Source organism: Dipodomys merriami, unplaced genomic scaffold (genome assembly GCF_024711535.1).
Source record: "Dipodomys merriami isolate MVZ:Mamm:240054 unplaced genomic scaffold, mDipMer1.0.p SCAF_1, whole genome shotgun sequence".
NCBI classification, from domain to species: Eukaryota; Metazoa; Chordata; class Mammalia; order Rodentia; family Heteromyidae; genus Dipodomys; species Dipodomys merriami.
In genome coordinates this window covers 130,270,504-130,790,359 of record NW_027202270.1, presented here as the reverse complement: position 1 = coordinate 130,790,359, position 519,856 = coordinate 130,270,504, and the positions used below count along the sequence as shown (strand labels likewise).

The 519,856-nt window shown below is 40.7% G+C and overlaps 3 protein-coding genes, 2 long non-coding RNA genes and 1 pseudogene across 22 annotated transcripts in view; 4 read left to right on the top strand and 2 right to left on the bottom strand.

The window, feature by feature from the left end:
- Positions 1-36,807: 36,807 nt before the first annotated feature.
- On the bottom strand, positions 36,808-105,836 carry Map3k9 (mitogen-activated protein kinase kinase kinase 9). Of its 4 annotated transcripts, none has more exons than XM_070031011.1 (12): positions 105,170-105,836; positions 96,009-96,422; positions 66,256-66,436; positions 60,558-60,706; positions 58,582-58,757; positions 56,879-57,119; positions 54,698-54,823; positions 53,000-53,153; positions 50,081-50,149; positions 48,296-48,408; positions 46,322-47,125; positions 36,808-45,244 (listed from the first exon to the last, which is right to left on the bottom strand). In XM_070031011.1, exons 1-12 carry the CDS (start codon positions 105,567-105,569, stop codon positions 44,760-44,762), a joined length of 3,312 nt encoding a protein of 1,103 aa, XP_069887112.1. In that variant the 5' UTR covers positions 105,570-105,836; the 3' UTR covers positions 36,808-44,759. The 4 variants fall into 4 exon arrangements, with proteins under 4 accessions (XP_069887112.1, XP_069887121.1, XP_069887128.1 ...); XM_070031020.1 differs by having other exon boundaries at positions 54,698-54,820; positions 105,170-105,835; XM_070031027.1 differs by lacking the exon at positions 50,081-50,149 and having other exon boundaries at positions 105,170-105,835.
- Positions 105,837-106,317: 481 nt separating this feature from the next.
- On the top strand, positions 106,318-166,340 carry LOC138832859 (uncharacterized). Of its 5 annotated transcripts, XR_011373714.1 has the most exons (9): positions 106,418-106,466; positions 111,111-111,169; positions 129,203-129,285; positions 137,482-137,532; positions 141,090-141,226; positions 146,348-146,474; positions 153,956-154,102; positions 164,402-164,462; positions 166,143-166,340. It is a non-coding gene; the product is annotated as an uncharacterized lncRNA (long non-coding RNA). The 5 variants fall into 5 exon arrangements; XR_011373715.1 differs by lacking the exons at positions 106,418-106,466; positions 146,348-146,474 and adding an exon at positions 106,318-106,391; XR_011373713.1 differs by lacking the exon at positions 146,348-146,474.
- Positions 112,857-113,560, bottom strand: LOC138806248 (phosphoglycerate mutase 1-like; annotated as a pseudogene).
- A 5,088-nt stretch (positions 166,341-171,428) lies between the features above and the next one.
- Pcnx1 (pecanex 1) lies at positions 171,429-331,071 on the top strand. Of its 5 annotated transcripts, none has more exons than XM_070030959.1 (36): positions 171,429-171,581; positions 210,383-210,591; positions 221,271-221,376; positions 227,151-227,196; positions 228,532-228,621; positions 235,284-236,987; positions 246,209-246,338; positions 252,362-252,546; positions 264,949-265,039; positions 267,182-267,239; positions 268,840-269,042; positions 270,795-270,948; positions 273,983-274,015; positions 278,282-278,453; positions 279,901-280,011; positions 282,303-282,394; positions 286,781-286,890; positions 287,520-287,625; positions 289,975-290,067; positions 294,709-294,859; positions 296,261-296,402; positions 298,057-298,234; positions 300,224-300,332; positions 301,391-301,520; positions 304,598-304,656; positions 307,852-308,067; positions 309,674-309,927; positions 312,643-312,873; positions 313,020-313,120; positions 314,395-314,545; positions 316,475-316,705; positions 317,237-317,511; positions 320,975-321,180; positions 324,221-324,663; positions 325,360-325,500; positions 325,679-331,071. In XM_070030959.1, the coding sequence occupies exons 1-36, from the start codon at positions 171,429-171,431 to the stop codon at positions 325,817-325,819; spliced, it is 7,005 nt and encodes a 2,334-aa protein (XP_069887060.1). In that variant the 3' UTR covers positions 325,820-331,071. The 5 variants fall into 5 exon arrangements, with proteins under 5 accessions (XP_069887060.1, XP_069887054.1, XP_069887067.1 ...); XM_070030953.1 differs by having other exon boundaries at positions 268,825-269,042; XM_070030970.1 differs by lacking the exons at positions 171,429-171,581; positions 210,383-210,591 and adding an exon at positions 216,513-216,605 and having other exon boundaries at positions 268,825-269,042.
- Positions 331,072-345,662: 14,591 nt separating this feature from the next.
- Positions 345,663-445,010, top strand: LOC138832820 (uncharacterized). The gene is made up of 4 exons (XR_011373698.1): positions 345,663-345,979; positions 399,660-399,832; positions 401,233-401,365; positions 444,977-445,010. It is a non-coding gene; the product is annotated as an uncharacterized lncRNA (long non-coding RNA).
- Positions 445,011-459,290: 14,280 nt separating this feature from the next.
- The window catches only part of Sipa1l1 (signal induced proliferation associated 1 like 1), a 332,505-nt gene continuing 271,939 nt past the window's right edge, over positions 459,291-519,856 (top strand). For 5 of the 7 annotated variants that reach the window (XM_070030941.1, XM_070030933.1, XM_070030924.1 and 2 more), the window contains exons 1-2: positions 459,291-459,723; positions 485,308-485,401. The gene's annotated coding sequence lies outside the window, so the exon portion shown is untranslated. Of the gene's footprint in view, positions 459,724-460,117; positions 460,137-485,307; positions 485,402-519,856 lie in introns of those variants that run through there. The other 2 variants (XM_070030936.1, XM_070030930.1) reach the window with 2 other exon arrangements.

The following is a 519,856-nucleotide window of genomic DNA, read 5'->3' as shown; positions in this document are numbered from 1 at the left end:
ACACGCATAAATTCTGAATACCACAATTCATTTGTTCCTCTATTGCCAGCTTTTCCTGCCTACAGTTTATTATCTTGTTTCTGTCAGAGCGGCTCTTCTAAAATGTAATTTTATCATGGGTTTCACAGCTTTAAAAGTTTTGTAGCTAAATATCACATTTAGGATAAAGGCCAAAATGCGTATATAACACAGTACACCACGTCTTTCGTGCATTTTCTCCCTCTGACTTTTCTTACCCCCTTTCCCAAGGCATTCTACTGTGGCACAGACTGGACCCGTTGTGCTGGGGCTGTGGAACTTTGCATGCTGCTCCTTCTGCCTAAATGTCTATTCCACATCCTGCCACCTTCTCTTTGCCTTAATTAAGTCTTGGCCTAGGATCACGGCTTCAAAGTCATGGCCTATTCTCCCAAAGCAACCCAATCCTACCTCTATCCAGTGTCTGCTACAACTAATTATAATTTTCTACTTACATTCATCCCTCCCGCTGCCTGGGTATTCCTCAAGAGATTGCAGCCCAATGGTCTAGCACAATGCCTGTGCATTATGGGTGCTCAAAAGCTGTTGAGTGTTGAGCCTAAACTGGATGAATAATGGATTCAGTGGCAAATGCACGGCTGGACTAGATCTGTGCTTCTGAGAAATGAAGATGTCCTGGGAGACTTAGGTCAGGAGAGGAGGCATGTGCTCTAGCCCTGTGCCTTCTAAAACATGACCACTGGATGAGCTTTTTAAAAACTGACGATCCAAGGCACTACCTCAGACGTGGTGAATCAACTCACAGCATGCTAGAGGCACTACCATGTTTAGAACATTAGAAAGAGTTTTTGACATCCAGGCATGCTCCGGGGCACCACCTCAGAGACTAGCAGACTCACTTCCAAGTGCTTTGCTCCACCATTTCAAATCATGTTACCTTTTGGGGTAGCTAGATGAATACCAGCTTAGATACCAGCTTAAACACAGCGAGAAGACTAGCTGTTCCTAGCTGTGTGCCTCTGGGAAGCTGCTTAATTTTTTTTTTTGGTCAGTTCTGGGACTTGATCTCTGGAGCTAGAAACTACCCCCGAGCTTTTGTGCTCGAGACTAGGCCTCTACTACTTTAGCTACAGCTCTACTTTTGGATTTTTTGGTAGTTTTAGTAGAAATAAGAGTTTTATGGACTTTCCTGCTTGGGCTGGCTTCAAACCACAACTCTTAAATCTCAGCCTCCTGCATAGCTTGGATTATAGGCATGAGCCACCAATGCCCAGTCTGTTTAACCTTTTTGACCTAGTTTTCCTAAACTACACATGGAGATGTGATAGTCCTTAAAAGAGAGTTGAGAGGGGGAAGAAATAATCCTCTCCTAGCTTAGTTCCCACTACAGAGTAGCCATAAGATATTCACCTCCTTCCCCCTCCCTCCTCAGCCTCAGTTTCCTCATTTATGATATGCTTGCTACCTGTTTACCTCCCTCTTTCTACACTCCGTACTCCAGAAGAAAGAGGCCTTCCCACAAGCCCTTAGATATCTCTCTGGTCCTCAAGCATAGCAAAGGCTCTACAGTAGTCTGTGGGAATAATTCTGATGGATTCCAGAATCAGTTGTTTTCTAGTCATATCAAAAGAACAAAAAGCAACATGCTTTGCTTCCTAACAGTCCACCCTAGCAGGCAGCCGCCTCTGAGCTGTAAGGAGAAGGCATTGTCAGGAACTAAAGTGGTCAATGCCACTCTCCTTCCATTGCTCTTGATGACCTCATCGGGAAAACCAAGAATGGTGGGAATGAGGGTGAGGTCGAATAGCTGATGGACAGCTGCTTGGATTAAGATGTCCCACTTCCCATTTCCAGTGCCCGCACCAGCCCAGGGTGAGCAGCAGAGATGGGGAAAATGCACACAGCCCATCAGGCATGGCAGAGTTCAAATTACCAAGTCAGCATGAAAAGTCTCACTCTAAATGGACTGAAATTAGATTCTATTAAAAACCACACTCAGCGAGGCCTTGGGCTATTAATATTTGCTAAGACATGGAGGAGGGAGAGAAGGTGGAGGCCCTTGAAAAAGCTGCTGGTGAATTGCTTGACTGGAAGGAAGCCCACATTTGAAACCTAGCCTTGCCCTGTTTTTAAAGTCTCACAGACTACTATGCCTGAAAGTGAGTTTAAAGTTCAATAGTTCTCCTCTTGTCTTACAAATGCAGGATCAAATCCAGCAGTTAATGACTTGCTCAAAGTTGTGTAGCTTATTCGTAAGTAGCAAAGGCTGAACCTGAACTCGGGCCAGTTTCCTACCAGCGCTTAGTATTTCTTTCCACTGAATTGAAACACATAGGCACCCAGGAGAAATTGTGTTCTAAAGAAAGAATATTGTCCTGGCTTATTTACTCCCTCTGCAGTGACTTTGGTGGTTAATCAGATATCCTCTGTCCGAGAGGCTTACAGTCTAACTAGGCAGAAAACTAAATAGGCAGTGTCAATTCTAGGTAGGAAATGTAACAAAAACCCCATGGCCACACAGAAGGGAGCTACAATCATGGAGATGGTATACCAGCATAAAGATAAGCCATAGGTCAGCAGAATAGACACTTGAGTCCAAAAATAAGTCCTTGCATTTACAGTAAATTGATTTCCTACAAAAGAATCAAAACAATTCAATGAAGGAGAAAAGAGTCTTTTCCATAAAGAGTACTGTGTGAGCTGGGTAGCAAGCCACCAAACAAGAAGTTTGAACCTCTGCTTCATCCTCCGTATAAAACACACTCAAATACATTAAAGGCATAAAATGCAAGAACTAAAATTGTAAAATTCTTCATGGTTAGAATGCGGTTATGGTTCATAGATATGATACCAAAGCCTAAACAAAGGAAAAACTAATGGCAAACCACTTTGTATCTATTATATTGAAATTGAGCTTCTGTGGATACTTTCAAGAAAGAACAACCCACAGAATGGGGGAAAGTCCCAGTTGTGTTCCTGACAAGGAACTTGTAACTAGCACTAAAATATCTATTAAAATTGAGTAATAAGCCAGGCATGGGTGGCTTATACCTGTAATCCTAGCTACTCAGGAGACTGAGATCTGAGGATCAAAGCTAGCCTGGGCAGCAAAGTCTGTGAAACTTATCTCCATTAAACAACCAAAAAGCCAGAAGTGGAGATGTAACTCAACTGGTAAAGCCTTGAGCAAAAAAGCTCAAGGACAGTACGTAGTCCCTAGTCCAAGCCCCAAGAATGACAAAACAAAAAACAAAAAATCATGGCTAAGAAGGTAACTTAGTGGTAGAGTGCTTGCCTAGCATGCATGAGGCCCTGGGTTTGATTCCTCAGTCCACATAAACAGAAAAGGTTGGAAGTGGTGCTGTGGTTCAAGTGGTAGAGTGCTAGCCTTGAGCAAAAGAAGCTCAGGGACAGTACCCAGGCCCTGAGTTCAAGCCCCAAGACTGGCAAAAAAAAAAATCAGTAATATAAAAAGACAAACCAATTTGAAAAGGAGCAAGAAAATCTGAATAGAGGGCTGGGAACATGGCTCAGTGATAGAGCGCTTACCTTGCATGCCTGAGGCCCTGGGTTCGATTCCTCAGCACCACATAAGCAAAAAGAAAAAAGCCGGAAGTGGCGCTGTGGCTCAAGTGGTAGCGTACTAGCCTTGAGCTGAAAAGCTGAGGGACAGTGCCCAGGCCCAGAGTTCAGGTCCCACAACCAGACCCCCCCCCAAAAAAAACCAGAAAATCTGAATAGACATACTCCAAGGAAGATAGACAAATACTAATAAGCGCATTAACCTGACCAATATCATTAGCTATTAGAAGAAATGCAAAGCAAAAACCACAATGAGCGACCACTTCATACCCATTAGAATGACTATGATCAAATAATAACAAGGGTTGTTGATGATATAGAGAAACTGAAACCCTCCTACACAGGGCTGGTGGTAACACAATATGTCACACTGAGAGGGAAAACACTTCCTCAAATAGTTAATTAGTCACCCTATGATCAAACAATTCCACTCCCAAGTATTTTACCCAGAAGACCTGAATAGCTATGTCCATACAAACTCCTACACACTAATGTTCATAGGAACATTATTCATAACGGTCAAAAAGTGGAAGCAATCCAAATGCCCAACAACTGACAAATGGGTAAATCAATTATGGTAAAATTCACACAACACATTACATACAACAAAAAGAAATGAAGGGCTGATCATGCTATAAACCTTGAAAATATGGTGAAAAAAGCCAGTCATGAAGTATGAGTCTATGTATGTGAAATTTCAAGAGTGTGAAAATTCTGGAGACAGGAAGTGTATCAGTGGTTGCCTAGAGGAAGGGTTTTCAAGGAGCTGGAAGGAATGGGAAGTGGTGGCTAAAAGGGGCCAGGTTTCCTGTTGATGAAACACCCTAAAATTAATTGTGATGGTGGATAAACAATTCTCTGAATACATTAAAAGTGATATACAGTACATAGTTTAAATGGGTATATCATATGATGATAAAACTATCAAATATCTTATTTGGTCCTACTTCATCATATAATCAATATAACAACTATATAGCATGCATCCTTTGTTTCATGACATTGTATAATTTATACTTTCAGCACATCTTTTGAACTAGCCCATTGCAATTGCTCACGAGTCACATGTGACTAGTGGCTACTCATTGGACAGCAAAGTGATAGAGCTTCAAAGAAGATCCTATGAAGACTGAGCAGTCTCCGGATTGGTAGAACTTTAATCATGCTCCTTTATGGAGTTTCCAAAGCCCTTAGAGTAGACCCTTCTGCAGAGCTGCAAGGCAGAATCAAGGAAGAAGAGGGCTCTGCTCTGTTGGCTTCTGCTTAAGACCCCATGCTGGCCACATATCCTTTATCAAGGTACAACTTCAAGCTCCAATACTGCTGACTAGTGTGCCTCATTTATGAAAATAAGGATTACAATAGTACCATTGTCACAGTTACAGTGAGGGTTAATCATGAAAACTGCTTTGAATGGTTTCTAGTACAAAGTAAGTCTTTTTTTTTTACTGTTAACTATTAGACAATATTAAAAAATAATTATTTGGTCTCCCACTCTTGGCAAAGTGCCTGGAGCATAGTAAATTCTCAGGGAGCCATCAATGTCCACACTGGAAACATTACAAAACTCCTAACACTTTGTTCTCTAACTGCCACTTGACTACTTCTATGAATCCTGTCTTGAAAGCAGATCCTTCTGTTTTTAGGTAGTTCTTATTGGAACTGCACTGTTACACAGGGCTGGAATCTGTCACTTGCTTCCATTTACAACCTGCCTTTGGCCATATTCAAAGCAAGATAATTCTTCACAACAAGATGTTATTCCAACATCTGTTGTTGCAACTGCCATCCAAGCACCCTATTTTCTAAACCTATATCTCCATCCACTTTTCTAGGGTTGTTCAGCCCTTAACCTTTTTCAGTCTATTATTGTGGTACTAGGATGCTAGGCATGGTTGGTTTGTTGTTGTTGTTGTTGTTGTTGTTTCTGTCAGTCATAGGGCTTGAACTCAGGGCCTAGTAATTATTCCTGAGCTTTTTCACTCAAGGCTAGTGCTCTATCACTTTGAGCTACAGCATCACTTATGTTTTTTTAATGGTTAATTGGAGATAAGAGTCTCACAGATTTTCCTTGCCCAGGCTGGCTCTGAACTATGATCCTCAGATCTCAGCCTCCTGAGTAGCTAGGATTACAGTGTGAGCCACTGGTGCCCAGCAGTATGGCTGTTTTAAGTCTGTAACACTAGCTACTCGGTAGACAGAGATGAAGGATTGAAGTTTAAGATCAGCCCAGGTAAAAAGAAATTGACAAGACTACATTTCAACTAATGGATGAGCCTAGTGGTACCAACCTGTAGCACTGGGGAAGGATGGCTGCCAGACTATCCATGGCATAAAGTTAAGACTTTACCTTGAAAATAAGTCAGAAAGGGGCTGGGAAGGTGGCTCAGTGGTAGAGTGCTTGCCTTGCATGCTTGAGGCCCTGGGTTCGATTCCTCAGCACCACATAAGCAAAAAGAAAAAAGCCAGAAGTGGCGCTATGGTTCAAGTGGTAGAGCACTAGCCTTGAGCTGAGGAGCTGAGGGACAGTGCCCAGGCCCAGAGTTCAGGCCCCACAACCAGACCCCAGAAAAAAAGAAAATAAGTCAGAAAGGGCCTACAGGCATGGTTCAGTGATAGAGTGTCAATGTAGCAAGTGTAAAGCCTTTGTTTCAATCCCCAGTACCATTAAAAAATGTGGCATACTGAATCATAAAGGGAGCCTCATCATTTTCTGACATTTGGACTACATGAGCGCCTAGCTAAGTTTTTCATCAGACCGTTCCAATTAGCTTGTATTATGTTTATGGCCCTATCTGCTACTTATACCATTGACCTTTCACAATTTCATGTAATGAGATATAATTATGTGTATCAGGTTCCTCTCTCCTTACCCCTGGTTTTATTTTCTGTTCTTCCAGTTACCTATGGTCAACTGTGGTCTGAAAATATTTATTGGAAAATTCCAGAAAAAAAAAGCAGTTCATGAGTTTTAGATTGTGCACTGTTCTAAGCAACATGATGAAATCTCACACAGTCCTAGGGTGTGAGTCACCTCTTTGTCTAATGTGTCCATACTGTCTACCCTTCCCACTCTTTAGTCATTAGTAGCTAAGGCCACATCGAAGTGCTTGTGTTCAAGTAGCTCTTATTGTACTTAATAATGGCTCCACCCCAAAGAGCAGAAGTATTTCTATAGAAATGCTTCTGAAAATTTGTATTTGCCAAAGAGAAGTTGTAATGCACTTTTCTTCTAAGTGAAAAGTTCAAAGTACAGAAAGACACTTTGAGAGCGAGCACCCACATACACATAATTTCATTACAATGCAGTGCAGTAATAGTTCTATTTTATTGTCCATTATTGTTCTTAGTCTCTCACTGTGCCAATTTATAAAGTTTATCATAAGTGTGTATGCATAGGAAAAAACATCATACACAGAATTTGTCACTATCTGAAGTTTCAGGCATCCCCTGTGGGGTGTTGGAACATAGCCACAATAAATAGGTGGGAGGGGAACTATTATACTGTAACATGCACAGATCTCAGGAATTAAATGAATGCAATCCTACACCAACACACTAATCATGACATAGGACACCATGATCATCCTACAAAGTTCTCTGACATCCAATGATCCCAAACTCCTAAAAGCAATCACCATTCTGATTCCTAGCCCCATAAACTGGTTTTGCAAAAACAAAAAAGGGTTTTGAAATTCATGTAAGTGGGACAGTATAGTATTATAACATTTTATCTTAACCCATAATTTTATTACTATTAAATTGGTATTAAATCATATCAACTTTAGCTTTTCTTCATAGTGGTTGTAGGCATTTTGGTAGTGATTCTCTAATACATACCTACAATAAAGTCCTCAACTGGTCAACAGACTGGTCATGATTCTTTCTGTTCTTAATCCAACATGAGAGAAGAACAAAGATGGCACCTAGGTATTTAAACCATAAACCTCCTTTCAGTATTCAGCTTAGGAGATGAGAACCGCTGTGGAAGTGATGTCCAGAGAAGGCACAGGAGTACCAGCCTTCTTGATGAACAGGACTGAGTTCTGTGCGGGATGAATATATAGGGGAAGAGAAACAGCTTCCCTCCACCCTTCCAGAGTCTTTTGCTGGCTATGTGTTAAATTGCATAAAGCATTTTATAGGAGAAAGATCATTCTTAATTATCCACAAAAGTCCCCCCAATATATGATACTCAAAGGAGAGACAAATGATTGGCACTTCCATGAAATTCTGAGCTAAAGAAAGGAGCTGAGACTTGAGATTTCTGGAGAGGGGCTGCAGGCAAGTGGTGAGAAATTATGGGAAGGGGAGGGGAGGAGAATTGATGAGTAGTTTGCCTCATGATGCAAATACGATTCTCTCAAGTGAAAAAGGCTGTCCAGGATCTACCCCTCCCAGAGAAAGACAGTTCTTTGTTTGTTTTTGTATCAATACTAGAACTTGAACTCCAGGCCTCATGCTTCCACTTGGCTTTTTCATTCATAGTTGGAGTTCTACCACTTGAACTGCACTTCCAGTTTTGGCTTTTTGCTAGGTAGTTGGGGATAAAAGTCTTAAGGATTTGCCTGCACTAGCTGGCTCTTTGAACCTCATTCTTCGAATATCTAGAACTAGATATGAGTCACTGGCACCCAGCCAGATAGTTTTAATTCATGAAAATATCCTGTACACATGAAGATGTCCTTCGCAAAGGGGCAGTTTGACCAATGCATGAGGTAGCTTTTCCAGTGCTACCTTATGTCTGCAGATTCTCAAAATAACCAGTTAATTAATAATCAATATAGCAAAGCAGCATGCTGTGGCTTAGTCTGGTTTCCTATAGTTATATTTTGGGATGGAAGGGGGTGGGAGACAGGACATTCCTGAGTCACGTGGGCTGAGAGAGGGCTGGGGGGGCGGGGAAGGGATCTGACAATCACAGGCATTCCCATGAGCACTGAAGTGGAAAAAGGAAGTAGTTCCATCTCTAGGGCACAACCAAGGCTCCCAGTGCCCATACAAGAGGGTCCTGAGCTTTTCCAAAGTCCTCTAAGGAAGCTTAAGCTAAAACTTTTTGGTGTGGATTTCTTTTTCTGGTCCTGGGACTTGAACTCATAGCCAGGGCACTCACTGTCCCTCAGCCTCTTTGTACTCAAGGCTAGCACTGTGCCAGTTGAGCCATAGTGCCAGTTCCAGCTTTTTCCTGAGTAGTTTATTGGAGATAAGGGTCTCAAGGACTCTTCTACCCATGCTGGCTTCGAACCACAATCCTCAGATCTCAGTTTCCTGAGTAGCTGGGAATACAAGCAGTTTGGTCTGGTTATATGCTTTGTTTTGTTTGTTTTAATAAGTCCTAAATGGAATCTGGCAGCTTATAAGGAAAACCATTTTTTTTTCTAGATTTAGAAGCTACTGAAATGGTGACAGTTGAAGAGCACTTAGTCCCTTTCGTCACCCCCTCCTCAAAGCAATGAGGCTTGGGGTGTAGCTGAGCACAGGCAGGCAAGGAAGAAAAGGATGTCTAGAACATGTCACTTCTGTTAGTCTTCACGGAACCTGAAAAAGCCACCTGGTCAGAATGTTCCTTCCATTTTGATTGCTTTTGATGCAGTGTTACAGGGCTTGTGTTTCTTAGAAGCATATGTGAGCTTACAAGTACAGCTTTCCTATGGCGGGAAACCTGAACTGCCACCTTTCACTGTGGGACCTTGAACTTGTGGCAGGTTTGTTTAACTCCATCTATTTCATCTAGAAATAGGTGAGAATCAGAAATCTGTGAGGGAATCAGAATCTCCCATCAAGCATTTTTTAAGATACAGATCCAGGGCGCGCGCGTGTATGTGTGTGTGTGTGTGTGTGTGTGCGCGCGTGCGTGTGTGCGTGCGTGTGTGTGTGTGGTGCTGGGGATCAAACTCAAGGCCACACACATCTGATACAAAAGCAGTGGAACAACTGTACTACTCTGTTACACTGTACCCCAGCTCTGTTTTTTGTTTATTTGTTTGTTTGGTGGGTTTGGTTTGGTTCTGAGGATTAAAACCAAGGCCTAGGCAAATGCTCTTCCATTTGAGCTATTTTCTCCAGCCCTTTTTCATTTTGTTTTGTGCCTGAGATAGGGTCTTGCTATCTTTGCTTGGGCAAGCCTCAAAGTCTATTGAGATCTTCCTGTCTCTGGCCCCTGTATAGCTAGGATTACAGTTATGTGCCTCTGTGTCTTGGGTTCATGACCAGTCTCTGTGTTTTCTTTAAAAGTCAAAAGTCAGCCATTTGCAATAGCATGTGCCTATAGTCCCAGCTTCTTAAGAGGAAAAGTCAAGAAGATCATTTGAGATCAAAGTTTAAGACCAGGCTAGGATACTTAGTAAAATTCTGTCTATTCGACCCCCTCCCACCAAAGAGAGAGAAAGAGGGGGGGGGAGGGAGGAAGGAAATTGTATAGAACCTAAATGCCTGATACTTGCTCATAGTCTGATATTTGGTGATCACTGAATGATTATATGATTTTTCATAGTTTCAATATTCTATAAATGTATGGTAAGGTATACAACTAGGTAGAACTGGTTCTTCTTGGGCCTTGCACATATTTGCATAAAAAAATACTTGTGGGGACATTTATCTTGGTTAAAGGGAAGAAAAGATTTTAGGTTAATTTAGTTTGAAAAGGTGTTTAAGAGAAGATGAAGGTGCCTGGGCACAAGGTTCAAGTGCTAGGGTGCTTATCTAACAAGTATAAAGCCCCGAGCTGAACCCTAGAAGGAGGGGAGGAGAGATACAAAGAGATAGAGATAAAAACCAGGCAGATCCATGGAGAATCTCACCATCAGACATGCATATAAATTTCTAGAAGACATGTAAGTGCTTGATGGAAACGTTGATGATAGGAAGAGGCTTTAGAAGGTACAAGTGTCACATTTGGCCATCATTTGGTGTCAGCAAGGTACTGACACCAGATCTTCGGTGGAGCATAGGGTGACCTAGGATGCTAAGATATCTTCATAGGTGGCAGTGTGTTAAATTTTTAATGGAAGCTTAGCCCTCACTCACTGCAAACACAACTACTATTTGAGCCACTAAGTTGTACTGTCTCAGCCTGGGCCTAACCCTGCACTTGTCCACACTTACATAGCTCTCAATTTAAGGAACACAGGTTTCTAGAGAAAAGAAGAATAGGGCTGGAAGTGCAGCTCAATGGTAGCATGCTTGAAACTCTTGGTTTTCAAGCAACACAAAAGAGAAAAAGGAAGGAAGGAAAGAGGGAAGGAAGAAGAAAGAAAGAGAAAGAAAGAAAGAAAGAAAGAAAGAAAGAAAGAAAGAAAGAAAGAAAGAAAGAAAGAAAGAAAGAAAGAAGGAAGGAAGGAAGGAAGGAAGGAAGGAAGGAAGGAGGAGGGAAGGAAGGGGAGGGAGGGAGGGGGAGGGAGGGAGGGAGGGTAAAACAAAAGAGGAAAGGGAACTGACAGTGTGTTCAATAAGCTCAAACCCTCTATGGGTCATATTGCCTCTTTTGCAGACCAGACACTGAGGAAAAGAGCAGTTGCGGGTCCACCAATGATGATGGTCACCACAAAAGCGTTCTTAACCTGGCTCTCAGGTCTTTGATGCTCACTGCATGGAGAGCTGAATTATCTATTCAGGACTTTGCGTATTTGCTTCAATGGATTTTCTACATCCCCTGTCAAGTGACAACTGGGGGATTATTATTCAGACTATTAATAGAAGTTATGCATTAGGGAATGTCTAGCAAATCCACTAATACAGAAATTATGTGTGCTTATTTTCAAACTTACACTGAATATTGCTGATGTTACAGTATGTATATGTGTGTACACATATATGCCAAATGCGAAGAATGTTTTATATATTGGTGATGTGGGTTTTTTTTCTCTCTTGCTGTTACTCTCTACACAAAGCTTTTATTTTAAGATAAACCACTGATGTATAAAGTTCATTTAAAATTACAATGTAATCAGATTCTTAACAACACTTGATGACATTCTGTCCTGGTGTAGACTAAAAATCCCAGCAGCAGCCATTTCTCTCTCCTCCCTCTCCCTCTCCCTCTCCCTCTCCCTCTCCCTCTCCCTCTCCCTCTCCCTCTCCCACTCCCTCTCCCTCTTCCTCTCCCTCTCCCTCTCCCTCTCCCTCCCCTCCCTTCCTCTCTCTCCCTCTTCCCCTCTCTCCCTTTCTCCTTCCTTTTCCTTCTTTCTCCCTTTCTCCTCCTCTCACCCCCTCCCCCCTTTCACTCCTCTCTTACTCCCCCCCTCCCAGCTTTCATATCCCTATAAATCACCTTGGGATCTTGTTAAAATGCAGATTGTGATTCAGTAGGTCTGGAGCAAGGCCCAAGATTCTGCCTAACAAGATCCCAGGTGAGGCTGTGCAACTGGCCTGTGGACCACAGTCTCAGTAGGAGGGGAAAAACTGCCTGACTCCCAGACAGAAGCAGACAGCCTGCAGAGTCATCTGATTTCCAGCCCTGTGTCCAGATACTGCCTCTGACATGTCTTCATCTAGCCACATGTTGTTTATAAATACACTGCAGCATTCTAAGTGTCCCTGAGGTTTGGGTGCTTGACCATCTCTAAACAGCATGGAAACTAGAACAAGAACTTCCACATACCAGCTCCCCTCCAAGCTCCCTTCTAACCTCTAGACCTTTTTTGTTTGTTTGTTTTTGCCCAACCCTAAACCATCCTTTATAATCCACACTCCAACCCTACCATTTAGTTCCTCCTTTTCCTCCTTCCAGAAAAGTTCAGACCTATATTAGGAAAGATGGGAGTCCTCTGTACTAGGGCTGTGTTGTGCTATCCTTATTAAGTTTTTAAGTGTCATCTTATGAGGCAGCTCTTATTTTAACCTGCATGTTACCAATGAGGAATAGAAGACCTTCTAGGGCTAAATAAATTACCCAAGGTCATGTGACTAATTAAGTGGTAATACCAAGATGGGAAGCCAAGGCTGCCCTACTGCAAAGCCCGAGTTCCTGGCCCACTGCGAGGTGGGAAGTTGGGTTCTGGAATGATGAACAGTCCATTCTCCCTGGGCTGTTCAAAGCCCTTACACCCTCTCCTCACGCCAGGTTATTTATATCTGGTCCTGACTCACTCTGACTACTTTTATTACTCCTTAACCTGGAATAAAAATAGTTGTGTTTGGTCTGAGATGTCTAGGATCATAGTCTGACTGTCTCTGAGCAACGTGGGCACTTGAGAAGTTGGCCAGATTCATCTCTGAGCTCCCCTTCCTGAACTTCCCAGCCAGCCTCCATGGGACACCTCCCAGTTCCTTCTCCAGCCACAGAGGCTGATTTTACCTTTAACTAGATAGTCTATAGTTGCCATTTAAAGAAGAGGGGATGTATGGTTTCTAATCCAAAGGCACTTGTTTTGAGGGAACATAGGTCCCATCTCTTTCTTCCTGCTTGCTCACTTGCCTCTTCAGCCCTATACTGAAGCTTTTGCTGCCACGAGAGAAATAAATCCTTCCTACCTTAAGTGGTTTCTGTCAAAGACTTTGTCACAGCCACAAAAAGACTGAGTAACAGAGTCACCTTCCCTTTTGCCACACATATTACTTTGGAGCTGACAGAGAGGTTTCATTGGCTTTGGGAAAAGGCAACTCACAAGAAACATGAGACTAGAGATAACTTGGGTACAAGGAAACAAAACTCTGCAGGTGTCACTTTCCCTGACTGGCTCATTTCTGCAGAGTCATTTCATCTTCTGTAAGAAATGAGCATCTTGGGCTGGGAAGGTGGCTCAGTGGTAGAGCACTTGCCTTGCATGCCTGAGGCCTGGGTTCGATTCCTCAGCACCACATAAACAAAAAGAAAAAAGCCAGAGGTGGCACAGTGGCTCAAGTGGTAGAGCGCTAGCCTTGAGCTGAAGAGCTAAGGGACAGTGCCCAGGCCCAGAGTTCAGGCCCCAAGACCGGACCAAAAAAAAAAAAAAGAAATGAGCATCTTAGGTTAGCACTGGTGGCTCACACCTGTAATCCCAGCTACTCAGAAGGCTGAGATCTGAGAATCACAATTCAACACCAGCCCTGTCAGGAAAGTCTGTAAGACCCTTACTTCCTACTAACCAACAGAAAACCAGAAGTGGAACTGTGGCTCAAAGTGGTAGAGCAGCCAGGCACTGGTGGCTCACGCTGAGGCTGAGATCTGAGGATCATGTTTCAAAGCCAGCCCGGGCAGAAAAGTCCATGAGACTCTCTTTTCTTTTTTTTTTTTTTTTTGCCTTCAAGAAAGACTACATAGTAGCCAGGCACTGATGGCTCACGCCAAGAAGCTGAGATCTGAGGATCATGGTTCAAAGCTAGCCCAGGCAGGAAAGCCCATGAGACTCTTATCACCAATAAACTACTCAGAAAAGACCAGAAGTAGTGTTGTGGCTCAAGTGGTAGAGCACTGGCCTTGAGCCAAAGAAGCACAGGGACAGTACCCAGGCTCCGATTGAAGCCTCCCTGCCTCCCCCCCCCAACCCCCCAAAAAAGGACTATGTAATAAGATGTGTTTGAGGAACCAACTCAATGAATCTTATTCATCTATTAATTTTGTCAGTTGTGAGGCTTGAACTCAGCACCTGGGCCCTGTCCCTGAGCTTTTGCACTCGAGGCTAGTGCTCTATCACTTTGAGCCACAGCACCACTTCCTTTTCTGGTTGTTAATTGGAGATAAGAGTCTCGTGGACTTTGCCACCAGAGCTAGCTTTGAACTGCAATCCTCAGATCTCAGCCTCCTGAGTAGCTGGGATTACAGGCATGAGCCACCGGCACCAGATGATGAATCTTATTTTAAATAAAGGTAATAAATTATTCAACAAATGGAAGCATTTTTTAACGTACAGACACTATGCTAACCACTTTACATAGAGATTTCCATTATTATGAGGTAGGTAATATCCTATTTTCACATGATAACTTGAACCTAGAGGCCACATTAACACCTAATTGGGTAATTTTTCTCTTCCAACCATGCACAAAGATGGGCTTTGACTGGCATGTTAGCATCAACAAATTCTATCCTCCACTCCACAGGCCAAGCCTGGCTGATTGAACCGTAATAGAGAAACCGGGCTCATCTTTTTCTTTTTCATAGAAGTATAAATTTGGATAGACATGTGTCCTTACTGTGAAGTTCTTCATAAGACAGGATTTGAGCATCAGTATCAAGTTACATGCACCTGAGGTCAATAGAGAAAGAAGAAAGACTCAAATTGCTGAGCAAATCAGTCACAGAGAACTTTGCGACTCCAAAGGAGAATGATGCCTTGGTCCACAGTAGCTTGTCCATTCCATATCTCATTCTTTTAAGCTCTTTTGATTATCCACCTCCCAGGTTCTCTGAGACTCTTCTTTTCTAATTAAATACTCCATTCAAAAATAAATCAGGGCTGGGAAGGTAGCTCAGCGGTAGAGTGCACGCCTTGCAAGCATGAGGCCCTGGGTTCGATTCCTCAGCACCACATAAACAGAAAAAGCCGGAAGTAGCGCTGTGGCTCCAGTGGTAGAGCGCTAGCCTTGAGCTGAAGAGCTGAGGGACAGCGCCCAGGCCCAGAGTTCAGGCCCCATGACTGGCAAAAAAAAAAAAAAAAATCAAATGGCTTTCAAATATTCATAATCAAAGAAGCCTATCTTTGAGAATTCAAGGATTTACCTAACACAACATAGGTTGAGAAGGATAAAGCTGGGACTCCACAGCCCATTCATTTCTGCAACCACTAGCTTATTCAGACCAAGACTAGCAAGGGCTACGTATAGCTTCCCCATCAGATCCTAGTACCTCAGTGTCCTAAGCAAACTGAGGTCAGAGAACTTGCATGACATCCTCAAACAGGACAAGAAACCCACATTTCCAATGAGGAGGAAGCAGAGAGGGGCTGTGCCATTTGGTGAACAGGAGTGGGGCATCATGGAGTGAGGATGAACTCTTTGGAAGAGCAGTGGAATCATCTCCTGCCCTCTCTTGAGACACAGCCAGACAGAAGATGGGCAGAATGAAGAAAGAAGAGGCCGAAAAGGAGTGTGGTGACAATTTAGCCTTGGGATTAAGGACTTCATCCACATGGCTTCCAGGCCCAAATCAGTGGCCATCAAGGATACTACGAGCCTCACATTCTGCCTGCAATGGAGTCGGGTGAAGCCTATAGAAAAATGGGTCACGGGCTTCTCTGAGCAGATCCATTAGCTGCTCCCTTGGAGCCACTTGAAGCCTGCAGCTCCTGAAGCTGTGCTTATTGACTGTTTATTTCTCTAATTTGTCAAGGACTGTCTGCACACTCCAGCTTGCCTCCCAAGCATTCAGCTTCTGTTTCATCTTACAAGCTTCACCAATTTGATTACCATGTTCTGCACTCTTTCAAGTCATTAATGAAAATACTGATGAACACTGTGTGTAGTAAGCCAGATCCCTCAGGCCTCTTCTTCCCCGCCCCCCTCTCCCCCACTTCTTGCCTAGCTAACAATCCTCTTTTGAGATAACCTTCACTCTTTGTTCAAGAAGTCTTGTCCCCTCTTTGTTCATTCACTTATTCAATTACTCATTGATTCATCTGCTAGAGCTAGAGACTAAGCACAATTCATAGCACATGGAAAAATGTTAACTATAAGCTATTATTATTATTATTATATGAAGAAGAAGAAGAAGAAGAAGAAGAAGAAGAAGAAGAAGAAGAAGAAGAAGAAGAAGAAGAAGAAGAAGAAGAAGAAGAAGAAGAAGAAGAAGAAGAAAAAGAGGAGGAGGAGGAGGAAGAACAAGAAGAACAAGAAGAACAAGCAACAGCAGCAGCAGCAGCGGTGGTGCTGTGGGAGACCACAATCACAGGATGGACCCAGCATTCAACAGTAAGACTGGAAATAACAACTGGAGTTGGAACCATTGTTCACATCTATTATCCTAGCTCCTCAGGAGGTGAGATCTGAAAACTGCAGTTCAAAGCCAGCTAGGGCAGGAAAGTTTGTGAGACTTTTATCTCCAATTTGTCACCAAAAAGCTGGAAATGGTGCTGTTATTCAAGTGGTAGAGCACTCGAGTGAAAAAGGTAAGGGACAGCACCAGCCCTTGAGTTCAAGCCTGAAAACTGGTAGGAAGAAAGAAAAAAGGAAAAGTTGCCACAGATACTGGGCTAAATGTTGTGCGAACATTTTCCAGTTCAAGACAGACATTATCCACCACTGGTAGTGATTACAAGTAAGGATTCTAAGCTGGGCACTGGTAGCTCACCCCTATAATCCCATCTATTCATAGAAGGCTGAGATCTGAGGATCGTGGTTTGAAGCCAGCCCAGGCAAGGAAAGTCCACGAGACTCTTATCTCAAATTAACCACCAGAAAACCAGAAGTGGAGCTGTGGTTCTAAGTAGTAGAGCACTAGCCTTGTGCTCAGGGACAGTGCCAAGGCCCCACAACTGACAAAAAAAAAAAATGTAAAAATTCTAAAGTCAGTTTTTATTCTGGGGTTCCCACTTCCTAGTTTCTTTACCTTAGATGGCCCTCTGTAAAGTAATGGTACTATTCCTTACCTCATAGAGTTGTTGTGAGAATTTACATTATTCAATAAGATGGTACAGAGAAGATGCTTGGAGCGCTGCCCAGCACATAATATGCATTCAACAAATGACGGCAATTATTATTTCATATAATACAATTATCCCATATGGGGTATTATTATCTGTTTTACCAACAAGAAAGCTGAGGCTGATAAGGGCAAATTTGTCCCAAGTCTTCTGGCCAGTAATGAAACTAATGTACATATCCAATTTGCTTTTTTAGGATAAACTAGAAAGAAAGAAAACATGCATAAATATTTCAGGAGATAGAAAAGCAAAAGAGAATGTTTTGACACCCAGGAGATTCTTTAGTAAATACTACCAGTGATGATAATCAATGATAATAGACTGCCTTTGAAACCTCTCTCCTTGGATCTCAGCCTCTTTATTGGCTAGCATTACAGGTGTGAGCCACCACGGCCTAGCTTCAGGCTAGCTTTGAATTTGCAGCCCAACTCTGAGAGCTGGAATTACAGGAATGTGCCATCATGCGTGGCTAGAGGGATCATTTTAGATTCCAGACTTTTGTTTTGTTTTAAAAGATGGCACTTGATTAGGCCTTGTGGGTTGGATACGATTTTTTTTTTTAAGGTGAATAAGATACCCTATGTAGAGCAAAAGTATGCAGGTGCTAGGTTTTTTTTTTTTTTACAGAAGTAGCCGAGTAAGAACAGCACCACACACGAGGTATTCAGGTAAGGGTAGGTTTATTCATCATTCAGGCTGGCACCAGACCATGTTGGCAGCTGGGAGAAACCTGGGAAAGACCTGGGAAAGAGAGTGTCTGGCCCTGGGCTAGGCCTTATCTAGGGTATGGGTGGAGAAAGGTGTGGCCACAAGGAATTCAGATGTGACCTCAGCAGATGCAGATGTGACCTCTTCCAGGTGTGCTGGTTGCCTAGGTAATGCAGGGACTGGGTGGAGACTTTGCTGCGAGGAGGGTGGAGTCTGCTCAACATCCCCGAGCAGACCTTACAATAAGGTCTCTCTAGTGGTTTGGAAAGAAATAGCTAGAAGATGCATGGTATAAAAGGAAATAGTCCGGACCAAGTTAGGAAGGAGCTCCCCTGGTATTATAGTGAGTGAGGTCTTGGTCAAAACAAGCAGAGACTTCTCCAATTACAATAGTCTATGACTCATACTGAGCAAAGAATCCCATTAAGAATCGGGAGGTGAGGAACAAAGCTTTTGGGTTTTTGTTGTTATTGTTGTTGTTATTTTTGTGGATTTGTGGGGGGGAAGTGGGAGGGGGAGCAGTACTAGGATTTTAAGAAAGGGCCTTACACTTGCTCAACAGGCATGCTATCATTTTTACCATAACTTTAGAGCTTTTTGCTTGTTTGCTTTTTCTTTCTTTCTTCCTTCCTTCCTTTCTATTTTGTCGGTTGTGGGACTTGAACTCTGGGCCTGAGCACTTTTCCTGTGCTCTTCAGCTCAAGGCAAGCGCTCTATCACTTGAGCCACAGTACCACTTCCTGTTTTTTAGTGGTTTATAGGAGATAAGAGTCTCACGGAGTTTCCTGCCTGGGCTGGCTTTGAACCATGATCTTCAGATCTCAGCCTCCTGAGTAGCTAAGATTACAGGCGTGAGCTACCCGCGCCCGGCGCTTTAGTTATTTTCTGAATAAAGTCTTGTGATTTTCCTGGAGCTTATGCTTTCCCCAAAGCTGTGATAGCTGGCCCATGTCACCACACAACTTTATTTGCTGAGACAGAGGTCTTGCTACCATTTTTCCTGACTGGCTTGGAAATCATAACCCACCTAATCACTACCTCCTGAAAAAACTGGGATTACAGGCATGAGCCACCATGCCTAATTAGGAATACAATTTCTTTAAAACTAAATCAAGGGTAAATACCAGAATTCTTGTGCAGTAGTAACTGACTTGAGGTAAGGGCTAAGCAGGGCTAGCATTCAGCCAAGACCTGTATAAATTCAGACTGGTACAAATAAAGAAGCGGGTTCATTTTTCTAGATGGTTAAATGGCACTACCCTGAGCCACATATATTCCCTCAGCCTGTCAAGGACCTCCCGACAATCTGCCATAAAATGATTAATGTCTGGCATTACTATGGAAATGGCAATTATTAAGGCTAGGGGATTTGGTTTAAGTATACTTTTGCTAGAGTTTAAGATTGATTAGGACACATAGTATGTATGTGCAGAAATGTCACAATGAGCCCACTCCTTGTATACTTTATGCTAATTAAAATTAAAAGAAAACCTTATGCTAGGGGCCACTGGTGCACACCTGTAATCCTAGCTACTCAGGAGGCTGAGATCTGAGAATCACAGTTTGAAGCCAGCCTAGATATCGAAGTCTATGAGACTCTTATCTCCAATTAACCACCAAAAATCCAGAAGTGGAGCTGTGGCTCAAGTGGTAGAGCACTACTAGCCTTGAGTGAAAAAGCTCAGGAACAGCACCCAGACCATAAATTCAAGCCCCAAGGCAGGCACACACACACACACAAAATACAAAACAAAATCTCCTTTTAGAAAAGGATTGAAAAGCATAGCTATCATATCAATAAACAGGAAGAGAGATGAATCTTTCCTGAAAAAGCAAACAGACCCAACCACTATATAAGGCTAGATTGGTGCTAGGAATTCTTTTCCTGCTGAATTACTGGAGCTGCAGCCCTGCCCAGCCACATGGCCACCTGTGTTCTACAAAAGTCTGGTTTGTTCCTGAGCCCAAGGAGACATGAATGCTGCCACTATGGTAGCCTGTCTCACTGTTCTGTGCCTGTTTTACTGATTTTCCTGTAATTCCTAGTGTCAGATAGATATCTGAGAGCCCCCCACACACACACGTGTACACACACACACACACACGTACACACACACATATACACACACACACACAGAGCATTCTATCCCTTTATCCCTTTCTTAAGGTGAAAGCAGAGATGATACATTATAACTGTTAACTGGTACAAGCCTCCATGTGGGTGTAGTTGCTGTCAGAGGCTTTTCCTAGCGACTTCTCATGGAAGGCAGGGGAGGGGCGGGAGGGAAGAGCCCATGAGTTGCATTGAGGACCTGAACTACACACAAGAAATGGAAGAGGAGAGCGACAGGCAAATGGTTTTGATTGACCATCAGCCCTCCACATGCAGGTTCTAAAAAGTACACATCTTCTACATTGGCCATTCAGATCCGCTGGCAGCCACGGAGTTCTCTTTGTTCTCCTGGCTTGCTAGCCTGATGCTTCCCCTGCGGTCCTGGGGTTGCTGGAACAGCATCTGATCTGCCTGAGCACAACCCACTTCCCATCCCTACCTCAACTGTGCTCCTTTTTTTCTACAGTAGTTCCCATGTCCCAAACTGCTGTGCTGACCTGGTCATTTACTTCAGTTTTTCCTGGTCATCATCCTTGCTAGCCTGGCCACTCTGGTGGAAACAGATATTGATCTGTCATGCTGTGGAAAGGGGCCTCTTCTACCAGCAAAACATCTCCCTAAAGAAAGACAGTACAGAGCCAGGCACTGGTGGCTCACGCCTGTAATCCTAGCTACTCAGGAGGCTGAGATCTGAGGATCACGGTTCAAAGCCAACCCGGGCAGGAAAGTCCGTGACACTCTTATCTCCAATAAATCACAAGAAAAACTGGAAGTGGTGCTGTAGCTCAAATGGTAGAGCGCTAGCCTTAAGCTGAAGAGCTGAGGGACAGCACTCAGACCCAGAGTTCAAGCCCCATGACCGACAAAAAAAAAAAAAAAAATGACAGTACAGCAATTCCTTTCCATAGACAATAATGCCTCATTTTTTTTCTTTTGTAAATGTATCTACTTATTTTTGTTAGCACACATAAGTGTATAAAGGGGTTTCATTGTGCTGTATTCCATTCATACATGCATTGATCAAATTCACCCCTCATATTGCTTTCGTATCCTCCATCTTCCCTTGTTAAAAAAATTTTTTAATGGGTTTCATTTAGTCTGTTTTGACACATGAATGTAAAGTACTTTGATCATACTCAAACTGTCCAAATTAAAACTGCCCAAAGTTACTCATCTGATCCCCTTGGTTCCAATAAGGATATATGATTGTTAGTTAGCCTCAATGTACAGGCTCAAGAAACTTGAGCAGGGAGAAGTTTGTTAACATATCCACAGTGGCATAGAAAGGGAACCAGGCCTGGATGAAGCCGCTGAAATCCAGAGTGCTTATGTCCCCAGACACTACACAATGAAGCCACTGAAGGTACATTTGACTAATGCTCAATCATTGCCCAAGAACAAGTGGTGTGACAGGTGACAAAGGACATGAAGAGGCAGACACCTGAAGGGGAGGGCAGTGAACACTGAAAAAAGACAGAGTCCCTAAACCAAAGAGGAGGCTGGATATCCCTCCATTCTCTAGCATCTGCTGTGGCTGGGAGTAGGAACAGAGCACCGAAGGGTGGAGGTACGGCGCAATGGGATGTAGAGAGAGGGAATGCAGAAGTCTGACTGCAGAGAAGAGGCGAAGCAGCTTGCCCTTCCATCAGGGGCTGGGGAGCCAGCTCTAGCTCAAGCAGCTCAGCCTTCCTCCGGATCATCGATGCAGAGGGTTGCAGGGTGGCTTCATCATTGTAGTCTTCATAGTCACCAAATTTTTCCCAATGCATGACCTGCTAGTGGCTTCCCGACACAGGTAGCCAGGGCCTGGGGAAGAAAGGGGTAGGAAGCAGGGCTGGAACCCAGACATGGAAGCTCCAGCCAGCATGGCTCAGGGTGTGTGTGCAGCAGACCAAGCAGGCCGTAGGCTGCGGGGACAGGCACAGACCAGGGGCAAGGATAGAAAGCCCACCCCGCAGGCCCCAGGGCTGCATTGGCAACGGGCCAGTGCCCTTTAGGAACCACTCCAGAGAAAACAGCAAGAGTGAGACAAAGGGTTTCCTTCCTCCTCCCTCATGTCAGAAATTCCCTCGAGGTTCTCTTTGGAGCCATGTGTCTGTCTTTAGAACAATCCTAGACACTGGTCAACGTTTTTTAAACCACTCTATAAACAGGAAATGGAAAGAGAAGCAAGGTTAAAAAGATGTGTCAGCGTCTGTCGCCGTCGCCATGGAGCTTGCTGGTTCTTGTCACAGAGAACAAAGCGGCGCGGAGGAAACAGATTTTTCCTTGCTGCATTGGATTGGCATGGGAGCATGGATACACAGAGCCTATAACCGGGAGCCAGGGGGAAACAGGGTACGCCTGTCAGAGAGAAGCCTAGGGGTCAGATGTGTGGAAAAAAAGATGGGGGGGGGAGGGACTGGGAATGTGGCTTAGTGGTAGAGTGCTTGCCTAGCATGCATGAAGCTCTGGGTTCCATTCCTCAGTACCACATAAATAGAAAAAGCTAGAAGTGGTGCTGTTAGCCTTGAGCAAAAGAAGTTCAGGGACAGTGCGCAGGCCATAAGTTCAAGCCCCATGGACTGGCAGAGAGAGGTATGTGTGTGTGGGGGGGGAGAGAGAGAGAAACAGAGACAGAGAGAGGGGGGCAGTGAGGGGGAGAGAAGGGGAGAGAGAGAAGGGAAGGGAGAGAGAGATGGAATGGAAGGATGGTAAAGAAAAGGAGGAGGAGGGAGCAGAGGGGAGGGAAAGGGGGAGGGGAAGCATGCAGGAAGTGGGGTCATCCTACCATGGTCTTGTCTGTCTTCACATACCTCTCCCAACCTCCAGATGCTCTCAGTCAGCAAGTTCTTGCCATTGATGCTTCAAATTCTTTCCACTTCATGGACCCCACTACCCATCTTTTCAAATCCTTCCTGTCTGTCCTATGGACACAGCAGCTTCTGATAATTACCTTAATTTCAGTTGCTCACCTCACAGCCAGCACTCTACCACTTAAGCCACAGCTCTACCTCTGGCTTTTTGGTGGTTCACTGGAGATAAGAGTCTCACAGACTTTCCTGCCTGAGTTGGCTTTGAACCATGATCCTCTGATCTCAGCCTCCTGAGTAGCTAGGATTACAAATGTAAGCCACCAGAGCCTGGCAGATTTATCTTTTTCATACTTCTTCCTACACCTTATTCTACCAGCTTACTTTGGGTCATGTAGATTACCAAACTTCTTTCTAATTTACCTGTCTTAAATTGACTCTCACTTCCTCCATCAAAGTGATATTCTAAAACATAAATGTAATTACATTCATCCCTTCATGGAAACCTTTTAAAGACCTTAGACAAAAGGCCTTAGATAAAATTTGAAATTCCTTAGTCTGGCCCAAGGAATTTTCAAGCCCTCCTTCCGTTCCCTCGACACTGGGCACTATTATACATGACATCAGAGTTTTCCACACACTATTCCCGCCTCTAGCCTTTCTATATCTTTCACTCTGCCTGAATTCCTCCTTTCCTTTCTTCTCTGATCCTAGGTAGTTCCTACTCACCTAAGATGTCCGTTCAGACCCTCCGTATGTACTCTGAAGCCTGATCATCATTTGAAAACCAGCCTCTTTACATGTCCCTCCCTAAAGCCAACTCCCTCCCCCACCTGCATGTCATTAACCGGCTTCCTGACAGAGCTTATTTCCTCACAGGAGGATTCCCCTTGGTCCTTGTCTTTATGAAAGCGTTCATCACACTGACATTTACCCTCACACTGCTCTCTCCTGATAGGACACACACTCCTTGAGGACAGAGGCCAGGTCTGGTTTCTGCGATGGAAATCTATCCTGAGGCAACTGTTCTCTGGCCCCTACCCAAGAGCCCCACAAAACTGGCCCAGGCTAATGACCCCTCCCCGCCAGGAGAGATCAAGCACTGGAGAGGAGAGTTTTCATGGCCTGGTTTTCATAGCACCAGTTAGATTAGACCCCCAACCAGATGTTACAGCTCCTCTCTAACAGCCCTTCTCACTTGACTCTCTGCTTCCTGATTCTGGGACTTTTCTTCCCCTGATGAGGTTGATGGTATCAACTCTGTGTCATTGGCTTTAAGACTCTCCACTCATGTATTTTCCTATACTCTGCCCTCATGTCTGAAAACTTCATTAAACTCTCCTCACATGACCTACTACCCAATTCAAATTTGCCAGGCCCTGACTAATTGCCCAAGCAGTCTGGAACATAAATGTCAACAGAGTGGATGAATAAATAAATGAATCAAGAAGAGCAACCCAAGCCACTGGCTAGCTCGACTTAGTCAGCCACCATTTCAGAAGGATGATAAAGACTTCCCAATGTAGAACTTGGAACTGAAGGGAGATGGTTTTCAGGTTGGTAAGGAAGGGGATCTTCAGGGACTCTTTTGGCAGGAGGCATGCCATGAGAACTGGAAAAGAGGTGTTGGGCAGATGTCTTCTTTCATGTTTCTAGAGGTTTCTGAGGTTTCTAGAGGGTTGGGCTGATTACACCAGGAGGCTGGAAAAGAAGGGGCCCCCTACCTTCCCTTCTTTCTCATGGTCTTGCCTTTAGAGAAAGGGATCCTTGCCCTCTTTATCTTCCCACTCAAATCCAGCAGCTTGAGATGTACGCTTAGGAGGTGTGGGAGGGAAAAGCCCAGTAGTAGTAAAGCAGGGTAGACTGCTTGATGGAATTCCGAGGCTGAGGCCACAGCCTGGGGGCAAGATTCTCTATCCTAGGGGGACTGGTTTCAGGGGCCTTGCCAGAAGAGACCTTAGCTAAAGCAATCAAACTGGGGAAAAGAAAGCCAAGGCCCGAGATCACTCAGTAAGATAGAGAGACAAGCCGTGCCAGAGCCCAGGTCTCCCAACTAACAAGCTCACAATCTTGTTGCCACACCACACTGTCTCCTGAAGACAGGAGGAAGGCAGGCTTACAAAAGAAGAGGGGTAGCTGGGCACCAGTGGTGCACATCTGTAATCCTAGCTACTCAGGAGGCTGAGATCTGAGGATCATGGTTCAAAGCCAGCTTGGGCAGGAAAGTCTGTGAGACTTGTTTTTGTTTGTTTGTTTGTTTGTTTCTTGGTTATGGGGCTTGAACTCTGGGCCTGGGCGCTGTCCCTCAGCTCTTCAGCTCAAGGCAAGTGCTCTACCACTTGAGCCACAGCACCACTTCCAGTTTTCTGGTGGTTACTTGGAGAGAAGAGTCTCACAGACTTTCCTCCCTGGGCTAGCTTTGAACCGGAATCCTCAGATCTCATCCTCCTGAGTAGTTAGGATTATAGGCGTGAGCTATGGGTGCTTGGCCTTGTGAGACTTTTATCTCCATTTATCAGAAAAAAGCCAGAAATAGCACCAGCCTTGAGCAAAAAAGCTAAGCCCCAGTTCAAATCCCAGGTCTAGCCACAAAGAGAGAGAGGAGAGAGGAGAAAGCAGAGGGGAGGGGGGAGAAAGAGAGAGAGAGAGAGAGAGAGAGAGAGAGAAACAGATTAAGGGTTAAGAGTGTTGGCTATAAGCAGGTTGCTGATGGCTCATGCCTGTAATCCTAGCTACTCACGAGGCTGAGATTGAGGATTGCAGTTCACAGACAGCCCAGACAGGAGAGTCCATGAGACTCTTTTTTCCAGTTACCCACCAAAAAAACTAGAAGTGGTGCTGTGGCTCAAAATGGTAGAGCACTATCCTTGAGCAAAAGCGCTCAGAGACAGTGCCATGGTCCAGAGTTCAAGCCCCAGGACTGAGAGAAAGAAAAAAAAAAAAGAGTGCTGGCTCTGATTTCTAAGAAATAATAATCTGAATTTAAGCCTCAATTTCCTCATCTGTATAGTGAAGATAAAAGGAATACTCTCCTATAGGATTTTATTAAATAAGGTGGTCCGTGTTTATCATATGGAGAAGCAGATCAAAGGAGAAGAGAGTTTGATAGAGGGGAGGTTTGCAATTCTTAAGAAAACAGTCATGGAAAGCTTCCACATGATAACATTGAGCCAGGCTTGAAAAAAGGCAAAGGTGCATATCAGTATCTGAAGGAAGAGCATTGCAGAGAAAGGGAAGCATACATGCAAAGGCCCTGAGGCATGAACCAAGTGTAGTGGGTGCATGTTCCCATGTCCACAGGCTCTGCACCCTCAACCACGGAGTCAGACAACACACAGTCCAATGTGCTTGGAGGAAAATAAAAACATCAGTGCCTGTTTTGAACTTGTATAGACTCTTTTTCCTCATCATTATTCCTAAATAACACATCTATAGTATTTATATTTTTTAGGTACTGTACCTACTCTAGTGATGATTTAAGATATAAAGGAGGATATGTATGGCTATGTGAAAATGCTTTGGCATTTTATAGCAGAGACTTGAGTATCTGCAGATTTTGGTATCCATGGTGAGGGGAGGAGCCTGGGGAATATCATTTGCTGGATAGACTTGGAGCTTGGAGCTCTAGTATAGACTACAGGAAAGGGCCATGGGAGATAAAGTCAGCACTCAGTAGATTTCTCAGATGGATTCCCACACTCTCCCTTGTTCTCATCATAGGCATTCACTCAGGTGATGGGCTGACGTGACTGGGTGGATTGATGCTGGCCTCTTCAGAGAGGGCTTCATAGGACTCCAAGTCAAATACCAAGAAGGAGGCAAAGAATCCCATTTGTTAACAAGTGTAATATGTCTATCTTCAGTGCTCAGAATCAGAAAAAAATATATATATGCACATGACCATATAAAAGAGGCTGAGAATTAGGCATGGTGGTACATGCCCATAATCCCAGCCAATCAGAAGTGGAAACAGGAATATTGTGAGTTTAAGGCCAGCTGCTGGTAAATATAGCAAGTTTTGAGCCAACCTAAGCAGGGCCAACCTATGCTACATAGTAAGATTCTATCTCAGAGGCCATTCCCCAAAGAAAGAGAGAACAGAATAACTGAAATAAAGGCATTGAAGAGATGCAGAACTTAACGAGGTATAGATGCTACTTGTTCTCAAAGATCCTTGGATTTTGTATCAATAGTGACCTCTAATAAGCACCTTCTTCACTGGTGTCTAAGATTCCCCTTTACTGGGAAAGGGGACACTGAGATTCTTGAAATCATCTATTTGCCAGAGCAGCAGCAAATTTGTAGAACGCTTGGGTGGGAGATGGCCATCTGGAAGCTGTCATAATGCCTGACCAACTTGGGACCAACTATGTGCCTTTGATCTCTCTCCGCTAGAGGATCCTCATGTGCTCACCCACCCCTACCAATATTACTTTAGAGATCAAAGAACCTCTTGAAAGGGTTGGCTCCTCCTGGAGATAATTGCTTGATAAATGCACAGGCGTCATGCTGTAATGGGCCTGTGCAGGCAGAGCTGAAGTAGGTAATTGCTCACTTTGGGGAGGGGCAGGAACTCTTCCAGGCCATTGCAGTCCACTAACTGCGTGCCTTTGCTAAGGTGAAATGCTTCTCTCTCGTGACTTGAAAGTGAACCATCACCTGCTGTTCTAGGAGGCATCTGACATTCCTGGGTGATGACACTCCTCTTCTCTGTTCATGAGACCCCCCACCACCATGGGGTCACCACACTCCTGGAAACAAGCACAGATTTCAAAGAGTTTGCAAATCACATGGAAGAAGGCAGGGTGAGAAGGTAGAGAACAGACTGTTCTAGAGCCAAGCAAGGGGCCTCAGAGACACCCCAGAAAGGGCTCTGGGCCTGGCTTCTGGTTCCAGTTGTTTCCTAACACCTCCCAGCCCTTAAATGATCAGGATCAGTTCAAGATGCCTGCCTCAGATTTCTCATAGTGAAAATGAGAAGCTAGCTACTAGGTTCATATCCACCTCTAAAATTCTATGCTTTCTTTGTTTAAGCCCAAGAAGAAATTACATGGAGCACTAGTAATGACAAGGATGACTCATGATTGGGTTAAGTTGAAGGATTCATGTTTGGGGTCCAGAAACCCTTTCTACCAAACATCTCTGCCACAGGCCATATTGAGACTCATGTAGAGATCTTCACACAGCAGAAAAACAGACTTAAGGAGGCTGGTTATTCTTACCTGGAATTTGGCAGTGGCCCAGAGGTAAAAATTACGAACAGGGCTGAGGACCCAAACACACACAGTCCGTGAATTTTAATATCAGAAGATCATTATCCTAAGCTACATGAACAATTTGGTATCCCAGTTGGTGCCAATGGAGCCCTCTCACTTAATTATATGCTTACAGCATTACAATTTAAAATCCTGGCAACCATGTTCTGTGCAATTAAAGAATAAACTAACAAACAAGATTTACTGGGGCCCCCTAATACTTTGTTAAGAGTTTTTCTGGGCTGTTCACATACTTAATGCTTTCACTATACAGCCCCCAGCCATTCCCAAAAGCCTGTCAATCACTCTCCAAATTCAATCACACTTGGAGTGCCATTAGTCACCCACAGTGAAGAACTATCTGAACTATCCGTTGAATCCCTCCTGAACTTCCAGGTAACTGCCTTTCAAAAAAAATTGAGGAACACAAGATTCTGGCTGGGAATGAGTTGGGGATGTTCATTGGGTCTTTCATCACAGGTGGTTTTGAAAATTGAAAGTGAGGTGTCAGTATCAGACTGACAGATTAGCCTTCATTCGTCAATGTGTGTTTTTCCATCTTTAAAGTGTGTGTGGTGGGGGAGGGGGAAGAAGTGCAGAATCTGAGCTTAAGAGACATTCTCTACCAGCTTGAATCTTGGAGAGACAGAAAAATTATTTTCACACATCTTCTCAAACTCTGCATTCATTTCATCTATACATTCTTATGAGAACTCTTAGAAGGCTTGAGGTTTAACTGGTGAGAAAATTGCTACCCCTTTGCTAGGGAGCAAATGAGGAGCCATGGGGTGAGGGACTCTACATCAAATCCTGCAGAATGATCTGGATGGTCTACTACAGAAATTATGAATATCTCTGGCTTCACTATTCCTATCCAGGCCACCAACTCTTTTGGGTTTGGGGTGGGTAACTGGAATAGTCTCCAGTGGCTGCGGTGACCATCCCTATGACTCTAGACAATTCATCCTCCACTTTATAGCCAGAATTCAGTGGATCTAGTGGCACCCCTGGCACAATGTTGATTGCCTTCTATTTAGGATAAAACCTAAACCCCTTGTCACCAACTACACGACCCTCACTGTTCCCTTACTTAAAATTACTTAGGAATAATTTTTCTCCCAAAAGGAAGCTTTGGCAATGTTTGGAGTCATTTGTGATTGTTCCAAAATGGGAGAAAGGGGTACCACTGAAGTCTGATGGGCAGAGGCCAGGTGTGCTGTTATATATTCTACAGTGCACAGGACTGTTCCCAACAGCAGAGACTTATCTGTCCCCAACTGCTTATAGTACCTAGATTGAATATCCCTGGCTTCAATTCATATATTCAGAGTGAGTTTACGTGACCACCTCTAGAGTTGCTTCCTATCCCCATGTCCTTCATATCGCCAACCGTGTACTGCAGCCATTTTTGCTGATCTTCACATCCCTTCTGTGAACTCCATGTGTGGGCCGCAGATGATGCCTTGCTTGTCCTTGCTACCTCAGCACTTCCTACTTAGTGGAGGCTCAAGAAATACTCAAGCAAAGAGGAAGGAATAGGAAGGAAGGACAGAGGGGAACGAAAAGGGCATTCCCCCAGTTTGGGCTCTTGCTCCTTTTATTGATAACCCCTCCAAGAACATTACCAGTAAAAACATCACCTCTGGTTAAAAATTTTATCCTGGCCAGTTACTGTAGGCAACCTGAGAAAGGAAGTCAAGTTTGGCTCTCTGTTTTCCCAAAGCCCCTAATTTCCGGTTCCTCACACAGAGCCATAGGCATTTATATTATTTTGTCGCTCCAAGGCCTTAGCTAACACTCAAAAGTAGCTTCTCCAAGTATCCCCCAACTGCTTCCTCCCCACTCAGAACTTCCAGGGAGCTGTGGGAATCTGCTGGAGGTTTCTGTGATACCCTTCTTCCTGGGAAGACTGCCTAGATTTTACTTTAAGCCCCAGAGATTAATGTTATCTTATTAGCAACACAAAATGGGAAAGACTGAGCTCTTTCAGTTTAATCTGCTTAGTTTCTGAGGCTGTACAAAGCTTCTCCAAAGAATGTGCAAGCTTTTGTTAGAACAACAAAAAAAAAATCCTAAGGCTCAACATATTATTTGGCACAAACTGGTCTATCTAATTTAGATTGTGGAAACCTACTGATTAAGTCCCAGGTCTGTCAATGTTTTTTCCCATTCAGTCTACAAATATCACTGTAAGTTAGAACTCTCAATGCTATAAAACTTACTATTAACAAACCCCACATTTCTCTTTCTCTCAGACACACACACACACATACAGACGCACACAAAATCTTGGTTATTTTTTAAAATTCTCACCAGCACCATCTAGTGGTATTTCAAATGTTCTAGCACTTAAAAATTACTGAAGACGGGGCTGAGAAGGTGGCTCAGTAGTAGAGCACTTGCCTTGTATGCATGAGGCCCTGGGTTCGATTCCTTAGCACCACATAAGCAAAAATGAAAAAAGCCAGAAGTGGTGCTGTGGCTCAAGTGGTAGAGCCTTGAGCTAAAGAGCTGAGGGACAGCACCCAGGCCCAGAGATCAGGCCCCATGACCGGACCCCCTCCCCCCCAAAATTACTGAAGACTCTCAGTAATTAATATGTATATTCCATGTATCTCCCATGCTTACTGTACTGAAAATTAACACTGAAAATATTTTAAATATTTATGGATTCACTTTTAAAAGGCAACAGATTTATACTACCTAACCGCAGAAACTAGGGTATACTGACTCATTTAAAAATAATAATAGTCCTATTAAATATTTAATATATTTCCATGAAAAGTAGCAATATTTTCCAAATAAAAAGTGTGTGTGTGTGTGTGTGTGTGTGTGTGTGTGTGTATGCATGTGCCAGTACCAAGGCTTGTACTCAAGGCCTCATACTCTTGCTCAGTTTTTTGCTCAAGGTTGGAGCTCTACTCCACTTCTGGCTTTTTGCTGGTTAATTGAAGATAAGAGTCTTTTAGATTTGTCTGCCTGGGCTGGCTTCAGGTGCCTGACTGAGTGAATGGATTTTTTTTTGCCAGTCCTGGGGCTTGAACTCAGGGCCTAGGCACTATCCTTGAGCTTCTTTTGCTCAAGGCCAGCACTCTACCACTTGAGCCACAGAGCCACTTCCAGTTTTTTCTGTTTATGTGGTACTGAGAAATCAAGCCCAGGGCTTCATGCATGCTAGGCAAGCATTCTACCACTAAGCCATATTCCCATCCCTGTAAGTGGATTTTTTTAAATGCCTGATTTTGTAAGTTCATTCATTAATATTGGGAAAATATTGGTTCATTGATTAACAGAAATCTCCCAAATATTATTATATGACATCAGAAAAATCACATTCATTAATATGGCTAACAATCTCATCAAAACATTCTTCAAATGCCCAGAAACTGTCAAATTAATGACACATAAGTTTTCCAAAATTCCAGTTTTTACACGAAAGCTTGAATCTGATCATTGGCAGCAAATATAATGGTTTTCCTTGAAGTGGCAGACTTACTTCATTCATTTTCAAGCAAAGACTTGCCAAATTCTCAAGCCTGAATAACTATAGTCTGCTTGGTCATCATTCTCTCAAGTAAAAATAGTATTCTATGAAAAACAAATAGCTAATTCAGAAGTCCATCAGCCTATGTGCTTTCCCTCCAGATAAAATGCTACACAGCCCAAGTACTTGATGTGATCTCCACATTTCATCACATAGAATCGTAAAAATACTATCCTCATGGGTCAAGACGTAATTACTTAATAATTTTACTATATAATTCTTGCTATATCAAGAACATTCTTCAGTTGAGTTGGCATCCCCACTACCTGGAGGTGAAGAACACAGGAAGAGCTGTCTGACCAGGTGACATGCCAAGGTGCCAGAGTTTTACTTACAGGAAAAAAGCAAATGACTGTTGAGTGTCCTGGGGAAAATTGTTGGGGCTCCAAAAATGAGTAGGCCAAACTTTGCAAACTGTTGCTCTCCTGAGACAAATCTCCCAAGATGAATTGAATGTATGAGTAAGGAGGGAGGGCCAGTGACATAGTGATTTTAGTATCTTTGGTTCAGAGATGGAACCAAGGAAAAGCTTTCTCATGCCTGAAACCAATCTCCTAAAGCCCTCATGTTGTTTGACTGCCAGTTCCTGTTTCTGATTCCTCATAAACGCTTCTCAAAGGTACATTATTTCCTTAACCCAGAGAAGATAACATGGCCCAAATCTAGCTAGAAGTACCTGCTCTGTCTTTTTTGAAAATTGTTTTTCTCTCTCAGTTATTGCCTGACCCTAATGCTCATGATAAAGAAAAAGCTTTCAGAACAAAGTACCCAAGAAATAAAAGAAAGACAAGCTGGCAGAGGATTTTAAAAATCCCTTTTGTATGGGTCTCAATCGATACTTGAGACACTCAGCAAGCACCATTGGCACCCAGGGACCACTTTGTGCTTAGTCATCTTTCAAGTCTTTCAGGTCTCAACTTAGACATTACCACTCCACCTGTTTGCCATGTTTTTCTCCCTCCCTCCCTTTCCTTCTCTGTATAATGATATAGAAATAGATATAAAGATGTGAAGATACAGCTATATTTAGAGCCTCTCATAGAATCTTGCCTTACTTGATTTTCCCCCACTTGATGGGAAACTCCAAAAAAGGCAGGACTCAATTTCTATCTACTTCACTCACTGGGGTTTTAGATAAAAAAAGATGCCTTGTTTATAAGCTTTAGTTCCTAGTAAATAGTTTTGGGTGGGGCATTGCCCTTCCATTCCCCACAGTTCTCTTTGCATCTTCCTGTCCTAAGACTGCTTCACCCATTCACCTGTCTGGCCCCAAAGAGAATCGGAATTACCAGGCACATTTCATCCCAAACCAAAGTAAATATTTATCAGAGGATTAGAAGACTAGGTCTTTTCAGGTTGGATAAAGCAAAAACAAAACAAAGCAAAACACAAAAACCAACATGAGAAGTCTGTTTAACTGGCTATCTCTAACTATGACCCTCAGAACTTCATTTATCTGCAGGTGTCCTGTGATGCCTGGTAAATGTCATTGCATCCCACGGAAATCATCATCTTCTAAAGGGCAGATGCTGGTCTCCTTCCTTCCTTCCTTCCTTCCTTCCTTCCTTCCTTCCTTCCTTCCTTCCTTCCTTCCTTCCTTCCTTCCTCCTCTCCTCTCTCCTCTCTTCTCTTCGTTTTTCTTCTCTTTTGTTTGAGACAGGGTCTCACTATATCGCCAAGGCTGGCTTCTAACCCAAGACCCTTCTGCCTCATCCTCCCAAGGGCTGTGATTACAGACATGTACCAACATACCTGCCTCAGAATCTGGCTTCTATTCTTCACTTCTTTCCTTCTTCCTCATGCCCAGCTCTCCTTCACCTCTTCCCCACTACAAATTCTACCACATAATTTGGTGACTATCTAATGGGGCAATAGTCTACTCAGCTACTGAGTAGGTAGCAGGACATCATGATGATGATGATGATGATGATGACGATGATGATGATGATGATGATGACGATGATGATGATGATGATGATGATGATAAAATAATAAAAAATAATAATGTCTCAGACAGAGGATTGCCATTCTGGGAAAACCAAACATAGGAAGCAGAGGCATGTACTGTTTGGGGCTGGGGAAGGACTAGAGCAGGGTAATTGTGATAGCCATTGGGAAGACAGGCTGGGACCAGACAATGTAGGACTCTCCGGGCATGTTCCTAGGGCTGATCTTCAGCTCTCTCTTCCCTTTTCCCCATCATGAAGTGCCCAGTGCCTACTACTGGGCACAACAGTGCCTCCTGATGGCTGGTAGTCTGTCACTTGTGTCGAGAGGAAGAGCCAGGCCAAGCAGCAGTTACCCACCTTCCATGCCACCCCACCTCTGGGCCAAAACACGTTTTCCAACTTGAGCTGGTTGGACTAGATGGGGTGGGGACTGGAGGGCTCAGAGGATTAGGACACCAGCCTGGGCCTTGAATGAAACACATTCCACAGCCAGGTAAACAGGGTGTGGTAAAGGTAGGCCAGCCCAGGTCCTTTCATAAAGGGGTGTGTGCTTAGTCTGTCTCAAGAGCAGTCTGTCTGCCCGTGCAGGATCTGATATTCATAACCAACTCTGCCCTCTAGGAGACCCACACAGCCCCTCCTCTCCCAGAGCTTTCTCTGCTCACACTATACTTGTTGGTAGGTGACTCATCTTTCCAGCACCATCTCTCCACTGGTGAGTAACGGGGTACAGGGAATTTCCTTTAGGATAAGGAAGATGGCCCTCACCTTGGGCCCAATTCTACTTTCTAAGAGTTCCACAGATAGTTGCTTTAGAGGACAGAGGTTGGCTTTGAGTAAGTGGCCTGGGAAACATCCCCAACCACTTTCTGCCATTCTTTTGGTGACTATAAAAGCTTTCCTATATTCTTATATAATCTTATATTCCTATAATATTATATTCATTGTTTAAAATTAAAAGTTGTAGTAATTCCAAGAGTGTTTTAAAAATCGTAACCCAGCAGGGCGCTGGTGGCTCACGCCTGTAATCCTAGCTACTCAGGAGGCTGAGATCTGAGGATCGTGGTTCAAAGCCAGCTCGGGCAGGAAAGACCCCGAGACTCCCATCTCCAATAAACCACCAGAAAACCGGAAGTGGTGCAGTAGCTCAAGTGGTAGAGCGCTCGCCTTGAGCTGAAAGAGCTGAGGGACAGCGCCCAGGCCCAGACTTCAAGCCCCACGACCGACAAAAAAAAAATAAAAAAATAAAAAAAAATAAAAATCGTAACCCTCCACCAAAATACCCGACTTGACTTTCCCCTAGTTTTTGTCTTATGTCTAGCAAGTGTGTATTTTTTTTTTTTTTTGTCAGTCGTGGGGCTTGAACTCTGGGCCTGAGCGTTGTCCCTCAGCTCTTCAGCTCAAGGCGAGCGCTCTACCACTTGAGCTACAGCGCCACTTCCGGTTTCCTGGTGGTTTTATTGGAGATAGGAGTCTCACGGTCTCTCCTGCCCGGGCTGGCTTTGAACCTCGATCCTCAGATCTCAGCCTCCTGAGTAGCTAGGATTACAGGCATGAGCCACCAGCGCCCGGCAGTGTGTATTTTTTTTAAAAGACATTTTAAAAAAATTTGCTTAGGTTTGTTTTAGGGACAGCATCTCCCTGTATGTTCTAAGATGGCCTCAATCTGTAGTCTTTTTATCTTAGCCTCCTGAGTGCTGTGATTATGTGCATGTCCCACCGCACTTGGCTTTTGTCTTTGAAGATTTTTGTCTCCATTTCCTTATTCCCTAACAACCCAGCTTTCGGGTTAACGCATCTCATATGATCAATAAAACAAAAGAACCTAAGGTGAGTTATCACAGAATTCACTTTTTTTCCGGTAAGGCAAAATTTACTTCTACAGAAGGGCGCACCATCAGCCAAAAAATCTGGCAAGCAAGCACACAGAGCAGGCAGCCTGCCCTGCTATTTATCCCTAACATAGCAGGCCTCACCCATTTGAAGAGTTCACTTTAAAAAAAGAAGTGTGGGGCTGGGAAGGTGGCTCAGTGGTAGAGTGCTTGCCTTGCATGCCTGAGGCCCTGGGTTCAATTCCTCAGCACCACATAAGAAAAAAGCCAGAAGTGGCTCTGTGGCTCAAGTGGTAGAGCGCTAGCCTTGAGCTGAAGAGCTGAGGGACAGCACCCAGGCCCAGAGTTCAGGCCCCACGACCGGACCCCCCCCCCCAAAAAAAAAAAAAAAAAGAAGTGTGTTACTTGATGTGTCAGAGAACCATTCCATCATTTGTGCCCCTTCCAACTTTTAGGGCTCCCCCAGGGGCCCCTGCACTGAAGTCCTCCAGGAAGCCTCTGCTGAGACTAACACTGTCCACAGTGCTCCCACAGGACCCTCTATGGCATTGACAGTAATAATTTTTTAAACGTATTTCTCATGCTCTTGTCTCCTCAGATCAGAGTCTTGAGAGGCAGGGCTCTGTCTGATGAACTGTGAATCTCCAATGTGCAGCTGGCACTGGCAACAGAAGGTCCTCAAGCAAGTAGCCAGCACAAAACCCCTCCTTGCAATCACCCTTTCCCAGGTGTCAGAAGAAGACCCAAAGAGGCCAGGAGTGAAATGAAGGTCACAGTGTTACAGCACAAAGGTATCTTAACATATGGGCTCAGAAGCCATTTTTTCCACACGTAATTGAATCATGAACTTAGTGGTGAAGAATGACCCCAAACAAGACTCCTCCTTGTCTGCTCCTATCCTTGTCTCTCTCCAACACAAAATCATGGGAAGAGGGAGCACAAAGGCTGCTTTGTGACGGGCTTGTTCCATCCAGAAGCAGCTGCGGAATTTAACTGGCTTACCCAAAGTCACATAATTGACAAGTGTCATTGAGCAAATCAGAGCCAGAGCTGGAGACATGGCTCAGTGGTTAAGTGCCCCTGAGTTCATATCCTAGAATAGCAAAACAAACAAACAAAAGCAGAGGGTATCAGAGTCACAAGGAACACTTGATGTTGGGCTCATAAATCTCAACTCTGTCTACAACTCCATTTATGCTTGTCCTCCTTGCCCCATCTGCAGCTTTCACTGGAGTGCTACCATGGATAATGGTAGGGATCAGAGACAACACACACTCATGAGACTCAAAAGTTGAATGCCTTGGTCTCTGCTATGACCTTGCCTGTGGGAAGGTCTGCTAGTGGGGTCATCTGTAGAAAATGGCCATCTGTACAGGCTGCTCAGCCCATCTTCCCCAAATCCCTCAGAGGCTTCTCACCCACTGCCTAATTCCTGTGGTATCTCTCTCTCTATGTATTGTTTTCTTCCCTAGAAAAATCCTCCAGGAACATCTCAGGCACAGGGATATTTAGTTTAATAAAAAGAAAAGGGAGGAAAAACGAATTTACAAAGGACTATGGCAAGCAGGAGTAATCATTGCAAGTTTTATTCAAGTCTCTGTGTATTCTGGTGTTGAGACCAGGCTGAGATCAGCATTACACTGTAATACAGTAAGAGGTTTAGCCATTTAACCAAGCCTGCTTGGCATCCCTAGTTAATGATTTACAGTACCTCAAAAGGAAAGGGGGAAAAAGGCAAAGAAAAAGTCACAGGAAAGAACCTGATAAATTTCTTTCAGAACCTTTCCATCTTTAAATATTAACAACATACAATAACTTAAGTCCCAAAGCAAATGGGAGTCTAAGAACACAGGGTCAAGACACCAGAGAAGACATTGGCACAGACTAGAAGCTAACAGAGGAACAAAACAAACACAAAAGTGAACTTTCGCTTTATCTAGATTCAAAAGCCCTAAGGTAGAGGAAAATCCCAAAGAAAGCATTTCTGTGAACTAAAACCCATCTCCAGTTCCTTTCCTTAATGTCCTCTGAAAGACCAGCCTTAGACTGCTGTATGTGTGTGAGTGTGAGTGTGTGTGTGTATGGTTGTGGGGGTTCATGCAGTATGAGGAATGAAGGGGTACCAAGGTGGTTAGAAGTTTATCACCTCCCTCGTTTGCTACAGCTGAATACCAAGGGTATATGACGATGTGTCAGAGGCAAAGCATGACTTCCCAGGGAGACAGGAGCCACGGAGACTTACAAAGTTAAGAGACTGTGAGAAAAGTGGGGCGAGGCTGTATAAGGAGAGGTAATGGGATGACTGTGGACTGAAAACTGGCAGGCCTAGAGCCTGCTGGGGCTGGAAGTAGAGCTACAGAATTAATGTGATCACCCCTGTGAGGCACAAATCCCTCAAGAACAAAGTCGAGGGAATGGTGGAGAAAGCAGACAGCAGCAGAGAGGTTGTCAGCTTTGGAGAGGTTGGAAGTCCAGTCACATAGGCAGATGACAGGAGAGGCAAGGGAAACAACTCCTGGATAAAGAGTGATCTCAAAGCCACGGGGGGCCTAAGCTGGGCCAATTAATCTAGAAATGTGCTCAGGAAAGTCAACTTCAGAACCAGGCAAATCACTACTCACTTCCTAGCTGTGTGATCCCAATCAAAGTATATAACTCCCTGAGCCTGTTTACAGGAAGAGCAACCCCCCCCCCACACACACACACAAAAGAAAAACCAAAACAAAACATATAAATCCCAGGAAAGCACCTCTGACATGAAAGAGACTTAACAATCATTTCTTATAACTTGTGAATCCTTACATCTAGGCCAGAGCTTCGCCACACTTCACCAACAGCAGTAAAGCAGAGAGCGGTAGGGGGTGTGGCTTGTGGATCTAGAGGTAGAATAAACAAGACAAGGAAAGCAAAGATGACTATGGGTAGTAACAGTAGTGAAAATGATATTCGTGGAGGTGTTTAAAGGGCTCACTATGCAGGGCCCTGGGCTAGAGAGTACTGTGCTCAATACTGGACAGAATGGAGAATCCTCCCTTCTCTTTGTCCCTTCTGAGATCTGGGTGAGAGAATGACTGAGGTCTATTCAGAGATGTGTCAGAGTACTTTTGTTATTATTTTGAGACAATTTCACTATGGTCTGATTAAGTTTCATTAACTTGTGATCCTCCTGCCTCAGTTTCCCAAGTGCTAGGATTATAGCTATGTGCCACCAAGTCCAAGGTTAAAGTTGTGACTCTTTAACCTTGTCATTGTTCCCCTTCTCTCCTGAACATATTATGTACCCAGAAAATGGCTTTACAGGGCTTGAAGGCAGCCAGAAAACACCCAAGAAAAAAATTCCATGTCCAAAGTTAGAAACACTCTTATGTAAATGTCTCCCAGAGACAGCTTCCTCACTGAGGAATAGCGGGAAGGCAATAACAACAAAACATAAAAATATAAAACCTCTCCACAACAATGCCTGAGCCTGTTTGTGGACTGAGGCGCAAGTAGGGCCTGGGCTAGGGGCAGGTGGGTAAAGCCCATACCTTGGATATAAAATTGAAAGAGGCATCAGAAACATAGATAGTCAAGGACAAATCTTATTTCAATACTGTATTCGTTTTAAAAAAAATCCAAATTAATGAAAAATTAATGACAGAGTATCAAAACTAAATCAACTCAGGATCTGGATTTTAGGAATATGGGCAACATGTGACTTTTTTTTTTTTTTGGTCAGTCATGGGGCTTGAACTCTGGGTCTGAATGCTGTCCCTCAGCTCTTCAGCTCAAGGTGAGCTCTCTACCACTTGAGCTACAGAGCCACTTCCGGTTTTCTGGTGGTTTATTGGAGATAGGAGTCTCATAGTCTTTCCTGCCCGGGATGGCTTTGAACAGTGATGCTCAGATCTCAGCCTCCTGAGTAGCTAGGATTACAGGCGTGAGCCACCAGCGCTCAGCTCAACATGTGACTTTTGAAACCTGATCTTGGACTTCAGTGAGGGCAAAGCAAGTAGCACCAAATCTACGAGGCCTTCACTTGTCAGAACATCTCATTCTGAGATACCTATCTCTTGTGTCCCAGGAGAAAAGTTCTGTCATTAAACTGATGATGTTTTACTCCAATCACCTATCCTGATGTCAGGTTGCTATGTCCAGGCCTGCCAATCAGTCCACGGGAGAGCAGGTCAGACCAGTCAGTAGGGAAGACAGTCAGGGAAACAAAGATGAGGGAAATCTCCCAGCTCTGGTAACCAGCTGGGCCTCGGGCCTCTTCTCTTTCCAGCTCAATGTCCAAAACAGGTTCTGTACAGGGATTGGGGGTTGGGGGTGAGGCACAGGCAGGAAGAATCAAGAAGAACCTGTTATACAAGCTGGAGCTCAGGAAGAAATGCGGAAGAGCCAACAACAGGGCCTAAGTAGCCTACAGGAATGTGTGGCTCTCAAAACATGGAAATGGACCATGGAGGGGGAGGGGGCCTATCAAGATGGACAGGAAACACTTAGGAGTCTGAAAAAGCCAATGAGACTCACTTGACCTGCAGGACCAACCAAAAGCCAGGGCTGGACAGGCTTGTTAGGCACCTGTTAGTCTTACTGACCAGTTCAGTGCACAGCCTCTATCTTCCAACACCAGCAGCTGAAGTGGTGAGGACCCAGGCAGTGATATCTCCTCAGTTTTCCTTTGACGTGCAAAATTACACTGATTTGTATGAAAGAAGAAAGGCATTTGGGAATGTGTTCCCAACCATAACCCTATCTTTCTGAGAAGTCATTCTCGGGTCAAGCCTATGAGAAGGACAAGTGGTAATTAAGTTCAGCCGTGTGAATTGGCATAAATTTGACTGTTTCTGACCTACAACACATACATTTACACACTTTTTCGGTGGGAAACAACTTAGCAAGGTGAGGCTTATCAGCGCTGGACTAGAAGCTTCAAGAGCAGATATCTGAGATGGAGGAGTCTTGCTCTGTTGACCAGGCTGTGCCCAAACTCCTGGGCTCCAGGGGCCGTCCTGCCTCAGCCTGTTGATATAGCTGGGTTTCTAGGTGCATGCCATCACACCTGGCTAGGATCAGGTATTTTATAGTTTACATTTTAATGTTAGAAGGGGCTTCAGATGGGCATGCTAGCATGGCTTCTCAGGTCAGGGGTGGGAATTTTTCCCCAAGATTACTAGTAGTAAGTGGGCAGCTCGATCGCCAGGTCCTTGTGTCTCATTCACTAGGACCACAATGCTGCTCTCATTTCTACCCTAGGCCCACAATCTGGCTGAGCCCTCTGGGTAAGACTGGTGTTATACAAACAATAATTTGTTTTTCCTTCCTCGAGGTACTTTCAGTGGCAGGGAGTGTTTCTGTCCTACCTGCCAGGCCCTTTCCTCACACACCTGACTCAAAAGGCACAGGCTCCAGTAAACACAAGGGGACAAAGGGTTCCTGAATGGATGGACATTTCAACCCTGAGGTATTCCTGTCAAAGCCATCCAACTTTCAATACTTGCTGATCTCTGCTGCAAAAAAAAAAAAAGAGCTTGACAGTGGTAGAGTTGCTGCCTGGCATTCACACAGCTCCAACACGACGCGAAAAGGTGGGCTTAATGAGTTAATTCTCAGGAGGTGTCTCCTCTACATGGGGATGGGAGGAAGCTTCCATATGGGGACTGTAAAGACAAAAGCACTGAAGGTAAGTCAGATCTAGATTCCGAGGGTTGTTCTAGGGTTGTCCTGTCTCTGTGCAACAAAGGCCTGAAGAAAAAGGGCCCCAGGATCAACAGGGCCCCTTTCCAGAGATTCTTCTACAAATTGGCCTGATTCCAGGTGCTTATCAAATCTGATCATGGTGATGACCTTAAGAGAGACAGCAAACTGTCACTCTGATGCTCCACCAAGCCATCTCCCATTTCCTCCTGAGTTATAAGACACAAACGGTGAGGATGGCTGGCCTGCCAGGTTAAGAGGAGGAATCAGGAAACCATGTTTGTCATGAGAGGTGCTATGTAACATGGTCAGAGGGCATGTGCCTCACCACGTTGCCTGGTGCTATTAGTCATAGCTTCAAATCACTCCTCTTCTAGAGGCTAAAGGATGAAACAAGGCAAGATTGCCTGAGGCAAAAACAGGAAGAATCACAGTGTCAGCTTCAACACATTCAAATTGCAGAGAAGGAGGAAACTTCCTCTTGGGGCTGGCGGGGAGCCACAGGGCCTCACTGACCTTCTCTGATACATACTCCTATTGCTCAAGTGAGGGGAAACATGAGGATGGCTTTTAAAGGAAGGAAATCTGAGAGGGGCTAAGAGACAAGCCAAAGGTCACACAATAAAGCCAAATGGGGAAACAGCCAAGTTGTTTGGTTTCAGAGCCAAGTGGCCCAACTAGAGGATCATCAGTCCAAACAGCCCTTGGACTTCTCTTCATTGGCATCTTCATCTGTAAGCACTTCCCCACCTGTACCAGCTAGGGTATCAAATGCAGGACAATGATGTCATTCTATACAGGTCAGGAGGAAAAGTTAGCCCTTATTCTAAATAGTCCACATGTGAGTTATTGTTCTTATCATTATGACTAATAGATTCTAGCAATGCCAAAGGATGCTAAGAGCATCCGCTGAAGCCTCTTAGAAATAGAGTAAGAAAAGTGAGACATCTACTCGGCTACCACCAGCAGCCTGGATCTCCAAGGATCCAGGAAATAAACTAGTTTAGACACATTGGTAAGGAGCTGAAGGATCCGGAGATGGGGTGGAGAGCTATACCTGTTCCTATCACCACCGTCCATGCAGTAACCACTGCTAAAAGCAGGACCTTCTCTGAGGAAAGGGAAGTAAAGAGAGAAGGGATGATGGTGACTGCTGCTCAAGTGGCTTTGTGCACAGCTCAGGGCCTGCTCTTGACCATGAACTCGAAGCAAGGGAACCTGAGTGGACAGAAAACCACTCAAACTGCTTCCATCTTCGGCACTAGAGTGTGGTTGATAAAGGCCTATCAGGCTGGGAGGAACTGAGACAGCAACCACATCATTATGCATGCTGACAGCTGCATCTTTAGAACAATCCTGCTTTTGCATCTTTGGTACAATGATTTCCTTAGCAAAGACTCGGCCTTCTCTGTCTTTCCCCTGGGTAGATGAGGGAGAGATGGGCTTAACCTCTCACCTAGTGGCAGGCAGCTGTCATGCAGTTTCTACCATAGCCATTATACTATCTCTTACCAAGAAAGATGGCTGCAACCTAACAAAATGGCAAACAGTAAAAACTGAGCAAAGGAAAAAAAAAACAAACCCTGCCTTGTGCCAGAGAAGTCCAAAGCCAGCATAGGTCTCTAGTGTAGATAGATTATGTTGTAGGCTGAAGTCTACTTGAGACCCACTGAAGGGTCCACGGGCACATGGGTGTGTTCCTGCATAGGGACAGGGGTTCTGAAGGGCCCAAATGTAGTCCCTTCTCCCCTTCAAGTAAGAGTGCATACTGAGTTGGCTGGAACTGCTGACTGGAGTCAGATTTTTCCCTCCTAGAGAAGAGTAGAAACAAGGGGGCAAAAGTAATCTCTTATTCTCTGATTTCAATGAACCAAGAAGAGAGAAAAGATAGAATAACAAAACCTCAGACAACCCTACCAATAGCCCCTCCCCATCTGAGACCTGGTAAGGCCCTTGAGCCACAGTCATAAAATTGGCTCATAAAGCAAAGAATAATATGCAGACCAAGGTCTTTAGTGCTCCCTAGGACCAGACTTCTATACAGTTATAGAGAGTAGTGACCAATTCATCACTTATGTCTGCTCCACTTCTATCTCTATCAGGCATCCAGGCAGTAAGTGCAAGAAACTTATAATAGACTGATTTGCGACAGAATATTCTATGATCAAAGGCAATGGAACAACACTGAGAGTCTTGCAAGGGAGGGAGAAGGAAAGGAGCATGACTGGAGGACTACATTCCCAAACAAGGTACAACAGACCACGGTTCACACGTAACACCGACGCCTCAGAAAAGGTGAACAGTGTAGAAAATATGAGAGAAAATATTAGATGAAGTTCAACATTCAAGTATGAGAAGCAAATGCCAGACAAATCAGCATCAGCCTCTGTTGTCCTTTTCACCAGCTCAAGGTGTGTAGCCTAACACGAAGGCTACCTGTGCACAGAGACAAAGGCAGCCTTGGTCAGTGACCAGTGCTTTTGACTTCACAGCTATTGTAGACAAGTTGCTGAGTACTAACAGCATCTTGTTATCACATCTATTTCCAGAAGGTACTACTAATGGCTCTATTTTACTTCAAGGGCATTACAAAATAGATGGTCCAACAGAGAAGGAATCCTCACAGTTCCAACTCTCAGTGTCCAGTACCTACTTCCATTGTGCTATTCTGGTGTGCTGTGGAGATGACTCCTACCCAAAAACACGACCTGAAGCCCACTGATTCCAGATATTAGTGGGAAGACCAAGGCGAGGGAATTACACATAAAGATATAACAAGAAGAGACAAATATGGGAACTATATCTGACTTTAGAACTGATAGCAGTGATTGAATTTCTCAAGAAGCTAGTCCTGGGGTGAGCATGTTTGGATCAGTACCTTGTGTAACCATGTCCTGACCCCAAGAGGGTAAACAGGGGTCTTTAACAAGTGCCCCTCATTGAGTAGTTTCACACAAAGAAATTAAGACAGAGAGAAAGGAAGGAAGGAAGGAAGGATGGAAGGAAGGAAGGAAGGAAGGAAGGAAGGAAAAAAGGAAGGCAAGAAGAAAGGAAGGAGGACGGACAGGACAGGACAGGAAACTCATTTACTCTCTTCATGGAAACTTGACTGCATTTTTCCCTTCCATTCTCTCAGAGCCAGCTTCCTACACCACATGTGGGCTCAAATAAACAGGCAGGGCACCTGCAAATGCAGATAGGTAGTGCCAAGTCTGTCAACATCGATGCACCACACTACACACTGCCTGCAGTCTTCCAGCTGGCATGAAAAGGCTTAGGACACAGGACAGATCATATCTTACACTAAACAAGACTCCAATTCATACGTGTTGGGGAGAGTGGAAAAGGAGTAAAATCAATCACAGAACATCCAATACTGGTGTGTGAGAAGGTGGAATTCAGGGCTAACAAAGGGACCCAAGGATAGCTCTGGCTGAGGAGGAGCAGCAGACATATTTGGCTGAGTGACTCTGCAAGTCACTCTAAAGGCAAGGAAGACTGGAGGGTGGAGGACATGCATGCACCCCTCCCTCCCTCACACAGCCAGAGCTGACGGCCACAGCCCCTCCACCAGACATAGGTAGGAAGGCCCTGCAGGACAGGAGACCTTGTGACGTGGCCCCGTTTCCATCCCTTCTGTCTTCAAAGTGCATTATCAGTGCAAGAAGTAGGGCTGGATGCCAGGGGGCCCAACTCTGAGAAAGGGCTGTGCCAGCCAGCTCCCTCTATCTCCTCTGGCCTCCCTTTGCCCACCCGTGACCCTTTTCACACTAAGACCAGAACTCCTGCTGGATCTCATAAGGGTTAAGCTTGTGTGTGTTCAGTTCAGCTCTGCACAGGGGCACAGTGCTGTCCTGACTCTGCCCCTCTGCATCCAGGTCCAGAAGCGTCCGTTCAGTGGAGGGCAGAGCCCCTGCCTGGAATGGGAGCAGGGCTGGAAGTCCAGGCCGTTCCTCCACAGTGCTGCTGCTGCTAGCAAAGCAGGAGTCCAGGTTGCTAGGTGTCTCCGTGCTAGAGCTGTTGGCTGGGGAGGCGCTGCGGGCATGGCTGGGGGACACAAACCACCAAGGGTCCAGCCGTTGCCGGTTGGCAGAAGGACGTGGCCGAGGCAGAAACTCCAGAGTCTTAGGCCTCTCCAGTGCAGAGTCTTGCTGTGTGTTCCAACGCCGTGGAGTTGGTGGAAAGACCACATTGGGGTCAGGGAGACGGGGAAATTCACCTGGGTCTCGGCTGGGACTAGGGGTTTTCAACATTCCTGGTCAAGGAGACAAAAGGAGAAGCATTCCATGATGGCACCATAGTTCCAGGTCTGATATTGATACCTGACAAGTAAGACGGATACTGACCCACAGAAGCTGGACACTGAGTTTGTAAATAAACTTTTGGGAATATACTATGGATGCACAGAACAGCTGCTTTCTAACGAAAGCAGTATAGTTCAATATTTACAAGAGAAACTGACCCACAAAACCTAATTATTCATCTTCTTGTCCTTTCCCAAATAGTTTGCTGACCTATGACAAGGAATGCCAGTCATTCAGTGTTCATCCATTATCACCAAGTGACAGAAACAGAGCCAAGTAGCGTAAGTTTAAAAGTGAGGAATACAGAGTCTGTTCCCAGAGAGGTTATATACCAGAGTATAATAAACAAATATATAGGGGGAGAGGTCAAGTGAATGACAGAAGACAATTGCCACTGGCACTTAAATCCCTTCTCCCACTGGACTAGGGACTGCTTCCGACTCAGACTCAGGTTTGTAGAGCTAGGAATGGTGGCAGTCGTAGGATCAGATGATGTACTCCCCAGAGTCTCTGGTGTCAGATGCATAAGGCAAAAGTGTACGCATGGATATAATGTGCCTGGTCACCTCACCAGGTCTGAAGAGGTGGTGTGAGTCAGAGCAAGAAGAATGAACAGAAGGTTACTTTCTGAGTATGTCTGAACCAATATAATAATGGAAAGCAAGGGTCCTGCTCTGTGGGAAAGCACCTCTTCTAGGTGCAGGGCAGATTACTTACTTCCTAGGAGCTGCCAACATCTCAGGAAATAACCAGAAGCCTGATTCATGAAAGCAATGTCTTATCCTGGATACCACTAGACACAGGTCTTGTGCTTCCTAGAACTTGCCTGTCTCCTTTTAATCTCAGGGAAGACCCCCGCTGGGGTCCAGAACAGGGAGACGTCTGCCAGCCTGGGCTATGTCCCTGAGACAAGATCAGTTTGTCATGCTCGGCTGAGCAAGATGAGGAACAGGACTTACATACAGAAGTAGGAAGTGTTTAACACATTCTGGCTCCCTGGGAGCCACAAAGAGAGAAGAGGAACTCACCTGCTCCAGGGCTGGGGGCCAACCCATTGCTGGAGGGACTCCTGCTGGCTTGGAGAGCTGATGGCTTAAGGGCGCCATCAGAAGGAGTCCGTCGGTGACCACTTGGCTGTGCGGGGGCAGTGAGGGTGACGTGGGTGGGGGTCAGGGATTGGTTGGGGTCTCGCTTGAAGCGCTCCACACGAACATTGACAAGGGGGTTGCGGGTGCATGGGGCCAGGGGTGGGGCCTCGACAGGGCTGACTGGCATCTCATATACCACAATCTCATCACTGTCAGAGCGCAATAGGGAGCGTGTGGAATTGCACTCGGAGATAGAGGACAGGGAGAGCAATGTCAGGGAGGCGGAGGGGTCACCTAGCAACAGCATGGGTTCTTCTTTCTTGAAGAGCTTTCGAGAAGGGGGGCTGGTGCTCCGACGAGGTCGGCTGGCCCTCTGGAAAAGACCCTCACGCCTCTTCTTCTCTTCCCGAGCTGGTGGCTCAGGCTCCTCTGGGGGAAGCAGCTGGCACTTCCCCGCTTCTAGCAAGTCAAAGCCTAGGCCTGTGGCTGCCAGAACAGCCCCGCAGCCGAGCAGAGCCACCTCACAGCGGCGGTGGTGGGTACCACTACGCTTGAGGCTGTTGGTTGGCGTCAGTTGAGGGGTACTGGTGGCCGAGTTGACTGGGGTGGGCTCTTCATGGACTCCATCACTGGAGGGGCCATCCCCATCCTCTCCACGAGGAAATGGGATACAGAGGTAGGACTGGTTGGGTGAATGCTGTAGATGACTCTCTCCACTCTTTGGAGCTTCACTATCCTCATCCTCTGTGAAGTAAAGAATGGATGGAAAATAGAACAAAAAAGCAAGAGTAAGAATCTGGTCCTTTTTCCTCAGACCCAGGTGACCTGACTCAATGTCGGGGATGCAAAGTTCCAATAGCCTAACAGGAAGGACATGTAATTGGACACTGAACCAATAGGGCTGCATCTCTCCCTCCTCTCAACTCAGATGTGACCAACACAGGGAAATCAATCTTCATTCTGGAGCCCATTTTCCTATTTACAGAAAAGAGAATACGCTAATTTGCTACTTCTTCCTTTTTTGTATAATATTGGGGACTGAACCCAGGATCTCATGTTTACTAGGCAAGAACTCTAACACTGAGCTATACTCTTTGTACCACAGGAACCCTTAATATTAGTTTCTAGAAATTGACTAGAAAACAGTCCTATATTTTGTACCTTAAAATTAGAAGGGCGTTTGGATCTCTAGAATGATAGCCTAGTAACTTAAGGCTGGTCTTTATCAAGGATTAATATCCTCTACATGGGTGAAGGCCAATCTACTCTATGGACTAACCTATTGTAATGGAAATGTAGAGATAACAATATTATCTGACAGAGAGGAAGAGAAAAAAGTGAGTATGAGAGAGAGATGGAGGAAGAGAAAGAGGGAACGAGGAAAAGAAAGGAGGGAGGGATAGAGGGAGAAAGGGGAGGGAGGGATAAAAGGAAGTAGAAAAAGGAGAGAGAGAGAGAGAGAGAGAGAGAGAGAGAGAGAGAGAGAGAGAGAGATCGATTTTGAAATAATTTCCCATCATTCAGTAATTGGAGGGCAACACTGGAAAGCTTCCTGGAAGGATGCATTATTTTCTCTAACCATCCTCCACTTTGTAACTCCCCAAATTAATATATGAAGACAGACTCAGGAAAAAAAATGTCTGATTCAAGGTCTAATCCTTTTATATAGCCCTAAGAAGATTACTACTGGCCCCTGGGGTAAACTCCAGGTAGAAAGCAACTGTGATTTAAAAAGATTCAATGAAATGAGAAAACAGACTAAGGAGAGAGACAGAATTGTAGGCTGGGAATCAGGTAAAAGATCAAACAAACTGCATGACCCCAGGGGTCCTTAAACAGTTCTGGAAGACTGACCAGAAAGCCTTGAGAGAACAGGGAGACAATCAAGACAATCAAGGTAAGAGCAATGCTTACCCATCTCCATAAGGCTGGTAAATGCTGGCAGGGCCGGGCTGCTCCGTGGGCCCTTCCCCAAGTTTGGGGCACTGGATGACCACTGTTTGTATCCATCTACCAGGGACTTGAGGCTGAAAAGAGGAAATGAGGAGACTGTCACAACAAACTACTTTTCTTATTCTAGCTATCCCAACAATCCTATAGGCAACAACGCTTACTGAGCTTGCTTGTTTCACAAACAGAAATGCACATGCTCTACGGGAAGCAAAACAGCTGTACAACCCAGCCCTCACATGCTCCCTGCGCAAAATGTGGTGGACAGGTAAGAAAGCAGACAGAAACAATATGCACTGCCCAGCTGGTAGGGATCTTGCATGAGCCATTCTTAAGGGAGAGGCAAGCAAATCACAGACACTGAATAAAACAATATTCATGACATCAGAAGTACTGCAATGCAAACTAAGCATGGAGCAGATGAATCAATAGACATGGGCTGGGCCACTCCATTCATACAATGTCTCAAATTCTCCTTCCATGCTTCTGTTTGGCCTGCTGAGGTAATTTTCAAAGTCATCCACTTAAAAAAAAATCCAAACAACAATCAATCAACAAAGTTGCACCAACCAAGTGCTCTTTGGGACAGACCTATGTGAATAGGACATTACATTGTACATGGTCCTTGTTTATCTACGCATGGTAAAAAAAAAAAGGACAGCAGCTCACTTTCAAATCCCTGCAATCAACTCATTTGGCAAGCCGGTAACTCCCCAAGGATAGAGACTGGGTCCTGCACCACCCTCTGATACAAAGGGGTATCAAGAGGTCAGAGAGTCCTAGCCTCTTTCCTAAAGGGCAGTAAAAAGGAGCATTGAGACATCTGTGTGTTACAGAGATTCAGGATTATAATAAGAGATGGCTCTATTTTCAGTGTTAAATACATGCTCAATGAAAGCCCTCTCTAGTGATCCAGGCTACCTAAGGGATTCAGAAAGACTAGCTTTCTCCTTGACCTCAAAACTCTGCTTCATATTCCAACCTCTGCTAGTTTCAACAAAAATATAGAGCTAAGCGGGGCAAAGGTGGCTCACATCTGTAATCCTAGCTACTCAGGAGACATAGATCTGAGGATTGCAGTTCAAGGCCAGCCCAGGCAGTAAAGTCCATGAGACTCCGACCTCTAATTAACCACTAGAAAACTGGAAGTGGTGCTAAGGCTCAAAGTGGTAGAGCACCAGCCTTGAGCGAAGCTCAGGGACAGTGTCCAGGCCAAGTTCAAGCCCCACAACTGACAAATTAAAAAAATAAATAAATAAAAGAAGCTCAGGGACAGTGTCCAAGCCAAGTTTAAGCCCCACAACTAACAAATAAAATAAATAAATAAATAAAATTACAGAGCCAGAGAGAGGCATGCTGCTAAACCTACACTTGGAGATCCCTAACTGAAAGCTTTATAATGTCACTTCCAGCTCTTATCTCAGTTCCTCTAGATCTAAGCATATGAAAGATTAGCAAAATCAAAAATAGTGCTTAAGACTAAAGGACAAATGACCAGTTCTTTTCCCCTAAAACTAAGGGTGCCAGAAGTATCTCAACAATTGAAGTGGCTAGGGAAGTGATAGATCAACACAGGAATTTTCCCAATGTGCATGGTGGTTGGTATTGACCTCAAAAAAGAAAAGAAAAGAAAAGAAAAAGCTTAGCCCCTATAGTGATGAGGCTTAATTCTATGGGAATATGAGAGGAATGAAATGAAAAGGTGATTATTACCAACCACAATAGCTGGTGAGTAGAAGCTGGACTCACCCCAAGTGGAAATGTGGAGATTCTGATGGAGTACTTAAGCCATTAGCTTTTTCCCGTTTCTGAGGGGATCTTCAATGAATAAAGAAAATCAGAAGCTGGCAAGGCAGACTTAGCCTTTCCCACATCGAACACGTAAGACTAGGCTTGAAATACGTGGCCAAATACCCTCCCCTTGTCCAGTCAGCAAGCCCACACCAGGAAAGAACTCAACAAGATGGCTCTGCTTGAGCTGCCTTGGGTCCAGACTCTCTCCATCAAGACAAATGTTCCTGGACAGTAATGAAGTTAACTGCAGATACCCACAGATACCTAAGCCATATGTCTATAGACAAATGTGTGTATTTCTTATGGATATCTACTGCTGGTTAAAAGGAGAAAGATGAGAATTCACATACTATTACAAAATTCAAGATAGCTTTATGCTACTTACATATATTTTTTCAAGTCAACAGACACTAAAATTAGAAACATTATCATGTAGAGGCACTTAAAAAGTTTTGATAGTTGGGCGAAGCTGGCTTATTCCTATAATCCTAGCTACTCAGGAAGCTGGAATCTAAGGATCATGATTCAAAGCCAGCGTGGGCAGGAAAGTCCATGACATTCTCATCTCCAATTAACTACTAAAAGAGCTGGAAGTGGAACTGTGGCTCAAGTGGTAGAGCATAAGCCTTTATCAGAAAAGCTCAGGGCCAGTTCCAAGGACCTGAGTTCAAGCCCTAGGACCTGTACCAAACAAAGGAAAAAAAAAATCGACACCAGTAAGATATTTACTCAAGACTGTATTGTACTGTATAGAAAGTACTTTCAGCTCTTTAATAGGAACCAAGAAGTATAATTTAAGGCAGTATTTTTTAATTGCTTCAGAAATTTACAACAAAGGAAGTTTATGTGGGAAAGAAGAAATGTTCAAAGTTAATATTTACCAGTGTGAAAAAAAGTTAATTTTCTACCAAGACAAAAACTATGTTTAAATGAATCAGAGCCAAAGAAACTACTTGATCTTCAGCATGGTTAACACTCTCTGCCATTACAATAATCTTGGAAATAGCTGGGTGCCGGTGGCTACACCTGTAATACTAGCTACTCAGGAGGCTGAGATCTGAAGATCGCGGTTCAAAGCCAGTCGGGGCAGGAAAGTCCATGAGACTCTCATCTCCAATAAACCACTAGAAAACCGGAAGTGGCTCTGTGGCTCAAGCAGTAGAGCGCTCACCTTGAGCTGAAGAGCGCAGGGGTAGCGCCCAAGCCCAGAGTTCAAGCCCCACGACCGACCCAAAAAAAAAAAATAAATCTTGGAAATAGCAAGGATTCAGGGTGACTAAGTTTTTCATACTCTACTCTAGCCCAGTGTGACAGACTGGAAAGTTCTTTCTTGGTAGAGGAGAACAATTTGCTTTTCCCAAAGGAGTCAATTGCTGAATTCATACATTGCATAGTTTGTTCTACATGCCTAAATTTAAAATTTCTCTCTTCAAAGGTATCTAGTTATTTTTGAAGATTGGCTTTACAGTCAGTCCTTTTGAACCAAACTATTATTTTTACATCTGACATAGGCCAGTTACAGGTTCAGGGCACCCATAAGCCTAATGGTCAACCTTAGAAAGTCTTTGGAAAGTCACTAAAAAAGGTGAAAAGGTGCCAGTGGTTCATGCTTGTAATAGTAGCTACTCAGGAGGCTGAGACCTGAGGATTGTGGTTTGAAGCCAGCCTGGATAGGAAAGTCTTTAAGATTCTTATCTCAATCAGCAAAAAGCTGGAAGTGGAACTGTGGCTCAAGTGGTAGAGCACTAGCCTTGAACACATTGAGGACAATGCCCATGTTCAAGCCCCACAACCAGCAAAAAGAAAAAGAAAAAACAAGGATGAAGAGTTGTCCTCACACTTAGAAAAGTCAGGAAATTAGAGTTTAACACCAAGAATAAAATCATATATAAGCCATAATTTCTATGCTTTGGGTATGAAAGAGAGGGAGGGAAAATCATCACAACTAATAATTATACATAGTTGGCACAAGCCCACTAATCTATGCACTTCACAAAGATGGACTTAGCTAATGCTCATGTTGTCCATATGAGCTGGGTACTAGTATTATCCATATTCTTGGGATGAGAAAACACATGCTCACACAAGTAGGTGCAGTGGAGCTGGGACTCATGTCCAATCAGTCTCAGGTAAGCATCTAAGCTCTTCACTACTAGGCCACAAATTCCTCGCCTGTGAAAAACACAGATACAGAGGGAAAACTGCCTCCGTAGGCTTTATGCCCACAGTGAGTATCCCTGAGCTCTTCCCAGAGGAGCTCTCACACGTGTCCATGGGTGATAAGGTGAGGCCTGAAAGATCTTCAAGTAGCCCTACACGTATACTCCACGACACTGTGGACATTCAGTTCTCTGCCTGTCCCTGTTTCAGGATAAGCTTCTTATTAACCCCTGCTTGCTCTTGTCTTTTCTCTGAATGGGTGTTTTAAGGGGAAGAGTAAGCATGATGTAAGTGAAACACTAAGGCAGAATTTCCTGCATTTCTTTAATGATTAGGCTACCTGCTACTCTGGGAAGAGCACACTGCTGGTGGACTAAACTACTGGTGGACTAAACTCTACTTACCACTTCTTTTCATGAGATCTAACTGGAATACAGACATGCTCTTTCATTGCATATTACCCAAAGCCTACCACTGTTTTTGTACCTCTTTATTACTGTATGGATCAGAAAGACTAAAATACTGATTTTCTAGCTCTGTGGATGACACAATTCTTGTCCTAGAAAGTCTGGGGAAACTGAGTTTAGGAAGCTGTTGTGAAGACGAGGAAGGCCGTAATTTCTCAGAAAGCAATGAAACAAGATAGTTCCTGTCATATTTTAAAACTATTTGCCCACCTCTAAGTGAGAGAATTTCACATCACTTGGCTCTCACCCTTCATCTCCTGAGGTAAGCTCCTTCTGCCCGAGGGTCCCTGGCCCCCATGTCCGTCCCTTCTTCTTTGGGGCCCTCTTTTCCTCCTCTTCCCCTTCTTCTTTTGGAATGACAGAGCTCCGGCCCCAGGTTTTGCTGCTTTCGCCTGGTGTTACTACAAACAACAAAGATTGGATAAGATACAGAAGATGGACAAGAGGATCCTCTAAAACTAGCATCTATCACAGCAGGCAGACATATGCAGGCACATGCAGATGGCTGCTTGCATGCACACACAGGCTTGCATACACACACACAGAAATTAGACCTCATCAAAAACTCTGTGCCCAAGTGTACCCTTCCAGAAGAATAATGGAGTCCTCAGCACCAAATATTTAGCTCTCTTATAGCATGAAAAAAAAAAGTCAGAAATTTTCACAAGTCTAATGTAAAGCTGGAATTTAGGCTAGCTAGACCCTAAAGTTCTAAACAGATCTGACTAATGAACATGTTCTAATGGGTGGAACTGGATGGTGGGAAAATGAAGAAGTTGTTAGGGGAGAAAATTTAAAAAAAGACAAGGGATAAGAAAACATGGAAAAAAATGAACTTTGGGATAGAAAGGAAAACAATGAGTTCAGGAATATAGAGAAGTCAGGAAGAGGAGAAAGAGAAATAAGCCTAGGGAACTAGCAGCTAAGAGAGAAGGAACAGCCTTATGACATTGATACCTTAGAGCAAGAGTTAAAGCCCAAAATCTTCAGGGACCAGGTTCATACCACAAATAAGGGAAGTGAGCTAGTCACCAAAGACAGAGCTGAGAGGACAGAGGTAAATTATGGAGTATACAAAGACATGGCTGTCAGCTCCAGCCAACTGTAGACACAGGAAAAGGGAACTCATTGACCTAATTTTTCAAGGAGGTTCAGAAATACAGGATTTTAAAATGAATTCTACCTTCTAACTGTATAAAGGTATACATACACATACATATATACATATACCTTTATAGTTATATATAAATACGTTTTTAAAGGACAATAGTATAGTAAAAATAAAACTGACCTATTATAGAAATTATCTGGCATTTTTTAAAGATTTTCTTTAGAGAAGTTCCTACTTGGGAAGCATGGGCAAAAAGACAAACAGGGCAGACACTGAGTGAATCCCCAGGCCAGGGTACCAACCTGTAGTTGCATTATATAAAAGTTTCCAAATTAACTCTGTAATTCACTAGAGACCTTTCAGTACCAACAAACAGCTGCACTAATATCTGATCAAGAGTGAAAGGTAAGCCAAAAAGTCCTAGCTACTTAGGAGGCTGAGATCTGTAGGATCATGATTCAAAGCACACTAGGGCAGAAAAGTCAATTAATCAGCAAAAAGCCAAGCTGGAAACATGGTAGAGTGCCAGCTATGAGCAGGAAAACAAAGCAAGCACAAAGTGCTGAGTTCAAACCTTTGTACTAGCATAAACACACACACACACACACACACACCACATAAAAAGAAAAAAAAGAGTAAAGTATGGAGGAGATAGCAATGAAAATACAAAGAGACAGGAGGGAAGGCTAAGAGTTTGTATACATGTGTGTATATATATAGACTGCTGAGGAGAGCAGGCAGAAGTTATGGACGGAGCAAGTCAATGACTGGGTAGAGCAGGGGACAGAGTCTCCTGGTTGTTCTGGCCCCAAATAATTTGGGAAACTGTCTCACACTGGATGGCTCGAAGGCGAGGAATGATGGTGGGGCTTGCAGGAGGGCTGGAGCGGCTGCTGATAAGACTCTTCCTTTTATCCATGGTGGGGGAGGCCTGCACCGTGAACTTGTGCTGAAAATCTGCTAGGGGAAAAGAAATGTAATTGTATGTATTAGAACCATCCCATTATTGAATTCATTTACTAAATCTGAGGTCTCCTGGCAGGCCTGAAGGATAGGCCACCATTTTCTGAAAGCTGTATAGCTGGTAATGTCTTTGAGACTTATCTCTTTCTCCCAAAGGGACATGGCAAGATAATCATATGAAATGACGCAAAATTCATTGGCTGAGTGAATGTCATTAGATAGTCTTCAAAAAGCTCCCTGTTTAATGTATACAAGGTGGAAGGATTATATATATATGGAGAACATCTTTTAGCTCATGAGATCTTGTTCATTATTTTAAGATGTGTAATTTAAAGTTTTTGGCATATAATCCCAGAACATGCCTTCTTTGCAGGGCGCCTGATGCTTCTCACTAATTGTAAGAGGGTCGAATATTGAGAAGTGGCCCACAGTGGGATCCCAGAGAGATGGGGCAAGTGGCCCCCGTTTTAACATATTCAAAAGGCAGTTATGGTACAGCTTAAAGAATGTGACAGAAGTGGCACTGTGGCTCAAGCAGTAGAGTGCTCGCCTTGAGCTGAAGAGCGCAAGGACAGCGCCTGGGCCCAGAGTTCAAGCCCCAAGACCAGAAAAAAAAAGAAAAAGAAAAAAACAAGAATGTGACACTTTCAGCTCTGAATTTCTGAGTCCAATCTGCTCATATATCAAAGAGGTATAATAAACATCTGTTTGTTTGTATTTAGATCTCCCTACAACTGGAGACTATAGCTTTTACGCCTGCATCCCCAGCTAGTGATATCCTGGCCTAGGCTAGATAATAAGAGGTACTTAAAGACACCATGCATCTGAAAAGAAAAAGAAAAAAAAGCAGTAAAACCAGTAAGTCAGTCTCAAGAGCACATTTTCTCAATTGCACTGAATGAATTCCTTTGTCTGTGCCCAAGCCGCCATTGTTAAGGCTTAAAATCATCCACAACTGCCCTGTTCCTCACACTTCTAATAAGCTTGCTTCCTGGAGCCTTAAGGAATCAGAACACAAAGAACATTTTTATCTATATAAAGAAACTTGAGCACCTAACTCCCTCTATAGGTACATTATATACCAAAAATATTATAATTTACAGCTTCATATTTCTTTTCATTTTCCCCAAGACTGAACCAGATCACTTCTGAAAGGCTATTTATAAGCCTTACAATGTAAATTTATTTTGGCTTTTTTTCTTTTGGGGAGGAGGAGTGGTATTACTATGTTCTCCAAGGCTGGCCTTGAAATCAATCTTCCTGCCAGTCTCCTCAGTGCTAGAATTAAAGTGGGTTTTTTTGTTTGTTTTTGTTGTTGTTTTTTGTTGGTTGTGGGGCTTGAACTCTGGGCCTGGGCGCTGTCCTTGAGCTCTTCAACTTAAGGCGAGCACTATACCATTTGAACCACAGCACCACTTCCAGTTTTCTGGTGGTTAATTGGAGAGAAGAGTCTTACAGACTTTCCTACCCAAGCTGGCTTTGAACCGTGATCCTCAGATCTAGTTTTCTGAGTATCTAGGATTACAGGTGTGAGACACTGGCTCACACTGACTTAAATTCTCATAATGAAGTCTAATCTCAACTGCATTTACAAAATTATTTAAATAAGCCTCAAGATGACTTGTTTTGCAGAGCCAAATCCTTGTGTATCATGTATATATATATATATATATATATGTTATATATATGTGTATATATATATATATATATATATACACATATACATATATATATATATGAATTCCTGCCACCCACCCTTTCCCATCTTGCCTATAGTGAGATGTTGTGGGTGAGCTGCCACATTTCAAAGTGCCTGGGCCTTGCAAGTCTGTCTTCACTTTAATTTCTGCCTTCACTCTCATCCAATGGTTCCCCCCTTCAAGTAAGGCCATATTTTAGCAAGCCAGTTCTTTATTGAAAAGAATGGCCCGTTTCAACAGGCATTATTTTGACTCAGGAACTTGAGTTTCTAAGCTGAGCCATGACTCCCACAAACCCTCCTGCCACACTGGGTCTTGATCCTGCTTCTAATGCCCGTTGCTGGCCACTGACCAGAAGGAAGGCTGATTCGGTTGCCATCCTTGAGCTTCAGCCGGCTCTTCCTGAACTTGCCCTTGCGTTTCTTCACCCGGGGCTTCTCCTGGCACAGCTGGTGGATGATGATGTTGAGTTCCCGTTCCAGAATATCAATCTCCCGCTCAGCCAGCTCCTGTTCTCGACGCCGCAGCAACTCTTCTTGGTTCTTTTGCTGGAGCGCAGCCCGTGTCAACTCCTCTTCCCAAGTGCGGAGCTCCTGTAAGTGGGTAGAACCAGCAGAGGAAAGACTGAAATGCTCTGTGTAGAGGTAATCTGGGATAGAGCCTGAGCTGTCCAGTGGAGAGAAGGGGCTCAACAGTTAAGTGGGCAAGTGAACATCTGACCATCCTGAGTATGGGGAGAGGAAGCTTCAGGACAACCATACAAAGGACTCAGCAAGAGAAGTTAATGGGTTGGGAATGTGGCTTAGTAGTAGAGTGCTTGCCTAGCATGCATGAAGCCCTGGGTTCGATTCCTCAGTACCACATAAACAGAAAAATCCAGAAGTGGTGCTGTGGTTCAAGTGGCAGAGTGCTATGCTTGAGCAAAAGCAGCTCAGGTACAATGCCTAGGCCCTGAGTTCAAGCTCCAGGACTGGCAAAAAAAAAAAAAAAAAAAAGGAGAAGTAAATGTCACAGGCCAGAGGCTGGGGGAGTCAAGTAGACACACAAGTAACGAAGGGTTAATAGAATAATAAACAAGAAGTATCTTATTAACACAATTCACACCAATTATTACAGAGTACAGCACATGCTCTACAAACATCAGATGTTTTCAGAATGAGTTTCACTTCCTGGAATAGTAGTGCCCCCTCATCTTTGGGTTTCTTCTTTTCCAAGACTCTCAAAGGGTGCTTTAAACCACACATAGGAGCGTTTCTTCCTAGAACACACCATCAGAGGTGGTGTGATTGATTTGCAGGTGAGATAGAAAAAGATCTTATCATACTTCTCAAAATGCAATGCAATTTGACTTACTACTTTTGAAATTTTCCATATAATGTTTGTGAAGGGTGATTAAAACCACAGGAAGTGAACCATGGACAAGGGAACAGGGTAATTATTAACTACTTACTGATTAAATCTAATTATAATTTTTTTCACTAGCTTATATAATTTATTATTATATTATAATTTTATCAATCAGAAAAAGAGCCAAGAGTCAATAATTTAGCAAGCCTATAAAAAGCCAGCCACTCTGGGAGTTCTTTTATCTGGAACAGTAGTAGTTTTCTTATGATCATTCCATCAATAGTCTCAATTCATAACCCTTTCCATAAAGACATGAAAAATGCCACACAATTTCAGATCCATGATACTTCTGGTTCTTATCCTATTTCTGACTCTGATATCAAAAGATAATGGCAGGATTTTCTGACAGCTATTGTCAACATTTAAGTATCTCTATATGAAGTCAACTTCCCTCTAGAAATCCACTGTAGAACCAAGAAACTTTCCAGAATCCTCTCATTTTCCAAATGAAAGGATGAGATACCCCAGTGGTAGCTTTCCAACAGTACTCTTTCTTTGGCTTACACAAATAAGTAGATACCAAACAGGAAAATGATTGCACCAGGATTCAAGATCACATCAGGATCAAGGTGGCTGTGCAGACTTAAAACTAGAGATCCCCAGTTGAAAAGGTCCACTAACTCGATATATCTTTTTTCTCTTTTTTACCTTTTCTTTGGCTCTGAGTTGGTCAAACATCTCCTGAATCTCATGTTTCCAGTCATCCTGCAGGCAGTGGAAGGAGTCCTTGGGCATTTCAAAGAAACCAGACTCCTCTATGGTAGTTAGCTGGTCCAGGATACTTGTGAAAGATGGTCGTGAATGGGGATCAGGATTCCAGCAGTCTGAATGGCCCACAAGAGGAACAGAAGGCACAAATGGACAAGAGGCAAACATAGATTTACTTAACTTACAAACATAGATTGCTTAACTTACCAGGAAACTATCATTCAATTTCTTCTTCTAGAAACAGAGAGGAGAATCTAAATAATCACAAGCAGGACTCGGGAAGTAGACTTTTACCTAACATCACAACCATATTATAGTGAAAATCAGCAGTTCCCCATCCAAACAGTTTTTTTATTTTATCAAGTACTACTATCACAATTTGCCATGTTTCTACACAATACAAGGCTCAAAAATAGCTAACTGCAGGCTGGGCCTTAATTTCCCATAAATTCATTCACTGCATTTCTCCCACCTGGTGGAAGGAAGAAAAGACAAAGATAAAGGCAAGCAAGTTGGAGTCAGGAAAAGCGAATTTTGTTTAATCTCTGCCCAGTCACTAACTAATGGGAAGGCAACTTCCTCTCACCTCCCAGACAGGGTCTTGCTATATAAGCCTTGCCTGGCCTTGAACTTGGATCCTGCTGTCTCTGTCTTCTGAGTGCCTTACTACTTATCCTCTTAAACTTGCTCAGATTTGTATTTCTCTCTTATAAAAGACTAGATGACTTCAGATATTCTTTCTTCTTAAATGTTCTTCATTTTTACATGTAAAACACTCAGAGGTCTTGAAATAAACCTACTATACTTCCTTAGGTTGTAAGTCAGTGAAGTAGCTGGTTCCAGTTACTAAATTTTCTATTGCTGTGGGAGATAGCAAAGGGGACCTGTCTTAGCAAGGTGTTGCCACCTTTTTTTTTTTTTTTCAGTCATGGGGCTTGAACTCTGGGCCTGGGCACTGTCCCTGCTCTTCTTTTGCTCAAGGCTAGCGCTCTACCACTTGAGCCATAGCACCACTTTTTGCCTTTTCTGTTTATGTGGTACTGAAGTATCAAACCCAGGGCTTTATGCATGCTAGACAAGTACTCTACCACTAAGCCACGTTCCCAGCCCACTTTGCCACTGTTTTTAATAAGTCTTCCAACTGATGCAGGGCTCTTTCCTGGGTAACTAAAACTTCTATCTCAGCCAGGTGCCAGTGGCTCACCTGTAATCCTAGCTACTCAGGAGGCTGAGATCTCAGGATCATGTTTCGAAGCCAGCCCAGGCAGGAAAGTCCATGCGACTCATATCTCCCATTAACCACCAGAAAACCAGAAGTAGCGCTGTGGCTCAAACTGGTAGAGTGCTAGCCTTGAGCTGAAGAGCTCAGGGACAGCGCCCAGGCCCAAAGTTCAAGCTCCATGACTGACCAAAAAAAAAAAAAAATTCTCCCCTTCCTTTGACTGATCTCATGAAATGGATCAACATTTGCCAAGTACTATAAAAAGATAAATCTTACTGGGGTACCAGTGGCTCATGCCTATAAACTTAGCTTCTTAGGAGGCCAAGATCTAAGGATCACAGTTCATAGTTTAAAGCTAGCCCAGGCAGGAAAGTCCATGAAATTCCTATCTCTTATTACACACACACACACACACACACACACACACACACACACACACACACACACACACACACACACACACACACACACACACACACACACACACACACACACACACACACACACACACACACACACACACACACACACACGCACGCACGCGTGCGTACGTGCGCACGCTGGAAGCAGAGCTGTGGCTCAAGTGGTAGAGCTTTGAAAAAGCACAAGGACACATACAGGCCAGAGTTCAAGCCTTAGAACTGGCAAAAAAAATTTTTTTTTCTCCAGTTATTTCAAGCTAAGGGTGACTTACCTTCCATGAGTTTGGCAAAAGGTTCTGGGCATGTAGAAGGAATAGGAAGGGCAAGTTTATTCATTGCCACTCCATATGCCACAGCTAAGCCATCAATGCCTCGGAACGGTACCTCACCAGTCAACAGCTCCCAAAGCAATACACCGTAACTAGGGAGAGGAAGAGGAAAAAGGTCAGGTAACAAACTAGTTTCAACCTCACTGAAACAGCTCATGAGGCTTTACCAAGCATCCCACCTTGGTATGAGAGTAATGAAATAGACATGCTTATGCAACAGAAAGAGTAGCTACAGCCTTTTAGCTAAAGCAAAGACTCTGAAGTAGAGTACAGGTAGTTTCAAAGTCTTGTTCTGTCATTCTTAGGAACTTGCTTGGGTGAACTACTGTTTCTCACTATACTGCTAATTGCTCCTTTGTAGAGAACAAATACCACTACGACTTCACAAAGCTGTCTTAAAATTAAATGAACAATTAAGGGCTTAAATAAGTGCTCAAAGGCTACAATTATTTATTAACATTACTGAAGCAAAAACAGAAGAGGCAGCCTTTCAAACATAATCTTTTAGTGTTTTTAGAAAACCAGCTTTTCTGAGACACACTTTTTTAGCTTTAGAAAGGCAAAGGGTTGTACTTAATATGTACTAGTGAGTTCAATGTCATGTAGCAACTCTCCCCACATACAAAAAATTTTTAAAAATACAGAAAACAGAAAATAAAAAATAGCTGACCGCTCAACACAAATTTTGTTCCTATAAAATTTTTCTCTAGCCAGGCACTGGTGGCTCACACCTGTAATTCTAGCTACTCAGGAGGCTGAAATCTGAGGATGGTGGGTTCAAAATCAGCCCGGAAAAGTCTTCATGAGACTCTTATCTCCAATTAACTACTCAAAAACCAGAAATGGTACTGTGGCTCAAGTGGTAGAGCGATAGCCTTGAGTACGAAGAGGCTCAGGGACAGAACCCAGGCCCTGAGTTCAAGCCCCACAACTGATCTATCTATCTATCTATCTATCTATCTATCTATCTATCTATCTATCTATCTATCTATCTATCTATCGATCTATCTATCGATCTATATGTTAAATATATATATAATAAATATATTAAATATATTTTTTCTCCTCTAAATGTCCTCTAGACCAAAGATTCCTGGACCCCAATGAGCCCTTCACAGAGACTTCTGTCTAATTGAAAGGATGAAATTTCATAAGGAGGACAGAGCATGCTGTCAATTGTGTGTCCTCCCTGCCTTTTAAGTCCAGATAAAAATTTCATATGCCCTTTGAGTCAGAGAATGTAAAGAACAAAATTCAGTGGAAGAATCATTCTACAATTCACAACCAAATCAAGCAAAATAACATAGCATTTAATTCTCCAATGAATCAGTTATGACAAGAAACCTTAAGACTATGACCAGAAGACTTGATTTCATTATATTTTTAACAGTAACTGCAAATTTCTGTAGTATTTATCAGCTGTATGCAACAGCCAACTAAGGCCAAGTAAAATATCCAGTATTTATCATGATACCTAATTTGTTCATTGGAGAAAGGGTCTTGTCTTGCTATAGAGCCCAGGCTGGCCTAGAATTCATTATCCTTCTGTCTTAGCTTCCCAAGTATAGAAATGCAGGTGTGCACCACTACGCCCTGTTGTTATTTCTGTTTTTTCATTGTTATGATTGGACAGGGTTTTGAGCAGCTTGATAGTACTCAACTACAGCCATACCATTAACCTATCATGATACAGTTTTGTATGTGCAGACTGCTAAGAAACTTTATTAAGATCATCTTAAATCCCTACAAGAAGGATGCAAGATATTGTAATTATTTGGCAGATGAGGGAATAGATTCATTCATTAGTGGTATGTACGTACATGATAATGCCCTTCTACCATTTCTCTGCATCCTAAAAATTAATCATGTCTCAAAACCCAACACAGTTGTAAAGTTCGTTTTTCGATATAACAACTTGCACATCTCATTATTTCAATGGCTCCACCTGTATCCCTATTTAAATGATTTATTTTTACAACTTTAGCCGGGGGAGGGGGGTTGGGTGGTGAGGAGGTGGGAGATGGGAAGGGATGGGAAGGGGAAACAAAGGAGGAGGCAACAATGCCTGATAAGAAATGTACTCATTACCTTGCCCATGTAATTATAACCCCTCTGTACGGTATTTTCACAATAAAAGAAAAAAAGAAAAAAAAAAACAACACAAATTCCCCTTCATTTCTCAATCATTCATATTAAACATCTACTAAATACTTTTCATAAAGCTAAATGTTAGTGTGATGAAGGATAAAAGACAGATCTTACTCATAAAGCTATTGGTACTCTTCTACTTGAGCCACACCTCCAGTCCAACCACCCCCATTTAAAAAAAGAATAAGGTCTCACTTTTTGCCTAGCCTTTCTGGATCTGATTAAACAGCCAGTTTTCCTGTCCTCTTTACTTTTACAACAAAAAGTGATTGACATAAATGAAGACTCGGCATTTCTCTGGCAAGGAAAGTCCAAGAATGAAACTAGGGAAGTACAACTTAGGTGTCTCTGAGCACGAGGGCAGGTGGGCAGCAGAAGTCAGTGCAATTTCCTCAGATTTAGATTACTGTATTGCCCTCTAAAGGTTGGAAGACAAAGTCCCATCAAGACCATTTATAAGCAGTTTGGAAAGACAAGCAGAGCTGAATTTGAATCTCTCCTTGCAACATAGAACCATTAGTTCCTACACAGCCTAATCCTGATTACTAATTACCCAGATCAAGAGGTTCAAAGTGTCAGATTTGGGGAAAGGGGTTTAATTTTTTGAAAATAAGGTCAGATCAGATTGAGACTCTTCCCAACCAAAGGCACAGCAAACTCTATACCTGAGCTTTTTTTCTTAGTAGACTGTTATTCTTTAAGACTGTGCCAGCTTGGGCCCTGAGGAATTCCTGATCTGTGACTCCACAATCCAGGAACCTCACTATCTAATAATCTTTGGCAAGATAAATGAAAAGCCACTCTAGAAATTGTAAAGCATCATACAATTGTTGTTGTTAACTCATTCAAACTGATATATTTATCAACATGTACATGCAAAGCATACATTACAAAGGCGATAGGGAGAAATGAGTCTAACCAAGGGTCTACTTAAAAGGAAAAGTGAGAGGGGAGAAAATACATTGCAACTATATATAAAAACAATAAAGAACCTCAAAAAAAGCTGTTAATCAATAGGAGTCTGGAGGTAGGGAAAGAAAAACAAGCTCTGTTAGGGGAGGTGAGTACTCTATTAGCTGGATGGAATTAAGCTAACAAGGAGGGTGAGTGAGAATGAATATGGGAAAATAGAAGGCTTGCATGTATGGAAACAGAACAATGGAACTTGTTGACATTTTTTAGAAAAGGGGCAAGGGAGAGTAATACAGGTGATAAGACAGATAATTCATTGAATACAAGAATAGAAGTGCCTTAATGAACCTCCTAACTTGTGTATGCTAATAAATAATCTTTTCAACAAATAGTGCTAGGACAACTTAATAGCCACATTGGAAAAAAAAAAGTTGATCTGGATGCATGGCTCAAGTGGTGAGTACTCAAATTCAAACTCCAGTAACATCAAATAAAACAAAAAGATCAACACCTACCTCATACCACATTAAGAAAAACAAAAATAAAAAATGGATCAGAAACCTAAATGCAAAAGGTAAGATTATAACATTTTTAGAAGAAAACACAGGTGAAAATCTTCATTACTTTGGATTAGATAATGATTTCTTAGACATAATTCTAAAAATAACAAAAGTAAAATGGACTCCCATCAAACTAAAGTATTTATACTTCAAAGGTCATCAAAGTAAAAAATATATATATACACAGAATGGGAAAAAAATTTACAGATCATATATCTGGGAGAGGACTTGTATGCAGAATATATAAAGAACTCTTGCCAGGTACTGGTAGCTCATGCCTGCAATTCTAGCTACTCAGGAGACTGAGGTCTGAGTACTGTAAATCAAAGCCAGCCTGGTCAAGAAAGTCTATGAGACTCTCTCCATTAACCACCAAAGGGTCAGATGTGGAGCTGTGGCTCAAGTAGTAGAGTGCTAACTTGGAGCACAAAAACTCAGGGATAGCACCCAGGACTTGAGTTTAAGCCCCAGGACTGGCACCACAAACAAACAACCCCCCTTCCAGCTTGCTCATAATGTCCATAGTAGTATATTAGTCATAAAGCTCCAAAGAAAAAACAACCCAATTGCCTATACCTGATGAATAAAGAAATATGGCCTAGTTATATAATGGAATACTATAAACCAATAAAAGAATAAATTTCTGATGTAAGTTACCACACAGAGGACTTTTGAAAACATTATGCTAAACAAAAGTACATGGTCTCTATGATTCCATTTATGTGAAATGCCAAGAGCAGGCAACAGTGACAGAAAATAAGATAGTGGTTGCTAGGGAACGGGGGGAGGACAAATTGGGGAATGATTCATTATAGTTATGGGGTTTCTTTTTGGGTGATAAAAATGTTCTAGCAATACACAGTGGATAGTAAGTAGGGTTAATGATGGCCCTAAAAAGATTTGTCAATATCCTATTATCTGGAAGTTCTCTTGATTTGGGTCTCTGGAGGATGTAAGCCATGCTAACACTCATTTCAGACTTCAGGCTCCCAAAATTATGAAAGAATAGATTTCTGTTGCTTTAAGCTAACTGATCTATGGTATTTACTATAGCAGCCTAGGGAAGCTATTAACAGCTTTGTGTGTCAGGAAGCACTGACTGAATATACCAAAACACATCGTCTTTTTTGTGTGTGTGTTTTTTTTTGTAAATCAAGGTGAAGCACCTGTCCCATAGCCATGAGGAATTATATACTTGGTAGCTGCTCATTCTCCTCCACTAAGGAGAAGGAAAAAAAAAGCCTGTGCCAGTATTGAAGCTTGAACTGAGGTCCTTGCTTTTTCACTTGGCTTTTTCACTCAAGGCTGGAGCTCTACCACTTGAGCCATTGAGCCATACCTCCATTTCCACAATAGTTTTTTGTTTGTTTGTTTTTTTAAAATCTCTTGTCTTTGTGACCTCTCATCCTGACATTTAATAGGGGGAAAAGTTGTAACTTGTAGTTCTTGGGGCACACTTAGGATGCAACTTTTTCCATTTCTAGACCAACATCCAATTACCAGAGCCTTGATTAAAAAAAAACAAAACAAAAACTGGATAATTACAGAGGCTAATTTCAAAAGCCACCAAAAAGAAAAAAGGAAAAAAGAAGAAAACCAATAATACAAAGAATATTCATTGTATATCCCTGGGTACAGCAATAATAAGCCCTGAAGCTCAGCACCATTACTGAGAGAGCCAAGTCAACTACCAGGAAAGAACTCCAGGAGTGATAGAGTGCTCTTGCCATCCTACAGGGAGATGGGCAGAGTAGCCTTTTCTCAGGAGCAATCTCCACCACAAAGGGGTCTGCACAGGGTGGTGCTTGCCACAGCAATATAAGGATTTTCTTTGGTAGAGGAAAGCATAGGCCTGTCCCTTAGCACTATGATGGGAATTAGTATAGATAGCTTGAAAGGGGTCACTTAGACCTACTTGGGTTGGATTCTCTGTGACCTCCATTCTTCAAGTCCTGAGAAGTGTGTGCAGGCAGGCAGGCAAAATAGATCTGGAGCAGTGCCCTCACACCTCTAGTCCTTACCTCCACACATCACTGCCTTTGGAAAACATGGAGGCACGAATGACTTCCGGTGCCATCCAAGCATATGTTCCTGCTGCACTCATCTTGGTGGTCCGGTGCCATTCCCGAGCCAGGCCAAAATCAGTGATTTTCAGAATCTTGTTGCTCAGGTCTCCATTTTCCACCTTCTGCAGGATCAGTACTGGGCAAGAACAGAAAAGAGATAAGAAACCAGATCTGCATTCATCAGAGGGAAAGCACTGAACTCAGCTATCCTCCTGGACTCTCCTTCAGGCTCCATCATTCTGCTATGATGGACTGATGGTAGGATCCATCACATCTTAAACACTGACAATGCACTCATTTTTGTGTCACATATTTTCTAGGCACTACCTTTAATTCTCACTAGAACCTTAGACTGTAGGTACTACTAATCCAAAAATGACATAGGGGTACTCAACCATTAGTCAACACAGATATTGCCAAATCTTGAAAAAATATTCAGAATCTACCATTCTTCTAGTATTTAGGATAGGAAGCAATCGACCTATATTGTCATCTTTATTTAATGAAGAAACTCTTACGTAAAACTGCTAAAATTCCAGAGGCCACTCAATGCAGCTAAGGTTGGATCTTAGGCTATACGATACCAGAGCCTGCTTTCTTAACCCACAGGCCTTTCACATCTCCTGGGAGAAGAGCTAGCTGTGTGTTACAGGGATCTTTCTGAGCAGCAGCTGCTTTAGTATTCAATCTGCCAGGATAACCCTAGTTAAAACCATTTGCAGGTCGCAGGGGAGGGAGGTGCATGTTCTATTTTCAAGGTTTCATCCAGTACCTGGACACTATCCATGAATCTCTCCACACTTTCCTTATGCTCTTTAGAGAAAACATATCATTCAGGCTCCAAAGATTTCTGCATAAGCCAGAAATGCTCCATCCCACTAAGAAATGGCTGAAAAATTAGGGAAGTCAGAGGCACATCCATGTTTACAGTCATGATGGAGATATGTGCCAGAAAGAAGCTGGTGCACTGGCACAGTTTTTCTCTGAATTCTAAATTACACCAAGCTCTAACTTCAAAGCACTATTGTGGGAGGCATCATGGCTGTCCTAGGACAGCAGCCTAGGCAGCACCTCACCACTGTGACAGTCCCATTCATAAATGTATCCTGATAGGAGCCAATCTCACAAAAACACCAAAGCTATTAATTTATTGTAACAAACTGCCTAAGTGGGCACCTGGGGACTCTCTGGATATGTGGAAAGTAAGACTCCCTTTTCCTAAGTGGGATGTTTCCAAAGGCTCTACAGGAGGACAGCCTCTCATAAGCCAGACACTGGGCTGCTTAAGACTTCCGGGTTCTGAATGCAGGATTTCACAGCAGGAGCCAAACTCCCTCCTCCTCATCGCTGCTACTCAAATCTAAACGGTGAGTGTGACAAGGGAAACTGCAGAAGACAGACTAGAAACTAGGAACTGCTTTGTCTAGCCAGCTCTGTCTGAAGACTGAAAGTAGTTCTAAGCCCTAAGTGTCAGGTTATCACAGAGGATGCCCCACAAGTTGGTCCTTCCTGGTTTGCTTTCCATTTTGCTTCTGATGAAAGCTATCACCTCTAAAGATGTATTTCATCCCAACACTCTGAAAGCGCAAACTCTTCCAGAAAAGAATCTAGGACAGTGGCACTTTGGATGGATATTTCAGGGCAGGGGTGGAGTCTCACAGCCACAAGGTTCTTTGGCTATTCACTGAATTATCAGAGATTGAAAGGATATAAAGCAAATTGCTTTATGTTCATATGTGCTTCCCAGAAAAGCAGCAGCATGCATGATTACGAGCAGCTACAGAGTTCATGACACAAAACAATCCTCACCCTCAATCCCTGTCACATGCATCCCCACTCTAGGCTTCCTACATACTGAGAAAGTACAGGCCTCAGATGCTTAGGCAAATCTAAAAAGAGAGGAGGGGGAGGGGAAAGGAAGGAAAGAAAGAACAAACAGCAGCAACAACAAATCCTTTCTCCTACTTAGCTATTAACAACAACAACAAAAAAATCCAATCTTCTGTGTGGCAGACAGCTAGCAAGCAGACATTCAAATAGCCAGGCAGGTATCACTAAAGAAACCCACCATTTTCCTGCAGAAGCAGCCACCAGGTACTGTTTGCCTCTGAGAAGACTACACCAGGAGGCATAGGGAGTCTTTCCCAGGCATACTCAGTGAGGCTCAGCCTTGTCACTTCAAAGCCCCAGGTAGCTGGAGCAGGGTCAAGTGGGGGAGGAAGGAAAGTCTGTCAGATGGATTACAAAGGATGGTAGGTAGATGGGAAAGGACCAGCCAGAGGGTCTCTGTGAATGGGAATGCCTGAGACCGTTTAGCTACAGGCCAGCTCCACCTAATCCCCATTGTCCCTGCTGCCTGGCACCTAGATGGTGCTCCAACACTTGCCCTGACTGCTCAGGTCTCTGAAGGCATCTGACAAGAATGCCTAGCCCTAAGCCGGGCACTGGTGGCTAACGCCTGTAACCCTAGCTACTCAGGAGGCTGAGATCTGAGGATCATGGTTCAAAGCCAGCAAGCCAGCCTGGACAGGAAAATCCATGAGTTTCTTATCTCCAATAAACCACTCAAAAACCAGAAGTGATGTTATGGCTCAAGTGGTAGAGCGCTAGCCTTGAGCTGAAGAGCTCAGGGACAGTACCCAGGCCTAGAGTAGAAGCCCCATGACCAAAAAAAAAAAAAAAGAATACCTGGCCCAGAGGTGATACTCTCATCCAAGAAGAGGGGCTATAATCAGAAAGTACCTAGAAATCTTAGCAATAGTTATCTACCAAACACTAAAATTGTGATAGTTTTATTCTTTATTTCCTGAGATTAAATCTACATAATATAAAATCAACCATTTATTTATTTAATTATTTATTGGTGATCGTGGGGCTTGAATCCCCCTAATCACTCATTTCAACTTCTCTTGGGAGACAATGCAATTAATTTTATTTTATTTTTTGGTTGGTCATGGAGTTTGAACTCTGGGCCTGGGTGCTGTCCCTGAGCAAATCTTTTGCTCAAGGCGAGCAGCACTCTACCATTTGAGCCACAGTACCACTCCCAGCTTTTCTGAGTAATTTATTGGAGATTAAGAGTCTCATGGAGTTTCCTGCCTGGACTTGCTTCAAACTACATTCCTTAGATCTTAGCCTCCTGAGTAGCTAGGATTCCAGGTGTAAGCCACCAGCGCCTGGCTAAGCATTAATTTTTTAAAGAATAGTAAACTTTTCCATAGCAGTTGAACGCTTTTTAAAATTCCGCCACAGAATGAGGATTCTCAACATCTTTTCTAACATTTATATTCATCATGATAACTTATTTACTATTATTATTATTAAATTGCCATCTTAATGCATGTGAAGTAATATCTTACTGAGATTTGGAGTTGTATTTCTCTAATGGACTAATGATGCTACCAAGCATCTTTTCACATGCATATTAGATATTTGTTTATCTTCTTTGGAGAAGTATCTACTCAATCCTCAACTCATCTTTTCAGTGGTTGGTTTAGCTTGTTATTGTTGCACTATAAGAATTCTTTGTATGTTTTCAAATTAGACTCTTATTAGACAGGATTTTCAAATATTTTTTCCATTCTGTAGGTTGTCTTTTCACTTACTAAATTCCTTTGGAACAAATGTTTTTAATTTAAATGAATTCCACTTTATTTTTCTCTTTGTTGCTCATACTTTTGGAATAATAACTATAAATACATTACTACTTCCAACATCATAAAGATTTATCTCCAAGTTTTCTTCTTTTAGTTTTAGTTCTTTTGGGTGAGGGGAAGAACTGGGGGTTAAATTCAAGGACTTGTACTTGGTAGGCAGGTACACTCCTGTTAGAACCAAGTTCCCAGTCATTTTTGCCTGATTTTAAACAGACCCTTACATTTATGGCTAGGCTTTGATCCTCCTATTGACATTTCCCATACTACTTGGATAATGGTTCACACACTACACTTAGCATTTACTTAAATGAGAGGGGGTTTTGTGAACTTTTGTGCCTAGACTGGCCTCAAACCATTTCACCAGATCTCTGCTTCCTGGCTTTGATGTTAGTTCTGTTCTGTTCTTTTATTTCTTTCTTGTGCCAGTGAACTCAGGGCTTTGTGTTCTTGCTTGGTTTTTTACTCAAGGCTGGTGCACTATCACCTGAGCCCACACCTCCACTTCTGGCTTCTTGCTGGTTAGCTGGAATTAAGAATCTCTTGCATTTGTCTCCCAGGCTGGCTTCAAACCTCAATCCTCAGATTTCAGCCTGGTGAAAAGCTAGATTACAGGTATGAGCTACTAGTGTCGACTCTATATTGTCTTTAAAAAAAAAAACTTTATGAATTTTAGATCACTATAGTAAATGAAAGAGCTAAATATTCTAACATTGTGTAAATTAGATGAAAACAAAAATAAGTACTAGCCGGGTGCTGTTGGCTTATATCTGTATTCCTAGCTACTCAGGAAGCTGAAATCTAACAACCATAATTCAAAGCCAGCCTGCATAGACAAATCTACCGACTCTAATCTTCAATTAACTAGCAAAAAGCCTGAAGCTGCAGTATGGCTCAAGTGGTGGAGTGCCAGTTGTGAAAGAAAAAGCCCAGTGAGACATCAAGGCCCAGAGACTGTACCAAAAAAGACAGAAAAAAAAAAAAAGGTATGTTTTAGTAGCTCTTACTCATGAGCAAAGTTCTGAGCCTAAGGCCTGTGTTCTGTTAGAAAGTAAAGATTGAAAATATCAGAGAGAGCATACGCCAGTGGCTCATGCTTGTAATTCTAGCTACTCAGGAGGCTGAGATCTGAGAATCGTGGTTCAAAGCCAGCCGTGGCAGAAAAGTCCATGAGACTTTTATTTCCAAATAACCACCAGAAAAACAGACGTGGTGCTGAGGCTAAAAGTGGTAGAGTATTAACCTTCAGCAAAAAAGCTAGGGGTAGCACCCAGGCTCTGAGTTCAAACCCCATGACTGACCAAAAAAAAAAAAAAAAAAAGGAAAAAGAAAAGAGAAAAAAAAATCAGAGAGGAATGAAAGGCAAATTAGCAACCAAATGAATACTGACCCTCCACATACAGAGATGCTGAATGGGATTAAGGATATTTAATGAGGTTGGAGGCGTGACTCAAGTGATATGTCTGGACAAAAAAAGAGGGAAGGGCAGGTATTTAATGTGGACTACCTTTGGTCTCAAGGACATCCCCAGCTAGGAAATCAGATGGAGAAATGGGGAAAGGGACAGAGGCTGGGCTCTCAAAACTTGGCATTAATCAAGGATACTCCCCTCACTAGGTCCTAAAGGCAAACTTGGCTTTGGTTTAGGTTTTATCATTTTCAGATTTCACTATTAATGCAAGGGTCTCTGACTTGCTAAATTCTTACCTTGGCACTAAGGCCAGTGTCCAGACTTCCATTTGGCTTCAACGAGTCAGTCCCATCTATTTCTCTCAGATGATATAACTAACTTGTTTTGAGATTCTGTGTCTGTGTGTGTTTAAAGAATTGTAAAAGGATGCATTAAAACTTATTTTAAAGATGAAGACCTTATCTCCAGTCCCTTTAGAAGCTCCATGTGTCCTTCACCATCCACATCCCTTCTCTCTCCTCAGATGTCTCTCCCCAGAAGTCTCAATGTTAACTTGGAGGAGTGAGACTGGGTACTGAACCCAGTCTTGCACATGCTAAATACTCACCACTGATCAACAACCCTAGCTCCACAATACTGACTTCTCTTTAGGATTGTGATACCTATGTCTACATATCCTTAAAAAAGATGTTGTGTTTTAACAAGAGAATGGCAAGCAAAAAAGAAACTATGTCAGCCAGGTGCCAGTGGCTTGCGCCTGTAATTCTAGCTACTAAGGAGGCTGAGATCTGAGGATCATGGTTCAAAGCCAGCCTGGGCAGGAAAGTCCACAAAACTCTTATCGCCAATAAACTACCAAAAAACTGGAAGTGGTGCTGTGGCTCAAGTGGTAGAGCACTAGCCTTGAGCTGAAGAGCTGAGGGACAACGCCAACCCCACAACCCACCAAAAAAAAAAAAAAGAGAGAGAGAGAGAGAAAGTATGTGCACTGCTTTCCTAGATCCATCAGTGAACACAAACTGTAAGGGCTTTAAAACAATAGAAGTTTAATCTTCTCACAGCTCTAGAAGCCTTGGTGGGGCAGGCTCCCATGAGTCCTACCTTGCCTCTTCTAGCTTCTAGTAGCTGCCAGCATTTCCTAGTGCTCCTTAACTTATGGCAGCACAACTAACCTCTGCCTCCATCTTCACTTGGCCTTCTTCCCTCTGCGCCTATCTCTGTGCCTTCAGTGTTCTCTTAGTTGTCTATGTTTATAAGGACACTAGTCATGAGGTTAGACCTCACTCTAACCTAGTATAACTTCACTTTGGCTTCATCTGCGAGATTTTATTGCCAACATTTACCAGTTAAGATTTCAACATATTTTTTTTTTTTTTGCAGGAATAGGAGTCAAAAATGCTATCAATACTGTGTAAGAGCTAAGATATTGCCCTTGCTAGATAAAACTGAGAAAAGAATAAATGGAGTCTTGTCATACTTCTAGAGAATTTACGAGAGCTCTTTCTGGCTGGGTGCTGGTGGCTCACACCTATAACTCTAGTTACCTGGGAAGTGAGACTGGGAGGACTGCAGATGGAAGTCAGCTCACAAGATTCCTTCTCAATGAGAGCCGCTTGTGGTGATGCACACCTATTATCCTAGCTACTATAGAAAGTGTAACACAGGCGGATACTGCCCAGGAGCATGCCCAGGCAGAAAGCAAAACCCTATCTCAAAAATAACCAGCAGAAAACACAATTTGGAGGTGTGGCTCAGCAGTGAGTGACTGCCTAGCAAGTTCAAGGCCCAGAGTTCAAACCCTAGTACTGCCAAAGCAAAGAAAGCCTTTTCTGGTATGGTCAGTAGGCAAAGTCATGAAAGAAGCCTAGGAAAATAAGGTAGGAACCATAGTAGGGCAGATACTGGACATCCATCAGGTATATGGTTAGGACAATTGGGCTTCTTTGTATTTTCTGTTTCTAAATTCATCTGGCCTACCTCATGTTCTCGGGGTTGGGCAAAGAAAACACTTCCAATGAGAGTTAAATGAGTTTCTATTTGATCTGTAGGACAAGAAAGGAGCTTCATCAGCACCCTAGCCAGCCAGCCAAGTACAGATAGTAATCTAGACCAGGTTTCCCCAAGCAGTTTAGTACTCAGGTTCAGTGGATGGCACACTGACAGCAGGTTAAGTTGGTGATGACAGCCTGAGTCATGCAACCGGGCTCTAAGCTGCCATCCTCCAGGCACAGTGCAGAGGAGTTCCCTGGTCTCTCCCTTCACAGTCCTTGGGATCATTTCCCTTCTCTTCTGCATTCATTTCTGTCTCTGGATGGTACGTTTGTCAGAAAGTGAAAATACTCTATCTCATTACTTGATATAAAGAGGATGTGGGAGCTTCCCTTTCCGACCAAATGATCAAGGGTGGGAAATGAGAGGGTGACGAAAGGAGGAAGAGTATCCACAAGTTGATCACTGTTAGAACAGGAAGATGAGTAAAAAGGAGTTCATTGGGCCCTTCTCCTTACATGCACACAGGTTTTCCACACTAATAGTGGGAAGGGAGGGAGAAGGAAAGAAGGGAGAGAGAAAGGGAACCAAAAACTAACTAGGACCTCTGGGTACATAAGATGAATTGATCTACTTTGACCATGGAGAAGAGGCAGATGGAAGGTCTGAGGTCACTGAGCTGTCAGGTTCCTCCCCAGTACTCTCCTAAACTCCTGCTAGGAAAATAAAGGGCAGCTGCCAATGCACTCGGCATGAAGTTGTGGGGCGCCACGCAGTCTCATCATGCAGGCCTCAGTACATAAGGTTACTTCACCTCATGAGGCTTGAACACAAGGCCTGCGTGCTATCCCTGAGCAATTTCTGTGTAAGGCCTGAGCGCTACCATTTTGAGCCAAAGCTCCACTTCCAGGTTTCTGGTGGTTAACTGGAGATAGGAGTCTCTCTTTCCTACCTGGGCTGGCTTGGAACCAAAATTCTCAGATCTCACCCTCCTGAGTAGCTAAGATTACAGGTATGAACCACCAATACCCAGACATCTCTGCTTTTTAAAATGAAGTATTCCCATGCTCTGCTGAGTCTGGTGTTTCAACATAGAAATTTGGTTCTACAAGTTAGGAAACAGCATAGACTAGAGAAGAAAGAGATTTGTGGGCCTACGTTTGCATTTCATATAACACTATTCAACCTTTTTCATTTTAGGACACCCTTCACACCGGTGCCAACTAGTGCCCTGAGCTACCGGTTTCCACACTTCTTAAGTTTCTGTGATTAACACAAAACCAAATCAAACCAAACTAACTTTTGCTGCTTTCCTGCTGCCAGGTCATTAGTTATCATTCCACCTGCTTTCCAGCTTCTAAAAATTAGCAACGGCTGTCCCTTCTCTGGTGCACGTGTGGGGTTCAGCTGTCATTTTAGCTGTTCCAGGAGGAGCAGAAGCAGATATATCATTTTGTGTGTCATCTATTTCCTTAGTGTGGCACCCTGCTTTGTTTTTGTTTGTTTTCTTGGGACAGCAAGAAGGAAACTAGTATACATAGTCTGTTTCCAAAGGTAGCTGTGAACGTTTCCAGCCCTCAGTGCTTTTTCACCTCTTTCAATATGCCAAATCCATCCTACTGCTGGCTCCTGCTAAGGCCCATAGCTCAAACAGCTCTAAGACTAGTACTGTGGCTTGGTGGTAGAGTACCTGCCTAGCAAGTGTGAAGCCCCAACTTCAAAGCCTAGTACTGCTAACAAAACAAAACCCCGCCAGGTCTGTATCACAGCATCCTCTCTAAGGACCTCTGAGCTGCAGCAAGGCAGGAAGAATCAAGACATGGGCCCAGGATATCTGGGTTCTGGGTTCATTTTTGTGTGCACGCTTCAGTGGGACCCCATTTCCTTATCTCTGTCATTCTCAAAATCTAGATTTCCGGGCTGGGAAGGCGGCTCAGTGGTAGAGCGCTTGCCCTGCATGCCTGAGGCCCTGGGTTCGATTCCTCAGCACACATAAGAAAAAAGAAAAAAGCCAGAAGTGGCTCTGTGGCTCAAGTGGTAGAGCGCTAGCCTTGGGCTGAAGAGCTGAGAGACAGCGCCCAGGCCCAGAGTTCAGGCCCCACAACCGGACCCCACCCCCCCCCCCAAAAAAAAATCTAGATTTCCTGAAAACAATGCCAATCCTCTCTGGGGGCCAGCCAAGTTCCACCATCTGTCTGAAGTGAAGAACTAAATCCAAGGGCAAAGAGGAGTTAGGCAAGGTGACTCCACTGTAGGGCAAAGCCACATTCCTGCAACACTGCAGGCCTTAGGGCGCCTGTCTTAGCACTTGAGACATTTACTGCCGGCAGCACCATGTCTCCAGAGGAAGGAAGGAAGATGATCTTGGAAATGCATCCCCAGCCGGCAGCCTGGAATGCCAACAAAGCAACTATTGACACAGAATGGCCTCCACTGGCTGACTCAGCAAGAGCTACATGAGAAAGCCTGACTAGGAACCACTACCAGGTATGATGAAAGTACAGCCAGTATGCCTCCCCCTACCTCTCCTGGCCCTGTGCCCACTCTGTACTTCCAAGACAAGGTCTTGCATACTGAGAGGACTTGCTTACTGAGGAAAATGAGTCATAGCCTAGACTCCTCAACTCTGGGCCTCAGCAGAGGTGTGGTGCTGCTTGGAGACAGCGGCGAGATGCCAGTCCGGACTGTGACCCAGTCAGGCTCTGTGTTGTCAGCAGAGCTGTGTCAAGTTCTGTTGGTACAACCAAAACTTCCCACAAGCACACAGGTAAAGACAACTACAAGTCCTGTCAAAGAATTATGGCAAGGTGGAGGAAACCAGGTTCTTTGGGATTTATAATCTATTTCTCTTGGTACAGAAGAACCAAAGTGAATGGATACAGGCAAAATCAGGAGCACTCAATACAATGACCTTTCTGTTAAGTCCCAGAGACAAAGGTAAACCATAATGGCCTTTCCTTTTCCTATAATCAGAAAATGAAATAAAAGGTGCGCAAGGTCTTGCATGCTAAAGGCAAATGATCACAAAATGCTTCTAAACAATCAGTTCAGGTGTGGGTTTGAACACCTGTGAAGGTTCTGCATCACAGTCACCTATGAAGCCAGAACAATGATTTCCAACCTTTAAAAATAATGTCCTTTCAGCTAAAAAAAAAAAAAAAGGCATTATGATGCTAGTTCTAATTTTAATATGTGTTGACCTAAAAGAATAAAAAAGTGCCAGCGCCAGGGGCTCACGCCTGTAATCCTAACTACTCAGGAGGCTGAGATCTGAGGATCACGGTTCAAAGCCAGCCCAGGCAGGAAAGGCTGTGAGACTCTCCAATAAACCACTAGAAAACTGGAAGTGGTGCTGTGGCTCAAGTGGTAGAGTGCTTGCCTTGAGCTGAAGAGCGCAGGGACAGCGCCCAAGCCCAGAGTTCAAGCCCCACGACTGACCAAAAAAAAACAAAAAACAAAAAACAAACAAAAAAGAATAAAAAGTAACCACATCTAATGTTTGTGAGAACTTTCCTGTCAGGTCCCATCAACAATTCCTGAAGGTAGACTATTATTATTATTATTATTATTATTATTATTATTATTATTTAAGATGTGGAGACTAAAATTCAGACAGGCTGGTCCCACACAGGCCAGACTTAACCAAGGTCTAGAAAAATCATCCAGGGGCTCAGACCACATATACACCCTAAAGAGAACAACTGTAAATAAATTTGCATTTTAACAACATAACACTATCTAAACTTATAAACATTTGGAAAACAGAAAGATAATTAATATTCATACTTTACTGATCTCATACCACTGATCTCAATGTTTAACATTTTTTGTTTTTTTTTTTTTTAATCCCGAAGGTATATAAAAATGTTTTCAGATTTTTCATCTGATTTGTTCATGTAAATGTAGTTCTATCAAATACTTTATTTTGTCTTACAGGTACTTGTTGCACAGACAGATATTGCTGTATTTAGAAATTTCTATTTTGGTTCATTAAAAGCTGAAAACCAATCTGTATCATGTACCAAACTGACTTAAAATAAATCTACCTGTTTATTGAAAAAATACCAAAAGCATGTTTGATTGCTCCTGAGGATCTACCTGCCTGCTGCCTTCTTACATCCACATAGGTAACTCAAGTCCTCCAACTCTAGAAGCACAAATGGGAGAGAAACCTACAAATATGGGTGAAATCAAAAGGTCTGAATCAACAGCATGTGAGAGAAATAGAAAACAAATTGAAAAGGCACAGGAATGGACTGCTGCTATGTTAGCAACCTGGCAACACTTCATGGAAAGCTAACAAGGGATTAATGACAGAAAAAGAGCCTGAAATCTGTGAGTCAGACTGCTAATCACAATGGTCATTGTCCCCTCCTCCCACAGTAATAACATCCACTTATAACAGGAATGGCATTTCCTAGTCTCCTCCACCAAGGTGTAACTAGGTAACTAAGGAGTGGCATGTGGCTACTTTTCATAACCTGTCTTAAAAATAAACCAGCTTGGGTCATCTGGCCCTTGATCTTCATCCCCTTCTATATGTGCTCTGGAAAATGAATATGACAGCTGAACTAGCTACCATCTTGACCCATGAGAACAGGACTATGCCCAACTGGCAGAACTGTGAGCAGGAGTGAGGTCACACCAACCGTAGGCTGTCTCCACAAGATGGTCACATACAAGAGGAATAGACTTCTTACTTCTTTTAGTCACTGGTACTTGGTGTCTGTTTCTCACAGCTAACCTAATCTAATTAATACAAAATACAATTACAAAAATCTCTTTAAGGCAGAACAGAAATATAACTGGTGATGGTACATGCCTATAATCTCAGCAGCCATCAGAAGGCTGAGACAGGAGAGCTGAGAGTTTGAGGCCAACTTGAGTTACTTTGTCTAAAAACAAATAAACAAACAAAAACCCGTAACAGAAATACATTTTTTAAAAAATCCACCAGAAAGGCATATACAATTTGGACAGCCTCTGCACTGCTATAAAATGAACTAACCTGAAGCACCCTCCTCCCCCTTGAACTGCACATTTTTAAAGCATTATGTCACATTTTATAACAAGTTTTAGCTTAAATCTGTTTAAAAAAAGTTCATGTGTTGGGTGCTAGTGGCTCATGCCTGTAATTCTACCTACTCAGTAGGCTAAGATCTGAGGATCAAAGTTCATGGTTCAAATCCAGCCTGGACAGGGAAGTCTGTGAAACTCTTATCTCCAATTAACCACCCCAAATCCAAAAGTAATCTGTGGGTCAAGTGGTAGAATACCAGCCATGAGCTAAAAATCTCAGGGACAGTGCCCAGGCCTTGGGTTTAAGCCCCAGGACTGACAAACAGACACAAGGTCACAGACTCACAGACACACACACACACAAAAGTTCATGTATAGGGAAGGCCCATATGTACACGGCACTGTGCAGTAGGTATTCAAATAGCTATCCAACCAGTACTTCCTCAGAATATAACTAACTAGCCAGAATGTAAGAGAATGAGAAAGGGTAGAGCAGGGGAATCTTTGCTATTTATTATAAAACTTGTAATATACTTTAGCTTTTTCTTCCTTTCATTATTTCCTTGTGATGAGAAAGTCTCATTATGCTGCTCAGACTGGCCTTGAACTGCTAGACTCATGTGATCTTCCTGCCTCAGCTGGGACTGCAGGTGCATACCACAATACCCAGCTGTATTTTTGTTTTGCATTAAAGAGGTTTTGTCATGTTGAAATTTAAGTTGGCATTAATTAGATAGGATAGCAAATCTAATTGACAAAGTAATAACAGCTTGCTCTGTTTCTTTAAATTAAATCATGTATATATTACTTTAAAAAAAATCAGGAAGTGGTACTGTGGCTCAAGTGGTAGAACACTAGCCTTGAGTACAAAGAGGCTCAGGAACAGGGACAGGGACAGGACAACACTTTTTTCTCTCTCTCTCTCTCCCTCCCCTTCCCCCCATATATATCTCTATCCAGGTGCCAGTGGCTCACACCTGTAATCGTAGCTACTTGGGAGGCTGAGTATTGTGGTTCAAAGCTAGCTAGGACAGACAAGCCTGTGTCACTCTTATCTCCAATTAGCCACCAGAGAGCCAGAAGTAGAGCTGTAGCTCAAGTGGCAGAGCCCTATCCATAAGTAAAAAAATTAAGGGACAAAGCCAGGCACTGGTAGCTTACACCCATAATCCTAGCTACTCAGGAGGCTGAGATCTGAGGATCATAGTTCAAAGCCAGCCCAGGCAGGAAAGTCTGTGAGACTCTTATCTCTAATTAACCACCAGAAAACCAGAAGCAGAGCTGTGGCTCAAGGTGGTAGAGCACTAGCCTGGAACTGAAGAGCTCAGGAACAGTGCCCAGGCTCAGCGTTCAAGCCCGATGGCCAACCAAAAAAAAAAAAAAAGCTAAGGGACAGTCCTCAGGCCCTGAGTATAAGTCCCAGTAACATCATGAAAAAAAAAAAAAAAAACAACAATAGGCAGCTTGATAAATGTGACTACATCATATGAAAACAATAATACATAAAATACACAATTGAATCACATTTTTAAAGGATTTTATTACTAGCTCTATCTATAAGATGGAAAAATGCCCTGAAGGATCTAACAAAAATGCTAACACTGGTGATAGATGGGTCATGGGATATAGGTAACAAGTCTTTCTTTATATTCATCCATATTGTCATATCTATCTATCTATACATATGTGTGTGTGTGTGTGTGTATTGTGTGTATTGTGTGCTAGAGCTACTAGGGCTTGAACTCAGGGGCTTGGGCACGGTCCCTGAACTTCTTTTCTCAAGTCCAGCATTCTATTACTTGAGCCACAACTCCACTTCGAGCTTTTTTGGTAGTTAATTGGAGATGAGTCTCAGGAACTTTCAAGCCTGGTATGGTTTTAAACCTTGATCCTCAGATTTCAACCTCCTGAGTAGTCAGGATTACAGGCATGAGCCCCTGGCACCTATCAAATATCTATTTTGTTATAAAAAAAAATGAAGTCACTTAACACCAGCAGCTGCTGCTATTTTGTGCATCAAAGGTGCTTCACATATGCTACCTCATTCACTCCTCATGCAGGCCAACAAGCTGGGAAGCAGCCCCACTGTACAGATGAAAAAGCTGGCATCCTGCTCTGGCTTATAAGCCCATGCTCCTTCACTATCCCATATTGTACCAGGGAGACCAGATCTACTGCACTCTCTGCTCCCCAATTCTGGTCTCTCACATGCCACTATTTAGGAACTATATCTTCCTTTTATTTGTCTTTGGATAGCCTCAGATTTTAAACTGACTGGACAGAAACATCCCCTAGTCCTGACTGAACTCAAAGCAAGCACTGAGTCATTTTCCACAAAGCTATTCTGTAGATGGGATACTTCTCACTGCCAGGGCCAAGGAAGGAAAGCTGTTCTAAACAAAGAACTGAAGGAGAGGCCACCAAAACTGGTTGTCAAACCTAATTCTACCTCTAAGTGCACAACCCGTCCACCAGAACCCAGCAAGGCTTAGGCTAAAGCCCAGCTATAAAGTGTAGTCTATGTCCTAAGGAAGAGAACCAGTCCTTTATATATATAAATAAGTGCCTAAGACTAAACAAACATTTGGGAAGCTCACACACACTTAAGATCGAACAAGGACAGCTCTGGTGAGGCTGGTAGAAGAGAAGGTTTCCACAGGCATACTTTAGGACAAATGTGTACTCAAAGCACTATAGTTGGGACATTATATTAGCTTGAGAGATGTAGTGCTGATGCTGATGGGCAAGACAAATAGCCCCCCCACTCTAGATCTGAAACCATTGTAGAAGTTTCCAGTCTTGCTTTAGGTTATATATGCTAGGCCCTACAAATTTGCCTACTACATCCAGGCAAACTCTCAGGAAGGCTGGGGGAGGCCTAGATACCCAAAATGTCAATGTTCTCAAGTATGTCAACAAAAATACGTTACAGGAATTCCCTGGGATCCTGAGGCTCTGCTCTCTCCATTACAGCCTTATCCTCAAAACAAGGAGGTGCAATATTTGGTGCTAGTGAAAGCAGGTAGGACAAAACAGCTGATTAGGAAAAGGGCAAATATAGAATGTTCTTAATCCCGGACTACCACTTTCAGTTTCAGAATCTTCTCCATTAGCCCTTCAGACATCACATGATAAGAACTGTTCTGTATCGGAGTTGACTTGATATATTGAAAAGCTGGGAGTCATGCAACAAAAAAAAGTCTAAGTATCAACTTCCAAACTTCTAGACCTCAACTTTGCTGTGTAACAGTCACCCCTGGGAAAACCATTTCTCACTTCTTATTTATCCTGGAATGATTCTTCTTTTTACCCTCAAAGGAGGAAAGGTTCTTTTACTAAAGCAGATTCTATCTTGCTCCTTCATAGCCCAGGGTACCCCTATTTATCCAGAGAGATGCTGACAGGTGCTAATGGTCAAAGGTATACTGGATGGAGGCCTGAGCACAAGGCCCAGGACTCTGACCAGAGAGTCACATGCCCCGCAAGCCAATCTTGACACACTGCTCTTTTCCTCGGAGAGATCTGATGAGGACACAGAGGCCCCACCTTGACTAAGTATAGTGCCCACCCAATTCTCTGGGAAAGAGATGCCACCACCATGGGTACAAAGGGACCTGGGGTTAGCTAAAGCCTTTAAAATGCCATCTATATCTGAGAGCAGAACTATAACCAAGAGAAAATCCAAGTTGTTACCCCAATAAATCAAAACCCCCAAATTCATGACTAACAATTTACTGATTTCAGCAAGTGAGAGATATCAACTGCTTTGAAATAGACCAGCAGTCACCTATATAGGTAAAAGAGAGAGGGACTTACAGATGATCCCATAAAGGAAAACAGGATGGATCTCCCCTCTCACTCTGGCATCTCTATCCCCATTCATACTGGCCATAGGTCAACATCTACAACCATCATCACAATGTTTGCTAGTTCTGACTGAGCACTTCACTATCTGCCAAGTATTGTGTAGCATTTTTACATACATTACCTCATTTGAGAACATTATGAGATACATGGTATTTTAACCTCTATGTATAGATAAAGAAGCTGTAGCTGATCTATTCCCCTAACTTCAGATCTAGAAGTGTAAAGCAGGGACCACTGTCTTCAATTCCCACGTTCCCCCACAATGACCTTGTTCTACCCCATTTGTCCAGCTTATTTGAGCACCTACTGTGGAAGATGCTGGAAACAACTGCTATGCAGAGAAAGGAGCTATGAGGAAAGACCAGGGTTTGGTCCAGGGAAGAGAACCAGCAGGCCACTCTCAACATTCAGAGGAATAATGGAATTCTAGGCCAATGGGTATGTGTGGCTGACACATCTATTAAATAAAACCTTGTCGCTAAAGTAGGACCTTCATGAAGAAGAAGACAAATAAAGGGACAGAACTAGACTACAGATCATGCAAAAAAAAGAAAGTTTGGAATCTACATTTGAGTCACCAGTAGTTTTTAAGCAATGAAGTGGTGTGATGAGGTGTATGTTTCAGCAAAACCATACTGTAATGAGATGGTAAAAGACAGTTACAAGTCAGAAAATACCACACTACACTGCCACTACCATCCCATCTGCTATTTGCTCTGGCTAGGTGTCTGTATATAATCAATCTTATGAAAAGGTACTAGCATCAAACAGCAGAGGGACTTTTTTGTGGCTACATTTCCTTATCTCTAGAAGGTGGCTTCTTCATTTTCAATTGCAGTACTGTACCTCACAATGTCAGAAAAGGGCATTCAGCAAGGAGTCAACGAATGACATGAGAGAGGACAAACTGCAAAAGAGCTTCCAGGTCTGGCTCATGTTCTCCCCAGACAGGTGCCATATGGGCCTGAAGCACAGAGTTTAGATAGTCAGATACAGGACTGAAATCCTGGGGTTTCAGCTTGAATTAAAGGATTCTAGGCTTCCAGGTCACTCCCAATTCTGCCCTGGCTATGAATTTGTACCTCAGAGAACAAGGGAGAAAACCAGATGTAGATATATAGACTTGATTATGAGAAACAAATCAAAGCAACAGCCTTCATAATGTGCTCATACCTGTGCGTGCCACATGATGCTATAGTACATGTGGATTTCTGATCCTTTACTGGGCTGAAGGACATGATGGAAATCAATATATTTATAGGCCTTAGTTCATCATCCTAGAAAAATGAGTCCTTTAGCCAGCTGCTGCTTCCCATGGAAATTGCATTTTCATCTCTCCTTGGAGGCTGTTCCCCTTCCCATATCTCCCATACTGCTGGGTAAAGCTTTCTGTGATTAAAACAGAAAAGTGGGTACCATTTCCCTGACCAATCTCCTAGCATGTGTTTGAAAGACACTAGTTCTAACATCCTAAAATACAACTGCTTCAAAAGACAACTAGATGGGCGCCCATGGCTCATGCCTGTAATCCTAGCTAGTCAGGAGGCTGAGATCTGAGGATCACAGTTCAAAGCCAGCCTGGACAGGAAAGTTTGTGAGACTCTTATCTTCAATAAACCACCAGAAAACCGGAAGTGGCACTGTTCCTCAAGTGGTAGAGCACTATCCTTGAGCTGAAGAGCTGAGGAACAGCGCCCAGGCCCAGAGTTCAAGCCCCACAACTGACCAAAAAAAAAAAAAAAAAAAGACATCAACTCAGAAAAACAGAAGTTATGTCAAAAAGTATGATGCAGCATCTACCTTCTGCAAATTGAGCCCAAATAGCACAGCTAGAAGTCAAGCCTTGAGGCCAGCTAGAGACAGACATCACAGAAAGCAAGCAAATAGAAAGCCAGAGTGAGGCTTTGGTGTAATTATCTCCTCAAATAACTGTCTGTCCTGTGTTCTCCTACCTTACCAACTCAAATCAACTGAGAAGTGCTACCAGATCTCTGTCAGCTACATGGCAGTTAAAAATAATCAAGAAAGAGGAAGTACAAAGTATAACAGACCCTGGATGATTTTGCCAAAAGGAAGTCGCTCTTTCTCCACAAGTAAACATGGAGTCCAGCTGCTGCACAGACTCCCAGGATCTAGCATACCCCTAATCTCTGCCCTACAGTTCCCCTGGCAGGTTGTATAGAAGAATGTATTTTCAAATTCACATGCAATATCATTCATATGCCTGGTCTTATCCTGAGAGGTATATCTCTGTCCCCTCCACTTGGAATCTGGTTGGGTTTGAGACTCCCTATAACTAACAAAAAGCAGTGGAAGTGCCACTTCACGACTTCTAAGCTACATCAGAAAAGATACAGCAGCTTCTAACTTTACTCGTTGGAAAACTTGTGCCTGAAGCATTAAGCTACTACATTAGGCCAAGAGTCCTGACAGCCATACCCCTGGAAGAATCACAGGTGGGCACAACCACTGTCCTAGCCTTCAAAGCTTTTCAGCCTAGGTATGAGATATGTAGACAATCTTAAGATGATTCTCATTTCCATCTGTGGCCTCACCCTGAGCCTATACATTTTCCCAGCTGAGGTCCCTAATTTTGAGAACTACCCCTACCGGCCCTTCTCAAAGCCTGACCTACTGTCTCTATGAAATAGTAAAAAGGTTCTTGTTTGTGGTAGCTTATTCCAAAGAAGCAGATACTCTTGGAAGTAAATGTTACTCTGTGTGTGTGTGTGTGTGCGTGCGCGCGCGCGCGTGCGCACGTAAGTCCTGGGGTTTGAATTCAGGGCCTGGGGTCTTTTCCCTCAGCCAGAGGAGCCACAGCTCTACTTCTGCTTTTTTTGGTACTTAATTGGAATAAGAGTCTCACAGATGTTCTTGCTTGTGCTGGCTTCGAATGTATAACCTCACTTAAAAGGATTGCCCTCACTCAACAAAAGAAGAAAGGAGCTCAGAGATTGAGAACTTTGCCCAAAGCCAGATTTACCTGATTCAAAGCTCACAGCACCACACCATGCTATACTCTGGCCACAGGAAGAGAAAAACTTCTTCTACATGGATTTATCTGTGTGGAAGCATGATGTCTGTGCTCAATGTCTGGGAATGTCCTAAAGAAATCAGGTGATAGGGCATAACGTCAACAAACACTTGGCTCTGTCTGATCTAGGCCAGGATCCTTCTCTGGAAGATCATAGCTATGACCAACTCACCCTATTACTGACTCTTCCTGAATCCCACCCTTCTCTTTTTAAGTCCTAACTCATCCATCAAGGCTTTTCAGGGAATTCTGCTTTCTCTAGACTTCTAACTTGCATATCCATGGCATGCTGTTCTCTATAGTGCCACCCTTTTCTGGTATGTTTCACAGCATGTTTAGCTCCTAAAGACAGAAAGAATGTAATGAGAGTGATATCTATGTTTCATATATATCTCCTACAGCATCTATACAACAGTAGGCCCTCTATTCTCATAGGGATTTATTGGTAAATAAATCGGTTGAAATTCATAATCCACATAGAATGTCAACACTCCAGGCTGTAGTTCCTTCAGGGATCACAGAAAAGAAAGCACCTGAGGGCTAAGGAGGAAGCAGCATAACCCACCACAGTCACTACCTTCCCATCATCACTTCACAGGCAAACAAATCCATGTCCACAAAGGCTCAAAACATTGGGCTGTTATTTATTTATTTATTTGTCAGTTATGGAGCCTGAACTCTGGGCCTGGGCACTGTCCCTCAGCTCTTCAGCTCAAGGCTAGCGCTCTACCACTTGAGCCACAGCTCCACTTCCGGCTTTTTCTGCTTATGTGGTGCTGAGGAATTGAACCCAGGGCCTCATGCATGCAAGGCAAGCACTCTACCACTAAGCCACCTTCCCAGCCCGGGGCTGTTATTTTAAATAACGAATCTTTAATGGTCCTGGAAAGCTATGAAAAATAGATTGAAGTTATGATTCACTCTATCCAAGTGCAGGTGACAACCTCAAGTACGTCCTCAGGCTAAGACTAGATGTGTCCTGACTCACTGTCTTTCAGACTACTTTATGGCCAACTTCCCTGGTTTCTTCCTCTTCTCTCCAAGTCCAATGGGGAGGAAGACAGAGCTTTTGCCTACAATTTCTCAATCTACTTCCAAAAACTTTTCTACAGCCCTTTTTTCCTTGAAGCAGAGCTGGAGATTTCGTCAGGATTAAGCTAATTCAAAAACACACATCCCCAAAGGTGGTATACCTGTTTCGAGTGAGGAAGCCAGGCTGCTCCTTCCCTACTACTTAGGAAGGAGGTCCTAATAGGCATACTCAGAAACTGCTAGGAAAATATTCAGGTATCTTATTCCCTAATCTTGGTGAACCCTTAAGTGAAGAAAGGTCTTAGAATACCTCCTTTTTCTTTTTCTTTTTTTTTTAAATTTTATTTTATTTTATTTGAGAACATACTGTACAGAGGGGCTACAATTACATGGGCAACCTCCTTTTTCTTGAAACACTTTTTATTTTATTTTTTTTGCCACTCCTGGGGGGCTTAGACTCAGGCCTAGGTGCTGTCCCTGAGCTTCTGCTCAAGGCTAGCATTTACCATTTGAGCCACAGCTCCACTTTTGGCTTTTTTTGGTAATTTATTGGAGATAAGTCTTATAGATTTTTCTGCCCCAGGCTGGCTTTGAACTATAATCCTCAGAACTCAGCCTCCTGAGTAGCTAGGATTATAAGAGTGAGCCACTGATACCCAGCTTGACCAGGAACATTTTTACTCTTAGTGATCATTCCAACACCAGTCTCTCCTCTACTATGCAATATATCAAACAAAACACCAAAAAAATCTGATTTAAAAAGAGAGAAAAAAAAATACCTAAAACTGGCCAGATTTGTGGCCCTTGAAACCTAGTCATGCATATAAAACTCATATGCTGTAAGTCCAGGGCTGAGATATGTCCAACCAGGGGAAAGGGAGAAGACAACATCATAAACTCAATGAAAATTACTCACTCTTCATTTTTATTCTGCCTCCAAAGAGTTCACAGCAACCCTATTTGAAACCCTGCCTTTTAATGCCTACCACTGCTCTTAAACAAAGACTCTCTTAAATTCATGCTCAATTCCTTTTTAAAATAGTGTATTTGATACTGAGGATGTAGCTCAATGGTAGAGCACTTGCAATCCTTGGCACCGTTTTAAAAATAAAAGTTACCAGACTAAGTTTACAAGGTTCTAAGTCATTGTTTCCTTCCCTTTCCTTCTACCACAAAAGTTCAAAAGTTCTAATAACAGCATGGTTAAGATTCTCACGAGACAGGAGGAAATAGCCAGGAGGCTTCTCTTGTCAAGAATTGTGGAGCTTCTACGTGGGTTTGATTACAGAAACGAATAAAGTATTCTCTAAATAAAAAAATAAAAAAAAAAAGAATTGTGGAGCTAGCCCATTAGCAACTGAAGCTTTAAGGAATGAATGGCAAAGCCAAACTTGTCTTTCATCTTTCCTTCGTGGTAATAGTCCAGACTGTAAGTGGGCAGTACAGAGCATGCCTAGCTCTCCTCCATTAGAATGGAACTGTCATGCTGGTCTCATATGGTCCATCTGGCAATACAGCCAGCTCCAGAGTCACTGTCCCAGGAGGTTGAGATAGAAAGCTGACAGTTGTGGCATCTGAATAATCACACAGGGCTCTGCTATTAGCAAAACCAAACCACAGATTCTCGCGAGGACCTATTGGGTCTCTTTTTCAATGTTTATATTATTTTTCTGGTTAAATTTGGTTTTATTTTGAAAAACATTATTTGTGAATTTATCTGAAATGAATCTATACTTCCTTTGTTTAAACAAAAACAAAACCATAATATAAAACAAGAGCTCACTTCAGTAGAAACTTCTATCACAGCTTCTAGTACAACTTTTGGACAGTTGTATGTAAACAGAATTTTGGTTTAGGACAAACATTAACAAGAAATAAAGTTCAAACTGTGTGACTGTGGGCAAGTCCTCCTCAACTCTTCCTGGCCACAACTACACGGTTCTGTAAGCCCTCATTGTATCAACAGGCACAAAAGAAAGGTTAAAACTACTATTTTCCCTAACCCTTGTCCTTTTCTCCTTCCTCTTAAGACTTATGAAGATTAACAGGATGCACTCCTCCCTCTCAAAAAAACTGTAATTGTCCAGACAACCCATCTACCAAGACTCAAATAATTGGAAGAGCTGAGATCTATAGAGATAAAGGAGTCAGGAGAACTAAATGTAAAAGATGGGAAACGGTTGTGTTTGCACCCTAGAAGCTGGGATAACTCATTTCTCTTTTCTGTGGCCTTGCTTTACCAGCACCACCATTTGTAGTCACAAGGGACTGCAGAGATAGGTCTTAGTCATAAGACTAGTTGCTGCCAAGGACCTGCCGCCCCTATAGCTCTTAGGAATGATTCAAAAGTTAGGGTGGAACAGTTCTAGGCAAACATGAGGCTTCCAACTTTCTTCTAAGGTCCCAGGATTCTGAAAAGCTTAGGAAATGAAATACAAAAACAAAGGCTTAAAGAAAACAACTTTCTAATTTTTTGATGGTACTAGAGGTTTGTACAGGGCCTGTGCTCCCTTGCCTAGTGCTCTACCACTTGAGCCCTGCTACCAGCCAGGTATTTGCATTATTTTGGAAGATGGAGACTAATGGACTTTTCTGACCAGTTTGGCTTGAAACCTTGATTCTCTGATTCTCAGTCCCCTGAGTAGTTAAAAAACAAAACCACAACACTTTTGCTACCAAGAATTCTATAGACTAAAACATTTTTAAAGGAAAAAAGAAAATAGTAAGAAAAGAGAATCCTACCAAAACTCTTACATTATCAAAAGATTTTTTTTTAACGTAATTGCATTTTCTTCTAAGAAGTAAGCTTGGGTGATGGGTGACAATGTTGTCAGACACCTTGTATTCATATACTGTTTTATAGAATGGGAACTTCTTTGTACAACTACTTAAATAAAAAGTAAATAAAATTTTTAAAAAGTAAGCTTGGGGTGTTTCACTTTTTGTGCTATTTATACCCATGTGCACACACTGCTTTTAAAAAGCTTTAAGTCTATAGTGCAACTGAGGAGAATGTGAAAACACAAAATGGGCACATACACAATAAAGTATACTAAAAGTACAGGACAAACTGTGATTTAAATACTGAGGGTATAAGTGTGGCAGCCAGAATTACAATCCATTGAACATCACCACTTACTAAGTGTCAGGCATGACTAAGAGTTTTGTTTACATTATTTCATTTAATCCTTGAGTCTATCCTGTAGGATGACACAAATACTGTCATAATTATTCCTGTTTCACATCTATGCAGTGAGTCATTTGCTGAAGATACTCACTAGTAAGTATACTAGGCAGGACACAAACTCAGAGCTCATGGGTTGATCTCCAATAGAAAAAGGGATTCACATGTTACATGTAGGATCTGAGAAGAGGGTTGGCAATGTCTAGGAAATATCTATCAGGGAGAGGGTAGGCATGGGAAAAGATGCAGTGCTGGAATTTACAGTGACCAAAATCACTCCTGGAGGACCTAGTTAAAGCTGGCATAAGTCTGGGGAAGTAGCTGTATGAAATACAGTTCTCCCATAAAGTTGGAAACAGGGCAAACACTTTACTGCTTTTCCACATGAGAGTGCTACAGCACATTTTCAATACAATATTCAGTCTTTAAAGAGATTGTGCCACAAGAATGCTAAATAGGAAGCTAGGAGGAGATGTGAAAACAGATACTCCCATTGACCTCAACAGCAGAGAAGGGAGGGAAGGAAATATCCTGCCTTCCTCCTGGGGCAAAAGTATTTTTAATTATCAACTGAGAATCCAGCAGAGCCATAAAATGGCCAGATGTCCCATCTATTCATGCCAAAGGCCTTGACAGGACAAGGAAGCATTTTCCAGGGAACCTAGCAGTTCAAGTTAAATTTGGATCCACAAGAGGCTTTCTACCACTAGAAGAGTTGGTTGGGCCAGGCATGGTGGCTCACACCTATAATCTCAGTTACCTGAGAAGCAGACACAAGAGGACCACAGTTCAAGGCCAGCCCAAGCAAAAAGTTATGGAGAGTATCTAAACAAGCAAGTCAGGCTGTTGATACATACTTATAATCTCAACTACCTGAGGATTGTGAGGGTGACACCAGGTAAAAGGCCCTAAGGGGGCCTTTCAAGAGGCACTGAACTCATAAACTGAAATACTGAATTGAAACCACTTTGTACACTATTTAAAGATAAAGAAAAATTTATTAAAAAAAAAATAGGGCTGGGAAGTTGGCTCAGTGTTAGAGTGCTTGCCTTGTATTCATGAGGTCCTGGGCTTAATTCCTCAGTACCACATAAGCAGAAAAAAGCTGAAAGTAGCACTGTGGCCCAAGTGGTAAGGTGCTAACCTTGAGCTGAAGAGCTGAGGGACAGCGCCCAGACCCAGAATTCAGGCCCCAGGACAAGGAAGGAAGGAAGGAAGGGAGGAAGAGAGGGAGGGAGGGAGGGAGGGAAGGAGGGAGGGAGGAGAGGGAAGAATAACTACAGCAAAAAGAGACTGGAGGCATGGCTCAAGTGGTAGAGCACTTGCCTAGCAAGCACAAGGCCCTGAGTTCAAATCTCAACAAGCCAAAAAATACAAAGAATGATTTAAAAAAAAAAGAGAAGTTGGTGAGGATCAACTTTTCAGAGGCTTTAGCTTAAACAAATCTGCTCATTCGCTAGGAGAGGTAAGCCTGGGTAGCTTAAGAGGGAGAAGGCTCCCTAAGTAAAATCCAACTCTATCTTGTTTCGGAATAGAAAGAGGTTTCCCCTATTCTTGAGAGAGCAAAAAAGCAGAGTACCATTTACTGGGTGTGGTGTCTGAGCAATGCTTAGCCCATTTTATCTCATACCATCCTAATGCAGTACAGCTGTTTTCTGTATTGTCCACGTTCTACCAATATGATTCTTGGAGCTCCATAAGGATAACCCCACATGTCCAGCAACGGGTGCTCAAGAAGCAAGTAGCTTCAGTCCAAATCTCTGACTCCACATCAGTGTTCCTGCCGTTATATCACAGTGGTTCCCAAAACCAAGCCTTAGAGGTAAATGGTTCCTTCTCAGAACAAAACATCAAGTTTTCTACAAAAAAGCACATGCCCCAAGAAGTTAGGAGGGAAAGAAACATGCAGTATGAAACTCTTTTTTTTTTTTGGGGGGGGGTCCAGTTGTGGGGCCTGAACTCTGGGCCTGGGCACTGTCCTCTCAGCTCTTCAGCTCAAGGCTAGCGCCCTACCACTTGAGCCATAGCACCACTTCCAGTTTTCTATGTGGTTTATTGGAGATAAGAATCTCATGGCCTTTCCTACCTGGGCTGGCTTTGAATGTGGATCCTCAGATCTCAGCCTCCTGAGTAGCTAGGATTACCGGCGTGAGCCACCAGCACCAGGCTTCACTTGGCTTTTTTGATCAGCCGCATCTCCACTTCCCCAGCACCACTCTGAAAATGCCCCAGGTTGACTCACAAAAGTGTACAAGAAAAAAGTACAAGTCAGCACCTTCTTTGCTATACTCAGCAGCAAATGACCGAGACACCCATACGCCCAGCTCCAAGGGCAAACCTGGGGTTTTACTGTATGTATCCTGCTTCCAGGATGAAGGCTATTGTCCTTGTTTTGTTGTAAATCCCTTTCATGATTCATGTGACCAGAGCATCTTCTCTCAGCAAGGCCATCTGTCACAGCCTGGGCAGCAGTGGGGGAAGGGAAGGACTTGTAGGCTCCTGTCCACAGTTTTCCAACTAAACTTAGCAAAGAGTCTCTCTCAGGAAATCGAGTCCCTGTAAAAATCCCAGAAGTGTGGAACCTGGACACACTGCAGCCTTCCATGCAAATGCAGATATAAACTATATTGTCATTACCTGTTCCCAAATATACACACTGTCTGAGGAGGGATCTCAGACAACATTTCATCCAAATTTCTGAAGAGAGGATTTTTTTTTTCTTTTTGGTCTGAGACCGGGATTCAAACTTGGTACCTGATGTTTGTGCTGAGCCACACCTCTAAACCAAACATCACAACAGAAGAATTCCTTACAGATAAGGAATTTGAGGTCTAGGACCTCACAAGATGGGCTCCAGGCCATCTAACCAGTCAGTGTCAAGAATGGCAATGGAGCCCATATTCCTTCTACCTCCTACATGTGCCAATTTAAGCTCTTTTTTTTTGGGGGGGGGTCTGGTCGTGGGGCCTAAACTCTGGGCCTGGGCACTGTCCCTCAGCTCTTCAGCTCAAGGCTAGCGCTCTACCACTTGAGCCACAGTGCCACTTCCGGCTTTTTTCTTTTTTCTTATGTGGTGCTGAGGAATCGAACCCAGGGCCTCCACAGGTGCAATTGCAGAAGAATTTCCTGAGAAAGAATGTCACATGTGACCTGAGATTTGTGTTTCAAAATGTATAGGAAGACAAGAATCTGCTTACTTTCTTTTCTGGAGACTTATTCCTTAACCTAGTGCTGTTCACCTCATTCCTGAGAGTTAACTCAGGGCTTCTTACAGTGCAGACACAAAGCCATGTTTTCAGTGTCTGCTGGAGTCAAAAGGAGAATGTAACTTCTTCCACGGGCCCAGGAACATAGCCTTTTACATGGAGTCTTCAGTATCCCAGCCTCTTGGAGACCTACACTTTGTTCCTCTTATAAAGCAAGGATTGTGAACACAGGGCCTGTGTACCTCCCTGGAATTGATGCAAAGTATGTATTGGTGCATTTTAAGGAAGAGGGTTACAACTTTTATTAATTCAAGTCTCAGAGAAGGTTATGATTCCACACTCTCATCAAGAGCTTAAATTGGGGGCTGGGAAGGTGGCTCAGTGGTAGAGCGCTTGCCTTGCATGCCTGAGGCCCTAGGTTCGATTCCTCAGCACCACATAAGCAAAAAGAAAAAAGCCGGAAGTGGCGCTGTGGCTCAAGTCGTAGAGTGTTAGCCTTGAGCTGAAGAGCTGAGGGACAGCGCCCAGGCCCAGAGTTCAGGCCCCACCACTGGACCCAAAATAAATAAATAAAATAAAATCTTCTGGACTTCTTTTCAAAGAAAAATAAATCTAGACCTTATTTTAGTGTCATTTTGATTTGAATCTAAACTTAATGCCAAATATACACCAGCACAGGGTACTCTAATGTCCATGCCATAAATCTTTTATTATCAGTAAACATCAAAAAACTGTTTTAAATAGGTGATCATAAAACAATTTAATAAATCACCATGACTTTATGACAAATCAATGTTTATCATCAACTACTTTACCACAGAAAGGCTACTAGGCTACTCCTCTCACTCTATCTATCACTCTGTTGGCTCAAAACTAACTCACATGATTTCCAGTATTCTGCCCTTACATGATAGTGGTCAGAATCCAGCTCTCTGGAACTTCTAATAAAAACAGAGCCGGGTGCTGGTGGCTCACACCTGTAATCCTAGCTACTCAGGAGGCTGAGATCTGAGGACCGCGGTTCAAAGCCAGCCCGGGAAGGAGAGACCATGAGACTCCTATCTCCAATAAACCACCAGAAAACCGGAAGTGGCGCTGTAGCTCAAGTGGTAGAGCGCTCCCCTTGAGCTGAAGAGCTGAGGGACAGCGCCCAGGCCCAGAGTTCAAGCCCCACGGCCGACCAAAAAAAAAAAAAAATAGAGAGAAGACAAAGTCCTCAAGGCTACAAAACATAAAGAAGTTATAACTCAGCTGGGTACCAGTGATTCACCCTTGTAATCTTAGCTACTCAGGAGGCTGCGATCTGAGGATCATAGTTCAAAGCCAGCATGGGGAGGAAAGTCTGTGAGACTCTTAGCTCCAGTTAACGACCAGAAAAATGGAAGTGGCACTATGGCTCAGAGGCAGAGCACTAGCCTAGGGTGAAAAAGTTCAGGGACAAGTCCCAAGCCCTGAGCTCAAGCCCCACAACAGACAAAACAAAACAAAACAAAACAAAAAATAATGAAGTTACAACTCCCAAACTAAAAACAATAAGCAAAGAAGTGACATCACATTTCCAAAAAGATTTCCAAATACGCTTACCACACACTGCAATGGATTAGGAACGGTAGTGTTAGTAAGGTTCATATTGGTATGTATAATTGTCACCCACCCATAGACTATTACCCAGGAGTTACCCAACTCACATGTGAGATTTACAGCTAACATCAGTATCAGTACCAACCATGCCATTCCATGCATCATGAACATTTCTGGCCACGTTTTGCCTGACTCCTTTAAAACGCTGTCTATGTAGAAGTCAATTTTTGCAACAACACACTTCCCTGAGAGATTCCCTGCTAGCACTCTAAGATCCAGAAAGAAAAAAAAGAAGACCCAGAAAGGACAAGAGCATTGTTGCCTGGATGACAGAGTGATATTCAGTTCCCCTGCTCTCTCCTACAAATACCCTAACTTTGGCAGTGCTTTTTAAGTCATGAGAACCTAGATCTGAAAGAGATATCTTATGAAAGAAAACTTTGCATGTCTAGCTTGAAAACTTCACTGAGGAAATTACAAACTTTTACAATTTTATTATCCTAACCTAGCTTTCTAAATGGGCTTGGTTATATAACATAGCTTTGCCCAGTTCCTTCAGCATGGTAAGGACATAAGAAAAAAATAAGGAAAATCCATCTTCAAAGTCACATTTCTAAACAACACACCTGCTGCTTCTTATCCCATCATCCAGAGTGATCTCTAGGTAGAAAGTATTCTGAAAAGAAGCCACTGAAAGCCTAATTGTTTAATACCTTAAAGAACAGAGCTTTAGAGGAGGGAAGAATTACTACAAAGTAAGGAGATAAAATAATAGTAAGGGAGAAAAAACAGATTTTACCTAAAATACGGATCTAATATTTCTTCTTCAGAAACAAAGTTTTCTTTTATTAAGCACGCAGAGCGTACTTGTAGAAAAAAAAAAGTAATAATGACTATTCTAAAGTAAATTGGGATTATTTATTTATATATACATATATTCATGCCCTCCTCTCTGGGGCGTGATGCTCCAAGTGATCTTAAAACACATCAAGAAATTCTATCATCTCTACAGTCAGTTTAGGCAAGAGAGAATGCAAATTACCCCCAAATGAAGCATATTCCTAGCATACTTATACAGGTGAAAGACTGAAGTCTCTAGCAACTTACTGCTTAATTATACCTCACACCTACTTTACAATCTAGTTTGTGGATTATGAGTCTTTAATAAACAGTTACTTCTCTGTTCCCTGCTATTAAATTCTAAGAGTTATGAAATTAATTAATACTAGCCTTGGGCTACAAAGAGGTCTGTAACATAATAGCATCAACAACATCATGCTCTCCAGACTGACACCAGCGCCTGAACTGGCTCAGTTTAAGCTGAATATGCCTCAGTGTTTGATGGTATCTGCTCCAGCGGGCACCTCGAGTTGAGATGTTGAGGCAGCACTTCAAATAGCTGTTAAAGGTTTGCTTTACCTGCTGTTCCACAAAAGGCAAACCTCCCTGTGTGATTACATACACATTTCCCTTAAGTGAGAAAATAAACCTGCCTTTTTTTTTTTCACAGTATATCAGAATCACACACTGTCAACTTTGTCTGATGAGTTCAAAATTACCCCCATATGCCTCAGGTACCTCCATCCATCTTTTGCTAAACCTCTTTTTCCTAGCATTCATTCCAGCCCTACATCTCCACTCCAAGATGGAACATTTTAAAACAAGTTTCCATTGGGAACCCACGCTTGCTAAAGCTAGGGACTAAGTGGGCAGCCCAGCTCTTTATACTCACTGTTGCTGGACTTAAGGTCTCGGTGGATGATGGGGACAATTGCTTCATCATGAAGGTAGTTCATCCCTCGGGCGATCTGCACAGCCCAGTTCACCAGGATGTCTGGGGGAATCCTTTTCCCAGATAACACTCTATTCAAAGGCCCTCCGCGAGCAAACTCCATGACCAAACAGAAGTTGGGTTCTTTCAGGCACACCCCTCTCAGGGCAATGATGTTGGGATGCTTTAGCATGGCAAAAAGCTTGGCCTCTTGGCGAACATTCTCTATGGTCTGGCTGATGTCCTCATCCGGGTCGTGGCGAGCTGCTTTCACAGCAACCTCGTCACCTATCCAGAAGGCACGATAGACCTTCCCAAAGCCGCCAATGCCGATGATCTCCTCCAGCGTTAGCTCCGCAAAATCAATCTCTAACACTGAAAAAGAACATAAAAAGAAGCAAATAAAAAATATACTAAAGTCGGAAGCCAGTGGCTCACTCCTGTAATCCTAACTACTAAGGAGGCCAAGATTTGAGGATCATGGTTCAAAGCCAGCCCAGGCAGGAAAGTCCGTGAGACTCTTATCTCCAATAAACCACCAGAAAACCAGAAGTGGTGCTGTGGCTCAAGTGGTAGAGCGCTCACCTTGAGCTAAAGAGCTCACGGACAGCACCCAGGCCCAGAGTTCAAGCCCCATGACCAACCCCCCCCCCCTAAAAAAATACCCTGAGCCAGAAGACAGTGTTAAGTCTGTATTTTTAGCTACTCCAGAGGCTGAGATCTGAGGATTGCGGTTTGAAGCCAGCCCAGGCAGGAAAGTCTGTAAGACTCTCATCTCCAATGAAGTACTCAGAAAAAGCCAGAAGTGGCACTGTGGCCCACATGGTAGAATGCTAGCCTTGAGCACAAAGAGGCTCAGGGACAGTGCCCAAGCCCTGACTTCAAACCCCCAGAATGACCCCTCTTCCCCCCAAAAAAGGGCTGGGAAGGTGGATCAGTGGTAGAGCACTTGCCTTGCATGCATGAGGCCCTGGGTTCGATTCCTCAGCACCACATAAGCAGAAAAAAAAGCCAGAAGTGGCACTGTGGCTCAAGTGGTAGAGCACTAGCCTTGAGCTGAAGAGCTGAGGGACAGCGCCCAGGCCCAGAGTTCAGGCCCCACAACCAGACCCGAAAAAAAAACAAAAACAAAAAAAAAAACAAATCCTAAGAACATCATTTAACTATCCATTTTACCTAATGGGTAAACCACTCATTCTCCTACCCAAATCCAGTCTGACCCTAAGATACTTGATTATACCTTCAGCTCTGTTCAAAAAGGCTTTCAAGGATAGATAATAACAGCTACCAGTGATTATAAATCTTGAGCTAGAAGATATGGTGTTAAGAGCTATATGAACACAGTGCTAGTTTATGTTTCTCATTATGAAACTGTTCTCTGTCCTTTAAACTCATTATATCACTCTTTATACTCTTTTAGATGATTGTAAATCAGACTCATTTACACTCAGCTAAAAGATCTCACAGAGGAACTTCTAATCCTGAGACCAATGAAGTCAAGCCCCTATCAAATACTTCAGTGGCATTTCTATTCTGCAAGACTTGTCAAGATTATAATGACCTAGTCAAGATTACAATGACCTAATGATCTGTTCAACACCTGCTACCCTGCTGGACAGTAAGATCCACAGGATAGCCGGGCACCGGTGGCTCATGCCTGAAATCCTAGCTACTCAGGAAGCTCAGATCTGAAGATCGCAGTTCAAAGCCAGCTTGGGCAGGAAAAGTCCCATGAGACTCTTATCTCCAATTAACCACCAGAAACCAGAAGTGGTGCTGTAGATCAAGTGGAAGAGTGCTTGCCTTGAGCTGAAGAGCGCATGGACAGTGCCCAAATCCAGAGTTCAAGCCCCACAACTGACTCCCCCCCTAAAAAAAAAAAAGGTCCATATGATATTCTGTTTGCCTTCTCACCACTGTACTTACCATGCTAAAAAGTTAGTAGATGACCAGTAGTTTGCTGAAATAAAATGAAAACAAACAAATCTACCTCAGCAGAATGTAAACCAAATTCAGGTCTACAAAATAAATCCACTTGGGCTTTCTAAAACAAAGATAACAATCACACTCTACTAAATACTAAGAAAACAAAGATATTTCTGAACTTTTGGCAAGATCGAAAGAGGAACTGCCCACTGCTAGCTGTTCTGTTCCTTACTTGGCTAGTTCTGCCACACCCCTGCTCTCTACTCAGATGATGGTGATGCCCCAAAATAAAAATCTGTCTTTGCTTAATTATAGTACTTCCATTTTATCTGGGGCTGATAGCCACTTGAATTTTGCAGTGCAACTGTCAGGCTGCTAAAAGGAAACTCTTAAGAGAAAGTTGGATAGATTGGCATTTGATTCTAAAAGTTCCAGGCACCAGTGGCTCATACCTATAATTCTAGCTACTGAGGAGGCTGAGAGATGAGGATCAAGGCTCCAAAGTGAGGTAGCTAGGAAAATCTATAAGATACTTATATCCAATTAAACACCAAAAATGCACAAGTGCAGCTGTGGCTCAAGTGGCAGAGTACTAGCCTTGAGTAAAAAAGCTCAGGGACAGCACTAGGCCCTTATTTCAAAGACCAGAAGAGCCACAAAGGAAAAAAAAAAAAAAAAAGAAGTTATAAAAATGCTGAAATAAGGATACAGGATGACCCACTGTAACAATGAGATGTACAAGACACTATGTTGAAAAGGAACTTTACAATTTTGCAGGGGGGAGGGGAGGGATGGTAGGGGAAAAACAAAGGAGGGGGTAATAATGCTCAATAGGAAATGGACTCATTACCTTGCTCATATAACTGTAAATCCTCTGTACAGTATCTTTACAATAAAAAACACATATTTTTAAAAGTTATAGCCTTGGGGATGAAGTTATAGCATGCTGACGGTAGAGCATGTGCTTAGCATTTGCAAGGACCTGGTTTGATTGCCAACATCACCTAGTTATTGCTTCATCTAGCAATCTTCTTGAAAAACAAGTGATGTGGATGATACCGCAGACTAGCAGTCAGCATCCATTTTACGCTAGTACCACCTTTCATTACTAAAGTCAAGAAACCTGTATTTCCCAGGTTTGTTTACAGAAAAAGTTCTGCCAACCAGATGCAGAAGCAACAAAGAGACCATCTTGATGCTTCTCCTCACAAGCATGTCTATCTGCAACAACAGATAGTTGTCCAATTACTAGCTCTGTAGATGTAGGAAGGATTGCTTCATCACCAAGTGGTAGCCTCATCTCAGGGCTCCAGACACAAAGGGTGTTCCTGAAGCCAACATCTTCAATGGCCTCTCCAGAATCTTTACCTGCCCAAACAGAGAAGTGGCAGCTCGCCTGGTAGGCCATATCCCAAGAGTTCTTCCTATAGGTTCAGCTGAGTCTCCTCTCTCAGTCCTTCCAACAATTCCGTGAACACCTAATTTCCTGTGCTAGATCCCTTTCCTGCTTAAAATAGCTTCAGTGTTTCTGAGTCCTAAAACTGAACCCTAACTGATTACTAATTTTTGCCTGATGCAGTCTCTATGTATGAGAAAAACATCTGTCTTAAAGAAAGGTAGAAAACCTCTTAGAGAACTATGATCAGAGTCTCCCACCCCCTACCATTTATATGAAGAAAAGTTACCTGCCTCTCAACAAATTTGTATTCATTATCCTAGTTCCTCAACAGTGTCTTGAGTTCTTCACTAGGGAATTACTATTGTACTTTCTTAACACACAGTAGGTGTTGAATGTTTATTTAAATGCCAGGATGGGGGTGGGGAAACACATCTAACTTGGGACTAGGGTGCTGAAAGGACAGCTCCTCTAGGGCAGGTCACCAAAGACAGAAATCCTTTGTGGACAAAGGAAAACAATCACCTCTCTTTGGTAAGAACATAAAAGCTCAGGTTCCTCCTATGTAGTTAAGGAACTTTTGGGACCAGCCTTCAAGAAAAGTATAGAGCACAGACTTCTACCATACACAAAGACTGGAAGCAAGATGGAGGACTTTCTTTTTCTTCCCTGCTAAGAAGTCCCTTTGGATAAGAGCTAAGGAACTAGAATTTCAGTTTCAGCACAGAATATATGGAGCTCTCCATATATATTCTCCATATATATTTCTATATACATGTATATCTATTTATCACTCCAGTCAAGACCTGGTTTTTAGAAAGGAAAAAAGCTGAGTACCAGTGGTTCACGCCTGTAATCCTAGCTACTCAGGTGGCTGAGATTTGAGGACTGAGGTTCAAAGCCAGCCTGGGCAGGAAGTCCATGAGACTCTTTTTTTGGGGTCCGGACGTGGGGCCTGAACTCTGGCCCTGGGCACTGCTCCTCAGCTGTTCAGCTCAAGGCTAGCGCTCTACCACTTGAGCCACAGCACCACTTCCAGCTTTTTTCTTTTTGCTTATGTGGTACTGAGGAATCGAACCCACGGCCTCAGGCATGCAAGGCAAGAGCTCTACCACTGAGCCACCTTCCCAGCCCCCATGAGATTCTTATTTACGATTAACCACCAGAAAATGGGAAATGGTGCTGTGGCTCAAGTGTTAGAGCACTAGCCTTGAGCTGACAAGCTCAGGGATAGTGTCCAGACCAAGTTCATGCCCCACGACTCGAAAGAAAGAAGAACGAAAGAAAGAAGGAATGAAGGAAGGAAGGAAAGGAAGGAAGGAAGGAAGGAAGGAAAACTTTTTTTTTAAGAGTGAAGATGGTATTCCTTTTCAGTTGTATGGTTGGAAACTGAATATAGAGGAAGATTCTTGGGAAGTTTGTACAAACAAATGGTATATACTCCATCATAAAGTATATGAATGGTATATATTCTACTCATTAAAAAAATCTTTCCTAAAGAGCTGGGTCTGCGGAAATATTGCTGCATGCCAATATTCCTAGCACTTGGGAAGCAGAGACAGAAAATCATGAAATTAAGACCAGCTTAGGGTACACATGAGATCTTGTCTTAAAAAAAATAATAAACCTCAAATCTTAAGTACAGAAATATGGTAGATCCAAGGGAGAACTCAAATAGTGTAATTCCTTAGAAATGTAAAGTCAAAATTAAGCAAAACAAAACACCAAGAAGCAAGAACTAGATAGGGTGGTATGGGTCAAGGGGAAAGCAGTGGACAAATGAAGAGAAGTAAAGGAAAATGCAGTCAAGAATCCAATGTAGGGGAAAAAGGAACCCAATTGCACTGTTGGTGGAAATGTAAACTAATACAACCACTCAGATCATCAGTCTGTAAGTTCCTCAAAAAACTAAACATAGATCTTTTGTACAACCCAGGCATACCACTTACGGAAATCTACCTAGAACATTACAAGCCAGGATACCATAGAAATACTTGTACATCCATGTTCACTGCTGCACTATTCATAATACCCAAGCTATGAAAAGAGCGCTACCATAGATGAGTGGATTCAAAATATGTGGTACCCTATACATAATAGAATTTTACACAGCCATTAGAAAGAATAGTATGTCATTTGCAGGGAACTGAATGACCTTGAACAAATCAAGTTAAGTGAGGTAAGATAAGCTCAGAGAGACAAAATGGGGGACGTTTTCTCTCACATGCAGAAACTAGCTCTAAAATACACTGGAACATGATAAATTATACAGGTCTCTAAGCATTCACACACAGTGAGACCAAAGGTGGAGTCTCTTATGGAAGGAACACAGAAGCGCAATGCCTATGTGCATCTGAACATATACAATGTATTTACTGAAATGAACTCCAGGAAATGGAAACGAAGGGCTTTTTTTTTTGCAGTTGTTGCTTTCTTTTTTGTTTTTGTTTGTTCATTTATCTGTCTTTGGGAGGGTAAGATGGGTCCCAGAAATGGAGGGACAAAAGGTGAACAAATGCAGCAGTGGTACTCACTAGACACTATGTTGACAATGAACTATACAACTTGTGGGTGGGGACAGGAGGGAAACACTGGGAGAGAACAAGGGAAGAGATGACACTGTCCAAAACTAAATGTGCTCTTTACCTGATTTATTAACTGTAACCCCTCTGTATGTACATCACCTTTATAATAACTATTTAAAAAAGAATCTAATGTATAACCTACAAAATTAAGAAGAGTGAAGGGGGTGGGTAGAGAAAGGATGGGTAAGAATGTTGAAAGGCATAACACTGATCAAGGTATATTGTATTTATAAACTGCTTTGCTAAATAGCAACTCCTTTGTACTATTTCAAAATAATTTTAAAACAATCTTAAATACACCTGAAAACACATTCTTACATTTTTAGTGGATGTAAGAAAAAGTGTGAATTAATAATGAATTTAATGCCCTGTTTTCAAACAGACACAACTGTCATGGAAGAGAAATGTTTTAAAGACCTAGGACTATATCACTCAAAATCATAAATTTGGAACTTTACATTTACATATTTTTCTAAAATAAATAAAATTAATGTGCTCCTGATTCATTTATATTTATCATCAAAGGAAAGCTCAACCCTAACACCTACATAGGACAAGAAAAAAAGCATTATATAAATATAAATGGTTTATAGCATCACTGCTTTTTTTAAACAAAAAGTTTAGTAATTTTCGCTTTGTTTGGAATAAAGTTGGAACAAAAATTTCACTTTGGAAAAGTAAAAAAACTTAACATTAACTGAGCATTATTGCTTGACTTAATGTCATCTATTCACACAATCTAGAATATAACCTGGACGCCATGATGGAAGTTCCGGAGAGGAAGTTCAAGAGTTGTTGGTATCTCCTTTATATTTCCAAATCTTTAAAGAAAAATTTGTCGCTTTTTTTTTTCTGACACTTCCTGAACTTGTGGATAGATCCATACAGATCAGAGAACCACCTGTCTTTACAAAGCACTAAAATGAAATTTTGTATTTACATGACCTCATTTAACTTTCAAGCACCTTTTTGTTATATATCTCCTGGTACCTAACACTGTACCTGTCAGTAAGTACTCAACTTCTGACTGGAAATAAAATTTCTGAATTATCAAGAATTGATGGTAATCAAATTTAGCAAAGCCAAATGAGAGCACTTAACAACCAGGACTTTCAAATGCTATGTTATTCAAGCAGAAGATACTTTTTCCTTCCTCATCATCTGGGTTCTAGATTTCAGAATCAACTCTATCCAAGGAAGCTTTGATTATAATATAAGTAAGTCTTGGCCATCTTACAGAGAAGGAACTCCCAAAGTAGCACACTCCTGACATGTCTGGCTCCCTCTACAAAATTTCTTTGGTCTAAGTCATAGTCACTTATATTCACTCTTGACTGCTATGACAGGGATCAAGACTCTGAAGAAACAGTTTCTGCTCACAAACTGCACATGAACTCTGACACTAGTTGTTGCTAAAAAACAAAACAGAACTTCACCCACAAAGAACTTCTTACATTTAAAACTACAGTGTTTTCTAACATGCCACTATTTTTATGTCTTCCAACATATGGCTAAGTTTAACTTTAACACTATTTCAAAACATTATGCCAGGACCTTTGAGTAGTCTTCATCTTACCAATACCTGTGCCAAAAAGATGTAGCACTGGAAACAATTTAATTTGTCATTCAGGCATTCTAGAGATCAAAAGGTAGAAATATAAAGCTTTAAACTGAATGAAAGAAATATGAAGAAAATCAAAGATCTGAGTACCAATTTGGCATTCAAAACACCAAAAAAAAATAGGTAGAAAAACAAAAAAACTAATGATTCTGATGTTAATTACTACATATCTTAAGACAAAGTGGCACCATTTCAAGTGGAGATAAGTTAGAGATTCACAAAAAATAACTGTTAAAATTGAAATAAATGTTCAATAATAAATACATGCTTGCAATGTATCTTAACAGAGCAGAAACAGTGGAATTCTTAAATACAAAAACAGTATGGCTGGGCTCCAGTGGTTCAAGCCTGTAATCCTAGATACTCAGAGGTCTGTGATTTGAGCATAAGGCTAAGCAGGAAAGCTCGAGGGATCCTCATCTCCCATTAAACACCAAAACAGCTGGAAGTGGAGCTGTGGCTCAAGTGATAGAGCTTTACCTTTGAGCAAAAAAGTTCAAGTTCTAGAACTGTTGTGTGCACACATGCACACACAGTAAACTGCATTTTAAGACATTTGCATCCTTCTAAAACAATCAAGTATGTATGATTGTTTAGGGAATTCTAAAGAAAAAAAAAAAAACAAAGGGAATTTCATTACAGGTGTGGACCAGAGTGCTCTTGGGAAACTGATGAAAACCAGGACACTGGGATAAAGGCCCTGGGAGGGAACCTTGGACATACTCTCCCCCCCCCCAACCCCCGAGACTTGGGCAATTCCAAATATAGGCAAAGATCTAGGGTGAGAGGAGAGGAGAAAAATCTTTATCGTGTGAACTGTAAGACTGTTGAAGGACCCTATGCTCCAACATCCTTGTCCCTTTCTAATAATTTCTCCACCCAACACTTCCCCAGCCCAACCCCAACCACCACCTCACACACACCTTTCTTAACACATCATCCAGCGAGACTCCTAAAGGTGCGATTCTGAAACACAGCACTAGGATCCAGGAAATCAACACATTTCAAAGACACTTCAGCCCTGAGTTCACACATACTTCCGGAACTTGTAAGTCAGCCAGCCCAACCCTCCACCTCTCCCTCTCTCTCTCTCTCTCTCTCTCAACAAATACCTTTAAGAGGCGGGGATAGGCGACACCAGAGGTCGGCAAAGTCCCTGATGTGGGGACTTCGGTGGTTTCGGTAATAACCAATCCCCCGCTTGCCTGAAAATCTTTCCCGATTTGAAGGGGAGACGAGGAAGGGTAAAGAGGAGGAAGGACGCGGGGAGACTCTCAGGTTCCGGATCGTGGAGCCCAGGGGTTCTTGCTGAGTGGGGAGAGGAAGGTTAAGAAGCCCAGGAGTCTGAATTCCAGGTCCGGCCTGCGGGGTCTCTGGGAAATCCACCTCACCAAACTAAAGCCCGGGCCGCCCGGAGATGGCGCACACCCCCTCCACCCCGATCGTCCATCACGCCCCACCCTGGCTTCCCACTTCTAACCCACCACCCTCGGCCGGGCCTTCCCTCCCTCCACGACCACCCCAGGCCTCCACCCCGTCCCCCCTCCCCCCTCCCCGCCCCGCGCCCCGATCCCGCGCCCCGCCTTCGCCTTACACTGAATGGGCGGGTAGCAACTGGGGTCCTCGCCGCCGGGCGGGCAGCGGCTGGAGAAGGCGCTGCGCGGGGTCACGTAGTTGCTGGGGAAGATGCCCACCCGCTGGTTCAGCTGCCCGGTCCACCAGCCCTCGTCGCCGGACACCTGCGAGTCCTTGGACAGCACCTCCACCACGTCGCCCAGCCGCAGGGTCAGCTCGTCCTCGCCCGCCGCCTCGTACTCGAACACGGCCGTCCAGTAGGGTAGCGGGGCGTCCGAACCCAGCCCCCCGGGGGCCGCCGCCGCCTCCTCCTCCTCTTCCTCCTCCTCCTCGGCCCCGGTCCCCGTTCCATCCTCCCCCGGCGGGGCGGCAGCGGCGGCGCTCGCCAGGCAGCCGAGAAGCGCGCTCGGGGGCTCCATGAAGCGGCCGATCCATAGGGTGCGGGGCCGCCGCCGCCCGCAGGAGCCGCCGCCGCCTATTGTTCATGCGGCTCCGCAGAGCTGGGGGGGACCCCCTCCCCCCCCCAACGGCGGCCGCAGGTAGGGCCCGGGCTGCCGGGGCGGGGAGAGCCAACTGGCCCGGGGCTGGAGGCGCGGCGCGGTGCGGCGCGGCTGGACTGGGGCGCCGACAGCCAGGTGTTCACCGCAGCGGAGGGGCGCGGCGAGCCGGAGTCCCCGCCTGCGCGTCGCCCCCCGCCCCCCCGCCCCCGGGGGCGGCCTCACCTTCTCAGCCGTGCGCGTACCTGCCCGCGCAGCCGGTGCCCGCCGCCGCCCGCTGGCTGCCGCTCCCCAATCCGCCCCGCGCCGCGCGGGCCCCGCCCCCTGCGCCGCCCGCACGCCCGGGACCACCTGACGCAGGCCTGGCTCCGCCCCAGCCCTGCAGACCTGAGGGGCGGGGCTAGAGGCCTGGGCCCCGTCCCCGGCACCAGGCCGTCCTCCCATTGGCTGCGGTGACCCGACCCCGGGTTTCTCCTCCTCCCCTCCCACCCCCCCCCACCACCGCGGTTGGGAGGGCCTCGCAGGTTCCCTCACCCCTCTGCGTTACAGTCGCACCGCCCCTTGTCCCACCCTCTTGGAGGGTTCTCCTCCTATTCTCGAACCCCAGGTCGACCCAGCGCTCTCGCTCATTGGCCCGCCGTGACTCCAACCATTGGTCCGCCGCACCTGTCCGTTTCCGGGGAGAGTTAGACACCTCCCGCCGTGAGGAAGGCCGGGCCTCATTGGGCACGTCCGCAGCGAAGGGTGGGTCCTGAAGGGTGACGGCGGGCGTTCATTCAGAGGAAAAGGCTGGTGGGGAGGTCGCTCCTTTTGTTTGCGGTAGGTGGGTTGGAGCTCTTCTGGGGTGCACGGTGTTTTCACCCCGAGGGGCCTGCAGAAGGGGACACAGGAATGAGCAGGGGTGCACCCCCCCAAAAGTCTCTTTTCAGTTGACTCTGCACCTTTCGCATCTGCCTCTTAGTCCAACCCGCGGACCAGTTTGGATGCCCCCTCTCGCCCTCAGTGAAGCACTTCTGTCCCGTTGGGAAGTGCCTGAGGAGAGCTTTGCGCTTCTGGCCTTCATAAAGACTTGCCTTTCCGAGTCAAGATTTCAACACCACTGTGGCCTTAGAAGGCCAGAAAAGAAAGGTCACAGACCATCTGTGTGGGCTTCAAGCTGTTAAGAAAGCTGTGGACTCTTGATGAGAATCTTCTTTTTGACTCCACTTGGAGTCCTCCACTGGTGGTGACGCCTATAGAGATCAGATCAAGAAAAACGTGTGTGTGTGTGTCTGTGTGTGGCTGTGTAGATATATAGGTATGCAAGCTGGAGCCTTGCCCTCCAGCAAGGCCTGGCCTTCTACAACTCTTTATATACAGACGGTTTTTGTTTTTTTTCAGTGGTGGGGCTTGAACTCAGGGTCTGGGCACTGACCCTGGGCTCTTTGTGCTCAAGGCTAGCGCACTACCACTTTGAGGCACAGTTCCACTTCCGGTTTTTTGACTAGTTAATTGGAGGTAAGAGTCTCATCGGGACTTTTCTGCCCAGACTGGCTTCAAACCACGATCCTCAAATCTCAGCCTCATGAGTAGCTAGGATTACAGGCATGAGCCACCGGTGCCTAGCTCAGACTTCTTTTTGTTTTTTTCTTCAAACCTTAAGACTAGACCGGTGGCCCCTGTTTCTACTGTGCTTTCAAGCTACCGGAGCGATGTGTGCTTCCTATATATACATATATATATATATTCTGATATTAAAAATGAACCGATACTTAAGGATCTAGCCTAATGTCTTCCAAATTTTTTCCCCTTCCGAAGCTCGAACAGACACAAATAACTTAAGCAAGAGTTACTATTTCACTGAGGTAGATAGGTTGGTTTGTTTTTATTTGAGACAGGGTCTTACTATGTAGTCCAGAGTAGCTTTGAACTTGAAATCGTCCTGCCTCTGGCTCCTGAGTGCTGTGATTATAGGCATGTACCATCATGCCACTTCTGACTATTGTTTAATTTTAGTTTGGGGCTTATTATTAGAAAATATTTTGAAAAAAAAATCAGCAATCAATTGCATGACCCTGGGAAAGTGCTTAAGGAAAAAGTGAAGGGCATGACTGGACATCCCGACATTCTGTGCTTTGCTGGTGAATATGGCTGTATTATAAATCCAGCACACTACACATTGAAGGTCTTAAAAATGAGAGGTAAGTAGTATTCTTGAAACGAGTATCCAGAGTAGTTCTTGAGAAAATCCCTGAAGTAAATGCCCTCAACTAATATTCAGTTCTTACTGTAGATAGGATTGATGAACTGGAGAAGATACAGATGAGTCTAAGTTCTCTGATTTTTTATTTATTTATTTATTTTTGGGGTCTGAACTCTGGGCCTTGGCGCTGTCCCTCAGCAATTCAGCTCAAGGCTAGCGCTTTACCACTTGAGCCACAGCACCACTCTCAGGTTTTCTGCTTATGTGGTGCTGAGGAATCAAACCCATGGCCTCATGCATGTAAGGCAAGCATTCTACCACTCAGCCACCTTCCCAGCCCTCTGATTTTTTTTTTTTTTTAGGACCGATCATGGGGCCTGAACTCTGGACCTGGGCACTGTCCCTCAGCTCTTCAGCCCAAGGCTAGCACTCTACCACTTGAGCCACAGCGCCACTTCCGGCTTTTTTCTTTTTGCTTATGTGGTGCTGAGGAATCGAACCCAGGGCCTCAGGCATGCAAGGCAAGCGCTCTACCACTGAGTCACCTTCCCAGCCCCTGATTTTTTTTTTTAAGACAAAAGTATTAGAAACACAGAAGAGAATTTATGCTCTTAAAGATTTTCTTTTTTTCTGTGCCAGTACTGAGGCTTAAACTCAGGACCTGGATGCTGTTTCTTAATTTTTCCCCCTCAAGACTGGCATTTGAACAACAGCTACCACTTGAACAACAGCTCCATTTCTGACTGTTTCACAGACTTGGCTATGACTTTGAACTGTGAGCCTCAAATCTTAGCCCTCCAAATAGCTAGGATTACAGGCATGAGCTACCGGTATTCAGATGATAATTGATTTTCTTCATAAAATTTACCTTTAGGAGAGAAAGGAGTTTTACAAGTTAGGTATAGACACAGAGAAATAAAATATCAGAAGAAATGTCTGGTGGGTCTGTTCAACTAGTAGGATTATGAGCAGTTGGATTATCTTTATTGTCATTTTGCTTGTCTATAATTTTTTATGGTTTATGTAGTTTTGAGAGAAGAGATGAGGAAAATAATCCTTGATCCCTTAGAAATAGGCAACTAACTCCCTGTGTTATTTAAGTCTTTAGTACCACAACAGGAATTTAAGATCTCATGAAGATTCATTCATTAAACATTTCAGCAAGTCATTCAGTAAATATTTGTTGAATGGATAAGTGCTAGGAATTCACATGAGGAAAGAGCCTTTAGAACACAGTTGCCCGACAAGGCTTCAGGAAAGAAATTCCTAGAGGGGTGTGGGGAAGAGCAGGAAAGAGCTAGAGTTCAGGAAAGGAAGGAGGGAATAGGTACAACCATAGATATGGGAAATGGTAGGAAAGTGAGTCCATGTGGATGGAATCAAAGGATGAGAAAGAGCTCAGAAAAGTTGGATTGCAAACAAGTTGTAGAGGAGCTTGTAATTATTTGACTCATCATTGTAATTATTTAATTGATTATTTGTAATTATTTAATGCCAAGTGTGTTTGCCATAAAGGCAGGAACTGGTTTATCTGGTTCTCAGCAGTTTTCCCAGCACCTAGAGAATTCCTGTCACCTAATTGACTCTCAGGAAGTAGTCACACTTGAATGGCTGACTTGGATACCAGCCTAGAAAGTCTGGGTTTTATGCAGCAGATAGAAGGAAGGTTTTGAGCAGGGCTGCACAGTGACTAAGTAATACCTCTAGAATAGATTTGGAGAGGTCAAAGTTGGGCATTGAAGGATATTAATTGATTTAATATATGGACAGTAGAAGTCATAGGTTTTGAAACTAATATAATAGGTAATGGTAGAAATTCTAGCTAGAGGGAGTCTGAGGCAAGAGAATCACCAGTTTGAGGCCAGCCTGAGCTACAATAGCAAGACCCTGTTTCAAAAAACAGCAACAACAAAAAAATCTAACCAGGGAAGACAACAGAGCAAAAAAGGGACTAAACAAGATTTTGAGACTTTGAAATCCAGGTGGAATTACCAAATTTTACTACTGTTAGGTTCCTGAGTGAGAAGCTGAAAAACGTCACCCCAAAAGGAACATTTTTCCCCGTACCACACTGGAAAGATTAGCACAAAGCAAGAGAAAATTATGACAATCAGAGATTCAGGTTGACACTAGACTTGGGTTAAAAATCATGATATATCTTCACTCTATCCTTTAAAAAGAGAGAGAGAGAGGTAGCCTTATCCTTTTTTGAACCCCAGTTTCCTTATCTTGGCATAGGTATAATAATAGAATCTTCTTTTTCATGGATGTTTACAGGATTAAATAAGACATCCAAAAGCATGCTTCTTATCACCCAGCAAACATTCAACATGTCTATCTCTTTCTTTTCTCTATGCATTTTCCTCAGAAACATGTACCTTAGAAAAGTGCAAAGATCTCTTGGCAAGAAGCTAAGCCTAAGGTTTTTCTAAAAAAATAAAAAAATAGAAGAAGCTGGGTACCGGTGGCTCACATCTGTAATCCTGGCTATTCAGGAGGCTGAGATCCGAGGATCGTGGTTTGAAGCCAGCCCAGGCAGGAAACTCCATGAGACTCTTATTTCTAAAAAACTACTCAAAAAAGCTGTAAGTGGTGCTTGGCTTAAGCACGAAGCCCAGGGACAGCGCTCAGGCTCAGAGTTCAAACCCCAGGACTGGCAAAATAGATAACTAATTACAGAAATGACCCATTTTTTGCTTTGGATTCTGAATTTAAATTCTTGGATTCAATTTTAAATTTGGATACTGAATGATACTTCTCTCCTCCAGTGCCTTCAATCCTTCATCTGGAAATTAGAATAATAATACTTATTTCTAGCCACCCATGATGTATGTGTATTTTGTGCCTAATATAGACTCTAGCACCTAGTTATCATTTGATATGAATGAGTGATGAGTGTCATTCTTCCATTGGTCCTTTTGGGAATCATGTTAAATCAGTACTTTGGTACAAACATCAACCTTTCTTTAAGGAAAAGAAGAAGAAGGAGGAGGAAGAGGAGGAGGAGGAGGAGGAGGAGGTGGTCAGCATGCTCCTTTTGTTTCTTATGCTCTAATTCTCAAGTAAATGACTCTTAGACACTAATTCATATGCTCCATTTTGTATCAAGTGTGATTTTAAGCAAATGGTTTAGAAGAATATGCAATGGATGAGGCACTTCACCTCTCTGAGCTTTTACTGAGGATGTATAAAATAGGGTTGTAAGGTTAGATGAAGTAAGAGGTCCCCTGGCAGTAACTAACATATAAGTGCTCAGTTATTTATACATGTTCTTCTTACAGTTGACAGTATTTTTATTCCTGCCTTCTGAGAATGGTTGCTGCTTTAGAACACCGGAATGGTAAGGAATCTCTCCTATTTTCCCTCTCCCTCCTATCTCCTAGGAAAACCTTAGTTTAGAAGGAAAACAGACCAAGGAAGAGGGTTGTTTTGAATGAACTCTCTGGAGAGCTGCATTTGAACAAGGATCAGAGCCTTAAATCAAGGAGTGAATGTCTGCTTCATGCAGGCTGGTGGCATATTGAGCCTCTGGGACAGCTCTCTGTGAAATTACGCCACTGTGACTGTGCTAGCTCTTCAGGCCTTCATGTAAGCCTTACTGTCAAGGGGTGCCAAATAGATAGAATCAAAAGAAGAGATAAAGAACATGTAATGACCAGAAAAATAACCACACAAGTAAGAAACAAAAGTAGAAACCAATCTTCTGTTATTTTAAAATAATTGATATAGCAAGAGAAAAAATGCATAAATGTTATTGAAAGAAAGATATTAAAATGTGAACAACAAATATTTCAATCTCGATGATGGGATTAGAGTTGATTATTTTCTTTGTCCTGGCCTATTTAGTGTTTCCTACCATTACAGGTACTGATTTTCACATTAGAAAAGTATGTTGGATGCAGAAAGAAAAATTCTATAAAATCCCACTTTCATGGGGCAATCTAAGAAAGCCCATGCCGGAAAACAGTAAAATGGAAGGAGTCTGGGGGATGGAGAAATTAGGGAGATGTTGGCCAAAGCACACAACATTTCAATTACAAAAGAGGAATATTGACAAGAGAGCTACTGTGTAACATAGTGAACGTAAAAATGATGTCTTTTATGCTTTCATTTCTTTTCACATCACTCCTTTAATCACACTGACCTGGAAGAAAGATTTAGTAGTTATGCTAAAAATGAGCATAGGGTCCATGTGGCAGAGCTAAGCAACTGGAAAACCAGATACACTGCCACAGAACAAGGTAGGAGGATTTTAAGTCAAAACAGGAATCACTCCTGTTCCCAGAGGCCAAGGAGCTTTTCCCCATTGGTGTGAGGAATGGCTCATCTTGGGATGACCACATGTGGCACTATTTCAACTGCCACTGTAAACTCTAGAAGGGTTTTTGTTCAGTAATACATATATACATGTGTATATATCAGTATATATATATATGTATATCAATAATGTGTATATATATATATATAATTTCCTTTTTTTTTTGTAAATGTGAATGTAACACAAAAATGTAGTTCAGGATTGATAGCAACCATCTGGAGCCAGCACCTCTGGAGCCAGAGGAAATAGCTCTTTTGAAATCACCATGGAGGGCACTTTCACCTTCCACTGGAATGACTCCAGCCTCCTCAACCAGAACCTGAGGATCAGAGCTTAGGACTGGGTGCTGGCTCACAGTGAATTCTGGCTTCTCATTGGTCATGCCATGGCTTGGTTTCTCCCTAACCCCTATTCAAGCAGGTCCTTAGTAAACAAAGCACTAGGAAAAACTGGAACTCCTGTCTCTCAACCCTCCTGAGTTTAAGAGGAGCCTTCCCTGGGCTCAGGCTGAAAACCTGCACCCCAAAGGTGCCATTCTGACTAGATTCTATGAAGGTAGTAGGTGCAAGAGACAATGTTAAGAATGCAAATGGGAGCCGCTGGTCCCCATCTGCAGCTACCTACCGCTTAAGATGTACAGATGTGGTCAGTGTGAGGTGCAGAGCAATGAGCAAGGTGTTCCATGGGGTAGCAGTCGGCCTGCTTGCCTTCACTTCTTGGCCTTGCCCTGGGCAGCCACAGCCTCCGTGGCTTTATGCACGGTCTCTTCATCCCCCAGGAACTGCATGGGCTTTATGGGCTTTAGGTTCTTGTTCAGTTCACCGATGATGGGAATACAGGTTGGCAGGTTCAATTCCATGATGCCCAGGAGGCTGCCACCGTGGACTACAATCAGAACCTTTTTCTCCTCTTTGATCTGGGGGATAATTTCTTCATTCCAGAAGGGCAGTGCTCTGGCAATAGTTATCTTTCAGGCTCTCACAGGAGGGTAGCTGGTCCTCAGTGAGATCTTACCTGCGATCTTTACTGATGTTGCTACAGAAGGGATGGTCAGGCTCCATTGGAGGTGGTGGGACATTCTAGGAGCATCTCCAGATCTTCACCTGACCTCACCATGCTTAGCAGCAGTTTCTGTTTTGTTGAGGCCAGTCAGGTCCGCAGTGCCGCTCATGGAGGCGCCAAGTCCTCATGACTGACAAGTGCATCTGCTCAGTGGTGTCCAATACTGTCCAGTGGGTCCTAATTCTTTATTTCTACACTGAGGTGAAGCAGATGTCAAAATCATAGCTAGAACATAGAGCCGGCCTACCACGCTTTGCCTCCGCTTGGCCCACAGGGTTCAACATGTGCTAAAGCCATTCTCTAGGTTCCAGGGGCTCTCGCCTAGATCAACACCAGCTTGTAGGCAGCCATAGTGGTGGGTTTGGGATGCAGCACCAAATTATGCTTTATTTTTTGCTTTTTATTTTTTGCTGGCCCTTGAGCTTGAACTCTGGGCCTTGGTGCTGTTCTTGGGCTTCTTTTGCTCAAGGCTGCTCCCTACTGCTTGAGCCACAGCACCACTTCTGGCTTTTTATGAGTAGTTTATTAGAGATATGAGTCTCACAGTGTTTCCTGCTGGGGCTGGCTTCAAACCACTATCCTCAGATCTCAGCCTCCTGAGTAGCTAGGAATACAAATATGATCCACCGGTACCTGGCTTATGCTTTAATTTTTAACTGAATAAATTTTAGGTGTTCAGCATGCAGAAAAGTACGTGATACAAAAAAATATATCAATTGTTGTATATAGGCATATAAAAACATTTTGTACACCATAAATATGTAGTTTTGATTTGCAGTGTAACAAAAGTAAAAGAGTGGCTACCACAAACAAACAGCATGCAATTAATGATGATTAGGAAATACTTCAATGACATAGAATTATGTTTATGGTATAATGAATGAAAAAGTAGTAGAAAGAACTTGTATATAGAATGCATCACAATTGTGTCTGAGTGTGTGATGTCCAAATCTCAAATTTCTGAGCTCTACAGCTGATTTTTCTTGCTGTCCTTTTCTTTATTTTCCAGGGAGTATTCCTGTAAATGAAATAAGAATACAAAATCTTCGGTTTTTTATTAATTAATAATCATTGTTAGCTAAAGAGATGCTAGAGGAAAGAAAAACAAAACCTGAATCAAAGATGACACCCAATAATAGACATAAGGATAAAATCCACTATAAATTGCAGACTTACTGGGTCTTACTTGCTATCCACAATCATTTTTTTTTATTTATCAGAGGGCTGGGAATGTGGCTCAGTGGCAGAGTGCTTGCCTAGCATGCATGAAGCCCTGGGTTTGATTCCTCAGTACCACATAAACAGAAAAAGCTAGTAGTGGCACTGTGGCTCAAGTGGTAGAGTGCTAGCATTGAGCAAAAGCAGCTCAGGGACAGTGCCTAAGCCCCAAGTTCAAGTCCCAGGACTGGCAAAAAAAAAAAAAAATACCAGAGACTCAAGCAGTCTTCTAAGAAAAAAAAAAAATCATCCTGGAACCCAAACACTTCATCCATTTCCTCTCCCAGTACCTCATGTTTTTTGTTGCCTGTAGACAGATGCATGATCTGATTTAACCAAGCATCATTCATCTAATACTGGCATAGGCTTCTTTAGATTCCTCAGCTTTTCCAAATCTGGTCTTTAAATCATGTTGGTCAGAAAGCCTTAGCTCAAAGTTCAACTCCTTGTTCTGGTTCTGAGATTTATGCCTTGTTATCTTTAGTAATATCAATTTAAGGATTTTGTTCTCATCATTTTCTATTTAATGAACTAATAAAAATCTAAACAAGCATCTCACAGTGGCAGGCCAACCTATTTTACAGTAGCTGCTACAGTTTCATAATGGACTTGGCACAACCTAATCTTCGAGACAGTGGGGGGTGATTGCGCCACCGTGTGGTCATGAAGAATATATCGCCTCTCAGGGGTTTTTTGTTTATGTATAGGTATATATTCTATCTATCTATATCTATCTATCTATATAATATTTTATTTATTGTAAAGATGCTGTACAGAGATGTTACAGTTACATGAGTAAGGTAATGAGTCCATTTCTAGTCAAGCATCGTTATCCCCTCCTTTGTTTTTCTACTACCTTCCCTTTCCTCCCCACCTCTTCCCCTCCTTCCCCCCAAAGTTGTAAAGTTAATTTCCAACATAGTGTCTTGTGAGTATCATTGTTGCAATGGGTCTTCCTCTGTCCTTGTTTCAGTATTTTATTATTCCCCTTAGCCTTCAGTGAGTGAAGCCCTATCAATTTGTTAGCGTGGAAACAAAGGCTTAAACAAATGAGACTGTCAGAGCTTGAACCAAAAGGTCAAAATCTGTTGTACCATACATACAATTTGTATTTGTTATCTAAAATAAATAAACAAAAGGGAGGCTACGAAAAAAGAACACCAGAACTTTTCTTACCACAACTGTACCCAGCTTTTCGCGTCCCCAGCCTTTCAGATAAGGCAAAGGTATGGGTTGGGGGAGTACTTAGAGTTAGACATATAATTTCACATGCAGACCCCTCCCCTCCAAAAAAAAAAGACCAAGACTGGGGTCAATTACTTGCTAATGTTTCCATAGCAAATTTTGAGGCCCATCATATTTTACTCGTCCATTTAGTCACCGAATATTTACATATATGGTTAGCATGGGTGTAAAAGCACTGAGAATTACAGTAGTGAACAAACAAGGCAGTACAGTCCACAAAAAGCTCATGTTTCGTGAGTGGAGACAGAACGACAGGATATGCGATAATACATGATATAATTTTAGAGATAGGTAAATGCAAAGAAGGAAAAGAGTCAGGGGTGGGGGGTGGGATCCTCAGAGGGTATACATTTCATACTGGCCAGGGAAGGCCTCCTTGACAAGGTGACCTTTGAATCAAGAAAGGAAAAACTGAGTAAACAAGCCCTACAGATACATGGGGAGAACATTCAGCCAAGTTTTGCACAATAGTACAAAGGCCCTGGAGTAGGGAAATGTTCCTGGAAAGAGAGCCAGAATAAGGACTCAAAGGGAGTAGGATCTCTGAGAGGTAATGGGAGAGTCCAGTCCAGGCGTGGCCGTTTCACGTCCCAGGAGGCCTTTGACTTTGCTACTTTTAGGGAGCTAGGCCATTGGAGAACTTTAGACGAGGGAGTGGTGTGGTCAGACAGACTAACAAGCTCCTGGGGCTCCTGGGTTCACAGTGGACTGAGAAAGGAGGGCTGGAGATGGGCTCTTTATAATGCTGTTGGGAAATGAGAACAGACCTAACAAAGAAAGAGACAGTGGGGTAGGATGAAAGGTGCTTAGATTGTAAAATACACTTTGAAGGCAGACCACAGCTTTGCTGATGGATTAGAAAGGAGTCAGGGATAGCATGAAAGTTTGGCCTGAGCAACTGAAAAGCGAGGATTTCCATTTGTGGAGAAGTGAGGAGAATCTCAAGTTTGATGTTACTGTGCTAGGTTGGAGATCACCCCCTCGATGCAAATGTCAGGTAGGCAGTCGATGATATATGGCTTGAGTTCAGACAAGAACAGTTGTTCATAACTGGAAAGACATGGGACAGTAATAACCCCACAGACATGGAAGACATTGACTCCAGCGCCTCAGATGACAAAATGCTTTCCATTTTAGTATCTGGTTTTTCACCAGATTTCTGCAGAGTGCAATGCTTTTATAGCTCTACCTCTTTGGTTGAAAGCTGTTCTCTCTTGTCATAGACATAAAACATGAGTCTCCAAACACTTGGTTAAACCTTAGGATATCTGCCTCCTGTCCTCTGCTGGATGGAACCCTGTGTCCTACACTCTGTGGTCTACTGAAGATCAGGAGAGCTAGCTGCAGACGTACCTCCCTTCTTTGCTTCTTTTGGTTTTGTCAGTGTTCACTTGCATCAGGTGTGGTTGCTTACCACTGTGGGCTCTGCCACTCTCCTATTTTATTACAGAGGTGGCAGAGCACCACAGTGGGTTAGGCACTCACACACATTTCCTTAGTACATAAATATGATGCCTCCTCCTAACCAGCTATATCATGGGTCTAACAACAATTAGCGTCCATGTAGCATTTTACAGTGCAGAAAACAGCTGTGCAGAGAGGTGCTCCTGTTCTGATGAGAAGCACAGACTCTGAAAACAGATTGCCTGGGTTTATCCCAGTTCTGCTGTGATTTGCTCTGTGTCCTAAACTACTTGACCTAAACTACTTGACCTCTCTGTGTGAAACTTGTTTCTTCAAGTACAATAAAAAACAATTCCTGGGCTGGGAAGGTATCTCAGTGGTAGAGCGCTTGTCTTGCATGCATGAGGCCCTGAGTTCGATTCCTCAGCACCACAGAAGCAGAAAAAGCCGGAAGTGGTGCTCTGGCTTAAGTGGTAGAACACTAGACTTGAACTGAAGTGCTGAGGGAGAGTGCCCAGGCCCAGAGTTCAGGCCCCACAACTGACAAAAATAAAATCCTAATGTTGTTTGCAAGATGAAATTAGGTGATCTGCACAGTAAGAACAATGCCTGGGACAGAGGGAGCCCTCGATGAACGTGGAAGGGTTTGTGTTACCTCTGCACTTGCGGCGCCTTTTGTGTGGTGCTTAGACATGTCTCTGTGGGACTCCTCTGCCCTTATTTCACACCACTGGCTGTAAATGTATGTTCTGGTGCCTATTAATATCCCACAGTCAGCACACTTGTCTCCTGTCACTCCGTCTACTCCTGTCGTGGGCCCCCTCCTCCCGCAGCTGTTCAGGCACAGGCTGAGCATGATGGCACAGTTGGGGAGCTTCTGCTGGGTCCCCGCTGCTGCCCTGTTCCTCCCCCTTCCTCACTGCCCTACAGTCTTTTTTTTTTTTCAATTTTTTTTTTTTTTTTGTCGGTCCTGGGGCTTGAACTCTGGGCCTGGGCACTGTCCCTCAGCTCTTCAGCTCAAGGCTAGCGCTCTACCACTTGAGCCACAGCACCACTTCCAGCTTTTTTTTTTCTTTTTGTTTATGTGGTGCTGAGGAATCGAACCCAGGGCCTCATGCATGCAAGGCAAGCACTCTACCACTGAGCCACCTTCCCAGCCCCTTTTTTTTCAAATTTTTTATTGTGGGGCTGGGAAGGTGGCTCAGTGGTAGAGAGCTTGTCTTGCATGCATGAGGCCCTGGGTTCGATTCCTCAGCACCACATAAGCAAAAAGAAAAAAATCCGGAAGTGGCACTGTGGCTCTAGTGGTAGAGTGCTAGCCTTGAGCTGAAGAGCTGAGGGACAGCGCCCAGGCCCAGAGTTCAGGCCCCACGACCGGACCCAAAAAAAAACAAAATTTATTGTGATTAAGTGGTTACATAATTCCCCAAATTTCACAGTATTGTGGGATAGGGAAGCTTAGTAAAGTCACAAACACATTCTGACTTTCATAGGACAAATTGTCTATCGTGGTCTATAACATTTATGAGTTCTATGAGCTTTGTGATACAGTTATTTCTTCCACATTGGGTGATATGTACATTTCTTTTGTTTTGCATACCATAAACTGTTCCCTTTTTCCTACTTGTTCCCTCCCTCCCATCACTGCCGTTAAGTTGCTTAGTTCATTTTGGTCAATGTCCAGCACAGCTGATGGGTCCCTCTGTTGAGTGTTTTTCCCTGATTCCCTCTAGTTCTGTGTCATCCTCCTGGTTTCCCTCCGGTATACACATATACACCATACATGTGACCAGCAGCATGGGGGTTATTTAGTAGTGATTCAACCAGATGAGTGGAAGTCCTTTGTTTCTTAAGTCCTGTTAATTTTGTTGTATCACCTAACATTTTGGATTTAACACCCACTTATCAGGGAGACCATGTGCCATTTGTCTCTTTGTACTTGGCTTACCTCGCTCAACATGATTTCTTCTAGCTCCATCCATTTCCCTGCAAATGTCATTATTTTGTCATTTCTAATGGCTGCATAATATTCCATTGTGTATAGATACCACAATTTTTGGATCCATTCATCTGTGGTGGGACATCTGGGTTGTTTCCATATCCTGGCTATTGTGAACAGTGCTGCAATAAGCATGGAGGTGCATGTGTCCTTGTATACTGTACTGGTTCCTGTTGTTCAGGATAGATGCCTAGAAGTGGTATGACTGGGTCATAAGGGAGGTCAATATTTAGCTTTCTGAGGACCCTCCAGACTGCTTTCCAAAGTGGTTGTATAAGTGTACATTCCCACCAGCAGTGTAATAGGGTTCCTCTTTCTCTGCATCCCCTCCAGCATTTGTTGTTGGCTGACTTTAGGATGTTGGCCATTCTGACTGGGGTAAAGTGGTATCTCAGGGTTGTCTTTATTTGCATTTCCTTCACCACCAGGGATGGTGAACATTTCCTCATGTGTTTCTTTGCCATTTTTATCTCTTCTTCTGAGAAGTCTCTCTTTAGTTCCCTTACCCATTTAGTAATTGGTTTGTTAGGTTTGGGAAGGATTAGTTTCTTGAGTTCCCTGTATATACTGAATATTAACCCATTGTCTGATATACTGCTGGTAAATATTTTTTCCCAATTAGTTGTTTGTCTTTCTAGCTTGGTTGCTATAGCTTTAGCTGTGCAGAAACTTTTTATTTTAAGGTAGTCCCATTTGTCGAGTCTCTTTCCAATTTGTTGTGACCCTGAGACTCTGTTCAGGAAGTTCCTGCCTGTACCTATAAGTTCAAGTGTCTCTCCTACTCTGTCCTGCAGTAGTTTCAGAGATTCAGGTTTGATGTTAAGGTCTTTAATCCATTTTGGGTTTTTGTTGGTGCATGGTGATAGGCTGGGGTCCACTTTTAGTTTTCTGCCTGTGGCCGCCCAGTTTTCCCAGCACCAGTGGTTGAAGAGGCTGTGTTTCTTCCACTGTATGTCTTTGGCTCCTTTGTCAAACATCAGCTGACTGTAGGTATGTGGTTTTATTTCTGGATCTTCTGTTCTATTCCATTGCTCTTCAGGTCTGTTTCTGTGCCAGTACCATGCTGTCTTTGTTATTATGGCTCTATAGTAGAGTTTGAAGTTCCTGCCCTACATCCTTGATCACTCACCTGCTTCTCTCCATGCCGTCTTTTGGGGCTGTGATACCAGATCACTTATAGGTGGGGGTGGGTGTGAAGGAAAGAACGAAATTAGATAATAGCAGTTATTCTGACATGCCCTTAACATTAGCCACCAGAGTTCCATCCAGTTGTTGGTGCTGAAAATAAAAGTCCTGCCTCTCAGATCTCCCAAAGACTAGTTTGGCGAAGAGTAGAATGCTGTGGATTCTGGGTCTCTGCCAGTCAAAACAGTTGATTTTTCTGACTAGGAAGGCTTCAGCCCCTAACCTCTTCCCTGTTCTAATAGTAACAATAATAATAATGATTAATACTTAGTTTGATCAGGAGTAAGGACAGATATAGTATTCTTTTTTTAATTTTTATTTATTTATTTTTGTTTATGTGGTACCAAGGAATCAAACCGCAACACACACCACTGATGGTCAACTATTCATAAAGGTTATATGGAAAGGAGAAGTGTAGACTCCGCCTTCTGTGATACAAGTCAGCCACTGTTTGTCAGTCTTCTGGCCAACTGTTTCTCAAGCTGCTGAAATTATCCAGTTATGTCCTGGGAGCACTTGGGTGGCCTCTGATGGAGCTGTCACTTGTGGTTGTCCCTAAGAAGTTCTCAAGTCTTGGGCATTATGGCATTTCTCTGACCTCTCACTTAGGGTAACAGCTACTAAACCCATTCCCAGCACATACACAGCTTGGATGAGCTGTGTCACCCTATCATCCTCTGTTCTTTTAGCAAGGCCATAAACCACAGGACCCCCCCTTAGTCTGACCGCAGAGTAGATTTAAGACCCAAAATATTCACTTGGAATGTCTTTCTGGGGAATCTGTATTTTGAACAGAGATGTAAATACAGGAGGCATTTGGAGCCAGATCAATCAGGAGCTCAGATTGGGGCTGCCATCCCAGGACTTAGTTGTTTTGACTTTTTTTAAAAAAATCTCAAAACAAAAATAGCCTTTGAGCTACAGTGGCCACTGAGTTACTTTTTTTTTTTTTTTTTTTGGTCGTGGGGCCTGAACTTTGGGCCAGCTCTTCAGCTCAAGGCCAGTGCTCTACCACTTGAGCCACAGCGCCATTTCTGGCTTTTTCTGCTTATGTGGTGCTGAGGAATCGAACCCAGGGCCTCCTGCATGCAAGGCAAGCACTCTGCCACTGAGCCACCTTCCCAGCCCCCACTGAGTTACTTTTAACCTGAGTCTTGACACCTCTTTGCTATCCATTTTGGGTAAAAGCTCATGAATGAGTGCAGCAAAAAACTAGGAGAGGAAAGTTGCAATGCAAAGTGGCTCCTATTTTAAGACCCTGCAGTGGATCTATATTTACCATGAGGTCTTTTATTTATAGAAATCTACACAAGTCCTTTGGCTGAAGGCTGGAGCTTGTTTCAGGACAGCATGTGTGCTATTTCTACAAAGCCCCTGTTAGCTCCTACCGTACCCATTCTCCCTTCTACTAAGTCAGCTATGCTTATTTCCAAAGGAAAAAATCATCAGGACAGATTCCAAAGCAAGATGCAAATGGTAGTTAAGGAGACAGGCAGGAGGATCTTTGAGCCTAAGAATTAAAGGACAGTCTGGTTCACTTAACAAGATGCTATCTCAAGAAGAGTCAGTGTGGGGGCAGGTGGGGGGGACTAAGGGGGATTAGAAGGGATGGGAAGGGGAAACAAAGGAGGAGGCAACAATGCTTGGTAAGAAATGTACTCATTACCTTGCTCATGTAATTGTAACCCCTCTGTATGGTATTTTCACAATAAAAATATTAAAAAATGAGACAGTGTATGTAGGGGCAGAGACAGATTTTTTTTTGTTATAAATGTTCTTAATGGACACTATACACTTTTGAGCCAACTCAGATCCTTGGAAATATTTCCTAATATCATACAAGTTGCCTCTCATAGTAAGACTTATTAGAAACCCAAATAATAGAATATTAAAGAATATTTCCAATAATAGATCCACAACCAGAATACTTACCACTATTCCACATCTTCTTCCACGTATGACAATCTGTTTTCTTTAAAGATAAAAATTTTCTTAATCTTCTATATAAATGTTATTTGGGCAGAAAACACTTGACAAAGAATCTGGATAAAGAAACTAAAGTATTTGCTTCCACTAATAAGATGTAAAAGTCGTGAATATTTCATTTTATGTGAGTAGGGGTTTCAAATCTAAATAACTGAACTTAAGTGCATCCAAACCTTAACTAACTATAATGTAAACAAGGTAAGCTACCTGGTACTAGGTTGCTGTTTTGTCTAACTATGTAGCCCAGGCTGGCCTTGAACTTCAAGATCCTGTTGCCTCAGCCTCCTGAATTCTGGGATTACATGAGTGCACTACCACAACTTGCTTTATTGTTGTTCTTAACTCCCACTGTGACTCAGTTATATAGTAGCATCAGAACCAGTGAGAAAAACTGAACAAGGATTCATGGGTAAGGTAGATGAGAAGCTCATCCAGTTATCCCTGGCCAGCTTTTGTTATTCTCAGAGTGGTGTCAGCAGAAAGCAGTGGACAACAGGAGGTATGACCAGGTTTGCAGCTCTTGGACCTTAGAGGTCATGCTGTTCAGCACTGGACAGTGGTAATGGGTATTATATCTCTCCCCCACCAATTGGGGCTCAGTTTCTCATCTTCATGGCTCTATATAATCTTCTGACTTTGCTCAGCTCGGCTCTCCAACATCTGTCTTCCTCTTTACTTCTGCCATCCCTCGTTGTTCTGTTCCTGTCATTTTATCCTGGCCACTGCCACTGGGCAGTGCTCTGCCACTGCTGTAAGCAGTGCTGTCACTAGCTCCTCTGCTGCTCTGAGGCTACCATCGCTGGTCACCGCTGTCACCACTGGGCCACTGGTGCACCTCCTCTGTCATAGCAGCCAGTGCTAGCTCCGAGACTGCTCCTGCCACTGCCACTTCTTTTTGTGTATGTGCGGGCCTTCCCAGCTCAGCTGATGATGAAAATCAAAACCAGGCAATAGAAGACCATTTGAGAGAAGCCTAATGTTGCAGTACCAATGGGCAGCACCAGGGAGTGTATTTTAGCTGACTTGAAGTGAACCAAACAACGAATTTACATAAAAGGGGGTGCAACCGGGTCTCTGCACCAATCAGGGAAGCTCTTTCATACAAATAAACGAGTGTTTTTATTGTACCACTCATGAGCCTTCTGGTGGAAATATCTGCTGGGTCTTCAAGAGTTCACCAAGGTTCCTGGTAGCAAAAAGGTTGGTGTTTGCTGGGACAGTGCCTCCAGGAGCCAGGCTTGTGCTTCAGCAGCAATGTGTGGTTGTCTAGCTTCCTCTAGGTATCTGAGAGATGTTCAAAGCAGCAGGTTCTGGTATGAGGGCACCAGAGAAATGTCTAACAGGAAGTCAAATCATTCCAGTCCCCCAATAAATTAGATAACGTAAAGGGGGAAAAAAGACATTAGAAGTGCTTACATTAAAGGCTTATCATTAACAGTAACGGTGCTTTAACAGTTATTTAACAAGTGCTCTGACCATGCATACCTCCTCCCTCCTGTCTGAAAGCAGACAGAACTCAGAGCAGAAATCCTGCCAGACCCTTGATCTTGGTCTTTCTGGCTTCTAGAACTGTAAGAAAATAAAATTTTTGCCCTTTAACCCATAGAGACTGTGGAATTTTGTGATGGCAGCTTGAGTAAACCCACCAAGGTGGTTTTCAGTGTGAAGCTTTGAAGCTGTAGTGAGCATTTGTGTGCAAGTGTTTGTGGGAAACTACACTTTCATTTCTCCTGGGTACATACCTAGAAAGCCAAATACCTAGGTTAAGTGGGAAATGTATGTTTTACTTTTAAATCAGTGGTTCAAATTACTCACCAAACAAGCTGTACATTCCCACCAACAGTGAATGAGGCTTCTAGTTGCTTTATGTTATTATCAATACCTTTGCATTTTAACTACCCTGAGGTTAACACACCCTGTGAGTAGTGGCACCTCATTGTGGGTTTAGTTTGCATTTTCCTAATGACTAGTGATGTTGGTCATTCTTTCATATACTTAATTGTTCACTCTGTATCTCCTTCCGTTTTTTTCTTTTTCTTTTTGAACTCAAGGCCTGGGTACTGTCCTGAACTCTTTTTTGCTCAAGGCTAGCACTGTACCACTTTGAGCCACAGCTCCACTTCTGTTTTTTTTTTTGTTGTTGTTGTTGTCTTTTTAGTGGTTAATTGGACATAAGAGTCTCAGGAGGACTTTTCTGTCCCTGGCTGGCTTTGAACCACAGTCTTCAGATCTCAACCTCCTGAGTAGCTAGGATTTACAGGAGTAAGCCGCTGGCACCCAGTGGGTCTTTATCTTCTTTAATGACCTCTTCGTCTTTTGCCCTTTCATTATTGGTTGAGAGTTAATGAAATATACATTTGGATGGATCTTACTGACAGGCCTGTGAACTTGGAAGGAAAGATCATGATGGGCCTGAAGGTAAGTTCTGCCAGCTTCATAGTTACATCCAAGTTTAGCCTTGAGGCCTTCCTAAAATAAAAGTTCTATTAGCACCACATCCCAGCCTTCAGATCCTCCAGAGCTGCACTTTCATGCCACTTTCTGTGAGAATTTCCTGGGTCAAGAGTACACCATCATAGGTCCCTCTTGCTGGAAGAAGTTGCTAAATTTGTAGACAAATACTGAGGCGCCAAAGCCAAGTGCCTAGATAAGATTTGGCCCAGAGTCTTGTCTGGGGGGCACAACAGAGCACTAAGTGCTGTGTAAAACATGTTCCAGTCAAGTGAGGACCTTGGAAGGGAGGAATGGAGAGGAAGGGCTAGGAGAGATTAGGAAAGATAGGAGGGAGGATGTGCGATAACAGGCTTGCTACAATCAAGGACACTCTGTTCAGCCATGGATAATTCCTTGCCAGACGGAGATAAGTGGGAGAGAGTCCAGGTCTGAGCAGAATCAATAGTTAAGGAATAGGGAAGCTGATTTATGAGGCTGATTTAATAGAGTTCACAAAAGCTCTCTCATTTAACAAAATGGATCTAATTTTCCATCGGAGCCTGAAAGGCAATGGAAATGTATACGTGAAAGATTAGGAAAAGAGGAAATAGAAAAGTCAGTGTATCTAGCAAACCCAGTAAGTAAAATGAGAATAATTTCTTCAGTTAAGTAGACCAGTTTCTAATCGAAACTTTTCTATTGTAACAGGCCATTTGTTGACAGTTTCTCAATTCCTCAATGTTTCTCCTTATTCCCTTTGTTTTCCTTCTTGAGGCTGATGAATATTATAATCCCAGGTGGGACCCTAGCTTTCAGATTTCTAATTTCTTTACCTGTTAGAGGAATCTCTCTGGCTGGGACCTATGGGTCTACCTATCTAAGGAATATCTGAGTTCCTTAGTCTGTACCCAGTTGTTTTAGACTGAGGTTTACTAGTATCCCCAACTCTTCTGAATTAGGCCTTTCCTCAAGCCAGAAGTTCAGGAAAGATAATAAATGATCCTGATTCCACCATCTTAATACAATCACCCATAGTTGGTCCCTCCCCTGCCTTCCTCTCTCTATCTCTATCTCTCTACTCAGTGCTGGGAATTAAACTCAGGATCTCATTTATTAGGCAAGTGCTTTACCACTTGAGCAATACCCCAAGTCCTTTTGCTCTTAATTTATTTTCCAGATACGGTCTTATGCTTTACCCAGTCTGACTTTGGACCATGAATTTCCTACCCTTTGCCTTCTGGGAAATTAGAACTATAGGTATGGTTTTTCACTCCCAGCTTTTCAAGAAGACTTTCTTCTAATCATTTTTTTTTTTTATGTAGTAGAACTATTTATGTCAGACCACATCATTGTAGTGCATTATAGATAACAATTTTATGATAGCTAATTTTGTTTCAGCTGGGCTGGGCCATGATACTCAGATTATTTGGTCATTATTCTGGGTGTTTCCATTTTTAAATTATTTGACTTTGAGAAGAGCACGTTGCTATCTACAATATGGTGGGCTTTACCTAAATCCAGTGATTGACACCCTGAATAGAACCAAAGACTGACCTCCTTGCCCCCTCTCCCCAGGCAAGAAGGAATTCTCTAGCATATTGAACTGAACAGCATATTTGAACATCCTCTGCAATATTAGCTCTTACTGAGTCTATAGCAGACTGCCTTTGGACTCAAACTGCAACTCTTTTATCTTCAACTTGCTTTGGATTAAACTTTCATCAAGCCTCCTTAAGGAATAGGAAGGAAATTCCTTATAACAAAAGTTCTACACACACACACACACACACACACATACACACACACACACACACACACACACACACTTCCTGTTGGCTCTATTTCTCTTAATACAGATTTACAGGCTATTTAATATCACTAGTGATGTAGGTCAGCATTCAAAATACTAAAAACATGATCATGAGCTTTCTCAAGAGGATTATGATACACTCAGGTAGTAGCTTTAGCAAGCAAATGAAGCAGTAATATTGGGACATGTTTTTAATCATACAAAGAACATATGTATTTCAACTCTCTTTGAATTCTGAATTTACAATTAAAAATAAAATGTATCTTCAGTTCAGTATAATCATTAATAAAGTTGTCTTCTTTCCATCTGGTCCTCTCACAACTTCCTTATTTTGAAAAGAGAGGGCTAGGAATGTGGCTCAATGGTAGAATGTTTGCCTTGTATGCATGAGGCCCTGGGTTCAATTCATCAGGACCACATAAGCAGAAAAAGTTGGAAGTGGTGCTGTGGCTCAAATGGTAGAGCGCCAGCCTTGAGCTGAAGAACTGAGGGACAGCACCCAGCCCCAGAGTTCAGGCCCATAACCAACAAAGAAAAGAAAAAGAAAGAAAGAAAGAAAGAAAGAAAGAAAGAAAGAAAGAAAGAAAGAAAGAAAGAAAGAAAGAAAGAAAGAAAGAAAGAAAGAAAGGAAGGAAGGAAGGAAGGAAGGAAGGAAGGAAGGAAGAAAAGGAAGGAAGGAAGGAAGGAAGGAAGGAAAGAAGGAAGAAAGGAAGGAAGGAAGGAAGGAAGGAAGGAAGGAAGGAAGGAAGGAAGGAAGGGAGAAAAAGAGAAAGAGAGAGAAAGAGAGAGAAAGAGAAAAGGAAGGAAGGAAAGAAGGAAGGAAGGAAGAAAAGAGAGCCTGATGCCAACTTTATATGGAAATAAAACTAAAGATAGTTAAAAGAGATTTTCTAAGACAACCTCATTATCAAAATTCTGTACTAAATGTTTTCATAGGTATTATAAAAATGTTTTTATTGGATTGCACAGGTGTTCTACAAGGACCTTTCCTTCATAGTTTATAGTATAAGCTAATTGTACCATTTACCGAATGCCTACTATGTATATACTCCTTTAAGTGCACTAGATGCATGTATCTCTTATTCACACACTATTGTACAATAAATAGTTTTTTTCTAGTCTTCTCCCTGTTTCCTGGGAGAAAACTAAGCCCTTAGAATTTCCTAAGTGACAGGAGTGTTTTGTTTTCATGGTGAGCACCCCTGGGACCATACTTGAGTTTATAGTAGGAAGGTGACACAGGCTGGAGTTCGTTCATACTAGGGAAACTAATTGCATGATTAAGGGCTTGGGGCTTTGAGCTTTGTAATATCACTTAAGCTGGGAGTGATGAGTGGTGAGCAGGGCTAGAAACATTTTAATCATATGATTAGTGATTTGATCAATCATGACTATACTATAAAACATCAATAAAGAGGGAGGGAACAGTGATAAAGAGGGAACAGCTGATGCTATGCAAAATGAAAGAAATGTACATATCACTCGATGTGGAAGAAATAACTGCATTGTCAAAGCTCATAGAACTCATAAATGTTATAGACCATGATAGACAATTTGCCCCATGAAAGTTAGAATGTGTTTGTGACTTTAACTAACACAATACTGTGAAATTTGGGAAATTTATGTAATCACTTAATCAAATAAAGAATTTGAGAAAAACAATAAAAACTGGAATATAAGTTCATTTGAATGCTGAATTGAAAGTAAAATGAAATAATGAGGAGTAAGAAATAGAATGGTGGTATACATCTGTAATCCAGGATACTTGGATGGTAGAGTTAAAAGTATAACAATGATTCAAGGCCACCCTGGAAAAGTTAGCTGAGACTGTTTGTGAAAATAAACTAGAAATGGAAGGACTAAGGGTGTGTCTCAGTACTTAGGAAGCATAAGGCCCTCAGTTCCATTTCCAGAACCACATAAAACGATGAAGGTGGAGTACTGGTTTTTGGAAATTGATACTTGTCCTCTACAGTAATGAATGTTAGTTAACATAGACCATGATAATGACAATTCCCCTTGTGAAGGTTAAAATGTGTTTGTAACTTTAGCTAAGTATCACTATCCCACAATACTGTGAAATTTATGTAATCACTTAATCTCAATAAAGAAAAATTTTTAAAAAAGGAAAATGTCTTGATTATCTCAAAATTTAAAAAACCCTCATTGTCACTACATTCATCATGAAATTGTCCCTCCTGAATGTCTTCTACTACTTTATCTCTCCCTTGTTTATATATGTTGATCTCAGAACCACTTTAAGTAGTTTTATCTGTGCTAGTGCCCATTATAATGATGGTATCTTTGGATCTTCCAGAAGCTTCTAATTATGATGCTATCAAGTAGGCCTGAATATCATCTAGAAGAAAGGTTTCCTTCCTGATTAACTGTATGCCACACAAGGCTTGGGCTGACTTATCCACTAGTCATGGGGGCCTATAAAAAAATTAGAGATCCATGAAATTGTGTTATTTCTTTTAGAATCAAAAGAAAGTAAACTTTAGGATCAATGAGAATGTTGTGATATATACTATTGGTTGGATATTGAATGTCTTGCAAAGGCCCATGTGCTTGTTTAAAGTCTTGGTGATGCTGTTGGGTGGTGGTGGAACCTTTTATGGGTGGGGCCAAGAAGGAAGTCTTTGAAACACCAGGGTAAAGCCTTGAAGAGGAAACTGAGACCCCAGTCCTTCTTCTTCTTCTCTTTTCCCAGGCTATGGTAGGAGTGATTTTGTTTCCATGCCAATGTGGTGCAGCCTACAGATTATAGACTGGAACCTTCAAAACTAAGTTAAGGTAAGCCTTTTCTCCTTATAAGTTGTTTATCTAAAATGTTTTGTTATAGTACCAGAAAGCAGACTAAGCCAATATGTGCTATTTGTATATTCACCTTTATACCAATATTATCATCCAATGTAATTTTTTACTTTTTTTTTATTTTATGGAGAAAGAAGTTCAAGCAGGCAAAAGTACTGAGGATCTTTTAAAATCATGAAGCAATTCTTCCTAAAGCAGGTCTCTAAGCCGGGCGCAGGTGGCTCACGCCTGTAATCCTAGCTACTCAGGGGGCTGAGATCTGAGGATCACAGTTCAAAGCCAGCCCAGGCAGAAAAGTCCGTGAGACTCTTTTTTTTTTTTTTTTTTTTTTTTGTCGGTCGTGGGGCTTGAACTCTGGGCCTGGGCGTTGTCCCTCAGCTCTTCAGCTCAAGGCGAGCGCTCTACCACTTGAGCTACAGCGCCACTTCCGGTTTTCTGGTGGTTTATTGGAGATAGGAGTCTCACGGTCTCTCCTGCCCGGGCTGGCTTTGAACTGAGATCCTCAGATCTCAGCCTCCTGAGTAGCTAGGATTACAGGCGTGAGCCACCAGCGCCCGGCTTCCGTGAGACTCTTATCTCCAATAAACCACTCGAAAACCGGCAGTGGTGCTGTGGCTCAAGCTGTAGAGCACTCACCTTGAGCTGAAGAGTGCAGGGATAGCACCCAAGCCCAGAGTTCAATCCCCACGACCAACAACAACAACAACAAAAAGCAGTTCTCTAGGTGTCAGAATCTCACAAAATCTGTCTTTAAACAATGGTGTCAAAGTTTTGCTGTTGAGCACTTAGCCATAAGGATTCAAACCAGATCAGAGAGTGATCATGTGGCACTTTGCTCATCTTCCCTTCTTTGCTGACTTCCTTCTTTACCCTAATTCCTTTTCACTTCTCAAGTTACAAAACCCAAACCAGGCAGGCAAACAAATTCCAGTCCTCTTTAGGAAGTTGTTTGTTTTTGCTATAATGTTGGTAATCTGTGACGTTTGGTTCAAAAAAATCACAAATTTAAATTGAATATTTGACTGTGTAGTGATTCTCAAGACCCATATGTAGATAGACCCATATGCAGATGTGAGGCTTGGGCTCTTCAGGTATCCAGAATAATGAGAGAGAGAAAGAGCGGGCGGGGAGAGAGACTGAGGATGGTGATTAGATGTCAGCTCAGGCAGGAATGTCTATGAGACTCTTATCTCCAATTAACCTCCAGAAAACCAGAAGTGGTACTGTGGCTCAAAGTGGTAGAGTGCTAGTCTTGAGTGAAAGCTCAGGGACAGGGTCCCTGAATTCAAGCCCCATGACCAAAGAAAAAGAAAAGAAAAAGTTAATTGTAATGTCTCCCAAGAGAAGTTGGAATGAGTGAGTAGGTAAGACGGTAACCAGAGCTGCCTGCTAGCTGGAACTCTGTCTCACTGTGGAGTGTTCTACTGACTCCTTCCATAGCGATGACAGACCCAGAACAACATGGAGAGGCCCTGGAAGGAAAACCCACAGCTCTAGGTGCTCTGCAAACACAGCCAGGAACACACACTTAGGAATGCAAAAGGTGTGTAGAGTTCTGAGTATATAGACACAGAGCCACCCATGTTCAAGCCCTTAAACTCAGACTTCACACTGAATGAGAGGCCTTTGTCTCTTGTTCATTCATTAGCTAGGTCCACCCCATCTTTATTTTGCCTGCCAGGGCAAATAGAAATCTCATTGGTTCACTCTAGTCCTCAGACTCTTAGCAATAAAGGGTGAACCTTCCATGGGTTGTACTGCCTTGGCCAGAATCCAGAGGACTGCTCTGGGTTCTGACCAAAGGTCAGTTCCCTTTCAGCCTTTGCCTTTCACCAGCATTTTACCTTTGCCTTCTTTTGAGCCCATCCTGTGTGAATTTTCTGTGCCTCTCCCTCTAAACATACACTTTGTATAGAGAGATGGAAAACACATCCCTGGTGAGCATCAAACTTTCTAACAATGAAAAAAAAAAAACATTCCTCTTCAGATGACTTGGGACACATTGGAGCCAAAGAGTTTCCTTCAGTCCCTAAGCACATTGTTTCCTTCCAGCGAATGCTACAATCCAGAAACAGCTGCAAATTCCAGCAAAACAATGTACCAATCCAGTCCCTCCAGCCATCTTTACCCTTTTGTTGTTTTCTCTGGAGGGAGGAAAGAGAAAAAAAAAATCCTTGAAAGGCTGCCACAATGCATTATTTCCAAGCGTCTGTTGGTAGAGGCGTGAGCCAAGTGGCCCTTTTTATTGGAAGAAAGGAGAGAGTAAAAATGGAGAAAGGAAGACATTAAAAATGATGGAAAAGGGCATGGAGAAAAATGTGAGTGAGTGGAATAAACTTACATAACTGAGAAAGAATTGAGCAAAACATTGCTTATGCAATTGAAATGTGCAATTGAATTTAGTCTGCTTAACTCACCTGCCTTTCACTTTGGGTGAGTCAGAAAGCCAGTCTATTGCAATATCTAATTCGGGCCACTCTTATTTGAATCTAAACTAGTAGGAAAAAAAGATGATACCAAAAAGTGATACTACAGAGCAGAGCTATCTATACAATGATTTTCAGGAATACTCTTGTGATTTGCAACCTCTGCAATACTCTTTAATAGTGTGCCAAAACTACCATTCACCCTTGCAGGTTCAGTCTTTGCCTTTGTTTATTCTTCACTGTGCCAAGGAGGCTGGTCTTTGAAAACCCATGCTTGCCCTCCAGTTTCTGTTTAGTTAATGGGAAGCAGAGTGGAAAGACTGACACTAAAGTATTTATAAATCTGGGCCCCTCCCTGATAGGTTAGCATGAGTAGGACACTTTTCTCTATTGAAGGTCACATCACCTGGGAAAGGAATAGATCCCTTCTTCATGAAGCTACATTCTGCCCCCTTCTCCTTGTCCCGCATTGGGGTTATGCTGCTGTTGCTAGCCCAGGACACTGAAGTATTCTTTTCCAATTCCCTAAAACTCACCAACATCTTTATAGGTAGACTAGCCCTTTAAACGTTCCTTGGTTGTCCAGTGTGAGTGTATGCCTTCAGTTTCTAGGTTCCTTGCCTACAATGAATAAAGTTTACCTTCTGTGAGACTATAGTTCATTTGAAGGCCATCTTTTCAGATGCTCTATCTCCTTCAAATCATCGTACAGTGGTCTCACATATGAGTAAACATTTGCCATTCATATGGCCTTCCCTTGGTCTGCCCCTTTTTCTAAGGTCATACTTGTAAATATATTTATCCACACAGAGTCTGCTCAGATTGTTGCCCAATACTTTCATTGCATGAGAGTTTTCTGCTTTTGTGGTGAGTAGTGTGATGTAATGGAAACACAGTGTCTTGGAGCCTTACTGATTCAGGTTCAACTCCCAGTTCTGCTAATTACTAGATGGGTCCCGTGGGTAAAGCTACTTAAACTCCCCTGCCTGCTTCTCTCTCTGCTCCATTCTTCCCTGCTCCTTCTCCATTTTTAACATGTCTAGAGTCCTTCATTTCCGGTTTGATTATAATGGCCAATGATAGAGAAAGCCAGGTTCCTGAGGATGAAGAGATGGAAAACAAAGAAGGGAATGTGGCAAAGGTATACATATTGGCAACTTGGCTTTTGACCAATATTTAAATATTATTGTGGAAAATGTGGGAAAATGTGATCCCAAAAGATAACATGAGGCAATATAAAAGTGATGAAGATATAGTCTAGTGAATAGACAGCAAGCTAATCTATTTAAACATTCAGCTGAGGCCTGTCTGAACCAATGGTGCTGTGTTAGAAGTCCTCTTATAGAGAACTGGTTGGAGCAAAGAACTTATTCAACTTAGAAACTAAGGTGCTAAGTAGAAAACATGTTCAAAAGAGCAACATATGAAGTGGCCGTGATTCCTTCTGCCTTTTACCTGAGAGGGTTTGTAAGTAATTCATAAAGTACTTCAAACTAAGATGGAATTTAAACTTTTCCAAATCTAGCAATAAAGTGAAATCACCATACAGAACTCTTGGAATAGGTTGACTTGCTCTTATTTTTTTTTTAGAGATAAATAAGCTACTTCTTTGTGGGGTGAGGGAATAGGTTTTCAGATACCTCTAAAATTCAGATTTCGTGTGAACTGAAAGAAAACCCAAGGGAAGAGGACAGGAATGCATGCACCACACCCCAGGCTCAAAGACTCCATCACTGACTCTGGCTAAGTGTGTTTCTTTCAGGCAATGGGCCAAGCCTGTGTGCCTGCGTTGGCACACAGGGGACCTGGGGTTTATAACACCCCCTTCAAAGGGTTGCTATGAGACAGCTCAAGAAGACAAAGCAGACAAAGCTCTCAGTACTTAACACTGAGCTGATCCTCCCTACAGGTTTTTATTTTTTGTAGGGATTTAGAGCCTGTATGCAATTGAAGCCAAAGCCTTTAAAAATGTTTTTTGGAAAATTATTATTCTCTTTCTTGGTCCTGCCAAGGATTTCCATGGCCCCACGGGGTATTTTCCACCTTCTTCACTTTGGAGGCCTTGCATCTAGCATGAACATGTAGAGGGATCTAGCAACATTTATTGTACCAAATGTTACAATGGAGTTACAGTACACAAATATTAAGTTGCTTGAATTCAACTATATATTCATCCAAAGAAAATAATACAGATGAATATATACATCTTTATCATTCCATCCCCCTACACACAATATGGCCCTTCAATTGAAGCCAACCACTCTCATCTGGTACTCAACCAAAGAAACAGCCATGGCCATCTGTTCTAACTCTGGAGGGAGAGCTGGCTGTGTGGGATTCACTGAGATGACACAGAATACACAAAACCATGTAATCTGTACTATATGGGTGATCTGAGAAATTTTAGTGGGATTTTTTTCTATACTTAAGTTTTGCCATATGTGTTGGCTTTAGAACCTAAACTCCAAGCATGGTTCAACACTGCTCTATACATGGTTGTATGTCACTTCAAATTACCAGACTCTACGACTGTATCAAAGATAACCACTAGCAAACCCAGTATTCTCTAAGACTAATCTTAGAATTGTTTGAGGAGCCTCATAGCTGCAAAGCTGTCTGTGACCTTCCTCCCTCCAGTTAGTTCCTTCTGCCAGTATTGATCTTAGTGACAATTGCAGGTATTTTTTAAGACACTAAACCAGGAGCTGGTGGCTCGTGCCTTTAATCCTAATGACTTGGGAGGCTGAGATCTGAGGATTATGGTCCAAAGCCAGCCAGGCAGTAAAGTTCATGAGACTCTTATCTCCAATTAACTACCAAAAAGCTAGAAGTCAGACTGAGGCTCAAGTGACCACAGCACTGGCCTTGAACAAAGAATTTCAAGGACAGCATTCCAAGCCTTGAGTCCAAGCCCCAGAACTGGCACACAAATGCAAAAAGACACTGTGTATCTATGGCCCACTAGGGTCTGTGCTCTGCTCTAAAGATGCCAGGGTTAAAAAAACAAACAAACAGGGTTTTGAATATCAGGTCTCATGGAGCTTATTTTCTAGGAGAGTAGTAAGAAACATTGATCAATTAGTCACATTAATTTACCCAGTTATTCATTCAATGTATATTTATTAAGAGCCAAGCATGTTCCAGAGCATTGTGCTAGGCATTTGTATAATATTATCAACAAAACAGAAAATGCTCATGTGGGGAGTTTCTATTCTAGTGTGAAAGACAGAAAATAAGCCAAATGAATATGTAAACTATAGGGTGGACACATAAAGCCAGAGGTAAGAAAAGCAAAGCAAGAAAGCAGATTTTATATGATAGAGGAGTACTTGATTTCAAGCAGGCTCCCACAGAGTGATAGGAGGGGAGGTGGGGGGTGCTGGTACTAGGGCTTGAACTCAGGGCCAAGGCTCTCTCCCTTAGCTTTTTTGACTCAAGGCTGGTATTCTACCACTTGAGCCGTACCTCTTCTTCCAGCTTTGTGTGCATGTATGTGTGCACATGTGTGTCAGTTCTGGGCCTTGAACTTAGGGCTTGGGAGCTGTCTCTGAGATTATGTTCTCAAGGCTAGAACTCTTCCACTTGAACCACAGCTTCACTTCTAGCTTTTTGAGTGTTTACTTGGAGATAAGGGTCTCATGGACTTTTCTACCTGGGCTGGTCTTGAACCATGATCCTCAGCTCTCAACCTCCTGAGAAACTAGGATTCCAGTTGTGAACTAGTAATAAGAAGGTAATTTTTTTTCTTTTTGTTTTCCTTTTCTTTTTTCAGTCATGGGGCTTGAACTCAGGGCCTGGGCACTGTCCCTGAGCTTTTCACTCAAGGCTAATGCTCTACCACTTTGAGTGCCACTTCCGGTTTTCTGGGGGCTAATTGGAGGTTACTGTCATGGACTTTCTTGCCCATGCTGGCTTTGAACCATGGTCCACAGATCTCAGCCTCCTGAGTAGCTAGGATTACTACTGAGCCACCAGCACTCAGCAAGAAGGTGTTTTTTGAATAAAGACCTGAAAGAAGTGATGGTTCTAGTCCTACAAGTTTAGAGGAGGAATGTTCCCAGTAAAGGGAATAGAACCACACGTGGTTATGCACTGGTGGCCAGGTGGTTCATGTGTAGCAAGAAATACTGAAGACTAACTCTTTCTAAGTGAATAAAAGAAAGACAACTGACATTTGAGCAAGGAGCAACAGTAATTTGCCTTCTACTTTTAATGTGGCCTATCTGACTTGAGATGTAAATAGATTGACAGGAGTCAAGGGATAGAAATCAACAGTCTGATGAGGAGACATGGTGATAATTATGGCAGAGGTGGTTGATGGTGACTTAGACAAATGGGAGTAGTAAGAAGTAGCTATTGAATTTTAGATATGTTTTTAAGGGCAGAGTATATAGGACTTGCTGATACATTAAAGGTTGAGTAGGGAAAGAGAAAGAGAAGCAGCAAGGATATCACCAAGGTTTTTTACCTGAGCAATGGAGAGAATGACATCTTTCTCATTTCAAAGGCTACTGTGGGCCTTTATGGAGTCTATACTATTATGTAGCTGGATCCATTAGAACATCCTAAGAATAAATACTTTTTTTTTTTTTTTTTTGGTCGGTCATGGGGCTTGAACTCTGGGCCTGGGCACAGTCCCTCAGCTCTTCAGCTCAAGGCGAGCGCTCTACCACTTGAGCTACAGCGCCACTTCCGGTTTTCTGGTGGTTTATTGGAGATAGGAGTCTCACGGTCTCTCCTGCCCGGGCTGGCTTTGAACTGCGATCCTCAGATCTCAGCCTCCTGAGTAGCTAGGATTACAGGCATGAGCCACCAGCGCCCGGCTAGAATAAATACTTTTTAAAATCACAAACCAGTTGGTAGTGACTGATGGCTCAAACATGTAATCCTAGCTACTCAGAAGGCTGAGATCTGAGGATGATGGTTAGAAGCCAGCTTTGGCAGGAAAGTCTGTGAGACTCATCTCCAGTTAGTTAACAACCAAAAAACCAAAAGTGGAGCTGTGGCTCAAGGGGCAGAACACTAGCCTTAAGCACAAAACCTCAGGGAGAATGCCCAGGCCCTACGTTCAATTACCAGGACCAGCACAATAAAAATAAAACTACAACCCTAGATGAGATCACCTAGGGGTTGAATGAAAAGAAAAAAGAAAAGCCCAAAGACAGAATTCTGAGGAATCCAACATCTAGAAGTCAAGGATAAGAGGAAAAACCAGGGGGAAAAATGCTGAATAGGATTAGCTAGGAATGTAGAAGAAAAAACATAATACACACACATGATTTTTTTGGAAGTCAAAATAAGAAAGTATATCAAAAGGGGAAGATTGATTAAATGTCAAGTTTTCATTAGTATTACTTAGGAAAGGCATAAAGTTTCATGAATGTGTATAATGAAAGGCATGTTAGGCTGAAACTGGAAAGTGACATTTATGCTTAAGGCTGAAGAATATAATCTAGCCGGGCACCGGTGGCTCATGCCTGTAATCCTAGCTACTCAGGAGGCTGAGATCTGAGGATCATGGTTCAAAGCCAGCCTGGGCAGCAAAGCCTATGAGACTCTTATCTCCAATAAACCAGTAGAAAACCGGAAGTGGTGCTGTGGCTCAAGCAGTAGAGCACCCACCTTGAGCTGAAGAGCGCAGGGACAGAGCCCAAGCCCAGAGTTCAAGCCCCATGACTGACAAAAAAAAAAAAAAAAAAAGAATATAATCTAGAAACTTTGACCTACATTGTTTTCTTCCTTCCTGTAGTAATCCAAGGATGTTTCTGCTCAGCTATACATGCAGTCTACCTATGGACCTGTAAGTAACACTTGCCATTATACCCACCATTCAGATAGCTGAACCAGGAAGAGGCACAGAGGATGGGAGTAAGATGGAGGAAGAGAGAAACTCAAGTGAGACAAAGGAAACAGCCATTCTACAGCCAGCCAAGGTGGCACCTTGGCTCAGCACTTGGGAAGCTAAGGCAGGATGATTGGGAGTTTCAGGCTAGCCTGCACTAGGTACATAGCAAAAGCCAGTTTCTAAGAAGAAAGGGAGGAACAAAAGGAGGGAATGAGGGAGAAAAGGTATGTTGAAGGGAAGGACACAGGGAGGAGGGGAGGAAAGTAGGCAAAAGATATCTCCTCCTCAACATGGCTATCACTTAGATATGATTTCTGGCAGTATGATTTCTGGTTCCACAACATAAGACTTCATCACTGTCATCCATGCCCACCCAGAGGTCCTGAGCAGTGTTGGCTGTTTGCCCTTGAAGATGTGCTGCTCACTCAGTGAGCATAGCTAGACTCACAAGGTGGGTCCTGTTTCCTCTCGGCAAGAGACAAAGGATCGAAGAAAGGATAAAAAGAAAATCTGAATGTACTCCTGAGGCATAGCTACCATTTTCAGGAAAGCAGGCCCAGGTGTTCTTGCAGTTTAGACAGCCAGGGGAAATCAAACCCAGCTGCTCTGGCACAGATGATTGGATTAAGGGCTCTTGTGACCAGGACAACTCCCTTAGAGGAACCCAAACACAAATTGTAAAAAGAAGCATTCCAGATTTACCAGTGGTATTGTGACTCATCAACTCCCTTTGGGAAATTTTAAATTCTACACATGAAGAAAGAGAAGCAAGAGACTACACCCACGTTTATAGCGGCATTGTACTCAAGAGCCAAGATGTGGGAGCAATCCAACTGTCCATCAATGGACAAGAACTATTCCACGAGATTCTCCGAGGATTAGTAAAGCATACTTCCGGGTATGTCTGTGAGGTTGTTTCCAGAGAATATTGACCTGTGATAGCATAAAGGGAGAAGACCTTCCCTGAATGTAAGCAGCACCATCCAGTAATAGGCTGGGGTACTGGAGGAAACGAAAAGTAGGAGGGAGCTAGCCAGTGGGTGTAAGCACTATTCTTCCTGAGTAAAAATGTTTACTGTTGCCATTACTCGTGGATATCAGTCTCCAGATTCTTTAGCCTTCAATTTGAATTCACACCAGTGACTCGCCAGGAAGTTTCCAGACCTTCAGTGTTAAGACTGGGGCTGCATCATTGGTCCCTTTGCTCTGAGGTTCCCAGCTTCTTGGACTGCTCTGCTACTGGGTTGTCTGCTCTGCTACTGGCTCTGCAGTGTGCAGATGGCTATTGGATTATCCAGCCTCCAATAGTGGAAGTCAATGGAATAATCCAGTAAATCTTTTCTAATAGCTATATATTTCTAGAATTATATATTTAAATCTACATACAGTCATGTATGTGTTCTAAGTACAAAACTACATATACATATTATTGGTTCTGTTCTTCGAGAGAACTGATACATGGGTAAAAGCTACAATTCTATTACTCAAGGCATATTTTCATGACATCAGTTTAGGTGGAATTGTAATAAACAGTTACAATTCTTTTTGCTATGATGCACATTTCTTTGCTATGAATGATACTGATGTAAAATGAAAGTCATACTGACTTATATGTGATTTTCTCAGCAAGTTAATGGTTTCAAATGATCAGGCTGAGCTTTTCAATATTTACACAAACTTTCAGCTTTTGAATCTGAAAGAAAACCTTAAGAACAAGCAAAAATTGCCAGAGCAAGTTCTGCATGGCTTAATTGACTTTAAGGAGTTATTTCCTGCCTTTCTACCAGTTAAGATGTCTGGGGAAGCTGAGTCCATCAGTTGAAGCTGTGCAGTCATATCCTCTTGTAGTAATCAACAAATGGAAAAAAGGTTTTCCATGGACCATATTTTAAATTTTTATAAAATGCCTATGGCTAGATCCTATTTTTCAAATGAGGAAAGACACCTCCTGGACACCTCCTACCTCCCCCAAGGTAGAAGAATTGATTGCTACTGAGTATAAACCCAGCATCAGTGATCATTGGAATGTAGGTTTTAATTTATGATATTTAAAATTATGTAACAAGTAATATTAACAAGTGTGAAAATAAATTAAGAGAAATTATACTACTATGGAAAATCAGTCAATCAGTAAATCTACGGGGCTGGGAATGTGGCTTAGTGGTAGAGTGCTTGCCTAGCATGCAGGAAGCCCTGGGTTCAATTCCTCAGTACCACATAAACAGAAAAAGTCAGAATTTGTGCTGTGGCTCAAGTGATAGAGTGCTAGCCTTGAGCAAAAGCAGCTCAGAGCCGGGCGCTGGTGGCTCACGCCTGTAATCCTAGCTACTCAGGAGGCTGAGATCTGAGGATCGCAGTTCAAAGCCAGCCCGGGCAGTAGAGACCGTGAGACTCCTATCTCCAATAAACCACCAGAAAACCGGAAGTGGCGCTGTAGCTCAAATGGTAGAGCGCTCACCTTGAGCTAAAGAGCTGAGGGACAGCGCCCAGGCCCAGAGTTCAAGCCCCACGACCGACAAAAAAAAAAAAAAAAAAAAAAAAAAAAGCAGCTCAGAGACAATGCCCAAGCCCTGAGTGCAAGCCCCAGGACTGGCCAAGAAAAAAAAGGAGAGTAAATCTCCTTTGAGACATGGTGGCAAAGCCTTCTTGAATCTTCAATCTGAATTGGCACCAGTGACTCAAACACTCAAGAGACTGAGATAGGAAGTTCATGAATTTAAGGTCAATCTGGGCTACAGTGAGACTTTCTCATAATATTTTTTTTAGTTCCTGAATGTTGCTAGATGCTAGTAGCTCACACCTGTAATCCTAGTCGTTCAGGAGACTGAGTTAAGGACTATGGGTCAAAGCCACCTGGGAGAAGGATGTCTAAAAGACCCTTATTTACAATTAATAACCAAAAAGCCAGAAGTGGACTTGTGGCTCCAGTGGTAGGGTACCAACCTTGAGAGAAAAAGCTAAGGGACAGTGCATAGGCCCTGAGTTCAAGCCCCAAGACTGGTACACACACACACACACACACACACACACACACAAGCCCCAAGACTGGTATACACACACACACACACACACACACACACACACACACACACACACACACACACACACACACACACTAAAGTGATAGATCTTGTTTCCATATATGGAGAGTTCAACAATTTCTTTACTACCTACCATAGTTGAAGCACTGCACAAGCCCTAACTCATCAGTGTGGAAGGGAATGTAGTAAAAGAATGAATTTAGAGGGGTGCAGGTACATAATTGACTTTGTCTATGGTGCCTATAGGTATAAAGTATAGCCCTGAACCAGTGACAACTCACTCAACAAACATTGATCATGATGAGTAAGGCATGACATTAATGCCCAATGTGATGGTATCTGGTGACTGGGACTTTGGGAGGTAAGTAGGTTTAGATGAAGTTATGAAACTGGGGTCTTCATAATGTGAGTGATTAGTTTCTTTATAAGAAGAAGTACATGGTGTGAATGTTTGTAATTCCTGCATTCCAGAATCTAAGGCAGGAAAGTTTCAAGCTTAAGGCCCACTTGCAATACATAGACCAAAACAAGAAGGAGGAGGAAGGGAAGGAAGAGGAAGAGGGGGAGAAGACATCAGACTTTGTTTCAACTTCCAGAAACATAAGAAGGTAAGAATAAGCTGAGCGCTGGTGGCTGGTAATCCTTGCTACTCAGGAGGCTGAAATCTGGGTATGATGGTTCAAAGCCAGTCTGGGCAGAAAAGTCCTTAAGACTCTTATCTCCAGTTACACCAGAAAACTGGAAATGGAGCTGTGTCTTGAAGTGTAGAGCACTAGCCTTGAGTGAAAAAGCTCAGAGACAGTGCTAGGGCCCTGAGTTCAAGCCCCATAACTGACCAAAAAAAAAAAGTAAGAACATGTTGGAGAAAAGGTAAGTTGGGAAAAGGAGGAACAAGTCTTCCTGCACAAAATATTTCTGGCTATTGAGCCTAATTTGAATATATATATATATATTAGAGAGAGAGCGAGAGAGAGAGAGAGAGAGAGAGAGACAGAGACAGAGACAGAGACAGAGACAGAGAGAGACAGAGAGAGACAGAGAGCGACAGAGGGGGGAGAGAGAGATATTCTCCAAATGGTTAGCTTTAAAGACAGGGACAGTGCAGTTCCTTTGTCACGGACTATCTACTTCTGTGTGGCTTTACACTGGTTTTACACTTGGGCTATGTCTTCTTCATGTATAAACACAATATGGCTGACCCACACCCTTGACAGCTGTGATTGCTGTTGTGATGTAGATCTGCACTGCTTTCAACAGTGGTCACCTTCTGAACAATGGAGACACAAATGTCTGCCCAGGTTCAGGAGGGCAATCTGTAGGTATATAACAGATGGAGGAGGCTTCCCACTTTCTGGAATTGAATTGATGACCTGAATCATTAGAAAGTACATTAAACAATTGAATACATAGGCCTGCGTGAAGATGGAATTAGCTGAGACAGTCTTACATGGAATAGAATGTTCACTCTCCTACTTATATATGTACCCCATATGTGTTCTTTTCAACTAGTTTTGTACATTTCCATCTATGCCTTTTACATTCACATAGCAAACTTTAAATACTCACTTTATAAAAAAGAAAAGAACTAAAATGGTTCTACTCCATTCCTCACAAGAAAGTTAATTCTGTGTACTTGAATCTGCCTGTTTCTTATCAGTATTACTCCAGGATTTAGCAAGGAAGCTTAGGGAACAAAATGTGGCAAAATTAAAAGAGAGTGAAGAAAAAGACCAAAACCACCATTATTGGCATTGATCTATATCATTTTTTAAAATTCTGGAATAACCCAAGAAGGCATAATCATTAGTTATGATTTACCAGTAAGAAATGGAAGTTTAGAGAAATGAAGTGAAAGCTAAAAAAATCTGTGTGTGTGTGTGTGTGTGTGTGTGTGTGTGTGTGTGTGTGTGTGTGTGTGTGTGTGTGTGTGTGTGTGTGTGTGTGTGTGTGTGTGTGTGTGTGTGTTTTAGGGATTGATCCCAGGACTTTGGATATGCTAAGTACATTCTCTACTATTGAGCAACATCATATAAATATATAATATCTCATATATTAGACCCTTAACATCTGTAATATTGCTTTTTGAAATTAGGAAAGGTTAAGAAAGGAAAAAATAGTGAGGAGAAAATTGAGACTTGAGTATTAAGAGAGACTAAACAAAGGAAAGAGTTCAAGTAGTTTTCATATTCTAGAGAGAAATTAAGCATAATTAATTCTACTCTTAAAAGAGTACTACTTCCTTCAATATTCATTCCATTGTTTTAAAAAATCATCACATTGTTCCTTTTTGTTTTTCAACTTGTTATGGTACTTAGAACACTATCTAAAAACTTAGTGTTCACTAAAGACTAAGACTAATAGGTGAATTTATGCAAGAAGTCCTGAAGGACTCAGGCCAGCATCTGACTCAGGCCAAATCTGTGGCAATGAGACCTTCTGGATGGCATTTTTCCATTGTTTATTGCTTGTCTCAAATGGTAAGGCCATAAGACCCTTGGACAGGAGAGGCCTCCACACCCCATCTGGTGTGTTACACTGGGTGCTGAAATGACCATTCATCATGATTTCTATTGTGGCTTCAGATGGTCTGAACCTCATTCCCCTCCCCCTGTACCCCCTACCAGTGAATGGGTCTGGGGATAGGCAGCAGCTAGTTTGTCACAAGGAAGTAGTTTCTAGGAACTTCTGGAAAATATACTTCCTTACCCTTAAGAAAGAGCCATGGGCTGGCATCGGTGGCCCACACCTGTAATTTTAGCTTCTCAGGAAGCTGAGATCTGAGGATCTCGGTTCAAAGCCAATCTGGGCAGGAAACTCCCCAAGACTCTTACCTCCAATAAACCACCAGAAAACTGGAAGTGGCACTGTGGCTCTAGTGGTAGAGCAGTTGCTTTGAGCTGAAGAGCTGAGGGACAGCAGCCAGGCCCAGAGTTCAAGCCCCGCAACTGACCAAAAAAAAAAGCCATGAGAGGCCAGTAAGTGGTGAAAAGGGAGCAAATTAGCTCAATGATTACTAGAACTCTTTGAAAACCCAGAGAGGTTCTTTAAGACAAAGTCAGCCATAGGGATAGCACAGGAGAGTTAGGAAAATGCTACTGGATCCAGGCCAACCTTTCATTTCCTATCTTCAAGGATGGAAGCTAATGTGATGGTTTGAAAGTATTCTTCTGGTACTGGTACAGCCTGTTAAACAGAGAGAGAGGCAAACATGTATGGCCTGATTTTACCCTCGGTGAGATTCACTTATTCTAGTTTTTCTTATCCTTCTGTTGTTAGGGCAGCCACTCAGTTCAGTCTTTCTCCCACCCTGGCTGTTTGGCTGTCAAGTGTCAAGGCCCAGCCTGGTTCTCAGTGCCTATGAACTCCTATCCATCCTCCAGCCAGCCAGCTGATAGATCAATGTTTATACCAAGTATTTACCATGAACAAGGCATTTTTTTAGGCATTGCAAGGTTTTCAAAAAGGGGGAAAATCAGAAAGTCTCTACTCTTGGAGACCTTATAATCTGAAAGGGGAGGAAAAAAGTTGTAATTGATTATGGTGAAATGTATGAAAGGAAGAGAAGTTGGGCACTGGTGGCTCACATCTATAATCCTAGCTATTTCTCACTACTCTCAGGAGGCTGAGAACTAAGGATCACGGTCAGAAACCACCTTGAGGAAGTCTGGGAGACTTTTATCTCCAGTTAAGTACCAAAAAGTCCAGAAGTGGAGCTATAGTTAGAGTGGTAGAGCACTAGCCTTGAACACAAAAGTTGAGGGACAGTACTCAGGCCCTAAGTTCAAGCCCCAAGACTAGCACAAAAGAAGAAAGGAAGAGTGTTCAAGAAGAAGCAACAACATAAGTAGAGAGAGGAATCTGATTGGACAGGTTTCTCTTCAATCATGAGCAGACTAGAAGACACAGGTGATGTGAGGCAGGTTGGTCGAGGGGCAGAGTGATGGGTAATTTTGTGTTGATTGGATTAAGAAATATCTAAGAGACTTAGAAAAGCATTATTTTGGGTGTATCTGTGGGAGTATTTCCACAGGCGGTTAGCATATGAATCTAAGTGGACTGGGAGAGTGGATTCACTTTCTATGTGAGGGGCTCCTTCCATTCGGTTAGATACTTGGGGGAACAAATGAAGAAGGTGCTTGACTTGGAGAGCTCATCTTCTGCCTTAGCCATTGGATCTACTTGCTTGCTGACATTTGAACTCTTAAGTCTTCACTTGAGGCTTCTTCTTCAGGTCCTCAGATTGTCTGCCTCAAACTGAGAGTTGTTGGGACATCGGCTTCCCTCATTTTGAAGCTCTGGATTTGGCCTGAACTATGTTACCAGTGTCCCAGATGACTAGCAGATGACCTGTCATAGGACTTCTCAATCTGCATAACTACATGAGCCAATTCTCTAATAAATCTCCTCTCAGATGTCTGCCTCTGGAGAATCTTGGCTAGTACAGGCAGTTGTTGCTCAGGCTCAGTCAGCATGCTTGTGAAACCTTCAAGTCAAAGCTAAGTGGACCCAACATGCAACTGGCCTTACGTATCCAGGGGCCAGATAGGTGAGCGTCTGACTAAAGAAGATGGGAGTTGGAAGTGGTGCCCACCTGGGAAAGGCAGGAAAAAGGCCTCTCAGGAGCTGACTTGGCAGTGGCAGCTTAGGTCTAAGGAAAGCATCCAGGCAAAGAGTCGAAATCGTTTGCAAAAAGGATTTCTGTGGTACAGAGACAAAGTGAAGGGATCATAGGCTTCAGAGTAGAAGAGACTCAGGTCTAAATCCAAGACTATTATACCTACTGTGTAAACTTGGCCAAGTCATTTAACCTCTTTGGAGCCTCTGTTTCCATGGCTAAAAAGGAATCTCATAATGTCTCTCTCACAGAGTTGTTATAAAGAGTATAAACAATGTATGAACAGTGCCTGATACTTGGAACACAACAAATGAGAGCTATTGTCATTATTAACATCAATCTCATTATTTATCTTGAACCATAAAGATTACTTCAGCTCAGGCCTAGAAGTTAATAAAGCAAGTGAGAGAGACATTTGCCAAGAACAGAGAAGCAGGATGGGGGAGGCTGGCTTCTCTGGAACAGATCACAAATGACTACTGTGGTTTCCTATGTGTCATTGGAAATGACCAGTTTCTGTATCTGTTCTTATACATCATCATAGGAACACCATTCTTCTTTCTAGCAAAAACAAAAAGAATGCCACAGGGCCTGTGTTTGCCAGTAGGACATCCAATTCATCTTTTCTGTGGAATGAGCTGTCCACTCAGTCTTCTGGGATCTGTACTACCTGTTTCAGCTCTGACAACCATCTCTGATTTCTAGCCAGATCGCATTAGCTAAGTGAGGCCCTACGAGATTAATGCTAACTGGGGAGATGGGGGCGTGGTCAGGGGGACACAGGTGGCTAGGGGAGATGCTGCCTGTGATGCAGCCTGTGATCCAGACTGTGCGGGGGTAGAAACCAAGTTCACAACCATCTGCAGTCTCTAAGGAATCCCATACTTCATCAGATGAAAATACTGCTTACAAAGATTGTTCACGTTTCCAGCTGAGGTGATTTTCTCCCTTTTATATGCAATGTACCCAACTATCAGCACCTGATCCAAATGCCTAACATTTATTAAACACTTACTGCAAGGCTAATGCTAGGCTAGAACAATTTTTACATACTGTCCTACTAAATTCTCATTTCAACCCTTTAAAACTAGTCTGATCTTTGTTCCATTTTCAGATTCACAGAAGCTCGAGGAGGTTAAACTACCTACCTAAAGCTACACAGCTAATAAAACTGTGTGACCAGGCTGGACACCCAGATTGTGCTGACTCCAATCCCCAGTTCTGAATTAAAATGCTAACAGGTGCTTCTCACACTTTAATGTGCATCTAGGTCACCAGGAGATTTGTCAAAACAAAGGTTTTGATTCAGTACATCAAATGGGGCCTGAGATTTGCATTTCTAACAAGCTCCTAGACTATGTGGATGCTGTTGATCTACTGCCTACACTGTAGATTGCCTATACTATAGATTTGGTTCACAGTGGTTATCAGGCTTCTCTCTCTCTCTTTTTTATTCTTTTGTTTTGTTTTGTTTTTATCAGTTGTGGGGCTTGAACTCTGGGCCTGGGTGCTGTCCTTGAGCTCTTCAGCTCAAGGCGAGTGCTCTACCACTTAAGCACAGTGCCATTTCTTTCTTTCTTTTTTTTTTTTTGGTCGGTCGTGGGGCTTGAACTCTGGGCTTGGGCGCTGTCCCTCAGCTCTTCAGCTCAAGGCAAGCGCTCTACTACTTGAGCTACAGCGCCACTTCCGGTTTTCTGGTGGTTTATTGGAGATGGGAGTCTCACGGTCTCTCCTGCCTGGGCTGGCTTTGAACCGTGATCCTCAGATCTCAGCCTCCTGAGTAGCTAGGATTACAGGCGTGAGCCACCAGCGCCCGGCTACACAGTGCCATTTCTGGTTTTCTGGTGGTTCATTGGAGAGAAAAGCTTCAGGGAGTTTCCTGCCCGGGTTGGCTTTGAACTGTGATCCTCAGATCTCAGCCTCCTGAGTAGCTTGGATTACAGGAGTGAGCCACTGGCTTCTCTTTGAAGGATGTTAACATTTAGTCAGGCAAAAGGGGCTGGGACTATAGCTAAGTGGTAGAGTGCTTATGTCGAATGTGTTGTAAGGCCTGAGTTCAAGCCTCAGCACTACAAAAGAGAAACAGAACAAATTTTATGAGGTATGTATTCTAGTTCCATACTAAATAACAAATTACCACAAATTTGGCACACTCATATGCTTTCTCACAATTTTGCCACAAAAACAAAAGGCAAAACAAAAAGAAAATGTGCAGCCTGGGAAGTGCAGAATCCCGTTTAGTTTTTCAAAGGCTAAATCACAGTGTCAGTTGGGCTATTTTCCTCATACACACGCTCTTCCTTCCTCCCTCCACTCCCTCTTTCTCTTCCCCTTCTTCTTTCTTGTTTTTTGTTTGTTTGTGGAGATAAGTTCTTACTATGTAGTCCAGCTTGGCCTTCAACTCATTCTGTAACCTATGCTGGATTCAAACAATCCTCCAGACTCAGAAAATTAAGCGCTGGTATTACAAGTGTGTGCCACTAGGCTTACCGGTGTTCTTGCCTGGAACTCAAAGCCCTTTCTCAAGCTTCCAGTTGTCTTGGGATTCAATTTCTTGTGGCATTTACTGACCTTTTGTTTTCTGTTGGCTGAGCCATATTTTTAGGGTTATAGAAAGTGAGACTATATAAGCTGACTCATTTCTGCTTTCATTTCTTCTTGTACATGGTAAACTTAACCATATACTATACAATTTGCCAACATTATTTCAAAGAAAAGTGCACTGTTGATTTTTGGGAAATCCAAATGTTGTGCTTGTTGCATAAATTTGAAGTGTAAAATAGCAAAGATCCATAGATCATTTAGGGGTTTTCACTGACTCATTAGCAGTGTCCAAGAATAAGTCCCCAGATAAGGTGATGTTACTATAAAGACAGCTTTTGTTATACCCTGGGTAGTCATAGATGATGTGAGCCAGTCCACTTGAGAGCCTGCATTTTATTTTATTTTATTTTATTTTTATTTTTTTGTTAGTTGTGGGGCTTGAACTCTGGGCCTGGACACTGTCCTTCAGCTCTTCAGTTCAAGGTGAGCACGCTACCACTTGAACCATAGCACCACTTCCAGTTTTCTCGTGACTAATTGGAGATAAGAGTCTCACAGACTTTCCTGCCTGGGCTGGCATTGAACCATGGTCCTCAGATCTCAGCCTCCTGAGTTGCTAAGATTACAGGCATGAGCCACCGGCGCCTGGTTAGAAAGCCTGCATTTTGATGATGGAGGGTCTGTATATCCTGATATCAAAGATCCCACTGAGCTTACAGGAATCCAGCCCATATTTACTGATCTTTATTGCAATCCTATGGGGACTTAGAACATGTTAGCCCAGCATTGCTTTCCCCACTTGATTGTAAAAGAAGTCAAAGAAGCGGGAAGGGAGCTTCTGGAAACCTCTAGGAAAGGAAATTTTTCAAGGGTTTTCTACCTGAGAGCAAATCAGAGAGACAAGCCAAGGCTGCCTTAGTACACTGGGTCTGCTATAACAAAAAATGCTATAAGCTAGATGCTTAAAAGCAACAGAAATTTATTTCTTACTGCTCTGGTAGCCAAGACATCTCAGATGAGGTGCCCACAGATCTTATGTCTGGTAAAGGCCTGCTCCCTGGTTCATAGACAATCATATAATCATCTTCACATGGCAGAAGGGGCGGGGAACTTTCTGAAATCACTTTCGTAAAGACACTAATTACATGCGTGAGGGTTCCATGATCTAATCCCTCCAAAATTCCCAACTCACAAATGCCATCTAATTTAGGATTAGGCTTCAACGTATGAATGTGGGGGAACAGACATTCTGTCTATTGTGACCAAATATAGTACCCACAGAGAGGTAGCGCTAAATGAAATATAGTGCCAGCTATTTTGTTGTAATTCTCTTTAATAACTCCAAAGCTGTACAGCAAGATCACAACACAGGAAATAATTACAGTTTTCTGAGACCACTCAAAGCATAAAGCATATTGAAGTGACGGCTATAGGAAAAGCCAAGTGTCTAGTACAACCTCAGGATGAGTGAGGTAACTGGTTGTGATGTTGCTTTTTGTTCCCCCAAAGTTTCACAGGGAAGGCTGAGGCCACTGCCCTTAATGACATTTTCACCAATGCTTAACAAACTTTGCATTTGGGGTCCCATGGCATCATTTTTGAAATATGAATCATAAAAACTGCACATTTCTGCTGTGCCTGCTGAGACTTGCTTTATCACTCTCCCATTTCAGCATCAATAAAATGATGCTGTCATTCCAGCTGGGAGGTATTTTGATTGTTCCAGACAGAGAACTGGCTGATCACATTGTGAAAGAAGGGAGGGGGAGGAAAAGGGAGAGGGAGAGAGAGAGAAACTTGTACGCATGTGCTTCCTTTCTGGGGCACAGAAGGAAACTGTCTCATTTTAGCAATGGATAAATGCATTTTGATGGTAACTGATTACTAAGCTGAGACTTTCTATAGAACCTTCTAGCATCATAGCAATTTACCAACAGACAAAGAGAATTCCTTGCTAAAGCCATCATTAGCAAAAATCTTATGCCACTAGCTTCTAAATAGAAGCATAAATGTAGGGTAGTAGAGACTAGGAATAAAATAAGAGGGTTGGAGTGAACGATTTCTAAGAGCCCCTTAGATTTAAAGAAAATTCCAAGCTTAGCTTTGGGAGACTTAGAAGTAATGCTAAATGGCTGAAAAGGGAGAATATAAAATTAAGAATACTGTCATAATGCTCAATGTACATATGTGAAAACGGAACCAGGAACTTTGAGAGGCCGGGTAAGGTTGGGATAGATGGAGTAGAGGAGAATGATGGTAGGGATGAAACTCATCAAGATGTATTGCACTCCTAAGTTGGCACAATGAATTGAAATCCCATTGTACAACTCCTTAAAGATAATTTTTTAAAAAGGAGCTGAAATCTTCTTAACTGATGAATGCTTTGTGAGGGTTTGCTATATCTCTTACATTGAGAGGAAAATATATCTCAGAATGATAGCTCAGGTGGATGGCAGAATAGAAATGACTTAGAAGCCAGGCAGAATCCCAGGAGCAGGGCAGGCTTTCTCAGAAGGTCTTGGCAGCAAGAATCAGACTGAGAAGCAGGCTGGCTAATCAGTGCCAGGAAGGGTGAGGGATGAGCTAAGGCAACTGAGCACAACAGTACAGAGGCCTCTATAAGAATTGGAAGCTCTGGGAAGTGGGCAGTGATTGCACTGTAAAGGGTGAAGTTAGGGGTGTGATTTGGGTTCTTAAGAGGATTAACAATAGCAAGAATACAATATCTAACCCACAAAGTACAAACAAGATATCAGCAAGGTTCACAAAAAAAGAAAAAGAAAAAGAAAGAAAGAAAGAGAAAGGAAAAAGATCTAATTCTAGGGCTGAGCTGTAGGGACTTCATCTACAAGTACAAGATTGGCACTAGAGCCAGAGCAGAGGTTTACATAAGTCCAACAGCAAAGCTGATTTGATGTTATGCTCTTGAGAAACTGGCCTAAGTCTTCTTGAATTTTCTCAGATTATAGAGATATTCTAAAGGCTAAGTGGCTTTTGAATGTGCTCATTGCGAAATCATAGAATTAGGCAGATGATTCCAAGAAATTTAAGATGTGGCTTCTATCCTCAAGGAGTTTATAATCTGTTTGAGAAAGAAGGATTGGCTCACAGGAAACAGAAAAACAGATCACTATGTCCATTGTTGGTGTTAGGCATAAGTTTCAGGTGTTGAAAAAAAAAAAGAAACAAAAAGTCTTAGGAGCTGGGTATGTGGTTCAGTGTAAAAAGATCCTGGATTCTATCTCCAGCACTGCAAGAAAGAAAAAAAGAAAAAACAAACAAAAACACCACTGGTATGTGCTGGAGAGGACAAAGAAGGCATCATGGAAGAGGTGAGGTAGGGGGGTAGGGGTGTGCAGCCTGGATTTGTTTTAAGCAAAGATAAGCAGCTTTTCAGTCTTGCGTAGGAGATATTCATGGAGAGAGAGAGAGAGAGAGAGAGAGAGAGAGAGAGAGAGAGAGAGAGAGAGAGAGAGAGAGAGAGAGAGAGAGAGAGAGAGAGAGAGAGAGAGAGAGAGAAGAGAGAGAGAGAGAGAGAGAGAGGGAGAGGGAGCGCAAGAGAGAGAGAAGAGTTACAAACATTCTGAGGTATCTTTGTCATCCAGTTCCTATTCAAGCAGGAAAAGTTAAGCCTCTCATTTCTGCAAGGAAAGTTGCTGGTGGAGCACTAGTGAGCATGTAGAAAGTGGAACACAAAGACAGGAAGTGGAGTTTGCTTGATAAGAGGAGAACATGGCTGGGATGCCTGTGGAAGTACCTCCAGCCTCTTTCCCTATGGCTCCCCCAGTTTCAGTCCTAGGTAATCAGATTTACAAGAGTGCCAATTTCCAGTCTCTCAGGGCATTTCTCTATATGCTTCCTGCCTGGGCTCTCCACCCTTATATACCACTCCTAGTTTTCCTTCTACTTGACTAATGAATTCTATTGAATCAAATTTTCCTATTAGTTAAAATCATTAGGCTCTTGCAACTAGGCTTTCGGTCAACTTTCCCCTCCATATAGGACGTAATGATCCACATTGTGTTAGCACTTCCAAATCCCACTGCTGACAGCACAGGTCACCTGCTTTAGCACAGTCATGGTGAATGCCATCATCAAGATGATTAACTCTATATTAAGGAGTATGAGTCAACTCGGCATATTTGTCTATCTTCGTGACTTTCATTGTTAAAAAAATAATCAAAAAGAGTTTAGCATACTCCTCTAGCCCTAACAGTTGCCTTTGCCAGTGTGCTGCTACTTAAGAAATGCTTAATGGTTAGATACCTGGATACTGGTCTATAATGCTGAGAAAGGAACTGGTGTTGGAGAATCTTGGCTCTCAGCTGCCGTTTTACTCTGTGGGAGCAGTGAGAAATCTGAGCAGGGATAATCCCTTTCTTTTTGCAACAGCTTTAAGTAGACCTGACATTTGAATTGGAAAAATATATCAGCTCACCTCAGTTTAGAGAAATTGGGTATAACCTTAAGAAAATAATTTGTGTACTGCATCACAGTGAAATCTCTTTCATTGGGCTATATTATAGCAGTCACTCTAGAGCACTATCCTATAAATTTGGGGAGTTATGCAAGGTGCTCTTGGAAATAGGAGGTGGCAACAATGATTGACATTTGTCCGGCAGTTTACAGCACATTGCTTTCAATTACTCTTAATCCTTTCAATGAGCCTGAAAGGAGTTCTTTTTATTATGAATCTCTAAGACTTGATTTTCAAAGCAATAGTTAGTGAACTGTAATTCAGAAATGAGCTCAGGCTATCTGTATCCCAATCCTACTGCTTTCCCAAAAAAACAGAGACTGCATTTCACTATTGTAGAAATAATTTGTAAGCTATGTCACATAATAGTTTATCATTAACAAAAAATTAGATTTAAAATTAGATTTAGAATTCTTTACAGAGTAAACAATGTCCCTCATTTATTCATATGTAGGTATACTTGTGGAACATGGAGGATGGGTCAAATTGTCATATGCTACCAGTGGAATCATACACATATATCAGTTTCATCTGTGCTAAAATAAAAGATTATGAGAGTGAACAGGAACCATAATAGTTGACATGCTTACAAGTTATTGTCCTTCCTTAATTTCCTGCAAAATATTGGATTTCACCAGTTTGAATGTGAGTTCTTCCAGGACAGTGTTGCTTGTGTGACTGTTATCCATTTTGATTATCATCAAAAGACAACAGTGGAGAATGTGGGTCATTATGTAATCTTCTGGATGGATGTAAGTTTGGTAGTTTACAGCTCAGATCCTTTGAGCTCCTGCCATGTATCAAAGCTAGGTTACTCATCTTTAATACATACTAATGTAATGGACCTTTGTTTAGAAGGAAAAGTTGTATAACAAACTTGTTATTTTTTTTATTATTATTATTTTTTTTTGTCGGTCGTGGGGCTTGAACTCTGGGCCTGGGCGCTGTCCCTCAGCTCTTCAGCTCAAGGCGAGCGCTCTACCACTTGAGCTACAGTGCCACTTCCGGTTTTCTGGTGGTTATTGGAGATAGGAGTCTCACAGTCTTTCCTGCCCGGGCTGGCTTTGAACTGTGATCCTCAGATCTCAGCCTCCTGAGTAGCTAGGATTACAGGCGTGAGCCACCAGCACCCGGCTACTTGTTATTTTTTTTAAGACCAGGGTCTAAGCTGGTCTTAACCTCCTACACTCCTCCTATCCCAGTTTCCTAAATAGCTGGGACATAAGTGTGTGTCACCACACTCAGCTATACAGCCAACACTTAATTCTTATTTGTATATATTGTTAAAACTAGGTTTTTTTGGTGGTGTGTGCCAGTCCTGAGGCTTGAATTCAGGGCCTGTCTCTGGGCACTGTCTCTGAGTTTTTGCGCTCAAGGCTAGCACTCTACCACTTGAGCAACAGCTCCACTTCTGGCCTTTTACTGGAGAGTCTCACAGACTTACCTGCCCAAGCTGGATTTAAATAGCAATCCTTAGATCTTAGTCTCCTGAGTCGCTATGGTTAGCTACTGTTCCTGTGTCTGTAGATATAGACTACAGGAACTGTATGTACAGTAATGTAAATATGGCCTTGTAACATCACTCCTTGTCACTTCCCAGAAATTAGAGGTTGTATGACATAATGTGATATTAGAAACCCAGGAAATAGTTTGAGGAGACATATTTACAAAATAATGTATTGGGTTTTTTTTCCCTTACAGGAAAAAAGGCATATGTTGAGCTGCCTAAAGGATGGTGTATTCAGAGGAGCATTCCAATGGAGTAACTTCTCTGAACAACTAATAAACAACTTAATGAAATGAATACCAGGAAAATGAAACATATTTTTGTTTTTGGCAAAGGGAGGGGTAAGTAGAAGGGGTACATGACTAGATATAGGAAGGGTAGGCAAATACATCTTTATGTTCAATTTATATTATATAATCATTGAGCTATATAATTGAGCATATGGATAGGATTGGGAAAGAGAGGGGAAACTGATGGAAGAGGTGACAATGATCAAGATGCATTGTACTCATAATCTGACTTTTTGAATTGAACCCCTTTGTATGACTACTTTAAACCAAATATAACACAATTATGCAAAAAGGGCACATACTGAAGCAAGAACACAGGTGTGTATGTATACTAGATGAAGAGCCACACCAAGGATTCTCCATGGGGGGGGGAGGAGATGCATTTTTGCCCCTCAGGGACATGTGATAATGTCTAAAGACATTTTTTATTTTCACAAGTTAGCACTATTGGCATTTAGTGGATAGAGGACTGAGATGTTACTAAACATCCTACAATGCCCCAACAGTCCCTCTACCCTATAATTATTTGTTTGACAACAGAGCTGAGGTTATGGAATATGATATAGATATTAATATCTCATTGAGCTGAGCAAATTGTAACTGGGTTCAATCAAAGAAAGAAAAGGAGGGGAAAAGGAAAAGAAGAAAAAGAAGGAGAAGGAGCAAAGAGGAGGAAAAGGAGGAGAAGGAGGTAGAGGAAGAAGAGGAGGAAGAGAAGGAGAAGGAAGCAGTATTGGCAGCAAAAATCCAATTTATATCATACAAAATTAAGAACAGTGAGAGAAGTTGTGGTAGCGAGTGATGGGTGAAAATGTTGAAGGCAGTGACATTGCTCAAATATATTGTATTCTTAAGAAATAGTAATCCCTCTGTAATCACCTTTATCATAACAAAGTATTTAATTAAAAATCAGACTGAAGAAAATGATAGTATATTCATAAACTTCTTTGTTAAATGGAACTCCTTTGTGCAACTAAAGATAATAATAATAAAAATAAACCTATGATACCATAACCCAGACATCCCTATATCCATGAACTTTTAGAAGCCAGTTCTGCTTGCATCTACAGCCTATGGTAAAAAGTCACTCCTCACAGTGACTTTTGTTTGTTAGCTGTGGGTTGGGGTGCTATTTGCCTTACTGCTCCAAACCATTGCTTTTGGATGCTGTATTTTCTACCTCCTCCACTCCAGGACAACTCTGTGTCAGGTCAGATATCATTCCTCTTTCTTCCTCCCTTACAAACATCTCTTACATGTGTTTATTGTGGTTTACAAACTATTGCTGACAGTTCAGGGTTATTTTTCAGTTTCTCAATTCTTCTTCACCACAGGAAATGCTCCACTACCCATAAACTTGCATAGGATTTAGCTGTCTACCAAGTTGCCAGAATCCCTAGCCCTCTCACATTTCTCTCCCTTCTTTCAGATCCTTAATGTGGTCTCTTGAACAGAAATTTTTCAAATTCCTATTTCTTTTCTCTCTTTCTTTCCTCCTCCTCCTCCTCCTCCTCCTCCTCCTCCTCCTCCTCCTCCTCCTCCTCCTCCTCCTCCTCCTCCTCCTCCTCCACCTCCTCCTCCTTCTTTTTTTGGTTAGTCATGGGGCTTGAACTCCAAGCCTGGGAGATGTCCCTGAGCTTTTTATTTATTTTTATTGTTATTGCAAAGGTGATGTACAGAGGTATTACAGTTATATAAGGTAATGAATACATTTCTTTTTGAACAGTGTCACCTCTTCCCTTGGTGTATGGTTCATTTCCAACATAATGTCTAGTATCACAGCTGAATTTGTTTACCCTTTGTCCCTCTATTTCTGTGCTCCCCCTTACCTCTCCCAAACAGATAAATTTACATACAAGACAAATGGTACAAAAATAAAAAAGAGACAAAGGAGAAAACAACAAAAAACAAACTAACAAAAAAAACCCTCTTGTTTCCATTTCTTGGAGTTCATTTTGCTAAATATCATTTTATATGATCGTATGCGCATAGCTATTAAGCTTTTGTTATCCTCTCCTAAGAATATCCTCCTTTGGTCTTACTGTGTGAATGTCTAAAGTCCTATATAATTTGTTATGTCCAAGTGTATTTTTTTGTCTTTTACCATCCGGTGTGTTTACTTGTAGATTTATAGGCATATTCTAGTTACAATAAATCAGGAAAACTATGCAATCTATGTTTCTTTGTGTTTGGCTTACTTCATTTAATATAATTTTTTTCAAGTCTTTTCTAATTCCCTATGAATGGGTACAAAATCATTCTTTCTGATGGAAGTATAGAATTCCATTGTGTATATATACCACATTTTCTTGATCCATTCATCTGCAGAAGGGCATCTGGGTTGATTCTATATATTGGCTATGGTAAACAATGCTATAATAAACATGGTTGTGCTGGTACTGAGCTTTTTGCTCAAGGCTATTGCTCTACCACTTTGAGCCACAGCTCTACTTGCAGTTTTCTGGTGGTTAATTGGAGATGAGAGTCTCAGGAAATGAGTCTCCTGTCTGGGCTGGCTTCAAACTGGGATCCTCAGACAGATCTCAGCCTCCTGAGCAGCTAAGTTAATAGGCATGAGCCACCAGTGCCTGGCCTATATCTTTCTTATACAAACCAGTGTATCCTTTTGTTTGTTTTTCTTGGATTGCTCTGGATGAGTGGGAGTTGGATTACTCAAATAAGAACATTAAAGTATTTTCTTAGATAAATAACTGCAATCACAAAACAAAACCTATATCCCATGGGGTAAATTATGCTATTTTCTGAAGACAATGTGTAAATACTATAGTTGTTTTAAGCAGAATGAATTTCCTTCTCAACACGCTGGAGAGAAATAATTTCATGTAACTGTTAGGAACTGTGGGCCAACTAGCATTCCAGTTTTGCTCCTGTCTCTTAGTATCTACATGCTATAGTTTGGATCTTGAATGTTCCCCAAAGGCCACATGTTAAAGACTCAGTCATCAAGTGGTTCTATGTGGAGGTGGTGGAACCTTTAAAAGGTGAGGCCAGTGGATAGTCTTTAGGTCCTGCAGTTTTGCTCATGGCAGGGTCAGTAGAGTGCCAACCCTACCCTCATTGTGTTTTGCTTCATGGACATGAGGTGAGCAGCTTTGCTCTGGCATACAATCTTACATGCCCAAAGCAACTGGACCAACCAATCATCAATGGGAATATCTACAAATATGGCCAAAATAAACCTTATTTTCTTTCTATGTTAATTATGATATGCATTTGCTACAGCAACAGAAGACTTGGCCAGTTACTGAGCTTCTGTCCTCTATCTTTTTCATTTTGACATTGGGGAAAATATTTGCAAAAGGCAACATATGTAAAGGGCTTTAGTTCAGTGATTGCCATTTGGTAGAGGCTAAACACACAGTGGGCATTAAAGAAAGGAGGTATAGCCAAGCACTGATGTCTCATGCCTGTAATTCTAGCTACTCATGGGGCTAAGATCTAAGGACCCAGGTTGGAAGCCAGCTCAGACAGGAAAGTCTGTGAGACTCTTATCTCCAATTAAACACACACACACACACACACACACACACACACACACACACACACACACACACACACAGTGAGACTCTTATCTCCAATTAAACACACACACACACACAAACACACACACACACACATCCAAAAAGGAGGCTGTGGGTCAAATGATAGAGCACCAGCTTTGAGCAAAAAAACTCAAGGACAGCACTTAGGCCCTGAGTTCAAGCCCCAGGACCAACACAGGAAAAAAAGAAAAAGAAAGAAAGAAAGAAAGAGAAGGAAGGAAGGAAGGAAGGAAGGAAAGAGATAATAGACAAAGAAAAAGGGGAATATATAAGTTGGCTACATACGTAAGAGAAAGAGAGCAAGCAATCAATAAACACATTCCAAGAGAGAGGGATGATGTGTATTAAGCAATAAGGATTCAAAGAGAACAAAGAGCTTCTAAAGAACTGCCTGTCTCCTGGGAAAGACAGAAAAGTAAACAAACAGTGATAATGTGATGTGGCAGCACCACAGAAGTCTGTTTGTACTTGTCAAAAGATTTTTGCTCAGCAGTGACCATGACATCCTGTTGTAATGGACAAATTCAGCTCTTATCCCACTAGAAAATGACAATGTCTATTACATTTTCCTTACAGCAAAAGGGAACCACACAGAGTATCCTTGGGTATCTGGATTTGGTCAGTTCCACTGCTGAAATCCACAGTTTAAGAGAACTAAAATATTCTGTCTTTGCTGCTGGGCTCCTTTTCTGGGTAGCTTTGAAGAGGGTTTCATCCCTTGTCTTAGTGGGTGCCTCTTGATAGAGACCAAGGACTCAGCAGTAACCAGAGCAAGCTACCTCCCCAGGCCTATACGAGCGTGAAAGAGATCCAGCATTCCATATTGCAAAATAGTTGATGCGGATGTGCTGGTGTAGCTCAAGTAATAGAGCAGCAGCAATGATTAAAAAACAACAACAAAAAAGAACTGAAGCTAGTAAGTAAAACTTTAAATAGGCCTGCTTGTTTTGTTTCTGTTGGTCCTAGGGCTTGAATTCAGGACCCCTGAGCATTTTTGCACTCTACTACTTGCATTTTAGCACTCTACTACTTAAACCACAGTTCCACTTTTGACTTTTCGGTGGTTAATTGGAGATGGTGGTTAATTGCATGGGCTAGTTTCAAACTGTGATCATCAGATCTCAGCCTTTTGAATAGCTATATTACAGGAGTGACAGCTTAAACATGCCTCTTTTAAATGACTTACGTCACTAAAACAAACATCATTAAACTTATCATTTTGGTAATTTGTATGTTATATAAATGTTTTTATAGTTATGAAAATGAAATAAACACTATTCTTTGTAAAAATTTCAAGGCCATTTGCCCTATCCTCTTTCCCAATTCCAAAATATAACAAGAGACTCTTAGGGCAGAGTAGTGCATGCTTGTAATCCCAGTATGCAGGAAGCTGAGGCTCAAGAAGTGATTTCTAGATAGCCTGAGCTACAAAGTGAGACTCTGTCTCAGAAACCAAAAATCAAAATGGTGGCTCACGCCTGTAATCCTAGCTGTTCAGGAAGCTGAGATCTGAGGATCGCAGTTCAAAGCCAGCCCAGGCAGTAAAGGCCGTGAGACTCATCTCCAATGCACTCAGAAAACTGGAAGTGGTACTGTGGGTCAAGTAGTAGAGCGCTCACCTTGAGCTGAAGAGCTGAGGGACAGTGCCCAGGCCCAGAGTTCAAGCACCATGACAGACAAAAAAAAAAAAAAAGGCAACAAAAATAAAATAAAAAGTTCTGCAGGCACCAGTGGCTCACACCTGTAATATTAGCTATTCAGGAGGTTGAGATCTGAGGATCATGGTTTCAAGCCAGCCCAGACAGGAAAGTCCGTGAGACTTTACCTCCAAGTAAGCACTTAAAAAGCCAGAAATGGAACTGTGGCTCAAGGGGTAGAGTGCTAGTCTTGAGCACAAAAGCTCATGGACAGTACCTAGGCCCTGAGTTCTGGCCCCAGGAATAGCACACACACACATACACAAAAAAAGTTCTAAAGTGTTGTGTGTGAATTGTGGTACTGGAGCTTGAATCCAGTGCCCTGTGTGTGCTAACCAAGTACCCTCCAGCCAACCTCCATCCTCATTTTGTAATTAAAGTCAAAGCTAACTTGGACTTTAAAAAGAAAATCTGCAAGCCGGGCGCTGGTGGCTCACGCCTGTAATCCTAGCTACTCAGGAGGCTGAGATCTGAGGATCGCAGTTCAAAGCCAGCCCGGGCAGGAGAGAGCGTGAGACTCCTATCTCCAATAAACCACCAGAAAACCGGAAGTGGCGCTGTAGCTCAAGTGGTAGAGTGCTCGCCTTGAGCTGAAGAGCTGAAGGACAGCGCCCAGGCCCAGAGTTCAAGCCCCACGACCGACAAAAAAAAAAAAAAGAAAATCTGCAGCAAACACTTGCAAAATCTCGAGTGTCACAAAAATAAGGGGGCTACCCATGTAATAGTATAAGATAAAAGTCAATCTTCTAGGGGAAAGTTAAGTTGAACTTAGTCCTTATAGCTACACAGGATAAATTCTAAGGCGATATAATATGCACATATATATAATGAACAGCACGGTAGTTTTAGAAGAAACTAAAATAACTACTCACCCTAAGTGGGAAAGGCGCCGGCAATGATCACATTGAACATGGAAACATGTTTTAGGACTGGAATGGGCAATGGGTTTTTTGGATAGGACCTCAAAAGCACAAGAAACAAAAGCAAATTTGGGCAAATAGGATTATAGCAAACTGAAAAGAATGTGTACAACAAAGGAAGCAACCCACAGAAAAAGAGAAAATATTTTCTGTCAATACATGTGATAGAGGTTATTATCTAGGACATATAAAAATGAAAAACAAAACAAAACCCTAGTGATTAAACTATTTAAATAGAGTTAAACATATTTCTCAAAAGAAAATATACAAATCACCAGTAGGTATATGAAAATGGTAATGTCATTTGCTATCACAGGAATGTACATCAAAACCATCATGAGATGTCATCTTATCCAACAAGAATGGCTATTATTAACAAGTACCTGTAAGGATGAGAAGAAAGAAGAATCCTTACCCACTGTTGTGGGAATGTAAATTAGTATTGCCAATATAGAAAACAGTATGAAGGTTTCTCAAAAAAAAAATTAAAAACAGAATTACCAAATGATCCAGGCCTGGGCATAGATTCAGAGATAATGAAATCAATATATCCAAGGGTTATCAGAACTCCTATGTATACTGCAGCACTCTTCCTAATGGCCATGCAGTGGAATCAACCTAAGTGTCCATCAGCTGATGAATACATAAAGAAAATGTACATGAAAGCTGGGCGCTGGTGGCTCATGCCTGTAATCCTAGTTATTCAGGAGACTGAGATCTGAGGATCATGGTTCAAAGTGAGCCCAGGCAGGAAAGTCTGTGAGACTCTTATCTCCAATAAACCACTAGAAAACTGGAAGTGGCGCTGTGGTTCAAGTGGTAGAGCGCTCGCCTTGAGCTGAAGAGCACAGGAACAGTACCAAGCCCACAGTTCAAGTCCCATGACCAACAACAGTAACAACTACAACAACAACAAATATATATATATATATATATGTATATATATATATATATATATATATACACACACACACACACACACACATACATGAAATAAGAGAATGGAATTCTATCATTTGTAACAACTTGGATGGAACTGGGTATGATTATGTTAAAGGAACCAAACCAGGCACAAGAAGAAAAGTACCATACATTCTCATTCAAAGTGAGGGAGAGATGGGGCAAGTTTGATCAATGGTATCAAAAAAACTAGAAAAGGCAGTTTGGAATAACAAGTTTTGGTGTGCCAATGCACAGGATGGTGAATATAGGTAAAAATAATGTACTATATATTTTTAAAAGACAAATTTTGAATTGTTTTCACCTTAAGTAAATGATGTATATTTTAGGAGATAGATATGCTTAGCCTGATGTAAACATTACAAAATGCATACGTATATCAAGACATCACACAGTACCCCATTAATATGTACAATTTTTATGTTTTAACATATCAGTTAAGGGCTGCAGGCATTTCTCAGCAGTAGATCCCCTGCCTATAATAAGTACTATGGAGGGGGAAAAAAGAGCAACTGAACAAATTTCTGTTATCTGGGTGTTGGTGGATCACATCTGTAATCCTAGTTATTCAAGAATCTGAGTTCCAGAGGATCAAAATTTGAAACTAGTCAGAACAGAAAAAAAAAAATCTGTGAGATTCTCTCTCCAAAATAATTAGCAAAAAAAGTCAAGCTGGAGGCATGATGCTAGCTGAGCAAGCAAACTGAGCAAGGATGAAGCCTTGAGTTCAAAGCCTAGTTGTATCCAAAAACAAAAGCATTTGAACTTAAGCAGTAATACAAAGTTGACATATTCAATCTCTTAAAATTCTGCAAGGAAAAAAAAACACTGTAAGCAGGTTTAAAAGATGGAAATATTTGCAGCTCAGTTACAGACCAAAGACTAATTTCCCTAAAACCCTGTCTGAGTGCTTGTCTAACATGCATGAAGTCCTGGGTTTGATTCCTCAGTACTGCATAAACAGAAAAACTCAGAAGTGGTACTGTGGCTCAAGTGGTAGAGTGCTAGCCTTGAGCAAAAGATGCTCAGGAATGGTGCCCAGGTCCTAAGTTCAAGCCCCAGGACTGCCCCCCCCCCAAAAAAAAGATAACAGTACAATAGAAAAAGAGACAATGAATATGAACAGGCATAGCCTGAGGGTGGATGGACAAATGGTATCTCAGCATGTGAAAATGGCTCAGTCTCATTCACAAAAGAAGGAATTATAATTAAAGCTACTCTGAGGTATCAGTTTTTGATGATCAAAGACCCAAAAATCTGACAAGTTCAGCTGGTGAGGTTTTTCTGAAACCAGTGTTTTCAGACCTTGCTAGCAGAAGGATAAGATGCTGCAGCAGTGGTGTAGCACTAACTGAACTTGAAGGAATTTGTATGTCAGAGGGATAGTTTCCAAATTACAAAAAAAAGGGCTGGGATAGCTCAGTGACAAAGCACTTGTCTAGCAAGTCCAATGTCCTGGGTTTGATGCCCAGTACCAAAAATGAAAAGACAAAAATATAATACAGTTTTAAAAAAACCAAACAGGGCTGGGAAGGTGGCCCAGTGGTAGAGTGCTTACCCTGCATGCATGAGGCCCTGGGTTCAATTCCTCAGCACCACATAAACAGAAAAAGCTGGAAGTGATGCTGTGGCTCAAGTGGTTGAGTACATGCCTTGAGCTGAAGAGCTGAGGTACAGTGCCCAGCCCAGAGTTCAGGCCCCACAACCAAAAACAAACAAACAAACAAAAATCTCAAATTACAAAGTTAAATAGATCTGATATTATCCATTATACCAATGTTTTGGTTTTTCTTCAGGCTAGAGACATAACACCATCTAGGCAATCACTCTATCACTGAGATATACTCCCTGTCCCTGAATCAGGGACTTTAAGAGTTGTATCAAGAGGTTTCAATTCAACATGTCCATGCTTGAGTACAGTGCATCTTGATCAGTGTGTCACCTCTTCCATCTTCTCTCCCTGCAGCTATTCTAACCACACCCATCCCTTAGGTTACATGGTTCTATTTTAACATAGTACATTGAATATTTGACTGTCTTCTTAATTTTATATGCTCTCCTTTTCAGACATTTAGCATCATTTTCAAGTCTCCACATCACCGTCTATCCCAACTCCCCTTGTTATCTAGTTCCATTTCCACACATCTTGTACCAGTTTTTCATGTATTATCAGCTAATTAAGTGCTCATCATCCATGGGCATTACATAATTGTGGCACTTATCTACAGTATAATACAGCACAATAAATATATGAAGCTTTTCATATATGTATGTTTAATTGTATGTTTTTCCTTACATATGTTTATATTAAATATCTGTATGGTTGGAGTCTGTAGTGGAGAGATATCATATTAGGTACCATTTCTTTTTTTTTTTTTTGGATCCGGTCATGGGGCCTGAACTCTGGACCTGGGCACTGTCCCTCAGCTCTTCAGCTCAAGGCTAGTGCTCTACCACTTGAGCCACAGTGCCACTTCCAGCTTTTTTCTTTTTGCTTATGTGGTGCTGAGGAATTGAACCCAGGGCCTCATGCATGCAAGGCAAGCACTCTACCACTGAGCCAATTAGGTACCATTTCTATAGTGTTTATTGAATGCTGAATTATGTGGAGCTATTGCTTATTAAAACTTAAAAAATTGAAGTTAAAAATAAGAAAAAATAATAGTTCAAAATTGTTTCAAGTATATGTGTATATGCAATTATATATGTATATGTGAAAACCATGTTTATGAATCTATATGTGTGGTTGGTTGTCTGTCTGAGATCTATTCTTCTCAGATTCTAACATAGTCCAGTTTAAATCAGGCATTTGCCTCTCCTACCACATTCACTGTACCTCTGTCCACATCTGGAACTGAGTGGCCTAAAGGTGATTCCAGTAATTGGTTTGGGAACCCAGGCCAGAATCAATTAATGATTCAGAGGACACCTGGGCAAAATTAGACAGGGACCACAAGTTTGTTGGAGGTTCTTAAGAAAAACATTTCGGGTGAATTTCCAGTCAGTGGCATCTCTCGGTGAAAACAGGGAGAGCAATAGTCATTTTGTCTCCATGAAGAAAGCATTCCAAGGTCAAAACTAACACAGATCCAGAGCTACTCAATTAAACTGTCCCGAAAGACAGCTTGCCTTCTAGATTTCCAGTTATATGAAGTGCTACTTTTCCTTATTGTTTATGTGAGTTGTAATCAAATTTTCTGTTTCTTGCAGCTGCAGGCTAATACCCATGTAGCACTAAGAATGTTTCCAAGAATCTAAGTAAAACACATGGGTAAGTCAGAAGGAAAAAATGTCTCCTGAAATTTCTCAGACTTAGCAAACTGCCAAAGCACATGGCATGTGTTGACATAAAACTTTTCCAAATCAGACCCTGGATTCCAATGAGAGTACAGTACAAAGCTGAAGGGGAGAGGTGGTATAGAAGCTGAGAACAAAGATATCACATGTCCACTGTTGTTGTTATTGGATAATAGGCCTGTTAGCTAATTGTTGGCTTTATTTTCTGTTTTTCTCAGATAAAAATATGAATATATTTTTAAGTGCTGGCTTAAAAGACTAGTTAGGTGCAAAATGGTAAAGAGACTGGCCCAAGTAAATGCCCAAAAAGTTAATGTCAGGCTTCAAAATGTAAGCATGATTCTGGAGGCTATATAGCTCAGTGGTAGAGAGTTTGCTTAGCATGTACAAGGCTCTTAAGTTTAACCCCAGTACCACAAAAACAAAACAAATGGACAAAAGCAAAACACACTAATGGCCATTGAACCCAGTGACAAATAGGGAAATCAAAACAAAAACCCAAACCCCAAACCAAATGAATAAGCAAAACTAAGACACGCATTCTCACGTATGGTCAAAGTTTCCATAAAGCTGTGAAAAAATTTCCAAGGGAATAATGTTTTTTTTTTTCATTACATCATTTGGAAATTTTCATTTTTGCTTATAGAAAAAAAGCTACAGCCATCAAAATGAAATGCAATGAGTCTTTAACATTGAGTCCCTGGGATTTTTCAGTCCTGCTTACATCTCCTCACTTGTGGCTAGGAATAGTTTAGAATGTAGCCGAAGGTGGGTTGATCACAGGGGTCATCTGACTCTCTACCCTATGGTCTTTTCACGAACACTGCTGTCACCAAGGAACATTCCTGGCTTTCCTTGTCAGATATCTAGCCTCTAAAGGTGACAGCTCTTTCATTTCTGCATGACTATTGACTAAGCACTGGTAGTTATTAAGAGACAATCACCTTCTCACATCAGGCCAAGTAAGTCTTGCTGGAATTGCACTATCCTGGCTGAAATAGAAAGGTAAATAAAATCTCATGTAGCCTTACAGATGTGATTTCCATACATTATACACCAAACTAACATAGAAGAGTCTCCCAGGGCCAAAAGATAGAAAACAATGTGTATGCATATTACTTCTCAGTTGGGAATTTCCAATATTTGGGGAATTTTGCAATATTTTACATACTTCTCCTTTTGTTTTATTGCTCTGCCCTGAAAGTGTGTGTAATTTTAAGAAAAGTCAATTTGCTTTTTGAGATAGAACAAAAGATACTGTTAGGATGACATCAAACCATAACAAGAATTATTGAACTACTCACATTCAATAAAAACATGTTTCAAAATATTTATCATATGGAATTAGTATTTAAAAAATATTGAACTGTTTCCAAGGAGGGTTGGACCTTCTCCTAGGTAATAATAAACTTTTTATTTTTGCTCCATGTCCAGATACTGGTATTTTATAGTTAAGATTATATATAAGATTTTATAGTTAGATTATATGATTATATGTTTCCTCCCCACTCCTCTTTTGATATTTATTTTCATAATGCGATATAAAGTAGCACATAGCAAGTGGTTCAAAAGAGAGTCAGGGAGTACTATTCTAGGTACTTCCATTCTCTTTCAAATTCTGATCATTTTTAATTCGTCTTTCCCTCTCTTCCAGACTGGCAGAATGCTTTTAAATGGTGAAGAACTGGCTGGACGTGGTAGCTCACATCTGTAATCCTATTTATTTGGGAAGGTGAGATTGGCAGGATCCAGGTTCAATGGGGCAAACACTTTTGTGACACCTTCATCTCAACCCAGGAAAACTGTGCATGATAGCATACATTTGTCATCCCAGCTACAGGGAAAGCACAAATACAATTGTGGTCCACACTGATGTGGGGGGAGGAGGAGAATTTGAAACTATCCTAAAAGAGAGCAATAAAGGAGTTTGGCTCAAATGGTAGAACGCTTGCCTAATAAGCCCAAGGCCTTGAGTTCAAACACCGATACCACATTCATGTTATAGAGCTACCAAACAAATGCTGAAATAGATTTAAATGTCTAATAGGAAAGTCATTGGTACCTATGCTTCCTTCAATTTCTCTGAACTGTGTCAAGTGATCTTAATGGCTTGCTGCTAGGAACCCAGAGTATGTGGAGAAATGCCTTATTCTTAAGGAATGCACAGTTCAGTCGGATGGATATTAAGCAGCTCACAGTTAAGTGCTAAATGAGTGGGACACGTGAGGGTGCTGGGCTATTAGAAAAAAAATTGATGAATGAGTTTGGACCAGTCATCCTGTATTTTAGCAGGCAGATGGAAGGGTAAGATTTTCTAGGGAAGGCATTTGGTGGCTATAAGAGCACAGAAGCAGAATTAATGAGCAGGTGGGCTGATAAAAATAGTAACTAGGTGTGCTGATACTAATAAAAGGGTTTTGTGTTGGGAGTAGAGATAGCAAAGTTCAAGAAAATGAAAAACTCAAGTTTGGGGAGAGTTTGAATGCTTGGCTAAGGAGTAAATCTTTACTCTTCTCAGCAACTGAAGGGAATTAAAGGCTTTTAGGAAAAGTGGATTGGGGGGATTAATTTGCCAGTGGAAGGTGGTTTTGCAGAGGGGAGATTGGAAGCAATGGGGGGGGGTGGGTATTGTATTGTGTTAATAAGGGCATCCACCTTGAATTGCTGATTTGACAACATAGAGGAGGACTATGGGGGTGTAGATCATGAGAGGTGGGAAGATGAGGGCCCAGAACACTTGTGGCATTCAGATCACTGGCAATCCATGTGGGCCCTAATGTCTAAAGTAGATGACTATCACACACATCACTGATGATGCTGTGCTGTATAAGCAGGTGCTCCCAGTGGACTTGGATGGGTCATTAGAAGGCTGGGTGCACTCTGCTTTGTCCCTTTCAAGCAGGACAGAACATCTGCTGCCAAGTATTCCCAGTTCTCAAGGGGCTCATGAGCCAGTCAAGAAATGTAATTTAAATAGGATTAGCTGAAAGATGAGCAAATGTCAGGTAGTGGTTTGATAGTATGTCACGGCTGCTAACTCTGACATGCTAAGTGTAACATTATTAATGGCTTTTATGCCTGGCTAAGAGAGTTAACACTTAGCAAATTGGATCTTCTAGTGTTTGTCCTGCTCTTAGACTATGAGTATGGCAGGGTATGTGACTGGGGGCAAACCACTCAACCCCTCTGGGTCTTGGCACCCTGTTTATAAAATGAGAAGCTTGTGACAGAACTCACAGGCATTTTGAAAGCTGTAGATGTAATAAAGCATGTAGGCTTCTCTCTGACCTCCAATGACTGAGTGGAAAGGTCAGCCTTTACTCTGAGGTCTTTCAATGGCTAAATTCATAAATTAGCATTTTTCTAAAATGCTCCTGGCAGTCCAGAGTGAAAGATGTCGTTGGCAACTCCCTTTTTAACCTTCACACCCTACACATTTTGCTGGCTTTTTCACTGACGGGCTGTTCCACGGACTCCCATGTCTAAACTCTGGGCTCCAGCCCAGCCACACTGAGGAATTCAATTCTATCTATACTAACTCTCAGGAACCATAACATAAGGCGACTATGCTCAGTGTGAAATGTTGCTACAGTTCTAAGTATCAAGCTCTTGTTTTCTTTGTCTAGCTCTGTTCCTCCAGCTCCCAGATCTGGACTTTAGCTACTTGTTTTGTTCTCTCCAGTCCCCAAAGCTTGTCCCGTACAACAGCTGAATTTGGGCCTGGAAAACTCAGCACTGAGGCTAATGCCTCACTCTAAGCAACACATTTTCTCAAAGCTTGCCACGAGCTCCCCATTTGTGCTTGCTCCTGGAGTTCCCAAGGCTGTGTTCCAGCTGTCCTTGGCTTACAACACCCACATTCTATGTCAAACCAGCTTGATGCAGGCTGCCTTCCTGGCCTGCGGCTGATTCTATATTCTCCAGATACTGTCTTCTGATTGAATGTTCATCACACCAGCTGCATCTAGTTCTAGTCTCCATTTTTCCCAGTCTACTGCACTCTTTCTACAGTTCATCTTTTCATAGGAAACCACAGTAGATGTTTGCTGGTATGGAAACTGATGTGGTCTTGGAATTTTATCCTTGTTTACATCTTCCTTTGTGTTGGAAAGCTTGGGATCACTTCCAAAATCTCCACAGAGAGCTTTCCTGTCTCCTTTGGGAGAAACAAACAAAAAGTTGACAATACTTTGCCTGTGATCAAGCTGCAAGTTACTATTTTAACTGCAACACTGCACTATTTGATCTTAACTTTGCCCCTAGACATATATTGAAAAATATGTTTTGACCAATATTCATTCACACATTTCCATTTCTCGGTATTTTACTGAAAGGAGATGGTTTTGTGCTTGTGACAGAATAAGGTCGAGGGTGGTGTTCTAAAGTGGTAGTTACTACCTTGAAGGTGCTTTAGCATTCTTGGGTCCCCCCTTTGCATCAGTTCCTCTGGAGTAGTGTCTGAGAATTTGCATTTCTAGCAAGCACTCTGGTGTTGACCACCCCAACTTCACTTTGAGAATTGTTCATACATTTCAACTCAACACAGGTAACCAGAAGCTGCTGATTAGCTCAAATGCTTGCCTGAATGGCTAGTGGAGACTGTTAAAAATACACTTTGAGAAAGCTCATTTCTGCTGGGTGCTGGTGGCTCATTCCAGTAATCCTAACTACTCAGGTGATTGAGTTCTAAGGAACCTGGTTCCAAGCCAGCTGGGGCAGACAAACCCATGAAACTCCAATTAACCAGCAAAAAGCTGAAAGTTGAGGAGGCCTAAGTGGTAGAGTACCAGCCTTGAGCAAAAAACAAAACAACCAAGCAAAATCACAAAGTCCTGGGTCCAACCTCCAGTACTGGCAGAAACACATATGCTCACAGAGTGAGTGAGTGAGGAGGACCACAGGTTTTGGGGTGTCAGGGGCTTATTACTTAAGGGATCCTGGATGTCATCAGTTCTAGTGTGGGTTCTGTGTCACTCATAAAAGGAGGGCTGCTTCTCTGCTGCCTCACATGTGTTACTGAGGTCAAATGAAATGGATGTGGAAAGAAACAAGGCAGCATGCATCTGGAAATAAGGCAAGGGTTTCTCACTACTTTCTTAACATGCCACCAGCTTTATTGGGGCACTGGCTTCCCTCATTGATTATACCAATGTTAATTTGAGAATAGAGAGAACTTTTACTTCTGTAATAAACTCAAACTAAAATTTTAAAAAATCACTCAGTGAGCCTGGAATATCTACAAATGTGGCCAAAATAAACCTTATTTTCTTTATATGGTAATTATGGCACGTATTTGTAACAGGAGACTAGGCCGGTTACTGAGCTGCTTCTGTCCTCTGTCTTCTTCATTATGACATTGGGGAAAATATTTGCAAAAGGCAACTAAAGGACTTTAGTTCACTGGTTGATATTTGGTAGCTGCTAAACAGTGGGTATTAAAGAGAGGGGGTATAGCCAGATGCGGATGGCTCACGCCTGTAATCCTAGTTAGTCATCAGGAGGCTGAGATCTGAGAATCACAGTTTGAAACCAGCTGGGGGAAGTTAAGTCCATGAGACTCATCTCCAATTCCAGAAAACTGGAAGTGGTACTGTGGCTCAAGATGGTAGAGTGCTAGCCTTGAGTGAAAAGGCTCAGGGAGCGCCCAGGCCCTGAGTTCAAGCCCTACAACCGCTCCCCGCCCCCCCCGCCAAAAAATAAATGAAATCAGCTATGTCTGGCGAACATTACGCGGAGCCAAGACTTATTCCCAGTTTTTACAGCTATAAAAAGCGATGTAGAAGTCCCTATTGTAAATTGGGGTGGAGCCATAACTAATCTTTCACTCCTGTTTATATTGGCCCACGGATAAAAATGGCTACAAGTTACAGCACATTAAAAACTAAAGTCACTGTGCACAAAGAACAAGACCGCTGTACCCTGTCATATCCCTGAAATGACTATTAATTGATGTCTCCCCATCTTGGGTGGGGCCCTTTTTCACACCCGAGTTGCTTCTGGCCCCATTCCCAGGGCTGACCTGGTTCCTGCTCAAATGGGACGCACTAGTGACTCTTCGAGGATGTCATCCGCCCCAGCTCATCCTTCTAGGCACTCAGAGACTATCTCAGATCTCATCTTTGATTGTTAATAGGCCTTTAACAAATATCCTAAAGGTCGGTCAGGATGCGCTTTCTGCAGGTTTGCTGGTTTCTTCTGGTGAAGAGCTGGAAGGTGCACTGGCCAGATGCGTCTGCCACCAAAGGAATGGGCTTCCTTAACGGGACCACACCGGCCCTCCGCCGCCGCCGCCGCCGCCGCCGCCCCCGCGGGGTCGCGCCATCCGCGGTGCGCTTCTGCCAGGCCGCCGGCAGGAGGCGCCCGCGTGCCCGGAGCAAAGCGCGCACCCGCGGCCCCAAAAGCGCGGTCCCGCGGAGACCCGCTGAGGGGGGCGGAGGGAGAGGGCCGGAGAGGAGGAGCCGGAGGGGGCGCGGCTTCCTCCGCGTCCCTCCCGGGCGCCGGGTCGCCCGCAACGCCCAGCTCAGGCGAGCGGCCGACGGGGGTCGCGGCCAGAAGCGGCGGCGGCGGCGGCGGCGGCGCTGGTGGGCGCGGGACGCGCTCCGACTCCGGGTGTTAGGACACAAGATGGCGGCGGCGTCCCGGAGGCCGGTCTCCTCCTCCTCCTCCTCCTCGCGCTCCTCCGCCCCGCCGCTCACCGCCGCCGCCTCCTCCTCCTCCTCGGTCTCCTCCTCCTCTTCCTCCTCCTCCGGCTGCTGCTGCTGCAGCTCTAGCGACCGCCGCGGCGCCAGCCCGCTGTCCCGGCGCTCGGGCGGGGGCTAGGCGAGGGGCGGCGGCGGCGGCGGCGGCTCCGGGCGACGAGGCCGCGCTGGGGCCGGGGCGGGGGCGGCGGCGGGGCCGGCGGCGGCGGCGGCGGCGGCGGCGGCGGCGGCGCCGGGCGGGGATGGGGTCGCAGACGCTGCAGATCCTCCGGCAGGGGGTGTGGGCCGCGCTCAGCGGCGGCTGGTACTACGACCCGCACCAGGCCACCTTCGTGAACGCGCTGCACCTCTACCTGTGGCTCTTCCTGCTCGGCCTGCCCTTCACCCTCTACATGGTGAGTGTGAGTGAGTGTGTGAGGCGCCCGCCCTGGCCCCCCGCCCCCGGCGCGCACCCTGGGCCCCCCTTCGCTCCGGCGACCGCTTCCCCTCCTTCTGCGGCCGCGGCCCGCGCCTCCCCGGGCGCTCCCTCCGCTTCCCCGGGGTAACTGCTTTTCCCCAGGCCCCTGCGGCTCGGGGCAGCCTCTCTGTGCTCGTGGGATTTGCTCTGTGTGTGTGTGTGTGTGTGTGTGTGCGCGCGCGGGGGGGGGGTGGAGCGGGCGGATAGGGGGTTCAGCCCGGGCCCGGGGAGGAGCGGAGCCGGTCCGGTCGTCCCGGGCTCGCTGGCAGGCAGCGTCGGCGCTCCGCTCTCCGGGCGCCCTCGGGCACTGCCTTCCCCGGGGCGCGCCTCGCCTCGTCCCCGGGCGCGCGGAGCCCGGAGTTGGAGAGGTGGGGTGCGCTCCCGCGCCCTGCCCTGCCCTCCCCGGGACACCGTGGGTCGTCCTGGCTCGTAGCTGGGGACTGGGAACGCGGCTCGTCACCGTCACGCTTTGGGGGGTGGGGATCATTGTTTTGCTCTCCAGCGGTTCTTTGCTGGCTGCCGAGCTCCGTGGGCAGCGGCTTCGGGGTTTCCACGCCTGACCCGGGGGGGGGGAGGGGGGTGGGGAAGGGAGCGAGAGCGATACGGAGAAATCTGGCTGGCATTTCACGGATTTGTTTGGGTTGGTTCAAGGCCTTAGACTGATAGGCTAAAAGGAAAAGTCCTGCCTGTTGCTGGCAGCCTCTCGGAATGATCTGTGTGTATAAGGGCTGTTTTCATGAAAAGTGGAAACGCATTTAAATAATAATAATAAAAAAGACCTGGAGTTACGCAGTGCTGCCTTTGGGAAAACCAGGGTGGAGAGAAATGATACAGCTTTATGTACAGATTTTAAACTAGCCAGAAGGGAAGACAGAATAGTGACCTTTTATATTCAGAAACGTCTTTTGACTCTATCTTTGGAGCTAGAGCTTTGTGGGTTAGAAAAATCCCAGAATGTTAGAATCAGACATGGCAAAGATGAGGACACCCAGTTCTTCCCTCAGTGATACTCACTTGCGCTGACTGGCAGGGAGTATACCTGCTTGGGGGAAAAATGTGCTCAATTTCATATTCTTCAGTAGGTTCTAATTTTTCTTTGAAATTGCTTTGAAGGGACTTAAAGCTTGATCTTAAAAAAAGCTATTTGAAAATTGCTGATGTTTATTTTATTAGAGGACTTGTTCAGTCTTTTATAATTTCAATTAATTCTGGCATAGTAAGTTCTATTCGTACCACTCTGCCTTCCAGGAAAATGACATCACTAATGAACAGGTTAATTACTTTGGTTGTAAGAATCCTCAGGCTGTCACAGAACTTTCAGAGCAGATTTCTCTTCTACAGAAGTTATAGATTGAAAACTGAAAATGGTCTTGAGATGTTAGGATTAGTTGCTGTGACCCAGTGCAAAGGTTTTGTGTTAGCACCTGTAACTAACTGTGATCATGCTGTAAGCTTCTTTCTGTAATGAATATTACTAATGGAAAATAAGAGAAAAGGGAAACAAGTATGTTTTATTTAGCTGTTCCACTTTGGGAATTTGTTCAGTTAAATAATTCTCAAATATTTGTGTATCTTTTATGTATAGGGCATTGGTTGGATTCTAGGAAAATCAAAGTGTTTCTCTGATTTGTTTCAATTAATAGCATTGCCACTCTACCCAAGTCTTTTAAAAGCTCCTCTTGAAGCTGGGCACTGGTGGCTCACTCTTTTAATCCTAGCTACTCAGGAGGCACAGGTCTGACGATCAGGGTTCCAAACTAGCACAGGCATGAAAGTCCATCAGATTCTTATCTCCAGTTAATCACCAAGAAGTTGGAAGTGGAGCTGTGGCTCAAGTGGTAGAGGAATTCTATTGGTTTAAACCATCATTCTTTCTCTTTTGGATTTATGTAGTATTCTGACCAGGCTCATTACTTCTGTACTTTATTCTCCATGCAAAGGGCTGAGTGGTTCTTTCAGATCATGTCACTTTGCTGCTTTTAGAGCCTGCCTTTTCTTGGGCTTTGTCCATGCCTTTCTCTCAGGTTTCAACCATACATTTACCAGCTTAATAATAATCTCAGCAACATTCTGCCCCATGGCCTTTGCAGGATTCCAGTGGCCTCTATCCAGATATCTATGTAGTATGCTTTGCTTATTTTGGATTTTTGGTATCTGTGAGACTTTCCCTGATACGCTGTTGAAATAGCTCTAACCACACTTGATGGCCCTCTAACCCTTTTTATTTTATTTTATTTTTGCCAGTTACAGGGCCTGAACTCTGGACCTGGTCACTGTCCCTCAGTTATTCAGCTCAAGACTAGTGCTCTACCACTTGAACCACAGCGCCACTTCTGGCTTTTTTTCTTCTTATGTGGTGCTGAGGAATTGAACCCAGGGCCTCATGCATGCAAGGCAAGCACTCTACCACTGAACCACCTTCCCAGCCACCCCTTCCCCCCAACCCTTTTTAAATATAGTGCTTGTCACTGATGGCTACACACATACATATGTGATGTTTGTATTATCTCATGGAAGGTAAGTTCCAATGGAGTAGAGACTTCAGGACCTAGATCACTGCCAAGCACATATTAATTGGATGTTAAGTGAATGCTTAGAAATGAACAAAACACAGCTTCTGCCAACAACTTAAAAGTATAGCTTGGGGATAATAACCAATTGCAAGCATTAGAACTGTTATAAAAAGGCCAGTGACCCTGAGTTTGTAGTCAGGGTGATCCAAGTCTTGGGGTCAGGGGAGGTATCTGTAAAAGAGGACTTGTAAGGAGAAGTCTTTGAGACTGGAAAAGTCTTAGGACTTTTTGCATAGGATTCAAAATGTTTTACCTCTTTCAATCAGGAGCTTTTGTGTATTCTTTCAAAGGTGGAATTTATAGCTTCTGCAATTCTAGAACTTCTGAGTGAAAATCGAAAAGAAAAATATTCCTTCTTGACTCTTGTATTTCTCTTAAGTTCTTGCCCCCTTTTTATCTTGATGTAATTAAATATCTTGTATAAGACATCACTGAACTTTTTGTTGTGTAGAAAGCAACTTGGAATTGGTGTTATCATGATTTTGGAATCTTGGCCTTGTACTAATTGTGGGTCCTTTTGGCCAGACACTTTACCTTCCTACCTTGATTTATTCAGCTGTGAGATACTTCATGAATATTTTGCAAGAAAATATTTATGAAATAGTAAAATTATCCCCCTTCAGAATGACCTTCAGCAAATGTCATTTGAAAGAATTGCTAATAAAATGTTTCACTATAATGCTCTACTCTGGGAGATTAGATTGCTTTGTATTTATTGAGTCAAGCCATTATCATAACAGTATTCAACATACTGTTTTCTCCTATAAAGAGAGCTATCTATAGATGATGAAATAGGATTTAAAATCTGTGTACATAAGTGGAGGCGGAGGAGTGGCTCCATGGTAGGTAGAGTGCTTATGTAGCATGCACAAGGCCCTGAGTTCAGTTCTCAACACCTACCAAACAACAAACAAAACAATTTATCTAAGATAGTCTCAAATTCTAGTTGACATTAGAATCACTTGATGATGTTAACTATGTGTACATTCTGAGTCAAATCTGGAGCATATCTGATTGGCTTGTATATTATAAACTCTCTAGGTATATTTAAAGAACTTGATGTATCTGCCCCTAATTTTTAGCCAGTGATTTAATTTTCAGGTGAGACTAACATATCTATCTCTTGGCTTTCTTATAGGCATCTCAGAGGTGTTATGTCTGAAGCCATTGTGAATGCCCCACTAACCCCAAAACAAAACAGTTAATGTCACTTATTGCTGTCATCATAATGTCACCCTCATGTTTCTACTTGCTCATACTATCTCCTTATCCTACCTTATGAGCATTTCTTTCTGTTCTTACTGTAGGAAAGCTCAGATCATCTTTTCACTTCCTACTCCAGGCCACTTTTCTATTGTTTGCAGTAGTGTCTTAGTCTCTTTACAGGCCTTTAATTTTTCCTGCCCATTTACAACTCTTCTTCTGCAAGTTACATTAGTTTGCCACGTTCCCTTTTCATTTGGCAGTTGGAAAGTTGAGAGTTTCTGTTTCTTCTAGCTTTTGAATATCCAGTTTTAACCAAGCAGTTTGTTTTCTAAAGTATCTAAATTGACAGAGTTAAAATTTCCAGCACTTTATTAAAGAAAAATTTTAGACCATTAGAAAAAGTTGAACATATTATTGTTGCCTGCACCTATATTCTATAGGTTTTTTTAGTCCATGTCCTAGTCTATCTATATATGTCCACATGGTTAGGTGATGCATGTAAAGAAAGTTACAGACATAGTGCAGATCATCCCTAAATAAATCAATAGCTCATTGGCTAGAGTTCTTTTTTTTTTTTTTTTGGTCATTCGTGGGGCTTGAACTCTGGGCCTGAGCACTGTCCCTGTGCTCTTCAGATCAAGGTGAGCACTCTAACGCTTGAGCCACAGTGCAACTTCCGGTTTTCAAGTGGTTTAGTGGAGGTATGAGTCTCACGGACTTTTCTGCCCGGGCTGGCTTTGAACCGCAATCTTCAGATTTCAGCCCCCTGAGTAGATAGGATTACAGGTGTGAGCCACCGGTGCCTGGCTGGCTAGAGTTCTAAAGGTATAAATCATAAGGGAATCATGTAGTGCAAACTCAATATATTGTGGAACATCAGTCTCACTATAGTTTCTTTTGCCCTGGGTAATCGTATCTTGTTTTCAAGACTTGGGCTGCATAAAGAACCATACTAAGCCTGGTGCCAGTGGCTCACGCTTGTAAGCCTAGCTACTCAGGAGGCTGAGATCTGAGGATCACGGTTCAAAGCCAGCCCAGGCAGGAAAGTCCATGTGAGACTCTTATCTCTAATAAACCACTAGAAAACTGGAAGTGGTGCTGTGGCTCAATGTAGTAGAGTGCTCTCCTTGAGCTGAAGAGCGCAGGAACAGCGCCTAAGCCCAGAGTTCAAGCCCCATGACCGACAAAAAAAAAAAAAAAAACAACCATACTATAAGTTTTATTTGTTCAGTATTTAGATTTTTTTCCCCCAGTACTGGGGCTTAAACTCAGGGCCTGAGCACTGTCCCTGAGTTCCCTTTGCTCAAGGCTAGCACTCTACCACTTGAGTCACAGCGCAACTTCTGACTTTCTGTTTATGTGTTGCTGAGGAGTCGAACACAGGGGTTCATGCATGGTAGGCAAGCACTCTACTGCTAAGCCACATTCCCAACCCCTGTTCAGTATTTAGATTTTATTCTGTTTTGTCAGGAGTTTTTCTCAAAGAAGTTTTTTTTTTTTTTTAAGGTAGGATGTTACTATCAGACTCTTTTTCCTCCTGAGTGCTATCTTATCTAATTTTCCATCATAAATTACTTTCTTCTATTCTAGAACTTATTATAAGTGGAATCATATAGCATGTACTTTGTATCAACTTTTTCAACTCAGCCTGTGATTAGGATATTAAGATTTATCAGTGGTATTCGTAGCTTGTTCCTCTTTATTCTCAAGTAGTATTCCTCAGTATGAATGTACTACAATCTGTCTGCTCTCTTTTAAGCTTTTCTTTTTTGGTACTGGGAATTGAACCCATGATGTTGTACTTGCTAGACAAGCACTTTGCCACTGAGCTACATCCCATCCCTGTCTGTTCTTATGTAGGTGAGGGCCTAAGCCTTTTCCAATTTTGGAACTAACTCTCTCTCTCTCTCTCTCTCTCTCTCTCTCTCTCTCTCTCTCTATATATATATATATATATATATATATAATGTATATAAAGGTGTCTGTCTAACATAAAGGTAGGATTAAAAATTTTCTTTTTTGATACTTGAGATCCTTTCCAATGCTTCCCACATGTTAGCACTCTACTACTGATCTATAACCTCAGCTCTATAGTAGATTTTATTGGAATTCAAAGGCATTGGGAAACTATTGACCATCCCAAACCTTTCTCTTTTCCATCATGTTTTTGTTTTTTAATTAATTTTATTGTAAAGGTGATGTACAGAGAAGTTACAGTTACATAAATAATGGGTACATTTCTTGTTGAACATTGTAACCCTCTCCTTTGTTTTTATTATGCTTTAATTTATAAGAAATTAGTGTAATTGTGTATTTCATTCTCTCAATCTTAGTAGTCTTTAATACTATTTTGTGCATTCTTTAGATTTTTCTTTATTTTTCAATGGAGTGTAGTACATTTTTTCTTTTGCTGACCTATTCTAAATTATTTTTTGGGGGGGAGGGTAAAATTTAAAAAACACAGAGCCTACCTATAGTTCCATCTGTTAGAGAGGTTATGGTCATCAGAGGATTGTCATCATGTTTGTAGAACACACTAAGTGCCGAAGCATACTTAATACTGAATATATTTGAGCCCATAAATTTATATATTTCTATGCATACAAAAGTGGGCTTTTAGATTTGTAGTGTTTTGAAGCTTCCTGTTTTTACTTGATTTTGTATGTTTGGAATGTCTCCGTGTGGGAAGAAGTGGCCTGTTTAATATCTCTGTATTATACTGTAGTATGATGTATACTATAACCTATTACAGTATATCAAAGCATTTTCCTGATACCTAGCTATTTAGAAAACAAAGGTGAATATTCTTGTGGTTAAATCCTTGTTCTGAGTGTTTTTGTATAAATTCCTAGAAGGAGATAAGGATGTATGCTGATGGAAGAGCAGATAAAAGTCTGGTCTGTCATAATCCTGATTTCTGTTTTCTGTTGAAAGGGAGGGAAGGAGAGGAGTAGTGGAGGATATTCAAGCTTTGAAAAATATCCTAGATGTGGAATGTATTCCTTACTTTTGGGATGAATGAAAAAGTGAATTGACTACTGAGGGATGGTAAGGGTTGCTGAGCTTTCATGAGGGACCTTTGAGATTAGGGAACTTGAATTGAAGAGGATTGTGTATGAGAAAAAAAAATTGGGATAAAATTTACTTGGAACTTAGCAGCATAAAGATAGTATCTTCTAGAAAGAATTTAAAAGAGCCTCAGAAAGAACTCCAAGGCCCAATAGTACTTTAAAAATCAGCAAAGGAGCCGGGCGCTGGTGGCTCACGCCTGTAATCCTAGCTACTCAGGAGGCTGAGATCTGAGGATCGCGGTTCAAAGCCAGCCCGGGCAGGAGAGACCGTGAGACTCCTATCTCCAATAAACCACCAGAAAACCGGAAGTGGCGCTGTAGCTCAAGTGGTAGAGCGCTCGCCTTGAGCTGAAGAGCTGAGGGACAGCGCCCAGGCCCAGAGTTCAAGCCCCACGACCGACAAAAAAAAAAAAAAAAAAAAAAAAAAAAAAAAAAAAAAATCAGCAAAGGAGACAACACTGATAGGACCATGAAGAGAGGAACTATAGTCAGGGAAAGAATATTTTGAAAAGAGAATAGTCAAAAATGCCAAATTGTCCTCCAGAAGGTAGTGCTAATTTAAATTGCCATCATCTGTATTGATAGTGCCCCCATTCAACATCTCCAAATGGCATTATAGTTGTACATTTCTTTTTTTTTTGTTGGTCATGGGGCTTGAACTCTGGGCCTGAGCGCTGTCCCTCAGCTCTTCAGCTCAAATCGAGCGCTCTACCACTTGAGCTACAGCAACACTTCTGGTTTTCCGGTAGTTTATTGGAGATAGGAATCTCACAGTCTTTCCTATCAGGGCTGGCTTTGATCCAAGATCCTCAGATCTCAGCCTCCTGAGTAGCTAGGATTATAGGTATGAGCCGCCAGCTCCCGGCAGTTGTACATTTCTTATTCACTGGAATGTTGAATGAAAGTATTTCAGTAACATTCTCTTTGGTAATAGACTTTTTTCTAAAATACCTTGTAATTCAAACTTTTCTTAGTCCAAATTAAGTGTTTACTGCACTAACATGTTTTACTCAACAACTTCCATCTAATTTTTGCTAGTCTTTGTAACTCAGATAATTGGAGAAAAGAGAGATTGGTTCTTTCTCATATTTCGTCTGAGTTAAATTGTGGCTTTGTGTATCTGAATATGGCTAGAAAAGGTGAGAACTATTTGGTCAGTATGCTAGGATACCTAGACACCTGAGTAGTAACACTAAAATAGTGTAGATTAACAGTGTGGGAAAGTGAGAATGCTATAACTATTCCCTAGAGCCTTTATTTTAAAAAAAATTTTTTTTGTATACAGATGAACTTTACCAAATCTCAGTGAAGTGAGAAGCTACAGATTCTGAGTCTTATGGTTCCTTTCCTTGTCTTCCAAAAGAACTGATTGGCTATCTTCTTTGGCAGCAATGTAAAACACTTCAGAGTTTTTATCCTTGCTGTCTGAGTAGCTTCATCTTTTAACTTGCATCAGTGGTGCTAGTTTCTTTGTTTTATAAGAAAGAAAAGAAGGCCTAGGGGAAAGCAAGCCATTTCCTCTTAAGGTTTTTTTAGGGGGGCGGGAGAGAAGGCCCATTCTGTAAGCTTTATGTAAACCTTGTAGAACCCTGAACTGGAAACATCCTGGAAGATTAGTCACAAATTTGAGAAGCTTGAATCACATAGCTGCTTATTTTCTAGCCTCCTCACTTCTTTTTTTTTTTTTTTTTTTTTTGGGTCCGGTCGTGGGGCCTGAACTCTGGGCCTGGGCACTATCCCTCAGCTCTTCAGCTCAAGGCTAGCGCTCTACCACCTGAGCCACAGCGCCACTTCTGGCTTTTTTGCTTTTTGCTTATGTGGTGCTGAGGAATCGAACCCAGGGCCTCAGGCATGCAAGGCAAACGCTTTACCACTGAGCCATCTTCCCAGCCCCCCTCCTCATTTCTTGAGTGTTGTCTAGACATTAATCAAACAGGTTTCAACCACTCAATAATCCTCTTTAAAACTTTACATTGTGATGTAATTTTAGATTTAGACACCAAGTTACAAAGATAGTAGTTTCCATGTATCCTTTAACCAGCTTCCTCCTGTATTAAAATGTTACATAACTATAACACTTATCAAAATTAAGAAGTTAACATTGGTATGGCACTTAATGGAATTACATTTTATATACATTTCCTGAGTTGCTCTTTCCTGCTTTAGAATCCAGTCCAGGATATATGTGTTAGATAATTAACCTTTAATGTGTTTTCTTACTGTTTTCCCTTAACATTCTGGGTTTTTATTATTGAGGGTTGTTCAGTTTATAAAAATTGTTAAATATTTCATAGAGGTTTTATGCCTATAATAGATAGATTTTAATTAATTAATTTAGCCAGTCCTGCAGCTTGAACTCTGGGCCTGGGCACTATCCCTGAGCTTCTTTTGCTCAAGGCTAGCACTCTAGATACATTTTAGATGTCAAGAAAAGGGGCAAGCATGGGGGCTGGGAAGGTGGCTCAGTGGTAGAGCGCTTGCCTTGCATGCATGAGGCCCTGGGTTCAATTCCTCAGCACCACATAAGCAAAAAGAAAAAAGCCAGAAGTGGCGCTGTGGCTCAAGTGGTAAGAGCACTAGCTGAAAGCTGAGGGACAGTGCCCAGGCCCAGAGTTCAGGCCCCATGACCGGACCCCCCCCATCCCCTCCCCCCCCCCCAAAAAGGTAAAGGGGCAAGCATTGTGAACTTTTTTTTTCTTTGCTGGTCCTGGGCCTTGAACTATGGGCCAGTGCGCTGTCCCTAAACTCCTTTTGCTCAAGGCTAGTGCTCTACCAACTGAGCTACAGTACCATTTCCAGCTTTTTTGTTTTTTTAATCTTGTGATTAATTGGAGCTAAGAATCTCACTGACTTTCCTGCCCAGGCTGGCTTCAAACTGCAATCCTTAGATCTCAGCCTCTTGAGAAGCTGATGGTGACTCACACCTTTAAGTTATCATCACCCAGCAATATTTTTAAATTGTGCATTAACTATTAACCTGTATTGTGCTGCCTTAAAATTGAAATTGTACATATAAAGGGTTGCATAAAATGAAAATGATAAAATTACCCCCAAATGGCAGGATGAGTTACCTGTCTTTTCTTGTATAAAGCAGTTTATAAATTAGAGATGGTGAGATGAGTACACAGCCATATCAATATAGAATATGACTAAGCTCTTTGGTGTCATAAAATGCTCAGGAATTGGAAGGGAGATGTTATTATTTCCTAAAATGCTTTTTGTAGACAGTAATCCGTACATTTAAAAGATTTACTGTGTGCCAGGCACTGTGATGGGCCTTATGATGGGATCTTTATGAGATTATTTGAGCTGGGATGTTTCCATGACCTTCCCACCAGAGAAGGGATATTTGTTCTGCGAAAAGATTGCTTATTAAAAAATTATATGTTCTTGGGTGCAGTGTTTTGTTCTACTGTCAAATATTTTATTATAATATGTCCAACATGTTAAAGATTTCCTAATGAGTTATTTTTTAACTCTGAGACTATAATTGATGTCCGCAAGTTTATTCATTGTATCTGACAGTTGAAAGAAAGGGTATAGGGACTGGGAAGGTGGCTCAGTGGTAGAGTGCTTGCCTTCGATTCCTCAATACCACATAAGCAGAAAAAGCCAGAAGTGGCTCCAGTGGTAGGTAGAGTGCTAGCCTTGAGCTGAAGAGCTGAGGGACAGTGCCCAGGCCCAGAGTTCAGGCCCCATGACTGGCAAAAAAAAGAAAGAAAGAAAAGGTATAAAAACAGTTAAGTAAACCCCAAATAAACAAGTTATTATTTGCACACAGCAGCATTTTGCTTTTGCCACAAATACATGTTAGATATAATTTCCAGAGATATCACTTGAGCCTTGTGAAAAAAAATCACATGAACTTGGCAAGACAGTAAACAGGGTTTTGTTTTTGTATTGGAAGTTTAGTAATGAAATCCTCAATTTAAGGATTTTCTTTCTGTAGATAGTGTGTCCAGGGCTTGTTTAAAAGTTGTTTTGAAAGGCAATTGTTGCAGTTAACCTAATTTATTAAAACAATCACGTTTCCCTCGGTGTTTAAATGCTACCTTTTTTTTTTTTTAATAATCTCAAATATTGTAGACTTTCTGTTTTATTAGTATATCTGTTCTTACATGAATCTTACATTTTTCAACTGAACAGTTTTATATAGATGAATCATTTTTTTCCTCCGTTCCATGTTATTTTTATTTTCCTGGCTATTTTTACATGCTTACTCTTCCTTTAAGTTTCCTAGGGTTATTACTGAATTGGTATTAAATTAGTGGATTACTTTTTTGTTGTTGTTGTTGGTTGTGGGGCTTGAACTCTGGGCTTGGGCACTATACCTGCCCTCTTCAGCTCAAGACAAGCACTCTACTGCTTGAGCCACAGCGCCACTTCTGGTTTTCTAGTGGTTTATTGGAGATAAGTGTCTCACATACTTTCCTGCCTGGGCTGGCTTTGAACTATGATCCTCAGATCTCAGCCTCCGGAGTAGCTAGGATTACAGGCGTGAGCCACCGGTGCCCAGCTCAATGGATTACTTTTGAGAAACTTTGACATATATGTTCACACACACTGATCAGTTAAGATGATCTCTCCATTTATTAAAGAAAAAATATTTTTGGGAGTCAGTCATGGGACTTATACTCAGGTCCCCTCAAGGCTAGTGCTCTACCAGTTTGAGCCACAGCACCATTTCCGGTTTTCTGGTGCTTAAGTGGCAATAAGTCTCATGAACTTCCCTGCTTTGGCTGGCTTGGAATTGTGATCCTCAGCTCTCAGCTCTCAGATTTCAGATCTCCTTAGTACCTAGGATTGTGTGAGCCACTATGATAAACCCCCCCCCAAAACTCAGGTTTATGATGCTATCACAAAGGACTAATAATCTCCTTAATATGTAAAAGTTGCTAATTGAATATAAGAAACAACCTAATAGGAAAATTGATAAAGCATATGAACTGCTCATAGAAAGATGAAATAAAAATGATCCCTGAAAGAGGCACACAGTGGCTCATACCTGTAATCTTACATTCTCAGTATGATGTAGTATAATGATATAGATGTTTCTTTCATCATGTTTCTAATTCGCAGTTGCCTGAATATAAGAAAAGTTTTAATATTTAAAATAACCTTTTTGGGCTGGGAAGGTGGCTCAGTGCTTGCCTTGCATGCATGAAGCTCTGGGTTTGATTCCTCAGCACCACATAAGGAGAAAAAGCCAGAAGTGGGGCTGTGGCTCAAGTAGTACAGTGCTAGTCTTGAGCTCAAGAGCTGAGGGACAGCGCCCAGGCCCAGAGTTCAAGCCCCAGCACCGACAAAAATAACCAAAACAACCTTTTTATTTTATTATTGTTTTAGATTTATAGAAAAGTTGCAAACAGATAATACAGAGAGAGTCCATACGCTGGTACTCCGTTTCTTCTGTTGTGAACATCTTACATGAATGTAGGCAGACTGTCGCACCATTGAACTAATATTCGTACATTATTGTTTACTTAAAGTTCATACTTCATTCAGATTTGTTTAATTTTTGCTTAATGTCATTTTTTGTTCCAAATTTCCATCCAGAACTTGTTCATCCTGCCTTACAAATTTAGTTTATTCTAATAATTACTGTGTTTCAAAAAACTGCTTAGATATATTGTTGTGTTTTTAGTAACAGTTTTCACTTTTTGGTAGTTAAGTCTTTTCTATAATTGCTATATATGTGATACTTTAAAAATTTATATTACTAGTGAAAATAGGGACAGCATTGCCTTTCTTAATGTGAATCCAGGCATTTTAATGGAGATTCTATTATCTTTGTTGGAATGTTACTTCTTTTTACTGTGTTACAATATTGTTCATTCACTTTCCAATGACTTCTGGTCATTTGCCAGACTAATATTTACCTCCATATATTCTGAGGTCCCATAAATCTTACTTACCTCATCTTTTCTTTCTTTCTTTCTTTTTTTTTTTCTTTTTGTCGGCCGTGGGGCCTGAACCCTGGGCCTGGAAGGCTGTCCCTCAGCTCTTCAGCTCAAGATTAGCACTCTACCACTTGAGCCACAGTGTCACTTCTAGCTTTTTCTGTTAATGTGGTGCTGAGGAATCAAACCCAGGGCCTCATGCATGCGAGGCAAGCACTCTATAACTGAGCCACCTTCCCAGCTCCTTACTTCATCATTTTTGTAGCTCATCTTTAATGCTCTGAATGGTATGTGCTAAAAGGTCTTTTTGTTTCTTTTTATCTGCTTATCACAGTTTTTATTTCTTTTTATCTGCTTATCGTATTTATTTTTGTTATAGCCATGGAATATGTACTTTCAAGTTTTCTCATTTACTCTTTACTATGGCTTTGTGAAATGAAGATACTGTTAGGAGTTAGAGTTAAATCAGGATGACACAAACTGCCTCTGCTGTTGCTTATGTTTGATCTTAGGAACACCTCCAGTCATGCAAGATTTTTCTGATAAATCTGCTCATGAAAGCCTAGCTGTGATTGATTTAGATGAACATAATATCCTCTGTTCATTTTCAGTATGCATTCTGAATCTAGACTTCTTAGAACTATCCTTTCCATCACTTTCTAATTAGATCCTTAATCCTGGCTCCCCTCCTTTTACTAGTATTATGTGAATACAGTGAAAGTCCACTTATAAAGGTTCTCCCAGGGATTTAGTTATATTTTTCACATATACTTACAGGGAGAGGATTTGTCTCACTGATCACTTGGGGCAGGGGTTAGCTTATTCTATGAGTATATAATAAATGAGTTTTATTAAACTTTCAGAAAGTTTAATAAAATCCTTTTGTTTACTGGTCTGATGTAGGGTTCTTATCCTGTAGTATTTGTATCAGACACTATCTCCTCCTCATTGCTGATGCTCTCACACCTGCTCCTTTGTTGCAAGTATAGACCATACATTGGCCATCTACTTATGTATTTTCCATTCCAGTTTATTGTTAAACAGAATCTAAAACTATAGTCCTTAGAAATACTTAAATCAAAAAAAAAAAAAAAAAGAAATACATAAATCAAAGAGCCTAGCTGCACGTTCCAAGGATAGAAACCCTTTTTGGGGAGATTTTAACGTGTTTGAATTTGCAATGCTTTTGTCTTCTGTTAAATAGAGACCAAGGATGGTGTTGACATGTACAGTACTTAGAATGGTGCCCCATAAAATGAGTTCTGGGAGTATTATGAAAGAAGTGTGTGTGTGTGTGTGTGTGTGTGTGTGTGTGTGTGTTTAAATTCAGGGCCTGTGTGTGTGTGTGTGTGTGTGTGTGTGTGTGTGTGTGTGTGTGTTTAAATTCAGGGCCTGTGTGTGTGTGTGTGTGTGTGTGTGTGTGTGTGTGTGTGTGTTTAAATTCAGGGCCTGGGCGCTTGCTGTCTCTTAGTCAGGGCTGTCACTCTTCCACTTGAGCCATAGCTGTGCTTCCATTCCAGATTTTGTGGTTAATTGGAGATGAGTCTCATAGAATTTTTTGCCAGGGCTGGCTTTGACCATATCCTCATATCTCAGCCTCCTGAGTTGCTAGGATTACAGGCATGAGCCACTAGTCCCAAAACTTACTCTTTTTAGGTACACACGCATACACACAAAATGTATATATATTATATATGCATACACATGTACATATACATATATACACATTACTGTAGTAGTAAGCAAAGTGTATGTGGTATTAAAACTATCAAGAGAGGAAATGATTAAGGATAAAAAGTGTGCAAAGGTTCATTTATGAGGCAGTACTGTGAGAAACCTTCCTTTGGACTAGATCATTTGGTGGTGATTAAAAATTCTCTAGTGTGACAGATTGCTTTTATAGTCCTATTTCTGCCACTTAACCAACTGTGGACTAATGCCTTTGTAGCCTCAATTTTGTCATCTGTATAATAAAAATAAGAATGATTTATTTTTCAAAGAATTGTTGGGAGCCAACCCATTTAAAGGACCTGGCACTTGATAAGACACCAAATTAGTTATTCTAAGAAAATTAAGGAGAGTGTGGTTCTGGTTTATTGCTATCAGTAGACATTTATTGAATGAAATTCTGATTTCTTGAATTCGTTGGAGTTGTCTTCATGGAAAACAAGGAAAAGGTGACGGTAGACTGTCGGTGTTCCCTTTTTTTGTGTGTATGCATGTTAGGCATCTTTAACATTTGCTTAACCTTAAGGCTAATGTGTGGCTTATTTTCTAGTTTTAGCATTTCCTTTTAAATGTAGAAATAAATTGATTATATAGGATACACTACCATGATTGTATTTCAAATAAATTGAATGAGCGCAGGACAAATGTGATAGGAATGATAAATGGGTTGGTCTGGTGACATTCTTAAGAGAGCTAATGCAGTTCTTTTAATTCATAAATATTATTGATCTTATAAGATCAGTGATAAGATTTCAGCTTGTAATTTATTCTACTGAATTTTAGTGAAACATAAAAGAATACAATTAAGTCTTGATGGGTTTTTTTTTTTTTTTTTTGGTCCAGTCATGGGGCCTGAACTCTGGGCCTGGGCACTGTCCCTCAGCTCTTCAGCTCAAGGCTAGCGCACTACCACTTGAGCAACAGCGCCACTTCCAGCTTTTTTTTTTCCTGCTTATGTGGTGCTGAGGAATTGAACCCAGGGCCTCAGGCATACAAGGCAAGCGCTGTACCACTGAGCCACCTTCCCAGCCCCAAGTCTTGATGGTTTTTATGTGTATTAATATTTTATTTAAAATATTTCTATTTGATCTTCAGTTTTCTTTGTCACAATATTTTGTTAATGAATTACATTATTTTGATTTTAAGCCTTAATTTTGTTATGGGTCCTATAAGTTTTCTTTTTAAAATTAAAATTTTTTTTAGCACCTATTAACTTGTACAAAATAATTGGCTTCATTGTGCCATTTTCATACAGGTATATGACTTTGAGCATATCCCTCATTGTCCTACCTTATCTCCGCCTTCTATCTCTTTTTCTTCTTCCCAGATAGCCTTAAAAAATCTATATTCCATATGTAAGAGAAAATATTCAATATTTGTCTTTCTGACTCTGACTTATTTTGCTTAAGTTTGACTTGTTTTCTTGCCTGCAAATGACATATTTTGGTTTTTGTAATTGCTGAATAATATTGCATTGTGAATATGTGCCACATTTTCTTGATACCTAGACTAATTTTATAATTTGTAAGCCTTAAGTTTGAGCTACTACTTTACCACATCTATAAAAGTATTGTTTTACATTATATTTCCTTAAGAGTGGAGATCTCATTGAATACATCCTGAACTGCATTTTGTGAAGTATAATACAAGGTAATATAGTCATCTTTTTTTTTTTTTGGTCAGTCATGGGGCTGGAACTCTGGGCTTGGGCACTGTCCTTCAGCTCAAGGTTGGAGCTGTATCAGCTGAGCCACAGAGCCACTTCTGGTTTTCTGGTGGTTAATTGGAGATAAAAGTCTCATGGATGTTCCTCCCTGGGCTAGCTTTGAACTGTGATGCTCAGATCTCAGCCTCCTGAGTAGCTGGGATTACAAGCGTGAGCCACTGGTACCCAGCTAGTTGTCATTTTTTAATAATTGTAGTCATGTTGACAGAACTTGTTAGTGAATAGATAATTTTACTTACTATGCGTCTTAAAAAATTGTTTCAGTGGATTAGGTAAAAAACAAACGACACCATGCAAAACTTAATGTACTCATTACCTGACAATGTAACTGTAACTTCTCTTTATATCACCTTTACAATAAAAATATTTAAAACAAATAAAAAATGGGATAAAGAAAAAGTCAAGCTGTTTAAATGAGAGTTTCTGTGCCTCTTACCAATAGGAAATTCAGTTTTACCATTTTACTCAGTTATTTATTTCAATTGATCAGTAAAGTTTTTAGAAGTTCCAAGCTGGACTTCAGAATTAGTTGATCTGTTGTGTAGTTAGATTTGTAGAATATTAGGTTTTATCTTTTCTGTGGGAAATTATGCCCAAATTTCAGCATTGAATATTTCTTTAGTTCCTCTATAGCTTCAACTTCTGAAAAGAACCAACTATCTAGAATGCTTTATGAGTGGGCTGATTCCCTAGAGCTATGGCTACTAATATCAAGGCATTTTCTAAGTCCTTTGTGAGGGACTTGTTATGAAAACTGGAAGGCTTATTGAAATATTTCTTTTCTTTTCTTTTTTTTTTCTGGTCTTAGGGCTTAAACTCAGGACCTGGGCACTGTTCCTGAGCCTCTCTGTTCTCAAGGCTGGCTACCACTTGAGCCACAGTGCCACTTTTGGCTCTGTTTATGTGATACTGAGGAATTGAACCCAGGGCTTCATGCTTGCTAGGCAAGCACTCTACCATAAGCCACATTCCCAGCCCAAAACATTTGTTTTCTTTCTACTTCTCCCTCACTTTGTTTTTTTATGGCCAACGTTTTCAAAGTTTGATTACCAAGACCTTTTTTCTCTTTTCTCAACATTCTATTCACCAGAAATGAAAGGTGGAATAATTATGGAATGGCAGTCTACACACTGTGTAAGTTACACACTTATCTACTTATTCTTCTTGAGAATAAGCCAGATATTTTGCATCAGAATTGGTAAGAAGAAATCTGTTTATCCCTCCTTTCTTCTATGTACAGTAGAAAAGCTAGAACAGCCATACTGAAAATCTACAATTTTCAAATTGTACTAGTTTTTGCTTTTTTATCGGTTAGGTGCATTTTTTTTTTTTTTTTTTGTCGGTCGTGGGTCTTGAAGTCTGGGCCTGGGTGCTGTCCCTCAGCTCTTCAGCTCAAGGCGAGCGCTCTACCACTTGAGCTACAGCGCCACTTCCGGTTTTCTGGTGGTTTATTGGAGATAGGAGTCTCAGGGTCTCTCCTGCCCGGGCTGGCTTTGAACTGCGATCCTCAGATCTCAGCCTCCTGAGTAGCTAGGATTACAGGTGTGAGCCACCAGCGCCCAGCTCAGTTAGGTGCATTTTTGCTGTCATTTACTATTTAAAATTTAATCTCTTTTCTGTAAGAAATTGGCAGAGCAGGCAGAACTTCAAAGAACACTTTAAGTCAGTTTTTATCTCCAAAGCAGCTAGTGATTGTCATTGTTGTAGTTTACATTTAATTACATTGTTAGTTGGTAACAAAGATCCTAAAAAGTAAGCATGGATTTAACAAGAATAATCTGGATAATTTAGTGTATTGAATTTGGAAACAAAACTCTTAAAATGTTTATTTTCTAGTAGTTACATATTCTAAGTTATATTGTATCATAAAGCAGTAAAGTGTAGACTCAATAGAGTGGCAGTTTTTATAAGTTCATAGCTAAACATTTTAAGGAAAAACATCTAAGAGGGAATAGAGATACGGACTTTTTAATATTTCTTTATTATTTTGTATATTTTTTACTTTTAATTAACTTATGAAATTTTAAAAATTAACTTTTTTTAAAGATAAGTCAAACCCAGTCTTTCTATTCTATATCTATTTTAAAATGGTTCTTTATTATGTTGTTCCTAGCCCTTATTATGAAGCTCTCAGATAATGACATAAGACAATTGAGATTTTAATTTTTCAGTGATCTGTGGTGCTAATTTTCCCTGATAATAAAAAACCAATGTTTTCTGGTGCACACTGATACATTTTTTTTTGCTAAAGGAAAAACATCAAAAGTAGAGGGAAGTATTCATTCAGCAAGCTTCTTGTAATAAAAAGTAGGTGTGCTATATACTTTTACCAAACAACTTTAGAACTACTTAAAAATTCATTACAATTAGTTTGTTTGGAGAACAAGCACAGTCAGAATTCTTTTGTTAGCAACATTACTGATTATGCCCGATTTCAGGGGTATACATTAAGAAATTAGCCTGTCATTGCTGATAGCTACTTCGCTTCATTCAAAAGTTGGAGGTTATAGATTTGTACATGGCATATATGAGATAGGAGGGAGAAGTGTTTGATGGTGATCTCTTTTTTTGGGTTATTGGTTAGAGAAGATGTGTGTGTGTGTGTGTGTGTGTGTGTGTGTGTGTGTGTGTGTGTGTGTGTGTGTGTGTGTGTGTGTGTGTGTGTGTGTGTGTGTTTACTGAGGTTTGAACTCAGGACAGTGCTTAGTAGGCTGGCATGATACAGCTGAGATGCCTTCAGCCCTATTTTTTTATGGCTTATTTTTAGGATAGGGTCTGGCTTATCCCCAAGATCCATCTGTTTTTAGGCTTCGTGTCACCACAGTGAGCCACTTCATCTTACTTCCCTCTGTGGAGATGGGATCTTAAGATGTCTCTGTCTTCATTGGTCTATTATGTCAGTTCTTCCAAACTCATACTCCCACATGGATGACAGGCATGTACCATTTTGTCCAACCATGGTTTCGAAAAGGGTCTGTGATTTTTTTTTTTTTCTCCCCAGGCTGGCCTCCAATTGTGATTCTCTGGTCTTAGCTTCTCAAGTAGCCAAGATTGTAAGTGTGAGTCTCTGACACCAAGCTAAGAAAATAATTTTTTTATGTAGAGCAGGGATGAGTGGACTGTGTTCCATGTAGCTGAATGGCTTTTACATTTATTACTGATTGAAAAAAATCAAGAATAACATTTTGTGACATGAAATGTATATAAAACTCAAATTTCATTGTCCGTAAAGAGAGTTTTATTGCTTATGCTCACTTGTTCACATGTTCTTACCTTACAGAGTTGGATAGTTATGAGTATCTATAAATTGTAAAATATTGGTTCTTGGGACTTATACATAAAATAGTTTGCTTATGTGTACAACCCTATAAGTGATGGCATTCTATTATATAAATTATACCAAGTAGCTAGGGAAGAGTTTTGGATATTTTTGGTCACAAAGAAATTATAAATGTTTGAAGTGATAGATGACCGTAAGGATCTTGAGTTGATCAGTACATAATATAAAAATATACCAAAACATCACATTGTATCCCATAACATGTATAATTATTATTTCAATAAAAATGTTTTTTAGAAAAGTTAGCTCACTTTTGACATGAGCCAAAGTTCTCCTTAATTTTAGTCTTAGTTTGAAATCAATGCACTTAACCTCTTTGTGCCTCAACTTCCCTATCTATAAAATAGAATCATAGAACCAATATCATGAGGTGATTGTGAGGGTTAAATCACCTAGAAATGTGCACTGTACTTGGTAACCACTATTAGCTGTTAGTTTCACATATCCATTCAAGGGCCTTGGAATATTATCTCCTGTATGTATAAGAAGGGGCTTCTGTTCAGTGGTGTTAAATATATCTACATTGTTGCATAACATCTCCTGAATTTTTTTCATATTGAAAAATTGAAACTGCTTAGTATACAGCAACTTTTTTCTTTCATCATCTCCTGTGCCTGCCAGCCACTAGTAACTGCCATTCTACTCTGTTTCTATTAATTTGGCTGCTTTAGATGACTGTAAGTAAATTATTTATCAGGTATGTTGTCATTTTTTATTTCACAGTGTAATATTTTCAAGGTTCATCTATGTTGTCGAACATGACAGAATTTCTTTTTCAAGCTGATTAACATTCCACTGTAGGATTAAGTGACAGAATGCTGTTAGGTACCTAATGTGTGCAAATAATCTTATGATCTTTTAATTCCTTTGAATATGTATTTGGGTATATTGTAGTGGGACTGATAGAGTATATGAGTGTTTTTGTTTTTAACTTTTTTTTTTTTTTTTTTTTGTGTAGGTCCTAAGGTGAACTCAGGGCCTGGGCATTGTCTTTTGAGCTTCTTTTGCTTAAGGCTAGTGCTTTACCATTTAAGCCACTATGCCACTTCTGGCTTTTTCTGAGTATCTTATTTCAGATAAGAGTTTCACAGGCTTTTCTGCCCTGCTGACTTTGAACCTTAATCCTTAGATACTGGCTTAGGAGTGGCTAGAATTAGAGGTGTGATCCTCCTGTGCCCAGCTTTGTTTTTTTTTTTTTTTTGGTCGGTTGTGGATGCTGTCTCTCAGCTATTCTGCTCAGCCACAGCGCCACTTCGGCTTTTTCTGCTTATGTGGTGCTGAGGAATCTAACCCAGGGCCTCATGCATGCCAGGCAAGCACTCAACCACTGAGCCACCTTCCAGCCCCCCAGCTTTGTTTTTAACTTTTTAGGAACTGCATACTGTTTTTATAGGGGCCAAATTAGATTTTCCTACAAACAAGAGTTCCACCAATATGTCCATGTATTCACTAAACTTTTTTTTTTAATAGCAGCCATCATGTTGGATTGGATATGGCTTTGATTTGTAGCTTTAAGTTTCATTTCTGTCTGCCCACTTTTGAAAATGAATGATCTTTTTAAAAGCATCTTAACAGTTCTAAGGAGGCTTTTTAGGTTTATATTTGATCTGAATATAGAGGTACCTGGTAACATTAGCACTTCAGATGTAATGAAGAGTTAGAACTTTTTTTTTGGTCAGTCATGAGGCTTGAACCCTGAGCTCTTTTGTACAAGGCTAGCTTCTACCCCTCCTAGCCACAGTGCCACTTTCACTTTTCTGGTGGTTAATTGGAGATAAGAGTCTCATAGTTTCCTGCCTGGGCAGGCTTTAAACTATAATCCTCAGATTTCAGCCTCCTGAGTAGTTAGGATTACAGGTGAGAGCCACAGTGCTGGGCTAAGAGTTAGAACTTTTTCTTTCTTTCTTTCTTTCTTTCTTTCTTTCTTTCTTTCTTTCTTTCTTTCTTTCTTTCTTTCTTTCTTTCTTTCTTTCTTTCTTTCTTTCTTTTCTCTTCTTTATTTCTCTTCTTGAAAATAATGGAGAAGGTAAAAACTGAAGTGATGTGGAACGTGATATATTGGTACATTACCCATTATTGAAATGAATAAGTATCCTTGTTAAAGATAAAAGCTAGGGGCTCGGATTGTGGCTTAGTGGTAGAATGTTTGCCTATCATTCATGAAGTCCTGGGTTCCATTCCTCAGTACCACATTAACAGAAAAAGCTGGAGGTGTTGCTATGGCTCAAGCGGTAGAGTGCTAGCCTTGAGCAAAAGAAGCTTAGAGACAGTGCCCAGGCCCTGAGTTCAAGTCCCAGGACTGGCAAAAAAAAAAAAAAAAAGCTAATGTACTTTTTCTTCACTATGAAGGCTTTTTTACTTCTCTAAGAATTATCTTTTTTCCAACTACAAAAGAAACACCATAACATGTTATTAAAAAATAAGAAAGTTAAGCATAAGCTTACATTTGATGTATAGTATATTGTTTTTATGCAGTTTGTGTTTTGGCTAGTGATGTAGTTTCCACAGTCATGTATATAATTTTCCATTTTTCTCCTGATTTTTCAATTGAGGTTTCTATTTGTTGTGAAAGTCTCTTTTGTTGCATGTATTAGAGTTTGTCTGAATTTTATGCTTAAAAAAGAATTGTTGGGTCATCTGTATCTACCAGTTTATATTGTAGCAGTTTATGGAATCCTAGTTCTTTATACTTGGTATTATCTGGCTTCTTAATTTTTGTTTTAATAATTAAAATAATTAAATAAAAATGTAAAAGTTTTTAAGAAATTTAAAATAAACCATTTTTGACATTGTCCAAAAAAGATATATACTCATTACCTGACTTATGAAATGATAAACCCTCTATACAACACCTTAATAATAACAAAGTTACATTAAAATAATTTTTATTTTAATAAAGGAACTTTATTGTGTTGTTCTTGGAGTTAGAACTGAGGGCCTGATCACTATTCCTGAGATTTCTATTTTGCTCATAGCTAGCACTCTACCACTTGAGAGTCACAGCTCCTCTTCCAGCTTTTTGGTGATTAAATCGAGATAAGAATCTTACAGATTTCTTGCCTGGGCTGGCTTCCTCAGATCTCAGTTTTCTGAGTAGCTAGGATTACAAACATACGGCTATATAAGAAGGTATATTGTAGTGGTTTTAAATTGTACTCACACTAGTAAAGTCAGATATATTTTGTGTGGTATTTATGGGTCATTTTAAATTTCCTTTTGCCAATAAAATTCTTTGTAATTTTTGTGTGTGTGTTTTTTACTGGGTTGTTTTCCTTTTTTTTTTTTTTTTTTGGTCGGTCGTGGGGCTTGAACTCTGGGCCTGGGCGCTGTCCCTCAGCTCTTCAGTTCAAGGCAAGCGCTCTACCACTTGAGCTACAGCGCCACTTCCGGTTTTCTGGTGGTTTATTGGAGATAGGAGTCTCACGGTCTCTCCTGCCCGGGCTGGCTTTGAACCGCGATCCTCAGATCTCAGCCTCCTGAGTAGCTAGGATTACAGGCGTGAGCCACCAGCGCCCGGCTTGTTTTCCTTTTTGTTGTTGCTTTTGATGGATTTTTTCACATATCTTATCTACACACATACATACATACATTTCTTTTAATTTATTGTGTCTCATAAGTTCTTATTTCCAATTCATTAGTCCTTTTATTGTTTATGCTTTGAGAGTCATGCTTAAGAAATCTTCTATCTTCTAAGTCATAAAGCCATTTAAAAAATGTTTTTTCTAAAGCCTTTCTAAAGTTTTCCTCTTAAGAGAACTAATAATAATAGGAATTCCCCAAAGTGTAAAAAATGTTTCAAATTAATGATAGGCATTTTAAGAAATGAGTTAGGGGCTGGGAAGGTGGCTCAGTGGTAGAGCGCTTGCCTTGCATGCCTGAGGCCCTGGGTTCAATTCCTCAGCACCACAGAAGAAAAAGTAAAAAGCCGGAAGTGGCGCTGTGGCTCAAGTGGTAGAGCGCTAGCCTTGAGCTGAAGAGATGAGGGACAGTGCCCAGGCCCAGAGTTCAGGCCCCACGACCGGATTCCCCCCCCCCCCAAAAAAAATGTATAAGAAATGAGTTATAATTTTTTTCCCCCACAGGCTTGGTCTCAATTGCAAATGATAAATGATGTCTTTTTGTGTGTGTGTGTGTGTGTGTGTGTGTGTGTGTGTGTGTGTGTGTGTGTGTGTGTGTGTGTGTGTGTGTGTGGTCTCAATTGCAAATGATAAATGATGTCTTTTTGTGTGTGTGTGTGTGTGTGTGTGTGTGTGTGTGTGTGTGTGTGTGTGTGTGTGTGTGTGTGTGTGTGTGTGTGTGTGTGTGTGTGTGTGTGTGTGTGTGTGTGTGTGTGTGTGTGTGTGTGTGTGTGTGTGTGTGTGTGTTGCATATTTTGGTCCTGGAGCTTGAACTCAGGGCCTGGGTGCTGTCCTTAAGTGTCTTTTACTGAAGGCTAGTGTTCTACTGCTTGAGCCACAACTCCATTTACAGCCCCCCCCCCTTTTTTTTTTTGGTAGTTACTTGGAGAGAAGAGTCTTTTGATTTTTTTTTTCCCCCTGCCCAGGCTGACTTCAAATTGTGATCCTTAGATCACAGCCTCCTGATTTGCAAGGATCACAGGTGTGAGGCACTGGTACCTGGCCATTCTTTTGACCTTTAGGTTACAGCTCACTGAGTTCTGACTGAATTGGTTTGATATCTGAGTATTGCTACTTGATAAAGTGAATCTCAAAAATTTAGAAGCTAACTACTTTCTAAGAATTAAAAGCACCTAACTTTCCCCTTTTAACTTCAGAATATTTGAAATTATAAAATCTGATATGGAAGATATATGTAGACAAGTCTGATGAGGTTGCAAATCTTTATCTTGTGCTTCAAGTGTTGTGGCCTTTATAGTTATTTAATGAGTGTCTTTGTCCACCAGTAATTTGCCAGCTGCTCTACCACTTCTGATCTCTACTGTCCACTGTTGGTGGTGTCCTGGGAGAGAAGGAAAACTAGCTTTCTATACAAGCAGTGTTATATATAGATAGACTTTTATGTTATGATAAACAGACCAGCTTTTATTACCCAGGGCTGTTCAAGTGCTTGATTGCATCAGTGGTAACTTGAAGATAACAGTCAGAATAATATATCTTAAGAAGATAAAAGTAATACTAGAACTTCATTGTTTGTTACTAAATATAACTAATCTAAGTCATCAGTTACTTTCCAGCAGATTAAAAATATAGATTATATTTTAGAACTAGGATCAGTAAAACATAAAAATTATGTTTAAACATAAGGATAAGCAATTTTATCTTGTAAATTATGTTTTTCTTCCAAAGAATTTACTTTCCCATGAGTTGCTGTTTATTACTAGAGTTCTGAATGTGTCTGAAAAACTTTTCTTTAAAACCAGCTTTTTTTTTTTTTGGTCCAGTTGTGGGGCCTGAACTCTGGGCCTACGCGCTGTCCCTCAGCTCTTCAGCTCAAGGCTAGTGCTCTACCACTTGAGCCACAGCGCCACTTCCAGCTTTTTTCTTTTTTCTTATGTGGTGCTGAGGAATCAAACCCAGGGCCTCATGCATGCAAGGCAAGCACTCTACCACTGAGCCACCTTCCCAGCCCTAAAAACAGCTTTTATAACTAGCTTAATAAAATATGAAAGCGGGTAGTAAATACCACTTGATTTGCCCTTTTAATATAAAATGGAAGGCTAGGTAAGCTAATTAGTTTCTAGGGTTTTTTTTAATGCTTGATTTTAAGGAACCATATAAAGCTAGATACCATTTATATTTTTCTTGAATTATTAACTCATAACTATAAGGAAAGGTTGTGATCAGATATCATAGGTCTGATGCTAATGTTAGCTGCCCTGGAGTCAGCTGAACGCCCACAACTGTAATGCAAGTAAAGAGAGGAACAAGTTTAAATACATTAATTCTGTAGCCCAGAATATGCCTGAGCACTTTTACCTCCTTTGTGAGAGTGAAACAGTTGTTCTCTGTCCCCTGAAAACCTCATGGGCAATCATGCACAGGGCTTACATAGCTAAGCCACATAGCATAAAATAAATGGTAACTTTTTTTTTTTTTTGGGTCCGGTCGTGGGGCCTGAACTCTGGGCCTGGGCGCTGTCCCTCAGCTCTTCAGCTCAAGGCTAGTGCTGTACCACTTGAGCCACAGCACCACTTCCAGCTTTTTTCTTTTTGCTTATGTGGTGCTGAGGAATTGAACCCAGGGCCTCAGGCATGCAAGGCAAGCACTCTACCACTGAGCCACCTTCCCAGCCCAATGGTAACTTTTTTTGAGTGGAAAATACAAGTTGTTCATCTGATCCTGGTTCTCAGTTTGTAATGGCCACTTTTCATTTTTAAAAATTTTTATTGTGATTAAGTGATTACATAAATTCCATAGTATTGTGAGATAGTGATACTTAAAGTCACAAACACATTCTAACCTTCATGAAGCAAATTGCCATGATTGTGGTCTATAAAGTTTGTGAATTCTGTGAGCTTTGGTACAACTATTTCTTCCACATCCGTTGACATGTACATTTCTTTCCTTTTGCTTAGTGTTAGCTGTTCCCTCTATCGCTATTATTCCCTCCCTCCCATCGCTGCCTTTTGAGTTGCTTAGTCATTTTCATCAATGTCCAGTGCAGCTGATGGGTTCCTCTGTTGTGTGTTTTCCCTGTTTCCCTCTGATTCTGTGTCCTCCTCCTAGTTTCCCTCAGATGTGCGCATATATACCGTATATGTGGTATATTATGATAGGACAAGATGAGTGGAGGTCCTTTTGTTTCTCAAGTCCTGTTTACTTTGTCGTATCCCCTTACATTTTGTATTTAACATCTACATATCAGGGAGACCATGTGCCATTTGTCTCTTTGCTCTTGGCTTACCTCAAAATGATTTTTTCTAGTTCCATCCATATCCCTGCGAATGCCATTATTTTGCCCTTTCTAATGGCTGCACAATATTCCATTGTATATAGGTACACAATTTTTGGATCCATTCATCTGTAGTGGGGCATCTGGGTTGTTTCTGTATCTTGGCTATTGTGAACAGTGCTGCAGTGAACATACTGGTGCATGTGTCCTTGTATCCTGGTTCCTGTTGCTTAGGGTAGATGCCTAGGAGTGGTATGCCTGGGGAGGTCTATATTTAGCTTTCTGAGGTACCTCCAGACTGTTTTCCAAAGTGGTTGTATTAGTGTATATTCCTACCAGCAGTGCAGTAAGATTGCTCTTTTCTCTGCATCCCCTCTTCTGCATCTCCTTCAGCATTTGTGGTTGGCTGAACTTAGGATGTGGGCCATTCTGATTGGGGTAAGGTGGTATCTCAGGGTTATTTTTATTTGCATTTCCTTTACAGCCAGGGATGAACATTTCCTCATGTGTTTCTTTGCCAGTTTTATCTCTTTTACTGAGAAGTCTCTCTTTAATTCCCTTGCCCAATTAGTAATTGGTTAGTTAGGTTTGGGAGGGATTAGTTTCTTGAGTTCCCTGTATATACTAGATATTAGGCCCTTGTCTGATTTGCTGGTAAACATTTTTTCCTAATTAGCTGGTTGTCTTACTAGTTTTGTTGCTATATTTTTAGCTGTGCAGAAACTTTTTATTTTAAGGTAGTCCCATTTGTCCAGTCTCTCTCCAATATGTTGTGACCCTGGGACTCTGTTCAGGAAGTTCCTGCCTGTGCCTATAAGTTCAGGTGTTTCTCCTACTCTGTCCTGCAGTAGTTTCAGAATTTCAGGTTTGATGTTAAGGTCTTTAATCCATTTTGAGTTGATATTAGTGCATGGTGACAGGCTGGGGTCCATTTTCAGTTTTCTTCATGTGGCCGCCCAATAGTTGAAGAGGCTATGCTTCTTCCACTGTATGTCTTTGGCTCCTTTGTCAAATAGCAGCTGACTGTAAGCATGTGGTTTTATTTCTGGATCTTCTAATCTATTCCATTAGTCTTCAGGTCTGTTTTTGTGCCAGTACTAAGCTGTCTTTGTTATTATGGCTCTATAGTAGAATTCAGCATCATGATCCCCCCATCTGTATTGTTTTTTTAACTTAGAATTGACTATTCTAGGTCTTTTGTTGTTCCATATGAAATTTTGGACTTTTCTCTATTTCAGTAAAGTACGTCATTGGGATTTTAATGGTGAGTGCATTGAATTTGTATATCAATTTTGGCACTATGGCCATTTTCACTATATTAAGTCTGCCTATCCAAAAACATGGAAGATCTTTCCATTTTCTGGTATCTTCTATGATTTCATTTTTTTAAGTTTTTACAGTTTTCATTAAATAGTTCCTTTATATCTTTGGTTAGGTTAATTCCTAAATATTTTATTGTTTTTGAGGTTATGTGAATGGGGTTGTTGCCTTGATTTCCCTTTCTGCTTGTACGTTATTGGTGTACAGAAAAGCAACTGATTTTTGTGGGTTTATTTTGTATCCTGCTACTTTTCCGAAGTGGTTTATAAGTTCTAAGCATTTGGGGGTGGAGGTTTTGGTATCATTGAAGTATAATATGTTATCTGCAAATAGGGATAGTTTAATTTTTTCTTCCCTATGAGGATGGATCCCTTTAATGTCTTTTTCTTGCCTCATTGCTCTGGCTGAGGATTCCAGAACTATATTGAAGACGAGTGAACAAGGCATCCTTGCCTTCTTCCTGATTTTAGGAGAATTGGTTGTAGTTTTTCTCCATTAAGTATAATATTAGCTATTGGTCTATCATATATGGGTTTTATTGTTAAGGAATGTTCCTTCTATTCCTATTTTCTCCAGAGCTTTTAACATGAATGAATGTTGTATTTTATCAAAGCCTTTTCCATGTCAATGGAGATAATCATGAGGTTCTTTACCTTGGATCTGTTGATGTGATGGATTACATCTATTGAATTACCTATGTTAAACCATCCCTGCATCTCTGGGATGAAGCCTACTGGATTGTAATGTGTGATAAATATGTTTCTGGATTCTATTGGCTAAAATTTTATTGAAGAGCTTTGCATCTGTGTTCATCAAGGAGATTGGTCTGTAGTTCTCTTTTTTTGTTGGGTCTTTGCCTGTTTTGGGGATGGATGAGTGTGATATTGGCTTCATAGAATGAGTTTGGATAGCTCTCCCTCTGTTTCTATTTCTTTGAAGAGCTTGAGGAGTGTGGGTATTAGTTTCTCTTTAAAGGTCTTATAGAATTCCATAGTGAATCCATCTGGACCTGGGCTTTTCCCTGTTGGAAGACTTCTGATTGCTTCCTCTATCTCATTGTAAGATCTTGGTTTATTTGATTTATTTCTTTTTGGTTCAGTTTGGGTAATTTGTATTTCTCTAAAAATCCATCCATTTCTGCTAGGTGTTCCTTCCTTAGTGAGTATAGATTCTGGAAATAATTTTTTTTATAATTGTTTGGATGTCTTGGGTATTTCTTGTAATTTTTCCTGTGGCAGCCCTGATCTTATTGATGTGGGTCTCCTCTTAGTCAATCTTGCCAGAGGTCCATCAATTTTATTGACTTTGTAAAAAAAAAAAAAACAAACCCAGACTTTTGTTTTATTAATTTTATTTATAGTTTTCTTAGTCTCTGTCCAATTTTAGTTATTTTGGTTATCTTGCTCCATCTAATAAGTTTAGGTTCATTTTTTTCATGCTTTTCTAGCAGTTTTAGTTGCAACATAAGATATTTACTTGGTCTGTCTCTATTTTTTTGGTGTGTGCACTGAGAGCAATAAATTTGCCCCTCAGGACTGCTTTTGGTGTGTCCCACAGGTTTCTTTGTGATATATATTCATTTTCATTAAATTGTAGGAACTTTTTAATTTCTTCTGTTTCCCAGGTGTTGCTCAGAAGTGTGCTGTTCAGTTTCCATATATTTCAGTAATTTCTACAGTATGCTTTGTTATTAAGAACTAGCTTGATTCCACTGTGGTCAGATACAATACAGGGAATTATGTCAATCCTCTTGTATTTGCTTATATTCCTTGTATGAACTATGATGCAGTCTATTTTGGAGAAAGTTCCATGGGCTGCTGAGAATGTGTACTGGGTTGTTGTAGGTTGGAAAAATTGGTAGATATCAATCAATTTCTCTTGAGCTATGGCATCATTTAATTCGGAGGCTTCATTGCCAATCTGGTTGGTTGACCTGTCCTTTGGTGAGAGTGGAGTATTAAAGTCTCCTAGTATTATTGTATTTGGATCTTTTCTGTAAGTCTGAGAGTATTTGCTTAACAAATATTTGGATGCACCGGGGTTTGGTGAGTATAAGTTGATAATGGTAATATCCTTTTCTTGGATTGTTCCCAGTATTAATATGTAGTATCCTTCTTTGTCTTTTTGTATTGATTTTAATGAAAAGTTTATTTTTGTCGGATATCAGGATGACAACTCCTGCCTTCTTGCTGGGAACATTTGCATGGTAGGTCTTCCTCCATCCTTTCACTAAGAGTTTGTTTTTATCTTTGGCTGTGAGAGGGGTCTCTTGAAGGCAACAAATGGATGGATCTTGTTTTCTGAATCAATCTGCAGTTCTTTTTCTTTTGATTGGTGAATTGAGCCAGTTAATATTCATGCTTATTATAGAGATGCAGTGTGTTTCCTGTCATTTTCCTGCTTTCCTAAGTTTTTCTTCTTTCCTTCTGTGCTTACTAAGTTGGACTTCTAGTAATATGTCTGATGTGGATCCCTGATCTTGATTGTTTTCTTCAGGTTATGCTCCTCCTCTGAGTATTCTTTGAAGTGCTGGCTTATTGTTTATGAATTCATTTAGTTTTTCTTTACTATTAAAAATTTTACTTTCTTCATCAAATGTGAATGGGTATACCAGTCTGGGTTGCTGGGTATACCAGTCTGGATTGGCAGTTATTGGTTCTTAGGTCTTGGATGGTGCTTTCTCAGGCTTTCCTTGCATTCACTGTGTGGAGAGATCTGCAGTGATTCTGATTTTTTCCCCCTATTATCATATATAGCTCCTTCTTTGTTTTTGCTGCGTGAAAGATTGTTTCTTTATTATTCAGATCTATCGTTCCTCCTGAGATCCTGCTTGTTATGTGTTCTGTATGCTTCTGTTATGTAGGTAAAATTTTCTCTTTTAAGATTGGGGAAATTTTCAGTGATAATCTTATTGAATAGGTGTGGCATTCCTTTATTCTGGTTTCCTCACCTTTGTCTACCCCAATTATATGAAGGTTAAATTTCTTGGCACTGTCTGCTTGTTCTTGGACTTCCCTTTGGCATAGGTTAAGTGTTATTTCCATATCTGTGACCCTTCCCCGCCCCCCCAGTTTCTACATTTTGTCTTCTGTATCCATTATTTTATTTATAGTTTCATCCACTCTGTTAACTATGGCTTCCATTGTGATTTGCATGGAGGAAATTGAACCACTTATGACTTCTATGTTGGTTCTCAGAGTATTAATCTCATTTATTAGTAAGGTGTTTTTACTGCATCTATTTTTTTTTTTTGTTTTTTTGTCGGTCGTGGGGCTTGAACTCTGGGCCTGGGCGCTGTCCTTCAGCTCTTCAGCTCAAGGCGAGCACTCTACCACTTGAGCTACAGCGCCACTTCCGGTTTTCTGGTGGTTTATTGGAGATAGGAGTCTCAGGGTCTCTCCTGCCCGGGCTGGCTTTGAACCGAGATCCTCAGATCTCAGCCTCCTGAGTAGCTAGGATTACAGGCATGAGCCACCAGCGCCCGGCTACTGCATCTATTTTTGGATGCATCTCCTGTTTGAAATCCTGCATCCCTTTTGATAATTCGTTTCTTTGTTCTTTAAATTTCTGACCAATTTCTCACTATAATTCTTGAGTCATTGCTTCTAACATCTCTTGGATGTATCGTTTGTCTTCCATTCCTGGTTTGCTTTCACTGGGGCTCTTCCCTGGGTGGCTGCTGGCCTTTGGGGGTGGCTTGCTATCTTGGCTATTGATGAATCTTGTAATTTTTCTCTGTGGTTTTTCCGCATGGGGATTCAGGGGTTATTGGAGACTAATCTGAAACTCTGACTGTTTTGGTCAATAAGTGGCTGTCTTTACTTGGTTCTGGGTTGGTTCCTGGATAAATTGATGAAGCTTGCTCTCGGCCCTGGGTTGGCTGAGTCTGTACCTGGTCCTCCTTGGGAAAGAGGCTGACCTCCAGCTGCTAGTATGACCCATGTAGGACTCTCAGCTGTCTGCTCGATATCACAGGCAGTTCCCGCCTTCAGTCAAGGAGTAAGCCTAGACTGCTTGTGCTCCCTCCTAGGGTGCTCCTGGCAAGACCAGGTGGGCTGGGTATATTCTCCCAGTTGCTGGAAACTGCTATGAGTTCCTGACTATAATCAGGAACTGGCAGTCTGAGCTGTCCAATATCCCTAGCCTGCGATATACAGGTCAGGCTCTGGTGGGATTTGGGTTTCTGGTTCTCCTGCCCTCGACACACAGGTCTTTTGCCATCACGAGTGGGGTTCCCAGAGGGTGAGCTTCCCTGCTTTTCCCCCTCTTCTGAGGCATGCACTTCTGACTTCATTTGGGACAGGTGGGTTATGCAGCTCAGCCACCCAATCCCCAGCCTGGGACACACTGGTTGGGCTCAGGTGGGACCTGTACTGCTGGGTATCCTGCCCAGGGTATTCAGCCCATGATACAGTTTGAATTTCTTCTGCTGCTGGCTGCTGTGGTCCATGGGTGCTGTTCCCAGCTTGAGCATTGAAGCTCCCTCCCAGGGCGGCCCTTGCTCAAGCCTGGAGCGCTGGGTGTGCTCCATGCACTGGTGGGGCACTTGCACAGCACTTGCACAATTCCCAGTTTTAGTGGGACCTGTAGTCTAGGTGGTAGGGGGAGGGGTCTGGTTCAAGTTCTAGGGGTTACCAGCAGCACTGGTCTCCCTTGTGCGGGCGGGGGCGGGGAGGGGAGGGGCTGCCCCCTGTGGGGTACTCACTTATTCTGGAACTGGTTGGGAGCTATCCAGCAGTGCTATGGCAGGTCACTGTTTCTGTGCACTGCAGGTCTCTGGTTGCCACCCTGTTCCACATTTGATTGCAATGATTGTGGGCTGGGCTGTGTGGTGGTGGTGGCTCGGTCTGTGTTTCACACCATCTCTGCCTCTGTTTATGCTGTCCAGGTTGGCGCTGCGGGCGTTTTTTTGGGCTAGCCTCCTGTGTACCGCTGTGGTTCTGGGGGTGGAGGGGCGGGCGGCTTTTGGAATGGCACGGGGTTGCTCTGCCAGTGAGGGGTCGAGGAGGGGTCTTTCTGCAGGTTCTGTGCTCTGAGGATTCTTGTCTCTGTTGGAGCTTTCTGGGTCAGGACCGGCATCTTGGGAGTCTTCTGTACTGGCATTCTGTGGATGGACCCTTGTAGTTCTGGGTCTCCTCCCCTTCCCCTCCCCCTGCGGATTTGGGGCTGGGTGGCTTTGGTGGGATGGTGGGGGCCGCTCCATTGGTGAGGGGTGGGGGAAGGGTCTTTGTGCTTTCTGTTCTGAACTTTTTTCCCTTTTTTTTCACCTTCCCCTCCCCCCCCATTCTGGGTGTTTGCCTTTTTGCTGTTGTCGGTCTCTTGGGGAAACTGAGTCTTGGAACTTGAACTCTCTAATTGATTGGAGAGAGCTGTGGTATTTCTCTACTGTTCTGTCACCATGTTGGCCCCCTTAACTTTTCATTTTGAGAAAAAAATCTGTACTGTTTTCAGTCTTTTCAGTGTTTTGAGAAAACTTTTTTTTCTTTTTACTTCCTGTATAAATCTTCACCTTTTAGTGTTTTAGAGGTCTGTATTAAGTATTCATAATCTTTTTGCTTTTTTTTTCTTGACTCCTTGTAGCAATAATCACTATAGCCAGTTGAGTATTAATTGCTATTTTATCTTTTTCATTTGAAGATGCTATTGACATTTTTCTAACACTGACAATGTCAAGTTTATTTCATTTGCCTACTTTATTGTAAACTGTCATTTTTACTTAGTTTGAAATGCAGTGAATTAGGATAGGTCTTTATTTTAACAATATTTGGGTTTGAACTTAGAGTCTTAGACTAGCTATAGAGGTGTGCACTTTACCCCTTGAGTCACTTGAGTCACATCATTCCTTTTTGTGTTGGTTACTTCTTGAGATAGAGTCTCACTTTATGCCTGGAGTTTTACGTTCCTTTATGTTGGCCTAGATTTTAGAACTTTTGTTAGCACTTCTCTGGGTTGCTGGGATGACAGGTATGCCAACCATTGGTTGAAATGGAGTTTTAACTTGAGCCATGATACTTCAATCTCTGTCGGATAGCTGGGATTAGAGGTTTGAGTCACTGTGCTCGACTTACTTTATATTGACACTTCTATATTTGAAAATGTCGTTGGTAATGTGGTATGTAATGTGTGTGGAAAAATAGGCATTATTTTTTGTCAGTCGTGGAGCTTAAACTCTGGGTCTGGGTGCTGTCCCTCAGCTCAAGGCGATCACTCTACCACTTGAGCCACAACGACACTTTGGTTTTCTGATGGTTTTTTGGAGATAAGAGTCTCACAGAGTTTCCTGCCCAGGCTGGCTTTGACGCGATCCTCAGATCAAAATTTCTTGAGTAGCTAGGATTACAGGTGTGAGCCATTGATGGCGGCTTCCTTAGATATTAAGATTTAAATAGATAATCTTGTTTTAGTCATTCTAATATAGTACGTCTCAATTTCTTGTACGAAAAGGATGATGTTGAGCCAAAAGATCTTCATGAATTATAGTACTATACTAACATTGCACATGGAAACCAGTATCACACAGAATTTTTGCAAATTCTCTTAAGTGGTATATGTGTTTACATTTATCAGGCAGTGTGTGCACGTGTGTGTGCACGCAGTCAAGGGTGGCCATTTTGCCCAGAATACATTATCATTTGAGCATTTTTCCCATAGTTCCAGATCTCTAACTGAAATTGTATTTATAAATTGAGCGTTCTTTTTTTTTTTTTTTTTTTTTTTTAAAGGTTGTGGGGCTTGAACTAAGGGACTGGGTGCCTAAGTTCTTTTGGGCAAGATTAGCACTTTACTGCTTTGAGCCACATCACCACTTCTGGTTTTCTGGTGGTTAACTGGAGATAAATGTCTCAGGGACTTTTCTGCCTGGGCTCGGTTGAATTGCAATCCTCAGACCTCCTTAGTTGCTAGGATTACAAGTGTGAGCCTCTAGTGCCTGGCTGAGCATCATTTTTAAGTACTTAAATTATCTGACAAATCTTTCCCAAGTACTTAATTCTTCTAGATCTAGTAGTTATGAATTTTAAAAAATTTGAAATATAATTGTTCAGCTCAAAATCATAAATCTAAACCAATGATTTAGTTAAATTTTAAATTGGAACTGGTATCTTAAGTTTTTAGATATTAAGTAAATTAAATCAGCAGCCAAGGAAAGAGAGAGCACCACAAGGTATTCGGACAGGCTGCCTCCAGTCAAGTTGGAAGCCTACTCAGCCAGGGGGGAAAAGGAGTGGAACCACTCACAGCCACAACTTATCAAGGCCAGGGGCAGAGATGCTGTTCTGATCTCAGGATGGGGGTGCAGAGAGGTGACTGCCTCCAGGCATGCCAATTACCTAGGTGAGGCAGGCACTTAGCCAAGAGGAGGGAGGGGTCTGAGCTGCCTTAGGGTGGACCTTACATTTAATATGCAGGGCTTCTTTATTCCAATATGTGAAAAATCAAATCTGTCTCCGTATGTATACACTCAATGAAAGTATTAATCTGAGGGATTGATTCACTTTTTCCCTAAATCTAATTTATACTCCCAACTAACTTAAAGAAAACTTACTGTCTGTGTTCTGAACTGCTAGCTCTTCAAGACCTTTTCAGTTTTTGTAGTTTAAGGTTTCCTTTTGCAAGTTAATTTGGTGATCATTTCAAATGGCTTAGGCTGTATTTTAGGAAAACAAGTGACATATGGAGCTACATCTGGGATGATTTTCATCATGAAAGTGGGGGTCACTTGAGCTTTGTATTCTTTTCTGAAAGTGGCCCTGAGACCCTATCTTCCGAGTAGGGTGGTCTTTGAGCCTGCTACTCTGGTATTCCGTGTTACTTCATCTTCAGATATGATGATGATGGGTCTGCAGTCATATTGCCTGACTTACTGTGATTAATTTATATATTGCTTGATTCTGGGTAATTTTTTTTCTTTTTTGTTTTTGCCAGTATGGGGAATTCAGGGCCTAAGCACTGTCCTTTTTTTTTTTTTTTAAAAACTAAAGACTGGCTCTCTACCATTTGAGGCACAGTTCCACTTCTGGCTTTTTAGCAGTTAGCCGGAGATAAGAGTTTAAAGACTTTGTTGCCTGTTTTGGCTTTGAACCATGATCCTCAGATCTCAGCCTGCAACTTAGCTAGGATTACAGCTATGAGCCACTTGTGCCTGGTTGTTTTGAATTCATGGTGTGTTCTTTTTCTTTTCGTGTGTGTGTGTGTGTGTGTGTGTGTGTGTGTGTGTGTGTGTGTGTGTGTGTGTGTGTTTTAATTGGCAGGCTATAATTATTATTATTATTATTTTTTGGGTCCGGTCGTGGGGCCTGAACTCTGGGCCTGGGCGCTGTCCCTCAGCTCTTCAGCTCAAGGCTAGCGCTCTACCACTTGAGCCACAGTGCCACTTCCGGCTTTTTTCTTTTTGCTTATGTGGTGCTGAGGAATCGAACCCAGGGCCTCGAGCATGCAAGGCAAGCGCTCTACCACTGAGCCACCTTCCCAGCCCCTATAATTATTTTTTTAAATTATCTTTAGTAGATGTACAGAGGAGGTACAGATTAACAAAGCATGTCATTGTCGGCCCCCTTCACCATTCTCACCCCTTTTTGACCCATCCCTTCCCTTTTCTTAATTTTGTGGTATGTAGTGAATTCTTTTTTTTTTTTTTTTTGGGTCCGGTCGTGGGGCCTGAACTCTGGGCCACAGCGCCCCTTCGGCTTTTTTTTTTTCTTTTTGCTTATGTGGTGCTGGGGAATTGAACTCAGGGCCTCAGGCATGCAAGGCAAGTGCTCTACCACTGAGCCACCTTCCCAGCCCTGCAGTGAATTCTTGACTGACTGCATTCTCTCTCCTTCATCCCCCCCTCCCCCCCACCTCTTGTAAGTACCCATTTCCTGATGCTGATTTTGTTGGACTTTGACCTGTCTTTAGAATGTGCCCATAAGTCTATAAGTAATCATGTTAGGCAGTATGCAAGTGTTTAAAAATGAATTAACTGAAGTGTGCTAAATTTTATGGAGAATTCAAATAGTATAATTTTTTAGTAATACTGTTTGTAACCAAGAAATACCAATAGTTTTAGAGGCTTGATTCCCTTTACATTTAATTGTTTTGGGTCAGGACTACAGAGATGATCACTATAATGTTGCTATATCAGTTTACTGAGAACTAAAGTATGTGAATCAAACCAAAATATCAAGCTACTTATTCGTTGTAATAACAAGTTTTAAAAGGTGAGGACAGATGTTGCATGAAGAAAAGTATTCAGAAACTGAAATGACTAGAGGCTTGTCCTAGTATGCAGATACTCAGAGCAGTGGGTTATGTAATTCAGATGGGTTACAGCGATCAACTGATTGAACTCCTGTGACAATACTGTTTGGTGCTGTTCCTTAGAACCTGATGGATCTTCAGGGCAGAACTTAAGCAACAATAATACTTGTTTTCTGTAGTCCACTGTTATCTGGGAATTATGCCACCATGTTTGCTGACTTTCTTCACATTTTGCTCATTCTCCACCATGTAAACTCTTAACTTTTCTGTCATGACCCAGTGAGACGGGGAGCAACACAAAAATGGAGACAGGGCCATGCGACTGAGGTTTGGGAGACCAGGGGACCTGTAGCCTTCCGATTTTAACAGATTCCAAAGTTCCATTAACCAAAGTTTTTGTCTTGTGCAAGGAAGTAAGATACAAACTTCAACAATATTTTGTATACAAATATTTATACTAGAGGTATGCAACCTTTTCTCTTCTTTTTTCTCCTTTCCTTTCCTTTCCCTTCCTTTCCCTTCCTTTCCTTTCCTGTCCTGTCCTGTCCTTTTCTTTCCTGTCCTCTCCTCTCCTCTCCTCTCCTCTCCTCTCCTCCCCTCCCCTCCCCTCCCCTCCCCTCCCCTCCCCTCCCCTCCCCTCCCCTCCCCTCCCCTCCCCTCCCCTCCCCTCCTCTTCTTTTGTCTTGTGAGTCGTGGGGCTTATATTCTGGGCCTGGGCACTGTCCCTGAGCTCTTCAGTTCAAGGCTCAACCATTTGAGCCACAATGCCACTTCCAGTTTTCTGGTGGTTAATTGGAGATTAGAGTCTCATGGACTTTCCTGCCTGGGCTGGCTTTGAACCACAATCCTCAGACCTCAGCCTTTTTAGTAGGTAGGATCTTAGGCGTGAGCCACCTGTTCCCGGTCAAAGTGACCTTCTTATTCTGGGAAGGAGAGCTAAACAGTAAACAGTGTACAATTTGTGTAAAACTAAGTCTACCCTTAGGCTCCCACACAGTTCTGGGTGGAATCTGAGTTCCTGTTAAGCCAGGACTGATTGACCTTTCCAGGAAAACTCTCAGCATTTGGAGAGTGTGTTGGGAGAAGACGTTCCAAACTCCCAATCATTTTGGGGTCTCAACAGCTTGGATTTTTCAGGCTCTCATACTTTTTAATGTAGGAATCTTATAACTATCTCCAAACATAGCTGGGAAGGCTATAATTTTTGAGTTTCATAAACATTTAAGTATTTTAAAATAAGACTATCACCTGTGTTGTATTTGCTTTTATAGTTATTGTTTTAAGACCATTCTAAGTTTTAATGTCCACTTTTCTGGAGCACACTGTTTGTATCCTAAGTAAAAGTTGGGATGGAGACTATAAATAATGTAATACCTTAGCTCTTTGACATTGACTGCATATCAGCAAAATAATTTTTAACTATCTGAGCCACAGTAAGCCAAAAGAAACAAATGAAATGAAAGTATTAGAAATATTAACCTAAATTTTTTCTCAACAAATAGTCTACATAACCATTTGGGGTATTTTATATTTTTTTTCATATTGAGTCTTTGAAAATTCAGTAAGTGTAGTATTACTTTGTTCTCATTGCATATTAAGCTATATCTCAGATGTTCAATAACCACATAGCCAGTGGCTTTTATATTGGGTGTTGAAGTCTTAACCTTTGCAATTTCCCACTAGTAGCATAATTGCCTTTTTATGTAACCGTGTTTTAGATTCACATTTCTAGTTGAATAAAACACATTCTTAATGTTTTGTTTTTATTTTCTTTCTCTTAAAGGCCCTTCCTTCTTCCATGATTATAGTAGCAGTTTATTGTCCTGTGGTAGCTGCTGTTTTCATTGTTCTGAAGATGGTCAACTATCGACTACACAGAGCTCTTGATGCTGGAGAAGTTGTAGATAGGCGTGCAAATGAGTTCACTGATCAGCGAGCCAAAGCTGAACAAGGCAACTGTTCTATAAGAAGAAAAGACAGTAATGGACCAAGGTAAGGAAACCTGTTTACTCTCTAGTATATGGTGTGTCTATGATAAGGTACTTACTGTACTGTGATTATTACTTTTATATGGTTTTTAAGGCAATATCAAGTTTTTACCACTGTAGATATGATGACAGAGTTAATACTAGAGCAAGACTAACTGGTATGTTTGAGAAATAAGTATCTTTAGTCTCATTACTAAACTAAGCTACGTGGTTACTAATACCCAAGACCAAAAGCCAAGGAAATACAGCCTAAAGAATAATGAAACGGGGCGGGGGGGGTGTGGGGGGGGGAAGGAGGGGAGGATGGGAAGGGGAAACAAAGGAGGAGGCTACAATGCTTGATAAGAAATGTACTCATTATCTTGCCGTGTAATTGTAACCCCTCTGTACAGTATTTTCACAATAAAAAATAAATAAAAAGAAAAAAAAAGAATAATGAAACATGTTATCTAAGTCTCAGCACTTAAGAAATAGCCAGGGATTGGTGGCTCAGGCCTTTAATCTTAGCTGGTTCATATCTGTAATCCTAACTACTTGGACGGTTGAGCTCTGAAAATCACAGTTCGAAGCCAGCTGGGGCAGAAAAGTCCGTGAAATTCTTATCTCCAATTGACCACCAAAAGCTGGAAGTGGAGTGGTGGCTCAAGTGGTAGAATACTAGCCTTGAGCATAAAAGTTTAGGGACAGAGCCCAGGCCCAGAGTTCAAGTCCCTGAACCCACAACACACGTACACACTCACATACACTTACACACACACACACGTACACACACACACATACACATATACACAAATATATAAATATACAAGTAGAGAAGCCAAGGAAAGATCTGTAATCTAAGTACTTGGAGGCTGAAGTGGCATGATCTTGAATTTGAAGCTGGTCTGGGCTATGTAAAGAGACCCTGTCCTCCAAAAAAAACTTATATGAATAAAATATATATGTATATTAAACTGTGATATTTGATTTGACATAATCTGCATTTTCAGTATTATAAATCTATTTTATATTTAAATTTTTGTTGTAGTTAAGTAGTTATACAAAGGGGCTTCAGGAGCTGGGAAGGTGGCTCAGTGGTAGAGCGCTTGCCTTGCATGCACAAAGCCCTGGGTTCGATTCCTCAGCACCACATAAGCAAAAAGCAAAAAAGCCAGAAGTGGCGCTGTGGCTCAGGTGGTAGAGTGCTAGCCTTGAGCTGAAGAGCTGAGGGATAGTGCCCAGGCCCAGAGTTCAGGCCCCATGACCGGACCTCCCAAAAAAAAAAAAAACATAGGGGCTTCAATTCACATTAATTTATGAGTTCAATTTATATTCTTTTAAAAAAATTATCTTAAGGAATTACCATTCAACATTTCAGCTTAAAAGTATAGTACATATTGATTGTTACCACCCCTTTCTTTCATCATTGTCCTTCATCCCTCCCATCCTTCCCCTTCTCTCAGTGTATATTCTTAATCTTGGAAAACTGTCCTCAAACTTTATGAGGCTAACTTTTTAGAATTTGTGACTGAGTAGAAGTCATCTCCTGGAAACTCAGCTGAAGTATTCACATGTAGCTTAGTCACATTGTAATATATTTCCTTGGATTCACCAACTTTGTCTTTTCAACAGAGGGATCTATTTTATTTAGAGACAGAAGTTTCTTGTGACCTTACAGAAATAATAGCTATAAATAATATAAGTCTCAAATTTTATGTGAACATTTGACATCTATTTAAACTCATTCAGTCTTCAAAACAATTCTGCAGGGTAGGTGCTTTCAGCCTTCCTGATTTACAGTTGTGGAAACCAAGGTGAGAAAGGTTTAGCAATCCCCAAGGCTCAGGCTCTAGAGTCCATGCTTTGAAACCACTGTGTCATGATTCTACTCAGTATGATATCAGTGACTTAAGGTGTTCATAACATAATGAAAAATAGATGTCCTCTGTTTAGGTATGTAATTATTCCTGTGCATTCTCTAGTGCATTGAAAACCTTTGTTTATCCTTTTCAATTATATTTGTTCTCAAGTGGCACCAGTGGCTCATACCTGTAATCTTACCTACTCAGGAGGCTGAGATCTGAGGTTCCCAGTTCAGACCCAGCTTAGGCAGGAAACTCCTTGATACCTTATCACTAGTTAACCACCAAAAAATCAGAATTGGACCTGTGGCTTAAGTGGTAGAATGCTAACCTTGAGCACAAAAACTCAGGGACAGCTCATAGGTCCCGAGTTCAAGCCCCAGGACCAGCACACAAACATTATGTTCCTGCTCATCTGTTATGTGATTACCTTGTTTGTTCATTAAGCAAGTATTTTACTCTTGTAATATTAATTATCTTAATTATCTGTTTACATTTACAAGCTTTTTAAGTTTAAGGACTTCACTTTTCTTTTTTCTTTTTTTTTTTTTTTGTTTTGTTTTTGGGTCTGGTCATGGGGCTTGGGCGCTGTCTCTCAGCTCTTCAGCTCAAGGCTAGCGCTCTACCACTTGAGCCACAGCATCACTTCCAGCTTTTTTCTTTTTGCTTATGTGGTGCTGAGGAATCGATCCCAGGGCCTCATGCATGCAAGGCAAGCGCTCTACCACTGAGCCACTTTACCAGCCCTTCACTTTTCTTTTAAATGACTATATTTCCCAGATTCAAATAGTTTTGCCATTTAATTGCTATGATGAGCAGTTTGATTACCCTGAGTATATAATATTTAGACAAAATTGTAATAGATGCCTCAATGTTTAATGTTTCTGTTTTTAGATTACTAGCAAATTGGAAGTATTTTTCTTATTGCCATTTATATAATTTTCTTATTTAATATTTATTATATTATTTTATTATTTATCATATGTTATTCTGTGACTTATATTTTTCCCATTGGTAGTAATTTTGCTGTTGATTTAGAGAAAACATTTATTGTAGAATGTTAATTCTTTATATTCAGTATCAACCACTTCCTATGCCACTATTTTTTAATGTGGTCTGTTCTGTATTTGGTGTATGTGTGCATGTGTGCATGTGTGCTTGTGCACGTGAGCACATTTGGGCCTTGAATTCAGGGCTTTGTGTTCTCACTCAGCTTTCTTGCTCATGACTGATGCTGTTACTTGAACATTTCTAGCCTGGCATTTTTCTGGTTACTTGGAGATGGAATCACATGGATTTTTCTGCACTAGCTGGCTTCAGACCATAATCCTCCAGATTATGCCTACAGATCTCAGCCTGCTGAGTAGCTAGGATTACTGGCGTGAGCCACTGGCTCCCAGCTTCTGTCTGTCTTTGATGTCAATTTTTGTAAGAGTTTTACATGTGGGGGCTGGGAAGTTGGCTCAGTGGTGAGTGCTTGCCTCACATGCATGAGGCCCTGGGTTCAATTCTTCAGCACCACATTAGCAGAAAAAAGCCGGAAGTGGCATTGTAGCTCAAGTGGTAGGGCACCACCTTTGAGCTGAAGGGCTGAGGGACAGCACCTAGGCCCAAAATTCAGCACCCACAGCCGACAAAAAAAAAAAGGATTTTTACATGTAATATATTGTGCTTCTGGTATCTGCTAAGAATTGTTTTCATGGCAGCCTATTGACACCAAAGTTTACTTCAGATATGTAGTGGTAAAGTATTTACTCGTTGATAGACTCCTGTATACTCTCAACCATCCATCTATAGATTACTTACAATATGGAATACAGTGTAATGCTGTGTAAGTAGTAGTTTGTACTATATTGTTTAGGAGTAATGATAAGAAAACTATGTATGTTAGTACAGATCTTTTTGTTTTGTTTTGTTTTTTTGATCCATGTTTGATTGAACCTACAGGTACAGGACCTGAAGTTGTTTTTTGATTTATTAATGGCAAAACTGTAATGTAGTCCTACCATTACTTTATTAGTTATATACATTACAGATATAACCTAGTTAGTTTGTGACTTGTCATTTTGCTATTCCTAGGGTTTCTTATGATTAGCCTACATTGTTAAATTTAATAAAAATTTTCATCTTAAATAGAATTACTGTGTTTTAGGAAATTATTTCTTACATAAAAATTGGGGAAAAAACCCTTCTATATTGTCTTCAAGATTTCATGTTTCTTTATTAGATTTCAGTATTATCAGAAATTATTTTATTTTTTATTTATTTATTTATTTTTTTTGTCGGTCGTGGGGCTTGAACTCTGGGCCTGGGCGCTGTCCCTCAGCTCTTCAGATCAAAGTGAGCGCTCTACCACTTGAGCTACAGCGCCACTTCCAGAAATTATTTTAGTTGGTAGTGTCATGTATGAACTCAGACTTCATTTTTCTTTATAAACAACTACTTGTTTTCTTCAGTAATCTACACTGTTCTCTTTGCCATTAACTAAGTTTTCATATACAGTAGTATGTGGGCTCTTTTCTGTGTTTGGCAGATCTGGTGTCTGTTCCTGTTTCCTTATCACACTGTTTTAATTGTTCTAGCTTTATAGCATGGCTGACAGTGGCTTGTGGGGCAAACCTTCTCTATTGTTTTTTGAGGGGCACAACTTTTCTCATTTTGGCCTTTTTTTTTTTTTTTTTTGTCGGCCGTGGGGCTTGAACTCTGGGCCTGGGCGCTGTCCCTCAGCTCTTCAGCTCAAGGCGAGCGCTCTACCACTTGAGCTACAGCGCCACTTCCGGTTTTCTGGTGGTTTATTGGAGATAGGAGTCTCACGGTCTCCCCTGCCCGGGCTGGCTTTGAACCGCGATCCTCAGATCTTAGCCTCCTGAGTAGCTAGGATTACAGGCGTGAGCCACCAGCGCCCAGCTTCATTTTGGCTTTTTGTTTTTTGATATAAACTTTAAAATTTACAAGGAAAGGTCTTTAAAAATTTAATATTATTATTACAATTTCTTTGAAAACATAGATCCCTCTGCTGAATGTTTATATCATTTCAATATTAAATCACTCCAATTACTTTGAATTTCAGATTTTCAGCAAATATTTATTATTTTTTAAGATAATTTACTAAATTATTTTTATAATTTTTCTTCTATTTGAAAATACTTTAAAATTACATTTTGTTTATTTCTCTCTTACATATAGTTTACTTCATAGCCAACAATTTTTATTAAACTGATACTTGGTTTAGAGGTTATTTCTTGATTTTCTGCAAATGACAGTTTTATTTCTTCCATTCTCATCCTTATTCATCTTGTTTAATTTTTTTCCTTTGGCTATGACTAACACCAGGTTAAGTTGAAAAAGCATGTTGTATATCCTTTTCTTTTTTATAATCTTAAAAAAAGTGTTTTAAAGTTTCACACTTAAGGTAAGAACTTTGCTGTAGGTTTTTGTTATTGATATCTCCTCTTCCTCACCCTACTACTTGTGAATCTTACAATCTATTCTGAGGAAAGAAATGAACAGGAAAATGCATAAAATCATTATGCTTAGTACAAGTAACAATCAGTCAGTTGCAAGAATGAATGAATATAGTAGGATTGCTTGAGCCTTATGGTTTTCATTGATTTTTCTTGCATGGTACATCAGTTAAAAATGCTTGAATTTTTATCATAGACAAAGTCCAAATGATTCAATGTTTACTGTACATTTTTAAAGCTTCTGGAGAAGTTAGGGCACTGAATTTAAGGATTTAAATGCAAATATTTTGGAGATAGATCACACTTGTAATAACACTTGTAATATTATAAACTAAGGATCCATTTTGACCACATGATGTTAAATTTCCTGAGGGGGATTTATTCTGTTTAAGGACTTTGTTTTTATTTATCCATATTTTTTTCTGAGCATTACACTCTAAATTAGATTTATAGACTTTGCAACATGACGACTCAGTAAAGTTTCTGAACATAACTTGAACATGAGTAGCAAATAACCAGTTAGTTTATGAAATCTCCACTGTAATTTAGATTAGACCCCTCTGCTTTTCGGCCTTTCCCTGTACCTGGCTTTTTTCTTTTTAACAGATGGGGAAGTTAAGGCATAGAGGTAGAGATTCCCTGAATTTGGTGTATTGCTTACTGCAGTAGACCACATTGCTTCTGTGAGAATTATAAACTGCTATACTTTCCAGGTATGTGCTGAAATCTCCATTGCTAAAAATCTGGACATCTTGCTAATAACAAAAAAGAATCCTTAAAAAGCCATTCACATGCTTAGCTATATTTAGGCCACCTCAGGTTGGCTGATAGGTCACAAGGTTACATGTAATATAAGTATATTACATGTAAAAATCTTACAAAAATTGACATCAAAGACAGATACAAGCTGAGAGCCAGGGGCTCACATTAGTAATCCTAGCTACTCAGGAGGCTGAGATCTGGAGGATTATGGTCTAAAGCCAGGTAGGGCAGAAAACTCTGTGTGACCTTGTGACCAAATCCTTGTGAAGAGAAGAGCAAAGTATGGAAATTTTATTAGAGAATTCTTAAAATAGTAGCACTGTCTCCCTTTTCCTTGGTCTTTTTTTTGTTTCTTAATACCACTTTCTGTCCACTTGATGTTGGCCACTGGCCAGTATTAGATATAGATCATTGTTTTTCCCCTAGGGATGATTTTTGCCTCTCTGGACATTTGGCAGTGGAGGGAGATAGTTTCAAGTGGGGGATGCTGCTAGTGCTTAGAGAGGTAAAGACTAGGGATTCTGCTAGCTATCCTAACATACACAGGGCAGTCCTTTACATCTTGAATTATGTGGCCCCAGGGTGTCAGTAGGGCCAAGGTTAAGAAACTCTGTTCTAGATATTGATGTTTACTTTTTTCAGTTTTGAACTAGACAGAGAAGTATGTAAAAAAGTAGACAAGTCTTGCCTATGACTACTAGATAAATAAAATGCAGTCCATTCATATAGTAGAATATAATTTAGCCTTTAAAAGGAATCAAGTATTGTGCAGTACAATGTGAAGGATCCTTGAAAACATGGTAAGGGAAAGGAGTCAGTCACTAAAGATTATATAGAATATAATTCTGTTGCTATGAAACATACAGAGTGAGTGGTTGGCTACTTCTGGGAGGGTGGATAGGGTGAAGGAACAATGGCTAAAAGAGGTTTTGGGTTTTTTTTTTTTTTTTTTTTTTTGGTCATGAGGGTTGAACTCTGGGCCTGGGTGCTTTCCCTTAGCTCTCTGGCTCAAGTGGTAGAGCGGTAGCTTTGAACTCAAGAGCCACTTTGGTTTTCTGGCGGTTTATTGGAGATAAGTGTCTCACGGATTTTGCTGCCTGGGCTGGCTTTGAACTGCTATCCTTAGATCTCAGCCTCCTGAGTAGCTAGAATTACAGGCATGAGTCACCGGCACCCGACTAAAAGAGTTTTTGAGGCAGTAAAAATGTTCTAAATTATAATAATGCTTTCCCAACTATGAATATGCTAAAAATACTGAATTATAATTGTAAGATTTCTGAATGATATGTCAATAAAATTGATACACATACAAATAAGACAAGATGAAGACTCTTGATCCTTTCTGTGATGTTACATATTTAATTCTTTCATAATTGTTTTGCCCTCTATCCTTTTGTTCCTGTAGTCTGGCTAAGAGGATGCATTCGAGCAGCAATCACAGTAACAATGCTGGTTATTTATCATCTGTAACTCGGTGTGGTGATAGTGATTTAAACTGTTATTTGGCCAAGTCATAAAAAATATTCTCAAGATAGCCTATATAGCTTGTATGAGTTAACACTGAAGAGTTAAACTAGCATTTGCCATTTACATTTGGGCATTTGTGCATTGAATTGACCATTAAATTTTAACTAATTTTTAAAGTGTGTGTGTGTGTGTGTGTGTGTGTGTGTGTGTGTGTGTGTGTGTGTGTGTGTGTGTGTGTTGTGTGTTGTGTGTTGTGTGTTGTGTTTTCTGGTCCTGGAATTTGAACTCTGGGGTCTAGGCGCTGTTCCTGAGCCTCTTTGTGCTCAAGGCTAGCGCTCTACCACTTTAGCCAGAGCTGCACTTTAGGCTTTTTGGAGTAGTTTATTGGAAATAAGAATCTCATGGACTTTCCTGATGAGGCTGGATTTGAACTGCAATCCTCAGATCTTAGTCTCCTGAGTAGTTAGGATTACAGGTGTGTGCCATCAGCGCCCAGCTGCTTTCTTTTTATAAATAAAAATATTTGGGGGGGGGGGAGGGGAATGATGTGGGGCGGGGGGGGGGGGAGGATGGGAAGGGATGGGAAGGGGAAACAAAGGAGGAGGCTACAATGCTTGATAAGAAATGTACTCATTATCTTGCCCATGTAATTGTAACCTCTCTGTACAGTATTTTCACAATAAAAAAAGAAAATACTAAAAAAATAAAAAAATAAAAAAATGCAAGTTAGAAAGCTAGTTTTCTTCATTCAGCATTAGTTAGCTAATAGTCAATGGCTTAGAATTTGAAACTCATTAATCAAGCAACTTTGGGATATTACAGTTATAAGATTTTTCAAATAATAAAAGTATAATTTAAACTTCTGTAGTGATAAATACTTTGATAAAAGATATGCTTAAAAATTACCTTTTTTTGGTTTCTGTCCCTGAGGCTTGAAGTCAGGGCCTGGACGCTGTCCCTGACCCTCTTTCTGCTCAAGGCTAGCTAGCGCTACATCACTTGAGCCACAGCCCCAGTTCTGGCTTTTTCTGAGTAGTTTATTGGAGATAAGAGTCTCATGGACTTTTCTGCCTGGGTTGGCTTCAAACATGATTCTCAAAAGATCTCCTCCTTCTGAGTATCTAGGATTACAGGTGTGAGCCACTGGTACTCACCTAATTATCTTTGCTTATAACTTTTGCTTATAGCAAGATACTCCACCAATAGAAGCTTAATGACTCACATTATTCAGAAGTCTGCATATGAGAGATATCTCTAGGTATGTCAGGATGCAGAGGTTTAAACAATCATCTCATGGCACTGCTTTCTTTCTTTTATCAAAGTCCTCTTCTGTTAGCTTTTTGTACAGGCTCTTATGGTTGTAAGAAGGCTGTAGCAGCTCTAGGCTTTAAGTCTGCATAGAGATTCCTAACCCAATAGCTTAAGTTTGGGGTTTGTGCTTATTTTAGAATTAATCTCAGTGACCAAAAAGTTGGCTCTAATGACTTTGGTCAGGAGATACAACTCCTAAGCCTAAGGGCATAGAGTTAGCATTACTCAGAACCTGTAGCAACAGTTTGGGATGAGCAGGTTGGTTTATAAGAATTTTGATAGCTTTATTTTGGTTAATAAGGAGGAATATTAGATGATGAGTGGCAAGACAGTTTATGTCTTTATAATATCCAGCCTATGTACTAAAACTTCTATCCTGTATTTACAAAATGGGGTACTTTATATGCCTGGTAAAATGAATAAATACATTTGGGTAAATAGGATTATAAGTTTTTTTTTGTTTTTTGGTTTTTTTTGTTGTTGTTGGTCCTGGGGCTTGAACTCTGGGCCTGAGTGCTGTCCCTCAGCTCTTCAGCTCAAGGCGCTCTACCACTTGAGCTACCACTTGAGCTATGGCGCCACTTCTGGTTTTTTCTGGTGGTTTATTGGAGATAAGAGTTTCATGGACTTTCCTGCCCAGGCTGGCTTTGAACCACGATCCTCAGATCTCAGCCTCCTGAGTAGCTAGGATTATAGGTGTGGGCCACCGGCATCCGGCCTAGGATTATAAGGTTTTTAAAAATTTGTGCCAATCCTGAAACTTGAATTTAGGGCCTGAGCACTGTCTCTGAGCTTTTGTGCTCAAGGCTTGTACTCTTGTACTCTACCACTTGAACCACAGCTCTACTTCCAGCTTGTTGGTTGTTATATGGAGACAAAAGTCACTCAGACTTTACTGCCTGGACTGGGCTTGAACTGTGTTCCTCAGATGTCAGCCTTCTGAGTAGCTAGGATTTCAGATGTGAGCCTACTGGTACCTGGCAGGATTATAAATTGTTTTAAGAGTTATGTTTCCAAGGAAACATATTACATAATATTTTCTAATATTTTGAAATTTGGTGAGATTTATTGTTTCTCTTTTCCCAATTCTGGGTTTCCACTGTTTCTAAGTATTCAAGATGGGCTTTACTAGCTCTTTAAACCTAGTATTTAATGCCTATTGTTGCATAGCATCATTTTACTTTTTTAGGTTTCACCTACTAAGCAAACACTAATTCTTAGATTTCCAGTTCTGTACAACAGTTAGTATCCCAATTGAGTTTTGAGCTAAAAGTGTACCATTTAGAGAAATACAAATAAACTTCCCTAGATGTTGTGTTAAAAAACATTAAAGCCACTCAGCAGCAGAAAAAAAAAATGGCACGCACAAATGGTGTAACCAGGATGACTGTTCTTCTGTACTTCATCATTGTGTCATGCAGCTTAGTCATAGACTTATCTCATAGAGACATCACTTAATGTGATATCTGATTACTTTCTATGTTTATAGTTGGCCAATTTCACTTTGCTCTAGGCAAAGGGCAAAATTTATTTGCAAGAGTAGTTTTACGACCCAAGTAATGATATTTTTATAATGCTATAGTTATAGTTAAGGCTACTTTCTGATATTAGATTGGGTATAGACAGTTTGTAAGAGCATGTGATGTGGTTATTAAACAGTTCCAACTTTTAAACATGTAAATGAAGAATTATCATTCTTTGCTTCCCTACTTTTAAAAGTCAGAACATTTAGTTTTACTTAAAATACTGAAAATAGTTGGTGTCAGAATAACTTAAAATAATGGATGTCAGAATAATGATAACTATTCTATCTTTTTTAACTTTATTTTTTCACCCAGTGATCCTGGTGGAGGGATTGAAATGTCTGAATTTATTCGAGAGGCCACCCCTCCAGTTGGTTGCAGTTCCAGAAATTCTTATGCTGGTCTTGATCCAAGCAACCAGGTAGGAACCTTGCAGTTTTATTTTGTCTTTTTCTTTTTCCCTTGAGGTAACATGAGTTAATTCTCAGGTCTATAACAATCAGCTCATGTTTTATTTTTTTATTTTTGCAGTTTTGGGGTTTGACTCAGGGCTCTGGCTTGCTAGGCTGGCACTGAACCACTTAACTTCTGCTTCTAGCCCTGCTTTTTCGTTTATTATTTTGGAAATGGTGTCTGGGGAACTTTTCTTCCTGTGTTAGCCTTTAACGTTGATTCTCCAGATCTCAGACTCCTAGGATTATGTCATGACTCACTGAGTGATGTTTATTTTTCTGATGATCATTTAAAAAATTTATATTATCTTTATTAATATTTTTATTTTAACTGACTTTTCATGTTAATAAGTTCATGTTTACATGTACTTATATAAGTAACTATTTAGAACCTACATATAGTTGTGATGAATCAACATAGTTGGGTTGAATGCCTTAGAAATTTAGTTTCTAGCTTGCTCTATTTGCCTTCATGTTATCTATATTAGAATGGTACAGATATCTATGAGAGTTTAAAAGCCTGGCAAAAAAATCCACATGAACCAATTGAGGAAATGTTATGGTAAAGAAAGAGGTAGAGTGTAGATCTTCTTTTAATGATTTTTATTGTTTTTCTGCTATATAATGTTTACACTTTGCTGAGAGTAATTTACAGATTTTGCTCTCATTGTGTCTAACCTTGGCTCTTCCACTAAAGTTCTCTCACTTGTCCAAATGGCTATTTCAGCTTGTCTTCTTAACAGACATCTTTACTAGTTAAAGTAAAGGAAACCTTGGGAGATTTTTGTGTAGCTGTGAAATTCAGTGATCATTATGCGGGAGAAATTGCTGATTTCTGTCCTGGTCTAGTCTAGACCTTGTTTCTGGGATTTCTTCACTCTAGCATTCCTGTTTTTATATACATAACTTTGTGGATTGAAAGTATACTTCCTGTTTCTTCCTTTCTGATCCAGTGGAAGATTTAGTTCTTATACTCTGGCTTAACTGTAACTAAGCTTGAAACTTCCCCCTATTCTTCAAATTTTCAAAGATATTATAGTCTACCTGTGGTAAAGACCTATGGTTGACACATTCTCTGGCAGATGGGGCCCTTATTATTTATCTCAGTTCTTTGTTTTTGGTAGTATATGGTAGTTTATAAGCCTCTACAGAAGTAGATTTTCCTGTTTCTCCTGTGTAATATATTGCCTTGTGCAAAGTGACCTTCATTAATGACTGCTGATTATCTATGTAATTAAACTTTAGAGGTGGAATTGGACTTGGTCCTTTTCTTAACAAAAAAGTAGCAGACCTAAGTTTCCTGGATTTATGTCATAGTATTAAACTATTCTATATGTTGCTCTGTATTACATAAGGCCAACATTATTTAAAATGACATATTTTATAAATCAGAAGTATCTTATTTTGTGTTATCTCTTGATAGAGGATTAATATTTATTTAAATTGTAATTTCATGATTCACAATTCAAGTAAGTGAATAGTAGTGACTGGTTTCAGTTGTGATTTGAGTATAGAACAGAACAAATAGGGCCTTAAATTTGTATCCTTTCCATCATAAGCTGATAGAATGGGAGATATTAGTGTGTTAAAAATAAAAAGTGAAGGGCCAGGTAGCGGTGGCTCACGCTTGTAATCCTAGCTACTCAGGAGGCTGAGATCTGAGGATTGTGGTTCAAAGCCAGCCTGGGGAGCAAAGTCCGTGAAACTCTTTTCTCCAATAAACCACCAGAAAACCGGAAGTGAAGAAACAAATATTATCAAAAAGTATTACGTTGGACACATTAATTATATTGAAACTACTTCTTCTTCTTCTTCTTTTTTTTTTTTTGTCGGTTGTGGAGCTTGAACTTGGCTTGAGTGCTGTCCCTCAGCTCTTCAGCTCAAGGAGAGCGCTCTACCACTTGAGCTACAGCGCCACTTCCAGTTTTCTGGTAGTTTATTGGAGATAGGAGTCTCACAGTCTTTCCTATCAGGGCTGGCTTTGAACCGTGATCCTCAGATCTAAGCCTCCTGAGTAGCTAGGATTACAGGTGTGAGCCACTGGCGCCCGACACATTGAAACTTTTTAGATTTTACAATCCTTGTTTGAAAAAATGTTACCAGTATCCTCTATCCTGTGGGGGTGTTTGTTGTTGTTTTTTAAAAAACCTTGTGCTTTTCTCAGTTTCTTGTAATAGAATATGAAATCATTTAATCCTTAAATACAGCTACATGTTTTATATTCCTGGCCTTTTTGTTAACAAATGTAGAAAATGTCAGATTACGCTAGGAAGATATCCTTCATTTTTCCAGTGATATTTTGGAGAGTCATGCCTTAAAAAATTATTTTTTTTTGTAGAAGGTAGGGTAGAAGAGCATAGTTGTGGTCAGTTCTAGGCACTGTTTCTTTTTTTTTTTTTTTTTTTTTTTTCTTTTTTTTTCTTTTTTTTTTTAATTGTATTTTATTTTATTTGAGAACATACTGTACAGAGGGGCTACAATTACATGGGCAGGATAATGCATACATTTCTTACCAAGCATTGCAGCCTCCTCCTTTGTTTACCCTTCACTTCCCTTCCCCGCCTCCCCCCTCCCCCCACCCTAGGCACTGTTTCTATTGGAACTGACCCCGCTTGTTTTAGTGAAAGTCTTCTCTCCTCTTGCATATATTTAAAACATATGCACATGCACTAAATACATAGCATACTAAGTAAATTTCCTTTATAAAATAGTAACTCTTAAGCTGGGTGCCGGTGGCTCACACCTGTAATTCCAGCTACTCAGGAGGCTGAGATCTGAGGATCACAGTTCAAAGTCAGCCTGGGCAGGAAAAGTCCATGAGACTCTTATCCCCAATTAACCATCAGAAAACCAGAAGTGGCACTGTGGCTCAAGTGGTAGAGCGCTCACCTTAAGCTGAAGAGCTGAGGGACAGCGCCCAGGCCCACAGTTCAAGCCCCATGGCCCCCCCCCCAAAAAAAAATAGTAACTCTTTTTTTTATTATGAAAATACCATACAGAGGGGTTACAATTACATGGGCAAGGTAATGAGTACATTTCTTATCAAGCATTGTTGCCTCTTCCTTTGTTTCCCCTTCCCATCTCTCCCCCAACCCCCCAGTCTGGCCAAAGTTGTCTCTCTCTTTTTTTTTGGGGGGGGGTCCAGTCGTGGGGCTTGAACTCTGGGGGCCTGGGCACTGTACCTCAGCTCTTCAGCTCAAGGTTAGAGCTCTACCACTTGAGCCACAGCGCCACTTCTGGCTTTTTTCTTTTTGCTTATGTGGTGCTGAGGAATCGAACCCAGGGCCTCAGGCATGCAAGGCAAGCACTCTACCACTGAGCCACCTTCCCAGCTCCTGAAGCCCCTTTGGTCTGAAGTAGAGACTGGTGTTACCCTCAAAAGACTATGAATTGTGGTATAAGCAATCAAAGTTATAAATGTGATATATATTACCAAGGAATTAAGAACAAAATTTTGCCATTAGAATGGTACAGAAGAAGAACTGATAGAGCACTTCATGTATAGGGCTTTGAGTTTAATCCTTAGTACTGCCTTCTTGCCCTACCTCCTCCCCCCCCCAAAAAAAAGAGCAAATATTTATTCAGTTTTAAGAAGGGTGTATATAAAATGTTTTTGTTTACTTGTTTATATTTATTTATTTATTTATTTATTTTTGGGTCCGGTCGTGGGGCATGAACTCTGGGCCTGGGCGCTGTCCCTCAGCTCTTCAGCTCAAGGCTAGCGCTCTACCACTTGAGCCACAGCACCACTTCCGGCTTTTTTCATTTTGCTTATGTGGTGCTGAGGAATGGAACCCAGGGCCTCAGGCATGCAAGGCAAGTGCTCTACCACTGAGCCACCTTCCCAGCCCCACTTGTTTGTTTTTAAATGTATGTCTGGGAAATTATGTGTCCACAATCTCAATAGAGAAACTTGCCTAGCAGAGTAGCAGAAATGACCTTCCTTCCTTCCTTCCTTCTTTCCTTCTTTCCTTCCTGCAATAAAAATATTTCTTTGCTTTTTTCATTCATGCATTCATTTTTGAGATAGGATCTTGCTAGGTAGCCTCAGCTATGAAATTTTAGGAAAGTATATCATCTTGAATGTAAGCACTAAAAGCTCAGCATTGAACTTGATTTTCTAATTATAACTTGTGGGTTTTGTTTTTTTTTGCATATATTTTTTATTGTAAAGATACTGTACAGAGGGGTTACGTTTTATGAATAAGTACATGAATGAGTACATTTCCTATCAAGCATTGTTACCTCCCTCTTTGTTTGTCCCTTACCATTCCTTCCCTCCCCACCTCCTTTACGCCTCCCTCTTTGCCCCCCAGATTGTAAAGTTTGTTTTTCAACTTAGTGTCTTGTACATCTTATTGTTACAGTGGGTCAGCTTGTGTCCTTATTTAAGCATTTTGTTATTTCCCTTCCCGTCCCCAAATTAGAAAAATGTATATACAAGATACAGCGCACCGGAATCAAATACAGTGAAAACAGGGATTATATCATAGGGAAAGAACATACAAAAGAAACAGAAAAATCACGTAGCACATTATAAATACACTAAAAACAACAGTAAGAAAGATAAAACCACTTGTGTCCCTATCTTGGGGTTCATTTCACTTAGCATCATCTTCATCTTATATGGTCATCTGTACATAGCTTTTGACCTTTTCTGCTTGACCTAGACATATACTAATTATTGCAAATAAAGGATTTTTTTTTTTTTTTTGATACCAGTCCTTGGGCTTGAACTCAAGGCATGTGAAATGTCTTTTGGCCTTTTCACTCAGAGCTAATACACTACCATTTGAATCACAGGTCTACTTCTGACTTTTTGATGGTTAATTGGAGATAAAGAGTCTCACAGATTTTTCTGTTTGTGTTGGCTTTGAATCACAATCTTCAGATCTCAGCCTCTTGAGTAGTTAGGATTACAGGTGTGAGCCACCTGCATTCAGCTATTTATTTATTTATTTATTTATTTATTTATTTACTTTTTGTTCTAACCATCTATAGAGAAGTAATTCCTATCCTGGAACTAAGGAATTATTAGTGCATATTATTAATATGCTAACAGTTCGACAGACATATTGCCTCTGTTACATTTTTGTATATTGTCCCCTGTAACTTCTTCATCCTGAGCAGTTATAAGTTTATTACAGATAGAAAGTCTTATATGAACATTTCTGATGCAATATAGAAATGACAAGAACTATGTCTACAGATACAAGTTTCTTGAAATTGAAGGTTTATCGCCCTGAAAGCTCAATGAATTTTGAACATTCAGAGGAGTTCCAGAAGCTTAGCACATCTATATAACTTAGCACGTGCCACAGCAAATAGGTTGTATGCCTGTGATATTACCGATGAAAGTGATTTTTATTAGTAAAAATTTAGTGATAGGCTACTGATAGGATTTTAGATAATATAACAATTGTGTTTGAGGGCTGGGAAGATGGCTCAGTGGTAGAGTTCTTGCCTTGCATGCATGAGGCCCTGGGTTCCATTCCTCAGCACCACATAAGCAGAAAAAAAAAGCCGGAAGTAGCGCTGTGGCTCAAGTGATAGAGCGCTAGCCTTGAGCTGAAGAGCTGAGGGACAGCGCCCAGGCCAGAGTTCAGGCCCACAACTGGACCCCCCCCCAAAAAAAAAAACAAAACAAAAAACAACAATTGTGTTTGATAGACTTGCTACTCTGTATTGTTAATGGCATATAGCTAATCTTTTAATCCGTTTTCTTTTTCACACCTATTTTCAGATTGGATCTGGTTCCTCTCGTCTTGGGACAGCAGCCACTATTAAAGGTACACATGATCTAATTTGAGCATTGCTTTTGACTTTCATTACTTTTTTTGTTGATAAGTATAACTGGTGTACATTCAAATGTAATAAAACAATTATTCCTGAATTAATAGGTGAAATTACTATTTTTTAAAGGTTGCTTAATTTTAATTGTGTTATGCTTTTATCATCCAAATCTCTCAAGTATTTGACCGGTTATATTTCACACCTTTTAAGTTTTGATCTATAAGAAAATTTTCTTGCATGAAGGAAAATACTTTTTATAAGTTTAGGTAAGAGTCATGGAAAATTAATTTGATGAGAAAAATTTAAATCTAAACATAAATGAGACACTAAAAGTAGGGTGAGTCTTTTTTCTTTTGTTCTTTACATGTGTTTTAGATTAAATTCATACTACATTTGCTTTATAACCTTTTAGTTTGTTTTTCCAAAGAAGTAAAATTCTGTTATTTCAAGTTGTTATCATGTCATTTTTATTTCTTTTTAAAATGTACTTTTTATTATTTTATTTTTATTTTATTTATTTTTTGGGGGGAGTCTGGTCATGGGGCCTGAACTCTGGGCCTGGGCGCTGTCCCTCAGCTCTTCAGCCCAAGGCTAGCACTCTACCACTTGAGCCACAGCGCCACTTCCAGCTTTTTTCTTTTTGCTTATGTGGTGCTGAGGAATGGAACCCAGGGCCTCAGACATGCAAGGCAAGCGCTCTACCACTGAGCCACCTTCCCAGCCCTTAAAATGTACTTTTTTTAAAAACGAGTTTGAACTCTGGGCTCACAGTTGCTTGGTTTGCTTCATTGGCTGGTGTGATACCACTTGAACCACTCGTTCAGTCCTAAAATCTACTTTTTTCTATGCTAGTCATAGGGCTTGAACTCGGGGCCTAGGCTCTGTCCCTGAGCTCAAGGTTGGTCTGCTATCACTTAAGCCACATTGCCACTTCTGGCTTTTTCTGAGTAGTTTATTAGAGATAAGAGTCTCACTGACTTTCCTGCCCTGGCTGGCTTTGAGGAATTGAACCTCCATCCTCAGATCTCAGCCTCCTGAGTAGCTAGGATTACAGCTATGAGCTATGTAAAGAAAGAGCTTATTAGTTGGCATGATGAAGCTTTCCATACTACTGGTATGTAATTTTGGTGTATAATGAGACTAGTTATCTGCTCTCACAGTTCATGACATTTTTTAATGAAGGAATGAGTGTATCTTCCATTACACTAATCCTTGATATACAGAAACTACTTTAGATGATACATATTTACTACATTCCTGACATTCTTCCTTGGTTTTTTCATACTAGCTTTTATTTTTAATATAATGTCCTTACATGTTTCTCTTTATAGGAGATATAGATACTGCTAAGACTTCTGATGATATCAGTTTAAGTCTGGGCCAGAGCTCTAGTCTTTGTAAGGAAGGAAGCGAAGAACAAGGTAAGAACATTAAGCTTTCCAGTGACATATGATGCAGTGACCAGGATAAATTTATGGAATACATAACATTTTCACAAGATACCGTAATAATAATTTACTGGGATAATAGTAATACAGCATTATAAGTATTTTTGTCTTACTGAATTTATTTAGACATATTTTGTCAAATAATGCAGAGAGAAATTTTATGGACATGTGCCCTAGAGTTAAGTATGAGATGGGGAATAAGATTCTGCTATTCCTTTGGTTGGCCATTAACTTGATGTTATACTCAAGTCCATTTCTTACTAGCTTATTTTGTTAATGGTATGTAACTCCTTTGAAATTATTATACCCTGTTATTATTTGCTTTTGTGAACTATTCCCACTTGCCCTCCCTCCTCCCCCAACTGTAAAGAGACAAAATATGCTGTTTGATATCGGGAAACCTTTTTTTTTTTTAAGTTGAATCAGTGGCTTTGAAAATTATAATTTCCTTCTCTATAATATACAACATTAAAATGCTCTAATAAGAGGTTTAGAGGGGTTGGTACCAGTGTATTTAGGAGTTATATGTCTTATCTTATTTTATATCTCAAAAGTACCATGTACAAGTAAGATTATTATTTTTTTTATGGCTGTGACCTTTTATTCCTGTCTTTAAAAATCTGTTAAAATAAATGTGAAGATTATCAGGATAGCTAGAGTACATTTCTTTTTGGACAATGTCACCCCTCCCCTGTTTTCTCCCAAGTTTTCCTTCCCATACCCACCCACAAGTACTATAGCTCATTTTCAACATGGTGTCTAGTGACTACCACTGCTGCATTTGTTCATCCTTTGGCCTTCCATTTCTATGCCTTCCTCTTACCAAAGACAAGTACTTGAACAAAAGCAAGTAAGATTATTATTATTATTAGTATCATCATCATCATCATCATCATCATCATCATCATCATTGGGCAGGTTGATATTTATGTACATACAAATCTACCCTTGCAGCTACCTACACTTGTTCACTGAGTGAAACTGTTGTCCATATTAAGTCTTAGCACACTTAACTGCAAAGGGCAGCTTTTGAAGGTCATAGGGTCTTTCTTGCTCTCCACCTCAGACATAATAGAGTAAAAGGTCCCACAAAATATATAAATAAGTGAGTATGGTTATACAGCACTAAAATTTCTTTATTAGTGGCCATTTTTTTCCATAGTTCTTAGTTTGGTTTAGATCCTCTTTTAAGCACTTTATGTATATTTACACAACCTTCATATTTGAAGTTGGTTCTATTATTATTTATTCTTATGTCAGATAAGTATGTTATAGCTTAGAACTTCTGTAGGTCTCAAAGTCACAGAGGAACAAAGTGGTAGTCTTGTAATTCAAATTTAGTTTGGAATCATTTAATCACTTTACTGCATAACTTTCATCTAGTTTTATAACATGCTTTTCACTACCTAACATTTTTTCATGTATTTTCTTTCTTTCTTTTTTTTTTTTTTTTTGGGTCCCGTAGTGGGGCCTGAACTCTGGGCCTGGGTGCTGTCCCTCAGCTCTTCAGCTCAAGGCTAGCGGTCTACCACTTGAGCCACAGCGCCACCTCCGGCTTTTTTTCTTTTTTGCTTATGTGGTACTGAGGAATCGAACCTAGGGCCTCAGGCATGCAAGGCAAACACTCTACCACTGAGCCATCTTCCCAGCCCCTTTTTCATGTATTTTCCACTTAAATATTTTTTAATACTTGATATGTCTGGCAAGTACTAGAAATAAATTAGTGCACAGATAACAGGTTTTACTTTTGTATGGCTTCCTTAATGTTGATGTAGAGCTGTATTACGGAGTCAGTATATATGTTGTAAGTAGACAGAAGTAGAGGATAGAGAGTGATAGAGGCTGGGAAAATAGTAATTTCAAGTAGTGTGGTTTAAGGAAAGGCTCACCTAGGGCAAAGACCTGAAAAGGAAAAGTGTACCATCAGGATATCTGGAGCAAAGCATCGCTTTTCACACAGAGGGAGTAGCAAGCTCAAAAACTGTAAAGTAGGGCTCGGAAGGTGGTAGAGTGCTTGCCTTGCCTGCATGAGGCCCTGGGTTTGATTCCTCAGCACCACATAAGCAGAAAAAGCCAGAAGTGGTGCTGTGGCTCAAGTGGTAGAGAGCTAGCCTTGAGCTGAAGAGCTGAGGGACAGCGCCTAGGCCCAGAGTTCAGGCCCCACGACTAACAAACAAACAAACAAAAAACTGTAAAGCAGGAACATGCATATTAGGGTTTGAGAAATAATTTTGGTGTGGGCGGGGGTGGGGGGAGGGCTAGATTGTATAGAGTATTTAGAAACCATTTTAGATGATAGTCTTAATTCCAAGTGAGATAAAGAGCTACCAGAGGATTGCATTATACTTTTACAGAATCACTGTTGAGACTATATTAAAATGGGGCAAACACTAAAAGTTGTTAGCAGATTTGCACAATAATCTGGATCTGTTGAAAATTCAATATGAAGATATGTTGGTGGACTTGCATATACTATGTAAGGGAAATAGATGACTGAGGCTTTGGGGTTAAACAATGGAAAGATGGGGTGCCCTTTAATTAAAAGCTTATTCAAGGGTAGGGAGCTCATAGGGTGGGACAGAGAATTAATTTTGGGAAATATCTAGTATAAAGTACTATATTATCTCCATGTAACCCTGTTTAGAGGGAAGTCTGTGTTTCAAATAAGTTAGTACTTGTAGTTTTGGTCTCCCCCCCCCCCCCCCTTTACTATGCTTGAACTCAGGGCCTGGACACTCTCCTTTAGCTTTTTTTGCTGAAGGCTGGTGGTCTAACACTTGAGCCACACCTATACTTCTGGCTTTTTAGCGGTTAATTGTAGATAAGAGTCTCATAGACTTTTCTGTATGGGCTGGCTTTAAACTGTGATCCTCAGATGTCGTAGCTAGGAGTGAGCTTGGTTATTAGACGTGAGTCACTGATTCCTGTCTTGTATTTGTGTTTTAAATTTAGGCGATTTCAAAGTATAAATAACAAAAAAATTATTCAGGTAAAATGTGGAATTATTATAAAGATAGTAAACTTTAACAGTAAGCATATGAATTTTTCTGGCTTGGAATTTGGGTAGCCTGGCTCTCTGATCAGTCCTTCTTGGTCCTGCTGTGGTTTGGCACCATCTAGTGGCATTTGTTCATTCTGGCTTGAGTATGGCTATCTAGGTAGGGACAAGAGTCCCATAATAATATTATAATAAAATAATTGTAATAATATACTAACACTGAGACTAGTGGTTCATTGGCTTGTTTGATTTAAAGGACCAGTGATTTAATTAGTTGATTAGCAGTTAGTTGGTTAGTTGGTACTCATTTTGTCATGATTCAGGATTACTAGGAGAAAACTGAAGATGTGGATTGTGGGTCCTCTATTTCTTCACTTCAAAGAAGGACTTACCATGTCCCTGCCTAGCCTCGTTCTTGTCTTTCCTAAGAACAGTAGACCATCCACATTTGTGAAAAAGGGCTAGCTAGAAGATGGAGGAACTAGTTTCAAGTATTTGTGAATGGTTATTGTGGGGCCAGAAAACTGGAAGAGATCTACAAAACAGAGAGTAAATATACAAAAATGAAAAATTCTAAGGATGGAAGCTTGAGCTGCTGTAGTTTAAGAAGTCCAGGAGACTGAGTGGCAGCAACTTGAAAGATAGAAAACGGAAAATGTATATTCCCATTCCAAGGAAAATGGATTGATCATCTTTGCAAAATGCTGCTGCTAGGTTAAAGGACATGAGGAACTAGACCTGACCACTACATTTTACTGTGTAGAAGAAGTTAGTGAGCTTAAAAAGTGTAGTGTTTTATTGTTGTTGTTGTTGGTGGTTGTAAGACTTGAACTTAGGGCTGTTCCTGAGCTCTTTTGCTCAAGGCTAGCACTCTACCACTTTGAGCCACAGCTCCATTTGCAGTTTTCTGGTGGTTAAGAGTCTCATAGTTTATCCAGTTTTCTAGATAAGAGTCTCATAGACTTTGCTGCCCAGGCTGGCTTTGAACCAACATCCACAGATTTCAGCTTGCTGAGTAGCTATGATTACAGGCATGAACCACCAATGCCCAGCCCTAACAAAATGTAGTTTTAATGGACCGAGGTTAGAGTTTGCTGAAGAGAGAATTGGTGAAGAATCAAAGTAACTATAAACTACTCTTTCAGTGACTTCTTGGATAAAGAGCAGAGACTTAAGGTGAATAGGTAGCAGACTGGTAAGGATAAAGGAGGTTTAAAAATAAAAAAAGTAAGCCGGTGCCAGTTACTCACCCATGTAATCCTAGCTAACTGGAGACTGAGATCTGAGAATCACGATTCAGAGCCAGCCCCGGCAGAAAAGTTCATGAGACTCTTATCTCCAATAAAGCATAAAGAAGCTGGAAGTGAAGCAGTGGGTTGAGTGGTAGAGTACTAGCCTTCAGCAAAAAATATTCAGGTTCAGGGCCTGGATCCTGAATTTGAGTACCAGTACTGACACACACAAATAATACATATTAACTTTAGAAAGTATAGTTAAGTGTGAGGAAGAAAATAATTATATTTCTACCATTAAGTAGCATTTTCAAATGTTTTTGAATATAAAATTTTTTTATTGTGATATTATTTGCATACCATAAAACTATGTTTCTAATTTAGTGATTTTTACTATATCTACTAGGTAGTACATCCCATCACTATGAATTCTAGAACATTTTTGTTTCTATAAAAGAAACTTACACCCATTTCACTGTCCGGTTCCTTGTTCAACTAGCCTATATTGCTGCTGGAACTTTCAGTCTCGGTGTATTGCCTGTTGTACTTCATACAAATAGATTATATTCTGTGTGAATTTTTTGTGTCTGACTTTACTTACCATGTTATAGCTTGTATCAAGTCTTCATTCCTTCTTGTAGCTAAATATGTAGTTTACTTTTAACATTTATTTTATTTTATTTTATTTTATTTTATTTTATTTTTGTCGGTCGTGGGGCTTGAACTATGGGCCTGGGCGCTGTCCCTCAGCTCTTCAGCTCAAGGCGAGCGCTCTACCACTTGAGCTACAGCGCCACTTCCGGTTTTCTGGTGGTTTATTGGAGATAGGAGTCTCACGGTCTCTCCTGCCCGGGCTAGCTTTGAACCGCGATCCTCAGATCTCAGCCTCCTGAGTAGCTAGGATTACAGGCGTGAGCCACCAGCGCCCGGCTACTTTTAACATTTATATACATGTACTTATATCCTTAGCATTCTTTTTTATCTTGTAGAACCAAAATCATACTTTTCTTACAATATTTTTCATTTAAGTATCTTCAGATATTATATAAAACCTCTGAAAATGTTTTTAAGTGCCCAAATAGCAGTGACAGTAGGCTACATAATAAACTCAACCATTCTTTTTATTGGACATTATTAGATTTTGTTTGTATTTTAATAATTTTTATGGAACCTAAAATTAACAACTTTGCTAAAGCCTTATACACATATATGATTTTGTCCTTTAGCAACAACTTCTAAAACATAGGTTACTAATCAGAGAATTTAGAACACTTTTTCAAGGCTTCTGGATATGTTACCAGTGTAGATAGACAATTACGGCAGTTTGTCCTACTACGAGTAATATAGTAAACATGCCCTCTCCCTTTTCACTTGGGGGCATACTAAAGTTTTGAAATCAAGGCTTCAAACTTGTTAAGTATGCTCTGCCATTTAGCCCATACCCTCAGATTTTTTATTTTTATTTTTTTGCTTTAGTTATTTTACAGGTAAGTTCTCACTTCTTTGGTAGGGCCAGCCTTGGGCCATGAATCATCCTGCTTCTGCTTCTCTTAGAGCTAGGATTATAAGTATGAGCTACCAAGCTTAGTTTATTTGTTGAGATAGATTCTGACAAACTTTTTATCTAAGCTGGCTTCTTCTATTCTCCTAGTCTTCTGCTTTCTGGGTAAATGAGATTATTAAGTAGAGCCACTTATAAGGTGGACTGTAAGCCCACCTTTCTTACCCTAAATACCATTAATAGCAGTCATTCAAAAAATTTAATTAGAGAAAAATGATATCGCTTTGTACTGTTTTTAGTTATTTCAACAAAATCCTGATTTAGAGTTTTTAAAAGTGCGTGAACATTTATTTGTAACTTCATTTGTGTGTGCTAGTACTGGGGCTTAATTTCAGAGTCACCAGCAACTGGTTGTTTCCTCTTTTTTCTTTTTTGCCAGTCCTGTGACTTGAACTCAGGGCCTAGGCACTGTCCCTGAGCTGGTTTTGCTCAAGGCTAACACTCTACCACTAGAGCTACTTCTGGCTTTTTTGTTGTTGTTGTTGTTTTTGTTTATGTAGTACAATCAAACTCTGGGCTTCACACATGCTAGGAGGCAAGCACTGTACCACTAAGCCACATTCCCAGCCCTGTTTCCTCTTATTTTAATAATAGCCTAAAAAACCTTTTTCTGAAACCAGCTGTAAAGCTCAAAGATTTGGAAGTTTAATTTATTCCCTTAATAGAATGCTTCCTTTGTGCACTTGTAAAACAGAAATGATCTCTTTGGAATGACAGGCCAACTGTTTCCCAGTGAACTATTTGATGAACTATTTATACTTGGTTTACTGTGAATACTTTCTATTGTTAAACAATAGTGGAACATATTTCTGTGTTAATATTTTCAAATGTGTGTTTAAAACAGATTTGGCAGCTGATCGGAAGCTCTTCCGTTTGGTCTCCAATGACTCCTTCATCTCTATTCAGCCTTCCTTGTCCTCTTGTGGACAAGACTTGCCAAGGGACTTCAGTGACAAAGTAAGCCTGCCAAGTCATAGCCACCACCACCACATTGATCAGTCTCTGTCCAGCGCCTGTGACACAGAAGTAGCTTCTCTTGTACCTTTACATTCACACTCTTATAGGAAAGATCACCGGCCACGAGGTGTACCACGGACTTCCAGCTCTGCTGTGGCTTTCCCTGACACTTCACTGAATGACTTCCCTCTTTACCAGCAAAGACGAGGGTTAGATCCAGTTAGTGAGTTGGAATCTTCCAAACCTCCTTCTGGATCTAAAGAATCCTTGGTGGAAAATTCTTGCCTGCCTGGAGAATTTCAGCTTGCTGGTGACCTGAAAAGCAGTAATTCTCAGCTACCTACAAAATGTGGGAAGAGTAAAGCACTGAATGCAGACAAAAGCATTGACAGCCTGAGGAGCCTGAGCACGCGGAGTAGTGGCTCAACAGAGAGCTATTGCAGTGGAACAGACCGTGACACCAACAGTACTGTCAGCAGCTATAAAAGTGAGCAGACCAGCTCTACTCACATAGAGAGTATCTTATCAGAGCATGAGGAGTCTCCTAAAGTGGGAAAGAGAACTGCTAGGAAAAAAGAATGCTGTGCTGACCCAGAGGAGAGGAGCAGCTGTACCAGTGACCAAAGGACTAGCAGCGATAAGATTGCTCTGGAAGAGGGTACAAGTAGCAGGGCTCCTGAGGCCCAAGATACTCAGGGTTTGGAGGAGATGCACAATCAGAGAGATCTCAGCACTTCTGCCTCTGAAGAAGCCAATAAAAACCCCCATGCAAATGAGTTTGCTGTACCAGGGGACAGACCACCTGAGACTACTGCTGAAAACAAAGAGGAGCAGAGTGAGAAGTCCACTGTTTCAGTGGATACCAAAATTTGTAAAGATGGTGGTGGAAAGCAGAAGGAAGGGGATGTCCGGCCCAAATCCTCTAGTTTAATCCACCGGACAGCCTCTGCCCATAAATCAGGCAGGAGACGGACAGGAAAGAAACGGGCCAGCAGTTTTGACTCAAGTCGGCATAAGGACTATGTTTCCTTTCGAGGAGTCTCTGGAACCAAACCACATAGTGCTATATTTTGTCATGATGAAGATTCTAGTGATCAAAGTGACTTGAGTAGAGCATCAAGTGTTCATTCTGCTCATCAGTTCAGCAGTGACAGCTCTTCTAGCACCACTTCTCATTCGTGCCAGTCTCCTGAGGGCAAATACAGTGTCCTAAAGCCCAAGCATGTTCATAAAGATCGGGACACAGACTCTGAGCACACACACAGAACTCATCTGGGTGTTGAGGGAGCTGGCAGGAAGCGGGCCACACGACGGACTTCCAGCACCAATAACAAGACCCGTGCCCGAGTGTTGAGCTTGGATAGTGGCACAGTAGCATGTTTGAATGACTCAAACAGGCTAATGGCACCTGAAAGTATAAAGCCCTTAACCACTTCAAAATCAGATCTTGAGGCCAAAGAGGGAGAGGTGCTAGATGAGCTGTCTTTATTGGGACGAGCATCCCAATTAGAGACAGTTACTCGATCTAGGAATAGTTTGCCAAGCCAGGTTGCATTTCCTGAAGGGGAAGAGCAGGATGCAGTCAGTAGAGGTAAGTAAGCTCTAGGAACAGATGTCCCAAAGAGTCACTACAAATTTGATAGTGTTGAGGGCACTAGTGCTTATGAAAATAAACTTTCTGTTAATATTCTTCTTCCACCGTTATTGAAACAAACTTCTTCAGTGAAGGAGGACTTGGTTGTCTTAGAAAAGTTTGGTATTGCTGGGTGCCAGTGACTCATACTGTAATCCTAGCTACTCAGGAGGCTGAGATCTGAGGATCACGGTTCAAAGCCAGCCCACACAGGAAAGTTCATGCAGCTCTTAACCTCTAATAAACCACCAGAAAACTGGAAGTGGTGCTGTGGCTCAAGTGGTAGAGCACTAGCCTTGAGCTAAAGAGCTGAGGGACAGTGACCAGGCCCAGAGTTCAAACCCCATGACTAACCAAAAAAAAAAAAAAAAACAGAAAAGTTTTGTTACTAACACCAATAAAACTTCTTGTATTGTCTTACTGACACACTAAGAAGACATCTTTATCAGTTGTCTTACAGTATGTCAATTTATTCTTGATGGCCTTCACTTTCCTTAGCAGTTGCTACCTGTTAATGTTTTCCAAGAGTAACAAAACACTACCATCCTTTGTGTGACAAAAATAAAATATGAAATTACATTAGGATCTGAGACTACTTTGAGTGACAGGAACTTCTAGAATTAGATCATTCAGCCTGTTTTATGAAGATTTTCTGGTTTTTGTTTTTGTTTTGGTTGGTCATGGGGCTTGAACTCTGGGCTTAGGCGCTAGCCCTGCACTCTTTAGCTCAAGGTGAGCGCTCTACCGCTTGAGCCACAGCGCCACTTCCTAGATTTTCTGTTATATTTTAACTTTAGCCCTGATTATATAATTTGAAAATTATGGCTCTTTTTTTTTGTCTCTTTACTTGGTTTTATTTATTGCTTATTTAAGGTTTCAGATACTGAAATTAAAAAAAAAAATTTCTGTAACTTTACAGTGTTCCTTTCAAGTTTGAGGTTTGTAGCTTCATTAGGCGGATGTATGATGTCCTCTGTGACAGCAATACTACTTTGGTTAAGTAATAGTTTATTTCAGATTTGTAGGGAATTGGCTTATTGAGTTTTCTGTTCCTAAATATTCCCAAACATATGACTGTGCTTTTTATTGTCAAGGAATTTTAATTTCATCCATTCTCACCCTCCCTCCCTCCCTCCCTCCTTCCCTCCCTCCCTCCCTCCCTCCCTCCCTTCCTTCCTTCCTTCCTTCCTTCCTTCCTTCCTTCCTTCCTTCCTTCCTTCCTTCCTTCCTTCCTTCCTTCCTTCTTTCCTCTCCCTCTCCACTCCCCCTCCCCCTCTCTCTCTTACTGGAAAAATTTCTAACAAAGATTAACTTCTAGTGGGAATATAAAGAAATGATCTTAATACCTAAGGACAACTGTAGTCTATCCAACTTAAATATTGGTAACAAATTGTATCTGAAGTAGTTGTTACCAGTTGGTGACAGTGTAATAAGTAAATTATCTAGAGTCTTTGACATTCATACTATTTTGCTTTTTTTTAAAATAAAAGATCTGAAATACCTGTAGTGATTGCTCACACAATCTTTTTTTGTTTGTTTGTTTGTTTTTGGTGGTTGTGGTGCTTGAACTCCGGGCCTGGGCACTGTCCCTGAGTTTTTTCACTCAAGGCTATGGCTCTGCCTCTTGGAGCTACAGAGCTACTTCTGGTTTTCTGGTCGTTAATTGGAGATTAAGATCCTGTCCTGGCTGGTTTCGAACCTCAATCCTCATATCTTAGCCTCCTGAGTAGTTAGGATTACAGGCGTAAGCCACCAGTGCCTGGCCCATACAATCTTCTATGTTCACATTATTTAAGAAATTATTAGATTTTTTAAATGCAGCTTGATGTTTCGTTACCAAAATAAAATTTTAAAGAATGAGCATGCTATAAAATGTTCAAAATAGTGTTAAGATAAATAACAGATTAAAATGTAAATACTGACAAAATATGCAGAAAACCTTTGGCAAGTTTGTCTTTATATTTGACCTGGAATGTGGGATATTCTTTTTTTTTTTTTAAGAGTTGCATGAAAGATGTTATAGATATTACTTACTTTTTAGTAATTCTTTATTATATAAACCCCATTTCTCCAAACTCTAGCTTTTATTTTCTTTTATCTATTCTTTTTTAAAAAATTAAATGTTAATAATAAATACTGAACAAAAAATTTCATTGACTGTTTTGGAAGAAATGTAATAGTATTATAGTTGTGGAAAATCATTCTTTTTCAAAAGCATTACTGATATTATTGTCATTTGAGCTTGATTGTATTTAGAATAAGAACAGAATAAATTTATTTTAACTACTGGAGACAAATATAAGGGTTTTGTTGGTGATTTACTTTTTTTTAGAAGCGTGGAAGTAATAAGTAGGGATTTAAAAGTTGTCATAATATTTGGTAAAGACACTTGTTTGTGAAAGCAGTATTTGTTAAAGTTGTGTCTGAAAATTAGAAGAAATGTTTTAGGCTGTCTTTTCTATCTTAAATACTGTACTGCTGAGACATTTCAACATAATATATGATTGTTTTGCCATTCGTATGCTTACACATAAAACCACAGTGAATTTGGAGGTGTTAAGTTCTCCAGTGACTCATATTTATTTTATTTTTAGGTGGATAACATTGGTAGTGTGAAGGGATAGAATTTAAGAAATGTATGTTAAAGTACTAAAACGCTCTACGATAGGAGGTAATCTAGTGATGTGGAAACACACATATACATGCGTGTGTGTGTGTGTGTGTGTGTGTGTGTGTGTGTGTGTGTGTGTGTGTGTGTGTGTGTGTCTCCATGGCTCTTGGAAAGCTACTATCTTGCATTAAGCTTCAGCTCCGTCATCTTAAAATGAAATATGGAAGAATCTACTTTATAGGGTAGTTGTAAAAAGTGACAATTCGTAGAACAGAGTCTGGCACACAGGAAATGAATAATGCTGCACTTAGTGTTATTAAGTTGGCCAGTTTATTATGCTACACAAATGTGTCATGTCTTGTTTAACACTGTTAATTTAATGATATAAAATTAAAGTAGAAGTTAACATGTAGAAATAAGTTAGAGATAATATTATCCCATTGTATGAAACGACAATAGTAATATATGATGCTTGAATTCCTAATTTCTTTACTAATACTGACCAAAAAGCTGTTTTTATTGATAGTTTTTTTCTGCATTAAATTTTTTTTCTTATAAAGGGGTTACAGTTACATAAGTCAGGTAATGAGTACATTTCTTTTTGGACAATGTCACCCCTTCCCTCACTTTCTTTCCTATCCCTCACCATAAGTTGTATAGTTCATTTTCAGCATAGTGTCTAATATGTACCACGCTGTATTTGTTCAACCTTTGTCCCTCCATTTCTGTGCCCTCTCTTACTCTCTCAAGAAAACAAAAAACAACAAAGAAAAACCTCTTGTTTCCATTTCCTGAAGTTTGATAAATATTATTTTATATGATCAGATGCATATAGGCCTTGCACCTTTGTGTTCCTCTCCTAAGAATTTCCTTTTTTGGTCTCACTGTGTGTAAATGTCTAGAGTCCTATATAATTTACTCGTGTTCCAGAGTATGTTAGATTTAGCTTCTGCATATGAGAGAAGACATGAGCCATTTGTCTGTCTAAGCTTGGCTTACCTCACTTAACATGATTTGTTCTAGGTCCCATGTATTTCCCTGAAAATGACATAATATTATTCTTTGTAATGGCTGTGTAAAATTCTATTGTGTATAGGTCCCACATTTTTTGGATCCACTCACCTACTGTAGGGCATCTTGGCTGTTTTCCATATTGATTTTTTTTTTTTTTACCTTATTGACAGTAATAGGTCTTATATAACCTTTTGGTAACACATATTTGTCTTCATAGGACCACTCACCATTAATTATGTACTTAGAGTAAAATCAAATATCATCAATAACTATTACTTGCAGTTACTTAAACGGGGAAAAAGTTTTAAAGTTCAAACTACAATATCCCCTCCTCCCCTGGTTTTGAGATTTGAGCTCATTGCCTTAGCTTCATCAATAGGTGCTCTATCACTTGAGCCATACCAGCTCAACTTTCTTTTTGCTGATTATTTTAGAGTCTCTCAAACTAGTTTGTTTAGGCTCATCTTGAATTGTGATCCTCCAGATCTTAACACTCTTGAGTAGCTAGGGTTACAAGTGTGAGCACTGGTGCCTGGCTCAAACTAAGACATTTTCTAAGGACCCCTTGTTTTGGGCTAAACTTTTCTTTTGTAATTACAAAGCATATCTCCTAAGATTAATGTTTTCAGAATAAAAAAAAAAAGACAGTTACATATGGTAGAAAAATGTTCTGTGCTTTCTAGCTTGTATTACTTTAAAATTTTCGTTTGGGCAATTAAACTTATTTTCGACATGATTCAATACTATCATTATAGAATACTTCCTATATCAGTTACTAGATGTAAATAGCCAGAATGTAGGAGTTTATGTTGCTTCTTATTCCTTGCACTGTTTTTTGAATTTCTTAACATACATTTTTCTGAGAAAATAATTTTTTTCTTGTTTCCATTTCCTTGAGAAAATAATTTGAAATATAATATATGGGTTACTACTGTCCTCTAAAAAATCTTTTTTAAAAAAGTTTTTATTGCTATTGCAATGGTGATGTACAGAAGGTTTACAGTTACAGAGTGCATTTTTTTCTTTTTTTTTTCTTTTTTTGGGTCTGGTCGTGGGGCCTGAACTCTGGGCCTGGGCGCTGTCCCTCAACTCTTCAGCTCAAGGCCAGCGCTCTACCACTTGAGCCACAGAGCCACTTCTGGCTTTTTTTCTTTTTGCTTATGTGGTGCTGAGGAATCGAACCCAGGGCCTCATGCATGCAAGGCAAGCGCTCTACCATTGAGCCACCTTCCCAGCCCTGCATTTCTTTTTGAAAAGTGTCCCCCTTTTCCCCTCTCTCCCAGTTTTTCCATCCCATTGCCTAACCACAAGTTGTATAGTTCATTTTCAACATAGTGTCCAGTGAGTACCTCTGCTCCATTGTTCATCCATTTCTGTGTTTCCCTTTACACTCCCAAACACATATAGATGAACAAACAGAAAGAAAACAAAAAGCAAAAAAAAAAATCCTTGTTTCCTTTTCCATTTTGATAAATACTGTTTTGTATGATCTAATTGCACATAGGCATTGTGCCTTTCAGTTCATCTCCTAAGAGCATCCTCCTTTGGTCTCACTGTGTGTGAATTTCTAGAGACCTGTATAATTGATTATGTCCTGGTGTAGCAGTCTTCTTATAATATTATTTGTTAGGAGCCAAAGACACTTATTCAATGAAAAGCAAAAGTTTCCCAATTGACAGGGAAATTGTGCTATTTTAGTTTTGTACATTGAACATTGAAAAGATTAGACAAAAGACCACCAAATAAACAAGAAAATCTGAATTAAACCTTTTGTACTTGAATAAGCAGGATTCTAATGTCTACTTGGATTTCTCATTCTGCATAGCATGTTAGAAGAAGCAAGTTAGCAGATGGGGATGCCTAGAGAGGTTGAAGTAGTGACAGCAGAAGAGTTGTAATAACTTTAAAGCAAAGCAAGAAACATAATTGAGTATGGTCAGCAGATGCAGAGACAAACTATCAATCATTTATATTATTATTATTAATGCCAATATTGGGCTTTGAACTCGAGACATCATGCTTTTACTTGACTTTTCTGCTCAAGACTTGTGCCACACCTCCGTGTGTGTGTGTGTGTGTGTGTGTGTGTGTGTGTGTGTGTGTGTGTGTGTGTGTGTGTGTGTGTGTGTGTGTGTGTGTGTGTGTGTGTGTGTGTGTGTGTGTGTGTGTGTGTGTGTGTGTGTGTGTGTGTGTGTGTGTTCGTGTTCCTGGGGCTTGAACTCTGGGTCTGGGCATGATTCCTGAGCTTCTTTATGCTCTACCACTTGAGCCATAACTACACTTCTGGCTTTTTTGGTAGTTTAGTTTAGTGGAGGTAAGACTTTCCTGCCAGAGCTGGCGTCTGACTATGATCCTCAGATCTCAGCCTCCTAGTAACTAGGATTAAAGGTGTGAACCTCTGGTACCAGGCCACTTCTGGCTTTTTGCTGATTAACTAAAGAGTCTCTGGGATTTATCTGCTGTGTCCCCCGCCCTCCGCACTTCAAACTTCCATCCTCAGATTTCAGCCTCCTGAATAGCTAGGATCACAGGCCTGGCACCTGGCTCTTCATCATTTTCATTTTAATAGTGCTCAAGGGCATCATAATATCAGAACTTAATGTTGTATTATAGAATAATGCTTGTAATAAAGGTACATGTCACTGACCTTGATTCCATAAGAAATTACTGTTTGGACTATACAAGAAAAATGCTTCTGAGACTGTTTATGCTATATAGGGAAACATGTTTGGAAAAATAATCTTCCCCTAAAACAATTTCCAATTTTGTCAGGTAGGAGCACATATTGTACTTCTAAAAAAATTTCTAGCATCAATGAAATTCTAGATAACTAATTAAATGACTAAGGTAATACCACCTCTAATTATTGGCCGAATATCAGTCAAGCTGTTAAATCTTTGCCTCCAGTTCTTCAATTGTAAAACAGACATAAATGTTTGGGTTTGTCACACAGGCTTAGAAGTCCAAAAGTCCTTTATTAAATGTACATTCCTTACATAAAGTAAAACACTGGTGCTTTTTAATTTCAGTAAGTTTTTGTTTTCAAATATGTCCCTTCAAATGTTATTTTTTTAACATTTAAAAAAATTATTATCTTTAAGTAGTTGTACAAAGAAGTTTCCATTCTACAAAAATCTATGAATATAAGGTGTCTGACAACATTGTCATCCATTGCTCCTAACTCATCCCTTCTCTCACTTTTCATTTTTTAAAATTGAGATTAGGTGATTACATAAATTGCATATATTTCACAGAATTGTGGAATAGTGATACTTAAAGTCACAAACACATTTTAACCTTCACAAAGCAAATTGTCATTATCATCATGGTCTATAAAGTTTGTGAATTCTATGAGCTTTGACAATACAATTATTTCTTCCACATCTGGTGATCTTTACATTTCTTTCAAATGTTATTCTTTACTAGGCAAATCTGCTGGAGAAAAAAAAAAAGTATGCCCAGTTATATTAGAATGCCCCTCTTAGGAGAGGGTTTATATTTTCCATTCCCAAAGTATTTAAATGAGTAGGAACTATCTATGAAAGTAAATAGACCTACTTAGAAGCTGTGATTTTGCACCCAGAGTATCATTTAGTTTATTGAATGCATTTTATCTACCCAAGTATATTTGGGAATATGGAAAATATCAGGAAATATATGCAAATTTACTCTCTCTCAAAACACAGCTGATATTTTTGCTGTTGTTTGCTGTTGCTTGTTGACTTTACCAAAAGTAAAGTGGTCTTTTAAAATGTTTCTGTAGATGGAAATTATCTTAATCAGATTGATGGTTAGACATTGTATAGTAGGTTCTAATTGTTACTTGGACTCCAAGAAAATGGTACTTATAAAAGTATACCTTGAGCCAGGCACTAGTGGCTCACACCTGTAATCCTAACTACTCAGGAGGCTGCGATCTGAGGATCACAGTTTGAAGCCAGCCCGGGTAGGAAAGTCCATGAGACTCTTACCTCCACTAAACTACAAAAACAACCACTAAATGTGGGAGCCGTGGCTCAAGTGTTAGAGTGCTAACCTTGGGCATTAGAGTTCAGGGATGTGTTCAAGCCTTAGGACTGGCAAAAATAAATAAAAATAATAACATAACATTTCTTTACTTGGACATAGTCTTTCCATATTGCTGTTAATGTTATTTGTGACTGGTATGGAAAGGAAGAATCAGTAAAGCTGCTTAGATAAAATGAATTTCATGCTTAGATGAAAACATTTTGTTCAGAACTGTTTTTTTTTTTTAGAATTTAAAAAAGCTTTTTTAGGTTTTTTTCCAAAATGATTTGTCTATTTCTTTATGTGATAATTTTGTTCTGAAGTAAAATAGTGGGGTTTATTTTGTTTTGAGGATCTAGCTATGTATACTCAGACTGCTCTTGATCCTCCATTTCAGCCTTCTGAATGTTGGTATTACAGGAGTTCAACACCATGCCCAGCTAGCTAGTAAAACTATTTCACTGTATTCTAGAATGTTTACAAGTGTCTCTTATTTTTCATATATATATATATATTACTTTTGTTATTTTTCTTAAAAATTTAATTCCCTAATGGCATTTAGTCAAAGTCAGGAGGACTAGACTTTGATCCTTCTGTCTATGTCTCTACACCATCCCTGGTCTCAGAAACTACCAGTTATTCATCTGAATTTTCATTTTCCCTCAACTGGCATGTATTCTTCTTTGCTTTGTTTTGTCATTTCAGTGATTACCTTATCAGCATGTTCTCTCCTTTGTGATTTTAAAAAAATTTGTATTGCCTTCATTAATTGAGGTTCTGGGTGTCAGGAACTGGCAAGTATGCTATTGGCTTTGTAGATTGTGATAATGAAATGGCAGTCTTGATTGTTTAGATCAACACTACTTTTTAAAAATTATTATCTTTAAGTAGTTCATTGTACTGCACGAGCGGGCGTGCGCGCGTTAATTAGAAATAAGAGTCTCACGGACTTTCCTGCCCAGGCTGGCTTTGAACCATGATTCTTATATCTCAGCCTCCTGAGTAGCTAGGATTACAAGCGTGAGCCACTAGTGCCCAGCTTTAAATGCTTTTTGACCTGTGATATTTTCAGTTTATGATTGGTTTATTGTTACTGTGGTCATCATAAATCAAGGAATATCTGTACTAACTTTGCTTTTACTATTCTCTTGAGGGTATGAAACAGAATGCTCATTCATTCCCATTAGTACAAACTAACAAATCCATTTTAAGGCTGACTTAAAGGGAGGATGAAGGGAAATGAAACTTCATGAATATTGAAAGCAACAGAGATTTCAATCTAGAAAATGTTGAAGAAAAGGTGATGAAATAAGAGAATAAATCCATAACATTATTTTCAAAAGCATTAACCTTGAAAAATAAAACCAACTTTTTCTGTATTCCCTGATATGGTAGAATAAAGAATGTACATGCAAAATAAATTTGGAGTAAGGAGATAAATTTCATTTACCCATGAGGGTGGGAAGTCCAGGGAAGGACAGGCTCAGCTGCTATTCCATCTCTGACCTAGGCTCCAATTTGACCTAAGTCTGTCTTGATGCAACAGCACAGGCCAGCGAGGAGGCGGTGGCATTTCGCCGTGAACGCAGCACATTTAGGCGTCAGGCAGTTCGGCGCAGGCACAATGCAGGGAGTAACCCTACCCCTCCTACCTTGCTCATCGGATCACCCCTCAGGTATGGTATTTTAAAATTCCACCAATTCCACCACGCATGTAACAGATCTGCTAATCCAATAAAGCATTGGAAGATTTCTTTCTTTTGCTTTCTGTTATTTCTTTATATTTCAGCTCTTCTCTGCATGTGACCATAAGCCTATTGCATTATGCATGTCTTATGTTGCACTGTTTAAACAGAATGATTTTGCCCATTTTAAATTGTGATATCACTTTAGAATGATTATGGAAGTGTAAAAGGCTCTAAGTTAACTTTTTTTGTATTTCAAAGTATGCAACATCTTGATAGTATTTAAGATTAATAATAGTGATGAGTTTATTGGAAACTAACAGAGAGTGGCAGTGTAATTACATTTTGTCACTAAGTATGATACTTGATTTCATATTGTTTAAAACAGTGTCTTTTGATTTCACAATCTCCAGGACCTATGTAATGACATAGGACTACAATATTTAATTATGAGTAGTTTGACCAAGTGGATTTCTGTTTTTATGTATATGTTGAATTTCTAAGCCCTTACAGTGTACTAAAAAGCATTTGTTGTCTTTCTACTATTTTCAAGTAAGAAAACATCTATTCATGATATTACAGATAGTTTTTCATTAAGACATTGGTGCTTTGAATTGCATCAAATCTAACCAATGTCTTGAATTAGAAATATAAAAATCTGTTCAAAAGATATGCTTTGATTTATTGCACAAAGACAAATACAGACATAAATATATATGATTGTTTAAGCAGTGCATATATTATATGCTTTTATTAATCTGTGCCTCATATCATTTTACAGATTATTTTATGCCACATTTTAATTTCAACTTGAGAAGAAATAATATTTGATGAAATAACTTGAGTTCATGGTAGGTTAGAAGAGATAAGCCCTCACCTTCCCTTTTAAAAACCTTGTTTTTGAGAGTAGCTAAATCCTGTTGTGCTTTTTTTAAAATTCAGTTTATATTCCCCTGAGATTAGGTCCTGATTTCTGAGTTTATGTCAGGAACTTAATCTTTCATAGGTCATTTTGCTTATTCCTGTAATAATATATAATTTAATGAAAAGTACTAGGGATCAAGCTAATATTTAAAATACAAGTATGGGAAGGCAACCAACTTAAACATTTATTCTAGAGACTTTTTTTTGTGAGCCTTCCTCTTCAATTTCCCTTCCTGCCTGAAAACACTTTTCTTTCTGCTATTGGATTTGGGGCACAGTCCAACATGTAGAGAGAGCTGCAGACTTTATTTTCCTTTTACTATTTTCATTTCTAACCTCCTCTTGTTCCTTGAATAATACTTGCCATAAATAACTTCTTTGCTTCCCTATTCACTCCATGTTTATATTTCTTAAGAATCTATTTAATTTTCTGTTTTGAGTCTTTAAAAATCTTTTTTTTTTGCCCCAAATTAGCTTGCTGAATCTCACAAACTGTAGACAAATTAATTTTTATTCTTTTTTCCTGCTTGGTGGAATATTAAAGAGTTAATTCTAACTTTAATCAATCACAGTATTTCCTCTGTCTTTTTTTCCTACAACTTTAAATCACATCTCAGATACAATGTAGAACTTACTTCTAAAGGACTCACATTAGACTTCTTGGAAAGTAGTCTTCAATAGTGAGCATTTAGCTTTTGTTGCGATCCTAGAATATTATATTTCCAGTACAAATATAGCATATTATTCTAAATAAGCTGACCTCATTTTGAGCTAAGTAGAATAAAAGCTAACTGTTAAGAATTAGGATCATCGTATATACTGTATATATGTCCCTATGATAAAAGATAATGTAAATTTAACCTAGTAATAATTGAAAATAAAATAGAGCAATTATAATATGTTATAATAAAAGGTACTTAAAATTTGTTTCTGAAGCCAGGTGCTGGTGGCTCATGCCTGTAGTCCTAGACATTCAGGAGGCTGAGATCTGAGGATCATAGTTCAAAGCCAGCCCAGGCTAGATAGTCCATGAATCTCTTCTCCAGTTAACCACCAGAAAACCACAAGTGGCGCTGTGGCTCAAGTGATAGAGTACTAGCCTTGAGCTGAAGAGCTCAGGGACAGAGCCCAGGCCCAGAGTTCAAGCCCCATGACTGAGTGGAATTCTCAATATTTTCAGATTACAGTTACTGTAGGTAACTACAATTACATAAAGAAAACTTTGGACAAAAGGGGGAGTATTAGAACTTGTTTTAAACCTCAGTGAGTAACCACCCCAAAATGGTTTGATACATGTTTACAAGGCTTGAAATGACTCATCCATTTTCTCCTGAAATTTGCATGTTTTTATAATACTTATTAGAACAAACTCTTTCAGAATTATTTTTTAAAATTACACAAAAAATTTAGCCTTGTAGATAAGTTTTATAGGCCATTGGCAATTCTTCCTAGTTAATGCAGCTAAAATCAAACATACATATTGAAAAATTTTGTAATACAAATATAAAAAGTTTGGTGTTTGTCAGCTTAAATACTATATGTTTTGAATCCCAAGTAATGAGCTGGAATGGAAAAAAATCATCAGTGTATTTTGAGGAAGAGAAAGCTTTTGAGGATTCTTAGATTTATTTTTATTAAATATGAAATAAAAAATGAATAATAAGGTCATAATCACACTTCAGAGTCTGTAATTAGAGATTCAGGGATTCATTTGTGCTCAGAGATGAATATCTATTACTTGTATACAATGTTCAAGATTCCTTTTTCTTTGGAGTCTAGAGATTAAGAATAATGGACTTAACTTAAGGGTTTGGTGAGACATAAACAAAGGTAACTGTGACAATATAAGGCAGAATGTGCCAAGTACCATTCAACTTGTAAAGAGGAAGGAAAGACCAAGACTAACTATGCTTCTGTTATTCAGATTAGCAGTGTTTGTGTGATTGATGCTAGTGGTAGTATCACAATTGGAACTGTAAAAATTAGGTATTTGTGGCAATTACTAGTTTGAGATGAACTACAACCCTCCAGTAAAACGTTCTCTGATAATTTATGGAAAATTTAAATCTTTTCTGCTGTTTGAAGGTTTTGAAATAGGAATTCAAAGGACAGAGTTTTATCACTAGCTTTTGCTGTTCAAATACTTGGCATTTTGATTTTGGCTAATTTCCCTTTATTCTGGAATTGGTTTTCATGCACTACCTAATATTGTGAAAACATTTTGTATATTTGGATATACATAGTTCATCTCTGGATTGAAAAGTGATATGTTTCCAAGTGTGTTCACATTAAATTACAACTAACTCAAATTAACATTTTTGCCTGTAATTTTTAAGTGAAAATAATTGATTGAAAGTTTGGTTGAGTACATTCTATATGATACTACTGTCTTCTGAATCTGAAAGGACACCATATTTGAATTACTTTGTCATCTTTACTATTTTCTTGTGAAATTTGTTCATTTTGATAAGGTTCTTGGATAAGTTTAGATAGCTTCAGAAGAACAATAATAGATCAATTACATATGTTTGGAGGGTAAAACCTATTTATATTGATTTTCATGATTACATCTTGATTATATTATACAGTGGTTCTACCCCCAAAATGTTTATTTTAATTTTTTCCAGTACAAGGTAGAATTTGAGTTCAGAACTTCACATTTACTTGGCTCATGCTATATCACTTGAGCAAACCCCCAGCCTGGCTTTTTGCTAGTTATTTTGGTGATGAAGTTTTGCAGGGCTTCATCTGTCTGGGCTGGCTTTGAAGCTAGATCCATCAGGTCACAATCTCCAGAGTGGCTAAGATTAAAGACATGAGCTGTTATTAGTACCTGGTTCTAAGTAAATATGTTTGTAGTTTATGGCATTAAAATTTTAGCAGATTTTGTTTTCTCATGTGTTATATGCATTCCTGTATTCTTCTTAGAATGTGTATGTTTCAGTGGTTCTAAAAGAAGCCTGAAAGGAAGCCTAGTTATAGAACTGTTGTGATGGCAAACAGATTTTGCAATCTTCACTGTCCAATGTAATAGGCACTAATTACTAGGTTTTGCCTGCTTTGGTAGTCAAAGCTTGGTAGCTGCCATCCATGGTATTAGCTATTCGACATTTGAAATGTGGTTAGAATGATGGAGAAACTAAAATTAAAGTTAATTTAAATTACCTAGGGCTATTATATCAGGTAGTATAGCTCCAGAGTGTTCTCTTACTATAACCACAGGCTAAGCATTTTGTATAACATTTTCTACTTAGCTCCCTTCCCTTCCCCTCCCCATCATTCTCCTCCCCACCCATCCCCTCCCCTTTTTTTGTGCCTGTATGGAGGCTGGAACTCAAGGCCTGGGTGCTGTCCCCTAGCTTTTTTGCTTGATGCTGATTTCTCTGCCACTTGAGCCAAACCTCTACTTAATCTTTTTGGTGTTTAATTGGATATGAGTCTCATAGACTTTCCTGCATGGGCTAGCTTTCAGCTATGATCCTCAGATCTCAATGTTCTGTATAGCTAGGATTACAGATGTGAGCCACCGGCTCCAAGCTTTCTACTTAGACAAATGTGTACACACACACACATACACACACACGTACACACATTTATTTAAATAGACACTGAAGAAAGCATTACATTGAATCCAAAGGTTTATAGAAATGTTAGTATTCAGTAACATTGATAAAATTAACAAGGCCATCCTGAACAGCATTCTGTTTTTTTTGTTTTGTTTTAGAAATCTGATAACTAGTAATAGACTCTGGGATTCTTCAGAGTAAACTTATATAAATAGAATGCAGTGTTGCTTGGACATTATGTAGGGTCTAATGTATAATAAGAAAGATTTTTATGAATTCTATCAGCTTAAATTAGACTAATTATAGTACTAAGAGCACTAACATTCATACAAATTTATAAAAATACATGGTTAATTTAGAAATTATTTTTATAAATACTTTTACTGAGCAATATGTTTATAATAACTAAATGCTAAACATTTTAAAACATTCATAAAACTTAGAGAATATCTTGAGAATTTACACATTCTTATATTAAGACTTTCTAAAATGATAGTCCCTTGTTAATTAGAGTACAATTTGCATTGGAATAAAACCCACAGAGTTTGTTAAGGGAACAAAAATTTTAACATCTTGATATAACATTTAGGAAATGTGGAAGCTTTATAGAGAACATTGTATGAACTCTGCTTCTGTCAATATCTTCAATGAGCATTTATTTGTATTGCACCTTTTATATTGTTTGAGTTAGATTTTCTGTTCTCTTGTATTAGTTTGATTTTCTTTTGACTCAAAATTGCCATCTTGGTGGCATTCGATTCTTTGTTTTTAGAGAGTGTAGAAGCTGGGCGCCAGTAGCTCATGCCTGTAATCCTAGCTACTCAGGAGGCTGAGATCTGAGGCTTGTAGTTCAAAGCCAGCCCCAGGCCCAGAGTTCAAGCCCCACGACCAAAAATAAAAAGAGAATAGAAACTGGCCGGGCACATGTGGCCCCACTTGTAATCCTAGCTACTCAGGAGGCTGAGATGTGAGATAAGGTTTGAAGCCAGCCTGGGCAGGAAAATTGGGGAGATTCTACCTCCACTTACCTACCAAAAAGCCACAAGTGAAGTTGTGGCTCAACTGCTAGAGCACTAGTCTTGAGGGGAAAAAAAAAAGATTGTGATATTGAGAGGTCAGAATATTTGAAAGAAATACCTAGAATAGTACTACAGGTTGTAAGTAAAAAGTGCATATTGACCAAAAAATGGGACTTATCTAATGGTGACCAGTACCAACCACTGTGTTGAATGTACTCATGATTCTTCTTTACTACCTTTATAGTTAACTAAACTTTACCTTGTGGTAAAAGTTTCAGATTGACCAGTACACGTCTATAGTAAATGTTTTCTGCATTTAGTTCATCACTATGAGATTGATAAGGACCAGAATAATTTTATCTGCATATATTACAAAGTTTATTGACTTTCTTATGTTATGTTGAAAAAAGTATCTTTTTGAAATTAGTGTTCCTATATTGATTTCATTCTAGCTGTTTTCTTTTTTCTTCCCTGTAATGTCTCCCCAATCCATGTTTTCTCCTAGCCTTCAAGATGGGCAGCAAGGCCAGCAGTCCACAGCGCAGGTCAAAGTCCAGTCCCGTCCCCCTTCCCAGGCTGCAGTGCTCAGTGCTAGTGCCTCCTTGCTGGTGAGAAATGGGAGTGTCCACTTAGAAGCATCACATGACAATGCATCTGCTGTAGGCGGTAGCAGTTTGCACGATGAACTTGGTATGCAGGCCTTAAGTAATTTCGGTGATACGTAACTTTGATGCAGCAGTTAATGGGTAACAGTGGTTGCAGTTCCTTCCAGATAGGGCTTTATTTTGGAACTACACATAGGAGCACTATTTTTGTAGGAATTGACCTGTGTGTAAGGAAAGTTTGACTTTTGCTTCTTTCTTTTCTGTTTCTCTGTTCTATTTGTCTACTTTTCCTTTTGGGCACACTCACTATTAGTAAGTAGATAATGTAAGCAAATGTTCATAATTTAGTAATTTTCTTAAAGTAATTTGACCATTTTTGTTATCTCCAGGCATTTATGGAAAGGTGTGAATTTATAAAAAAATACAATTTTGACTAAACTTTAATTTCTCGTAGGTGTTTGAATGAGCTGGATGCAGGAAAGTGGTCTGTTGTTATATATTTTTGAATTACTGTATATTTTACAATATGTATGTAGTATTTACTATAATTCTAAATGCAGTGTTCAGAGGACATAAATACACCAGTTTCCTTTTTAATATGCATATAAGTCAGTAAATAGAGAGGAATGTTTGCCTGTGGACCATATAGGGCCCTTAAAATCATTTCCTACATGACAATAGATAGGTATATTTCTCGTCGCTTCCCTCAGCTGTTATATCAGCCTGTTTTTTATAAGGACTTCCCTAAATACAAATGGCCCTTGGCAGAAAAAAGTTTCCTACCCCTGGCCCTTAGAAATACATGTCTATTTAAGTATTGGCTTTATGTTATTATTTAAGGTCAAAATTTTATGCTATGTTGATTTCTGTTTCTCTTTGTGAGCAAGGTTTTTAAAAGCTCAGGGTGCAAGTTAATAGTAATCTAAATAAGTCTAATCAAGAAATACCTTCTTTTTGGGCTGGGAAGGTGGCTCAGTGGTAGAGTGCTTGCTTTACAAATGCATGAGGCCTTAGATTTGAATCTTCAGCACCCCATAAGCAGATAAAGCTGGAAGTGGTGCTGTGGCTCAAATGGTAGAGTACTAGCCTTGAGCTGAAGAGCTGAAGGACTGAGCCCAGGCCCAGAGGTCAGGCCCCACGACCAACAACAAAAAAAGACAAAAAAAACCCTTCTTTTTTCAAAACACTAACTTGAAAGCATATTCGTTGTGATTTTATCTACCTATATGCTTAATAAAGACAACAATTCAGTTGATGCTTTAGCTGGAAGATGATGTGATATAAGGTATCAGAATTAGGTTGATGAAACTTCCTATGCCTATTGTTTGAGTTTTTACCATCTTGGAGAAATCTTATAGAGAGGTGTTAAGTGTGTGTGTGTGTATATATATATATATATATATATATATATATATATATATATGATTATTGATGAAAATAATCCTCAAAAATGGTTTTGAGCTTGTAATTTGGAGAAATAACCTTTTAAAAAACATGCTTAAGAGAGAATAGGTAGAGTTCAATTTAGCTACTTGTTTTAGTTGCAAGTCATACTTGGTCATTGCAGGTGAGTTAGGTAACAGTATTAGTATTCATCTCTAGTTAACCTGAAGTTCCTATAGATAAAGGGTTTACTTATGAATCAGTGACTATAAAGTTTACAGTCACCATCTTGTTGTCCACTGGCTTTATAGTAGTAGATTGGATAAAGTAAAAACAAAAAAAAATTCATTTTGATCCATTAAATGTTTTTAGATTTACAAGATTAAACACAAAACACATGATTTTCCTCAATAAAATTTCTTAGTTTGCTTAAGAAATCAGCTAAAAAAATCTTTAGTTATCAAACCTCATTTAAAAACTACACACAAATTATTATAAATCTAAACTCATCATTCTGACAATTAAAACCCTTTTTCTGATTGGAAATACCATCAGCATTTGTTGGTGAATACTTAGGAAATTCTCTTGAAATTTCAGCCTTACCTTTTATGTTTCACAGCCTTCTAACAGCCTACTTCTTGGTTTATGGTAGCTGAATAGTTCCACCTCCAGTTCTCAGTAATAATTAGCATAAAACAATGAATGGAAAATGAATACATGTTCTAAAGCACATAAAATTGTCCCCAAAAGATTTTGAAGATAACTACAACTGACATTAAAGGAATGAGAAAAGAAACTAAAAAATTTTTGTGGCATAGTTTAATTTTCTATGTGATTTAAAAAATAATAGATTGGGCTGGGAAGTTGGCTCAGTGGTAGAGTGCTTGCCTTGCATGCATGAGGCCCTGGGTTTGATTCCTCGGCACCACATAAGCAGAAAAAGTTGGAAGTGGCACTGTGGCTCAAGTGGTAGGGCGCTAGCCTTGAGCTGAAGAGCTGAGGGACAGCGCCCAGGCTCAAAGATCAGCTCCCATGACCGACAAAAAAATAAATAAAATTATTTTGTTTGAATTTAGGTATATTAAACATGTTAAAACTAGCCACAATGTTTCTTACAAGTATATAAAATTTACAAAGGCTTGCTTCTTTATTAGCTGATTTTATTTAAAAAATTAGCCATATGATTTCTGTATGTGAAAAAGCATATGTATGGCACAATAGATTTAATAAAATATATGCACACATATCACATGTATATATACACTCAAATCTGTATTCAACAGGTATAATGATTATTCATAATTTTAGAAACTGAATTATAAGTGGTATAATTTGGAATAGAGCCCTGACTCAAGCAGTATAATGTTTACCTGAGTTCAAACCCTAATATTACCAAATAAAATAATACTACCAAAAAAAATAAAGTATAATTTAATTTTAAGGAAAAACTTAAGTTGTATCTTTAGTATAGTTTTCATTTCCAGAAAACTTTAGTAAAAGACAGTCTGTAAAAGGTTCAAATGGCATAACGATTAATAAATTTTGAAGTTAGCATTTTTGAAAAGGAAATTTCCAGCAGAACTTCTCTGTCCTTAAATGTAGTATGTCCCTTGATTTTGTTTAGATTTTAGAGGTTTAAAATCAGTTCTTGAATTGAGTTTTCTGAGGCTGTTTTGTTTGTTTCAGTGCTGTAAAAGGATTGACAAGAGAGTATTCTTTGGGATAATCTGCTTACTAGCTTGAAAATGTATTCAGCTGTAGAAGATTTATGGGAAACAGGGCACTACTCTGTTTCCTTTCTTTAGTAAGCAGCTTATATCTTTTGTGCATTAAGTATGAATATAGTTTGGAGGGTTTATTATTTTATAAAACAGACTCCGATATCCTATAATAGTGACTTTTACAGGAATTATGTAGTACTATACATTTAGATTATAATGTAACTATTTTCTTACTGTAAGCACAGAGTTGGAGGACTTTATGAGACTTTGGAGTTTATATTGTCAATCATTTTTATTCATCAGAATCACAAAAATTATTCCTTATGCAGCAATCTTGATTTTCTTTCTTTCTTTCTTTCTTTCTTTCTTTCTTTCTTTCTTTCTTTCTTTCTTTCTTTCTTTCTTTCTTTCTTTCTTTCTTTCTTTCTTTCCTTCCTTCCTTCCTTCCTTCCTTCTTTCCTTCCTTCCTTCTTTCTTTCTTTCTTTCTTTCTTTCTTTCTTTCTTTCTTTCTTTCTTTCTTTCTTTCTTTCTTTCTTTCTCTTTCTTTCTTTCTTTCTTTCTTTCTTTCCTTATTTCAGTACTTATGTGCTAAATTGTTTTGACCCTTTTTGGGAAGGGACAGGAAGGGTGACATATAGTATACAAATAAAAGCCAAATGCTTTTTTTTATTGAAATATTAAAAGTAGCAAGCTTGTCTTACAACTGAAGTTGCAAAGTGTAAGAAAGTCTAGAAGTAGTTTTAACTAGGACAGAAGCTTAGGTGAAAATCCATTAGGGAGTATACTCTTATTAAAGTAACAATAAGAAGCCTGTAATCCTAACTCCTCAGGAGGTTGAGATCTGAGGATCACAGTTCAAAGCCAGCCTGGGCAGGAAAGTCCGTGAGACTCTTATCTCCAGTAAACCACTGGAAGTAGAACTATGGCTCAAGCAGTAGAGTGCTCGCTTTGAGCTGAAGAGCGCAAGGACAGCACCTAAGCCCAGAGTTCAAGCCCCACTACTGACCCCCCCCCCCCAAAAAAAAAGATGATGAATATTGGGAGTTCAGTCTTTAGCCCAATAAAGTGTTAGGGGTTTCTAACCAAAAAGATAAAGATTAGTGATATATTGGGAAGGTTGGTAGTTCCAAGAAGAAAAAATAGAAGTGGTCTTCATTTATGGGCCAAAAACTTGAACCTTGATCACAAATTTTTTGGGGCAGTGATGGTACTAGGATTTTGAACTTAAGGCCTAGGCCTACCACTTTAATCCTGCTTTCATCACTTTTTTTTTGCCTCAGGTGTTTTTTTGAATAGGTTCATGAGTTTTTGTCCACTGTTGACTTTGGACTTTGATCTGCTTACCCCAGTGTCTCTTTGAATTACAGTCACACTACCATGACTAATTTGTGTGTTGAGATGGGATATTGGCTGGATATTTGGTTGGATGGGATATTTGTCTGGGCTGACTTGAACTAATGACATTCTTGTAGTTTAGTAGTTGTTTTTACACATGTGAGTCACCATGCCTGATTTGTTCATAACTTTTAAAATTGGGAATTAAAAGTAAGATTAAGATTATTTTTCATTGCTGTCCACTTTTTCAAAAGATCTGTAGAAATAGGTAGTTCAGTGACAACATTTTGATAATTTGGCATTGTAGATAAAAATGCCAGTATCTCTTTGTGCATAGATTTTAGGAATATGCACTCATAATTTTGAAAATCTGTAAAGAAATACTCATCACTAAAGAACCACTTAACAAAATATGTTACACAGACTGTATTAATTCCTAACTCATAATTAATGTAATTTTCAGAATTCAGTATATCTAGGTATATGCAATAGGGAAAAAAGATTTTTCAGAAGATTATGTATGAGAATGATCTGTTAGTCTTGGAAAAAAGTATATAAACATTATTCCAAGGCATACACAAAATATGACTTTAGAAGTGTCAATCCCAAGTGAGTGAGAGAACGTTCTTCAGTCTATATATTCTTTGAATCTTCTAGTGATATTTTAAAGCACTACAATGAAACAAAAAAAAATACCAATGTAATTTTCTAAATTCTTGGAATCTTGTGGGAATTTCACTGACTCTATGCTATCTCTATACTCATTCATCTACCAGACTAGTCTTTTTTTTTTTTTTTTGGCCTGACCTCTGGGCCTGGGAGCTATCCCTTAGCTCTTCAGCTCAAGGTGAGCACTCTACCACTTGAGCCACAGCATCACTTCCAGCTTTTTCTGCTTATATGGTGCTGAGGAATTGAACCCAGGGCCTCATGCATGCAAGGCAAGGATTCTACCAAGGAGCCACCTTCCCAGTCCTACCAGACTAGTCTTATTTCCCTTGATTTTCATCACCTTTATGGATATAAAATTAGATGGAATAATTTTCAGTCATTTAACACAAGCTTCATCAGATATACACTAATGAAATGTCAGTCAAGAGGTAGAATATTTCAGTTACCTTTTGGGTGCCCAAGTACACTTCCCATGCTGCCTCTGGCCTTGGCATCCATTAATCTGCTTTTTGCCATTGAGGTTTCCTTCTTCCAGAAGTTGATGTAAATTCAGTCATTCAGTATGTGACCTTTTGTGCTTAGATTCATTTTATTTGTAATTGTTTCTTCTCATTATGTATGAACATATATATTGTTTATCATTCACTGTTGATGGACATTTATGTTGTTTTTGGTTTTTGGATGTTGTAAAACAAATATCTTAACAGTTTGTGTGTGTGTGTGTGTGTGTGTGTGTGTGTGTGTGCACGCACGTGTGTGTGCACACTGCGTGTGTGTGCACACTCCTGCGTGCGCGCATGCGCATGTGTGTGTGCACTCATCTGCTGCTGCAGTCCTGGGACTTCAACTCAGGGCCTGGGTGCTGTCCTTGAGCTTTTATACTGAAGGCCAGTGCTCAGCTATTTTGAGCCACAACTCTACTTCTGACTTTTTAGTAGTTAACTAGAGAAAAGAGTCATGGACTCTCCTGTCCAGGCTGGCTTCAGAAATCAGTCCTCATATCTCAGCCTCCTTAGTAACTAGGATTACAGGTGTGAACCACTGGCACCTGCAACAATTTCTTTTTCTTTTTTTAATAAACAGTTCTACATTTCCAATAACAAGTTCTAGTTTTTCCCATCATTGCCAACATTTGCAGAGTATGATGGCCTTTGTCATTTTCAGCCTAATCAGTATATTATGGTATCTTATGGTTTTAATTTATATTGTTTGTGAAGTGTTTTCATTGAGTCAATGGTTATTTAGGATTACAGAAATCTCAAAATTTGTGAGATGTGTCCAAATATTTTACTCATTAAAAATTAAGTTCTTTTGATATTTCAGATTCATTCATTGAATTATAAATAGTTTATTATGTGGCTTGCCTCTTTAAATGTAAGCAATATTGTTGCTGCAGATTCATTTACCAAGATAAAAATCACTTGTCCCTTTGAACTAAACTGTTTGCATTTATTTTGGAAAGTTCAGCTGATTTGGAGAACAGAAAATGGGTAGAGTCTAAATAATGAATTCAGAAATGTCAGAATGAAAGTAGGAAATGACCATTCAGTAATATCTCAGTGTACAAGTCTCTTTATTTTTAAAATCAGTTCCCTGAAGCCATTTTCTAAACCATCTTATTGCTTATGATTGCCCTTTACCTTATTTTCCACTTTTAGAAACCTAACTTACCATTTCACATTTCAGGAAGGAAAAAAAAGTTCAAAATGCTCAAACTTTAAATGGCAAGTTTTTAAAAAAAATTGTATCACAAGAATAAAAGGGATTTTAGAAGCCTAAGTTGCTAGACAGGCACTATGTCTCATGCCTGTAATAACAGCTACTAAGGAAGGCAGAAAGCACAGTTTGAGGCTAGCCTGGGCAAAAAGTTAGCAAGATCTCTTCCCAGTTAATAGCTGAGAATGGTGGCATGTGCCCGTCACTCCAGCTTTGCAGGAAGCATCAGTAGCAGATCTTGGTCCACGTCATCCATCTGTGACATAAATGTTAGACCCTTTCCCCAAAACAACAACATAAAAGGTGTGGCTCAAGTGGCAAGATTTCATGCCTAACAAGTGAAGACCCTAAGTTCAAATTCAAGCACTACCTGGACCCCCCCAACTCCAAGAGAAAAAGGGCCCTGCTCTTGATCTAGTTATGACGAGGATTGACTATAGCTGTGGCCTAAGTTCATCTTGATGCCTGCTTTTGTAAATAAAGTAATTAAAGCAGATACATGTTTTGTGTTGTATGTTTTCTGTGTTTCTATTATGTTACAGTGGTAGACTTGATACACCAAAGACTATTTGGCCCACAAAGCCTAAATTATTTTATCATCTGGTTCCTCACAGTGAAAATGTTCTAGCTCCTGCCTCTCAGAAGAAATACAGTGAAGTGGTTTCTGTTAGAGTGAACACTCAAGATGTTCCTTCGGAGATGCAGTCACCATTCAGGATAAGGGGGTGGGGGAGCTTTCCAGAAAATTAGAACTGATCTTAAAGGGCTTGATCCTTAAAACTACTAAATATACTTACAGAGGTAGCATTGTGAATACAGTGTTTAAACACTGTTGGAAGTAAACACTGTTGATACTGGAGTATTTAAGGGTACTTAAGTTAGTCATACAGCTGTATGAGATCTTCCAAGAGTCTACATCTACCACATATGCAGCTCTCTTTGGTCTTGTGAGTCCCTTCCTTCTCCAAATGGTAATTAAAGTGGGAAGTTGATTAAGAGAGTATCTAAGGATTAGTCTTGAAGAACGTAGAATGAGCAGAGTAAAGACAAAGAAGGAAAGTATTCATTAAATTGAAAGGATCTTTGTTGTTGGTATCTTGAGGAATAGAAAAAGTCTGTAGATGATTTATCCTTCCAAAACACATAGGAAAATGAGTGACATCAAGATTGCTGTAGGAATTCTTAGGTGAGTACTGTTCTTAAAATTCCTTTTGCAATTGTGGGCCGGGAAGGTGGCTCAGTGGTAGAATGCTTGCCTTGCATGCATGAGGCCCTGGGTTTGATTCCTCAGCACCATATAAGCAGAAAAAGCCGGAAGTGGTGCTGTGGCTCAAGTGGTAGAGCGCTTACCTTGAGCTGAAGAGCTGAGGGACAGCACCCAGGCCCAGAGTTCAGGCCCCACGACCAACCCCCCCAATTTTTTTTTCTTTGCAAGCTAGATGCCAGAGGCTCATGCCTATAATCATAGCTACTCAGGAGGCTGAGATCTGAGGATTGTGGTTCAAAGCCAGCCCAGGCAGGAAAGTCCAAGAAACTCTTATCTCCAATAAACTACTCAATAAAACCCAGGAAGTGGCACTGTGGCTCAAGTGGTAGAGCACCAGCCTTGATCAAAAAGAAGCTCAGGGACAGTGCCCAGGCCCTGGACTGGAAAAAAAAAAATTGTACATGTCTTTGCGTTAGATGGTAAGCATTTTTGTTAATAGGACAAATTACAGAGTCCCATTTCTTTCTTCCTTCTTTTACCTGTATTTTGCCAGTGTTGAGGATTCCTGTGTCTTTTGTGGTCTCAGGCAAATGCTGTTAAGTGTCTTTGGTCTTTCTGTCCAATTTTGTTTATCCTGCTGACTGTCACTTACTGACCTAGCTTACACTGAAATTCTATTCAGAAAATCACTTGTTATCATCCATAAATTTAATTTTCATAGGCAATAGCATTTATTGTTGAATACTCAAAAATAAAAAGCTGTGTATTATAGTTTTTGTCATGTTTATTTTTTTCCCCACAAATTATGAGAACCATTCCATCATATGTAACTGAAGTAGGAGTTGAATATGTGATGACATTGTTTATAATCACAACTCATGTGAAGAAGACATTTTGTTGGTGTTCTACTTTCTTCCTTTTTTATTAATTAGAACTAATATCTACATTATATTTCTTAATACAGGATAGTTTTATTAAAATAGGGCTGTAAATAAAGATAAATTTTACTTTGAATCTAAAGTTTAAATATGATCATAGTTTGATCTCAAATGAGAAAAATAACATGTAAATATAAGATACTGTTAATTTTTATAAATAGCAGTAAGACCAATATTTCTGTTTGTTTCTTTTTTGTTATCAATTGGTAGGCTATCTTTTGATAGTTTATCACATTTGCTTATTACAGTATTATATTAAGCTTTTCACTGAGTATTTAAGTTGTACATTTTGGCATGATATTTTTCCTGGTTTGTTTATCTTCTAAATAATACTTCTGAAATGCTGTGAGTTGCCATACCTGAAGATAGAGAAGAACATGGAATTGTTTTTTTGAAGTTGAGAATGCAGCATGAAACCTACTTACAGTGTGCTTGTTTTAACATATGCCTTGGGTATTTAAGGTTTAAACATGTTCTTCATGAAGAAAATAAAAGCACTGTTGAAGTCACACACATCTGCTAAAGTCATAGCCTCCTTATTTTTTGGACAGTTAATACTTATGTTTAAATTTCTAAATTTTATTGTTAGTCACGGGTTTGGAGAATGGCATTCAGAGATGTCGATATAGGTAATAATAAAAGTAATCAATTTTCTCATGTCTCCTGTACAGAAATGCTTTTTTTTTAAACTTAAAATGCAATTATTTCTGTGTAAGTTGAATAATTAACATCTATACATAAATGCAGTCTATAGGGCTGGGAAGGTGGCTCAGTGGTAGAGCGCTTGCCTTGCATGCCTGAGTCCCTGGGTTAGATTCCTCAGCACCACATAAGCAAAAAGAAAAAAGCCAGAAGTGGCGCTCACAGCGGTAGAGCGCTAGCCTTGAGCTGAAGAGCTGAGGGACAGTGCCCAGGCTCAGAGTTCAGGCTCCAAGACTGGACCCAAAAAACAAAAAAAACAACAAAAAAAATGCAATCTATAGTAAAAATGGAAATGTACAAAGGTAGTCTTCAGTTTTAAATATTGAAATACTTTTAATGTTCTAAGAACAGAACTTGCATTACTAAAAATCCTCAAAAATATACTGAAATAATTTTTTTGAATACAAAATTACCTTATTTTGAAAATTCATGCAGGTTTTATGTTTTGACACTTAGCTTATATAGTTTATTCTTACTGATGTTCACACACAATAGTTGAGCCCTCTTTGCCCTTTGATTTGACCACTTAACCTGTGTTATAATTTTGCATTTTTACAATTCATGATTTTGGTCAGTTTTATCTATTCATGTAAGTTATGATAGCACAACCAACTTTTGATTATCCATGATAAATGATAAAAATGCAAAGTATAAAATTTACAGTTTTAATTTTAAGATTTTATGTGAGCCAGCCAGTATCTTTGTTTCCAATTAGGAAAATCTGTAGTCTACCAGGTCACTTCAGAAAACTTTTTGGTAATGCTTCTAAGAAGTAAGCCAGTTGACAGCTTGTGCCATTTTATTTTTTTTATGAATCTTGTTTCTAATGACTCCTCACTAAAGGACAATGGGGAGAGGAAAGCACAGAGCCTGAGGTATTCACATGCCAAATAATCCTCCCTTGATAGATATAGCAAACAAATCTAGTATTTTATAGAAAGCTTTCCTAATTTATCTTGGGAGTATATCATTCTGACCAAGAAATGCTATCACAAACAACGATAACATAGGAGTAAAATATACATATTATATCTCATGATTGATAGAGAATGTACTGAGTCTTACTTATTAAAGTATTTTATTCTGAATTGGGCATGATGACTCAAGCTAAAGCCTGTAATCCCAGCTATTTGGAAGGTAGAGATTGGAGATACTGTTTTGAGGCCAGTCTAGACAAAGAAGACTTCATCATAACCAATGATTGGGTGTTGTACATACCGTTATCCCAGCTATGGAGGAGGACTAATTGCTGGGCACTGTAGTGTGAACCTGTCATCTCCAGCTATACTTGAAGGCACAAGTAAGAAGATCAGGCTGATAGGGGTCTAAATCAGGACTCTTATCTCAAAAATAACCACTGTAAAAAGGAACTAGAGCTGTGGCTCAAATGATAGGGTATCTGCCTATAAGCGTGAGGCCTTGAGATCCATCCTCTGTACCACCCAAAATAAGAAAAGTATCATGTAACCAAACCCTTATTGTATACCATTTATATTGTAAGTATGCAAGTTTTTCACTTTTAGCCCCCATTGAAAGGTGACGTTGAAACTGCCCTTTCATTCTCTTTGTATTTAGAATCTCAGTAATTCTAGCTAGCAAAATTAGAACCTCATAAATAAAAAAGGAGAACTAGATTCCAAATGGTTGCAGAGTTACACATTTCATTCAACTCTTGTGCTGGCCAAGAATTTGTATTTCTCTATATGCCCTCCTCACTATTGATATGGCTCCATAGATACTCAAGACTGCATTTTAAGCAGTATCCAGACTTTTAGAATTACATTATTGGAAATAACTTTGTAACTATAAAGTGTAAGATAGGTGGGTTTTGTTACAGTCCTTTATATTCAAGAGAAAACCATAGTGAGAGACTTGAACCTCTTATTTCTGTATTGAAGTAAGCCAAAGAGATTGGATTCTATATCCCAGAGCTGGATTTTTAATTTCTGTCCATTTGCAATCAATTTGTTTTCAAAGCCTTTTAAATCAGTTCATTGAGATACTTGGATAATTGCTGTTTCTAATTTTCTTCATAGAATTCTTAGAAAATAATCATACAGGTAGTGTTGATTAAATATTTTGATTATCATCAACAATATTATTACTTATTCAAATTATTGAATTTTTTAAAAGCCATTCTGATTTTCCATTTCATTAAAAAAATGAAAACTGGTTTACTGTTTTGAAGTTTGAACTGTTTGAAACATTTAAAGCTTGATATAAGAATCACAAGTAATAGTCAGGTGACATTTAAACATTAAATTCATTAATATGATTATTTGAATTTTGAGAATGTGCTGGTAGGAGAAAAGGAAAAGCAGACTTACATTTAATATATGTCTATATATGTTCGCATAACTTCTCTTTAGCTTTATTATGTATGTATGCATGCATGCATATATGCATTTATTTGGTGCTGGGGCTTGAACTTAGGGCCTGAACACTATCCCTGAACTTTGTTGCTCAAGGCTAGTACTCTATCACTGGAGCCACAGTTCTACTTCCAGCTTTTTGGTAGTAAATTGGATATAAAAGTCCCTTGGACTTTTCTGCGGCTGTCTTTGAACCCTGATCCTCAGATCTCAGTCTCTTTCCTGAGTAGATAGGATTACAGGCATGAGACAGAAGAACCTGGCCAACATTCTATTCTAATTCCTGTGTTTTTGAATTCTATACTGGACATTCCTTTTTAATTACAATGGAAAAAGATTACAGTGTTTTTAAATATAAAAAGGTATGAAATTCAGTTTGTCATGAAGCAAATATTCTGAATATTCTAATGGCTCTTTTAAAATAATTTTTTATTTTCCAGGTAAGTTTTCTTCTACGCTCTATGAGACTGGTGGCTGTGATATGTCACTTGTGAATTTTGAACCAGCAGCACGAAGAGCATCAAATCTCTGGTAAGTTTGGAAACATTAGGACTATATATTCATTTAGATATATTTTCCATGTCTATAAGCCTTCAAGTATAAAAATACCTTAAAAATTATTTAGTTTGGAAAAATGGTGTATACTCATGTGTATATGTTTTGCAACATTATAAATATTGTGGTGTGGACAAATCTAGCTAATTTATGTAGTACCTTATTTTTATCACTATTTTTTGTGGTAAAGACTTAAAATCAATTTTTCAAATATACCGTACATACTGTGAGTCACAATGTGAAATCTAAAATCTTTATATATTTAGAATAAAAGTATATACTGAAAAATAATTTTTTTGTAAAGTTTGTGGTAGGAGTGTTTCCAATTTATAGATGTCATGCTCTCTATATTGTGTGATATTAGAATCTTACCAGAAAAATAATTGCATAACAGTACAGAATTATCAGATTTCTTTATGAAATTTTATTTCATGATAAGGTTTTCATCAACTGTCTTTTAAAATAACCAACTGTTGGCCAGGTGCCAGTGGCTCACACCTGTAATCCTAGCTATGCAGGAGGGTGAGATTTGAGGATCTTGTTTTGAAGCCAGTGTGGGCAAGAAAATCTGTGAGACTCTTATATCCAATAAACTACTCACAATGCCCGAAGTGGCACTGTGGCTCAAGTGGTAGAGTGCTATCCTTGAGCCAACGAAGCTCAGGGACAATGCCCAGGTCCAGATTTCAAGCCCTAGGACTGGCAAATGTACAGACAAAACCAACTTTTCATTTTGCTTTAGTTTTTTTTAACCTAGTTTAAAGGAAGAATTTCTTAAATTTTTTCTATTAGTTAAGTAGTTATATAAAAGAATTGCCATTTAATAAAGCAGTATATGAGTAAAATATTTATTTTTGTCGGTCATGGGGCTTGAACTCTGGGCCTGAGCACTGTCCCTCAGCTCTTCAGCTCAAGGCTAGCGTTCTACAACTTGAACTACAGAGCCATTTCTGGTTTTCTTGTGGTTTATTGGAGATAAGTTTCACGGACTTTCTTCTTGCCTGGGCTGGCTTTGAACCACAATCTTCAGATCTCAGCCTCCTGAATAGCTAGGATTACAGGTTTGAGCCACTGCCACCTGGCTGTATCTTAAAATTGATCTTAGTTTTTCTCTTTCCTGTTAGGAAAGAATTTATAAGATAGAAGAGAAGGAAAAAAGCAGATTAGAAATCCATATCATGTTAGTTATGGAATATATTAAACTTTTGTTTTTTTTTTGTCTTACTGGGCATGAGATTCAGATTGGTGCTTTAGAATCCATTATTAATTACCTAGTTCACTTTGCTCACGAGGGTCATTTGATCCTGTTGTTGTATTCCATTTAGTAATATGTTCATTTAGCAAAAAGATGCAGAATTTTTGACACCTGACTAATTTTTTAGTGTTTAAGTTTCAGCATGTTTATTTCATTCTGGTACAGATTAATCCTGTCAAAATTTATGAAGTTAGAGTTATTTAATTTGCTCTGCCTGTAGCACAGTAGAGACATTTGGGGGGTGGAGAATAGAAATCCATCATATTTATTGTAATTCAAATGAAGATGATTCCTTACATTTCAAATATGGTAAAGGCTAATTTTAATCTCCAAACTGTACTGAACTGTCATATTCTAGGCTATTTTATATTACAGCTTAAGTTTATTCTGTTTTTGTTTTTTTTTTTTTGGTTCTAATCAGTTTGGTAATTGCTCTCCTTGGATTATCTCATTTAAACACTTTCACAAGAACATAGTGATACAGACATGACTGTGTTGCTGATGAGGAAACAGAGACACAAAGAAATTAGGTAGTTTGTCCAAATTCAGAGCTCTGAACGTGTCCAGGCATGGTGACACATGCCTTTTACAAGGCTAATGTAGGAGGAGCATGAGTTCTAGGTAGGCTGGGCTGTACAGTGAAACCCTATCTCAAAGCAGACTAGCAAACAAACCCTAAAATTTGAACATAGAGCCTCTGATCCAAAAGCTATGTCATAATGGCAATTCTAGGAAATGCCATTTTGCATTTTGAAGTATACAGAAAAAGAAATTGTAAATATCATCTGATTATTAAGGATTTATTTTTCTTTCACCATTTGACAAGCTGTTTATACTCTGAAGTCTTTTCCATTTTATTTTAGTGACACGGATTCTCACGTATCCAGTTCTACCTCAGTTCGATTTTACCCACATGACGTGGTAGGTTTCTCTTCATTTTGATAACATCTTTTCAGATTAAATCTGAAAAATATTTTTCTGTAGGTACCAAGTTGTCATTTTTTATTGAAAACTATGACAAAGTCCTCTCTTTGCTGTACTTCTGTGAATCTCTTCTGTGTTCTTGGATAAGATTCAAAGATAAAATTTAATTAGCCATATTTATGAATTATCAAATGTATGATTTCTATCTTGAGGGAATGTAAAGTTCCATTCACTCACCTATTTGTGCCATTTTAAATCATCAATAGTATGAGTTGATATAGTTATTAATGATTGGTTATTTATCTGCCACTATTTTGGAGGGTTTAGTAATGCATTATTGTATACAAAATATGTCATACATGATACAGTAGGGATTTTAAAGAATAATGTTACTTTTGTTAGTAAGACGTAGATTCAATTTGGAAAGACAAAATGGTTGAAGTCCTAATAAGCAACACATAGAGATACATACACATATACTCATATGTATATACACATGACATACATCACATATATGTACATATGTATATACATGCATGAATTTTGGATTTCATACCCAAGGGGTAGAAGATGAATTACGAGCAGAGTTTAAAGACTACAGATGTGAATTGACATTGAGAAGTGAATATTTAGCATTAGCTAGATACATTTTGCTCATTACAACTAGGGGCTGGGTAAGGAATAAAGATGCTGTGAGATGTTCTACAGTTAGATGCACAGCCCCCATCAAAAAGATTATCTAGCTCTGAGTCATGCTGATGTCAAAGTTGAAAACTCCTAACATAGATGGTAAGAAAAACATGTTTTGGGAGTAACTATCGATGTTTAAGGGATAGATATGACTATATCATATATGGGAGGAAGAAATTGACTACTCTCATACATATATTTGGAAAATAAAGACTTCCTTTACTTTTTTGATATTACATATACTGAAAGCTATAGGAAAGCAAAATGAGAAGATCATCATCATATTGTTTTCCACTTTTAAACAATATGGGAAACTGTAAAATGCTTCCTATTCCATTGTCAGAGACAGTGAATTTTCTTTTAGTGGAAAGAGAAATTTTAGAACAGATAGAGAGATAGACTAAATTAAATTTCCTTTATAGCTCCAGATAAGGAGCCTGCCAAAACAAAACTGAGTAGGCTTGGAAGCAGTGATAACTATAAAAAGAGACAGTAGGAGAAAATGAGAGATGATGGCTCATATTTGCCACTATCTGTGAGGTTCATAGTTTAATGAGAAAAGAGCATAAATGCATTAGGGAGAAGAAATCCATAAATGATGCACTGTGGTATTGATGTATTCATTACCTATAGTCATAAAACCTTATGATTTTTAAATACTTTTCAGAATAAAACCTTTGCAAAAGGTCTTTTATATTAATTTGCTTTGTTTCAGTTCATTTTGGGTTGTCATGTAGTAGTTTTTAATGATCTTTAAAAAGTTTTCACAAGGAGTGGACTAGAAGAGAGAATTAAGGGTTTAGATAATCTACAAGCTGAGTAGAAACCTATAATCAAGTTAAATATTCTTATTAAAGATCATTTAATCTTTTTAATGCTGACTTTCTTTTAGCTCTCTCTCCCACAGATTCGGTTGAATAGACTGTTGACCATCGATACAGATTTGTTGGAACAGCAGGACATTGATCTAAGCCCTGACTTAGCAGCCACTTATGGTCCCGCAGAAGAAGCTGCCCAAAAGGTTAAACATTATTACCGCTTTTGGATCCTACCCCAGCTTTGGATTGGCATTAACTTTGACCGACTCACACTTTTGGCACTGTTTGATAGGTAAGAGTATAGTGCGATATTAAAGAAACATGATTTATTTTTAAGTTGAAGTGTTACTGACGACCATTGAAGTTTTTTCTTGATTATCATGTTGGAAAATGTTTTCTACTATTATTCTCTTGAAAGTAAAGCTTAAAGTAATAGAGCTTTCAAATAGTGACTCTCTTAAGTCCACTAAACACTTTCTCATTTTGTGAATGAACTTTCAAGAAATAATGAGATTCTTCGCTTTTTGATATAGCATAAAAATTGCCTTTACTGCTAGATGTAATATTTTAGACAACATATTGTTTCTGCTACTATCAGAAGTGTTTTAGCAACTTCAAAAGAAGTGGAATTAATGGCCTTTGTCACTAGATTTGTTTTCAACAAAAGTAAAAAGCCTTGTTTAATTATAGCTGTGAGTTTTGGATTTATTTCAGATAACTGAGAGTTAGGGAATCAAATTTTTCAAATAAATTTTGGTATCAAAATTGAATTGCAAATTTCTTATAAATTTTTTTTTTTTTTTTTTTGGTGTGGGGCTTGAACTCAGGGCCTAGGTGCTGTCTCTGTGCTTTTTTTTTTTTTTTTTTTTGGTCTGATCGTGGGGCCTGAACTCTGGGCCTGGGCGCTGTCCCTCAGCCCTTCAGCTCAAGGCTAGCACTCTACCACTTGAGCCACAGTGCCACTTCTGGCTTTTTCTTTTTCTGCTTATGTGGTGCTGAGGAATCGAACCCATGGCCTCATGCATGCAAGGCAAGCGCTCTACCACCGAGCCACCTTCTCAGCCCTCTCTGTGCTTTTTTTTTTTTTGCTCTAGGCTAGTGCTCTACCACTTTGAGTGTCAGCACCATTCCTGGTTTTCTGGTGGTTAATTGGAGATAAGGGTCTCATTGGCTTTCCTGCCTGAGATAGCTTTAAACCACCATCTTTAGATCTCAGCCTTCTGAGTAGTTAGGATTACAGGTGTGAGCCACTGGCACCCTGCTAAAATAACATTTTAAATTTAACTTGCTATGAATTTATTTGAGACTTTTTTATCATTTAAACTTGATGTCTTTGCCATTCAGATTGTTAACCATTTTGCCACATTTCCAAATATATTTTAATAGAAGTAAAATTGTATATTTATGAGAATAGAATAATGAAAACCATTAAAATAGTTTAAAAAGGCAGGATAGAGGGATAAAGAAAGAGCAACCGGGTAAGTGTGATCAAAGTACATTATATAGTGGTATGGAAAATCACAATAAAACCCCTCTGTATAATTAATGTACATAAAAAAGAAAACACAGGACCTACAGTGGATGTTATAATTGGAACTCCACAATCGGCTTCATCATTTTTTTGTAAGAATTTGTTTTATGTCCATATGAAGTTATATGTTATTTCCTTTATATTTTGTTCAGTTTTGTGGCTTGAATTTACGCCCGCATGCCCTTGCACAGCTTTTCCAAGCACACCTGGCACTCTACCACTTGAGCCACACCTCCAGTTTTGACTTTTTGCTGATTAATTAGAGATGAGTCTTGAGAATTTGTGTGCTCTAGCTGGCTCCAAACTTCAGTTCTTGGATTTTAACCTACCAAGTATTATAGGCATGAGCCACCTGTATTTAGCCCAAATTTTGTTTCTATATGCTCAAAAACCTTATTCAAACAGGGTATCCACAATAATCTCAGCAAGCTTCATTGTGATGCTTTCCCTTTCTTTCACTCTGGTTTTTGTATTCATGATATATGCACTCGTAAATATTTTTTCTGTTGGCAGAAATCGTGAGATCCTGGAAAATGTATTAGCTGTCATCCTGGCTATTCTTGTGGCTTTTTTGGGATCCATTCTTCTCATACAAGGCTTCTTCAGAGATATCTGGGTTTTCCAGTTCTGCTTGGTCATAGCCAGCTGTCAGTACTCACTACTCAAGGTACTACCACCATTTCTTCTGTGCGTGATGTAGAATAAGTAATAACTATATCAAAAGGTAGAACTTGCATACCTTTCACTGAGTTATATAGGAGGAAAATCATTTTTAGGCTTGTTTTCCTTGGAGGTTTACATTAACTGTGTATAGAACCAGGAGGACCTACACTTTTCTAAATTTTTTTGGTAGTATTGGGGATTAAACTCAGGAGCTCACACTTGCAAGACAGGTACTCTAGTATTTGAGCCATGCCTCCAGCTCGTTTTTGCTTTATTTTCAAAGTTGGGTATTGTTTTATGCCTGGGCTGTCCTGAGCTATGCTTCTTCTGGTGTCACTGGGATGACAGGTATGCACCACTGCACCAACTCATTGTGATTTCTGGGCACACACACATAAAAATACCATGTCAGTTTTGTTTTCCTTTTGTGCTAGTACTGGGTTTTAAACTCAGGGCCTGGGTGCTATCCCAGAGCTGTTTTTGCTCAAAGCTCCACTTACAGATTTTTTTATTGTTAAATGGAGATAAGATTCTCATAACTTTCCTGCCCAGGCTGGCTTTGAAATATAGTCCTCAGATCTCAACCTTCTAAGTAGCTAGGATTACAGGCATGGGCTTAGTAGCATCTGTCTCAAGTGTTAGTTTTTTTTTTTTAATTTAATTTAATTTTATTTGTGAACATACTGTACAGAGGAGTTACAATTACATGGGCAGGATAATGCGTACATTTCTTACCAAGCATTGCAGCCTTCTCCTTTGTTTACCCTTCACATCCCTTCCCAGCCTCCCCCCTCCCCCCCAATCCCAATCCTTCTCCTTCTCCCCCCTTCCCCCCCCCTCAAATGTTAGTTTTAAGCTTTCAAAATCATAGGAAAATCAAACACATCAGCTCATGTGTACTACTGTAATTTTTATCTTCTACTTAAAATCAGTGTGGACTGTTACCAGTGACTTTTCCTTTCTTAATTAGTAAATAGTTTTGTTTTCCTTGAGTTATTTGCTTATATATGCTAGTATGTAGAGCCTATAGGCTGAGTAGGCTGATAGCTTCTTGTTTTGCTGTTTCTACTCTGTCTCTCTCTGTGTCTTTCTCTGTCTCTGTCTCTCTCTGTCTCTCTCTGTCTGTCTCTGTCTGTCTCTGTCTGTCTCTCTCTCTCTCTCTCTCTCTCTCTCTCTCTCTCTCTCTCTCTCTCTCTCTCTCTCTCTCTCTCTCTCTCTCTCTCTTGTTTACTTACTAGCCAGACATCTGGAATAGGTCATCCAGGTTATCTGTACCATTTCTTTAAGATCATCCTATATTTCATTGAAGTCCTAAATTAGAGATTGGTGACTGTTAATTGTCATTCCTCATGCGCATTTTCAGTGAGGGCTGTGTCATTCACTACTTGTTATTCTTTTATTTTTCTGTCCTCACTGGCACACGATAACTGCACAACCTAGTGGTCCTCACATTCTTCAGATAGTTCTCCTTTGTTGATACTTTCAGTCTCCTTTAGACTTCTCATCAGTTCTGTGTGTGTGTGTGTGTGTGTGTGTGTGTGTGTGTGTGTGTGTGTGTGTGTGTGTGTGTGTGTGTGTGTGTGTGTGTGTGTGTGTGTGTGTGTGTGTGTGTGTGTGTGTGTGTGTGTGTGTGTACGTACATGTGTGCTGCTATTGGAGTTTGAACTCAGATTGACCCTGTTTCTGCTTTTTTACATCTAGGCTAGTGTGCTACTACTTAAATCTTTTCTACCTGGGCTGGCTTTGATTGGTGATTCTCTGGTCCCAGCCTCCTGAGTAGCTAGGATTACAGGCATGAGTAACCAGTATTTGGCTTCCTTTCTTTCTTTATCTCAGTATCAAATAACCAAATCTCTTTGATTAAATTTGGTGCTTCTGTGTTAAAATCACTGTTCTTCATTTCCACCTTTTCTTTCAATGACCTTAAGTTATACTTTTATTGCTTTAAACAATTAAATTTACTCCTTTGCTTTAATATCCCTATTCCATTAATTTTGTCCACTGTTTTCTCATCAATATGGCTGAATAGTGAGAAAGGAAAATGTGATTAAGATTTTTTAAACTATGTGACCAGAAGAATAGTAGGTATAAAATGAAATAAGAACAGAAATAAAAGTTTTTAGATGGTAGGTATTGAAATTGAGTTTAAAGATTACCTAGCCTCCTGTTCAGCCAATGGCTAAATTTGAAGTTCAGTAAGGTTAATGCAGTGTGGAATTGTGGAATAGTGGCAAACCATCCTAGTGAAATTATTTAGTATGCTGTAGCAAATGAACTGGAATTTGGGTGGAAGTATTTGCATGGTACCTGTGGTACCTTTGGAACATTTTTATAACAAGTCAATAAGGTTTCTTCCACTTATACAGCTGTATTGCCTTTGATTATTTTAATGGGCAAATGTACATAACTAGTTAAAATACCAAATATTTGTGGGCAGAACTAGAATTCTCATGAACTAACCCATATTGTTATTCAGTTGCCAAGTGAAGTCATAGCCCATGAGAAAGAATTCTACCTCAACTATATATAACATGCAGCAATGATTCAAGTATAAGACCATGTGTGTATCTAGTATTTGACACTTCAAAAACATTAAGACATGAATTATTAATATAAGTAAATAAGGGTGAGGAAATATGTGAACTGCTTTTAAAATCAGAGTGACACCAATGTCTGGAGCTGATGTTTCATCTTTGGAACATAATACAGGTCATTTCTTGATTATGGAATTTTTGTTGTTGTTGGTCATGGGGCCTGAACTCTGGGCATGGGCACTGCCCCTCAGCTCTTCAACTCAAGGCTAGTGCTCTACCACTTGAGACATAGCACAACTTTTGGCTTTTTTCTGCTTATGTGGTGCTAAGGAATCGAATTCAGGGCTTCATGCATGCAAGGCAAGCACTCTACCACTGAGCCACCTTCCCAGCCCTGATTATGTAATATTTATTTGAAATTGCTTGTCATTTTAAAAGTTGCTTTTAATATGTAAAATCACCATCAGTTCAATAGTTCAATCTGTCTTTCTGTTTCATTTTTAGAGTGTGCAACCAGATTCTTCTTCCCCCAGACATGTAAGTCATTCCTAATATGGCAGTCATTTTTAGTTCCTTATCACTTACCAAGTTCTTTTTTTCCTTTTGGCATTATTTGGATTGAAATGAGATTAATGTCATTATTTTCTCATCTAAATTTTGATTCTGTGTGGTTGATTTATCAGCATGAAATAAAATGGCATTGTACTGATAGACTCTAAATCTTGGTTGAAAGAATATAATGATTCATTTTTTTTGACTGTTTCAGGAGAAGTCTATCACAGGTAATTAGTTCATTAATAAATATTGAATAATGAATTGTGAATAAATATTAAAAATAGAATTTCAAAGTAAGGAAACTTACTATTTTACTTTGAGAATCATTAGGAGCAAGAATAGAAAGTATAGTTCTTTAGTACTTTAATGATGAAAAACTTGTTATTCACTGTGTAACTTTGCACAAAATATTACCTGCTTATCACTACTTATGCGACATATGATCTGATCTTGGATCTAACTCTTTGCTTATTTAATCGGAAGACCAAAAGACAGTCTTTGAAAGTAGCTAAAGCTCCAGGAATAGTAGTGTATATTAATCTCTCTCTTTTTCTTTCTTTCTTTCTTTCTTTTTTTTTTTTTTTGTTGGTTGTTGGGCTTGAACTCTGGGCCTGGGTGCTGTCCCTCAGTTCTTCAGCTCAAGGCTATCTATCACTCTACCACTTGGGCCACTGCTCCACTTCCTGTTTTCTAAGTGGTTTATTGGAGTTAAAAGTCTCCTGAGTAGCTAGGATTACAGGTGTGACCCACCAGCGCCCACCCTGCTCTCTCTTTTTTTCTTTTTTTGCCATTCTTGACATCAGGCCGTAAGCACTGGCCCAGAGCTTCTTTTGCTGAAAGCTGGCACTCTACCACTTGAGCCACAACACCACTTCCAGCTTTTTCTGTTTATGTGGTACTGAGGAATTGAACCCAGGGCTTCGTGTATGCTAGGCAAGCACTGTACCAGTAAGCCACATTCCCAGCCCAATTATTATAGATAGTATTTTTTTGTCCATGTATAGAATAGTTAATAATGGTAGCAAAACAAAACCAGGAGGAAAATTGGTTTACATTTTTGATTGATGATGTTTATTTTGTGTATGTGAGTGTGTGCCTCTCTCCCCTCCCCACGTGTGTTCATGTGTACACGTCCCTTTCTTGGGCTTTGAACTCAGGGCCTGTACACTATCCTGGAACATTTTTGCTCACTTTTCCATTTGTACCACAGCTCTACTTAAGACTGTTTTTGGGCGGGGGAGAGGAGATGAGAGTCCAGTGAAATTTTCTGCTTGGGCTAGCATCGAACTGTAATCCTTAGATCTCAGGCTAGATCTCAGTAGCTAGGATTACAGGAGTAAGCCACCTGTGCCCAGCTTTGTCAGAATATTATTATTATTATTATTATTATTGTTATTATTATTATTATTATTATTATTATTATTATTATTAGTTAGTCATGGGGCTTGAACTCTGGGCTTGGGCGTTGTCCCTGTGCTTTTCAGCTCAACGCGAGCACTCTAGCTCTACCGCTTCAGCCACAGTGCCACTCCTGGCTTTCAAATGGTTTATTGGAAATAAGAGTCTCACGGACTTTTCTGCCCTTTTCTGCCTGGGCTGGCTTTGAATCATGATCCTCAGATCTCAGCCTCCTGAATAGCTAGGATTATAGGCGTGAGCCACCGGCTCCGGCTTTGTCAGAATATTTTTGAAGCCCAGTGATATGTTTTTTCCCAGCTTTGAATTTTGATGTAATTCCAGGCTTACAGAAAATTTGGAAGGATAGCACACAAAAAAAATAATACCATTTATCTAGATTATTTATGTTAACATTTTACCATTCTTACACAATTACATTCTAGTATGCAATCTCTTTCCTGCCTCTCTCTACCTTTTCTTTCTTCATAGACATGATGCCCCTTTATTTCTCAATATCTAGTTTGTATTTCATAGAAATGTTTTTGGCATTAATACTTTTTGAAGTTGGCTTATGAACATTGATATGATGCTGTTTTCCATTCTTCAACTGTTTTTTTATTGTGAAAATACTGTATAAAGGGGTTACAATTACATGGGCAAGATAATGAGTACATTTCTTATCAAGCCTTGTAGCCTCCTCCTTTGTTTCCCCTTCCCATCCCCCCCCACCCAATGTATGTCATCCCCCCCCCCCCCGTGCCCCCCCTGCACCAAAGTTGTAAAGTTCGTTTTCGACATAACTACTTGTACATCTCATTGTTGCAATGGGTCTACCTGTATCTTCAACTGTTTTTTGAGTTTGTCTTTAGTTGGCACAAGAAAGTCAAACTTTTTTTTTTGTCTGTCTTGGGGCTTGTGCTCTAGGCGTGGGCGCTGTCCTTCAGCTCTTCAGGTCAGGGAGAGCGCTTTACTGCTTGAGCCACAGTGCCACTTCTAGTTTTCTGGTGGTTTATTGAGATAAACATCTGGTGCACTTTGCTGTCTGGGCTGGCTTTGAACTGTGATTCTCAGTTCTCAGCCTCCTGAGTAGCTAGGATTACAGGCCTGAGCCACCGGCCTTTTAATCTGAAGGATTTGTCTTTCCTGATTCTGAATTGTTTTGATGGATACAAACCAGTTATTTTATAATCTGTTTCTCACTTTGTATTGATTTTTTAAAATTAAAGGTTACACTTTTTGAGCAGAAATACTGTGAAAGTAGTGTTCTTCTCAGTGTATTATGTAAGGATATATGTGATATTGATTTATCCTCTTACTAGGAATATTAAATTTGATGTTTTGGGTAGGAGTAGTATCAACAGGGTTTCTCAGATCTCTGTAATAATAACATTTAGGTCTGGATAATTTTCCTTTGAGGGTAGGATGCTGTCTTTTGTATTCCAGAATTCTCTTTGACTTTGCCTCAATAGGCACTAGTAATACCTCACCCAATTTTTATTGGCAATAAAAATGTGTCCAGGCCTTGCTAGATGTCACCTAAGAATCCAGTCCTTCTCTAAACTGCCTTCTCAACTTGTACTGTATGTAATATCATTACTTTCTCCTGTGATTAATAAGTATCTGACCCATTTGTTTTAGAATCTACTGATATTTTTTGCCTGAATCAATTATTATTTCATGGCTATCAAATACTGATTTTATAATTCTTTCAACATGTATTAATTTTTTACTAATAGGAGCAGTTTGTCCTCTCTAGTGTTTGTGGACTTGTGCTACCAGACCTTTCTGTGCTGTGAAAGTGCTCTATCACTAAGCTATACTCTAAGCTCTCCTCTGTGTGTGTGTATGTGTGTGTGTGTGTGTGTGTATACATGCATTAGTATGGATTCATGGATTATTTCAGTGGACTATAATGTCACCAAAGGTTATTTTGATGTTCAAATTATTCTGATTTGGCCATTTGGAGTCCGCCAACTTGTCTTTTATGTCTTTTTTATATATCCCTATGACCCTTCAAAGACACTTTTCCTTTTTATAACAACATTAATATTTCAGGTTAATCTTATACTTCCTTACCTCAAGTCACCTTTCTATGAAGCCCTGGTTCTTTTCGTGAATAATAATATTGTAAGTTAGGATCAGGATGGTAGTAATCTTTATTACATTTATTTTTTCTGAATTTACTCAGTAAATAAAAATAGATTTTATCTCCAATAAACTACTCAGAAAAAGCTGGAAATGGCCCTGGGGCTCAACTGCTAGAGTACTAGCCTTGAGCACAAAGAGGCTTAGGGATAGTGCCCAGGCCCTGAGTTCAAGCCCCAGGACTGCCCTCCCCGCCCCCAAAAAGGAGATATATACATGTATATCCATACATATGTATATCCATACATCCTGTATCTATCAAAAGTTTGTATTAGCTGGATACCTGTGGCTCATGCCTATAATTCTAGTTACTCAGTAGGGTGAGATCTGAGGCTTGCAGTTTGAAGTCAGTCAGATCAGGAAAGTTCTTGAGATTCTTATCTCCACAGAAAACTTGAACTGGTGTTGTGGCTCATCATGGTAGAGTGCTAACCTTGAGTGATAAAGCTCAGGGACAGCACCCAGGTCTTGAGCTCAAGCTCCAGGATTGGGGGAAAAAAAGTTTAAATTGATACCTCTAATTTCAATCCAATGCTCATTCTATTTTTCTTTTTTTCCATATTTATTTTTCCTACTTGTCTGCAACTATTAGAAACCTACTTTCATAGAGAAATACTTGGAATCCTTAGAATACATCTTTAATGGTCTCAGTAGCTAGCTGTGATTCCTTATTAAAGTGACACTTGAAACATCTGTCATTCGCAGGGTCATAATCGTATCATTGCCTACAGTAGACCAGTTTACTTCTGTTTATGTTGTGGTCTTATTTGGCTCCTGGATTATGGTAGTAGAAACCTTGCTACAATCAAGTTCAGATTATATGGAATAACTTTCACCAATCCACTGGTGTTTATATCAGCCAGGGATTTAGTTATAGGTGAGTCATCTTCAAGGTATCTCTGATCTTAACTTTTTTTGTACCACAGTTCACGAATTCAAAAGTCAAATGGTAAAAATAGTTTTTGTAAGCTTATCTTTCTGTTTATTATAGAATATTCTTATCTGACAAACTATAGTACTATAATAATGGAAAAGACTAAAAAATAATAAATACTACAGTAATTATTCTGCTCCTAAAGGGGATGCAGTAGAAAATTTTTTCCCTATATTTTAGGTTTATATATATTATGTGAAAATGATTGAAATGATACTTGAAAGTATCAGTGGTTGAAAGAGTTTATTTAATATCCAATCATCTATGAAGAGATAATTTAAAAAGTAGTGTAAGTTGGGTGCCAGTGGTTCATGCCTGTAATCCTGGCTACATAGGAGGCTGAGATCTGAAGATCACAGTTTGAAGCTCACCTAGGCAGGGAGACTCATCTCCATTTAACCACTAAAAAGCCACAAATGGAGCTAGGTTCAAGTGGTAGAACAGTAACCTTGAGCAAAAAAACTCAGGGACAGCATCTAAGCCCTGAGTTCAAGCCCCAGGACTCACACACACACACACACACACACACATACCATCTAAGCCCTGAGTTCAAGCCCCAAGACTGATATATACACACACACACACACACACACACACACACACACACACGCACACCCGCATCTAACACACACACACACACCCCCGCATCTAAGCCCTGAGTTCAAGCCCCAGGACACACACACACACACCATCTAAGCCCTGAGTTCAAGCCCCAGGACTGATACACACACACACACACACACACACACACACACACGCATCTAAGCCCTGAGTTCAAGCTCCAGGACTGGTACACACACACACACACATACCATCTAAGCCCTGAGTTCAAGCCCCAGGACTGATACACACACACACACACACACACACACACACACACACGCATCTAAACCCTGAGTTCAAGCCCCAGGACTCACACACACACACACACACACACACACACACACAGAGTATAGTTGATCTGGGTGTGGTAGCTCCTGCTAACAATCCTAGCTACTCTGGAGACTGAACTGAGATTAGAAAGACTGTGGTTCAAGGCCAGTCTAGGCAAAAAAGATTACTAGACCCCCATCTTGACCAATAAAAACCACAATGTGCATCTGTCATCCCAGCTGTGAAGGAATGGTAAGTAAATAGGATCTCACAGTCCAGTTCAGCCAATGTATAAAAGACAGACTGTATCCAAAAAATAACTAAATCAAAAGGGCTAGGGCATGGCTTGAGGGATAGAGTGCTTTCCTAGCAAGTGTAAGGCCCTAAGTTCAAGCCCTAGTACTACCCCTCAAAAACCACACTACGTAAATTGTTTGAATTTATTTTCACTGCTTAGGCTCTTTAAATGAACAAAAAGATAAAATGCATTTTTAACATACTTTTTTTCCTCCTATAGTGTTTACACTCTGTTTCCCAATAGTATTTTTCATTGGTCTCCTGCCTCAGGTGAATACATTTGTAATGTACCTTTGTGAGCAATTGGATATTCATATCTTTGGTGGCAATGGTGAGTTTCTTTATAAATATTTATAGATTGTAGTTTATAAATTATGAAATAATTAAAATACTAACATTATGAACATTAAAATACTTCTCTGGTTTCATTTTAGAGTTGAGATGGGGGATTAAGTAGTAATTAAAGGGTGGAAACAATTTATAAATAGGAAAAATTAGTCAAGTTTTCTACATAAGTAAAGGATCCAAGAAAAATGGAGTTAGTGTTTAAGATGTAATAATGTCCGAAAGTCACATAGCAATCTCCCCATTCCTCCCCCCATTCCTCCCTCCATTCCCCTTCCCCCCCCCCCCCCCCCCGCCCCGGCTTGACTACAAATGATACATTTTAAGACCTCCAGTGATAAGCCCAGTACCTAGGGTAGATAGTACTGAACCTTGTATCTATTCATATATACCTAGTATAAAGTTTAATTTTTCATTAGTCATAGTCAAGTAAGAGACTAGCAATAAGGAATAATGGAAAATTATGCAATGCATTACAATAAAAGTTACATGAGTATGGCCTTTCTCTTCCTTTTCTGAAATTTTCCATTTAAAATTATGCAGTTGAAGACAGATAACTCAAACTGGGGAACACAAAATGCAAAAAAGGAGGGAATATTGTAGAGATTTCACCTGTGATATTCATCTATGTGTTCCACATAGATCGAGGTCTGATGTGTAATACTGTATTTGGCTTGACTTGTTACCTGCGTTTGGTACGTCCATGCATTTGACTTCAGACCTTTGTTTTATCTTTAGCATAGGATACTAAAACGAGAATCTAAAAGCATTTTACTAAATAAACTTTTAAGAAATAGCTCTCTTTGTAGAATAGGCCATATATATATATAAGTTGGTAATTTAGAAAAGAAGTTCTTTATCATATTAATGTTTCATTTTTTTAAGAAAGAGACCATACCGGGCTGGGAAGGTGGCTCAGTGGTAGAGCGCTTGCCTTGCATGCGTGGGGCCCTGGGTTCGATTCCTCAGCACCACATAAGAAAAAAGAAAAAAGCCGGAAGTGGTGCTGTGGCTCAAGTGGTAGAGTGCTAGCCTTGAGCTGAAGAGCTGAGGGACAGCGGCCAGGCCTAGAGTTCAGGCCCCACGACCGGACCCAAAAAAAAAAAAAAAAAAAGAAAGAAACCATACTAACATTATTCTGGAATAATGGTTTGCAAAATTTGAAAATAATCCAGTGTACAGCTACCATAATTAAAATATTTAATGTTTTATTGAGAAAAGAATGTGTTAACTAGAGAAAATACTTCCAAAAGGAAGAAATGATTTTAATTTCTCTAGCTACAATAATTATAATTTTTAGTTTATTATTCACACTACATTTACAATGCTCATAAACCTAATACACACTAAAATTTGCTTTACAGATAAACTGATATTATGATTTAAATTTTAAATAAGAACTAAATTGTTTTGTGTTGCTATGTAGCAATCATATCAGTGTGTAATGTTTTTCAAAATGTTTCAAACTATTTGATTAAGAAAGGCTAAGTTTATCAATCAGCATAGCTTCTTCATGGGTGAATGAGTGTATAGGAATTACTATTGGTGTTAAATGTTGTGTTAAAGGCTTACTGTAGATAATATTTATAGACATAGTCTTTGTCATATTGTAAGTTACAAACTTGTACAAAGTGTTAGGTTTTTACTATCACAAAGACATTTATTGCAAGGGGTAGTGGCTTAATCCTATAATCCAAACTATTGAAGAAGTGGAGATTGGGATTAAAGTTCCAGGCTACCCCAAGCAAAAATTAGCAAGACTGCCTTCTCAGTCAGTTAAATGGGCATGGTTGTTCATGACTGTAATCCTAGGTACTAGAAAGCATAGATGAGAAGAGCACAGGTCCAAGGCAGTGCAACCCCAGGGAGAAATGTGAGGTGTGTCTGAAAAAATAAAAAAGTATTGAACAGGTGACTCACTGTTAAGTGTACCTCTCCCACAGTCCTTGAATGAGTCCCTGAATTCAACCCTGGTACCTCAAAAAAAAAAAAGGAAACACATTCTTGAAGCATGGTGCGTGTTTTTTTTTTCTTTTGAGTTTATATAAATGTTTCTTATTCCTAGATGAATATATTTTATCTTGTAACAAAGATTGAAGATAGCAAATCTTTGCCATATAGAAATCTTATGAATGTACAAAGTGAAGTAATTGAGCTTTTAAAAGTCAAATGAGTAAATACATAATGATAGTGGACATATTAAAGCTTATCAGTGATCTTTAATTTTCTTACATAGGTGTTTATAGAATACTGATTTCATTTTCCTTTGCTATGCAGCCACCACAAGCCTGCTTGCAGCACTTTACAGTTTTATCTGTAGCATTGTAGCAGTGGCCTTGTTGTATGGATTATGTTATGGAGCTTTAAAGGTAAGCAGTAGCTTATAGTCTGTTGTGTTCTATATGAAAATTGTCTAAAATTGACTAATAATGGTTCATGCTTCCTGGTTCTACTTTATCATTCATTTTCATTGTCTTCATATACTGGGCTTTATTCTTATTCTTTAAATTTGAAAATAGTTTAATAGCTTATGATAATTAAAGTTTTTTTCATATATTATTATAGGTTAATATTAGGAACAGTTAATAAAAAAATGAAGTTCATCTGTGATGGAGATGAACATAGCAATCTCAGAGTATGAAATGATATTTAGATTCCTGTTAAGAATTTATGAAGCTACTATTTCTCATATCGAAAGGCTTCTTTAAACTTTGAAGAATAATTTCTGACCGGCTAGGGTTGTGGCTCAATATTAGTGTACTTGCCTTGCATGTACAAGTCTCTGGATTTGATCCCAACCTGCAAAAAACAAAAATCAAGTTCAAAGGTTGCATACTAGTGTCATTGCTGGTTTAGAAAGATGTAGGTCAGAAATTTTCTTAATAGAGACCCAGAAACACAACATGAAGCTGCAGAGCTTCTGCATGGCAAAGGACATAGCTAGCAAGATCAATAGAAAGGCCACGGATTGGGAGCCCTACAACGGATAAGGGTCTCATATCTAAAATATACCTGGAACTCAAAAAAATTAAATCCTCCAACAACAAATCGTCAAAGAAAGAACTGCCCAATAAATAAGTGGGCTAAAGACTTAAAGAGAAACTTCTCCAAAGAGGAAAGAAGAATGGTCAATAGGCACATGAAGAAATGCTCAACCTCTCTAGCCATAAAAGAAATGCAAATCAAAACAACATTGAGATTCCACCTCACCCCAGTTAGAATGGCTATAATTAAGAACTCTAATAACAACAGATGCTGGAGGAAATGAAGCCAGAGGGAACCCTACTTCATTGTTGGTGGGAGTGTACAAGTTGTTCAACCACTTTGGAAAGCAGTATGGAGGTTCCTCAAAAGACTCCACATAGAGCTCCCCTATGACCCAGCAATCCCACTTTTGGGTATTTACCCAAATGATCACAAACAAGACCATACTAAAGCTTCCAGCACAACTATGTTTATTGCAGCATTATTTACCATAGCTAAGATATGGAACCAACCCACATGCCCCTCAGTAGATGAATGGATCAAGAAAATGTGATATATATATATATATATATATATATATATATATATATATGTACACACACACATATATATACATATATACAGATATACAGATATATGTATATATATGTATATGTATATACATATACACACACAATGGAATTCTATGCCTCTATCAGAAAGAATGACATTGCCCCATTTGTTAGGAAATGGAAAGACCTGGAAAAATTTATATTAAGTGAAGTAAGCCAGGCCCAAAGAAACATGGGTCCCATGGTTTCCCTTATTTGCAATAACTAGTATATGTCTGGGACAAGTAGAAAAGGTCAAAAACTATGTACATACAACCAGATAAGATGAAGTTAAGCAAAATGAACCCAAGATAAGGACACAAGTGGTTTTTTTCTTTCTTGCTGTTGTTTCTAACATATTTATAAGGTACCATGTGATTTTTTTGTTGTTGTTGCTTTGTATGTTTCTCCTCCATGCTATAACCCCTGTTTTCACTGTATTTGATATTGGTATAATTTGGGAAGGGGAAGTGAAAAAACAAAATGTTTAAATAGGGATACATGTTGACACATTGTAACAATGAGATGTACAAGACACTATGTTGAAAAATGATCTTTATAATCTAGGCAGTGGGGGGAGGGAGGGGGGAGGGGAGAGTGTAGTTGTGGAGGTGGGAGGGTAGGGATGGTAGTGGCAAAACAAAGGAAGAAGAGGTAACAATGCTTGATAAGAAATGTACTCATTAACTTGCTCATGTAACTATAACCCCTCTGTACAGTATTTTCACAATAAAAAACTTATTTAAAAAAAAGATGTGGGTCAGTTTTACAAGCTCCCTTTTACAATTTTGTCACCAAATTGTAAACATAAATGTTGAAATATTTTAATAGATAAGTCATAACTAGACACATTCTTAATTTTTTGTTTCGTTATATTTAATAATGCAAGGCAGAGAATAACAGTTGAAGGGCTGTGAAAAGGGACCCACAAAATCCTTCATTTTACTGTGTGCTAAGAACTGTTAAAAGATGTCTCTTGTTGTTAAAGAGCTTTTAGATGAGCTATGTAAGAACACACACAGTACATAACCATGAAGGCTCTAAAAAACAGTCAGACTGATACATAAATTGACTACCTTATTTCAGCTGAAAAGGATTAAAGGACCATTCTTAGGGCTTGGATTTTAGCCAAATTTTGAAAGAACATAGGAACTAATTAGTTGAAACAAAGGATTAAAGCAGGGAACTGACAGGAAATTGTGTTGCATAAAGCAAACAGTAATTTGAGTAATTGGAAATTTGAGTATATGAGGAAAGGTATCTGAGCTCTAAAGTATCTTTGAATATGTTGGAGTAAAAATGAAATATCAAATGATTTGAGATAGGCAGTGAAAGAAATACTCAGTTGCATTTTAGAAAGATTATTTGTCTCCAGTGTAAAGGAGATTGAAGTCTAAGCAGGAGAAACCAAAGCAGGGAGACTACTGAGCTTTATTCTGGAGGTTAGAATAGATATTAAGGAAAGCTGTTCTACTCTTTTTAGGATAATAGTGAGGCTTGGGCATATGAAAACTGTTTATGGCAGTTTTAAAAAGATTGCAGACTTGATTGCATTTTCAAGGTAAGGAAAAGGGAGAATTTTCTAGAGGAGAGAGAATTCATGGAGCTAAGTAAGCCCAGGAAATAACTGAATGGAAAATGAAGTTCAAATTCATGGTTTTCCCATATGTACCTTCTGAACTATGCTAAATACAAACGATAGATCTGTGTTTTGGGCTACATTTTTGAAAGCAAGTAATTACTTGGAAGTTGTAATCATAGAAATTAACAAGTACATTAAGTTTTCTAACCTAGTACAAAAGCCTGTTCAACTATAGTTACTCCCCAGAATACCAATAATTGTAAAACTACCAATAGACTCCAATATCCAAAGGGAGAAAATAATTTTTTCATTTTTTTCTCTGGGATATAACATTTGCATTAGATAATTTTAGTTACAAATATAACTCATTATAATTAATAAATGAGTGGATATGGGAATACACATTGCATATAGGGTTTCATTAAAGCTCTTTATGAGGAATACCTTGCTTCTGATGCATGTGTGACTGTCATTTGTCATAATTCAAGTAAAATTAACTTACTTATTACTTTGCAGTAAACTATGTGCTCTTTCTCTGTTAGTAGTGTTGCTTTCTGCAACCTGGGACAGCAAGATGGGATAGTAAAGCCAAAGAAATAAGAAAAACCAGAGTAGGGAAAAATGGGAAAACAGTGGCTACTCTCTCTCTGTTTTTTTTCTTATTTATTCAGCTCTGGTATCATCTCATCATGCTGTCCCAGGTTGTAGAGAGCAACAAGCAGAATGTATTTCCAAGAGTTATTATGGAAATATTTAGGAAGTACTTAGGAAGGCCTAGGAATTGGGGCTCTAAACAGTGTATAATGACCACAGTTTTGATTTAGACATTACCAAAAAAAATTTTTGTGTGGTAGAACAATTTCCAGGACTATATTAGAGGGGAGAGAAGGCAAGTTTATTAAAACCTACCATTTCAGTTTCCTGCTTTTCTCATTTCTCTTCCCAAATGACGAAGATGAAGAATTTGAGTAGTGCCCATCACACAGAATATGTCCACTGTAATTAGTCATGTCATGCCAGTGGACCCCATAGGATAGCAATCCATGAGCCAGGCTTGCATGGTATGCTCACATTTTGTTGGCTTTGGAAGCTTATCCTTTGCATATCGTCTTCTGGGAATATGTAGTTTAATCTTTAAGGAAACAGTTGCAGAATGCGTGCCTGGTGTTCTGGAAATGTAATGGTATTATTACATGAGCAAAAGTATCAAGAAAGCAACACACCAACTGTCAGAATTTTTCTTTTGCTTATCCTCTGCTATTTAGTATACCAACTTACCTATCCTTCAAAAAAGAGCACATAGTTTACTGCAAAGTAATAAGTAAGTTAATTTTACTTGAATTATGACAAATGACAGTCACACATGCATCAGAAGCAAGGTATTCCTCTTAAAGAGCTTTAATACAAAAATAAATATGTAGCTTTATTACCAAAATAAATCTCATAGCTAGTGTCTAACTCAAAGGAAAGTAACAAATTGAAATTTATTTGGAATAAATACAGTTCATAATTTGGCTAATTTTTACCTTAAATTTAATAACTAAAATATTAACATGAAAGAAATTATAAGCTTATTGTATTAATTATATTTTCAACAGGATTCATGGGATGGCCAGCATATTCCAGTACTTTTCTCTATTTTTTGTGGATTGTTAGTGGCAGTATCCTATCATCTCAGCCGACAAAGTAGTGATCCATCTGTACTTTTGTAAGTGAAACCATTTTGTGGGGGGAGAAGGGGTAGTCCTGGGGCTTGAATTCAGGGCTTGGGCATTGTCTCCTGACCTTTTTGCTAAAGTCTACCAATCTACCAGTTGAGCCACAGCTCCACTTTCAGCTTTTTTGATGGTTAATTGGAGCTAAGCATTTCACAGACTTTTCTGCTCTGGCTGGATTTGAACTGATCCTCAGAACTCAGCTCCCTAAGTAGCTGAGATTACAGGTGGGAGCCACTGGTGCCCAGTAAATCATTTGTTCTTATTTTTTAATATTAATAAGTTGACATTTATTAAAAACAGCTTCTGAGACTTCTAGCCAAAGTGTTACTGTCCTAATCTGTCTATAATCTATATTCAAAATATATTAACATTTTGTCATGCTAAACATATTAAGATAAGGATGTTTGTTGGATTTTTATTCTCTCAAGTATCAGAACTCTTTTTAATAAGAATATTTTCACTATATGTGTATATTATTATACACTTTTTAGAGTTTACTATTTCCTAGTAACTAAACATACTTATGTTACTATTCTAAGCTGTGCCATTTAAAATGACTGCTTTTAAGGTTTATATATGTATTTTTATTAATAACCTTCTTTGGCTTTTAAATTTAAAGTGCTTTGGTGCAATCTAAGATTTTTCCAAAAACAGAAGAGAAAAATCCAGAAGACCCTCTGTCTGAAGTAAAAGACCCATTGCCTGAAAAACTTAGAAATTCTGTTGTAAGTTTTAACTTTTTAAATCACTTTAAATTAAAATTTTAAACATTTGATATTATATAATACATACTTTTGAAAATTTGTAGCAATTGAGAAAAATGTTTAGTTCCATCAGATAGGATAAAGCATAATTGCCTTTATTCCAGACTTTAACATATTGGTTGAACTTCCTTATTCATCTAAAAATCCAGAAGATTCTAGAATCCAAAACTTTGAGTACTAACATGGTATCACAGTGGAATATTCCACATTTCACATCACATGGTGGATCACAGTCAAAACACAAGAGCACTAAAAATATTGTACAAAATTTCTGTCAAGCTATGTCTCTAAGATGTACATGAAACATAAATATAGTAAAACCTAAAGTCAAACACTTCTTTCTAGTCCTAAGCATTTTGCCTATGAGTTAGTCAGCTTGTATAAGGAATGTTATTTCCTTAAAGTTACTAATATAGTATGTCAGACATTCATTTTCAGGTCTGATGACATTAGGTAATTTCATTGATCATAGAATTTTTTTATCCTGTTCAGGTTAGAGTAGAATCTGAAAGATATAGTAGTTCTTGTTTATCTTCTATTTCACATTCTATGGTCTGTTACCCAAAGTCAACTACCTACAATCTGAAGAATTCTGGATATAAATAACCCATAAGTTTTCAGTTGCAAACCATCCTGAATTGCATGATGATTTCTTCATCATTCCACCCAAGATTATTAAGTATCCCTTTGTCTAGTGTATCTGTGCTGTGTAACACTACCCATCCATTAGACACTTAGCCATTATGGGTATCAGTATGGTAATGAGGTTAGATACTATCTGTGGTTTCATGTACCCTTTAAGGGCTTTGGAACATAATACCTATGGATAAGGGTTACTTCTATATTAATGTAAATTAAATACTTTTTGTTATTGTTCCAAGAAAACATGTTCTTTTAAGTGCTTTATTTTTCAAATGTAATCTGAAATACACTTAAGTAATGGGAGAAATTCTTTTTAATTCCTAATTTAGTAACTTAAAATGATGCCTTATTCTTTCAGTAGTTATTTTAAAAATGAATTCTGTATACATAATTGTTTCCTGGAACACAACATGAAATATTTCTCAGTTTCATTTTATATTATTCTCATTTGCAAAAAACTGAATTTAGCAAGGTAAATTGGACGTAATATTTACTTTCAGAGGACATGAACTATCCCTTTTTTTTTGTTTTTGGTCGGTTGTGGGGCTTGAGCTCTGGGCCTGGGTGCTGTCCCTGCGCTCTTCAGCTCAAGGTGAGCGTTCTACCCTCTTGAGCCACAGCCCCGCTTCCAGTTTTCTAGTAATTTACTGGAGATCAGAGTCTCACAGACTTTTCTGCCCGGGCTGTCTTTGAACCATGATTCTCAGATCTCAGCCTCCTGAGTAGCTAGGATTACAGGTGTGAGCCACCGGCGCCCAGCTTCCATATTGTTTTAAAGACAGGGTTTGTTATGTTGCCCAGGCTAGTCTTGAACTTATCGACCTTCTGTCTCAATCTTCCAAGTATAGAAAACTAGAAATACAGAACTGGCTCAAGATATAATTGAGGCAATTTTTTTTTTATGACTTTTAGTTTCCTTGTCAACAAAGGATTTTTCATGTTAAACACAGTATTATGTTATGAGTGTAGCATATAAAATCTAAATCTTACAGATTGACAACTAGTGTTATCAAGCAGTTTCTAGTTTTTACTAGAGATTGAATATTCCATTTCTGCAAATTCAAAATTGGAAATGTTCCAGAATTGACATTCAAAAGTTCCAGATTTGGGAACATTTTAGATTTTAGATTTTCCTTTTAGCAATCCTTCTGGTAAAGCCTATGTAAATATTCCAAAGTCTGAAAAACTCTAAAATCAGAAATAGTTCTGGTTCTAAAAAGGATATTCATTCTGCTTAACCACTGAAAGAATCTAATTCTTGTAAGTAAAATGAGACATAATGGTTTAAAGACGGGGTTTTACTTAAAAAATTAAAAATACATGGCTGACTCAAATGTTTAAGAATTCATGAATGTTTTGTCCATGTAAAAGAAAATTTTACAAACCAATGGGAAAAAAATCTTAGTGTGATACATTGACAATGTGAATAACTAGGTAAGTTGTTCACTTTCTTTGGCATGATAGTGCTAGACCAGAACATAAGGAAATTAAGAGAATAAAGTAGGATTTATTATAGCTAATTATTATTTGAAAGAAATATTTAGAAATGCTGGAATATCAAAAAAAGTATTTCTTATGCTTTGCCTAATTAGCAATAAAAGATATAAATTAAAATACAGATTATAGCACATATGAAATTACATGTTTCTTTTTACTTTTGTCCCACAGAGTGAGCGTCTACAGTCTGACCTAGTAGTATGTATTGTAATCGGTGTGCTGTATTTTGCTATTCATGTAAGCACAGTGTTCACAGTATTACAGGTAAAAAGTGTCATTTTGTTATTTTATTTGGGAAAAAGTAACTTTGCACTTATTTCTGATTTGATCATAATATTTGTTCATACAACTTTGCTTGTTTGATTGAAACAGGACCTCACTATGTAACCCAGGCTGACCTGGAACTTGTGTAGCTCAGACTGGCCTTGACTTGTAATTCTCTTGGTTTCTACATCCCAAATTCTGCAGTCCAAGCAGGTCTGCACCACTATACCTACCCTAGTCTTGGTTTTAGTAACAAAATTTACTGTCTTATGACTTCTTTGGGTCATAGATCTGGGAGTGTAAACCAAATGATTCTAGATTTGGATCTTTTATGTTGCCGTAGTCTTTTGACATTCATTGTTTTCCTAATTTTCTTGCTGACTATTGGCTGTTGATCATAGTTCTTTTCTTTTCTTTATTTATTTTTGGTCTGGTCGTGGGGCCTGAACTCTGGGCCTGGGCGCTATCCCTCAGCTCTTCAGCTGTAGGCTAGCACTCTACCACTTGAGCCACAGCGCTACTTCTGGCTTTTTTTCTTTTTGCTTATGTGGTGCTGGGGAATCGAACCCAGGGCCTCATGCATGCAAGGCAAGAGCTCTACCACGGAGCCACCTTCCCAGCCCCGATCATAGTTCTTTTCCATGTGTTTTGTTCTGTGGGCTGATTGTTTTAATGAAATAGCATCTAGTTTACAGAGTACATGTGGTTCTAGAGAGAAAAGGTCAACACAGGTATATTCTTTTATAATATGATACTTGAAATGACATTCCCACTATTTTTTCTGTTTTTTTTTTTTTTTTTTGTCATAGAGACCAACCCTGATGATACACAGAGCGTGGGAAGGGAATATACACAGGCATAAGTACCCAGAGGCAAGGATTCATCCTATGCATATTATGCATTTCATTCTTTCCTAAAAGTCTTATTCCAGTACATCTAGAAGCCTCGAACCTTATCTAAGTCAGGTTTGGGTCTGAGTGAAGCACAGGCATTGTTTAAGGGCAGCGTCTCAAAGGCAATTCTTGCCATCTGTAGCCTGCACATAAATACCACATTTAGTGCTCTTATTCTTTTGGGTATATCCCTGGTTGTCTTATGGTGTCCGTGAAATATTTCTTAGAACTTTTGTTGTATGTGAATCTGCACATTCTCTTGGCCTTTGTATTTCTGACAAATACAAAGAGAAAGTATTTTTTTTTTACTACTGGCCTGAAAGATACTTCACTGGGTATAACATTCTAGGGTGACATTTTTTCAATGTGTGTGTATTGTATGATATAGACCATCTTGGAACTCATGTGAAGTCCAGGCTAGCCTCAAACTATTTTCCTGCTTCAGGATCTCTGAGTGCTATGATTATAAGTGTGCAGCACCACACCCAGCTCTCTTTCAGTAAAGATGTTGCTCCACCATTTTCTCCATTCCTTGGATGTGAAGACTGTGCTGCTAAACTTATCTCTATTCCTATGTAGATAACTGCTTTTCCTGCTGCTTGTAGGATCCCCTCCCTCCCTCCCTCCCTCCTTCCCTCCCTCCCTCCTTCTCTCCCTCCCCCCCCCTCTCTCTCTCTGTCTCTCGGGGGTGGGGGGGAGGGAGGTAGGTCATGGGCTTGAACTCTAGGCCTGGGCGGTGTCCCTCAGCTGTCCCTCAGGTGAGCACTCTGCCCCTTGAGCCACAGTACCACTTCCACTTTTCTGTTGGTTAATGTGAGGTAAAAGTCTCATGGACTTTACTCTTCTGGTTTCCTGACCAGGCTGGCTTTGAACCACGATCCTCAGATCTCAGCCTCCTGAGTGGCTAGGATTACAGACAGGCGTGAGCCACCATCGCCCAGCAGGATTTTCTGTTTTCACTAATTTGATTATGCTATAACTTCCTGTAATTTTCTTCATGTTTTTATGCTTAAGGTTTGCTTGAGGTTCATTGAATTTGTGGTTTGTACTTTTCATTAAATTTGGACAATTTTGGCTATTATTACTACTTGTGATTTTTTTTTTTTTTTGGTCAGTCGTGGGGCTTGAACTCTGGGCTTGGGCTCCTCAGCTCTTCAGCTCAAGGCGAGCACTCTACTGCTTGAGCCACAGCACCACTTCCGGTTTTCTAGTGGTTTATTAGAGATAAGAGTCTCTCAGACTTTCCTGCTGGGGCTGGCTTTGAACTGCAATCCTTAGATCTCAGCCTCCTGAGTAGCTAGGATTACAGCGTGAGCCACCGGAGCGAGCTTGAGATTTTTTTTTCTGTTCTTTTCCCCCTGCTTTTTATACCCTACTGCTCCTCCCACCCCACTCCACCCTGTCCTCACACTGCCTAATGAACTTAAATTTCATATAGTTTTGGCCTTCTGAAATAATCTTTGGTTTATTATAATTGTTTTCCTATGTTTATTTATTTTTCTTGTCAAAACTAGGGTTTGAACTTACGGCCTTACACTTGGTAGGCAAGCATTCTACCACTTGAAGTATGCTTTGAGCCTTTTTTTGCTTACATTATTATTCAGATAAGGTCTCAGGTTTTTTTGTTCAGGGCTGGCCTCAGAGCAGGATCCTCTTTACCTATAGTGTAATTGCTGGGATTACAGACAAGTGCCAGCATACCCAGTTTATTTTTGAGATTAGTGTCACTATTTGCCAAGGTTGTCTCATAATGTAATTCTCCTGATCTTCACTTGTTAAGTAGCTGGGACTTCAGGGATGAGCCACTGTGTCATTATAGCTTATTTTTTGAGATAGGATATGGCTAACTTTTTGTTTGTGCTGGGCCTCAAACTGCTATCCTCTAATTTTTTTCTTCTCATATAGTTGGGATTATTGGTGTCCATGACTATGTCTAGTCCCCTGTTTATAGTGTCTTATTAGTGTCTCCTTCTTCTACTTAACTTTTGAACAGAAGGAATTGGGTTATTACTCTTCATGTCCTTGTCTTCTAATTCTACCATTTATATAATTTATGGGTTGATTATGAGTAACTACTTTCTTTTCCTTCTTTGTGAGTTGTTTTTTTGTTTAATTTTTATCATAAAGGTGGTTATAAAGGGGTTACAGTTACATAATTAGGTAATGAGTACATTTTAGGCAATGTTACCCCTTCTCTTGCTCTCCTGTAGTAATTTCTCATCAGATGCCATAGGCTTAGTGGATTTATACATTTTACCTTATTAGATGTTGAATAATTTTGTATTTCCAGAAGTAATCTTGGGTACATTGCCCTGAAAGTCATACTGAACACTCCTGGAGCAGGAGGCGGCATGGCTTCTGCCACTCTGCTACAGAGTAGAATATAACACCACATTTCAGATATCTCCACAAGCAGATGATTTCACTTTCATAGGTGATTTAGTCAGAAAATACTATACATATGGAATGTACAAATATGAAAAATAGTTATTAAGCTGTAAAAAGGTCTTTGCTGTTCTCTATTATCTGATGGAAAATTAAATACTTGATAGTGTGGTCCTGATGTGTTTTGTTTTTAAGATTTCTGAGATGTAGCTAGAGCCATATGTTCCCCACTACTTAGGAGAGCAGCCTTTTAGGTGTCTACCAGTGGTCTGTGAGTCTTGTGCTTTTCTAGCTGGCTCATGAGGGCAGGCACTGGATGCTGTACTCTTGGATTGTTTTGTGTGGATTTTTTTCCTTGGCTTAATGTTGTTTCCTGACATACATGTAAATGCTGGTCCACATTCCTCTGCATACTGGATAAGAACATCTGAAGATCTCCAAAATCCTTTCTCTGCAGCTTTCTTTTTGGTAAATTGTGTTTCTGGTGAAATCTAGTCACCTGTTCTTTCCAGACTCTCAACTCAGCTCAGCTCACAGTTCTCTGTCTCAGGACAGTGAACTGGGGCAGCCAGAATGCAGCACCTTCATTCCCTTTCCTATAGGCTTCAGGTTTATTTGTTATAAGCTACTTGGTCATAGTATTTTGCACAGTTTTGCTTGTTATGGGAGACTGCATCCTATTATTCCATTTGAAATAACAAAGACTTAAAGAAATAAAGACTTAATTTTATTTGACACTTTTGCCCATTTTTTTTCCTCTTCCAATTTTAACACTTACTTCCTAAACTCTTGAAATTGAAGTAAGGTCCAGTGGGTCATCAGGGTGCAGATGGACACTCCTTCATGTCCATGAAGTTCCAGAGTTTCCAAATATGTATAAATTTTAGATTTGAATATTTTATGAATGGGTACTTGATGTTCGTTTTGCAAATTTAGTTATGCATAGAATCTCTTCTAATAATAAATGTAATTACTCCATTCTGCTCTTCTCTCAGGTGCAAGTTTCACTTATATTGTTTATTCTACTAATTAAAACATCTTGGTACATTGCTCTAAAAGTCATACTGAACACTTCTGGAGCAGGAGGCAGCATGGCTCCTGCTACTCTGCTATTACAGAATAGAATATGACACCAAAGTCTTTAACACATTTCAGATACCTATACAAGCAGATAGTTTCACTTTCCTAGGTGATTTAATCAGAAAATACTGTACATATGGAAATGTTCAAATATAAAGAAATGGTTATTTGTTAGACTGTAAAATGGTCTTTGCTGTTACCATTATAAATCAATCTGAAATCTGAAATTCTACAGTGAATCTCATGGTAACCTCTCATTTTCTTACCTTTGTTTTTCTTCTAGCCTGCTCTCAAGTATGTGTTGTATGCACTAGTTGGCTTTGTGGGTTTTATAACCCACTACGTGCTTCCTCAAGTTAGGAAACAGTTACCGTGGCACTGTTTCTCTCATCCTCTGCTGAAGACAGCAGAGTATAATCAGTACGAAGTTCGAAGTAAGTATTGCATGAACAGTTTTGAATATTACATTTCTTTTCTCTTTACTTTGTGGATAAGTGACTGAGTTAAACCAAGTGTCATTAAGTAACACTTTTACTTATGTTTCTTAGATTTGAAGCTGTCAATGAATCTTTCAGGACACTGAGTTTTCAGCTGAAATAAAAATATCAGTGCTACAAAGCCAATTTTCCACAGAATAAAGTTACTTGTTCCTTCTCTCAATTGTTTCTCACAGATTTTATTGCTGAATCCTCCAGTGTATGACTAATTCTAGTCTACTCTTGCCCTAATCTTTCCCTTGCCATGTAACAGCATCTTAGCACTCTTAAAGGCCTCTATTTAAAATGTTTTTAACTTAAGCCATAGGGAAGAAAGATCTTTGTTCTGTTCCACCAGAGACACTATGTCCTGCTAGTCAGGAGTATAAAAAGAATTGATAAAGTAAAAAGACATTAGAGGCATTTTCTAGTTGCTGTTATTTGGATTTGGGATGAAGTATAAAATGATTCAAAAGAGATAGAAGACTAGTCCATCTGGCAAACTTGCTCCTTGCCACTATTAACTCTTGACTTTTTTTTCTTGTGTAATAAATAAATAACTAGAGGTTTTAGAGATTAAAGATTAGGCTGGGGATATAGCTCAGTGCCAGTGTACTTCCTGAGTATATGCAAGGCCATCATTGAATCCTCAGCCCTGTTAAAATTATATTAGGAAAACAAAGGAGGGGGGGTAACAATGCTTGACAAGAAATGTACTCATTACCTTACTAATGTAACTGCAACCTCTTTATACAGCATCTTTACAATACAGTAAAATTTAAAAAATATATGTAAAATGAAATTCCTCTGAATGTAAGTCATTCTAAGCTGAAAATTTCAGTTTATAGAAGTTGACAGTTGATTAGAATAGTGGGTTTCTTACCTTTTTGGAGGGGTAGTACTAGATATTGCTAGTCAGGTGCTTTACTCCTAGAGCCTTGTCTCCAGCCCCTTTTAGGTTGGTTATTTTCAAGCAGGGTTCTGCTTTATGTATGGGCCAGGTTGCACTTTGATTCTCCTACCCTGCATCACTGACTATGACTGGCCTTTATCACTGTGCCCAATCATTCTGCTTTCTCTTGTAGTTCTAGGCTACAGGACAATAGCTGTGTACCACTGTGCCAGCAATTGCTAGAGATAGAGTCTCAAGAACAACTTTTTGCTTAGGTTGACCTCATATTATGATCTCTCAGTCTCCAACTCCAAGTAGCTAGGATTACAGTATTAAGCCAGTGTACTCATTTTCTCATAGTTTTTTACTGGTAAGAGCTTAAGTTGTAAGATTTTCCTTTCTTGTCACATTGCCAGCTTATTTCATGCATTAGATAACATGCCTTCTTCTTGACTTTGCCTTGTTAGATGCAGCCACTATGATGTGGTTTGAAAAACTTCACGTATGGCTTCTTTTTGTGGAAAAGAATGTCATCTATCCGCTGATTGTTCTCAATGAACTTAGCAGCAGTGCAGAAACAATTGCCAGTCCAAAGAAACTAGATACAGAGTAAGTCCAAGAGTCCTCTAATCTAATTTGTCAGACTGTAAACAATTATTAGTGATGTCTTATTGTCATTGAAGCCATGTCTCGAGTATTGATAAAATACTAGATAAGCACTGTCTCTTTGATATAAGTCAATATAATTTTTTTTTAAAAGCTGAAATTTTATTTTTGGCTTATCCTTTTTTGAACATGAGATTTTTTTCTTGGCATATTTTCTACTCTAAAAATCTCATCAGAGGATCTGAATAAAGTTAATTTTTAATGGGAATTGACTAGTTTGGTGAATGGCTAATTTTGTACACTTAATAAACTGTTCCGTGTCTGTGGTCATTTGCCTTTGCCTATGTGATTACCTATATTTTTACCCTTGTATGTGCCACATTTTGTAGAACAGTGTTAATTTTTTTTTTTTTTGTGCCAGTCATGGGGCCTGAACTCAGGGCCTGGGCACTGTCCCTCAGCTCTTCAGCTCAAGGCTAGCACTCTACCACTTGAGCCACAGCACCACTTCGAGCTTTTTTCTTTTTGCTTATGTGGTGCTGAGGAATCAAACCCAGGGCCTCATGCGTGCAAGGCAAGCACTCTACCACTGAGCCATCTTCCCAGCCCCTGTTAATGTATTTTTATGTGCAAAATGCAATTAATGTTAAAGTCATAGAAATATTGAGACACTAGGCAACCCAGTGTGAGAATTACAACTGATTATTTTTTAAACATGCTTATTTATAAAGAAGAAAAAGATCATAGTATATACCTATAAATACATAAATATCTGTGTATACATACAATGTTAAAAGATAATATTGAATGGGATATGGTGGTACACACCTGTAATTCCTGCTCTGTAGGAAGTAGAATTATAAAGATGTGGTTTGAGGTCAGCTTAGGCAGAAAAATTCATGAGACCACAAGTCGTTTTGTTGAAAACGAACTTTACAACTTTGGTGGGAGGGGGAGGAGGAGGATGGGAAGGGAAACAAAGGAGGAGGCTACAAAATGCTTGATAAGAAATGTACTCATTATCTTGCCCATGTAATTGTAACCCCTCTGTACAGTATTTTCACAATAAAAAAAATTTCATGAGACCCTATCTCAAAAAACAAGCTCAAGTGTGGAGGCATGCACTTGTGATCCCTGCTGTGCAAGAGGCTCTAGGTAGAGGGATCACAGTCTGAGCTCAGCCCCAGGAAAAAACAGGAGACCTTACCCAAAAAATAACTAAAACAAAAAAGGGACTGAATGTCTCACAAAAGTGTTAGAGCACCTCCTTGGAAAATGCTAGGCCCTGAGTTCAAATCGCATTGCTGCTGCAAAAAAAGAATATACTACTCAACTCCTTTCAGGATATGATTTGTTTAGCTATATAAGTCTTACTTGTTTAGTTTATTTGCTTAATTTGTGAGCGGGTCTCACTATGTGGCCTGGTGGAACCTGCTGGGTAGCCTAGGCTGGCCTCAACTTGCCATTCTCTTGGCTCAGCCTCCTCAGTGCTGGGATTATAGACATGTGCCACCATGCACATGATCTTTATGATTCATTTATAGTAGTTTATATAAATATATACGTATGTTAATTAAGTGACGATTCTTCTAAAGTTGACAGATGTGGCAGTGTTTTCGGCCATGAGTTGATGCATTGTACTTGTTTCTTGTTGCAGGTTAGGTGCTTTAATGATCACCATTGCTGGCTTGAAGTTGCTACGATCCTCTTTTAGCAGCCCTACGTATCAGTATGTTACCGTCATCTTTACTGTGCTGTTTTTCAAATTTGACTATGAAGCATTTTCAGAAACCATGCTATTGGATCTCTTCTTCATGTCCATACTGTTCAACAAGGTAATTTATCACTGAAAGGAATTACTCTGCCAAAACTGCCTCCTTATGTAGTGATCTATTTAGTGAGGATTAAATTTATTTGACTTTTGACTTTTTAATCCTTCTAGTCAACTAGTTATTTTGAAACATATTAGAATCTATAAGCAATGTTGTACACTATGATTTATAAAAGATATATTCCTTGCACTGGGTGCTAGTGGTTCATGCCTACTCCTAGTTACTTAGTTAGATTCTGAGAGTCTTGATTCAGAGCCAGCCAAAACAGATAAATCTGTGAGACTCTTAACCAGCAAAAAGACAGAAGTAGAGGTGTGGCTTATGTGATAGAGCACCATCTACTAGTGGAAAAAGCCTAGTGAGAGCACCAGGTCCCAAGTTCAAGCCCTACCCCCAGCGCGTGTGCACACATGCATGCACACACACACACACACACATAATTCCTTACTAGGTAAAAGATTAATATAGAAAAATTAGAGAAACATTAATATGTGTATATATTTTAAATAAGATCTTTTAAAAATAGATGTGATTTTGAATAATTTTAGATACGTGAGTGGTAGTGAGTGCTGGTGGTTCATGTCTATAATTAATCCTAGCTACTCAGGAAGCTGAGATCTGGAAGATTGAGGTTCAAAGCCAGCCTGAGCAGAAGTAAATGAGACTCCATCACCAAAATAACTAGCAAAAGCTAGATAATTTAGTAGGTATAAAAATGTTATTGCCAGCCACCTACTCAAGTAATTACATACCACTTTCTCCTTCTGTATTGTAATAAAAGTTTGAGTACATTCTGTTGCACATTTAGAATCTGAAGTTGTCCAACTTACTGCTTTTGAGTAATTCTGATAGCATCATGATGATATATCACTTCTACTTTCTGTGATCTTGATCATATTTGTACTATGAATTGATAACACAATTCTAATCATAGCCAGGAATACTAGGGTTCACTTGCATTTTCTAATTGGTTGAAATTGTTATTTATTTGATCAATTGATTGTAATGCTAGAGATTAAACTCAAATCTTCACACATACTAGGCAGATGTACACTCTTCAGTCCTGATTTCTTTTTTAAATTGATTTACAAATCAACTAAAGTATTCTATTTTTAAAAATTATTATAGTTTTTGTTGTTGCTGTTAGTTGTGGGGCTTGAGTTTTTGTGCTCTACCACTTTAAGCCACAGCTCCTCTTCTGGTTTCCTGACCAGGCTGGCTTTGAACTGAGATCCTGAGATCTCAGTCTCCTGAGTATCTAGGAATGCAGGTATGAGCCACCAGTGCCCAGCTTACCTAACGTATTTTAAGAGATGAGGTACAGTTGTATAGACATTCCACCAAACTAGTGAGAACTATTTTTTTTTTTAAGATTCTGTGATCTGTTTTGAGAGTTGTGCTTTGCATTGTTTAACATGCAAAGATAATCTTGGAACATACATAGCATCCCTGGTTTTGCATTGAAGACATGCTCAAAAGCAGAAGATCCAAAGATGAGTAATATTAAAATGTGTATTATGTTTCCATTAACAATTGGTTTTGAACATATTCCTAGTATACACATGGAATTTCTAGGCAAATAGTCAATGGCAACTGTATTACTGAAACTATTATTTTCAAATTCTTTTTAATATTGTATTTGTACTTAGTTTCCAGAGCATTTACATTTGAGGAAAGTAAATGTCCTAGCTTTACAGACATCTAGATTCTTTTTATTCAAAGACAATGGTTTTGTTGCTTCTTAAACTTTTTTTACTTGTAGCAGTGGTAATATGGCTGGCCAGTAGAGGACAAACAGCTTTTTAAGCACATGAAACATAAAGGAAGGATCTCTTAAAAATAAGTTCAATGTTTTGGTAATTGATAAGTTTTATCCTATTATACAAATGGAATTTCTCAGTTAGGAAGGAAGTACATTTTCCAAGTCTTTCACATTCATATTCAAGTACCTATTAAATTTTTTCACTGACGGTCTTTTTTTTCCTCCTGCAGCTTTGGGAACTCCTTTATAAGTTGCAGTTTGTGTACACCTACATTGCCCCATGGCAGATTACATGGGGCTCTGCTTTCCATGCTTTTGCTCAGCCTTTTGCGGTGCCCCGTATCCTTCTAAATAAAATTTCCTAAGACTGGATAGTCATGTCCTTGATGAGAATGTCAGCTTACAGGCAAAGCCTTCCATAGTCATAGACTATAGGGTGCTATGTGATACAGTATCAAAAACTCAAAATCTTTTGAGTCTACAACTGTCCTGATTTAGATCTCGTACTAATATTGTGAGCATCTACATAATGAGAAATATATTAAGACTTAATAATTAAGGAATGATAGCTAAAATTTTTATACTTTAAAAATAAATTACTGTGAATGTTATTGAAGTCAAGAATTTTTAATGCATACATACATTTGGAAATATTTTAAAATAATCAAATTTTTATAATGATAGTAATTAAACTTTTGTCTGAAATTTTGTATTTTCATTTTTTAGAAGTTTTTTTTTTTTGTCGGCTGTGGGGCTTGAACTCTGGGCCTGGGCGCTGTCCCTCAGCTCTTCTGCTCAAGGCGAGTGCTCTACCCCTTGAGCTACAGCGCCACTTCTGGTTTTCTGGTGGTTTATTGGAGATAGTAGTCTCACGGTCTCTCCTGCCCAGGCTGGCTTTGAACCGTGATCCTCAGACCTCAGACTCCTGAGTAGCTAGGATGACAGGCGTGAGCCACCAGCGCCCGGCAAAGTTTTTTTTTTTACTGGAGTCAAAAATGTTATTTTTCAAAAAGATTATCTGAATAACAGTAAATACTAGTAACTTCAGTGATGATGAAATGCAGATGTTAGGTATCTGCAAATTTTAGAACTTTCTAGAAAATTAAACTCAAGCATCTATTCCTAAGCTTGACATATTAACTTTTACCATGTACATATTTGAAAATGTATATTTGGTTCTTCTCAACACATCAAACCAATTTGTATGTTTCTTGTTGTGTCTTTCTGTTGGTAGTTCCTTATGCTGTCCAGTGACATTCTTTTCTGTATTCTTCAGGGGAATCTCATTTCTCTAACTGCTGTAATCTAAATGTGTTTATGAGGCTTTCCCCTCCTTTTTCCTTTTTGGCATATATGTTTAGATAAGTATTTAAGTTCCTTAACCAGTTTTTCCTTAGATTCAGCCATGTTGTTTATCCAGGCTGCTGTATCAGCCTTCTTCTCCACCCCACTAAACCCCTTCCTGGGAAGTGCAATATTCATCACTTCGTATGTTAGACCTGTGAAATTCTGGGAGAGAGACTATAAGTGAGTAAAGTAAAATTCTTGAAATAACAACTTATGTCTTTTTTACAAGAAATAGGTATTGACAGCATTTTTACAAGATGTTACTGTTCATCATTTGTTGTGTTAGAGTATTTTTGCTAAAAATTTATATTTTTATAATTTAAAAATTTTCTAAGTGTTTAGAGAAAAGTACTTTATTTTCTCATCTTTTTTCAGCTCAAAAATTTAAAACAGTTTTTTTCAGTGATATTTCTTAGAATTAGGATCTGTGCTGTACAATGTTTTATGGCTATAAGTTATAGAATTGTCACATAGTTTTCTTAGATATAGCTTGCTACTTCTAAAGCTGAACTTTTCTGTTTCTGTTTTTTCATGAAGAAAAGTATTCAATGACTATTTTTATACATACAGTATTTTCTCCATATAGATTTAGTTCCTTAGGCTAACTGATCTAGTGCTTAGTAACTATCATTGTATGTAATCCGAGAGAAATTATAGAATTATGTATAGTGCATATTTAAACACATTATGTAATGCATTATTGCATTGATTTTAAAAAAGATTTATACTAGTTCTGCTGACTAGTTCATGACTGTCTACAGTCTTTCTATACAACCACATACTGACGCGCACGCGCACGCGCGCGCGCGTGTGTGTGTGTGTGTGTGTGTGTGTGTGTGTGTGTGTGAGATTGTGATTGCCTTGAACTTTGGGCTTGGGTACTGCCCCTCAGCTCTTCAGCTCAAGGATAGCACTCTACCAATTGAGCCACAGTACCACTTCTGGTTTTCTGGTGGTTTATTGGAGATAAAAGTCTCAGACTTTTCTGCCCAGGCTGGCTTTGAACCATGATCCTCAGATCTCAGCCTCCTGAGAAGTTAGGATTACAGGCAAGAGCCACCAGCACCTGGCTACACTGACTTTTTTACTTAGGAAAAATTATAGATTTTAGCCAGGAGTAAATGGCTCATAACTGTAATCCTAGCTGCTTAGGAGGCTGAGATCTAAGAATGTCAGTTTTAAGCCAGCCCAGGCAGGAAAGTCTGTGAGACTCATCTCCAACAAACAAACCCCCAAAAGCTGGAAGTAGAGCTGTGGCTCAAGTGTTAGAGTGCTAGCGTTGAACAAAAGAAGCTTAGGGTCAGTGCCTATGCCCTGAGTTCAAGCGGTAGGATTTTGAAACAGTGAATTAGCTTATGAGTTAAAATGTTTACTTTGGTACTTTACCTAGAACCATGCAGTGTCACTTATTTCAGTAAAATTTCAGGATTATTTATATTCTGTCTTCTGGACCATTTCTTGCCCAAAGTAATATTTTGATATTATACTTCTTAAATGTTTTGGTCTCAGAATCTCTTTATATACTTATAAATTATTGAAAATGCTATCTATCAGTATTTGCTGTGGTAGAAGGAAAAACAAAATATTTCGAATGTTTATATTAAAATAATAATATATCCATTGTGCTTATAATCCCAATACTAGGGAGGTTGTTGCAGGAGGCTCGCAAGGTAAAGTCAGCCTGTGCCACTTAGACCATGTCTTAACAAAACAAAATGAAAACAATCCCAATATGTATTTAACATAAATTGCATTTAAAAATAGTGAAAAGAAAGGCATTGTTTTACAGTTTCGTAAATCTTATTGATTAGCTGATTAAAAGACAGATGGAATCTGCATTCAGTCTATTGTGGCATGTTGTTTTGTTTGAAATATAATTAAATTTTGACTCCCAAATATATGTTTGAAAAAATTATTTTAATAGACTTGTATGACAATGGTAGATATTTTTCTCTGATCCTTCAGTAAAATTCAACAAATGATAGTTTCTTCAAAGCTAGCTGTAAGGTAGAATCTTAGCTGTAAACATTTGGAACTGTGTTATGCAAATTCTATGTACTTTCAATGGATCTTTTATGTAAGCATAATTTTGGAGTATTATTTATTGATAATTTGCAAAACACTGGCTTACTGAGTAGAATAGGTCTTCCAAATGTTGATTTATTACATGGTAATTACATGTCTCAAAATAAAAGTGACTAACCACTGGGAAGCTACCAAGTTTTATGTGGCTACCAACTTTACCCAAATTCTAATATTTGTTTGAAAGCTGTAATTTTATCATTGTCAGCACATACTGCCACTTGTTTTCCTTGAAATGATGAATTTCTTTTATTTTGAGAAATGTCTGTTGAATCTGAATAATTTTACTCTTCAATAGCTGTTTGTAAAAATAGTGTTCAAGAAAGAAAAGCCACCAATTGAGCTTGTAGTTTAAATGATTGCTCAAATATTTTCTCTTGAAACAAGCATTGTATTTAGAATCTAGCAGACTTCAGTGTTTTCTCATTTTGCCATATTTCTATATGACATCAAACAGGACTATACTAAGAAGTTGAGATGGAAGAGAACTGCTTCATTAGCAACATTGTAGCATGAAACTAATTGTTTACTCCATGAAGTAGTGAAGAGTAGGGTATTTGAGGCCAATGCATTGATTTGTGCTCAGGCACCAACATTCTTACCCACTGTTAGCTTTTGCACCATCATTTCAGTTGTCAACACAGTGAAAAAAAGCAAATGCCAATGGGATTTTCTTATGTGGAAGATTTTGATCTGAAAAACTCTTTGAATGGAGTCTTGGGCTCTATGGACCACGTTTGAGGAATCATTGGTCTGAAGACCACAGTGCCACTAGCATCAAGATTGTAGCTTCCCCTTGCAAAGAATGTTTCATGCTCTGTGAATACCTTAGAACTACATGCAGTCTGAGTTTTGTGATGCTGGTCCATTTTTATTATTTTGCACATTGCACAGCACATTCATAGATGTATTTCAGTACACTGTACAATGAAATAGGGGAAATGTTTGAGCTTGTAGTTTATTTTGTGAAAGTGAGAGAGGGAAAAATTTAAAATAAAAAAAACCGTCCATAAACGTATGTTACTAAGGAGTTTAGCATTATACTAGTTGTTGACTATACCTAGAGACTTTCTAAAGTGATGATATATTTGTCTATGTTTTATAGTTTCTCCCTCACTTTTTGTTTCTTTAAAAAGTGTAAAGTTACTAAAAATGTTTTATCTTTTCTTCTTTAGCACAAAACGAGTTGATCATTCAAATACCAGATTGGCTTCCCAGCTTGATAGAAATCCAGGTAATAGTTCTATTTGTGAGTAAGTCAATAACTCCAAGGATTTCATTTCTTTCTACATATGTATATACGTATACATATTTACTTTAACTCCCAATTTGTTGGAAATGCCCCACAAGTTCCCAAAGGTCTTTGTTTTATTTTTGTTTGCTTATGGAATTTTTGAGATGGGACCAAGACAAGTCACACTGGGTAGCTGTGGCTCACCTAAAACAGTCCTCTTAAGAGACTTCAGCATCCCAGATGCTGGGATTATAGGTTTAAATAGCAATTACACACACACACACATGCACGCACGCATGCACACACAACTAAATATCCTTTTCTTTATTTTTACATTAGCAAAGTAAGTGAATTAGACTATATCCTCATCTTTTATTAAATTATTTTAATAATGCTGATAAGAAAAATGCTACTCAAAGATTGTTATTACACAAGTTAAAAATTATAAAGCAGTTAAAGCTGTAAAGGACAGGATTATGGGAAGAGAAACAGTTGTTTCTTTAATATATTTGCTTCCACATTTCTCCAGATGTTTAGGTAAATATTAATTTCATCTTATTTAATTGATTATATACAGAGGTATTATCTAGAGGAGTTAAATAGATAACTGAGATAGAACTTAAGTGGTAGCACTTTGGAGGGTGTCATTATCTAAAGAATGGTTCTTAGTGTTGTCATTTAGGAAATAACATTTTATCAGTCCACCCAATAAGTCGATAGTTCTCTATGGATCTTACTGCCCAGCTGTAATGAAATCAGCCAGAAATTGAGGGTATTAATTTACCTTCCCCTTTCCATCTGTCCTGGGGCTTGAACTCAGCGTCTGTCTGGGCACTGTCCCTGAACTTTTTGCTCAAGGCTAGTGTTCTACCATTTGAGCCACAGCTCCATTTTTGTTTTTTGATGATAAATTGGAGGTAAGAGTCTCACAGATTTTCCTGCCCAGGATGGCTTCAAACAGCAATCTTCAGATTTCAGCTGCCTGAGTAGCTAGGATCATAAGTCTGTGAGCCACTGACCCCTGACTAAGTTACCTTTTGAAAGAGACATTATTCCCAAATAGACAGAAGTATTTGTATCCTTTGATGCATAAATTCAAGTGCTCTGGGCTGGGAAGGTGGCTCAGTGGTAGAGCACTTGCCTTGCATGCCTGAGGCCCTGGGTTCAATTCCTCAGCACCACATAAGCAAGAAGAAAAAAGCCGGAAGTGGTGCTGTGGCTCAAGTGGTAGACCGCTAGCCTTGAGCTGAAGAGCTGAGGGACAGCGCCCAGGCCCAGAGTTCAGGCCCCACGACCGGACCCAAAAAAAAAAAAAATTCAAATGCTCTATCCATCTATAAAACCGAATTGTAAGAATCAAGTTGATTCTTAATTATAAATTTGGATTAAGGAGAACTGTTTGCTTTTAGTAACACATTCTGGTAGAGAAAAGAACAATCTCAGCTCTGCTATATTCTTATAAAAGCCTAGAATTCTCAGGATGCCATTGTCAGTGTCCTGTGTAACAAATCCATATTCTTTTGCAATGAAAAGACAGAATTATATACACTTTTTAAATATTAGAATCTAGAGTTCCTCCCTCAACATTCAATTCATTCCCTCATACCTGCCTAGCTTGCCTGCTTGACTAGCACTCTCCCACTTGAGCCATGGGCTTTCTACCAGGGCTTGTTTTGAACATGGCCCTGTGACCATGGCCCTGTAGGTATCAGCCTCCTGAGTAGTTAGGATTATACCTTTGCCTGCCTCCCTTCACTTAAAAACATATTTAGTGAGACTGAGTTTAAAATGACTACTAAATTTTGAGTATTTTTTCATTCTCCTATAGTTTGAATACAACTTATAGGTTATTGCTTTGGATGGGCAGCTTCCTGGTGTGAGAGAGAGAGAGAGAGAGAGAGAGAGAGAGAGAGAGAGAGAGAGAGAGAGAGAGAGAGAGAGAGAGAGAGAAATGTATGTGTGTGGTATGGTGTGTGTGTGTTGGTTGTGGGGCTTGAACTCTGGGCCTAGGCACTGTCCCTGAACTCTTCAGCTCAAGACAAATGCTCTACCACTTGAGCCACTTCTGGTTTTCTGGTGGTTAATTGGAGGTGAGAGTCTCATGGACTTTTCTGCCTGGGCTGGCTTTGAGCCACAAGCCTCAGATGTCAGCCTCCTGAGTAGCTAGGATTACAGGCTTGAGCCACTGGTGCCCAGCTGGATGGGCAGCTTCTAAATGTGGTCATTTCATTTGATAAGTGATATTTATGCTAATGTTTGTCTGACAGGATTACCCTAATGCCCAGTTTTGTAGGTTCTTCATTACTGTACCTGTGTATATAATTTATTTCTGCTAATGTTATCCATCTTGATATTCAGGTTCTTCCTGATTAATTCTCTTAGATTTCAATTGTATTGTTCAAATCTTATACTACTTTATCTATTTCCTTTATCAAATAGTCTTTTCTCTCCTCCTAAATTCTTTTTACCATTTTTGTTTCTGTTACATGCATTTAATTATAAGGCCTATTTCATTGACTAGCAATAACGGTCCAAGAATTATAAATTGTGGAATGCCAAAAATATGGAAAAGTCTTCAGATCGCATTTAACCAAATTACGTCTTACACTGATAGGGAACTCTCAGAAGTGATATGTGCTTATTAACTCTCAGTGTTGAAGCCTGTGTGTTAATTAGATTTATGTCTCTGGCAAAATATAGGAGATTACCTACTTGAATGATTTATTTTGGTCCCTGGTTTCAAAGATATGATTCTCTGGGTGTTTGGCCCAACTGCTATAGGCCTATAATGAGGCAGAGTATATGGAAGGAAACTTGTGGCAGAGCAGAGCTGCTCACTCCATCACAGCAAGGAGAGAATGATGGGCAGAGGAGGGAAGAAGGGAAAGGAAGGGAGAAAAGAATGTTCCTTCAATAACACACCTCTAAAGACCTTCCACTAACTAGGCCCCACCTCCAGTAATGCCACCAGCTGAGGACAAAAGACTCAGTACATGAGCCTTTTGGGGGACACTTCATATGTAAATGATAACACTGTGATTAATTTTTATGCAGAAATTATGGCAGTATTAGTGTTATTTTTGTCAAATAAATATAAGTACAATGCTAACTGGAATTTAGTTTTGACCAATTTTGTCAATAGAAAGGGAACTTAAAGTGAAAATTTAATGTTTGTTTTTAAATCCTTTCTTACAGGATCAGATGACAACAATCTGAATTCCATCTTTTATGAACATTTAACCAGATCGCTACAACATAGCCTTTGTGGCGATTTGCTGCTAGGGCGATGGGGCAACTTTAGCACTGGGGACTGTTTCATCCTCGCCTCTGACTATCTCAATGCATTAGTGCACCTTATAGAGATAGGCAATGGACTGGTCACTTTTCAGCTTCGCGGACTTGAATTCAGAGGTAAGATCTTTATTTTTATAGCATGTATATGGGATTTCTAAGTTGTATATATCTACACCTTGAAAGTTATCACAAGGTTTGATTTTTAGGATTATAGAATGAGAAAAGTTGTTAAGGTGTGAAAAGTGGTTTTTCTACAAAGGAAATCACATTCAGAAACACGTGAACTTGATATCATCAATTCCTGCACGCTAAATAATTTGTAAGCACAAGTAGAAACTTGTTTTACAGGAATTTCAAGTCCTTTTGCTGAATATCTTTCTGGTCAGAGAATATTTAGACAAGAGATTTTAGAGAGTTTCTCATCTGTTCTAAAAAGATCTTTGGAGTTTTTCAGTCTTGAATAAGAAGCATGGAAAGCATTTGACTCAAAAGAGATCTCTTCAGATATGTACCTGTGATGATGGGTAACATTATCGGTTTGATTGAACTGTCTCAGTACCTATGAGATTATTAGTAAAGCACACTTCTGGGTGTGTCCACTGCATTTCCATAGAGGATTAACTGAGGTGGGATGACCATCCTGAATGTGGATCAGGCTAGATTAAAACTAAAAGGAGGAAAGATGAGTGCAGATATTCTTTCTCTTATTCTCTCCTTCCTGGCTGTGATGATATGAGCTGTTTTGCTCTGCCACGACCTCTCCACCAGGATGGACTTGAACTCCTGAATGCTTGAGCAAAAACAAACCTTTCCTCTCTTCAGTTGTTTTCCTCAGGTAATTGTTACTATGATGGAAGTAGGACTAACTCAGTACCCTAGTAACTTTGTTACCCTAGTATTGAATCAGAAGGCCTGTGCCTTTGTGAGCAATTTGTTTGCTTCTCTAGAAGTTACTCTCCTCCATAGAAATAAGACATTAATGCAGTGCTTAATAGGCTTGATGTTTATTATTTGTAACTTTTCTCCTGCCTCTTTGAGTCTCCTGTTTTCTTCCTTCCTCCACTTCTATGAATGTCATGTTTAAGACAAGGATTTTTCTTAACACTAGTATATAGTATCATTGTGAAAGTGTTAGTGAATGTAATTGAGAAAAATGAAATAATGAAATTGTTGAGAGTTCTGCATTGGTAAACAATATAACTCCTTAGAATTAAGAACAGAAAAATGTAATTATTTAATACTAAATACATCCAAATAGACAAGATATGTTTAATATTTCTGCTTATAACATGGATGCAGTACTGGTAAATAGAGCTCCAGTTCTTCTAAGTTCTGCATGTTATATTCCCATGTCTTAGATAACTTAGTTTTTGTTACACTGTTTTTTGTATAAACTCATATTTTAAGGAGATATATGTGTATTCGATACAAATGCAGTTGTAAGCCCATTGGAAGTTTGGAAGTATATGAATTAAAATGAAAAACCTTTCTGTACAATCTTTAATGTGCTAAAGCACATTGTGATTCTGCAGGAGATAAACATATAATATACATAGTTTCTGGAGTTTGCTGTGATTTGTTAATGAATATGCTAAGGTCAATGAACCCTACTTTACTACTAGTAATGTGTCTTAAAAATTCCTTTTGTCCTTGAAACATTCATTTTTTCCCCCCATTTTCTCATTACCTTTGTTTGTAATAGCCTCTATCTCTCTTTCTTAAGGTACCTACTGTCAACAACGGGAAGTGGAAGCCATTACTGAAGGTGTAGAAGAAGATGAAGGATTTTGCTGTTGTGAACCTGGCCACATTCCTCATGTGCTTTCATTTAATGCTGCATTCAGCCAGCGCTGGCTCGCTTGGGAAGTGATAGTCACTAAGTATATTCTGGAGGGTTATAGCATCACTGATAATAGTGCTGCTTCTATGCTTCAAGTCTTTGACCTTCGGAAAGTTCTCACAACTTACTATGTCAAGGTAAGGCTATGTGCCTACTTAGATCACTGGGTAACTAAAGTTTCCCAGGGAAAACACACATTTTTAACCTACAAATTGTTCAGAATTCTGGAAAGTCAGTAAAAATATACCTTCAAAAATTTTAGCTGATGGGGCTGAGAAGGTGGCTCAGTGGTAGAGCACTTGCCTTGTATGTCTGAGGCCCTGGGTTCGATTCCTCAGCACAACATAAGCAAAAAGAAAAAAGCCGGAAGTGGTGCTGTGGCTCAAGTGGTAGAGCACTAGCCTTGAGCTGAAGAACTGAGGGACAGCGCCCAGGCCCAGAGTTCAGGCCCCACGACCGGACCCAAAAAAAAAAAAATTTTTTTTTAGCTGGGTACCAGTGGCTCACACCTGTAATCCTAGCTACTCACAATGTTTGAAGCCAGCAGGATAGTCAGTGAAACTCTCAATCTTCATCAATTACCAACAAGCCAGAAGTGGAGCTCAAATGGTAGAGTGCAAGCCTTGAATAAAAATGCTAAGGGACAGTGCCTTGTCCCTGAGTTTAAGCCCCGGTACTGATACACACTTCCAGTTGTTCATTAATATTAGTAACATATTTATAGCTAAATGTTTTATGAATTGTGCTAAGGAAAATTTACACACACACATGCATATTCACATGTGCATCTTCCTTAATGCTCTGAAGAAAAGTAGGTCTTTATTGGGGTATAGTCATGTACACATGGCTGGCTACCCACATGGCTGACGTAAGTCTTCCAAGGTCTTCTAGAGAGCAATTTGGGATTGTGGTCTCTAGACTGCCACCCGAGAAAAAAAGGAAAAAATGACTTATCAGGCAGCCATTCCAAGAACTTAGGGTTACTTTCCACAACCTGAGGGCATGAGCCAGACCTCTCATTGGCTGGAGTTAATCCTTTACTACACAAGATATTCTGTCATTGCTAAAAGTCTTGTAGAAATGCAGCATGGTAGTGACTTGGGGACTTCTAACTACAGCCAATTTTTTTGGTATTATCATTTTATCTATTATTATCTTTTAAGTACTTATACAAAGCAGTTTCAATTCAACATGTCCATTTATAAGTACAATGTATTTATGAGAACGTGTATCTTGATCATTATTTTCCCATTTATAGTTCTCCCACATCTTTCTAGACCCTATACATCCCTTCAAGTTGTTGGTTCTGTTTTCACATATACACATTGAATATTATGATTCACTCACCCTTTCTCTCTCCATTCCTATGTCCCCCCTACCCTTTACAGTACATGTTCCAGCTTCCTTGTATTCATTTTGTTAGACTATAAATTAGTTGTTAGAGGAGTTATACCATTGGACTCCTCCCCATTGTATAGCCTACTTAATTTGTGTATATCTGTAAATGACCCTGTACATATTTTTATTTGTTTATAATTTCAGTCTGTCTTCCACATATGAGAGAAAACATACACCTTTTGTCTCTTTGAGCCTGACTTAATTCACTTAATATAATTTTTCTAGGTCCATCTATTTTCCTGCAAAAAACATAATATTCTTTTTCTTATTGTTAGTGTAGATGCATATTTTATATTATATTTTCTTAATATACACATCCATTGTAAGGGAGCATCTGAGATGGTTCCACAGCTTCACTATGGTGAATAGTACAGCAGTGAACATGGGTCTGCAGATGTCTTTAATGAATTTCCTGACATGTAATCTTTTGGATAAATGCCCAAGAGTGGTATTACTGGATTATAGGGTAGATCTATATTTAATTTTTGGAGGAATCTACAAATGGCCTTTCCATAGTGGTTGTATTAATTTACATTCCCACCAACAGGTTCCTTTTTCTTTGCAGCACTTGTTTGTATTTTTGATGATGGTTATTCTTACTGGGATGAGATGGAATCTCAATGTTATTTTGATTTGTGTTTCCATTTTTTTGGGGGGTGGTCCAGTCGTGGGGCCTGAATTCTGAGCCTGGGCGCTGTCCCTCAGCTCTTCAGCTCAAGGCTAACGCTCTACCACTTGAGCCACAGCGCCACTTCCGGCTTTTTTTTTTCTTTTTGCTTATGTGGTGCTGAGGAATCGAACCCAGGGCCTCATGCATGCAAGGCAAGCGCTCTGCCACTGAGCCACCTTCCCAGCCCTCCAATGTTTTTAATAAAGAAACGTGATAAATAAGCTTTAATATCCCACATTTTTTCCACCTTATTTGTGCTGATTTGGTGGAACCTTAAACCTTCCATTTGATATTTGCTTAAACCCAACCTCAGGAAGCTAGAAAAGATTTAGAACCTAGTTTCCATTTTTAAACCTATGTGTGCCATTTTGCTTCTGAAGTCCTACATATATATACATATATATACATGTATATAAACATACATGTATTTTTTTTTGATTGGCTATATTTCTCTAACTTAGGAACACCAGATGGTTCAATAACTTACTATGAGAAAATTTTCAAAATAAATGCAGTACAGTAATTTTTTTCACTGCTCTTCATATTTTTTAAATTCAGAAGCACTAAAATCAGTATGCTGCCCATTGTCTAGATGAATTTATGGTTGTGATTTTAAAGTATTAAGTGTTACTTAATTTAGGAAGGCCTGAGGTATATTTAACATTCTTAGAAAGTATACATAGAATACTGAACTAGAATGAAATGTTTGAGTTTTTGCTGAGGGTTTGAAATTAATCCAAATTTTGATTTTAATCTGAATTCTTTTCCTGTGATTTTAAATTAGGGTATCATTTATTACGTTATAACCTCCTCTAAGTTAGAGGAATGGCTTGCTAATGAGACAATGCAGGAAGGACTGCGTCTTTGTGCAGATCGAAATTATGTTGATGTGGACCCAACATTTAATCCAAACATTGATGAAGACTATGACCATCGACTTGCAGGCATATCCAGGGAGAGTTTCTGTGTGATTTACCTCAACTGGATAGAGTACTGTTCTTCCCGGAGAGCAAAGGTAGGGCTGGTTTACTTCATTTGAAGTTCTGTGAATCCAAATTCTTTTGAAAGTAGAAGGAATATTTCTATTGTTGTTATGGGATCACTGATTTATTGGATTATGTACATTCATTTCTGATAACTAATATTTATTCTTTTTTAAAGCCATTAGATGTGGACAAAGATTCATCCCTTGTGACTCTTTGTTATGGACTCTGTGTTCTGGGACGGAGAGCTTTGGGAACTGCATCCCACCATATGTCCAGGTAAAGTAGGTATTTCTGTTTTCAGGAAGAGAGTAGGAGAAGCTGTCTAACTTTCTGAAATAACTCTTTATGCAAACGTTCATTTTATGCTACTTCATTACAAAAGTTTCTTTAGATTTTAAACTACTTTACATCTTGCTGAACATTAATAAATTCTATGAACTGGTTAGCAAAACTGTCTTTGGGTTTCAAAGTCAAAGTCCGACAAAAATAAGTACCAGGAAATGGGTACTTGTAACAGGCAGGGCTGGGGCCAAAAGGAAAGGACTAAGGCAAATGAAGTGGGGGAGGGGGAGAATGCAATCCATAATTAATTGTATATATCACAAAATTAAGAAAAGTAAGGGAAGGAGTGGGTCAAAGAGGGGTGAGTATGATGAAGGGGGTGACATTGATCAAGATACATTATATTCATAAAGTGCTTTGTCACACAGCATCTGCTATGTACAGCCACTTACAGGTAATTTTTTAAAGCTATCTTAAAATTCACATATGTGAGTAGTCATGGATAATGATAATCCAATGGATTGAAGACATTTTACAGTCACCTCAAAATCCAAGTCATCTCCCATTTTTTTCAGACTAATACCTTTGCTTTTATTTTTTTCCTTTTCTTTTTTCTTCTTTTCTTTTGTTTTTGTTGTTGTTTTGGTGGTGGTGGTGGTGGTGGTGGTGGTGGTGGTGGTGGTGGTGGTGGTGGTGGTGGTGAGGGTAGTGGTAGTTGTGGGGCTTACAGTCAGGGCCTGGACACTGAACTAGCTCAAGGCTAGTACTCTACCACATTGAGCCACAGTACCTTTTCTGGTTTTCCGGTGGTGTATTGGAGATAAGAATCTCATGAACTTTTTTCTGCCAGGGCTCACTTTGAACCTTGACCTTCAGATCTCAGCCTTCTGAGTAGCTAGGATTATAGGCATGAGCCTGACTCTGAGACTCTAAATCTAAACTGAATTTTCTGACAAATTCATCCATATGAATTAGAATTAAGATACACTGTGTATTTTCAATTTCTTCTTTAACTACTTATTTTATATTAGACTCTCCATAATTTATTTTGACTTATAGGCTCTGTTTATTTTCATGGGCTACAGTGGTTACATAGCAAATGTCCCAGATGAGATCTCTTACAATTCTGATTTAGGACTTCTGACTTTAGTCCTTGGAATCTATTTTCAGAACACTCCCAGATGATTTTGATGTACAGCCAGATGTAAGAATTAGTGTGGTAAAAACCTTTATCAAAATATGTGAACTTTTATCTCCAATCTTGACAGTAATTTAGAGTCATTCCTCTATGGATTGCATGCCCTATTTAAAGGAGATTTCCGTATTTCTTCAATTCGAGATGAGTGGATCTTTGCTGACATGGAATTGCTAAGAAAAGTAGTAGTCCCTGGAATCCGTATGTCCATTAAACTTCATCAGGTAAGAAGACCAGATTTTTAACAGCATTACTGAGATTTACTGGTATTTCTTCATTTGACTTCCATAATATATTTTTAGGCACCTTTTGAGAAATGCTCTCATTTGAAGACTCATGATTCATGGCAAAACATTAAATCTTTCAATCCTAAACCTGTGTTTATAATCTTAACAGTCATGGTAAATTTAGATATTAGTATTAGGATGGGACTGATCTAGACATAAACGTAAAGACAAATTTAAGCAGTCATAAGCTGAAAATAATGGTTTTTGACCATATAACAGGGTCTTTGTTTTGACTTCATGCCTCTGAATGAATAACTAGCAACTCCAGATGCAGAACAGTAACACCTGAGGAGCAGTATAAATTCTGCTGTTACTGAACTGTGTGTTTAATTTACTGTATTATATAGAATAATAGGTAGACAGATTTTTCCTTAATTAAATAACCCTAGTAAGGTAATAAAATTAAATGAGGTCCCATAATGTATTTCCAAAGCCCTGAGTCATTTAAAAAAATGTATTGTCAAATTAAGTACTAACACTTGTTTTTCTGATCATTAAATTTGACTGTAATTATCAGATCTGATGGAGATCATGTGATAAATGCATCTGCTGTGCCTAATATGACTGAATATGAGGGAGGGAGAGGAGAGAGAATATACAAGAAAGAGAAAGGAAGAAAGAAAGAAAGAAAGAATAAGAGAGAGAGAAAGAAAAAGAGAAAGGAAAGAGAAAGGAAGAGAGAAAGAAGGAAAGAATTTTTAAGGAAGTAACAGAAGCAGTATTGAAGATCTGGTGTCACCAAAGCTCTTTTTAACCCAAAGAAGCAGCTTTAGTTCTTTTGAGCTTCAGTTTTGAGACATGTAAAAATGCAGATACTTTCAACCTTGACAGATTTACTTGACAAAATTGTAAGTCAAAATGATAGACTGAAAGACATTTGTCCATTGTGAAGCACTAGATTATTTTCACAGATCCTGTCACCAGATTCAATGGCTGCATTTTGGGGGAACTCTCTTCTCACTTATTCCCATCCATGTTGCTTGGCATAGTCTTTTACATAGTAGATACAGAATACAGTTACTAAGTCCTAGAGGCTTTTGTATGATTAAAATACCTATATGTGCACACAGCTCAGAGCCATGCGCAATATAAGATACTGCTCATATACAAAGTGAGTATATTGCTTTACGTACAAAGTGCCTTACAAATGCAGAACCTTTTGTAGGTCCTTTTTTAACTGATAACACTGTAATGATCCTTAAGTTAAAAAAATGTATGAATGAAGGTATATAGACTAACTTTAAAAAAAAAAAAAGACTATATGAAAAGTAGAAATGGACAGGTGCTGGTCGTTCACTCCTAGCTACTAAGGAGGCTGAGATCTGAGAATTGCAGTTTGAAGCTAGCCTGTGCAGAAAAATCTGAGACTTGTCTCCAATTAACCACCAAAAAGCCAAAAGTGGAACTATGACTCAGTTGGTAGAGCAAGTACCAACATTGAGTAGAAAAGCTCAGAGGCAGCATCTTGGTTCTGAGTTCAAGCCCCAAGACTGGCAAAAAAAAAAAAAGAAAAATGGAAATGTATTTGCTTATCTAAGATAACTAAAGGATTGGGTTAGAGCAGAGCCTTTATAGACATATTATAGCAGTAATGAGTTAATTCTTAACCTAATTATGATTAAGAATCTGATTCATTCTTAATATTCATATGTTGATATAAAATATTCATACTAAACTTTTGTAGGAGTTTCTACTTAATGACTTTGTGCGTGTAGAAGTTACAATAATCTCTTCTTTTTCAAAAAAAGAAAAATATATATAGGTGGGTGAAGGATGTGGCACAGTTGGTATAGCACCTGCCTAGGAAGCACAGATTCTGAGTTTAGACATCAGTACTACTCAGGTATATTGTATTTCTGTGTTTAGGATCATTTCACTTCTCCAGATGAGTATGATGACCCTACTGTGCTCTATGAGGCCATCGTATCCCATGAAAAGAACCTTGTGATAGCCCATGAAGGGGACCCAGCGTGGCGGAGTGCGGTCCTTGCCAACTCTCCTTCCTTGCTTGCTCTGCGGCATGTCATGGATGATGGCACAAATGAGTATAAAATCATCATGCTCAACAGGCGCTACCTAAGCTTCAGGGTCATCAAAGTAAGTTTTTTAGTAACTTGATCCAGACTTTTGAAAAGTGATTGAACCTTTTTATAGAAAAAGTGACTAAACTACATTAGCGCTGTTTATAAGCACCTGGTTTGACTTATTTTTGTCAGTAATTAAACATGTATTTCATTTTTTGATGCTTATATCTTCTACATGTGCAATCTGGGAAGCATCCCTTCTTCAAAAGTCCATAAGCACCTTGTTGCTGATTAAATGTCATTCCTTAGGTGACAAAATAATGGTGTCACTTGTTCACTTGTTCACCTTGTTCACTAAACTTAATCTTTATCAACTTGAAAAACTCAGTGGACTACATTTTGCTTCATATATTTACCAGACAGCAGGGGGGAAAGCTCTGTAGGTTTTTTGATTTAGCAGTCTGCTAATAATAAAGGAAATTGATTGTTTTGTTTAAATGTGACCAACTTAATTTATTTTCACCTGTTCACAATTGATTGTCATATTGTTTCTCTGATTTTATTCTTGGCCCCTTAACAAATTTCCATGTGTTTTGATTTTCAGGTGAACAAGGAATGTGTCCGGGGCCTTTGGGCTGGGCAACAGCAAGAACTTGTTTTTCTACGTAACCGTAATCCAGAGAGAGGTAGCATCCAGAATGCAAAGCAAGCTCTCCGGAATATGATAAACTCATCTTGTGACCAACCTATTGGCTACCCAATCTTTGTCTCACCTCTGACAACTTCTTACTCTGATAGCCATGAACAGCTTAAAGAAATTCTTGGGGGACCTATCAGTTTAGGAAATATCAGAAACTTCATAGTGTCAACCTGGCACAGGTAAGCTGTGGGGTTGTTTTCAGTGGCAGTTTATCCTAGCCCTCTTTATCTAAACATGTTTTGCCTAAGATGCTTATAGAAAAAAATAGAGATGCCATAGCACAATATAAACTTACTAAATCTGAACTTCAAGGAATAGAACTAAGCATTTTGCCTTTAAAATCCTAGATACCATTACCTGGTACCAGTGGCTCAGACCTGTCATCCTAGCTACTCAGGAGGCTGAGATCAAGGTTCAAAGCCAGAAAAGTCCTCATGAGACTCCTGTTTCCAATTAACCACTCAAAAATCAGAAGTGGCACTGTGGCTCAAGTGGTAGGTTGCTAGCCTTGAGCACAAAGAGGCTCAGGGACAGTGCCCAGGCCCTGAGATCAAACCCCAAAGCCGACAGCAACAAAATCTTAGGTAGCCTGGAGCTGGTGGCTCATGCCAGTAATCCTAGCTACTGGGGAGATTTGAGGTCTGAGGATCAAGGTCCAGCTCAAAAGTCTCCTAGCCATTTTTTGCCTCCCACAATGTTATAAGACAATACTTCATAACAAATAACTTTCTAGACAAATACATGGATTCTACTTTTTGGAGAACCCTGACTAGTACAGATTTCCTAAGGAGTTAAGAGTTTAATTCTCACCTAGAACCCTGGTTTAAAAATGCCCAAGGGCAGCCATGTACCAGTGGCTTACTCCTGTGATCCTTGCTACTCAGAAGGCTAAGATCTGAGGACCACAGTTCAGTCACAGTTTAGTCAGCCTGAGCAAGAAAGTCCCCATGAGAACTCTTATCTCCAACTAACCATCAAAAATCTGGAAGTGAAGCTGTTACGCAAGTGGTAGAGTAGTAGCTTTCAGCCAGAAAGCTCAGGAATAGTACCCAGCCACTGAGTTCAAGTCTTAAACCCAAGAGACATTCTACAAAAATAAGTAGTCTGTAGTTTTCAAAAGATAAAGACTAGAAAAGACTGTACTGCTGTTTCCAATTGAAAGATATTTAAATAGCATGAGAACTATAAGTAACAGTTGAATCTGAAAAAAGAATATTGACATAATTGGACAATACTTACTGGAATTTGAAGGTTAATGTCAATGTTAGAGTCAATATATAACTATAAAATGATTTTGAAGGCAAATGTCCTTACATCTACGCTGTAAATAGGCTTTTTAAGAACCACTGGAGGAAGTGGCACTGTGGCTCAAGTGGTAGAGCAGAGCATTAGCCTTGAGCTGAGGAGCTGAGGGACAGCACCCAGGCCTAGAGTTCAAGCCCCACGACTGACCAAAAAATAAGTAAATAAAAAATAAAATAGCAAATAATTTTTAAAAAACATTGGAGTCTCAACAATAAATACAAAATTAAAGAATTGTCTCAGCAAGGCAAACTTTACTTCTGCAGAAGAGTGTGACATCGCCAAAAATCGGGCAAGCAAGTACACCTCTCAGATTCTTATCTCCAGTTAATCTGCAAAAATCCAGAAGTAGAGCTGTAGCTCAACTGGTAGAGCACCTGCCTTGAGCAAAAAAAGCTAAGGAACAGTGGTTAGGCCCGGAGTTCAAATTCCAGTCCTGGCACTAAAATAAACCAAAAACAACGAATAAAACAAAAAATACCCTTAGGTAAACCTAATGTGTAATCTTGGTTAAGACCCATTTTTCTAGTATTTGGCATTTGAATAATTTGGTTTTCTTTGTTTAATTTTTTTACTCTATCTCAGCATATTGCCACTATTTACAGAATTTGCTGTTTCTGTCAGCAAAGGAAAAATTAACAGAAAAATACACGAAACACATGCAAGTTTATCTTCTATTTAGCATTCTGTTCTAACAGTAGGGGGAGCACTTCATGCATGTTGAAATGCTTGGTTATGCAATACAGATAATCTTTTGTCTTTTTTAACAATCCAGTCATCACCAGTTTCAAATGTGTTATGTTCAAGAGTGTGTGTGAATTTTTTCTCTACCCTTTAGCTGGTAAATTATGATGTATGGCATGGGAATATCATTGTTTAATGAATGATGAAGAAAATGGCAAAAAAAAAAAAAAAAAGGTTTGCAACTCTTGAAAAGATTTCAGATTCTTAAATATCAGAGCTTAAGGAAAACAGGATGTAGGGATTAGACTTGTAGAGGTTCCTTTAAATCTTGTTCTAAGAATATCCAGTGCTTTAAGAGTAAAGTTCCAGCATTTTAACATCCATTTTTATCCAACCATGCCAAAGCAGTGTTCAGAGAAATTCTCTTTTCAAAAAATATCTCATGCTTGGGCTGGGAACGTGGCTCAGTGGCAGAGTGCTTACCTTGCATGCATGAGGCCATGGGTTCAATTCCTCAGCACCACATAAGCAGAAAAAGCCGGAAGTGGTGCTGTGGCTCAAGTGGTAGAGTGTTAGCCTTGAGCTGAAGAGCTGAGGGACAGCACCCAGGCCCAGAGTTCAGGCCCCATGACCAACAACAACAACAAAAAAATATATATGTTTATGTATATAATATTTATATATATATTTATATATAAGTATATTATATATATATATATATATATATATATATATATATATATATATCATGCTGGAATTACCTTGAATAAGTTAAGCTTTTTTCTGCTAGGATCATTGGCATATAGGTGGTATACCCAACTGTTTTGATTTGACTTGAATTCTTCTGGAATGTAAGACTTCCATTGCCAGACTGAGATAGTCATGGCCATCCTCCAGACAACTAGTCACCTATCTTAAAAAACACTTAAAAATGCAACCACTTTCTTAAAATGTGCTATAGTAACAGTATAAATAAATTCAGTTTTTTTGCATTTGTCATGGAACAAACACTGACAAAACCTGTTTCCTGCTGTGGTCTTAATGAGTCTTTTTTTGGGGGGGGGGTCCAGTCGTGGGGCCTGAACTCTGGGCCTGGGTGCTGTCCCTCAGCTCTTCAGCTCAAGGCTAGCACTCTACACTTGAGCCACAGCACCACTTCCGGCTTTTTTCTTTTTGCTTATGTCGTGCTGAGGAATCGAACCAAGGGCCTCATGCATGGAAGGCAAGCGCTCTACCACTGAGCCACCTTCCCAGCTCCCCCAATTACCTTTTTAAAACACTGTCTTAATCTTACCCAACAAGAGACTTCATATATTAAGTCTTCTTTGTCTCCTAAGTATCTAATGCTACCTGCATAAAAGCCTGTAACCAAGTCTAGTTCTGGGGAATTAAATACAGAACCTTGTGCCCCTCTTAATCAGTCTTGTACATACAGTTCCTTATTATGATATAGGAAAGATAAGAGTATATAAAAATGAAGCAACCTATAAAGATTTGAGGCAGTAATAGAAAAATTTTTAAATTTTGTTTCTTTATTATACCATAAATAGTTTCCAAAGTGGACATTAGTAGCATTATCAGCTCAGATTAGCTGGAAAAAGAATAAAGTATTTTGAAGTGATCTTGGAATTGTCCTACTCTGGTATTTATTTCTAGGCTAAGGAAAGGTTGTGGAGCTGGATGTAATAGTGGTGGCAATATTGAAGAGTCTGATACGGGAGGCGGAACTTCCTGTCCTGGTCACAATGCAACAACTGCCAGTGATCCCCACGGTCTCATGTCCCAGGAAAGCACTGGAAATCCTGGACAGGGATCAGGAGCAGGACTCCACCCACCTGTCACATCGTATCCTCCAGTACTAGGTAATAGTAAGCCAAGTATTGTGTGTAATACATGTATTAGCTTCTTAATGGTGGTATGCATTGTAAGACAAATAATATTTAATATTATATTTTATTTAACTTAACTATTGGTAATGAGTTGGTCTTTTCTTACCTATGTTGTAACAATTTTTGTAATTAAATCTTTGTGTATCACTTACTACTTTCTTAGGCTGGAAACTTCAAAGATGAAGTGATTAGGACAGAATTTATGAGAATGTCTATTTTTGTCTGTCATGGGGCTTGAACTCAGGGCCTTTGGTGCTGTCCTTGAGCTGTGCTCTACTACTTTGACCCACAGCACCACTTCTGTTTTTTTGGGTTTTTTTGTTTGCTTGTTTTTCTGGTGTTTAATTGGAGATAAGAGTCTCATGGGCTTTCCTGCCTGGGCTGGCTTTGAACCACTAAACCACTATCTTTTATTCTCAGCTTCCTGAGTAGCTAGGATTACGGGTGTGAGCCACAGGTACCCAGCAAATAAGTCTCTTTATAACTAATGACAAAATCTCTCCAATAATTTTTATTTTTTTTATTGTGAAAATACTGTACAGAGGGGTTACAATTACAATTTTTTTCAGTAGGAATGATTATACCATTGACTTTGTACCATTGACCTTCCCAGCTTTGGGTGTCCTTACTCCATCTCCTCTGACCCCCAGCTCTCTACTTGTAGGGCTAGGAAATAGTGTGTCTGTAATTTCATTGTTTAATTTGTATTGCTCTAGGAAGCTTTTTTAGATTACTTTACTTGCTGTTCTCTCTGAAGTGCCTCTTCTTGTCTATCTGTTATTTTTTCTTTTTTCTTTTTTTTTTGTCGGTCGTGGGGCTTGAACTCTGGGCCTGAGTGCTGTCCCTCAGTTCTTCAGCTCAAGGCGAGCGCTCTACCACTTGAGCTACAGCGCCACTTCCGGTTTTTTCTGGTGGTTTATTGGAGATAGGAGTCTCACAGTCTTTCCTGCCCGGGCTGGCTTTGAACCGCGATCCTCAGATCTCAGCCTCCTGAGTAGCTAGGATTACATGCGTGAGCCACCAGTGCCTGGCTGTTATTTTTTCTACTTGGTTACCTTTTTTATATTAATTTAGTTTCGATATTCTTCATGTTATATGAAAGTTTTTGGTACTAAAATGGTCATTTCCAGTTTTGTTTAGCTTTTCATTTTCTTCCTATGAAGAGTACCTGGTCTTTTTTAATGACAGTTTTTATTTTAATTTGTAACCTACTATTTTCGTATCCTCTAAGGAAAGTTTCCCTGTCCCAGACCATGAAGTTACTCTCACTAATTGGTCTTCAGGAGGCCTACAAGTCTGTGCCTTGTGCAGGAGCAGTCAGGCTTCATCTGTTTTTGCACCACTTAGTTATAGATCAAAATAGTGATCAGCACTATACTTCCTTCCTCCATTCATGTCAGTCCAACAGAGTTTTAAAACAAAAACAAAAATGTTCCAGTATAATTAAATTAAGACTTTAGGTGGATAGATAATCAGCTTTAAAGATGTTCTTTTTTTCTTCTTAATGAAAACCAGGATTCTGTGTGCTTGTTCTGTTTTTGGCCATGCTGGGATCCAACCCATGGCCTTGCACATACTAGGCAAGTAAGTATTATAACACTGAGCTACACCCCCAGCCAGAAAACTGGAGGATTGCTTTTGCTCTTACATTGATTAACTCATTTCATTCTAAGGTATAAAAAATAATACATGTAGCCAGGTTTTCAGTATAAATTGACAACCTTCACATCGCCCTTAAGAATCAGGAAGAAGACGAGGAAAATGATGAAAGGGGTGACATTGATCAAGATGCATTGGAGTCATAAACTGACATACTGAATTGAAACCCTTTTGTATAACTACTTAAAGATAATTTTTCTAAAAAAGAATCACATCAAGCCATTTGTTTAGTATTCCTGAAAGCTAGTATTTAGTAGTAATCTCTTTAATGTTCATGAACATGGCTGTGATGTTCATTCTCTAGGCAACATAACTCATCAGCGGAAGAGACAGAAAGGGCACTAACAGACTTTGAGAAATAGTAACTACAGAGCTTGCCACATGTCATAGGTCCATAATAAACATTTGTCTTTGCCCAATGAACTAATAAAAATTGTATATATTTTTGGCATAGATGGTGGGTTTTGATATATGAATTCATTATGAAATTATTAAATCAGTCTAGTTAAGCTATCTGCCAACTCATATACATAGAATTTTTGGTGGTAAGAAAACTTTAGACATACTCTATTATAATTTTCTTTTTTTTTCTATTATAATTTTCAAGTACACAGTACATTAATGTTACTCGTCACCTGCAAAGATCTCAACTTGTCCCATCTAACTGGAACTTTGTACCTTCTGACAAGTATCTCTTGGTTTCGATGACGTTCACATTTTAAAATTCCATGTGTAGGTGAGATCAGGCCATGAGTGCTAATAAACGTTTTGACTGCTTTCACATTTCCATGAGATGTTTCATGTCTGAATTATTTTAAATGTTATTTTTTCAAAGTATTTCCATTAAATACTAGGAGTTATATCAAGCTTAAATCCTGCTTTTGCTATAATTTGTTGGAATTGGGAGAAAGAAAACTTTAGGAAATAAAATTTAAAATACAAAATTTAGTCAGGCACCAGTGACTCACACTTGTAAGTAGCCCTAGCTAACTAGGAGGCTGAGATCTAGAGAAATTGGTTTCAAGCCAGTTGAGACCTAAAAGTCCATGGGATTCCATTTCAGATTGCCAACAAAAAGCCTGACAGGAGGCATGGCTTAAGTGGGTGAGTGCCAGCTTAGCAAGCAAGCTGAGAACAGAGCTCTGTGTTCAAACTTTAGTATCACCAAAAAATAAACACAAAAGCCCAACAAAATTCATTCAAGAAAACAGTTCTCAGATTTAAACATAAGTAGCAAGTTCTATAAATGAACCAAATACTTGCTTAATGAAGAAAATCTTAGAAACTAAAACACAAAAGCCCCAACTAAGACCTTGCTCCTTTGAATGATGCCTCCTCTTATTACTCCCTCTAGGCACTAGCCACAGTGCTCACTCTGTACAGTCAAGCCTGGTCAGACAGTCCCCAGCTCGGGCCTCCGTAGCCAGCCAGTCTTCCTACTGCTACAGTAGCCGCCATTCATCTTTCCGGATGTCCACCACAGGATTTGTGCCGTGTCGGCGCTCTTCCACCAGCCAGATATCACTTCGAAACTTGCCTTCATCCATCCAATCCCGCCTTTCCATGGTGAACCAGATGGACCCAGCCAGTCAGAGTGGCATGACCTGTGTGCAGCACGGCCTGCCTTCCTCCAGCAGCTCCAGCCAAAGCATCCCTGCCTGCAAACATCACACTCTTGTGGGTTTTCTTGGGACAGAGGGAGGACAGAGCAGTGCCACTGACCCCCAGCCAGTCAGCACCTTGAGTCCTGCCAATAATTCACATGCCAGAAAAGGGGAAGTAATTTACAGAGTTCAAGTGAGTAAGCCCAGGAGTCTTTCTGTACTGTTGCTTTGCTTTAGGTTTTTGTTTTTGTTTTTGTTTTTGTTTTTTTCGTGGGGCTTGAACTCTGGGCTTGGGCACTGTCTCTGTGCTCTTCAGCTCAAGGCGAGTGTTCTACTGCTTGAGTCACAGTGCCACTTCCAGTTTTCTAGTGGTTTATTGGAGATAAGAGTCTCAGGATAAGAACCCAGGCTGGCTTTGAACCGTGATCCGCATCTCAACCTCCTGAGTAGCTAGGATTACAGGCCTGAGCCACTGGTGCCCGGCTTTGCATTAGTTTTTATGACCTGTGCTGTTGCTTTGCTTTAGTTTTTATGCCCTATTTGTTGAGTTAAGGATTATTATGAAACTAGAGCACTTTTGAATGTTGAAAAGTTTCTACTGGCTTCGACACAGGAAATAAGCAGTTTCTGCACAGCGATAGGTTCTCTTAATTAGCATCAGCACATACTGTGGCAGGATGGCTAACCCATAGGCTAAAAATAATTGAGTTGGCTATTAAGTTGTTTGGTGGTGGTGGTGGGTGGTGGTGGTGGTGGTAGTGGTGGTGGTGGTGGTTTTATAATTCTACTATAGACAGTGGAGAACTTCAGACAGAGTCCTATGAAAGAAATCTTGATTATATTTTATTATCAAGGGAAAAGCGAATTAAAAGCAATCCTTATAATTTAGATTGTGGATCCTGGTCAAATTCTGGAAGGGATCAATCTGTCCAAAAGGAAAGAGCTGCAGTGGCCTGATGAAGGAATTCGGTTAAAAGCTGGGAGAAACAGCTGGAAAGACTGGAGTCCTCAAGAGGGTATGGAAGGCCATGTAAGTCCTTTAGAAACTCACTTTTTTGTAGCCTGATTTACTTAACTACATAATTTTAGCTGATTCATATATTTATATTTAATTCTCAAACAGAATTGCTCCCTCTACTCCTGAAGGATGTGTTTGTGGGTACATTCAGGGTCTATCGCTAACTGCTTGTTTCCTTCTGAGTCATTAGGTGATTCACCGATGGGTGCCTTGCAGCAGAGATCCAGGTACGAGATCCCACATCGACAAGGCTGTGCTTCTGGTTCAGATTGATGATAAATACGTGACTGTAATTGAAACTGGGGTACTAGAACTTGGGGCTGAAGTATGAACTGGTGTTTTATAGCTGCATTTCCATTCCCTCGTCTTTCCAAGACCTTGCGAGTAAACAGAAGATGCCTATAGAGGTCACTTCTATTCTCTGTGGGAGACTTGAGAATGGTGGCTTGGTTAGGAGCCTCTCCTTCACCCTTCACCCTGACTCCTTCACTGTCTCCCTCTCCAAATAGAGCTGAAATATTTTTTTAAGTTAGATGCTGAAAAAAATTTGCATGAAAGACAAAGTTCTGTTAAAATACATCTTTTAAAAGTTTTTCCTATGCATTGCTTATGCTTTAAATCGACACTCTTTATTTCTAAACTATGATCTCATATTTTTCTAATTTCTTTGCCAAAAATAATTGCCATGTTGTATCTTAGAACATGAAATCCATTGACCTTGATTTTTACAAACAGACTCATTGAAAGTATTCAATTTGACACATAGCAGTGTAAAGTTTAATGTACAGTAAGAGATGAACAGACATAGATGTATCTTGTTATTCCTTGAGCTCTAAAAACTTTAATGAAAAAAACTGCACTAATTTTTTTACAATGCACTAAATCTGAGATTTCTCAGAACATTTATTTATATATAAAAATAAAATACCATTATTTAAATTGCCTTTGGGATTAACCCTTCCCTTTCCTGATAAATATAGTAAAAGCAGGGACTATACTCTTTGTTTTTCTATTAGTAGTCTGTACTTTACACCAGTGTGTTGAATGTGATCTTTAAGATGAATTCACAGTCTCAAGATATACATAGCTTCACCCTTGGCATTTCTTGGAGCCAGTGGTCAGTGGATTGGCCATGTGAACACTACTGCCAGCTCCTGTGTCCACATCTCAGATGGGTTCATCACTGTGTGCCCTGTACTTTTCTCTCGAGTCAAGCCCTGCTGGAGTCTGCTTTAGAAAGAAAATGCTTTTGCTTATCAAAGAAGGTAAACATCCAGGAGTTTTTAAAGATAAGACTGATTGCCTTTTATTTTAAAAGTTCCTAGCTCTTGAATTTATTCACATGAAGTTCAGTTTCTCAAGTAAACACTTTTTCCCCCAAAAAAAATTACCCAAAAGGTGCAGTTCTTACCATTATATCCCTCTTTAATAACTTTGTTTCTTGTTCTCCCCTCTTCTTTTTCTATTACTTGAATTTTATTTCCTGTAATTTATACTGTATACCTGTAATTTGAAATATTTATAACTGTGAAATTGACTTAGTTCCTATGCTGTCTTGTAAGTTATATTGTTTTTTTAAAGCATGTATTCAGGGAAATATATATATATATCAGATTTACATTTGGGCTACATGGGAACTGCAATTTAGGTTTAATTTGCAACTTTTAGCATTTTTTAAATTCTTCAGAAAAATTTCCTTTTGATTTGAAACTCCAAGATAATTGCCTATCTTCTCTGAGCATTTTGGAACAGCCACCTTTCTTCCCCCCCTGTGAACAAGATAGTAAAAAGAAAACAGGTAAAATTAATTTTGATATTAATATATCCAAAGTATTCTATTTCTACATATGGCACTAGCCATATTTCAAGTATTTCATAGTTAGTTGTGCATAACAGCTACTGTTTAGATCACACAGATTTGCAGTATTACTTGATGAGGTATCAGGAGAGAAGTGTTTTTTTCTAATTCTGATATGTTTCACAGTATAGCATAATGTTATGGTAGAAGGAATGAAAGCTATGAAAGTAAATAACTGTAATGCAGAATCTTTATTTCCACTTCAGAGCCTTTTTATTTTCCCTCTTCTCAGTTGTAAAACTTGTGGTCATTCAGAACCCAATGTGCCTTGTGTTGACATTTCCATAGATTTCACACTGCAAATTTTACTGTTTAAAATGAGTTCCTGAGCTCTTAAACAAAGAAATTCTTTCTAAATTGACCATTTTACAATGTATTTTCCTAATACTGTTACTATATTCTGCATTTGCCTCATTCTGGCAAAACTGTAGTGTACTGTAACTTCGGAGTTGTTGTTTTTTTCTAAAACTGAATATATACTCTGTCTGCGTTTTAAATCTCAAAAGACTTATGTCCCCTGCTGCTCTTCCCTCTGTGAAATGAATATGATCTTTTCATAGTTGTTGCCTTGATGGAAAGATAAATGGAGGCTTTTCAATCTTAGATGGAAGATAATTTATTTTCCTACACAGAGAAAGGGAAAAAAGTGAACATTAGATGATTCAATCAGAAGGGCTGGAATTTTTTTTATTCCTTGCTCCTCTCCGCCTAAAAATTTGTTACACATATCATATACTCTGTGAAGTCAGATTTCATAAGCAAGACTAAATTTCATATATAGCAAGTCTTAATTTAGGATAGCAATAGATGGGCATCTTTCTTGAAACCAGTTAGCTTTTGTTACTATATAACTTTTTAGAAAATTTCTAAATTAGGAACTCCTAAAAGAAAAAGCCCTGTTATTTTTTGAATCTAAAACTGATGTCTTAAAAAAAGTCATACTACGTTTTTAATTATAGCAAAGGAAGTGATGATAGACAAAGATCGATGTCTTTAGAATAAATTGATCTAAATTAATAGAAGTTTTTTTATTTCTAGATAATTAGAAATGGATCACAAAAATTTTCTGCTTAATTTTTTCCTTAAAGTATAAAACTCACATACAATAGTATTTTTAGTTCATAATTGCCAAAATTTTCAGAGTTCTATAATTTGCAAATAAAAAAACATGTGACTGAAACACTATCTTTTTTATTGATTTCCTATGAGTTATGTGACTGAAATCATTGATTTTTCTCTTTCCTCTTCCTCCAAACCCCACTCCCCTCCCCGCCCCCCAATTTGAGAGGACAGCTCTGAAGTGGCCTCTTTAAATATTTTTCTCTTATCCAGTGGCAAAACTCCTAACATTTTGTAACACTAAATTATTGGTTAATCTTCCAACTTGAGATCATGGTGTGATCTCTTTCTGCACCATTTTCAACACTTGTTAAATCTCAAATATTGAGTTTTTGTAAAGAGCTTTAATTTTTCCAAGAATCTAGATTAATATAATATGCTAGTATTCATCGGACTTAGCCAAGAAGTGTTGAAGCTGCATGTATATTTTTAAAGATAAGAGGACATCATTACCTTTTAGGAAAATGTACGTGTACTGCCTTCTTTGAATTTCGGTTACTAGAGGATTAAATTCCATTATATTTGAAGTGCTTTGAAAAATACTTCAAATATATCTGAAATAGTTCTGATATCCGACAATATTTCTATCTTAAAGAGTATATGGGAAATTACTCCAGGTACCAGATGTCAAGCAATGAAAATAGGAGGTTTTATTAAAAATAAATAAAACTATAGTTTTTATAGGAAACTATAGCTCATTAGGAAGATGTATTTTTATTTCAGGATTAGACTATTTTTCCATCTGTATCAAGATGTAAAATACAGCTTCACATCTAAGCAAGGGTAACTTTGCCTTAATAAATTTCTACTTTGATTCTAAGCAGTATTCTCTTCTGCCTCTGCTTAGAAAATCTTCGTTCAGTGGATTGCTGTATTAAGCCATACATCCAGAACTGGATCTTTTCAATTTAAATTTAGAACAGCATTTAAAATGGTCTCCTTATTTGAGCTACCTTCCAGGCATTCTTCATCCTAAATAAATGTATGACTTGAGAGGAAAAATAATAGTAGTAGAATGTGAGAATTCTTTGAGTTTATGTTTACCAGCTACTAAAGTAAAAACTGCTGTCCAGTTTGTTCATTGGTTTTGTATTTAATTATTTATTTGCAAATATAAACAAATCTCTAGGTTTTTTCTTTTTGCTTGTAAGTCAGTATTCTCACTCTTTTTTGTAGTATATAATCAGATAACGTTCCTTCAGACACAAACCCAGTTGATTTTTTTTTTTCTTTTAAGATGATACATTGTTCAAGTAGGATGTAAGGTTTCTTATTTTATTCTAAAGGATTTTACTTTAGCTCCAGGTTGAGTGGAGAGCTCAATCAAAGTACAACCTGTTTGTACTTTGGAATTCGAACTTTTCTCTTTCAAACTTACATGGATAGAGTTTATTGATCAGGGGAAAGAGGAGAATTAGATTCTACCATGTATTTAAGCAGCTTTAAATTTTAATCTTACATTGGATGGGTATGATTTTTTTTTAAATGTCATCCCTCTTTCCTTCATTTCTCTTCAAACTGATCTAATTTACAAACATCTAGCCTTTTCATTTCAAATTTGTTAAATGTTTAGGTAAGAACTTCAATTGGAAAGGAATTTATTATTATAAAACCAATGTGGTAGAATGAATAGCATGTTACTTTTCCTTAGAACCAGAGACAAATAGTTTGTCAAATCGTCTTACTAGAGTCATCTGTTAAGAATTACGTACAATCAGAATTTTTCTTTATAGTCCTAAGCGAGCTATTCTTTCTTAGGGTAAATAATTTATTTGTGAGCTGAACTTCATTGTCTGCCATTTCCTGGATCAACCCAGTATTGGGGGAAGCTAGAACTGATTGTCACCGCAGTCCTATGACAACTTTGTTCTAAAGTTAGACCTGTTATATAGGATTATACCTTTTTTCCCCATGCTTCAGCTCTGCATATGACAATTTATGGTTCAGTGGAGCCACACTAGAAGGAACAAAGGTCATCTGACAGGTGATACAGCTGAACTTCTGTGTGTCAGCTCCGCAGGCAAAGGGACACCCTCGAATTCAGAACAGAAAAGTAATAGAGGAGGAGATGGAAGCTTCAGATGACTTGGGTTTTGTGCACTTGTGACTCAACAAAATTTTTTATATATGAAGCTTGATTCTACAACCAAAATAATAAGAAGAGGGTCACATCTCCTTATTCTTTTAAAAAGCTTATATAGTTTAAGTAAAAGTAAATTGTAAAAATTGATTATGTTACCCCCTATAAAAGTTTGGCAATGAGCTCTACATGAGGAAATGGAAGGAGGAATATTGAAAATAATTCTAGGAGAGTGAGTGTAGAGGAAGAAGAATGGGTTTCCCTTTTCTGATCATGAGCTCTGGAAAGTAGTCATTGCCTTTACCAGCATTTCAGTGTAAAAGTAAAGAATATATGTACTTCTGTGTGTGTGTGTACACGCGTGCACGCGTGTGTGTGAGTGTGTATTACTCTAAACAGCCTGTAAATATTGTAGTTGTTTAAAATGGAACATAAAAGCTGCAAGGTTTTTGGCAAATATATTGCATCAGATATACAGTATTGACCATGGATAAAAACACAGGAAATAAATTTGTTTTTCATTTTGCCTACTGTTCATTTTTGTCAAATTAAAAATCATTACTTTCTGTGTGGCATATTCTTAAAACAGAGTTGGCTCTGAAGTAAACAGAATTGTACCCATGTTAAAAGATCTCCTTCACAAAGGTGGTAGTTTACATCTTTTAAATTGATTTTGATGTTACATATTGGTAATGTATTATTAAATGAAACATTGGGATGGTAATATCCAGTTACTGCATAGAAGACAGGAAAAACATTTGGATTGTTCTTTGTGTGACTGTGTATACTTGAAGATGCAAACTGATGTACAGTGAGAATAGTCATACTCTTAAGACATTTCTACATCCTTGATGCATCTTTTCTAACTATTACTTAGTAACTTATAGAACCAGCAGAACACATACAACCTGATAACCCTTCCTGATCACAGTGGCATAACTGCAAATATAGCAGTATGGAGTGTAAAAGGATAGTACTTCCCTCTAGAGTTCAGTAACATGTTAGATAAATGAAAGCCTTCTAAGAAAGGAGTTCCCTGTGTGAGTGAGTTCAGGTCATCTTACAGCCAAAAATTCGAGGTCCCACAAAACCTCTTCCTTATTCTTAAAACACAATTTACTTAGGATTTTTCTTCCTACAGGATGCAAACATGTTTAGTTCACTGTAGTCAGGTGCATTTCCTTTGCATTATAACAGAAGCATCTTGAAAGGACACAGCTAAATGGCAGCTTCTGGTGCATTAGATTAGTACTTAGGATGTGAAATATTTATTTCCCCCCTTTCCTTTGTGCTTTTGAAAGACCACTAACTAATTAATCTCATACTTTGAAAAAAATACATGTAATTTGACTTAAGAGGATCCTAGGTTATAATTTCCCAAGGTAGCCATTAATATCAAGTGACTAAAGATGAATTTGTCTGGTCTGGAAGACCTTTAAGAGACTGTTCAGTTTTCGTGTCCTGTAAGCTAAGCTGTGCCAAAAGGAAAAGTCATCTTTAGTCCAGAGTTCTTTTTGCTTCTGAAGACACTGTATAAGTACATAAAGAACTGTCCATGTAAGAATACTCCCAAGTTTCACCCTTGAGGCTCACACCTGGAATCATAGCTACTTGGGAAGCAGAGATTCAGTTCTGGGCCAGCCTGAGGGAAAGTTCCCAAGACCCTTTCTCAACAGAAAAGGCCTAGACATAGTGGGTGGCTAAGCTTATACCAGTCATGTTGAGAAATGTAAATAAGGAAGATTGTATTACACTCTGGCCCAGCCAAAAAACAAGACCCTTTCTCAAAAATAGCCAGAATAGAAAGGGTTAGAGGCCTGGCTCAAGTAGTAGCGTACCTGTCTAACAAGCATGAACCCCTGAACTCAGTCTCCAATACCACCAAAAAAAATAATAAATGCTCCAGATCTCTGGCCTCACCTTGGAAGAAAATACTGACTTGATTTTTTGTTGGAGTCAGTATTGAGAATAGTGCTATTAAGATGTGGTGAGACTGGTCATTGATCAAAACCAACTAAGCAACTCAGTGGCAGCAATGGGAGGGAGGGAATGAGCGGGTAAGAGGAACAGCTGACAGAGCTCATAGAATTCATAAACTTTATAGACTGCAATAAAGACAATTTACCCCATGAAGGTTAGAATGTGTTTGTGACTTGTAAGTATCACTATCTCACAATACTGTAACCTCTTAATCACAATAAAAAATTGCTAAAAATTTTTTTAAAAAGATGTGGTAAGAGGAGAACTTCACTCTCCATTTAATACTAGTCTGTTGTTCACCAAGTAATGCAGTATTCCACAAATGTCACACAGTGCTGACTACAGATAGTTCAGTTGGCTAAGGTGCAGCTTTCCATAATCAAAGTGAAGATTAGTCTAGCTTTTAAACTTGGGAGTGATGCCTTTGGTACATTTGCAGTATGAACCATGTTTAATGAGTTCTGTAACAGTTTACTTGGGATCCTTACAGATGTAAAGAAGTGAGAACTCAATTTACTGGAAGAGAACCTGGACTCACTGCAAAATGGAAAAGATGAGCCTTTCCATCGTGGTTTGTTCAAACTGCTCTGGCTTTGTATGTCTAACTTTCTCAATGCTTTCTTGTGTGTGCAAGCTTGCTTTTCAGTAAGAGTTGGCTTGGGGGTGCAGTTCTGAGCCTCACTCCATACATTCATCATTTAGAATGAGAACAAGAAGTTCCTGTTACTTTTCCCCTATTCCTATAGCCTCCGCATGTTTGCACCTGTCTCTTGTAAAATATGACATATGCAAAATTTGTAACTTGTGATGACCTGATTTTCTCAAACAGCTGGTGGCAAGTGAAATAGAATGTCCATGGTTGGCTCTGGTACATCAGTGTCCTGCCCTGAGTGGAATCCATTCCCATCCCATTGTGTCTGATTGAATCGCTACACAGGGCACAACAGAGTGAATGACAGTATCCCACCATAGGTTTGTGAATAACTTTCCAGGACTTGAGTGTCGTTTTCAAGAAACAAAGATCAGATCACCCAAGAAATTAGGTGATCCAAAGCAAGTTTGGAACAGATGGCCAGCGGAAACTGAGGTAGCCATAAGTGCAAATATTTGCTCTCATTTTTGCAAGTCATCTTTCAGGACACTTAAGCTTTTTATCAATGTAAGTTATTTCCCTCCTTCAATAGTTAGAACACTAGAACACTAGTGAAGCAACAGAGGTAGAATTATCTTTAGAAGAAGGCTTTTACTTTTAGGTGCTGTTTCTTTAAAGACATTCTCATTTTCTATTTCTTTTTTGAATTGAGTTTTTCTAGGACTGCAAGTTTCATTTTTTTTTTATATTGGGATGCCGTTAGAGTTTAAAAGTTACTGAGGAATCTTAAAGAGGATTTGTATGATTTACAGGAATTAAGATACTTAAAGATATTTCTAATGAACTGAGTAGATGTTAACATTTCACTTGAAAATAAGGCTTCCAGATTAAAAAGAACTACCTGTAGTATGTTTCATATTTTGGCTGAAGAATGTGAAGGAAGCCTAGCTTCTCTCTTCCTCACTTTTGTCCCTTGCCTCTCCCCTCTGCTCTCTTACTCCTTTCTCTACTCTCCTCCTTTTGTCCTCCGGCCATCCAAAGCAGGCCTAGAACAAAAGGGCATGGAGAGGGTTGGAAAGAGTTGAAAAAAACTGAGATAAGGAGGCATATTCTCATAGTGGTACTACACTAGAATTTGACAAGTAACATCTTCAAGTTAATTACAGCACGAAATCCCACTTGTCCTGAATTAAAATTTCTTGGTTTATTATACTTAGAATGTATTGTTTTTGCCAGTGCATGCTTTATTGTTTAGAAAATATGCATTCCCTTAGTTATTCAAATATTCTAAAGGTTGATATGCTTTACAATATTTTAATCACATTTTTCAATATTGATTTCATTTGGTACACCTTTATGAGGGAGGTATAAGGCCTATAGCAGATACCAGTTTTCTAAAAATTTGAGTTTTTGCATAAAGGTACAAACTATTATTGGCAGCAAATATTGTCGGGTTTTTTTGAAGCAACAAGCTAACTTCATTTTAAAGAACATATCTATTAAACTGAAACCTGGATCATACTTTTATCACTAATCATTCAAGTGGGAACAAAAAAAAAAGTGAATAGCCCAGCTCACAACTCATTCAGACTTTTGAGACTACATGTATTTGATTATGCTGTAGAAGTGCTTTATGTGTACCTCCCATTTTATCCCATAGGATATTGAAAAGATCTAAACAGAAAGGATTTAATAAAATTACTTTTTATCACTTCATCAAGAACTTCATTAAGTGAAATTGCTTTTCCTCCTATGGCAATTAATGAAATGTCGAATCAGGTTGAGCATCCTTAGTGGGGAGGTTCAAATTTCCTGTGGTTGCTAAAATCGATTGGGAGTTCAGGTTTTAGACTTAGGGATACTCATTCCTGGAAGTCTGTGCAAACATTCCCAAGTCCAAAAAAAATCCAGAATCATCTTGATCCTGAGCATTTAGGTAAGGACCACTCAGCCTCTGCTATGGTTTGAGGTCATTGCCCAGATGTCTGCAAAGGTCAGGTAGGCCATTGCTCCTGCACAATTTATTGGCCTGTTAATTGGGTTGTTTGTTCTTTTAGTGTTTTGTTGTTTTTTTTTTTTTAGCTCTATATGTTCCGGATATAATTTCTTTATCCTGTGAATAGTTGGCAAACACTTTCTCCCATTCTATGAGTTGTTGATTGATTCTGGTCATTGATTCTTTAGATATGTAGAAGGTTTTTTATTATTTTTTGTGGTACCAGAACTTGAACTCAGGGCCTCATATTCTCACCTTGCTTAACTTGACTAGAGAACTACCACTTGAGCCACACACCCAGCCTGTCCCATTTGTCAGTTTTTGTGCTTATTTCCTGAACAGTTGGGATCCTATTCGGAAAGTAATTGTGCCTATACCTTCAAGTGTTTACCCCATGCGCTTCCTGTCACCATTTTTAGAATTTCAGGTCTATAAAATCTTTGATCTATTGATTAGTTTTTGTACTAGACGAGAGATAGGAATTTACTTTCTTTCACATGTAGATAACCAGTTTTAAAATAGAGATTCTTTCTGCAATGTATTTTTTTTTTACTCCTTTGTCAAGACTTAGTATAACTCTTGTAGAGTGTATTTCTAGGTCTGAACTTATGAAAGATGCCCAGGATCTTATTACTATGATGGAAAAACAGCAGGTGATGATGAGATTTCAGGTTCTATTACTGGTGATTTAGAAATCAGTGTTTGCCACATAGTGGCAGTCGCTTCTGTGGCCTTGGTTCTTTTTAACCCTTCCTATATCAGACATAGCACTTGGGGGTGATAGAGCTACAGCAGTAGGAGAAGCAAGATAGCTAACACCAGCACTTTTCTAGTCCTGTGCTTAACATTTTTTTTCTTTTCTTTTTTTTGCCAGTACTGGGGCTTGAACTCAGGTCTGGGAGCTGCCCTTGAGCGTTTTTGTGTTCAAGACTACCACTTGAACCAGAGTTTCACTTCTGGCTTTTTGCTAGTTAATTGGAAAAACAGTCTCGTGAACTTTCCTGCATTACCTGGCTTTGAACTGCAGTCCTCAGATCTCAGCCTCTAAAGTAGCTAGGATTATAGGCATGAGCCACCAGCACCTGGCCAGCTTAACCTTTTGATCCATTCTAAATAAAATAGTCCCCCTTGATAATCGGAGGACATTTCCTTAAATAAAAGCTAAATGAACTTTTATCTTTTTTTGAGCTGAATAGGATGGTGTTTGATAAAATATAGTGGGTTAATTAATTAAATCCATTCCCTAGACTTAATGACATATTTTGTATGGCCTACTCCATGAATCTGCCATGTGTCTCTACCGTTATCTTTCTTCTGTCTTTTACCAGGGAGCAAAGCCAGTTGCTATTTCAATAAGTCCTTGTTTTTTCTGTCCTTAGGCCTGTCCCCTTCCTGAACAAAGTAGATGACTAGATAGCCTTACTTCTGCAATGCAGTGTTTCCCTAGGGCCACCTGACTTGTGCCTACATACTGAACAGCCCATCTGTGAATTTGTACCCCTCTGTTCATTGGTTATAAGGGAATCACTTCATCCCTTGCCATAGGTGTGGGCTGAGAGAAGGCATCTGTGCAACTGCTGGCTAACTGTTCATGTCCAGTATCTCATCTGCCACTTGCATCCTATGATGGACTGATGCTAGACCCATTGTCTGACAGGTTATGTGGTCTCACACATTACTAAGACCCAGTAGTAAGCCAAAAGCTTTTTAATAAAGCTGTGTAATTATTTCAGATTCGAGGGCCGTCCAGAACCCCCGGGTCCACATTGTGATTCTCCAATTATGTTTATCATAAACTGTATGGAACTTTTGCCCAGTCATACGTATTAATACCATAAGATCTCCCAGATGTATGGACCAAGTGACAAGGCTACTTACACCACATCCAGCTCTGACTGCAGCCATTTCCTGTTCCTTCCCAACCCAAAGCTTGTTTGTAGCTTTCTGTGTGTCTTGGCAAGCAGATCAAAGTTGTGTTCCTGTGAATTACACTGTGCTGACCTCAGGGCCCAGGTGATTTCTGGGACTTTATGATTTCTTTTATGTGATTGAACAAAAGGGGCCTTTATTTCAGAGGTCATGACCCTGCCATTTCCTAAATCTTCATAAGGTTTAATTTTGCACCATACTTTCCACTTCTTGCTCATTCTGGCTGACTTACTCAATGTCACTGGTGCAGTAGGCCAGTGGTACATTCTTCAGCCTGTCCAGAAGGTCTGGGGAACCACAGGCCAGGTACTTAGTCTAGAAGATGTGTGAGATCTGTTAGGACTTCATTAGCTGCCCCTGTAAATGTCCTCCCCATGCCTTTCCCACTCCAATTGTCACAGAGGTCATGATGATGCTTTGGTGCCCAAAATCCGCATTGACTGTGTCAGTCAACATATCTGTGTCAGTGCCCAACTTCAAGACTTCTGGATCATGATCTTGGCCCACAGGTCCCTCTGAAAGGCCAAACATCTATGGTATTACAGTGTTCCTTCTTTTTATTTCTGTCAACTCTAGGTCTGAAGTTTGGCTCAAGTTTAGAAACTAGGCAACACATGGACATTTTATTAGGATATTCCTCAGCTTCTTTAACTGTCTAGACCGAGTGTTGCTGCTCTTCACTGCCACTCTATCCAGCTTGTCCTTTGCAATGCCTCATTCTCTTAACCATTTCTCCTTTGCCTCTAGCATGGGCTCCCTGGGCTCTTTATTGCAGGAATCAAATCCACCTTGCTTCTGATGTCACCTGCTTCCTGGCCCATCATCGCTGTTAAGGAAGCCAGCTCTGTAATAATATCTACTAGTCTCCCCTTTGACTAGCTCAGGATGGCTGTCTCCTGAGCTTTCTCTGCAGTGCTGGGCTCCCGTTCCAACAAATCTCTTACCACTCAGCTAAACGAAGCCGAGGGTTTTCTGGCCATAGCAGACCCACTTCTGTCTACCTTGGATCCCTGTTCTTTACCTCTTTCGTGAGGCAATCTGGTATTTCTACTTTGCCTGCTGTAAGTTTTTGCTTTCCCCAATTTTTTAAGGAATCTACTTAGCATATTGATGTGATCTTTTAGGGACATTTCCAGGGTATTGTTTTATATCATAGAAAAGTATTCTCATCTTGAAGGACTCTTACTCCACTTTACATTCTATTCTTAACTCAGCACCTCCATAGTTAGCCCCATACAGTCTCCCAATTTATGCCAGTATACCCTGCTTAGTTCTCACAGCTCTACTGTAGGTAGTCCTCTCCCCCCAGGAACTCTAGCTCTTTTCTAGCCAGCTTTTATTGTGTTTGGCCATGGTTCTTGGCCAAGCAGCAGGAAAAGAGGTGGGAGTAGATGATGGAGGTGAAGATCAGCCCTTGAGTTGTCATCAAGCAGAAGGGAGAACTTCTGCAGTCCGTGTTTGGAGGGTATGAGGTTCAGGTTCCTCACAGGCTCCAGGTGGATGTTTTCATATCACAGGAAGCTCCAGTAGAAGCCCATCTCACTCCCAGCTCTTTTCCAGCTAAGGTTCTGGCATCACACATGACTAGGAGAAGCCAGTCACTGCAGTTGTGCTTCCTTCATCAGAGCCGGGGTTGCTGCTGCCCTCTGGCTGCAGAGATAGGAATCTCCCACATACTGTCAAATGAGGCTCTCCTGACTTTGACATTTTGCCTTAAGTAGCCTTTTGCTGTCTCTCTGGACACCAAGAGCCCTAGTATGTGAAGGGTGAAGGAAGCAGAGGGAGAAGTCACAGCCGCAACACAGGGCTCAACCAATCTGAATTGCCGAGGTTCCATGCAGGTTGTCTTAAACCAGGTGCAGGGGTAAGGGTCAGTCTCAAGTGACTGCTGTGAGGTATGGGTGCTCTCCTGGCGGACTGGCCCTGGAAAAGCCAGCTTCCTTTGGCTGGAGGGCACTTCGCGGGAAAGGACTGCAATCCAGGGGAAGGAGCACTGCCATTGAGGGAGAGGGGAAATCTAATGGACACGGGAGAATAGGAAGGTATAAAAAAAGGATTTCTGGGCTGGGAAGGTGGCTCAGTGGTAGAGCGCTTGCCTTGCATGCATGAAGCCCTGGGTTCGATTCCTCAGCACCACATAAGCAGAAAAAGAAAAAGCTGGAAGTGGCACTGTGGCTGAAGTGGTAGAGCGCTAGCCTTTAGCTAAAGAGCTGAGGGACAGCACCCAGGCCCAGAGTTCAGGCCCCACGACCGGACCCAATCCCAATAAAAAGGATTTCTGGAGGAATTGACAAGTTGTGCTAGCCAAGCAACATTCAGTACCTCCTCTGCCCAGCCCTGTGCTAGATGCAGTGTGTGGACATGACAGTTGCTGACATGGGGAGCTCACAGTCTGAGATGATAGGCCAACAGAAGCACCAGGAAAGATCTCAATGAGTGCAGAGTGGAGGGGGGGGGGGGGGAGGGTGTTGGGTGAAAAAGACAAAGGCTTAGGGGAGGTGGAGCTGTTGATCAGCTTTGGAACTCAGGATTTTCTTTTCTCCAGAGACCCTGGGGCCTAAAAGGAAACTGCTGAGCCAAGCTGTAGTGGCTCATAGCTACCTATAATGCTAGCTACTCGGGAGTTGGGTTCTGAGGATTGAGATTCAAAGCCAGCCTGGGCAGGAAAGTCTGAGAGACTTATCTCCAATGAATCATCCAAGGGAAAAAAAGCAAAAAACAAAAAACCAGAGGTGGAGCTGTGGCTCAAATGGTAGACCACTAACCTGAGCTGAAAAAGCTCAGGGACAGGGCCCAGGCCCTGAGTTCAAGCCCAGGACTGGCAAAAGAAAGAAGAAAAACTTCTTTCTAGAGGCCCGGGAGGAGAGCTCTGATGTCTACAGTTGTGTGTGCCTGTCTCACACAGCCGGCGCTGAGAGAGGCCACATATAGACAGTGCTTCCAGCCCCACGGATGGGAACAGTGTGCTCAGGGGGTGGCCTAGGAAGCTTCCCGGTCTCTGCAAATGACATGTGAAGAAAGAAGTGGCTCTGCCTGCCGAGTGTCCCTGACAAGACACTGCCACCAGAGGGCAGCAGGCACCCATTACACTCTGGTAGAGACTGAGCAAGTGGGAGTAGGGGTAGGGCGTGGGGTAGGCAGTAGGTGAGGGGCAAAGGTTATCCCCCAATATAGACCTCTTCAGAAGCAAGGTGAAGAATGAGGAATAAATGTGTGAGAGACGGGAATCGGCTGGACAGCAGGCACTCCCCTGGCCACTCGTAATTATTGCTCAACTCCTGCACCTAGTTACATTTGCCCCATGTAGGTTCTTTGCCCTGGCAAGTGTAAATGTGGGCTCTGTGATCATGAAACTCGCAATCAAGATCGTCTGTCCCGATACCCAGAGGCTTGCAGAATCAGTGGCACAAAGTGCATTACAAGTCATCCCGCCGTTCCCGCGGGGATCCCCCACATCTTTGAATGCTCACATGCCTTCTGTAAAATGGCACACAATGAGCAGACCACTCCTGCACATCCTCCTGTGTACTTCAAATCACCGCTATATTGCTTACAGTCCCTAAAACAACGTTTGCACTGCAGAAGTAGGTGTCAAGCGGTGTGGTTTACGGAGTCATGACAAGTCTGCACTCTTTCCCCAAATATTTTCCATCCATGATGGGCTGAATCTGTGAGTGCAGAGCAGAGGATATGTGGGCTGCCCTTGTCCAACTTCCCGAATCCCACCAGAGCTCTGTGCAGGTGCGCAGAGCTGGTGTGCTTCAGAGAGCCAGGGAGAGCTCAGGCTCTGAGTGTGTCCCCATCCTCCTAGCTTGCTCCTCTCAGGACACACTACGAACTGCCCTGCTTTCACCGTGACAGATGGGGCAATTGAAGGGGACAAGATACATGTGTTGTGATCACGGTCGCCTAGCATCCGGAGTTGTTCTCAGAATGATTGGTGTGCCTGTGCAGTTCTGTAATATTGTCCTGCAGGGCCTGACTGCCCACTCTTAGTTGGGGGTTTCCTGCCCTGGGCTCCCCACCCCACCATACTCAGGACATACAAGGACCACATGGGTACTTCCTGTGTCGTTTGCTATGAGGAGTCAGTGAACAGGTGAGGGAGACCGGAGGGAGTGCAAAGGGACCCCTGAGATAAGGGGATTAGGGATCAGAGGAAGCAGCTCCCACCCCGGGGTCAGGGAGCAAAGAGAAGTTGACGTTATCAGACAACTTGAGAATACTATTTCATTTAGGATATTGGGAGTGATTGCTGTAGTCAAGACCCAAACTGGCAATAGCTTAAACATGTGTCTTTCTTCCTGCAGCATGACAGCCTGGCTTAATCCTGGGCTGTTTTGTGGGGCTAAGGGGTGTTACTCTATGGTATGGGGGCATCCATATTTTACTGCTTCTATCATAGACTACTAGCCTCATCTACACAGTGGTAGAGAATGCCCCTGCACACCCACATCAGCACATAACCCTGTACCAGCCTCCTGGTGGTCTCCACAGGACTGTCATTGCCCTCGGAGGTCTTCCATCTGACCTTGTGGGGTTGGGAGGAGTTCATGTGTGTTTACCTGCACTTCCAGAGCAGACTCTTAACAAGTTTGTAAGAGGAGGGAAGGAGGAAGGGAGTAAAGATAATAGAACATCTCTTACATACTTTAATGTGTATATAATTGGTATGACTGCCAGTTTGCAGTGTCAGACCTTACTCTGAATGCCAGGCAAGAGAGACTCTGGTGGGAAGATCTGATCAGGATTCAAGTAAGACCTTGGTCTCAGTTGTCAGCATTGCCGTGTGGCACCTTGATGAAACCATCCTGTATAGCCTGGCAGCACCTGTGTCCTGCCCTGCTTAACCTGGTCCAAATGCCCTCATCTAGGGGCCACTGCTGTCTCCCAGTGTTACCCTCGTACACACTGATGTCACCATGAAGTTTGGCATGAGCGTGAAGCCAAGGTTTCCATGGAGCTTCCAGCCAAGCCACCCATCTAGAAACAGTCTCAACTCTCACCTGGTCTTTCCAATGGAAAGACTTTCACCTGGGACCTCTGGTGCCTTTTGTGGACAGTCAGTGGAACATGGCAATGACTATCTTAGTACTGGTCCTATTAATTGCAATTCACATTTTTGTCTCATAATACCTAAACCCAGCTTTTAATATTTAATATTCAGAAGTTGAAAACATGCCTTTCTTACAAATATATATACTCACATATTAAGAACCTTAACTCATTCACTAGCGGGAAGCAAGCAACTAGTAAGGTTGATTCAACAGCATTTGAGGCTCTGGGGTTTATATACCCCGTTAAAGAATACTATTTGATATGTAGGTTAGACCCGAACCTTGTTAATGTCCTACATGGCAATTAAACCTAAACTTGGGAGGGTATCATTTTTACTAGAACAAAATTATTTGCTTCTGCACCACTTTACAAGGTGACATAATTTCACACTCTGAGCCTTAAAATAATAGCACAGTCTGACGACAATACATTCATCTAGAAAGGTAAGTTATCAATGGGAAGACTTAATATTTCAGCAAACTATTGGAAAGACATCTTCTTGTCTGCTTTCCAGGTTTGGGGGAGTTGTTCTTAAAACTTGCAAGCCAATGCTTCCAGATGCAGAGCTGGTGGGGACCAGTCTTAGAGCCCAAAGAGCCGGGGCACCTTCCGCACCTGGCAGGCTGGGAGAAGAAGCTGAGTGGGGGCAGAATGTGGATGGCAAAGCCCAGGCCCTCCAGCTGTCAGTAAGCCCTACCGTCCTTAACAAACTCTGATTTCTGGCTACTGTTAATCTGTCGTCTATTTGTAGGTACCCATCATTGCCCAAAGACAGGCCCGAAGGGATATATTCCCTGCCTGAACAGTTCCACTGCTGTAGTTTCCCTCATGCTACTCCCTGCTGATTGGCTATGCCCACATGTGTATCATCTTAATAACATTTGCTTTTCCTACTGATACTTCAGATAAGCCATCTCAGTGCCACAGGGCTTAGGTTCTAGAAACTCATCATTTTACTTCCCAAACCCAGGTGCTGGTGGCTCACACCTGTAATCTTAGCTACTCAGGAGGCTGAGATCTGAGGATTGCTGTTCAAAGCCAGCCCAGGCAGGAAATTCTGTGAGACTCTTATCTCCAGTTAACCACCAGAAAACTGGAATGGTGCTATGGCTCAAGTGATAGAGCACTAGCCTTGAGCTGAAGAGCTGAGGGACAGCACCCAGGCCCAGAGTTCAAGCCCCATGACCAATCAAAAAAAAAAAAAAAAAAGAAAGAAAGAAAAAAGAAAATGGCTCCCAGGTAGACATGGTGGCTTTATTTCCAGCACTTGGGAGACTGAGGCAGTTTGGGGCCAATCTGGGCTACAGAGCAAGACCCTATCTAAAATAAATAAAATATAAAAAGCTTCAACATGTAAGGCAACTAAATAAAATAATAAAAATTTTAAAATATTTCCAACACCTAAGGCGATTTTCTCATAGTATGTTGTTGTCATTGCTCTACTGTATTAGCTATTGTCATTCTTTTACTGTACCTAATTTGTAAGCTAAATTAAAATTGTAAATTATGACTTGTAAATTAGGATAAATTATATCATTGATTCTGTATGTATAGGAAAACAGTACACAAGCTTTTGTATCACCTGTGTTTTAGGCACCCACTGGGATGGATGTTGGGAAGTATGTCTTGTGGATCAAGGAGAGCCCCCAGAGAAGCTGGTGGGACCCATGAGCTGCTCTGGAACAGAGCACCCAGCAGGTGCATGTTCCAGAAGCAGCCAAGGCTTCCTAGCTCAGACAGAGGAACTGTAGGTGCAAACTGTTCCAACATGTAGTCCATGGACCAGCAGCCAGATCACTGCTACGCACGACTTCTTGGACACACAAGACCAAGGGCGTCTCCAGCCTGCATTCTAGAGAGTTCCCCAGTTGTTCTAGAGTGGTCTCCAGTTGTGGAAGTTACACCCAGGCTGGTCTGCCTGCCAGGGCTTAGCCCCCAGCTACAGCCCAGTGTCTGAGCCTGCAATGTCTGCAGTGAAACACACCAGTAAGGGGAGCCCCAATACTCAAAGGCAATGCACCCGGGGCTGATGCTTCTCTGTTTTGTGGTGAGACCAGAAATACTCAAATACTGTCTTATTTACACACACACACACACACACACACAGATGACAAGTACAGGACAGAAACCCACTGCACCATTGTTTTTTGCTTTTAGCTGAGGTCCCCCCACTGCAGGCAAGCCCAGCAAGCTCTTTGAGTGTCAGGATTCTGTGGTCCTTGAGTACAGGGTAGCCCTGCCCACCAAGTCTTCAGAAATAAGGCTAGTTCTCCTGGGCCCACCTCTTAATTCACAACTCTACTAAGGGATAAAATCCACTCTCACTTATCTAACACAAGCGTGGCTCAGTCATTCATCCCCTCTTTTCCAGCCTTTGTCTGGAATCCCTTACCTCTCTGTGACGGTTACTAATGATTTTTCTGCTCCCAAGGCACCAGCTGTGCCCTGGTCTGGGGTGCAGGGGCTGAGATTCTTTGTTGTAGCCACAAAGCCTTCCTTCCCAGAGCTCTGAGGAGAGGGAGCACTGGAGAGAAGGAAGGCATGTGTCCTGACTCGGATGTCTCTCCTCTAGGCAGGCCATAGGAACTAGAAATTCTCTTTCCCACCCTCTGTCTCAGAGCTGGCCCAGCATGTCAGATAGGTCACACCTGGAAGAGAGGAGGGCGGCACAGAGAGGCCGAGAAGAATGCAGAAGCAGACCTGCCTCTCCCCAGGCGCGCTCAGCCATCACCTGTGCCATGAGGTCTCCAGAGAAGAGGTCATGGCTCACGGAACTTCTGGGGCGCCGATGGGTGGTACCCCTTTCCCCCACCTTGTCTTCTATACCTCATCTTCTGTGTCCTTTGTGATAAACCAGTAAACGCAAATGCTTCCCTGAGTCCCATGAGCCGCTGGAGCAAATGAATGGACCCAAGACAGGTCCTGGGAAGCCTGCTGTGGAGCTGTTTGGTCAGATGATAGGTACTTGATGCTCTGCGCCAGGAGATGGATTGGAACTCTCCATGGACACAGCATCAGAGTTGGGCTGGAGACCTCCACCTCTGCCCCCTGTGGCAGAACTCCGTGCTTGCTGGTGGAAGAGATTTCCCCACAACTTTTAAGGTTATGGAAACACGTGTTGGTTGACATAAGACAACACTTCACCTTTCCTGCACACACACACACACACACACACATACAGTGAAGAAATTTGCTTCTTCCTATGCTTTTTTTCTACTTGAATTTTTTTAAGTAAAATACTTCCTGAAGTATCAACTACATGACTTCAAACCCTAGTACTGCCAAAAAAAATTGACTTTTAAGTGTACCATTGAGTAATTGTTAATATGCTGACATATATATTAAGATAGCATGTATCATAATCTTTTCCTTTTCACTGGTGCATAATAGTCCATGGTGGGGGTTACGTTCCTTATCCACCCACAGCAGTGACCTCAGCTGAATCCGCTTTGCTGTTTTTCACTTGTGTTGAAGCAGCCTCATGGTGTCCTTCAGACACAGACACCAGCTGGAGCTCTTTAGCTGTCAGGGTTCTTCCTTAAATTTGTAAATGTTTAACTATTCTGACCTCTCCCCTTCCTCCCCACAGTCCTAAGGTTTGAAGCTGTTCTAGTCAGCTGCTAACTGTGATCTATGGGAGTTCTGTACTTTCCCCTGCCAGTTACTCAAACCACAATTCTATACATACTTAGAATTTCCTGAGGCCCATGTCTCTCTATTTAAACAACGGTGGCTTCTGTTACTTGTTCCAAAATCTCCCATGACTCCGCCTCCTTGGAACCTGGGACCTGGAGGTGAACATGGGAACCAGATGGACCAATACTCTCCTTGTCTGGAGAGTATTTTTTTTTTAAACTGGAAGTTGATGAGAAGAGAGAGGTGAGTACTCCTTTTTTCCTTTGCTGGTGGTGCTGGTGAAGCTGATGACCACAGAGAATTGCCTGTTCCCTGGTTCTCTGCCTGGCAAGCAGTGGGAGAGGAGGCCAGCAAGCAGGGAGAGTAGATAAAGACCTAGGCTCTGGAGTCCTGGGTCCTGTGGCAGCCCTGAGCCCCAAGCCAAACTGCATGAGTGAATTTCTTCATTCCAAAGTGAGTCGTGAACTTAGAGCTTTATACCGCTAAGCAGGTGCTCCACCACTTCAGCCATACTTCCCAAGCCTTTTTACTTCAGTTTTACGCTCTCGCTGAGCTGTTTTGCTCATGGCTAGCCCTGGACCACGTGAACCACACCTCTAATCCGGCATTTTGCTGGTGAATTGGAGATGGAGTCTCACAGACTTATCTGCCTGGCCTGGCTTTGAATTTCAATCCTTCAGGTCTCAGCCTCTTGAGTAATTAAGATTATAGGCATGAGCCACTGGCACCTGGCTTGCTGATTATTTTTTGAGATTAAGGTGTCGCTTTTTTCCCTACACTACCCTGGCTGCAATCTTATGTATGCTTCCTGCATTGCTGGGATGACAGGTGCAACAAGATAGTGGTTGAGATGGGGTGGACTTTTTTTTGGTCCGAGGCTGGCCTCCTTCCAATCTTTACTTCCCAGAAGCTGGAATTATACGTGTGAACGACTAACACCTGGCTAGTTTCTGTGTTTGTAATAAATTTCACCTCCCTCCACTTAGTCCCGACTTTGGGGTTTCTATCATTTGCAATCCCAGGATGGCAAAAATACCACAGTGAGAACTAAATTTGTTGCTGCTGGATGTGTTGTTGCTCCAGGCATTAGAAGTCTCCAACACCAATCAAATTGTTCACAGGTACCTGCACTGCACTTCCTGGGCTGAGTCGGGTCTGCTAAGGATCTCAGCCCTAATGTTAACCATGGCACTTGTTTAATGGGGTCTCTCTCTTTGTGACAGGCAGCTGGTACAAGGGATGGAGTTAGAATATAAGATCCAGAGTGCCTGATCAACTTCATTCTTTCCAGTGGTGGGTACCCCTGCAGGGGAGCCAGTGTCTTCCTGCTGAGAATGCTCTGGTAGGGCTGCTCCATTCCCGGGGGCGTGGCTGCTCATACCTTTGTTTTGATTGGTTCTGTGTAGATCAGCAAGCTCTAATATGCTAATCTTGGCTGTGATCTGTGTATCAGCTGGCACTGTTGCCTCCAGCCACTCACTGGCCTGCAGGGTTTTACAGAGAGACAGACAAGGCCACCCTCCTGTGGTGGGCCTCTGGGAGGGGGCAGTTCTTATGCGCTGTGGATAAGGAGCTGCAGCCAGAACTGGGAATTAGAGCCATCATTCTTCTACGCACACTCTCCAGTGTATTCTGTATTCTGCTCCCGAATAATAACGGAGTTGCCATTTATTGTGTGCCTACCACCTGCCAGGCACTCTGCTAAGTACTTTCCATGCATTTGAATCTTCACAACATTGTGAGGCAGATAAAGTGAGCTTTTTTACAGTAGAAAAATAAGCTTAATTTTAGAACAGTGTTGTGTGTGTGTGTGTGTGTGTGTGTGTGTGTGTGTGTGTGTGCGTGCGTGTGTGTGCATGTGCTCATATGCTATTGAACCCAGGGCCTGGGTCCCTTTGCCTTTTCATGCAAGGCTGGCTCCCTACCACTTGAGCCACAGATCCACTTCCAGCTTTCTCCTGGTTAACTGGAAATAAGAGTCTCATGGACCTTTCCTATCCAGGCTGGCTTCAAATTGTGATCCTCAGATCTGAGCCTTTTGAGTAGTTAGGGTTACAGATATGAGCCACCAGTGACCAGCCTAGAACATTCTTAGGGCTACAAAGAAATTACAAAAACACTGCAGAGTTCCTGTATGCCACACACCCAGTTTCCTCCCCTCAATAACATCTCATCTAGGGTAGCTCATTTGTTAACAGCTGACGATTCAATACTGATGTGTTGTTGCTCATCAAAGTTTGAGTTTTCTTCAGATTTCCTCTGTGTAAAAAATGTACTTCTGCCATCCCAGGGTCCCACCTAGCACATTGCATTTAGGCTGCTCTTGGTTGTTAGACTTACCTTGGTTTTGATTTCCTCCTCAGTTTTGAGGAGTGCTGGTTTGGATGTTTTGTAACGATTCCCTAATTGTAATTTGGTGCTTGCCTTGTGATTAAACTTGGTTGGTATATCCTGGACAGGAAGACCACAGAGATAAAGTGCCATTTTCAGTGCTTCCAGTCAATAGCACGCTGTTTATCACTATAACCTGACACTGTTGATGGGAGCCTTGACCATCTCGCTGAAGAAAGGTTTGTCAGGTTTCTCCACTACACAGCATATCTTCTCATACTGTACTTTTAGGAAAGAAGTCACTCTATACAGCCCACACTAAGAAGGGGGGGCTGTGCTCCCCTTACTTGAGGGTAGAGAATGAACCAACTCATTGTATATATATATATACATATAGATAGATATATTCATTATATATATGTTCATTATATATATATATATATATATATATATATATATATATAAAATTTTGTTTTTGAGACAGGCTTTGCTAGGTACCCCAGGAACTCACAATCCTCATGTCTCAGTATCCTGAGTGCTAGAATTACAGGCATAAACCACCATGCCTGGCAAAATACTGTGGAATTTTTTTGTTTGTTTTATTTGGTTAGCCACAGGGCTTAAACTCAGGGCCTGGTCATTGTCCCTGAGCTTTTTCACTCAAAGGTAGCACTCTACCACTTTGAGCCACAGTGCCACTTCCTTGGAGTTCTGATGAATAGATTTGTCTCATCTTACCTAATTATTTATTTGAATAATCGCTTATTTCCACTCAGGGATATTTATTTTGTACTTCCAATATAGTATTACTTTATTTTGTTATTCAGATTTTTTCCATGAGGAGAGCCTTTTCAGTTCTTTTTTTTTCTTTTCTTTTCTTTTTTCCTGGTCGTGGGTTTGAACTCTGGGCCTGGGTGCTGTCCCTCAGCTCTTCAGCTCAAGGGGAGCACTCTACCACTTGAGCCACAGCGCCACTTCCAACCTTTTCAGTTCTTTCCCCTACGTCTCTTGGGGATTTTTGTTTTGTTTTTAAGTATTTTCTTACTTTTGGTACTCTGCAACACTCTAGGCTCATCTCCTATATTTCTGCTTCTGCCCTTGCCTCCACCATTCCTATGCTCAGGTCAAATTTTGTACATGTGTTACAGAGAAATCTAAGGCTTGATGAAGTTAAGTAATTTGCCCAAAGCCATGTGGCTCCTTTTATTACTAAGCATCATTTGTGTGCCTTCTTCTTCCTAAGGGAAGAAGTAGGGTGCAGGAAGAAAGGGGAGACTGGGGCCACACAATGCCTACATTAACTATGGTTATTGCAATGACTATTTCTTTGGTGGTATTGTGGCTTGAACTTAGGGCCTTGTGCTGGCTAGGCAGGGGCTCTACCATTTGAGTTATGCCTCCATTTCTGCTCTTTGCTGAGTCATTAGAAATGGAGTCTTCATGGACTTTTCAGCCCAGGCTGGCTTTGAACCTCGTACCTCAACTGAGTATCCCAACTATTACTCCATAGTCTCCTTTTACAAAAGAAAGTGTGCACGGGAGCTCCCAGGACATGCTGTGTCGTGAACACCCAAATCAAGTGGGAATTTGCCAACTCTCCCTTGTGTGCAGCCCACCCAGAGCTGATTCAGGAGCATTCGCTGAGAGTTCCTGCCAGGTCCCCAACTACCATGCAGCAAGAGAACAGGCCAGCTCTGCCAACAGCATTCATGCCTGCCAGCCAGAATCCCTCTCCCTCCTGGACAGGCCGTCTTCAGCCTCTAATGGAGGTGGAGGAGGCACTAACTTCTGCATACTGCCAGCCCTCAACCCATGATGAAGACAGATAGGATGCCTGAGAAATGAGAGGCAGAGCCAGCCAGGGACAGTGGGAAAATCGCAAGCCTGTAGGTAGGCTTTGGGTCTCAGATGGTCATCCACGGTGGGCAGCCAGATACCCTGTGGTGAATTATTTAACAGCACCTTCATCTTTACTCCTTTGCCCTTCTCCTCCTCTCTTCCAGCCAGGGCACTTTCCTAGGATCCACCCCGCTTCCTTCTGGTACTTTTCTTTGCTTGTGATGTTTCCATTGGGAGAGGGCTTTGTTAGGCCTTGCTGCCCTCCCCTGACTAGAGAGTGGCTTCCTCAACTACCCAAGCCCAGTCCCGCTTTGGCCATGGATTTTGGGAGAGTTTGGAGCCCTAGCAGAGGGTCTGGAAGTGAGAGCTGTGACTCCTCCCCAGGCAGATGTGAGGAACCCAGAGCCCTAGTCTGGCAGCTGTGTGAGAATAACACATCAGGTCCAGTATGCCAAGGACTGGGAGGGGTGGGGGTGGGGGGAGGAAGGTTCTCAGGATCTTTCCTTCTCTTCTCCTCTCTGCTCTCCTTCCTTCCTTCCTTCCTTCCTTCCCTCCCTTCCTTCTCTTCCTTCCTTCCTTCCTTCCTGCCTTCCTCTTCCTCTTCTTCTTCCTCTTCCTCTTCCTCCCCCCTCCTCTTTCTCTTTCTATTTGTGCTGGAACTGGAGCTTGAACTCAGTGACTGGATGCTGTCCCTGAGCTTTTTTGCTCAACATTTGAGCCACAACTTCACTTCTGGCTTTTTGCTAGTTAATTGGAGATAAATGTCTCCCAAACTTTCCTGACCAGGCTAGCTTCAAGCTATAATCCTCAGATCTTCACTTCCTAACTAGCTAGGATTACCGGTGTGGGCCATGACTAGTTTTCAAGAGAAAACGAGTCCACCAGATGGTCTAGTGGAAGCAGCTGCTGCAGGTGCTTCTTTCCATAGGAGTCCATGGAATAGTTCACCTCCCTCCCCTTCCTGGCAGGGCCTGAGCTCAGCAGGGGCCAAAAGGCTGGGCTTCAGGGGCAATGAGGAAGGGGCCAAGGGCCTCGTGCTTTGCAGCCTCACAGTGTGACAGCTTCTCTACCCACCCACCCACCCCGAGCTGTCTGGCACCACTCCTGCAGCCCAAAGCTGGGATGCCAAGCATTAGAGGAATCCCAAGCACCCCTTAACACATCTTCAAGGCCCTTTTCACCCCCCCCCCCCCCCCGGGAAGAACGGAGCAGGATCTGTGCTCTGTCGTGCATTAATGACCTCCTTCCACAAGCATCTGCCAGGGAGTCTGCCACGTGCCAGGCACGGAGCTCCTCACCAATGCTTCTCTCTCTTTCCAGATTACATAGGAATGAGGCCTGCGTCTCAAAGAAGCGGTTGTGATGGATGCTTGGAATAGTCTTGTGGTGGCCCCTGTCCCTCCCCACCCCGCCCCCAGCCCCCCAAAGTCCTCACCTCATCGCATCACTTCAGGACTGTCCTGGTCTGTCCAGGTCTGAGTGTGGAGACAATAGCAAGAGAGAGTTGGAGGTGGCCGGCAGCCAGTAACTCTGGGGTGGCCGCAGCTGAACCACGTGGCTCCATTCTGGCTCTGTGTGGTGCCAGCTGCTGCCTGCCTCACGCATTGTAGCAGCCGGCCAGTTGGGAGCAGCTGAGGCAGCGGCTGGAAAGAGAGCCAAGCTGGACCTGCAGTTTGTTAAACAGGGGTGGGGAGATGGGTAGATTCCCAGATGTCACCATATGAGGGTCATTCTAGAGCACTGAGCATAGGAGCAATGCCTCTGAACCGGGCAGTGGGGCAGGAAGAAGGGGACAAGGGGAGGTCACCCCAGAACTGAGGAACATGTCAAGGATTTAGGACATGAGCCACTTCTCTGCCCAAAACATTGTACACACACACACACACACACACACACACACACACACACACACACACACACACACCTGGCCCCTGCCCCTTTATACACACACACACACACACACACACACACACACACACACACCCTTTGTCAAACAATTTTGGAGACCATTCCATATCCCTCTCCTTGTGCAACTAATAGTTGTTAAGTTGTCAGTGTGATCATTTGGTACTATTTGCTGCCAAGAGGACAGGCTTGCTGTGTTTGCTCCTCCCTGTTGCCAGGGCAGAGGTGGAACTTGGTGGAACATTAGTGAAATGCAGGCACCTGGGAGTTATGGTTTGTTCTAGGAGGAACGCTTGCCAGGAACACCACGTTTCTATACAAAGACAGTTGCTTCCAAGGATTGCAGACTGAAAGCGCTCAAATGTTCAAGGCACCAGTACAATGTCATGACTTTTTTTCCCCCTCTCATTCTACAGAAAGACTTAACTTGTGTACCCCGTTTTGCATTTGTGATTTTTCTGACAAGAGGGTTTCCAAATGAGCATCAAGACCCTCCCAAAGTTAGACCTGCCCTTGAGGGGAATTCAATAAAATTATGTTGAGTGAATAAAAGAATGAGTCAATAAATCCATCCAAAGCAATCAGAAGGAAATACAGGCATAGGAAAAACCAGTGCACGTGCCAATGCCAGCCTCCCGCCCTCCGGTGCTGCCCTGGTGTGCCTCAGTTTGCTCGATGAGTTAGCTCGATGACCGGGACCACCCACTCTCGTGGCCTTGGTTGTGAGCCTCCGTCCATAAGTCTCTCAAAGATCAGATCTCTCTGGAGCCAGAACTGAGTCTCTTCCTGGCCCTACCAGGATAATGGCATGAGAGGGCTCAGAAGACAGACTGAAGCCTTGGGGCGCTTCCTGTTCCTCAGGCCTTCTAGACCCAAAGGGAAGACAGTCGATGAGAGTGTCCTGGGAAAGTCTCTGATCTCTTGTCTCTGAAGTAGATGAAGGACGCCAGTTCTTTTTATCTGTTTTTAAAGGAGTTCTACTTTTACAGGGTTTTCCCATAAGCCTTGTTCCCCATGTATACATAGCGGACCCCATTAACCAATACCCACCTCAGAGTGGTGCACTTGTTACAGAAGGTAAACCTACGTGGACAAACCATGGTCACCCAGTGTCCATCATTTCATGAGTCTCATTCTCTGTGTCCCATGTACCACTAAAACCCCACCCACTTTTTGTGACATTCGCCTTCTCCCTCTGAGAGCCTCAGGAATTGCTGCTGTCTCCCTCCTCTCCTCCCCACCCCAGGAGCCCTTCTATACCTTCTGATCTAGCAGTATGTTTGATCACATTTTAGAATTGGCTCTTCTCAGGGCTGACATTGCCTAAGCTGTGTCACAACTCTGAGAAAGGAGCCTCATCTCTAGACTGCCGCTTGCCTTAGCAGGTGGGTCAGGTTGGCCTGTGTCCTCTCAGTTTCCTGTCTCAGACTCAACACTGAGGGGGGAAATGCCATGTTCCCTCCCCAGGGAACCTGTGATCCTTGTGAACAACAAGCAAGTGCTTGCCACGTGGTTTCAAAAGCTACTGCTCTTCCAGCGGAATGTTGTCCTACAAGTTACAGCACAGAAGGCTGCTGCCAGCATTGGCAAGGGCTTGGCTTGCCTTTGAAGCACAAGATACCTTTTCTCAGTGCAAGGAACTTGGCCAGAGTTCTGAAGATGGGAAAGAGAAGGATCCAGAAACGTTCTGGGCAGCAGAAGAGACCAAATGTGGAAGAGACTACCAGCTGCCACTAAAGCCCCTTCCATCTAACCAAACGGCAGGGTTACAATTCCCAGGCTGTCTACAGAGAGAGATGGCCAGGGGAACAAGACCCAGTCAATTGAATGAAAGGAAACTGTAGGTGTCCCTTCCAGCCATGGATCAGAACATATAGTTACTCAGTGCTCCTCCCTTGAACCTCTTGCTTCTTCACACTGGCTTAGTAGTTAATGGCCACCTTTGATCCTGCAGGAAGATAACAAAGGCTTGAAGATGGTGGTGCTACCTGCAAGCCTGGGTTTCTATATGAATTTATGAAGCAGAACTCATCTATTCATTTTGGACTGATTTGTGGGAGAGAAATAAATGTCTTTATTGTTGGGGTCCTTGCACTTTGCTGATATTACTTTGTTGAGTTATTACTAAGGCTTAGTATCATGTTGGCTATGGGTCTGTAGTATGTGCTCTTTATTATATTGAGGTATGAACTTTCTAATCCTAGCTTTTTCAGGGCTTCTATCATGAGGAGGATGTTGTGTTTTATCAAGGGTTTCTTTCCGCATCTACTGAATGATCATGTGATTTTTATCCTGAATATTGTTTATATGTTGTATTACATTGGTTGGTTTGAGTGTGTGGAACCATCCTTGCAAATTGTATTACATTTATTGGTTTGAGTGTGTTGAACCATCCTGGCAAATTTCATCATCATGGTAAGTGATGTTCTCAGTATGTTGTGTTCTGTTTACAAATGTCTCTTTGTGGCAGTACTGAAGTTTGAACTCAAGGCTTTATGTTTTCTAGGCAAGGCATTCTACTGCTTGAGCCACACCTTTAGCCCTTTTGCTCTGATTGTTTTTGAGATAGGCTCTCAATTTTTGTGCCAGACTGAATTATGATCTTCCTGTTTATTCTTCCTGCCAAAGCTAGCATGAATGTTTTGCCTAGTTGGCCTTGAACTGTAATTCTCCTAATCTTTGTCATCTAAGGAGTAAGGAGTACAGGCATATGCCACCAAAGCCCTAGACCAATTAAAAAAGTATTTATTGAAAATGTTTGTCTATATTTGTCAAGAATATTGGCCTATATTTCCTTATTTCCTCCCTCTTCTCCTTCCTTCCTTCCTTCTTTCCTTCTTTCCTTTCTTCCTTCCCTCCTTCCTTCTTTCCTTCTTTCCATCCTTCTTTCCTTCTTTCCTTCCTTTCCCTCTCTGTTGTAGAATGAGTTTGTAAGAATCCCTTCTCCTTCTGTTTTATAGAATAGTTTGAGGAGTATTGATGTTAATTCTTTAAAGGTTGGTAAAATTCATCATTGAATCTATTTGGTCTTGAGGTTTTCTTTGTTGTGAGAGAGAAGACCTTTTGTTACTGCTTTTATCTCATTTCTTGTTGATCTGTTTAAGTTGTACATATTCTCTTTTATTTTGTTAGTTTATGTGTCTGGAAAATTCTCTACTTCTTCTAGATCTTGAACTTGATCCTGACCTTGAATGTAGCCCCAGAATAGAAGCCTTCCCCATTCCCCAAGAAGAAAGAAGGTTGTGTTTTCATTTTGTCCTGTGTGTGCTGGTACTGGGGCTTGAACTCAGGGCCTGCCTCACACTCTTACTCTGCTTTTCCCCTCGAGTCTACATCTACCACTTGTGTCATGGCTCTATTTCTGACCTTTTGTTGATTAGTTGGTGATAAGTGTCTTATGGACTTTCTTGCCCCAGCTGGCTTCAAACTTTCAGATCCTCAGATCTCAGCCTCCTGAGTAGCTAGGATTACATACATGAGTTACCACCACTTGGCAAGGCGGCCATTAAAAAATATTTTTATTATCTTTAGTTGTGCAGAGGAGTTGCCATGCAACAAGTGAATATGAATACACTGCGTCTAAGAAGGAAAAGGAAAACAAGACAGTGAAATCAGCTGTCCACATCTTCCCTCTTTGTCATTAGATATAAGTGTTTTGCTTCTGGGTGATTCATGATGCTACCCAGTGCAGACTGCAAGGATGCTAATGAGTTACTCATCTGGAAGGATCTTCTTCATGGGAAGATATCAGGCTGGAGCTGAGCAAGGCTCCTAAAGGCCCAGAATAAAGACATAGTCCTGTCTGCACTCCTCCAAGGGATGGAGACATCCTTGAGGTTTCTTTGTCTCTCTTTCTTCATGTGTGGATTATATATCTGGAAGGATGGGGTTGGTTCTCACACAGCCGCACAGGAGAGGCCTGGTAAGACCCAAAGGCAGCCTGGAAGTCATTTATGAGTACCTTCTTAAACCCAGGCAGCAAGAGGATGAGAGGAGATGTCCTTCTAAATGTTCCCGATGCCTCAACTTACTTTTGACAACTCTGTGCATTAATTGTCTAGAGGTACCTTAACCATGTGCCCACAACAGGGGGCTTAGAACAACAGGAACTCATTTTCTCTAAGTTCTGGAGGACAGGAGTACGAAATAGTGGTGTGAACCAGGCCATGCTCCCTAAAGGCCTTACGGAGTCTTCTCCTGCCTCTCTAGCTCTGTGAGCTTCCAGCAGTCCTTGTCCTGTAGCTCTGTTCCTCCAGGCCCTGCTTCAGACATCACATAGCCTCCTCACTGTCTGTCTCCCATCAATCTTCTTTTTCTCTCTCCTTATAAGGATGCCAGTCTTCATTAGGTGTGGCATTATAAGGGCCCTCTCTAATTCAGTATGACCTCATCTCAACTCCATTACTGCAAAGACCCTATTGCCAAATAAGGTCATTCACAGGTTCCATGTAAATAAGAATTTGGGAGGAACACTGTTTAAGTTGGTATACCATGTTATGAAAACCTGTTTCTAGGCTGGACATTAGTGGCTCATGACTGTCATTCTACCTTCTTAGGAGTATGAGACTTGAAGGATTGCAGTTTGAAGCCAGCCCGGGCACAAAAATCTATGAGATTCCATCTCCAAAATAAGTAGCCAAAAGCCAGGCTGAAGCTAGGCTCCATTGGCTCGTGCTATATTCCTAGCTACTTGGGAGGATGGGATCTAAGGATTGCAAGTTTTTTGTTTTTTTTTAAATTTATTTATTTATTTTTGGTTGGTCATGGGGCTTGAACTCTGGACTTGGGTGCTGTCACTGTGCTCTTCAGCTCAAGGCGAGCGCTGTACCACTTGAGCCACAGCGCCACTTCCTAAGGATTGCCAGTTTGAAACCAGTCCAGGCAGGAAAGTCTGGGAGACTCTTATCTCTAACTAACCACCAGAAAGCTAGAAGTAGAACTATGGTTCAAGTGGTAGAACACCATTCTTGAGTGAAAAAGCTAAGGGAGAGTGCAAGGCCCTGAGTTCAAGCACTAGTACTGGGACCAAAAAAAAACCAAAAACCACCCAAACAAACAAGCAAGCTGACTGAAATGGTAGAGCACCAGCCGTGAGCCAAGATGGCTAAGTTAAACCAGGCCAGAGTAGATTAATGGTCTAAAACATAAGGAAAGATTCAGAGGAAAAATTATAAGCATTGTTTTGTATTTTATAATTTATTCTATTTTTCAAAAATTCAAATAAATGAAGTAGCTATAACTGCTAGCTCCTTGTCACTGGGGAATTTTAATTTTTTTAAATTGGTTGTGGGGCCCGAACTCTGGGCCTGGGTACTGTCCCCCAACTCTTCAGCTCAAGGCTAGCACTCTACCCCTTGAGCCACACTGTCATGTCCAGCTTTTTCTGCTTATGTGGTGCTGAGGAATCGAACCCAGGGCCTTATGCATGTGAGGCATGCACTCTACCACTGAGCCAACTTCCTAGCCCGAATTTTAATTTTTGAGTATAAACTTCCTTTTTAGAAACCATTTATCCGTGGTAGGCTATGGATCTGAGTGCAGTGTCAGGCCTGTGGGTAACTTCTGAGAATTTGTTCCCCTCTGTCTTAGTGAGTTATTTTACTGTAAAATGTTAGCACCATTAATATTAAGTTCATTAAGATTAGAATCATTTTCACTGGGAAAGAGATAGCAATGTCATTTAGGTCAAATAGTCCTCAGGCTACCTCAAAACACCTCTTTTCCATTAGAAATATATACAGTTATATAAAAAATTAGTCTTAGGCATCACTGAAGAAATATAAATGAACAGTAAATACAGAATTTGTGAGCAACGCTGCAATTTAGTCCACCCTGCTGTTAAAATACTGGTTATTTGATTCTCTGGTTACCAAGAAAACACAGATTAATATCTTCATAATTAAGATATGTTGGAGATAGATATATATCTTAGAAATACTGGAACTATCCTTGAAACCAACAAGCAATGTGTACCCTTGGAGATACCCACGCTGTATCATATATCGATACTTCATTCCTTTTGTATGGCTAAGTACTATTTCATTGAATGGATCTACCATATTTTGATTATTTATTCATTGGTTGCAGAACACTTGAGTTGCTTCAACCCTTTGGCTAATGTGAAAATAATAATGCTCCCATGGACATTCGAGGGAGGCATGTCGTCAAATAGGATAGATGAAGAGAGGGAGAAAAGAGGGAGAACCTCCATGGAGCAGAGGGGATGAGTCTGAAGGGCCATGATGCTTGGGTGCAAGTGGTGGAGATTTGCTCACTGCTGGTTAGGAGAAGGTAGGGGTGAGCTGGCCAGCTTCCCACTCCTGCCTTCAGCTATTGAGTGCTGACATGTACTACCCCACGCTCCGGGCCGCATACCCTCTGACACCCATGGGTGAGAGGTGGGCAGGTGCTGCAACAGGCACCAGGCTCCCCCACACTGTCATCTGCTCTCCCGCCCTCCCTCCCCAGTGCCCACGCCACCCTCCGCTCTTGGCAAGTTGGCCTTCACCCCAGTAACTACTGATTAACACAGATCTAAATTGCCAAACTGCCTCCACTTCGGCCTCCAAAGGCTCCCGGTTGTGTAGGCTTCTTTTGGGGCTCTGGAAGTGTTGGGGGCAGGCCAGCATCACAGAATCTGCCTGGGCCTGGCATGATGTCGGATTTCAAAGGCACAGTTCTCTCCTCACCTTTAGGAAGGGCACCTCCCCTCCACTTTGCCCAGTTAAGGACTGAGGGCTGCTGTCTTTTACAGAACTTCACGTTACAGCCTGCGTGACCATGAAAGTCTTAACTCGAGGTTTTCACTCTGGTCCTCGGGCTGCTGAGGCCTGGTCCTGACTGGTGAGGAAATCCAGTGATGGGGGAAAACCAAAGTGTTTAGAAGTCTGGGTGGGAGGCTGTCTCTCAGGCTGGCTCTTGCTTGGGATGTCTTGGTTGCAGGCAGCCTAGTTTTTTCCAGCCCTGGAGAATGGATGTGAAGCAGATGAGATGGCTTGCAGAGACCTGGCGGGAGTCTGAAGAGTCTGGAGACTAGTGGGCATCTTGGCTACTTCAAGGCTCAAGAAGTGGGAGAGACACAATGGTCTCCAGATAGACAGTTCACTCAGGCAGAACCTGAGGGGCGAGAGCTGCGCCCATCTGTGCTTCTTTGGTTTGTCTTGGCACTAGTTTATAGATTTGGCCCAATGGGGGCACCAACCTGCTTCTGAGTGAAGGCTGGCGCCACCTGACCCTGTCAGAGAAAAGGTCTTGGAAGGAACTCTGGGTGCTCTCAGAGGGAGGGATTTGAACCGTGGAAGGCCACGGAATGACAGAGGTCACTTCAGCTACTACCACCACATTCCACCGTGTTTGATTCCTGGGCCAACAAATTGACTTTGTTTGTGTGAGTTTGGATTGGTTTTCACTTCCTTAAAAGCAGAAGTGTGACCAGTGTATACAGCTTCTTTCTAGAACTCCACTCTAGACATCAAATGATGTGATTTTTGCCAGACGCTGCTTGGTGAGTCCCATCTATAATCCTAGCTACTCAGAAGCCTGAGATCTGAGGATCGTGGTTTCAAGCCAGCTGGGCACATACATCTGAGAGACTCTTACCTCTAATTAACCAGCAAAAAGCCAGCAGCGGAGGCCTGGCTCAAATGGTAGAGTACTATTCTTGAGCAAAAAAACTTGAGGCCCTGAGTTCAAGTCTCAGTACACACACTCTCTCTCTCTCTCTCTCTCTGTCTCTCTCTCTCTCTCTCTCTCTTTCTCTCTCTCTCTCTCTCTCTCTCTCTCTCTCACACACACACACACACACACACACACAAAGGTACTGTGATTCTTTCTCCTACTTTGCCAACCACAATTTCTCTGCCTTCTTCAGCTATCTGACTTTCTTGCCTTAGAACTTAGACCTGTGCATTTCTCATCTCATCATTTCTCATTTCCATCTTCTTTGTTACTAAACCCTCACTTCTCAAATGTCAGTTATCTCCATGATTTTGAGGGTCTAGGCTGAGTATGTCTCCAAACTACGCTGATTCATGGCAGACCCACAACTCATAACCCACCCAGCCTATGACCCTATTTCAAGATATTTATATTTAAACCTGAATCCATCATCTTTACCCAGAGGAATCCTCTGGTTCCATATTTCCACTTTGGAGTTCAACACACACACACACACACACACACACACACACACACACACACACACACACACACACACACACACACACACACACACACACACACACACACACACACACACACACACACACACACACACACACACACACACACACACACACACACACACACACACACACACCTTTTCCCTTATAAGCACAAAACAGTCTCTGGGGGCCTCTTTTCCTCTTGCTTAAGTCCTGTATTCAATCAACCACCAGGCAGTATTGATTTTATCCTCATGATTTTTCAAGTCTGTTCTTCTCCGGTACTCCTGCAGTAGTAGATGTCTGTACTACTTCTCCCTAAATGGTCTTTTTGTCTTAAATGGTTGCTATATTGATTAATTGGCTTTGGAGCCATCCAGGGCCTCCATTGTCATAGGATAGGCAGTGAGCCTTGGCCCTCCCTGACTTTCATTTTAACCCCTGCCTTGCCAGGTGCACTGCTATTAGGTTTCCCAGGATTCCCTAAGTTGAACTGCGAACTCTACCCTCTGGGCCTCTCATCACACTGGGACCTTGACTGGAGTCTCAGCTTCCTTCTCCCTCTCTATCATCTCTCCTGAAACCCTGCTCAGTATTTGTACTGAGCCTGGTCCTTTAGGCCCGTGGATGATCCACTATGTCCTGTGTCCAAGGACCCAGCAATACAACAACAACAAAACACACGGATCAGGGATTTGTGAGTTGTGGGTGGACCCAGTCAAGGACACTGGCTGAGTCTCTGGGTAGTGGATTGCCTAGGCTAGGGGTCTGCTTGAGCTTTTGTTGCACTTTGGTCTTCTGCTTGGTTTGCTCCCTTGGTACCCTGCTTCCTCCCACGATCTCAAACAGGGTTGGCTCAGAAGGACTTTTCATTATAAATGGCGTCTGTCAGGATCGCTGGTCTCCTCTTCCCTGAAGCCTCCCCTGGTTTCCTCAGTGGCAATTTATCTCCTGGACTTACTAATTGGCACAGGCTCTGTTCTGGTTCTTACTGTGCATTGCCTTCTGACAATCTCTGCTTCATCCATTGTACCCTGGGGTCTTCCTGTGCGGGGTCTTGGCCTTCCAGCCTTGACCCAACGCACCTGCAGGTGTCTGCCTGGTCCTGGAATCTCTGTGCAGCCCCAGCAGGGTCTCTGGTGTGTCACCCCCCATCCCTAACAGCCCAGCTGTGTTTCACATGCTTCATCCTCCGCCAACAGACTGAGACACACTGTGAGACTGGCTTTCTCACCACATGTTTAAATGAGCACATATGGACTACAGTGGGAACTCCTCATCCCATGACCTTCCCTGACGCCCTTGGAGACCAGGTCATTCAGAAAAACAATTAACCCTAACATGTAACTGTCTTCACAGTGCTTTCGCATGTGTCAGAACACAATTTCCTTCAAAGAGGGGGCAGGTCTGACCAGATCCTCCAGTGAGAGACATCATAACCAAGCTTCAGAGAGGTGTAGTGCTTTCTCCCAAGGCCACACAGCTGATAGGAACAAAGATAGGATGAGAGCCTGGTCCAACTTCCATCTCTCATTTGGCTGGGAATCTTTGCTCACAGTTCCTTAAAAATACTCCCTCCGCTGCGTGGGAAGTGTGCTTTGGCAGCTCCATACTAGGAGTCCAGGATGCCCACACTGGACCTTCAATTCCTTGGTGAGAACTGAACCCAGTGCAACCTCCCCAGCCTCATCCCCCATAGTAGAAAGCTGGGTTTAGAACATCTCGCTTGTAAACTTCCAAAACCACCAGGTCTCTGCTTATTCTGCTTTTGAGTCTCCGTGAGGAGGCAGAATTTACTTTCTCAAGCTCCACGTAGTAGAACTTGGGTCTGTCTGGGCCTAACGTGAGCACCCCCATTCACAGGCAGGTACTGATGCAGGATGAGGGTTACCAAGCACTAGTGATTCTTAGCTGGACTCTTGGCCAGACAGCCATCTCCAAAGGTGGGGCCTGGCCCCAAACTCCAGGTCCTTGGAAATTACTAGGACCCTGCCTTGGTGCAGATGAGGCCCTTGCCTTTTGCCTTTCTGGCTTGCAGATCTGGCACCTGCTTCTCTCCTTCCTGCTGCCACATGACTAAGCTTTGGCACCTCGTGAGCATGACAGGCTCTGATCCCTCCCTCCTGCCCACCCACCCATCCACCCACGCACACCACTTCTCTCCAAGCTCGGAGCCTTGACAGCTATCATTTTCAGACTTTTCTCCAGGCCTTCCTTCTTCCTTTCAGGCTCAGGCTCTTCTCATCTTTGTTTTCCCTACCTGTCATCCTGTGCTGGAGGGAGCAGCTGGAACTAAGGAAGGAACCTGTCCTAGATCAAGAGCTTTGAATCGACGTGTGTGTGTGTGTGTGTGTGTGTGTGTGCGCGCGCGCGCGCGTGTGTGCGTGTGTGTGTGTGCGTGTGTGCGTGCGTGTGTGTGTGTGCGTGTGTGTGTGTGCGTGCGCGTGTGCGTCCATATGTGTGTGTGTGCATGCATGCACCCATGCACTCATATCCATCCAACTCCCCTAGCTGAGTAGGAAACTCTGGGAGAGTGGATAATAGTCTCTAATGCTTTACTACCACCCCCAATTATTCCATTTGCACATTGCAAGTATTCAATAGTTGTTGAGGAATATAAAATAACAGAAGGATGAAAAACTGGCTGAAGACACTGACGCGAGTTTCACCCTCAGATCCACCTGCAGCTTGTCTCTCTCACAAATTCTTCAAGCTCCCCGGACACCCACATACAATTCCATGTCAACCCATTTTGACTACTGTAAGAGCCAACAGATAATGGACTAGACATTCTCTTCCAAAGATCAAACAGCAGAATGAGGCAGGTATAAATTAAGCTGATTTCAGGTCAAAATTCAGAAGACATCTCTGCCAGCCCCATTCCATTCCGTAATTTTCCTAATCAGGCAGAGAGAGAACCTTCTGCCAAGGAACCAAGCCAGGCAGCCCGGCCATTCAGGATGGGCTGCTCATCTGACAAGTCCCACATGAGAGGGACAGGCCCTGAGCCATGGGCACAAGTCTATATGTCAATGGAGGTAGGAGGGTTTGGCGAAGAATCTCACCAGGCCCAGTATAAGAGATGGTTTTTCTTGAGATTCTGGGCTCTTGTTCCAGAATGTCCCATACCCAGCAGCACCTTGGGCCAGGAGCTCCTGTGTGCCCAGTGCACTGATGGAAGGCAGAGGCCCTTTCCAGTGGGTTGACTGCAATGGGAACCACTTCTCAGGGCCAGCACAGTCTAGGTATCCTCTGACTGTGCTGCGAGTGCATAGGCAGAGAGGCCCAGTGCCTCAGCCCCAAGACCTGGTCCTGCAAAGCTGGCAGAAGTGGGAGAGGAGCCAGCCCTACCTGGCTGGTATATTTTAGCTATGGACTTTGACCAAAGGAAGCATTTCCAGCCATGCCTTTCAAAGTCTATCCATCCATTCCAAGACTAAAACCAAATCTCCTTCTGCTCTCTGATGGCCTTACCCTGGCTTCACGTTTTGATAGGACCTTGTTCCATTCCACAGGAATCTGTGGATTGTAGCTCAGTGTCTTTGACCAACAATAGCAGCTGACCTGTGTACTCAGCCCTCTGTGGCCTTCCCCCGTCCACTCCCAGCAGCACCCACACACCCACCTTCCAAGCACAAAAGCTTTTCTTCAGTAGCTTCGTAACTTAAGTTGGTAGACAAAGGGAGATCAGATACGCTTTTTGCTTCTTTCTAGTAGGGGATGGGGGCTTGTCCTGTGAACTAGTTTGAAACCAGCTGAGGACTTGGAGGTTAGCAAGACCAGAAGCTAAAAGGGCCCAGTCAGAAACCCTGATCATAGTACAACTACTCTGGAGTCTAAGAGAAGACATGTTGCACAGGGTGGGAAGTCTCCAATCGGTAGATTGGAAGTCAGCTTCTCAAGTACTCTGAAGGTTAAATGTAAGAACATTTAAGACAGATGTTGATATGCTGGGAGGGACCCAACAGCAAAGGGAGAGCTTAGACATGGGAATCGTGGACAGTGCAAGTGACAGAGAGTGACACACAGTGACAAATGACACACAGCATCTCCTCAGGGGCTCCGATCTGTACGCACAGTGGAGAGCTAAAATCGTGATGATACATGGCTGGGGTAGTCCATCAAGGAGACAGTTTGAGTTCCACAAACACCTATTCTGTACTTGTGATATCAGATCAAAGTTATGAAGGTGCCATCCTAGGACTGGAATAGTACAAAGCAGTCACCATTCACATCCGTTGTACCTGATAGCTATGTGTTAGAGACATTCCCAATGCTGCCACAGAGCAGACATCCTTTAATTTTCAAATTTGTTATGCCCCTCATCGGGGATTTCCAGAAAAACAAGAGCAGTAGGATGCACATAAAGAGAGAAGGAGATTTATTGTAAGGGATTGGCTTACATAATTGTGGTGACTAGAGTCTCCCGATCTTCTGTTAGAGGTGGGAAGCTAGAGACCCACAAGTTCCAGTTTGCAGGCCTGAAAAGCAGGAGAGCTGGCTTTTCTGATTAAGTTCAAAAGCAGGAAAATGGGAAAGACTGCCAGGTAAGGAAGAATTCTTTCTCAGAGGAAGATCATCCATGCCTTTCACTGATTGGGTGAGGTACATCCACATTAAGGAGTACAATCTATTGTAAATCAATTGGTTTGTTTATATGTTAATCTCCTCTAGAACGAGCCAGACTAATGCTTGATCAAATCTCTGAGTACCCCTTGACCCATCCGAGGTGGCACATACCTAAAATTCCAGTTGAAAAGAAGGGAATGGCAGCTTCTAGCTGTGAAGTGGAGAGAGGGAAACCAGCATGATGTGTCAAGTAAAAATGTCCTGAAGGAGGTGGCACAGGAGCGGAGCCTTGAAGAACAGGGAGCATTTGGAGAAAGAAGGAAAGAGAATAGGAGTGAGTATGTGAGTATAGAAGTGACAAGAGGAACAAATGGAGAGAAGAGGATTCCTCAGCAGCGTGGAATGAATGGGATGATCTGGGTCATGCTCCCAGCCATGTTCTGGAGAAGCACCTTAGGAGTACTTTCTGGATCAACATCTGGGGAAGGGAAGGAAAGGCAGGAAGCCAAAGGGCATCTGTGAGCCTGGGCAGATGGGGATGGACAGGGATCCAATCTCAACAAAGGTCTCCTCTAGATTCTCACCTCTGGCACTTTGGAGCTACAATGACTCCCGAGTGAGGGCAAGGTCTTCTGGACTTTGTACTCCCACCATAGCTGTGGGATACAGGCTGAGACAACTCTAAAGTGGGTGAACAGCACGGGTGGGGTGAATCAGTGCTGCATTGACATCCCAGCATGCACCACGGTGGGGGGTAGGGATAAAGCATGAAGTCAGCCAAATGTCTGAGACCCAAACCCTGGAGAGGTTCCCACCGGCCAGCACTACAGCTGCCTGTTAAACAGAGGGATAGTGGCTTCATGAACTGAGACTCTTCTGCCTATGAGGATTACTCTGGAAGATACAGGTAGGGCATGGATGGGGAGGAGAAGGTCCAGGCCCAGGTACAGTAAGGAGACCTGGGCACAACAATACTTAGAGTAGGGGGAGAAGAAGAGCCAGGGAAAGAGATGGAGAGAAAGTAGACAGAATCAGGAGAAAGGAGGGAAGTTTGTGCATTCAGATACCATCACCCCACGCTGGCAAGAGGTTGAGTGGGTTGAGAACTGAGAGGAAAATGTAACACATCATTAGAAAGCTCTCAGAGAACTTGCTGGGATAATTTCGGGAAAAGTGACAGGGCATTGGAAGGCAGAACTTCTGCATGTACTCCTGCTCATGTGCCAAGTACCGGGCTAGGGCTAGGTTCCGTGCATTCAGACTTGTTCCTGGTTTCCATAGCAACCCTAGGGAGAGCGGGTCATTACCCTCTCTGGAGGATGTTAAGGGATCCAGCCACCTTTACCCAGCTTGCAAGTCACAGAGAGAAGTTGGGTCCCAATAGGAAGTAAAAAAGGGACTAAAAGCAGGTTTCTCTGACTTGAAGTTTTTTGGGTAGAGGAGGAAACTGATCAGAGTGGAACATGTTTGTCATTGTTGTGGTCATTGTCCTCCTCCTCCTCCTCCTCTTCCTCCTCCTCCTCCTTCTTCCTCTTCCTTCCTTCTCCTCTTCCTCCTCCTCCTCCTCCTCCCCCACCCTCCTCCTTCTCCTCTTTTTCTTCTTCCTCCTCCTCCTCCTCTTCCTCCTCCTCTTCCTTCTCTTCTTCCTCCTCTGCCCCCTCACTTTGTGCTGGCATTAGGGCTTGAATTTAGGGCCTAAGCATTCTCCCTTAGCTTTTTTGCTCAAGCCTGGTGCTCTGCCACTTAAGCCACACCTCTACTTCCAGTTTTTTTGCTTATTAATTGAAGATCAGAGTCTCATGGACTTTTCTTGCCCTGCTGGCTTTACACAATGATCCTCAATTCTCAGCCTCCTAAGTAGCTAGAATGTCAGGCATGAGCCAGCAACAGTGCCTGGCTGTTTTCTTTTTAACATGGGATATATGAACATGTTTATTGGCTGAGGAGGAGAAGCAGAAGTTGGACAATTAGGGAAGAGGTGATCATTAATGAACCGTAGGCAGGTGTAGGAGGGAAGGGACTATGAATGCTCTCAAAGGGAGACAAAGGCAGGAACGTGCTGGAGGCCCACCCATGAAGTAAGTCAGGGACGGTCGAGGAGGCTGCTCACAGCCTGTGCTGGTGAGGACCGAGCAAGGGTCAGGCATGAGGTGGCTGCTGGGAGCTGCGGGGACGCTGACCTCAGGGCAATAAATTGTGCAGCTACTGCGCCGTACGGAGCCTCAGCTAGAAACAGGCAGACAGATGGTGAGGAGCCCTACCCAGGTGGAGGTGGTGAGTGTAGCCGTTCACCTATTCCCTGGAGGGCTCATGAAAACCAAGAAGTCAGTTCTGGGCTCTCTCCCAACCCTGGAATAATGGGCTGCTGGGCAACTCTGGAGACTGACTCTGGATTTCTGCTTTCTCTATGGTAGAACCAGTAGAAACCCATTGGCCTGGCTTTGGAGCTAGAGACTGGGTGACTTGGCTGAAGTCTCCATGTTGTTGTGGGGAAAGACAGGGTACATTACTGATGGCACCCCTGAGAGCAGACATTCTCAGCAAAGCGCTTCTCCAAGGCCATTGAATCGCTTACTACAGAGGGAGGGTCTCGTAGCACAATGCGATGTGGGAATGTGACCGTGGCTGCAGTCTGTCAGGCTCAGTTAGGTGTGGCCTCACTTTCTCCCTCTTCGTTTCTAGTCAAAGAGATGCTTTTCAGGGATTTATTTCAGGCCAGATGGAATAGAAGGTGGATCTGAGAAAAGCCAAGAATGAGGAGGTTCTCTCTAGCACCTACACTCCTATAATCCCAGCATTCAGGAGGTTAGGGCAGGAAGATGGAGAGTTAGAGGTCAACTTAGGCTCTGTAGCAAGACCCTGACGATCCTGTCTCCAACAAACAAAAAGCAAATAAAGAAAAAAAGCCAGACTGAGGTCCTGGTCTCTTTCCCCCACCCTGCTAAGAAGCATAAAGACCCACAGATTTTAAAAAGGAAGGTGAACTGCTCAGTGTCCAGGCTCGGCCTGAGGTGTCCCGTTGTACACCCAAGCAGGGAATCCACACTGCCTTCCTGCCTGTTGCAAGCTGTGCTTTCGGTAGCAGTGGCAGAACCCAGAACAGCCCCAGAGCAACTTGGTTCACTGGCTTCGGGAATCTGGGATTTATTTAGCCTGTGTTTCCGTGGCAGCACTGGCGGCAGCGGCAGCATCTGCTTCTTCCCTACGAGGCTGAGTGAGTCACGGCCACCCACGCTAACCCTTGGCACAGTCCCACCCTGCTGGGGACCACTGATCGTAAGTCAGCGGAAAGATGCTAAGCTCTTCTCACTCTCTCTGCTTGCTTTCTGCCCCAGGTCAGGCCCTGGAGAGGTACTGAAGTGGGCAGTGCCCTGGGTAGGGCTGACCTACTCAGAAAGTTGGCAGACTCTTCTCAAGAGCTGTGAAGTCTGCTTGAGTTGACTTCAGAGCGGCTCAAGTTGGCGGCTGCCAGCATCTGCAAAGCCTCTTGGGAGAAGACTACAGATTTTTGGACTCTATCCCCTGTGCTCTTTTTACCATGTCATGATCAGCGCACAAGCTTGTCTTTCTGTATTGAGCCCAGGTGTCTTCAGGTTCTCAGTCCAGAGCCTCCCTTTATGACACCCATTAGCCTGTCCTCTCTGAACAGAAACCTTCACACTGGATTCTTTCCCAGGCCTACCCCTCCCTGAAACTTACCTTTCTTCTGTCCCTCCCTATCTGAGTAGTCTGAAGAAATTAGTTCACCCTGTGTTATTAATGGCTAATAGCAAGGTATGGCAGTGTTGTAAGGTAAATCCAGTCGGTGAGATACAGAGAAGCCACATTTTGAAAAGCTGAATTGGGAATCTTCATTAGAAAGCTGGCATCTGCAGGTGGACTCCTGTCTCAAAGACCTGCAGCCCCATGAATACACTTAACCCTGAACTACGAGAGCAGGAGAGGAAGGAAAGAGCAGAAAACAATACCAACAACCCAGAATTAACCCTAATGGAGAGCTGAAATGGAACGTATATTGACAGGCACAGAGCCAGGAGACAGGACACGGCACTTGAGGCCTGGCTTAATGGCATCTGTACTGGTCTGACCCTAAAATAGGGCCAAGTCAGGGGTCAGGGTCACAAGAAACTCCAGAGTCTCCCAAGTATAAAGCACGGGACTGACAGGTCCAGTAACCTATCATCCAAGTCCCTGCCCCTGCCTCTAGGAATACAGGCATGTCTATCACCTGGGGGGTAGGAGGTGGGACTTCCTGGGGCTCAATAACAGGATATATTTATATATCCTCTCTGGGTTTAAACCACGAGGTGTGCCTGCAATTCAAAGGAGGGCTTGTCTCACCTCTAGGCCTTTGAAGCCCAGTGAAGAGCCCCCATCACCTGGGTGGGCTCTAGAATGGCTGTGAAGACAAGGGGACTTACTTAGACCTAGTCTTTCCCTTAATTCAGCAGGAATCTCAAGGGCAGAGCCATGACTCTTGAGGTTGAGACACAGAGTATCCATCTTAGGCAAAACGTAGGCCTAAAAACTGCCCCGACACTCACTAGAAATGTACATTCAACCGCTCCATCTCAAATGATACAGGCATCACAGATTCTAGGGGTAGAGGACAGTCTGTGCTGGTCTTGGGGCTTCAGCTCAGAGCCTTACATTCTTGCTTAGCTTTCTTATTTTTCTCAAGGCTGATGCTCTAACACTTGAGCCACACTTGCACTTCTGGGAACAATCTATTTGAATGAGCCTTTCATAAGAGTCAGTTACATGGCAGAGTCCAAGAACCCAAGAGAATGTATGCGGAGCAGGGCAGGGCCTGTTCTGTGGGGGATGGCAACATGTGGTCCTGTGCTGCTGTCTAGACTCACAGCCCAGGTGCAAGTGTTGTTGTTTTGCATGAGCCTGGCATCCAACTCTGCCCTTTCCCAGTTAAAGGGAGTCACATAGAAAGAAGCCGGTATGTTTTATTCCTGTGTGGAAAAGGAAGAAATATGTCACCTACTACAGAGAAGGTCTTGGGGGTAAAGGGACCCATACATTGGAAATGAATGAGTTAGCCATTGTGTTCTCTAAGAGCAGAGGAATTCCAAAAAGGGAAAAGACACTGACGATACTTATTCATCCATGTGCTTTACTCTTTCTTCTAGCAGATCTTTTTTTTTTCCTTTAACATTTAATAATGGCTCCATGCTCAGCCCAATAACTGTCCCCCAGTCAAGCCCAGCCCCGCCCTGGGGAAGGTGAGACCATTAGTCTTTGGAAAGGTTAAGCTGCAGCAAACAAACCCAAAATGTTGACCTGCAATTCTCTGAGGAAGAAAGCTACACCTGTGCTGAGGTCCTGAGATGGCTTGACTCACTAGAACTTCATGACTGTGAACAAATGGAATGTTGCAGGCGGAGAATTAGAGGTTTTTACACCTGTCTGCCCTACCATAACATCTCTGTGATGATTAGTAAGACTTCTAGAATGCATCATTAACCCGAGCACCAGCTCCCACACCAACCCTGAAGCTAAGAGCGTCATGACATCTGGATCCTATAGATGCCACTCAGAGACTCGGGACAGCAGAGATGTCACTGTCCTGTAGTGCCTTGGTCACTGTTCCAGGAGAAGAAACAGCTGGAGGGAGGTGAGCACACACTCACTCATCTCACAGGGCAGTTAGTCTACGGTCCTCCTAACCTTCAAGGGACCAAGACATATATGCAAAATGAGAGAAGAATGGGTATAGCTTGGATATTGAGAGGTTTTGCCACACTAAGAGCACTCATCTTCATTCACGTGTGGGTTTTTGTTGTTGTGGTTGTTATTGTATTTTGCAGTACTAGGGTTTGAACTCTAGGCCTCACTTTCTACCACTTGCACCACGCCCCCTGCCTCCACAGCCCTTTTTGCTTTACTTTGTTTTCCAAGTAGAGTGTCACATTTCTGTCTGGGCTGATCTCAGACCTAAATTTTCCTACTTCTGCTTCTGAGTGGTTGGGATTATAGATATGCGCCACCATACCCACGCTTTCTTTCATATTTTCTTTCCTAGTATTTACAGAATGCTAACATGAAGCAGTGGGACCAGACTCGTGGGTCTATGGCATGGCCAGGCCTTTGTTCTTCTCTAGAGAGTGGCACCGAGGTTGCATTCCATACTAGTAGTGCCCCCTGCCCTGGAATTGTGCATCACTAAAGCCCTGCTGGCCTTTGTTCCGTTTTCACTTTATGATTTTTGTAAGTAAGCAGGAATGTTCTTCAAATGGCTTACTGCTTATTTGTGGAATTTCACCTACTGATGAGCACATTTTGATACCTAATTGAAAATAAATAATTATTTTTATGTTCCCTGTCAATCCCTGTCTTCACGGAGCTTATGATCTACTGAGTCTAAAGCGTATAAATAATCAGCTGAAGTGCTGGAATAGATCTCATACTTGACCAAGGCCTGCTGGTCGAAGAACAGCTGGGGCCCTAAGCCGGACTTGGGTGGCTCTCACCTGTAAGCCTACTTACTCAGGAGGCTGAGATCTGAAGATTGAGGTTCAAAGCCAGCCTGGGAGGAAGAGTCCATGAGACCACCAGCTCTAGAAGTGGAGCTGTGGCTCAAGTGGTAGAGTGCTAGCCTTGAGCAAAAACACTCTGGGATAGCACCCAGGCCCTGAGTTCAAGTCCAAGTACTGGGACCAAAAAAAAAAAAAGTTGGTGCCCTAGAGAAGCAAACCATCCTTCTTCACCATTGATGGGGTCGTAAAAATGATCCTTGTTTTGGAAATGAAAAACAAAGGCCCAAAGAGGCTACTGGGCCTCTCCACCAGAGGATGTACAACAAGCAGATGGAAGGATGAATACTTCCTCTCTCTGGATCTGATGATTTTTGCTTCTTCTCACACTAAAAACGACCAGACTTTTCTCTTGTGCAGTACTCTACAGTTTTCTGAGTGATTTCAACTTCTCTTTAAGGCTCCAAACCCCCTCCTGCCGCCCCCACCTCCGCCAGCACCCAAGCTTCAGAATTTGCCTTGCTCTTGCTGTTCCATTTGCCTCTGGGGAGCGATGTGGGATGTGTTTTGTTGTGGAACATCCAGTTCTCCCCGCCCACCCTCACCGCCCAGCCCCTCCCATGCCTGCTCCCACCTGCCCAGGGATGCCTGGCAGGGAGGGCCACATTTCCAAAGCACATCTGCAGAGCCCTGGGAGGGCTCTCTCTTAACAGTGGTGGACAGAGAAGGGTGGAGGAGGCTGTTCCAGAACCTTCTTCCTCTGCAGGCAGAAGCAGGCCTCATTACTTTCACTTGAATTTGCAAGTGAAAACAATTACATAAGCCTCCCATCTGGTTTCTGAGGCACTTTTTGTGAGGATTCCATCACAAGTCCACTCATTTTCATGGGGCCTCCGGAGATTAGGCCAAGCCACGAGTTATTATCTGGAATCTCTATTGTTTAGGCGCTGCCATCCCAACCGCGTCCTTCTCTCTCTCACCTGCCTGCCTTTCCCCCGGCTGTGGATCCAGCTGACTCCATCCTGTACCAGGTCCTGCCTGGTGCTGGGGATTCAAGAGCCAGCAGGACAAAGGCCAGCCTTCAAGTTGCTCACTGTTAGGACACTTTCTTCCACAGCCTGCTTCATCCTCTCCCACCTGCTTCCTCTCCCTTTCTCAACGCACTCAGCTTCCTTAGATTTTTCCATGTGCCAAGCAGTGAGCTGAGGTTTACAAGATTTCTTCCATCTCATTTCATCTCTGAGCAATGCTGTTCTATCATGATATCCATTTTCAAGATAGGGAGATTCTAGCTCAAGAGGTTATGTAAATTGCCCAAGGTGGCACAACTAGACAAGGGCTGGGACTCCTCTCAGATTGTCTGCTTCTATCACCCAATCATCCATCCTTCTGTGCCTCCACGAACCCAGCAGCAAGGGAAGGAAGACATATATATGCACACACTTAGCAATATCTGAATTACCCTTCTTTGTGAGAGTCTGATTTGTGTGTGTGTGTGTGTAATTGCTATATAGCATGTTTAAATATATACATACATGGTGTGGCTAATTATTTAACATATTCATTGCATCACACTTACTCTCCTAGTAATTTCAAGCATATAACTAGTTGCTATTATGAAAGTTAGAGTTAAAAAATGTTGAAGCTAGGTGCTGGTAGTTCGCCCCTGTATCTTAGCTATTTCAGGAGGCTGAGGTCAGAGGGTCTTGGTTCAAAGCCAGTCTAGGCAGAAAAGTCCCTGTAAGACTCTTATCTCCAATTAACCACCAGAAAATGGAGCTGTGGCTCAAAGTGGTAGATGCTTGCCTTGAGCTTAAGAGCTCAGGGAGAATGCCCAGGCCCAATTCAAGCTCCATCTCTCTCTCTCTCTCTCTCTCTCTCTCTCTCTCTCTCTCTCTCTCTCTCTCTCTCTCTCTCTCTCTCTCTCTCTCTCTCTCTCTCTCTCTCTCTCTCTCTCACACACACACACACACACACACACACACACATGTTGAGTAAGTCTTCTTCTTAAAGACCTTGTATGACTCAGAGGTCGTCTTGATGGTCACCTCCCATTCTGAAGGCATCAATAACTGTCTGTTCTGTCCTTTCTGTCCTTCCTGGAAGGTAGAAGAGGGAAGGTGTCTTCTGACGCCACCTCCGAGGCAGGTGGCTGTATCTGGGCTATGACTTCTGTCTCAGAGCCATCCTGTGTGAAAGGAACTCCCAGAGACCAGGCCGTCTTCTCACATCCTTGGAGTTAGTCTTCATGGTTAAGAGGTGGTTCACACGGACTGTCTATTTCAGGCTTCACTGAAGCCCTCTTTTCTCTCTGGATGCTCCCCCGAGGAGCCAGCAAGGGACCCCCCCCTCGTCCCCCAAGCAGATATTTTCTAGGAGCATAGAAAGCAGTGATGGGCCTCTGTCCATACGTGTGCATGTGATTTGCATTTTGCATGTAGTAACCAGGCATAGACGAGCCAGATTGAGGGCAGGGTCCACAGAAAAGTCTTGATATTCTAGTGTTTGAGGCTGTCAAGGCTTGATTGTTTTTCCTGTTTCACCTCATCTGCCTACTCCAGCCAGCTCAGCTTCCCCAACCAAGGGTAATGAGAGAAAGGGGAGCAGGAAGGCAGAAAACTTGTGAGAACTCTTCAGATGCCATTTTGGTGCCAACTGGCTTCCAGAAAGTGACTGTGTCTCTTACTATCTCATTGCCTTGGTCAAACCTCTTCAAGTCCTTCACCGTAAGCTTGGCCTTGTAGGAATCTTTTAAATTATTAGCATTTTTTAGGATTAGTGTCTGTTCAGTCTGGCACAGGCTCAAAAAGAACTAAAGAAAGAATTCTCCTCACTCCCCACATTCAGGAAGCAGAGGACCTGGTCATGAACAGGGAAGAGCACTTAGAAAGTGGATGGAGAATGGCCCTGCCCAGAGGCAGGTCTGAGAGAATGTGAGTAGCGTCAGAGCAACCCTAGCCCACAGAGAGAACCAACACCCTGAGGGGCAGGGTAGGCCCAGGGGTATTCCAGCCTGCTTTCCTCTTGCCACATGCAGACTCCCTTCCAGAGCTTGCTAAGTTTTCAGGGAGAAAGCCTCTTGCCTCCATCTCCTCTACACCATGAGGGAAGTCAATCTAGTCTCAGAGAAACACAGAAATTCTAAACATCTTGTGAGCCCGGAGAGCCCAGAAAAACACTGCACTGGCATTTTCACCTTGACTCCATTTCCAGGCTGATGAGCTGGGTGAAGTGCAAGCCTTCATTGGACACAGCAGCATGGAAGAAGCGCACTGCCCTCGGCTCGCCACTGCCTCCCGGGTTCCCAGCTACATCCACGCTGGAAACAGGTCTCATTGCTGGAGGACACCAGTCATTCTGGACATCCTCTTCTGGTAATGGCCCATTTGGTTTCCTAGGGAGCCTACCCTGTCCCAGTCTTTGGAACCTCACATTCCTGCGCTAGAAGTGGACATGAACCCCTGTCCTGGTCCAACAGTGGGTTTCATCTCCCTGATCACAGCATTGATTTAAGGGCTGGACATGTGACCCAAGGCCCTCTGGTTAGTGCAGAGATAAGAGGCTCCTGTCCCGGGGTGAGCCAGAACACCGGGAGCAAGGCACCAGTGGAGAATCAAACCCACATGGGGAAGAAAGTCAAGGGAGACAGTGCCAGCTTCTTTAACCAATGGTATGGCCAAGAAACCTCCTATTCTACATCCAGATTGAATTGACATCTTAAATGAGCTTCTAGATCAACTCAACTACTAATGGTCCCTCCCAGTTAGAGGAGGGGACAAAAGGAAAGACAGCTCTGTGCCACTGAGTCACGTTACCATGGTGCCGACTTTGAAGGGCTCCTTTGTGTTCCCTTTCTTTTCTCCACCCTGACAGCATCTCCCCCCTGCCCCCCCCCCCAGCCAATCCTTTGAGAGGCTGCTTGCAAATCCCAACGCACCGGGCTTTCCTCTTCACCTTCCGCCCCCTTTGCTCTTCTCATTGTGTCAGCTGCTGGAGGAATGGGTTCTCTGTGAGCACACTTAAATACCTTTGGAGCCATTTTTAGACTTTTTATTCTACAGACCAGAAAATTGCAGAAATTAGGAGACATTTGAATGTTCCTCCTCAAGCTCAGAAAAAATTTCTGCAGTTACTATATTTAAAAGCCCAGCAGCAAGTTGTTTTGGCTTATGTCCTGCTGTTATGTAATAAACACGATGTTAAGCTTTGGGGGCTCTGAGCTGGGTACAGGGATGAAAATGGTGGCCTTGGAACGATGTGTGACTTGGAGATACTTTGCAGGGGCGGGAAGAAGGTTGTAGTGCACTCTGGGAGTGTACAGAGAGAGAGAGAGAGAGAGAGCGTGATATGCAAAGCAAATCTTCATGGTTGCAAATTATCAAAGGAACAGTAGGGGAAGAACAGAAAAAGGAGAAAGAAAGGAGGCTGCATATTCATGCAAGGGAAAAATAATGTCATCAACAACTGAATAAAAACTGGTTTTTACTAAAACAAAGAGACCTGGGAGATGTGGACTGATCTATGGTAGAAAAGAGGTTTTATTAGCTTTCTATATTATATAATAGATTAGCATAATTCTAGCTGCTTAAAAGAACACAGATGAAGGACAAGGCATGGTATGGACAGTTCTCTGCACAGAGTGCCACAAGGTTGAATCCAAGATGCCAGCTGGGCTGAAGTTGCACCTGAAGTGCAGGGTCCTCTTCCAAGTGCACTGAGTTACGGGTAGAATGTAGTTGCTCTGGCTATAGGATTGAGGTTCCCGGGCTGGGAAGGTGGCTCAGTGGTAGAGCGCTTGCCTTGCATGCCTGAGGCCCTGGGTTCGATTCCTCAGCACCACATAAGCAAAAAGAAAAAAAAGCCGGAAGTTGCGCTGTTGCTCAAGTGGTAGAGCGCTAGCCTTGAGCTGAAGAGCTGAGGGACAGCGCCCAGGCCCAGAGTTCAGGCTCCACAACCAGACACCCCCCCCAAAAAAAGGATTGAGGTTCCTGATTGCTTGCTACTTGTCACTCCCCTCTCATTCATCCAGTTCCCTCCATTTCTAGCTCTTCAATCTCTGACCTATAATTCTGCCTCTTTAAAATTATTTATTTTTTTTAATTGTGAAAATACTGTACAGAGGGTTTACAATTACATGGGCAAGATAATGAGTACATTTCTTATCAAGCATTGTAGCCTCCTCCTTTGTTTCCCCTTCCCATCCCTTCCCATCCTCCCCCCGCCCCCTCCCCCCGCCCAATCCTCCTCCCCACCCCCAAAGTTGTAAAGTTCATTTTTCCACATAACTTGACTTGTACATCTCATTGTTGCAATGGGTCCACCAGTATCCCTATTTAAACGATTTGTTTTTTCCCTTCCCCTCCACAAATTATACCAGTGAAAGCAGGGGTTATACCATAGGGGAGGGACATACAAAGCAACAAAGAAATCATCTTATAAATGTGTTAGAAACAATCACCTGAAAGAAAAAAACATTTGAATATATATCTTAGGGTTCATTTCCCTAACATCAACTTATCTGACCTTTTCTGCTTGACTCAGACATATACTAGTTATTTATTTTTATTGTTATTTAAAAGTGATACACAGAAGGGCTACAATTACGTAAATCAGCTAATATGTACATTTCTTTTTGGACAATGACAGTGCTTCCCTCATTCCCAAGTTTTTCCCTGCCATCCCCACCCATAAGTTGTATAGCTCATTTTCAACATAGTATTTAGTGAGTACCGCTGCTTGTAATTCTGCTTTGAAAGATCTCACCTAATCAGGTCAGGTGCACCTCACCGAAGGGAAGGGATATTATAGGGTCTGTAAATTCGTGGAGTGGGACTGTTAGGACCATCTTAGAATTCTATCTACCAGAGTGAAAAAAACTTTTGTGCAAAAGCAGGGACCCAAAGTGTGTAATTTTTTTTTTTTTTTTTGTCCAGTCATGGGGCTTGAACTCTGGGCCTGGACGCTGTCCCTCAGCTCTTCAGCTCAAGGCTAGCACTCTACCACTTGAGCCACAGTGCCACTTCCAGCTTTTCTCTTTTTGCTTATGTGGTGCTGAGGAATCCAACCCAGGGCCTCATGCATGCAAGGCAAGCGCTCTACCACTGAGCCACCTTCCCAGCTTCCCAAAGTGTGTCATTTTAATTTACTACATTATGGGCTGTTTGCCAAGTCTCCTTCTCAAGTCTTCTGTGGAAGACCTGACAATGTGTAATGGCATTTGAAATTGGGACTTCAGATGATAATGAAATTAATGGGGATTGTAAGGGTGGATTCGTGTCCTTATAAGAGGAGGAACAGAGATTGGTGCCTTCTCTCTCTTTATCATGTGAAGACACAATGAAAACAATGAAAAGCCAGAAGGGATGGCTGGACTTCCCAGCCTCCAAAACTATAGAAATGTTTTTGTTATTTAAACTATCTGATGTAGTAACTGCCCAAGATAAGATGAGTACAGCGAGAAGGTCCCATGAATCTACCCTCATGAGTCTCTACCCACAGGAGCCTTCTCCACAACTGGCACCTGGTGGTCTGTGAACCCCACACAGCCTTGTGCTTAAGGTTCACCAAGGAGTGTGTGTTTTACCCAAACATTTCATTTATCCCTTTCTCATGCAGCCAATGAGCTGCTGTTATCCTCTGGGCTGGGTGTGTCTGCAGGGCAAGGAGCAGGCCTGGGACCAGTGGGGGCAGCAGGAACACGCTCTGGTCAAAGCCTGGGATTGATAGCCACCACATCACAGAGGAGGCGTCCCCTAAGGAATTGAAAATACTTTGCAAAGTGACTCTTTTTTGACTATTTAAAAGTCTAAAGTCATGAATAGCACTAGTAAAACAAACCTTGACACTAGCATCAACTTGACATCATGTTTCAAGGAATATAAAACTGTCCACCATGCCTTCACCACCTGTTTCTCCAGGAAATCTTGTGTACTTTTCTCACATTCCCTGACAAAGCCCTCATATCCTGGTCAGTTGTATCTTCACGCCTCTTTATCTTATACCAGGCTTTCTCTCTCTCTCTCTCTTCTCTCTCTCTCTCTCTCTCTCTCTCTCTCTCTCTCTCTCTCTCTCTCTCTCTCTCTCTCTCTCTCTCTCTTTCTCTTTCTCTCTCTCTCTCCCTCCCTCCCTCCCTCCCTCTCTCTCTCTCTCTCTCTTTCTCCCTCTCTCTCTCTCTCCCTCTCTCTCTGCCTTCTTTGTGGAGCCACTTGTTGAAAGAATATCAGTAGTATCCTTCTTCCCAGAGTGCCAGCTGCTTCCCAGAACCTGCCTTGCCCAGCCCACAAACTGTCCCGAATGGCTTGCCTGTTCTCCAGCTGACAGCCTGTGGTTCTGTTCTGAGTAGTACTAGGGCCTTGTAGATTGGTGGGCCTGCTGAACCCGGACACCCAGCCCTAATGCTGAGCCCAGCAAAGGAGATTAGAGGCCTCCAGCTGGGATCATCTGGGCTGTTGTCAGTTCACTGCTCTGAGTGGAGAAATAAGCCTCATGTGAACACATTCTTGTGGCTGAAAGCCCTATTATACTCTGTTCATGTTGAATTCTCTTCAGGAACTAAGCAAAGATGTAAGTTAGATTTCCTAAATTATTGCTGGGTGCTGGGAAGAATGCAGAAAGGCCTGATCAATTCCTCAATTTAGCAATCTACAGGAGAGTTAGACCGCGGCCTGCACCTACATCTGCATCTTCTAGAATTCTTTGTTCCCTGGCATCCCTTTGTGAAAGTCTCCCTGCCCAACTTCCCAAACTTCTGGCAAGTAAGGACTTTTATTTCTAGTGCTAGAAGAGGAGAGGCTACAGGCAGACATGGAAGGAATGCTAACCATAGCTAACCTAAGTCAGATTTCCCAGGCTGCTTCAAGAACCACGAGGCTGTACCTCACCTCCCCGCCCCCTTCCCCCCAGCCCCTGTAAACAAGAAGCTGGATCTCTGTGTCCTGCTCTAAAGGTTAACACACTGATTTAAGGTTTAGTCACTCCCCTGCTGGGTCACACAGCTTCGGTTTGCCCTGAAGCCACCACGCAGACACCCGTTTGCATAGGCAATGACAACACAAACAATGACAGCACTTGTGCGTGAGCCCAGACCAAGGGACTGTCAGGACTGAAGAATGTGTCATCTCTCCTAACCTGCTGGCTCCTCCGAAAAGTAGAGGTGATTATACTTGGCTCAAGGGTGGTTTTGTCCTGTTTTGTGGGCCAAAAAAAATTGCATAGAAACGCATAGCCTCTTCAGAAAGCATTCGCATTGCTGCCACTGCCACCTGCGCCTCCATTATGTGTCACTGATCCCTTTCCTCCACAGGGCTGTGGATTTGAGGGCCAGGAGTGTGCCTCTCTGGCTAATAGCGATTGTGGTGCCCTGACAGGGAGGGGATGTTCAACCCATGACAAAGGGCTGATTTCAGTGCTTAGATTTAAGTGCAGGCCAGAAGCCACCAAGAAATAGTCTATGTGTCCTGAGTCAGTGGTTTTGAGTTCAGAACACATCTGGGGAACTGGTATGTCCACACACAACAAGGAATCAGTTATTGCTGTGACTTTAATTCCTACTACTGAGGAGTGATGTCTACAGATGCAAACACCATGGTCCCTCCATTTGCTGGAGTGCCCTTCAGCGCTTTCTTCCTCCTGAGTACATGCACAAAAAGAATGGACACATATCCAATCAACTACCCCATTTCTTCATCAGTGCCCTGACAGCATGCTTCTTTTTTTTTCCTTCCCTAACATACAGGCTGTAGCTATGGTAGGATGTTTCTATTTGTCAATAATTCCAAATGTTCTGGACAGATAGTAATCTGTAATTTTGCCAAGATGTCAATAATCTTCTTCTTTCTTCTCTCTTCCCTTCTCTCTCTCTTTTTTTTTTTGTGTGCCAGTTGTGATGTTTGAACTCACAACCTGAGTGCTATTCCTGAGCCTTTTTGCTTAAGTCTGACACTATCACTTGAACCACAGTTCTACTTCTGGCTTTGTGTGTGTGTGTGTGTGTGTGTGTGTGTGTGTGTGTGTGTGTGTGTGCATGCTTACTTGGAGTCTCACAGACTTTCCTGCTTAGATGGCTTTGACCCGTGATCCTCAGAGCTCAGCCTCCTGAGGGGCAAGGATTATCAGGTATGAGCCACCAGTGCCCCCAAGATGTTAACTTTAAAATTTAGTTTATAAGCAATATAAAAATAATAAATGTTATAAATATACATATGATGAACAATATACAAAAGAAAGCTTGTGAAATCTTTCAGTCAGGGTAGGCCAATTGTACAGTCACATTGGCAAAGTCCAGTGATCTATTAATATTTATTTCTTGTTTGTACTTTAAAAAACAAAACAAAACAAGAACTGTGGCTCTGCTCTTACTAACTTCACTACAGAAGGCTGAACAGCCTGACCTCTAATGTGATTGTTTCCAGCCTCATGGCAGAAGGAAAAGACAACGCTTTTTTCTTCTTGACTTCTAAAATGTTTGTACCTAAGTAACCTGCACCACTCATTGGGCCTGAGCAAGTCATGAGGCCCTGCCTGAGGTCAATGACGAGAGACTATTGCTTCTTGAAGAGAGGGAGGCCAGGCAGGGCAAGAACCTGGAATGTTTAATGAACAGGAACACATTCCCACCTTCTCCTCCCACAGCTACTTCTCTCCTGCAGACAACTACTTTCAACAGCTTCATGCTCAAACATTGTGTCCTTTCTACATACTTGCTCACCTCCCTCCCCAGCCACACATGAATATGGGCTGTTGCTCACACTGCCCTGCAATATGCTCTAGCATTTGCTGCCTTGGAGACTTTTCCAGCTCCTCTGTTCTTCCTAACAATTACACGATATTTTACCCCATGGTGTTTACATATAATATATGTAAATTCTAGAAACATTACATGGTGTCCCTTTAATTTATACCATTTTTATGTTGTTATGAATCTGCTTAAAATAAATATAATTAAGCCAGGTACCGGTGGCTCTTGCCTGTAATCCTATCTACTCAGGAGGCTAAGATTGCAGTTCAAAGCCAGCCAGGGCAGGAAAGTCTATGAGACTCTTATCTCTAATAAACCACCAGAAAAACTGGAAGCGGTTCTGTGGCTCAAGTGGTAGAGCACTTGCCTTGAACTGAAGAGCTGAGGGACAGTGCCCAGGCCGAGAGTACAAGCCCCTTGACCAACAAAAATATATACATATATGTATAAATAAATAAATATATATAATTAGGATATTTTATAATTTCTAAGTTTTATTTTCAATCATTTATAAAAGTTTATAGTATAAACATGTCATTTATTTAATACCAATTATAATTTAAATTAACTTAAACTTAGATTAATACTATAATTTATCATTTTATTTTACAATTAATTATACAATTATAATTATCATATATAGTTATAATGTTATAAATTATAAATTAAATAAATTATAAATTTTAATAAATTATACTTTACAATTTGTAAATCTGTAATGCACTTTATATAACATGAGAAAAAATGAATGTTTGAAGTCTTTTCAATCCTCTTTTGCATCTAGATAATGTCATGATATCCATCTGCCTCCATGTGTCTTCCTTCATGTGAGTTTCTGAATAATAGGTTCCAGAAGTAAATGGTTAATGAGGCACATGAGTATATGCAGTTCTTGACAGACCCTGACAATTGCCTTGAAAAATGTCATTGTCAGTGAATATACACTGCCACTCGCCATGTCGAAGAGACTTACTTCCCAGGTCTCACAACTTTTTTTACCTTCCTCTTTTTTTTTTTTTTGGTCCAGTCGTGGGGCCTGAACTCTGGGCCTGGGTGCTGTCCCTCAGCTCTTCGGCTCAAGGCTAGCACTCTACCACTTGAGCCACAGCACCATTTCCGGCTTTTTTCTTATGTGGTGCTGAGGAATTGAACCCAGGGCCTCGAGCATGCAAGGCAAGTGCTCTACCACTGAGCCACCTTCCCAGCCCCCTCACAACTTTTTTTTTTTCCATTTGGTGATGTAGGGTTTGGAACTTGGGCCTCGAGTTTGCTATGCAGGAGCTCTACCACCACCCCATGGCTCCTGGCCTGCAAGCCTCAACAGCTTCTTTTTCTTTGCTTTCAATCCAGTGGATTTGCTTTAAAGGTGCTTCATTGTTTTAATGTAGTGAATGAACTTCCTTTCTTACAATGAGGAGTAGTTTTTGTTCTTATTGACTAGTTTCACAATTCTTCTCTTTTACTGATTTGTCTTGTTTCTCCATCCATTTTCTAGCAATTACCTTAATTTTCCTGTATTTCACATTTTCCTTTCAAGTTTGAATGATGTATTTTCACAATATTGATCTTTTGTTTGTGTATGTGGGTCTGAATACAGTTATCTTTCCATCATGTCAGAAAACATTCCTCAAAACTAGACACTGAGTGAAAACACTGACCAAGATCCTTTTCCTGTCAGTCCAACACAACCAGCCAACTTCCTAAAGCACAGAAAAATGTCATCGAGATGTAACAAGTTCATCAGTATGTAAGATGTCCCTGGCCTCCAAAGAGTTAATGTGCCTATTACCAGATGTTTGCATCTATGCTGCCTCTGGGCATCACCAACTCCCAACTCATCACCCTCTGTTGACATTTGGGTGCTGTTCAAAACATCTGCATGAGGTGCTAACAGTCTCACTATTCTATTTGTAAAGGAGCTGGAAAATTCCTTCCCTCTTTCCCCATTCTCACAGACTACTTTGTTTAATATGTTGCATTGAGGTTGCTGAACATACAAACAAAATTTTTCCATATTAATCTTGTCTCCACCCCTCCCACCTCAGGGAGATAGCTACATTCTCTGAAGTCTAGGTGTTCAAGAAAGAAGGGGTCATCAAGAGACCTGTGAGATACAGCTCCCTTTGCATTTGCCTCCGTCTGGCCCTTTTGTTAATTTTGTTCATAGGATCTTCTTTGATGGGAAATTTGTTATCCTATGTAATCAAATCACTTATTTTGTTGTGGATTTTGAATTTGGGATCTTGCTTTAGGAGATGTTACCCATCTTGGAATTGTTTTAAGTGTGTGTGTAAAATTATATATATATATATATATATATATATATATATATATATATATATATATATATATATATATAAGTTGTTAGTTTATGTTTTATGCTTAACTCCTTAATCATAAAGAGTAATGGTTGGGTACCGTATAGGATGGAGTGGGGAGTGTAGCTTTTTTTTTTTTTTTTTTTTTTTTTTTAAATTGTATTTTATTTTATTTGAGAACATACTGTACAGGGGGGCTACAATTACATGGGCAGGATAATGCATACATTTCTTACCAAGCATTGCAGCCTCCTCCTTTGTTTACCCTTCACTTCCCTTCCCGGCCTCCCCCCTCCCCCCACCCAATTTTACCCCCGGGAGTGTAGCTTTTATCTGTTCCCATATGAGAAACATAACAATACATTTATTGAATATTTTGTCCTTCCTCTAACTGCACTTACATTTCTGGAAGCTGGGAGGTCAAAGGTCAAGGTGCTAAGCTCTGACTAGGGTCTGCTTCGTGTCCACTTTCTACATCATTATACGGCAGAAGGAAGAAGGGCAAGTGCACAACAGAGTGACCCTTTGTGAGGATGGACCCCGTCATGAGCCGAACTCTTCCCACCACTGCCCCATTAGGAACTAAGTTTCCAATGTATGTATTCCAATGGTATAGTTTAAGGTAGATTTTCTGGGTCAGAAAATGTGTGCAATATTTTAAGACATCAGATTTTACAGTGGAGTGTCTATTTAGAAGCACAAGTCTTAAGGAACATGAGATTAATTCCCAGCCTCCATCTATCAGTCTCTGCTTGTGATAATGATTCTCACAAAGCTAAACAGGTTTGTTGTTGTTGTTGTTGATGGCAAATTATTGTAACAGCAAGACAACTGTTAAAGATGCATGTCAAGGAATCAAATAGCTAGCTCTTTTGCAAATAACTAAAGAAGTCATAGAATTATTGGTCATCTAAGTTTTTCAGTTTTGTTTTTTTTTTTGGTCATGAGGCTTGAACTCAGGACCTGGGCACTGTCTCTGAGTTCTTTTGCTCAAGGCTAGTGCTCTATTACTTTGAGTCAAAACTCCATTTCCAGTTTTCTGGTAGTTAATTAGAGATAAGAGTCTCCAGGGGACTTTTCTCTCTGGCCTGGCTTCGAACTATGATCCTCAGATCTCAGCCCTCTCAGTGGCTAGAATTACAGGTGTGAGCCACCAGTTCCCAACTCAGTTATTCATTACTATCTTTATTTAGGGTTTTCTTAGGGTTGGCTCTGCTCAAGAATTCTGAGATTCAGTAGTTCTTGGAACAGAGTGGGAAGTGGAGCTATAGCTCAAGTAGTAGAGCACCACCTTCAAGTGAAGACGACAGTGAGACCCTGAGTTCAAGCCCAGAACCAGCACACACACACACACACACATACACACACACACACACACACACACACACACACACACACACACACACAAGAAAAAGAAATGAGGGAAGGAAGAAAAAGAGGAAAGGGAACATGTGAAAGGCACGTGGCTTTCTTCTTTGCTGGCCTTCTGTTTAAGCTCATCCCCCCCCCCTCCACACACACATATGCATGCACACATGTACACAGGCTCCTCTGTATCCAAAGACACACAGCTTCATCAGCACCTGAGGGAAGAAGGGGAGATTTAATGGCAACATAAAACAAGAGCAGGAGGATGGGAACCATCATAGCAGTCAGTACCAGCAAAAACAAAAACCTCACCCTTTCCTAGAAATAAGGCTTATCTAGAAGTTTCAGTACACGTAGAGAGAGAAGGGTCTGGCCCACATCTTACAATGGAGTTAAAGGGTCCAGATGAGAGGCACAATTCGTCATTACTGGGGACCCAGCCCTAGCACAACTCCCGACACATTCCAATGACAGAGAGATGATGATATCCCCTCAGAAGAGATACAAAGGACATCTTACTCTTCAAAGCTCTCAAAGGAGAATTACTTTCCAACTCATTCCTGCCATATTAGGTGTATATCATCATAACTCAGAGCTCAAGTTCAGTTCAAGGGCATGGTTGATTTGTACACGTTTCCTCCAGTCAAAGAAGAAATTGAAGCATGTTTTGCTGAGGGTAAGGAAACAACTCAATTTTGGAAGAAGAACTGATTTCTCAGAAGTAATTGTAAATGATAGCAACCTCCCTCACCTTTGGGTCTAGTTTTCTCACCTCCACAGATTTTTTTTTTCAGTGACAGCTTTTATCCTTATCATGGTTAATATCCACAGAGAGCTACTGCTCAGATTTACTGCGTGAAAAAGTGCCGATACCTCTAAATAGCAGAGTGCTGTCTCCAGAGTTTCATGTGGAGATGGTGGTTAAGCAAACTTTACTCTGAGGATCTGAAGACAATGCTAAAGGAAACTGAGGTGTATGGTGGGGTTAGGGGGGATGGATACCATGGGATAGGTTTTATCCTAATGACATACACTCATTGAGAATCAATTACATGTTAGATATTAGGCAGATGTCTTTGCTTGGATTGGTTCATTTAATCCTCAGAGCCAGCATTTGAAATGGAGACAATTATTGTGTAGTCTTATTTCAACGTGGAGGATAACACTTGAAGAGATCCATAACCCATTCCAGATCCTGTACCTTTGGAGGACAAAGCCAGAGCTCTGATGCTGACATACATTATTCTGTGGGCCAGGTTTTTACTACTTACTGCCCAAGAACAAGCAATGAATGTTTGTATTTGAGAAACAAACATTGGTTATTGGTTAACTTGTGTTGCCTCCATTTAAGGCCTAACATACTTGATTGAATGAACAAATTCATGAAGATTCTTTGTAAGATCCTCATCTAAGCTGGAAACCCATGGCTCATGCCTGTAATCCTAGCTACTCCGGAGACTGAGATCTGAGGATCAGTGTTCGAAGCCAGCCCAAGCAGGAAAGTCCATGAGACTCTTATCTCCAATAAACTACTCAGAAAAAGCCAGAAGTGGGCTGTGGCTTATGTGGTAGAGTGCTAGCCTTGAACAAAAAAAGTTCATGGATAGAGCCCAGTCTCAGAGTTCCAGAGCCCAGTCCCAGAGTTCAAGCCCCAGGACTGGAGTAGGGGCCGGGGGAGAGAAAAAGCAGGGAAAAAACCTCATCTATTGATTGATTGATTGATTGTGTGTGTGTGTGTGTGTGTGTGTGTGTGTGTGTTTGTATGTTCCAGTACTAGGGCTTGGGCATAAGGTCTCAAGCTTTAACTTGACTTTCTTTTCTTGTTCCTAACTGGTACTGTAGTACTTGAGCTACATCTCCAGCCTGACATTTTTCTAGGTTAATTGGACATAGAGTTTTAAGGACTTTTCTGTCCTAGCTGTCTTACTTTTGTAGTTGGTTGTGGAGCTTGAACTCAGGGCCTAGGTACTGTCCCTGAACTTTTCTGCTCAAGGGTAGTGTTCTAGCACTTTGAGCCATACCTCCATTTCTGCTTTTCCGGTGACTAATTGGAGAAAAGAGTCTCATAGACTTTCCTGCATGGGCTGGCTATGTACTATGATCTCAGATCTCAGTCTCTGAAAAGCTAGGATTACAAGTATGAGCCACCAGCACCCGGCTTGTTCTGGCTGTCTTTAAACCACAATTCTCCAGGTCATTTGTTGACTTTTAGCTAACTGAAACTGTGTTGCTGTCCTTAAAATATCAAGTGGTTTGTCTTTTACCCAACATAATGAGAATCTGCTATGGTCTGAATGTTTGTGTCCTCCCCAAATTCATACATTGAAATTCTAACCCACATGGGAGGGTAGTAGGGGAGAGATGGGGTAATTTAACCTTTACGACTGCTGATCTTCTAGAAGGGACCCACCGTTTCTTCTCCCCTTCATCATGTGAAGAAAAAGCCCCACCTGACATCAAATGTGCCAGTACCATGACCTTGAAAATTGGGAGAAATAAATTCTGCTTTCCAAAAAATACCTAGAATATGGTATTTTGTTATAGTCAACAGACTGAAACAGAACCTACAGCAATGTTTGAATGGGCATCAGACAAGTTCAGATAGCAGTGCCCTTGAAAATGGTGTGCGGCGCCCAGTCATGCCCTTGTGCAGGCTCCTCCTGTGAGCGCAGCAGAACCGGGGTCTTCTGCAGTCACTTGAACTGATTGCAGTTCTGGCAGAGATTCACCTACAGTCACCTCATCCTGTAGCCACTGGCCTTCCTGGCCTTCCACAACCATCTTCACTTTGCAAAGCATTCGTGTGTGTGTGTGTGTGTGTGTGTGTGTGACTGGATTTTGTTGTCACTGCTTTGAGGTTACTCAGTCTGTTTGGCTGGTGCTGTCCCACATGAGCCATGCTCCCAGATCTGCTTTTTGATGATTTTTTTTCATGTATATGTTATAATTTTATTCTTCTTTATAACTGAATAATTCTCCATTCATTCATCAATCGTAAGGTATCTAGGCTGTTTCCATGGCTTGGCTATTGTAAATAGTGCTGCAGTACGCATAGCTGTGCATGGGTTTCTACTCTGTTTTATGATTATTTTTTGGAGATGGAATCTAATAAATTATCTGGCTGAACTGGTTTCAAACCATCACCCTCTAGATCTCAGCCTTCTGAGTAGCTAGGATTATAGGCTTAAACCTCCAGCAGCCAGCAAGAAATCGTAGTTATTTCCTTGTAGTATTACATATTGAAACCAGGGCCTTGTACATGCTAGGCAAATGTTCTATCACTGAGCTACGGTCTCAGCCTTAGCAAAGTTTTTTTAAATCCCCTTCAGTTCACTGTAAGTGGGATGATTGGTGAACTGTCCAATTGGACTGTCCATTCAATGTTGTACTGCTCCAAACACATGAGGGAAACTATGAAAATATTAATACCAACTGGCATTACTTCACTGCATCAAGCTGGTCGCAGTGCTAGGCATTCTGCTGAATTATCTCATTCCATTCCATTTTTCAGAGGAGGAATTGAGGCACCCAATGGATGACTAACTTTCCTTGGGCACACAGCTTGCACCCTGATATCTGAATCAATTACAGCGTGACTTTACAGTCTGCTTTCTTCATTTATTCTCCACTGTCATCTAGGAGTTGGCAATAAGGGCCAGAGAAGTACAGGAAGTTTCCTTAGAAGAAGTGGAAATTAAGCCAGATATTGAGGGTTACATGGGGAGGGAGGAAAGCAGAACAATGATCAGAGCAGACTCCCATGCTTTTGTTCTAGAGCAGTAAGGAAGGTGAATTAGACCATTATGTGGTGGCACTGACAATTAATGTCAAATTCAATACCTGTCTTGCCATTCTTATGGCACCTCTGCAAATTTCTTTTGTTTGTGCAGATTGTATAGATACAGGTTTAGTCAATCCAAGAGAACCTAGGCTAAGATTTATGGGTTTTGTGTGCATTAAAATATTCAGTACAGGCTGGGGAATGTGACTTAGTGGTAGGTAGAATGCTTGCCTGCATGCATGAAGTTCTGGGTTCCATTCCTCAGTACCACGTAATCAGAAAAAGCCAGAAGTGACATTGTGGTTTAAGTGGTAGAGTGCTAGCCTTGAACAAAAAGAAGCTCAGGATCAGTGCTCAGGCCCTGAGTTCAAGCCCTAAGACTGGCACAAAAAAAATCAATACAGTTTGTTGAATTCTCTGAACCAACAAGTAAAACATATCTAAGATAAAGACTGATGTGGTCTGAGAAGACAAGCACTCAACTAACCTCCTTTCTTTTTTCTCCATTACTTAGTCTTCTGTCCAATGAAATTGTTTTATTCTGTTTGTTGAGGAGCTGAGATCCGCACATCTGGCTTAAACTTAGTGCAGAGACAGTGTCTGTACTCCACAGATGAGTGTGTAAGAAATTCCTGTGACACAGAGGTCACTGAGGAACAAATCTGAACTTAGATATTCCACACTTGATATCAGGACATACCATTCTCTTTCTTATTCTTCTTTCTGTCCTCCCACTGTGAAAGTGCCTCTTATAAAATATTTCTAAGATATCTGAACTTTGTTTCTAAGTCAGTTAATTTTCCTCAGGCTGTTAAATCCTGTGTCCTTGTCTTTAAATCATTTATCTCATTCACAGTTTCAATCCTCTTGTCTTTTTTGCAGAAAGTCATTTTTTTCCAAAGACATATTTCAATTTATATAAGAGGAAAATTACTTCACTTTCCCTTAATATCTCCAAAGAACTTTTTCTATCTCAGAGAAAGCAAAGGTCAAGTGATTTTTCTCCTCTGTAAATCTGAGCAACCCATCCCATCTGCCTCTATATAGAAACAACTATAATTGATAGCAGTCCTACGGTTTCTGTAGGACAAAGCCTAGCTTCTGCTCTACTCCTGATTGGACAAAGCCTAGCTTCTGCTCTACTCCTGATTGGTCTAGGCCATGTTTGGACATCCAGGCCTTGATAGCATGCAAGTTGGTTCAGAGATGAACCAATCAGCACAGAACTTTGAGCTGCCTTTGGTTGGTTGTGGGAAAAAATACTTTCCTCTTGGTAGAGTGGAACAAGGGAACATATAGGCTTGATTTTAGCTAGTCCTATTATACATATGCATGTGTATGTACACACATGTATACATATAACAAATTAGACAATTAAACTGTGCCCACTGATGTACCAGCTGCAACAATAGAAACTTACATTTCAGAAATTTACTTTTCTGGGTGGGGGTGGGTGAGGGGGGAGGCTGGGAAGGGATGTGAAGGGTAAACAAAGGAGGAGGCTGCAATGCTTGATAAGAAATGTATGCATTATCCTGCCCATGTAATTGTAACCCCTCTGTACAGTATGTTCACAAAAAATTAAATTAAAAAAAAGAATTTAGATTGAAAGAAAAATAAAAGAAATTTACTTTTCTGTGAGTGACCATGGTCAATACATAGCTCTTTTTCATATGACTCCATTCCTTGGGCCCCTTGACTAGCACCCTCATTAAGCCAAAAGAGAATGAGGAGAATGAAGGAGCAAGCTTCTTTTAACTTTGGCCCAGAAATGGTACACACCAAATCTACTTTTCCTCAGATGAGGGAAAAGAGTAAAAGAGCCAGGAAGGAATCATAAGTTTTTAGTACTTTGTTCACAACCTTGACCACAAAAGGATGCTTTGGGTTATTAAACTGCATAGGAAAGTGCTAACAGAGCACTATGCATGGAATCTATAGCCCATATCTACACACATGTGAGTGAGTTCTCTCACATGTGTATAGATATGGAGTATTTCAGCCCCATGGCAAACCTTTGTTGTGATTCTTCTTCAGCCTGTTCTACTTCCTGCAACGTGCATGGCATTCTCAGTAAGCAGACACATTCCGCCATGCGCTGGTGAGCAGTAAAGGTTTTAGTGAAGACCTTGTGTGATTATGCAATGTAATCAAATTCTTCTACGGACATCTGTTCCTTCCTCCAAAGCTCTCTTCCCTTGCTGACATTCTCGTTATTCTCCTCTGGCCAAATACTTCCACATTGCCTGGGCATTCATTTCCCATTCTGCAGAAACAGAACTTGGTAGTAAACCACACACCAATGATAGAGTTTCTCCTTCTGTAGAGCCCCTCAGGAAAATTGGAAAACAAGTCACTGAACAAAAAAAATGTCTTCTTTGGGGCAGGATTAAATGATGAACTGCTCCTAAGAATGTTAATTCTTGCCAGAAAAAAAGTTATTTATATGAGAAAAAGACTGGAAAGATATCTTAAATATTGACAGCATTTACCTCTAGAGAATCAAATTAATAGATTTTCCCTTGTATTTTTCACACTTTTATTTTTTGTTTCTGAATTTTCCAAATGTTCCTTAGACTATGAGGTATTTCTCTAATAGTCTAAATCATTTATAGTAAAGAAATGTATCATTTGCTCAGCATCATTAGTCATTAGGAAACACAAGTCAAAAATCACGATGCAATACTACACACATTAGGATGGGTTAAATGTGTGTGTGTGTGTGTGTGTGTGTGTGTGTGTGTGTGTGTGTGTGTGTGTGTGTGTGTGTGTGTGTGTGTGTGTGTGTGTGTGTGTGTGTGTGTGTGTTGGTCCTGGGGCTTGAACTCAGGGCCTAGGCACTGTCCCTGACCTTTTTTGCTGAAGGTTAGTTCTCTATGAGTTGAGTGAGCCACACATATCCACTTCTGGCTTTTTAGTGGTTAAAGTTCATGAACTTTCCTGCCCAAGCTAGCTTTGAACTTCAATCCTCAGATTTCAAACCTCCTGAATGGCTAGGATTACAAGTGTGAGTCATTGGTACCTGGCTATTGGGTATGATTAAAAAAGCAAGTAAACAAACAAACAAAAAAGAATACGTGTTGATGAGTTAATTAGTTCATTTTCTGTTGGCATGACCGAACTATGCAAGGCTGGGTATTTTACAACGAAAAGAGACTTGTTTAGCCCACCATTTGGGAGTCTGAAGTCCCAAATCAGGTGCACTTCTGGTAAAAGTCCCTTCAGCTGCAGAACACAATGGCAGATAGCCTCATAATGAAAGCATGTGCAGGAGAAAGAGAAATTTTATGCCAAGGAAAGAAACTAGAGAGCAGGGAGGGGTCAGTCTCATCCTTCTATTTTCTATCAACCCTCTCATGAAAACTAACCAGAGCCCAAAAGGACAGCAACATCCCAATGACTTTTTCTACCAAGTACATCACCAAACTGAGAACCAGGCTCCCAGCATGCAAACCCATGGGGGCCACACTCAGTCATAGCCAAACCATGTAAGAGAAACTCTGGAGAAAGGAGCGTACTTACCCATGGCTGGTGGGTCCATAAAATAACAGTGCCAGCCAGGTACCGGGGCTCATGCCTGTAATCCTAGCTATTCATAAGGCTGAGATCCGAGGATCACGGTTCAAAGCCAGCTCAGGCAAGAAAGTCTCTGAGTCTCTTATCTCCAATAAACCACTAGAAAACTGGAAGTGGTGCTGTGGCTCAAGTGGTAGAGCACTTGCCTTGAGCTAAAGAGTGCAGGGACAGCTCCCAGAACCAGAGTTCAAGCCCCATGACCGACAAAAAAAGAAAAAGAAAAAAAAAAAGATAGCACCAGCATGGAAAAGAGTAGAGATATTTGTAAAAGTTAAATATACAATTACAACAGGATACAGCAATTTTACTTCAGAGTATAAACCCAAAAGAACAGAAAGCAAAAATTTGAACAGATATTTATATACCTATGTTTTTGAAGCATTGATAGTCCAATATTCAACAGATAGAAACCATCTGTCTGTTGACAGATGAATGCATAACCAAATGTGGTATGCACATACAAAGGAATAGTATTTAAGCAGGAAAGAAGTTTGGACTTGTACTATAGCATGGATAAACCCTGAAGACTCTAATAAGCCCATTATAAAAGGATGTATTTTAATGATTCTACTTACATGAGCTACCTAGAGGAGAGAAATCTGCAGGTGGACAGTTATGGTAATTGACAAAGGCTGGGGAAGAGGGCATAGGGAATTACTATTTAGTGGGTGCATAGTTTCTGTGTGGAATGATGAAATTCTGTGTCATTGGATGGTGGTGATGACTAGACATGAATGTAAATATAGTTAAGACCACAGAACTGTGCCAAAATTGATCAATTTAATGTTTTTTAAAATATATTTTATGTTATATATATATTATTTGAATTCTTTTTGTGCCAGTGCTGGTGCTTGAACTCAGGACCTTGAGCTCTTGCTTTTTTTTTTTTTGGCTCAAGGCTGGTGCTCTACCACTTGAGTCACACCTCCACTTTCAGCTCTTTGCTAGTTAATTGGAGATAAGAATCTCATGGACTTCTCTGCGCGAGCTAGTATCAAACCTTGCTTCTCAAATCTAAGCCAGCTGAGTGATGGAAAATGACTAAAGTAGTCACCTTCCCCCTTTTAGCCATATCTTAGAACTGTCTTTGGTATAGACTCTGCTGAACCATCTCCCCTTCCCTTCCCCTTAAACGAATGTACAGGCAGTCTTAGAAGTGAGCCTGAGACCAAGGCCCTAATGAACACATACACTTAAGACCTTGAAACTCTTCAGACAAAATAACATTGCTCACCCACCCCACCTCCATCTCACCCCCTTCCATCTGCCCCTCTGACTTCATTCTTTTTGTCTAATATTTAAAGAGCCCTAGCTGTAAGGGAAGGGGGTGCAATTTCCCCTTCAGCCAGGTTGAAGAAGACTTAGTTGCCCTTCCCAAATAAAGTCTGTTGGTATGTTGATTATAACTTTTTGCCCTTTCTTTATGCTGTTACCCTCAGGACCTAGTTTCCTTATAGTGAGTAGCTAGGATTACAGGCATGAGCCACTAGCACATGGCTCCATATTTTTTTTAGATGTAGCTTTTCACAGGCAATTTTACTATGACCTAATTTTACTATGGCTTATGATCTCCTAAAAGCCAGATCTTTCCTTAGTTCATGTTTCCCATCTGCACATTGTTCCCTTTTGAATGAATTTTGTAAGTGACATAAGGAAAAATACTTACCTGTATTTATACCTGTCTTAGGGAATTAGCAAACATAACTTTTTTTTCTTTAGGGATATGCTATCTAATAAGTAAAAAAGATATATAGCTGGGCACCAGTGGCTCATGCCTATAATCCAGGGAGGCTGAGACCTGAGGATCATGGTTTGAAGCCAACCTGGGCAGAAAAGTCCCCATGAAACTCTTATCTCCAATAAACTACTCAAAAAAGCCAGAAATGATGCTGTGGCTCAAGTGGTAGAGTGCTAGCCTTGAGCACAAAGAGGCTCAGGGACAGTGCCTAGGCTCTGAGTTCAAGCTCCCAGACTGGCAAAAAAAAAAAAAAAAAAAAGGTATGTAAGCAACTAATTATAGTCTACATGAAATAAACTGTGAGCCCAACCAGAGAACTGGCAAGGACTTCTGCCTGGGTTTTGTTGAGGGTTCCTCGGTGAAGTGTGCTAGAGTTAAACCTTGAACACATGGATGAACATTAGAAGGTGAATCAAAGAAAGATGTATCCACAGGCCCCATCCCTGAGACCACTAACTAGTTTTAGGCATAGTAGCATTATTGAACAAGCTGATCAAACGATTTGTCAGGCCATGGTGTGGCAGTGTTGTCTTTCTTGGGGAAGTGACCCAGAAAGTGAGCTGAACTTAGAAAGCCAAGCCAAAATCAACTGGATATGAGGGCCAGAGTTGAGACCTCACCTGGCTCCACAGTGTGGTTCCTGATAAATACAGAACACAGCAGAGCTTCCTGTGCAAACAGGGAATGACCCCTATAAATGCACAGTTTGACTGTGTACAGATGTTGATTTGCAGACTGACAATGAAAGCAACAGGAGCTTTCCCCATTCAATCTCCAAGCTGATGCTTCTTTTTATTTATTTATTTATTTTTGGGTCCAGTCATGGGGCCTGAACTCTGGGCTTGGGCACTGTCCCTCAGCTGTTCAGCTCAAGGCTAGCGCTCTACCACTTGAGCCACAGCGCCACTTCTGGCTTTTTTCTTTTTTGCTTATGTGGTACTGAGGAATCGAACCCAAGGCCTCATGCAAGCAAGGCAAGCGTTTTACCACTTGAGCCACCTTCCCAGCCCCCAAGCTGATGCTTCTTGTCAGCATTTGCAACACATGGCTTCTCCCAGTACCCACACGTGTGGGCTCATTTGTAGTAGGTGGCATTCAAAGGGCGCACAGTTGTATAACCATCCCCCTGGCCCAGGTAGAGAGAATAGACAATGCTCATGAACTAGGAATCCATGTGTATTGTGTCAGTCCATCTGGGTTTGTTGGATGAGGGGAGACCAACTTATAAAAAGAAGACAGAGGTCATATAAATGTATTTACCAAGGGCCTGGCACAGCTCAAGGTCAACTCACTCAGCAGCTTGCTGTCTGGCAGTCAGTGGTGGGTCATTCTTATCATGTGGCTGGTTTGGCTCTTCAAAGCCTCTGTTTATCTTGGCTCCTCTGTACATCCCTAGGGGCTCTAAGAGGACCTTTAGCCTAGCTCTGAAAGCTACAACAGTGTCTGGGACCCTGAGTATTCCCGGCCACCTCTCATCTGGCCAGGGCATGAAGGAGAGGGGTTGACCACGTGGAGAATTCCACAAGCCGCATCCTTTCTTGTTTTCCATGTGCCCAGGATCTAACTCCCTCCTTGGGTCAGGCTTTGACATGCTCTCACTCCCACAGCAAAAACCTCTACCCCTTTCCCTCCTTGGAAGCATTTTTAATTCCTCCCCGCCCTGCCCCAACCCTACCCCCCAGGCCTGACTCACAAAGACCTGGAAATTCCCTGCCTAGGGTCAGGGCACCCAGGCCTGAGAATGCAAAGCCCTGGCTACCTTTCCTTGAAAAGAAAGGAGGAAATTATTTGTTCTTTGTTTTTGTTTCTAGGTCAGAGGAGACAGAGAGGGGGGAAGGGGGAGAAAGAGAGGGAGAGAGAGGGGGGTGCTACAATTAATTTCTCAATGTCTCACATAGCTATACATTGATAGTCTCACTGAAAACAAGGTCAGCTGGCTCACCTACCTGGCACTAGGATGTCAGGTGGAGCCTTTGGTCCTAACGCCTTTCCATCTGTTCTTGGGTGTTTATTGGCCCACCTGATGTAGCTAGTGGGCATTTGGGGGTGGGACATTGCTGCTTAATTTCCTTATACTTATGTCCCAAACGGTTTCTGAATGGCAACTCCCACCTTACCCCTCTTCCTCCCACTCCCGAGTCCCTAGGCATAAAGCCCCAGAGTCTTATCTGAGTTCAGGTAGGGTTATAGTGCCCAGCATGACCTGGCCCTAGCAAAGCAATGCCTGAAGGTTAGAAAGGAAGCCTCCCTCCTTTCACATGATTTTAAACTACATCGTGTTGATGATACCAGGCCCCACACTTGCTAGGCTGGTACTCTACCACTGAATTATGTTTCCAGTCCTCTTTTGACCTTTTTTTTTTTTTCTAGAAAGGGTCTTACTGCCCAGACTACATTCTGCCTAGATCAGGCTTCCTTTCATAGTTGGGATGACAGATATGTACTACCACACCCAGCTTCTTCTGCTGAGATAGTCTCCTGGATTTTTCTGCCTGGGGCTGCCTGAACCCTGATCTTCCTCCTCTTAGCCTTCTAAGTAGTTAGGGTGACAGGCATGAGCCACTAATGCTTAGCTCTAAACTCCTTTTGAGCTAAGCATCCTGGCATGTCAGAGCATGGTAATTTGTGAACAAGTCAGCTGCCCCCAGACGTACGTCAACATAGCTAGGATCTGATGGCTTGAATTCCTCCTTGCTTTGGAAGTGATCAAGTGGCTCAATCTCTATTCACTAAAGGAAGAGCCTGTTGGTTGGCTTTTGCCAGAGTGCTCTTTGAGGAGTCATTCAGGCTGCCAGATTTGGTATGTTCTATTTTCCATCCTGATGGGGTTCTTACTGAAACTGAAGCCAACTTCTTCCTGATGTCCAAACTTAGCTCATGCCTCAGCCCAAGTTCTTTACATTAGAAGATTCCCCAACACTGGGGCCTCCTTTCCCCAATCTCTTCCTGGTCTCTGAGGCTGACTCCATCTTCGCTGTTTGTGGATGGTTTTAAGACCTCTTCCACATGTCATTTCCTGTCTCCCTCACCTACCTGTCCCTGTCTGTCCCCTCTAACCTTCTTTAAGATGGAGCCCCCAAAGAGTCGGAGGGCACTTCACCATGCCCACTGCAGCCTGTGTGCACGAATAGATACAGCATCTGATGATCTGATTTATGTTTTCCAGATTTATCGCATCACTTGCAAACCCAGGCCGGTTGATATTTTAGGCGCATGAATCAGAGTGTCTGGCATGGCATCCTCTACAGCAGAGCTCCGGCTGCAGGCATAATGAAGTTGGGAGGGGGGGAGACAGTTCAACTTAGCAGGGAGAAAATGTGTGTCAGTAACAAGTCTGCCTAGCAACAGCACCAAGGCAGAGACAGACTAGGCCCCAATATTAGAGTCTGCACACTGGGGGAACAGAGTCCCCTAATACGGTTTTCCTCATGGTGATGGAGGGCTGACTACTTTCCTTTAAATTAAAAAAAAGAAAGAAAGAAAAGAAAAGAAAAATAAGTGTTCCATGCCAAAGGATGGTCTCTAACCTGCCACCAAACAGGGAGATGGATGAGCAGCGGTGTCACCAGGCCGTGCCTAGATATGTTATGAATGAATAAGAAGAAATAAGCGTCTGGAAGGAATGAGGCTGAGAATGAAGCTGTAGAAGAGGCAGAACTGTTTGAGTCAGGATAGGGTTGGGCTTACAGGAAGGGGCTCAAGACTAAGGGAAAAGGGTGAGATTCCCTTCCTTCTCCCAGGCTCCTTAGGCACACGCTGCTAAAGCATACAGTTCCGGACTTCTCCAGAAATCCATTCAGAATGAGGGACAAAGCAAATCAAAGACTGACCTGGATATCCCAGCCGCTGGGATAGTGTTTGTTCTTTGGCTCTGGATCTCAATACATAGGCCAGTACTAGTTAACGTTGACATGTGACCCTGGTGTGTTGTACAGAACCTGGCCCCAGCTCTATTTGTATTTTGAGTGTCCTGGAGTTGTGTCTTTTTATCCCTCTTAGCATCCTTTTTCAGCTCATCTGGAGAATGAACCCATGATCTTCTTCTACAGATCTTCCCAGGTCGCACCCTCTAGGAGTCCAAAGCCAAAGCTAGTTTACAATCATAAGAAAGTGAGAAATTAAAAACATTTCCTGTAAGCATTTATATCGCTAATGCCTGAACCCCATGCTCTGCTTTATCGTCACAGTATGTGCATGCAAGTCTATAGGCTCAAATGTTCCCAAGAATATATCAGGCAGTAGTATCTGGGAAACATTTACATTTTTAGCATTCGTGTAATTCTATTTGGTTTTATGCCACAGGAAGTTCAAGCCTGATTTAATTAAGGAGTTTTTATAAAATGCATCTTTAAAAAAGAAAGACAATGCATTTCACATGTTATACCATTGTACTTTACATTGTTACCCAATCAGGGATGTTGGAGGTGGCTTGTGTTCCAGCCCAAGAATCTGTTAGCAATCCACAAAGTTGAATATTTTACTGTCTTATTTGGAAGCCTGGAATTTAAGAGCTGGAAGGGATCTTTGAGGTAGGCAGGCATCTCCTATTAAAATAAGGGCAAGGAGACTTTGGGTGCATTTTCGCATACCTCTCAGTTCCTAATTTAGTCTTTAGGTTATAGGCTTGAAACACTGGACAGAAAAAAAAAACAAACAAACCAAAACCCTAGCTGCTCAACTTGGGGCTGAGAAGGTGGTCCATAGTAATTCCAGTCTGAGAATGCTTTTCTTCCCATTAAAACCACCTGTGTGACAGAGAAGGGGCAGAGACGGCTATGCAGAGAGCTCTTCCCTGGTAACAGCTGCAGCTGGCATTCTCCATGAAGTCTGCACTGCAGAGAGGCAACCCTCCTTGAAACAGAGTTGATGATAATGCGGAACTAAAAGGAAGAGAACTTTGAACCACTGCAAATAGAGAAACTAAGGAGTCTCCATTATCAGATAAATCTGGTCTGGGTGAACAGGTATGATGGCAGGAAAGCCCAAAAGAAAAACTAAAATGAAAAGGAGAGGAAACAAATATCTTGAGATGACCCAATTTTGAGTCAATGGGATAGCATGGAGCTACAAAATGAGAGGGGAAGTTTCTAGGGACATTGACCAAAGTCATGTGAAGGGAATACAGCATTGTGGAGACCCTGAATTTTGACCAATGTCAAGTCAAAGCTGTATGAGAGGAGGCAGTGCTCAGGTCCACCCTGAGGAAGAGTGAAAGGTGAACATTGGGGGACACTAGTTACAGCAGCTGAAAACTGGAGAAGGTTGGTTTGGAGGGGTCATGGCTATAGATTCAGAACAAAGAAAGTCTGGAGCATCTACTACTCTTTTGCATTCTGTGCGTGCGTGCGTGCGTGCATGCATGCGTGTGTGTGTGTGTGTGTGTGTGTGTGTGTGTGTGTGTGTGTGTGTGTGTGTGTCCTAGAGCTTGAACTCAGGGCCTAGGTACTGTCCCTGAGCTTTTATGTTCAAGTCTTGTGCTCTATCACTTTGAGCTACAGCACCATCTATGGATTTTTTTTTAATTTTTGGTAGTTAATTGGAGATAAGAGTCTCACAGACTTTCCTGCCCAGGCTGGCTTTGAACTTTGATTCTCAGATCTCAGTCTCCTGAGTAGCTAGGATTACAGGTATGTGCACCAATGCCCAGCAACTGTTCTTTTTGTAAGGTATGTTGCCATAGCTACATAGTGGTTTAGACAGAGGCAGCAGACTAATAGGATCCAAATGACAAGAACAAAATCATCCCCTTAGACAACAGGATATTCAAAGTGAACAGAAGACACACCATCTATTGTCACTATGCTTTTGGTTCTAGTAGTAGAGGACTCCACAGAAAGGAGCTCAATTCACAGGAGTCTGCTTAAATTCTCCAAGTATTATAGGAATATCATTAAGCATGACATCAGGTGAGATAGGGCAAGGTGGGTTATTTAAATCAGGATCCCAGTGCTGTGAGCAAATCCTCCATTCTCCCCTTCCCTCTCTTTCTCATCCTTTGAGCAGTATGCTCTCAGAATACCTCTCCTCATGGATTCTGCAATTTTAGGCATCAATGTAGACAACAGAATTAAAGTCAGAAAAAAATACAAAGCTCCTCACTTCTGTATCTTCTTAGGAGCAAGGAATTCCTTCCCAGGAAGTTTCTTCTTCAACTACTGTTCTCATCTTGTCAGTCAGACTTGCATGAAGCATTCCCATGCCTAAAACAATCTCTTAGTGTGGCAAACGGACTCAGCAGACAATGGAGTCTTCTCCTGCAGGACGCGGAAGCCACATGACCATTCACAGGTAAGCAAACAGGGCCGGGATACATGTCACCAAGGGAAAGGAACAGAACAAACCGCACGTGGATTGGTCCTGGTAAACGGCTGTGGGACAAGGGCACTTCAGTTCAGCCTTTCCCTCGGCTCTCCACCCTGGCCTTTGAGAAGAATTGTAACAGAGAATTAATAGGTGTAGAAAAGTAAGGTTGCCTGTAGGAAGAGATCTCCCTCCTTGCTGTCTCAGCTTGGCACTTTCTACCACAGCCTGGTGTTCCCTCCTGGTAGCATTTTAACCATGGTAGCTAAGGCTCAATACAGGGCAGAAGACCTGGCCAACATAGTGAAATGAGACATTTCGGTAGAAACAATAAGGGGTTCAGTATCAGAGCGAGCTGGTTTGGCTGTTGACTACCTGAGAGACCATAGTGGCTGCTTTGTTTCTGTAGTGCCACCTCTACCACACACCCCTTGCCCTGTGAGTTCCTTCAAAGGGGCCATCCTGTGAGAGGTAGGTACCATGGCAATAAGTGGGGCGCTCAGAAAGTCTAAGACAAATGACTCCGGCTTAGAGTTGGTAGAAGTAGATGTGGTAGCAAAGACTCCAGTTTTCACTCCTCTCAATCTCTCTCTTCTTAACCTTGGCGAAACTCAACAGGAAGCCAAACAGGAAAAAGAGGGGTGTGGAAAATGGATGAGGGAGGAGCAGGACATGCAAAGAATAAGAACAGCTGTTGTACATGCCTGGTATATCCCCCTACCAGTATGCTTCTGCATAGTCTTGTAATTGTTTTATTGTCAGAATCCTAAAGACAAGTTCTGGAGAAATGGAAAGTCCAACTCCTCACAGATAAGATTATGTGTGCGGAACTGAGGCTCCTGTCTCCGTTCTCCTCTTCTGTCATCTTTCTGCCAGTGTAAATGTGTTCCAGCCCCTCTCAGACCGTCCCTACAGGCCCAACAAGTCCCTCCACTCCCACAAAGCTGGCCTGTCAGTGCAGCCCGACAGAGCAGACAAACCCAACAGATGGCACTGATGTCAAAGGCCATCTGTCTTCTGCTATGATGATGGCATCGACTGAATGCAGGTCCCGAGTGCTTGTTCTTTGGGTAACAGTGAATCCAGCTGCATGGCCAGCAAGTGATGAAGGCCACAGTTTCCCTCTAAACCCAAGAGCCGACCTTCTGTGGCCCATTCAAGCTTTGCCTCGCTCACAAATGAGGCCAGATCTAATAAGAGTAAATGAATTACCAAAATGACCTCAGAAGTAGGGATATGTATCAGCACACCTGTCCTGCCAATCATTCTCACTTCCACTTGTCCTCTCCATACCAGCCTACCCCCCCCTCCACCATCTTCCTTCCCCCATTCCCACCCCTCCCCCATTTCCTCAGATATTCACCTTCCTCACTTTCCCTGCTCTGCAGAGCCAGTGGAGTCACAGCCCCCACCTGCGGACTGAGGAAGAAAACAATCAGCACTCTGTACCAGCTTCCCTGGCCCTGAGGGGTGGAGCACACGTGCAGATCGCAGAAGAAACCACCCCAGTGCTTGGAGCAGGTCAGTGTCCCTCACTCCTCAATTATGCAGAGACAAGAACTGTACGTGGCCTGTGGTTCATAGGAAACACTAGGCACATGGTTTTCAGATCTGTATTCTATCTGGCCCATTTCTCTGGCGTGACTCACTTCCTCATTTGGCCTGGCCCATTTTGCATCCTTGGCTCATTTGAAATCCACCTTGGTCTTTCACTGTCTGCCATGTCTCCATAAATGGGAGCCTCCTCTATAGGTAACATAGATTTTGACCAATCTGTGTGAGAGGAAACTAATATTTACAGGTTTGTCCCTCATGTAGCTGTTGAATGAACCATAAATACTGTTGTGTGTGTGGAGTGTATGTACGTGCGCACGTGTGTGTGTGTGTGTGTGTGTGTGTGTGTGTGTGTGTGTGTGTGTGTGTTACTGGGCATTGAAATCAGAACCTTGTGCTTGCTAGGCAAGTGCTGTACCATTTGAGCCACATCTCCAACACTCTCCCTATCCCTTTTGGTTTAGTATGATTTTAATAGGATTTTGAGCTTTTGCCCAGGCCAGCCTCAGACTGCCACTCTCCTACTTGTGCTTTCTAAGTAGCTGGGATTACAGGTATGCCACTGTGCCTGGTTTTAGTTGGATCAATTTCCTGATTTGATAAGACTTCTGATGTTCTTTGCGAACACACCAAGGACTTTCTCCCTTGCTCTTACAACTGTAGCAAAAACTTTTTAAAGCAGAGGAATAAAAACAGATGTGAGTCGGAAGTGGCGCTGTAGCTCAAGTGGTAGAGCGCTCGCCTTGAGCTGAAGAGCTGAGGGACAGCGCCCAGGCCCAGAGTTCAAACCCTACGACCAACAAAAAAAAAAAAAAAAACCAGATGTGAGAGAAAAGAATGAAGGGAGGGACTGATTTCTCCACAATAAGAAATATCTCAACAAGTACAAGTTAATTTAGGAATTTATAGATAATTCCAAAGTGGGGAAGATTTAGCACAAAAAAATTGTATTTCTTCTTAAAGGAGCACTTAAGGGGTATGTGGAAGAACTCCTTGTCATCTATGTCTACCATTATTTACTTCAATTATCTCAATGGATCACAATTCTGCCTCCTCCTCTCTTGAAAGAGAGAATGTTGTTTATTAAAAAGGCAATCTGGAGCTCGTCTAGTGCATCAGGTGCCTGTAATGTCATAGAAGAAAGTATCTATAAGCAGCCTGCTCTGTAGGAGTGTGTGTGGGATCCATGTTCAGATAAGCTTATTAGGTGCTAGCATCACACCTGAAGAGGGAGAAGGCTGAGTCTCACACTCGTAGAGTAGGCCTTTTCAGCCCAAATTGCAGATTAAAATCACCTTAGTGATTCTACATGGCCTGGGCCTAACACCAGAGAATTTAGCTTAATTGGTTTGAGGCAGAACTCAGGTTCTGGAAGGTTTTCAAAGATCTCTGATAATTTTTATGTACAGCAGGGTTGAAAACCACTGCCTCAGAGTTTTGGGAAATTTGCCCCTGCCTGACTGGCTTAGTTGCCTTGTGAGCTAGACAACTTTCTTCTGGAATTCTATAGAAGATTCTTTAGGCTGATAGGCTGCTCCCCCCCACCCCACCCCCGCCGCCTGTCTCCCCCCACCAAAGTTGTAAAGTGCGTTTTTCGACATAACGACTTGTACATCTCATTGTTGCAATGGGTCCTCCTGTATCCCTGTTTTAACAATTTGTTTTTTCCCTTCCCCTCCACATATACCAACATCAAATACAGTGAAAGCAGGGGTTATACCATGAGGGAGGGTCATACAAAGCAACAAAGACATAACCTTATAAATATGTTAGAAACAATCGCATGAAAGATCTTCCTTTTTTTTTTTTTGTCAGTCATGGGGCTTGAGCTCTAGGCCTGGGCGCTGTCCCTGAACAATTCAGCTCAAGGCTCATGCTCTACCACTTGAGCCATAGCGCCACTTCTAGCTTTCTGGCGTTTTTTTTGTTTTTTTGTTTTTAATTGTGATTAAGTGATTACATAATTTCCCAAATTTCACAGTATTGTGGGATAGTGATTCTCATTTAAAGTCACAAACTCATTCTAACTTTCCTGGAGCAAATTGTCTATTACGGTCTATAACATATAACGGTGTATACATATATACCATACATGTGATCAGCAGCATGGGGTTATTTAGTAGTGGTTCCACCAGATGAGTGGAAGTTCTTTGTTTCTTAAGTCCTATTAATTTTGTCATATCACCTAACATTTTGGATTCAACATCCACTTATCAGGGAGACCACGTACCGTTTGTCTCTTTGCTCTTGGCTTACCTTGCTCAACATGATTTCTTCTAGCTCCATCCATTTCCCTGCAAATGCCATTATTTTGTCATTTCTAATGGCTGCATAATATTCCATTGTGTATAGATACCACAATTTTTGGATCCATTCATCTGTGGTGGGGCATCTGGGTTGTTTTCATATCCTAGCTATTGTGAACAGTGCTGCAATAAACATGGAGGTGCATGTGTCCTTGTGGAAATTTAACACTTAAAGCCTCTAAGAGCCAAGATTCTTAGAAGACAGAGGTTTGAATCTGAATACTGGGTGAACTGTAACAATGCTTTCTTCCTCTCCCTCCCACATGCACACTTAGTAATGTCTGTAAATATGCATTTGTAAGTGGTGTAGCTTTCCACACACACTCCTGCTTCAGTCTAGTGATCCCAATAAATTGCAACACCTGTATCAGATGCGTGGTTTCTATGGTCATGAAGAATGAGTCCACAGACAGAGAGGTAGAGTAAAATGACAAAGATTCATTGAATGGAAAGATAAGCAGCGCTCCTGTTAGGCAGAAGTGGTCTCAGGAAGAGTACTGCCTGGGTGGGGGCGGGGGGGGGTGATGTGCAGGGGTTAATGTATATCTAGGAGAAAGATACATTGAACAGCCCGTGGGCCATAGCAATGCCAATACCCAAAGTGTCCATGCAACTTGCTCAAAGTCTTGGTGCTTGTTTTGCCTCTCTGACTAGGTGCCCTTCCTGGGCATACCTGTAGGATCCAACTAGTCCACGGTTTACATGCAGGTCTTTCCAAGCGATGGACCATGACCTGATGCCCAGGGGCCCACGCAAGTGACCATTCAAGGCCATGGTGATATGATTTGATGGTTAGGGGCCTGCTCAAGGCCATGGTAAGTGATACAGAACCTCTATGGGAGAGTCTTTGCCCTGATTGCCTAGCCTGCCTCTTTTACTGCAGTTGTGAGTACAAAGCACTCAATGTTCTTCCTGTACTTATTGGGCTATAGGTGGCTTCAGTTTAACACACAGAATTGTGTGTTAGTTTCTCACTGGGGTGACAAATACTTGAAAAGAATAACTGAGAAGGAAGATTTATTTGCATCTGGAAATAAACTGAAAATAATGGGCCTGAGATGAGACAGAACAGAGAAGGAGGATATTTATCTCATGATAGCCAGGAAGCCAAGAAACAGAGGAGGGGGACAGAGAAACAGAGACGGAGACAGAGAAAGAGACAGAGAGAGACAGAGAGAGGCGAGTGAGATGACGCATCTTTCCAGGCCATGTTCTCCTCCTCATACTTTCTACCCCCTCCCAGTAATGCCACCAGATTATGAATCCATGAAAGGATAAATCTACTGATAAAGAAAGATCCCTCAGGAGCCAAACACTTCCCCAAGCCTTACCACCCAACACCGAGTTCATCAAGGACAATGAAATGCATGAGCCTTTGAAGGGAACACTGTGTATCTAAAACATAGGAGGTTAAATTCCACCTTAAGTTTTTTTCATTTGTAACTCTAACATGTATTCCCACAGAAATGGTATGATCATGGTGATCAGAACTTTGTATTATAACCAATAGTATGACTGTACTAAAGTATAGAAAATGTTCTAGAAGGATCAGTGTGGATTTAGAGGACTAACAATGTTCTATTCCACCAATTTCTATGATGCTCAGGTATTCAATATGAGAGTAATGGCAGAGGCAAGGAAAATGGCATTTTCTTAAAAAGCTAACCATTAGCCGGGTGCCGGTGGCTCATGCCTGTAATCCTAGCTACTCAGGAGGCTGAGATCTAAGGATCACAGTTCAAAGCCAGCCCGGACAGGAAAGTCTGTGAGACTCTTATCTCTAATAAACCACCAGAAAACTGGAAGTGGCGCTGTGGCTCAAGTGGTAGAGCACTAGCCTTGAGCTGAAGAGCTGAGGGACAGCTCTTCAGGGACAGGCCCAGAGTTCAAGCCCCACGACTGACAAAAAAAAAAAAAAAAAAAGCTAACCATTGACCTATTATATTGTCTAGGCAATATCCTGCACACAAATGTGCACAGAAGCTTTATCTTTATCCAAACTAGAAGCATGCAACTATGCAACTTTCTGGAAAATACAAAATTACAGGACAGTAAAAAAGATCAGTGAGCTGGGGGGGGGGGGTGCTCAAGTGGGGAGCACCTGCCTGGAAAGCTGAGGTCTGAGTTCAAACCCCACTGCAGAAAAGAACAGGGAAAGAGAAAAAGAGAGGGAAGGGAAGGGAAGGGGAGGGGAGGGGAAGGGAAGGGAAGGAAAGGGAAGGGAAGGGAAGGGAAGAGAAGGGAAGGGAAGAGAGAAATAAGAAGAGAGAAGAGGTGAGGGAAGAAAAGGGGGGTAAGGAGACAAAAGGAGGAAGAGGAACAGAGGAGAGGAAAGAAATGAAGAGAAAAGAAAAGGAAAGACCAGTGGTTTCTAGGACTATTCTGTATAGTACTCTAGTGGGTACTATATAATCTTGTGCATTTTTCAAAGCTCATAGAGTATAGAAGACCAAGAGTGAAACTCGGGCTGGGAGGGTGGTTCAGTGGCAGAGTGCTTGTCATGCATGCATGAGGCCCTGATTCTTCAGTACCACATAAGTAGAAAAAGCCGGAAGTGGCGCTGTGGCTCAAGTGGTCGAACCCTAGCCTTGAGCTGAAGAGCTGAGGGACAGCGCCCAGGCCCAGAGCTCAGGCCCCACGACTGACCAAATTTGCAGAGCACATGGGCCGCAAAGATGGCGCTGGGAGAGAGTGGAGTGGGCAGAGCCCAATTGACCTTCCCATCAGTGCCTAACCAGCCCGTGAAGGCTCAGGTGAATGATAGGGTGTGACCTTCACAGTGATTGGTTCCTCTTCCTCCCTTGCCATGCCACCCGCCCTTTTTGGCTTTAAAAGGGGCTGCTCTCTGTCAATAAACGAGTTTTCTACCTGCTGGATTTGGCTCCCCGCTGTGTCTGATTGTCTCCCGGGCTGAGGGAGGCTAGGGAACGGGCGAGCGCTGCACTTACCTTTCCTCGAACCCCGTCTTTTGTGAGACGGACGAAGACCCAACACAAATTAAACAAAAAAAAAAAGAGTGAAACTCAAGGTAAAGTATGACAGTGGCCTACTGTGTTTATTCTATGTGAAACACAGGTTTAAGGGAAGTTACCTGCAGAGGGAGATGGAGGAGGACCTCTCTGAGAACTTGAGATGCCCAGAGAAAGGAAACTGATTTCCTCTTGATAGTGAATAACCTCAGAGTTCTTTAATACAGTGAGAAGTTTTTGTTTGTTTTTTTAATGTGCTGATCCTGGGACTTGAACTCAAGTCCTGGGTGCTTTTTTTTTTTTGCTCAAGGCTAGCACTCATCCTCAGATCCCAGCCCCCTAAGTAGCTAGGATTACAGGTGTGAGCCACCAGCGTCCAGCTGAGAAGTAACTTTTTAAAGAAGGAAATCCTTCCAGTATACTACAAATCAGTTTCAATGATGATTTAATCAACTAAGTGTTTTTCTTCTATCATGTCCAATAAATATCATGTGCATTGACCTGAACTTTTGGGGACTCTGCTCCGGGAAGTTGTGGCATTTGCATTTGAGTTAGAAGAGATAAGTACACAAAGATCTAGATTTGATGATTAAAGTGACAAAGAAAATTTGCTATAAAAAGAGAAAGTTGGCTATCTATGAGAAGAAATAGAAGTCTTGTAGGAAGAAGGACCATTTGGAAGCACCTTTGAAAGATGAGTGGAATTTTTCTAGGTGATAGTCAAGGTGACCATGTGGGTCAAAGGGGCATTTTGAGCAATGATCAAGATCAGCTTGGGGTAAGATCAGCTTGAAGTAATATTATTTGGGTGGCATGGGGCACCCAAAGGGATAATAGGAAGAGTGATTGCTCAGTGAATTCAGAAATCACATGGCAAGTTTTCAGTGTCAGCCTACCGTATCTGTACTTAATTCAGTCGGTACTTAACAGGCACTGAGTAGTTGATGGGACTCTCAAATTCCTCTTCTCTTTCCTGTCTGTGGGGCCTGGTGCTGCTGGGGGAATTTTCTTTTTTCCCACAGACATTCTCTGTTCTCTTTGTTTTCCATTCTTTCCCTCTCTGTCTCCCTTTATCACTCCCTTTCTGATAATACATTTCAGACTTTGATCCAGACCACTTCTCTGTTCTATACAATGAGCCAGGCCTAATATAATTCCATTCTCCTTGACTCTATTTTTTTAAAAGACTTTCTGGGATGCTTCCAACATCCTAACCTAAATAAGCCACCAAATAAATAGTTCTCTGATCTCTGACTTAAGGGGGTGGGGGAGGGAAACCTTCTTAATCACCATGCTAATTGTTTCAACAAGAAATGGAACAGTCCATAGTACCAGGAGACAGTAGATACATTTATTGCTGGGGCCTGAGAGTTAGCGGGAACCTAGCCATGAACCTAGCCAGCTGGCTTCAGACACAGCCCTCTCCCCAAAGCAAACAATATCCACTCAGAAAGTATGCCCACATTTTTCACGTTGCAAGCATTTATTGAGTGTCTACTCTGTACCAATTGCTATGTAGGTTTAAGAGATGGAGTTCTAAATGACAAGAGAAAGAGAAAACAGCACCGTAGTATCATAAGTATATGATAATATCAGGAACTGAGTGTCTCAGACTTTATGTATATGAACAGTAACCCAGGTATCTTACTAAATGTCTGTTCTCATCCAGTAGGTCAGGGGGGTCTGGGCCGCTCTGTGTCCTAACCTGAGTCACTTAGGGACACCTGCACTGCTGGTGCTGGGTTAAGGAGCAAGGATCTGGAGTAGAGAAGTTGCATGCATACTGTTCTAAATAGAAAGGAGGGTGAGCAATGTGACCCACCTATCAGGAGCAGAAGAATATTCAGGATGAGTAATTCTTATTCCTCACCCCAGACAGGCAGTTCTTCTCAGAGCTCACACAGCCATTCTCCTGTCAACTCTTCTAACATTCCGCTTTTTAGCATACACATATACCCTCTCAAAAAATGAACAGGCCTAGGCTTTGCTGATGCAAACCTTATCGGTTAAAAATCTGTTTATAGATAATTAATTCCAATACATATACAGGTTGAGTAGATGTCTCTGAAATGCTTTCGACGTGTTCTCAGACTGTGGAGTATTTGCATATGCATAAGGAGATTTCCGGGGAATGGGACCCAAATATAAAGATGAAATTCTTTATGCCTCACATGTGCCACGTGCACATGGCCCCAAGGTCATTTCTTGCCATGGTTATAATGAGCCTGCATTTTGACTTGTGACCCAGCAACATGAGGTCAGTGTGGAATTTTCTATTTGGAGCATCACGTCAGTAGCTACAAAGTTTTAGATTTGGGAACATTTTCAATTTTTGGACTAGCATTGCTCAATTTATATAAATGGATTTCTGTTTCTATTCACTTTAAAGTAAAAGCAAACAGAAATTCTGGTCTTTTATTTCCCTACTTCAATCTATTGCCTGATACTCTCCCTATTCTGGAGACCACTGATGCATGATGCTTCTTTCAGTAAATGACAGAGTTTGCAGTTCTTCTGCAGAAGTGTGTTACTCCAATCACATTAATGACTGTATACTATTCCACTGCATGAATGCACTCCATTGATAGAATAAAATATGTAGGAGCCAGATAAATAAGGATAGGAGAATGAAAATTAATTCCACCTAGTTAAGATTAGAGTTTGAGGGGGAGAATAGTGAGAGAAGTAAAGAGACAGCAGGTGGTCTGGAAATGAAGAGGAGCCAACAGAAGAACTTTTTTTTTCCTTTTTTGCTGGTACTGGGGTTTGAATGCTGGCTTGCTCAACTAGTGCTCTATCATTTGAGCCATGCCTTCAGCCCTGCTTTTTGCTGGTTATTTTGGATTTTTCTGCCCAGGCTGGCTTTGAACTGTAATCCTCTAGATCTCAGCCTCCTTGAGTCACAAGGATTATAGGCATGAGTCACCACCAGCACTAGGCAAGAATTTTTTTAATGGGAGAGAAAGTAGCATGCTCAGTGGAATTTTTTTTTCTGGATGTCATTCGAAAAACAGATTGGAATGAAGCAAACCTGAAACCAGCAGAGCCCTTGTAAATGAGAGCTGGCTGATGGTGAAGGTCTCCTGCCGGCATCGCTTGCCTAATAACTGGTTGTACCGGGCCCAAAACCAAATATCCTGTTGTTAATTATTTCTCCATAGTTTAGGATAAAACAGCAGAGAAATGCTCCGGGAAAGGACCAAATCTGTCAAGGCTTGGTTTTAAGAGTGACTACTTAAACAGTCAAATCTAGCATTCTCATCTGAAATTCTCAATCCGAGTTTATGGCAAGCCTTTAGTCATCTCAACTCTGGGATCTGGTAGTTGGAAGCAAGCCCAGAGGTCTCGCTCCCACCCAGATCAGGAATCCCTTCCTAAACTCGCCCAACAGGTGGCCTCAGGCTCCTCTTCCCTAGTCTTCCCACCTTCAAAGCCAGCTTGGGGGGAGGAGGGGGGAGCCTCCTGTCCCTCTTGGTCCAATCTAAACATAGATCGTTCTTTCTCATGTTGAGCCAAATTCTTCCTTCCTGAGACTGTTACCGTATCAGCTGACCAATGTCTTCTCTTGGAAGAGAAGATATTTTCTCAAGGAAAACCCATTAGACTTAAGAGACAGCAGGAACTAGGAAACTGATCACAAGGTCCCCATAAAAGTTATGTGGAACTCCTCCCTGGAGATAACTGACAATGTGAATGTACTTAACAATGGTTCAAATGGTAGCACACCTGCTTGAGAAGCACAAGGCCCCAACTTCAAACCCTAGTGTCACCAAACAAGATTATGATGACCAATTTTGTGATGGACATTTGTCACCGTTACAACTTGTCAAAAGCTTTAAAAAATGTGTAAGAGCTAATACACTGTTAAAATGACAGGTCACAGTGCTTTGAACTTTCAATGTCTGAGTCTTGGAATGACACTGACTTGCTTAGCTTTCTTCTTGTCTACCATCAGCTCCACCTTACATTCCATAGCATATCTCCTTCCATCTTATCTTCTGCTCATCAGCTTCTCTGTGTCTCCTGGAAACCTAGGTTTTCCTCTCTTTTTCACTCCCTCTAAACATGGGTCTGACCTTGTAACTTTTAAAATCTAAATTAAGGTAATAAACTCAGTGATTTCAGGGCAAAAATTATGGTACTTAAAACTCAACAATCCCTAAACATGGAGGTAGAGAAAGAAAGATTTTTAGAAGACATTTTCATTACAAAGCGTTAAGATATTAGTGTTAAAAACAAAATAAAACAAAAGATATTAGTGTTTATGGGAGGATCTTCCTTCATTGCCCTTGTTGTGGTCATCTTCTTCTTGTTCTTCTTCTCCCCCTCCTCCTCCTCTTCCTCCTCCTCCTCCTCCCCCTCTTCCTCCTCCTCCCCCTCGTCTCCCTCCTCCCTCTCCTCCCTCCTCCCCCTCCTCCCCCTCCTCCCCCATCTCCTCCTCCTCCTCCTCTTCTTCTTCTTCTTCTTCTTCTTCTTCTTCTTCTTCTTCTTCTTCTTCTTCTTCTTCTTCTTCTTCTTCTTCTTCTTCTTCCTTTTTTCTTCTTCTTCCTTCTCCTCTTCCTCCTTCTCTTCCTCTTCTTCTTCCTCCTCCTCCTCCTCTTCCTTCTCTTTCCCCTCCTCTTCTTCTACCTCCTCTTCTTCCCTCTTCTTTCTCTTTCTTGCTTTCTTTTTTCTTCCTCTTTTTCTTCTTCCTCCTGTTCCTCTTCTTCTTCCTCTTCCCCCTACTCTCCTCCTTCTTCCTCTTCTTCCTCCTCCTCCTCCACGTCCTCCTTTTCTTCCTCCTCCTCTTCCTCCTCTTCTTCCTCCTCCTCCTCCTTACCCCCAGCTCCAGCCCTTTGTGCAGTCCTGCAGCACTGTCCTGAGCTTCTTTTGCTCAAAGCTAGCCCTCTACCACTTGAGCCACAGCTTTAATCTTTGCTTTTCCTTTTGAGTAGTTTATAGAGATAAAAGTCTCACAATTTCCAGGCTAGTTTCAAATCTTGATGCTCAGATCTTCAACTTCTGAAATAGTAGGCTTACACACAAGAGCCATGGGTGTCTGGCTGTAACTTCATTTCTAAAACACAAATCTTAGAGAACACTCAGTACCTAAACGGATTGCTTGATGATAATAATGTTTGAACTGGCTCATTTTGCTGATTTACTAATCAGCCACCTGGCTGTAAGTATAGCTTGAGTTACAGGACTTGATGGATTTTAGGACTGAGGATGAGCTTGGTGGTAGACTGCTGATCTAGCATGTTTGAGGCCCTTCGTCTAATACCTAGCACCATTTAAAAAAGTTAACTTATATTTTTACTACAGAAGTCTCTGGCCAAAGAGGGAAAATGAGTTTTTCTTGATGATAAAATTAGTCTTAACCTTTAGTCATGAAGCAGGCCTGGCCATGCTGGACTGCTATTCCTTCCGGTGGGTGGGCACTGGAGTCTGAACCTCTTTGTGACCTGGCCACCCTCAGGGTCACAGGCTCTGTCCATTGCAGCTGCTTTAAACACTACCGCAGGGACTTGTGCTGGTCATTAATAGCTACAGACCATTTGAGGGACATGGGATCAGTTAGCGGACATCTCACACAGCAACTGGCAAAGCATGCTTAAAATGTGAGACCTAGAATTGCATTCGGAAATACAATCACCTTTTCAACGTTAAGTGAAACTTGGTTAAAAAAAAATAGGATTTCAGAAATTCTGGTATAACAGTTTATTTCTTTTACTCTCTCTGTGTGTGTGTGTGTGTGTGTGTGTGTGTGTGTGTGTGTGTGTGTGTGTATGTGTGTGTGTATGTGTGTGTGTGTGTGTGTTCTGGGCATCAACCCCAGAGCCTTGTTCAGACTAAACAAGTGCTCCACCACTTATCCACAGCCCCATTTTTAACTTTGGATAATGGTAAAGCTAGTATATTCATGCTAACCTTTTCTTTTTTCTTTTCTTTTCTTTTTTTTCTTTTTTTGTCAGTCCTGGGGTGTGGCCTGTACTCAGGGCCTGGGCTCTGGCCCTAAGCTTCTTTTGCTCAAGGCTTTGTGAATGCTAATATTTTCAGAAACAACACCAAAAGCCTGGACAAAATATAACAGAAAGCAAAAGAGAGGGAAAAGGAAGGAAGGAAGGAAGGAAGGAAGGAAGGAAGGAAGGAAGGAAGGAAGGAAGGAAAGAAGGAAGGAAGGAAAGAAGGAAGGAAGGGAGGGAGGAAGGGAGGGAGGGAGGAAGAGAAGGAAGGAAAATGGAGAAAAGAAAGGAGAAGAATTTAGATACCCTGGAGATCTATCAAAAGCACAGCAGAGAGAAGTCCACTCTTGCAGGCCAAATACATATATTGTAAGATTTTTTTCATTTTGCAATTTTTTAATCTGAGCATGTTCAGGTATCTTTTGTCTAGTCTTCTAGGGGATCAGACTGGCAGATGAGCACAATTAAGGAGAGAGGTACTAGAAAGAAATATGTTTCTGTTTTTCATTTCTCCTTTATGCAATTTGAGACTCCAATTCTATCCAAATAATCTATTGGACTTGACTGATCCAAAAATAGAGAAATAGGAAGATAAATAAAAATAAAATAGAGAATAAGGAAATGTAGCAACTACAAGCTGAAAAAAAAACTGAGCAGAGTTCAACTGCTGTTGAATGCTGAGAGACAAGTTTGGAATTTGTCCAGACAAGTTTAAAAAAGATTACCCTTCAAAGGAGCATAATGGAATCCAGAATCTCTACATTGTACCTTTCATTGTAGCCAGCATTAAACTAAAAAAATCACATGAGAAACTGAACTGTGGATCACTCCTGTAATCCTATTTAAGAGGCTGAGGTCTGAGGGTCATGGTTCAAAACCATGGTAGGAAAGTCTATGAGACTCTTATCTCCTACTAACCAACAAAAAGCTGGAAATGTGGTTGTGGCTCCAGTGGTAGAATGGAGTGAAATAGATAAGGGATAGTGCCCAGGCTAGCCTTGAGTGAAAAAGCTAAATGCTAGCACTTGGGCCCTGAGGACAAGTATTCAGAAGGGATTTTATATTTGTAAATGCTTATATTAGAAATGAAGGGTAAAACAGTCGGAAAAAAAGTCAGCCACCTATCTATCAACATAATATGCAGCATATCTCTAATAATGAATATATTTTCTGACAATAAATAGGAATGAAATGTTGATACATGCTACATGAGTGAATCTTGAAACTATTTAAATGAAAGAAGTTGCAAGGACCATGTGTTGTAGGATTATATTTATAGAAAATGTCCAGCATAAAAAGTAAATCTACAGTGACAATTAAACTTGTAATGGTTGAGAGCCAGGAGTGCAAAGAGTAACTGATACCAATCATAAAATTTCTTTTGGAGGAAGAAGAAAATATTGCAAATTTTATTTATTTATTTGATGCTGCACAACTTTGTGACTACACTGAGGATATATATATATATATTTCAAAGGCTGTTTTGTTTAGCTATGACAAAAGGCTGAGTGCTTATAAAGAGGTTTATGTATCTCATCATTTTGGTGGCTGAAGGTCTAAGCAGTGTGCCACTGGTACCATGTTGAGGATTATCTGGGTATATCACAACATGATAGAGAAGTGAAAAAGGAGCCAGCTACGTGTAAAAGGGGTGATGTGTGCAAGCAAGGAAGTAAGAGACTAAGGAAGGGATCTTTTTATTGTAAGACCTTGCTCTCTTAGGGACTAATCTACTCCTACCAGGCCAGGCCCACTTCTGCAAGACAGCATTAGTCCATGAAGGAGGAGCCCATTACAAATTGTCTTCTATTAAGGCTCTCTCTTTTCCTTCCGTCCCTCTTTGTTTTCTCCCTCCATTCCTTCCCCCTTTGTCTTTTCTTTTTTGGTACTGGGGATTGAACCCAGGGTGTTGTACTTGCTAGGCAAGTGCTTTGCTACTGAACTACATCCCAGTGGTTTCTTTGTTGTGTTTCTTTGCCGTACTTGTTACAGTTTCTCCCAACTCAACATCACCACACTGAGACTGAGCTTCCATCTCTTGAACCTTTGGGCCAAAACCATATGCAAATCCTAGCACTGTTGTTATCATATCTCATTTTGGCACCCCAGGATCTGAATGGACCATTTAAGCCCTGCCCTTACCCACTTTTCTTTGGGGTATGGCCTAAGGATAGAAAGAAAAATGCCTCTGTGTGTGTGTGTGTGTGTGTGTCTGTGTGTGTGTGTGTGTGTGTGTGTCTGTGTGTGTGTGTGTGTGTGTGTGTGTGTGTGTGTGTGTGTGTGTGTGTGTGTGTATGCCAGCCAGTCCTAGGGCTAGGGCTTGAACTCAGGTGCTGAACACTGACTCGGAGCATTTGTGCTCAAGGCCAGCCTTTTCCTCTTGAGCCACAGCTTCACTTCTGGCTTTTTGATGGTTAATTGGAGATAAGAGTCTCATGGATTTTCTTTTCCTAGTTAGCTTTGAACTGTGATCCTCAGATCTCAGCCTCCTGAATAGCTAGGATTATAGATGTGAGCCACCAGTGCCTACCCATAGGGAGAACTTTTTTGTGGTATTAGGAGTTGAATTCAAGCTCTTACACTTGCTGGACAGGCACTATAACACTTGAGTCATGGCTCCAGCCCTTTTCACTTCCATCGTTTTTCATTTCTAACTTCAAATTGTGACCCCCTCTACCTTTTCCTTCTACATAGTTGAGATGATTGGCACATGCCACAGTATCTAACTTGTTTGTTGAGAGGCTTGCACTAACTTTTTGCTCAGATTGACTTTGAACCACAATCCTTCTGATCTCTACCTCCCAAATAGCTGACATTATAGGTGTGTGTGTGTGTGTGTGTGTGTGTGTGTGTGTGTGTGTGTGTGTGTGTGTGTGTGTGTGTGTCACAGGCATCTTGCCTATTGTACTTTCCAGTATCTGCCTCCTAGGTAAAACCCAAGTGCTCAGTACTTATCAGGATTCTGGAACAAGTTAATGATCGTTTACTAGTATAATTTGTTGGCTTTGTTCCATAAAGCCTTTCCTGTGAGCAGAGGTCATCTCATTCAGTAGTTTCTGTCCCCTCCTGCAGTGGTCATGTGTGAGAACAGAAGGAAGTTTAGTTCTAGGTGTGGTTGGGCACACTTCTACTCAAGATCAAACAGGCATAAATGGGGACCTGTAAGAATCTCATCCAAGTCCACAGCAAAGAACAAGAAAAACCTGGGCTTCAAAGAAACATAGGTCCCATGGTTTCCCTTATTTGCAATAACTAGTATATGTCTGAGTCAAGCAGAAAAGGTCAGATAAGTTGATGTTAGGGAAATGAACCCTAAGATATGTATTCAAATGTTTTTTTCTTTCATGCAATTGTTTCTAGCACATTTATAAGATTATTTCTTTGTTGCTTTGTATGTCCCTCCCCAATGGTATAACCCCTGCTTTCACTGTATTTGATGTTGTTATAATTTGTGGAGGGGAAGGGAAAAAACAAATCGTTTAAATAGGGATACAGGTGGACCCATTGCAACAATGAGATGTACAAGTCGTTATGTCAAAAACGAACTTTACAACTTTAGTGGGGCGGGGGAGGGTTGGGTGGGAAGGTGGGGAGAGGATGGGATGGGAAGGGTAAACAAAGGAGGAGGCTACAATGCTTGATAAGAAATGTACTCATTATCTTGCCCATGTAATTGTAACCCCTCTGTACAGTATTTTCACAATAAAAAACTTATTTAAAAAAAAAAAAGAAAGAAAAGCCTGGGTTTTCTTCAGTAATACTACCACAACACATATTTTTAGCTCTGGCTAAAGGAAAGTGAAGTAATTTCCCTTTGCAACTGTGTTGTTCTCACTGCTGAAAGCCACTAAAAGGAACCCTCTTTATGATACTCAATGGTTGTGTTTGCAGGTGATACTACCTTATGACTCTGTGGTACCCTGAAACTTATTCTAAAAAAAAAACTCAATACTTCCTAACTCTAGCATTTGCAACATTAGGAATTCCAGGCAGAATCAAAAGGCAGGCCAGGGCAGCTGGTCCCTCTCTCAGTGTGTAGCTAAAGCTGCTACACAGTCTTGCTTGGTTGGAAAGAATGGACTCATCTGACAGGCCAGGGTTTCACTCTTAATTTTGCCAATAGCTAAGCACATGCCTCAGTTGTGCCAGCTAAGTTTTCTGAGCCTTAGTGTCTTCATCTCTAGGATGGGCACAATCATACCTCATAGGAAACAGGAAGACTGCATGACTGAAGTCTCTGACTTGGAGTAAAAGGACTCACGCAACTCTGTGTTTCTTTATTATTTCTTGCTTTGGAAATCAGCACTCTGCTGTTGTTGGTACAGCCTTTTGGGAGCAATCTGAGCAAACCAACATAATCTTGTTCCCTTTGGCAGTGAGCCCATCCTGAGTTAAGACAAGAAGGTACATCTACAGGGGAACTTTGAGAACTGTTTCTTTCCTTCTAAGAAGCAAAGAAAGGAATGGTCCTGTCTCTCCCTTCGAATATTGTGATGTCTGATGTGATTGGAGCTGCCACTGCCACCCTCTGACCTCTAACCTGGATCAGGTGTCAGGACACACAGAGAAGCACAGATCTAAGACACAGAATAGATCTCAATTATCCAGAAGAAAATACAGAATTTTGTTCATGTGCGTGACACCTGCCCTATCTCTGGACTATTTTGATATTTGAGACTAATTGTTATTAAAGCCATTTTGAGGTGACAGAAATTGTATTAGAGTTATTTATGAGACTCGTTTCCAGATGAGGCTGAGAACCTGAAATGACTTCTCTTTTATCTCCTTAGCACATTGCATATACTGGCTACTCAGCAACTATTTGTGGGATGGGTAGATCATTTCCTGGCATCTTGCCTGTTGTGCTTTCCAGTATCTGCCTCCTTCTCAAATATCCTGCAATCTGAGTACTAGATAAGAGATCAAAAGAGGCAAGATGTCCAGGCAAGAAGTCCAGAAGGCCATAAAATACCACAACAGCCAAGAATGTTATCCTGAGAGTGTTTGAAGGTCTCAAGGGAATGAACATGAAGCTTTCCTGGGGCCTTTGATGCAAGAGTGGGGAGTGTTTCTATAGGTCACCCACCCTCCTCCTTCAACTTCAGCTTCCCCATGCACTAGAACTTTAAAAGCTCCATGGTCTGGCTTTATATGCCTCTCCTCCTTGGATGACATGTAGTGTGAGCTGTGAGCTTTGTCCTTGAGATATGATAGTGAAAGTAAACGAATTTGACTGTACTGAAGGCCCAATCACCAGGGCTGCTTGTAAATCCAGCAAAGTGGCTCTCACTGTTAATGACATGACGGTTAATCTTGATTGCCAACTTGATTCGATCAAGAAGTGCCTAGGAGAGTAAACACCTCTCCATGTGTCTGTGAGGTGTTTCCAGATTCAATTAGATCAGGAAGGAGAGCGCTGGCCTGATGAGTGATCTAATCCATGGATAGGTTGAAAATCTGAGTAGACCATTGAGAGATGGTGGAACTGCAGGAACTAGAGTTTGACTGAAGGAAGTAGGCCACAGGGGCAGGTCCTTGAAAGCTCCCAATAACATGGGCTGATCTCTTTCTGTTAATTGGCAGCTGCTTCCTGCCTGCCAAGAAGCGAGTAGTCTCTGCGACATGCTTTTGCCACAATGTTCTGCCTCACTATGAACTCAGAAGCCACAGAGCCAGGCACTAGGAATGGAAACCTCTGAGTCCATAAGCTAAAATAAATAATTCCATCTCTTGTTATGGCAGATATTTTGTGCCAGCAACACAAAATACAATGACCCTTTGTTGACCTCAACCCACTATGTCAGCCATGACAAGGTCAATGGCCCATGAAGGTGAGAATAAGAAGCTTGTTACCAATAGGAAGCTCGTCTCTGTCTTCCAGGAGTGAAAACCTGCAATCTCACCTCCAGTGAGACTGATGCTAAGTGTGTTGGCATCTTTACTCTCATCCTGGGCCTTCCATGAAAAATAGAGCCAAAAGGGTCATCTGTCTCTCTCCCTCCTGCCAATGTTACATGTTTGTGAAGGACACAGACCATGAGATATACAACTCAGTCAAGATCATCAGCAATGTCTCCTGTATCACCAACCTCTTGACCCCTGGCCAAGGTCATCCATGAAAACTTGGGCCTCATAGAGGGACATGCTACCCAGAAATGCATAGGTGTCCCCTCTGGGAAATTGGTACTGGCCATATCCAGTAAATCATCCCCACAATCTGTTGATACTGCCAAGATTGTAAGCAAGGTTGGACTGTTGCCGAATGGCAGGTTCAATGGCATAACCTTATGTGTGCTTTTTTCCAACATGGCAGTCTGAGATCTGACCTGGCATCTGGAAAAAATATATATATACCAACTATGATGTCATCAAAAAGATGGTAAATCAGGTATCCAAGAGTACCTTAAAGAGCAGCTGGTGACTCAGGCCTGTAATCCTAGCTACTCAGGAAGCTGAGATCTGAGAATTGTGATTTAAGGCCAGCCCAGCAGGAAAGTCCATGAGACTTTTATCTTCAATTAACCAGCAAAACCAGAAGTGGAATTGTGGTTCAAGTGATAAAGTATCAGCCATGAGCAGAAAAAAACTGAGGGACAGTGCGCAGCCCTGAGTTTCAAAGGAAAACAAAACAAAAGAGCAGTTCATGAATGCAATGCATCTTGCCCAATGTTACCCCTTTCAACATTTTCATTCATCCGTCCCCTACCCCTCACTCTTTTTAATTTTGTAGTATATACATTGAATTCTTGACTACATTCTCCCCCTCTTCTCCTCTTCATTCATCTACCCTTTTCCTTTTTACCCTATTCCTGTTTATTTTGTTGAATTTTGACTTTGCCTTTCTAAGGGATTATACTATTTTCCAGAAGAATCTTGAAATAACTCTGACCATGGCTTCCTGTTTTTATTCATATCACTCGTGGGTGATACATTTCTGAGTATTTTCTGATGACATCTACTAGCGTTGGTCATTCTGCGCTGAGCTCTAGTCCCAGCTGTTCTGATGGAAAGTGAGCAGCAGCTTCTGAGAAGGGGAAAGGCAGCATTTGGAGAGCTGGGGAAATGCACCTGTGCTTTGCCACATGCAGAGGAAATGTAAAGATATTTTAAGACCAAAGGTCAATGGCGGTTACTTTAATCTTCTTTCTGAAGAAGAAATTGCTTTAATTTAAAGAACAAGCGCAGGCAATTTCCATCAATAAACAAATGGAATTTGAAAGTGAACATATTACCATACTTGTATTTGCTTAGCACAAGCCAATAAAAAGAGTTTCCTTTGTGCTTCCTGACTTCAGCCAAGGACAGGATCCTGGGGGCTTTGGTAGCTTTCTGAGATTTCTGGCACTTTGAAATGAATCTTAAGGATATAGATCAAGCTTTGGGATCGGTACTGGTGGTGGGGGAGACAGTTAATATCTGAGTTAAGGAGAAGAAAGAGGAGACTGACAGGAAGAGAGGAAGGGTAGGGCACAACTGATTCTAACATCCCCTCTTCATTGTTGGAACAGAACAAATCGTGGTGGGTTGGGAGTTCCCATGGACCAAGTCTTCTTGGTGCTGATGGCTTGTTGCTACATAGAGAAGTTCTTCCACTGCCTCAAGGCTCTGCCTCCTTATTTGAAAATGAAGCCTGGTGACCTTGTGTAACCTGGTCACTCCAGTATTTCTCAAGTCTTGCAAGGTACTGCTAGAATTCCAGAAAATTGTCCCCTGTGGCAGATCCTGTTTCCAAGATGGTGTTTACATGGCAAGTTTCTCCCTGTCAGTAAATCTCTAAAGCTCAAGAAAGGATTTTTACTTTTGATCTCAAAAAACATTCTGTAGCCATTTTGACTTTTTAAAGAATTTCTATCAATGTATGTACATAATAAAAAAAATTCCAAAGTAGAACTCTTTTAGAGGATGAGATAAAATAATTTCAAATACAAGTCCTAATGCCTCTTACCAACAAAGAGATCAATGCCTCATTTTGTGTATGCTCCATTTTAGAGACCAGAAGTTTCAACCAATTGATTTTGCTAAAATGTTTGAGGATTTCTTTTTTTGTTTGTTTGTTTTTGTTTTTAGTTTGTTATGTTACTGATATGTAGTAAGTAAAGGACGTTGGAAAACATCCCACAATGAACAGAGCACCCCCCCCAACCAAGAAATAATATTAATAGCATCAAGGTAGAAAGACCCTACTTAGATAATAAGGAACGGCTGGTGCCTCAAATGACAACCTCTGACATGAGGCACCCTGACGTGGTAAATTCAGAGGCTCGTTGATCTGGCACTTTCTTCTCTACCATTCCATTCAATAGTCTTGTCCTTGGATTGTTCCATCATGCAAGAGCTACAAGCATCACAGTTACTTGTCCAAGAGACTACCTGAAGTTAAGATGGGAGAACTTCCTGTGCAACTCTAGGTAACACGAAGGAAAATACCCAGATGCCCTCAGTCAGCCTCTAAGTCTACTCTACACCAGTCAAGGCTGGGAGTGAGAGCAATCATGGCTAACTGCCTGGAAGAGGCCCTGGTCTGTGGAAGCATGTGTGCTTTCATAATGGAAAGGTCAGAGTTTTGTGAGCAAGGAGAAAAAAAGAATGGATTTTCTGAGGCAGCCCACAGACTGGCCTCAGATCCCTTCCCATTTCTCTGAGAGGTTTATTTACACTAAGGACAGAATATCTATTTGAAAGTGGCTGGGCCAGAGTGAGAAGGCAGACTGCCGGGCTCACATGGCAGCCTTGCTACTCAGTACGGGGTGGCTCTGGGCCAATTCCTTCGCACCTCTGTGTCTCGGTTCCTTCATATACCAAATGGGGATAAGATTAAATCCCAACTCCTGGATTGGGATACAAGTTGCAAGTTGGAATACAAGTACAAGTTTTAGAACAGTAGCTGGCACCTACGAAGTACTCAGTGATTGATTCTGGAGTAAAGATGAGGATACAGGGTGGGTCCTGGACTTCTAGATTCCCAGGGGAGATGTGGGATAGACAATAAGATCAGTTAGAATCCCAGAGGCCATTTATCTGGTTCTTGTTATCCCTCTATGTGCCCCATAGCAAGTTTCTTACCCAGAACCTTGACTTTCTTTGCTGCCATTGTCCATACACCTGCTCAGACGTCTATCCGTATTGACTTAAATCAAGAGGGTGGAAGGGCTTAACTGGCAGGTGTGGGAATGACAAAGGAGCTTCTCATGGCAGGCCTGCATGCTGAGCCTTTGTTTCCCTGCACTGACTGTTTATTCCAGACTCAAGGACCACAGCAGTGTTGCCACACAATGGTTCCAGGAACTAGCAACATCTGTGAGAGACAAATGTCACTCTCCAGAGGCACAAGAAGAGAAAAACACACATTCATACCAGTGCTGCATCTGAAGCCTGCCCATTGCACAACATCTAGAAGATGCAGACATTAAAAATAAAAGTAGAGAGGAAAGAAAGCTAATGGGCTTCTTTAGAAAAATGACATATGTCTTATGAATAACACAGCTGTTCTTGCTGCTAGGAAATGGTAGGTGCTAATTACAGAACAGGGAAAGAGAGATTAGGAGGATTGGTTGAGGCTAACCTGGGCAAAAAGTTAGTGAGATATATATCTCAACAAACAAGTCAGGCCTGGTAGTATGTGCCTGTAATCCCAGCTATGTGCGGAAACAGAGATAGGGAGATTGTGGTTCAAGCCTGGCACCAGGGCAAGAACACAAGACCCTATCTGAAAAGTAACCAGGCAAAAAGAGCTGGGGTCATGGTTAAAGTGATAGAGTGCCTGTCTAACAAGTGCAAGGTCCTGAGTCAAACTGTAGTACCACAAAAACAAAACAAAACAAACAAAAAAGACCCTAACTAGTAAGAAGATAAGCTAGGTAAGCTACAACTTAAACCTGGGCATTTTCAACTACAAAACCATTGCTATTATCCAGGTAAGCAATGTTAGGATTCTGTTATAACATTAAAAGCTCTCAAGGACAGTTAATGCATTAGACAAAATCATTATCCAAAACATTAACAGTGCAGAATGATAGACCAAATTTAAAATAACGAATGTAAACAGGATATATAACTGAAGGCCTAAAAACAGAACACATCACAGTGGAAAATAGCAGCTACGCAAATACCGGCTGGGAGGCAGACAGTCTAACAGCAACACAAGCACAAAGGCCTTATTGGTTGAGTTAGAGAGTCTAAGGAGTAAATACTGAAATATGGCTGCCAAAAATATTAGCATATTTATGGTCCAAAGCAAAGAAGATCTGGGCTACTAGGCCCTGCTCTACTGAGTTCCTATCTGTAATGCTATGTATTGGGCATCATCATTTCATGGGGAAGGTGACAAAGAAAAACTCAGGATGGAGAAGATGTGGAAAGCTTGGGAATCCTTGGCTGGGAATAAGAACACACTGTGAAGAGAACTATTTTCAACTGTATGAGCACCATTTCCCAAGATGCTCCTTGCCACTGGGAATGCATTCTGCTGTAGCAGAGACAGCCAGCCTGGATGGAGTGGCTTTGTGTGTCTTCAACATTTGTGACCAATAAGGCCCTGAGGACCTGGCTACTGAACGGACCTTCCAACACATTTATCTTCCAAAGTAGTCCTTGGAGAATTTTAGGTAAAGATGGAAGAAAGAGCTGGTTCCCAGATTAATATGCAAATAATAAAACATCCTCTCCAAACAAAAACTCTAAAAAAGGGGGAAAGTGGGCTGGAAGTGTAGCTCAAATGGTAGAGCACCTGTCTAGCAGGTACAAAGTCCTAAGTTTAAACCCCAATGCCTCCAAACAAACAAAACAAATAACCAAACACACAAGCAAGTTTGGAGAGAATAAGAGGGCAAACCAAGCTAAACCAAAACTGTCTCAAAAGTAAAATAAATTTAAAAACACAAAAAAATTAGGTAATCTTTGGAGCAAAATACAAATGTATCCTAGAAAGTCAAAATATCTTGTCTCAAATTGTATCCATTGTTTTCAAATATTCCAATCTATTAAGTGTTTTTTTTAAGAATAATGTTTTTCCATTAATTCCAGAGGGCTCTTTTAGGATGTATTATCATTAGGTGGTACAGATATAGTTGTTTGAGTTAGGTGTTTCCCTTTTATCTCTTCAACTTCTTTCTGAGAGTGGGACTAAATTTAGAAGTTTACTAAAAATAACACACCTAGCTTGATAGTTACAATAGACTTACGTCAGTCTATTGCATCTTCCTTTTCTTTAGGAGCTGGGATGGCAAAGTCTATTTTCAGACCCCCTCAAGGCTCTTATTCTAAGGATTTAGGTGCTGGCAGCCAGATGCACTTGTATGGGACTTGAGTTTAGCAAGACAGTAACAGTGGGAGAACAGCAAGGGATCTATGTTGAAGCACCAGCATTTATACTGTGATTCTGTGGCCCAGAGTTTCGTGGGACTGCTTGACCTCTGGATCTCAGTTAAGATAACCCCATGGCTCCTGAGGCCACCACTGAGAAAGTGGCCTGTGTAATAACACACAGGGCTGGTGTTATTAGTTTCTGCGGCTGTTGACTTGGTGGCTTAAAACACATAATCCTTTTTCTTTGCTGGGCACTGGTGGCTCACTCACACCTGTAATGCTATTCGAGAGGCTGAGATCTGAGGATCATGGTTTGAAGCCAGCCTGGGCAGAAAAGTCCCCTTGAGACTCTTATCTCCAATCAACCACTCAAAAACTGGAAGTGGAGCTATGGCTAAAAATAATAGCGTGCTAGCCTTGAGCAAAACAGCTCAGCGACAGTGCCCAGGCCCTGAGTTCAAGCCCCACAACCACCACTACCAACAACAACAAACAGTATTCTGTCTTTCTGTTTGGGACACCAAAAGTTTAAATTGATTATTATTTGGGACAAAATCAAAGTATCAGAAAGGCAGCACTCCTGCGGGGGACTTAAGGGAAGTCTGTTCCTTTCATCTTCCATGGCCATAACCTCCTAACTAATGCCTTCTTCCATCTTCAGTCACCACCTGTGTTAAATCCACTATAATAACACTTATATTTTGTTTAGGATCCACTCAAATAATCCAGAATAGTTCTACCTCCAGATCATCTGCAAATTCTGTTTCTGCCTAAGATAATATTCCCAGATACTGGATATTAGAATGTGAATATCTTTTGGAGGCCTATACCCAGTCTATCATAAGGAGCATAGTTCTGGGCCTTGAATGTGGGGTACCTTGGTTCTCTAGATTACTGACTATTCAGAGGTAAATGCCTCTAGCAACACCAGATTCTGGAAGTTGGTGCTGAAAAACTGAACTCCATGTCTTCCCATTGGGCTATCCAGTCATCACATTTGTGTCTAACTCCTTGCCTTCTTAAAGTACAAGAACGTTTATGCTATGTAAAACTGGATCCTGGATCCATCCTGTCCATCAGCATTGAACACACTTGTTTCTGCGTATCTGTATAACTAGGTTACAAATTTGCTATAGTAATAGATACAAACAAACAAAACTCCCAATGTCTTTCAAATTATTTCCTCTTTGTTGTTGTTGTTGGTGGTGGTGGTTATGGAACTTGAACTCTGAGCTCTTCAGCTCAAGGCCAGTGCTCTACCACTTGAGCCACAGCACCACTTCCAGTTTTCTGGAGGTTTATTGGAGATAAGAATCTCATAGACTTCCCTTCGGGATCTGGCTTTGAATCTCCATCCTCAGATCTAAGCCTCCTGAATAGCTAGGATTACAGCTGTGAACCACAGGTGCCCTGCTCCTTTTTTTCTCTTTTCTTTTTTCTTTTTAAGCAGACAGATTTTATTTGAAAGTGAAAGGGAAGCCACAAAAGGAAGTTGGGAGACTCTCCAAAGAGAGGGCTTCCAAGAGGAATACAATGGAAAGGTAGGGGGCTCCTCCACCTTCTCCCTTGGTCTTTTCCCTGATTGCTTGATGATTTGTGCATGCCCCCACCTGGCTCTTTAAAAAAAAAAGTTTAATTTTATTGTCAAGGCGATGTAGAGAGGGGTTACAGTTACTTAAGTAAGGTAGTGATTATATTTCTTGTCTAACTTGTTACCCCTCCCTCATTTTTCTCCCTCTATTCCTTCCCCCTTCACCCCCCCCCCAAGTTGTACAGATGATTTACCCTGGCTCTTTTCATTGGTTGAGAGGACACCCAGGGAATTATGGGAAGAAGCAGCATTTGAGCAGGAGCCCAAGGCACTATGGAAGCAAGAAGCACCATGGGCCATGTATTATCTGTCTTGGGTTATATCTGGCAAACTAGCAGGTCTCCTTTCTCGCCCTCATTCTTCCTTTGGGATGGAAACCCTAGCTGCTACTATGGGAAAAGGGGTGATGACTATTCCAGGGTGCTTCCTGATGAAAAAGGCAGAGGGGGTAGAGCAATTGGGGATTCTCTGGGACAGATATTTTAGGTGTACGAGTAGTGTTTTGTGCTGTTCTAGTGGGCCACAATAAAACCCCTGAGGACAGTTTATATACAGCTCCTTTATAATGACCTTGATAGGCTCTAGAAGAAACAAACTTAACTAGCAGATTGAGAATGCAGAACCAAACACAGTATTAGCAGAGTTATTATACCAGATAGGGGTCCCAGAAAAGGTAGCAGTTAAGACAACCACAACAAATGTCTCCCCATGAAAGCCATGAAAGGTAGCTGGTAGCTGAGAATCCTTATGGATTAATGAAATTATTTTCTCCAGAAAAGTAAATGCTGACCTGGGCACTGGTGGCTCAGGCCTGTAATCCTAGCTACTCAGGAGGCTAGGATCTGAGGATAGCAGTTCAAAGCCAGCACACCAAGAAAGTCGATGAGACTCTTATCTTCAACTACCAGAAAACCAGAAGTGGAGCTGTGGCTCAAAGTGGTAGAGTGCTAGCCTTGAGCTGAAGAGCTTCAGGTCAGTGCTCAGGCCCTGAGTTCAAGCCCCACCACTGACAAAAATAAATAAATAAATAAATAAATGTTCTTATCTTTCTCATAAGCTCCTTCAGCTTATATAGATACAGTGGTTGAAGTAGGTAGAATACAAAGAAGGAATGATTTCAATTTTCTTTCACTCTGTTGAAGTGAATACAGTGAAATGATATAAGGAATTCATTCAGGAAAATGTTCTGGCTTTCCTTTCCTTTTCCTAGCTGCTATCCAAGGGGAAATAAAGCAGAGGAAATAATGAAACCATGGTGGCTTCAGTTGGGGAGGGGAAGACAAAGTCCTCAAATGCCCACTCCTTCCTCATCTTTTCTTTTCATTCATTCACTTTTTTTTGCAAATTCTTTATTGTGATTAAGCGATTACATAATTTCACAGTATTGTGGGATAGTGATGCTTAGTTAAAGTCACAAACACATTCTAACTTTCATGCTGCAAATTGTCTATTGTGGTCTATAAAAGTTTATGAGTTCTATGAGCTTTGACAATGCAGTTATTTCTTCCACATGGGGTGATATGTACATTTCTTTCCTTTTGCATAGAGTCTTTGATCTCTGCCATGAACTAGCATTTCTAGGCTGTTTCCTTGAAGGTGGCTTTCCAGTCACTGGCCACTTGAGTTTATGGCCACCTGTCTCTGGTTTAAAGTCCCACCCACTCAGGCTTCTGTCCATCAGCAACTTTGCATCTCTGCTCCAGGTATGCTGGGAAATCAGGGGGAGAAGAATCAATCCTCCTGATCTTAGTCTCCTTTGTGGCTGGGATAACAGGTGTGTGCCACTTCACTCAGCCCTTGAGAAAGGGTCTGGTGAATGGTTTGCCCAGGCTGGCCTCCAATCGCAATCCTCTCTATCTGTGCCTGTCAAGTTCCTTGGGATTACAGGAGAGAACCACTGGTGCTAGCCTAGTTTTTAACTTTTAGCTCATGTTCTTCTTCTGACATGCAGTTCCTAAAGTAGCCAGCTTTGCAGCATGATCATACCCAGGAGGAAGGTCTATTTCATACTAGGGAAGAAACTATAGTCAGAGTCCTCCAGAGCTAGTCTGGATGATAAAGGGGAAAATAACATAGCTTGGGAATTGTTTTCTCTCTTGATCATGTCTGGCTCTCATAAATATTGCCTTGCTTGAAATCAAGAGGTGGAAGAATTCAGCTGTGACCAATATTCCCTGTTTCTGTTAACTGTCCTTCCCCCCAGGAACAGTCTTCTAGTTCAGTAACTCAATAATGAAGAAGGCTACTGGGAAACTACTTAGGAAGGAAATGACAATGAATTTGTTAAATATTTCAAAATATTACCTTTTAATCTTTTTTGTTGTTGTTGTTTTTAATGTACTATGTGATTTTTTTGTTTCTTTTTTTATTGTGAAAATACTGTACAGAGGGGTTACAATTACATGGGCAAGATAATGAGTACATTTCTTATCAAGCATTGTAGCCTCCTCCTTTGTTTCCCCTTCCCATCCCTTCCCATCCTCCCCCCACCCCCCCACCCCCACCCAATCCGCTCTGCACCCCCCCCACCCCCGCACCATAGTTGTAAAGTTCGTTTTCGACATAACGACTTGTACATCTCATTGTTGCAATGGGTCCACCTGTATCCCTATTTAAACGATTTGTTTTTTCCCTTCCCCTACACAAATTATACCGACATCAAATACAGTGAAAGCAGGGGTTGTACGTGGGGGAGAGACATACAAAGCAACAAAGAAATAATCTTATAAATGTGCTAGAAACAATTGCATGAAAGAAAAAAACATTTGAATACATATCTTAAGGTTCATTTCCCTAACATCACCTTATCTGACCTTTTCTGCTTGACTCAGACATATACTAGTTATTGCAAATAAGGGAAACCATGGGACCTATGTTTCTTTGGGCCTGGCTTACTTCACGTAATATAATTTTTTCCAAGCCTTTCCATTTCCTAACAAATGGGGCAATGTCATTCTTTCTAATGGAGGCATAGAATTCCATTGTGTATATATACCACATTTTCTTGATCCATTCATCTACTGAGGGGCATCTGGGTTGGTTTCAAATCTTAGCTATAGTAAATAATGCTGCAATAAACATAGTCGTGCTGGTAGCTTTAGTGTGGTGTTGTTTGTAAACATTTATATTACCTTTTAATCTTTAAGAGGTGACTGGAATAATGTTAACCCAATGTTAATCATAGTTTTTTTTAAAATTTATATAAATTTCTTTATTCTGTGGTTGCTAGGGGAATTTTTAAAAATCCAATAAAATGTCCTTACTGATCTGCTTTTTTCCTCTGCAATTATTTTTGTTCTCAAAAACTAACATCATATGGATTCTCCATAATTCTATGCTCAAGAAATTCATTAACTTAGGCTGAGTGCTGGTGGCTCATACCTGTAATCCTAGTACTCAGGAGGCTGAGATCTGAGGATCACAGTTCAGAGCCAGCCTGGGCAGGAAAGTCCATGAAACTCTTATCTCCAAAAACCACCAGAAAACTGAAAGTGGTGGTGTGGCTCAAGTGGTAGAGCGCTAGCCTTGAGCTGAAGAGCTGAGGGACAGCGCCCAGGCCCAGAGTTCAAGCCCCACAAAAAAAAAAAAAAAGAAAGAAAGAAATTCATTAACTGATTATCTACTATCCTCCTTATTAAGGATGCAGAAATAAATAAATGTCATATTTGCTTTTAGAAGCCACAGTTTAGAAGACTAAGAATACAACTTCATGATTTTATCACTTCACATATTATAAAGTATCTTACTTTATGTTTATTGTAAAAATAGTATACAGAGGGGTTACAGTTACATGATCAAGGTAATGAGTACATTTCCTATCTAGCATTGTTACCTCCTCCTTTGTTTTTCCCCTACCATCCCTTCCCTCCCTACCTCCCCAACAACCAAGTATTTCACTTTTATCACACATGTTTGTGTGTTGTGTGTTGTGTGGTACTGGGTCTTGTACTTACTGGGCAGGTATTCTACCACTTGACCTAGGGATCCAGCCCTCTTTTGCTTTATTTTTCAAATAGGATCTCACATTATTTTTCTCAGGCCAACCTGGAGCATGATCCTCCTACTTACATAACCACTATATCTAGGATTACAGGTATATACCACTACACTCAGCTTTCTGGGTTGAAATGTGGTCTTGCTAGCTTAGGCTAGGCTTAAACTGTGATCCTCCTGTATTCTGCCTCCTAAGTAGCTGTGATTATAGATATGAACCACTGCACACAACTGCAACCCACCGTTTTTGAGCATCCAACTAACAGAACCTTCATAGATGAGTTGGGAAATAAATGATGTTCCCAGGAAATGGGGCTCTTGGGACTTTCGAATGAGCAAGACAAATTTCCACTAAAAGACCACAGGACAGAGTTAAAAGTCAGGGCTCCCTTCACCTTCAGCCTCTACCCGGTTGGTCTACCTGTAAGAGATGCTCTAAGAAGTCACAAGAGGCATTGATCTGTGTAGAGATAAAGTAAAATACAAGTGACAGCATGGGCAGCTGACTAAAGCTGGGTCAAGGCTGTCCAGCCACCAGGGAGGAAGTGACTAAGACACAAAGTCCCTTCTTCTGTAACATTCTACATAGGAGGGCTCTCTTGAAATGTGATCTCCACACAGAGCTGACTCACTGGCTTCCTCCTCCCCCAGTGTCAAGAGTTGCCTTTCTTCCCACTGCACTGTTGAACAAGTGCAGAGATTGCTGGTTTCAAGGTAGACTGATGAAAATGCCTCTCATTTCTCATTTCTATTTTTAGGATGTCACTGACTTGCTGAGTCATATTTGGCAAGCTCAGAGTCTCTCTTCTCCTCCCATTTTTTTCTATCCAGAACAATATATGAAAAGCTCTAAGACCTTTTATTTGGGAAAAGGTATAACAACAGCTATAAAAATAATAGTGTAATTCACCAAAAGGCTTTTACCAGTATATAGATCAATTAAAACATACTTCTCTTGCAATACAAATATTTTAATCTAACTTGTTTCTTTTCTTTTTTTCAATTTTTATTTTTATGTCAGTACTGGGCCTTGAATTCAGGTCCTAGGCTCTGTCCCTTAGCTTTTCACTCAAGGCTGGGCCTCTGCCAATTGAGTCACAGCTCCACTTCTGTCTTCTTGGGAAGGGAGGGAGTGCTTGCCTTGCATGCATGAGGCCCTGGGTTCCACTCTTCAGCACCACATAAGCAGAAAAAGCCGGAAGTGGTGCTGTGGCTCAAGTGGTAGAGCGCTAGCCTTGAACTGAAGAGCTGAGGGACAGCGCCCAGGCCCAGAGTTCAGGCCTACAACCGACAAAAAAAAGGGGGGCGGGGGAGGGAGTTGAGCACTACAATCATTTTACTGGCATTGACACGAGGCAAGTTCTCATTTAATAATTATACCCTTCCTCTAGCCAGGACGTTACACCTAGGTTATTGACTTTAATAACAATCAAACTATTGTAAGGCTCTTGATAGTGTGTCTTGAAAAGAAACTGAATAAATATTTAATGGTGCTAAGAAGGAAACAGGATGAAGTAAAAATGAAACAGTATAAAGATGTTGTCACAAAAGCTTTGCAAAAGATTAAATTTGTCAACTGTTTTTCTTTTGATGGTGCTTAGGTTTGATTCAGGGCTTTGCATTGGTTAGGCAGGTTCTCTACCATCAAACCACATCCCTAGCAATTTTACCAAGTAGTTTAAGAATAAGGATAAATGTGACTTCTAACCTGATCACCTTGTAAATTAAAAATATCAGATATATTTAAGAGGACAATTAAAAGTATTTTTCTAACTTTATTTTGCCTTATTTAACATTAAAAACTCTATTTATCCTTGATACACCAAAGTGGCTTGGAAGGTGGGATCATGGTATGTTTTGATTTCTCTTTCTAATGTTTGGTGTAATACTGAGTAATTGATGCTACTATTACTGCTGGGTGCCAGTGGCTCACACCTGTAATCCTAACTGCTTAAAAGGTTAAGATCTGAGTGAGGATGATGATTCAAAGCAAATTAACCACCAAAAAGCCAGAAATGGAGCTGTGGCTCAAGTAGTAGAGCACCAACTTTGAGTGAAAAAGCTAAGGGATGGTACCCTAGTACCAGTCAAAAGAAAGGCAGAAAGACAGACAGGAAAGAAGGAAGGCAGAAAGACAGACAGGAAGGAAGGAAGGCAGAAAGACAGACAAGCAGGAAGGAAGGCAGAAAGACAGGAAGGCAGGAAGGCAGGAAGGAAGGCAGGAAGGAAGGAAGGAAGGAAGGAAGGAAGGAAGGAAGGAAGGAAGGACAGAAGGAAGGAAGGAAGGAAGGGAGGGAGGGAGGGAAGGAGGGAGGGAGGGAGGGAGAGAGGGAGGGAGGGAAGGAAGGAAGGAAGGAAGGAAGGAAGGAAGGAAGGAAGAAGGAAAGGAGGGAAGGAAGAAGGAAAGAAGGGAAGGAAGAAGGAAAGGAGGGAAGGAAAAAGACACTATTAGTGATAAAGATGAGTAAGAAGTATAAAGAAAAAGTTGTTAGCCAGGTGCAGGTAGCTCATGCCTGTAATCTTAGCTATTCAGAAGGCTGAATTCTGAAGATTGTGGTTCTAAACCAGCCCAGGCAGAAAAGTCCATGAAACTCTTATCTCCAATAAACCACCAGAAAACAAGAACTGGTGCTGTGGCTCATGTGGTAGAACACTAGCTTGAGCTGAAGAGTTGAGGGACAGTGCCCAGGCCCAGAGTTCAAGCCTCACTATCAACAACAACAAAAAGAACAAGTTGTCATATTATATGAGATGTTTCATTTCTCAGTTATTTATCTAATTTTTATAGAAGTGTACATGATAGCTATATCAAGTCCAGAACTAGAATCCAAGTTGTTAGGTAATATTGAGATTTATTTGCCATACCTCCTTTTTGGTCTTGCAACATGAAGAAGTCACTCTACTGGACCATAAAACTTCAGAATCTAGCTGGGTGCTGGTGGCTAATGCCTATAATCCTAGCTAGTTGAGAGGCTGAGATCTAAGGATTGCAGTTTGAAATCAGCCTGGGCAGGAAAGTCCATGAGACTCATCTCCAATTAACCACCAAAAAGTTGGAAGTGGAGTGTGACTCAAGTGGTAGACCACTAGCCTTGAGCAAAAATGCTCATGGATAGTGTCTAGGCCCTGAGTCCAATCCTGGCACAAAACAAAAACAAAAACCCAAAACTTAAAAGTCTAGGGCTTGGGGGTATAGCTCAGTGGAAGAAGTATTGCCTAACATTTGCAATGTCCTCAGGGTCTGATCACCAACACTACCTACAAGTCAAAATACTGATGACAATGACGATGATGATGGTTTATATCTGTTTCATCTTATAGAATTTGAATTTTCCACCTTGATATTCTAAAATACATTCAGAAAACCCATGAAACAAATGTATAGTGTTAATAGATGGTTATATGGAAACACTGTTATAACCAGTACCAAAGTCAAGAAATAGAATTTGGCCAACCACCCCGGAAACTCCTTCCTGTTCCCTGTCCCTATTACAGCCACCCCGCCTTTTTCACCCTCTCATGCCAAGAAAGGATTATCCTGACTTTTTACAGCAGTGGTTCTCAAGTGTGGTCTCTGCACCATTCTCTAGGATTATGATGCCAATGCAAATTCTGGGTCCCAGCATGTTCTGAGGAAATCAGAAGCTCCTGGTGTGAAGCCAAGCCATTCGTCTAAGAAACCTTCCGGGTGATTCTCACATGTGTTTATAGCTTGAGAATCATTATTTATAACGATCGCTTCCTTGTGTTTCTTTATTGTTTTCTCATCAAAGTATGCACCTCTACACACTAGTTTGTTCTTGCTTATTTTTTTTAATATTGGACATATCTTGAAGTCACTTTGTTAATGCAAAGTTTTCCTCTTCAGGTTTTTCTTTCTTTACAGTGTATCTGTTAAGGGACTCAGGCTGATCAGTCTATAAAATGTCCCACTATTTGGATTTTACTGATGATGGAGTCAATGATGCAGTCCAACAGACTCTCTGTCCTCTGTATTCCCTGAAAATTAGCCACCGGATCCAGAGGCTTATTTGGCTTTCAGGTTGACCTCGTTGGCAAGACTATAGGCTGTGTGCTGATCTCTCATCAGGAGGCACATAATGTCTGCTTGTCATTTTTTGGGGGGACATGAAAAGGGGCTGAAAATACCTAGATCCATTAACTCATTATGGGCTGCAAAATGATCATCTTCTAATCCTATTTTTATTCATTTATTAGCCAAAATATATTTATAAAGAAATGTTACCCTCATTGACTATTCCAGTGGCACAAGTTATAAAGCAAGGTTAATAAGCACTTGATTCTTTCTCAATTTTTAATCCGTTTTCAAAATAACAAATTGGTTTGTCATCTCCAATGATGGACAATTGTTTTCTGTTTAATTATGGGCTTGAGTAGTTAAGAATATTTGATAGGGTTTCAAATCCTTTGTAATTATCCCCTCTTGGGTTAGTGAGAGCCACTTCAAGTTGGCTTCTGAGTCCTTTTCTTTGTGCTGGTCCTGGAGGATGAACTCAGGGCCTGAGCAATATCCCTGAACTTTTGTACTCAAGGCTAGTGCTCTACCACTTTGAGCCACAGCACCATTTCCAGCTTTTTGGTAGTTACTTGGAAATAAGAGTCTCATGGACTTTCTTGCCTGAGCTGGCTTTGAACCATGATCCTTAGATCTCAGACTTCAGACTAGTTAGAATTGTAGACATAAGCCACCTGAGTCCTTTTGAGAGGACTATCTAGAATGGGAATATATTCTATACTTATCTGGTACATTTCCTAACCTAACTTACTTCTTCAAGAAGCTGTTTCTTTTAGAGTGAAATATTTCAAGGAGATGTTGTTTGGAGGCTTTTCCAATGGACAAAGTAGAAATTCTGTGTGTATGTATATCCAGTACTGTGTAACAAATCACTTCCTAGAACAGCAACTTAAAACAATAAATCTTTATTATATCAAACAGCTTCTACAGGTCAGGATTCCCAGAGTAGTTGACATGCTGGTTTGAATCATTAAGGGTTATCTTATGAGGCTGTAGCCAAGATGTCAGCCAGGCTGACCTGGCCGAGATTCCCTTCCAAGGTGGCTTCTTTAAGCCTGGCAAGTGGTTGATGCTGGCTGCTGGCAGGAGGCCTCAGTTGGTCACCACAGGATCTCTCTTACAGGGCTTCTCAAATGCCCGAATGGCAGCTGGGTTTCCCTAAACAGGGTGAGCCAAGAAAACATGGCAGAAGTTACAGTAATTTTATGATGTATTCTTGGAAGTTACAGTCTATAAATCCTATGATATACGTGGGTCAGGAGAGGAGATAAGACTACAAAACAGCACAAATACTAAAAGCAAAGGACTCTTGGGGACCAACAGTTTGGCTGGTACTTAAGAATAAAAATTGTCCAGGCACTGGCAGCTTACACCTGTAATCCCAGCTCTACAGGAGGCTGAGATCTGAGGATTACAGTTTTTTTTTGTTTTTGTTTTTTTTTGTTTTGGTCCGGTCGTGGGGCCTGAACTCTGGGCCTGGGCACTGTCCCTCAGCTCTTCAGCTCAAGGCTAGTGCTCTACCACTTGAGCCACAGCGCCACTTCCGGCTTTTTTCTTTTTGCCTATGTGGTGCTGAGGAATCAAACCCAGCACCTCAGGCATGCAAGGCAAGCGCTCTACCACTGAGCCACCTTCCCAGCCCTGAGGATTACAGTTTGAAGCCAGCCTGAGCAGGAAAGTCTGTGAGACTCTTACCTCCAATTAACTACCAAAAGCCAGAAGTGGAGCTGTGACTTAAGTGGTAGAGCACCAACCTTGAGTGAAAAAGCTCAGGGACAGCACTCAAACCCTAAGCTCAAGCCCTAGGGCCAGCACAAAAGAAAAAAAAAATTGCTCATGAATTCATATTGATACTTCCTCAAAATTCAGTTTTCCTTAGTGTATTCTATACAATAGCTCCTTTCTTTCATAGCAAGCACTGTAGCAAATAGAATCTTTCATAATTGTTTTTTATTTTTATGATAGGTTAGGTTTTCAAAGAGTGGAACACCAAGTCGAAATTAAACATACAAGGTATTTTGGAGGGGAAGCACTTGGGAGTATAAATAGGAGCAGAAACAAGAGTAGTGAGTATTGGAAAACTAAGGCAGGAAGACAGCAAATTCCAGGCCAACCTGGCTATACCACTAGACCCAAAGAAATGAAATGAAAGAAAATGAAAGAAAATAAAATGTAGCAGGGAAATAATGCAAGTCTAACACCAGGACAGGGGGCTAGGGAAATGCTAGGCAAAAAGAACTTTAGACTGAGGCTCAATTCTAAGAACAGTTCAGCTACACAAAGGTAAACTCTTTAAGAAAGAACAAGTCTGCACTAAAGTACCTGTCTGTGCTCATTCATTGGCTGGAAGCAGCCCTGGGGGGGCGTGGCCTCAGTGCTAATCCAAAAGGCCAAGAGGGTGTTGGTTGTTTATGCTACCCAAGCAGTACCTAAAATGTATATGAACTGTACATGTTTCTGGTTGCTAAAGCTTCATCCTACATTTTATACTCCAGATTTAAGAGTAAAAGTACTGATATTATCATCATCAATATGATCACTGAAGATGTAATGGACACAGATTGCTTTGACTAAAAAGCACTTACTCCTTACTTGGGCCCATGAGTTAACTACTAGCAGTGAAAAAGCTTGACATTTTGGCTTCCATTTTGTACCTGTCTTTGCTCTAAGTCAGTCTTTTGGCAGTCACTTTGCAATCACCTTGGAATCCAGGAAGGATAGGATAGATTGATAATGTTTTTTTTTTTTTTTTTTTTTTTTTTTTTTTGTCGGTCATGGGGCTTGAACTCTGGGCCTGAGCGCTGTCCCTCAGCTCTTCAGCTGAAGGCGAGCACTCTACCACTTGAGCTACAGCACCACTTCCGGTTTTCTGGTGGTTTATTGGAGATAGGAGTCTCACGGTCTCTCCTGCCCGGGCTGGCTTTGAACCGCAATCCTCAGATCTCAGCCTCCTGAGTAGCTAGGATTACAGGCGTGAGCCACCAGCGCCCGGCTCAGATTGATAATGTTTTTAAAGGAGGAATGGAGGAAACTACCCACAAGAAGAGTGATGGCAGAGCCTCCAGAGGACAGACCACCCATCAGGCAACAATGACTTACTGATCCTGACCGTATCTCTCTCCACAAATGATGATGACAGCAATAACAATTCTTCCAGAACCCCTCTCAAAACTAGTAATGAAAAACTAGTACTGGACTACTTTGACCAGGACTGTTTAATCATGATATATGCTTTTCCATCCCTCCCCACAATGGCCCTACTTAATATTCTCTCTCTCTCTCTCTCTCTCTCTCTCTCTCTCTCTCTCTCTCTCTCTCTTTCTCTCTCTCTCTGCAGTACTGAGGGATGAACTCAGGGCCTTACATTTGCTAAGCAGACACGCTACCGACCACTGACCCATCCTGCCAGTCCTTTTGCATTGGTTATTTTTGAGATGTGTTGTGCTTTATGCCTGGCCAATCTGGAATGTGAACATCAAAAAATTTTTTAAAAAGGGCCAGAGGCATGACTCAATGATAGAGTGCCTGTTTAGCAAGACTCTAAGTTCAAATCCCAGTACTGAAAACAAACAACAACAACAAAAATGCAACAAAAAAGACGATGGTTTTATACATGCTATCCTATAAACACCCCTTCTAAATTTATACAGAGTATAGTAATTTTATTGTATGCTGTATTATACTACATTTAAGATGTTCATATTTTTACAAATCCTTCTGTCAGGTTAAAATTATACACATTCACTCCCTTGTCTATTTCCTCTGCCTTTACCACAGTCAGTTAAAAATTAAACTGATTCAATGTGCTCTTTCATATTTAAGAATCAGAAATTTGGAAACACAGTCTGGTTACCTACAGTGCTGGAAGTAAAATGTAACCCATGTATGACCTTGAATTTACGACTATGAATCTATTTGGCCTCACATGTAGCCTTGAAGTCCAAACTAGTTAATCCAGAATTTAGTAGGCAGATGACACGCCCATCTTCCTATGTGGTAGCAATTCATAGGTGGTACAAAACCCCTGCGAAGTTTTCAGCTAAAAATAGAATACTTTGACGAAGATTAGAAGACTTTGGAGCAGGTTCTTTGTATGACCCATTGACATCAGGAGAGAGTGGGGATCTGGGACAAAGGATGGTTCAACCCTTTCACAGTTATAGATACTTCAGTGGGAATGTTTGAAAAGCACTAATCTATATTTAGCTAAGGAATTAAAGGGAAAATTTTTCAGCTTTTCTAAACATAATTTAAATAACAATGTGTGAAGATTCATAAAGAAGCTAGTGCAGCAGAGCAATTATTCCAGAGACACAAGCTTTAGTCTGGGGTTTGTGTCTTCCCTCCCATTCCCTATTCATGGCTTCAGAGTTTTCCCAACACCAAATGGCTCTATATATCAGTTAAGTATACAGACACAAATCCAGGCAAACTCACAATCATGAGAAGAATTCCATTAAGATTCCCAAGATGAGAGTTCTTTGTGAGAAAGTACCACTGGATTTGTTTTTCATAATTCACCATTGGATGACTAGAAGAAAGTTATGAAGGATTCCTTTGTCTTCCTATATGAGAACCTCTGATTACCTTTCCTCTCACCCCCTTGGTCTGTACCAAAACATGAATGGTGCTAGTGGTCTGGCTCCATGTACTTACCAGGCAGCCTTGGAAATGACTCTGGGGAAGCTTGGTAGGCCAGGCAACTCTTGCTTGGCATAGGACAATAATTTATCTTTGCAGGGAAATCTGCATTTAGCATCTACTCCTAGTCTCAAGCCTATCTTGTCCCTTAGATTTAAAAAGGATAAAAAACCAAATGGGCTTCTGGCTTTGACTCTGGATTTCTTCTCCAGGCAATACTCTTCCCACTCAAACCAAACACTTCCCACCTGCTAAGAAAAAAAAATCTGGTGTTAAAATATAATCAGACTTGTAAAACAGAATATGGGTGATTAATTATGAGAAAAGATTTTTTCATTTTCCAGGAGGAGCATTTGCCAATAGATTTCCTTTAAATAACCAATTCCCTTGGCATGCTTGAAAGGAGATCTGATTGACAGCAGATGACGTATGTGAAGCTTTTATGGATGTACGTCCCCATCCGTGTCTTTTGGGCAGCCTTGCTGATTCAAGTGCACGGAGGTTGCATTAAAATAGCTTCTCTAGAGTCAAAGTTAGGAGAAACCAGCTCTGAATATCCCGTGGCTGGCTCAAATGTTATGTCCTTGTCCCCTCCTGTTCAGACAATGCTTGTTTAATTAGCTTTGGCTTCCAGCTACAATCAAAGGAGTAAACATTTAATCCCGAAAGTCAATCGACTATATTGAATTTCCAGTTATACCACTTATGACTTTGGCGGGGAGTATTTAACCACTTTGAGCTTCTGTTTTTTTTTTTTCTCAACTGGGAAATGGGTAAGAGCATTGAGTATGGTAATACATTAAATGTGATGATATATGAAATACATCATCTGCCTGCCACAGACTAAGTTAGGAACTGCTGTTAATAACCGTTAGATGAGCAGGGCCCAGGAAATAGGAGAACAGATGTCTTGTTCTATTCCAATTACATGATCCATGAACCTGGAGAGGGCTTAATATACAGCTTTTCCTGGTTATCTAATCAGCACTGAGAGAACCATCTACATTAAACTAAACTTCAGACTACTACTTTCAGCTATTCTATCTTTGAATTGTAAATGGTCAGTTTTCAACAACTCATATGGCACACCATTTGCTGCAGAGGACAAAGAGCAGTTAATTCTCCAAGTGACTTCATGAAGGTGTTTGTTAATTAACATCAGAAAATCTTTTAGTAACAGATTAGTTTTTTGAAAAAGTGGTTAGAACAATTGAAACAATTGTTCAATCCTGCTTCTTATTTGTTTTGTGTTGGTCGATCATGGGGCTTGGACTCTGGGCCTGGGCACTGTCCCTGAGCTCTTCAACTGAAGGCTAGCACCCTACCACTTGAGCCACAGTGCCACATCTGATCCTGTTTTTTTGTTTCTGTTTTTTTTAAAGGTATCTTGGTTATTATTTCTGCTCTAACCTAGCACAGCGATTCTCAAGTATGTTCCTCTTGGGCTGGGAAAGCGGCTCAGAGGTAGGGTGCTTGCCTCACATGCATTAAGCTCTGAGTTTGATTCCTCAGCACCATATAAGCAAAAAAAGCTGGAAGTGGTGCTGTTGAGCTGAAGAGCTGAGGAACAGTGCCCAGGCCCAGAGCTCAGGCCCCATGACCAACCAAAAAAAAAAAAAAAAAAAAAAAGAAAGAAAAGAAATGGAGATTCTCAGGTCTTACCCCAGACCTATCAGCACATAACAATCTGTGATTTAATAAGCCTGTGGTAGTGATGATCCATGACATGGATGGTATATATTTAGGCTTCCTACTGCATGTGACATTCCTGACAGACATTGTTATTGAAGCTGAGCATCTCTCCTATTGAGTCTGGATGAGACCTCAGAGCCCTTTCCAACACAGTGGCCAACAAATATCATTCCAAATCAATCAGGGTTGGCATAACAGCCTAAGGTTTAGTGCTGGAAGATCTCAAGAAAATATTCATTCAGATATTTGAATTTCCCCTGGAATAATAGTACGGCCTAAGGAGGAAGTTGAGACCCTACAGATAATAAGAAAATAAGCTGAGTTTCTGAACTTTTTTTTTTTTTTGTCAGTTGTGGGGCTTGAACTCTGGGCCTGGGCACTAGCTCAAGCTCCACCACTTGAACCACAGTACCACTTCCAGTTTTCTAGTGGTTAATTGGAGATTAGAGTTTCATGGACTTTCTTGCCTAGACTGGCTTTGAGCCTCAATCCTCAGATCTCAGCCTCTTGAGTAGCTAAGATTATAGGCGTGAGCCACTGGCACCTGCTTCTGAACTTTTTAAAACCATCTTTGACATGGGCACGCTTGATCACCATAGCACATGGAATTTCATTGTAGCAGTACATGCTTAGCCTCCATGTTCTTCTTATTGAAAACTTGTTAAAGGATGTTAATAAACCAACTTAGAATGTATGAAGTTCTACCTAGTTCTAGTTGGTATAGGACCATCCAAATACCAGGGCTCCAGGAAAGTGTGGTGAACCATTCTTCTTAGCTCAGAGCTATAGAGAAATATGGTGGGTTAAATGATTCGAATTATCTAAGTAAAAGAAATTATTTGCACTCTTTCACACAAGACTCTGCCCAGAATATAGATACTAAGATTCATAATGATATTACCATACTTGCATCCCTGTTATCCAATAAGTATTCCATATGTCTGTTTTTAGTTCCTTTATATAAAACATCAGTCATCAGTATTCAGTGTAAGTTGTACATAGAGCATAATAAGATGAACCCATATTCAGATCTGTCCTATTTTATCACTGTCCATTTGTTTTAGTGGCTCATAATTCAGTGTATGAACATTTCCAAAGTTTCTTATTTAACAAATGAAACTTCATTTATCTTTGGCCACATTGCCTAATCCATTGAAGTTAACTTGCTACAAATCTTCCTTAAGTGGAGTTACTTCTTTAGTAGCATTTCTGGTGCATGGCTATTGCTGATAATAGCAGCAATTGATATCCTAGGATATAAATATTCAAAGCAATTCACCAAGAATTTATTGTCATCTATTAGAAGTCAGTGTGTCTTGAGCTACAATGTATGTTGGGAGTTGTCAGCTGAGAACAGGGCTTGAGCTGAAACCAGCCAGAACCAAAAACTTTGATTTAAAAGTTAGAATGGGCCGGGCGCTGGTGGCTCACGCCTGTAATCCTAGCTACTCAGGAGGCTGAGATCTGAGGATCGTGGTTCAAAGCCAGCCCGGGCAGGAGAGACCGTGAGACTCCTATCTCCAATAAACCACCAGAAAACCGGAAGTGGCGCTGTAGCTCAAGTGGTAGAGCGCTCGCCTTGAGCTGAAGAGCTGAGGGACAGTGCCCAGGCCCAGAGTTCAAGCCCCACGGCCGACAAAAAAAAAAAAAAAAAAAAAAAAAAAGTTAGAATGGGACATGATGCAGGGCTTCTGAGCAACAAATAGTATTAATTCTTTGAGATTACATCTCAGTCCCAAATCAAGGACATCTGTTTGGATTCCTCAAGTTGTAACTAGGAACATTGTCTAAAGAAAGGGACTGGCACAAGCTAGCTGAATTCACAACATCTACTGGACCTCAGTTCTGGTGGAAAATCAATGGGAATGGATTCCAGCTGTTTAGGTGTAGGGAGAACATCTGTAGTAGGATGCGTATGTTTCTACCCAAAGTCTAATTTTACCCCCAAGCAAACTATATATTAGGTATAGGGCTGCAGAGTTTCATGCTTCATGTTAGCAGATACATTACTATGTTCCCCTAGCATCTAGCCCCAGGCAATGGACCATGAAAAGAATAAGGGAGTCTTAGCAATCCTGTTGTCTGAACTCTTAGCCAGGTGACATGTGACACAGTGGTAACCATTGACACAAGGAGAAGTTTGCAGGAGATGGTGTAGGGGAATCTTGCATTGTTGAAAGGAGCAAAACTGGCATAGTCCTGCATCCTCTCTTCCTGACAAAATTTAGCTTGTGGGGGAAAAAAAAAACAAGATAACCACAAAGATTTCAATTCTGTCTTCATGGAGGTACTAAATATTAAAAACTTCATACATCTGGACTGCTAGTAAAGAATGATAACCCCTTTTGTTTAAACTATTGATACTCTAATGTTCACAATGGATAGATAGCAGTCCAAGGTAATACCCTGCTCACTGTGGAAGTGGAAATCCTAACAACTACCACATTCAGAGTCTGCAGCTGAGCATATGTGTGGCAGAAGAAGCAACAGACATGGCACACTATAATGACATGCAGGAGAGCAGACTGACAACATGGTCCGATCAGATCCCATCTGAGATGTTAGCTGTTGTGCAGAAAACAATGTTTCAAGATGGCCGTTAACTAAGATTAGTCTAGAATAGGTATTACAAAGCTGTCATGGAAGAAAGGGTTGAAGTGAGAGAATTCTTGGACCTAAATGTTGGCATATCCACAGGACAGCATTCCAAATTGGGTGAAGGTTCTAAGTACTTTGATGGGCACTAGATTGAGACAGAGCTGGTGTTAATCTATGCCAAGCACTACAAACTATATGATCTTGACAGAGCTATTAAAACCTCACTGCTTCTCAATGTTCTTATCCTTCAGATGGAGAACAATAATATAACACTTACCTCACTGATATGTCTACAAACCACATGAAATAATCCATGTAATGAATTTAACTCAATATAAGACACATAGTAAATATTTAATAAAGGATATTTGTTTTATTTGGTAGTTAAATACATGGACTGGAGTCAGAAGGCATGATTCAAATTTTGTACTCCTTTCATCCTGCCCATATAACATTGATTAAGTTTCCATTGCTTTATCTGTAAAGTGGGAATTAATAATAGCACCATCCTTAAAGGATGGTTGTGGAAATCATTCAAATGATGTATTAATTTAACAAAATTAATTACTAAATAAATATGAGATATTGTTATTACTAGTTACATCCTGAACAAATCTAAAAGATGTTTGTAACTTACTTCCTGTTCTTAAAATGCTTAGTATTTTAGTTGCTAAAAACTAAGCCATGTGCAGTAGTATGCACCTATTGGCCCAGCTGCTTGACTGACTGGGGCAAGAAGATCACCTGAGTGAGTTTGAAACTAGTCTGGGCAATATAAAAGTAAAACCAAAGCAAAACAAAAGAAAAGAAAGAGCTGGGCCTGTGATCCTACCACCCTGGGAGGCAGAGACTAGGGATCATGGTATGAGGCTAGCCTGAGTGTAAAAGTTCATGAGACTCCATCTCATCCACTGGCTGGGCACAGTGGTATATACCTGTCATCCTTGAAACAGGGGGAAGCACTACTAGGCAAATTGTAGCCCAAGCCAGCCTGGGCACAGAGTGAGACTCTACTTTAGAAATAACCAACACAGGGGCTGGGAAGGTGGCTCAGTGGTAGAGTGCTTGCCTTGCATGCATGAGGCCCTGGGTTTGATTCCTCAGCACCACATAAGCAAAAAGCCGGAAGTGGCGCTGTGGCTCAAGTGGTAGAGCACTAGCCTTGAGCTGAAGAGCTGAGGGACAGCGCCCAGGCCTAGAGTTCAGGCCCACGACTGGACCCCCCCCCAAAAAAAAAAGAAAAAAATAATCAACACAAAAAGAGGCTGGAAGCATGGCTCAAATGGAAGAGTACCTGCCCAGCAAGCAAACTCAAGGCCCTGAATTAAAAAGTTTAATCTCCAGTAGCACTAAAACAAGCAGAGAAGAGAGCAGGGGGATGGAGAGGGAGGGAAAAAGGGAAGGAGAAAGGTAGGGGAAGAGGGATGGAGGGACAGTGAGAGGAAAGGAAGGAAGGAAGGAAGGAAGGAAGGAAGGAAGGAAGGAAGGAGGGAAGGAAGGAAAGGAGGGGAGGGAGAGATGGAAGGGAGAGAGGGAGGTAAAGAAATAACTATGTAAGTGAAAGAGGAACACTGGGGATAGAAAGGTTGGAAAGAACACCATAAAATGTGATGGGTAGAGAAGAGATACTGAAAGGAATGGAGAGAGGATGAAGATTATTAGAGGAAATTGCTTTTTTACATGCTAGCATCATCATCTTAGAGTAAACGGAATACTTAATCATGTGACTGAGGAATATGTAATAATTTAGCTTTTTCTTAATTGCTAATCCAAATAAACCTAATACTATTCTAAAGATAGCCTAAACAATGCACAGTTTAGGTCATATCTAAACCAAAGAATATATAAGAATGAGAATTAAAGTTTACAAGGACTGGGTTAAAAAAAACCTTGATATTTGATTCGATCTATAAATTATGCTTAACCATAATGACAACAGACATGTATGGGTTTTTTTTTGCTGTGAAATAAAGACTCTGCTTTTGGAAAAGAATCTAGCAAGAATTTCTTAGATGCAGACAAGGAAATTTATGCTTCTAGAATAAAGAATACTGCCTTCAAAGACTTCAGTAGAGGACTCAGCATTTTCCCTAACACGGTCATCCCAGTGGTGCTACCCTTCTTTCCCAATATTTTCCAAACAGCAAAGCATTGGGTCAGGCTTCTAGAGATCTTTTAAATGTGTCCTGTGTGCATATCAGGCTCATTACCAGCCAATGATGACCACATGGTTAGTGCTTACAAACCACTGGCCAGAACTATATGCAATTTCTTTTACATATCCTGTGTTACCTGCTTGACATCCTTTCTTTTGATATCTCTGATTAGTCAAAGATCCATCTTGCAAGAAGACTTTTGTACCACATTGGTTCTCATTGATTTCTTCCTTCTCTAAACCAAGGCATTTGTCACCTGCAACACTAACACTACCATCATGTGTCTTCCAGCTCTTGGGCTCCCAAGACCACTTCTCTGGTCCCAACTTTTTTTTTCTCTTTTCCAGTGGCCCCCAGGTATTCCAGAGGAAAGAAAAAAGCAACAGGTACAAAGCCCAGAGACACACCAGCTCATGGCACTCAAAAGATGGCTTGAATGTCAGTGATCTTGATGACCATGTCCATTGGGGAGGGGCGGGGGGCGGCTAAAAAACAAAATCTAAACCAATTTCCCTGGAGTCAAAATGCTTACATATTTTTGATTCATGAGTATAGTTGTCTATTACAGTATTGACTATGTTCTCTCAGACTCTTTTAGAAATCTCAAACCTTAAACAACTGTGACATACCAGTCTATTAAGCTATGTAAGTGGCTTCATGCCTAATAGCCTTGCCTCTTGGAGAAGCAAGCCTAGATTAGAAGCCTGCTAGATTAAAAACATCTTCCCTTTTCTCCCCTCCCCCAAAATGAAGTGTGATGGCTCTGCCTTTCCTTTGTGATCCAACACTGTTCTAGGGCACAGCCTTTTCTGATTGGTGATTGACAAGTTTTCCAAGGTCAGTTATCACTGACTTTAACTGCTTGCCTTACTAAGGAGAGCCCAAGTCGTTTGGAATTCATCCCACTGTCACCAAGCCCTCTCTATAATTTCCTCTTAGCAGGCACAGGGGCTATCTCTCACAGACGTTCTCCCTGCCATTTATCTTCCCCTCTGACCCTTCAAGCTTCCCCTCACCTCCACTCTGCAATTTATTTACATGCTGGGTATTGTTAGATAAACAGACATTTGATTTATGGGTAACTGGAAATAATTGTTATTTTTTTCTTTTCTTTAAATTATTTTCTAAACTTTACTCTGGGTTTCATTAATATCTTGCTTTGAAAGTATTACTGAAAGGTGGCAAATAAGTCTCTCTCTCTCTCTCTCTCTCTCTCACACACACACACACACACACACACACACACACACACACACACACGTATAATCCTCTATACCATATTGGCTTCTCCTCTTAACTTCTAACTGGCAGGGCTGTTTGTTAACTTTCCCCACATTCCCAGTGTCTCACACTCAGGCTGATCCTTTCTAAATGCTGTAACCATTTGGTGAATAAGTTCCATGATAGGATAAAGATAACCACATAGTCTTTACTATATAGACAGGTGATATAATTGCTTGATCAGTAGAAAATAACAGAAATGACATGCCCATTACTTGGCCCAGGTCTGAAGAGATCGGTAGCTTCAGCCTCTTGTCCCTCAGAACACTTCGTCTGGAAGCCTTGCATGGAAGTCTGACCACCACAAGGCTGTTTTGCTGGAGAAGTGGTCCAGCAGCATTCAACCTCCTATCCACTGCCGCCAAGGTGCAGGTATGTGAGTGAAGCCTCCAGTCTACCAGCAAGATACCCCTTGGAATGGGACAATTGCCTGGTTGGGTCTTGCCAGAATTCTCTGACCCATAACATCATGGGATACAATAAATGGTTGTTGTTTTAATCCTCTTAAGTTTTGGAGTAATTTGTTATATAATGTAAACAGAACAAAATTCTAGGGGATCAGCTTATGCACTCACAAGTATTGCTTACCTGACTAGTTCAGGAAGGCATGCGTGTGATCAGGTAAGATGAGTGTGATCAGGTAAGTGCATGTGAAATTACTACAGGTCATATATAATAAGCTAAGATGCTATTTTTTATTTTTTCATTCTTTGTGCTCCTGGGCAGTGGCAGGCTATGGGACCAGAGCACCCTCAGTACGTAGAGATTGTATTTAGCATTTAGAACCCAAGAGCACTGAATCCTTGCAGTTCTTTTTTGTGACTATTGGGAAAGCCACAATATTCTACCCAGAGTTAAACCACTGGGTAGAAGTAACACTTCTAATAGAATAGGCTTAGATGGAAATTAGATATAAGATTCAAAGACTTCATGGAGATGATATAGTGAGAACCACAAGACTAAATTAAAACCTTGGAAGGCAGATACAATTTTTCCTTACCCTAATGGTAGATCCAGAAAAATATGTTGAAAAAATAGAAATATGGATGAGGCAAAGTATAAGAGATACCTGAGTAGAGAGTAGAGGGCCAATGAAAACTCATTTATCTTGTGTGTACTTGGAACTTCTGATTTAGAGATCTGGGAAACATGTTAACTAGCATTTAAATTAGAAAAAAAAACCAACTTAAGGGAACAGCTCAAGAACAAAATAATGAGAAGATAAAGGCTTAATGTGAAATCCTTAGGCAGAGATTTTTCAAATATGAAGAAACCTCAATATCAGCTCAACACCTGGCAAGTGATTTGACTTATTTCTAAACTGTTTTCTTGTTGTAAAATGATACTTCTCTGCTCCCTCATGAAATTATGTGGGTTGAACTTCAGAGGAGATGAGAAAGAGGTTTAAAAAGGAGAAAAAAAGAAAACCAATATGCAATTACTAAGTAGCACCAAATTTTGAGAAATATGGAATCAAAACCATCCATTTCAAATGTACATCTTCTTTTAAAAAATTAAACAGATCACTCAGTTAGTTATCCATATGTTGATGATTAAGTTTATGTAAAAAATTAATTGTGGTTGTGTAATGGAAAGCAAGTAAATAAAACCAGCAAGTCATGTAAACAACAACACTAAGAATTCAATATCTTGGCAATACCTGTTGCTTCTTTGAATGAGCACAATCCCATCAAAAGACACCAGATGTGAGAGATGGACAGACTGGCTGGTGATCGAGTGGCACTTTTGGACATCAGAGGTATAATGGAGCCTGAAGAAGTAGCATAGGTCGGTGACAGCTCAGTGGCCCCAAAGGCAATGGTCTAGACAGCTCTCCTGAGCCATCATAAAGGACATCATAGTGGTTAGCTACTGTTACCTAGAACACAAAGGAAAAGCCTTTTCTTTTGCCTAATTTAGTGGGCAGTGCTCAGAATGACACCAGTGTTTCTCAGACTTTGCTTTGTGGACCCCTGGCAGCACCATCTATAAGGGTCCAGACCTGTGACTCAGCCCAGCTTAGGAATCTACATTGTAACAGGAACTCTGGAGGGTTCTACTGTAGATTCCATAGCTCTGAATGCTGTATTCCCTTGCATATTGGACTGTCCATAAACATGCTATGTTCACTTCAACCTTAGTTCCTTCGTTGACTCTTTCTCTATAAACACCTCTCCTTTTTTCATGGCAGAGGTCAAGATATGCAGACTTCTCTGGGCTTCTTGATCTCTTCTGTGAACTCTAATTGTACTAAGTAATCCTGTCTTATCCTCTTTTGCAGCTTCTTTCATGTGTGTAGTAAATCCCCCTTTATGGCTCAATTCCATTAAATCCTGCCCAAGGCAGAAAGAAGCCTCTTTCAAAGGTTTCTTTCTCTGACAAGTCCTTTTTCCTAGCTATTTTTCAAAGTGCATTACCATCTGGCTTTCCAAGAAAAGATGGGTCCTAGACCTTTATCAGGAAGTCCTGAGGAGCAGAGGGCTGGCAGTGAACACTGTAGAGTCATAACACCACCTCTATCATTGCACTGGGCTTCAAACTTGGGATCTCATGAGACAAAAAGACTTCCTTCCCTGTTTATTGTTTTGATTTTACCCCTTTATCATCCCTCCTGGTATGAAAATTAATTTAAACTGGAGACAATATTTCCATCTTTCCCCAGTAATATTATAATCTTAAAGATGAAAGCCCATCCCTCATCCTACACCTTCTTGTTCTCTCTCTCTCTCTCTCTCTCTCTCTCTCTCTCTCTCTCTCTCTCTCTCTCTCTCTCTCTCTCTCTCTCTCTCTCTCTTTCTCTCTCTCTCCATGGAAAATGCTGGCACTCCAGTCTTTCCATTGTTCTTCGAGGCCATTGTAGGCACTTTTTCCCTAGACTCCTGGTCATAGTATATTGAGACACAGGTGAGCCCAATTTTAATCTGGGTGGGTCAGACCTTTTTCTCCATAGATATTTTGAAAACTTTAGAGACTTTTGAGTTTGGAATCAATCCAGGAGTTTTTTTCCCCTGTGGACTAGAAAAATGGAGGAAATTGATCTGTAGAAAGAGAGTAGCATGCTGTAGTGGCAGATCAGAGGGAGAGGCAAATGAGTGGTAGAATTTGGTAGGACTGTATTACTACCCAGGATATATTTTGGAACTTAGCATACAATTATTCTTTTTATTTATTTGTTAGATGCCCTTGATTTGCGTTAAGCTAGTTAGGGGAGGCCGGAGAAGTCTGAAAAGACAAAGAGAACAAGGGAAAAGAGATTGTAGATGGCCTCCAGGTAGCTAGTCCATAGGATCTAACAAAACATGTATTATCTCACTTATCAAGTATCCATGTGTCTTTAAAAAGCAATCACTGCTATTATTATTTTAAAAGTTAAAAATCTTAGACCTAGATGAGATGTTAAGTAAAGTTTCCCAAAGCTATTCTGCTACTAAGCCTAGAAGTGAATGTGGGACATATGGTGGGTCCATCTGACTCCATCTTGCCAAATTACATGCTAATAGGTGGAGTGTTGAGGGATCTATTCATTTTCGTTCCTATACTATCAAGCCAGGCTGCAGGGATGGGAATGAATCCTATAGGCCAGCCCTACATCAGGACCTAGTAGGGGATGGTGATTTGTGCTGCCCTCTAGAGGCAGTATGCAACAAGAAAAGCATAACCACCCAGCAGCCCAGAGAAACCTTGAAGTTGGCTGTTGCAAAAGATTCTAAAAGGGATCAGCAGGGTGTGGCAATCCCTGCACTTCCACCTCCAACAATAGCAGCTGGTACGGGTTGGCCATACCAAAAGCAATGATTGACATCTACTTTAGCAATTCCAGTCACCATGAAAGAGCAACAGAAGTCCGTAAGATCTGCTCCTGGGTCTTCATCCCAATGCATTCTATGATGTTAACTTATGGTCATCTTTCAGATCTCAGATGGGTTGTGGAATGGAGGTGATGGTGGAAGACAAGAGAGGTGAGGGGAAATCTTACTAAGAAGATGGGAATGGATGATAAGGAAGAGAGCTTTGGAAACCTTGGGCAAAAAGTCGAGACTTAAGTTTCTGGACTAGAAGCAAACAGACTTCTAAGGAGGTGAACATGACAGCATACATTTGATGTGAAGGAATAGGCTCTTTGCCCTCTCTTTAAAACAAAAAATAAAGTTGCTTAACTGAAATTATTCAGCTAATTAAAGATAGGATCTCAGTTAGAGGACAGAATTCAAGTTGGCCTCAAGGTCTTAAGATTTTCTTGTGTTCCATGGGGCATTATATTCTTTTTTTTTTTTTTTTGTCGGTCATGGGGCTTGAACTCTGGGCTTGGGCGCTGTCCCTCAGCTCTTCAGCTCAAGGTGAGCGCTCTACCACTTGAGCTACAGCGCCACTTCCGGTTTTCTAGTGGTTTATTGGAGATAGGAGTCTCACGGTCTTTCCTGCCCGGGCTGGCTTTGAACCGTGATTCTCAGATCTCAGCCTCCTGAGTAGCTAGGATTACAGGCGTGAGCCACCGGCGCCCGGCGGGGCATTATATTCTTTGTGTGGAAAAAAAAAGGAATAATTGAAGAATTGCTCAGACCTTGTGTTTACCATATGCAAAGTCCTGGACTTGATCCCCCACATGGAGTATAAATGAAAGAGGAAAGGGAAGGGAAGAGATAGGAAGAAAAAGGAAAGAGAAATTATATGTAGTGCTTTGACTATGTAAGGGTAGTGTATTCATCACTATCTTCCAAATGAACAAGTAAAATTAAAAATGCCTTTTCAAAGCTGCATATTAGATCAGTGATGTTATAAAACTCAGGATGAGTGTTGAACTGTTTTGTTGCAAGGTCCTAAGTATATTTAAGCTATCAGCACATTCATTCTTTCTTCTTTTTCCTTTCCTTAAATACAGGTGATGATGACTTAGGTATTTCAGTTGAGCTCCTCGGTATGACCACTAACGGACCTCCCATTACACATGTTTCCCGCATACAGGAACATGCAAAGTGTGATTTCTCCTGCAGATTCTCACTGTGTTTTCTCTGAGTGCCATCAGGCAGCTGTAACTCTAGCTTCCCTGCAGCTCCTAGGAGTGAATTTTGCCTTCAATGTCTGGCAGTGGAACAAGGCAGATGGGCACAGAGGCCTCAGCCCACCACTTCCAAATCCTGAACAAGTCTCTTTTCATTTCTAGACATTAAAAAAAGAAGACAAAGGAATAGAGCGAGGCCTTTATTTTTGTCATTATTTTTCTCCTCACATTTTCTCTACCATAAAAATTGATTAGAGGAATAAAGAGGTAAGGGTCAGCTGAAAGAGGATTCTAGCCTATAAGAGAATATTCAAGTTATCTACAACAGAACAATGAGTTCCCTGAGAGGAGATATTATAGGAGAGATGAATTTTTGTGAAAATTGTGAAATGACTCAGGGATTTCTTTCAAACATTATAACTGGAATAGCATGTGCAAATGCCTACAGAGAACCAGGTGGGCCAAGAAGCTTGGGTTGTTCTGGGATTTTTAATGATTTCTTGATTGTAAGAAGAGGACCAGTAAACTTAGTAGTGAATTAATACAGCAGCTTGTTAGAAGATGTTTAAAAGAAGATACCCAGGAGAAGGTAAGAAAAATGTCTGAGGGTGCTTTTAATTAAAATGTTATCTGAACATAATCTATTAGCAATTATTTATGACTATAAATATTTATGACTAGCCCTGAGTTCTTTGCTCCCATTTATTTCTAAATCTCACACTTTTTAGGGTTCTGTAAATCCTTTAATGACTCCATTGCTTACAGAATAAATCCCCTGGTCCTTAACATTATTGCACCAGGCCCTTGTATCTTGTCCTTGTTCTCTCCAGCTGACAATGGTGCCTAAGACCTTCCCATCTTCTTTATCATTCAGAAATTTCAAGAAGCAAGGTGCTAATAGCAAGGGGTTTTCTTTTCTTTTTGAGATCAGGTTAAGGCAAGTAAAGGATTTTACTGCTCCATAGAGATGAGAGCTCTGATTCTGCTTTATGGTACAACTTCATTCATTCACTCCACAAGCAGTTCTTCAGTACTTCACATGTGTCAGGAAGTGAGACTGTGGGGATTGAAGAGTGAACAATGTATATGTCCTGGCCTGGTATAGTGGTACACACATGTAATCCCATCGGAAGGACTGTAAGTTCAAGGCCAACCTGAGCTACACAGCAACTTCAATGTTGTGATTATTTGGATCTACTCAGATGACCTAGAATAATCTCATTCTATTAAGATTCTTAACCAAGGGACACTTTTATGGTCTCTTTTGCCATGTCAGATACCATTCTCATGGGTTCTATGGATTAAGGATTTGGACTATTTATTGTATTTAAGTGTCCTTTCTACTTTGTTGTTAAAACAGAAGGGCTATTGCTCCAGCTTCTAGGGAATTTGAAACAGGCCTGGACAACACAACAAGACCTTGTCTCAAAACAACTACAGTAAAAAACAAACAACAGCGGGGCACTGGTGGCTCATGCCTGTAATCCTACCTACTCAGGGGCTGAGATCTGAGGATCACAGTTCAAAGCCAGCCTGGGCAAGAAAGTCTGTGAGACTCTTATCTCCAACTAATCATGAGAAAAACCAGAAGTGGCACTGTGGATCAAGTGGTAGAGCCCTAGCCTTGAGCTGAAGAGCTGAGGGATAGTGCCCAGGACCAGAGTTCAAACCCCACTACCAACAAAAACAAACAAACAACAAACTCCCCAAACCCACTCTCCACCTCACCACCCAACCAATCAAACCAACAGGACTATTTATTTGATAAATATGTACTGTGTACCAACAATGCGCCAGATGTGCTAATTCTAGGTGTTGGTTATACAGCAGTGAATCGAGAGCAGACAAGTAATTCCTGTCCTCAGGCAACTTACATTCTAGATGGGAGATAGCTTGAATACTAATCAATAATGAAACAGTGTGTCTGAAAGTGATAGGGCTCTAGAGAAAAATAAAGCTGTGTGGTAGGGAGTTTAAGATGCAGCCAACTACAGTTCCATAATGTTGATTATAACAAGGTCATGTTGGAGGAAGGAAGCTTGTCTTGGTAATTCAAAACAAAGAAACTGGGGCTGGGAAGGTGGCTCAGTGGTAGAGCGCTTGCCTTGCATGCATGAGGCCTTGGGTTTAATTCCTCAGCACCACATAAGCAAAAAGAAAAAAAAGCCGGAAGTGGCGCTGTGACTCAAGTGGTAGAGCGCTAGCCTTGAGCTGAAGAGCTGAATGACAGCACCCAGGCCCAGCGTTCAGGCCCCACGACTGGACCCCCAAAAAAAACAAACAAAAAAAAACAACAAAGAAACTATCACAAAGGGGTACAAAGCCAATCAGGATGATTGACAACCAAGAGGAGTTTGTTTTGTGGTGCAGGGGATGAGCCCTGGGCCTTATGCTAGGTTAAAATTGTTCTACCACTGACCACCACCACCAGCCCGACTCAGAGAAGGTACTGCCACCAGGAAGGTATTACCATGCTCAGCCTGAAGGTGTTCTCATCCAGTAGAACCTGAAGCTAAGGAGGAGATGTGCACCTGCTGCAACATAGAGCAGAAGAGAGAGCACTGAAAAGTAAGTAGGCAAAGGACCAACACAATTACCTCTGTACAGAGCAGCTAGAGGAACTTGGAGAGTGAGTCATGCAGCTACTGGGTAAGAGCTTTCCTGGCAGAGGGAGCAGCAGATGCAAAGCCAAGAGGCAGGAGAGGACCTGAGGCCTTTGGGGAGAAGCAGAGACACCACTGTGGCTGGGTAGAAAGGAAAAAGGACACAGAGTCAGAGAGCAATACAGTTGACCTTCCATATCTGCAGGTTTCACATCCAATAGATTTGATTTAAAAAAATACAGATATGTACATATATAAGTATGCTTTTGGCTGGGTGCTGGTGACTTACACTTGTAATAATACTAGCTACTCAGGAAGCTGAGATCTGAGGATCGCAGTTTGAAGGCAGCCTGTGCAGGATAGTCCATGAGACTAATCTCCAATTAACCACAAAAAGCCAGACGTGGAGCTGTGGCTCAAGTGGTAGAGTGTTAGCCTTGAGCACAGAAGCTTAGGAACAGTGCCCAACCCCAGAGTTCAAGCTCTAGGACTGGCAAAAAATTTAAATTTAATATCTATACATATATATGTATATATGTATATGTGTATATATGTATATATGTATATATATATATATATCTACTTTTGAACTCAGGGTCTCACACTTGCTAGACAGGTGCTCTACCACTTGAACTAGTTATTTGGGGGCACAGTCTTGTGCTTTGTTCCTTCAATCTTTGTTCCTTCAACTTTATGATCGTCTTACTTAAGTTTCCCACATAGGTGGGATGACAGACATGTTTTTTCATTGAGATGGGGATCTCCCTAACTTTTCACCCAGTCTGGCCTCAAAACTTGATCCTCCTAACTCTACCTCACAAGTAACTGGGATTATTGGCACGAGTCCCTGCACCTGGCAAATCAGAAAGGTAAGAATGTGTCTTTATTAGCTCTAGGGATATAGGAGCATATGTGGGAGGCCTAGGGTTTGAACCTCAGCACGGCAAAATAAATAAATTAATCAAAAAATCTCTATTAAACATCTACAAGTCTTAGTAAACAGTAGTTTAACATTTATTTATATAGTATTTAATAACATATTCAATATGATAAGTATAGTAATGCAAAGATGAGTTAAAGTATTCCTGAAGGTATTGCCTAGGTTTTATACAAATTCTGTGTCACATTATATAAGGAACTTAAGCACTAGGAAGTTTAGTATCCAATTCCTCTTGGATACCAAAGAAAAAATTTATGCAGTTCTCTGGGCCAGAATATACATTTGGGCTTTTCCTCTGAGTGACTTGAGAAGCCCAGGAAGGCTTTTGAACAGTGCAATGGCACAGTCTGATTTATGTTCACACTCTGGATCCTCTATATAGAATAATTAGGGGCAGAAGGCAGAAGTAGGTAAACTAGCTATGGAGACCAATAAGGAGATTATTGTGACAGGTAAGAAATACCTGAACCGGGAGGTAGAGTTGTAACAGGTGGGAAGTGATTGGATTCTGCACATACTTTGAAGAAAGGGTCAAGAATATTTGCTGAGGGTTTGTCTGAGGGGGTATGAAAAAAGTAAGAGAGTTAAGGATGAATATCAGGTGTTTGCTCTGAGAAGATGGAAAAAAAACCAAACGAGATCAAAACCTCTGAACCTTTGGGAGGGCACTCTTGACTAAGATTAGGAAGACTGTCAAAAGGCACTTGCTTGGGAGGATACTTGGAGCTTATGAGGTTTGAGATTCTGGGTGTATAACCATCTGGAGACAATGAATAAGAGATGGGCGAGGTTTGCAGGGATGCCTGGGAAAATCTGGGAGCAGTGTGTATCTAGATGATGGCCTGTCATTAGTCTGCCAGAGGGTCAGAAAACACAAAGAGAAGATGTCCAAGTATTCTCCTCCTTCTTGTGTTTGCATGTTGGAGACTGAAAGGAATTCTAGAACTTCACCTAGAAGCCACAGTAGAAAAGTGTTTCAAAGGTGAGCTTACTCAGCCCCCTCCAGCTGCTATGGGATCCAGGCAGCTGAGCAGAGCAGCTGAGCACTGGATTTAGCCATGAAGCATCATTGATATTTCTGGAGATACCTATTTCCATGGCCTCGAGGGAGTGAAAGACAGCTCAGAGTAGAGGTGGTAGAGAGGATTGAAAACAGCAAAGGTAAAGAGAAACTGGAGCAGATAGAGCATATAGAAAGTATTTTATTATTATTTATCATGGCAGACATTATAGCATTCCTGCAACTTTAGAATTGATTCTACAGAAATAGAAAATTTGCTGACTTTATGTCCTTGAGTTAGTGAAGATGGGACTAGTATTCAGAACAAAAGGTCAGCACCAATAGTTCACCAGAAATGATAGGAGGAAGAGTGTTTGTACAGACAGATGCAGGTAGTTTTCTAGGTAGAGTAGGTGTGTGTGCTCAGTCCTCTTTTGATGGCTCTGTCTCACCAAGGAAAGAAGCATTACAAGGCCATTGGTGGTGAGTAACAAGCAGAGATTTGATGAAGCTAAAGGAGAGATGAAATGGACCTTTATGGAGTAGGAGAGTGACAGGAAAGTGTAGTCGCTTCCTTCCTTGTAATTGCTTAACATGGAAAATTACTTTAGTATGAAGTCATTGGCATTTTAAACTTGTAATAAATACAATTACCTAGATGGGGAAATGAGCAAAAAAAAAAAAAAAAAGAAATTTTTATTCTGGTGGAGTTATATAAGGCCTAGCTAATGAAATTTAACCAGTGGTCTTGGATGGTTTGGGAGGCATTTTTGGACTTTTCAATGGTGCAGAATCACTTTCAGGATATTAGTAAGGCGAAGTTCTGAACTGCATGCTAAAGGGCGAGTAAGCCAGAATAAATCTGCAAATATAAATGTTTGTGATATTAAAAATACATACATATTATGTATGTTTATAAAATTTCCTTGCTGAGCCTGCTTCTACTTCAAAAGTTTGTTCTATATTCCATGTGTTAGGGTGTTCTGTGGAGCAAAAGTGAACAGCCAGAGGGAAATGAAGCTTTAACAAACTAGCAGATAGGGAGGAGGTAATATAATACACGACTAGCTGTTCTTCTTATCAGTAGGAAGTTGCTGATCCTGTGTCAGTGGAAGGGGTAGAGGCCCAGAAGATTAGAGGAGTGGAGTGAGTGGTAGGCAAGAGGTTGAGATCTGCTCTGTGATTGGCTAAATCTCCACTTCCCCTTTTCCCTCTGGTGCTGCGGCTGCCTCTCATCTGCTACTTTGAAACACCAGGGAGGCCAAAAAGAATATAGCGGGAGTTCTTGACCCAGAGTATGTGTGGTTGTATGCTCAGCTTTGGTGGATTTCAGTTTTTATATTTCCAGAAAAACCAAGGAGTAGGTAAGTAAGTAGTCCAAAGCTTGGAAAGAGTTTTAGATACCTGGGGCAATTCTACTATTTGACTGTGTGTAAAGATTAGGGAAATTACCTTTGTAAGTTGATGTTGTTGGACTTTGAAATCCAACAACTATCTCCTGAGCTTCATAAGAAGCACTGAAGAAAGTTTAACAGATTTGGCTAGCACTTAGGTCATTTGTTTCAAATGGGTATCTGGGAGTCATAAAAGGCCTTGAAATTGCACAGTGCTGCTGGATACAGATTGGCAGTGAACTTTTAAGGGCAAAATTATTTTTAGAGTAAAATGAGCAACAACTGATTTATAATATTGAGCTATGTTATGAAGGGTTGGACCATAAAACAAATCCACAAGATTGATGGTAATGTTCCATTGTGTTTCTTTGTAAAAATGTGATTTTAAACACATGGGTCTGTGAATCTAAGACTTTCCTTTTTTCCTTACCACCCTTTTTCCTTCTTATAGTTAGCTTAGAGGTAGTGGGGATGTAGTTAGTCTAGATCTTTGGTTTGAATTTGGCATATTTATTAAAAACAAGAAATCTGTTTTGAGTTAGTGTAAAAACAAATCGCAGTCAAAAGTACTTTTGTAATGACTGTAACAGGATTAATATTTCTGTTGGTTTTGTAGATGAGACAAGAGAAAACTTAAAGGTCAATATGAAAAAATTGCCAACATTTGCTTTATATTGCTTGATGTATCAGGAAAATATCTGTAATTTATTGGAACTTTTATAGGTCTAAGTGCTATAGAATTTTAAAGCTGTAATAACCTAAAGTGTGGGTCATCCCCTAATTTTACAGATGTAGAGTGAAAGAGGTTAAATGCTTCTGAAGGAGTCAAACCTTTATTTCTTGATTTTACCTACCACTTAAAAAATTATGTTAGGTTTTTAGTTTTATGGGATTGAGTTAAGTGATGGTGTCTCATATTAATGTATATAGATGGATCCTATTTTGAAATCAACATATACTTCACATGCCTTAGAATCTATTTTTATTTATTTTTTAAATCTTAAGTTTAACTTCTAATAACAGTACCTACTTTACTTAGGCAGCAAGTATCTACCTCCCTCACACACAGGAAAGTTTCTACAAGTAAAAGAAGTAACAGGATGAGAAGATTTCATTTTCCACCTTAATAGAATTCTGCAGCAGTTACAAAAATATCTGAGGGGGAGTGGAGGTGTGGCTCAGGTGGTAGAGCACCAACCCTGAGTGAAAAAGATAAGTGTGGGAGGCCCTGAGTTAACGCTTCAGTATTCTTGCTTGGTCACACACACACACACACACACACACACACACACACACACACAGAGCATCTGAGGAGGCTTGATGATCTTTTAAAATGCTTTGTTTCTCACGGGACCTCCCCCCTCCACTTCTACCATCCATGATTACAGAAACAAAGATGGAGAAAGGAGGGATTGTAACCCCTGAAAAAAATCTGGGAAGGAAAAAAAATGGGGGTGTTGTTTAAAGGATTCAAAAACCCCACTGAAGTGCAGAAAATTACATATAAAACATAAGTACTCTAAGGACAAAGGAAAGTACTGAGGATCCGGATTACCTGTTTAAATTTTAAAAGCAGACATTGTCTATCTAATATTAGGGAAGGTGGAAAGCATGGCGTGTAGGAATGGGATAAGATTAGACGGGGAAAGTGGATAAACTGAATACATAGTAGAAATTTGGAAGTAGAGATAAAGCTGGCTTCTATGGTCCCAGAGCCTTCTTTGCTAAATTTGGTCAGGTACCATGAAGTTGGTCTGCAGATTCCTTCCTCTCTAATGGGGAAAATCCTCCCTCAGCTCCCAGCTTTCCTTCTCTACTGGAAGGGAGTTGGGCCAAGGGGTGGGGGTGGGGGGGCAGGTGAAAACTGCACTGGTCTTCCGCCAGACACAGGAATCCAAGGCTTTGCCGTTGTCATGGCAACCAGGAGTTCCGCGATTCCCCTCCCCCTCGTCTCTCTCCACTTCCCCCCTCTCCACCTCTGCCTATTCTCTCGCGAGATTTGTGCGCAGCTCTAAGCCAGCGGGCGGTGATCTCACCCGAGACTTGGCGGGGAGGGGGCGTGGAGAGGAGGAGGAGGAGGGAGCGAAGGAGGGGAAAGGAATGGGGCGGGGATGCCGGGAGGGGAGGGGAAGGGCGGGAGCCGCGCCGCCACCGCCGGCAACTTTGTGAACGAGTTCAGTTGCAAGCGTGAGCGTGTGAGCGAAAAGTCTGTGCGGCGCCGAGTCCCCGGGAAGAGGGGCCCCAGGGAGGGCCAGGTCTGGGCCCCCGAGGCCGCCCCCATCACCTCAGCCCTTCCTGCCCCTCCGGCTCCCTCCCCACTTTCTCTCCTCCCCTCCCCGGGTCCTCCGGGCCTCCCGGCTCGGGCCGGTGGTTACCTGTCCCCTCCCCCGCTCCGCACGCACCTCGGCCCCGCGCCCGCCTCCGACCCGGGCGCCCGGACGCCCCTGCGCTCCGCCCGCGCTCGCCGCTCCCGCCGCCGCCGCTCGGCGCGTTCGCTGTGGGGAGCCGGGAGGCAGGATGAGGGGCGCCGAGCCTCGGGGGCGGCGCGAGCCGGGGCGCCCAGACAATAGTTGATGCTCGGGGGACGCACCTCCGTCCCGGAGCCCGGGCCCCAGCAGGCGGCTCGGCCACGGCGGGCTGCTCGCGGCGGCGTCCCGGGTCCCCCGCGGAGCCGGGCTGATTCCGCCTCCGCTTCCCTCAGACTCGGCTCGGCAGTCGGGGCGGCGAGCGCGACGGGACGGTCAGCTCCCCGACCCAGACCCCGGCCGTCGGTACCCCGGCCCCGACCGTCCGCACGGTTTCTCTCCCCCCCCCCCCAGGGACAGCACCCCGGGACGCGCTCCGGACGCGGCGGCCCCCGGGAGGCCGGGCCCAGCGGTAAGTGGGCTTCTCCCCCACCCCACCCCGCGCCCTCCCAGGGTCGGGGCAGGGAGTGTGGGGGTGCAGGACTGCCGTTAGCCCCGGGCCCTGACTCCTGTCTCTGGCAGGGGTTCGAGTCCGGGGGGGGGGCTCCGAGCCAGGCACCCGGAGGGCGTTGAAAGTTTGATTTCCGATGTGGTGGCGGCAGCGCAGCCCGGCGGGGGCGACTCTCGGCCGCACCGCGACCGGGGCCCGCGCGCACGCACCTCGGAATCCGAATCTGCACAAGTACGCGGCGGGCGGGCGCCTCGGGAGGCCGGGAGACCCGCGTCCTCCCCTCCACCCTCCCCCCCCCCCCCCCCCGCCGGGCGGGCGGACGGTCCTGAGGCTCTCCTCCCCGCGGAGCGACCCTTCCCCATTCAGTCGCCCTGGTGAGCTGGCTGCAGGTTGTGTGTATGTGTGTGTGTGTGGGGGGTAGGCCAAGTGGGTTAACTGTGGGATCATGAAAGAGGTTCAGCTCGGGGCCCGTGGTGGTTCATTTCCCTCTTGGGGCTCAGGAGGGGGGGGTGAAATCCGGGGATGCTTTAACGTGCGTGCTTGCCTTGGAGGAAGTCAGTGCAGAGAGGGGCTGCGTAAAGAACTTTTCTTCCTTCGCCCCGTTTCCAACTTTTCTTCTGACCTTAAAGGCAGTTTTCAAGGTTCTTAAATCGCTCCCCGGCACGTCTTCCTGGACAAGTTACTGCATTGGGTGGGCTGAAATTTCATCGGGGCTCACGGTTTGGAAGATAGACAAGGGAAGCAGCCCACTTGGAAGGAAGATGATGTCTAACTGAACCGACTGAATTGTGGTCGTTGGTCTTGAAGGGAAGCTTTTGGGCATGGATTGTTCCTGGATTGCACTTACCGTATAGATTTTAGTTTTTCATGACGGGTAGAAGCAGCACTCACTGAAATTCAGACTACTTAGGATACGATTATATTTCTAAATTGGAGCCAGTGATGCACTGCAAATTTCAGAGTGAAAGGTGTCTACTTTCATCCGTTTCCAGGTCTATCTGGATGAACCGGGGTGGCTGTTTCCTCTATAAAGCAAGCCTTTCATGTTGAAACTCTGACTCAATCTTAAAGCCATTGTTTTTATACTGGTACTCTGTGGGAGTTAAGTGTCAACTTTCCCCTGTTTGCTCGTATATAGAAAGAATATCTTCCACGGTGAAGATTTTTCTGGCAGGTTTTTTTTTTTTTTTTTGAAAAGTACAAGATTAAATCCTCCCAAACGGCTTCTGTACACAGTTTCTGTATAGTCTGCACAAGATTCTATATAATCTTGATTTAATGACTTTCACCTTCATTTCCCTTTTGCATTTTTTGAAAGCTGTAATTAAGCTTCCTTCACCAGGATGAAACAAAAGCTTGCTTGATGAGATAATACAAAGTACTGGTAATAGCAGTAAGTCTCAGTTAAAAGGTTTAAGTTAAAGCAGGTTACAGTCACTGATGTGTCCAACTAAGATGGCATTCTAGTTATTAACTAGAATATTGTTACTAAGGCATTTTTGTGGAATATACATTATTCTAAGGCAGTGATTAACTGCATTTAAAATGACTTGGGTAATAGTTTGTACATAAGAGCTTAGGGGAAAATTAAGACTTTTTGGGGGAAGGGATGAATGCTTTTGTGTTGCTGATGACTTACTTGTCTCATTAAAGGACTCATGAAATTGACTCTCACAATATTTCCTCAGTTGACTTAGAGAACAAGTTTAGCCAGTGGCTGGAGACAGTCAGTAGGTGTAGCTGTTGTTAGCTTCTCTGCAGTTCCTGGTCCTGCTCCTTGAGTTTAAAATCAGAGCATTCTTACTTTTTAGATTTCAAGTGTCAGGTAGTGATTTCATTTCAAAATTCTAAGGCAGGTTTGGCTTGAACTCTTGCTAGTAGTTTGAAAGTACTTCACTGAAATTACATATTGAAATCCACTTAACTCTTCTGACTGTGCTATTTTCCATGGTATTCTCTGGCTTTTGTATTTATTTAGACTTGGTTTGGGATTATGTGTTCAATTTTAGTTATAATCTCATCTTGTTTTTTTTTAATAGCTAAAAAAATCTACAGTTTCACTGAAGGTTGTAGATTGGGGATTATTTGAGACTAGCAGTTCTATAAACTGGGAAATCTGTACACAGTTTCTATATAGTCTGTACAAGATTCTATATAATCTTGATTTAATGACTTTCACCTTCATTCCCTTTTGCATTTTTTTTTTTTTTTTGGGTCCAGTCGTGGGGCCAGAACTCTGAGCATGGGTGCTGTCCCTTAGCTCTTTAGCTCAAGGCCAGCACTACCACTTGAGCCACAGCGCCACTCCCGGCTTTTTTTCTGCTTATGTGGTGCTGAGGAATCGAACCCAGGGCCTCAAGCATGCAAGGTGAGCGCTCTACCACTGAGCTACCTTCCCAGCCCCCCTTTTGCATTTTTTGAAAACTAATTAAGCTTCCTTTACCAGGATGAAACAAAAGCTTGCTTGATGAGATAATACAAAGTACTGGTAGAGATTCGATGTGTACTTTTAAGTTGCATTTTGAATTTAAAAATGTACTGTAATGTAATGCAACTGTGTAACATGAGGAGAACTGAATTGCTATAAGGGTAAAGCTTCTCAGACTCTTTATACTTTAGTGGAAAGTTAGTACTGAAGAATGATAACATCATTATGTGCTTCTTGCCAACTTTCTATGATCATTTGTGTTGGCCTAGCCAGTGTACAAATGAATTATGAAAATCCTTAAGGTTTTCAGGTGACAACTCACATTTGATTTTTTTGGATCATTGACCAAATGGGACTTTCACCAAGGAAGATGAGCAGGCTCACTTCCACAATAAAGAGCTAGAGCTCTCATGGATTTGGCTCAAATCACAGAAATTGAATCTTAATAAAAGACAAAAGTGTGTGTGTGTGTGTGTGTGTGTGTGTGCGTGTGTGTATTTTAACCTCTCCCATAACAGTACTTATTATATCCTTTTGAGATCTGTGATGAGTCAAGCAGAATTTATTGGGTCCCACTGCATGGGAGATGTGCTGCTGGCTTCTATGATTCTGGTGGAAAGCACTTGTGTTCTTTGACTGTGGAACTGTTGGGGCACTGGGGCCATTTGTAGTAACCTTTTCTGTTTCCTGTGATGATACCCTGATATCTCCTGAAAAGTTTTTTGTAGCAGGCAATTATGTCTGACTTTCAATTTATTTAAAAAGTTTGAAATAACATAGCCCAGTATTTACCTTCAGAAGAAGGTAATGTTCAGATACCTACCATTTTCTGGACAGTTTCTTACAGTGGTGATTTTTTTAGGAGTAGGGGGTTTTGGAGGAGGGGGAAGGAGGGTCCTGGGGCTTGAACTCAGGACCTGGGCATTGTTCCTGAGCTTTTTGTGCTGAAGGCTAGTGATCAACTTGACCATTATCTCTAGTTCTGGCCTTTTTGGTGCTTATTTGGAAACTAAAGTCTCAAAGACTTTTCTTCCTGGGGTGGCTTTGAACCACAATCCTTAAGTCTTAATGTCCTGAGTAGCTGGGATTACAGGCATGCATTACTGTATTCTTACAGGGCTCACTGAGGGGTCTATGTCATATGCTTGAGATTGAAATCCAACTTTCTGTCCTCTGTACTTCTGATTTTTGGGGGACTGGAAATAAATTGGTGTCATTGCAGTTTTAGTTGGTTTTCTATGCATAATTAAAAACAAACCCCATGTACTTATGGCACTTTTTGCCTTAAAAGTAAGATAAATGATTATTAGATATCACATTCTTTTGGTTCTAGAGTGAATGATAGAAACATGAGGATTATCTTGGCTCTTCTGATGTCTTCAACACAAGTAATTTGAGTGAGAGAAAGAAGAGTGTAATTTGATTTTACATTCAGGAGAGCAAGAAAAAGCTCTGGGTAGATTTTTTTTTTCTCTGTGGTATATGTGTGTGTGTGTGTAGTAGTAGTAGTAGTAGTAGTAGTAGTAGTAGTAGTAGTAGTAGTAGTAGTAGTAGTCCTGGGGCTGTCTCCAGTAGTGTGGGTGCTGTCCCTGAGGTTTGTTTTTTTTTTTTTGCTCAAGGCTAGCACTCTACCAGTTGGACCACAGCTCCACTTCTGGCTTTTTTTTGGTGGTTAATTGGAAATAAGAGTTTTATAGACTTACTGCCTTGGTTGGCTTTGAACTCAGATCTTAGCCTCCTCAGATTATATGTATGAGCTACAGGCTCCTCTTAGCTTGGGTAGATCTTTTGAGAGTAGGGAGAGCTTTATCTGTCTTCATCTATTTTCTCCTTTTACTATGACCTTAGTAGAATAACCTGAGGTGGAAGTATTTTCTTAAAGGTCTAGAGAGATGACACTAAAATGACATAGAGGAATAAAAAGGGCTGCAGTAGCAAGAGCTTTATAAGTAGTAGTGCTTTGGTTGTTATGCTGTGAAAAAGTAAGGCTAAGTTTTTCTTTGCCTCTGGAGGTCTTGGATGAGAATTTCTAGTTTGTAGATTTCTAATTTGTTACTTGTCATGTTACACTAAATTCTCCCTCTAATTAGGATTGTAGTATGCCTAACTTTAAATTTTGGGAAACAGGCAATTACATAATGTTAGATTTTCCTTTATTCAGTTCAGGAGAGGCAGGAGAATGTACGCTTTGGGGAATGCCAGCTTGGAGAGGAGAGTTGCTGATTTGTACAAACACAGGGGTCACCTAGAGGCAACAGGACATTCCGCTACAGCTGACATTGAATTCCTTTCTGTCTCTTCTCCCCCAGGGCAGATCTAGGTTAAGTGCATTTTCCAGACACAAAAATGAATTTGGGTAATCTTATCTCTGTACTTTTCCCATAAAGCCTCTACCAAAACTAGTGTAGTCATTATCGTTTTTATAGTTCATTAAGTCTTGTTTCCTTTTATAATGAATTTTAAACTACTCAGAAGACTATCAAGAAATAGAAAGCCTAGGAGCCTGACACTGGTGGCTTGTGTCTGTTGTTTTAGCTATTTAGGAGGCTGAGATTTGGAGGTTCTCAGTTCAAGGCCAGCTAGGGCAGAAAAGTTTGCTATACTCCATTTTCAGCCAAAAGTAGGACTGGAGATAGGGCTCAAGATGTATTGTGTTATCCTACAAGCTGAAGGCCTTGAGTTCAGATGCCAGCACTGCCCCCTTCCCTATATTCCCAAAAAACAACAAAAATAACCCCCCAAAGCATGGGGTTATGTGCTGAATGATTACATTTCTGTAGTCAGGACTTGACATGATCAGTACTTTCGTGTGTATGTGTGTGTTTGTGGGATAGATGTACTGGGGATGTAACCAAGGGTCTCATGCAAGGCAAATGGTCTGTCACTGCCTGATCAGTATTTTTTTATTTTAGCCCTGTGTTTATCTTTCTGTAATTTGTTTTCTAAATGATTTGTCTAAATGGGAATTCTAGTTGGCTATATTGTGAGCATCTTGCAATTCCTTTGATACTCTCTAATTCCCAGAAATGACTGACCATTTGTTTTTACAACCTGATGATGCTAGCAGTGAAGCAACTGATAAATGAACTATGAAATCACATTCATTTCAGAAGACCATTTGAACCAGGTGCTGGTGACTTGTACCTGTAATCCTGACTACTTAGGAGACTGAGATCTGAGAACAGTGGTTCAAAGCCAGCCTGGACAGGAAAGTTCATGAGACTTTTAATCTCCAAAAAAAGCTGGCAGAGGAGCTGTGACTCGTGGTAGATCACCAGCCTTGAATGAAAAGATAAGGGACAGTGCCAGGCCATGAGTTCAAGTCCCAGCATTGGTACAAAAAAGAAAAGAACAAAAAAAGAGAAGAGAATCTCCTTATTAAAAGATACCTATAAGGAATGTAACTATACATGAACAGAGGATATTCATACCGTATTTGGCTTTTATTACTTGAATCCTCTGCCCTTGGTGGTTGGGAGGATAGAAAGGCAGTATCTTCTCATTATTTTTGCAAGAAGCACTGATTGTGGCTCTTCTAAATTCATACTGCTTGTGTTTAGAAGACTTGACAAAAATACATGCTCACTCTTGAAATGAGGGCTATATGTAGTTGGTTAATTCTTCTCTTTTCCCCAGACGTTCTTCTGATTGCCCCACTCAGAAGATTATGCCAGTGTGCTTTGCCAGAATCTAACTTCTTAGTAGCTGATGTTGGACTAGTTAAGAGTGCTTGTATGTATGTATATGTTTGTGTGCAGACCTGGCTTTGTCTCGTAGCTTAGGTTCTGCTTTTAGAAGCTCATATATGCTTCCTAACCCTCTTTTGCAGATTGAGAAAAAAATACCTGTGAGTCTTCAGAGTTTCATTGTTATTTCATTTTTAGAGCATTAGGATCTTAGTGTTGCTCTTCTGTAACAGAAATAAACCATAAGAATTGGATAACAAAATAAGGTTCTGGTAGGAAAGTGATGGTTATGAAGTGTCTACAATTCAAGGAAAGGCTTTTTAAAGTTTAAGAACCTCACCCTAATAATCCCTTTTGGTGGGATTGTTTTAAAGTAGTGTCTTACTTGGGTCGATAGTTGTTGGGGAGGCAGTGAGCAAGTAGGTGGGGAGGGTAGAGAATCACAGTGAAGTGCAGGGCAATACCCTGTATAAGGAAGTGGATGGGTAGCATGAAGAAACTTAATGGGTGGTTCTGTTTTCTGAACCTTCACCCTGGTGAAAACATAGTGGCTTTTGTAGCAGTTTTAGGCTTATATTTGATAATCAGATAAGTAAAGAGTAGGCTTAAGTGGTGGTGTGCTAGTGGCTCATGCCTATACTCCTAGAGCTACTCAGGAGGCTGAAGATTGCAATTCGAATCCAGCCTGGGTAGGAATGTCCATGAGACTCTTGTCCCCAGTTAACTACTAAAAAGTTGAAGTGAAGCTGTGGCTCAAGTGGTAGAACCCTAGCCTTGAGCACAAAAGCTTAGGGACAGCTCCTAGGCCCTGAGTTCAAGTCCCAGAACTGGGGGGAAAAAAGAAAGAAAAAGTAAGCTTAGACCAGGAAGCATCTGCTTGGCATAGTTGACATGTCATTTGGATAGGTGAAAAGGAGAGCCCTTGAGTCCCCTTCAGAGTCCCACTGATTGAAAAAGACCACTTTGGAAGAAATCTGGAAGTAACTGTCAACAGTGGAAAGGTTAGTCTCCTTAGGTTTTGCAGTGGGAAAAGGACTGGCAAATTTAATTTTGTAATTTGATGTTGGCACTTTAAATGTGCTAAAAACATGAAATGTTTCATCTTTGCTATTTAAAAATGTGCAAAGGTCTTGAACAGATATTTCTTAAAGATGGTATATAAATATATAATAAATGTATGAAAAGATAGCATAAATAATCATCAGGGAAAATAAAAAATCACTATAAAATACTCACACAGTAAGATGATCACTTAGTAAAAACAAAACAAAACAAAAAATAAGTGTTGGTGAGGTTGTGGAGGACTTGGAAAACTTGTGAAACCTAGTGGGATTGGAACAACATACAACCACTGTGGGGAAATAGTATGGTGGTTTCTCCAAGATAGGATGAACCATATGGCCCAGCAATTCCAGCCTTGAGTAGGGCCTCGTTGAAATATTTTCCACACCCATGTTTATAACAACACCACCAACAAAATCATAATAGGGAAGAGGTAAATAAAGTCTGCATATTTATTTGTGGTTGAATGGATAAACTGTGATAGATACATGCAATAGAATGTTATTGCCTTTAAAAGGAAGGCAATTCTGTTATGTTACAACATGATTATCCTTAAGGACATTATGCCCAGTGCAATAAGCCAATTACAAAAAGACAAATACTGCATGATTTCACTTATGAGGTACCTAGAGTTGTCATAGTGTAAAGACAGTAAATAAGTTACTGGTGGTTGTCAGGAGCTAGGGGACGGGGTTTAGAGATAGAAAGTTGTTTGACGTGTACATAATTTCAGACTTGAAGTGTTAATAAAACACTACTGGACATCTGTTTCACAACAGTGTCTATGTGTTTAATACTATTGTTTTTTTTTATTTTTTTGATGCACAATTATGCTTTTTTTTTTTTTTTTTTTGCTAGTCCTGGAGCTTAAACTCAGGGCTTGAGCACTGCCCTTGAGCCTGTCTATGCTCAAGGCTTGTGCTCTACCACTTGACCCATAGCAGCTTTTTCTGTTTATATGGTACTGAGGAATTGAACCCAGGGCTTCATGCATGCTAGGCAAGTACTCTACTGCTAAGCCACATTCCCAGCCCCCACAATTATGTTTTAAAGTTTGATTTAGGCCCACTTGTCCATGATTGCTTTTGTGGCTTATTCTTTTCTGGTTGTGTCGGAGAATCATCATCATGTTCCTTTTCCTTATTTTTTCTATGAGTTTCATATTTGTTTATCTGTAGTTTGTTTGAAGTTGATATTGTCTATGATAAGGATCTGTCTTCCTTAGTTTTTGGTCGGTGGTGGGGCCTGAACTCTGGGCCTGGGCACTGTCCTTCAGCTCAAGGCTAGCGCTCTACCATTTGAGCCACAGAGCCACTTCTGGCTTTTTCTGCTTTGTGGTGCTGAGGAATTGAACCCAAGGCCTCATGCATACAAGGCAAGCACTCTACCACTGAGCCACTTTCCCAGTCCCCAGCTTCCTTCTTTTGCATGTGGACAAACCCTTTTCCCAGCACTAGTTGTTGGAAAGACAGTACTTTATACTGTGGCCTTGATGCTCTTGTTGAAGATCTTTTGACCATATATGTATGGATTTATATCTGGACTCCAGTCCATTGACCTATTAGTCTGTCAATATCAATGCTACACTGTTTTCATTTCTTTAGTTTTGTAATAGGTTTTTGAAATCAAGTGTGACACTCTAAAATTATGCTGATACAGATGTTGAGTGATAGGGAATTCACAGAAAGCTTGTCGTATATTGTAAAAAATGCAATAAGGCCTGCAGTATAATAAGAACAGTGTGTCTAGCACTAACTATTTGCAAGGTACAATCACAGATAGATAGTACATTCAGTGGCTTGGGAAATGCTTCAAAAAAGACTTTGTAAGATTTCATGTATATTAATGGGTCTGAATTTCAGCTCAACACCATCTTCTGTCACTTTTGTCTCAGTGACAGAGAGAGGTCTTTAATAAAAGACCCTAGGGGTAATCTGAAGATTATTCATTTGGATTAGTTATAATAAGAAATGCCACTTGTGATATGGTTTCCCTTGACACAGTGTTGCCTTTCCTATTTTTTTTCAGCCATTTCTGATTTCTTGTATGCTTTTTAAATTGTGGGCCATCAGTATGTAAGCAGAATACTCAGCCACAGTACTATTTCATTTTCTGGATGTGTAAACAGCAATTAGTCTTGCTGGGATGCGGGATGCATAGGATGAATTGGATGAATGAAGTGGCTGCTTTTTGTAAGTGATTTTGGGTCCTTAAGACATACTGTTTCACTTTTTTTTTTTTTTTTGAGACACGGTCTCACTATGTTATCCAGTTTAGCTTTGAATTTCTGATCCTCTGGCTTTAGCCTCCTCAGTAGCTGGGACTATAGTACCACCATATCTGGCTTTTCTATTTTCTTAGTAAAACTATGGATAATATTTTGGATGGGCATATTGCTTGAACAGTCATGTGGTAAAATTTCTGTGAGAAAAAATATAGTATACTTGCATATATTAGGTGTACTATAAAAATTTGTTTAATACTGACCAAAAATTTTGTGTCTGCCTGGGCTATCTTCACTCATTTCCTACATGTTTATTGAATTCCACTATGCTAGTGCTGGTGGCCACTTCTGGTGGATAGAAGATACATGGTTTTTGTTCTCAAGCAGCTAATATTTTTCTAGTTACTTATAAGGTCTTTTTCAGTGTTCTGTTCTCATTATTTGTTTGGGATTTTCTTTTATACAAAGCCTTTCTGTTTTAGTTTGGATGCCAAACAATTGTAGGTGTTTGATATAAAAATGGTTCTATATTAAATATTCTTTACATAGATGAAGAAACACTGCACAGTTTTGCTTCCTGGTTTCCAAGGAGATAAGTCTTGGCAAAATTTATTTTATCAAATGCTTTTCTAAGTAAGAGAACTAAAGGAAATTGCTTTAATACGTTTTGATTAAGGTTTTCCTAAGGAACTTGAGGTTTTCAAATCTTGCTTTCCTCTACATCTACTTGAAGAGAATTTAAAAATCTAGTCCTGGAAAATCCTGAATTTTATTGTTAGATGTTGGAAGAGTCATGATATTTTTGCATCTTTATTTACTCACTCATTTGTTCATTTACCTAACTCTTCATTGTTCATCTCTTACATGCCACGTAATTTATTTTTTAAGAAGGAAAACGGTAAAGGACTGAACTAAGTTTCTATTAAGACCTACTGTTAAAATTCTGTGCATTTATTATTATGACGATAAGATTTGTTGCGCTTTTTGTATATGGTAGAAATGTTTTTTAAAAGAACTGAGGAATGAGAAATTTCAGGTTTTTGTTTTTACTCTTAAAACATTTAAGTAAGAAAATTCTGTAGTGTGATTACTTTTAGCATTACTTTCATTCTCATCCAGAAACAACTAACATTTAAATTTGGCTCTCTTATCTTTCTCTCAAGTCATACTGGTAGTAGATAATCCTGAGTCAAAACTATATGCTGGCCGGGCGCTGGTGGCTCACGCCTGTAATCCTAGCTACTCAGGAGGCTGAGATCTGAGGATTGCGGTTCAAAGCCAGCCCGGGCAGGAGAGACCGTGAGACTCCTATCTCCAATAAACCACCAGAAAACCGGAAGTGGCGCTGTAGCTCAAGTGGTAGAGTGCTCGCCTTGAGCTGAAGAGCTGAGGGACAGTGCCCAGGCCCAGAGTTCAAGCCCCATGACCGACCAAAAAAAAAAAAAAAAAAAGAAAAAGAAAAGAAAAGAAAAGAAAACTATATGCTGTTGTTACACTGGTGTTGACTCTACAAACTAAACTCCTGTGTCAGATGATTGGTATAGTGTGGGCTTATTACCTCTTCTAGATGCTCAACTCAAGTCTTTTAAGAATCCTGGCCATTGAGGCCTATAGTAATTTTCAGCTCTGGTGATATCTTCTCATTGAGTGCAGAGGAATCACATCGAAGAGCTGCGTGTTAATGCTTTGATAATTAACCTGACATTTGCCTGGGCTGCCAGGTATGTAAATACTCAGAGCACTTACCATGAGAATTCATGTCTTTATAAAGTAACATTTTCATTTTAATTTCTTGCTAGAAACCCAACTTTATTATGCATTAAAAGATCCAGTTATGTAAAGTGTAAGAATTCCTTCCCATGTGGATTGTTGGCTGCTTTAAATCTGGTCTTATTGTTGCCAAAGAACACTAGAAAATTTCTTCTAGTTGTGGTTCTGCTATATACTATTGGTGTGATTTTGGCTGTTTTCTTTTCAATGTACTGAGTCATTGAGCACCTTCTAGGTGGCAGATACTTTTTCCACCCAGAGATATGTTAGTAAATAGCTCTGAAAGAAGCATGAAGCCACTGAAGGGTTTTGTATAAAGGGCTGAGATGTGATGTACTTTGAGAAGACAAACTTTTTTTTTTTTTTTTGGTCGGTTGTGGGGCTTGAACTCTGGGCCTGGGCGCTGTCCCTCAGCTCTTCAGCTCAAGGCGAGCGCTCTACCACTTGAGCTACAGCGCCACTTCCGGTTTTCTGGTGGTTTATTGGAGATAGGAGTCTCACAGTCTCTCCTGCCCGGGCTGGCTTTGAACCGTGATCCTCAGATCTCAGCCTCCTGAGTAGCTATGATTACAGGCATGAGCCACCAGCGCCCGGCGCGAGAAGACATACTTTTTATAGAGAATAGAATGGGCATGAGGTATAAAGGGAGATATTAGATATAGGATAGTGATAGTGGAGGTGTTGGGAAGTGGCTGGATTCTGGAAGTATTTCAAGTGGGGCTGCTGCGGTTCATTGATGGGTGAGGTGCTGACAGCGAGAGGAGTACAGTCAGAGATGACACCAGGTTTTTGGCCAGAGCATTTGGAATAATGGAGGTGTCACTTATTGGGGATGGAGATGACTGAACGAGCAGGTTTGGGTGGGGAATTCAGAGTTGATTTGTACATCTTGGGTATGCGACTCAAGTTGACTTGCAAGTGGCAAAGTCAAATAGACAGGGTGGCAGGCAGGTCTGTCAGTCTCGATGAGCTGCTCATCTGTGAAATGGAGAAAGCACTGCCCTTCTCAGAATGTAGAAACCAAATGAGGGTGTGGAGAGTAAAGCAGCTAAAGCAGCGTCCTGTAGTTGTGGGTTTATTCCTGGGAACAAGACTGACTGCCATCTTATGTACTTTCTGGTCTTTTGAATGAACCATTTCACTCATAGGCTTGAATGTACTGTGGAAAGTTTAGAGGGCATTTGCCCACCAAAGGCACGTGTCTTTCCTGGTAGATGGTAAGCATTCTCTTTGATCCATCCTATATTTTCTGTACAGCTTCTATCAGAACTTTGTTATTTTAGTTCCCTCCTGGCTGTCAGAGCCTCAGTTTTGTGTAGAGTTACTGGGGCCAGTGTGTGTGGAAGTGGGGCATTAGACCTGCCTTTTTGTAAACATAGTTTTGAACAAAGAAATTTTTTTTTTTGTCAGTTGTAGGGCTTGAACTCTGGGCCTGAGCACTGTCCCTCAGCTCTTCAGCTCAAGGCTAGTGCTCTACCACTTGAGCTACAGCACCACTTCCGTTTTTCTGGTGGTTTATTGGAGATAAGAGTTTCACGGACTTTCCTGCCCAGGCTGGCTTTGAACCACGATCCTCAGATCTCAGCCTCCTGAGTAGCAAGGATTACAGGCATGAGCCATCGGCGTCCGGCTTTCAACAGAGAAATTTTAAGTGGGAGGATATTATAGTAGGAAAACTGACTCTCAAATTGTTTTATCATTTTAGGTTGACAGCTCATTATGACCTAACAGGCCAAATTTATTAGTGACACCACTCTGCATATTCTTCAATTAAACATATCTATTGATATAGTGCTAGGTTTTTTGGTCAGTTTAAATTTTTTCATGTGCAGATGAGCCATGTATGTATATTTGAACCTGTTGACTTAAATTTTTAAATTGAGTAAAGATGTTGAAAACATTGGACTTACATTTTGATTGGTAATATTTTGAATTTATTAAATGTCTTTCCTTAAAGATTGTAGTAGAGTTATATCCTAGAAATGCAGTATTTCCTCATACCTTCTCAATAGTTTGATCTATCTTATCTATCTTTCCCTGGGGCTTGAACTCTGGGCATGGGCGCTGTCCCTGAGCTCTTTAACTCCAAGTGAGTGCTCTACCACTTGAGCCACAGTGCCACTTCCAGTTTTCTGGTGGTTAATTGGAGATAAAGAGTCTCATGGACTTTCCTAGCTAGAATGGCTTTGAATCATGATCCTCAGATCTCTGCCCCATGAGTAGCAAGGAGTATAAGTATGAACCATGGGTGCCTGGCTTTTTTGAACTGTTAATTTTTTTTATAACCTCATTAAATTATAACTTACTGTACAACATATGTTACTTTTTTGTTTTTAGTTTATTCATAGGGTTGTGCAACTATATAAGCAATGTTAGAACATTTTTATCACCCCTAAAAGAACGTTCAAACCCATGTGTGGTTACTCCCCATTTCTTCCCAATTCTACCCTCTGTCCACCAGCTCTAAAATAAAAAATCTGTTTTCTTTGTTCTAAGAGTTTCATTTAAGTGATATATAGTACTTTGTGACTGGCTTCTATGTAGCTATCTCAAAGTACATTTTATTTCTTGCAAATACTAAATTTTTAGAAATGCCACAAATTTTGGATAGAGAGAATACTCTCTTTATGCTTGATATACACAATGAGAAACTGTAACTAGTAAACTTGAGATGGGTAGATTTGGGATAGATGGGAGATGGGGAAAATGATGGAAGGGGTGACACTGATCAAAATAAATTTTACACATAAATTGGCATGCTGACTTGAAACCCCTCTGTAAATCAGTTGGAAGATAATAAAAAAAATAATTAAAACCAATCAACCAACCAGACATGCCTCGTTCGTTGACACAGAAATTGTAACCTGTACTTGAACCTGCAAAAATCTACCAGTATGTGGAGAAAGGAGTGAACTTTGAAGCTTTTGTAAACAAAGTAAAGCCACCTCTTATGGAGCAATGCATGCAATCAGTCTGTAACTTCTCCTTGCCTGAGTTTGGTCGTGCTTCTCCCTGAGATTTTTCAGATATCTCTGCTTCTTTCTTTTGTTTTATCTTTGATCTGATCTGTGACCAGGCCTTGCCCTTATTTTTTCTTTGAATTGATTCCCATTTCTCAACTTGGCTACTTACTTGTTATTGCCACCATCTCAGTGGCTGAAGTAGTCACCTTCCTGATTACTCTGACTCTTGCTGTCCTAGGCCTTCTCCTCTGATTTGTGTTTTTCTAATGTGCCCTTAGATACATGTGTCGCTCTCTAGGAACCACAGTGTCTCCTGTACTTAGCCACACCAAACTCACATTCTCTAGTGCTTATGACCATTCTGATGGGTCTATCTCTTTTTTTTTTCAGGGGGAGGGGCAGTAGTGGGGCTTGAATTTAGGGCCTGGGCACTGTCCCTGAGTTTTTTTACTCAAGGCTAACATACTACCACTTTGAGCCACAGCACAACTTCCAGTTTTCTGTGGTTAATTGGAGATAAGTCTCACATATTTTCCTGCCTGGGCAGACTTTGAGTCACAGTCCTTAGATCTCAGCCTCCTGAGTAGCTAGGATTGCAGGTGTGAGCCACCTCTCAGTATGGGTTTCTCCAATTTTGCTGCTCTGAATTCTTCTGAATTCTTTGGCTTCTTCAGGACTATGTGTCTCTGAGCTCATATGCTGGGCTCCTGCTTTATGGTGCCATACATCACAAGAACTCAATAAAAATTTGGTAAACAAGTGAGACACTGTCATAGGACTCTGCTTTTGCCAACTGTTCTGATTCCTTTGAGTACTCTACCACTGAGCCACCTTCCCAGCCCCTTATTTTTTGTTTTAGTTCAGTATTATAAGTGCAGTCTCCCAAGGTGCTTATTCATAGTCTTATCTATCTTATTTCTTTCCTAGTACGTCCTGCTTTTTATCATTATCTTATCTCTTTTACTCTTTGTTGCTACACCAGTACCTGAACTCATATATATATTTTTCTTCTTTTGGGATAGTCTTGCTTTATAGCTTAGAATGGCCTCAGATTCATGATCCTCCTACCTTTCACTACCACCCCTGTCTTGAGCTCTAGTTTTAACTGTATCTTTCTTATCCTTCAAGATCCATCTCTTTCATTGAGGTTTTTCTGAGTGCAGTAACTCAATCTGATTTCTCCCTTCTCTGAAATTCAGTTGTATTATATGATATGCTTAAAGAACCTTGCATTTAATTATTGATGAGTAGAGTTCATCAGAGATGTCTAGCTTAAAGAAGACTCAGAGGTGTTGTTATCCTTTGCCAAAATCTATCATATAGCAGAAATGAATGTCTTCTCAATACCCATGGGGTGGAATACAATGAAGAGATTAAATTGCAGATACTTGACTGAATGTCAGAAAGACCATTTACTTGAAGGTGTGATAGGCTACCTTCCTCATTATTGAAGGTGGCCATGTAAAAGGCACGGTAATTCCTGGACAAGGTCATGATAAGGACATTCAGACAGTTCATGGAGGCCCAGGTAAGTTAGAGGTTCACAATGCCTAGGGTGTATTAGAATCACCTGGGAAGCGTTTTAAGTACACATATTCTCAGTTTCTACCGTGGAAGTTCATACTAAACAGTCTGTGAAGCCTGGCTTGGAAACTTTTGCATCAAATGATGCTTTCAATCCTTAGATTGTGTGCCTCATTTGCTTTCAATCCTTAGATTGTGTGCCTCGTTTATTTACCACACTTTTATTGAGTGCTCTCTTGTATGGCAATGTAAAGTTTTGGTTTTGCCTTTATAGGGCATAGAATTTAGAAGAGAATACAGATAGAGCAGTGAAAGCCCATGCTTTTTCTTTAGGTATTGGAAGATAGATTCTTTGAGGACATGGAACATTTCTCATTTTGATATTGTTGCTTCAGATGTTGGCTACCATTATTGAGGATCCATTGTGCCTGCCCTTCATGCTCCATTATTAGTAATCTTTGTAACAGGCCTGCAAGTTAGACATTCACATTCAGAGCCAGGCTATTGAGCTTCTCTCGGAATTTCTTCTTGCATTAGCATACATTGCAGTAGTACACCATTTCTTGGGAGTAGATGTTTTGGAATCATGTTTTGGCTATGTGAGTAAAGTGAATTTTATTGTTGTTAATGCCAAAAGTCTGCCTACTTATAATAAGGTAGTTATGACCATCACCCTGGTAGCTAAACTGGTGCTTTAAACACCATGTTGTATGATGACACAACCTCTCCACCCATTTCTCCCATGAAAGGCTAGTCTTGCTGATATCATTTTAAAACTTGGTATACAGTTAACAATTTAACTGTGTTGTGCCTTATCTTCAGTGAAGGTCTGGTTTTTCCAAACCTGTCATATGTCAGATTTATTGATCTTCCCCCATATCCCCTCAGCTACCTTTTATAGGACTTTGGTATGTCAGGATGCTCTCTTTAATGCCCAATATAGCATCCTGTATTAGATTCTTAACTCATTCCATCTCATTTGTCCTTATGAAATTCTTTGAATATAGGTACTGAAAACATTTAGCAGATGAGGATTCTGATGGCTAGCAAGGTTAAATAATTTGCCTAGCTTACATATGCTCATGTGTTTGCTGTTTTCCCAAGGGACTCAGGCATGGTTTTTCTCAGGTTTCCTATGGACTCACTAAGAATGATTAGATTTTTGGCTGTAGCAAGTGTGCAACTGAATGAACTTTCAGGAGGTAAAGATAAGCAAGTATTACAACCTTCTAGACAAATAGTATATTTAATTTCTTGCAGTGGAGCTAAGGTCATCATTGCTATTGAATGCCTTCTCTGGTTAACTGAATTTATTAGAATTTGGGGAGCAGTCATACACTGTGTTCACACCTGATAGGGAAGTAAAAGACTTGTGAAGTTTTTAGTTAGACAATCTAGATGAAATGCAAACATTTATAGTTGTGGTAAAGCAAGTATGAATCTTAATATTTTGTAATAAGAAGATATATATATATGCATGCATGTATATATACACACACACACACACACACACACACACAATTTTCAATACACACACACACACACACACACACACACACACACACAATTTTCACTTTGTTCCCAAACCAGGCAAGACTGAATGCATACACAGTCTGAAAAATGGGGTGTGAAAAAAACTGGGGTTAAGAATGGCACAAAGTTTGTTGTTTTTATTTGCATGAGTGAGTGGAAGGAGTAGTGCTGGGATGTTGTGGATGGAGAAGGTACAGAAATGTGAAGCAGAGGTACCCAGATGTTTGCCATATTTTCAACATGTTATAATGAAAGACCATTAGGAAAATTTAGTTTTTTGATGTAGTCAAACTTGTTCCCTTCCCCATCTTCTATCCTTTGGATGTATGAATACAAGTATGTTTTAGACAAGCTGTGATAATCACTGTAGTATGGTCTATGCTTTTGTTTTGACACTTAATAAATAAATAGTATATCCTTAAAGTTTGAGATGAGTCTGTCGACATATAAGAAACAAATGAGCAAAAAAATTGAAAGTAGGCAACCTATCATTTGTAACCAGTAACGACTTCGTTTCTTAAAAAAGAAAGAGCCAGATGCAGCCAAAGGACACATATGGTACACATGCACTCATAGTAAAGCTCAGTACTCAGTTTAGTCACTCCTGCTGACAGATAGCTTTAATGAAATAATTGTTTCTAGAATTTTGTTTTGAAGTTGCCACATTCTAAGTTTTCCTTAGTAAATTGATATGCTTTGTGCTTAGAGGAGAAATATTTTCACTTTTTTGTGTTCTAGTTCTTCCTATTAGAACTAAAGCTAATGCATTGTAAAGTGTTTGAAGAAAGCAAGTTGGGGCAGCAGGAGTGGGGCAGGTGGTCCTTCAGGAAGAGCTACTCCAAGGGCTTGTGACCTAGAGCTTGCTTGGCACCATTATGAGTAGTCTGTTATCATTAGTATAGCTGTTGATGTAGGTTTCTTTCCACTTCCTCCTGTCTGTCAGAGTCTTGAGACACCTTCTGCATGAGTATCAATGCCATTACCTGGCTACAGAATAGTGCAAGTGATCTCTTAGAACGTTTTATCTTTGAGTGTTAGCTGAAGCACATTTTGTGCAGTTTGGTCATAAGAAGTAATTTGGTTGTTAGAGATATCAAATGTCCTTTAAGAATCTTGCCATTTCAAAGAACAGTATTATTAATGGTTGATTAGTTTTTCCATCTTTGCCAAATGGCTGTATGGATCTGAATGCTTTTATGCCGAATTTTTTTTTAACGTGTATAGGCACTGGCATTTTTGGTCTGCTTTTAATGTTAGGCAGTAGTGTCATATTTCAGTTACTTGATGAGTCAGTAGTTTTAACGTGATTATTTTATCCTGAGGGATGGAGAAAAATCAGTGAAAAGTTCACTGCTGCTTTGTGAATTAAGTTATGCTTTGGCACACAGTGCTGATCATTTTGGCATACACAGAACATTAGATCACCTCACTTGCACTTTGGGAAGGTTCCAAAAGTGCTACCAACTGTAGGATTCTCCATAAACTTGAACTAGTATAGAGAGTGATGTTTATCATATCCTATACCAGTATTGCCAAGTTACTGTCATCAGACTTTTTATTGATAGAAAATTAGTTAGGCAAATATCATTTTCTTCTTGCATGCAGAGGTGATGAAATTTTGAGAATGGACATATAAGGAAAGGTTTGAAGTGTTGATTGTGGATATGAGTCCTGGTTGAGACAGAGAAAATGCATGGCTTATATAGGGCCCTGTTTTTTTTTTTTTAATTTTTTATTTGTTTCTTTCAATCCAGCCCTTGATATATAAGCATAATGAAAATATTTTCTACACATATTTGTTAGGGTTTTAAGTTACAGACAGCAAGATCTACTCAAGTTAGTGTCAGCAAAAAGTGATTTATTAGGACAACTAGTTTAGCAAATCATCTGGAGGGTTGAAGCAAATGTAGGTTGTGTTTGTGGGGATCATTGCTATTAGAGTGTTGCAGAAGTGGCCCATTTAGATTCTGATGCAGACTAGAGAGTGCTCCAATTTAGAAGTCGGACCCAGAAGTACCTGCTTCTTGGTTCCAGCACAGTGATAACTCATTCTGTTATCCTGTTTCTTTTCCGTGAGATTCCATTTTAAGAGTTTCATGTCTGATTGGAGGCACCTAACTTAAATGCATGGTTATTCTGTATGGCAAGAGGTAGTCCTCCTATTCCAGTTTACCTGCTTCCATATTTTAATTCTGTTCTGGGAAAGTAAGCTTTACATGATAGGGAATTGAGGTGAAAATGGAACAAAGGTGTTTCTGGGCCCCATGAATAACAGAGGTTCATTATAGCACCGATTTGATATAGTTGGAATAATGGCTGGCTCTACCACTTGGGTCATGCCTCCATTGAGTCAGACCAGTTTTTTTGGTGGTTAATTAGAGATGGAATCTCTTGGACTTCTAAGACTTGCTTCAAACTGTGATCCACTGTGTCTCAGCGTTCTCAACAGCTAGGATTATAGGTGTGAGCTACCAGCATCCAAGAAAATGTACTTTTATAGTGGGAAGAATGCTCAAATTGGCAGTATTTTCATGCTTCTGTTACTTTAGAGTTCTGTTAATTTACTAAGAGTGGGTTGGTAACAAGAACAGTTTTAGTTTCTTTTGTTCTTGGCTGATACCACTGCAAGTTAAGACCCTTTTTTTGTGAGTTTGTTCTTTCGATTAGAGACTTGAGATTTTTCAGTGGACCAGTGTCAGTTCATTACTTTTATCAGAATTTGTGGTAGTGAGTTAGAGGAGTTACAAAGCGTAGTATTATAGCATAATATATGGCTATTTTTCTAATTTTTTTCTTTTTTCTAAAGGGTAATCAGTTCTAGTAGGGATTACTGGGAGAAAGCTGCTATGCATCCTGCACAGAGACTTGAGTGTTGTATAATTGTCTTACTGTAGTTACTGTTGGTTGGATAATGTTGATGCTCTTTTATATGTCACATGAATACTTGGATGTTTGTTCTCAAGTTTTAAGGAAAATGAATTGCAGAAGTAAGAATTTGTTCAAAATATCACTTAGAAAATTCACTGAGCATGTCTAATTGAAGATGTCAGTTTTACTTGGTAAAATAAGATTAAAAAATGAAGTTACAAACAGCTCTTTTGCTTTGTCTTCTGGGTTCATAATTCTTTTGCTAAGATACTTGCTTTTATATGCATATATACTTGTGAAGAGTTACTAGGAAGCCTCAGTCAGGTTTACTTCTCCATCACTTTCACGGCTTTGTTCAGAGTGAATCTTACCCAACCCACCCTACTTAAGAATGAATTATTCTCTTTTCCATTCATCCACGGATTCTCTTATGCTTGTCTTTTTCAAAGGCATATAATCATTAATATTGTATATATCTCCATATGTAATTTAGTAATTTGATAAATTATTTGGCAGCAAGAAACTGATTAAGATGAACAAAGGTTATATCTATAATGTAAATGATAAAAATGCATGCAGTAGTTCTCATATATAGATGTAGGCATGATAGCTTTAAGTCAGGTTTTAGAGGTTCTGAGAGGATGGACTAGGGGTGAGGAGGAAGAGGAATGAGATCTTTTATCTTGGCAGAGTTAGAAGATGTTTCAGTAGCCATGCAGAGGTGCTAGTACATTCCAATAATCTCTCCTTTTTGGAGAAATTGAATAAGACAAGGTATCTGTTCCTAATGATTAAATTTGGAATATTCTAAAATTACCATTTAGCTAAGTGGATGGTTGTTAGAATATAAGCTAGTTTATAAGTGTTGTATTTTATCATTTAAAGATATATTTGACTTTGGGAATTCAAGAGAAATGAAGAGAAAATGCCTTAGAAAAATGCTAAGGAAACTCAAAAATATCCTAGAAATCAAACATACTATTCATATGAGCTTAAGTTCAAGGATTAAATGACTTGCCCAGTATCTTACAGCTACTTAATAGCAGAATTGGGACCATTTTTTGTCAAAACTTCTTTTTTGTTTTGTTTTTGTTGGTCATGGGCCTGAACTCTGCCTGGGTGCTGTCCCTCAGTTTTTTAGCTCAAGGCTAGTGCTCTACCACTGGAGCCACAGTGCCACTTCTGACCTTTTCTGCTTATATGATGCTAGAATCGAACCTAGGGCCTCATGCATGCAAGGCGAGCACTTTACCACTGAGCCACCTTCCCAGCATCATAACTTCTTTTTTGTGTTGTTATTGAACTCAGAGCCTAGGTGCTGTCCCTGAGCCATTTTGCTCAAGACCAGCACTCTACCATTTTGAGCCATAGCTCTACTTCTGGTTTTTTGGTAGTTAATTGGAGAAAAAGTCTCACAGACTTACCTGGTTGGGCTGGCTTTGAGCTGTGATCTTCAGTCTCAGCCTCCTGATTAGCTAGGAATACAAAGGTGAGCCACTGGCACCCAACAAAGTATCCTTAATAGCATGTAAACCTCTCTTTGGAAATAACATGGAACAACTATATTTTTTCATTTTTTTCTGCTGGTCCTGAGGCTTGACCTCAAGGCCTGGGTGCTGTCCCTGAGCCTCTTTGTGCTCAGTGCTAGTGCTCTACCACTTGGGCCACTGTGCCATTTCCAACTTTTTCTGAACAGTTTATTAGAGATATTGGAAATAACAGTCACACTGACTTTTCTGCCTGGGCTGGCTTCAAACCAGGATCCTCAAATCTCAACCTTCTTAGTAGCTAGGAGCAAGTTAAAAAAAGTCATACATATAAATTATTTATGTCTGTCCTTAATTTTTTTTTTTTAATCTGTGCCAGTCCTGGATCTTGAACCCAAGGCCTGGTGTTGGTCCCTAAGCTTTTTTGCTCAAGGCTAGCGATCTACCACTTGAGTCACAGCTCCTCTTCCAGTTTTTTGGTGGTTTATTGGAGATAAGAGTCTCATGGACTTTCCTATGCAGCTAGCTTTGAACCATGATTCTCAGATCTCAGCCTCATGAATAGCTAGGATTATATGTGTGAGCCACTGACATCTGGCTTCCATTTAAAAATTTAAATTAATTGCTTTGGTTTTGGGGCTTAAACTCAGAGCCTCAAGCTCTTGCTTAGCCTTTTCTGTTTAAGGCTGGTACTCTGTTACTTGAGCCACACCTTCATCTCCAACTTTTTGCTGTTTAATTGGATTTGTTTGCCTTGGCTGGCACAGAATTGAAATCCTTATCTTAACTTCCCTGGGGTAGCTAGGATTAAAGTCATGAGCCATCAGCACCAAGCTTTTGTTCTTATTTTATGTATTTTAGCCCCTATATTTTCATTACTCATGCAACAATGTGCTTATTTGAGGAATTGCCATTTGGACAGGAAATGAATAGAATGAAAGATCATTGTTAAGCTGTTGTCTTAGAATAAATGTTAAAAAGTTCAAGTTTTAAAGGAAAGTACCACAGAGAAAAATATTTACTTGTACTAGTTTGAAGTTGACATATTAGAGGAAAGTAATTATAATGCAGTGAAAACACATTATTTAGGATATATAGTAAACCCATTTTGATAAGAAAAAATTGTTGTTTTGGCTATTTTCATGTTCTGTATAAGGGAAGGAAGACATTATTTTTGCTGTATGAACTGGTACTGATTTTTTTTCTTTTTCTGTATTTTATGGTACTGATTTTTGTTGTTGGTCATGGGGCTTGAACTCAGCCTGGTGCTGACCCTGAGCTTTTTCATTGAAGGCTAGCACTCTATTACTTTGAGGCACAGCACCACTTCCAGTTTTCTGGTGGTTGATTGGAGATAAGAGTCTCATGGACTTTTCCTGCTCTGGTTGGCTTTGAACTGTGATACTCAGATCTCAGCCTTCTGAGTAGCTAGGTGTGAGTTGTTGATGCTTGGCCCGAGTTTTGAAATTGGTACATATATTGGTTTAATATGTAACTTGTGAATACATGCTTTATTTATTTGGCTAAGGGTAGAAATTAGACCATACTTACATGAAAAAAGACAGCCAACCCCATTGTATGGTCCTGCAACTGAGGATATTCTAAAGGTTTTTACTTCTTGATCTTTTATGTAATCTTTTTTTGTTGCTAAATGAAATCTTTATCATGTGATTGAGTTGTAACTTGATTTTAATATGTTACAAAAAATAGTTTTCACTGTTGATTAGAAAGCAGGTATAACAGTAGGTGCTCTGGCCTGGCAGTCAGGAGTTTTCACAATGATAATGAGGTATTAGAATCACTCTTCCATCTCTAAAAGCCTGTGCTCTGTATTTTTTTTTGGGTCCGGTCGTGGGGTCTGAACTCTGGGCCTGCGCGCTGCCTCTCAGCAATTCAGCTCAAGGATAGCGCTCTACCACTTGAGCCACAGCTCCACTTCCGGCTTTTTTCTTTTTGCTTATGTGGTGCTGAGGAATCAAACCCAGGGCCTCATGCATGCAAGGCTAAGCGCTCTACTACTGAGCCACCTTCCCAGCCCATGTGCTCTGTATTTTTCCATGACATGCTTAGCTGTGCCATACAAATCTTTTCTAAAATTCAAATGTACTAATAGTATGCATATTTTCCATTTCAGTAACTGTCTCAGGAGCTGGTTCCCCTGGTTGCAGCCTGGATCAGGGGGGTTTCCTGTGGGTCCACTAGAGGAATACCCATGGCAGTACTTGCTAAGCAGTCACTGGTAGCCCAGGGAAGTTTTTTTTCCCCCCCAAGACTTGAACAATCTTCACATTGGGCCTGGAATCTTTTTTTTTTTTTGGCCGGTCGTGGGGCTTGAACTCTGGGCCTGGGCTCTGTCTCTGCGCTCTTCAGCGCAAGGCAAGTACTCTACCATTTGAGCCACAGTGCCACTTTCAGTTTTTTTCCTAGTGGTTTATTGGAGATAAGATTCTCATGGAGTTTCCTGGTTGGGCTGGCTTTGAACTGCAATCCTCAGATCTCAGCCTCCTGATAGGATTATAGGCGTGAGCCACGGTGCCCAGCTTTGGAATCTTTATATAAGTAGATTTCTGTTAACTCTGGGCAATCCTTATATTAACGTTAGAAGCAGCTGTCTGAATTTTTGTCTCATAGTTTCAGGCTTTCAATAATTTATGGACTTCATATTTAGTTGGATAGTAGCATATGTGCAATTCTTTTTCTGTTCTTGTGTGTTCTCCTGTTCTTGTGGTCTTGTTCTCACTGAAGGCGAACTAATTTGCCAGTTGTAGGTGGATATGCAGAAACACCCTATAGGATCACTAGATTTCATATTACTTTTCTCATCTTTGTGATCATATACTGACATAAAGAACTTAGAGGAGAAAGGCCTTACTTTGGCACATGGCTTCAGAAAGTTAAGTCAAGTTTGCTTGGGCTCATGTGCTTGGGTGGAACACCATGGTAGCAAGCGTGTGTTTAGGGGGACAGTTAAGGAATTTCACCTGGAGGGAGACAGGAGAGAGAGAGAGAGGCAGGAAGGGGCCATGGAGCAGACATGTCCGAAGGCTTCTCCCTGTGTAACCTACTATGTGATCTACTTCATCCAGCTAGATCATAAGTCTCATAAGTTTTCATAGGCTCCTATCCTATGCTGATAGTTAAATGTTTGTTTAGAAGTTCAGATACAGTGTCTTTGGCTAATTATGTGTTTGCAAATATTGGGTGCCCTGTGAGTAAAGAAAGTAGAACAGCTATGGTCAAGGCAACAGTCCCCTGCCCTACTTCCATTCTGCTACTCTAGCTTAGGACCCCAGAGAGCCCATCAGTTATTTTATTTTATTTTTTTTAGAAATCATGACTCTTGCTGGGCACCAGTGGCTCCTGTCTGTAATCCTACTTTACTTAGGAGGCTGAGACCTGGAGGATTGAAGTTCATAGCCAGGTTGGGCAGAGAAGTCTTCGAGACTCCATCTCCAATTAACCACCAGAATGATGGGCTAGAGGTGTGACTTCAGTGTTAGAGAGCTAGCACAGCAATGAAGCATGAGGACCCTAAATTCAGGGCCCCAAAAGGGGCATGCACACATACATGTACAACACACACACACACAAAAGAAAGAAAGAGATCACAGCTCCAGAGTTACTATTTGGAATTTAGATCTTACTATTTTGCATATTTTCTAGATTTAAATTGAAATTTTGAATTTGTTTGTAGTCTATTAAAATATTATTTAAAAAGAATAAGTAAAAGGTTTCTAGTAGAGAATGAACTTTTAGGCTGAAGAGGGTTCCTCTATCTAAGCCTAGGCAGTGTAAGGGCTGATGGAAGCATAGTTTTAGCTGAAGCTGTATGGCTCTTCCTGTGTTTTCCATTTTGGATTTGTATCACAGAAACACATTTCTTGCAGAAACTATTTGGCTTTAACAAATGTATGGAAATTTCATCTTGGATTAAATTGATGTGTTTATCTTCATTGTGCATATATTTTAAACTAATTGTATTTTCTCTTTCAATCTATAGGTGAAATTTTGTATTGGAATCTCCTGTAGTACTGACTGTAATCAAATTTTGAAGATTTTTATAAAAGGTAGAATCATAAGGACTATACTTTCAGGTAAGAGTTCTAATTTTACCTTATCTTAATAATTCGCAGCTACTTTGGCCAGTCTGGAGTTGTTTAGATTTCTGGAATATAAGTATGCATGAATTTTAAAAATGAATCTAATTTGAATTCTCTAGACAGATTTTTGTTTAACTAAGTTATCAGTAGGTTGGCTACTTAAAAACAATTAAAGAAATGATACATAATGGCAGCTAAAACATATACAGACACACTGACATATACATGCAGACATACACACTAAAGATGACTGTTTAACTTTTATGTGTGCGTGAGAAGAATTCTAATACCATTTTCATCACATGGTACTTGATCAGTTTGTCATCTGTCCATCCATGCAGTCATCTTCTATTTACTTACAGCTTAAAAACATGGATGGTTTTAAGAATATTTTTCTGTCTCTGTCTCTGTGTCCTGGCTAAATAATAATTCTGGGCATAAAAGAATTATAAAAATATATCTGTAATGAAATAATTTTTTAATTTATAGGACAAGCATTTAGAAGTTTCCCCCAATGTGGAAACAAAAACAGAACAAGTCTAATTGCCCCATGCCTCGATCCAGAAAGGCACATTGCATAGGAAAAACTTGTACTTTTAGGAATATTATTACGTTTATGTATACAAGTAAAAAATGTATTTTAGAGAAGTAATACCAAATTGGCTTTTAAAATAATTACCTAATTTGTATGATTTACTGTGAGATACTGAATTACTTCCCTATTAGTTTAGTACCTTTTTTTTTTCTGCCAGTCCTGGGCTTGAACTCAGGGCCTGTGCACTGTCCCTAAGCTTTTTCGATCTAGCACTTGAGCCACAGCTCTACTTCGTTGTTTTTTGTTTTTTGTTTTTTTTTTTGGTGGTTAATTAGAGGTAAGTGTCTCATGGACTTTTGTGCCTTGACTGGCTTTGAACCACGATCTGCAGATCTCAGCCTCCTGAGTTAGGATTACAAGTGTGAGCCACTAATGCCTGGCTTAGTATCTCTTTTAAGAGTACTATTTTTATGACTGGAAAGGTGGCTTAGTGGTAGAGTTAATGCCTACCATGCATGAAGCCCTGAGTTTGATTTCTCAGTACCCATAAGCAGAAAAAGCTGGAAGAGGAACTGTGGCTCTAGCAAAAAGAAGCTCAGAGACAGTGCCCAGGCCCTGAGTTCAAGCCCCAGCACTGGCAAAAAAAAAAAAAAAAAAAAAAAAAAGGGCTACTTTTCAAGGTTAAATATATATAAAAGTCAGTGCTAAGAGTAAATAGTAGTAATTGAGTGAATTAAATTTACTCATTAGCATCCAGCTTAGTTCTTTAACTTTACCATCAGTGTATGGAAATTGGTCAATACACCAACAAAAAAGCAGGCCAATTGAGAGAAACTGGGTGAGGTTTATAATATACTACAGATGATGTGTGGACCTAATTTTCAGTCCATCCTAGCCTTGATCAGACCTTTGTAGCACCTTCTTACCTGTATCACTCTGTTTTTCCCTGCCGGAATATTTCCTGCTTCTCTAAAACTTAGAGCAGTAGTTTTAAATTTTTAGTCTTTAGAAACTTTTTTTATTGTTTAAAATTTTTGAGTATTCAAGATAACTTTTATATCTAGAATATCCTTCACAATTTACTGTCTTAGAAGTTAAAGTGCAAAAATATTTTTAGCGGGCTGGGAAGGTGGCTCAGTGGTAGAGCGCTTGCCTTGCATGCATGAGGCCCTGGGTTCGATTCCTCAGCACCACATAAGCAAAAAGCAAAAAGCCGGAAGTGGAGCTGTGGCTCAAGTGGTAGAGCGCTAGTCTTGAGCTGAAGAGCTGAGGGACAGCACCCAAGCCCAGAGTTCAGGCCCCACGACTGGACCCCCCCCCCAATTTTTTTTTAGCATAAGAATATACAAATGTATATTCATTATCTGTCATATGATGACATTGGCTAAGTCTTACGACTTTTGGAAAACACTGTATATGCTTATGATACTGAAATCGAAAATAAAATTGTGTTTGAATGTTTGGATGTTCTGTGTGGGATTTGATAAATTCAGGTAGTTGTATGGTCACAATGAAGATACAGGACATTTTTTTTATCTCTTCATGATGTTCCCTTATCCTTGCTTGCTCTGACTTATTTCCAGTAGAAAACATAGAAAATTTGAATGTTTTTCCTGTTCCTGAAAGTTACATAAATGGAATCTTATAGAATATAGTCTTTTAAATTTGGCTTCTTTGATTCAACATAATGCATTTGAGATTTAATTGTATCATGTATTACTATTTTATTTTATTGCTAATTCCTATTTCAATGTAGGAATATACTACAGTTTGAACCAGTTGAAGGGCATTTGAGTTTCTTCCAGTTTTTGGTAGTTATGTGTTTTAGCATTGACCTTGTAGGCCGGTCAAAGAGTTTCAAGGTCCCTAGGGGTTCTGAGACTTCACTCTGAGAAGTTCTGTGCGGCCTTCATACTATGTTCTAGCCATCTTAAATGGCTTACCTAGGGATGCTACATCCTTTCTCTAGAATGCCATCTAGCTCAAGGGTTTCCTCTGTACAAATCCTCCTGACCTTGCATTCTACCACCACTCCAGGCACTTTTAAGCCCTGAGGATGTTATTGGCCATTGCTGTGCCTTTTGTCACTGTTCAGCAGTTATTTGAGGTCATGATAGCTTTTTACTTCCTTGAGAGCATTATCTTTTTTCTTGATCCTGACTGAGCATATATTTGGCACATGGAAAATTTAATACTTTTGAGAGAATAACAGTTGCTTTACACTTTTACAAAAGGCATTTATTATTTATAAGGGGGTTTCTCATACATTGTATTCATACATCATTTCACCTCTTTGAGGTATATAGGTATATAGGAAACTGTCCTATAATGTCTTTTATTTTTATTATCAGTTAAAGGTATTAAGTATTAAAGCTGTGGTTTTTCACCCAGCTCACATTAGATTAACCTGTGAAATTTTAACATATGGTCTGATGTGCCATACTGATTAAGCCCTAGTTTCTGGATGTCAAGTTTGAGGATTAGTATTTTGATAATGCAGCTACAGGGAATCATATTTGTAGAGTGATTTTCTATCAAGTCTTGGTGTTAGTATTACTCAAGGCTACAATCTAGGTCTTTTAACTCCCACTTTAATTAATGATTTTTCCTTTACACTATGACTTTTGATGTGAACAGAAACTACACAGATTTAGACATCCTTGCAGTAGATGCCAGACTTCTTTGGAGATATCATAGCTGTAAGACAAAATAACTGATTTTAGACTCAAAAGACCATATTTCTGGTTCAGCTCTGCATTCATTAACTATGAATTATTAAATACTTGAGTCTGTTCTCACATTTAAAGTAATGATACTTTCTGAAATACTAGAAGTTTATTGTGGAGATCAGATTAGGTAATATGTTAAAGGATTTTGTAAGCTGTTAAATGCTTTCTAGAAGTTATTTTTACTTGTATTTGCCCTAGTACATTATTGGCAAACTTTCCTTGGTGTTCATAGGTTACACAAGTACAACATAAATACAGTCTCACTGAAAAATAACATAGAATTATGCAGAATTAAAATCTAGAGGCTACTAAACCAGAAGTAGTGCTGTGGCTTAGGCGGTAGAGCGCTTGCCTTGAGCTGAAGAGCTCAGGGATAGCGCCCAAGCCCATAGTTCAAGCTCCATGACTGACCAAAACAAAAAAAAAAAGAATCTCTCAGGACTTTTCTGCCTGGGCTGGCTTCAAACTGTAATCCTCAGATCTCCGCCACTGGCATCTGGCTTATTATTAAAATTTAACATGCAGAAAGAGTCTAAGCTCAGCAGTATCCATTTTTATACAAAGCACATATAAAGAAAACAGTATATAACCTACGTATATAAGATGATGAAAGCAAATGCTTCTTACTGCGTTTAGTAGTGTGAAACAGACCACTAAATGGACAGTTGATCTTGAATTTTTTTATGTTAGATAACAGGATACCTTTGATAAATAATGCTGTTTCCGGGGCTGGGTAGGTAGCTCAGCGGCAGAGTGCATGCCTTGCAAGCATGAGGCCTTGGGTTCGATTCCTCAGCACCACATAAACAGAAAAAGCCGGAAGTGGCACTGTGGCTCCAGTGGTAGAGCGCTAGCCTTGGGCTGAAGAGCTGAGGGACAGCACCCAGACCCAGCGTTCAGGCCCCATGACCGGGGGGGAAAAAATAATGCTGTTTTCTCACTGACAAAGTAATGCTAGGCTAAGCGCTACTTACTCAATTGTCATCCTAAGTAACTTACTGTGAATGCTTAATACTTGTGAGAACATTTGGCTGTGGTAATCCAGATGAATTGCAAAATGGAATTCTTTTTTTTTTTTTTTTGCAAAATGGAATTCTAGCAATACTTCTGCTTATTTTGAGTAATAAGAAGGGCATTTCCGGGAGGAGTTGTTTTTGACAAATGAAAGATGAAAATAGTTCATCTCTATTGATAAAAGTAATAACATCCTCAGAGATTTCTTTTTAACTACTTTCCTCAGAGATTTTTAAGCAACTGAAATGTCTGTTAATATCATAGATATGATTATGCATTTTTATGAACTGTGGGTGGGTATTTCTCAATAATGATTCTTTTTTTTTTTCTTTTGTTGGTCATAGGGCTTGAACTCATGGCCTGGGCGCTGTTCCTGAGCTTTTTGCTCAAGGCTAGTGTGCTAGCCTTTAGCCACAGTTCCACTTCTAGTTTTCTGGTGGTTAATTGGAGAGAATAGTCTTAGAGACTTTCTTGCCGTGGCTTCAAACAACTCTGTCCTTAGATTTCAGCCTCTTTCTTGAGTAGCTAGGATTACAGGCATGAGCCACTTGGTGCTCAAGTTCTCAATAATGATTCTTGTTGTTAAAGGTTTAGCCAGTGTGTGATCACGTACATTATTTGTGGACCCTTGTGCTACATTTCCCTTAAAGGAGTGAAAAAAATTCTAAGTGGTATAGCTTTGGAGCTCATGTCATGTGAGCTTTTTAGCTGTTTCCTTAATGTGTTTTATGATTGAAATATGGTACCTGAATGGTTGAAACAACTTTATTGGGTAGACTGACTTATTGGCTAAACTCTATTTTGTTGAGAAGCTAAAAAACACAATAAACTGTAGTTTAGGTATTATCATGCTATCTTATTCCTGATTAGTGTTTTGGCTGATACACATTTGGTAGTTGACAGAAGGGAAAGAGTGTGTGTTGGCTCAGTTTCTTGTGTGGACTTGTTCACTAAGAATTTGCCAATACAAGACATTACAGGAAGTATTTGGGTAGTAGAACTTTTAGGTGCTATTGCTATGCATAGATTTCATATCAGACCGACGATAAGTGCTCTGGATAATATATTATGCATATACATATTAAAAACTCATTTTATATTTTTCTCTTGTTTCTAGATGTATGAAACTATTTGGATAGATCCAAAATAGCATTGTGTCTTATTGCCACCTTCATAAACTGCCTTTTTGAGGTGACATCTTCCACTTTTAGAGGAATTTACTTCCTCCACATTTTACAATTGGCTTATTTTTCTGTTGGGCACTTACATGTTTAGCTTATCCATTTAAATACTCATCTACATTTTGCTGTTGACTGAGGAATTTTTCTTCTCATTATATTGCCATCACATTCCTTGGCAATATATTTGCTACTTGTTTTGAATCTGTTATTTCAATGTAATCCTAACAAGTTCATTCAAGCAGTGGTTGAATTGAGGTTAAGTGGTATTATGGTTGTTTGGCAGGATATGGTCATATACGCACTTATTTTTAAACACAGAACAGCGTGGAGTGACTGTAATGTTCAGTTGCACAATTGTACAGGAGTGAGCACATGGACCACACGCATCCACCAGAAGTTACCTCACCATCTTGAACCTATTACTTAAAGTGTCTGTAGAATTTCCTTGAGGATTTTCTGAGACAGTGATGCCAGGAATGAGATAACTTGCTAGATTATTTAAAAAATGTATGTGTTCTTCAAAAAAAAAAATTTTTTTTTTTTGGGTCTGGTTGTGGGGCCTGAACTCTGGGCCTGGGCGCTGTCCCTCAGCTCTTCAGCTCAAGGCTAGCGCTCTACCACTTGAGCTTCAGTGCCACTTCTGGCTTTTTTCTTTTTGCTTATATGGTGCTGAGGAATCGAACCCAGGTCCTCATGCATGCAAGGCAAGCACTCTATTACTGAGCCACCTTCCCAGCCCAAATTTTTAATGGTATTTTTCTCTCCCTCTCTTCCTTTTCTTTCTTCCCTCTTCTCCTTTTCGCCTTTCCTCCCTCCCTCCCTTCCATTTTTGTGCTTTGAAATTCATGCTCTAAGACTGGGTGGAATAGACTTCTATTTGAAATAATTGGTAATGGGTCCATAACTCTGTTACAGATGTGAGGACTGGTCTTTGGGATTTCTGAGCAGCATTTGAAAGTGCTTAAATAATATGTTTGTGATCTGAAGAAATGAAATACTGTGTCTCTGTTTGATCATAGTAGAAGAGCCTTTTTGGGCATATTGAAGATGCCCAAAAGAGATGGTGTGAATATTTTTGGACAGTTTTACTTGCTTTATTGTCTTTTTTAGTATTTATCGGGAAATTGATTATATTTGTATAAGACTTGGCTTTTTTCTTTATTTGTGTTTGATTGAGATAAAAACCAGGGCCTCGTACATACTCACTAGGCAAATGTTCTGTACTGAGCCACATCCTCAGCCCAGAAACAGCATTTTTAAATGTTCTACTAAACATTTTATTGAATGACTCATCTTTCAGTGTAAAGTACGAGTTCTAACTTTTTTATAATTGTATACATTTCTCATGTGTCTTATTCAAACTAACTTTGTAACTTAAGAAAAAAATTCAGAAGCCTAATGTTGAACACTTACTTGATTTTTATTGGAAGTGTTTATTGTTTCTAATTAAACTTTAATTATTAGCAAAGTAATCATTATGTCAGGTTTATTATTCTTTTTTAAAAATTTTTTTGTATACTGGGATTTGAACTCAAGGCCTCATGCTTGCTAGGCAGGCATTCTACTGTTCAGCTACATCTCCAGACCTGCTGGGTTTAAATAGCTAGAAAAATAGAGATACAAGACTTGAAATAATAAATCCCTGTTCTGTATCTTTCCTGATTCTTTCAGAGGCAACTGTTCTTTTTCTTTCAAATGAGCTTGCTATTTCAGTTGTTATTATTATCTTTTGATTTCTTCCTACAGAAGATGAGAATTTAGCTTCCCCCACATCTCATTTTCCATCTTCCCAGTGATAATTCTGTCAAATTTTTGGTTAAGTCATTATTCATTGTGTACAATATCATCTGAATTTTACTGGCCACAGAGCATTCATTGTTCTTATTTCTTTAGCATTCCTCAGAGATAGTGGTTAGTTTGTTTTCAGTTGCTTAGTTTTCTACTTATCGACCATAAAACTCAAATGGGTAAACTGTATTAGGTCATCAATGAGTTCTGTTTTTTTTTTTTTTAATTGTGAAAATACTGTACAGAGGGGTTACAATTACATGGGCAAGATAATGAGTACATTTCTTTTTTTTTTTTTTTTTTTTTTTTTTTTGGGTCCGGTCGTGGGGCCTGAACTCTGGGCCTGGGCGCTGTCCCTCAGCTCTTCAGCTCAAGGCTAGCGCTCTACCACTTGAGCCACAGCGCCACTTCCGGCTTTTTTCTTTTTGCTTATGTGGTGCTGAGGAATCGAACCCAGGGCCTCAGGCATGCAAGGCAAGCACTCTACCACTGAGCCACCTTCCCAGCCCCATGAGTACATTTCTTATCAAGCATTGTAGCCTCCTCCATTGTTTCCCCTTCCCATCCGAGTTCTGTTTTTCTGTTGGCACTATTTCTCTCAGGGATCTGTATCTTTCTGGTTCTAGACTGCATGCTTTCTTACTTCCATGGAGCTACCACTTCGGGACTTTTCTTTGGTAGATCATCCATTCTCGGGACAAACCATGCATGTACATGTGTATGCACACATACAAATACATGCACATCCCGGAAGTGAGAAATGTAAGCTTCACAAAGTTGCTAAAGGTGTTTTGTCTTAAGACCACAAATGTTTTGTAAGATACAAGAAAAAGTTTAAAAGATTATAAATTAGGACATGTGTGTAAAGTGATGAATGAACTTTTGTATTCTTACGTAGTCTGGAATTAAGCTGTTTCTGTTTGTGCTCACTGGTAATTGAATGCTTCTTGGAAGTAACTTTTGAATATTCTTTATTGTGTAAGACTTGTCATATGCTTTGTAAAACAACATTTCATCTCATAAATCCTTTATAACCTAGTTCAGTCCTGCATGAAGGTTGAATAGACAGCTGCTTACATGTTACTTAGTGGTGCTCAGGAATTTACAGGCCTCTAAATTGTTTCATGTTCAACCTAGTATTTTCGGATGCTTTTAAAACCTCCTAAGTGCCTCTGTTGTCACTGAAATTATATCTTGAGATATTGTGTAGTTTTGGCATGTTAGATCCATTTGGTGTATCTGGAGAGTAGAACTTAAAGGGAATGAAAGAGAGATGTCTGTCAATTTTTTAAAAAATTTTTTGCTGGTTGTGAGGCCTGAACTCTGGGCATGGGCACTGGCCCTCAGCTCTTCAGCTCAAGGCTAGCACTCTACTATTTGAACCACAGTGCCACTTCTGGCTTTTTCTGCTTATGTGTGCTGAAGAATTGAACCCAGGGCTTCATGCAAGGCAAGCACTCTACCACTGAGCCACCTTCCCAGCCCATCTGTCAAGTTTTTTTTGAAGCTGAGAATAGGACAAACCTGAAATCAGTGAATGTCAGGGATGATAGGCTTTTGATAGTCATATCTCCTAGTGCCTTGGAAAACAAGGGAATATTTTTCAGTGGGAATAATATGGTTATTATTTAATCCCTTTTAGATCCAGTCCCACTTGGGATATTTATTTGGTCACTGTCCTATTCAAGCATGAAATTGATGATACTTGAAGACCAAAGATGTAAATACTAGTAGCTTAGCAACATGTAGTGCTGCTTATGCAAGCTTCTCGTAGCAAGTTTCAGAGTGAGGAAAATGGAAGTGTTCCTACACTTAATTGGAAAGGCAGAAGAATAGAGGACTATTAATAATTGCTGTTCCTAGCACAACACATTTGGCATTTGGACCAAGTGGAAAGCATTAACTGATAAAACTTAAGGAATTTGGAAGCTCTCTTTCCCATCTATTATATTTGAAAGCAATTAGATTATTGGAGAAATGGTAAATTTCTAATGGTTTTTTTAATTTTGGTGTAATCATTAAAAATCATTTAAAAATAGAAAATAGAGCTATGTAACTCTGACTTTTTATATGTGTTAACAAAAAGTGTAAACAGTTTTAGTGCACCAAGTCTTTAATTTGGTTTTAGAAGCAATTCTAGTGGAGCATGTTGGCACATGCCTGTGATCCCAGTACTTGGGACGTTGGGTCCAGAGGATTGTAAATTTGAAACCAACATGGGCTACATAGCAGATTTCGAGGGAGTTTGGATTGTATAATGAGGCTCTGTCTCAGTACCCTGCATCCTGAAAGAGGGTAGGGGAACAAAAAGAAAAGAAATTCTAGAGCATTGCTTTACAAAATGATCTTTTTGGTTCTAGAACTGTTTACAATAATGTGTCATAACATCGCATTGTTGTTGAGGTTAGTACTTTGTTGGTACCCACAATGTGATGATGATTTTGTAGTTTTCTGATTTACTTTGTGTGTTCTGGTCAGGTTACTTACTCTTGGTACCATTGTCTTTGTGAATATATTTCTGGTGTGATAACTTCACTTCCTTCCTAAACCTAATTCCTTCTTTTGGAATCCATTATATCTATTGTTATATTATGGGAAGTAATGACATATATGTGTTTTAAGGATGAAAAGTGCTGTTTTAATCCTATTTTCTCTTTCTCTGCTCTTTTTTGTTATTAACCTTACTTTTGTTAGGTTCTTTTATAAAAGTCATCAGTATGCATTGAAGACTGTCCTTGAATTCCTTTTATTCACTTAAATGTCAAATGTTTTCATTGAAAGAGTAAGCCAATCCATATTAAAGGGTTATTTTTTTTCTGCTAAAGTTTTTTTTTTTTTTTTTTTTATAAATTTGAATCTATTAAAAGGCATGATTATGGCAATTGGGTTAGAAAGTATGGAGAGTGATGATTCTGGACTGAATGTCCTCCAGTGACTTTCATTGGAGAAAGAGGCACTTAAGAATCCTGTGTTGTTTGGTATTGATTGACATTGTTACTGTGGAAGCGAACTGTTGAGGGAGGGTCTAGGCTAGCCTTGTACTTGGTAGGTGGGAAATGGTAAGCAGCCAGGATAGGCTTAGTATCCAGATAAGCAATGAAATGACACTCTGAAACTTTGTCCTGCCTTTGGTAAACATATAATGGAGAAACAACAATAGCCTGAACAAATTTACATTAGAACTTGTTCAGGGTTAAGAAAGGAGGAAGGGATGGGTTTACCCAGCAGTGGAAAGTGATTCAGTTTAGACAGTTATCACTTGCTTTTAGAAATACGTTCTTCTTCCTCCTTTCTCTAGGCATCATGAGCAGCGTGATATAAAATTGTTTCATGGTTTCTCTCTTAATGAGTTTTTATTGTAAGAATCATGTTCTTAACTTAGTTAAAAGGGAGGCTATTGTACTTTAATGATTAACAAATATTATGTGTTCCTGCATGAAGGGTATTGATCATTTCCTTGGGGAGGGACCAGCATGCAGTTACTGTTCTTAGGGAAAAATCTGACCAGAGCATATGGATAATGCAGAGGCAAATGCCTAAAGAGAGATTCAGCAGAATGCCCTCGGGACTTAGAGGAGGGAGAAGAGTGATGCTCTTTCCCACTGAGTGAGGGGAGTGAGGATGTGTGTGGGAAGCAATGTGTAAGCAGTGTTGCCCCTGGGACTTGGACCTATAAAGAGTTCTTGGGCTGTGTTAGGAATAAATGAAGACTTCAGATTTGTTACATTATCAACCTTGGAAAAGTAAATAATGCTAACTGAACTAGCTGTTCATTGACAGTTTACTTGAGCTAATTAGTGTTTTAATGCTTCTTGTATATTGTTCTTCTAATAGTAATAACTCTTTGATGTTAGGTAGTACCATCACCCTTGTTGTACAAATGAAGAAGTTAAGGCCCAGATAGATTAAGAGACATATTTGAAGTTACAAGTAGGATTTGACTCCAGATAGGTACTTTTTTGCTTGCTGTGTTAGAATTGGGGAAGTGGGGCTAATCTAGCTGGCCTTGAATGCTGGCTATTGGAAGATTCTTTTGTTTTGGATGGCAGTACTGGGATTTTAACTCAGTGCCTCATACTTGCTGGGCAGGCATTCTACCACTTCAGCCATGTCTCCAGTACTCTTTTATTATTATTATTTTTTGAATAGTCTCTCATCTTCCGTCCTTCCCCCCTGTGCCCCAGGGCAGACAGTGATTCTCCTGTTGATATTCTTCCTGGGTTGTTGGGATGAGAGGTGAGCATTATTTCACATAGATTAGATGAGATACGGGGTCTTTGGAACATTTTGTCGAGGCTGGCCTCACAATGTGATCCTTCTGATTATAGCCTCTTGAGTAGCTAGGATTACAGGTGTGAACCGCTATGCCTGGCCAGGACATATATATATATATATATATATATATATATATATATATATATATATATATATATATATAAAATTCATATATATACATATACATATGCATATACACATATACATATATTCATATACACACACACACACACACACACACACACACACACACACACACACACACACACACACACACACACACACACACACACACACATATATACTAAAGTGGTTTAAGAAAGTACTGTCTTGATTTTGGAATGCTTTTCCTAGTTTGTCTGGTAAATTCTACTCGTTTTAAAATTCTTTGCTCCTCTATTACTTGTTCTTTTTTTTTTTTTTTTTTTTTTTTTTTTTTTGTGTCTGGTCGTGGGGCCTGAACTCTGGGCCTGGGCACTGTCCCTCAGCTTTTCAGCTCAAGGCTAGTGCTCTACCACTTGAGCCACAGCACCACTTCCAGCTTTTTTGCTTATGTGGTGCTGGGAATCGAACCCAGGGCCTCAGGCATGCAAGGCAAGCGCTCTACCACTGAGCCAACTTCCCAGCCCGTATTACTTGTTCTTTTGTATTGTTTTGAATTATCTAGGAAGAAGAGCAGTCTGGGGAACTCTGCTCTTGGGCTTGTACTGTGCCTTCAATACAGTGGTCATAGGGTCATATTTACCTTTTTTTTCCCCCTTCAGCCAAACTGTAAATTACTTGAAGTTGGATTGCTAAATGATATTTTGCCTTTCCTGGTGTTAAGGATATATTGTTGCTACATAAAGATAGAATCTCACCAGAACAAAAGGGAAGGTGATGAATTTTCAGATTGGGCTGACTTGTTTCTTCCTAAGTTACAGGTGTTTGGAATACCTACAAAAGAGATAAAGTACTTCATGCTCTAATAGTTTGTCTGATTAGGACTCCAGTGAGAATGAGGACAGTAGATTGTTCTGGCTTTGTGTGCAGCCTGGTTGTTGGGCTTGGCTCTAGTGGAGGTGTAACGTTTAAGTTGGCAAAGGGCTGCGGCCCACCCAGTGGAGAGAACAGCAGGAGGTGTGGACTGAGTGGACTATACTCTGTTGCTTCTGAAACATGAGTCCCTATCTAGGCTTGCCTACTGACTATGCTCAGGACTTTTTTGGCATAGAAAATCTCTCCAAAATCTTGATTTCTTAACTGTCTGCCAGAAAGATGAATAGGTTAACAGAACATTTGCCATGTGGTGGTTTTCATTTAAGATAAGTTCCTAACATATGGAATGTGACATTCAAATGTTCAGGGTGCCTTTTTGGTGGTAAACTGCTGTTAAAAAATAGGCCCATTTGGTCTGAATTAAACTTATCCTGTGGAAATTCTTTAAGATCTTGAAGCCATAAGTAACCTCATATAAACTGGCATGTCTTCTGTATCCACCCTGGCTCAAGTTTCCTTTGTTTCTTTTCAGATCAGCGAGGACTTTCAGCATTGCTCTAATGATCTTAGGTACTTAAATCCTGCTTCTTGCTCTTTTATCTAGAAGTGCATTGCTCAATGTGAGGACTTAAGGGCCTGTGTTCATTGGACTTGTGAAGAAATTGATAAGGGCTTTCATGATATAGGAGAGAGTTTTTGTTTAGAAACATCTTCCAACATTGGGAGTCTTTGAAAGTGTCTTTGAGGCATAACCCAGAGATAACTAATGAAATGATGCCTTACAACTATTAGTGCTTCAAATGAAAAGCTTTCCTTCCTCCTAAGTTCAGATTAAAACTGAGCCTGTACTTAGAAGAGCCTGGCATGGAAGAAACAGTTTTCCCGTGGCCATAGCTCACAATTTTGACCTGTCCTGATTATTCTGGAAACACCAAAAGGAAGGTAGGCATAGGCTTGGCCGCCATCTCAGTGTCCCCTCTATATATACCCAGTGACTGATTTTCAGATTTTCTTTGTCATGGACTGCTCAAGGTTTTAGTGCTATAGATGTTGGCAAACATATGTTCCATAAGGGTCAGGACTTGCCTTTTTCTCTGTTAACCCCCCTAGAGTCTAGAATAGCCTATCTGGGAGAAATAAATAGTAAGTGAAACTGTTTAAATTTTTCTAGTTGGTAAATTAAGAAAAAGTGAAAAGAAATAAGTAAAATTAATTTTAATGGTTTGTTTTATTTAACACTTTCTATCAATAATATTATCTCAACCAGTAAGCTATATAAACAATATATAGTTTTTTCACGTTCTTGGTTCACATGAAGTCAAAATCTAGTGTGTACTTTATAATTGCATTGCAACTCAATTTGGACTAGTGCCATTACCAATGGCACCAATGAAGTTCTGTTACTGTATCTGGCCTGTGACAGAGGTGTAAGTATCTGTTAAGGAAGGAAGAAAAAAGAGATGAAAGAAAAAGGAGGAGGAGGGAATGGTAAAAGTTCAAAGATGAGTGGAAAAAGGAAAACTGTTGTACTTGTTTGGGCAGTTTCTAGCTCTAACTGTGACTGCATAATGCTTTATAGTTTTAGTTGAAGATTGTTTTCAAACATATTTTGTTTATGCCTTACCCCCAATGGCATTGGTTTGACTGGTGTTGTGTTTATAGGATCCATAGCTAAAGTTGAAGGTAGGTTGAACATATATGTGGTTTTAGCAGGATACAAACTCAAATCTTTTGAGTCCCAGTTGTGTAGTTTCTTCTCACTACTGCATATCTGCTCCCTGGTTTCTATAAGCTGTGCCTGGCTTAGACAGAAGTTGGCTATTTGGTAAGAATAGATAATAAATATTGTTAATACTGAACTATTTAAAATTAGTGAATGGTTAAATTTTTATAGTTTGTCTTTAGTAATCAAAGATGTGGATATCATAGCCAGGAGAGCAGCATTACATAGGTTCTATAGATTCTTGGAACTTTGGAATTAGAGAAGGCACGTAACAAGTTTGATGAGTAAAAAGGCTTTATGCTTATGTGGTGCTGAGGAATCGAACCCAGGGCCTCATGCATGCAAGGGAAGTGCTCTACAACTGAGCCACCTTCCCAGCCCCCTAAAAAGACTTTATAAAAGGGCGTGTTCACCTGTGCTTCTGTATAAACATTTTGCTTGTACAGAGATTGCTCTCTAGAATGTGGAATAATGACTTGTGTCTTATATAGAGATTGCTTTCTAGAATGTGGAATAATGACTTATCTCTTATATAGAAGGAAAGTACTCACCTAGCATAATTATCCTTGAGTGATTAAGTTTTTAGATTTTATGCTCTGTATCTTGAGCCATTAAGAGGGTTGGCTTTTATTGTGCTTAACATTTAAATAAACACTTAAGGAAGATTCTTTGGGTGTGATTCAGTTTGTTATGACTAAAAGGCTAAAGATGAATTAAAGTTAATATTTAGAGTATCAATATACTAGGAAAACACTTCATTTCAGCATCCTTTTGGTTAGAAGCCAAGACAAATCACTCTGCAGAGCTAGGTGTATGAATTGAGATATTAGAGTAAAGCACATACTTTATGCAAGATATTTTGTATGTATGAATTTGTGAGAAACAGGTTTAGTTTGCAAAAAATGGCATTTGTTGAGAAAAAGATCAAACTAAAATATAATTCTAAGCTTTCCCTAAATCAGTAGTAGGTACTGTAAAATGTTTTGTTACACAATTGCTCATTTTGGGATAATACAAGTATGAACAGGCAACAGAAAAGTTATTCAGTAAGAAATATGTATATATATATATATGATATATATATATTATATATATGTCTGTGATAGCAGAGCTAACTGCTTAGGTTTTAACTGCTCTAAGGTATACGCAGAAAAGGGAGATCATTCAGAAGAAATTATTTACATAACCACATGTATATCATTATCCACTATGTACATGATTTAAGAGGGAGTAGCTCCCACCAGGTGCTTGTGACCCAAGCCTGTAATCCTATCTGTTTAGGAGGCTGAGATCTGAGGATTGCTGTTTGAAATCAGCCTGGGCAGGAAAAGTCTGTGAGACTGTTATCTCTAATTAATAAAAAGTTGAAGTGGAGCTGTGGCTCAAGTGGTAGAGTGCTAGCTTTGAGTGAAAAATCTGAGGGACAGCTCCCAGGCATTGGGTTCAGGCCCCATTATTGCATTAAAAAATAACAAAAGAACTGGTCCACTCCCTCTCCTCTCTCCCTTCCCCTTCGCCTCCTTCTCCCTTCTTCCCTCTCCTCACCTTTCCCTCTCCTTCCCCTTCCCTTTCCCTTTCCCTTTCCCTTTCCCTTTTCTTACACCTCCTTTCCCCTTCTCACCTCTCTTCCCTACCTCCTTCCTCTCCAGAACCTTTACCCCCCCCTTCTTTTCCCCTCTTCCCTCCCCTCTTTCCCCCCTCTCTTTTTCTCCCCTCCCTCTCCCCTTTCCCTTTTCTTCTCTTCCCCTCCCCCTTCTCCCCTCTCTTCTCATTCCTCACCTTCTCTTCACCCTTCCCCTTCTCTTCCTTTTTCTCTCTCCTTCTCCCTCCCCTCCCCTTCTTCCTCTTTGCTGTCTCCTTTCTCTCCCCTAGCCTTTCCTCCCCTCCCCTCCCCTCCCCCTTTTCCCTCTCTTCCCTTCCTCCTTCCTTCCTCTTCCCTTTCCCCCTTCCTCTCCCTCCTGTTCCTCATCTCTTTTCCTTCCCCTTCCCATCCCCTCCTCTTTTACCAGTCAGATTATTGATTCTATAATTAAATGATACTCATGATTTATATTCAGTATTTATGCTCATAAATATAGAATACAAGTTCCACATAACACAAATATCTCATAGCATTCCACAGATTGATATCTTCCAACACAGAAAAAGTAGCATTTAAGGAAAAAAACAACAAATATCAAAGTTCCATTTAAATAAAAATATACTTTTAAACAAAGTATTTTTCTTTTGGCTAAAAATCAGGTGCAAGAATATCTTTTTTAAAAAATACCAGACTTTTAGAAATACTGATTGAGAATTTGAAATACATATCAGCATCTTTACAACTTTCTTGTAAGTCTGAAATCATTCCAAGATAAAGAGTTTGCTAGCTCCGTCTTGTAATCCCAGCTACCCAGGAGTCTGATACCTGAAGACTTTTGTAATGTTATTTAAAATGTGTTCTCTAGTTTGGACTTCGCTTACTGAAACACCATGAACATTAAAGCCTCACCTATCTTTATTTTCTGGGCTTCTTTCTCCATACTACTTTTCTCATTTTCATTTTACCAGTTGGAAACTTACTCATTTTTCTTCCATGATTCCATTGACTTATCTTCTAACCTTTACTTTCTTCTAACTTCTTTGAAAGTTGTACCTTTTTATACTTGGATTTATACAATTGCCTGTTTTATGTACCATTTCCTGTGAATTAGTTTGCAGACTTTTTGAAAGGAATGTCACTGTTTATATGATCTTTGGAGATCTACATTTCTTTGCTCAGAGCTTTTTACTCAAAAAGATGATGTTTAAGAAGTGTCTGGGGGAAAAAAAGGTGGATAATGCTAGCTACTCAGGAAGCTGAGATCTGAATTTGTGGGTTGAATCCAGCCCTGGCAGAAAAGTCCATGAGACTCTGATCTCCAATAAACTACTCAGAAAAAGCTGGAAGTGATGCTCTTAAGTGGTAGAATGCTAGCCTTGAGCAAAAGCTCAGAGACATGCACAGGCCTCTGAAATCAAGTTCCAGGCAGGACTGCCAAAAAAAAAAAAAAAAAAAAAGTTTGAATTAGTTGGGTGCTGGTAGCTTACATCTCTGATCCTAACTGCGCAGGAAGCTGAGATATGAGGGAGCACAGTTTATGCAAAAAAAAAAAAATCTTTGAGAGTCTATCTCCAATTAACCAACAAAAATTTAGGCTTATTGATATGGCTTAAGTGGTAGACTGCCAGAAGAAAGGAAAGCTGAGCATATACAATACCCCACTAAATTCGAGCCCTAGTACTAGCAGAAAAAAAAATTAAAGTCAGTTGTGATCTAACATTTGCTGGTTCGGGCGAAGATAGAGCTGAGTTTTAATTGAGGCTGTAGCAAATAGCACTCACAAGGAAAAAGGAAACATTGAGGGACTTTTTCTTGAATTTAGGTCTGATCATTTCTGAGTGCTAATAAGTGTTTCTTTTCCTTTTTTTGATCAGTCATGGAGCTTAAATTCAGGGCCTACCTGCTGTCCTTGAGCTTTTCTGCCCAAGGCAGAAGTGGTTTTAAGTCTTGAAATGACACACTGCCAGAAAGCATAGACAGGGAAAGCACAGGCTCTCCAGACACCTACAAAATGTACCACCAACTCTTCATGCCAAAAAAAATCACTTTGGGTACTAAGGTGACAAGAAGACATATTAAGACAAGCTTAGAGCCTGATAAAGTAAACTGATTTTCTGAAAGTGAGATCCTACCCCTTTGAGCCACAGCTCTACTTCTGGTTTTCTGGTGGTTAATTGAAGACAGGAGTCTCACAGTGTTTACTTCTGTGCTGCCTTTGAACCTCAGTCCTTAGATCTCAGCCTCCTGAGTATCTAGGATTATAGGTGTGAGCTACCAGCATCAGACCTAGTAAGTGTTTCTTGATGTGTATCCAAGTCTCCAAGTATGAACTTCTGTTTTTGTTTTGTCATTAACTACGTTTCTTAAGTTCCAGTGAAGGGAACTGAAGAGGCAGTTGATTACCTGGTATCTACCCCATCTGTTTCCTGTATAAAGAGCCAGCAATTTCTACATCGGTGCCCTTCATTTATGTAACTGGAAGCAACATATGAACATAGGTTGTTGTTGTGATGTGAAGAGCCCTAGGATCTCGCTTTTAGAAAGTCAGTTTACTTTATTAGGCTCTAAGCTTGTCTTAATATGTCTTCTTGTCACCTTAGTACCCAAAGCGATTTTTTTGGCATGAAGAGTTGGTGGTACATTTTGTAGGTGTCTGGAGAGCCTGTGCTTTCCCTGTCTATGCTTTCTGGCTGTGTGTCATTTCAAGAGCCAAAGCCACTTTATTTCCAGTTTAGAAATGATTCAGTGAATACCAGGAGAATATTTCAGGTGAATTCTGATTGTTTTGGCATTATTACATGAACAGTTTTAATTTTTTTTTTTTTAGTTCTTTCTGTGCAGTTTTTCAGAATTTTCAGTAATGGCTTCCTTGGCCAGTCAAGAGTTTGTAGATTGTGTTGGAGGAATGTTGGTACTCTGTGTGTGTGTTTTTTCAATCAGTTCAATATAGAGGAATGAATATTGTAAGCATTCTACTATTTTTAATTTGTAAATACTTCAAACAGAGTGGAAAGGATAGGGAATTATATAATATCTTCCACTTTCATTGACTCTTAACATTTTTACCCTATTTCCTTTAGGGACCATTTTCCAAAATGGTCATATAAAATAATATTTATATCATATTTGATCACATTTATATTATATTTGATCATATAAAATAGTATTTATTGAAATGAACTACAAAAAAATCCCCCCAAAGTTGAAGCTATCATTTTCTTCCTCCTGATTCCATACTGCCTCTCTTGTACTAAAGTGCATATTTGTTGATGACTTCATTATATTCCAGTGAGATCACCCTGTGAATAGTGTAGTGGTAGATTCCTTCAGGGAAATGAAACCTTGTATTTTGCTTTGGTGCATCTTCTACCTCAAAGGAAGTGTGCTTCTGAAGAGATGTAGTGTATATGATGTAGGGTCTTGAACTAGGTGAGAAGAATACGTATTTCCAAAGGTCCATTTGACTGAATGTGGGTGTTCACATTCTGATTAGCTGTTTAGCATCTACAGTATCTAAGAGCTTGTCAGTAGTTGTTCAGATTGCTATTAATTTGCTCAAATGCCAGAATAATAATTAAATATGACCTTTTTTGTATGTGACTGTTTTGAATCGTAGTTTCCAAAAGTATTTGTTTTTGTTTTTTCAGTTTCCATTGGTTCTGTTAATTTTTTGGTAAATATTTGCTCCATATCTGGATTTTGAATTAATCCCTCCCCCCTTCCCTTCTTCCTTCTTTCCTTCCCTCCTTTCCTTTTCCTTCTTCCCTTTTTTCTCTCCCTTTCCCTCCCTCTCCCATCTTAATAAAGAAAATATAAAAAGAAAAAGGCTGTTTTCCTTGATATTACTTAATATTTCGGTGACTTAATTATATGGCAGATTTTTCTTCATTGCCCAAATCTGAAATTACGTTAAACTATATTATCTTGTACAATAAAATTTTTGTTGATAAACTATGCTTTGATAAACTATCTGGAAAACAAAAAGGAAAATCTTTATATTAAAATAGCTTTTAAATGTGTTCTTTTTAACACTTTTCTACAAATTACTTTTTCATTGTGCTCATTTGTCCCCTAATACTTCCAATAAGTTAGGTTTATAATTATAACAAATAATGTATAATATTAACATAAAAAGTTAAGTGAACAGTAAGGAAAAATTAACCCTTGAGGAAATTATGTATCACAATTAAAAGGTAGAAAATTAACAAATTAAAAATTTGTCAGTAATACTGTCATTCATAAATGTTGTGTATTGTTTAACTTTATGCATAGTTCCCATTTTATTTCTAAAAATGTTCATAAAGTACATATTATGCCATAGTTTGCTATCGGTAATATGTTCTTTTCATGTAGTATCGTGAACAGCAAACTAGTAATTTATGCTTGGTGTTTGAATTATTGCCACCCCAAGTTGCACACAGTGGAAGCTGCCCTGTGCAGAGGTAGAAACTTAGGCTTTGCATCAGACTTGGGTGCACATCCCTTCTTGTCCTGTGAGTAATTTAAATGTATGCACTTGGTAAGCATAGAAATGGATGAGTCTATTTCCCCAAATAAAAATATGCGTAAGAATCATTTTTGAGGGCATTATAGGAGTTTCATTTACACAGTGCCAGGAGTGCAATGAGTATCAAGTGATATTATGGAGAGGCTTCACAATAAATACTACATTAGGAAAGACAATAGATGTTGAAAAGGTCAATCTTGTGTTTAAATTCCATTGCCATCACTTCTAAGCTTATCTTAGTATATCAAATATATCTTACTTATACTCTCTGCCTTGGATTGTTACATTTGTGATATACAGAATACAGTGTGCCCGACATATTAACGGATATTCCAGAATAGTTACTATCATTATTATTTAATTATTTACTTAGATGATAAATTTGGACATTAGACTATTTGTATAATATCAAGGAGGATGCTTCTAAATACCCTAGATTTTATTTGAACTTACTATCTAAAGTACTTGTGGCTAAATGTGAATTGTATGAATAGTTTGATACTAGCTGCTTCCTCCTTCCCCAATTTTGGAATAATATGTGGAGAGGAATTTTTTTATGACCTTTACATGTGTAATGAAAAGCTACTGTGTATAATTATTATGTGGTAATATATGTACCATTAATTTTTCTTGTTGGTACTTTGTAGATCATGTATATCTGTCCCACTCAAACAAGGTCTTTTTCCAGCAGTTGTAGACTTCCTATGTAGTTTCTTTCTCCCTTGATTTTCTATGTTCTTAATTTTTAGACATACCGATTTAATTTTCACACATATATTTTATTACCTATATACCTATATATTAAGTTTGTAAAGGTCATAAAAAGATGGGTTAATCGTACTTGTTTTTACATTCTGCTTTTCAATAAATGTGTATTGTAACACTTTTGACCAGTTTAGATGTTATTGTTGTCATGAGGCTCAGTGTACTTGCTGGTCTAAAGGCTTGGGTTTATCCTTGTTGTCCTCTGTTCACAATGCAAGCTGGTCCTTATATTTCTTCCAGTGGCCACTTGTTTACTCAAGTTATTCGTATATAGAGTGATGCCTATTTTCCCTTCACCTCTTTGTCTTTCTGTCTCACTATCTCCCTTTCCCTCTCCTGCCCCCTTCTTCCATTCTCAACGTGCAGTGAAGGCACTATGCTTTAGTTTCAGTTGAGATCAATAAGGGCATAAAATTAGTGAACTAATAAATTTTTGCCAGAAGCTTAAAAAAAAATCTTGATTTGGAGACTGGCACTCAGGAGTGTGATAATAGTCTTTAACTTTTCCTAAATTTGCCTTTAAGTGACTTTTAAAAAAATCATAACTAAGATGGACAGTAGGCAAAACCAACTTACCTTTTAAATGAAAAAAATTTGAAGTATGTTCAAAGGGATTTGAAAGGTAAAAATGATTCCTTCCAAGTTTATTAAAGAGAAAAATGTTTTGTAATTTCATCTTAGGTTACAGCCTGAGTAGGGGTTTAGTATATTCAGGTTGAATAACTAGCTTATGACTATAAGCAATTTGTTGGAAGCTTTTAAATTATATTTAGTATTGTAAAGGCTTCTGATTAAATACTTAGGAGAGAGATTTTCTTCATTTTACTGAGGACTGAGAATTTTTTGAGCACCATTACATGATGACTCTGGAAATTTGAATTTAGAATTCCTAGCTTCTACGCTTTGCTTTCTGTATAGTGCCGTCCTATCTTTTTTTTCAAACTTACTTGGAGATAGTTTGATCCTTGGGATTGTAATAATTATGTCTTTATCTAACAGTTTTACAGAAGACAAATTTTTAGCTCTTGGCATTTAGGGATGAACAAAAAGACAAAATTTCTACCCTCAAGGAGAGCGATCACTGTGTTGGTTAGTCTTGATGATCCACTTGGTTGGATTGAGAGACACCTGTGAGATTAGTAAAACATACTTTGGGGTATGTCTGTGACACTTTTCCAGAGATTTGACACTGAAAGGGACAGTCCTATTAAATGTAGGTGGTTTGGTTAAGTAGGCTGAACATAGAACATAGAACAGTAGGCTGCCTAGAACAAAAGTAGAAGGGGCCGGAAGCCTGCTTCCTATGGCCAGGAGGGGAACAACCTTCCCGGCACTTGCTACCCTGATATTCTGCCTTACTTCAGTCCCTAAGCAATGGATTAGTCTTGGAATGAAAAGTGAAATCCTGAACTGTAATATGTTATCTTCCTTTTACGTTGATTCTCTCCAGTATTTTGTTACTATGATGAATAATTGACTAACAGATACTAAATAGATAAAAGTACATAAAGATATCTAGTGTACCTATATTAATGATTGCTTATTACAAAGGATGACTTTACATTTCTTAGCTTCGATGTATTCTAGGTAGCTTGAGGCTGCAACATGACATTTGTTTTAGTTTTTACTTATTTTTATACCATCTCGTACATGTTTATATATATATATATTTGTTCTGCAGCATTTTTGTTGGAGTATGACTTAGGTTTCCATTTTTTTGTTTGGGAGGGAAAGATTGACAGGAGAAGGAAGATGGAACTTAGTAATTTTTTTCCCTCCTTTGTAGGAGGAATCAAGGCTTCCATTTTTTAAAAAAAATTCATTTATGCTATGCAATAGAAAAACTCAATTCTATCTTAAAGATAGTCTTAGAAGGGATGAACTGAGGTCACAAAATCATATCAGTGCTGGAGGGGAGACTTCCAAGTAATATGACTTAGTATTAATGATTGTAATGATTCTGGAGCTATTTCAACCTGAAATGCAACTAAAATACTTCCAATTTTAATAATTAAACTCTTTCTGGTTTTTAAAACGAAGACAAGCTGGGTGCCAATGGCTAACGCCTGTAATTCTAGCTACTCAGGAGGCTGAGATATGAGGATCATGATACAAAAACAGCCTGGGCAAGAAGGTCCATGAGACTCTTATCTCCAGTAAACCACTCAGAAAGCCGGAAGTGGCGCTGTGGCTCAAGTTGTAAAGTGTGCTCGCCTTGAGCTGAAGAGCTGAGGGACAGCACCCAGGCCTGTTCAAGCCCCAGGACCGATGAACAAACAAACAAAAACTAACAAAGACAATACTTGCCTTTCATTTTTATTTTTATGGTGACTATCTTTTTAGTTTTTAGAAAATGGTTTTCAGCTGGGTGCTTGTGGCTCATTCTGTAATCCTAGCTACTCAGGAGGCTGAGATTCGAGGATCGCGGTTCAAAGCCAGCCTGGGCAGGGAAGTCTGTGAGACTCCTATCTCCAATAAACCACAGAAAACCGGAAGTGGCGCTATGGCTCAAGTGGTAGAGTGCTCATCTTGAGCTGAAGAGCTCAGGGACAGTGCCTAGGTACAGAGTTCAAGCCCCATGGCTGACCAAAAAAAAAGAAAAAAGAAAAAAAAGCTTTTTAACCATTCATAAATAACAGAATGATATTTAAATTTCCCAAGATGTTTTGCCTTTGCTGTAGAGAAGTAATGTTCTTCCTTAGTGTTCTGCTTTGTTACTAATTTCATGTTTTATACTATGAATGAATGATTTGTAGTTTAAAAGTACTTAGACTATATTTACAACTTCATAATTTGTTTTCTGGTATTCTTTCCCTTGTCCAGATTTTAAAACAAAACAACCAGCTAGAGATATGATTTTACCAGGGTGTTTAAATTTATTTGATGACTGAGTTGGATGAGACTTTTCAGTCTCTAAATATGATGGAAAATTTCCATAAAGGAATGTATGTTTATTTCTTTTTGCAGATGAATTATCAAACATGGTCCACATTTTTGTGCCTTCGCATCTTTTTTTCTGCTTTCAAGAATTTTCTTTTTCTACTTCTAGTTGTGGATCTAGACTTGCCCATACCCCATAACTATTATGAAATGGCTCAGAAACACAGAAGGAAGGCTTCTTACTTTAGATGTCATGAAGTGGTTTGGAATCATGGCCATCTTTCTCTTGTTTGTCTTCTTTCTTCCCTGTATTAAAGATAGAAGAAGATATAGCAGAGAGAGGTGTGAAGTTGGACAGACATGTATTTGTACCTGAATTCTTGCTTATTTTTGTGTGATCATGAATAGCACAACTTTTTAAAGCCTCATATCTCAGATGTAAAACTGAGACGCATCTAATGGCCTTCTTGTGGTTTAGTGAGGCTCAAGTCTTGCTTGTCAAGGAACGTGTGCTTAGTACTTTCATATTCTCTTAAAGAACCAGAGCATGGAAATACTCTGCAGCTATTGTATGTTCTTCTACAATGGCATTCTCCTGTCTCCCTTTGGAGATGACCATTGTCCTTAATTGTAGGCTAAAAATCCCTTGTTTTTAAAATAGACGTATCTGTGAAGAATGTATTTTAACCTGTGCTTATTTAGGTTCTGTAAAATGGTGTTGTCTATAAATAAGGAAGCCTCATCACATCAAGGTGGGTGTAGAACTCCTGACCCTCCACTTGGCCTTTTTTGATAAGAGAGGGTGTGAATGTAGGCTTTCAGTTTTTCTGCCACCTGGCTGGAATACAGTAGTTTTTTTTTTTAATTTTTAATTTTTCTTATTTTTATACTCTCTGTCTTGCTAGCATGCCCTCTTTCAGGTCTTTTAGTTAGAGAGAAAATAGGCTTTTTTTCTTTATTGCATTATAGATAGGAATTATACTATATGACACACAGTGCAGGAAATGAACCCCATAAATAAATATATTAAAGTTAATGAGAACCAGATTTACTGCTTTTATAAGGAAGAGGAATGTGAAAAGTACTTTTGAACTATTTGGTGTGGATTAGAATTCAAGATGGCTCACAAAAAAAAATAGAAATAAATATGTTGGGTGGTGTGTGTGTGTGTGTGTGTGTATGTGTGTGCCTACTTTTCTTCACTTTGAGAGCTTAAAAACTAATAAACCAGTTGCAGTAGCTACAATGAATACCCAGATCTTGGTTTCAAAGTATCATTTTTCTAGTAAAATGATAAGCATTTTTGGAGTACAAAATCACTTATTGGCAACCATCAAAGAATAATTAATTTGGCCAAAATTATCAATGGACATTAAAAGTATGGTAAAGATTTGTGTTTTTTTTTGGAAATAAGATTTGTGTAGATGTAAGCTATTACCCCACAAAATAATAATTACAAAAAGAGAAAAAGTAACTTTATGATGGGGAAATTAGCAAATGCTACCTAAATCAAGTGGTATAAATTTAACAATACCAAATAATGAAAGAATGAGGAATAATGGTAGACTGTGGTGAAAGAATCTTCTATGGTATGTCTGCTGAAAATTCGTATCTTGAACCGAATCATTAGAAATGTCAAACAAGCACAAATTAAAGATGCACTGTACAAAATGGACTTGGAACTTTCCAAAATGGGAAGATCAGGAGTTAATAGTAATATAGGGAAGTCTTCCAGATTGAATTAGGACTAATGAGACATAGCAACTAAGTACATGTGTGAGGTTATATTGGGTATTTTTTTTTTTATAAAAATGGACATTATTGAGATAATTGCAGAAAGATGATTATATGTATAATAGATAACAATTCTGACATCAGTGTTCACTTCTGACTTTCTATGGTCATGGTAGTTTTTGTAGAATGTCCTTGTTCATAAGAATTACTCATGAAACCATCTAGTAAGCTATCATGTTGGCTTCTTACATTAAGTGGTTAAAAGAAACGATTATTTGTACTGTTTTTATATCTTTCTTACAAGTTTTCTGAGATTATTGTGTAAGAAAAGAAAAAAAAACCCAGAATACAACCCTTTCTGCTAATTGAGTAGCTCAGAATTGTTAGCTTATCAAAGAAACCATGTATAAGGTGTAAAAAGTTTGCTTTGTGTACAACTGCAGCTGATCTTGTATTGAGGCTTTCTGTCTCATCTTTCTCTATGCTGGCTCTTTAATTTACTGTCACCTCATTACTGCATTCTTTTTATGCTTGCTATTTCCGCAACCTCAGTTTTGCCCCTGTAGAAAATGCTTTTCTGAATGCAAAGCGTGGTTTACTAAAATATGGCATGTTAAAGTGTCACAGGTCAATAATGTTAACATTTAGCTTACTTTGTGCATTCCTGCTCTTTCTCCTCAACTTGTTGATGAGCTGGTTAAGCAGTTTGTTTCTCTTTCTACCACATAGCATTTACTTCAGTATTGAGCATGATTTAGTAGGCTTTGAGTTTAAAATTTTTTTATTTTATTTTAAGGTATTGGGCTATTTCATTGCCTATCTCAGAATTTGGAGTTTTCAGGAAGTACCAGCAGGAGTGGATGTGAATTCATAATGTTCAAATTTTTAATCGTTAGCTCTCAGCAGTTTAGTGTTAAACACATTAGGACTAAATGGGGGCTAGTCCAGGCATTTGTTGGGTTAGTCCTGTTAGTCCTGGGGAAGAGGTTTATGGTCAGAGCAGACAGAGGTCTTTGTGTGAGCACTTTACATTAAGTTGTCTTGGAGAATCTGCCCTTTCCATGGATATAGAAAATAATGGATTAAAAATATTGAATCCTCCCACTTCATAGTGCTCTTTCTCTGGTAGAACTAAAATCTACCATAGTTCTTCTTTTCTTTAGGTAGGTTGGAGGACAAATTTCTCTTTAGCAGTTATACTAATTTTCATATTTCTCAGAATGATCAAGTAAAAGAGCTTTTAAAATCCCAGAGTGGTAGTTACATTGCATTTAGTTTACACCCACATGCACAGGCTTTTCTTTAGCATTTTTTTTCTTGCTACTTTTGCAGTGTAGGTGGCTTTCTCCGGATTGCTTTTGACAGGAAATTGAACAACCTTTCTTTTTTTTTTTTTTTTTTTTTTTGAGCAGAATATATTTTACTGCTGAGAGAGGAAAAAAAGAAGTGTTTATGTTTTGAAAGTTTATTATAGTTTTGATTTAAAGACCAATTTAAATCCAGAAAAATAGGGATAAGGGTTAAATTTCACATTGTGCACTGCTGCTTCTGAACCTTCCTAGTGATTTTTGTGCCTTCCTTCCTTTGTAGAGTTGTTTTATTATTCAGCCGTTGGAGGATATCAGGAAGTCAGCTTCCACCATTTTTCTGGCTCTTTTCTTTTCTGGCTCTTTGCATCCATCGTTGTTATGGCTCTTGACTCAGGCCACCCTCCTCACTTGTTTTCTTTCAGCAGTGGAGGTATGGAGGGCTCTCCACAGTTTTCACAGGCACCTTGAATCTAGGACTTCTATTAGCCCCATCCACTTTATCCCACATTAAAATATATACAACTTTTAGCAGTTTCCAAGGAATTTGCCGGTTCACATGTCTCAGAGTGCAAGGAGAACCTCCTTTTGGAGTCTTGCCCATAACACATAGGTTCTGTCTGGACCATCAAACCTCTTGGTGCTTTCCGATACAAGTGCCAGTGCCTGATCCTCTTCCTTCTCCTCCTGCCCACTGGCTAGATTGAGTTAATGTGGCTGAATCTGATTTGGGCTGTTTCTGCAGAGCACTGAAGATTCAGAAGGGCTTACCAGTCTTTAGTCCGAACAAGTTCATTTTCTATGTTTGAAAATCTTGTCTAGCTGGAAAAGAATAATTCTGAAGAAACCTAAATGCTCTCATCTTTGCATGTTTATTCATATACCTAAGTGGTTTACTAGTGCAAATCTGTCAGGTATGTCTTATTATATGATTAGCTATTTATAACTTAATTAAGATTGACAAAGCAAAGTATATACTTTGAGTGTTAATGGTATCTTTTGTCCATTATGGGGGTGTACTTTGTATGCCCATCATAGAGAAACTATATTTTATTATCTGGGATATCTGACTATCAGAAAATATCCTACTAAATAGGTTCTTTGCCTCACTGCTTCTAAAGTGTGTAGCTTTTGACTTAGGCAGTGTAAGAAAGACCCTAGCAGGGTATTATACAACTCTGTTCTGCTGTATCCATATAGCTTCATAGTCCTAGGACATACGAGGCTTTGAGTAGGTCATGGTTAGTATATAAAATTAAAGGACGTGAAATGTTTTTCCATTTGGCTGAATAAAGGTGTTAATGAAGCCGGGCACTGGTGGCTCATGCCTATAATCCTAACTACTCAGGAGGCTGAAATATGAGCATCACAGTTCAAAGTCAGCCCAGGCAAGGAAAGTCTGAGACTTATCTCCAGTTAACCACCAGAAAACTGGAAGTGGCACTGTGGCTCAAGTGGTAAAGTGCTCTCCTTGAGCTGAAGAGCTAAAGGACAGCACACAGGCCCAGAGTTAAAGCACCATGGTGGGAGGGGGGGGGAAGAGGGAAAAGGGGGTGTTAATGCCTTGTTAGAGACTGAAAAGAGAAGTTTCCTGTTTGTCTCACCAGGAATTAGGAATATTTGTGATTAAAGTTTATAGTTTTGGGTATTCTTTTTTTTTTCAGTGTTTGTTTTACGTGATTTAGGGACTGGGTTTGGCAAATTCAGAGTGAAGTAGTATTTGACCTCAGCAAAATTAAAAAAAAAATTCTTGGGAAGTGCTAAGATCATATATGCTCTGATTTATTTAAGTATTTTTGGAAATGGATATATTTACTGCAAATTGTTGTTGAGCATACATGTATTTTCTTTGAATAAAAAACAGCATTCATAAAAAATGTTCTGTGACTGTGGTTAGAACTTAGCTATCTGAAAATGAGTAGTGAGAGGACTGTAGAAAGTCTAAATAGCCAGTCTGGCTGTTTTAGGTCAGGGTTTCTTCACCTTGGGATTATTTCATGTTGGGTTGAATAGTTCTGTGTTGATAGGAGGTGAAGGGGTTGCCTTGTACATTATAGCATACTTAGCTGCATCCCTGGCTTTTACTCGTTAGATGCCAATCCCCATCTCTGATTGTGACATTCAGAAATGTCTCCAGACATTCTAAGATGTTCCACTGGGATATAGACTTGCCCTTGTTGAGAACCTCTGCTTTGGAAAGGCAGATCCTCTACGTGGGTGGTGGACTGACTACTGTGTCAGTATCACCTCCTAGGGTGGCTTTTTATAAATTCCTGGGATTCTCCCAATACTTCTAAACAGATTATTGGGGTAGCCTTGAAAAGTCAATCTCCATAGAGATTGAATAGTCAGTTTTAAGGCATTGTTTAGCTTGAATTTAAGTGTGTTGAACTGCATATACATTACAAATTACATAGGGTTTTAGATTGATTCCATTTGTAGTGATTATCATTTTTCACCATTCACTTACTCATAGTAAATGAGCTACAGTTGTGTATTTTCTAGTATTTGATAACTATTACACAAAAGTTTGCAATCACTTTAACTTGTTTTGAGAGATTACCTCAAGTTGGATTCAAAAGCAATATTTACTTCATATTTTGAGATAGAATAAAGTGGATTTGTCACCAAGTCATGTTGTGGGTAAGAAATGTCAATCAGACCCTCAATCTTAGAAGACCTGCTCACTTACAGCAGAATATTAATTCATAAAATATATATCCTATATATTTTTCTCCTACTGGCTTTTCCTCTTTTGCTGCTTTTCTGCTGACAGGCACAGTAGAAAAGTGTAAGATATGAAATGCTTGTAGTTTTATTCATTGATTACTAGACTCAGAATTGCCATCTTTACAGATAAAATAGTTCAGATATTTTCCTGGCTGCTTAATTAATAAGAATGTTTTCTGTTCCATAGTTATGTTTCCATGGTAACTTCATTAAAATATGTTTATTTTAAATTATGTGAATTCAAACCTCATACTATTTTCTAAGTGAGAGCCTTGCTGACTTTGATGCACTGATATTTAGCTGGAATAGCAAGCTTACTCTGAATAATGAGAGGATATTCTCCTCTGTGGCACTTCCTGGTATATGTATTGCTATTGCTCTTGGAGCTAGGTGTACTTGGTTACTTTTAAGTAGAAAGTTCTAACTTAGGTTTATATATTTTAGTGGGTACTCTTCAAACATTTTAATCAGCTATGAAAAGGTACTCTCTTATTGAGAAAATTAACAGCTTAACTAAAATTGAAAGGTACTTTTTTTTTCTACAGGCCAAAAAATACTGTAAATATGTTTAACTTTTAAATTCAGATGAAACAAGTGGCTTGGGTTGCACAGGTTTCGGGTTTTATTACTTTGTACTTAACCTTGATCTTAGCCAGGTGCTGAAACAAAGGTGTTGAGAGTTTTCTTATCTGCTGCTTTGTCAGAAGAAAATTGCCTAAGGAGTCAGCTCTTCTGCAGTAACTGCATTCTATGAAAAAGATGGTCAAGCCTGTCTGAGCATCTCACCTTCACAAACCTTTATACGGAGCTCATGGCTTTCTTTTGATGCCTGCTGGGTAATTGGAGCACTGCTTTTAAAGTGGTTTTCTATTTCCGACCTCCTTAAATTTCAGTAAGAGAAATTGGGGAAGGGTTATTTCTGAAAATGTTTTCAAAGTACATTAGGACAACTTTCTGGGATACATTTATTTGACTATTCCTAGCATTCTTTTTTAAGAGGTGGAGCCAAGAAAGATGTTTTATTTTTGTAATTTTTAGCCATTTGAGAAACATATGAAAAATATTAGCAAGACAACTTAAAAACCATCTTTGAGAATGTATCATCTTTGGAACATCATGAAATGCTTAATGATGAAGTAGGAATGCTCCCTGATGGGAGCTGCCACTGTGCTACCAAGAGGAAAGTATTTTCAGTTCCATGGTGGGTTGAAACTATTTGTTAAAAAAAGTTGCATTGTACTGAATATGTACAGACTTTTTCTTACATTCCCTAAATAACACTATATAGTACTATTTACATAGTATTTACATTATATTTGATATGGGAAGCAAACTACAAATTATCTGAAGTTACACTAGAAGATATGTATAGATTACATGAAAACATTATGTTATATAAGGGACTAGAGCTTCTCTGGAGTGTTTTTTTTTTTTTTTTTAGTCGGTCATGGGGCATGAATTCTGGGCCTGGGTGCTGTTCTTGAGCTCTTCAGCTCAAGATGAGCGCTCTACCACTTGAACTACAGCACCACTTTCAGTTTTCTGGTGGTTAATTGGAGTCTCGTGGACATTCCTTGCCCGGGTTGGCTTTGAATTGTTGTCCTCAGATCTCAGCCTCCTGGGTAGCTAGGATTACAGGTGTGAGCCATTGGCGCCTGGCCTTTTTATTTTCCTTCTCAATCTGTGAGGAATTCTTCCATAGATACCAAAGGATGATTATACATGTGATTGAGCATCCTCAGTCTCTTCTTCAAGATTCACTTACCCCTCCCTTCTTTTTGTGTTCGGTGCTGGAACTGGGGCTTGAACTCAGGGCCTTGCACTTTCACTTGGCTTTTTCTGCTGAAGACTGGCACTCTGCCACTTGAACCACAGCTCTATTGATCCCTCCTTTCTAGTGATGCACCCTGCTTCTTTTCACTATTCTAAGGAAGTATGTCTTCTTAGGACATGGGAGAAAAGCTGTCCACATCCAGTAAAGATTCCTGTTAAGGGGCTGAAGAGCTGAGGGACAGTGCCCAGGCCCAGAGTTCAGGCCCCACGACCGGACCCCCCCCCCCCAAAAAAAAAAAGATTCCTGTTAAATGTCCAGTGACACCCAGTCACCTGTGGGTCATGCCTGAAATCTTAGCTGCTCAGGAGGTTGAGATCTGAGAATAGCAATTGGAAGCCAGCCTGGGTAGAAATGTCCATGAAAATCTTATCTCCAGTTAACCACCAAAAAGCTGTAAGTGGAGATGTGGCTCAACTGGTAGAGCACTATCCTTGAGCAGAAAAGCTCAGGGACAACATGTAGGCCCTGAGATCAGGACCAGCTCTTCCCCTCCCCCAAATTTATTTTAGAGACTTATTTTTGTTTAACCTACTGTCCACTGTCTTTATCATTGGACTTTTTTGTGTGTGTGTGTGTGTGTGTGTGTGTGTGTGTGTGTGTGTGTGGTTAATTGGAGACAAGAGTTTCAAAGCTGACTTCAGACCACAATATTGGATCTCAGTCTCCTGAGTAGATAGGATCATAGGTTTAAGCCCCTGGTTCCTGGCTTAGTGTTTGAATATTTTAACCCCCAAAAGAAAGTAACTCACACATTCACCTTGAGAAATCTTGTTAGAATTCTTTTAGCAACTAATCCTAAAGTAAAGTTTAACAGTTGGCACTTAGGGCACCAAAAAGAGACAACCTAAGATAAATACTTTTATGTTAAGGTCAAATCTCTTTTTTTGAGTAGATTTGATTGAAAATGTTTACTGTCATGGAATTACTAAATGTGAATACTAACAAAGGGACGATTGTAATGGCTACTTTTTATGGTTGTCTGTAAATAATTTGAGTTAAATTTTGGCACATCCTGAGGTCATTTCAGAATTTTTTTTATTCGATTGGCTGTGGGGCCTGAACTGTGGGTCTGGGAGCTGTCCCTCAGCTCTGTAGCTCAAGGCTAGCGCTCTACCACTTGAGCCACAATGCCGCTTCTGCTTTTTTTACTTATGTGGTGCTGAGGAATCGAACCCAGGGCCTCATGCATGCAAGGCAAGCGCTCTACCACTGAGCCACCTTCCTAGCCCCAGAATTTTTTTTATTAAGCTTATTTTTTATTCAAAGCCCTTTTATTCTTGCAAAAAAAAAAAAGATATGAAATCCTCTGGCTTGGCAAATGTTTTTAGAAAGCCTATAGAACTTTCATATTCTCCTTCATATTTACTAATGTCTTTTTACCCTTTCCCTCAATTAGGGACAACTTACACTGAACTCTTCTTTTTATGTTCTCTAGAGTATAAGAAGAGAGAACAGCTTTCCATATCATGTAGCTGGTTGCCTCTTTTAAACTTAGGTTCTGCTGACAAAGAACATACCTGGAAATGGAGGTTCAGATTAAATTGTCTCTGGAGGATTGTCTTATTTCTTAATACCTTGTCATATATTTTTGGAGGCAGGGTCTCTGAATCTTTGTAATAATGTTATCATGTAGTTTATGATGTTATGTTTCCCACTTTTTGATTGTTTAATGAATTTCAGATTTCTTACTAGGAGTAGACTTGAGCAATAATCTCAAGTTAAAACAGAAAACAGGTGCTGGGAAGGTGGCTCAGTGGTAGAGTGCTTGCCTTGCATGCACGAGGCCCTGGGTTCGATTCCTCAGTACCACATAAGCAAAAAGAAAAAAGCCAGAAGTGGCATTGTGGCTCAAGTGGTAGAGCGCTAGCCTTGAACTGAAGAGCTGAGGGACAGCGCCCAGGCCCAGAGTTCAGGCCCCATGACTGGACCCCCCCCCCCCAAAAAAAAAAAATAAAACAGAAAACAGAAATGAGCAGATGTAGGTAGAACAGATCAGTGTGTGAATTGTGCAGGCTCAAACCCTACAACCACCTTAAAAAGTTGGGTGGGCAAAAGCATTTCTGAAAACCTGGCCTTACCTGGGAGACTAGAGATGAAGCTATGAGGCTGAGGGAAAGAGAACGTTCCCAGTTCTTCAGACATATTTCTTAAGGGACTGGGAAACTCTTAGTGACAGCAGTTGTGTTTTAAAATATAGACATTATTTTAGTGTTGGTCAATCCTTAAATATATTTTAAATATAAAAGGAGTTGTTAATCTGGGCACTGGTGACTCCTGCCTAAATTATGGTTCAGAGCCAACCCAGGCAGGAAAGTCTGTGAGACTTATCTTCAATTAACCACCCCAAAACTTGAAGTAGAGTTATGAGTCAAAGTGGTAAAGCACTGTCTTTGAGCAGAAAAGCTCAGGGACAGCATCCAGGCCCTGAGTTGAAGCCTCATGATAAAAAATAAAAGGAAGTTGTAAAGATCTTTACTAATATTTAAGTGCCTTAAATCAAAACTTATATATGAAAAGTCAAGGTTATATGATGAGTGAAGTCTTATCTGTGGAAAAGTCTGATATGCCACATTACAGAGTTGTTTTTGCTCTTTTGAGAAAGCCTTTATTTTGTTCTTTTGGAGAAGAATTTTAAAGCAGGACTGAGTTAGAGATGAGTGTTTTGGATTTGAAAAAAGTTACTTCTCACATCTGTCCTAAATGTGTCAAGGTCTCTGGTGAGTAGATGATAAAGAACACATGAGCATCGTGGGTGAGCAGCCTTTCACATGTAAGCCTTTCAGAGCATAACATGTTTCCTGAACCACTACTGCTTGTCCTAGCCCATGACCACCTCTGTTTTGTGCCCATACTACTAGCATCCTTAATAGCAGTGGTGCTCAAGAGG

What these genes read in the sequence shown, in the direction of transcription:
- Map3k9 (XM_070031011.1), bottom strand. Translation starts at nt 105,569, where the DNA reads ATGGAGCCCCCGAGCGCGCTTCTCGGCTGCCTGGCGAGCGCCGCCGCT. An exon ending in TTTTGCCAAACTCATGGAAG is followed by an intron (nt 58,758 to 60,557) that starts GTAAGTCACCCT and finishes TGGGCCATTCAG; the next exon opens with ACTGCTGGAATCCTGATCCC. An exon ending in CTTACCTCAGGAGATGAAGG is followed by an intron (nt 50,150 to 52,999) that starts GTGAGAGCCAAG and finishes TATTCATTGAAG; the next exon opens with ATCCCCTCAGAAACGGGAAA.
- Pcnx1 (XM_070030953.1), top strand. Translation starts at nt 171,429, where the DNA reads ATGGGGTCGCAGACGCTGCAGATCCTCCGGCAGGGGGTGTGGGCCGCG. An exon ending in AAAGACAGTAATGGACCAAG is followed by an intron (nt 210,592 to 221,270) that starts GTAAGGAAACCT and finishes TTTTTCACCCAG; the next exon opens with TGATCCTGGTGGAGGGATTG. An exon ending in TATGTTATGGAGCTTTAAAG is followed by an intron (nt 282,395 to 286,780) that starts GTAAGCAGTAGC and finishes TATTTTCAACAG; the next exon opens with GATTCATGGGATGGCCAGCA.